The sequence below is a fragment of the Martes martes genome, assembly GCF_963455335.1.
Source record: "Martes martes genome assembly, chromosome: 18".
In the NCBI taxonomy this organism is placed as follows: domain Eukaryota; kingdom Metazoa; phylum Chordata; class Mammalia; order Carnivora; family Mustelidae; genus Martes; species Martes martes.
The window spans coordinates 33,835,983-34,326,149 of NC_137906.1; the positions used below are offsets into that span (position 1 = coordinate 33,835,983).

Here is a 490,167-nt window from a genome sequence, read left to right on the forward strand (position 1 = left end):
CCAGCCCCCAGCAGCGTGGAGCACGGAGGCTCTGGCTTCCTGTCCACCTCCGAGCCGTCGGGGTGTCTGCGCCGTTTGGTTTTGGTCCATCCACTCATTCCCTCCGATGTCTTTGTTACAAAGGTCGCGTACGGAAAGGTCATGGCCATGGCTGACGCGTTGGGGAGGGCTCCTTCCCCTCACACTCCGCTGGGTACCTTCGAAATCCCAAGGAGGCTGAGCTTGCACACTGGAAAGGGGGGGCCTCCCATTTGGAACAGGGCACATTCCGTGGGCTCTTCGCAGCAGTGCCGTCCGGGTTTGCGCTTCTGAGCGGTCTGTCCTCTTGTGCTTCTGCACTCGCTAAGTCAGCGTTCGGGGACAGCCGGCGTCCCTTTTCCTCTTTCTTGGCATGCTCCGTGTTCACCAGGCCGGTCTGCGCTGCCTGTGGGAGAGAAGCGTGAGCCTCAAGCTTTGTAGTCCTCGATTCACCTGGGCGTTCGTGAGTGATGATTGTCAGGAGCATTTTATTTTAAGAATCTAGGAATGTAGGGGTGCCTGGGTGGCTCAGTGGGTTAAGCCTCTGCCTTTGGCTCAGGTCATGATCTCAGGGTCCTGGGATTGAGCCCCATATCGTATCGGGCTCTCTGCTCAGCAGGGAGCCTGCTTCCTCCTCTCTCTCTGCCTGCCTCTCTGCTTGCTTGTGATCTCTGTCTGTCAAGAAAATAAATACAGTCTTTAAAAAAAAAAAAGAATCTAGGAATGTTTAAAAAGAAGGTGAGATCCTTAAGAGCAAACAGGTATGATTGGGGGGAAGGGGGTCCTTTGGATATTTGTTTTTTCCACTCCTTCCTGTTAATAGCCATGGTTTATCAGGATGGTTGGGTTGGAGGATGCTGGGAGGGATTTACAAAAGATGTCACAGATGTCACACACACACACACACACACACACACCCTGGTGCTACTGGGAGGACATGGAGAATACAGCAAGTTTCCAAAGAATCTGTAAACCAGATGGGATCCCAACTTTGTTTCATCACTAAGGAGCCCAAGGAGACCTCTGCTGACGGGGGGTGGGACAGGGGATCCCAGTGGGGGCCGCCTGCATTGCCGTGCGCATTTCCACAGCGGAACAAGCCTGATGTTGACTGCCCAGGAACCTGCCTCGGCAGGAAACCAGCAGCAAAGTGAGACAGGCGTCCGGAATTAGAGGGGAAGCAGGAGACGCAGCAGGACACGGGAACTTCCTCTTCTGATCGGGACTGGGGAAGCAGGCGGGGTCTTCGGTACGGGACCAGACCTCCCCGAGGCAAGAAGGCTCAGGCTGGGGTAGAATTAAAAAAACATCCCGCTTTGCCCAAGCAGAGGGATTTCCTAGAATTCAGGACTTTCCGCTGAAGAACCAGGAAGGCCGCGCACAAAACTGGAATGAGTTGATCACCTTCGGTAGGGGACACGGTTTCTCATAGCTCCTCCAGCGTGGATGTTAAAGTCGGGCAGACTGGGGTTTGAATCCCAGCTGGGCTAGCTCGGTGACCTCTGGGCAGGTGACTCACCTCCCCTTGCCTCTGCCAGGGGAACGGTGAAGGCGCCTCCTTCACAGACCTAGAAGATAAAGATCAGTAATGCAAAGCGTGTAGCCCGGGGCCCGGAGTGAGTGGGCACCAAGTATGTTTTTATGCTCATCATTCCGAAACAAGTGAGCTACCAGGGCACATCTCAGTGCCTACCAAGCCGGAAAGCAAGAAGCCAGCCAAATGCAGGGGTGCGGCGGGACCGCGGGAAACAGAAATCAAAAGGCCACGATTGTCTGAAGCCGACAGGAAAGGTCAGAGAACCCCGTGCAGGGCAGGGGCTGGGAGGGGATGAGGCGGGGCAGTGTTGGGGAGAGATTCAGGGGTAATCTTTCACGCTCCGTGCCATGCCTTAATGTCTCGGGGGTTCAACAGCTCTGGGGTTCCCACTAGATGGGGAAGGAAGACCCCTTCTGGAAGGAGGAAATGGACCTCCTTGAGCAGCCTACAACCTTGAGGCGCCACCTCCCACCCTCCTCTTTGAGCATTCTGGGAAAGGTGTGCTTCCCCGCCCCCGCCCCCCATGCCTGGTGCACCTGACCTTAGCTCCCAGGAAACTGACCTGTCAAGAGACTCTTCTGTAGGCAAAGACAATCAAGCCGAAAGGTGAGAGGGAGTTGGACAAAGAGCTCAGAGCAGGGAGTATGAGGATATTTGCCATAGAACAATACTTGGGTGGCAGAAATAAAAAATGGAATGAAATTATTCGAAGTATTTGCAACCTCCTTTTCTCTTCCCTGCTCCCCCCCTGTGGACCTTTTACGGAGAGTGAGTTCTTTCCTCCAGGGTCGGCTCCTGGATGCCGCTTTATGTGTCCAAAGGACAGAGTAGAAGGAAAGCTTAAAAAGTCAGAAAGGCAGAGTTGATCTGCAGGGGAAAGGACAAAGACAGAGACAAGACTGGGGAGGACCACGCTGTCTGGGGCTGTGTGTCAGGGTTTGGGAAATTAAGAGCCGGGTAGGAGAGAGGATGTGGTGGTTCCCAGATGCCAGTACAGAGTTTTAGACAGAGATCAGAGTAATGTGCTCATGAAGATTTCTTTTATTTTTTAATGTTCAGTTAGCCACTGGGTAGTACATTATTAGTTTTTGATGCAGCGTTCAATGATTCATTAGTTACGTATAACACCCAGTGCTCATCCCAACACGTGCCCTCCTTCATGCCCATCACCCGGTTACCCCCTCCCCTCTGCAACCCTCCGTTTGCTTCCTGGGGTCCACAGTCTCTCAGGGTTCCTCTCCCTCTCCGATTTCTCCCCATTCAGATTTCCCTCCCTTCCCCTGTGGTCCTCTGTGCTATTCCTTCTGTTCCACGTATGAGTGAAACCACATGATAATTGACTCTCTCTGCTTGACTGACTTCACTCAGCATAATCCCCTCCAGTTCCATCCATGTTGATACAGAAGTTGGGTAATCATCCTTTCTGATGGCTGAGTAGTATTCCATTGTATATATGGACCACATCTTCTTCATCCATTCATCTGTTGAAGGGCATCTTGGCTCCTTCCACAGTTTGGCTGTCGTGGACATGGCTGCTATGAGCATTGGGGTACATGTGCCCCTTCTTTTCACGACATCTGTATCTTTGGGATCGATACCCAGTAGTGCAATTGCTGGGTCATAGAGAAACTCTATTTTTAACATCTCGAGGAACCTCCATACTGTTTTCCAGAGTGGCTGCACCAGTGTGCATTCCCACCAACAGTGTAAGAGGGTTCCCGTTTCTCCACATCCTCGCCAACATGTGTTGTTTCCTGTTTTGTTAATTTTTGCCATTCTAACAGGTGTAAGGTGGTATCTCGTTGTGGTTTTGATTGTATTTCCCTGATGGCTAGTCATGTTGAGCATTTTTTTCACGTGTCTGTTAGCCATGTGTACGTCTTGTATGGAGAAGTGTCTGTTCATGTCTCCTGCCCATTTTTTTTAAAGATTTATTTATTGGACAGAGAGAGATCACAAGTAGGGAGAAAGGCAGGCAGAGACAGGGGGGAAGCAGGCTCCCCGCCGAGCAGAGAGCCTGATGCGGGGCTCGATCCCAGGACTCTGTGGCTCTGACCTGAGCTGACGGCAGAGGCTTAACCCACTGAGCCACCCAGGCACCGCTCCTGCCCATTTTTGGACTGGGTTATTTGTTTTTTGAGTGTTGAGTTTGAGGAGTTCTTTATAGATCTTGGATACCAGCCCTGTATCTGTAATGTCATTTGCGAATATCTTCTTCCATTCCATGAGCTGCCTCTTAGTTTTGTTGGCTGTTTCCTTTGCTGTACAGAAGCTTTTTGTCTTGATGAAATCCCTAAAGGTTATTTTGCTTTTGTTTCCCTTGTCTTTGGAAACAGTTCTTGAAAGAAAGTTGCTGTGGCTGAGGTCGAAGAGGTTACTGCCTATGTTCTCCTCTAGGATTTTGATGGATTCCTGCCTCACGTTGAGATCTTTCATCCATTTTGAGTTTATCTTTGTGTATGGTGTAAGGGAATGGTCCAGTTTCATTCTTGTATATGTAGCTTTTTAAAGATTTGTTTATTTATTTCAGAGAGAGCAGGGGGAGGGGCAAAGGGAGAGGGAGAGAGAGAATCTCAAGCAGGCTCCCCGCTGAGCTCAGAGCCCAACTTGGGGCTCGATCCCAGGACCCTGAGATCATGACCTGAGCTGAAATCAGGAGTCTGCTGCATGGGGCGCCTGGGTGGCTCAGTGGGTTAAAGCCTCTGCCTTCAGCTCAGGTCATGATCTCAGAGTCCTGGGATCGATCGAGCCCTGCATCGGGCTCTCTGCTCAGCGGGTAGCCTGCTTCCTCCTCTCTCTCTCTCTGCCTGCCTCTCTGCCTACTTGTGATCCCTCTCTCTGTCAAATAAAAAAAAATTTTAAATCTTAAAAAAAAAAAAAAAGAAAGAATTAAGAGTCCACTGCTTAACCGACTGAGCCCCACCCAGGCACCCCCGAAGCTTTTTAAAGACCAAGGAAATAGTTTTCTTTCCCTTGATGAGATTTTCTTCCAGAAATTCCCTTAACGCAGTTGGTCCGAATGCAAATCTGTGCTGAGACTAGACCACGTGCACGTTCGAATTTACACAGGTTACCCTAAGTGCCATTAATTCACGTTCATGAAATGCCTCCTCGCTTCCGGGCGGTTCCACACTGAGCGCCCGTGGCTGTGGACGGATCGCATTGATTGCCGAAATTCACGGCATCCCTCCTTCCAGACCTTTCCAGTGTGATTTTGCGGCTTCTCCTGTCAAGGGGTAGAGTTTCTTTCCCCTTAGTTCCCTGGCCATATGCCTGATCTGCCAGTAGAGTCCAGCAGATCTGAGCTGAAGCCCAGAGGATTTGCAGGTTTCGACTGCCTGTCTTGGGCCCTTGCCTCACACGCCCGCGAGCCCTCTGGAGGCTGAGACCTTGCCGAAGGGAATCCAGAGACCACGTCAGCCACCAGCAGGCCAGCCCAGACCCCAGAAAAAGCCAGCAAGCACATGCTCAGCGGATCACAGACATGGGAGGGAGCCCCACTGGGAGGAGGGGGACTGCCTGGCACACACCCCCCAACTAGCAGCAGCTTTCCAGCGCACAGAATCCGGAGCAAACACAAATGTTTGTGGTTTGGGAAGCCACTAAGTTTTGAGAAGGTTTGTCGCCTAGCCATACCTGTCCAGTACCCTTACTATTAACGGTGTTTTGAATATATTATTTGGAGCCCCGCAACTAAGAATTTATAATTCTCTTTCTTATAAGAAGTTTCACTGCAGGAAGGAAAGAAAAAGAACTTGTTTGAAGTCACTCATGGTAAATTCCAGAGCCGGAATTGGAAATAGCTTCGTTTAATGCAAAAACCCGTCTTTGTGCCTCGTGTCATGCTGCCTACGATGATGCCGAATGAGCCAAAGCCCAAGGTCACTTCTGTATTTCCGGAGAGGGAATCGGACAGGTCCGGACAGCAGCTAGGGAAGCCAGGCTCCTCCCTGTCCAGGCCAACAAAACAAGACCACAGCCCGGAAGGCAGCGAGCACCCCAGGAAGGTTAGGGCAGAACATTAACCCTCATAAAAGACACTCCAGTGTTGAGAACCACGAGAGATAAGGGAGTCAGCGGGGCTGGAGTTGCCAAAGCGAGATTTATGGAAGATAAACAAAACCCATTTGATCAAATGGAAAATGAAATTGCAGAGCAAGAGGAAAGCAATTCCAGGAAGAAGTGAACGGACGCTCTCCGGCACCTGTTAAACAGGTTGGCAGGAAGTCAGAGGTATCTGCGTGCACCTTTCCTCATTGTAAGTCTTTCTACACGTGCACACACACACACACACACAGAGGGGCATAAATGATCCTGAAATGTACACCACCAAGACACACATGGAAGTATACATATGGAGACACATAGATATTCCCAGAGAGACACGCACACCCTCTTGTGCAGGCGCACATGGGCTTATGCACACATGCAAACACACTTGCTTGCGCGCATGCACACGCTCACTCGCCATCATCAATGCCAGGCAGGCAGGGAGAAATCCTCCCCCTACCGGGAGGGGATTTTCTCCTGCAGGATTTATCCTCAGAGCTAAGCCATTTCAGCTGAAAATCCCACCAAGAATTTTCCAGTGGCTCCCTCGACCTAAACAGGAAAGCTCACCCCTCCCAGGACGCGAGGCCAGTCCTGACCCTGGATTGGAGGAGCCCAGGTCCAACATCTGGGGCTCTTTGAGGAGTCAGCATGCTGGGCCCCCCTTTGGGGAAGTGATGCCTGTGCTCCATCCCTAGCCTGGTGGCTTTGACATCATGAAGACCTGGGTTTGAATCCTGCCTCTGCTGCTTCCTAGCTCCGTGACCTTGGGGCCGACTACCTACCTGTGCTGAATTTTGAGTGTCCTCACTTGTAAAATGGGATTTGTCAGGATTAAAGGCGATCATGTGTGTAAGTGCTTGACTTAGTATCTGCTGCGTGGTAGACATCAGTGGCTGTTGGGAGAGAGAAAGGATTTTTTTTTTTAAGATTTTATTTATTTATTTGACAGACAGAGATCACAAGTAGGCAGAGAGGCAGGAAGAGAGAGAGGGGGAAGCAGGCTCCCTGCTGAGCAGAGAGCCCGATGTGGGACTCAATCCCAGGACCCTGAGATCATGACCTGAGCCGAAGGCAGAGGCTCAACCCATTGAACCACCAGGAGCCCCTAGAGAGGATATCTTCATGGCAAGGGCTCTATCCACTTACAGACTTGATCTTGGGTTTTCCTTTTTCTTTTTCTTTTCCCTCCAAGCATAACATAAACGCAGGCTTCTTTGCACTTACAGTCTATCACTTTTTTTGCATCATTATTACATATTGTATCCAAAATGATCCTTTTTCCTTTAAATCTCCTTTAAATTTCTCTTAAGTCTCTGATAGGAATGAGGCCTAATTTCTTCTTCTGTCCTCAGGCATTATCTTTTGCAGGGGACGATACATCTGGTTATAATCGTTATAACCATGCGGCAAATCGATTTTGTTAAACCCAAATTCTCCTTATAGATGTTTCAAGACCCGAAGCCTCCTTAAAAAAGCAAATTTAAAAGCTGCTGTCTCAAACCCAAAACCAGACTTGGCTCTTCAGAGAAGCCCATATGTAAAGGCGGACCTTGAACACAGCCAGGTTTTGAGGTTTCATTTTACCGCTCTTTCTTTCGATGCCACAAGCAATTCTGAGCCCAATGCGGGACTCGATCCCAGGACCCTGAGATCATGACCTGAGCCGAAGGCAGAGGCTTCAACCCACTGAGCCACCCAGGTGCCCCAATAAATAAAATCTTTTTTAAAAATGTCTGGAGGACGGGTTAGCCTACCTCAGCCAGCTTCCCCACATCACTTACCGGAAAATTCCATTTCCTTTGGGGAATTCTCCCTCCACAAATCTACACAGCTTTCTGAGACTGTCCATCCAGGGTCAATCCTAGGGGTGGATCCTTGACTCTGGCCTATCAATCTCTCAAGCGGGGAATATTGAACAAAGTGATCAGGCAAAGTGGTCCAAAGGCAGGAAACAGGTGGCCGTTGGAAGAGACTCATCTTGACTCTGCAGGGCAGGCCAGGAGGCTGGAAACTCAGGAGTTCCATGTCATGGTCTTAAGGCAGAATCTTCTCTTTTCCAAAAAATCTCCTTTCGCTCTCAAGGCGTCCAGCCGATTGGATGAGGCCCCCCGCATTATCCGGGATCCCCACCTGCCCATGACTAGGGAAGGAGGAGACCGAGGGAGACAGCACCTTGCTCTGCTTCTCGTCCCCGACCATCGGGGACCGTTCTGCTCCCACTGCGCATGTGACTCACGGACGTCAGTCTCTAGCTAGTGGAAAAGCCCCTCTTTCTCTCCTAGGGGAGAGTGCATTAGGGGTGACGGGCGAGGAGAGAAGCCCGCTCCAGGAGCTCCCCGAAAGGGCGAGCTGTTGCAGGATTCTTATTGAAGCACTTTGTCTCAGCCCGAGCTGCTCTAACTAAACACCACGGAGCACGTAGCTTAAATAGAGATGTTTATGCCTCCCGGTTCCGGAGACTGGGAAGGGTGAGGTCAAGGTAGAGACAAACTCAGGTCCCGGTGCGAGATCTCTTCCCGCCTGGCAGGGCTTTGCTGGGTTCCAGCCACGGGACCGGGCAGGAGGACCTCCGTGGTGCGTCACGTGTCCTTCCCACCTTCACGAGGGTGACCGACGGAGGGAACATGCCTGACCGCTCGGTTAGCTCCCCACTTCCACGGGAAGAGCCCTCAGAAGCCGCTCAGTCCACTGGGGAGGAAAGAAACAAGTCTGGCTCCTAATCAGTGGCTCTTCCAATCCTTTTTTTTTTAAATTTTATTTATTTATTTGACAGACAGAGATTACAAGTAGGCGAAGAGGCAAGCAGAGAGAGGGGGGGAAGCAGGCTCCCTGCCAAGCAGAGAGCCCGATGCGGGGCTCGATCCCAGGACCCTGAGATCATGACCTGAGCCGAAGGCAGAGGCTTAACCCACTGAGCCACGCAGGCGCCCCCCAGTCTTTTCATCAAAGACCTGACCTGTCATTTTCTGTTGTCTGGAGTTAAGGAGTCAGGTTGAAGTGTGCTTTCCGTGGGTTCCCCTGGAGGGAGAGATTCTGCTTCACTCTGGGGACTGCTCTGTCCTTGATGACGTCATTATGTTTCTCGGTGCGCTCGCGACGATGACCGTCATCACTTAGTAGCTGCTGTGCCAGGCCGCACATCGTCGAGGACACTGTTCATGTTAGCTCCTCTGATCTTCAGGGCAACCCTAGCAGAGAGGTTCTAGTGGCCTCCAGCCCTGCTGCTCACCAGAGGGAAGGCTCGGGTCTCTGTACCTCTGTCTTCTCATCTGTAAAAGGGCAATAATAATAGTACCGAACTCACGGAGTCGTTGTGAAGATGCAGTAACTCTTTTTTTTTTTTTTCTTTTTTAGGATTTTATTTGTTTATTCAAGAGAGAGAAAGAAACAAGAGAGTATGAGCCAGGCCAGAGGGAGAGGGGAAGCAGACTCCCTGCCAAGCGAGGAGCCCGACGTGGCACTCGATCCCAGGACCCAGAGATCGTGACCTGAGCCGAAGGCAGAGGCTTAACCGACTGAGCCACCCAGGCGTCCCTCGGTGAGTAACTCTTGTAAAATGCTTAGAGCAGTGCGACTGCCTGTAAAGTTTGCTGCTTTTGCTGTGGCCCCCACCTTATAAGCAAGGCGACTAAAGTTTCCAGGGACCAGGGAGCCAGGCTGAGGCTTCTCCTGGACCTTTCAACCTCAGTGGCTCATTCCTCAGGCACCCTGCACCCTCCAGAATCACGCACGCACACTCATGCACATACACACGCGTGCACACACTTACACGCACACTCTGAACCGGCATTTGTATCCATCGTCACTAGTCTGTGAGCCACTCATCTGTTTGCACATACTCTCTGGGCCATCTGAAATTCCTTCCACTTCCCTCCCCTGACCTCCCCGCCATGGTCTGAAACTCAGCTCAGATGCCCCTTCCTCCAGGAAGCCTTCTGTAACCACCACTACACCCGGCTGGCATTGAAGCCCCTTTGTGACTTTCCACGGTGCAGCCCTCCCTTTCCAGATTGAAATTGCCCCATCGTTACCGTTCCAGTTTGCCACTGTCTGTCTTCTCCAGAGAAGGGCCCTGGAGCTTCTCCGAAACTGAGCCCAGAGGCCAGCCCAGAGCAGGTGCTCAGGAAAGGTTTGTGAGTGAGTGAGTGAGTGAAGGTGCCTTTCAGGGAAGGGTAGCCTGTGTAGGTGTCCTCCCGTGTGGAAAGAGATCTCACTGATTCCGTGGCTCCCTAAGGAGCATAAAACTCGCGAGCTGGTAAATGTCCCAGAGACCTATGCCAGCACGAAGTGGGTACACTCCGCAGAGCAGGTAAGGGGCTCCCCGAGACTGCGGGAGTCCAAGCAGTGGAGTCCAAGCGGGAGTCCAGGTGAGGGGACACATGTCAGCGACATCATCATTAGTGTCTGAATTACCGAAGTGATGGCTGATGTGCTAATGCTTTCACGCTGTACTCCGCTCACCCTGGATCTTTTCAGAAGAGCAGGAAGAGGATGAAGGTGGGGATGAGCACCTCATAGGGTCGGGGGAGGCACCCCTCCATACCGTGCACTGTTGGGGGGCCTTGACCTGCAGAGCAGTCTTCAGCGCTCTTACATAGGCCATGCCCAGCTGCAAACGTGTACAGAAACCGAACAGTCAGTTCCTGTCGGGGGAGGGAAAGAAAGCTCAGCTCTGCACACACGCTTCAATCCTACCTCATTTTTTGTGGTGCCACCTTTGGCCGTAGAGTTCTGGCATTTCCATCCTTGTTCTTCTGTTTTATCCTTGTCTTTCCCAGCTGAGTGACAGACAGCTGAGCCCAAAGATCTTCCAGCTAAAGGTGAAGATCTGCTGGGTTGGGGGTTTCTGTGATTTTTCTCTCTCTCTCTCTCTTTTTTTTTTTTCTTTTTTTGGCTCCGTTGCATTTAGTTTATGAGATTTGGGCCCCTTCACCAGTAGGATAAGCACTTCTTTCTGCTTGGTTTTGTACAGTAATTGCAAAAATGCAATAAAATATTAAAGGCCTTGGCACAAGCAGTGCCTGTAGACAAAAGTGGAGACCCTCCCGGAGAGGAGAGGTTTGCCAAGCACCATCCTCGCACAGATGTTAGGATGGCCTTGCTTCAGCTGATGTTAAAAACAAACAAACAAACAAACAAACCCAAACCCACACAGAAAAAGCAGTGGTGTGGGCTTCATGTAAATGCCCCCGTTTGTCCCAAGGAGATGCAAAAAACGCAAAGCCACGTATCGTCGTTCTGTTCACTTGTCTGATAGGGTGTTGTAGCTCAGAGCAGTCAAGTCACTCTCCCAGGGTCACACAGGCAAGGAGAAAGAGAAGCAGAGCTGAGATGTGAATCGAGGTGAGGTCCGGCGTCTGTGGTTCCGTAACAACGGATGGGGCGTACTGAGCCTTTACGATGGGCTGGACGCTGCCGGGAGCACGGCTTGCCTTGGCCTCCTTTGGTCCTCACCCAGGAAGGGTGCCCCCCATTGGGCAGATGCAGAGACTGGGTCACCCAGCGACGAGGAGTGGGACTGGACTTTGAACCTGAAGAGCCTGGCCCCCAAACCTTTCTCTCAAGGGGCATCAGGAAGCCAACATCTCAGAACAGACCCTAAGCATACGATGATCCCCCATCTCAGAGTGCGGACCGGGGATGTGGCCAAGAGGACCCCAGGGCCCTGGGGCCAGGTTAATAGCAGGAGCTGCTGTTCTGCAGGAAAGCAGCTCCACCACCGGAGCTCGTGTTGGAAGAGGCCGACCTTGCTGCACAAGGACATCCAAGCCAGGGCCAGAGTTGCTTCTCAAAGGAGCATTGCTCTGAGAGGCCCCGTTCTGGAAACGTTTGTCCTGCATGCCCCGTTCTCACGAGGGGCTGTCAGGCCTTGAAGAGCTGAATCAGAAACTTCACTTAACGCCACAGAAAGCAGAGCCATGTGGGTCTGTCCGGGTTCAATTTCCACAGCATTTGTGCTCTGGCCGCGAAATCCCAAGGCGGAAACCACTGGCCTCTCCGTGCAGGAAGAGGGTGTACGAGGGCTGGGAAGTCAGGAGAGCTTGGACCGCAGCAGAAGTAAATGGTGGTGACCAAGGCCACGTGGCCTGCAAGACCTAAAGTATGTAATACGTGGCCCGTTGCAGAAAAAGGTTGCTGACCCTTGCACTAGACCGCGGGCTCCCTAAGGGCAAACTCTTCTTCTTGTCCATCGATGTATGGCCGTCAGCATCCAGTGCCAAGCCTGGAAGACAGAAGAGACTTAATGAACATTGATGAGTGGGCGGACAGGTGAGTGTTGAGCGTGCTGAAGAGTCACATTTGGTGACAATGTGACATGATAGCATAAAAGGGACGCCTTCAACGGGATAGTACCAGACCCTAAGAAACAGTCCGATGGAAGCAGAAACAGCTCAGAAACACACATGCACGCACACACAGACACATGTGCAGACAGGTCTGGCCTCTCAGCACGATGAACGTCTGGTGGCCGTTACGTTGGCTTCTCACTTGCTGGGGCTGCCGCACAGAGAGAGAGGTTTACTTAGGTGACTTCCTGCTATGGGATACTATGATTTCTCATTGAATAGTTTTTTGTTTTTTGTTTTTTGTTTTTTTACCCCCTCCAATGTTTTGAACAAGAACAATCAGCTGTTGGATTAAACCTGAGTTTCAACAGCCTAGAAATTGGAGTTGAACGACCGAGACTTTTTTTGAAGCTTGGAAGGAGGGGAAAAGGGAACCAGCGTTGATACTATCCGCAAAGAGTGAGCGGGACCTCCCCTCCTCAGACTGGCCACGCCCCCCCCACGTAACCCTCTTCCTTGGCTGTGCGGCCAGTAAACGGAAGCCCCTCCTTCAGGAACCAGGTTAGAGGTTGTGGCCTCCTTGAAGCCCTCCCTGATTCACTTCCCTGAACAGTTCCTCCCTCTTCCAAACTTAATGGCGCTTTGCCCCTCCCTATATTACAGACACTTCCCAGACTTGCTTGCCTGTCTGTTTATAACACTGAATTATGTGCTGCCCAAAGAGCTCATTCTCCTCTACCTTCCCAGGTGTGATAGTAGGTGCATCAGCAGGTATTTTTACAATGGTTGAAATAATAAATGAATAAGGCGGGGAGGGAAACCAAATGAGCAAATGCACGGATGGACGGACCAGTGGATAAGTGAATACGTGAGTGGAGAAATGAAAGATGGGTGGATGGAAGGAAGGGTGGATGGGTGGATGGGTGGATGGATGGATAGATAAGTAGGTGGATGGATGGACAGATTGGGTTGGGCTGGTTGGGTTAGTGTGGGTTGGGTTAGGTTGGTTGGGTTGGGTTGACATGACCAGATCACACTTATGAAGGAAGTGAATGATACCCACAGAACCCTCCAGAGCTGGTGTCCTACAGGGGACTGTCCCATATATCTACCCCACCCCCATTTCCCAGGCTTCTCTCCTCCAGGCTTAATGTTTCCAAGGTCTAGGGCACTTCTTCTAAGCCCTCTCACTATATCTCTCCATTATTTCCTCGTTCCTCTTCTCCAGGAGCTGCCCCAGCTCCCCCTGACTCACCAGGTCAGCTTTGCCCACAGTTCCAGGAGAGCAAAGGAGACTTTGCTCATGGGAAGTGAGCAGATGGCTAGCTCCCAACCCCCTAGGAAGACTGGAGGGAGGCCACCTGCTCACCCATGAAGGGTCTAATCAGAGCAGATGCTTTTCTCTGTGACTTACAGAGCTTTGTTCTCCTCTCCCACCTCTAACTCTGGAGCAAAACACTGGAGCTGTGACAGCAAATGAGCTCTCTCGGGGACAAGGTTGTAGGTGTCTACTTCTGAAGCTCCTTCCTTGTCCTCTAGTGACCTTGAGTTCCAGACTCAGCTGATCCAAAGAGGCCGCCCCCTTCTCAGGAGCAACCCCTGAAACCTCAGGGCTCTGGGGAACACGGACTAGAAACTTCTGTTCTGGCTTGGGAACAGCACTTGGAAGATGGGAAAACTGAGGACCAGAGAGGGGAAGTGTCTAACCAGGGTCACCCTGTAAATCAGTGGGGACTGGGGTCTGAAGTCCAATATACTTGGACGCTACCCCGCCTTACGGTGTCAAATTTTGCATGATTCTCTTGGAGACCCCTGGATGAAATTCAACACCGTGTCCAAGGGAGGTGTCCCATTTCAAGCTCATTTGGCATTCAGCATCAGTTAAGACTGATTAGAGCTCTGATTAGGATGCAGAATCATTTTTATTTCCAAGCTTAAGTAATTTCGTATCAGGTGGTATTAGTTAATAGGGACTTAAAAGAAATCATAAGCAAATCATAATGGAAAGAGAAGTTCTCTCCCACATACACATGCACACACACACACATCTTTCTTTCATTAGCTTTAATTAGGTTGACCCAGATTGATCTGGAAGCATTTCCAGGCCCAGAATGAATTTCTTTTATGATTGTGAAAATCATGAGATTTTTCAGAGAATGAAACACCCAGAGATCAATCCAGCGAGGTGGTAGCTTTGGGGCTCCTCCAGCAAGAGCAGGCAGACAAGGAGGCTTGATCAAAATCCAAGACAACAGCCAAAGCCAGGATTGTCAGGACAAACAAAGGTGCACTTTGGATCCCATTTTTGCCCTCTCCCGCTGTGTTACCTTGGACCACTTACTCACCTACTCACCTTCCCTGAGCCTCCACTTCCGGTCTCACACACAGGTCCCATCTCAAGCTTCATTCTTTGCCACGGAGCCAGGAGATTTTTCCAAAATACAAATCTATCCAGGCACCTGACTGATTCAACGTCGTGCCATTTAATGGATAAAGAACAAAACGCACACTCCATAATGCATCCAACAAGGACCTCCAGGACCTGACTTTTGCGTGATATGGTTGCGAGTTAGGTATTGTGTTTGGTTCCATGTAACAGAAATTTAAGTATATTTGCATGTATTACCCAATATAGGGAGATATTTTTCTCTCATGACAAGAAGTCCAAGAGTGGTCCCAGAAAAGCTCCAAAATGCCCTTGGAGATCCAGGCATTTTCTATCTTCCTGCTCTGCCATCCTCAGAAAATACGAAGCCTCCTGGTCATAAGTGGGCTGCTCAACCTCTACGTTTTGTGTCTACATTCCAGGCAGGAAGAAAGGAAAGAAGCAAAGCAAAAACAAACAAACAAACAGAAACAAAACAAAAAAACATGCCAATTGGGTCTTTTTTTAAATCAGGAAATGGATAACCTCACATTGGTACAGGTCGTTGGCCAGAACTCTCTCACATCACCAGTGGCAGCCCCAAAGGAGCCTGGGAAGATGGGCACTTTGCCTCCCTGAAAAAAGTCAGGCTTTACTGACACGGAAGAAAGGGGATTTAGACACTGGGCAGACCCCCAGGAGCCCCTGCCGCATGGCCACCATTCTGCTTCACAGTGTGCCCATGGGAGCAGAATTGGAAGACGGGACCTGTGACCTCTGCCCCCTGATGCTCACATCCTGTCTAGTCTCCTCCCTTGGAGGATGGGGAGGGCTTGCCTTAGCCAGTAGAACAGGGTCACAATGAAGGGATTTTTCAGGTGTAATTAAGGTCCCAAACCAGTTGATTCTGAGTTCATCAAAAGCCAGATCTTCTTGGGTGGGCCTAGCTTAATGAGGTGAAGGGCCTTAAAAGAAGGGCTGAGGTCTTCATGAGCAGAGACCCTCCTTGGCAGCTCGATGGGGTGGACAGTTGTATTGAGGAAGCCCATACGGCAAGCGGCTGCACAGGGGCTCTAGAACTTCAGACTCTAAAACCCGAGAGCTGCCCCCAGCCAGCAGCCAGCAAAAAGCCAGAGCCTTCGGTCATGCATCCGTAAGGAAACCGACTCTGCCAACAACCTAAATGAGGTTGGAAGAGGATCCTTCCCAGTTAAGCCTTGCGATGAAAATGCCATCTGGCTGACGCCCCAGCAGCAGCCTGGTGGGACCCTGAGCAGAGGACCCAGCTGAGCCCTGATCAAATTTCTGACCCGCTGGCCCTCAATGAGGTAATAAGTATGTGTGGCTTAGAGCTGCCAAGTTTGCGGTACTGTGTTAGGAAGCAACAGATAAGGAATACGGTGCCAAACACACAGCTCTTTTTTCTTTTCTTGTTTTGGTGGGTGGGGGGGATTCCTTTTTTTAATTTAAATTTAATTAATTAACATACAATGTATTAGAGTTTCCGAGGTAGAGTTCAGTGATTCATCGGTTGCATATCACACCCAGTGCTCATACCATCAAGTGCCCCCTTTCATGCCCATCCCCCAGTTACCCCATCCCCACACCCATCACCCCTCCAGCAACACTCGGTTTGTTTCCTATAGTTAGGAGTCTCATGGTTTGTCTACCTCTCTGTCTTCATCTTATTTTATTTTTCCCAGGTTTGTTTCTTTTACTAACCAGAATCCTGCTGTATGGGTTGTCCTTTGATGTGTGCGTTGGAGATGTTCTCAGCCTAGCACGCTCCTTTTAAACATTATATATTCCACAAAATTAGTGTCACGGTTTGGGTTGCTGTTATAATTATGCCCACTTTTTTGCACAAACTTGAGCAAAGGAGCTGGAATTTGGGGCAAAGACTGTCTGTTTGAGCCCTTGGCAGTCTGTGGTGAAGGCGCATTGACTTGGCATTGAGCAGGCAGCACACCGTGCACAGTGACTCAAGCCGAGTGTGGCTGGACTATGAATTTGGGACCCGCAGGTCAAGGGCATCGTGTATGACAGGGACATGGCTGGTTTTGCTTTTAACTTTTGGGTTTTTGTGGAAACTCTATCTCTCCTTCTATTCTAAATGAAAACCTTGCTGGATAGAGTATTCATGAATGTAGATTTTTTTCCTTCTAGCTCTTGGAATTTATCAAGAAAGGATGCTGTACTTTGTCAAATGCTTTTTATGCCTCTATTGAGAGTATCATATGGATCTTGTTCTTTCTTTTATTAATGTATTGTATCACATTGATTTGTGGATGTTGAACCAACCTGGCAGCCCTGGAATAAATCCCACTTGGTCGTGGTGAATAATCCTTTTGAAATGTACTATTGGATCCTATTGGCTAGTATTTTGGTAAGAATTTTTGCATCCATGTTCATCAGGGATATTGATCTGTAAATCTCCTTTTTGATGGGGTCTTTGTCTGGTTTTGGGTTCAAGGTAATGCTGGCCTCATAAAATGAGTTTGGAAGTTTGCCTTCCATTTCTATTTTTGGAACAGTTTCAGAAGAATAGGTATTAATTCTTCCCTAAATATTTGGTAGAATTCCCCTGGGAAGCCGTATGGCCCTGGGCTCTTGTTTGTTGGGACATTTTTTTATGACTGCTTCAATCTCCTTACTGGCTATGGGTCTTTTCAGGTTTTCTATTTCTTCCTGACTCAGTTTTGGTAGTTTATATGTCTCTAGGAATGCATCCATTTCTTCCAGATTGTCAAATTTGCTGGCGTATAGTTGCTCATAATATGTTCTTATAATTGTTTATATTTCTTTGGCGTTGGTTGTAATCTCTCCACTTTCATTCATGATTTTATTAATTTGGGTCCTTTCTCTTTTCTTTTTGATAAGTCTGGCCGGGGGGAGGGGGGGGTTATCGATCTTATTAATTCTTTCAAAGAACCAGCTCCTAGTTTCGTTGATCTGTTCTACTGTTCTTTTGGTTTCTATTTCATTGATTTTTGCTCTGATCTTTATTATTTCTCTTCTTCTGCTGGGTTTAGGCTTTATTTGCTGTTCTTTCTACAGCTCCTTTAGCTGTAGAGTTAGGTTGTATATTTGAGACCTTTCTTGTTTCTTGAGAAAGGCTTGTATGTATTGCTATATACTTTCCTTTTAGGACCGCCTTTGCTGCGTCCCAAAGATTTTAAACAGTTCTGTTTTCATTTTTTATTTGTTTCCATGAATTTTTTAAATTCTCCTTTAATTTCCTGGTTGACCCATTAATTTTTTACTAGGATGCTCTTTAGTCTCCATGCATTTGGATTCTTTCCAACTTTCCTCTTGTGGTTGAGTTCTAGCTTCAGAGCGTTGTGGTCTGAAAATATGCAGGGAATGATCCCAGTCTTTTAGTACCAGTTGAGACCTGATTTGTGACCCAGGATGTCATCTCTTCTGGAGAATGTTCCATGTGCACTAGAGAAGAATGTGTATTCTGTTACTTTGGGATGGAATGTTCTGAAGATACCTGTGAAGTCCATCTGGTCCAGTGTGTCATTTAAAACATTTATTTCCTTGTTGATCTTTTGCTTAGAGGACCTGTCCATTTCAGTGAGGGGGGTGTTAAAGTCCCCTACTATTATTGTATTATTGTCAATATTTCTTTCATTTTGTTATTAATTGGCTTATATAATTGGCTGCTCCCATGTTAGGGGCATAGATATTTAAAATTGTTAGATCTTCTTGTTGGACAGACCCTTTAAGTATGATACAGTGTCCTTCCTCATCTCTTATTATAGTCTTTGGCTTAAAATCTAATTTCTCTGATATAAGGATTGCCACCCCAGCTTTCTTTTTGATGTCCATTAGCATGGTACATTGTTTTCCACCCCCTCACTTTAAATCTGGAGGTGTCTTTGGGTCTAAAATGAGTCTGTTGCAGACAGCATATCAATGGGTTTTGTTTTTTTATCCATTCTGTTACCCTGTGTCTTTTGATTGGGGCACTTAACCCATTTACATCCAGGGTAACTATTGAGAGATAGGAATTTAGTGCCATTGAATTGCCTGTAAGGTGACTGTTACTGTGTATTTTCTCTCTTTGTTTCTGGTCTGTTACTTACAGGCTCTCTCTTTGCTTAGAGAACCCCTTTCAATATTTCCTGTAGGGCTGGTTTGGTATTTGCAAATTCTTTTAGTTTTTGTTTGTCCTGGAAGCTTTTTATCTCTCCTATTTCCAGTGACAGCCTAGCTGTATATATTCTTGGCTGCACATTTTTCTCATTAGTGCTCTGAATAGATCATGCCAGTTCTTTCTGGCCTGCCAGGTCTCTGTGGATAGGTCTCCTGTCAATCTAATGTTTCTACTGTTGTATGTTACAGTCCTCTTGTCCCGAGCTGCTTTCAAGATTTTTTCTTTGTCTTTGAGACTTGTAAGTTTTACTATTAGATGACAGGGTGTGGACCTATTTTTATTGATTCTGAGGGGGGTTCTCTGTGCCTCCTGGATTTTGATGCTTGTTTCCTTCCCCAGGTTAGGAAATTTCTCACTATAATTTGCTCCAGTATACCTTCTGCCCCTCTCTTTCTTCTTCTGGAATCCCAAGTATTCTAACATTGTTTCATCTTGTGGTATCACTTATCTCTCGAATTCTCCCCTCATGGTCCAGTAGTTGTTTGTGTCTCTTTTGCTCAGCTTCTTTATTCTCTGTCATTTGGTCTTCTATGTCACTAATTCTCTCTTCTGCCTCATTTATCCTAGAAGTAAGAGCCTCCGTTTTTTACTGCACCTCATGAATAGCCTTTTAGATTTCAACTTGGTTATATTTTAGTTCTTTAATTTCTCCAGAAGGGAATTCTCTAGTATATTCTATGCTTTCTTCAAGCCCAAACTAGTATCTTTGTAATCGTCATTCTGACTCCAGTTCCAACAGCTTACTAACATCTGTACTGATTATGTCCCCGGCAGTCAGTCCTGCCTCATATTCTTTTTTTTTTTTTTAAGATTTTATTCATTTATTTGACAGAGATCACAAGTAGACAGAGAGGCAGGTGGGGAGCAGGCTCCCTGCCGAGCAGAGAGCCCGATTCGGGGCTCGATCCCAGAACCCTGGGATCATAACCCGAGCCGAAGGCAGAGGCTTTAACCCACTGAGCAACACAGGCACCCCTTGTTCTTTTCTATTTTTTTTTTGAGGTGAGTTTTTCTGTTTTGTCATTTTGTCCAGAGAAGAATAGATGAATGAGAGAACAAAATGCTAAAAGGGTAACAAAGACCCCAGAGAAATATACACTAAACAAATCAGAAGAGATCCGAGGGAAAGAAAGGAAAGAAAAAAAAAAAGAATATGATTGGGCTGGTGAATAGAACAGAGCCACACACTAGATTTTAGGTGTATTTTGGTCTGTTAGAAGGAACTGTATACCAAAAATTTAAAGAAAGAAAAACACATATATACAAAAAATAAGGTTAAATACAATGAAGGGATAGAATATGACTTCTAGAAAGTGATCGCTTTTCTGTTCATAGAGTTGCCGCTCTTCTCCTATCTCCTGTTGAGTCTGTAGGTGCGTGGAATGTTTTCATAACTCTCTAGCTGAGTTCCTGGGACCCGACGAAATTTAGGCGGCCTACTCCTCCCCCATCTTGCTCCTCCCAAAAATGCACTCATTAGTTCTTTTTTACATTGCCCGTCTCTTGGTGGAGGGTCTCATGGAGGCCCTGCACTCTTTTCTCAATTTTAGCGAGTATCTTTATGAGCGTTACTTTGAATTCGGTTTCAGACATACTACATACCTCCATTTTGCTCAGGTCTCTTGCTCTGATTTTGTTCCGCTCTTTCATTTGGGACATATTCCTCTGTCTCCCCATTTTGTCTATTGTGGCGTCGTTTCTGTGTCCGGAAGGTCAGCTGCGTCTCCCGTACTTGAAAGCAGCGGCTTTATGAAGAAGAGATCCTGCAGCTCAGTGTTCCCACTTCACCGGAAAATGGGGCTTCAGGGGTGTCTCCTGCATGTCACATGGGTGTCCTACCACTGGGGCAGAGCTGTGTGTGCCTTCAGTCCAGGCCGCGATGGCTCCCTGCCTGTTGCAGGCAGAGTCTGGTGCCTGTGGTGTTAGTGGGCCAGTCCGGAGCTGCCCCGGGTTTGAGTTGAGTCAGAGTGGGTGTTGAAGGAGCAGCAAACCGCAGGCACCGTCCCCCGAGAAGCTTCTGTCCATGGGCGGGGCCTGCAGTCTGACCAGCTGCCTGCCCCCAACCCGCTGCTGGGGTCACAGTCAGACCGGTGTGTGTGGTTATCGTCCCCTCTCCCCGGAGCATGACTCACTTTGGAGTGATGCCGACCCTTGTCCGGGCTGCTGGCACATGGCCAGTCTTGGGGCACTGCTTTGATGGGATCTTGCCGAGAGCGACTGGAGGGGGTGGATCTGCTTCGCAGTCTGTTCTGCCAGTTATTAGGTTGCTTTCTGGGTTATTTATGCCAGTGTGGGTGCTCTCGAGGCGGCCACGCAGTGAGAGGTGAGCCCAGGGTCCTCCTACTCCGCCACCTTCCCAGCAGCCTCTGACACGGGTCTTCTTTCTGTCACTTGGTCGTAAGTACAGAGGAACCCCCCCATCCACAGGGGGACGTTCTGAGACCCCCAGTGGGTGCCTGAAACCACGCCTAGCACCAAACCCTGTACATACCAGGTTTTTTCCTAGACATACCTTTGTGTAATAAAGTTTAATTTATAAATAAGCCCAGTAAGAGATTAACAACAATAACAATAAAATGGGATCGTTATAACACGGTAGTACACTATCGTGAATGTGGTGTCTCTCTCTCTCTCTCTCTCAAAATATCTGACTGTCCCTACTCGCCCTGCTTCTTGTGAGCACCTGACATGCCACGATGCCCACAGGACGGGAGGAAGCGAGGGGGTGACGTAGGCCTCTGACGCAGCATCAGGCTCCCACGGGCCTTCTGATGGGGATCGTGACCAGAATCCTCTGCTTCCAGACCGCGGTCGACTGCAGGCCACTGAGACCACAGAAAGAGAAATCACAGAGAAAGGGGGACCACCGGAGGCCTTTCCGTCTCGGGGTCCCCACTTTTATCCCCTTCCCCTGCCTTCACCGCTGTCTTCTCCCCCCTCCCTCCTCAACCTCCAGCTCACAGCGCCACGAGAAACGCCCTTCCCTCCCACCCCACACGACCACCACCTAAAATCACCCCGTGGCTTATTTCCTTCCTTGACAGAGTGCATCTCCTCCGCGAGAACGTCCATGCCAAGAGAGGAAGGACTTTGTTCTGTTCATCCTTCCTGCACCGCACATAGAACCAAGCCAGGTACGCGGTAAGCACAGAAAAAAACAAACAAAAAAACCACGATAAACTCTCTGTGTCCCCGGACGCCTCATGGAGCTCCGAGGCTGCTTAGAAACAGGAGTCCCCAACCCACTTCGGCATCACCCACTTGAGAATGTTCCGTGAGAGGAGCAAAGGGTGCCCCTGGCTCCCCAGCGCCCCCTCCCCGCCCCCCGCACGTCTCGCTGTAGGGTCCAGAGCCTCAGCCGTATCGTATTTTCCTCCCTGGCACGTTGTTGTAGTCGGTGTTTAACTCCAAATCGTTGTCTCTCAAGAACTAGCAGGGAGTTTTTCGGCTAATCTCTAGTGTAAATAGAAGAATATCCTAGAAATATATATACAGCTCTCTTGTTCGTGGACGGCCACGTTCTCCTTGTGTCGTCACATGGCAGAGTGGGTAGGGAGCCCCGAGGGGCAGAGGGGCTCGGATTCATTCATCCATTCATGGGGTCTATACCCTCGCAGCCTAATCACCTCCCAAACACCAGTGCATTAGGGATTAGGCTTGGAAATAACTTTTCCAGGGACACGGATTTTTAATGTATGGTGGCACATTTAACAGAATTCTATCTCGAGAACAAAGGTTAAATAAGGGCATTTTCAGAAGAACAAAAACTGAAAGCTTTAGGGGTGCCTGGATGGCTCAGTGGGTTAAAGCCTCTGCCTTCGGCTCAGGTCATGATCTCAGGGTCCTGGGATCGAGCCCTGCATCTGGCTCTCTGCTTGGCAGGGAGCCTGCCTCCTCCTCTCTCTCTGCCTGCCACTCTGCCTACTTGTGATCTCTGTCTGTCAAATAAATAAATAAAATCTTAAAAAAAAAACCTGAAACCTTTAGCTACCAGTAGCCCAAATGAAAGACCTTCTAAAGGAAGCAGTTCAGGAGGAATGAGAGTGACCCCGCATAGGAAAGTCCGAGATGCAGGAAGGCCTGCAGGCTGGGGCAGAAAAGTAAGTGTCGGTGAATCTGGATGGTCACTGTGCACTAAGAGTATCTGCCTCATAAGCAGACTCAATGGGAACAGAACTAACATCCACACCCTAAGAGCATGTGAATTAGCAGGAAGGTGACTCAGGTTAAAATAGTCCATGGTGTCTGCGTATTCGGGCAGGTCAGGGAGGTGGTAACGGTCAAGATAGTCACGCAAGAGCATCGAGTTGCAGGTGCAGAGTAAAATTCCCAAGGTAATCCTTTAAAGAGTAAACATAGGGGCTATGAGAGAGAGAGAGAGAAGTAATAAGAAAACATTTTTCAAATTTTTACAGACCAGGAAAAAAAATTATACATAGATTAACCAATTGATAGATATGTAGATATGGATGGATGGATGGATGGATGGATATAGAGAGAATAGATCAGATCGGTAGGTGGGTAGGTAGATAGATGGGATGGATAGAAAGAAAAAGAAGGGGAGAAGAGAAGGAAGGAAGGAAGGTGATAGGTCAGATAGGTAGGTAGATAGGTAGATGGATGGATGGATGGATGATAGATAAGATAGGTAGGTAGATAGAATAGATAGATGATAGATGGATAGAGTAGATAGATAGGATGGATAGATGATAGATAGATAGATGAAAGAAAGAGAAAGTTCACAAGGAATGTAAATGGGATAACCATCCCAATTAAAGAGATGATCAGACTGCAGAAGGAGAAACCCAGCTACATGCTATTTACAAATAACAAAACAAAACAAACCCCCCACAAAAGCTAAAACATTAAAACGTGGGAAGATGAAAGGTAAAGGGATGAAGAAAGTCACATCAGGCAAACCCCAGCAGAATAAAGGTAGAGTAGCCATATTAGTACTGGATAAAACGGTCTCAAAGTCAAAAAAGAAATGACTCGGGATAGAGAGGGTCACTTCCCCGGGAAGAGGCGGTTTGAAGAGAACGGGCAGGCCCTCCTCAGCTCTCCGGGCACGTAAGGAACCAGGAGCTGGAGTCAGAGCTGCTTCCCACGCTCGGGGGAGAGGCCAGGCGTGTTGGGATGAGTCCTCCCTTTACGGGCTGGGACGGGAACACGGAGAAGAAAGCAGGAGCGGGTCGAGTTCAGAAGCCAGAGGTCCTGACGTTACTAAATCCAACATTTCTCGCATTTTGTTCTTAGCACCTCAAGATCTGGAGGATTTGGGCAAACGGTGACCTGATGCGGTCCTCCGGTTTCAAAGATGAAGCAAGCACACAGGGAGGCGATTGCAGGGGTGCGGTAAGTCACACACACGGATGAGGTATCTGTGTACCTGTATGATCGGTCCTATCCACACAGTGACCCAGGAGAGATTTTGAAAAGAAATGAATCTAAATGGTAAAATGGCAAATAGCCCCTGAATAAAGAAGGGGGGAAAAAAACACCTCTGTCAAACAGCCCCGCTGAATTAAAAAATGCACTCCAGTAGGTCTGCTTTCGCTGCGCAAAGGGCCAGCAAACAAGCAGGTTTCACACGGTGTGCTCCGCATTGAAATGTCGGCTTGCTGCTGACTCGGGTAATTCATCACTGAATTGAAAGCATTACATATGGGAAGAGCAAAAATCTAATTCCAGCTCATTTCAATAAGAATTGATCTAAGAGTTCATTACATAAAGTAATTTTTACCAACACAACCTCCAAGGCGTGCTTCGGCGAGGATTAGACTCTCTCCTGATAGTTGAAGCTGCAAAGGGGAAATTTGCATGCAGATAGCCCGACGCTAAGTTGCAGATCTCTTGGGTTCAAATTAAGTTTTGTTGTGTTGGTTTTTTTTTTTCTAATGTTTGCTCCATGTTGGAGATGAAGGTTAGAGAGGTATAGAGAAGTAGAGTTGGGCGTTATTTTTAAAAGGGATCCAAAGTCCAGGTTCGTTGGTCTCTAAGAGCTGTGTGACCTTAGTCGTGTAACCTTACTTCTCTGAGCTCCTATTCAGTGAGAATATGTCTATCTCCTGGGGTAACTTAATAAGGAATTGGATGTAGAGCACTTAGCACAGCTTGGAGTTGCTGATGAAAGGGAGCTTTCAGAAAGCTCTCCAGACCCTGGTTCACCAGCCTGAGATACCAAGTCTCTACCTGGCCAAGTGTCCTTAAAGATGAAGAGGAAATATGTGTGGGATGCAGTTACTGCTAGATCCAGCCACCGCCCCTGGGGGTGGCCTTGCACGAACGCCTCCAAGATCAGGAGCCCCAGCTTTGTGTTGAATTAGCGCCTGCACTGGGGTTCAGGCAGCTGGACCCGGGCCCCTAATTTCTCAGGCATAGCAAATCATTCTTCCATCGCATATCAAATGGGCTTTCTGGACTCAAAGAACAGGTCACTAGCCAAATTCAGATCTCAACCGTGGCTGTTCATTGGGATCATCAGGAGTAGGGGGTGAGGTTCTTTAAAAAAAAAAAAAAAAGAATGCCTGGGCTGCCCCCAAAACCAATTAAAACAGACTCTCTGGGCATGGGCCCCAGATGTCAACATTTTTTATAAGCTCCCTGGGGATTCCAATGGACAGACAAGGTTTCCAACATCTAGAGCTAACGGGTGGTAGAGAAACAAAGCTGGAGGGGGCGGAATTGGGTGGATGGCTTTTCCCTACATGTGTGCCCCAAAACGTCTGCTACCAGCTTGAAGGGCAATGTGAACAAGAAGTAAAGGAACCAGAGATTTCCCCCCAAAACACTTGCCGGAAGCAAAGGCAATAGGTGCTCTGCCCAAGTGGGCTTTCTAGTTAGCACAGGGAAGATCAGGGAACCAGCTCTTTTCAGATCGCCAAAAAGGCCTGATTTCAGTCTCTGCCTTGGTCAGCAGAACCGAGCCCCCGGCCCATAAGAACTCCCTTCGTTGACTTTTGTCCTTCGAGACCAGGCCCTTTTTTTTAAAGATTTTATTTATTCATTTGACAGGGAGGGAGAGAGACAGCACAAGGAGCGGGAGCAGCAGAGGGAGGGAAGCTAAGCTCTCTGCCGAGCAGGAAGCCTGATGCGGGGCTCGATCCCAGAACCCCGAGATCATGACCTGAGCTGAAGGCAGTTGCTTAACCAAATGGGCCACCCGGGTGCCCCTGAGACCAGGCACTTTTAACACCAACATGAAAGAGGAAGAGTGTTCTGACTCTGGGGACTACGCATGGTTCCATGTCCCTGGGCTGGGCTGGGCTTGTGGGGGGGATGAAGGGGGAGGAACAGGGCCCAGGATGCTGTAGGAGGAGAGCTGGGAAGGTTCAGACCTCAAAGAGCCTCTCTTCTTCCACAGGTTTGAGGGCAACAGGGAGCTTAGGAAGGTTTTAAGCAGAAGAGGCCTCTAGACAAATCGTCATTTCCGGATCGGTACTATCCAGGCCAAACGAGCTGGATGGGCGTGGCCAGAGGCAGGAAGACCAGGTAGGAGCTGATGGGTGGAGCCAAGGTCAGGCATGCCTAGGACCGTGGTTCTCGTGGTTCTTGTGGTCTCTTGTGGTTTTCGTGGCTCTCGTGGCTTTGGTGGTTCTTGTGGCTCTTGTGCCTCACTCCTAGCGTTTCTGCTTCAGTGGATCTGGAGTAGAACCTGACCACCTGCCTTTCTACACGCTCCTGGGCTGGTGGCCGTAGCTGCCCACCGAAATCACCCGGAGACACGGCGTGATTCAGTTGGTCTGGGGTAGGACCCAGACGCGGGCATGCAAAAGGCCCCACGGGATTCTCAGGTGAGAACCAATCTCTGTGGCTCCGAGTGTGGGCCTGCGGCTCGGCAGCCTCCGGAGCACGTTAGAAATGCAGAGTCTTGGTTGGGCTCCATCCCAGACCCGGAGAATCGGCGTCTGCATCCTGACAAGCTCTTGGGTGATTCTCGTGGTGCCTGTGAAAGTTTGAGGCGCACTGTCAAGCAGCATCTGGCCAGCAGATACCAGAAGCATGGGGGGAGATGGGAGTCCGGACCCCAGGAGGAGAACTCAGAAACAGACCCGGGGGAGGAGGGAGATTCCTTTGTTCATCCAAGTGGACTATAAGGACCCACAGTGTGTGACCCTCCATGTGGGACGGACACCTGCTGGGCGCAGTGCTAGGGAATCGGGGCAGGCAGCTGGCCTCAGCCCATCCAAACGCTACAATAATAAAACAAGAGGCTGTCACCTTAAAAGCTCTCGAGGTGCTTCGGATCCCGGCAGGCTGGGTTAGTCGCTCGTGAGCGCCCCAGGAACGAGGACACCATCCCGGCACCCGGCAGGTTCTCGGCCAGTGCTGTCCGAGGATTGCCCAGTGCAGCTGCTTTGGAGCCGGACCTTCCAAGGTGGACAGGGTCACTGCGGGCAGAAATGGGAGAGGACTCCGGGGAGGTCAGGGGCTGGAGCGTGCCGAGGGCCAGAGAGTAAATATTTGAGGCTTTGCAGACCGTGTGGTCTCTCAGCTCCCTCCCACCATGTGGTTGTTGATCTGTAAACAGGCCTGCCGTGTGCCAGACCAGTTGATCTCCAGCAACAGGCGGTGGGCTGCGTGGGGCCGTGGCGAGCCGGCCGCTGGTCTGGAGCAAGAGGGGCAGGCAGGCGGAGGTGGGGCACACAGGGTAAATCGGGGGTCGCTAGCAGGCCATGGGAGGCCTTCAGCACCGAGCGGCGGGGAGCAGATCTTGAAACAGGAGTGGCAAGCGGGTGCAGGACTTTGGAGCGTGCAGTGAGCGGCTCGGAGGCCAGCTTGCGGGGAGCAAAGTGGGAAGAAGCCTGTCGGGGGAGATCGGGAGCTGGGAGGGGAGACAGGCAGGGGGCCAGGCAGACGTGGGGACGGTTCCCCAGAGAGCTGTGGAGGACAGGGAGCCCGAGTGAGGAAACGCGCTGGCCAAGGCATCTGCAGGGCTGGGGGTCAGGAAGGGGTGGTGGGGAGCCGGGGGACTCGCGGACGAAGTCAGTTCCTGGTCCCAGAGTCACTGGGAGGATGGAGACTGCTGTGGCCAGGCCGGAGGGAGGCAGCAGGATCTGCGGGCAGGTGGTGAGCCAGATCTGGGAGCTTGGGGGAGTGCATGGAGCACAGCCAGGCCCACCGCAGCCTGTCACCTCCCGTCACACCAGAGCACCCAGGCAGCTGCAGAAGGCATTCCAGAAAAGCAAGTGAAAATGTTCAAACGCAGGGCTCGCCTGAAGGTCGCTGTTCTGATGGATGTGAATCTGGGGGACAGCACTCACCCGGGACTTGGGGGTGGAATGCCAGCCCTGTGGGGCTGGAAGGTGCCTTGGAGCCGTGCGCCTCCAACCTCAGGGTGCCACGAAGCCCCTGCGGGTGCTGTGAAGGAAGGGTCTGGCTCCGTGGGCTTGATGGGGCCAAGACCCCATTTCTAAGGAGGGTACCTGTGTCGCCTGCTGCCGGCCTAGAACTAGGCTTGGAGAAGCAAGGCCTTGGAGATGGCCCCCAGCTCCCCCTCTTGCCTCTGAAACAAGGGCGGTGAGACCCACTGAGTTACTCTTTGTGGGGCAGCCATTACACCAGCCCCTGGGGACGCTGAGGAAACATGACAAGTGGTTGGTACTGGGAGCCCTTGTGATGCGGCAGGCACCGTCCTGTTCACATGGTGGCTCATTTACTCCTCACTGTGGCCTCAGAGGCGGGTGCCCCTGGGGCCTTGATCCCCCACGATTTGGTGACCTAAGAGCAAGACGGCCACACTCCTGAGCCAAAACTCCATTCCATTCCCACAGAGGGAAGCCAGGGGCCCTGCAGGGCAGGACCACAGGCCCCAAATGGGGCGTTCCCCTTCCCCGGGGCTAGGCCACGTCTCCTGGAAAATTCCAAACTTCTGCTATGACGTGGGACCCGAGGCACGATGAACCTGCTAAGCCCGGTGGGCTGGTGGGGGGATCGGCCTGCGTCAGGGACACCCGGGGCGCGGGGAGCAGTCTCGAGCTGTGCTTGGGTGGCACTGGGTCGGCCCGTCGAAGAGACCCTTCCGCGGAGCTCCTGCAAAGCACACAAATGCCCCCAAATGAAAGGGAAATAATTTAGTGGAGAATTTTGTGGCTGGTGCGTATTTTATGGGCAGCATTTTCAGGAGCGGCTCTCGGCCGCTGGCCCGGGTCGCGGTCCCCGCCGCGCGCTGCGATGCTGCCACCTAGTGGCGACGGGCAGCGGCGGCTGCGGAAGTGAGGCGTCCAAACCCCGCAAGAGGCTGGCTGGGGAGGCGGCATCCTGCGAACAACCAGTCTGGGCGGTGGCTGTTTTTAGCTGGGTCTCTCCTTCTGTGCCACTTTCATCATGGAAACCGGCTCTCTAGACCCAAAAAAAGCGGCGACGTGCTCTGCAAAAGCTGTTCGAGGGCCAATTTTAGCTGCATTTCTTGGAATTTGGGCTCCCGGGAGGGAGGAGGGATGCGTGGTTCCCAGGAAGTTGGGCAGCTTCTGAGAACCTAGAACCTGGAGGTTGGTTCTGGCCATGAGGGTGTGAGATGGTGGATCCCTTGGGTTCCAGGCCCCGTACCTGGCCCTGCAAAGGTAAATGTACTTGTGCGGCATTTAGAGGTGGCAGCTACGGTGTCCTTGGGAGCTTTCTCCTGTACTATTAAGATCTCTCTTTACATGGACCATTTCACTGAGGCCTCAAACCCTAAGAAGAAGTGTACAAGTTACACCCATTTTACAGCTGAGAAAATCAAGGCTTGGGAAAGTCCAATGACTTAGCCAAGGTCACAGAGCTGGTTACCAGCAGAGCGCCATGATTTGAACTCTAGAGCCTTTGTGTTAACGCAGAACTCAAACAAAGCAATGGATTAAGAGTGGAAAATCGTGAGTTCATCCACACAGTGCTGCCAACTCACTGTGTGATCCTGAGCAAATCGATTACTCCCTCTGGGTCTGTTTCCTCTATGGTAAAACAGGTATGGTATTCATGGCTTCTGCTTCTCAAGGCTGAGTGGGGATCCAAAGGAAAAATCTGACATCCTTTGAGCTAGTGGTTCATTCCCTGGCTTGGGGGCCACCTAGACCCTCAGATTCTTCTAAAGATTCCAGGAGCTCAATGGAGATAAACTCAGGACCCTCGCATGGGAAAGAACCCCTTAAATGGTCACTGCCTTTGTTTAGTCCCTGGGTCCAGCTCCCAGTTTCTAGGGTTCCAGCTCCCACCCTGGCCCTACTCACCTTTGGGGCCTGGTTCTCACCTGTTAAACAGGCTTTTAACTCTGACACTGCCTTGGCGTGTTGTTCCAGGATGTAAACTGTGTGCTAGAGTCAATCTTCCGGGCAGGTGCACGCACTAGAATATCCACCTCATCCTGATTTGTCCAGCACTTTGCCTGTTTCAACATTGACGTTCCCTGTCCCAAGAAACCCCTCAGTTCTGGGTGAACCGGGATGACTGGTCCCTCTATGGGGATGGGAACCTCAACCCTGACCAGCAGACTAGATGTCCCCATTCTGTGATGCACCAACACCCCTCGCGGCCCTTTCCGGGGCTGGAAATGATCTGTCTCCCCCCGTAGGTGTAGTCTTGTCTGATGGCCGCTGTGCCTGGCCGGGGGGCTTAGGCCCTGGTGGGCCATCAGCCAACTGCTGGAAGTAAAGAGGCCTCTGTGTCACGTCCTCTTGCTAGGTACTGGGCGCACAAAAGTGGACCAGATAGCGGAGGCCATGGCTCTTTGGTCAGGCAGAACCTGCTATGTTAGGGACTGTGATGGGGTAAGCATGGGATGGGGGAAAACCAGAGAAGGACCCTAAGTCAGCTGGAGAGGACGGGTGTCAGAGAGCCCTTCGGGAGGATCTGACCCAAGTTGGGCCCACAGAGCTGAATTATTCAGGTAAGGAAGGGAAAAAGGGAAGACACAGGTTTTGTTGGCCACACACGCCTGTGCCCTAGGTGTCAGCCTGACCCCAGACCAGACTGCACAGTCTCCCAAATCCCAGAAATATCCCAAGTCTCCTCCTCCCCCTCCCAACACGACCCAGTCCCTACTTACCTGGTAACACAAAGAGGACATTACCTTAGTCGAGAGCTCCTAGGCTTTGTCCTTGTCCCCACAGATCCAAGTTCGTGCCTAAGATTTTGGATAGGGCGTGGGATGCATCTCAGCAACCCCCATGCCAAGCCTCGAAAATTCCAGATTATTGGTTTATTCTACAGGTGGAAGGACAGGCCCACCTTTCCCAGCTTTTACCTTATTGACAGGTGGCTTTCGCCCAGCCGAGATCTGGGAGCACAGCTGATCATTAGAGTCACGACCCAGTGGTTCTCAACTGGCCTCATAGCATCTTCTGGAGAATATCCGGCAATGCCTGAAGACCTTTCTGGTTACCATGACTGGCATGGGGGCTGCTCCTGTCATCTGATGGGCAGAGGCTCAGGGGGCTGCTAAGCACCTGCGGAGCACAGAACAGCCCCACACCAGAGAGTCATTCAGTCCAAAACAGCAGTACAGTCGATGCTGAAACACCTGCCCTCTGCAACCAGCCACTGAGGGCCCTACAGGCAGCCACCAGGCAGGTGTTGAGCTGTTCCCTGACCTCCTGGACCAATATTTTTCCTGGTCCCCGACCCTCAGTGCTGACCCCAGGCCTGCAAGAGAAAGATCCAGTGGCGTCTCATTCCCCGCTCCTCATTCATTCTGCACACACTGGCTGAGAGCCTTTGCCCTCAGGAGCACCCAGGCTCCCAGCTCAGGCAAACTTTGGTCCCCCCAGGTCTGGAGATACAGGCAGACAGTGTCACCAGTGGCACCTCCCACCTTGTACAAAGCAGGTAAAGGTGACCCCCCACACACACACTGAGACTGACCACGTGTCAGTGGCCGCATGCAATGTCAGAACACAGCAGACAATCAGTGCCACTCTCACACACAGAGCTCATCTGGGGCTGACTCTGGGCTGAGAACCTTACCTGGGTCATCTTGTTTTGCCCTCGTCACCCCTGTGAAGTAGATGTTAGGACGAGCCTCTGTGAATTCCAGATGAGGAAGGTGAGGCTCTGTCGTTGAATGATGGGCTTGGAGCTGCCTGACTCAGAGATGGCAGAGCAGGAATTAAACCCATGGAGGCTGATTCCAGAAAGCAGATGCTTAACAAGTCCCCTGTCAGCTGAGAAGAAAACTTCAAAAGCTCAGGGAGGAAAGGGCATTTTTAGAGCTCAGGGAATTGCTTGAGGCAGAAAGTTTCTGGCAGGGAATAAAGACAGGCTCTGAAAGCATGAGATGTCAGTCTGAGCACCTTGACCTTGACACTGGAGACCTGGAAAAGCACCTCGGTTTCCTCTAGTGGTCAAGCCCAGTTCGTGGCTAGCATAGGGAGACGCGCTGCAGAGGAGTGTGGGGCTCGATGAAACTGATCGGTGACGTCTGCTTTGATTCTGGGAGCAAGGAATAACCTTGTGCACACACGCAGCTGAACACAGACACATACACATGCATACACATGGAGACACACACATGAACACGTGCAGAGATAGGCATATGCACACACCTGTCCAAATACACAACCCCATACACTCAGAGACACAGGGACGTACATATACACGCACAGATACATACAAGGAAACAGGCACACAGACACACACATGAGGCTTGCTACCTGAGCTGCTGAGGACAGGAGAACCCCAAACTCACATTACCTGGAATGATGACCCTACACATTTTTTGGACTATTCTCCCTACAAAGAAGTCTCCCAAGTTTAAAAAAAAAAAAAAAAACCACAAGTGTTTAATACCCGCCTCCTAGCACCTTCAGTGCTGGCGTGGGCTTCCCACATCACCATGGAAACTGTGCCACCCGGCACTTGCCATTCAAAAACTTTTGTGGCATTCAGAAACATTCACGTATGTCACAATGACATTGATCCGTTCCAGATAGGTGACCCTAATTTTGAACACGGTTCCAAGGACTCCTGGAAGGCAGAATGCAGAATGATTTTCCCGACGCGGGGTGAGTCACCAAGAAAAGAAGGCAACGCGGTCAGTCCACGGGGCTGGAGGTTTCCTGTCTTGAATGCTGCAGGCAGCCCTGCCCATCTAAGAAGAAAAGATGCCCCAAAGGAAAAGATCACCTTGTAGCTGTATAATAAGGGCCTTGTAGTCCTGTTCTCACCAAATGTCTGTAAAAACATGTAATGGAGTTGTTTTATGTTAGGTTCCTGATAGCATTTCATGTTACCCAATGGGCCTTCAGAATAAATTCTTGATTTGTAACATGAGGCTTTTAGGAATGCTGGGCGCTCAGACGCGCAGAGAAGTGAAGTAAGCAGCCTAAGATCACACAGGGGAGTCGGGATTTGAATCCAAGTCTGATCCCCAAGCCTGGACTTTCTCCTGCAAGTTGCTCCCATTCTGTAACTCCCCTTCCTCTGATTGGGGAGCTGATGTTCTAGATCCCATGCCAGACCCGTCTCCTCCTTTATGTCCTTGACACACCGCCCACCCAACCCCCAACTCTGCCCTTCACTCTTCCCAACTACTTGTATTTCTCCGTGTGTTCATCTCCTAGGACTGCCACAAACCGGGTGATCTCAACAACAGAACTGTATTGTCTTGCAGACCTGGAGACCAGAGTCTAAGATCAAGCTGCAGGGAGAGTCAGCTCCTTCTGAGGGCTGGGAGGATGAACCCGTTCCAGATTTCTCTCCTGGATTCTGGTGTTCCTTGGCTGGTCGGGGCTTAACACTGATCTCTGCCTCTGTCTTCACACAGCTAGGACCAGGGTCCCAGGGTACTCCCTCAGCCGCTGGCAAGGGACTTCTTGGGGCCCCCATCCAGGAGAGTTCTTGGGGAAGACCTCACAGAAAGGGTCCCAGCCGGCTGCAAAGGGAAGGCCCCCTGAGGACACCTAAAGTGGGTTCTTAAGAGATTCCACTTCTGACATTACGGAGCATCTCGGTCCTGTTTAATAAGGCAGTTTGAAATAGCCAGTATCGAAGAAGCAACCTTGTGGTTCTGGAGGAGAGGAGTCATGCCAGTCTGCCCTCCCTCTCACCCATTCGCACGTGCACGCATGCACACACGCACACACACACACACCACACACACCACACACACACACACACACAGTGCCCACACTCTGCCAGCAATTCTCAACCAAGGTGTGGTGTTGCGAGCAGTTGTGAGGTGTGCCACCAAGTGATCTGTTGCTAAGAATAAAGTCCCAAATGTTGCAATTACATGTGCAGGTAGATTCAAGGTTCTTCCTGTGCAACATCAGCCTCACCCACTGCGCTCTGATTTCGGATCTCCAGCAGGAGAGGGAAGATGAGAACGTACGGCCAGAGCAAGGCACTGGAATGAGAAGCCTGGACACAGCCTCTCTGTGCCCCCACGCCCTGGGAGATATGGACAGAAATGTCAAGCTTTCTTCTCTGTAACAGACACGTATGCATGTACTGGGGATAGACCTTCCCCAGGAGGAAAGGAGGTACACGTGACCGATGGCGGTCAGGAAGGATTCCCAGTTATCGTTCATCCAGCTGATAAAACGTGTTGCATCTGAACTTAACAGGTATTGGCAAGCGTGGGAGGGTGGAGAGAGGACTTCCCTCCAACATGACAGAATGGAGCATTGTAGATCTGGATGCTATTATCTTCCTGACCTCAGTTCCTATGGCTTTCCCACTTGTTCACTCGGCCCTAAAATCTCCTCATAATCACCAGGAATGTCCCTGCCTCAGGGCCTTTGCACTCGCTAGCGCCTCTGCCTGGAATGCTCTTTTCCTAGTTCCCCGCGTGACTCATTCCCTTTAAGTGTTTAGTCCCAGGTCCCACATATCCCGAGCCATATTTTCATACACACACACACACACACACACACACTTTCCTCCTCTGAGAGCCCTCTTCTCTGCCCTTCTTCCATAGCGTTCCCAGATCACCAGATGCACATGTGTTTTACCTATCCCTTCGTTTCTCACCTGCCTCCCCCAACACACACCTCCACAGAATGTCAGCACCAAGAGGGCAGGGACTTTGTGGTTTCCTTGTTCCCTGCTGTGCCCCCAAAGTTTGGAACAGTTCTGCCCCGGATGGGCAATACCTCTCTGTTGAAAGAATCAAGATTTCAAATGCAGATAACCTTTGATTTCACTTTTTAAGAAATGCTCTGTACTCGTTTTCTATGGTTGCCTAACAAATGAACAACTTAAAACACCACCCACCTATTAGGTCCCGGCTCCCTGGATCGGAGCTTCAGCCTGGTGTGGCCGGAGTCCCCGCTCAGACTGAAGGCGAGGGGTCTCGGGGCCGCTGTGCTCTTTTCCGGAGCTCAGGATCCTCTTCCAGGCGCATTCCTGTTACTGGCAGAAAGCCGTCCCTGATGTCCTCGCTGGCTGTCCGCTGCAGGGCGCGCTCAGCCTCTAGAGGCCGCTCGTCTTCCTCTCCACGTGGACCCCCCCATCTTCACGCCAGTGGGGCATTCCCCACCTCTCCAGGCTTCCCGATTCACACCTTCCCGCTTCCTCTTCTGCACCCAGCCGGGGAACAGGCTCGGCTCCTGAAGGGCGCGTGCACTCGGGCCGCCTGGATCACCTTCACGTCTGAGGTTAGCGGACTTGGGACTCCCGCGCACCTGTAATACCCCATCCCAGCAATCCCTGTGTCCGAAGAGCCAGACAAAGGGAATCCAGGAACATCTTTATGACTCCGCCCCCTACACCGTCCTAGGCAAACACCCCACAATGCGCACAGGGAGAGAGAGACACGTGTGCTCATTGCAGAACTAGTTAGAAAAATATAGGACCCCCCCCCCCAACGCCTGTCCGTCAGCAGGAAACGGGACATTCCACAAGCGTGGGAAGAAAACAAGGAGGGACGCCTGGGTGGCTCAGTCATTAGGCGTCTGCCTTGAGCTCAGGTCATGATCCCGGGGTCCTGGGATGGAGCCCCCCATTGGGCTCCCTGCTCAGCGAGAAGCCTGCTTCTCCCTCTCTGACTCCCCATGCTTGTGTTCCCTCTCTCCCTGTGTCTCTGTCAAATAAATAAAATATTTTTGCAAAAAGAAAAAAAGGAAGCAGAGCCCAAAAGCCCATTTTTACCTGCCAAATCTACGTAGCGGGCCACGCCCTTCTCCCGGGGCTCGGAGCACCAGCCCCGGAGCGAGGCTCCCTGAATCCGAGTCTCTGCTTCTTGGCTTCCCGGTTGTGTGAGCGTGGTGACCGTCAGAAAATTCCTGCGCCTCAGTTTCCTCATCTGTAAAACAGACACAGTCGTCCTCGTGGCCCCCCACAGGGACTGTGTGGATGAATTAAGAGAACACTTATAAACTGCTCGACTCTCGGTTGGGACAGAGCTACCTAAAGGACAGCTCTCAGCAGCTTTGTCATTAGCAACATCGCTCTCACTTCCGACCTGCCCATGAGGTCTCTCTCTCCTACACGGTACATGCCAGCAGGCCCCAGCTCTGTGCTTCCGCACATGCAGATACGGCACTTTTTCCCCTTCTGTAGGTAGAGATATAGGATGTTTTCACTCTCTTATTTATACCAATAAGGCAAGTGTCACCGCAATCGGGCGCTGTGCTCGGTTATTTTTAGGCAAGGGTTTCTGGATGTTCTGCATGTGGCTGGGAGATACGTATGTTTACGCCTCGCGAGCCGTGCAGACCTGGCGTGTCTGGGTTGGCTGCATATGCTTGGCTCGCGGTTGCGGCACTGCAGCGACGCCATCTCCGTAGAGTCTGCAGCAGACTTGAGATGGGAGGAAGAGGATGAGGAATCTCCCGGACATGCACCTTTGAGGTTTAAAACACAGGGAGCCTCAGGCAAACCAGGGAAGCCAGTCACCCCAGAGACAGCCCCGGTGAGCGTTCCCCAGACATCACTCATTCATACCCCACACGCATAACCACTCAGGAGCATAACTCTGGAGTCGGGATGTGGATTCAAATCCCGTCTCTATCCCTTGCTCATCACGCAGCCTTGGCAAGATGGTTAAGTCGCAGCACCTCCAGAATGCTCCGCAGCGGAGTGGGACTGATGATCAAACCAAGCTCGATGGTCCTGAAGACTAAGTGAGCCAGTAAGTAGAAAGCACTGAGAATCGTGCCTGGCCCAGAGCAAGCACTCAGGAAACCTTTGCATATTGTTGCTAGCGTATCTGCCACCATGCCCGCTAGCTGTTTAAATATTTTTATATCCACACATTCTTAAAAATCATAAACGCATTTACTGCAAAATGAAATTGCATATCACTACCCTAATTGGAGAGCCAGAGCTTACAGCCACAAACAGAAGGGATCTATAAGCATAAATGCATACCTGTTTTCCAAGTTGGAGGAAGCTGAGGCCCCACTTACGGGACGCAGACGCCCTTGGGAAATCCGGCCATTCTGGACAGGTGGAAAGGGTCTAGGAGACAGCAAAGGACAAGGTGAGGTAGAATCAGGGCTCAGAACTGATTTATGGCTGGCCTGTGAACTCCAGGCCAGATCTGAGCACACCACGCCGCCCCCCCCCGCCCAAAGAGCCACTGAGGAAGAGCGAATAGGACAGATGCCTGCATGGCTCCGGAGGTTGAGAATCTGACTCTTGATTTCCGCTCAGGTCGTGACCCAGGGTCATGAGATCGAGCCCCGTGTCAGTCCCTGCGCTCAGCCAGGAGTCTGCTTGAGAGTCTCCTTGCCTCTCCCTCTGCACAGCCCCCCGACTCTCCCCAGCCTGAGATGAAATCCCTCCGTTCTCCCCTCATTTGGGCCTCCCGCAGGCAGCCTAGGAGAATGGTTGGGACAACTCCCCGCACCACGCCTACCCCTTAGGCAAGTCATGTCCCCTTTCTGAACCTCGGTGAACACCCTTGGGAAAATGGGCACATGAGCATCTACCTCTCGGGATTTTCATTACCCGGCAAGGACCAAATGGGATAGAGGTAAACACGCCTGTGGCTTTCAAACCATTCAGGAAGCATTCATGCTTGCCACCTGGCCTTTACAGGTCTCAAGAATTATTCTGTGGCAGCTTCTGATCACGTGGCCATTCCCGAACTATCCCATACCCCCTAGCCTCGTGGCCTGGATGAACCATGAAGGTATAGAAGGTACAGAGGCAGAAAGCTCTTCTGTAGGCCAGGAATGAAGGGAGGCTAATTTTACCACTTTTAGGTAATTGTTCTTCTTTTTTTTCCCTCCCCTGTACTTGAAAATCTGGTCTCCCACTTAAAAATACTTCAAACATTGAGCCTGAATCACGGTACGAACTTCAAGTGACAGGATCATAATACAATTCGTGCACCTGCTCATGGTCTCCCATGATTAAATGATACGTTCATTAATAGCTCTCTGCTCCTTTACCATAATATTCCCTGCTAAAAATAAACACAAACACCAAGACCCAGGGTGGCTGAGAGCCGAGGCTGACCCCCAGCTGGCCAGCAGCGGCACTGGGTGGAACACGAGAGTCGGCGGACAGTGGGCATGACCAGATCCAACCCAGCCCTAACCCTCTGGTTCGCTGATTATCTATGAGGCCGTGCAAAGACAGCAGGAACTAAAAACCCTGCATGTGTTTTATCTGGCATCATCCTCACCACAATTCTGCAAACTAGGTGTTTTTACCATGACTTCCCATTCACAGATAAAGAGACTGAGGGTCAGAGAGTTCCCCTGACTTGCCTGCCCAAGACAGAAGAGTGAGGCGATGTCAGAAGCCAGTGCAAACCCTGCTGTCTCCACTTTACAAGTGTGTGTGACTGCGTCTGTGTGTGTCCTTTACCACAAAATAGGTAATCATCTGTGTTTCCCTCCTTGTCCTCCTCCTCCTCCTGCTCTCCCTCCAGCGTGGGCATCCAGGCAAGAAAGGAGGCCTCTCATAGGATTATGACAGATCAGCTGTGCATGTCTACATGCTCAGAGCTGCCGCTATGAAGAGGGCTGTGCTTTCTCCCTTCTGGAGCTGAAACTGTCTTCGTGGAAGATCTGGAAAGTCATATAAATAGCTCCAGTACACGCCAACAGCCCCCTTCAAGCTCTGAAGTTACACTGTCCTCCCCTGAAATAACTCAGGGATTTGGGGAACAAAAGGGCCTGCACTTTTGGTCTGTCCCACCCCGTAAGAGTGAGGACACTGTCCAGAAATCACCTTCATCCTGCTCCCAGGCTCTCCCTCACTCATCCCTCCAGGCTCTCCCAGTCCGCCAGTCGCACATTGCAGGGAACAAGCTTGAAGATCAAGGAGGGTCTGTTCTCCAGTTAACAGATGGGGAAACTGAGGTCCACAGGAAGTGTACTGGCAAATGTGATGGTTAATTTTGTGTGTCGACTTGACTAAGCTGCGCTGCCTGTTTCTTTTGGTCAAACACTAGTCTAGATGTTGCTGGGAAGATATCATGTAGCTGTGATTAATGTTGACATTAGGTAAAGGTTACCGTCCATCCTGTGGGTGGGCCTCATCTAATGAGTCGAAGGTCCTCCAAGCAAAACCTTGGAAGAAATTCTGAAGAAGAAATTCTGCCTCGAGTCTGCAACATAAAAATCCAGCCTGAGCGTCCAGCCTGCTGGCCTGTCCTTCAGATCTGGGATTTGTCAGCCTCCACCATCGTATGAACCAAGTCCTTAAAATTAAAAAAAAAAAGATTTTAAATATACTGGATTTCATTTATATTTATGTATGATATATATATATATATATATATCATATATATATATGTAAAAGATTTTACATATATTTCTCTGAAAGATCAATGGAGCAAGTCAAGACAGAGGGTGGAGAGGACAGGAGGACTCACGTGAATGAACCACCATCAGGTGGTTCACAGCTCCTGCCTGTGTTACCTTGGTAAAGCCTCACCCACAACCCACAGAGCCAGGTTTTCGCTTTACTCGGGGTTCAGAGAGCTTGAGTGACCTGCCCAGGGTCACACAGCTGGGAATCAAACCCATGCCACCTGCCGCCACCATCCATACCCTCCAAACACCATGCAGCCGGCAGGAAGATGGCACCCGGATGTCAAGAGGCATCATTCCCTTCCAGGGTTCCACAGGGAACACCCCCTCAAATCCTTCTATGGAAGGTCACTGAGGTCAGAGACCAAGAGGCACTGTTTTTAGTGGCACAAAATGGAAAACCCACCTCAAAACTCCCTTCAGCAATAAAGGGAACGTCTCGGTCCACACGTGTGGGAAGCCCAGTGGTAGATCTTCACGCGTGGGCTGAGACTGGGCGGCAGCAGCGTCTCCCCCAGAGGGCGCCCACGTTCCTCCCAACCCGGCATGACCCCCTCAGGCTCTCCACCGCGGCCGGGACACATCCAGCCTCCACGTGCAACCAGCAGTTCCTGAGAAAGGAGAAATCCTCTGCTGTAGTCTGAAGGCTTGGGAGGGAGACCCCGGCTCTCTTCTCTCTCCCCTGAACTGAGAGTGGCGGTCAAGAGCCCCACTGCCTGGGTTCAAATCCCTGCTCTGTCACTGACCCGCTGTGTCCCTTGGACAATAGTCTTAACCTCTGTTCCTCCATTTTTCCACCTCTAAAATGGGAATAATAATAGTACTTCCTTCAAAGACTTGCGGTGATTAATAATTATCGGGTTGCTTTGCATCTGTCATATGCTTAGAACCGTTACCAACACACAGTCCACAGGCTATGCAAGCGAGTGTTAATTAAAATACCGGAGCTAGGGGTCGAAATATGCCACTTCGACAGGCCCAGGCTGCACCTCTTTACCTGGAACCCGGGTCTGCCCCACCTGAGCCACAAGGATTAAGGGGCACGGGACGATTCTCCACAAGGAAACGGACTTGCTCTTAACGAAAGGAAGGAGGCCGGCAGGCAGAAGGGCTAGACTAGCAGCTGCCTACCAGAGTGGCCTCAGTGAAACACCACAATGCCTGATTATATTCCTCCCCGTTGGGTACAAGCCTGAGGTCGAAAGCAGCCTTAAATTGGAAAGATAAAAAAATACCCTAATTACGTGCAAGGATGAAGTAAAGCGGGTCATCCTGTCCTGCTGCCACAGCTTTCTTTGTGCTTCTACCCACCGAAAATGAAACCTGTAAAACTCAGGCATTTAAAAATCTACCCGAGGCTCATTTACTCATTCGACAGGCATTGAATGAGCCCCAGAGGTGGGTTTCCCTGCAAGTAACCTGCCTGAAGCTTCAGGGGCTGTCTCCCCGATGGGTCTCTCCCAAAGCCTTCGGCCTCATTTGTTATTTGTAATTCTGTACTCTTTTGCTCAGAGATGTTGTCCCTCCAACAGCAGAAGCTTGAGGCTGCACAAATTTTGGATTTGCCCTCCGTGAGCTCCTGTTAAGTGCCAGGAGGAAAGGGAGGGCGGCTGCGGAGACGAATCCAAACGGGGAGCCTGTCTTCGAGGAGCGCCCTCTCCTGGGGGACAATGGGAATGAACATGAGAAGCAGATCCCAGGCAAGACAGGTGGGGAATTCATTCATCCACTGAACTGACAGGCATCGAGTACCTATCACGAACGAGGCACCATGGGCCCCGGGGATGCAAAGTTAGAGGAAGGCTCTTCTCTCAAGGAACTTATAATCAATCAATCAATCAATCAGCCAATCAATACCAAAAAATAAGTACCAAAAAAAGAAAAAAAAAGGGTGAGGAGGGGACATATGGTTAGAGGAATACCTTCAGTGGTCGGCCAGGCCAGGCCTCTTTGAGGAGCGGTGCTGGTTTATGAACACGGAGAGGCTGCAGCTGTGTCAAGGGGGGAGGGGGGTCCCAAGGAGAGCAAAGCGCATGCCAAGGCCCCAAGAAAGGCCTGACCTCAGTGCTGCAGAGGGAAGAGCAGAGAGAAGGCGGGGATGGCCAGGACGAGCAGAGCCAGGGGCCGAGAGTGACAAGGTGAGGTCACAGGTGGAGAAAGCCGCTAGATCCCGGAGGACTCTACTGCCAGGGTGAGAGGGCTGCAGGCTGAAACTGGAAGCCATCGGGGTTTGAGGCAAGGGAGTGACGTGGTATCAGGAACATTATAAAGAGAGCTCCCCGGCTGCTGTGAACAGAGCGCATGGTCGGGTGGAGGCAAGGCCCGCCCAGCGGCTTCTGCTCCTAGCCGCGGTTGGCAAACATTTCCCGGAAGTTTTACAACCTCCTGTTGTAGGTGGTAGGGAAACAGGCCTCTCGGATGTTACTGGTGAGTATGTAAAAGGGCCCAGCTCCTATGGAGGGGAATTTGGCAACATTGAGCACAATTCCATAGGCATTTGTCCACTGACTCAAAATCCCAGTCCTAACCATCTATCCCCAACATACACTGGCAGACCGACAAAGAAGGGTGCAGGAAGCTACTCACTGGGGCATCACTTATGACGACACAAGATTGGGGATCCCCGGTCCTGGGGCCTTAGAAGGGGGCTGGTTACATTAACACGGTACGTTGAGCCGGTCCTGTCCACAACACAGCTCTCCAAGCAAAGTGCAGAGCCTTACACTCTGCTACGCAGTGATCGCCACGATGTCCTATTAAAGAGAAAAGCAAGGTAGAGAAAATTGTGTCTGTTTTGCTGCCATTTACCTAAGAAAAGAGCTGGAATATGAACAGATGTTTTTTAATGGGAAGATAAAGCAAAAATAAGAATGACGAGGGAGGAGACAGTTGAAGGGGAAGAGAGAAAAACTAGATGTCGCTGAACAAATTGTTTTGATTTGACTTTAAAATATTGTGCTATTTTAAATAACACATTTTTTACTTAAAAGTTAAATGTTTTTTTTTTAAGATTTTATTTTATTTTATTTTAGAGAGAGAGGGAGAGAGAGCACTCAAGCAGGGGGAGAGGCAGAGGGAGAGGATGACAAGCAAACCCCCTGCTGAGCACGGAGCCCCACACAGGGCTCAGTCCCAGGATTCTGAGATCATGACCTGAGCCAAGATCAAGAGTCAGACACTTGACCAACTGAGCCACCCAGGCGCCCCTAAAAATTTAAATTTCAAAATTGTTTTAATTCCTCAAAATTAAAAACAAAATGAAACCAATGAGCCTAACTGTATATCGACTTGGTGACATCCCCATATGGAAAAAAGGCCAGTCGGGTGACTTTAAAACATAGTGATTTCGGGGGTGCCTGGGTGGCTCAGTCATTAAGCATCTGCCTTCCACTCAGGTCATGATCTCAGGGTCCTAGGATCAAGCCCTACATCAGGTTCCCTGCTCGGTGGGAGCCTGCTTCTCCCTCTCCCCCCCAACTCGTGCTCTCTACCGCTACTCCTGTATCTCTCTCTCTCACTTAAATAAAGTCTTTGGAGAAATAAAACTGATTTTTAAGCATCCCTAGTAAGAAATACATGAAGAACAAAAAGGACGGCAAACAAAAGTCTGTTTTCATTAATCAAATCATCGTGGGGAATGTTATTATTTTCCTGAGACCATTCTGTGCATGATAAAATAAAGGAAACGCGTAATTAATTATGTAGGCTTCCGGGGTAATCTGGAACTTGGGTGTGGAAGAAAGAAGGCATGGATGTAACATTGGGGAGGTTAAGAGAAAATCTGCTCATCCTGAGTTGACACCAAAAGTCTCGGTATTAGGGGCGCCTGGGTGGCTCAGTGGATTGAAGCCTCTGCCTTCGGCTCAGGTCATGGTCTCGGGGTCCTGGGATCGAGCCCTGCATCGGGCTCTCTGCTCAGCTCTCTGTCTACTTGTAATCTCTATCAAATAAATAAATAAAATCTTTAAAAAAAAAAAAAAATTCTCGGTATTAGGGCACCTGGGTGGCTCAGTCCGTTAAGCATCGGCCTCTTGGTTTTGACTCAGCTCATGATCTCATGGTTGTGGGCTTGAGCCCCACGCTGGGCTCTGCACTCAGTGGGGAGTCTGCCGGAGATTCTCTCCCTCCCTCCCCTTTCCCCTCCGCCCATTTGTGCTAAATAAATAAAAAAAAATTTTTAAAAGAAATGTTAAAAAGTCTCATATACACTCAAGATGTATTTTTATCTCCAAAAAAGGCACCCCCTAGCACCCAGACTATGGGCTCTAAGTACCACTCTCTTCCAGGAGAAACCAGGGGTCGATGCAGAAATGTCTGAATCTGTGTCTGGGGCAGAGGAGGAAAAGCAGGAAAAGGGAATTATAAAGCAGCTGTCAGTGAACAGGATTAAAAAAAACCAAGAGGGTGAATGGACACCGAAACCAAGAGAAGCAAGTGTTCTAAGAAGCTGGGAGTTGAAAATTATCAAGAGCAGCAGCAAAATTTAAAAAAAAAAAAAAATTGTTCTGGAAACTACCAAAGGAAGAAAAAATAACACAGCCAGAGGAAACAGATCCAAATCCTGCCATCTGTATACTCACCTCTAATAGGAACCTGGCATTTGGAAAAAGCAGGTGAAAAAACACATTCTTTTCCTTGTGCTTCTCATCTGCACGTGGTGACATTTAAGCAGGAGCGCACCATTTCAGCTCCCCAGACCCAGGTGAGGCAGTGAGCACCCCGTCTCTGGAGGTGATCAAGTTAAGGAAGGAAGATCATCCTTCAGGGATTCTAGAGATATGATCTGGCCTTAGATAGCGTAAGAAGGCTCCCCAGAGCAAGAAAGCAATAAGGCCTAGCACACAGCAGGGACTGTGTGTTCCAGAATGTTCCAGGCTGATCTTTGGAGCTTCCACAGTCTGCCCCCCATGTCCTCCAGCTCCAAGATACTGTAATTCCATGGTGTTTGCTTTGGAAAAGAAGACCCTGAGTCCCTTCCATGCAGCAGTCCTCTGGGTATTTCTCTGCACTGACATGTCTTCCTCTCCATCTGCCAGGGTGTCTCTGGCACATTCTGCTCCCAGGATTAGCCACAGAAAAACAAGCAAAAAGGAGGCTTTTATGAACACCACCAGCTGCACAGTCCAGCCCCAGGCCCTTCTGCAGACTCCAGCCATGTAAGGATGGACAAGCAGGCCCGGAGCACATCTGTGGGATGGAAATGATCAGTCCTCCAGTGTGACCCCTGGATGAGCCAGGGCTCCCCAGAAGAACAGCACCAATGGGAAATACGCAAGTATATAGAAAGAGGTTTGTTCAACGGGACTGGCTCACATGATTTTAGAGCTGAGACGTCCCATGACCTTCTGCCTGCCAGCTGGAGGCCCAGGAAAGCTGGTGGCATGGTTCCAGTCCAAATCCAAAGGCCTGAGAACCAGGGGAGCCACTGGTGTGAGTCCCGGGTCTGAGTCTGAGGGCTTCAATAAATGGGCATGAGGACTGTCATTAGGGCTGGGCAGTAGCTTCCTAACTTGGTAAATTCACTAAAAAAAATCACTGAGTTATACACTTGAAACAGATGAATTATACAGTATGGAAAATATGCTTCAATTAACTTATTTTTTTTAAGTGTTGGCACTTTTTAAGGGCCCCAGGGATCAGCTAGGAGAAATTCCAACATCAGAAAAGTAAGGAGGCACCTGGGTGGTTCAGTCAGGCGGCTGCCTGTGGCCCAGGTCATGATCCCAGAGTCCTGGGATTGAGACCTGCATCAGGCTCCCTGCTCTGCGGAGAGCCTGCTTCTTTCTCTCCCTCTGCTGCTCTGCCTACTTGTGATCTCTATCCCTCTGTCAGATAAATTTTTCTAAAAAAGAAAAATAGGGGGAAAAAAAGAAAAAAAAATAAGTAAAAGGTGCCCTAGCAGAGGAAACGCAGCATGTATTAGTTCAACGGCAGTCCCCAGATGTTTAAAAGTGATTTTAGGAAAGATAACATCCTGTTTCATTATGTTGGTAGGAGAAGGTTATGAAGAGGGATGAGTGACCACAAGATAGCATTTATAATAGGTTTGGAGTAACTCAAATTTATAGTCGTTTTGTTTGAAAATTTGAAGGGGGGGGGCTGCTGTCCAGAATGTCAAGTGACTATTTCTGCATGATTGATTAGTGGTGACTGACTGGAGCATTGTGTTGGGATTGATTAGTGATGTCTTCCAGGGATCCAGGAGGAGGAGCATAAGCAGATGTGCCATTTATTTGCCAACCCAGCTTAGACCCTCAGAATCACTGCCCCGATACAAGAGGGAGATGCCATCAGCCTGAGATACATGGGAGGCAGGGGGAGCAGAATCATCTTGTCCTGCATCCAGCAGAGAAGAAAGTCCCAAAGCAGAGACAACTTCTGTGGTCTGTTAGTGCCTCTAGAGCCCAGAAGAGAATCCTTTCCCCTAAGGAGCCTTGTTTGCACAGACGGTGCAGTAAAAAAGAAACCATTCGGGGCGCCTGGGTGGCTCAGTGGGTTAAGCCTCTACCTTCGGCTCAGGTCATGATCTCAGGGTCCTGGGATCAAGCCCCACATCGGGCTCTCTGCTCAGCGGGGAGCCTGCTTCCCTCTCTCTGCCTGCCTCTCTGCCTACTTGTGATCTGTCTGTGTCAAATAAAGAAAGAAAATCTTTAAAAAAGAAAAGAAACCATTCACTGAAACCAGAACCTCTAAGGGGTCCACTGACACACTTAACCTACCAAATGCACATTTCCATAGAAGGAAAACCACGAAGCAATGGGTCTGACCCCATCTCCCTGCAGCCCATTCGTGCAGTTGGGACATTTTTCCCACCTCTGTTTTATGAGAATCTATCATCCCATAGAAAAGTTCAAATAATAATAGGACCAGAAACACCAAGACTCATCTAGGTTTATCAGTCATTAACACTGCCACATTTGATTATCTCTGTCCATTTTTTTTCGCTGAGTTATTTGCAAATAACCGGGAGCATAGTGACATTTCATCCCTAGTACCTCAGCGTGTATTTCTCAAGAATGCATCCAGCAGCGTCACCACTGTGCGACAGTGCCGTTAGCACGCCCACGAGATTTCATCAGACAATCCTAGTACCTTACAGGCAGTCCATGAGAAAATCTCCCCAACACCCCCAGGAATGTTCTTTTCGTTCAATTAATTAATTAACCCAGAATCCAATCAAGGCTCATGTACTTCACTTAGTCATTACGTCTCCTTAGTCTGCATAACCAAGAGAGGTCCGGCAGCCTTGAGTTTATTTCCAGGCGTTGATGCTCCTTCTAGGCTAGCTGTTGCGGGTCTTGCAGAAGGCCCCCCCCCCTTTCTGAAAGGGGCACAGCTCTTCAAGAAGGCTTGAACACATCGATTTCCCTACATCTTTCCCACCCTCCTGCCTGCAGTCATGAGATTGCAGTAAACATCCTATGCACAGCCGATTCCATTCTGATTCTCCAGTGAAGAACGGATTCAAGGCACCTATCTCTTCTCCACACACTGCCCTCGTTAGAGGCGGCCGCCAACTACGAGGCGGGTCTCTCTGGCTCGGCTTAAAGTCAAGGGAAGGCCATCTGGCTGGCCTCTGCCTACCCAAAGAGGAGGGAAAATTCGCTCAGGTTTGGGGCTGTTGGTATAGTTTTGATGTCTTTCTAAAATAACCTTCGTGCTGCTTTATTCATTCCAGTGGGTGTTTCATAACAGGTGACAGCTTTGCCCTTTAATTGCTGAGGGATTTTAATTTTGCGCTGCTGTTTGCTGTTCGAAATGATTTACCTCGGTTCATAAACACCTGCATCCCAGGGACTTAGGGCTCGAAAAGCAAACTTGCAGGCTGTGTGACTCCAAGGTGCGCGTGCACACACGCACGCACGCACACTTTCAACTGGGACCGTCTATCTGATGTCGTGAAGCTCATATCACCTTCAGCATTTGCCTGTAATTGCTTACCTAATACCGTCCTCCAAACCAAATTGCTTTTCTTACTGAAATAAATAACTTTTCCAGTAAGATCTCTTATCACTATTAATGGAAAACGGGCATGATTTCCTATAATCGGTGGGAAGCAGCAGCTGAGCCTGAGGCTTGTTCCATCTTATTTAAATGGGAGATCGGCCCGAGTTCCAGACAGAGGACGGTGAGCCAGGACTGTCGGCTCCGAGCCATCGGGGAAGGGGAAGGAGCTGAAAAAGGATCTTCGGCCACAAGATTTGCAGTTCTTTAATGTCTGGTCCGACAACCATCTGGAATGATCCTTCGTGCCCCCAGGATGGCACACACTACCCCCTTTGAGAAACACCAGTCTTCCTCTTTGGGATGGCTTCTTTCATTCTGTTTTTCTTAATACTCTCTTTGAAAATCAAGCCTTATGTTCCATGACCTCTTCTAGCATCAGGTTGGAAAAGCTGGTCATCACATCGCTGAAAAACCAAAATGAATAAATAGTAATAACAGAAAAGATTGATCTCACCTGGTTTTTTTTTTCTTTCACTTTTTTTTAATGTGGCCACCAGAAAATTTTAAATTGTGTGTGCAGGGCGCACCTGGGTGGCTCAGTGAGTTAAGCATCTGACTTCGGCTCAGGTCATGATCCCAGGGTCCTGGGATCGAGCCCCACGTCGGGCTCCACACTCAGCAGGGAGCCTGCTTGTCCCTCTGCCCCTCCCCCCAGCTCATTTTTTCTCTCTCCCTCTCCCTCTCAAATAAATATATAAAATCTTTAAAACTATATAAATAAAGACACTGTACAGGCAGGTTGCACCCTTGGCTGGTGCTGTAATTTCGTTGGACAGTGCGGCTGCTTCTCTCTGAAGCTGTAGCACAATCCCCAAGTTGGGAGTCCACAGGGATGGAAACGGGAAGGGAGATTTAAAAATTAAGTCTTCAAATGTCCCCTTCCGAGTCCCCACTCCACCCTTCAATCAAAAAATCTCATGTGCACGACACCTTGAAGATTACCAAGTTCACAAGTCAGCTAACCAGCAGCCCAGAGCCCTGTAAAGGCAGGGCACTTAGTGGACATGCCCCTTGGGTTTTTTAACAAAGTGACTCCCTGTGTGACCATGAGTGACACTGGGAGCTAAACACCCCAGATCGAGCAGGAAACAGGTTTATTTGAAAGGAAAAGTGCACCATCCAAACTGGGTACCGCACTGGCTTCCTGTGGCCACAGCAACAAATGACCAGCAACTGGGCAGCTTAAAACAACAGAGGAAGCTTATTCTCTCACGGTTCTGGAGCTGAGACATCCAAACCCAGGTGTTGGCAGGCCTGGTTCCCTCCGAGGCTTCTCTCCCAGCGCCTGGTGGCCGCCGTGATCTTTGGCCCTTCCCAGTCCTATCTCTTTCTCCGTCATCGCACAGTGCTCTCTTCTGTGTCCCCTCCTCTATGTCTGTGTGTTCTCCCCTCTCAAATCCACCATTCATTGAATTTGGGGGCAAGACCAACCAGATAATCCAGAATGATCTCATCGCGAGATACTTAATGACACCTGCAAAGATCCTTTCTCCAAGCAAGGTCCCATTCACTTGTTCTGGGGAGGGATAGGCCTTTTTGGGGGGCTGCCTGTCAAGGCATCGTGGGTACCCAACACAGTCATCCCAGGCAGGAACCGCTTTCAGTCCAGAAGAGGAATAGTGGCCAGGGGTTATGAAGCATTTACTGCGTGCCCGGCACGGTGCAAAGTCATGTCCACTTCTTAGCTCATTTATCCCATTCAGTTTGCTCCCGCTCAGCACGTGAAAGTGTGGCTGACACTTCCCCGGGGCCGTGCACAACAGTGACATGTGAATTAATAAGTGGCACCATCTGGAAGGGGATGGGAGCATGCGCCCTCTGTCCTCCGCCATCCGTTCTCCTGTGACAATCCATAATCTGATCACTCTAAAGGTTGTAAGGGGATATCCCTGTTCAGAAGAGGCATCCCTTTTATCTTCTCCAAGGCTCTCCTTCAGGTGCGAACAAAGTTTCAGAAATGAACTGTGGTTTGTTTCTTTAAAGTTCCTGTAATGATGGAAAGTGGTGTGTGCTCACGGGGCGGGGAGGGGGGGTTGTCAGGGAGGGGGTTGGAAGTAAACCTTTTCCAAAGTTGCAGATTTTCAACAACACTTGCACCAAGTAGAAGCAATAGTAGCAAAATAATAACAACAGCGACAAGAAGGGCAGGTGGGCCCCCCCCATGCCACATCCTTCTGGGGCTGGCCTTCTGCAGCCTGGGGCTAAGGGAGACAGAGCCCCCAGGGGAAGGCGGGGGAGCGGAACGGGGACCAGGAGTGTGCACGAGCAGCCTGACAGCGATCTGAGGCCGCACAACCAAGGAGAGCAAGCTTGCAGGTGAGAGACTCAGGGAGAGCCACCTGTACTGATGTGATACAGCCCCCGACTAAGAATATTCCTTGGGAACGGCTCTAGGACACCGAAGCGCAAATGCACATGTGGACCCTCCGAGTTGTCAGACGCAGTCTGAGCTCTTCGCATGCGTCACCTTGGTTAAAACCCCTGCTGCCACCCCAGACGCCCGAAGCGATCATCCACCGCCTCTTCCAGCCCGCTCACAGCCTCCCATGGACAGACCATTTGGGGCAGGCTGCCAAAGCTCCCCCGCCCCCGACGTGTGGTCACCACAAAGGAAAATATTGAAAGTCCCGGTCCTTGAGATTTTCCTTCCCGATGCACATTTCTGGTGCTGCAGAAAATATTTTGACATCTGCTCATAGCCGGCTCTAACAAGTACCTTTTCTCTTCCTCATGCTATACGAAATGTGAAAATTAAACGGAAGGAGCAGCCCTCGCGGGGAGGACTGGAAAGACAGGCCAGTCACCGTGCAACTCAGGGACCAGACCACCGTCACTCTGCTGGGTGACCCCGGATGAGCAACAGTGCCTCTGCCTCAGTTTCTCCATCTGGTGTAAGGGGGGAGGGCAATAATCGGACCGTCGTGGGAATGAAATAACTGAACGTAACAAAGCAGGATTCAGTGAACGTCTGTGCAGAACCAGCTCTGCTGCTAGAGGAAAAGCAGCCACAGAAAATGGGCAAATGAATGGGCATGTCTATGTTCCGATAAAACTTTGTTTATAAAAGCAAACCATGGGCCAGGATTATGGGACTGCAGTGTGCTGACAGCAGGCCTGGCTTCAAATCCCATTTGTGCCTCTTAGAAGCTCTGTGAATTGATGCAAGTCACTTCACCTGTCTGATCTCCAGCCTTCTCATCTGTAAACGGGTGTGAATAACAGAACCTACCTCTGGGGGCTAAAGGAAAGACCTGTGAGATACTGCTTGCAATCCCCTTAGCACAGGGACCGGCACATGGGAAAGATGCAGCAAACATCAGCCCCTCCTATTGCTAATACAAACCACTGCCTCTCCTGAAGTCTTTTGGGCATGGTCAGCCCTGACTCCCGCAGCCCACCCTCCATCACTCGTGGGACTGCATGGGAAGCCTGCTTGTTTCTTCACCACGCTCTACCCATGAGCAACTTGAACCTACAATGGCACAGCCTGGCATATAGTAGATGCTCAATAAACACCACTAGAATAAATGCCCACACGGACCTTGTTCCTAAGTCCGAAGTTGAACCAAGCCCAAATGTGAATTTCACCTCCCAAACAAACCTGGCAGAGGTGAATAAATACTCTTTGGCTGGTCTGCCTTGGCCTCATAAAAAACCAGAGTCAGATGTGGAAAGTGGGGGCAAGGGAGACACAAAGGTATGCTTAGAGCCACTCAGCAGGTTCAAGGCAAAGGAAGGAGTGGAATTCAGAGTTTGTTCCCAGGCTCCTGGCTTAGTCACTGTATCCCTCTCCTTTCTCCTTCACTCGGCCACCCCACGGACAAATGTCCCCCCCGCCCCAGGTCGGGTTTCACTCATGCTGGTGGGCTAGACAGGCGAGCCCAGATTTAATGTCTTCTGCTTGATCATCCCATCCAATGCTGAATTCCTCCAGTTTAGTCCACCGCCGTGCCCAGCCATGGCTTGAAAATACATTCACTCACAAAGGTGGGCTCCACGGAACCAGGGCCGGGACGCTCGTGGAACTGGAGCGCAGGAGCGGGGCGGGGAGGTGAGAGGCTCTGACTTAGTACAGATGCCCCTTCTCAACTTATCCTCAGGATCCAGAACTTCCTGTCTACCACTCTAATAATAAAGACAAATAACAACTAAATCATTGAGGCTATATGTATCATGTGACAGCTCCTGGCTGACAAGCTCTGGTTTAAGCTTCACAACAAGGAGGTAACAGAGTCCCGCTCCAAACTGTAGCAAGACACATAGCTTTGGCGCTCAGGTAAGAGATGAGATTTCCCAGCCTCCCTTGTAACCAGGTATGACCATGTGACCAGCTCCCAGCAATGGGAACTAAACAGAGCTGATGAGTTTCCATGTCCCCTCCTTCAAAGGAGTTGCCAGTCCCCATTCCACTGGTGTACTGCTGGTGAGCCCACTTGGCCGTGCTGATATCAGCAGAGTAACAAAGCAGAAGGGATCTGGGTCTCTGAATGACTTCATGGAGGTGCCACCCTTGAAACACTCACCTTGACTCTTGTGTGAGAGACAAAATAGACTTCTGTATACTTAAAACGGCTGTGTTCAGGGGCCTCTTTGTTACAGCCTTGTACCCTAACTAATGAGCATGTCTGTTTGGCAGATGAGGGACTGAGTCTCAAAGTGGTTAAGTTACTTGACCAAGTGCATGCAGATAAGATACAGCCAGTCGGGGACGGAACAAGGCTGTGTTTGACCCCAAGGTCTGTGTCCTTCTCCTAAGTCCCAAAGCCTCTCAACTACAAGGCTCATGCTGCATGCACCTGAACGTGTGAAGTCCTTCCACGTACAAGGACACTGTTTCAGAGCTTTGCTCTAGCCTGGTGAAGGAGGTTACTCCTTTTGTTTTACAGATGAGGAAACTGAGATCCCCCCAGGATTAAGACAGCGCCCAAGCTTACACAGGTGGTGAGAGGCAATTCTGGGACCTGAACAGAGTAATCTAGCTTTAAAGGCAGCTCTCTAATGCTCTACGGCTGTCCAGCTGTTTCAGTATCGACAGGAACCCCTAGAGAGAGGTTCCTCGTACCTGCTCCTGAGGTCAACCTGCTTCCACAAAATCACCGATGGCCAGCCATCTCTGCTGGGCTCCCCAGGAACAGACCCCGAGACAAGGTGTTCAAGGCAGGGTTCTCCAGAGAACAGGACCAATACGATACAGTATTTATGATAACGGACTGTCCCGCACAGTTCCGGAGACTGAGAAGTCCCCCTGTGCGCCATCTCCAAGCTAGAGAGCCAGGAGAGTCAGCAGCATACTCTGATGCTCTGAGGGTCAGAGAGCTGATGGTGGAGACTCTGCTCCAGGTCCAAGAGCACTGAGGCCAGGAGAGCAATGCTGCAGCTCCGCGGTAAGGCAGTTCATTTCTCCACCATTCGGGTTCTGTGCAGGCCCTCGATGGACTGCATGATGCCCAGTCAACATGGAGGAGGGCCACTAGCTTTTCTCAGTCTGCCAATTCAAATGCTAATCTCATCTGGGCACCCCCTCCCAGACACACCCAGAAATCCTGTTTTTTTCCAGCCATCTGGTGGCCCAATCAAGCAGACACATAAAATGAACTTTTGCACAGGTTTTCTAGTGAATGTAGTTTATCTGGGAGGGGATTGCAGGTGTACGGGGAGGAAAGTGAGACAGGGAGGGAGAGAGACAGACAACCAAGCATGCATTATCCAGAAAGAGCCCCTGAATACAAAATGACGCTCAGTACCACTGGGTAGCTCTCGGCAGACAGTGCTGAACGCCCCTCTGGCTCCCATCGAAGGGGCAAGGAATCTGCAGTACTTCCCACCCACTGCCAGCCCTTGGTCGGGGGGCTGTTTCCACTGGTGGCAACTCCCTACACTTCCAGCCTTCCCACACACAGGCAGATCATGCCACTGGCCCCAGGGGCCCTCAGAGTACAAACACAGGAAGACAGGCGTGTAGAGACGGACGCCAAAACGCAGGTAGAACACCAACACCTTCTGCCCTCTAGTGCTTGGAGGACACTGAGCAGGCAACTGGTCTACCTCTTCATAGCACAGAAGAGGAAAGGGAGTCTCATTCTGGATTGATCACTGATTTGGGCAGCTTAGATTTCAGACCTATATCTTGCTTGATTTTAAGATTCTATTGCCTGTAAGCTATACAGTGAGGATTAGAAACAGTTTTTCCAGCCTTAAAAAAAAATCTACATTAAATACACACAAAAGACATTTTAATTTCAGATCTCTTAAAAGGTTTAAAAGAAAGCCTCTCAAACTCTAGACAATAGGGCTTTATTGTCCTGCTGTCCCCATAAGAACACTTGCACCCTTCCCGACCCTCTGTCCCACTCTGGGCTCAGAAAATAGAGGTATTTTGTTTGAAAGTCTGTTCTGCCCCTGAAGTTCTGTGATTTTCTATTTCCTTGCCACATCTTTGTCATGGCAACACAATGCACATTTGCATTTCAAAAACCACCCCTACCTACTCCACACCTTAAAACCAGAATCACAATCCCACCCTCCCTTCCCCCCCAACATTTATAAACAGGCAGCTTCACCCCCTTTGTTTCCAGGTACCTCTTTTCAGAGGCAAAAAACAGACACAGACAGTGCCTTGTTCACGGTGTCACTCTCTCTCAAATGCACTTTTATTAATTAGATGCAGTAGGGGCTGGCTAATTTTGTTACAAGGAGGAGAGTTAACATTTATTAGTTGACTGTGGCTCCTAGACAGTATCTAATGGCTTCAGATGTGTCATTTCATCCAAGTTCCACAGCCCTTCCACCCACAAAAGAAACTACATCTCAGCTCCCTTAATATCACCTGCCCAAGGTCGGGATAGCTGGCAAGTGGCAAATCGAAGACAGTGTTGGTAAAATTGCCTCCCTCCACAACTAGCATCTTGTCAGGGCTTTCTGCAACAGACAAAAACAGAAACAGAGGAGAGAGCAGGAGGAGAAGGAAAAGGGAAAGAGGAAAAAAAAGGAAGAATTCCATCCCCAAAAGATCTACCCTCCACCTGATGTCAGACCGGTTGATGTCACTAAGAAAGGAAGGTATGTGGTCTCTGCTTCCCAGTTTCTAGAGGCAGAGATGGCATCACCCCAGCAAAAAAGGGAGAAACTTCCCCTTTCCTGTTCTCTACCCATTTTTCCCACTTAAATATCCCCCAGCCTACATCGGCCAGCCAAAGTCCCCGGTTTCCGAGATTTGTTTTGTTATCTGTTCTCTGGTTCATTTAACTGAGCCTGTTGTTTTTTATTAGCATTGTCCTCTGTCTTTCACTCTGGGAAAGTTTTAGAGAATAGTAAATCTGGTCTCCTTAGAATCCCACATGAATTTTTCAGACTCCGTTTTTCCCACTTTGGGATAATAAAACTGGTCGCTATACATTAAGCTACTGAGCACAGCTCTCAGGCAAGCGTGGCCCGTGTAGGGCCAACCGAGCAGGCTCCCGGCTGCCCCACGCCCTGCCGTCCATGTGCTCCCACCACTAAAGAATAATGCCATCACTAAACATTCATTCTCTTGGCTATTCAAGGTTATCTGTAAAAAATCTAATGATCCCGGGAGAAGTGACAGATACCTAAGATCTGGTGGTTCTTAACATCTTTATGGTTTGAGAATGGGGGCCTTCTGCCTACAGCAATGCAGGCAGATGCGAAATCCTGCACGATGCGTGGACCCCGGGGCGGGGGGGAGCCCCTGCTTGAATCTGCTATCAGCGGATTCCTAAGAAAGTGGGTTGCAAGGAAGGGTTATCTCGTGGTGCCAAGAGCCAAGGCCCTGCGGAGGAGGAGGACTGTAAGCCCCAGGAGAGAGGAGGGTTGGGGGAGGGAACCAGGGCTTAGGGGGTAAGGAGGGCAAAACGATGCGAGAGACAAACTTGGTTTGTTGAACAATAATCCTGGGGCGAGGAGGAGGAAGAAAGAAGTTACCAGAATCTGGAGATAAGGATAGGTGTGAGCCGAGCGCTGTCTGGACAGGAAGCTGTGACCTTTGGTCAAGAGATGCAGTGGAGCCTGATTGACCTTTCAATGAAGCAACAGAATTTCTTGAACTCACTGCCCCATCCTCCTACTGCTAATGATTCTGTTTTACAGATGAGCAAGATGGGGCTCAGAGAGACGAAGGCACCTGACCAAGGCTGCTGGAAAATGGAAGAGCCAACACTAGAACCCAGTTCTCCTCTCCCAAAGCCCACAACCTCGATCCTTGACTATCTCCCAGGAGAATCCAAAGGAGGCTGGGATGAATGTGTCCCCAGGAACCCGGGTAACTGGTTTGTTGTGACTTGGGTAAGGCCTGTGTACAAAATTTAGCTACCAAACTGCCATGCTACCGAAGGGACGGCACGAGAACCGGATCTTGCAAGTGAAATCTACCAACGGGTGATATGCATTTGGCTCCACCGGTGTCATTATCATCAGTCGTTAAGCAGAGACAGTCCCTGGCAAGTCTGTCCCAGGAGCACCATAGAAGTTACTGAGCCTTCACCAATCCTGTCAATCTCCCAGGACTGCAGGGAGGGAATGAAGCCCACCCAGGAGACTCTCACCCTTCGAGAGTGGTCGTGGCAAGGAATGAAGAACCGACTTCCTCCCTCCTCACTCTCCTCTCCCTGGGGACTCCAATGCCCTGCCTTCAGTCTCCCGACTGGGCCCAAGGCGGTGCCGGCCCCAGCTGGGGGAGCAGGGCTGCCTCCACGTTCTCCACAGTCAGCTGCAACAAGTCATCAACTTGGACCCATTTGGGCTGCCTTCCTCCTCCGGGGGGGGGGGGGGGGGGAGGCGCTGCTGTGCACACCCAGCCGATGGCCTCTGAGTGCAAACCAACCTCAGCACAGCAGGCATCGCTGCCATCGTGGCACTAGAGCATCGCCCAGTGAGGGGAGTGCAGCCCAGGAGAGGGCAGAGGTGAAGGAGCAGCCCTCACCAGGAGGGCGTCCAGGAGGAGGCGCTGCTGGAGCGGAGATCTGAAGGACGAGGTGGAGAGACCGGGTGGAAGTGGGTCGTGGCTTGCAGGGGGCCAGCAGCTACCCAGGCACAGAGAGCCTCCATCCACGGTCACCGACGCGACACTGGGCACCAGGCTCAGGCATTAACCCACCCGTCTCATTTAACCTTTCTGGTAACTAGGAGGTAGGCAATGCTGCTGCACCATGTTGCAAGTGACCAAACTCGGGCTCGGGGAGGCCAGTCACTTGCCCAGAGTCCCACAGCTACTGAGCGGCAGCCCCAGGACCCCACACAGCCAAGCTCCAGGGTGTGTGTCCTCCTCTGCTAGCAAACAGCAGGTGCCCAATGCGAGATGGGTTTTCTCACTACCCAGGAACAGGCTGGGAAGGAAGGCAGAAGAGTGGGAAGAAGGATCGTCGTGGGATGCGGGCTCAAGAGGGTTCTCTTTTTCAAAATGTAGTGTCGCTCTGAGAGCATGTCACTGTAAACACGGATGGGATCAGCGGAGGGAGGAAAGGAGGAGAGCAACCCTCCTCCCTCCCCCCCAACACCATGTCTTCAGCAGGGGAGGCAGCCTGGTGCCTGCTGTCTTCTTGGGGAAGAGCAGAGCCGGTGGGGTGCCAAGAATGAGGGGGACAGAGCATGATGTCTCTCCCAAGAGCCCCAAAGTCACTCCAGTCCCAAGGGCTGAGGACATGGCGGTTAAGGCATCAAGGCCCTTTGTTTTTGGGGGGGGGTTGTTGTTGTTGTTGTTGTTTTAAAGATTTTATTTATTTGACAGACAGAGATCACAAGGAGGCAGAGAGAGAGAGGGAAGCAGGCTCCCCGCTGAGCAGAGAGCCCAATGTAGGGCTCGATCCCAGGACCCTGGAATCACAACCTGAGCCGAAGGCAGATGCTTTACCCCACTGAGCCACCCAGGTGCCCGTAGGCCCTTTGCTTTTATTAGAAATTCCGAGCAGTCTGCCCATGAGCCAGGGCACCCTCTGATCAGAACAGGGGCTGCCCCCCAAGTCCAGCGGGTCTCTTTGTACCTTCCAGACAGAGGCCAGCAGGGAAGGGGCCCTCTCCAGTCCCCGGGGGCTGGGGGGGGGGGGGGATGGCAGCCAGAAGGATAGCCCATTATCTTTCTGCAAAACACGCCATCTCATTCAGGAGGCCAAGAGCACTGGGAAGAATCTGAGATTCCACCCAAATGTCCACATGGGCGTGGGGACAGCGAGAGGGTACATCCCGGGGCCTCATGCCTCACGCTCCCTAAATATTGTCATTACCGCTCCTGTGAGTACCAACCACTGCTGTGGCCATATTACTGTCATTACTATGGAGATCACTGCACAACACAGAGACCAGACAAGATGATCCTTCTGAAGCACTTAGCACATAATGAAGCTCAGTCAATAATATCTATGTTTATAATTACGATTACTCCATGCAGACATTAACAAGACACCCGACATTTTGGCAAAGGTGTCCAAGGAACCAAAATACATCGAGTTACAGAGCCAAAGTTTTCACTGACTACAGGCCCAACCTAGCTTGTGCTAGCAAAGCAAAACAAAACAAAACAAAACCCAAATCAGACAAGGCAGTCTCTGCCAATGAGATTTGCTAACCAAAGCAGAGACACCTATAGCCAACATATCCCTCAAATTAGCTCTACCATTTACCAAGGAGCCTCATTCTCTGCAGGGAACGGGATCCCAACACTCATTCGCTCACACGTTTATTCATTCAGGAAGGACTTACTTGATGTGGCTTGAGATGTGACCCAGCACCTTCACTGACAAGCGATGGCCCCCTGGTGAAGTCTTGGATTCATGGTCCTCCCATGGGTAAGTTGAAGGGGATCCTTCCTCCCTTGTGGATTAGTCTATTTGCTTGTTTTCTGTCCTCTTCATGCCCTGGCCTCTGGGATCTTAGGGACCTGGTCAGCCAGGGAAGGCCAACTTTGCAGGGAGAGCTAATTCCTCACCATAGCAAATGACATGCCCTAGAGAACGTCTTTCATATGCAAACCCCCGCCGCCCCCTACACCCCTGGCCCTACCGGTCTCCACCTAGAGGCCTGGAACCACAGACCCTCCTGCCATGCTGTATTGGCTGGTCTCCCACAGCTGCTTTAACACATTACCTCAGTGTGGTAGTTCTGGGCACCTGGGGGGCGCAGCCATTAAACATCTGCCCTTGGCTCAGGTCATGATCCTGGGGTCCTGGGATGGAGCCCCACATCGGGCTCCCTGCTCGGTGGGAAGCCTGCTTCTCCCTCTCCCACTCCCCTTGCTTGTGTTCCCTCTCTTGCTCTGTCTCTGTGTCTAATAAATAAATAAAAATCTTTTTTAAAAAATTGTGCAGGTGCCTGGGTGGCTCAGTGAGTTAAGCCTCTGCCTTTGGCTCAGGTCATGATCTCAGGGTCCTGGGATCGAGCCCCGCATCGCATGGGGCTCTCTGCTCAGCAGGGAGCCTGCTTCCCCCTCTCTCTCTGCCTGCCTCTCTGTCCCCTTGTGATCTCTCTCTGTCAAATAAATAAATAAAATCTTAAAAAAAAAAAGATTGTATTTATTTGACATAGAGAGATCACAAAATAAATAAATAAAATCTTTTTTAAAAAAAGATTTTATTTGACAGAGAGAGATCACAAAATAAATAAAATCTTAAAAAAAAGATTTGACAGAGAGATCACAAAATAAATAAATAAAATCTTTTTAAAAAAAGGTTTTTATTTATTTGACAGAGAGAGATCACAAGGGGGCAGAGACACAGGCAGAGAGAGAGGGGGAAGCAGGCTCCCCGCTGAGCAGAGAGCCCGATGCTGGGCTCGATCCCAGGACCCCGAGATCATGACCTGAGCCGAAGGCAGAGAGGCTTAACCCACTGAGCCACCCAGGCGCCCCATAAATAAAATCTCTTAAAAAAAAATTTGTGGTAGCTTAAAACAACAGAAACTCGGTCTCCCACACTGCTGGAGGCTGGAAGTCCAAAATCAAGACGCCTACGAACGCTAATAAAGGCCACTCCAGCTAACGGTCCCACATTTGGCTCTCGCGGGCCCCGTGCTCAAACCCTTGCACGCATTTGTATCTGTCTGATGGTGTCGTGTGCGGGTGCTGAGCCTGCCTGTTCCAAGTCCCACCTGTCATTTAGAGACTGTTGGACTGTCACCTCTCTGGGTCTCAGTTTCCCCACTTATAAACGGAGATAGGAAGGATCGAGGGTGGTGTTGCCAGTTTTGTATTCTAGAGAGGGCCCCAACAATATATCCCCCACACGTGCATGCTCTCCTGAGGTGAGACTCTCCACCAAGACACAGGGTCTGCCTCTCTGCCCTCCTCAATTTGGCTGGGGCCTATGATGCTCCGCCCCATAGAACACGGCAGAAGTAACCCTGGGCTGGCGACAAAGCCTTTCACTGGCCTGGCCGTGTGCACATCCGCTACCAGGAAGAAATGCAGCTACGTGGAGACCTCCGGGGGGGGGGGGGGGGGGTAGAGAATGGCCTCCAAAGTTGTCCAGAGATTAATCCCCAGACCCTGTGAGTACGTTACCTTAAGTAACAAAAGGGCTATCCGGATGTGATAAAGTTATGGATGTCCAGCTCCGGAGAGTATCCTGACCATCCAGGCGGGCCCAGTCTATCACACGAGCCCTTAAAGCGGAGAACTTTCTCTAGCTCAAAGGACAGACATGCAGCAGAAAGAGAAGCCAGGGAGGTTTGGCGCGTGAAAGGGACTCGGACCGCCGTTGCTGGAGGGGCCGCGTGGAGAGGAATGGGGGCAGCCTCTGGGAGCCCAGGCCGGCCCCCAGCTGGAAACAGGGACCCCACCTACGTTATTATGTATTCAGCCAACGCGACCTGTACGGACTTGAAGTGGTGGATTCACTCTCAGAGGCTCCGAAAGGAACAGCCCATCCACACCTTGATTTTGGGCCTTGTGAGACTAAACAGAGGCCTCTCTGAGCCAGCCGTACCCGAACTTCTGGCCTCTAGAACTGCGACTTGATGAATGGGTATTATGGAAGCCGCTATGCTGGTGGTAATTTGTCACAGGAAGACGCCTCCATGCTGTGACAGAGTCACAGGGAGACGTCCAGGAGGCAGACAGCCCATGCAGAGAGCGGCCAGGAGCACCACCCGGGAGGCAGAGAGCCCATGCAGAAAGCTGCCAGGAGCACCACGGCGCCTGGGAGCAGAGACTCAGCTGGCCCATCCAGCCCAGCCTGCCCCGCGGGGGCACCTGACCCCACCCCTGCACGGCAGACCCCAAGCCAGGAGCACCAGGTAAGCCCAGCCAGCCCACAGAAGGGGAACAGACAAGGATCACGCCACAAGGTTCTGCAGAAATAGAAACCCAGACAGTCTTGTTAGCAGGATAAATAAGAGTTAATGCCCTAAAGCATCTGGAATAATAAGTATTCCACAAATGTCAGCAAATGCATTTTTACTATGATTATCTCCGCCGCCGCCCCCCCCCCCCCGCCCATGACGAACGAGGGAACGGGGACTCAGGGCAGTGCGGCGACATGCGGAGCTGGAAGGCGATTCAGCTGGGATGTGGATTCCAGCTCTGCCTGACCACATCCTGCTCTCCCCACGGCACCACCGGCTGCCTCCCGACCCTCCACGCCTGCTGGAGAGGAAGGGAGCTGCGCTGGTCCTGCAGCGGCTGAGCCCGTGCTGCCAGGCCAGTTAACGGCTATGCCCCGGGCCAGAAGAGACTGGGGGAAGTTCACCCCGCACCAAGACTGACATCAGCAGACTCTCACTGCCCCTCTCCTGTGGCTGCGGGAAAGGTCGGGCCGGGCTGGGACGGAGCAGCTCATGGGTATGGTGCCCACTGCTCAACCCTGCCGCCCCTCTCCCTCACTCCGCACCCCAAGAACCTGCTGTTCCTGGGTCGGTGTCATGGCCAGGGTGCTGGTGGCTCTGGACCGGTACACCAGAAACTTCTTTCCCTGAGGGTCAGCAGCAGCCTGCTCCCTGAGCAGAACAGCAATGGCCCGCGGTGCTTTCTCCAGCTGAAGCTGCAAGCCCAGAAGCACAACCCAGGGGCAGCCCAGAGTCGGCCGCCCCCACCCCGCGGCGGGGTGCTGGGCGGTCCCCCTCCCCTCTGCAAGATGCAGGGCAAGAACACAGCCGAGGCATGATCTTTTTCATTTCCCTCTCCCTTCCCCTCTCCTTCCTTCTGTGCTGCTTTCCCTCTGAACTCTGGGTACTCCCTCTCTCTGTGAGCCATTCTCTGCTCCCTTTACGTGCGGGCGCACACGCACACGCAAACACCCCATCTCCCAGACCCGGGGAGGGCACCAGCCCCCCGCCAGGCAAGCTGCGGACAGAGTTGAGACCTGGAACCGACAGGCTCCTCGGGGCTCAAGCCCAGGGAGGCTCCCAGAGGCCTCAGCCTCTCCTGGCACCCAGCCTCCTCCCTCCCTGAGGGCACCCCTGTCAAGCCCCAGAACAAAGGCTTCTCCTCCCCTCCCCAGGCCGCACTGGCCATTCCTACCCACCTCTGCCTTCCGGCTACTCCGGAGACCTGGCTGCCGGGGAAGTCTTGCAGGCCGTGTGAGGCTCTCCGGGCCGCCGGCTGTCGGCGTCCTGCCGCACAGACCGTGGGTGTGGTGTTAGAGGGGAGCGGCCCCAGAGCCAGGACATCAAAACTCCCCCCGGCCCCTCGTGGGGTCCCTTGAGACCTCCTTCCTGTCCTGCCTCTCCTTCAAGATCTGGAGCATGAGGCCTGGAACCCTCCCACCACCACAGGACTGCAGGTGAAGAAGTGATGTGCGGAGAAACCGAGCCACAACGCAGAGGGTGCGAATGGTCTGACCTCCCTCACCCGCCGCACCCGCCGCACCCACCATCCACCCTCCTCCCCCCCCCCCCCGACTCGGCTTCAGCAAGCCTTCCCTCCCTTCTGTTTTGTTGGGACATCAAAGGTGAGGAATGAGCTGTCGAAGCCATCCCTGAGACGCGTCCTTCAAAGCCTGGCTTCTCTTCTGGGACGATCGCTCTGGTGTAAAGAAAAGACGCCACTGGGGAGACACCGTGGTCTTGGGAAAGTGATAAAACCTGCAGGCCTGAGTCAAGTCCAGAAATCACCCCCCACATCTATGCATCCCAACACCTTGAGGAAAGGGGATCTAGGAGCACAGCCCTGGTTACTAGGACCTAGGAGAATAGCATTTGGTCTCCTGGGAATTCTGACAGCAGGCTCCACGGGGTACGTGGGAATGTCCAGGACGGTGGACCACGCTTCTCCCAGGCGTGTGGCATGACGGGACGCAGGCTGTGACAGGTGGGAGAAGGGGCCACACGGAGAGACTCCATCTTCAAAGCACCTGGCTGGCTCAGTTGGTAGGAGCACACAATGGTCGATCTGAGGGCTGTCGGTTCCGGCCCCACGTGAGGTGTAGAGAGGACTCAAAAAATAAAATCTCAAAAAAAGGAAAAGAGAGAGACCCCCACCTTCACCCTCTGAGATCTTAGAACAGCACGAGAACACACGCTCACGCCACCATGTAAGGATCATTAGTCCCACTTTACAGTTGAGAAAAGTGACACTGGAACAGTGAGGCGGCTTGCCCCGGGTCACACGGCTTGTTGCCGGATTCAATCTCAGGTCTACACAACTCTTAACCACAGCACTGGCCTCCAGCAGGGAGGGATGCTTGCCCACTCCCCTCCAATGCCTGCGTCCAGCACTAGTGCTGGGGGCCCAAGATTTATCCCCGGAGCTGGGAGAGAGGTGTGCTGCTAATTTCCATCAGAACTAATAGAAGAAAGAGCCTTTTTTTTTTTTTTTTTTGTAATTAGAAGAGAATTCAACCTTCACAGCCAAAGAGTCTAATATCTCAGATTATGTAACAAAAGACAGAGAAAAGCAAATAGATGTAATTAGGGAAGAGAAGAAACAATTTGGATTCCTGGCCGCAGAAGGCAGGAGGGGCGGGTCTAACGCGATTCCAGATGGAAATAGTTCTCAAGTTGCCATCCTGGTCAAAGCCATCACTTGTAGGGAACTCGTGTGTTCCAGCTCTGCACATTGTGTATTGCATCTCCTAAGAATGCCCGGCAACAGGCTACTCGTGGGCCCATTTCATAGATGGAAGACTGAGGTTCAGAGAAGCGATGGGTCTCGCCAATCTCTGCAAAATGCATTCCAGCCCTCAGCACCCACCCATCCAGCAGAAGCCTGCCGTACGCCACACACACGCCAGCAATACCAGAGGTATTAGAAGAGCAGAGATGATCTGGGATCCCAAACTGCACCTGTCTCACACCAAATCCACTCCCTTCAGAGTAGAAACTCAATCGCTGTTTGTTGAATGAATGAATTCCTTCCAAGTTTTCCTATCATGGCTATTTCTTGATTGCTGGCAAGAGTTCCTGCCCGAGGTCAGCCAGGATGACACATTCCACATCCCACACAGCCATCAGCTCCTTTTGCCCCCGAGGCGGCACCCCCCGCCTTCACTGCCCCTGCCCCCAGTGGCCTGCGTTAGCCCACGAAAGGTGTCAGCTAATGGGGTATTGATTTTTTTTTTTTTCCAAGAAGCAAAATTGCAGGTGTTACAGCAATCGATAGCCGGGGAGAGGGAGTGAAGAGAGAGGCCCTTGAGCTCCTCCAGCACGTTCCCCCAGCTCCTCCAACCCCCTGCACCCCCGTCTCCAGCTGAGGTCCTGGGAACACCACGGAGAAAGAGGCAGGAAGGGTAGTCTGTGCAGATGGTGTGCGAGTGAAGTCACCCTCTGTCCTACAGATGAGGAAACCCACATGGGAAGGGGCTGGACACTTGTCCTATGTTACATGGCCACTGAGTGACACTGTGGGGACCTACGATTATAACTACATGACCTGGACTGTTTAAGTGGGCCCCATGGCAAGCCCCCGTGCACAGATTCTCAGGAGAGCTTAACAAGCATATCTTGTCCATGAGGCTGTTTGTTTCTTTCTTTATTTCTCTTTTTTTTTTAAGATTTTATTTATTTATGTGGCAGAGAGAGACACAGCAAGAGAGGCAACACAAGCAGGGGGAGTGGGAGAGGGAGAAGCAGACTCCCCACTGAGCAGGGAGCCCCATGCAGGGCTCGATCCCAGGACCCTGGGATCATAACCTGAGCCAAAGGCAGACGCTTAACGACTGAGCCACCCAGGAGCCCCTATGAGGCTGTTTCTAACGAAGACCAGAAGCATGGCCAGTTTGGAGCCCCGCAGGCCAACAGGCAAGAGCAGAAACCTGGAGGAGCGAGTGAGCACACACTCACCGAACAGGTTATTTATTGACTGCCTACTGTATGCGAGGCACAGGACGTCCACATGCCAGGCACAGGAGGTGTACTGGGGAGACAGGAATAAGCAGAAGAAACACACTCCTTGCTTTCGCAGAGCTCATGGCTCTGTGGGGGACACCAGTGAAGCAAAGGATCACAAGAGTGAATCTAAAATCCCAACCATCATTCGGCTCAGAAAGGAGAAGTACAGAACTATCAGAGCAGGATACAAGGCAAACAGACCTGGTCTGGGTTAGGATTAGGAAACGACTGATAAGGTTGAAGAAATGATGCTTGAAATGAGACCTTAAGGATACAGTGGAATGAACTGGGCCAAAGAGCATTTGGTACAAAGGCAAGAGCTTATGCAAAGGTCCTGAGGAAGGCAAGGGCAAGGATTTGCAAAAAGGCCAGGATAGTTGGAATTCAGGGTGCAAAGAGGAAGCCAGGCATAGCCTGAGGCTGGAGAGGCAGGCAGAGGGCAGGCCTTGCAGGCTCTTTGAAGAAATTTTGCCTTTATCCCAAGAGAAAGGAGAGTCCATTGAACTGTTGCAAACCAGGGGGTGGGGTGGGAACTTCCATGATCCCGGAATCAGGCCGCTGGGTTGAGAATGGAGCCAGTGGCGCGGAGCGGAGCGGAGAAGAGAGGGCACCAGTAGAGATGCTGACGCTGGGGCTCGCGGAGCCTTGCGCCACCGTCTCTGGGCCCACCCGGTCCGGCCAAGCTGCAGGGGGCGCCAGCCACAGCCTACCTCAAGGGTGCATGGAGATGACGTGTGCTCTGTTCCCTGCCCAAGGAGAGCCACGCATCCCGGACATGAGGTAGGGAGACCACACCTGGGGCAACCCTCCATGGATGGGAGATGGGAACGGACGGAGTAGGGTAGGCACCTTGCCTGCCCCCCCTGTCCTCTGGTGAGTCAGTTCTAACATGTGTTCTGCAATTCTTCCAGAATCCCAGCTAGGTAAGCCCCGTGCCTGCAGCCTGTCACCAGCTCCAAGACCCTGTCCCCGTCACTTTCCCAACAACCTACCTGTGCCCACGCCCCACTTTTGGCAATATTCAAACCCAGTCAGACCGTGGTGGGAGAACAGGTGAAAATCTACAGGGCTTGAAGCAAAATAGCAGCAAAGCAGGGGTTCACTGGTGATGCTGACTCACTCATTCGCCCATTCATGACCTCGCCTTCTGGCTCATTCTTCCCTCCCATCCTCACCTACTCACCCTTCCCGCCATTCCTGGGGTAAAGGCAGAACCCCTGGAAGGTGAGAGAAACTTTGCTGGCCTGGTTTCTGTTCTTGGGACTAAGGAGCATTCCCCTTCTGCACAGGGTGTGAAAGTGAACTCACACCTCCATTTTTAGGCAGAAAGAATCCCATTCCACTTCCAAGACAATAGAAGTCCATTAAGGAGCCTTTGAGAGAGGGGCCTAAAAGCCCAGGAGAGACCCAGGGATCTGGAGACAAGTCTCAGCCCTGCATAGACTATCGAACCTCAATTAAATAATCAAGCACAGCCTCATTCCACAGGACAGACCTTTCCTTGTGAGCATGAGACTGCATTTCCTACTTCAAGTCCATTGTTCACCTCATCTCAACTCTGAAATGTCTTGACAAATCTGAAAAGACACCTTGGAGAGATCAGAACATCATTTTGTTTCTCAGGTCACAGGTTTTTATCTATGAGCCTGTAAGCTTTAGGGTACAGGTAAGACTATATTCACCGTGTCCACCCTACCTAACGTCTTCTACCTCCTCCACCCCCAAAGTTCAAAGAGTTGCATTTATTGAGCACCTACTATGTGCTAAATGTTTGATGTCAATGAATCAATGGTATCTGCAAAAACAGTCTCATGAGGTCCACGCTATCACCACCCCTACTCTGAAATGAGAAAACTGAGACCCAAGCCAGTTGTGCGTCATCCGGCCGACACAGGTGGAAGTTGGCAGTTGAACTTGGAGCCCAAGGTCATAGTTGTGGCACTGGAAGGATCTCCCTCCTTTTCTCACTCCAAGCCTTCGGGGCCTTAAAGGGAATTGCCAGCAAGGGCCGTTTGTACTGGAACCAAAAACAGTGGGTAAGGTTCTGTCCTGGGGGGGCATCAGGGACCCAGAACTGGGAACCAGACCAAGGGAGTTTACCATATGACTGGGGGCAAGTCACCGGATCCTCTAATCGTCTGTAGAACCAGCAGGTTCTCCAGAGTACAGCCCTCCAGACCCATGCATCCTCCTCCCCTTCTTCTCTGTTCCTTCCCCTCATGCTGCAGAAACCCCTGACTGCCTCGAGCTCCCTGTGCTTTGAAACTTGGTGCTTCTGTCCCTGCGGTGCCTGTCTCCCTCAAGGTCACTCCCCATTCTTTAGCTGAGCTCGTTTTTCAAACCTCTGCTTAGGTGTCACTGTCAAGAACTATCATTGAGCATCATAAGGAGGTCTGATTTTAAAAGAGAATTTGGGGGGCGCCAGGGTGGCTCAGTGGGTTAAAGCCTCTGCCTTCGACTTGGGTCGTGATCCCGGAGTCCTGGGATCGAGCCCCGCATCGGGCTCTCTGCTCAGCGGGGAGCCTGGTTCCCCTCTCTCTCTGCCTGCCTCTCTGCCTACTTGTGATCTCTCTTTCTGTCAAATAAATAAATAAAATATTTAAAAAAAAAAAAGAAGAAGAAGAAGAGAATTCGGGGGTACCTGGGTGGCTCTGTCAGTTAAGCATCTGCCTGTGGCTCAGCTCACGATCCTGGGGTCCTGGGATGGAACACCACATGGGGCTCCGTGCTGAGCGGGGAGCCTGCTTCTCCCTCTCCCTCTGCCCTCCTCCCTGCTCACGCTGTCTCTTTCAAATAAATAAATCTTTAAAAAATAAAAATAAAACAGATTTGGAAGTGCACATGGACAAACAGAAAACTAGCATGTCTTAGACCTTACAAATTTGGCCAACAACCCTTGTGAGGCACACCCTGGTTTGCATTATCTATCACCAAGAAGCAAACCACTCCAAAACTTAATGGCGTCAAACAACAGTATTTCTTTCTTTTACTCACAAATACAGAATCTGCGTAGGGTTCAGGGGAAACAGGCAGCCCAATTAAGGGCAGGACAGGCCCCCTTGAATGGCAAGTGTGGGCTGTCTCTCTGCTGGGACCTGGGCCAGGACAGGGGTGGGGAGCTCGGGACATCCATTCCTCCTCACCTGGGCCTCTCCATTTGATGCCTGGGCTTCCTCCCAGCCTAGTGGCTGGTTTCCAAGAATGAGTACATATATTCCAAGAATATATGCATAGCATTTTTATGACCCAAAGTCATAGGCCATCACTTCTACCATACTCTGTTGGTCAAGACAGCCTCGAGGCCATTCCAAGTTCACAAGGAGGGACGGAGAGTCTTGATGGGGCTGGCAAGGTTCTAACACGTGCGTGAGCCAGGGGACACTGCTGCAGCCATCTCTGGAAAATACAGCCTGCCACAATTTGCATAATGGCTTTCCTGTGATTTCCAGTTAATTGCTTTACAATGTCTAGTTATTTCTCCACACCTCTCGGATAGGAATCAGTACCACAAAAGGAATAAATCCCAGGTAACCCAGGGCATCCAACACACAATGCTGAACTTCCTGATGGTGCTGGGTCCCAAGGAATATCAAAGGATGTGACACAGCCCCAGGCAAGATAAGATCAAACACTGGTACTCCTGCCTTTTTTGTTTTGTGGGTTGCCATGGTGATGGGAAGGGCAGAAATGAGAAGACGAAACATTATCATAATATTGGAGCTTAGAAAATCTATGTCAATTTACACACACACCTGCCCAAGGCAGGTAGAACTGGGTAATTGCCAGAAGTGGGTAATTGCCAGCACTGGGTATTTGAGATAAAAAAAAGAAAGAAAGAAAGAAAGAAAGAAAAAAGAAATCAATTAAATTTTTTAAGATTCTGCTGGCTGAAAGGCCTACCTTGGGACCCCAAAGAGACAAAGTTGCTGGGACGGTAGGTCACCTCCTCCAGGAAGTCTTCCCTTGTCCTCCAGAGGCTATGTTCTGCCTTCTCTTGGTTTCAGACAGAAAACTAGCATGTCTTGGACCTCACTGACAAATGTATCCAGCTAGAATCCAAAACCTTGTTTTTCCTTCCATTGTATTTATTTTTGTAGTCGTATCACACATAAGCTTTTAGGTTTCTGACAAATGTATCCAGCTAGAATCCAAGACCTTGCTTCTCTTTCCATTGTACTTATTTCTGTTGTTGTATCACACGTAAGCTTTTAGGTTTCAACTGTCACTTCATTTTTTCATATTTATCTAACAGAAGGCTTGCAAATACATATGTAACTACATTTGAATTGCCCACTTTTTACATGTATTTTAACATACACACACACAGCCCAAGGGGTAAAAAAATAAACTAATGTTTTTAAAACACTATCTATTTTTACACTGATCATTTATCATTTGTGATGTTGGCTTTCCATTTATAATAATGCTGTCAAGTTCTCCGCTTAAAATGCAATGAATATATGAATTTAATTCATATATATTATCTATGTTATAAAATTCACATATTATCTATGTTATAAAAATAAAGTACTTTGTATAAGTCACATTCATGTATTCGTTGCATTTTTAAACGGGTTAATTCAGGAAATAACAAAACACGGCCATCGTCAGGACTGCACAGGTGGTACCTGAAGGACTCAAGCCTGGGGAACACAAGGAAGCTCGGTTCTCAAACTTGGCTTCCTGAATTCTAATTTTTGGCCACAGGAGCCACATCCTATCTCGGACAGGATGATTCAAAGGCAGCTGGCACTGGCTTGGGGCGGGAAGAGGTAGGGAGCAGGGCGGAGGGAGGCTGCACCCCCACCAGATTCCAGGCAAGTTCTAGTGCCTTGGAGCCAGCAGCCCGCCTGTCAGGGTCCTTGCTCTCAGTTACTAAGCTGGAAGCAGACGGGGAGCGATCATATGGATCAAGATGGGATATTACAGAGAAGGCAGTTTAATGAGCAGTGGTTTGAATTAAGACCAGTTCTAACGTCTTCTTTTGTTTTCCACCAACTGTCATAGAAATTGCCACGAATGATGTGTTAATTCTGTTCCCTAGCGGTCTCTGATAGGGTGAAGGATGAATTTTAAATTGTTTGATCAGAATTAGCAACATTAGTCACTGCAAATAGCCTTTTAATTTCCACAGAGTTGCCAAGGGGAGCAGAAATAGAAACGGCGAGGAAGGTTTCAGCAGGCAGATGTGCTGGTGGTAGATGAGGCCGTGTGACGTGTGACTTTGCCGCTGGGAGGTTCCGGGGGCGGGGGGGGGGGCTGTCTCCAGGGGCCCCCACTGGATCTGAGCCCCCACTTTTGACTCTCCAAATGTGGGAAGGGTTGCTCTCCTACCAGCTCTACGGTCTGAGGGTGATGCCCTTGGGCCCCTCGGAAGCCGCGGTGGGGCCACCCCTCCTGATGGGAGACCAAAGGCCTCCTCCCTGGCTCAGACCCCACATCCCCAGGTTGTCACAGGCATCTGCACCAGAACCTCCTGGAGAACAGTCCCTTCTCCCACAGCACCACCAAGAGAGACCTTTCCACTCCCAAATCTGGCAACAACATTCTTCTGCTTCAAACTCTCCAACACGTAGACTAAAAACCAACTTCCTGGTCTTGGCCCACAGGTCCCCACCCACCTCCATGCCCCAACTCCAGCCACCCCCGCTCGTTCTAGAACAGCCCAGGGCATTTTTGCTGGAGAGCTTTTTCACTGTAGAATAACCCTTCCCTGGCTTCCCCCTGGGCAGCTCCTTCTCCTATTAGGCTCAGCTTGAAAGCCACCGCTTCCTAGAGCCCCCCGGCCAGCCCACCCGGAGGACAGGCCCCTTCATTCCCATCCACCTCCAGGTCTCCTCATTTACTTCCCAGAACTTGCCAGCATTCCTCGGCATTTCTGGGGGTGGCTGGTTTGCGCAAGGGTTCAGTCACTGTTTTGCTATATTTGTTTTGTTCGTCTGTCTCGTCCCACTAAACAGCGTCATGCCTGGTGCCTTAGGACAGCATCAGGTGCATAGAAATCCTCAGGCAAGAGCCGTGAAATGAACGAGGGAATGAACGAATGAGCAGCCCCATTCTCCCAGGCAAACGGCTTCTATGGCAGGGGGGCAGGGGCTCCTTCCTCCACACCTGGGCCTCCCCCTCCAGCGTCCCTTGCCCACTATGGAGCCAGCCTCCACACCAGCCAGGGCCACTGCTAAACCCCCAAGAGTGCCCAGGACAGCCCCCATACCAGAGAATGACCCAAACCCAGATGACCACAGTGCCAAGACAGAGACACCGTGATTTGCATCATAAAGGAAGTGCTGCTGAGACATGATTTTTTTTGGTGGGGACGTGTACATTTTGAAGACTGCAGATTATGAAAACAAGACCAGCCTGTTATTGAAAAGAATCAGTACACAAGTAGATATAGAGAGCTACTGATTCTATCTAAAACACACCTGCATCTTGAACTTAAACACTGCTGTCCATCTCCACCACCTCCAGCCCAGCCCCAGCCACCAACACCCCATACCTGGTCTGTAGGACGCATGCCCAGCTGCCCTCCTCCAACCCATGTGATACCTGGCAGCCAGAGTAGTCTTTTAAAAGCATAGTTCTTGGCTCCGTAGCTCAGGGGTTAGAGCACTGGTCTCGTAAAAGCATAGTTCTGGTCAAGACACTCCACCTGCTTAAAACCCTTCAATGTACAATGCCATCCTACTTAGAAGAAAATCTAAAATCCCACAAGGCACTGTTTAAGTCTTCCCTGCCTCCCTTTCCTGCTTCATTCTATGTCCTGTTTCCCCCACTCACTGCTTTTTACCCACTACTAGAACCAATTCATGTCTTCCCAGCCCCAGGGCCTTTGCATGTGCTGCCTCCCCTTCCCCAGTATTCCCATGACTGACTACATCTCACCCTCCAGGTATCACCTTCAATCTCCCTTCATAAAAGAGCCTCTCCTGACCGGCCCCTTGCAAGAGCAGCTTCCCACCCACCCCCGACTCTAACACAGTGCACATTATCCTAAAGGGCACTGAATAATCATTGGTTTTCTGTGTTTATTCGCTTGTTTTTGTCTGTCTCTGGCATTAGACTCTGTCTCCCCCTGTATTCCCCTAGCCCAACACTGGCCATTTCACACACACGGTGTCCAAGAGCCCTCCCCATGCCATGTGAGGTGGCAGTCTCCTCCCTACACCGTCGATGAGAACACCGAGCCCTGGAGAGGCAAGAAAGTTAGTTGTTCAGTGCCCATAGGAGAGCCAGGATTCATCCCCTTTGACCCCAAAAGCCCAAACCTTTTCTAAAAGGTCCTGTTAGCAAAGGAAGACAATCCTAATCGAGGTCAGACCCAGTGCACCTTCACTTTGAACCTCTCTCTTATCATCTGCAGAGTCAAAAGTAATTCAGTCCCAGCTCTTTGGGGCAGCGTCTGGGTATGGAACGCTGGCCTCGGTGAGGAGGGGGAGGCGGCTATCAGAAATGTCATCATTTTTCTCCTTTTCCCAGAAAGAGTAGCCTCAGCAAAGCCATTCTACACAGCAGTAGCAGCTGCTGACAGTTACAAACCACGGCAGTTTCCAGCTCTTTCCAAAACAAACGGCGGCATCGGTCTTGGGCCGTGTCAGACGTACCTGCCGCTTCCGAAGCCACCTCGCTCACAAGAGCCAACACACCGCAGTGGCCCCCAGGTCCCTCCCAGGCAGCGGGGCGGGGTGGGAGGGGGCCTTCAGAAAGCAAAGCCCACCCGGCCCCTCACAGAGCCCACTGGTCGGAAGGGCTTGACCCATAACCCAGGTGCTCACCCCAAACCTATCACCTCTGCCTTACCAGATGATTTGCTTATTTATTTGGCTCTCGGTCTAGTGTCCCCGTCTCCAGAATGTAAACTCCAGAGCAACAGGGATCTGTGTCTACGGTACAGCAGGAGCCCCAGCAAATATTTTCGGAATGAACCAGATGAAGAGTCCCGGGGTGTCACCATTACATATCCAAGAACAAGAGCGTCCATTCAAAATTATCCACCTGCTCCCACCCAACTGGAGAGTCAAGTAGAGAGATCGTTCTGTGAACACAGCTTTCCCAGGAGCAGTGGAGACATGCCAGGTAGGGGACACTATTGGTGGATATGAGATCACCTACATCAGGACCCCGGCTCCTGCTATCCCCGCCTGTGGGCTGTGCAGCTTGAGCAAGGCCCCTACCCTCTCTGGGCCTGTAAAATGGATATGGTAGACGGAATCACAGCCGCCACGGTGTCCGCATCCTCATCCCCACAACCTGTGAATACATGACCCCAGGTGGCCTAAGAGACTGTGTGGATAAGATTAAGTTAAGGGTCTTGAGATGGGGAGAGTGTCCTGGATTACCTGCTGGCCCGCGGAAATCACCGCATCCTTAGGAGGAGGCAAGAGGGTCAGAGCCAGAGAAGCAAGAAGCTGAGGTCAGAGACAAAAGAGCTTTGAGGCTTGAACACTGCTGGCTTTGAAGATGGAGGAAGGGGCCACAGGCCAAGGAGTGCAGGTGGCCTCTAGAAGCAGGGAAAGGAAAAGAGACAGATTCTCCCCCTGGAACTTCCAGAAGAAACGCAGCCCAGGTGACACCTTGATCCCAGTCTAGGGAGACATTTGAGACTTCTCACTTCCAGAGCTGTAAGATAATAAATTTGTGGTGTTCAGGCCACCACGTATGTGACTTTCATCACCAAAGCTATAGAAAGCTAAGATGATGGGCATAAATAATGGTACCCGCCTCATGGTGGTGTTGGAGAATTAAGTGGTATTAATGAGCACAGAGAGCTTAGCACAGTACCTGGCACACAGTAGGTGCTCAGTCAGGGTTAGTCAGCAGTATCCGCAGTATCCCACTGAGGCCCTGCTTCCCCACCCTTCTGCTGCCACCCATCAGGGATGATGCCATTCTCCAAGGATGTTGATACTTACTTTCCCTCCAACTATGTCCTGCAGTTAATTCACTTAATTAAACGCCAGGGCTTTGAAGTCAAGCAAGCTGGGGTTAAGGTCTGGCTCTGCTACTTCCTCCTAGCACAAGCGTGGGTCACTTTCTTGACCTTTCTCAGACTCAACACACCTCCCACAAGGCATTGTTGTGAGGCCAAGAGGAATCACGCCACAAAGTGCTCAGCATTCCGCAAACAGTACTGTTACTATTACCATCAATAACAACGGCAAAGCTCACGGCTGTGCTTCAAAAGAAAGAGCTGTACTAGAAGGTAGTGAGTCCCTGTCACCAGAAGGAGCCAATCTCCATCCTGATAATGACTCATCCCTGAAGACCACACAGTAGATGGTGCAGGGACAGACTGATATAAAAGTCAGAGTAGAACAGACAGGGGAGGGGAGTATCTTCTGAACCAGCCCCCCGCTCCGTCTTATACAGGGTTGACCTGAGGCCCACAGTGGAGAAGTGGAGCCCCAGCCAAGTTCTTTGTGTCCTCCTAACTTCCTGAACTGTGAGCGGCCTTTGTTCCCTGCACACTCCCCCACAACTGCATCCAGAGCCAACTGTCTCCTATTAATATTAATGCGGTGGAAAATTAAACCAGGCTCACGCACGTCACTTTCCAGGCCATAACCACTGGGCTGTGCCAAGTATTTTTTTATCATCAGCTGCCATTGGCTTAAGACAGATTACAAAGTCCTGAATTAAGGGAAAAGGTGACGTCTCACTGGTCTGAGGTGAGAGAAGGACGCAGATCACATACAGAGAAAGCTCCAGAGCCACAGCCAAGAGGGCTATGCTTTCCCCTGACAGAGCTGTCTGCATTCTATATCCTCACCCCAGATGCTCCCCTCTCGATTTCCAGGGAGACTCATTATAGCATCATCATCATCATCCTCACCATCATCCTCACCACCACCATCCTCACCACCACCATTGTAACCATCATCACCACCACCATCACCATAATTATCACCATCACCACCACTACCATTACCATGATTACCACATTCTCTACCATCTCCATCATCACCATCACCGTCATCACCACCAGTATCACCAATAACCATCACCATCATCTTCACCATCAACATCACCATTACCATGATTACCACCTTCTCCACCATTTCTGTCATCTCCATCATCACCACCAGCATCAACACCATAATCGTCGTCATCATCATCACCAACATCACCATCAACCTCACCATCACATTATCACCAGCATTACCATCAACACCATCATCACCACCATCACCATCAGCAGCAGGAGCATTACTATCATCATCACCATCATCACCACCGTCACCACCGTCATCACCACCATCAGCAGCAGCAGCATCGCCATCATCATCACCATCATCACCCAGCCTCTCCCTCAAAGGGAGAGGTTGTGACAAGGTTATAAGCACTGTGAGACCCCCAGCAAGGAATTGGAAGTACAGGGGGTAAAGGAGAGGCCCCGTGGAGAGATGCAGGCTCACCCCTGAGTGGAGAACAAATAACCAGTACTGGCATGAGCAGAGGGTAACAACTGACCACCTTCTCTTGGAGTAATTTGATGAGCACTATGCTGGGGGTATGGATTCCAGAATTCAGGTCCTGGCTTGGCTCTAAACTTGTGACCTTAAGGTAGAGGTTCTCCACCCTGGCACTATTGAGATTTTGGCTGGATCATTCTTTGTAGTGGGGACCGTCCTGTTTACTTTAGGATGCTTAGCAGCACCCCTTGGCCTCCACCCAATAGCATCCCTCATCCTCCACCCAGGGTGACAACCACAATTGCTCCTGACACTGCCAGATGTCCCGGGGGAGTAGGTGCAAAATCACCCCTGAGGGATTCTAAGAGTTAAGAACCTTCAGGAAATAAGTCACTTACTGTGATCACTTCTACAGCACATATAATAAGTCACTTACTTAACCTTTCAGTCCTGGCTCTTCATCTGTTAAATGGCATTCAGAGCTTGGGTCCCCCCAGCAGCCTGCCTGCATTTTAATCAGGCCTCCGCCAATTAATTGCTACTTACATGTCCTTTGTCCCTCTACACCTTGGTCTCCTCCTCTATACAACGGAGGCAATAATCACACCTACTGCCCAGAGTCACTGTGAGAATTCAGTAAATGATGCATGGAGAGTGCTTAGCACATGATAAGAGCTCCATAAAAGCTATCGTGCTCGTTATGACTACGCGACTCGCAGACAGAGCAAGGATTGATGGGAATGTGCTGATGCTCCCAACACGGGCTCTCACTTCAGATCGAGGTCTCTCTGCCCTTCCTCTGGTGCTCAGCCAAACCTTCCATGGGAAAGTGCCCAGGGAGCCATGGCAGGGCAGACAGAACCTCTGGAGTTCACCTCCACGCGCTGGGCAGACAAAGCCTCGGATTCCCGGAGTCCCGCTGCCAGCAGCATTCCCAGCCTCAGCTCCAGGCCTAGGAGAAAGGCGCAGCAGGCAGTTCAAGGGTTTGAATACCCTTCTGCCTGTTCGTTACTACTGTCATGGTGCCTTTGGCCAGGGTGCCAGGCTTTTTAACCAGAGACCTGACAGCTACCCAGTCTGGGCCCAGGAAAGAGAGGTGCCATGTTGGACATCACACAGACAATTATTTCAAGAAGGGAAAGATACAGAGAGAGAGAGAGAGAGCGCGCGTGCACGGGCACTCTGGGACATGGCAATAATTATTCATAGGTCAAAAAAAAAAAAAAAAAGATGCTGCTTTCTTCTTGGTCTCAAGGAAGTATCTCCAGCCTCTGACAAGGATGGATGGATGCAAGAGAAAGGATGTGGTTTTGTGCTCAAAAGAAGGGCTCGGTATTAATCATGCCTTTTTTTTTTTCTTCTGTATTTTTGATGCTTTGACATCTTAGAGCCTTGCTGATTTAGAAGGCACCGATCCTCCCAGGGTTAGCTGGTTCCCAAAGGTAGCAAACAAGTCGCCCTCAAGCACACATTCCACAGGCAAACCAGCCAGTCCAAAGCCCATCCCCAACTACCTCCTTTATTCAGACTCATACTCTCCCTCCCGGGCACCATCTCTGGCCCGAATCACTCCAGGACCGGGTACTACACACCTAGGGGCAGTCCCTATGTCCCAGAGCCCACTGAAACTAGTCCAGCTCGCCAGCCCTAAGGTTGCTTCCCCTGCCTCACCGAAACAGGTTTTAGTCCAGTTACGTGGCTTTGGACAAGCATCTGTTACACTGTCCCAATCTCTCGGTCTACAAAATAGAACAGTCCCCCTCATTGGTGAGGCAGTAGGTTTAAAATGGATGTAACGTGCTCTGCACTGTGCCTGGCACATGGAGGGGTTGGGGTGGGCGATCCTCCAGGTCCCCAACTAAGGAAAAGGGGGCGTGGGGGACGTGAGGAGGCAGGGAGGGAAGTGAAGTCCTCCGAAGCAGGGCCTGCTGACCGGCAAGAAAGAGACATCTGAGAGGGGCCCCGGGATGCCCCGAACCTGTGACAAAGAGGGGTCCCCCTTGTGAGCCCCCATTCTGAGACCATGGCCAACACCTCCTCCCCAAATGGAAGAAAGAGCCCCGGGCCCAACATTAGGATGTGGAAAGGGGGGGTAAGTTACAAACCCACCACCCCCCCACACACATAATCACCTAGAAAAGTCCTAACGTCCCACAATATCACCTCTCTGGTCTCCATTTTCTCATCCCTGGAATGAACCATAAAATATGCAACTGCTTACATCACTGAGATGCTGTGGGTCCCAGAGACAACAGGTGCAAAATCAATGTCTTAGTCAACTGCCAAGTGCTGTACAGAGGAGGGGGTATGGGGGCGCCTTGTTATGGAGCATTCTGCCTTCCCCAGACGATTCTCAGGTTTTGACAGTTCCAGACGCTCGCATCAACTCCCCAAAATTCAACTGTCTTTTATGTGCACTGTCTCAGACCCATAAAAACTGCAGAAACCATCTGCCCACGCTTGGCATTCATCTGCTTTCAGACCATACCGCAAGCCCATTTTTATGAATTAGGTCCTTCTGACACCTGGAATGTTCATCAACCAGCCACCTAAAAATGGCACAAAGGCATCAGCCACAGCTTAATCATGTGGCACCTAGCAGATGTCCGGAAATATTGGATTGACCAGCCCGAGTCCCAGACATGTCTCATAATCCACAGATTCCTTGGCTTGGCAAAATCCAAAGAGGAAATCTCTGTTTAAAAAAAAAAAAATCAGGGCGCCTGGGTGGCTCAGTGGGTTAAAGCCTCTGCCTTCGGCTCAGGTCATGATCTCAGGGTCCTGGGATCAAGCCCTGCATCAGGTTCCCTGCTCGGCAAGGAGCCTGCTTCCCTTCCTCTCTCTCTCTGCCTGCCCCTCTGCCTGCTTGTGATCTCTGTCAAGTAAATAAATAAATAAATAATCAGGGGCATCTGGGTGGCTCAGTCAGTGACGCGTCTGCCTTCAGCTTGGGTCATGATCCCAGGGTCTGGGATTGAGCCCCACACTGGGCTCCCTGCTAACCCTAATCTCCTCCCTTTGCTGCTCCCCCTGCTTGTGTTCTCTCGCTCTGTCAAGTAAATAAATAAAATCTTTTTTAAAAACTTTTAAATAAAATTTTTTTTTTAAAAATCAGTGCAAAACCAACCCAAGAATTCCTGCTTTTGAAACAGGAGGGCCACAAATGTCTCCCTGTGCTTACAAACTAGAATGGCAACATGGAGATCAGAGCAGAAAGAAAACCTATAAAATAAATGTCTTTCCTTCCATGCATCCGCGCAGGTGCACATAGGCACAGACAAATGCAAACGCGCCCCCAAAGTACGGAGAGGGGCACCCTGGGGGAAAACAAAACTCCTTGAGCTCCCAGAGTTATTGTAGATGTAATTTAGCTGAATGAAGATGAGGTCATACTTTGGAGTGCCTGGAGTGGCTCACTTGGTTGATTTAAGACTTCCGGCCTCCAAAACTGTGCAACAACACATTTCAGGGTTTTTTAAACTATTCGATGTGTGCTACTTTGTTAGGGAAGCCACAAGAAACAGATCTATTTCACAGCGCAAGAAGTCAGGACTTCTGGTCTTCCCGACTTGGCTCATGCTGTTCCCTTCACCCAGAGAGCCCTTTTCTCCCTTAATCCACCCAGTAAAATTCTACTTAACTTTTCAAGGTACAACTTAGATGTCCCTTTGGCCAGGAAACCTTCTGTGACTGCCCCCAGCACCACGGCTCTTGGGCAATTCCATGGCAGCATCACCGGTCCCAAGGTGGGACAACTGTCTGTTCTCAATTTATCGTCACTGTTCCCTGCTCGGAGCTCACGGAGGCTGGGGAGCTCACCTATTCGTATTGGCATCCCAGGGACCCGCGACGGACGGCTCCTCACCAGAATTCAGTTACATCCTTGATTAAAGAGCTTGTCTTAGCTGTAACTAGAATATTTTTTTTCCCCTCTTGTAAAGGAGGGATCTGAAGCAAATATGACAAAATGTTGACATCTGTTAACTCCAGAGGGTGGGTACATGGGTGTCATATTATTTCCTGTGCTTTTCTGAAGATTTGAAATATTGCATAACGAAAACGTTCTCAACCTTAAAAACACAAGGTAGCGGGCCATCTTGGGACACGACCAGTCTGCCAGAGCCTGGTTTCTCTTGGAAAGGGCATTTCTAGTTCAAAACACGGCCTTGCACACCATTTTAGAACTCGGCCCACTCGTGTCAATGAGGAGGAGTATTATTGCTTGAGTATCTTCTATGTGTTCCTTAATGGTGGTAGGTCTTGTTTTCATTGTTAGTGCAAACCTATGAGATTATATGATTGCTTCCTCTGGACTGGGACTTGCCCAAGGTCATACGGCTCATACATGTTGGATCTGGGATTGAAACGGAGTCTGCGTTGTTCCAAATCTAAGTAACAGGAGCAGGAATTACAGTTTTCGCGATGTCCCAGGCGTACATCAGCGTACTTCAGCCACACAACAACCCCGTGAGATAGATCTTACTATTATCGTCATCCCATTTAGGTGGATGAAGGACATAAGGACACAGAGAGGATGAGAAGCTTCCCGGTGGCACAGCTAGCCTGCGGTGGGGCTGGGATTCGAACTTGTGCAGACGTGTTCCCAAGCCTGTGCTCCGCTGCCCTCTGGGGTTCTCCCACCATGGAGAACAGGCTGCTGCTCCTCCAGTAAGGGCCCCCAAAAGCAGAGATGATGCCCCCCAGCTCCTAGGGGATCTCTGGAGGTCACCACATCCTAGGTTCTGCCTCCAAACCCAAGAGGAACAGCCAAGCATGCAGCTACCCTGGGGAGAAGGACACAGACAGGACCCTACGCATGTGGGTACTGGCACAGGGAAACCACCCAGCAACGAGCTCTCAGTCCTTCTCATATGCTTACAGTCGCCCATGTGAGCACATTTCCAGAATGCAGAGGGAAGAGAGAGACAGGACTACCCCGGATCCTTCCCACCTTCCTGCCCGCTTCCTGCCTGCCTTTCCACGTCTTCTCACCATGCATCTCACGGAGGGCGCTGTGCTAGGTTTCACTTCTCCCAACCTCACATCTAAGCGCTGCAACCTGTATTTAAAATTATAGAAGCCTAATATTCTAAAATGTTCTAAATTAACCCAGAAGGTCAGCAGCAATCATTCATAATTCTCAAACACACTCCATTCCCTGCTAGGGGTTTAGACCAACTAAGATCGCATGCCCAGACACGGGGCATACAGACCTCCCTCTGGTGCCTTCCATTGGTCTAATGAGTAACTTTAGGACATGCCTGCTAACTATTCTGCTCTTCTTGAAATACAGCCTTTAGTCACAAAGATAAAGACCTAAAATCCCCTCTGGCATGTAAAGATTTTGATCACAAAAAAGAGACGCATCAGGAGTCGATGCTAACCACAGTGTCTTAAAGAATCTGACTCCAGAGAATGTGGTCTTCATAGTCTTTGAATTTGAGAGGAGGCTCTGTGATTTATACAGACCTAAGTCAAAAGGCGTCCCTTTAGGCAAACTTGAAGCTCACTTGGCTCTCACCCAGCAAAGTGACTTGACTTCAGAGAGAGAACATTTCCAGAATTACTTCCAACCAGCTCGGTCTTTGTCTTATCTGGCTTATTCCTGGGTCACACGAGAGGTGGCACCTGCCAGGGGAAGGGTCTGGGACCTCAGAAGAAACCCCTGTGCATCAGAGAAACTACGCCCCCTGACAATGACTTCTAGCTGACCATGAAAAAAAGTGTCTGAGGTTTTTTGGACGTATTGAACCAGCCCTTTAAAAAGTCTCAGAAACTTTCACCAATACCTTCTTCCACAGAACCACTCTTCTGACTTCTATCACCTTCAATTACATGCTTGAAGGAACTTTCTGGGGAAAGCAGAAATATTTCATAGGCCATCCTGAACTGGGTTGTAGATGCACAGGTGTATACCTATGTAAGCATACATCCAGCCATATACTAAGGGGTGAACATTTTATGCACAGCATCCCTCAATTTTAAGTTTTGTGGTGTGTGTGTGTGTGTGTGTGTGTGTGTGTGTGTGTGTGTTTTTAAGGCAGGAGATGGGTAATCATTCTCAGGCCAAAGATCATACAAAGTCAAGAACATGAGAAATTTCTAGAAATATTTCCATATTGCTGAAAGGTGGCCGACAGTGAAGTGTGCCAACATGCGGCCACGTTCAAAGAAAGCCCGACTGTCACAGATCGAAATTCTGGATTTCTGTGCCACTTTTCACGAAGTCTAAAAGGCAAGCTTCTGACCTCTGAGAGCTGCCAACCAGAAAGGACCCATCAAGTCAATCTCTGGGAGACATCCATCCATCAAAGTGCACAAGGAAATAAGACAAGGGGTGGGGGCAGGGAGAGAAATGCTGGCACCAATGATGTGGGGTGGGGGGGAGACGGGGACCAGGTGACCCTCTCCCTGCACATTTCTCCAACAGGGGTGCCCGTAGTGACTGTGACAGAGGGGAGAAGTCCCCGGTGTGGTGAGGCAGAGGGAGCTCAGGGAGAAAGTTAATGGATGTGTGTTCCCATCCCATTGTACCAGAGCCTTTTGCACAGCACATGACAACCCAGTGTCTCCTCGTTAGGAACCCTTGCTGCTCAGCCTGGCTCGTCTCTTCCTAACTGTGAAGTGGCAGAGCAGCCTTTTTAATTAACAAGTCGTGTCTCTATCCCACTGTACATTTATTTCACCGCTCAACGCACCAACCAGGTGCCTTCAGGGAAAGAGGAGAATTTTAAGAAGCTGGGAAGGGGAGGGGTGAGTGGGGAGCTGTTAAAGGGTGTCAAATGAACAGGTGCAGGCTTGTTAGTCATGGAGACTGCATAAATCTTTGAAATTAATTTCACTGATGGTTCATTTTTCATTAATGTTTTCCCGGCCATAAAAAAGTAACTCTATTCTCCTGCACCCCAGGAGACACAAACACATTCTTGGAGAGAGGGCCAGGCTCGAAGACTACACATATGTTTTCCGAGAAGGACCCCCGGGGTCATTTCAGTGAAGGGCAGGACCCCCTGGGAAGGGAGACAGCTTGGAGGGGAGGACCCTGGAGCAGGAGGGACAGACGCAGGTGTAAGGCGCGGTCAGGCCACCTGCCAGGCAGGGAGATGAGAACAAGTCACGGCCTGTCCGCTCCTCGGGGCCTCCCAGGGAAAGGGAAGGAACACTACCACACGACATCGTAAAAGGGAAATAAAGCAAAGTAGACATTGGAGGGCTTAATAAACTAAGCGCTGAGCACGTATGTATTACTTAAGGTTTGGCTTCTGTGCATGTTTGATTTTGGTGGATAATAAAAACAGACTCTGGCCAAAATTACAGTGATTTTTCAAAAAGGAAAAAAAAATGTAATTGGGAGGATCCAAGGACAACCAAAGGAATGAGGCAACCTAAGATCATTTATCCTGACTCTCATTCATTCATCTCTCCATCTAGTAAGTAGAGGGGTCCCCCCTTATCCTTGGGGTACATTCCAAGACCCCCCAGTGGATGCCCAAAAGTGCAAATAGCACTGAATTGTCCATATTTTATGTTTTTCCCTAAATACACATACCTACAACAAAGTTTAATTTATGAATTGGACACAGTCAGAGTTAAAGCCCAATACCTAATAATAAAAAGTTACAACAATGTACTATACTAACAGCTACATGAATGTGCTCTATCTCCAAGTATCTGATTGTCCCATAGTCGCCCTTCTTCCCATGATGATACGAGAGGATACGATGCCTCCACAAGGAGATGCAGTGAGGGCAATAGCATAGGCGTTATGACCTGGCATTAGGCTATCCTGACCTTCCAGTGATGTGTCAGAAGGAGGAGCAACTACTCCCAGACCACAGTCCACCATGGATAACCATAACTTCGGGGAGCAAAACCACAAATAAGGGGGGGGAGGGGGACGACAGTGCTTTATGTGCTCCTGTCATGTGCCAGGTAGAATTTTAGGTGAACAAGATACACATGATTTCTGCCTACTCTGAACAGCCTGGCAAAGATTTTAGAGAAGTAAACAGGTCATTATAATGATTCTTAGGAAGACTGACTGTGGGGTAAACAGAGATGGTCTATGGGAGCGCAGGGAAAAAGTTCTGTATCGGTCAGCTACTGCCGCCTAACAAACATTGCACTGATTGTCTTCATGCTCAGCTGGGGCAGCTCTGCTTTGACCCACGGGGCTTCAAGGGCCTACAGCGACCTGCTCCACATGCTCCCACTCCTTAGGACCCGCAGTTACGCAGAACATGCTTTTCCTGGCCATGATGGAACATCTTGCATCTATCAGAGGAATTTTAAATTATAAAACATATGAAGGAAACACAGTTTATTTTCTCTTTCAAGTGTGCACAATGGAAAAAAACAACAAAGCACTGCCGAGCGGGAAATGGTTCAGCCTTGCTTGATCCATAATAACCCATTTACATGTCACTGATCTACCCCACTTCACCAGCTTAAAGCATAAAACGAGGTCACCGGCCTTTTTAATATTCAAATGAAATTACTCCAGGAGCAGAAATTGGTTCAACCTCTTTGCAGAGCCACCGGATAACACCTCCCCAAGTTTTAAGAGAGCTTACCTTTGAACTTGGAGATTCGACTTCCAGGAATCTGTTCTACAGAAATCCTTGCACAAATACAGAAAGATCTACCTGTTCGTTAAAATACGTGTGTTGCAGCATTGTAGGGAAAAGCTATGTTAGAAATGGGAACAATGCGATTGTCAATTAACAGGGGACCGGATGAAAAGAGTGAGGTGGATATAGACATTCTTATTTTGGGAAACCTTCAAGACAGCTGTCCAGTGTAATGGATAGTCGCTGGACCACACAGACGGCGCAATGACATGTATATTTAAAAATACACCCCTTTATACCTACAGTATGTCCATGTCTTTATCCAAACGTGTCTCCACTGACATATGCATGTATCTATGTCCATGGCTTATCCACAGTTACATTTGTATCTGTGTATGTCTGCGACTGTATCTATATGCAGATTCGTGTAATAGTCAAGAAAGGAAATATCATTGGGCACCTGGGTGTCTCCGTTGAGCCTCTGCTGTCCGCTCAGGTCATGATCTCAGGGTCCTGGGATCCAGCCCCGCGTTGGGCTCCCTGCTCAGCGGGGAGCCTGCTTCTCCTCCTCCCTCTGCTTCTCCCCCTGCTCGTGCTTTCTTGGTCTCTCAAATAAAGTCTTAAAAACAGAAAAAGAAAGGAAATATTACCAAGAGACAAGGTAAAGGGGGCACATTCCACTTTTGACTCCAAATGTTGCCATGTTACTGTTTTCCATATATTGGAAGAGTAGTGACATCGTTTTCAAAATGCAGATGACCTTGAGCCCCATCAAGCCTCCAGGGGAGCAGGTCCTTCTCCTCCCCTGCCTCAGGGTCTCTCAGCCACGATCACACCCAGGAACGTCTGTCCTGGCTGGTGTCACGGGAGACACCAAACTGGGAACAGCGGTGTGTGGCCAGTGGAGGAATCCTGAGGCTTGGCCAACCCCCAGCTCTGTGCCAGCTGTCTCCGCAGGCGTCCCAGGCATGGAGCGCTCGGAACACAGAATTACTTCTCCTGCGCGTGGGAGGCTGCGACCTGGGGTCTTTCCACTACACGGTGCGCGCACATGTGACGTGTGACGCACGCACGCGAGACGCACACAAGCACCCACGCAAGCAGACACACGTGACCCGCGCACACGTGACCCACGCAAGCACGCACGCGCAATCATCCTAGTACCAGGGCCTGTCTCGGAAGCAGCCTCCGCTAGGGAAATGCAAGTGCAAGCCGCTCAGCTGGGACAAGATCCCGGGAAACACAGGTCGGGGGCGGGGGGAGACGGAAGGGCAGTCCGCGCAGGCTGTCCAGCTCATGCCGCAGGCAGAGGCGACTGCACTGCTCCGGGCCCTCGGGGAGACGGCGCACCCTCTGGGGCATTTATCTGCCAACCCCCATCCGCCGTTGCTGGAAGGATGATCCGAGCCCGCAGGAGCATGTGGTCACTCCCCTTCGAGTCTCCTATGGCCTCTCCAACGAACCGGGGGCTTCGACAGCAGACATTTAGGGCCTCCCAGCCTGGAGGCCGGAAGCCCCAGATCCAAGTAGGGGCAGGGCTGGGGCCTTCTGAAGCTGGGGCAGGTAGGGGGCTGAACCTGCGCCGCGCCTCTCTCCTGGGGTCTGGGGCTGTGCTCCCATCGCTGTGTCCAGATCTCACGCTTTTGTGAGGACACGTTCATCCCGGTTGAGGGCCCACGGCAGTGTCCTCATCTGAACTCCCTATCTGCAAAGTGCCAACTTCGGCCGGGAGGTTGGGGCTCCCACATCTTTCGTGGGGGACACCGTTCAACTCACCACATACCCCCCGCCCAGCACGTCCAGCCATGCCCAGGCCAGTGAGGAAAACCCTGCACCGAGTTTCTGTCGTCACAGGTGCTCCCAGATGGCAGCCCCTGGGGCCGGGGGAGCCCCCAAGCAGGACAACAGCCGCTCCGCCCAAGGCTCTGAGCTCGGGAGACCTCGTCTCCTGGCTGCGCTTCCCACGCAGAGCAAATTGGGTAAACGCCGAAAAGGCCAGCAAGCCGCCAAGCATGACTACAAGATTAAGTGTCGTGCCTTAAAACCCTTACCCAAGCGCACGTGGGGGCGCGGGGGCGGCAGGCTCAGCTGCCAGGTGGTGATCTGCGCCGATGAGCCGCCTAATACCCGGAAGTGCCTCCTAATGGCCCTCCAGATCATTTCATTAAAAGTTGCAATGAGGTCTGCAGCTGAACCCGAGTCGTGCTGAGAAGGCCATTAGGTTCATCAAAATACGAGGACAGCTGGCCATCTACTCTTAATTAACAAATTAGGTCCTGCTGCCGACTCAGCAAAACTGAGAGCCGGCCAATGACCGTTGGGGCGTTGAGACGGCTCAGAGCACCCCTCCATCCCTGACAGTCGATCCGAACTTAAAGGAGGGATATTCTCGCTGTAAGCAAATCAGAAGCTCCAGAAAAGCCGGGTTCCCACCAGGCCACCTGCCAGAATCCAACAGGTGTTCACCTGTTTTTCCCGGGCTAGAACACAAGCTCCATGGGGGAGCACCCCCCCCCATCCTAGTTTGCCCAGGACCAAGGAGCGTCCTGGGACACTGGACATTTGGTCACTCCAGCTGCATAAAAGCAGGGACTCGGTCTGTTTCGTTCAGGGCGGTATGTCCAGAGCTCCAGGGCCTGACACAGAGCAGACCTTAAATAAACGTTAATTGAGCAAAAACAGGAACAAACAAATGCATGAACGGGTTTGTCCCCTGTCTGCAATCCTACAAGGTAACCGACAGCCTGCAGTATATTCTTCCATGCTTTGCTTTTCTTTATGCCTCCCCACACCACGCCGCACACACACATGAGCAAACACATAATATAGAGGTTCTTTTTCCTCAAAAGAAAAAGGAATCACATCACAGGCATGAATCAGCAATTTGCTTTATCACTTAACAATATATAGTACAACTCTTGGATCACTACACAGAGATCTGCCTAATTCTTCTTACTGGCTCAGGATGTCCACAATACTGAATGGGCCATAATTTATCCTATTCACCTATGGGTAATGTTATGTTTCCAATGATCACCAGGGGACACAACACACAAATAAAATACCTTCGCGCACAGATCTTAAGATTCTGGCCATTTCGTTTCTATTAGATAGGTTCCTAAAGGTCAAGGGGGCTGAGGGTTTGTAATTTAAACAGACATCAGGGCTGACCTTGTTAGGACGACACAGAGAAAGGTCACAGAGCCCATCACAGCCAGGCTGTGAGGGAAGAAGTCCAGGAGCTGAGTGTGTCACACACCCATTTCCCCAGCTCTCTCCCAGCAGTGTGCAATACACAAGGGATTAACTATTCCCTGGGGATGCAAAGAAAACTGTGCTGTGGTCTCTTCTCTGGAAAAAAAATCCCACAGTGCAACAGAGAGGAGCAGAGAAGGGAAGCCATCATGGGCTGAACTCCCTCAGGGCACCCGGTATTGTTCTAGGTGCTTCCAAGCACCAGCTGCTTTGTTCAATCTTTAAACAATTCTGCAGGGCAGGAAAAATGATCTCAATCCTCCAGAATATAAACTACCTGTGAGCCAGGAAAGGGGCGTACCTTGCCCAGAGTCAAACAGCCAGCAAGTGAAAAGGCTGGGATTTGAACCTGAGTCTGGCTGACTCCAAAATCACTTTCCACCGCATCACTGGGTTTTATGTCCGCTATCTTGGAATCAGCCACAGGTGCTGATCCCAACCCCAGGTGTTGGTCCCAATCCCAGAGAGCCTGATGCAATTGGTCTGAGGTATGCACCCCTCCACCCCAATCAAGTCTTGAAAACAAAGGTGTTCCAGTGTGAGACCAAGGCTGAAAACAGCTACAGGTCGCCCCCTGGTTCAGACTCACCTGGAGGGCTTGAAGGGGTCAGCTGCTGGCCCCCAACTGTAGTGTCTGATGCAGGGGTCCCAGGGGTGGGGGTCAGAATGTGCACTTCTGAGCAGCTTCTAGTGATGTTTATGCTGCTGGTCAGGATCTGTCCTCTGGAAACACTGCCCTACACCATGGACCAACCTGAGAGCTCTCCTCGCTAGTTTGCAAACAGGGACGGGAAGAATCACAGCACAGACCATATTCAACACCAGCCCAGACAGTGCAGGCTTTAGGGGATTTTCAGACAGTTTTGCCTCTCAGCTTTCTTTGAGGTTTGCAAGGCTAAGAGAGGGTTATCAGTGTGGGTCCTCAGTCCCCACACTGGCTCATCTGACCATTTTCTTTTCTGCCTGCTGTTTGCCGTGTACTTCCTGGGCCGGCCTGTAATTAAAGAAAGCCCTGGGTTCTCCCCACCCCCAACTAACCCCTGCATGAACACATCCATACACACCAGAAAGAGTGGTCGCTAGAATTCTGAAACACTGAAACCCCAGGATGACCGCCTCCAGCCCCATGGACTGTGTCATTTTATGGCATTTCCAGGGCCAGGGGGCTTCTCCTGCGGCTAGGTCCAGGCAGCTCATCCCTGTGCCTCACTCTGCCAAAAAAGCTGAGATTCAATGGGCAGGAAAGACACTCGAGGTCATCTGGGCCACCCCCAGCATGTCCCACCTCCCCGGCAGGACGCCGCAGACCACGCTTCCCAGCTGCCCAGACACGCGGAGGAAAGTGGTCCCCCAGCGCCCCCTGCTGGCTGAGTTGGGAATGGCTGAGAAGCCAGTGCAGCCCAAATTGCAGAAACCAGATGATCTCCCGGACTCCCTCCAGTAAGAGGCAAATTCCCCGGAAAGGGGCTTCTGTCTTTCGAGGACTATCTTCAGTACCTGAAACATCCCCGCTGTACGCCTACATATTCCCAACCAATAGCCATCATCCTGTCTCTAAGAAGTAGAAAGACGGTCTCAGTCACTCACCAGATGTTGGCTGGGGCTACAAGGAGTCTGCCCTCGTATGAGGCATTGAGTACATAAAGAACATTGCATGAGCTTTGGAGAGATTCACAGTCTAACCTGTAGGTCAGCAAACCACAGCCCACCAGGCAAATCTAGCCCACTGTGTTTCTGGGCAACCCACAAGTAAGTATGACTTTTCCGTTTTTTAATTATTTTACAAATCAAAAGCATTTACTTACCATGATGAGAGCACTGAGTAATATATAGAATTGTTGAATCACTATACTGTACACCTGAAACTAATAGAACACTGTATGTTCACGACACTGGAATTAAAATTTAAACTTAATTTAAAAAACCAAAAGACTATTTGTGGCCTGTGAAACCAGCTCAGAGAGGTTACTCAGCTTACTCAAGGCCACACAGCTAAGAGATGGCAGAGCTGGGTTCGAACGCAGATTGGTCTGACTTCAAAACTCACATTGAGGGACACCTAGATGGCTCAGCGGGTTAGGCCTCTGCCTTCAGTTCAGGTCATGATCTCAGGGTCCTGGGATCGAGCCCCGCATCAGGCTCTCTGCTCAGCGGGAAGCCTGCTTTCCCTCTCCCCCCCCCACCCCCTGCCTCTGCCTGCCTCTCTGCCTACTTGTGCTCTGTCTGTCAAATAAATAAATAAAATCCTTGAAAAAAAAAACCTCACACTGGATTTTTTTTTAAGACTTTATTTATTGGGGCACCTGGGTGGCTCAGTGGGTTAAAGCCTCTGCCTTCAGCTCAGGTCATGGTCCCAGGGTCTTGGGATCAAGCCCCACATCGAGTTCTCTGCTCAGCAGGGAGCCTGCTTCCCTTCCTCTCTCTCTGCCTGCCTCTCCGCCTACTTGTGATCTCTGTCTGTCAAATAAATAAATAAAATCTTTCTTTTAAAAAAAGACTTTATTTATTTATTTGACAGAGATCTCAAGTAGGTGGAGAGGCAGGCAGAGAGAGAGAGGAGGAAGCAGGCTCCCCACTAAGCAGGGAGCCCGACACAGAGCTCGATCCCAGGACCCTAAGATCATGACCTGAGCCAAAGGCAGAGGCTTCAACCCACTGAGCCACCCAGGTGCCCCACTCAGGTTGATTCTACTCTCCCAGGTCACCTCTAGGTTCATAGTCTCATCATCTCCTCCCATTTGACAGAGGAAAAAATGTGGCCCATCGAGCTCAGGTGACTTATTCCCACCGCACTCAGCCAGTGAGCCACTGGTGAGGAGGGACTTGAGCCCTGGCATCTGAGTGCAAACGCAATGCTCCTTTCTAGCCTGCAACTCCTGACTCCGGACGGGGCTGATTCTCTGTAGTGATGACGCCCAGTAGTAGCACAGAAAGGGAAGGAAGGAACGGATTTCACCTTCTTCTGCAGGGGTCGCTCCTACCACTCCCCGACTGACGGTTCTTCTGCAAAATGGGTATAACGCTCCCATTCCTCGGTGTTTAAGGTGTCCCCCGAGAAAAGTGTCTGGGGCCACCGGAAGCCAGGTGAGAATAAGGACACCAGACAGAGGAACCAGGCAGCCCCTCCCACAGCATCGATCCCCAAAAACAACCCTGCTCTCCTGGTACACATACGGAAGAGCCACGTGAGGTTTCCCCAGGAGAATTCAGCTGTTTGGTTAAGGAAATAAAGCTTGCAGATGACCACTCAGATAAGGGCTACGTCATTCTGATCTGGCCCCAAGTCCCAGAGCCGAGTGAATGGGCTCCGACCACCACGGACCCGGCAGCTTGAACAGCAGAGATTTATCCCTTGGAGGCTACAAGTCCAAGGGCAAGATCTCCGCAGACTGGTTTCTTCTGTGGCCTCTCTCTTGGAGTGTAGACAGCCATCCGCGTGTTTCCGTGGCGTTCTCCTTCTAGGCACGTCTGTGTCCAAATTTCCTCTTCTAATAAGGACACCAGTCATGCTGGATGAAGGCCCACCCCAGTGACCTCCTGTTACTTAATTACCTCTCTAAAAACCCCATCTCCAAATACAGCCACGTTTGGAGGTGCTGGGAGCTAGGACTTCTGCATACAAATGGGGCAGGGGGTGTGTGCAGGGGGGGGACACAGTGTAACCCAGAAAAGAGCATTAGGGCACCTGGCAAGTCTGTCTGTCTGTCCTGCAGAGCCCTACAGCAGGGACAGCAAGGAGGTGAGAAGGCCCAGAGTCCGCTCCAAGGGGAGGGAGGGAGAGCTGACAAAGGCTGGCGCAGCCTGCCAGGCGCCTAGACTTGGGTGGCCAGGATTTAGCACTGCAGTCAGTCACCACGATAACTGGAGAGAAGCAGACTGTCAGGGGCAGGACCCAAGGGTAATATTTCAGCAGAGAACCCCCCTGCCCAAGCCCCACCAAGCTCTAGGAGTTGTCACCCCCGGGACCCCCAGCCCCCACTCTGGGCCCTGCAGAGGTGAGTACTTGTCCATCTGAGAGACTTTTCAAGGTCGCCTGTCTAAGCCGGCTGCTCTGGGCTCTCAGGAAGCGGGTCGGGGTGGGGAGAGGGGGGGTGAACCTCTGCAACCCTGGCAGGCAGTTGGCACTGCAGCTCGACACAACGCAGCCCCCTGGATGGCCCACCCCAGGCAGTTCTGGTGGCCTGGATCTGGGTGTGGGGCCAGGCTGCACCTCCCTGTAACCCAGCCCCAGATCCGAGCAGAGAACTCCCCCCTCTCAGAGAACATTTTAGCTTCAGATCCTGCCTAGCTGTCTCTAAGTGTTCTGTGTGTGTGTCTCTCTCTCATCACAAGCAGGAGCCCCATGAAAAAGTGTCTCCAACTCCCTTGCTGGCTTCCCATCCTTGATCTGGACCCCGACGCCACAAGGCCTGTCCTTTTTTATCCCCTCCCCCTACCAAGCCATCACCTCTCAGTCCTCTGGCTTCCAAGCAGGGGTCCTTGTACCACTGGCTTCAAACGGCCCCTCTGGGAAGATACCTCAGCACAGCGCTTCGCCCCGATGGGTCACGTAGCAGATGTGGGATGGGGGGTCAGGCAGAGATGGGGCTGGCTTGGGTTGAAGAGTGTGTGTCATCCCCCAACCCCACAAATCCTCCTCCACCCGGAACCTCAGAATGTAACCTTATCTGGAAATAGTGTCTTTCCAGGTGCAGTACTTCAGATGAGACCAACAGGGGAGAAAGCCCTAAATCCAATGACTGGTGTCTTTCTAAGAGAGAAGCTTGGTCACAGACGCTTGAGGGGAGCAGTGGGGCAGCCGCAAAGCCAAGACCCCCAGGGCTGCCGGCGCCCACGAGCCAGTGGGGAGGCATGGAACAGGTTCCCCTTCAGAGTCCCGGGCAGGGACCAGCCCTGTGCACACACTCTGACCCCTAGACCCATAAGGAGTAAATTCCCATTTTTTAAGCCACCCAATGAGTAAAGTCCCATTTTTAAGAGCGGGGGCTACTCCCATGCTGTTGGCACATAAGAACTTGGGGTCTTTCGTTAAGGTAGCCCCAAAAAAGGGATACATGGGGACAACGAGGACACCCCAACAGACCTCCAACAAAGCCAACATCAGACTTCTGACAGGCAAGGGGTGGGGAACAGGCCTGTCCCGGGGAAACAGGCCTGGAGAAACCAAAAGCTATCAGGAACACCCCCCTCCCAAAATACACACACAGAAACACACAATTCAGGGGATGCAAAAGTGTCCAAACGTGGGGTACCCCAGGACTTGGGATGGGAGATTTGCACTGGACATACAGACATCTGCTGGCTCACTTAACCTCAGTGTCTTCATCCCTTTAGTGGGGTGTAAGCATCGGCCACACCAGGTGTGGCCTGGAGGGGAGGCCTCTGGGACACGGGAGGGGCGGGGGGCTGGGGTGGCCCAGGAGAACTGTGTCAGGATCTCATTTGGTGTTACTCTAGGACAGAGCTCCCACGTCACCCGCCCAGCCCACCCTGAAATGCCTGGCTGTTTCGTTACCCTCTGTGGTATGCCCACGCTTCATCACTGGAATTTACTTTGAGGATTTTAATAAAAAGGGCATCTTCCGTGAGCTCCCACCGATATCCCCAAAGTAGAAAGGCTCAGAGCAACGTGGGCTACTCTTTCTTCCCCAGCAAATTACACAGAAAAACAGCATGAAGTCCCATTCCTGAACATGCCATAGCCCTGTCCCCTTGGAGAAGGGTTTCAGATGTGACACAATGATCCATGCTTGAACAGGGGCCCCACCCAAGAGAAATGCAGAGACTCCAAACGGACGGTAGAAACCCTGCCTATGGAAAGGCCATCGGCCAGTAGCGACCACGGACACATCAGCTGTGAATCACATTCACACTACACACGGTGGGCGTGCTGGGTGCGTTCCGCACGTGAAAGCGGGGCCATCAAACCACAGCCGGCGGGGGACAGAGCCCTGCAGTCCTCTTTCCCCCAAATACCTCTCGTGGGTCTAACTTCTTTTTTTTCCCCCCTAAAGATTTTATTTACTCATTTGACAGAGATCACAAGTAGGCAGAGAGGCAGTTAGAGAGAGAGAGAGGAAAGCAGGCTCCCACTAAGCAGAGAGCCCGACACGGGGCTCGATCCCAGGACCCTGAGATCATGACCTGAGCTGAAAGCAGAGGCTTAACCCACTGAGCCACCCAGGCGCCCCTGGTGGGTCTAACTTCTGAACAGCTGTTACAGTTAGCATTGGGTTTTGTTGGGCTTGGGGGTGGTGGTTAAGCGTATTCCTGAGGTATAACTGATACCCAATGTAGTATTAGTTCAGGTGTATAATGTAGCAATTCCACGGTTCTCTCTGTATTTTTTTAAGATTTTATTTATTTATTTGACAGACAGAGATCACAAGTAGGCAGAGAGGCAGGCAGAGAGAGAGGGGGGAAGCAGGCTCCCCTCCGAGCAGAGAGCCCGATGCGGGGCTCGATCCCAGAACCCTTAGACCATGACCTGAGCTGAAGGCAGAGGCTTAACCCACTGAGCCACCCAGGCACCCGGTTCTCTATATTATTCAGTGCTCTGTCAAGTTTTAAAAATATACATAGAAACTTCAAATCAGCATATTTTTATTACTTACCCTTCCATAAACACCGCATTCTCCAGAAGTAAATTCTGAGAACGCTCAGCTGCACAACCCAACAGACCCGGCTCCTGCGTTTGTTTGGAGAGGAAATTCCTGGTGGCTGGGGATCCTCAGCGCTCTGTCTGGGTGCAGTGCGCATCTCCAACAACCGCGTGGGGCTTAGGGTCCCTGCGCACAAACGGCAGAGTTAACACACTCGCGGGGGAGAGGGGGCTACCGTGATGGGGACACAGAGCGGGGGCTACTCCCATGCTGTTGGCACATAAGAACTTGGGGATTTTTATTTGTGTTTACAGCTTAGGACCCCATGAGAAAGGGTGGGCTCTGTGGGGTGAGCTTTTTCTGTTCGGTAAATGCAAATTCCAATTCCCACAGGCAACAGTTGAGTAGCATCTTGAGGGTTGAAATGGATGCTTCTCTTTGAGCTGTTAATCCTTTGTCTTTAAAAGGAAGGGAGGGAGGAGGGGGACTAGCAGGGCTGGGCAAAATAGGTGAAGGGGATAGAGGGACAAGTTTCCTCTTAAAAAATAAATGAGTCACAGGGACGAAAAGTACAGCAGAGAGAATGTAGTCAATAATATTGTAATAACACTGCACGGTGACAGATGGCAAATGTGCTTGTCATGCTGAGCATTTCCTAATGTACATAAATGTCAAATCTCTATGTTTTGCATCTGAAAGTAACATAATATTATATGTCAACGGTACCTCAATTAAAAATTTAAATTTTAAACAGATTTTTAATGATAAAAAGGAAGGACAAATCTGGTGTTTGTGATTGCTACAGACTCTTGCAGACCATTCTGTCCCTAATGTAATTAATGCCCCTGATTTGTACGCTTAAAGAAGGTCAGAATGGTGCAATTTATGTGATACATATTTTATGACAGATATTTAAATGAATAATGTAATATGCCCAAAACCATCAAATAATACCTTCAGTGGGTGAAGTATATGGTATGTGAATTGTACCTGAATAAAGTCACCAAAAAAAAAAAGAAAAGAAAATAGGTAAAGGGTATTAAAAATGATCCACTCTGGGTGGTGATACACACCACATATGCCACTGGGCGGTCTTATCCCTATTTTATAGAAGAGGAAACAGAGTCTCAGAGAGGTGACGTGATCTGCTTAAGGTCACACCTTGAGACCAGTGGTTCTCAAAGCAACTGCGTTCCCCCAGGGACAGCCGGCAGTGTCTAGAGGCATGTCGTATTGTCACAGCTGGGGAGGAGATGCTACTGGCATCTAGTGGGCAGGGGGCCAGGGTCCCCACAGACACAGAAGCATCCAGCCCTAATGTCAGTATTACTGGAATCAGGACAGATAAGGAGACAGCGTAGAAAAGGGGAGGGACCCAGGGATGGACACACACACACACACACACACACACACACACACACACACACACACAGGGACTGTCATTATCTAGAGCAAATGAAACCAGCAAGGAACTGGGGGCCGTGAGGGTTCATGGGAAACAGCTCAGTCCAGTGGCCCCACCCGAGCCAAGTTCCAAAGCCAACAGCCTAACATTTTGAAGATTTGAGTAAAAATAAATAAATAAGCAAATAAATAATAAAGATTTGAGTAAAAGTAAAAATGTGCTTCAAAAGAATATATTATCTGTGCCCATCCCAAAGGCTGGCAGCCTTTGCCCAGAGTGCGGTGAAGGAGTGAGTGACCCAAGCTCAGCCACCAGTGGGGGCAGGAGAAAAAGTAACCCAGGAGAGCAGGCTTCTGCCACCCCAGGAAAAAAATGTTAAGTCATTTCTAATAAATAAGCCACTGGATTTTGAAAGGGTGTATTTATGCTGTTTCCAAAGGCTTGCAGAGCACCAGTTCCCAGTCACCAACTAAGCAGACCCAGATGCAGCCCCAGAAACCCTCTTTGCAAAGCCCCAATGGCCCCAAGTGCAGGGCTGAGCTCTTCAAGGCCCAGACACCCAGCATAGTTTCCAGGGCAAAGCAGTGCCCCAAAAATGTGTGCAATGGTTCCAATGGCTCAACTTGACTTCTTTGTAGGGCCAAGGTCTTCCAGCAGGCTCTGTCCCTCTCTGCCTTCACCTCATCCTTTCCACTTCCCTACTCTGTTCCAGCCATACTGGGCTTCTGTGCTGTCCCTCAAATCCACCAGGCACACTCCTGCCCCAGGGCCTTTGCACTTCCTCTGCCCTCACAACTCACTCCCTCTTCCCCTTCAGGTCTTTGTTGGAAGGTCCATGTACAAAACTGCCACGTTCTCTCTTCTTCATTCTCTGCTTTGTTTTTGGCAATATCACACTTACACCCTCCCCACTTGCTAAATAATTCCCTCCTGAACTTGTTCAATGTTTACCGTGAGGCAGACTCCAGGTATCTAGTAATGGACCCCCATAAACATGTGTTGAAGGAAGGAATGGTCTTTAAGCCTCACAATGACTCTCTGTGATAGTACTATCATCAACCCCATTTAAAGACAGGGAAACTGAGATGCACAGAGGTCATGTGACTTGTCCAACATCACTTTGCTACAAATTCCAGAGCTGGATTCCAGGCAAGACAGGTGTCCCCGAGGTCTTCCTTCTCTACCACATGGCTGTGCAGCCTCCCAGGGAAAGCCTTTTCTGCTCTGAATCCTGAATCCTGCTCTGTCCCTGGGTCCAGGGGACCCTGGGCAGGTTCCCTGACCTGGACCTGCTCACCCAGAATGCAGGCCATCTGGACCCGTTCAAAAATCCTTCAGGGATTCCTGCACTAAACGTCACGTGCGATTGCTCCCCTCCTGCATGGATAAATACTGAGCTCAAACTTTTAGAGAGATGCCATGTGGAATATGGAAAGCTGGGGGTAGCCCTAGCTGCCACCCAACTGTGGGGTTTCCCTTTGAAGAAGGTGGATGTGATGGGCTCAACTGGTTGAAACCAAGAAAGTTATCGAGACCCTCTTAGGACTTTGCAATGTGACCAACAGAGGGAGCTATCTGACCGAGAGAGGGAACCAGGTTACAATAAGGCCAGGAGAGTGGGCCCTAATCCTGTTAAGACTAGAGTCTTTATAAAAAGGAGATACCTGGACATAAAGCCGCGCACAGAGAGAACACGATGTGAAGGCCCAGAGAGAGGATAGGACCTACTACAAGCCAAGGATGCCTGAGACTGCAGAAGCAAGGAGAAAGGCCTGGGACAGTCTCCCCCTGAGGCAAGTGAGCAAGTGAGCCCTGCCAGCACCTTCACTTTGACCCTCCAGCCTCCGGAACGGTGAGAGTAAATGTCTGTTGTTCAGCCAAGCAGTTCATGGTGCTTTCCGTAGCGGCCTTAGCAAACCACAGCTGTGCATAACCAAATAAAGGTGGGGTTCTCTGGAAAGTGTAGGAGAGAGATGGTCACCAAAAGCAGTCACTGCATACACACTAAAATCCTTTCAAGGCCAACTGCCAACTCAACGCTTGACCCTTGAGCTGAGGTCCTGTTTCTAGGTGAACTTCAATTCTAGTCTTCAATCCCGATGGGATGTGTCCTGTACTCTGTCTCAGAAATTCTCCTGGCACTCATTCCTTGATTCACAGGGTCTGCCCCAGTTCTCACGGCCTCGCCTCGAGACACATGGCAAAGTGTCTGATCACACGCACCTTGGGGATTGTGACAGATTTTATTTTTGCCCAAATACTGAGCATGCTTTGGTAACCAAAAAAACTTCATGAATGGGCGCCTGGGTGGCTCAGTGGTTTGAGCCTCTGCCTTCGGCTCAGGTCGTGATCTCAGGGTCCTGGGATCAAGTCCTGTGTCAGACTCTCTGCTTGGCGGGGAACCTGCTTCCTCCTCTCTCTCTCTCTCTCTCTGCCTACTTGTGATCTCTCTCTGTCAAATAAAATCTTAAAAAAAAAAAAAAAAAAAAAACCTTCACAAATAAGGATGGGTGCCTTATTGAGCAGATTGAAAGGATTCCGTACCTGTCTTTCAGGAAAAGGCAGCTGAGGGGCGCCTGGGTGATTCAGTGGTTAAGCATCTGTCTTCAGCTCAGGTACTGATCCCAGGACCCTGGGATGGAGCCCCATGTCCGGCTCCCTGCTCAGCAGGAAACCTGCATTTCGCTCTCCCACTCCCCCTGCTTATGTTCCCTTTCTTACTCTCGTTCACTCTCTGTCAAATAAGTAAATAAATAAAATCTTAAAAAAAAAAAAAAAGGAAAAAGCAATTGAAACCCTGATATGGATTAGCCTAAAGAAAAATAAACAGGTATAAACCAAGACGAAGAGGAAAATCTCGCCATTTGGGAGAAGAGGGACAGACCTAGAGGATGTTATGCGAAGTGAAACAAAGTCAGACAGAGAAAGACGATTTCACTTGTGTGCAGAATCTAAGACACAAAACGAACAAACAAGGCAAAACAGAAACTGACCCATAGCTATATGAAACTACTCGTAACCGTATGCAGGAGGAGGCTAGGAGGGGGGCAAAATGTGTGAAGGGATTGAGGTACAATCGTCCAGTTACAAAGTAAGTCTTGGGGGTGTATAGGATAGTACAGGGAACAGCCAATAATATTGTAGCAATTTCATGCGGTGACAGATGGTAGCTACACTTCTGGTGGGGATCATTTCCTGACATGTACAAATCAAGTCACTGTAATGGACGCTGGAAATGACTGGGATATGGGAAGACAATTATACTTCCACTAGGAAAAAAAAAGAACAAGAAGAGGGAAGTAATTTAGGGGCACCTGGCTGACTCAGTCGGTGGAAGGTGTGACTCTTGATCTCGGGGTTGTGAGTTCAAGCCCCACAATGGCCACAGAGATCACGTAAATAAATAAGAACGCTTTTAAAAAAGAGAGAATAACCATTTTTTTTAAAGATTTTATTTATTTGACAGAAAGTGAGAGACAACACAAGCAGGCAGAGCAGGAGGCAGAAGGAGAGGGAGAAGCAGGCTCCCCACTGAGCAGGGATCCCAATGTGGGGCTCAATGTCAGGACCCCGGGATCATGACCTGAGCCGAAGGCAGATGCCTTAGATGACTAAGACATTCATCTTGATCTTTCTCTCCTCTTTCCTTTCATCCATTGATAATAAACCTTGTGACAAATTTACTTCTTCAGTTTGACTATCCTTGTTTTACCCCTGGAATCCCTTAGGAATCGAGGTTTGGGTCCAGAAGACTGGCAGCATTTTGCCAAAGCAGAGAAGCTGAGAGTTAAAAAGCACCTTAGAACAACATTAATTAGACCACAGACATTAATTAGACACCGTAGAATTAAATAGTTGATAAATGAACCACCCACAGGTGACAGGGCACCAAGTGGAAAGGGGCCACTGACTCCTAGAAAACATTCCCACTTGTTATTTTAAAACAGAGAAAGCCAAGAAGAATGGAACTAAATTGTTTTGAAAGGCTGGGTTTCAAATATGGAACAATTGAGCTATGTGTTTGTAAACACAGCTATTTAAAAGAATGTGTGACTTATCTCCCAATTAAAACACGATGCAAATTTGTAAGGCAGGGTTTTGTCAGCTACAACTAGTAAACACGACAGCTCGAGTGAAATCATTTCTAGTGCAATTAGCTGTTTATGAAGATGCTGTTTTCTTTTTTTGCAATTGTTTGGAACCAAAATGAAGTTAATGGCACAATCTCGATCGTTTTTTTTCTTTGCAGAAGCACTCCTCTCTGGAGCTCTCATTGGAGAGGCAGGATAGTTATTCTACCTAAACATTACAGAAGGTACTAATAAGGAGTTTACACTTCCTGAGTGTTTACACTTTGCCAGGTATTGTGATTGGCGAGTTGTATACAATATCTCATTGAATCTCCCCCAAGAAATCTATGAGGTCATGCATTTATTAAGACTAAGTTCAGTTTACAAGTGAAAGAGGCCTAAAAGGACAGTGACCTAGGCAAGATACGTTTACTTCTGTGACATAAAAATCTGAGATGAAACGGTCCAGGGCTAGTGTGGCAGCTCCATGGTGTCAGGGAAATGACTTTCTTCTGTCTTGGGGGTCTTCTATGCATGCCTTCCATTCTCCATTCCTAAAAGAACCTCATGTTCCAGAGGGCTGCTCCAGCTCCACTCATTACGCCTATAATCCAACTCAGGGAAAGGAGGAAAGAGGAGAAAGGCAACACCCCCCCCTCCCCCGCAAAAGTTTTTCATTCCATTTTAACCAATGCCCCATTGGCCAGAATTTGGTCACATGGTTACACAGCTCTGTGACTGTAGCTGCAAAGCAGGCTGGGAAGTGTAGTCATTATTTGGTACAGCCATATGCCCCCAGCTAAAAATTGAAGGAGAAAGGATCTTGGGACATAACGAGCAGTTTTTGCCATAGGTAAGATACTGTTGTTCATTCTCTTGTACAGATGAGAAAACTTAGAAGTTAGTAACCTGACCAAAGTCATAGTCAATTCTCTTGACTGTGATACTCTCTTGATTGTCTTGTTTTGAGATTCTTTTTCTCATGCACCTGGTATTGATCAGATATTGGTAATCAACTTCTCTATGTTGCTTGGAAGAGAGAAATTATACAAGAACAGTGCACTTAGAATTCTACTCTTCTACACTCACATCACTGCTTCTTTTGTCAAATAGAAATTTTAAAGCGCAGTATCTCTGTGGCAGAGAAGAGTGTGCAGACTAGCAAAAAATAGGGTTTCCTCCTTCTCCAGGAGCTGTGGGTGAATGAACCAGCCCCACTCACATCCCAGGTTGCTGCTTGCAGACCTGGATCCCACCATCCAGGGCTCACTGTGACCATGGCTGCAGCACTAGACACCCAATTTTTTTGTAATCACAGACTTTTATGTAAAACTACAGAACTCCCAGAACATAACATAGTGGAACCCAGATAGAAGACTGGGTATGGTGATGACTTTTATTTAATTTTTTAATATTTTACTTATTTGAGAGAGAGAGAATGTACAAGCTGGGGGAGCAGCAGGCAGAGGGAGAAGCAGACTTCCCAATGAGCAGGGAGCCCAATGCGGGACTTGACCAAAGAGGCAGACGCTTAACCAACTGAGCCACCCAGGCGTCATTTTATTTATTATTTTATTATATATTTTACTTTATTTATTTTATTTATAGTAATGATTTTCAGATACAACACCAAAGGCACAATCCATGGAAGAAATGATTGATAAATTGGTCATTAAAATTAAAAACACCTGGCCTCCATGGACACCTGGGTGGCTCAGTTGGTTGAGCATCCAACTCGATTTCCGCTCACGTCACGATCTCAAGGTTGTGGGATCGAGCCCCGCATGGGGCTCCACACTCAATGCAGAGTCTTCCTTGTCTCTCTCCCTCTGCTCCCCCCTCTGCTCTCTCTCGAATAAACAAACAAAAACTTCTGCCCTAGAAAAGACAAACAACATCAAGAGAATTAGAAGACAAGCCACAGACCAACAGAAAAATACTTGCAAAGGACACATCTGATAAAGGACTGCTATCCAAAATACACACAGAGCTCTTAAAATTCACCTGGCTGGCTCAGTTGGCAGAGCCGGTGACTCTGATCTCAGGGCTGGGAGTTCCAGTCCTACATTGGGTATGAAGATTACTTAAAAATGAAATCTTTAAAAAAAAAATCAACAATAAGAAAACAAATAACCTGATTTTTAAAAAGGGGCCAAAGAGCTTAACAGACACCTCCCCAAAGAAGATACACAGATGACAAATGAGCATGTGAAAAGATGCTCATCATGTATCTTATAAGGATAGGGACATGCCATCACATTCCTGTTCGAATGGCCAAAATGTGAACCCTGAAAACATCAAATACGGGCGAGGATGCGGAGCAACGAGTACTCTTAGTCATTTGTGGGAACAAAAAATGGAACAGACACTTTGGAGGAGAATCTAGTGGTTTCTTACAACACCCAACAGACGCCCCCCCCCCCCACGGTATTTACCCAAAGGAGTTGAACCCTCATGTCCACACAAAATCCTGTATGTGGATGTTTACAGCAGTTTTGTTCATAAACTGTGGTACATCGAGACAATGGAACACTATTCATCACAAAGAAGAAATTAGCTTTCCGGCCACGAAAAGACATGGAGGAAAGTTCAATGCACAATTACTAAGTGAAAGAAGCCAGTGTGAAAAGGCTATATACTGTATGTCTCCAAACTATACGACCTTCTGGAAAAGACAAAGTATGGAGACAGTGGGGCGCCTGGGTGGCTCAGTCGGTTAAGCGTTTGCTTTCAGGTCATGATTCCAGGGACTGGGATCGAGCCCCGCATCGGGATCCCTGCTCAGCGGGGACTCTGCTTCTCCCTCTCCCCCTCTGCTGCTCCCCCCTGCTTGTGCGCTTGCTCTCTCTCTCTCACACAGTCGAATAAATAAATGAAATCCTTAAAAAAAAAAGCATAGAGCAGTAGAAAGAGGAGTGTGGTTGCCGGAGGTTGATGAGCAGATGAAGCACAGGGGATTTTTAGGGCAGTGGAACCAGTCTCTGTGATGCCCTAATGATGGATACACGCCATTGTACGTGTCCTAACCCACGGAATGCACACCACCAAGATGAACTCATACGGAAACAACAAACGATGCAGTCCATGTGGGTTCATCGATTGTAACACATGTCCCACTCTGGGGGGGGAGGGGTGTTGACAGTGGGAGGGGCTGTGCATGGGGGGTGAGGTAGGGGGTGTGCGAGAAATCTCTGTACCTCCTCTCAATTTGGCTGTGAACCTAAAACCACCCTAAAAAAAAAAAATTCTCAGGGGAGGCACCTGTAACCCTTGTTCTTAAGGTCATGAGTTCAAGCCCTACATTGCGGGGGTAGAGATTACTAAGACAATAAACCAAAAAAGTTTTTTGTAATTAAAAAAGAAATCTTAAAATACAGTCAAGGAGAGGGTCTTGGGACACCCGGGCCCAGTGTCCAGGGTGAGGGGCTGTAAGGGACAGCTGTGGGCCAGGAGCCTCTAGGTGGCAGTGCCCAGCCAGAAACAGAGCCAGGGAGCCTCAGGACGGGAAGAGGGAAGCCAGGGACACTGCCCCCACAGCCCTCCCCACCTGGCTCACATACCAGATGCACGTCAACGGAGCACAGAACACATCAGCAAATGAGTGAATGGTCCTTTGACAGGCTGCAATCCTCAGTAATGACAGTAGCTAACATTTACTGAAAACTTGCCATTCTGGGCAAATTAAGATCTTGCCGTGCGTGTTCGTCATGTGAACGGCATTCCCCCGTTTCTTAAGATACCGTCAACAGTGTGCTTTACCAAGGCTTAACCACCTAGTGAAACCGGCATGTTTGATCAGTCCCCTAGTATCCGGTTTATGCTGTCTTGTTACTCCAAGTACTACACTTTGTATTGTTGCTGAAGGACCGCCTTCCACAACTCTGATTATCACCTCACTGGGATTCATGCGTAGAAACAGAATTAGAGGGTAGGAAACGATGACTGTCTTTAGAGATCTTCCTGTATGTGGCCAACTGAATTTTCAACGTGTGGCGGGCAGGCTGTCCTGTTAGGAGCAGCGTGTGCTGGGGGTACATCATCTCAGACTTCCTGGTGCTGGGTAGTAGCAACGGAGTTTCTCAGAAACTTATTCCAAACATAGTCCGGGGGCACCTGGGTGGCTCAGTGGGTTAAGCCTCTGCCTTCGGCTCAGGTCATGATCCCAGGGTCCTGGGATGGAGTCCTGCATCAGGCTCCCTGCTCAGAGGGGAGCCTGCTTCTCCTTCTGCCTCCCGCTCTGCCTACTTGTGCTCTCTCTGCCAAATAGATAGATAATATCTTTAAAAAAAAAAACCCAAAAAATAAAAAAAAACACACAATCTCCTTTTCAAATCTGAATTTCACGAAGTAAGGCTGAACTTGTGGTTCATATGTTGATTGCTCATTTGTATTTCTGCTTCTGCAAACTCCGTTTGTATTTTTGGTTCATTTTTCCTCTTGCGTGTATTACTTTCTTATTCAGGTATGTGCGTGTGCACACGTGTATGTCAACAGAGATATACACATACATTAGATTTGTCATACCTGCCATGGTCCCTTTTTCAAGTTTGTCTATATTGGTCGTGTACAAATTTACACTTATAGTCAAGCTTTTATTTTTAACTGTTTTCTTTAAAGATTTTATTTACTTGAGAGAGAGCATGAGCAGGGAGAGGGTGGGCAGAGGGACAAACAGACTTTCTGCTGGGCAGGAAACCTGATGTGGGGCTGGGTCCCAGGACCCTGAGATTATGACCTGAGTTGAAGTCGGATGCTTAACCAAACTACCCAGGCACCCTCAAGCTTTTCGTTTAAAAATATTGTCACACGGGCGCCTAGGTGGCTCAGTGGGTTAAAGCCTCTGCCTTCAGCTCAGGACATGATCCCAGGGTCCTGGGATCGAGCCCCGCATCGGGCTCTCTGCTCCGTGGAGAGCCTGCTTTCTCCTCTCTCTCTGCCTGCCTCTCTGCCTACTTGTGATCTCTGTCTGTCAAATAAATAAATAAAATCTTAAAAAAAAAATATATATATATATATAGTCACACACATGCACACAAATGTCCCAATACCTTTACACTTACAAAGAATAATATTCACATATATGTTCCCTCAGCTTTTAATTGCTTAAATATTCATTTGACAGAGAGAGACAGGGAAAGAGGGAACACACGCAGGGGAAGTGGGAGTGGGAGAAGCAGTCTCCTTGCTGAGCATGTCTTAACATTTAACTCCCTATAATCTGTCAATATATGTGGGAGCATGAAGTGGTACTCTAACAAAAATTCCCCCCCCAGTCAATTTTCCTGATGTCATCTGTTGACCGATCCATCCCCTCCCTGTCATTTTGTGCTATTTCCTGCTGGACTATCAAGTTCTTCTATAAACCAGGGTATTTTCTGGAGTGTTCTATCCTGTCTTACTACTGGTGCTAATATCTTCTACTTATTACTATTTTTTTTGCTTTAATTTATTTCAAAATTTCTTTAGCTATTCTCAACTGTAAATTCTTTTGACTGAACTTAAATACTTCCGACCCATTTCCAAAAACCCTTTGGGGCTTTTATTAGAGCTATAAACCACAACTGTAAGTTAATTTGAAAAGAATTAGCCCTCCGGGGTGGAGAGGGGGGAAATGGGTACTTGTAGACAGAGCCGGAGGTAGTAAAAACTGGCCTTCTGGGAAGATAACCGTATAGTCTCCATCATAAACTTTCATTTTTTTTAACTTTTTATTTATTTAAATAATCTCTACACCCCACATGGGGTTCAAACTCACAACCCAAGATGAAGAGTCTCATGTTCCTCCGACGGAGACAGCCAGGCACCCCATGATTATAAACTTTTAGATGTATCTATGCTTTTGACCCAGAATGTCCACTTCTTGATATCTAGAAATCTCCCACATGAGCACAAAAGATGTGCACTGCAGGGGCGCCTGGGTGGCTCAGTGGGTTAAAGCCTCTGCCTTCGGCTCAGGTCATGATCTCAGGGTCCTGGGATCGAGCCCCACAGTGGGGGGCCTGCTTCCCCCCAACCCCGCCTGCCTCTCTGCCTCTTTGTGATCGCTGTCAAATAAATAAATAAAATCTTTAAAAAATAAAAATAAAAAATAAAAGTGCACTGCGGCGCTTTTTGCAACAGACTCCAAACAAAATAAACTAAGTGACATTGCAGAGACCGACAGGAAGGTATGGCAGAGCCACGTGCACCAAGGAGGGAAGGGGTCCTCGATTTAATGTGACGAGGAGCAGACGGCTAGACAAATGCCTACACCACGAGCCCGTCTACTGTTTTACATCACAGGACACGCTCTGGGAGAGGAGGGCAGCCAAGCGCTTCCTGTAAAGGACTGGACAGTCCGTATTTTTGGCTCTGTGACCTGTAAGGTGTCTGTCGCAACTCTTCAGCTCTGCCGTTGAGGCGCCAAAGCAGCCCGGGACAATAATGTGAACAGACAAGTCTAAATGGAGCTTAGGGAGAAAACCAGTCAGTGGGATGGATTTGGCCCTCGGCCTGTAGTTTTTTGGACTCCGGGCCCAGAAAGAAGACTGACTACCAGTGTCAAGGTCTGTAGGAACTATATGGCAAGCACCAGCCTAAGAAGTTTACAAATACTCACTCGTTAAACTCATGTAAGCCTCCTAAGAACGTGGAACAGACTATCCTTCTGCACATCTTACAGAGGAGGAGACTGAGAGGCTCTGCTCAAGGTCACACAGCTCATCAGCGGAGCCAGGATTCAAACCCAGGCGGTCTCCACGCAGAGACTGTACATCAGTGTTACTTGGTTTAGTTCTCCGGTGGTGTCCCGTTTCTCTGAATAGTGTGCTTCTAGTATCCTGACAAGCCACCTCGATAAAGAATTTCATTCTTGGGGCGCCTGGGTGGCTCAGTGGGTTAAAGCCTCTGCCTTCGGCTCAGGTCATGATCCCAGGGTCCTGGGATCGAGCCCCGCATCGGGCTCTCTGCTCAGCGGGGAGCCTGCTTCCTCCCCTCTCTCTCTGCCTGCCTCTCTGCCTACTTGTGATCTATGTCTGTCAAATAAAGAAATAAAATCTTTAAAAAAAAAAATAAATAAAAAATAAAGAATTTCATTCTTGTAATACAGGAAAAGCATGACTGCATGGGAAAAGATGCGGTTTTTCTCTCTTGATGTTGAGACCACAAAGCACCACCATTTGACTGGAGTCAACAAAAAAAGCAGAGTTAAACACACAAAATGATGTCAACGTCACGCTGCCCGCTGGATCCCCAAGTTCCAGGGAAAATAAGGATTGTGCCTGTTTCAGGTACGGAAAATCACACAGGAGAAGAGTCCAGACTTTTTACAGAAACGCAACCCTGTGTTTGAGTCACAGCTGGGCATCTCCCAGACAAGTCACTCAACCTCTCTGAGCCATAGCTTCTCCACTGGCAAAAGAGGCTGGGACACACATGCCTCAGGGGTTGCCATCACCTTACAAGAGACCGTTGAGAAATGGGGCTATGAGGATGCCTGGACCCTTTCCTGTTGCCCATTACAGAAATTCCTGCAGGATTGGCGGGGTCCATTCCTGTCTGTCTGGTCCCCAGCCAGCTGCACACAGAGAAGCCGGAACCTGCTTTGTGCACAGCTGCGGACACCTTCTACCAAAGGCTAGCAGAAGAACTACAGCCACAAGAAGAACCAAGAACGGCCAGGCCAAGGGCACTGCCAGCACCCCATGTGGTATAGCCTAGGAGTGGGAGGTAGGTGGAGGTTGGGGGAGCAGGGTCTAAGCCCTGAGGACAAGAATCTGCAAGTTACAGCCCACTGATTGCCGAGTGTCCCAGATCCCAAAGCCAGAACTGGGGAGAGGGTCCATTTTACAAGTGGTCAAGGTGAGACCCAGAGAACCAGACAGGGGCTTCTGAAGGAGCCTAGGAAAGCATCCACCCAGGCATTCTCCTGAGGTCCTGACCCAAGGAAGGCCAAGGTCAGCACCACCCACAGGCGCTCTGTTGGACCAAACACATGAATTTGAGCACATGCACTGAAGGGGACATACGCTCTGCAATTCACTGTTGTCTCTGGGCTGCCAGCCCCACTCACTTATCTGTCCCCATCAGTGTCTGTGTGTGCCATCCCCGGCAAACAGGATCTCTTGGGATTTTCACCATCAGTCTGGGATACGGTTACCCAGCTTGATAGGACATGCAACAAAGGACAAGACAGGAGCTTGACAAGATCAGACAGTAAGGTGTTGGCAGTGCAGGTCCTTCCAAACTGGCGCAACAATTGGATTGGGCATGGCAGAAGTTGGGTGGGGAGGTTCCTTAGGGGAAAAGGCTGCTGTGGGAGCTGGCAGCAGACTCCCTGGGTTCACATCCTAACTTCGTCAACACGCCACCCCCCACTACCGGGGGACCACCCCTACCCCCACAAGCCCTGGCCTGGGACAACTGTCCCTTTAAGGCTCTGGTGGGCGGGCCCAGCTGTTTCCATGGAGCTCTCTGAGCTATTTCTCGGCTTCCAAATTCCTGGCCCAAACAGGAAGTGAGTCACAGTGGGAGAATGCAGGGCTCCCAGCCTTAGGGAGACGTTCAAGGGCAACCACAGGTCCCCAGTGGGGGTCGGGCCTTTGTGGGGTGCTTGGCTCCCAGAGAAGTGGGACAAGATATCGCCGGCATCTGCTTGCATCGCTGGCTGGCGCACAAGTGACAAAAGGTCTCCGAGTTGACTGGGGTCAGGCAGGTCCCATAGCCGTCTCTTTCGGTCACTAGCCAGAACCCCAACACCAGGGTTTGTGGAACCCATACCAAGAGCACACGAAAGGATTTATAGATGCTCACAACACTGCAAGGTGGTCACCTTTGTCATCCCTACTTTCCAGGAGAGCAAACTGAGGCTCAGGTTAAGGGAACCTGCCCTGAGTCCTACCACCCCCCACTCCCCAGTCCTTGTGAATTTGAACCCAGTGCCTTCTACAGGATGGGGAGGGGGAAAGGGGGTACAGATCTGGATTAGGATCCTGGCTTGGCCATTCCCTGACCCTTTCGGTGGAGAGGCCCTTGTCCTTCCAACCACTACTTACTGTCTGCTCCTGTGAGGGGCAGGGGGACAGGCTCAAGTGAACCCACGTAGCCTCCAGGGAAGGCAGGTAGACGCCAAACAAAAGCAGACGTGATGAGAAACAACAAGCAGGCGTGGAGCGTCAGAAGGGCTCTCCCGGGAGGGGACATGGAAGATGAACAGAAAAGAAGGGGACAGACAGCCTTTTCAAAAAGTGGGCAGAAGGGCAGCTCGGGGGCTAGCATAAGTCAGAGAACTGCATCTGATAGAGCCCCTGAATCGAGTAAATTTTAAAAGGAAGGAGAGGCCTCTACGGGAGGAGGTCCCAGTGGGGTGGACACTGGGCCCTGCCAGGTCACGCCCAGAACGGGAAATCCTCGCTGCTGGTACCCACTGAGAACACCAGCAGGAATGCTGGGGCCTGTGGCCCAAGCTTGCTCCCTCCTCCCTGGCCTCAGAAATGGCCAGTCAGCACCCTGGAAACAACTGACCGCCTCCCCGCCCCCGCCCGTCTCTTTGGGGCCTCCCAGCCTCCTGGGCTGGGAGCCGTGCAGGACTGCAGTCACTGGTCTGGTGAGCTCGCAGGCCAGTTACCGGTGCCAGGAACACCTGTCGGCGCTCTGGCTTCCACCGCTGGAGTGAAGCCCACGTGGTGGACAGAGGCAGCCCGCCCTGCCTGGGAGTGAACTTAACATGGGATTTCTTTGGGCTATCAGGTCCCAGGCAGCTCCTCAGGAGCCTACCTGCTCCTGTGTCGAGGTCGAGGTCAAGGCCATGCGGCACTGGGAACAGATAGTTCCTGCCCTTGGGAGGTGGGTCCGGACGGAACCCGGGAGTGTCACCTAAACCGTTCCTTATCACACTTGCTGCACCTAACCTGTCCGCTGACCTCAGCGCACCCCACCCCTCCCCCAGAGTGCTCTCCCCTCGCTGGGAACCCAGCCCACCACTTAACCAGCCTTGAGAGATCACTTTACCTCCCCCATGGAGGAAAGGGGAGAGCACACGATCTCATGGCCATAGTGCCGGGGACCCTCCCATTTTAGGCATTACCTCAGTTCATCCTCACAACCCTCTTTACAGATGGGGAAACTGAGGCAGGGGGCTCACGAACAAGCCAAGACGGGTGACACAGTAAACACGAGGCTCCAGGCCCCACACGGGTCAGCGACCACAAAGCCAGTCACTGAAGCCTCAGCTCTTCATCTGGGAAATGGGGAGAAGAGTGATGTTCCCCGAGCAACAGTCAGGGCACAACGTGCACACCTGCACGGGCTGGAAAGAGGTACCGAGTGCAGTCTGGGGCGTCTCAGACCCCTTCCGTATACTGTTTTTCAGGTACACATATACACAGGCACACACAGAGCCATGTTTTAGAAAAGACACCCAGTACCTCTAGACAAGGCAGGGAGATTTGGGGTGTGGTGGGTGCACCCCACCCGGCGATCCTGGGGCAGGGACTGGTCCCTGGGTTCCAGGTTGAGATGGCGCAACAGCCCAGCTCCCCGCTCTGCTGCAGGCCACACGACTCCAGGGGCACACGTGGGCACCCAGGCAGCCACTCAGTAGAGGAAGACTCCTCACCTGCGACCTTCCTGTGTGATCTCCCCCCACATGCACTGCTATCAATGTCATCTTTAAAATGTAAACAGACGTAACCAGGTGGCAGGACTTAGGATCCATTTTTGTGTTCTTCTACAGATACCCTGTCCCCACTCCCAACCTTTGCATTCACATATGTGGGTGGAGAGCCCAGGAATCTATATTAAACCCCTCCTGAGATGACCTATTCCCAAGCAGGCGCAGGAGAGGCGTCCTGGGGGCACACCTACTGGGCCACTCCTGGTGAGCCATGATTCACCACACCCTGAAGGCTTGTGGGTACGAACTTCCTCCTGCCAAGCCCAGGAAAGCACCAGCCCCGGAGGAACCCGCTCAAGTCCAGACTTCCTCCAAGCCTGCGGGACTGAAGGTGGATGGGCAGGCAGTGCCCGAGGGGAGGGCCAGAGTGCTCTGACGGCGCCAGCTGCCCTCAGCCTCAGGGATGGCAGAGTCCAACGCCACTGGCCACCTGCCCAGGAAACAGTCTGGAAAGGGCCAAAGCAACATTCCCTTCTACATTTTCTGCAGGATGTGCCTAGGCCCTTACACAGGGGTCCTCAGCTGGAGGAGCTTAGAAAATGCAGGCGCCTGGGGCCCAAACCACCTAGCTTGCCTGCACATGGCTGACTCTGACGTGCAGGCAGCCCGAGAACCGTGCAGTCTGAGGGAAGAGGGGAAACGGGGGGACACAGAGGCTGCAGGCTCACGGAGACCCCAGGGGCAATCCCTCCTAGACTCTGACGAGGGAACAGAGGATGGTGACACTTAGCGGCTAACAGGTGTGTGCTCACCAGCTGCCACGGGAGGCACCGTCCCTCGCCCCCCACCCCGTCCCCCCGCAGACCAGGGCGGGGCCGCCTCCACCTCACAGACCCCCAGGGTCCAGCTCTTCACCACCACACCCTGCTTCTGGACACACCGTGAAAGCCCAAGAGGAGAAATGAGGGACTTTTCATGAAAACCTAGGAAATTTCAAGCCACCTTTTACCGACTCGTTCCTTCAAGAACTGTCCGGGTACCCACTCTGTGCCAGCCACAGATGCCCAGAGAGCCTGGGTTTCCGATCTGGTGGTGAAATCGATGTCGTAGGCCCACAAACAGCAATCTGTCTAGTGAGCAGCGAGAGACTGGAGTGGCGTGCAGACACAGAGAGGAACTGCTCAACTCTTAGTACAGTGAGTACGCGTTTATCTCTGCGCTCCGTCTCGGTGGCCACAGGTCATCCTTACTGTGGCTTGCAGTCCAGCACATCTGACAAACACTGAGATATTAAGGCAAGAGATGAGCCTTAATATGCCAGATCCAAGTGTACACAAACACGATGCCCTGTATTCAGGTTCCCCGAGCCTCAAACAGTACATCACAACTTCCTGGTAGTTACCAATTTCTAGATACACCTTGAAACCATCCCTGCCATGGTGGTTACAAGACTGACTTTTGGGGAAGAGCTGGGGGAAGCCATCAACCTCCTCCCCCAGCACCCAGGGACCATTGGTAGGGGCTCCCCTGTCCCCCGAAGGCATCTCAGCCCTGGCACCAATACCCTTAAGGAGTTATCAACGGTCTAAGACCCTCCCCTCAAATCTCAAAGCTAGCGTGGCACATACCTTGGTGGGTTTCTGGAGGACATCAGGGTGAGGAGTCCACTGGCCCAGGTGGCTGAGAGCGCCCAGAGAACGGTGGCGGCAGGCTGCCCCGAGTACCGGGGCCTTCTTTCTCCGTCAGCTGCAGGACTGCTCTCGGCCTGCTGAGCCTGCCCCCTGCGGAAGCTGGATCCAACCTAAGACTCTTATTTAAGCTCTCAGAGGCAGGTCTGTACGTGATCGGGAGCCCTAAACACTGCTGGCAGCTCACAGTGGCACAACCCCAACCTAAAACGAAGGAAAGCCACAGCCCTCACCCAACAGGTACACTTGTGGTATGCCAGAGGTCTGCACCAAAAGCCTTTGCAAAGCAAACACCCCCTCAACCTGGGTTCAAAGGGTGTGCTACGGGCCCCCCTCTCCCCACCCAAGGATTCAGACCCAGTGAGGCGAGGCCTCCTGTACTTGCTGGCCTGTGGCATCTCCTAGGGTAGGTACTCAGTCTGTCTGAAAACAGGGTCACGCTCACATGTGGACAACTTCTGCCTTGAAAACTAACCACCTCACAGCACAAAAGCTTCACTGTGTGTTTAATACCGATCCCTCTGGCTTTAAACTGTGCCGGGACACGGTGCAATCAGTCCATTTCCAACACTGGAGACTCTAAGTTCATCTCCCACAATGACTTATGCCCCCCCACCAAGCGTATTACCCCACACTATTTATAAATAACCATCAATCAACCTGCATATTTTGTAATGGCTGCATACACGAAAGAAAATTATTAGGAGGGTTGCTCTTCGAAACTATTCAGTTTTGGGGTACCTGGGTGGCTCAGTGGGTTAAGCCTCTGCCTTCAGCTCAGGTCATGATCTCAGGGTCCTGGGATCGAGCCCCGCAGCGAGCTCTCTGGTCAGTGGGGAGCCTTCTTCCCCCGCCAACCCCTGCCTGCCTCTCTGCCTACTTGTGATCTCTCCCTCTCTATCAAATAAATAAAATCTTAGAAACAAAAAAACAAATAAACAAAACCATTAGGTTTTTACCTTTGGGGAGGACAAATTACACAGGCCTTCATTTTTTTTTAAAAGATTTTATTTATTTGACAGGCAGAGATCACAAGTAGGCAGAGAGGCAGGAAGAGAGAGAGAGGAAGAAGCAGGCTCCCTGCTGAGCAGAGAGCCCGCCGCGGGGCTCGATCCCAGGACCCTGAGATCATGACCTGAGCCGAAGGCAGAGGCTTAACCCACTGAGCCACCCAGGCGCCCCTAATGTCTAACATTTAAATTACAAAAATGCATGTATGTTAGTTTTTCTTAATGTGCCGTTGCAAAAATTATCAGCCACATCCCAGAGCGCTTCAAGGGCTCCCCTGACAGGGAGGCAGACTACAGGTGTAGATGTAAATGCCCCCAAGGAATTCAGGTCATTGAGATTCACATCCTTTTTTGAATTTCCAATATACCTACTTCACAGACGATGAAACCGGCCCAAGGAGGCAAACTTACCCAGGTCCTCACACCCAGTTAAGTGGTGGAGTCAGCATTCAAATCCACAGGATTTCAAGCAAAGATTCTTCCTTCAGACAAGGGGGCAAAAAGCAAATGAAAATGGTAAGATCACCCTGCCTACAATGGTAAAGATTCCCGACACTGGCTCAGAAGTAGGGAGAACCCTGGGGATGCTTTCATTAACCGGTACTTTGCAGAAGGTCCTTTGGTAGGGCCCATTAATAATTTACTTTAATATTTTAAATATGAATTCCTTTGAACAGACCACTTTTACCTGCAGAAATGGAGCCCACAGAAACTTAAAGAAACTGTATACAATGTTCACTGCACCACTGCTAATTATGAGAAGCTAAAGGCCCATCCATACAAGGGAGGACCATCCAGTCCTAAAGTAATCAGCATATATATATATATATATATATATATATATATATATATATATATAATCAGCAGAAAAGATACAGCCGTGTGGCCAGACTTTGGGGAGTTTTCAGTGTTTCTTCAAGGCATTAATGTCATACAAACGCAACAGAGAGGTCCTCGGGAACGCAGAAGAGCATCAGTGAGACTTCCAAGTTTTCCCCCAGGACCACCCGATCCGTGCTGCACCCTCCAAATCCGTCGGGTGTCCTACCTAGGCTGCCGTCTGCTGAACTTCACAGAGAAAGAGCCGGTGTGTAGCAGGAAGTTAAACCCTGGATCTCAGCACGTCACATGCATCAGTGCAAACACAGAGTGAGAGGACGGCCAGCCTCGGGGTGCGAGCCTGCTGCTGGCCCAGATGTCGAACGGCGCACCAGTAGGAACACTGCGGTGAGGAGTCTGCACGCTGGCGGTGGTGGGGTCAGGTCACCTACCACCACAGTGGTAACAGCTTTCAGGGAGGGGGAGCAGGTACTGCGGACATTTGACCACAACAACCGCCTTTAACTAAATTAAACGGATGAACCTTCGGTTTCTTGTGGCTTTAGAAATAAACAATGGCTTCTCTGGCAGAACCTTTCAAGTCACCTTCCCAACCCCAGAGAGTCCAGGATGTATCTCTGAAGACCCCCCCACACCCTGTAAGTAGACACACGTAGGTAGTGTATCTCATGAAGCAGCAGGCTCTAACAAGCACTATGGAATCAAAGGCAATGGGTGAGGTCAATATACTTACTCACCGTGCCCCTCAAAAAGTCATGCCGGGGGCGCCTGGGTGGCTCAGCCGTTAGGCATCTGCCTTCGGCTCAGGTCATGATCCCAGGGCCCTGCGGTCAAGCCCCACATCGGGCCCTCTGCTCGGCAGGAAGCCTGCTTCTCCCTCTCCCACTCCCCCTGCTTGTGTTCCCTCTCTGGCTATCTCTGTCAAATAAATAAATAAAATCTTACAAAAAAAAAAAAGCCAAAAAATTAGTGATTCACTCATAATACTCTTCCTAAAAGTAACTCTGCAGCCCAACTAGGTCCCCAGCTCCCTCTACTTCCAACCCTCCCGTGGTGTCCTGCACCTTCCCTGCGCTGGGGTTGTCTCCCCCTCTCTCAGGCCTTGGCCACCCCCTCGGACTCACACAAGCAGCAGCCAGCCCCACTTTCACGACTGGAGGGAACCCCTGTGGCCCAAAGACAGAGTTTGGCAAGTTTAATGTGTTCCAATAGCGTGGGGCGGAGGGGGTGACAGGGGGCGGAAAAAATTCAGAGGGCTGGTTCTTTTCTAAAAGTCTGGACTTGATTACATCAAAAAAGTTAATTCAGATGTGATGACCAAAACAAAACTGCAGACAAGCCCCATAGTTTCTCGGTTTTTTAAAATTATTTATTCATTGAATGATTTAAGGTGTGTACCACTACTCCAGTTGGGTAAAACCACATTGAAGAATTTGACTGTGGGTCTTTAGATTCAGCCAAATGCTTTCCATTAATTTTGCTCTATAAAATACTAAACATTATAATTAAGTTTTTAATGCTTCAGCCATGCTCAGAACACTGCAGTATAAGGATGAGCTCAACCCACTCATGCCAAGTCAGGGTGACGGGGACAGATCTAATGAGCCATGATGTCTAAAAGAATCCGAGAATCTAGCTTAAAAGATAAAGGGAGGTTCTGTTCCCCCCAAAGTAAACTGTTAAGTTTTAAGATTCAGCCTATACTGCTCTCAAGAGACTTGGGGGCGGGGGGGGGGGGGGCGGAAATCAATGTTATTAAAAAAAAGTACCACACAATATGCGATCTTCCATGATTTGTTTGCATCTAAAATGGCACAATCAAAGCCTTCAAAAATCTAGCAGTCAGAACTAAGTCTTCCTATGAGAAGGAATCACCTTCCTTTCTACTCCTAGATCTTAGGGTTATTTTGTGCTCAGGGGGGCGCGGGAGAGATCAATGAGACAGAGCAGGCAGACAGGTTACGGTGAGGTTGACAAACAGCATTTGAGATTAAATGCAGTGGAAAAAAGTAACGAGTGCTAAAGTTTTTAAAAAGTTTAATGGAGCCAATAAGGCATATAAATCGTGTTCTGGCAGACATAAGACCTGCTTTCTCTTACCAAAGAAAATGGCACATGTTTTATCAAAATTTGACAATCAAGAGTAAAGGGTACTGAGATTAAGCGTCAGAGCACCAACTAAAACAAAAACAACCAAAAATTTTTTAAAAAATTGTTTTTCAACTCGGAAGGAGGAACTAGAACCAAGGCATAAGGGGGAGGTTTTACAGCTGTTCCTCAATCTCAAAATCCTTTAGGAAGAGGAGTTCTGGCCACTTGTGGGCAACGCTTCACACCACCAAACGCCAATTCCAGAATCTAAATTGACAACGATAGAAAAAGAAAGGTAACTCCAAATGCGTTTCTGGGCATATTCCAAAGGGAAGCTTAAAAGTATTAATAATACACAGGCTTGTCTGTTTCACGTAAAATGACAGATTGCTGTAATTCTTCCTGCTATTATATTCAAACAAAAACTGATCCACTTTTGCAAAAATTTGGAAACACCGCACTTTCGTTCCTAGTTTTAGTACGGAATTGACTTTTTTTTTTTTTTTAAATAAGGGCTAAATCTATAATGAGTACAGAACTTCAGCTCACACATTCCATTCACCTCCCACCCAGTCAATGAATATTATGGTTAACTCAGCAAAGTTTCTTCACAGAAAGATTATTATTAAATGGCTGAAGGAATTGCAAACTTTAACAAAGTGCTGTGAGTAATTACTGGAAAAAACCCTTACACTGATCTGCAATGGTCTTTTCAGGATAAAAACAGGAAGTTAACTGATACTGGACTACAAGTTTGCAAGGAAACATTTTCACTGTCCTACTTGATATATAATATAATAATATGATAGAATAAATTACAGTACCTGGCAGGCTGACATCAGTTCTTCATCTAAAAAAGACTATCATTCAGTTCAAGATATTAAAAATGAAGAGGAAACAATCAAACATGCTCTAAAACATTGTGGCTACAAGAGGTCTTATAGGGACAGAGGATCTACTCGGAACCTTTACTTAGGTCTACCTAACATCTAGAGAGCCTCCATGCGATGCCATCTCTTCCAGAATGAGATTCCAAACTGCACTTGTTAGGGGAGAGGGACTGGAGACGGCTACTTAAGTTCTGACCACGTTATTAGCAGATAAAAGACCTTTATCTTCCACCATTCCAATGGAAACTGCACACAAAGTAGGGCATTCATGAAAAATGTACTACAGGACATAAGAGACTGGAATACCTACCCTCCCCCACCATCCGTCTCCCTCTCGCTAACACTGACCCCAAAAGGAAGCCCATCCTCCAACTTTGTGACCTCTCTACTTCAGGTCCCCCTTGAATGCAGTCTATGTGTTTACATTTACCATAAGGAACAGTACCCTGCATGGGAAGTAGTACTCGTCTTAAAACGGGAGTATTTTAAGCCTACGGGGTCAGTCTGGGGGCAATTTAATAGTATTGCTACTTTTAGAGCGCTAACACACACAAAGTGAATCCGTTAAAGTTCTGTGTATTGATTCAATATTAAGTATTAATTGCATGACCATCATAGCACCTCTTTACATCACACAATCACCAGAATTAGAAACTGCTTGGAAAACGAAAAACAGGGCATAGTCCAATCATTAGAAGTCGCACGCTGTGACTCGAGAGCCCAGGTGCATGATAGAGTGCTGCACAAAAAAAATAAAATAAAATAAAATAAAAAATAATTAAAAAAAAAAAAGGAAGCCTGCAGATTTGACGAGGAAGCCAAATCATGGGTTTGAGATAATTTTAGGAACCTGGCAATACTGTTGAAGCAAAATACTCAACACAGCAGGAAATGGACCAAGGGGGGGGGAGGGGGGGGGCAGGAGCATTCTATAACCAAATAAACATCTGATATTTCCTTTCCCTTTGAGAATAAATACAGTTAAGGTCACTTTTAGCCTTGGAACGGATATATGTTTGCCTATGATGATCTTGCTAATGACTACACAATATCTGATGTCCTCTGCTAGGATTATAGTTTTAAGAAAGCCATAGTTACAAGAGGCATCTACTGTAAATACCTAGAACTTCCTTTTATGGCAACCACTATAGAATTCACTTGTCTTAAACAGTGAACAAGGGAAGATGGCCTCATGTTTCCTTTGCAATAATAGTATATGTTGAGGATCAAGTGGCTTTCAAGCAGCATGGTGGGTGTGAAAATGTTTGCAGTTTAGATCATTCTGTTGCGTTTATGGGTTGGTGAGTCTGTAATGACATCGCCACACTGGGCTGAGGTACGCTTTCTAGTTCCACCATTGTCCAAGTGGAGTGCCATTTCTTCTGATATGAAAGTGTTCAAATCGACATCATGGAGTCCATTTCTCCTTCGACTAGCATTCGATCCACTGCTTACATGTGTAGGAGAGCCTGGGGTACTCGAACGCACGCTTATACTAGCCATTGCACCACTAAGACCTAGGAAGAAGAAAAAAGGTTTTAGAGTTGCTCAATTATGGAACCCTCTCGAAAGCAACCCACTTTACGTTCAATGTCTCATAGGGTCAAAGAAGGTCTCCCTGTTTTCTTAAGGGTGTCATCAGGGAGCAGTTACGTTTTCTTCTGGAAAAAACAAATCGCTGGGCTTTTGCCGTAGGAGAGGTTTCATTGGTAACACTACCAATATTTACAATATTGATAATTACCAATTACTAAAAGCGTATCAGGTTGCAAGCACCATGCCAGGTGCACACATTTATCACAAAACCCTCCCATCTACTCTACCAGTATGTATGTTACTTTTAGCTTATGGCTGAGGTCAGCAGGTGCTTGCTTTTAAACAGGACCGTTTAGTTATGCAGTCACCATCCCCAACAGATCCTTCCAGTGTGTGTATGTGCACACAGGGGAGCAAGCAATCATCTCCAGGCCTGAGTGGGCTTCTTCCAACTACCCCTCCAGATGAGTTGACTTTATAATTTATCATCCAAAACAGCGCACTCTCGAGCCCAAAAAAAGGGGTCACTATTAAAAACTATGCTGGGACATCAAGTACAAAGTCAGTCTGCCCTTGGACAAATCAAGCTATATCATCACCCAAGGTCTGGACTGTATTTGGTAGACACTCCTTTGGACAGCCTAACTTATTACCATATATAATCCCTCAGAGAAGGGAACACAAGGATGGTATAAAAAAATCCTGCTGCTTTCAAGGTTGAATTAAATCCAGAATAGACCCAGCACTCATCGTTGGACACTCATTCCATAGACTCTTGAATAGCTAAGGAGACAAACATAGGTTTCACTCTGAAATATACAGGATAAACCTGTGACAGGCCCAAGGGAGGCAGGAAACATTAACCACAGCGTTGAATTTGAAAACTTCACATCACCAACAGTGGCTGTGCCTTATGAACTTCCCTTTGTTATTCCAGCCTCATACGGGGATTTCGTTATTGCTGGACTAAATTTATAGAATAGGACCTAGCATAATCCATGTTCCAAAAGAACAGAACTTAGATTTTAGAATAAGCTTACAGGTTGGCTTGGTAGGGGCCCATTCTTTCTAATTTTATATGCCCTGTAAATGTGATTGAAATTTGAACATTAAGTCAAGAAAAAATTCTCTACTTTCTACCACATCAAATCTATTACTAAACTCCCTTCCACACTGTTCTTACGCTGCAGATACTCTGAACATGCTCAGGCCCATGGCCTCAACAGTCTTCCTTAATTAGGTTGATCCTATTTTGCAACCCAATTCCCTGCCCGGTACCCAGAAGCCCCCATCACTGTTCTCTCTGTGGAAGATGCGTCCTCCCGCCCCAGTGGTGACCAGGGGAAGGGTGATCACAAGCCCCTCTGCAGCTCCACTCCGTTCCAAGGCTGGTGTCTATTTAAAAAACCTTTATATAACAAAGGCGCTAATCTTGGAGCGCTTCCTGTGTTAGGCACTAGGTACTTTGAAATCGCACCCTCCAAATAATCCTACATCTGTATTACCAGTTGTGCAGATGAGAAACCAAGGTTAAAAGGTTAAGCAAGCGACCCAAGGTCACACAGCCAGTGAGCAAGAGCAGAGACTCAAACTCAAGCCCCAGCGAAGATTTCCCCTTCACTGTGACACTGCCCCTTCTTAAAGTCAACATTTCAGTAGGAAGTGGCGACAGCGTCTAAGGTCTGGCTTGCCTTAGGCTTCACTGAACAGTTAGTTCCTCCCTTCCTGCCCGGAGAGAAGGGATGTGCGCGGCCAGAGCAAAGGACCTGCGGTTCCTTCAGAGGGTTGGGCCTGCGCCTCCCTTCCAACATTTGCTCCTGCCGACTGAGGCCCCCAGTTCCTCCGGCAGCAGCTCCTCCCAGCGGAGGCTTCTTTCCTGGTTCTCCTACCTCTCTCTTGCTGGCTCGTCTTCCCTCCTGTTTGAAACTCTCCGCTCCTTCCTGTTCTCCAGCCTGCCAACTCCTTCCTCAGTGGCCTCTGCAGGCTTCTTCTGCCCCTGACAGGCTGAGGTCACCCAGGGTGGTGCCCTTGACCCCTCAGCTTACCTACAGGCATCGTTTTCCACAGAAGCAGGCATTTCTCCTAAGCTCAAGGACCCATCCATATTTCTAACTGCCTGCTAGACATCTCCAGTGTTAACACCAAAAGGGTACTACACTTCTTCCTCAGCCCAGACCGGTTTATTAAACATACAGGAAAAGAAGGGAAAGAAACACCCCCGGCTCATCTTAATACAGCGCACTAGAATCCTTTGTCTCTTCCCATCGACAGGGTCATTTCCCATCTAACTAATGCACGTGGTGCCTGGCACAAAGCATTCACTGAATTCTGAGAACAGCAGAGTGCTTCCAAGTCCTGCCCATTCTGAAATCCACTGAAATCCAAAGCCGCTGAGGTTCATTCACCTCTCCAACGCCTGGAAACAAACCCAGGTGGCTCTCTTCTCTTAAATCTTTGCCATCAAGTTTTAAAAAACCCAAATACTCCCAATTTTTTTCCAGCTCTCCACCAGTTTGAGGGGAGAGCTGTGCTTTCTTTTTTCTAACCTAGCAGCCCGTAACAAACTACTAAAAGGTGTCCATGAACTTAGACAATAATCTTTTCATAGCTGTTTCATAATGCAAGAAGTCCTGAGGAAATTACCCTGTAAAATGTGGGTCTTCAGCACAAAACTGGGCTACTTCAATAATTAAACTGAGGATCCCTTTATCATTTGAAACCACCAAAAGAAGTCCAACAATCCCCGCCCTTCCCGCCCCTGAAGCCCTCTTGTTAACATGGCAACATGTTTAACACCTAAGGACAAATACCCAAGGCTCACAGAATACTCCACCAGAAGAGAACAGGCACATCAAGCAAATACTTCTATTTTGTTTCCACTGCTATTCTCCATGAAAAAGAAGAGATATTAAGTTATCAATTTGGTCAATTTGAAAATTCCCCAGTAACTGCTAGGAAATAGCAATCTTTTCTCTGTTGGGTGTACGACTCAGGGCTTAGTTTGGAAACTAAAGTCAAGTCACAATGTGCCACATTACCTGCTTCCTATCTACTCTCAGCAGTGCAAATTCTTTTCCAATTTTAGCGATCTAAAATCTTTCCCAAAAAGACTTTTCGTGTCAAAAAAAAAAAAAAATTAAGATGAACAACCAAAAAATATATTATTTTAAACAGCCCAAATTTTATTTTATAAACCAATGACAGCTACTGGAAGATGCTTCAGGAAACCTTAGCTAAGCCACATGAACAATCAGGCCTATACAAGTACAGAGTCTGAACATGCTTCAGAACTAAAAACTAAGTTGTACGGCCCAAGGGCATACAACTTAATTTCTACCAAAACACACTTTTTCAAAAGGGCTATGGGAATATCAATTGACAAAAGCAGCAGAACAAGTAGTATGATTAGACAGAAAAGTCTCAATTGCTTAATACAAGATTAAACTCAATCAGTTTTAAAGTTTCTGCATTCATTTTAAATGATTAGTGTAGGAGTAGGGGTGGGGGGAAAAAAAAAGATTAGGATGATTTCATCATACTTTGAAAAGAAAGCTCCCACTGGAGCTAAAACAAAGGCACAGTCCAGGTTATAGGAATCTAGGTTACATGGTCAATGGTTAAAAGTAGCACATAACTATTATTTTCATACCAAGTTCATGCTTGAGATAGTTAAGAAAATCCTGTTTTCAGAATTAATTACATGTCATTCCAGTTTCCCAGCATGGAGTCAGGTCACAGGCACAGAAAGAGCAAGTGCAGAACCGGTTCACCTCCCTTCCTCCGTCGGCAGCCCGAGGCCTGGGGGCTGTATCTACACTGTCTACTCACTCCCCAACCTCCTTCGGCCTGTGAGGGCAGAGGGCCAGCCCAGGAGGAGAAAATGCGGCTGTCATTACGGTTGATCCACTTAGCACAGGCTCAGGACCCTGGGCAGATCTGCTCCACCAGTTCTCCCATCTCCAGTATGAAAGTGGGGCGGGGGGCGGGGGGGATCTGAAATCCCCACCATTTGAACAGAGTGATAACTTCCTGACTGGAACACCAGGACACTGGCGTTCTTGCATTTCAAATGAATTGCACTATTCAGTGGGTAGCGCTCCCTCTGCAGAGTGGTGTTCTGAGGTTTTAAGCGAGCAAGCACTGTGTGTAAAATGTTGTGTTTTAAATGCACCAGGGAAGAAGTTCAAATCATTAAAAAAGGAATTCTACTAAGACTTTAGTAATTTGAAGTAGATACCACTCCCCACCCCAATATGTAAATTGTAATACTGAATTTTTATTGAAGTAAAGCACACTAAATCAAACCAGTTACAAAGATACATGTGTCACACCAAGAAAACATTTTCAGTTATGCTGACAGCCCAAACGCTTTCAAATTTTTCAAAGACAGTTTTAATGCCATGGGAAAAATGCTCACGACGTTAAAATGAAAAAAGCAAGATACAGTACCATATATGCAGTATGATCTCAACTATGAAATAGTTTTAATATTTATACATTGAAAAAAAGACTGAAAGAAAATGCACCAAACATTTAACTGTAGTTATCTCTATATAGTGGGATAACAAGATATTGAGTTTTTTACTTTTCGGAAATTTTCAAACTTTCCAAGAAACTGGTATTTATAAATCAGGAAACTAGTGGAAAAATTAAACTCAAATGTTAAAGTGCTTCGTAACTACCAGTACTAGGTGAATAAACGGAATGAGGCATGGCTACATGGACTCCTTTTCACGTCAATGAAAAAATGTCCAACAAAATTGTACTGCAAGTTCAAAATCGATTTCATATTACTGACGTTGGTAGCTTTACTTAAGTCCTACCCCAGAAACTTCAGCAGCTAATATCTAATCTTAATATACAGAAAATGCCACTTTTCATCAAAAATGTTAATGCTATGTTAATTGCCTTCATTGTTCTTGTTCTCAAAAGCTGGCTTGAACTAAGGCCATCATTTAGAAATTCCAGCCTGCAGAGGAATTTTAATTAAAGAAGAATCTTTGAACTAATCAATTTTAAGCAATTAAGTGATGAGATTGCTTTGGTGCATTAATCTCTTACATCTTAATTTCCACGTAAGTTTTTAAAATATTTTACTGTTAAGTAACTATCAATGGTGCTGGTATTTCAGGAAGACGCAGACTGCAACAGTCAACAGGCATCTATGAAGTCCCTACTACTGTGTTCCACACGCTGTACCAGAAGTACAAACACGCAAGAGAAGGAAGGACTTCGAAGACGGATGGATCAAAATACCCTACAGGTCAGTTCCAGTTAGTCCTCTGCAACAGAAAGTTACAAGGAGTTTCGTGTATAGCATGCCAACAGTTTAAAAATACTTAACCTAAACATCTGTGTTAGCTATCAAACATTTGTTTCTAAGTATTTAGCTCTATGGATGGAAGGGGACAAGAGTGATAGGGAAAGGGAAAGAAACAGAACCAAGCAAAAATAAATTCCTCTTAAATGTATTGGATCTCAGGTGTCTAGCAAATTCTATCAAGAGGCCTTGTTCTCACCAAAATTTCCTCTTCGGTATCGCTCTAGTGCACATAGGTCCAAGAATGTTTTCCGACAAATTAACAAAAGCTACAAACACCTGTGTGCTCAGAGAACAAAAACCCTATTGGTTCAGGCTGTCTGGAATCCACAGGTTTCCATAAGCACTAGAAGAAGGTGTCAGTTTTATACACTGAATATGACAAACTAGGAATTTGCTTTACATTTTTTCTAGGTAAAAGTTCCTATCTGACCTTTTATGATTTTCTGAAAAAGCCCTATACCCAGTTCCTCCAGATCCAAGAATCTTTCAAGCTATTTAATGATTTAAGAGACTAAGGATCACCATGTATGTAGCCCAGAGACTTTGTTAGGCAAAAAAGGAGCCAGAAATGGAGTTTATTAAACTCCTAGGGCAATGGTACTGTGCCTCAATGTGACTGCCTGTGTTAATATACTTCAAATGCTCTAACAGAATTCTAACAGGCCAGAAAGCCCTCAAGGATATTATGTAACTCATGTTTGTATCACAGGCCCCTACCACTAGCCTCTAATCAACTGTGCTTAGTACTTAGTGTTCAGTAAACGCTGGGCAATGGAGAGGCTACAGAACGACAATACATACTTTATTTTTAAAAGACTACCACTTCCACAGAAGGATCTGAAATGCAGAAATCAGAACTCTTAACACCACATTCACCAAAAAGGGAGGGTTTCAAACCAGAAAAGGGTTCAGATGTCAGACTTCAATACTAAGGAGCTGCTGTCTTAACTAAGTGCTTTCTTTGAAACAACAAACTTTGTTTCTTTCCTTTGTATGAAATTCTCCAGGGCTACATTAAAGGCTAGCCTGCCTAATAAGCCCCTTTCAGTACTTACACCAGGGAATGGGGCAGCCCATTGCCTTTTTAAAACTCGCTAATTAAAACATGAAAGGAACTTAATACTTGGCAAAGTGAGATCCTAAAGCCGAATGCCAATGGCAGCAATTCCCAACAGCACCTATGATGACACAGACTGTACATGCTAGGGGCCTCTGACATGAATGGATGGAATTTTACAGAAGAGACAACCCAGGTCTAGTAAGGTTGGTTCCTAAAACCTTGGTCAAGAATGTCATCAAAATGACATTTGGAAATAAAACCAAGTGTTTCTGATCTGTACAGAAGAGTCTGAACCACAGCCAGGAGCCTACAAAGACCATCTATGAGATGATGTCAATGAGGCAGCTTTGAGTAAGAATGAAGTCTGCCTTGGCATCCAACTGCTTCTCCCAGCCTGGTCTCTTTCTTCCCTTCCATGAACGTATGCCCCATTCCCCTCTGGACCCTTTTCACCTAACCCCCTCCCCAATAATGAATAAAACTCAGAACAAGGAGACCATATTTCAATCTAAGGCTTTCCAGACACAACACTAGCTTGGGTAAGTCAACTGAGAATCTGTCCAACCAGTAGAAAGAGAAAAAGCACCAACTTCACTGGTTTGTATCAACATGAAAAATTTAAAAAAGCTCCAGATCCTAGCAAGTAACATAATAATTAACAGTAAATTTTACATTATCCTTCCCCTCTGGAGTGATATGTGTAATTTAGAAAGCCACCCTTACTGAAAGGGGGGCGGGGGGGAGTATCCTCAGAGGCTATCCAAACTCTAGGTCTACTTTTGCACTGAAATACACCAAGAGGCAAACAGGGTGCTCACAGATCTAAGCAGAAGTCCCCCTTCTCTCAGGGTAAGAAACAGTACAGTGAAAGGGTAGGTAGGTACTTTGCTTAGTTTCTCATTCCATCTAACACCTTACGAAGTTTATCGCCTTTCACAGAGGAGGAGACTGCCTTGCAAAGGTTAACCATCAGGGTGCCTGGGTGGCTCAGTCCTTAAGCGTCTGCCTTCAGCTCAGGTCATGGTTGCAGGGTCCTGGGATGGAGGCCCACATCGGGCTCCCTGCTCAGCAGGAAGCCTGCTTCTCCCTCTCCCACTCCCCCTGCTTGTGTTCCCTCTCTCGCTGTGTCTCTATCAAATAAAGAAATAAAATCTTAAAAAAAAAAAAAAGTTAACCATCTTGCCCAAGGTCATAGTAGGAATGTAGCCTACCTACAAGAAAGCGTAACTACTCTTCCTACTAAAGTGAACCAGAAATACAGCAGGTCATGAACAATTCATCCTCAATCCTACTTAACAAGATTTACGTATGGTGAAAATGCCAAAGACAGAAAATTCATGTATGGACTGATGTCTTCAGAGAAGAAAATTCTTCATTCCCACCCCACCCCACCCCACCCCAGGCCCATGAGGGAGGGACCACAATGTAAAAATGTGTAGGAAGCACAATGGTTAAGAGCATGCACTTTGGAGACAGGCAGATCTGGAATATCTATTCTACCACTTATGAAGCCAAATAAGCCCACTCTCTTCAACAAAATTGCAGTAACTCAAGGCAGTGAGAATTAAATGACAACCTCCTTAGCAGAATGCGGGCATAAAGTAAACACTAACATAGCTGTAATGGTGCATCATCTTCAAGCCCAGTTCAAAACATCAGTTGTTCTAATTTAAGTAAGGAGCTTCCTCTGTAGCTCTCCTAACCTACACACCATTCCTTTTACCCTTGCTGCAATCATCCTGGGATCTGCTGATCCTCAATTCTTCCTAAAGGTTCTCTACCCCCAGTGTGTTGTATCCATCCATGTAACAGACCCCTGAACTCTGTCAACTCAGAACGCACCTATGCCAGTTTCTTCGCCAGATTCTGTTAAAGCCAGGAGCTTTAAGACAAGGCCCTGCCCTCAGGTAGTCCCAGTCTATTGGGAGGGACAGCCAGAGAAGCAAATCCAAACCGGAGACTAAAAGCTCAAGGAAGGCTTCAGAAAGAAGTGCAAGAAAGCTTAATTTTAGAAGAGGTGCTTGATCTCTTTAAGTATAAGCAGGAAGAGGGAAAGATCTGGAAAAGGCCATGGAGATATTCCATAGATGAGACAATATGGCTAAGATATCTGACCCAAGGTCAAGACCCACCCAAGGTCAAGACCCAATCAGAAGGGCCTTATAATGCCATGCTGAGTTCTGACTTCAACCTATTAGCCATAAACAAAAGCTATTTTTCACTGAAGTGACAAGATCAAAAACACTACTCCAGTGGCCCCAGGAAACATGGACAGGCGACTGGGTCATCTCAGGGCCAGGAAGCAAGAGCAGGAAGGAGATTATTCCAGAGCCCAGGGCTCTGGAATAATCTCCTCCAAAAGACTCTTCTCTTAATGCACAGCCAGGCCACACAGTAAAATGTCCCTGTCTGCCTCTGGAATATCTTTACACATACCACATTCATGGCATTAAATTACCCAAGTATGTGTTGGCCTCAACAGAAAAGTACTCGTTCTTCATTTATACATTCCCAGAGACAGCAGAGAATCTGCCATGTGTGCATTTGAATGGCTCAATGAGGACAAGATAGGTATTTGCTAACGGGCTGAAAGAGGCCACAGACATCTATGTGAAAGAGGTCTGCAGGGATGCTGTGATGTGAACATCCACCAGAGGACAATGGTGCACACACACCAGACAGTCAGGAACAGGCTAAACTACAAGTACGGGGCCTTGTGGGAGGTGGTTAGGGCTTAAGATCTGGGGAGTGTAGGGGACACCTGGGTGGCTCAGTCAGTTGAGCAGCTGCCTTCCAGTCAGGTCACGATCCCACGCTCCTGGGATCGAGTTCCACAATAGGCTCCTTGCTCAGGGGGGAGCCTGCTTCTCCCTCTGCCTGCTCTACCTGCTGCTCCTCCTCCTTATGCTGACAAATAAATAAAATCTTTAAAAAAAAAAAAGTCGTGGGGAATGTAAGCTCAATCAGTGGAAGAGCCTGAAGGGAAAAAAATCGAGGCTGAAAGAACATACTAAGGAAAAAAAAAAACAAAAGGAAAGTTCCACATGAGAAAGAAAGGATGCCTAAGAGGTAGAATCAGAAAGGGAGATGGAGAACCACAGAACAGTCCAGAGGATTTTAGGTCCATGTGAAATCGTCTATTACATTAAAAAAAAGGTAGCAGGTAGTATTCAGCACTTGGAAACTTTTTGATGTTCTTATTTTAAGACAAGGATTAAAAAGGCAAGGACAAAAATCAGTTTATAGCACACGCTTATGTATTTCTCGGACTTCCTGCTTAATTTACTATCCAGATGACTAGATCTCATGGTACACAGGAAAAAAAGCAACCCATATTGGAGACGAGTGCCAAAATAAAGAGCTGGATTATAGTCTTTAAACCTCAGTAACCAGAAGATTTGACTGTAACTGATAACCACTGATATATGTATGACTGAAACTGCGTTAACTCCTAGGCTGATGAGGTACTAATCAGAAGATCTTACTCATTACCACACCCTCAGTGTCTACAGGAAATAAATGCTAAGTATCTTATACCTTTGTCATTTTTCTTCAAATAAAATGTGTAATTTAGGTGTATGTAGGTGTGTTTGATACAGGAGAGTACTTAGAGGAGCCGATTAAGAAAAACTATGGGGGTGGGTGCCTGAGTGGCTCAGTCAGTCGGGCGGCTGCCTTCAGCTCAGGTCATAATCTCAGGGTCCTGGGATTGAGCCCCAAATCAGGCTCCCTGCTCAGTGGGGAGCCTGCTTCTCCCTCTGCCTCTGCCTACTTGTGCTCTGTCAAAATAAATAAATAAAACCTTTAAAAAGAAAAGAAAAACTATGGGGGAAAACTGCCCTCTCATAAAAAGGGGTAGGATGATATGACCTCCTATACTCGTGTTTGCTGTTTAAAAACTTAGTAAGTATACTTCAATATGTAACTCTTTTCCTATGTCCCCCTTCCTTGTAGGCCAAAATCTCATGAATTTAGACTCTCCTTCCAATGCAGATCCCTAAGAACTTCAATATGACTTCAACTACATTTCACAGATCTGGCTAAGCAATTATATGCAAAACTAAACTGGCAAGAATGTACTCCACTGAAGATGTCTCCAAATACATTTTAGGAGATCTGGACAGCTTTCACTTCAATTTAGACTATCCAATAATTGAGATCACAAGGACACCTGGTTACAAAGTTGGTCATTAATCTGCCTTACAATTTAGTCAACAATGGCCTATCATGAGAAATCATTCAAATCACTTTAAACACCCAAACCAGACTAGCATTCTCCTCAATAGACTGATGTTCTCTAAAACAACTAAGCGCAAAACTTGGTGTAATTTATGTTTCTGTATACTCTTCCAAGGGGCCATATAACCTGACCACTACAGGAATTCAGCGTAGGAACCTTACGACTAAGAGTACACAGAGTCTCCAGTATATGGTACTCGAAGTCTATTAAAGGGAAAGGTTATTTGCCTACACAGCTACATCATTAAACTTTCTTGACCCTCACAATTTAAATGCAAGTCAAGATCATGAAGTCTCTTCTTAAAACCATTGTTTTAGTAAATCCAAAAATTCACAAAATGACAAATTACAAGCTGAACAGTCAAAAGAAAAGGTGGGGGGGCCAAGGGAGACCTGGCACTTTTTACAAGGTATACAACTGCACTAAGATTTCGTAACAGGAGTGGCATCTGGGTATCTTAAAACTATCTTCTCAAGTATAGTATGATACAGAAAAAAGAAACTTAAATGAGAGAGGTATGGAATGAATCATAAAAACACCTGATGATAAAGAAAATCAGAATGCTTAGAGACAACCACATCCAGCCCTACTGTGCGCAGACAGGCCAGTCACCTGACACTATATACACTTCCAGTCATTTGTTCCAAACTTAATGGTAAAAGAGGTGAACTCTGGAACTGATTAAGAACAGATCGAACTTGTTTTTGCCTGAGTTTGAGAAGTTCTAATGGCATGACTATTCCCCTATATTAGAAACAGCCATCAATCCTAAGTACTGTATCCACACATCAGGGACTTTCCTGCAATAAATGTTTTGTGTTTTTAACTTAAAACTATCAGGAGGATAAAACATTTTTTTCCAACCCCACGATCTGAATAGGGTTTTAGGTAAGAATCAGGGTCCGCCAAAGAGAACAAGAAATCTGTACAAGCCTTAAAGCTTCAAGGATATAAAAACCCTCTGCATTTATATCCCACCCTTTTTAATACCAGGTTACTTAGTTTTAGATCACCTATACTATGGCCCAGAAATGTTCACTTTTAACAGGCCTCCTGACCTAACTCACTAATTACTTCTCTCCTTTTAGTTATGTGCATCATGCACGTTTCCTGTTCAGTTCCAACTAAGTCTCAATACTTCATTGTTCTTTTATTAAACGTATAAATGCATTAAATGTCAAGTAAGTACCTCTTCCAGGTCTACCTATAAATCTGTATTAGAGAGGATCAAACAGCAGCAGCTTGTTGACTACACACCCCAGGCTTCTCCCGTAATACTTAAAGCCTTTAGCCAAGAAGGCCTTCTTATGGCCTGGGGAGATGGTGATTAAGACTGTCCTGACAGTCCTGACTATCAAGCAAGGACCTAAGGGACAACAGATGTCAAGGAAAGTCACTTATTCTTACATCTGTCCATTCCCACTTGGGTCATCAACTCTCACCCTTTTAGGCACACTCAGTAACTCAGAGGGTCAAAGGGAGTTCCCGTAAGAACAGCCCAACAATTACCTGCCTCATCTGCCTGCCACTGACCAGACTCTCATGGCAGTCAGAAATGTACTAGAATTCTTAAGACACAAGAACTTCCTCTTTGACTCAGAATAGCAAGAAAACATGTACAACAATAAGTATAAAGCAGTAAGGTCTAATCAACGTTGCAAAAGATTCTGTTGTTGTGACACTGATAAGCTCAAACTAGCTTTCTAAAAACATTTTTTAGGATGGGCTAACTAACATTCAAAAATTGCCCACGTTACGTTCTTAGCTTACATTCTACTTAAACATTTCTAGAGCACGTAGTTACTATAATAGACAAAACACAGACAATAAATCTGGACCTAAACCTAAATGTGAAAATGGGTCCACAGGCACACTCTTAACCATTTTTCCAAAGAAATATGTTTAAACGGCTTTACCATGCAGAGCTATGGCTTCCCGGAAGGGTTGCAAATCAGTCTCTACAGATGAGCTAGTTTCCGTTGAAGTAGCTCGGTTAGGGGACACTACAGTCAGTCTTGGGGGAGCTCTAGAGTTTCGTGGTGGAGGAACTTTTCCACACAGGAAGCTGATCAAATCTTCTCTACGAATAGTTCTTCTGCGCTTTTTAACCCAAGCCAACACATCCTTATTGCGTCGCTGATAGCCAATCTGAATTCCAATATCAAAACTTCGCTGATGAGTATCCACGCTTTCTGTTAGAGAAAAAAGAACAAGAAAAAAAGAGACATAACGATCAGTAGAGCCAGGATCCATTCTTCTCTAAAACAAAACCACGTGACAAGTTAAACAAAATGAGTATCATGAAGTATATGGGGTTCTCAAATCTTAACGGTAATCCATTAAACTAAACTGTATTTCTTCCCTGTTTGAAGTGTTACACATGGTATTTAATCTTAATGGTCCAAATTCAGAGTTAAAACATCACGAAGTCCTAGAGCTTCTGCCTTGTTCTTTAAAAAAACAAATAAAAATTAACTTTTTAAGGTTTATTTATTTAAGTGATCTCTACACCCAATATGGGATTTCAACTTACAACCCTGAGATCAAGAGTTGCATGCTCTTCTGACTGACCCAGCCAGGTGCCCCCCAAAAACACTGATTTTGAACAGAAAAGGGGGACTATTTCTTGTTAGCCAAGTTACCATTTTTAAAATGCTATTCCCTTAAAAATCTTGCTAAGCTTAATCTAACTAAGCTAGCTTGTTTAATAATACTGACGGGTAAATTATTAAATGTCTATCAGTACTATACGCTGCTTCACCTGAGAAAAAAGGTAGTTAAGAAGACACGGAGGGGAACACCTAGATGGCTCAGCAGTAGAGCATGTGGCTGTTGACTTTGGGGTCATGAGTTCGAGATTGACACTGGGTGTAAAGATTGCTCAAATTTAAAAAACAAAACAAAACAACAACAACAAAAAAAACCCCTTGAAAGTGGTACAAGGGTTCCCCCATTGCAAAAAGGGAACAGCTACTGAGCAACTCTAGCAAGGTCAAAGAATATACACAAGACCTAAAATTGTGCTCCAAAGTCTGTGGTTATTAACCACTAAGCTCTACTCGCCTGCAGAAACCAGAATTCTCACAATTAATCCTAAGCAGGAGCATCATATCATTCAACAGATGACTACATACTACACATCACTCAGGCCACCTGCATTTACCGTATCATTTTGGGGATGGTGCACTCCTACTGACAGGTTCAGCACCAAGAACTGGGAACACACTGAAGGCAGCAGCCAACATTTTAGAAACGAAGAGGAAAAATTAATTCTAACTCAACACCAAAAGCAAACAGCACAGTGCAAAGAGTCATTCATTTCCCTTCATATACTTTCTTTGTGCTTCCAGTTGCCAACAGTTTCCCATAACTCAGTCACTCCTGAAAGACCTGCCTTAAAAATTTCTCAGACTGGCCTCCCAGTCTCCCTGTAAATAAATACTACCCCTGTATATATGGAACCCACATTTTCAGTAAATGATTCCTGACCTACTGGGAAATTTAAGTCACTGCCATTTATTTTTAGTTGAACTGCTAAGCTCACAGAAACTCAAAAGTATACCTTTAATGACATTAAAGACAACGTTCTATCTATCCCTGGCCTTTTTTAAGAGCAAGAATTTTTCTGTAGCATAAAGAATCATTCCTCTGTTACTTTTCTGGGCCATGATTTTTTTTTTAATTCCTTATCTGAAACACATAACTCAGAAAGGGAAAGGAATAACCAACAGAGTTGTGTTCCAGAAGCACAATAATCCAGTACAGAGGATCCCAAGCTGCATGAATTTGCATTATTAAGCAAGAGTGCAGGAGAGCAGCACAAGCAGAACTTTATCAGAAGGCCTATTCCTTAGATGATCAGTCCTTATTGCCGAAAACTTTTCCAAACAAAAAAATGGAAAACGTTGTCTATGGGAGCACTCTTAAGATTTTTTTTTTTTTTAATTTGAGAGAGAGAGATCACAAGTAGGCAGAGAGGCAGGCAGGCAGAGAGTGGGGCGGGGTGGTGGTGGGGGGAAGCAGGCTCCCCACTGAGCAGAGAGCCTGATGCAGGGCCCGATCTCAGGGTCCTGGGAGCGGAAGGCAGAGGTTTAACCCACTGAGCCACCCAGGCACCCCTGGGAGCACTCTTAAAAACAGTCAACTTGGTAACAACTTTGAGAACTGGATTATTCTTATTCTAAAGACATAAAAAGCAAATGTGGGAATGAAGTAATTTCTCCACTTTCTCATTACTAGAATAATGGTCAAATTACAAAGTGAACCAATGACTTCTGATTTATCTGATTTATCAGTTCATCACAAACAAAGCAAGCATAAACTCCATTTTAAAACAGTGGCAGCCTGAGTGGCTCAGTCATTAGGCTTAGATCATGATCCCAGGGTCCTGGGATGGAGCCCCTCATCGGCCTCCCTGCTTAGCAGGAAGCCTGCTTCTCTCTCTCCCACTCCCCCTGCTTGTGTACCCTCTCTCAATGTGTCTCTCCCTGTCAAATAAATAAAATCTTTAAAAAAAGGGGGGGTAAGTAACATTGGGGCACCTGGGTGACTCAGTGAGGCCACCTTCTGCCTTCAGCTCAGGTCATGATGTCAGGGTCCCTGCTCAGTGGGGAGTCTACTTCTCCCTTGCCCTCTACCCCTGCCCCCCCAACTTGTGCTCTCTGTCTCTAATAAATAAATTTTTTTTAAAAGGTAAATGATGGGGCACCTGGGTGGCTCAGTGGGTTAAAGCCTCTGCCTTCGGCTCAGGTCATGATCCCGGGGTCCTGGGATCGAGCCCCGCATCGGGCTCTCTGCTCAGCAGGGAGCCTGCTTCCTCCTCTCTCTCTGCTTGCCTCTCTGCCTACCTGTCATCTCTGTCTGTCAAATAAATAAATAAAATCTTTTAAAAAATAAAAAAATAGGGACGCCTGGGTGGCTCAGATGGTTGGGCGGCTGCCTTCGGCTCAGGTCATGATCCCAGCGTCCTGGGATCGAGTCCCGCATCGGGCTCCTTGCTTGGCGGGGAGCCTGCTTCTCTGTCTGCTTCTGTCTGCCTGTGCTCGCTCGCTCTCTCTCTCTAACAAATAAATAAATTTAAAAAAAAATTTTTTTAAATAAAAAAATAAAAAATTAAAAAAGGTAAATGACATTTAAGAGTATAATATAGCACTTTCCAATCTCTTAAAGACTTCGATAAAGGCAACCTTAGGAGTAGATAAGCTCAACATGACCTTGGTAAAGCTGTATCTAGAAGAGTGATTTTGAAAGAGCTCGAAGCATTTGAAGAGAAATCAAAGCTGTGAGCAAAACCCACAGCACCAGAGAAAGGAGAAATGTGAAGTGTGAACGTTGAAGCAACCAGGCTTCAACAAAACTGCCCCACCTGAAAGAACTGTTACACTCAAACTTGTAAGTGGAGAAGCAGGTTCCAAACAGAATGACCAAGGAAATTTTGTTTTTCAAGAACCAGATGGAAGGAGGCCCAGAACTCTAAGTAGAGAGGGAAAACACTGGAGGGACAGAAGGACTACAAGAAACAGGTCTGAAGCAGGTCTGTGCAGCGTAAAGCCAAGATGAAGCGGGCATGTAAATACATGGCTGCCAAACCAGACGACAAAACCTCCTCCCTCGACTGAATGCAGAACTCAAGAGCCGAAGGGAGAGGGCCACCTGAGGCAGTTTTTTAAAGAACTGACAATCCAGGGAAGAAAGTTGCTGCATTTTGCTTTGAGGACAAAAGGAGTTCCAAAAATCAGATCTGCAAGGGCCTGAGGCTTTTTTTTTTTTTTTAAAGCAGGCTCCACACCCTAAAGTGGGGGTTGAACTCATGACCTGAAATCAAGAGTCACATGGTCTACAGACTGAGCCAGCCAGGCACCCCTGAGGGAGAGCCTGATGCTTCAATCACAGATTTGAACAAAGCAGGAAAATGCAATATTCAGTGGTTTACATGAAAGACCGTTATCTAAGTAAGCTGTGATGCTCTTTTATTAAAATTTACACAACTTGGGCGCCCGGGTGGCTCAGCTGGTTAAGTGACTGCCTTCAGCTCAGGTCATGATCCCGGAGTCCCGGATCAGATCGAGTCCCCAGATGGGATGGAGTCCCGCATGGGGCTCCCAGCAACATGGGGAGTCTGCTTCTCCCTCTGACCCTCTCCCCTCTCATGCTCTCTCTCAAATAAACATATAAACTCTTTAAAAAATAAAATTTATGCAACTAAAAAAAATTTTTTTATGTGACTGACCAATCATTTCCTCTCAGAAATTCTGAGCAAATCTGAACATGAGAACCAACCAAGAACAAACCAAGTATCAGGTATTCCACAAACAGACTTTTACAGATTAGAAAGTACAGAAGAGAAAAGCAGACAGGACATTTAAGGTCTTCAGGTACCTACTTCGGCACTGCCTGGGCAAGATTTGGTTTTATACCATTTACAGCATATCCTGAAAGCCAAATCAATAACCTTACCACCCCCCATTAATCCAATTTCAGTTATTTCCCTATAGAGAAAATCTCATGTTGACACAAAAGCATTTCAAACACATTCCTTGCATTTAGGAGTTTAAACAGTTAAGTGGTTGAAAATAAAATCCTCCTATCAAACAGGAGAGATGTGAATACGTACTGGAGAATCTTAGGCATGACTATGCTAGATTTTAATGTAATCACAGGCTGATTAAGTGTACAGCAGCACAATAAACACAAACAAGGATGGCTTTTTCAAGGCTCTCTGCCAAAAACTACCCGGAATACAACTGAACCTTGACAAATAGACATCCAAATTCTAGAAATGCAGAGCACAGAAACTGTGGGGACAGTCTTATGTCCAAAATTATTTTACTGAAGCCAAAGCCACTGTAAACAGGGCCATAAGTTTGAAGGTTAGGCAAACCCCAAGGGCATCAAAATGTCAATCTAACCTTTAAGCACAACAGTCACTTCCCTATTCAGGAAACAAACTGACGCAAACAAGTCACAGTAGATGTCCCATGTTTCTTATGTTTTTAAAAAAAAACTTTTTGCGGGGCACTTGGGTGGCTCAGTCGTTAAGCGTCTGCCTTTGGCTCAGGTCTTGATCCCAGGGTCCTGGGATCGAGCCCCACACTGGGCTCCCTGCTAGGCAAGAAGTCTGTCTCTCCCTCTCCCACTCCCTCTGCCTGCTTGTGTTCCCCTCTCTCACTGTGTCTCTGTCAAATAAATAAAAATCTTAAACAAACAAACAAACAAAAACTGTTTTTGTATAAGCAGCTGAAATGGAATTCCAGATTTTTAGAAGTCTAATCCTCTAACCACTGGCAGGGGACAACAGGCACAGAATCACCTAATTTCTGAGACGGAGACCAAATGTACAGCTTTCTTACATGATACACAAACAAGATTAATCCAATTTCACTATGTATAGCTTCTGATACAATCCTTTTGAGCTGGCCAGAGCAGACATCCCAATTTCTTAAACAAGGAACTGGAACTGAGAGGCTCAAATGGCCTTGCCCCAAGTTAGGTAAGTGACAGAGTTTCTTCTATAAGGTAGTTCTTCCCCAAAACAAGAGAAACTATACCCCATCCTCCTTAGAAGACCTATAAACTGTAAGAGCACACTGCAGATCAAAGCAACATTTCAAAAAAAATACTAATGACTACAAAATATTTGAACTCAGAAATTCAATTTGCATTAACTAGTCATCCAGTCTGCCACAGGGGAAAAAAGTATTAAAAGTGTTTCATTAGAAACAAAGATTTGAATTACAGGCAAAATAAAACCATTTTCCAACTGTTTTGAGAAACAACTCATGCATTCCCCAGCAATGAAGTATTGGAAAGCAGGCACCAACTTCCACTATTTAGATAATTACTTAATTTTCACCTAGCACACACAGAAGGACAGGAGCCAGAAAAGAAATGTATGTAGTAACCCCATGTGCCCGGCATCCAATCCTCATCCCCCCTTCTCCTAAAGGTACTTCCAAATTTGTTTGGATAGCTCTGGGGTGAGCTTCCTCCACATTCAAAGGGTGGAACAAATGGTTTAGTCCGAATCTAATCTGCATTGCCCCAGACAGTAGCTAGGATACTGGTTCTGAGTAAGCATGTGACCCAATTCTGGCCAAGAGACTACAGAGCAGGACAGTTTGACGCACTGACTGAAGCCAATCCTACCCTTGGCCTTCGAGTCGAAGAGAAGCCAATCCATGTTCACACCAGTGAAGCCTGCCTGACTTGTACTTTCTGCTTACCTGCAATCAAAACATCCTTTTACAGAAAAGTTATGCAGAAGACAATGTCTTCTACAAAAACTTACACAATCTACAAATGATGTTCTGAATGAATGAGGCCACTGTTCCTTATATAGCGAAAGTTAAAGAATAATACTTAAGGGATGCCTGGGTGGCGCAGTGGGTTAAGTTCCTGCGGTCAGCTCAGATCATGATCCAGGGGTTTTGGGATGGACTTCCACATTGGGCTCCCTGCTCAGTGAGGAGCCTGCTTCTCGTCTCCCTCTGCTGCTCCCCCTGCTTGTGCTCTTTCTCCCTCTATCAAATAAATAAATAAAATCTTAAAAAAAAAAAAAACTTGAGATTTAGAGTTTCTAATTATAATCCATACTAAGGTGTTCCGAACAAAGTCTCAAAGTTCAGTATTTTTTTTTTTTTTTTTTTTTGCAAAAAGGAGGGTCACAAACCAGATCCACAAAGTCAAATTTTAAAAGAGATGAAATTCCGGGGGACCTGGGTGGCTCAGTGGGTTAAGCCTCTGCCTTTGGCTCAGGTCATGACCTCAGGGTCCTGGGATCAAGTCCCACCATCGGGACCTCTCCTCAGCAGGGAGCCTGCTTCCCCCTCCCTCTCTGCCTACTTGTGATCTCTGTCAAATAAATAAATAAAATCTTTAAAAAAAAAAAAAGATTAAATTCCACTATCTCCAGGTGGAACATGCTTTCTCTGACCATTTGTTTATATAGGCCAATCATTCACCACCAAGCCCACAAATTTTCAGCACGTCCTGCTCAGTTTCACTTTACCTACAGTCTAAGATGGCCATGCTGAAGTAAGACAGCATGTTATAAAGGGATGTGGCATCAAGAGGCCTCAAAAACAAGGACTTAAATAAAAGGCATCATACCATTTTTCTCACCTGGCAATTCTATTTAACCTTTAGGGAAAGATGAAGAAAGAAAGCACCGCACCACAAAACTTATTTCAACACAAGAAGAAACACAAAGACAAAAAATGACCTAGAATTTCTTCCTTTCATCTTAAGGACTGCCCATAGCCAGAAATACCTGGAAAGCAGAATTTAAACACCAACAAGATCAAGCACTTGGAATACTCACCACACACAATCACTAAACTCAGATCTTGTCCTCTAAGCCTGAGAGAACGAAGGAGCACCATAGTGCGGTATCTTGCTCCACCATCTGCCTCCAGGACCACACAGCTAAGTAATAACAGGCCAGAACCAGAATTCAAACAATCTAGCAGCAGATGCCATTCTAACAATGCTGGCCTCCTTCAAGCACTGCTAGAGTACAGATCTTCCCTGGGCACATGCTGGTCAGGGAGAGAACCAGGAACATCTTTCACACACACAGTATCAACAGAAAGCTCTCAACAGGAGCGCCTGGGTGGCTCAGTGGGTTAAAGCCTCTGCCTTCGGCTCAGGTCACAGTCCCAGGGTCCTGATCGAGCCCCGAGTTGGGCTCTCTGCTCAGCAGGGAGCCTGCTTCCCTTTCTCTCTCTCCGCCTGCCTCTCTGCCTACTTGTGATCTGTCTGTCAAATGAATAAATAAAATCTTAAAAAAAAAAAAAAAAAGCTCTCAACATATGTAATAGTACTGCTCAACATGCAATGAAGGTCTCAAATGCAGTTATTAAAAGTGGAGACAAGGGCGTCTGGCTGGTTCAGTCGGTAAAGCATTTTGACTCTCAATCTCAGGGCCGTGAGTTCAAGCACCACGATGGATATAGAGCTTACTTTAAGAAAAAATAAAATTAAATTAAAATTATTTTTTAGTAAGTAGTTAATTAAAGTGGAGGCAAAGAAATGGAGCTAACCATAAAACAAAAGTCAAAGAAGAAAAAAACATCAAAAACCTGAGAGAACAGGGGCACCTGGGTGGCTCAGTCCGTTGAGTGTCTGCCTTCAGCTCAGGTCATGATCCTGGGGTCCTGGGATCGAGTCCCACATCAGACTCCCTGCTGGCTTCTCCCTCTCCTTCTGCCCCTTTCCCTGCTCGTTCTCCCTCTCTCTCTCAAATAAATAAATAAATTATTTAAAAAAAAAAAAAAAACCTGAGAGAACAAACCATTAGGGATGTGCTGAGAAGTGACCCTGGGGGATGTGATCAAACACTGGGTCAAGGACGCTGGTAAAGAGGTAAGGCACCAGCACCCACCTCAGGCAGACCACTGGGGCTCCCAAGATAGCCTTGTCCCAGAGGACAACCACCAGTCCAACCTCTCTTCTGAGCAAGGAACCCCAAACAGAAGGAAGTTAGCATTACACAAGGAGAACAATTCCTTAATGAGGAGTCTGGAGACAAAGATTACAAGTGGCGCCCAGGAAAATGAAAGGAGGGGGCTTTAAAAGGCAAACCAGTAGGTGTGGTCAAGTATTTCCCAGGTAAGCATGAATCTGGGCTAAATTAAAACCAACTCAGTAACTTTTCACTCCCCTCTTCAGTTGCAGATATCAAAAAATGTACTAGGCCAGGAATAGAACGTAACTGAAAACTAAACAAACATCACCCTTTTTAGATCTACCAAATCAAGGTAGAAACAAGAACCAGCAACAAGACTTTTTCCTCCCCTTTCCAAAAGAGGATACCAAAGTCTTGTCCTACAACACAGAGTAGCAAGAACCCACACTCCATATTTTGCTGAATTCTGTCCACACTGAGAGACAACTCACTCTCCTCCACACCCTCCGAGCCAAACCAAAATGACTGAGCCTTAGACTTTTCAAAAGCACAAGAGCAATCAAAAGGGGCCCTCAGCTAGGCTTTTACCTCCAATCTGAACTTCCTATGTGTTCCCTTTAGGAGCTATCAAAAACCTGGTAGAAGTGCCAACCTCTCCCCAGTCTGCAGAACAAGCCAGTTTTAGCTTGCCAGTTAAGTGTATAATCAGACAAAAATACAGAAGCACTGCCCTTTAAAGAGATCCCATCCCCTCCAAATCTCCCCCCTTGTAAATTATACCTAAATATTTAATCAGAGCTATGAACAATAATTTAGATTTACCACTACACTTAATGCTGCATGCACTGGTGACACTACCTTGCTAACTATACTGGTTCTATTTAAGGTATCTAATTAATCCTACAGCTGTAGTCCTGTTCTCCAAAGGCTTCACCCTGAAAAAGAGGAAGGTGAGTATCTCTGCAGAGCATTACCTCTTTCCTTTCAATCAGGTAGGAGTATGTTGCTACACTACCAAATTCCACAAACCACAACTTACTTTTCCTACCAGATAAAAAAGGATGCATTTACTTTTAACAAAAACAGGATATAAAATAACACCAGTTCTAACAATCTAACACATCTGCAGTAACAAGAACATTTATTTCCATTTTTAAAAAAATGAATGTCTCAGGGCGCCTGGGTGGCTCAGTTGTTGGGTGTCTGCCTTCGGCTCGGGTCATGGGCCCAGGGTCCTGGGATCGGGCCCCGCATCGGGCTCCCTGCTCAGTGGGAAGCCTGCTTCTCCCTCTCCCACTTCCCCTGCTTGTGTTCCCTCTCTTGCTGCGTCTCTGTCAAATGAATGGATAGAATCTTTAAATTTAAAAAAACTGAATGTCTCTCTCATTAAATCTTCTGAACAAAAAAAAACGAATAAATTATAAAAAGCAATTTCAAATCAAGCAATCCGTTTTTGGGATTATTTCAGAGTTCAGCTTCTAAACCCATCTCTTATATGAAGCACTAAACTGTCAGCTTTAGTCCTAAAAAGATAACATTATAACAGCACAAAACAGCACCAAAAATTAAACAGAAAATCTAAAGGATGTTCATGTTTTTGTATGGCCTAGGCAAAGAGAGGCATACAAAAGCCACCAAAAATGGTGCCATCCCCACCTTCAAAAAAAATAAATTGCAACAAACAAATGGATAAACTGTAGCACCACACACAGAACAGAATGCTACTCAGACCAAACAAACAACACTGGGGTCGGGGAGAGGGCCAAAATGGACACTGAGTTATTAACACCTGCAGCATGAACTCCATGGATCCATCTCAGAAACACGGGAAGTTCATGAAGCCGGGCACAAAAGACTATGCCATAAGGCTCTATTCATGACTTTATGGAAACAGGAAACCATACATACAACAATCACATCAGTGGTGCCAGGGGCTTGGGTTGGAGATAGATGCTCTATGCCGTCACAGTATATGTCTCTCAAATTCAAGCTATGATTCTTAAAATGGTGATTATACGGTATCCAAATTATACTCCAAGAAATGAGTCTCTAAAACAAGTTTTAACTATTATTCCAAATTCTCTGGATGAAACCAAGAGACAATTCAGACAATGCTGAAGACCCTCAAGAACTGATAGATGTTAATTTACTCAAGAGCCAAAATTTAAGGAACTCAGCTACATAAAATCAAAGTTGACCACTGGGGCACCATCTGTGTTTCCCGTTTCTCACAGCGCTAGACTATGAGTTCCTCCTTCCCTAAAAATCAACATTCTATTCACCAGTTTCACTTTATGTTTTCAAATTACTAACCCAAAAAACTGCAAATTCCAACCACGATGTCTCACAATAATGTATTCTTCCTATAGAATGCTGCCATTATTTGCACATTCTTAGGCAAAAATAAGAATACCAGAAGGTGCTCCACAGCTTGTTTTATCTTGTTTTGATCATTTTGAAATGCACTAAGTCCATTACTGTTAAACGCAGCTTCTCCCAAGTTTGAAAGCATTTGATTTAATTACATTTTTACTAAGACTAACAGTCAAATTCAAATCCTTTCTCCACAGACACCCTGTCCCTAAGAAGCATCAAATCCAAATTTCCAAATCTTCAAAATCCAAAGCCGTGGTTACTGAGAGCACAAAAAACAAGAACACTTACTTACATATCTTCACGTCATGGGGAGGGGTGAGGATTAGCTCCAGAAAAACACTACCATAAAACACAAATCTATCAAGGCAAACTCTGATCACACATTTCCTGCCAACAATATACAATCAGATATGCAGTAGTTTTGAAAGCAAACACTTGAAGTTGCTAGGAAGAGCAGTATGTTAATATGCACAGATTATTCCAATCAGCTCGTTTTCAGCGCACTTAAATGCTACGAAAATACCTTGGTCTAAGCTGCCTAACTCAAGACTCTTTTCCGGGAAGTGCTCACCTCCCTGTGGCACCATAAACTCTCTTCCCTGGGTGCCCTCGTCGTGAGAAGCAGCAGGCCTCGCCGGTCTCCCAGCTCAGGGCTTCTCAACCCCCGCACTACCGACACTTGGGGCGACACTTGGGGCGGGGGAGCCTGTCTTGTGCCAGGCAGGATATTCAGCAGCCCCCTCTTAGGGATGACATTCAAAACTGCCCCCAGTGTCAAACGCGCCCGGGGGTGGGGGGCGGAGAGGGTCAAACGCCGCGGCTGAGATGCAGGGATATAAGAGACCATCCCGGGAGTTCTCAACCTACAAAGTACTTGGGGCACTTGGTGGCTGGACTCCGCAGCAGCAAGGACTCCGGCAGTCTGGATCCGGGGAAGGGTGTCCAATACCCTCGCAGCGCAGGGCTCAAACCCTGACGCAAGCTGCCCTTCCCCTTAGCCGGCAATGCAGCAAGGTTATCTTTACCTTTATAGAGGTTGGTGACGGCGGTGGCTGCGTTTTGGAAGGGGACCCAGAGAGAAAGTCCTGGCTGCTGACACACTCGGTCTGAAAAAGCGGAGGAAGGAGAAAAAAACACAAAAGACACAGAAAGAGAGACAGAGAGACACACAGAGAAAGAAGATGTTATTTGGGCGTCAATCACTTCGGAACGGCCATATTAGGTTTCGCCATTTTGTTCCAGGGCTTCAGGATCCCACACTCAACTGCGAGAACGGCAGGAAAAGGGTCGCGGCGGGAGCAAGGGGGAGCCGCGGGGCCCAGAGGCGCAACCCCGGGTCCGACCGCGGCCGAGGAAGGCGCCCCCTCCCAGTCCCCGCCCCGAGGCCGGCTTCGGGCACAATGGGCCGGCCCCGCCGCCTCCCTTCGCCATTTTGTGACCTGGGGCCCCTCCCCTCCCCTCCCGGCCCGGGGGGCGCCAGCAGCCGGGCCTCAACCGCGGGCAGGCCCCCGAGAGCGGCCCCAAACGGGAGCGCCCCCCAAGCCGGCCCCCCGCTCGGCCGCGGCCGCCCGCCGGGCCCGCCCCCCGCGCCGCCATCTTGTGGGGAGGGGGCGACGGGGCGGCGGGGGCGAGAAGGCCCGGCCCGGCCGGCGGGTGGGCGGCCGCCCTCGGGGTTCTCCGCCGACCCGCCGACCCCGAGGCGCGGCGGCGGCGGCGGCGGCGGGGCGGCGGCAGCGGCAAGATGGCGGCGGCGGGCCTCACCTTTGTAGAGCTGGGCCACGGCGGTGGCCGAGTTCTGGAAGAGGTGCCACAGCTTCTGCTGCTTGTGCTCGGGCTGCGCGGCGGCCGCCGCCTCCTCTTGCAGCTCGGGGGACAGCTGCTCGTCCTGCTCGGCCTCAGCCAGGCACTGCCGCTCCCACTTAGAGAACCAGTGCTCCGGCCCGTGCTCCTGGATCTCGGCCTCGCCCTCCTCCTTCCGCTCCTCCATCCTCCGCGGCCTCCCGCGGCCTCGCCGCCGCCGCCGCCGCGTCCTCCTCAGGCGGGGCCCCCGCGGGAGCGTCGTCGTCGAGCGGCCCGGCGGCGGGGCCCAGCGGCCGGCGGCGGCTCCTCGAGGCGGCCCAGGCCTCCTGCACCCCGACGGCCTGCGAGACCCGCCCCGCGGCCCCGCGCTGTCCGGGACGACCCCCGCCCCGGGCCTCCCCACCCCCGGGCCCCGCCGAAGGTCGCCGCGGCCTGGACGACCGCCGCCGCCCCTCGCCTTGCCGGCCTGAGCCTGTCTACCGCCCACCCATGGCGCCGCGGCCCCACTAGGGCCGCCGCCGCTGACCGCCGAGCCCTCCGCAAAGCCCGGCCTGCGCCGCCGAGCCCACCCCGAAGACTGAGGAACGTCGTCGTCGCCGCCGCCGTCGACGCCTCTGCGGCTGCTGGTCCCCGCCCTCCCCCGCCCACATGCTGACTGGGGAAGCACCGCCCACTCGGCCTCGGCTCCCCTGCCCGGTTGGGGCGCGCCCGCTCCGAGCGCCCTCATTGGTCCAATCCGACCGGTTCCGCGTGCCGGCCTCTGAACACAGCACCGTGATTGGCTTACCGTCCTGTCTGCCTGACGTAACCAATGGGCGGGGGGAAGGGAGCGTGTGTCAGGAAGGATGGAAAAGGAGGGGGAGGAGTTGACAGTGGTTGCGTCCAAGCCAACCAAAGGAAAAAAAAAAAAACAGAAAAAGATAAAAGGCACGCATGCGCAGTGGTTGCTTCCCCCCCCCCCGCAGGGCGTCGAGTGACGGTCACGTGACCCGGCCCAGCGACCGCGCCCCGCGGGGTCTTTTCAGGCGCTTCCTGGCAACAGGGGCCCCAGAATTAAGTCGGGCCACCGCGCCCTGGGGGTGTCTGGGGTGGCAGTCCGCTCGCCCCAGTTCCTTGGGCTCCAAAACGGGTAGGGGCGTAGAGAAAGAATAAAACGGCCAAGTCGGCAGAGTGCGTCCTCCATCTGTTTATTTCAGAGCCCCATTTCTCGGATGGGCAAGTTGGGCTTCCGAGCCCCAAGAAAAACTTTCAAGTGGCGAGGCTAGCGGCCCTTCCTGCGGCCCGCTGCCCTTCGGGGAGTGCGTCCCGCGACGCGGCCATCCGCCCGATCCGGAGGCCGCCAGCCAAGCGGAGCGCAGGAGCGGACGCCCCGGCTAGGGTGGCGACCCCCAACCTGTCCGGAGGAGCACACTCCGGGGCCACGTGTGCCCGTCTGCATCACGCGCCAGCCCCCGCCTCCCCAGTCGGAACCCGCGTGGCCATGCGGGGTGGACCGCCCGGCCTCCCGTTAACCCGTGCCGCGCGGTGGCCCCGTCACCCCTGCGGCTCGGGGCCGCCGGAAGAAGCCGCCACGCCAACGAGTGATGACCGCACAGAGGCAAAACCGGCCCTCCAGATGCTGGCGGGAGCAGGAGCCACCCAGGGCCTGCAGAAGCTGGCCGGGGTACCACCTCCCAGGAGCTACCACAGCGAGCTCCTGCAAAGTACGGTGGCTTTAAAGCTGTCACTTCTGGACTCAAATGTGACCTCCTCGTTAGGGCCTACGACTCCCTGTGGGACCTGGGCCCGCCCCCTCCGTGTTCATCTCACGCCATCCTCTGCTTGGCTCGTGCTGCCCAGTCACACTGGCCTTCTTTCTGTCTCCCCAGGACACCAAGCTCTTCTCTGCCTCAAGGCCTTTGCTCTCACGGTACACACTCTCCCTCTAGAATCTTCCCTCTCAATTCTCAAGGCTCTGTGCAAATGGCCTATAAGCCCTTGTCATACCAGCCTTATTAAAGTAGAGCGTTCCATACTCCTATTGCCTGGTTTTATTTTTTCATACCCTGAATCACTACCTGAAATGACCCTACTATTGATGTGTTTACTTATAACTCTTTTGTCACTAAAAAATAACTTATCGGACAGCAGAATCTTGGCAGTCTTGTTCCTGGCTGAATCTTAAAAAGATTGGTAAATAGGGTATAGGAAGAAATGGGGTTAGAGGCCACCCCAGAAAGGATATGCCAGGCAATAGTAGGAGTTATGGGGGAACCCCCAGTTCCTCAGACAACCAGAGTGGGAGCTGTGGGCTGTGCACTTTGTCCATCCAGTATCAGAGGCACACAGCCTAGGGTTTACCTATTTTGTAAATGCACTACAAAAACACAATCTGTTGACTCTATAATATGAAAAGAAATATTTTTTTCTGGAGTGTCTGGATGGCTTAGTCCATTAAGTGTCTGCATGTTGCTCAGCCCATGATCTCCAGGGCCTGGGATCAGCCCTGCATTGGGCTCCCTGCTCAGCGGGGAACCTGCTTCTCTCTCTCTCTCTCTCTCTCTGCTCCTCTGCCCTGCTTGTGTGCTCTCTCTCTCAAATAAATAAATCTGTAAAATCTAAATTAAGTTTTAAAAATCTTTTTCAAAAAAAGTTTTTTCAATAATGATTACAATAGAAAAACATCTGAAAATCTGTCACTTTTATGGAAAAAAAAAGTTTAATCTGAGTGCATTTTCACAGAGATTTTTCTGAGACCTGCCATGGTCTTAAATGAGTCTCTCTCCTTCTTCCTCCCTCTCTCTTTCTCTCCCTCTCTCCCCAACCCTGCGAGAAACACACATACACACAGAGATGACTCTGGACACCAGTCTACCTGTCAGTTTCATTCTAAACTGCCCTTTATAAAACCTAAGCAACACTATTAGACATCAATACCTGGTGGGTGCTCATGGTCAGGCTGCAACAGCTGAAGAACGAGGCTTATCAGTGGCCACTGTGAAAAGCAGCACGTGCCGAATGCCATGAGGACAGAAAGTAAGGTGTGTAAGGGGTATAAAAGGGTACTTCCCACTGGTGGGAATCACAGAGGACTTCCTGGGGTAGGAAGCATTTTTGCTAGGCCACGAAGCATAGACAAGTTTCCTGAAAGGGAGAGGCCCCTCAGAGCAGAGGGATGCATGGATTCAAAGGCACAGAGGTGGAAAAGGCTTAAAGAACCAGGAATAGAGGGGCACCTGGGTGGCTCAGTGGGTTAAAGCCTCTGCCTTTGGCTCGGGTCATGATCCCAGGCTGCTGGGATCAAGCCCCACATCGGGCTCTCTGCTTGGCGGGGAGCCTGCTTCCCTTCTCTCTCTGCCTGCCTCTCTGCCTACTTGTGATTTCTGTCAGTCAAATAAATAAATAAAATCTTAAAAAAAAAAAAAAAAAAGCAGGAATAGGGAGCACCTGGGTGGCTCAGTGGGTTAAGCTTCTGCCTTTGGCTCAGGTCATGATCTAAGGATCCTGGGATCGAGCCCCGCATCAGGCGCTCTGCTCATCGGGGAGCCTGCTTCCCACTCTTTCTCTGCCTGCTTGTGATTTCTCCCTCTGTCAAATAAATAAATACAATCTTTTAAAAAAAAAAAGAAAAAAAGAACCAGGAATAGGCTGCTCTTTCTGCTCATGGGTCCTGTCCCCGTGCTATAATAAAACCAACATTTTTGCATAAAAAAAAAAAAAAAAAAAGAACCAGGAATAATCTGATTTGCATTTTCTTTCTTTCTCTCGATGAGAGAATACTGCCTTGTTTGGCTTTCTAAATTTAATAAGTACTTCCTATCTAAGTGACCTTGGGCAAATTACTAAGACTCTGAGCATCATAAATGGAATTGGTAATAGAAACTCCTCAGGTTTGCTTTCAGGATTAAATGAGAATAAATGAGAAAAGGACTGAGTGCCATACCAGTCCACAAAATTATTCAATAAAAACTAGCACTCTAGGGGCCTGAGAAAGTGCTCCTACATTAGCCTCCAACCTTGGAATTGGGAGGTCTGGACGAGCCACAATGCATATGACATCTCTCAGCTAAACTCTGAAAATTTCACATCCATTTGAAGTAATTAGCTTTTGATGACTCGAGAAAATGTGGGTTGGTGTATACTTTCTTTTTTCTTTTTTTTTTTTTAAATAGGCTCCACACCCAACGTGGGTCTGGAACTCACAACCCCAAGATCGAGAGGTGCATGCTCAGCTGACTGAGGCAGGCCAGGCACCCCTGTACTTTCATTTTTAACATCCTTCCAGACTTTTAAGTATTTATGTAAATACTTATTTGCTGTTGTTAAAGATTTGAGAGAGAGAGAGAGAGATGGTGTACGCCAGCAGGGGGAGGAGCAGAGGGAGAGGGAGAGAGAGAATCCTCAAGCACACTCTCCACTGAGTGCAGAGCCCAATGCAGGCGAATCCCAGAACCCCGAGATCATAACCCCAGCTGAAATCAACAGCTGGACACCCAACCAACCGAGCCACCCAGGCGCCCCACGTAAACACTTTTAAACATAAAAGATGTATTACACAGCGTGTTAGGAAACTGAGCTTTTATTTTCAATTTTATACTAGATCTTGGACATCTTTTCTATTTCAACAAGACACAGGTGACCCTTGAATGATACAGGGATTACGCGTATGACCCTATGCATAGTTGAAAATCCATAAGTGACTTTTTTTTTTTTAAGATTTTTATTTATTTATTTGACAGGGAGCGAGAGAGGGAACACAAGCAGGGGGAGTGGAAGAGGGAGAATCAGGCTTCCCACTGAGCAGGGAGCCAGCCCCATGCAGGGCTCAATCCCAGGACCCTAGGATCATGACCTGAACCGAAGGCAGATGCTTAATGACTGAGCCACCCTGGCACCCCCCATGCGTGACTTTTGACACCCCCAAAACTTAGTCTCCTGATGGCTGGAAGCCTTATCCATAATATACAGTCGATTAACACAGATCATGTATGTTGTATGTACTATCTACTATACTCTTACAATAAAGAAAGCTAGAGGAAAGAAAATGTGATTAAGAAAATCATAACGAGGGACGCCTGGGTGGCTCAGTTGGTTAAGCGGCTGCCTTCGGCTCGGGTAATGATCCCAGCGTCCTGGGATCGAGTCCCACATGGGGCTCCATGGGGCTCCCTGCTCAGCAGGGAGCCGGCTTCTCCCTCTGCCTCTGCCAGCCACTCTGTCTGCCTGTGCTCACTCTCTCTGACAAATAAATAAAATCTTTACAAAAATAATAATAATTAAAAAAGAAAATCATAACGAAGAATACATACTTTTATAGTACTGTAGCTATTGAAAAAATCCACATATAAGTGGACCCACACAGTTCAAACCCATGTTGCTCAAAGGTCAAGTATAGTTGGCTCTTTCCTCATTAGCAGTCACATTGTACCCTATGGTGTCGGCCCATGATAATGTATTTATCAGTTCACCATGAAAGAGCATTTGGCTGTGTTCAGGAACTCAGGACTACAGCAATACGTACTCAGCGTTCCCATACATTCATCTTTGCCTTCCTTCAGTAACTTCTTTCGTATGCATTCCACGACGTAGAATCACTTGGTAAAGGCACTGTACTGTCTTCACTGGTCCTGTTATTATTAGTACCACGGAAGTACTCCATGTTTCAACTGAACAATTCCAATTACACAGAACAGAAAGTAAAACGGGAAGTCATTCCACCTCCTCAATTCCAAACTCCAGAAATAACCTGTAACCTTTGGAAATGATGTCCACGTTTATGTGTAACTATATACATGTGTGTCTGTCTTTAAGGGAAAAAAAGGTGATCGTTTTAAGAGTACTATCAAAACATTTTTCTCTTGGGGCGCCTGGGTGGCTCAGTGGGTTAAAGCCTCTGCCTTCGGCTCAGGTCATGATCCCAGAATCCTGGGATTGAGTCCTGGGATTGAGTCCTGGGATTGAGTCCTGAGATCGAGTCCTGGGATCAAGCCCCATATTGGGCTCTCTGCTCAGCAGGGAGCCTGCTTCCTCCTCTCTCTCTGCCTGCTTCTCTGCCTACTTGTGATCTCCGTCTGTCAAATAAATAAATAAAATCTTTTAAAAAATTTTATCTTAACATAATTTGAACATTGTTCCATGTCAGTACATAAATTCTTTTAAAATACTGTGAAATATTTCATTGCCTTGATTAAGTATTTAAGATTCCCTGTGGATGGAAATGTAGGGTATAACCAGTCTTTGGCGATTATAAATAATGCTGTAATAACCATCCTTGTATAAATGTGCTGTACTGAATATCCTTGCAAATGTGTACCCCCAGAAATAGTATTTTGCAGTAAAAGGTAAAAGAATTAAATATTTTATGAGAGACTTCGAAAATGACCTTCAGAAAGGCAGAGTAATTGTCACTGCCTCCAAGAAATACATGAATGCATTGTTTTTCCCATCTTGTTAATAGTATTTAAAAAACAAAACAAAACAAAACAAAAAAACCCTCTGCACTTTGCTGATCAAATAAGCAAAAAATGGGTATCTCCTTGTGGTTGTACTTTGATCTGTCCAGTTTCCCAGGCTGTCACTGGTTTTTTATTTTGTTTATCCTTTTCCATTTTTCTTGCCCTGGAAATTTTTTAAATTGTTAAATCTTTGACTTTCTAGCTTCTGAGTTTTGCATCAGGCTTAGGAAGGCTTTCCACACTCCGAGATTATCTGTTAACATGACTGAATCAAAACTGAAATGGCAGCCATCTTTTGCCTCCCCTACCGGACTACTGCGCATAAACGTCAAGACAATGCATGATACCACCAGCTTCTCATGTTATATAATGCATGCATTCATCACAGTAAGCAGTATTAAGTGGCCTCGTAGATTAATTGCTGCCAGCAAAGGTCAAAGTTAGGCTCAAGGACATGAGTCACAAGACGTGAGAAAAGTGAAATAACACTGTGAGCACAAAGGGTCAATCAAAATAACACGATAAAATCAAACGCCTTTTATTTAACACTTAACAGCATATACCTTTATACAAGAGCAGTGTTTTTCTGTGTTTTAATATATACCCTGTTCCTGTTTGGGACAATGTTGACATACTAAATACACCCCCCATGCTGCATTCAGCTCCCTACGGAGGATGAAATTCTTCGTCCGAGTAGATCTAGACTCTAAAGGTGGCCTGGCTTGTGCCGTTGAGGGTGGACCCACCACAGCATCTCACAGTCCGCATGCGCACAAACAACCTTCCGCCTCTTCAGGGAGGTGGAGGAAGGAGAGTGGGACAGGTGTATCTGATCCTTTTTTCATAGCTTTCCTGGGGCACAAAAGGCTAGCTCATGATCAAATCTGCTCACAGCTTACCTCATTCGGTAAATTGAAGGGAGGTGTTTCTCCCTAAACTCTTGTTTTCAATACAAACCCAGAAAACAAAGTTGAGTTTTGAAAAAGATTTTTAACAAAAATTGGAAGCCTTATATGTTCTCCTCGCCTTGTTATAAAATGCAGTTTATCTCAGACAAGCAAATGCTATGCCTCTTAAAAAAGCAATAGAAAATACTGCTGGTCTGTTGTCTGTGACACGGAAAAAGTGTCCAAGAATTTCAGACCTCGTGCAGGAAATAGTGGATTCTCCAAAGGGTCTCTCCAAACTGAGCATAGAATGGGATAGTATAAACATAACACGGCCGGCTAGCTCCCTTCCTAATAACCATTCCACAGGTATTTTTTGCTAACAGAGCCTAAATTGTATTCCAGTGGGCAGTGCGCCCAGCTCAAGGACTACATTTCCCAGCCTCCTTTGCGACGAAGGGAGGCTGATGAAATAATTAGAGGGAGTCATAGGGTGGGGCTTCCAGGAAAGCTATTTAAAAGGAAGTGACTTAGCTTGGTCTCTTCCTCTCGTTACTTCCTCCTTCCTGGGGCTTGGAATTCAAACGAGATTGCCAGGGCTGCGGCAGCCATCTTTGACCAAGGGGGTAACCTTAAGGAAGGAAGCCATATGCAGAGAATGGTGGAGCGGAAAGGAGGAAGTCTGATGAACTTGTGGATGTCCTCAGACTACCTCTAAACTTTATTTTTTTATTTATTTATTTTTTTTGGTAAGCTAATTCATAGAAGCATCTGTGGTCAGGTTTCCGCACCAAAAGTGAAACTCAATTCATTACTCATTATAGTACATAAAACTCATGTAATCTGGACGGTGCCAAATAAAGATAATATTCTGTAGTTTGGGGAGTTTTGAGGTTGCTGTTTGTGCTTTACCGTTGCTCTTACCCACTTTTTATGTAACATTTCCCTATTACAACAGTGTGTTCCTTGCATGGCTGGTGCTCAGTCTGAAACCGAAGTTATAGATTGCTTCCAGTTATAAAATAGTAGGTTAAGAATGATCTCTCCTAACTGCTATCTGAAGGGTGAACCGTAGACAGTTAAATATATTTTCAGAAAGACTGCCCATGGCCTTCCCAACTTGTCATAGCTTGGCAGGTAGTGCCCAGGGCTGGGGCCGGAGGCACGCTCCAGCACCGCGGTGATGTCACCATGAAAAGAGCCTCATGACAGAGTTTCCCAGGCCTCCAGTTTCTGGCTGTTAAGTGATTCCTTGATTTTCCCAAAATCTGTTTTAAGATAGCACAGCTCTGAAGACAAAAACAAAATCTCAGGTCCATTTGCCAAGATGGATGTCAAGAGAGAACCAGCTTCTCACTGGGCAAGATGTCCACACGATGGAGTCCCAGTGTCTGGCCATAGCCAGCATCCTGAAACAGTAATGCAGGCTCTGGAATTCAGTCCACAGCTCTGTGCACCTCACACAAATCCTGTTTGATCTTGCCCAAATGCAGAAGTCTGTTTCTGTGCGGCTGGGGTGGGCCCTGAGTGGGTGCATTTCTAACAAGCTCCCAATGATGCTGGTGCTCCTGGGGCACGGACTGCATCTTGAGCGGGAAGGCACTTGCTGGCTCTTCTCACAATACAGTCCCAGTCTCTGTTTTGTTGTGTTTTGTTTTGTTTTGTTTTGTTTTGTCATTCAGGTCTCTGTTCACATGCTACTTCCTCTGAGCAGCTCTCCTTGACCAGCCAGCCCATAGCAGTCTCCTGGCCCCCATGCTTTTCTACTTCACCCAAATTTCACCTGCGTCACATGGGGCCTCCCTACCCTCAATGTCCACCACAATTTTCATAAGATCAGGTCAACTGAGTGTCTAAATCACAAATTTAGAGTTTGGGTTGAGACCAGAAATTGGGAGTGGAGTCATATTAATGCCTTGGTTGTTCTATTCCTCCTTGAAGGACATAACCCCAGCCCAGGAATCATGCCCTCAAATTCATTTCCAAGCAGGTTGGAGCTTCTTGGTTTCTAATATATGCATGATCCCAGGGCATTAGCCTTTTAGCATTTTTCCTTCCAGTGTTTCGTATTAATATAATTATTTCCAGTGGTGCGCTGGAGCTGGCTCCTGCAAGCTTAGCAGGCCAGCTGCTTCCATCTATCCAACTCCTCCTCTGATGACATCATGAGGTACCTTGAAATCAGCCACAGTGGGCACATTTATACCATGGAAATGCTACAAATGAGAGATTTTTCAGAGTCAGTTTTTTTTTTTTTTTAAGATTTAATTTGAGAGAGAGGGAGAGAGGAAGAGAGACCACGGAGCGGGAAGAACAAGCAGACTCTCCGCTGAGCAGGGAGCCTGATGCGGGGGTCAATCCCAGGACCCCAAGATCATGACCCGAGCCGAAGGCAGACACTTAACCGACTGAGCCACCCAGGCGCACCTCCAGAGAGTCTATTGTTAGCAATCTACCAGGACATCACTGATTTAACTTACGTGACATCAGTTTTCCCCAGTCACGTATCCCAACTAGTTAACACCCCTCCTAAAGTGCACCAGGAGCTTGTCCCAGTGAATGGGGACAGATGATACATTAAGTAAACACACAAACAAGCAAATTCTAGGAAGCAGTACAGTAGGAAGAAAATGAACGAAACCACTGATATGTTCAATGAAGTTCTTTTATCCACCCCCTCACATATCATAAACAGTTGCCCAAGTTTTAAAAAGGTTTAAGGAGCATTCTTCCTATGCATAATATTTACTCCTCATGATAATAATCTTCTAATTTATTTATGCAATCCTCAACAGTTGAGGGCTTTTCAGCCTTGGCACTGAGATGTTCTGGATCAAATAATTCTTGGGTGGGGGTGCTATCTCATGCATTGTAAGATGTTGAGCAGCATCTCTGGCTTTTTCCCACCAGATGCCAGTAGCAGCAGTGCCCACTATCCCAGTTAGGGCAACAAAAAATGTCTCTGGATTTTGTCCCCTGGTGAGCAAAATCACCCCAGTTGAAGATCACGGCCTTAGCTGGATTTTACATCGACAAATAAAGGCTTCTAAGAAGGAAGGGGGGTCTCAGAGAGTGTCTCCAGTAGCAGCCGTGCCAACTGGGAACTTGTTAGAAATGAAGATTCTCAGGCATCAGAATTTCCTGGGTGGGACCAGGCAGTCTGTGCTCTAACAAGCCCTCCTGGGGATTCTGATGCACAGTCCGGTTTGATTGGGGGCCAGGGATGAAGGTTTTTAGAAACCACAATAATGTTTGGTAGCTTTGTATTGCAATGCGTGGTTGTGGTTGCATCATAATGATGTGTGTGAGTTAGTGTGTGTGTGTGTGTGTGTGTGTGTCTCCCACCTACTCATCTTTGGCTAGTATAGGTGATTAGAGCAAATTAGCTGAGTTCAGGTGTACTTTGGACTTAAGTACCACCTTTTAGCTCAGGATTACCAAACACCACTTACTTTTACCCCAGGGAGGCACTGGGAGGCTCTGGGACATGCAGTGGGATGAAGGATATGAGGGGCGGTGCCGTGCATCGTCCAAACACATTGTCTGGGTTATTGTCTGGAAGCACTCAGATGTGTTACAATAGTCAGGATGGGGCGCCTGGGTGGCTCAGTTCGTTAAGCATCCACCTTTGGCTCATGTCATGATCCTGGGGTCCTGGGATCAAGCCCTGCGTCGGGCTCTCTGTTTGGTGAGAAGCCTGCTTCTCCCTCTCCCACTCTCCCTGCTTGTGTTCCCTCTCTCACTGTGTCTCTCTCTGTCAAATAAATAAATAAAATCTTTAAAAATAATACTACTAATAATAGTCAGGATAGGTTATGCCATTGTCAATGACCAAACAACAACAAAAAGATCTACAGTGAAGACTAGAAAGCAAATGGGTCCTGACTCTACCTTCCAGCGGCCACGTGGCGATTCTCCACGAGCAGTTTGGTCTTTTCAGAAGCCAAAGAACCACAAAACGCAAAGTCAAGGCAAGATGTACCACCAGCAGCTACCTCCTGCTCTTGCCACCATCTTGTACCTCAGGCGGCCATGAACTCTGTTCAGAAATACGGGTTCACAAGGCTTCTTTCATCGTTTGTCAATGGGGGTTCCTACCGTGGGAACAAAAATGCTTCTGGTCCTGCCGTTCTCAAATGTGGCGGTATTGTCCCATTCCAAAGAGCATTTTTGGAGATGGGGGTGGTGGGAGTTAGGGTGTTACAGTGACTGGGTCTCCTGGTATTTACTGGGTTAGTGCCAGGGTCATTAAAACATCCCACAGAGTGCTCGTGGGATTGTAAAATGGTACCATCCCTTTGAAAAATAAGTCAAGAGTTCCTTTGAAAATTCACCATACAGGGGTCCCTGGCTGGCTCCCTTGGCAGAGCACCTATCTGACTCTTGATCTGAGAGTCATGAATTCGAGATTTAAGTCATCTCTACCCATGTAGGTCACTTTAAAAATAAATAAATAAACTCACAAAATAAAATAAAATAAAATTCAACAGACACTTCCAATAAGACCCCCACCATTCACCTAGGTATTTACCAAAGAGAAAAGAAAGCCTATGCCACACCGTACATACAAGTTCATATCCGCCCTGTCTGCAAGAAGCAAAAACTGAAAGCCACGGGAGGGTCCCTCAACAGGTGGAAGGAGAAACAGACCGCGGGGCATCCATGCAGCCGACGGCTGTGTAACAATAAGAAGGGACGAACTCTTGGTACACGATACAGTATAGATGGATCTCAAAATAATTATGCTGAGGGGAAGAATCTAGATCAAAAGAAAGAAAAAGAAAGTTCATGCTTTATGATTCATTCCCTTTATGGAAAATGCAAACAAATCCATAGGCACAGAAAACAGACCAAAGGTTGCCTGGAGATGAAGGGGAGGATAGGGAAGGACCAGAAGGAGGGATTACAAGGGGAGTCTATTGTAATCCCCTTTGGGAAAGGAAACCGTTTGGATGATAGTTATGTTAATTAAGTCTCCGTGGGGCAGCTCGAGACCTGGCAGCTGGTTTCTTTGGGCAGAGGAAGAGAGAGACCAAGAAGGTGCCCTAAGCAGAAGTGACAGTTTTTAGTAACCTACTCCTGGATGTGACATCCATCACTTCAGCGGTATTCCGTGCATCAGAGGTCCGTCAGTGAATCCAACCCACACCGCAGGAAAGGGAATTACACAAGGGCATGGATGCGGAGAGAGTGTGGATCTTTGGGGACCCCCTCAGAGGTGGTCCACCCCAAGGAACAGGTGCAAAGGAACCTACAGATTCTCCAGCTCCCAAATGAGGAGATTCCCCAAATGAGGGGCTGTTAATGATGGCCTGGCAGGTCAGAATCACCTCACAAGGACATTTTCTTTCCTTCTTAAAAAAAAGGTGGTGGGGGGGAACCTGGGTGGCTCAGTGGGTTAAGCCTCTGCCTTCAGCTCAGGTCATGATTTCAGGGTCCCGGGATCAAGCCCCACATCAGGCTCTCTGCTCAGTGGGCAAAATGCTTCCCCCCCCCACCTCCTTGTGATCTCTCTCTGTCAAATAAATAAAAATCTTAAAAACAACAACAAAGCACTTGGGGAGACTGGCTGGCTCACTCACGTAAATCTTGCAACTCTTGGTCTCAGGTTTGTGCGTTAGAACCCCACTTTGGGTGTAGAGATTACCTAAAAATCTTTTTTTTTTTTTTTAAGATGTTATTTACTTATTTGACAGAGAGAGAGAGAGACAACAAGAGAGGGAAAACAAGCAGGGAGAGTGGGAGAGGGAGAAGCAGGCTTCCTGGGGAACAGGGAGCCCGATGTGGGGCTCCATGCAGGGCTCAAACCCAAGACCCTGGGATCATGACCTGAGCCCAAGGCAGATGCTCAAGCACTGAGCCCCCCCAGGTGCTGCTTAAAAATAAAATCTTGGGGCGCCTGGGTGGCTCAGTGGGTTAAAGCCTCTGCCTTCGGCTTGGGTCATGATCCCAGGTCCTGGGATCGAGCCCCACATTGGGCTCTCTGCTCAGCAGGGAGCCTGCTTCCTCCTCTCTCTGCCTGCCTCTCTGCCTAATTGTGATCTCTGTCAAATAAATAAAATCTTTTTAAAAAATAATAAAATAAAAATAAAATCTTAAAAACAAACAAAAAAACTCCACAGCACTTATACAGTATGGGGACTATAGTTAATACTGTATCGTACACTTGAAAGTGGCTAAAAGAGTAAATCTTAAAAAGTTCTATCTACAAGGAAAAAATTTGTAATGACATGTGATGATGGGTGTAAATTTACTGTGGGGATCACTTAACAATATATACACTTACTGAATTACTATGTCATGCTCCTGAAACTAATACAACATTAGATGCCAAACGCCAGTTTTATCTCAATTAAAAAAATTTAGCCCCATGTCATCCGCCTGGGGGTCTTAAGAGCCAAAGGCTCCAGTACGGTTGGCAGCAGCGTGTGTTTCTGGGTGTGGTGGGAGGAAGGACGTGAGGGGCGGTGCCCGGCATCGTCTAAACATATTGTCTGGGATACTGTCTGGAAGCATTCAGATGTGTTCTAAGAGTCAGGATAGGTTATGCTGTTATCAGTGCCCAACAGCCACAAAAAGATCTCAGCTAACCCCACAAACATCTCCAGGCAACAATCCGGGGCTGCTGCCCTCCACGGGTGATGCGCCGTGACTCAGGGATGCAGGCGGCTTCCGTCTCGGGACCCCAACCTCCACAAAAGGGAAGATGAAGCCTGGAGAGTCTTGCAGAGACTTTCTGCTGCCTCAAATAGGAAGTGACACATCACTTCTGATCATAATCTGTTGGCCAGAGCTGGTCCTATGGCCCTGCCTAACACAAGAGGAGGACAGTGACGGGTATCTCCTTACACCCAAGAGCAAGTTAACGTTAACACTAACCTTTTTCATAGATGGCCCCCCTGCCACACATAGGATTCCACATGTTTCAATATTCATGGTAAGGTCTTTGTATTAACTTACTTGTTCCCAATAATTCCCCAAGGAGGTTAGTATTTATTTAAAGATTTGCTGGGGCGCCTGGGTAGTTCAGTCAGTGAAGCATCTGCCTTTGGCTCAGGTCATGATCCTGGGGTCCTGGGATTGAGCCCTGCATCAGGCTCCCTGCTCCACGGGAAGCCTGCTTCTCCCTCTCCCACTCCCCCTGCTTGTGTTCCTCCTCTCTCTGTCTCTCTCCCTCTGTCAAACAAATCAATGAAATCTGTTTTTTAAAGATTTTATTTATTTGACATAGAGAGAGAGAGATCACAAGTAGGCAGAGAGGCAGGCAGAGGGGAAGGGGGAAGCAGGCTCTCTCCTAAGCAGGGAGCCAGATGCAGGGCTTGATCCCAGGACCCTGAGATCATGACCTGAGCTGAAGACAGAGGCTTAACCCACTGAGCCACCCAGGCATCCCAATAAATGAAATCTTTGGGAAAAATAGATTTATTTGTTATTTATTTGAGAGCGAGAGAGTGCAATCTCAAGCAGGCTTCCCGCTGAGCACTGAGCCCATGCAGGGCTCCATTCCAGGACCCTGGGATCATGACCTGAGCTGAAGGTAGAGACTTAACTGACTGAGCCACCCAGATGCCCTGAGGTTTGTATTTTTATTCCCATTTTATTTTATTTTATTTTTTTTAAGATTTTGTTTATTTATTTGACAGACAGAGATCACAAGTAGGCAGAGAGGCAGGCAGAGAGAGAGGAGGAGGCAGGCTCCCCGCTGAGCAGAGAGCCCGATGCGGGGCTCGATCCCAGGACCCTGGGATCATGACCCGAGCCGAAGGCAGAGGCTTTAACCCACTGAGCCACCCAGGCGCCCCTTTATTCCCATTTTAAAGATGAGGAATTGAGGGGCACCTGAGTAGCTCAGTTGGTCAAGCCTCTGCCTTCAACTCAGGTCATGATCCCAGGGTCCTGGGATCGAGCCCCATATCAGGCTCCCTGAGGGGGTCTGCTTCTCCCTCTCCCTCTGCCCCTCTTCTCCATTTGTGTTCTTTCTCTTTCAAATAAATAAATAATCTTCAAAAAAATAAAGATGAGGAATTGAGGTGCAAAGAGGTTCCTAAGATCTGTTTCTATCCACAGAACACTTCTTTTTGTTTATATTTTTTTAACTGAAGTATAGTTGATGTTACCCGCAGAATGCTTCTGACACTAGATGCCATTGGACGGTAGGGTTGTGTCTTCAATTCTAAAACTAATTTCCTATTTGGGGCACTTAGCTTATTTTCAGTTTTTTGTTCCTACAAATAATACTGTAATGAGCTAGGCTGGGTTTTCTGTTGCCCCAATCTTTGCATACATATTTGTTTTCTTCATATAAATTTCTAAACATAGAGTGGAAGGGTGAGGGTGGCCTATTTCAAGCCTACAGAGGTGAATTGCTGAATGTCCTCCCCATCTGCACCCCCACCCCGACGGTGCCCGTTTCTCTATACACCCGCCCACACTGGATATTAAATATTTGTTTAAAAATCTGTGCAGATTGCTTCCGTGTGATATTTTTAATGCAATTCAATGTCTTCTATCTGAAAAAATAAAAGGTCTTTATTTAAAGTGCGAATCCAGGGGCACCTGGGTGGCTCAGTGGGTTGGGCCTCTGCCTTCAGCTCAGGTCATGGTGTCAGGGTCCTGGAATTGAGCCCCGCATTGGGCTCTCTGCTCGGCGGGTAGCCTGCTTACCCCTTTCTCTCTGTCTGACTACTTGTGAGCTCTCTCTCTCTGTGTCAAATAAATAAAATCTTTTAAAAAAAAAAATGTGCGAATCCAGGGGGGCCTCGCTGGCCAGTCCATGGAGCATGCAACTCTTGATCTCAGGGTTGTGAGTTCCAGCCCCGTGCTGGGTATAGAGATTACTAAAAATAAATGAGTAAATAAAAGTTAAAAAATCGAGAATGGCATGTTCTTCTGACTGAGCCAGCCAGGTGCCCTGGCCCCAAAATTTTGGAAGTGTGAATCCAAATGAAGTATTTTAAAACTAGCCTTCCTTTGAATAGATCTATGCTATAAAAACTAATATTAGATCTGTAACCATGAGGCTAAAGTAAAGAGGAAATCAATGCAACTGTCTATTAAAATCAGGCATTCAGGGCGCCTGAATGGCTCAGTCATTGGGCCTCTGCCTTTGGCTCAGGTCATGATCCTGGGGTCCTGGGATCCAGCCCTGCATCGGCCTCCCTGCTTGGTGGAAAGCCTGCTTCTCCCTCCCCTACTCCCCCTGCTTGTGTTCTCTCTCTCTCTCTCTCTCTTGCTGTGTCTCTCTCTGTCAAACAAATAAATAAAATCTTTTAAAAAAATCAGGCACTCTACAGTGGAGAAATCTGGCAGACACTGTGTCCACCAGGTGACCAAAGTTCACATCAAGAGTGAGAAATCAGGACACCTGGGTGGCTCAGTTGGTTAAGTGTTTGCCTTCAGCTCAGGTGATGATCTCAGGGTCCTGGGATCAAGTCCCACATCTGGCTCCTTCATCAGTGGGGAGCCTGCTTCTTCCTCTGCCTCCTAATCACCCTGCTTGTGCCCTCTCTCTCTCTCTCATAAATGAATAAAATGTTAAAAACAAAAGGGGGGGTCATGAGAAATCCTAATGGTAGTACATACCCTTAAAATAAGTGGTGAGGAAGGCACTTTATCTCAGTGGTTTTCCTCCCCAAAATCCATAACCCCAGCATAATCATGAGAAACACATCAGACAAATCCCAATTGAAGGGCATTCTACATTTATTTATTTTTAAGTCATCTCTGTACCCAACGTGGGGCTCGAACTCACAACCCTGAGATGAAGGGTCACATGCTCTACCGACTAAGCCAGCCAGGCGTCCCTGTATCTATCCATGTATATGAAATACGCTTAATAAGCAAATCCATAGACAAAAAAAAAAAAAAAAATAGATCAGCTGTTGCCAGGGGCTGGGGTCTGCAGGAATGGGGAGTGACTGCTACATAGGTATATGGTTTCTTATAGAGGTAAAGAAAATGTTCTAGAATCAGCACAATTTTTGAATATACTAAAACCCAGTGAATTGGGCACTTTAAAAAAAATAAGATTTTATTTCTTTATTTGACAGAGGGAGACACAGCGAGAGAGGGAACAGAGCAGGAGGAGTGTGAGAGGGAGAAGCAGGCTTCCCATTGAGCAGGGAGCCCAAAGTGGGCTCGATCCCAGGCCCCCAGGACCCTGGGATTATGACCTGCGCCGAAGGCAGACACTTAATGACTGAGCCGCCCAGGCACCCCTGAACTGGGCACTTTAAAATGGAGTGTGTTATAGTATATGAATTAAATCCTAATTAAAAAAACAAAGTCTGAGAAACCTTCACGACCTAAAAGAGTCTAAGGAGATAGGACACCAAATGTAATGTGGAATTCTGGATGGGATTCTGGAACAGAAAAAGTGCATTCAGTGAAACTTAAGGAAATCTGAACAAAGTACAGACTTTAGTTAATAATCGTGTATCAGCATTTGTTGTTTAATTGTGACAAATATACGGTAATCATGTAAGATATTCATACAGGAAAATCAGGGGAAAATGAGTGTGCGGCATATGGGAAATCTCTGTACTATCTTTGCAGCTCTTCTGTAAATCTAAAACTGTTGTAAAAGTTTATTTTTAGAGGCTCCCGGGTGGCTTAGTCAGTTGAGCCTCCAACTCTTGGTTTCGGCTCAGGTCATGATCTCACAGCTGTGGGATTGATCCCTGCATCAGGCTCTGTGCTCAGCACGGAGTCTGCTTCAGATTCTCTCTCCTTCTCCTTCTTACTCTCTCCCTCTCTCTAATAAATAAAATAAATCTTTTTTCTTAAGCTTATTAAAAGAAAAAAACACACCCAATTGCAATCATTTGGGCTACTTTAAAAAAATATATAGCCTCAAAAAATATATATATATAGCCTCTAGCTATAAGGACACAAGGCTATTCCGATTTTGTCATCAGGAAAACTGCCCCTTTGGAAACAGAGCCCTGTTGTGGGCATGTGGGATCACCACGGAAGCTGTTGGCTGAGCTGAGGATAAACACCAGCAATCCTATTCTCAGGAAGTGGTGCTCACTGCTAACAATACTTCCTTACCCTTCAGTGTGTATCATCTCTGGGCCTGAATTATCCCATCTGGCTAAGTCCTGATTCTGGGAGACTTTTGGTGTTGGAAAACATTGGGAAATTTCAGTGGATTTGCCTGGAAAGAGAAAAATCTTACCTTTTTTTTTTTTTTTTTAAACAGGTGACTAACTTCAACATAAATTCCAACGCTTGTGACGGGAAATCAGATGATGCAAGTGAAGCAGGAGTGTCAGACTTTGAAATGACATGGAGCTTTAGGTGATAGCCAGGCCCGCTGGTTTGCAAGCACACACTGGTCCAGCCCTGAGAAGCCGCTCTTGCAGAAACACCTAGGATGCTGACCTATTCCATAGAAAATAACTGCCCCAGAGGTGGGAGTTAGGTTCTTGTGAAAGTTTAAATTAGGAGAAATTGTAGTTGAAGAACTTAAAACCAGAGGGAGAAACAGGGGAATGGACATCACATCTTTAAGCATTCTGAGAAATCATTTAGCTTCACTAAAATTATTCTAACAGCAACAGAAATAGCAATGAGTAGCATTTTCTGCACACGCAGCAATGCTATGTTCGTTCCCTTTTTAAAAGGAATTCTATGACCCCTCCCCCCACAAAACCCGGTATTGAGGTCAAGGCCTGAATCACTCTGGATACATACCCCTTGGAGAGGCTTGACCCAAACCAATTCAAAAAAAAAGAAAGTGCAGAAGAGCCAAATTCTTGGCTTTTACCAGTTTCTAAACAGGCTTTTGAAATTCATGGCAGAGATAATAATCTTGATAGCCAAGGCTTTTGATTTGCAAGATTCGCAAAAGAGGCTCTTTTTTTAAACGTCTCTGAACTGGTTTTGAGTAGCAAGACTTCGGATTCAAAGCAAATCCCTGAAGGAATCTTGGAATCAAGTTTCTGCCACAACAAACAATACATCTGGGGGGGGTGGTTGGGGGGGATATGAAAAGTCAGATTATCCTGTGCCTGAGGGTGAAAATGTCCAAAATAAAACAAAAAAACAAAACAAAACAACAACAAAAAAACCTTGGGGAAGAGGAATTACAAATTCCAGGGGCCTAAAGAGGGGGTAAATTGGCCACGAGCTGAGGAGCTAATCGTTATTGAAATTGCCTTCATTATTCTATTCCCTCTATTTCTGTTATTTTTTTTTTCTTTTCTTTTCTTTTAAGTAAGCCTTACACCGAACCTGGGGCTTGAACTCACGACCCTGAGATCAGGAGTTGCATGCTCCACCGACTGAGCCAGCCAGGTGCCCTTATTCTACCTTTTTTGAAAAATTTCATATTAAAAATTCGGCTATTGTTAGTTTTAACAGGGAAGCTGGGAGACCAGCAAGAAGGTTATCATGAGTGTGCAGGCAAGAAGTGGTGGTTGTGTGGGCCAGGGTAGCTGAGCTGGGGAGGATGTGGGAAGCTGGAGTGAGGCAGATGGGTATCTGGGAGGCACTGGGTTAAATCCCCAAGCACTTCCCCTCCTTCTTCACCTAGGGAGTTTAGTGGACCGGCCACGCAGGTGGCACTCCGGGAAGTGGGGGGTGAGGAAGGATAGGTTGGGAGAAGAGTGATCCTAGATTAGCCGCCCCAGTGGTTCTGGAGAAGGGTCCCTGCCCCGTGGCGCCACCTACAGCCCGGGGATATTAGGTATATCCTAACATCAGATGCTTCCGGGTTTCAGTCTAAGGAGCCTTGGAACCTCAAAGGATTTTCCGTAGGCAGTGGCCTGAACTGGATTTTCAAAGTCCCCTCTACCCCAGCTACTGCACGGAACAGTTCGGAATGTGGCAAGGATGCGCTCTGGTTCCTCTCCATATCCCTGCTCTTTGCCTCACTGGGGCTTTACTGACAACCAGAGTGCCCAGCAGACGTTTGTTGTGTGGATAGAGAAGTGGGTGTGCCATGTCAGAGAATTTGGGGGCCCTTCTGGACAATCCAAAATGTTGGTACAGTGAGTCCAGTCAATGGGTAAGGACGTCCATTCTGAGAGCTGGGTTCATATTCTGCCACCATCACTTACCTACCAGCTGTGCGACTCCGGGCAAGTCACTCAAGCCTCAGTTTTTCCATCTGTAAAATGGGGGTGGTAATACTAGCACTAATAACAGTACCTTCCTCATAGCTCTGTTTTGAGCGAACTCACCCAATGACATGCTTTATATAAAGAAAGGTCACCGGAAAGGCTGCCTGTGATGAGAGGTGAAGAGTAAAATAAAGAAACCACTAAAATGTTGCAAACCCTCTTCGCGCTGCCAGGAATGCCCAGAAAGTTTCCCTCCTCCCTCACGGGGCGGGGTAGGGGTGCAGTTGTTTTATTCCCCGTTGGCTCTAGCATGATGCATAGAGTTCTGCTCCCGGTAGGGGGCGCAGTAAATATTGACTCAAAAAGCCTACAAGCCAGGAGAGGAGTTTCTCAGGGACGAGAATCCACCTCTTAATTTAAGAATCCCACAAAAGCAAAAACTGTATCAGAGGGAAATTATTTGAGGAACGACTCCCGAATGTGACAGTGGGTGAGGAAAAGCATCTCTTATTGAAAAAATTGTGTGTGTGTGTGTGTGTGTGTGTGTGTTTAAAGATTTTTTTTCAAAAGGAATCTCTACACCCAACTTGGGGCTCAAACTCACAACCCCGCAACCAAGAGACACATGCTCCCCTGACTAAACCAGCCAGATGCCTGTGCTTTGAGACAAATGTTTGCTTGCTCAGAAGCAGCAGAAAAGGTTTGGGGGTGGCAAGCCACAACAAATACTGTCATTAAAGCAAAATTAGTACAGGTCTTAAATTCCCGAGGTTACAAAACAGCCTGGCTGAGGTCATTTGTGCCTAATTATTGTGCCTAATAATTACCTTGACTAATTAGAGCAAAGGTTTTGGAGTGTGTTTCTATTCCCAGACACTGAGTCATCAGTGACCCAGAATAAATCATTTCACTCTATTTGTGTCTTGGATCTTCGGCATGGAAGCACCCTTGGCCAACCCCTCTGGGAAATTCCAAAGGCTTCATTAATTAATATTTGGAAAACAATGTAATTTGTATATGTCGGGCCTATAGAAACATGACATCAGTATGTTTTGTATGTTGGGTTCATTTATTTAATTATTCACCTACTCCCCAGGTGCACTTAATATTTATTAATATTTATTAAGTACCTCTTCCTAGCCAGGCCCTGAGATAAGAAGTGGGAGTACAACATGAACAAGACAGATGGGCCCCTGTCCTTATGAAGCTTATAGTCTAGGGGTGGAGGCAGATGGTAAGTAAGTAAAGCAACAGACAAAATAATTACAAACTGTGAAGTGCTACAAGGAAAATTACTCTGCCACAGGTACTAGCAGAAGAGGTGATCACGGAGGGCTTCTTAGAGGGGGTGGCCCCCAAGCTGAGTCCTGAAGGAAATAGCCGGTAGAATTGGCATTCTGTATGAATGGAAGGCATGACAGGAAGCAAGACACGACACGCAGGCAAGAGTGACAAGTGGTCATGACAAGCACAGACTTTCTGGGTTTAAAGCCTGCTCTGCCCCTGCCACTGACTAGTGGTCGTGGGGGACAGGGGAGAGCTGGGAACAGGAAATGACTGCTTGGTGGGCACGGGATTTCCTTTTGGGGTGATGAAAATATCTTGGAAGAGGACGGAGGTGACGGTTGCACAACAGTGCGAACATACTAAACATCACTGAATTGTTCACTTCAAAGTGATTAAGGTGTGGGGCGCCTGGATGGCTCAGTGGGTTAGAGCTTCTGCCTTCGGCTCAGGTCATGATCCCAGGGTCCTGGGATAGAGCCCTTCAGTGGGGAGCCTGTTTCCCCCTCTCTCTCTGCCTGCCTGCCTCTCTGCCTACTTGTGATCTTTGTCTGTCAAATAAATAAACAAAATCTTAAAAAAAAGAGAGAGATTAAGGTGAATTTTATGCTATGTGTATTTCATCTCAATTAAAAAATATCGTAAACACACATATGCACACACACACGTGCATGCGCACCGAGCAAGCTTTCCTCCCTCGCAGCTGGGAATCCTCAGCCCAGCCCAGGAACTCCATCTGGGAATGAACTTCCAACCCCTCCAGGGAGTGGAGGCTTGTTCAGTCCTGCAGACCGAACAGGTCTTACTCCCTAAACTACAAGAAGGGGAATTCAGATCTCGTTGTGGAGGCCTTACTATGTGCCAGGCCCTGTGCCAGACAGTTTATAGGAACTGTCTCTGTCAATCCTCCTGACCCTCTGTCCTACCGCACTGTTTGATTCTTCACGGAGCTTATCACCAGCTGACATTTCAATGTATATACATTATTTGATCATTGTTGTTTTTTTCTCCCCGGAATGTAAGCTTTGTAGGGGCAGGAATTTTGTCTGTTTCATTCACTACCACATTCCTCATGCCTGGCACATAGTAGGTGCTCAATAAATTAATTAGGTGGAGTAACCTAGCAAGAGAGGACTTAGCATCTGCCGTTTACAGGTGGGGAAAGGTGGGCTCAATGATTTGCTAAATTCCCATGATTGGTAAGGAACAGAGACAGAATTTGAACTCGGGCCATCCGGGGGCAGAGCCTACGGTGCAGAGAGCTTTCCTTCATCAGCTTCCTAGTCCCTGCTGGGACTGCGAATTAGAAGTCTGAAAATTAAAGACATATAGGCCATGACTCATCTCTTAGGCAAAGAGGAGGGAAATCATGACCCAGAGCTGAGTCATCGTTTCTGCTTCCCTCTGTGCTGACTTGTTCATTCTCCAGTTCTTGGCCTCCCCAAGCTCTGTGCTGGGGTGAGGCCAGGGGCTCAACATAGTCCAAGGCTCCTTTCTCATCTTGACTCTGCCCTCTTGGCTGGGACATTCTGACCCAGACGAAACCACAGATGTCGGTCCAGGCCAGCCATGCCCGGAGGGCCATGCAGATCTGGACACAGGAATCTGATGCCATGGAGGTGTCTGAATGCTGGCAGTGTGAGGCCTCAGAATGCCTCCCACTTTTAGGTTTTCTTGGATGGAGGGTGCCAGGAGTTAACTTATTTAAAACACGAATTAAATCTAACTTCTAAAAAAAGACACAAGCCTTAACACCAGAAAGAGATGGGTTGGAAACGCAGCTCGGCTGCTTATGAGCTGTGTGCCCTTGGGCATGCTACTTGACTGTTCTGTTCTTCGGGTTCCTCCTCCAGAAAACGAGGACATATTATCTGCTTCTGAGAGTTGGCAAGAGGACAGAAGAGGACATTTTGAGTGGGGGCCATTTGCACAGCCTGAAGTAGGAGGAAAACATGCCCTAAGACAGTGGAATGCTGAAGACTGAACTCTGGGGCAGAGATGGCACTGGGGTGGGGTTGGAGGTAACAAGATTCTGGGTGTGGGCCCCAGGCTGGCCGGTGAATCAAAGCATGAAGCTGGACTTGTAGCTTAACCTCTGGCAGCTTCCCTTTCTCCTACTGCGTAAGAGTGGAGGTTGGACCTTGCCAGACCCTGCCCTGTCCCTCACAGAATGAGAATATTCCACAAAAGGAAGCTGCTAATGGACATGAGGGTGAGAGATTGGAAGGTGGGGGTTTTAAAACAACTCCCCTAGTGATACATGAATATATTTTTGTGAGAAATTCTAAAAACTCAAATCTACATAGAGCAAAATAAGAAGTTCCTCTTCACCAGCTTCTACCATCAACAGTTTGGAGCACATCCTTACAGCCTCTTCGCTTTGTGTTTATGCTGATATGTGCACAGGGCTCCTAGCTAACTGGGCACTTACTACCTGTCAGGCAGTGCTCCAAGGAATTTACATAGGTTAATTTGTTTGATCTCTGCAACAATGGCATGAGGCAAATCCTATTATCTCATTTATGTATTTACTTATTTATTTTAAAGGATTTTATTGGGGCGCCTGGGTGGCTCAGTGGGTTAAAGCCTCTGCCTTTGGCTCAGGTCATGATCCCAGGGTCCTGGGATCGAGCTCCACATTGGGCTCTCTGCTCAGCAGGGAACCTGCTTCCTCCCCTCTCTCTCTCTTCCTGCCTCTCTGCCTACTTGTGATCTCTGTCTGTCAAATGAATAAATAAAATCTTTTAAAAAAAAAAAGATTTTATTTATATGAGAGAGAACATGAGCAGGAGGAGGGGCAGAAGGAGAGACAGGGAGAAGCAGACTCCCTGCTGAGAGAAGCCCCGACGTGGGGCTCCATCCCAGGACCCTGAGATCATGACCTGAGCTGAAGACAGATGCTCAGCCTACTGAGCCACCCAGGTGCCGCTCTATTATCTCTTTTACAGAGAAGAAAATGCAGGTCCAGAGAGGGGAAGTAACTTCCCCAAAGCCACACAGCTTGAGAGAGGAGAAGCTGGGATTCAAACCCAGATATCCTGGCCCCAGATTCTATATACATAGTCACTGCATTCTACTCTTTTAAGTAGTTTTTCTCTTCCATACAGGGCATCGTAGCTGGTGTATCCCTGGCATGTTGCTGTCTGCATTCGATAGCCTTTTGAGAACATCCCGTGTCAGTTCATAAGGGTCTTCTTCCCTCCCTTCGAGGACAGCACAGCACTGTATGGTGTCCCAGCACAAAGATGCTGTAATGTATCTGTCCATTTCTTGCAGACAGACCATCAGGGAGTTTCTACCCTTTCAATTTGACAAGCAATCCTTTGGCCCTCATCACTTGTCCATATGTCTCTGGGCACTCACAGAGATTTCCAGTTTGCACCCCACCATCAGCATATAAGCACCCAGTCCCCACACTCTTGCCTGCACCATCTGGGTACAGCTTCTGCTTATGGCCCCTGGATGAGGGAGGTGGGAAAGTTATATCCCGTTTGATGTTTTGCTTCGCATTTCCCCAGATTACCGGTGAGCTCAGGCATCTTTTCAAGTGTTTATAGGGATCATTTCTGGATTATCTTCTGTGAGTGGATATCTTCTTTTTTTTTTTTTTTAAGATTTTATTTACCTTTTGACAGAGAGAGAGTGAGAGAGCACAAACAGGGAGAGCGGCAGAGGGAGAGGGAGAAGCAGGCTCCCCACTGTGCAGCCACAATGTGGGGCTCGATCCCAGGACCCAGGATCATGACCTGAGCCGAAGGCAGATGCTTAACCAAATGAGCCACTCAGATGCCCCTGGATATCTTCTGTTAGAGGCTCTGAATATTTGATATTTCTTTCTCAGCACATCCCAATTCCATTCAATTGTGGCCACTTACGTTCTGCTGTCCAAAGCCTCTCCCCTTTCCTGGGATCACAGGCCCTCTGTCCCCGACCCTTTTTGCCAGTCTCCCATGAGGTCAAACTCAGTCTTTGACCCAAAGGGAGCCAACAGGTGCACTTCAGTCCCTGGTCCATGTTGATTGGTTTAGGGCAGTGCTCAGGACCCAAGAAGGGCCAGCCGGAGAAAACAAGTCTTTGATCCTTGATGTCTTTTTAAGCCATTGGACAGAGGAACACTGCCTTCCTCTGCTTTAGGTTCAGTGATATAGAAAACCTGAAGTGGCCATGGATTCCCCCAAGAGGAGCCAGGAAATGAAGACATCACAGAGACGGCAAAGCCGAGGAATGCAGAGATTCTGAGTCTAGATGGTGTTATCCGAGCTGCTGGGTCCCGCCTCGTCCAAAGTCAAACTATGCTCGAACTTCCTGGTGGTATATCAAGGAATGCATCTCTTTGTTTTAATTATCACTATTTTTAAAGAGCTTGAGTTGAGTTGGTTGGGTTTTCGTTTTTTTGTTTGTTTGTTTTTCCGTTTCCCACCTTGCAATGCAGCCTAATCCACCCTTGTGCCCAGAGGAAGAAAACAGATTTGCCCACATTCAACCAAACTTGGCCCTCCAGCCTGAAGTTGCACAGATGTGCTTCTAGGTATGCCCAGGAAGTCAAGTGTGCAACTTTTTTTTTTTTTTAATGCTAAACCACATAGAAGGAATGAGCCCCACTGTTTGGGGGGAGAGGTAAGGTAGGCATAGAAAAGAGAATCCTTGCCTTGGCAGATGCTCCAAGACTTCATTTAAAAAAACAAACAAACAAACAAACAAACAAAAAAAACAAGAAAGAGGAGCCTTTGTGATATAAGCAAACAGCAGGGGGGCAGGAATGAACAGCCATTCTCATCACTATTTGTTTGACTCAGGTTTTCTGGCGTGGGGGTGGGCGATCTGTGGGCTGGAGGCTCTCCTTTGTGGAAAGAACCACAGTTCTCACCAAGAGAGCCTCTTACATATTCTGTGAACAATCATCTTTGAATTCTGGCTTTTCTTTTCCAGATATAAATGACTGCTCTTGAGATCAGTCCGAGGTCCCTGGGCTGGGAGAGAGGAGGCTGCTGGCTGCTGATAACATGGCCGGTTCACCAGGTAGCATGGGCAGGGAAAAGACGGAAGGACAGTGGAAAGAGTTGGGGACTCCCAATTTCAAACCCTAACTCCCCCACTTGCTAGCTGGTCCAGGCATTATGACCACAACACAAGGTACTCCCAAACTTAGTGCCACAGAGCAACCAGTAATCGTGCTTACAGATGCTGTGGTCAGGAATTCAGACGGAGCCACAGATAGGGGCTTGTCTCTGATGTTCCTTGCCTGCAGGGCTGCAGCTGGAAGACAGTGGGAGCCTCCCTTACTTGCACAGGTGACCGCTAAGGCTGCTTGTAGGCTAGGCCTCAGACTCTCTCCACATGGCTCTCTCTGCAAGGTTGGTTTGGGCCTTCATATAGCATGGTGCCTGGGTTCCAGGGCTGAACATCTTGAGAGAGAGAGAGAGGAAGCTAGAAGTTGTATCACCTTTCATGACCTCGTGTTGCAAGTTACGTACCATCACTTCCCCCATATTTTATTGCATTGTATTGCATTGTATTTTTGAAGCATTTATTTATTTATTTGAGAGAAGGAGAGAGAGAGAGAGCATAAGCTGAAGGAGCAGAGGGAGAGAAAGAGAGTATCTTAAGCAGATTCTGTGCTGAGCATGAAGCCCGATGTGAGGCTCGATCCCAGGACCCTGAGTTCATGACCTGAGGCAAAACCAAGAGTCAGATGCCCAACCAACTGCCTCACCCAGCACCCGCCCACACCGCATTTTATTAACTGAGGCAGTTCCAAGGTCCTACCCAAGGTCAAATGGAGAGGAAGTAGATTCTGTTTCTTGACTGGAGTCACAAGGTTCTGGAAAGGCACGTGGGACGGGAAATATTGCTGTGAACATTTTTGGAAATGATAATCTGCCACACTAACTGTTTGAGATACCAGGCATGTTCCTTCACCTCTCTGGTCTCAGTCTTCTCATCAGTAAAATGGGGATAATAATAGTGTCTACTGTGTGAAGAATCACGTAAAATAACGTATTTCAAGTACTTAGCACTATCCCTATGATGTACCAAGTGGTCAGTGGAAATTAGAATTTATTGTTTATAATAGCTATTGTTGAACAATAAGGCATCTTGGTATGGCTGAAACAGGGCGTTGTGAGTTGAACTGTACCTCCTAAAAAGATAGGTTCCAGGGGCACTTGGGTGGCTCAGTGGGTTGGGCCTCTGCCTTCAGCTCGAGTCGTGGTCCCAGGGTCCTGGGATGGAGCCCCGCATCAGGCTCTCTGCTCAGCGGGGAGCCTGCTTCCTCCTCTCTCTGCCTGCCTCTCTGCCTACTTGTGAACTCTCTCTCTGTCAAATGAATAAATAAAATCTTAAAAAAAAAAAAATCTTTAAGAAAGATAGGTTCCAGTGTTGACCCCTGGCCCGGTGAATGTGACCTTGTTTGAAAACTGGGTCTTTTGCAGATGTAAATTAAGATGTGGTCAAATGCCACGTGACAATGGAAGAAACCAATGGGATCCAAAGAACTCCATGGATCACTAGTAGCCCCTAGAAGGAGCAGAGGCAGAGGGAGAGGGAATCTTGAACAGAGCATGGAGCCAACTTGGGGCTTGATCCCATGACCCTGAGATCAACACCTGAACCCAAATCAAGAGTCAGATGCTTAACTGACGGAGCCACCCAGGCACTCCACCAATCCCACTTCAATGTGACAACCACCATTAACAGTTTGGAATATATCATACATATTTCTTTTTCTTTTCTTTTTTTTTTTAAGATTTGATTTTTAAGTAAGCTCTACACCCAACATGGGGCTCAGAATCACTACCCCGAGATTAAGAGTTGCATGCTCTTCCGAATGAGTCAGGCAGACGCCCCTCCTTTTACATATTTCTGTACACGTGTTCAATTTGTTCCCAATGTGCATACGGTGTGTTTTTCAACAGTGAGATCAATCAGTATTTGTTCTTTTCCTACATGTTAACATATGTGGGAGATCAGGCCCAGGGCCACTGAGTTGCCCCACTCCAGAGGGCATCTTGGCAAAGAACACAATGTGAATGGGTTGGAGAGGAAGCATCACAGGAAATGACCCACGCCATGAAGATTCAGCACTGTGGACAGGGGCAGCCGCACTCTTCCACTCCCACTCCTGGTAGTAGGTTTATTATGGCAGACACGGGTGACTAAGAAGTCCCATGGCCCTTGGGGAGCTCACAGTCCTATGGGAGAAACAGCTATGTGGTTGAACAATGACTTAATAATAACGTATGTGGATTGCATTCTTATTCAAGAAAAAAACCAATACCAGTAATGATAATTATTATCATTTCTTGAGTGCCCTGGACTAAGCACTTTGGTGCATCAGCTCAGCAAATCCTCATAACCACACTATGGTGGAAATCGTGATCTTATTTTGCAGATAAAGAAACTAAAGCTCTGAAAGGTGAACTAACAGGAGGGAATGGTCTTGATCTTACAAGTACACATCATACTGCCTTCCAGGAACAGCCCTAGACACGGTATTTGGGACGCAAATGTGGTGGCCGGGTAGGACGTTCAGTCAACTGGCCTTGGGGCATTAAGCACATTCCCACAGAAGATTTGCCTGTAGTCTGGCTATTTATTTATTCATGCTGCAGTAAGAACTCTGCTGAAACCCACTCATCTTTTACTTATTTTGGCACCGGGACAACGGACACGAGTCTCCTGTAACACCCTTGAGGACTGTGGCCACGTCTTGTATGGGCTTTTGACTGTGGAGGTATCCAGAGCAGGACGCCCTTATTCGGGGTGTCCCCAGGCCTGCAGGTGGATGTCCCAGGATGACCTCTGCTGGCCTCCTCTCGCCCCCTGCTGTCTGCTTTCCATACTGCAGCCGGCATCATCTTTCTACCTAACAGCTTATCTGACCCTCCTCACGCCCCCCACCAGACTTGGGGTGCAGTCAGAGCTCCCCGCCCTGCCCCCAACCTGGCTGCCATTGTGCACTGACCCTGCCCACCACTCCTGTTCTGCTCTCACAACGTGCCCCTGAGAGTGTGGCGATGCCAAGCTGCCGAGGGCACCCACACCCAGCCACTGGTCAGCCTCATTCAGCCTCATCCAGCTACCCTGTCTCTTGGGGGGAGACCTCCTCCACAGGAAAGAGTCTGCTCTCTATGGCTCCTGGCAGGCATCCTGGCTATTCACCAAGTGAGCACATTTTGTCATCATCCCCATGCCCATCAATGGCAGGAGGACATTACTCTGTGGATGCCTTCCCAGAGCTGCACATCATTCCCCAGGAGGTGCTGAAATAGCCTCGCTTCCTTCACTGGGTCAGTTCCCTGGGCGAGCTGGGAGGGCCTCAGGGCTCTGGTGGCCACAGCCCCTCCCCCACCCCCGACCCCCTGCATGATTCTTCCTTTCTTCTCCACCTTGTTAAAGGGTCTCCCAGCCTGCCTCTACAGATAAACCAAATCCTCAGAGAATTCAGGTCCCAAGGGGCACAGCAGCAAAGACAAGCCTCTCCTTATCTAATTGAGAAATCAAGTGGAACAGAATCAGAACCGTAAGTACTGTCTCAGTCCGACAGGCTAAGTCTACGTCCAAGCCTACTGTGTATAAGCCTGTATAGTCCAGGCTATAACAACAATACCACAGATGGAGGCTGAAACAACACACATTTATTTCTCACAGTTCTGGAGCCTGGGGAGTTCAAGACCAAGGTGTCGAGGCAGATCCTGAATCTGATGGGGGGGAGCTCTTCCTGGCTCCTGCTGTGTCCTCATGTGGTGGGAAGAGAGCTCTCGTGGTCTCCTTTATAAGGACACTAATGCGGGTCACCGGGTCTCCACCCTCATGACCACTCACCTCCCAAAGACCCCACCTCCTAAAACCATCACATTATGGGGCAAGATTTCAACATAGGAATTTGAGGAGGACACAAACTTTATCTTTTTTCTCATTCTGAGTTTTGAAATCCTGTGTGGTCAGCATCATTGCAAAGGCTCAGGGTGGCTGGTGACTCCCATATGGGAAAGCATAGCTCTAGAACACTGGTTCTCAACCAGAAAGGACCACCCCTCCCGGGGAACGTTTGGGGGAACTTGGGGGGCTCTTTTTCTGTTTGCACAGTTATTGGGGAGCTACTAGCATTGAGTGGGCCACAGCTGGGGATGCTCAGTGTCCTATAACACATCAGTACTACAAAATCAAGAACTGTCCTGCATCCCCTATGTGACTTCAGAGTATCCCACGGAACATTCATTAAAAAAATAAACAAACAGAAAACCCTATAAGCTTTGAACATACCTCTGTTTTATGTATAATCACAAAGTACCTTTGGTACTGTTTCATTTTACGTGGAATATTCCAGGAAGTTAACTATCAATAAATTCTGGAAAGATCATGCTTTGTTTTTGGGTGCCTGGGTGGCTCAGTGGGTTAAGCCTCTGCCTTCGGCCTGGGTCATGATCTCAGGGTCCTGGGATTGAGTCCCGCATTGGGCTCTCTGCTCAGCAGGGAGCCTGCTTCCTCCTCTCTCTCTGCCTGCCTCTCTGCCTGCTTGTGATCTCTTTCAAATAAATGAATAAAATCTTCAAAAAAATTTAAAAAAAAAAGATCATGCTTTGTTTTTGTTTTGTTTTTTTTTGAACTTTACTAAGAGTCCTCCACCATTTATCGACCATTTGGAAACTCACATCCCCAAACATTACGTATATATGTACATATGTGTGTGTATAAATATATACATGTATTTTTTTTTCCAAATGTGCTCTATGAGTGGCTACAAGACATACCCATATCACTTGAAGAGTCTGACTGCTTTTTTAAGTCTTACAGAGTAGTTGTGACTAAGCATTAACTTGTAGGGCACCTGGCCAGGTCAGTCAGTGAAGCGTCTGACTTCGGTTCAGGTCACGTTCCCAACATCCTGGGATTGAGCCCCACAATGGGCTCCTTGCTCAGTGGGGAGCCTGCTTCTCCCTCTGCCTACCACTCCCCCACTCATGCTCTCTCTCGTTCACTCTCAAAGAAATAAAAATCTTTTTTTTTTTAAATTTTTAATTTTTTTTTTAAATTTATTTGTTAGAGAGAGGAAGCGAGCGAGCACAGGCAGACAGAGTGGTAGGCAGAGGCAGAGGGAGAAGCAGGCTCCCCGCCGAGCAAGGAGCCCGATGTGGGACTCGATCCCAGGACGCTGAGATCATGACCTGAGCCGAAGGCAGCTGCTTAACCAACTGAGCCACCCAGGCGTCCCAGAAATAAAAATCTTTAAAAAATTAAATAAACTTGGAAACATTTACTTACAAAAATGCATGCTCTTTTTATTAGAGATGGCTTTCTTTTATTTTTTATTTATCAAATGGCTTTCTTCTGATTTTTCCTTTTTAGAATATAGTTGGGTCATCATCATGGGTTTTCCAGATTATGTGCAGAGAGAGGCTACCTTACTCATGAATTTCCTTTCAGCATAGTTAAGTGAGGTTATAAAATATTTGTGATAAAAGGGAGCTGTGGATCTGATGAGCTGTCCGCATGACCCAGGTTCTGACCCCGCCCAGCTCTTTCGTTGACCTTGAGGAGCAAAATTGTTAATTGTCTTTCACATCTGGGTTTCTAGGCTGTCTGCTGATGACACACTTTGATTGTGTGTTCCAAACCCTAAATGATCTGGGAACAGTAGTCAGACCAGGAAGGACCTCGAATGCCATCCCGAGGGCTTTGAACTTAATCCTGAAGGCAGTAAGAAGCCACTGAAAGTTCGCTATTTTTTCTCTGTTTTGTTTGAGTCTATCAAAAATGTCATACCCAAAGTAGCTCTTCAGTTTTTCCCATTTTTTTAAATAAAGATTTTATTTATTTACTTGACAGAGAGAGAGAGCACAAACAGAGGGAGCAGCAGGCAGAAGAAGAGGGAGAAGCAGGCTTCCCACTGAGCAGGGAGCCCACATGGGCTCTATCCCAGGAACCTGGGATCATGACCTGAGTCAAAGGCAGAGGCTTAACCCACTGAGCCACCCAGGCACCCCATGTTTTCACATTTTAAAAAAAGATTTTATTTATTTGACACAGAAAGAGAGAGCGATCACAAGTAGGCAGGAAGGCAGGCGGTTGCGGGGGGGGGGGGGGAGAAGTCTCCCTGCCAAGCAGAGAGCCCAATGCGGGGCTCAATCCCAGGACCCCGAGATCACGACCTAAGCCGAAGGCAGAGGCCTAACCCACTGAGCCACCCATAAGCCCGTTTTCACATTTTTAAAAAAGGATTTTATTTATTTATTTTGAGAGAGAGAGAAAGCACAAGCAGGGGGAGAGGCAGAGGGAGAGGAAGAAGCAGGTTCCCTGCTGAGCAGAGAGCCCAACACAGAGCTTGATCCCAGGACCCTGAGATCGTGACCTGAGCCAAAGGCAGACGCTAACCAACTGAGCCACCCAGATACCCCTATTTTCACATTTTATTAAACTAAAGTCCCATTCACTGCTCAGTAATAATAACCTTGTTCCATCAAAGTTCCTTATCTTTATCAAAGGACTTCAAACTGGGAACCAAATTATGTGGGATGTCATGACACATCCCCTTGCTGTATCATTTTTAAAAGGCATCATAAGAATAACTAATGAAATAATTTTGATAATGATTCAGTAAAGTGAGACTCAGTCTTGACTGTACATTAGAAACATGACACTGAAAAGATTTTTTAAAGATTTTTTTAAAGATTTATTTATTTATTTGAGGGGGGAGCAGAAGGAGAGAGTCCTCAAGCAGAATCCTTCCAAGCTTGGAGTCCGATGTAGGGCCCAAAACTATAACCCCAAGATCACGAGTCACACACTCTACTGACTGAGTCGGCCAGGTGCCCCCCCAAAGACATTTATCTAACAGATTCACAGAGACACTTAAACACAGATAAACTGTCAATTACAGAGGTAGGCCAGCCACGAGTTTGGGACGACTGGATAACCACAGGCAAAAGTATGAAGCTGCATCCCTACTTCACACCAGACACCCAAGTTCCATTCAAAGGCTCAGTGACCGGGATCACTGCTCTTCCTTCCACACAGCGGTATCTCTCAGCACCCACTTCTCTATCAAAAACAGGAAAGTTAGATGACAAGGCTCCTTGGCATTTGAAAAATAACCCTAAGAACTGTATTATGCAAAGTGAGATTACTCAAGGCTCCTTGGCATTTAGTTCCATGAACTTGCCTTTTTGAACTTCAGATTCTCACTAACACCTGTCAGAAGCTGACAAGATGAGGAGGGAGGGGCTGGGTGTTGGGGGGAGAATGGAGAGTGTGGAGGAGTTCGCAGGACTCAAATTTGTACTGTGGTGACAGAATCTAATGTTGGGGCATGAAATCCAGATCTAGGAGGCTCTGAGGAACAGGAGACGGACAGACTGCTGTCTTCCTCGGCACCCAAACAGGGCCAGCACTTTTGGCAAGCACTGAATTCCATGAGATCAGAGAAGGCATTTCTCAGCTACGTGTGTTACATTGTTACTTCTGGATTCTCTGCATTTTTTCCCTCCTTGGTAAGAAGGAGTTGTGTTAATGCTCCTAAGAATCATTGAACTGAAAGGTATTGTTTTAAAGATGTGAGGAAAGAGCAAATACGAAGGACGAGATTAATCATTCATCTGATCACCTAGTTTGTGTGCTATGCACTTTATATACTCTGAGTTTTCTCCCTGGATATCCCCCTTCCACATCTCTGAATTCACACTGAGGTCAGCCTGGGGCTGACCGCATCAGGGAGAGAAATGTAGCAGGGGGCAACACAGAAGGAATCTTTGGGGCTTTCATTTTCCAAAGTCGAAAGCGTGTACGTGGCATGATACCCAAGATATACTGTGTTGCGAAGAAGATGCAGAACGGCTTGGTTAGTTTGCTAGAGTTCACGTATATGGAAAGAAGAGAGCTGCGTAACCCTAGCGGGCAGATGGCTCCTTAGAGAAATGGCTGTTTTTAGCCCTGGAGCAGGAAGTGTACAGGTTGAGCATGGCGCTATCAAAGACTACTGGGGTCCTATCAAATCATCTCAGGTGCCAAGTTCAAGAGTCTCCCACAGGCCAAAGAGGGGATGATTAGAGTACTAATAAGGATAACTCAAACAGGCTGAAACGTAGCAAATATATTTAAGTCAATAAACTCGGGGTGACTGGGAGGCTCGATGGGTGACGTATCTCTTTTTTTTTTTTAAGATTTTATTTGTTTATTTGACAGACAGATCACAGGTAGGCAGAGAGTCAGGCAGAGAGAGAGGAGGAAGCAGGCTCCCTGCTGAGCAGAGAGCCTGATGCGGGGCTCCATCCCAGGACCCTGGGATCATGACCTGAGCTGAAGGTGGAGGCTTTAACCCACTGAGCCACCCAGGCGCCCCAAAGCATCTGACTCTTGATTTCCTTTCTGGTCAAGATCTCAGGGTCCTGGGATTGAGCCCTTTGATCAGTGGGGAGTCTGCTTCTCCCTCTCCTTCTGCCCCTCCCCCTCCTTGTACATTTATGCTCTCTCTCTCAAATAAATAATCTTTTAAAAAATGAATAAATCTATAAAATCATAATCATACTTTTAAAAAAAAGCCTCGCCTTGGCAGGTGCTAGTAAACAAACTCATTATCTTGAAAACAGGTAAATAAAAGGAAAGAAACGAGCATTTGTTCTGCCTTCTGAGAATGGTACCTCAATAACCAAACAGTTAACGAAAGAGTTGATTAAGGGAAGATTCTACCTAATACAGGAAGAGGAATAGATGCAGTCAGCATGTTACTGTTTTGCAACTTCTAATGAATTAGTAACAGATGGAGGCAGAGAGCACACAGGACAGCCAGTGTAACAGACAAGCTCTATACCCCACCCTGAGGAAGCGTCTTGCCCCAAACCGGAATCTGATTCTGATGAAGCCATTAGACCTCTAGAGCGTGAGGGAGAGCCTGGCATGGATTACAACGCCCGGAGCCTTGTAACGCAGGTCAGATCTTAAGTGCCAGCTTAACGGCAGCACAGGGAACAGAGGAGTATGAGAAGCGACATAACCCGGCGAGCGATCGGCAAATTGTTACGACGGAAAAAGGCAGAGATGGAGGGAACCAATATTAAAAGGGACTTAGCCCCATGGAGCAACTGGGACGTAGGCGCTTTATTTGTATCTCGATCTAAAGAAAGACATTTGAACACTGATGTTTTATTGCGTTGAGGAATTACTGTTAAGATCAGACATATAATGATGTTATCCTGAGTGGGATCTCTAAAAGGAGTCCTTGTATAGTTGAGGTCCATTCCAAAATATTTACGGGTGAAATACTAATGTGTCTAGGATTTGCTTCAAATTAATCTAGTGGGTGGAGGTGCAGACGACACAAAGCTGGCCGTGGGTGGACAGTGGCTGAAACTGGGCAATGGGCACAGGGTAGGGTCATTATGCTATCCTCTAGACTTTGACATATGTTTAGAATTTCCCTCAAAAAATTCAAATAATGATGTGTACACAAGAGAGAGGGAGGATGTATAGAACTAGTTGCTAGAATCTGCATGGATTGTCTCTGGAAGGACAAAAGGAGTTGGTAGCAAGGTTGGTATCTGGGGTCAGGAGTTGGAGGGAAATGCACAGGGGAAGGAGGAAGACTTTCCATTGTATCCTTTTATGTCTGTTAAGCTATAAAAGGCTTACCTAAAAAAAGTAGAATGGATTTACTGGTCAAGTCAGACAGCCGAAGTCAGAAACAGAAAGAAGGGTGATGCTTCAGGGGCACCAGGGTGGCTCAGTCAGTTAAACATTTGCCTTCAGCTCAGGTCATGATCCCCGGGTCCTGCGATGAGATCTGCATTGGGCTCCCTGCTTAGCGGGAAGCCTGCTTCTCCCTCTCCCACTCCCCTTGCTTGTGTTCCCTCTTTAAATAAATAAAATCTTAAAAAAAGAAAAAAGGGTGGTGCTTCAATCCAGACCTCCTTTGGCTGAGGGCGGACGGAAGAGAAGTGGTGGGAACAGAGGTCTGTGGGTCTCAGAATCGAGGGCTCTGCCTTGGGCAGAGTTAGTGAATGGGATGCAAAGTGTTGGAGGGGGGATGGGTTGCGTGGTGTACCCCAGCAAAAGGGACTAGAAAATCCCCCATCCCCATCTCACAGGTGAGGAAGCCAGAGCCTGGAGAGGTGAAAGGACTTGCAAGTGGCAGAGGAACAGCTGAATCCAGACTTCCTGGAGGCCCTGAACAGGATGAAGAAGCCGCAGGGAAGGCTGGAGCCTGAGACGCCACATACACCAAGATGGCAGGTGTCTCCATGGCCATCTGTGTGGCTCGATGATAGAGGGCCACTTTGGCACTGGGCAAGACCCCAGGACCACAGCACAACCACAGAGAGATGGGGGTGGGGGTCCCAGAAAGGACTGGGGTTTGAGTGAACCTGAATTCTAGAACACTAAGGAAGGGATTGTTTTTGCACACCTGCATTTGTGGCCTGTATACTGTAGTAATGGGCTGTGGAATCGGACTAGCCTAGCAGACCATCTCTGTGTGGCTTTACTTCCTCGTCTGCAAAATGGGATTAATGAGGCTCTGCCTCTTAAGATGTGAAAAACTTGAAAGATACAGTGTATATAAAATACTTAGCCCACTAAGTGAAGGCATAGGTATGAAGGGGGACCTATTTTAAATATGAAGATGTTAGAGAAGACTTCTTTGAGGAAGTGATTTTTTTTAATCTTTTTTTTTTTAAAGATTTTATTTAGGAGAGAGAGAGAGAGCATAAACATAAGAGCAGCAGGAGAGGGAGAAGCAGGTGCCTGGGTGGCTCAGTGGGTTAATCCTCTGCCTTCAGCTCAGGTCATGATCTCAGGGTCCTGGGATCGAGCCCTGCATCAGGCTCTCTGCTTGGCGGGGAGCCTGCTTCCTCCTCTCTCTCTGCCTGCCTCTCTGCCTACTTGTGATCTCTGTCAAATAAATAAATAAAATCTTTAAAAAAAAAAAAAGGAGAGGGAGAAGCAGGCTCCCCCCTGAGCAAGGAGCCCGATGCAGGATTTGATCCCAGGACCCCGAGATCATGACCTGAGCCAAAGGCAGATGCTTAACCAACTGAGGTTAAGGAAGTGATTTTTTATTGAGGTTTGACGAGTACGTAGATATTAGCCAGGGAATGAGTGGTGTGTTAAGATATTGGTTTGGACGTTGTAACAAAGGTCAAATTAATGGCGGAGAGAACAAGATAGAAATTTCTCTCTCTCTCATCCTCTCTCTCTCTCTCTCTTATTTAACTTTTCTCAGTCCAGGACTCACAGGGCTGTTCCTCCGTGTCAGGGATTCAAGCTGTTACCTCGTAAACCAAAATGGTTGATGTAGCACCTGCCATAACACTAACATTCCAGCTAGCAAGAAGGAAAATGGAGAGCAAGCATCTTTCCTTTACGGCCATGACCTAGAAGTTGGACATCACATGGCTCATACTGCTTAAGCCACAATTCAATCAAGTGAGAAATACAGTCTTCCTCTGTCTGTGTACTCAGTTATCACTTGGGCATCTAGTACTAAGGGAATAAGAGGAGAATGAATATGAGGGGGTAGTTAGTGGTCTCGGCCTCAAGCAAGAGGAAGAACATCCCAGGCAGAGGGAACTACACGTGCTCACAAGGGGTTTCAGAGCAAGTGATACTTGAACTGGATATTGAAGACGGATTAAGGGTGAGCCACTCAGGGAAGATAGTCCAGGTGGAATCTTGAAGACCTGAGAAGTGCCAGTCTCTGGGGACATGAAGTCCAACGTGGCTGGAGAAGTCAGAGCAAGAGAATTCTCTGCAGTTGACGCTGCTGCCCCCGCCCCCCTCCACGTTACAGGTATTGACAGATCAGGGAGGTCATGAAATCTGGCCAGTGTCACAGTCTGGTCCCTGTGACATCGAGGTGGAGTCAGGACCCAAACCCAATTTCATAGGATGCTTGTGGTTTCAACGTCTCCATTTGTTTGTGTTTTCTTCTGTGTGTTAAATCACACCCCCGCCCCCAGACTCCCAGGACATGGAATCCAGGCATCGGGATTTTTTTTTAAGCTCCCCAGGGCATTCCAAGGTGCAGTCAGGATTGAGAACAACTGGGTGGATGATATTCCTATATCCCAGAGCATGTTCTGTGATGCCCAATTCCTTATTTCTACTGTCCAGATGCTGGCAACTGTGGTATGCCAAAGCAGAGCAGCTCACGCTCGTTCCTCAACATAAGAGGTCTGGCTGAGTTATTCCCACGCCTCTGCATCCCTTATGCAAGAAAAGGAGCTGAGAGTATCTTCCCTCCTCTGCGTGTGTGTGTGTGTCTTTTTTCCAGCAGGACTCCCACCTGGTGGGAAACCAGGAGTCGAGCTTGGCTGGGTGGGCAGGCAGGCGGGCGGGCAGGCAGCTAGCTGCTGGGGCCGCCTCTTCCCTGGACCCAGCTCCAAATCCTGACTCCCAAAATGGTCCAGCCCCCACTGCCACACCTCCCCCCAGGCAGAGACTACACAGACTGATGGCCACCTAGGTCACCTCTTCCGCCTGCTGCCACCCCAGTGGCCCCCAGCCCACCCAGTGCAGGCAGGGAGGGGAGGGGGACAGAAGGGAAGGCTGGAAGGGAGAACGTGGGAACCAGCCCTCTGGCTCCTGTGCTCTCCTGCATGAGTTCCACATCCTAGGGAGCACAAGCAGGTAGCCCCAAGGACTCTCCTGTTTGGAACCACCCCTTCCCTTGACATCTGGAAGAAGACATCCCCGTCTCAGGCAATATGGAACTCCCACCTCCAATGTAAGGTGTAAAGCCTGCATGCAGCCTGCTTCTTCGGGAACTTCTTCAGGGGCTCCTACACCTGCTGCCCCTTCTTGCTTACCCAGGGTCCCTGTGTCTCTGCTTCATTCCCACATCACACCATAAACCCAAGATGATTGTCTGGACCAGAATGCTCCCCCAGCTTTGAGAGTGACCCAAGGCAAGGGCAGCCCAAGGCAGGAAACTATATATTCAGCCTTAGCACCCTGAAATGTGGGTGGTCACTCACTTCTGGGTTAACTAGGAGTCTTTTGGCTATAAGCAACTTACAAGTGAAACACATCTGAAACAGGCTTAAGCTAAAACGGAAAGCGACTGATTCACATAACTGGAAAGTCCAAAGGGAGATTTCAGGTCTGGCTAGATCCAGCACCCATGCGAGGCTTGGCACTTCTTTCCCCGTCTCCTCTTTTCCTTTTCTCCTTTTGTGTCTCTTATGTCCTCTAGTCTCTCCTCTCTCCCACCCCCTTCTCTTCCCCTTATCTCTCTCCCTTTCCCCCTCAGCCCCCTCCTCTACTCACTAGATGTGAACAGCATATATATAGCCTAGTTGTGGCAACCAAAACCACACATGAAGCATTGCCAGAATGGATTTCTGTGTGAATCACCCCTCCTCCCTTCCTCACCCCTGTTTGAGAATCAGTAGCCTAAAGGTAGAAACTGTACCTGTGAGGTGACTATGGGCTGGAATGGTGGGAAGAGAAGTGCTGGGATCCTGAATCTGGATTTCTCTGGAGATAAGATTCCTGGTGCTGATTTGGGGAGAGCCTGGGTGCAAGAAATCATTTCTTATCAGTCCCTGAAGCTTTCTGGGTCTTTGCTCTTGTTTGTTTGTTTATATTTTAATGCTCTAGGAATAAAAGAGATGTTGATTTGAAAATTTAAAGCAAGGCGCAAAACTGACAAGCCCTTTTTTTAAGGTCAAGTAAACCAGTCCTGGGAGCAGGGTTTGAGTGTCATCTCTGCATCAAATTAGTGGCTTTTAAAGACACATTAAAGTGTGCCTTTGATCTGATAATTGCCTTTTGCAGTGGTGATGCCTCCCTGCTGGAACCAAAAGCCACTGTTATTTCCTCCAGCTTAAAGAAACATGAGATTTCCGAGGAGCTCAAATTTAGGAAATGACAACTCACCCAGACCGGGGTTTAATGTGACCATTTTCATCCTGAATTTGGGTTGAGGACAACATCTGGATCCTCCTCTGAACTTAATTGCTTTTCTCTAATAGGAAAAAAAAAAAAAAAAGCCTATGCTCTCTGAATTTCCCTCCTCACCCTGGATTCCTGGAAACAACTAGACTATATGTACAGAAGCTATCAAGTTCATTGATTGTCTCATCCTGGGCTCCCAGTACAATTATCCTGCCTTCCTTTTAAGTGGTTAGAGGTGACTCTTTTTTCTTTATTTTGACATCGTTGCCCACTCTGGGTCATAATATTTCAGGAAGGACAATCTGTAGATCCCTTTGGGGAAATGAGTAAGGAAATACGTGAATTATGGCATTCTTAAGCTGAATCCTATGAAATTGACTTTTCCTGGGTCAAAAATAACTCAATATAGGCAATTTCATATGCAACACCTTAGTGTTGATGGGGCCCTGGAAAGGTCACAGGAAAGAAAAAAAACAACGCGCCCAACTTCTGGACACAGGTGGGTGGCAGTGTTGCTAAGTTAGAAATGGTCCCCAGACCCCAGCCACCCCTAAATGTGGTAGACATTTATAGGTTTTGCAGGAGGTTTGAGGTATGTAGTCTTGGGTGGTGAATGAGTCACTTTCTTTTTCTTTTTCTTTTTCTTTTTTAAGATTTTATTTATTTATTTGACAGAGAGAGAGACACAGCAAGAGAGGGAACACAAGCGGGGGTGGGGGGCGGTGTTGTGGGAGAGGGAGAAGCAGGCCTCCGCGGAGCAAGGAGCCCGATGCAAGCCTCAATCCCAAGACCCTGGGATCACAACCTGAGCCGAAGGCAGGTGCTTAACGACTGAGCCGCCCAGAGTGAGCCACTTTCATCTAAGGCAAGCGCTGTTCTTAATCAGAGGTTCTCAAACTTCTGCATCACCCAGAGAGTTTAGTAAAAATGCAGATGCCTGGGGGGTTCCTGGGGGGCTCAGTCGGTTAAGTGTCTGCCTTTGGCTCACATCATGATCCCAGGATCCTGGGATGGAGCCCCACATTGGGCTCCTTGCTCAGCAGGGAGCCTACCGCTCCCCTTGCTTGTGCTCTCTCTCCCTTCTCTCTCTCTGACAAACAAATAAATAAAATCTTAAAAAAAAAAAAAAATCCTCCGCACATCCCCGTGAGGTAGACAACTATTGCTATTCTGTACTCTCTAGGTGGGAAACTCCCAGGGAGGCTAAGTGACCCGCCTGAGAAACACTCAAAGTCCCAATGCAAGCGATCTGGATGCCAAGCCAGCTCTCTTAACCACATTCTCACAGACGGCCCTCGCCCGCCTCTGCGCGTTCATTCCAGAATTCCTGAATGGGCCTGCTCTCTGTCCCTGGCCTTGCGGAACGAACGGCCCAAGGTCCCTGCCCTGGAGATGTGGCAGTTTCAAGCTACAAACAGGTGAGTAGATGGACAGTGGATTTGGTCTCCAACCTGAATTCAACCCTTCAAATACCATGCAAGTCATCGAAAATCGTGTTTTCCTCAAATACTTAATGACATGGGGGCAGTGTTTATAACAGGAAAATTTTCATTACAAAAATAGCACTTGTTCAACGAAACATATTCAAACAACGAAGAAATAAAACGTTTTCCTCCCATTTTCCTATTCCATCTAGCCAGATGTACGGACACTAGTGACATTTTGGTGTATATCCTTCTGGGCACTTATCAATGCAGATACGAATATAAAGTAGGTTATGGGGCGCCTGGGTGGCTCAGTCTCTAGGCCTCTGCCTTCGGCTCAGGTCATGATTCCAGGATCCTGGGGTCGAGTCCTGCACGGGGCTCCTTGCTCAGCAGGGAGCCTGCTTTAACCTCTGCCTGCCACTAATGCCCACCACTATCAAGGGAAAAAGTCCTTTCTCTCTCCAAAGACAAGGCGGATGAGTTTTTAGTGTGAAACAGATCACGTCAGGACACCTTTGAGGACAACCTTCTCAGGTCCCCTCCCTCTTTGGGAGCTTTATACTATCACTCAGTAAACTTTGCTCTGCTGCCCACCGAGAAACGAAGGAGAAGGAGGAGGAGAAGACAAAGAGGGGTCAGAAGAAGGAGACATGTTTGACTTTTCCCCTCTAGACTTCTAAGCCGGTTGGCGGTTCCTTGACACGTGTATTACAGATGGTTTGGTTAAGCAGAGATGCTCTCCTGGAGGCCCCTGTCCTTGGTGCCCTCTCTTTCTCTCTCCAACACATACTGTAAGGCAGGCTAATGTCTGCAGAACCTCAGGGAAGCTTGACAATGTACATTTCCACAGCCCTAATACCGGTGTGAGCTGCCACGCCACTGGGGAGACTCGAAGCTCCCAGTGCAAACACTTCATTTGTGTTTTCCTTTCTCCCCTACTGGAGACAGGTGCCAGTGGTTGCCTGGAGACAGGTGGTGGGGGCGCACGGTGGTGGGGGGGAGAGCGGGAGGGAGGGTCACAAAGGACACAAGAAAATGAGGGGGCGACGGAGGTGCTCACCCTCTTGATGGAGGCACTGGTGTTGCAGGTGTATATGTCGAGCTCACCAACAGATACTCTTAAAATATATGTCCTTTATTACATGCCAATTCACCTTCAAACGAAGTAACTACCACATTTTGAAGGCACATCGACCACCATGCTCACTTCCACACATCATCTCGATGAAATCCTACTCAGCTCCACATCACAGACAAAGAAACTGAGGCTCAGGGAGCAAAGGCCACAGCTCACAGCAGCTCACAGCAGGTCCGTCTGATTTCCAAGCCCCTTCTCTTCCTATGCTCTGTGGACAACAGCGTCCCCTACCACAGACAGCTGGCTCTTGAATGACATGGTTTAAAACTAGGAGGGTCCACCTATGCGTGAATTTTTTTTTTCCAACAAATATAGTTCAGTCCTATAAATGTGTTTTCCTTATGATTTTCTTCATAACACTCTCTTTTCCCTAGCTAACTTCATTGCAAAAATACACCATACAGTACAAATAGCAAACAAAATACGTGTTCATTGACTGTGGTATGGGAAGGCTTTCCAGTCAACAGGAGGTTACTACTAGTAGTTAAATTTTGGGGGAGTCAAAAGTTGGATGCTGGAGCGCCTGGGTGGCTCAGTGGGTTAAAGCCTCTGCCTTCAGCTCAGGTCATGATCCCAGAGTCCTGGGATGGAGCCCCACATCGGGCTCTCTGCTCCGCAGGGAGCCTGCTTCCCCCCTCTCTCTGCCTGCCTCTCTACCTACTTGTGATCTCTGTCAAATAAATAAATAAAATCTTTTTTTAAAAAAGTTAGATGCTGATTTTTTACTATTGGGGGGGTCAGCGCCCCAACCCCTGCATTTTTGAAGGGTTAAACGGAAATAGGGCTCAACTTCACGAGCTAAGTACTTCACCATGAGCTAAGTACTTCACCACGAGCTAAGTACTTCACCACGAGCTAAGTACTTCACACACATCAGCTCATTTCACCCTCATTGGACTTTGACTAGGAGAGTTTGTGTCTGACCCAAGGTAGATCTGGGATTTGAACCCAAGGAATCTGAGGCCAGAACCACAAGCCCTAAGCATGGGATGGCCTTACTGGTTTCTCCCGAGAGCCCTTCTTGAATTAAATGCTTGTCCACAAATCGTTGTCAAAGGGTCTGCTTCTGAGGAAAGTAGCCTAGACAGCATGAGGCCAAGAGGCTTTTCCCCAACCAGCAGGAGGAGCGGGGGATCCCTTCTGGGGGCAGAGTCACTGCTGTAATTACAGAAATCAGAAACACAGTATCTCGAGACCAGAGGATGCTCTGTCAGAAGCAGAGTTCTGGGATGGGGATGGGGATGGTGAATGCGGAGTTGGGGGCGGGCAGCTTGCTGCAAAGCCCACCTCGGATCCTGAGCAGAGGGCCTTTTGTTAGTTCCTCCAGCATCATAGACTACCTTAAGGGGCCAGCTCTGCCACGGACCAATTTGGCAATTTTAAATTGTCCCCCAGCCTCACTGTGGCTCAGCCGGGGGGGCTGGGAGGGGGAAGCTCAACTGCAAAGGAAGAGACTCATCTGTCATTCCCTCCACAGCATTCCCTGGGCTCCTGCGCTGGGCCAGGTATTGTGCTGGGCGCCAGAGGAGTCCAGCAATGAACAGAGGCAGCCGCGTGGTCTCAGGGAGCCTGGGACACAACCCCGGGAATGAACCATGTCAACCACACAGTGATTTGTTGGAGGAAAGCATGGGGTGCTATCAACACAAGAGGCAAATGACTCTTTGCTTCCCCACGTTCAGTCCATGGACCAGCAGCACCAGGCATCGCCTGGGCACCTGTTAGCAATGCAGAATCCCAGGCCCCGCCCCAGACTCCCTGACTCAGAATCTGCATTTCCTCAAAGGTCCCACAGTGACTGGGCTGCACGTTAAAGTTTGAGGAGTGTTAATCCAATGGAATCAGACCCAAGGCAGGCTGAGGCATGGGGTGTGTGTGTGTGTGTGTGTGTGTGGCGGCGGGGGGGGAGTGTGTGTGGAGGGTGAGACAGTGTCAGAGAATGTTGCCTAGAGAAGACATGTGAGCTGAGTGAATGAGTAGGAGTCAGCCACGGTGGCAGGGAGTGCCAGGCTGTTCTGCAAACCCACTTCTTCCTGTGGGGCTGGACCATGTTCCCAGCTTTCCCTGAGTGTGGCCACGGGGCTGGGTTCGGGTAGAATGTAAAGGGAAGCCTCGGGCACCGTTTGCAAGCCTGGCCCGAGAAAACCTCCAATGTCTGATCCTGTCCTTGCCCTTTCCCTGTTGGCCGGCCAAATGGAGAGGACACCAAGGTCAGAGTCACAAGACAGACAGAGGCACGGAGCCTAGGTCCCTGATGGATGGTGTAGCCCGACAGCCAGGGGGTTCCCTGCTGGACAAGAGTCCGGAAATACAGTTCTACTGTGTTAAGCCCCTGAGATGTGGGGATTGATTTACATGGTTGTCCTCTCCCCACTCGTAGAACAGGCAAGAAAGGAGGGTGACTTTTTGTTTGCTTATCTGTTCTTGGTTTTGGAAGGTGATCAGAGGTAGGAACAGGCTGGATCATGAAGGACGCAGAGGGCATGCTAAGAAACCAGGATTTTCAGTGATTTTCTTAAACTTTTGAGGGGGCTGGAGTCAGAGCCCCCCTACTAGCCGCTGGTGAAGACACTCTTCCTCCTCCAATCCCTCAAACTATTGAACAGACGACTCAGGATTTCCTGTCGGAAGCCCATTTGGGGATACTCTGGTGCTCTGTGGGCTCCAGATCAGGAAATCCTTTGGGTGATGGGGAACCCCTTGCAAAAGGTAAAGTCATGTCAGATGCGTCTAGAGAACACTTTCCTAGTAGTCAACTGAGGGTGGCTTTGGTTTTGTCCTGTTTTAACTCATAAGAATGCATCTTCGATTCTCTGGTGAAGAACAACGAGAAAAGCAACAGAGACAATCACCACACCCGGCAGCATGACCAGACTCTGGAACACGGACAACGGCCAAATGCTGGCGAGGACATGGGGCAACGGGAACTCACCTGCTTCTCTGGTGGGAATGCACATGGTAGTACGGGCACTTTGGAAGGCAGTTTGGAGATTTCTTACAAAAGGAAACATCTCCCTGCTCTATGATCCAGCAGACTCACTCCTTGGTATTTCCTCAAATGTGCTGAAGACTGATGTCCACTCGAAAACCTGCACACAGATGTTTAGAGCAGCTGTACTCATCATTGCCAAAACTTGGAAGCAACCAAGATATCCTTCATTAGGTGGTGAATTGATAAACTGTCCATCCCGATGACAGAATATTATTTAATGCTAAAATGAAAGTATCGAGCCGTGAAAAGACACGGAGGAACCTTAAATTCACATCACGAAGTGAAAGAGGCCAAATTGAAAAGGCTCCATACTGTCTGATTCTAACTATGTGACCTTCCAGAAAAGGCAAGACTAGGGAGATGGTAAAAAAGATCGGTGGTTGCCAGGGGTTCAGGGAGGGAGGGATGAATAGGGGATTTTGAGGGCAGTGAAACTTGTCCACGTGATACTGTAAGGATGGGCCCGGGTCATTATGTGTGTGTCCAAACCCATGGAAACCACACCAGCTAGAGTGAACCCTGATGAAAACAATGGCCTCTGGAGGACAATGATGTGTCCATGTGACCCTCCATGGAGGGTCACCCATTGTAACAAATGCCCTGCTTCACGGGGAAGTGTTGAGAGTGGCTGTGCAGGTATATAGGCAGGAGGTGAATGAGAAATCTCTGTAGTTTCCTTTCAATTTTTTTTAAAGATTTTATTAATTCACTTGACAGAGAGATCACAAGTAGGCAGAGAGGCAGGCAGAGAGAGAGGTGGGGGGAAGCAGGCTCTCTGCAGAGCAGAGAGGGCGATGTGGGGCTCGTTTCCAGGATCCTGGGATCATGACCTGAGCCAAAGGCAGAGGCTTAACCCACTGAGCCACCCAGGTGCTCTGCTTCCTTTCAATTTTGCAGCGAACCTTAAACTGCTCTACAAATAAATAATAATAATAATAATAATGTCTTAAAAAAACCATTGAGAGAGAGCAAGATTCCCTTCCCAGCTAATGTGGCTGGAGCAAGTTATTCAATAAGGCCGTGGACACCAGCATTTATTCAGCGCCAGAAAAGAGATGTCTGAGTGGGGCCCTCGGTTCTTCTGAATTGTCTCTTCTGTTTACCTGGTGGCACAGGGCCAGGAGAGCCGGACTCTTCAGGGTCCGCGGGGACAGCCTCCCAGCTCCCCCATCTCCGCGGACCTGTCACCAAGCGTCTCTTTTCTCCCCATGGCCACTAGAGGGTGCAAGGACCACGGGCAGCTGCCGGACCTTGGCGCGGCCCGGGCCGCCGGAGTCCAGGCCCGAGGGGAGTGACAAGCTCCGGAAGGCCCTCCCTGCCCGCCAGGGGAAGCCACAGAAGGCTCTGGAAAGCCCCAGGACGGCAGGTAACCACTCCCGCCGCGGAGCGTCTGCTGCTCTAGCCAGGATGACTGGCGGTACGGGGTGGCAGTTCCCGGAGACCCCGAGGGAGCAACACCCTCTGTGGTCCCCTCACTTCTGCGTTCCTGAGCCCGTGACCCCAGGAGTAGCCACAGGGCAGCCCGAAACCCTCCCGGCCCTATTCCAGACAGTCTGGCTGGGTCTGAGAGCGCGCAGGGCCATTACGGGCTAGAATAACCCAGTAATGGATAAGGCTGCACTTCCTCTCGCAGTCTTGGTTTTCACTTACTCTAAGGAATCCTGCTTCTCCTCCCGGGAGTCTCCGCAGGAAGAGCAGGAAAGGGCAGGAGCGTGGCTCTGAGTCCGCCTGAACCAACATGGCGGCCCCCATGGGCGGCCGAGGCCGCGCCGGCACCGGAAGTGCCGAGCCCTAGGGCTCTGGAGGTGGACGGGCTTGGGTTCGAACCCAGCTCTCCCATCTGTCTGCAGCTCTTACTGCTTTCCCTCCGCGGGCCTCAGTTTCTTCATCCTGGAAGTGGGGGTGACATTCAGGCCAGTGACAGGAAGCCATGGCTCCCCAGCACTCCCCACAGCAGGGCCTCAGCTCATGGTGGCTAAAATTAGACGGTGGCTTAAAACAACCGTGTTATTATCCCTCCAGTTCTGTGGGTGGACCCGGCGGACTGGGCTGCTCCGCAGCTGATCTCGCCTGGGGTCTGCCACGCTGCTGCCGTCTGCCGGTCCGGGGTCACCTGGAGGCTACAGGGGGGCCCTGAGAAGGCTGGGCCCCTCTCCACTCCAAACTGCCTGCCTCAGGGTCTCTCCTCCCCACCAGCTTCCCCCCCCCCGCCGTAGGACCGCAGAGCTCTATCTACGGCATCTGGGGACTCCCCAGAGGTGCAGGGTGGCCCTCCCAGCCCTCCTGAGGCTTGGGTCTGGAGCTGATGAGGACCTCATCTGTCACTGCCCACCGGTAAGCCCCAGCAGCGCAGACTCAATGTGGGGTGGGGGGAGCTACCCCAGAGAGACAGCTCCCATGGAACCACTGTTAGGGTCTGGGCACCAGAAAGAGTGTCCCAGTGTCCTGTGGTAGCTGGAACAAATCACTACAAACTTTTTTTTTTTTTTAATCACCACAAACTTAATGGCTTAAAATAACACCTGTTTATTGTCTGACAGTCTTGGAGGTTAGAAGTCCAAAACAGGTGTCACCGGTACAAACTCAGAGTGCACCCTCGATGCCTTCCTTTCCGGAGGCTCTAGGAGAGAATCCTTTCTCTTGACTTTCCCAGCTTCTAGAGACCAGTGACATTCCTTTGTGGCCCCTTCCCCATCCTCAAAGCACATCTCCAACGTTGGCGTCCACCAACACATCCCTTTTTAATTCTCTGATTCTCCTGCCTCCCCTTAGAAGGCCCCTTATGATTACACTAGAGCGACCTGAATAATCCAGATATATCCTCCCCATCTCAAGGTGACCTGATGAGTGATCCGAATTCCATCCTGACCCTTAATGTCCCCCCTCGCCAAGGAACATAACGTCATCATAGATTCCAGGCATTAGGACGTGGACATCTTTGGGGGATGGTCCTGCCATAGGTAGGAAGAGAGATACTTGATTGAGTTGACTACATTTCTTCCCAAACCGTTTCTGGAGAGTTGACTGATCCTGAATCGTGTTTCAGGGGAAATGTCCTGCACGCCCCTCCATAAACACTCCCTTTTGGCTGTTTTCATTCAACTGAACATTGCCTGAGCTAGAAGCCCCTGTGTTAGAGACTGTACAGAACTAGATGAAGGAAACACTATTCTTGTCTTCGAGACGGTTACTGTCATGGCCCCCGTCCTCCCCCAGCAAACCATTTCTCTTTTTTCTGGCTTACAGCCTCCTGATGTTGAGCCGACTGAAATGGGCCCAGCTCCAGTGAATCCCCATTGGTTTGGGCTAGGGTTAGAAAACCACGGCTCATAAGTCAGGTTCAGCCTGCCACCTGTCTTCCTAAACAAAGTTTGTTTGTTTGTTTTAAGATTTTATTTATTTATTTGGCAGACAGAGATCACAAATAGGCAGAGAGGCAGACAGAGAGAGAGAGGAGGAAGCAGGCTCCCTGCTGAGCAGAGAGCCCAACTCGGGACTCGATCCCAGAACCCCGAGATCATGACCTGAGCTGAAGGCAGAGGCTTTAACCCACTGAGCCACCCAGGTGCCCCCAGATTACATGTTGTTGTTGTTGTTGTTGTTGTTGTTGTTTTAATTTGACAGACAGATCACAAGTAGGCAGAGAGGCAGGCAGAGAGAGAGGAGGAAGCAGGCTCCCCACTGATCAGAGAGCCCGACGTGAGGCTCAATCCCAGGACCCCGAGACCTCGACCTGAGCCGAAGGCAGAGGCCCTAACCCACTGAGCCACCCAGGCGCCCCCCAAACAAAATTTTGTTGGAAGAGAGCCACACCAATTCACCCAGTACTGTCTGTGGCTACTTTTGGGCCTGCAGAATGGAATAGTTGCAAGAAAGCCTGGCTCCCAAAGCCAAAGAAATTGACTGTGTGGCCCAATGTAGAAAACTTTGCTGACCCCTGGTTTATTTTATTTGTTTATCTCTAAAAGATTTTATTTATTTATTTGGCAGAGAGAGAGCTTGCAAGTAAGGGAAGCAGGAGAGGGAGGAGCGGGGCTCGATCCCAGGACCCTGGGATCATGACCTGAGCTAAAGGCAGACACTTAACTGACTGAGCCACCCACGTACCCCCAAAATAAAATCTTTAAAAATAAATAAATAAAATGTATTTAGAGATGCAGAAAAGTAAATAACACTTACTTAGAGATGCAGAAAAATTGCAAAGATAGCCTGAAAATTTCCCATCTGCCTGCATTCAGTTTCTCCTATTAATGTCTTACATTAGTATGATGCATTTGTTACAAATGATGAACTAATATCAATCCATTATTATTAACCAAAATCCAAACTTTATTCAGATAGTCTTAATTTTTACCTAATGTCCTTTTTCTGTTCCAGGGTCCCATCCGGAATACTACTTTACATTTATTTGTCATTTTTCCTTAGGTTCCTCTCCGACTTTCCTTGTCTTTGATGACCTTGACAGCTTTAACAAGTACAGCCCAGGTGTTTGCCTGTGCCCCTCAGCTGGGATTTGTGTGATGTTTTCCCCATGAAGACCCTAGGATGATGGAGCTGGGGAGGAAGACCACACAGAAAAAGTGCCATTCTGACTGCATCAAATCAAGGGTGCAGATCACCAGCCTAACTTCTCACTGTTGGTGTTGACCTTGACGATGACCTGGATAAGGTAGTGTCTCTCAGGTTTCTCTACTGTCCGTGATTTTGTTCTTGTCTGTGATATGTATATATACATATATACATATACATATATATGTGTGTGTATATACACACACACATATATATATTGTCCATCTTTATTGAGATATAATTGACAGTGATATCTTGATGAATGAACGATGTTTGTCTCAGGGCGCCTGGCTGGCTCATTCGGTAAAGCACACAATTCTTGATCTTGGGATTGTGAGTTTGAGCCACACATTGGGTGCAGAGATTCCTTAAAAATAAAATCTTAGGGGTGCCTGGGTGGTGTAGTTGGTTGAACAACCGTTTGAGCATCGTTTCAGAACAGATCGTGATCTCAGGGTTGTGGGATCAGACCCTGAGTTGGGCTCCCCATGGAGTCTGCTGGAGATTTTCTCCCCTTCCCTCTGCTCCTTCTCCTTTGTTCCTCCCCCTGCTCATGCTGTCTCTCTCTCTCCAAAATAAATAAATAAAATCTTTAAAAAAAGAAAATCTTAAAAAAAAAAAGAAAAATTTTAGTCTCAGGAAAGGATGTAAAGTACAGATAGTTAAATATATATGTGTGTGTGTGTGTATGTGTACCATATATGTTATTTTTATCTGCCCTCATTGATTCTTCCTCTGGTAACACCTTCCCCAATTTTCCTTCGGGAAAGACCAGTCCTTCATTCTCAGCTCATGAGGTGTTTGTGGGGCTGATCCCATTCCTAGATTCCTGTGGTGGGCACATGACCCAACTTAACCGATCCGGGCACCCCGTCCTCATAATGGTTCAATGGTGGACATATGACCCAAGTGTGTCCAGTGAGCATCACCCTGGAAAGAGATATTATCCATCCATTGGCATGGCTAAGCTGGTAGGGTATGAGCTTGGAGATCCAATGGGAGCAAAGCAGAGATGAGAGACAGAGAAAGACAGACTCCTGACACGTTATTTGACACGTGTATCCAACTATGTGCGAAGCTGGTATATTACTTTTTAGTTGTGTGGGTCAATTCTTCTGCTCCTGTTTTAAAAATTATTTTTTCCTACATTTCTTTAGTTCTCTGTTGTGTTTATCTATTACTGTCATCATTGGCTGCCTCGTTAGCACAGTAGGTGTCATCTATTACTATCATCAACTTAAAAAAAAAAAAGAACAAAATTTAACATTAACGCCTTACTGTCTTCTGATAGATAGTCCACATGTAATTTGTCCCAGTTGTTCCCATAACGTCCTTCTTGTCTCCAATTCAGAATCACGCACTGCACTCTGCTGTCAGCTCCCCAGTCGCATCTAACCCACAAGAGTTCTCCAACCATTTTTGCTTTTCATGGCCCTGAGGCTTCTGTCCAGGGAGTTGTTTTGTAGAGCATCTCAATTTGGATTTGTAAAATTGTTTTCTACTGCTGAGATGCTCTTTTAAAAAGTTTATTTACTTATTTGGTAGTCTCTGTGCCAGTGTGGGGCTCAAACTCATGACCCTGAGATCCAGAGACCCCCTGCTCTTTTTTTTTTTTTTTAAGATTTTGTTTATTTATTTGACAGACAGAGATCACAAGTAGGCAGAGAGGCAGGCAGAGAGAGAGGAGGAAGCAGACTCCCTGCGGAGCGGAGAGCCTGATGCGGGACTGGATCCCGGGATTCCGGGATCGTGACCTGAGCTGAAGGCAGAGGCTTTAACCCACTGAGCCACCCAGGCGCCCCTCCATTGTTAAGATGCTGATGGAGTGTTTGTAGGGAGAGTGCTTCCTAAGGGATGTTGTGTCCCTCAGTTCCTCACCAACAGAGGGCACGTGATGTTGATTTTTCTCACCATCGGTGATGCGAAGTTTGGCCATTTATTGGAGGCAACAACTTCGAGATTTATCCCCCATAAAGGCACCTTCTCTTATTTGTGCTTCATAGGTAACCTGTGGGGTGTTACTTTGAGACTCTGTACACCTCTACCCCTACACACACACACAGCTTTTTAATTAATTAGTTAGTTAACTAATTAATTTATTGTAGGCTCTATGCCTAGCGTGGAGCCCAAGGTGGGGCTCAAACTCATGACCCTGAGATCAAAACCTGAGCTGTGATCAAGAGCTGGGCGCCTTGGGGCACCTGGGTGGCTCAGTAGGTTAAAGCCTCTGCCTTCAGCTCAGGTCATGATCCCGGAATCCCGGGATCCAGTCCTGCATCAGGCTCTCTGCTCCTCAGGGAGTCTGCTTCCTCCTCTCTCTCTGCCTGCCTCTCTGCCTACTTGTGATCTCTGTCTGTTAAATAAATAAATAAAATCTTAAAAAAAAAAAGAGAGCGAGAGAGAGAGAGAGCTGGACACCTCACCAAGCGAGCCACCCAGATGCCCCAACACATAAGGCAATTTTATTTATTTATTTTTAAAGATTTTATTTATTTATTTATTTGACAGACAGAGATTACAAGTAGGCAGAGAGGCAGGCAGAGAGAGAGAGAGGAGGAAGCAGGCTTCCCACTGAGCAGAAAGCCTGAAGCAGGACTCTATCTCAGGACCCTGAGATCATGACCTGAGCCGAAGGCAGAGGTTTTATCCCACTGAGCCACCCAGGCGCCCTTGTTTATTTATCTGAGAGAGAGGAGGAGAGTGAGAACACACAAGCAGAGGGAGAAGCAGGCTCCCCTGGCCAAGCAGAGAGCCCGATACGGAACTCCATCCCAGGATCCCTGGGATCATGACCTGAGCCAAAGGCAGACGCTTCACTGACTGAGCCACCCAGTTGCCCCCCCACTTACAGCTTTTTAAAAAGCGGGTTTGATTCGGCTGTCTGTCCCTTGTCACCAGAAAAATCCTAATCATTGTAGTGTATGCCAGTTACCAAAATTCACCCTTCTTAACTGCCTTGTGAAAATGGGTCTGGGCCCTTTGAAATTTTGTTTCCTGAGCCAGCTGATATGGGAGCTATGTCGGGAGGGGGCACCGCAGAGACTTTCCTGGTGGAAACTGTTTTACTTCCTGGGACTGTGTGCTTACTTGGCAGGCCGTTGGGATGGGCCTGGATACTTCTCCAGGACCCCATTCCTCCAGCATCCGGGGACTAGCCGCACGCACCAGCCAGCAGCTTTGCCCAGAACCCTCCTTGGGGGGCTTGTAGTAAAGTTCCTTGAGCTCCTGCAGCCCTTACGGCCTCTCAGATGTTAAACGTGTCAGGAATCCTAATATTTCCAAAATGACCAGGAATGGGAGGCTCAGGACATTGAATACGGCTTGATGATGCCTCCTACATCATGTCTTTGGGAAATAGAAATATTTGCCAATATGGGTTGGATTTGGTGGTAAATTATAAAAGTTTAAAACCAGGCCAGATCTTTAGGAAGGAATCTCAGACATGCAGTATGCTCCGTCCTGTCCCTCCTCCAGACAGCCTTCGTGACAAATAAGTGAGACTGTGTTTAGGACAGTGTCCAAGGCTGATTCTCCAGTAGGCTTTGGGCCTAGGCACCCTTTTACCTCTAGGGGCCCATGGAACTACTTTAATTCATCTTAATATCAAGAAAAAATGAATATAATTGCACCAGCCTTGGTTTTGTCTTTGTACCAACACAGTCACAAATGTATTTTGTATGTAATAGGTGTTTTATAAAAGAAGGGCCTATGAAAGCCTTTTTTTTTTTTTTTTTAAGAAATCTCTACCCTCAACATGGGGCTTGAACCCACGACCCCAAGATTCAGAGTAGCGTGCTCTGCTGACCAGGCCAGCCCGGCGCCCCAAACCCATGAAAGTGTTATGGCGGCTTTGGCAGTGCCTGACACAGAATTGAGTTGTTTTATCATCCTCCTCATTATTGGGATTATTGGCAACAATGGGCCACTCCTCCTTAAGGTGTGGTCCTGAGAGAAATTCCCAAAGGACAGTTGTGGGGGTAGGGATTTGATCACACACGTCATGACACTGGGGGCTGGGGAAAGGAGCTAAGTGGGATTGAGGGAGATGAATTTCACAGCGGAGATTGGAGTCTTGGTGGGTTGCCATAATCATTCCAGGGAACATTGTAAGAGGTGTCCAAGATTGGTGAAAGGCCTTAACCACGCAAAGGTAGGCTCATTCTCTCTGGGAAAAGTCCGCTGGGGCACTGCTCTAATTTAGTAATAAAGGGAAGTTAGAGGCACTGCCAGCCCTACCCCTGCCCAGCAATCATGTGGAGAGCTCTCTCTTTTAGTACCCTGACTTTGTGATAAGCAAAATGCTATAGACCTCACTCATTACCTGCCTGATGGCTCTCCTAGAAATGACTGGGCTTTTATCAACATTGACCTATTTTTATTTTTATTTTTATTTTATTTACTTATTTTGAGAGAGAGAGAGAGAAAGATTGCACATAAGCAGGGGGAGCGAACAGGTCTTGAACTCATGACCTTGAAATCAAGACCTGAGTTGAAATTAAGAGTCAGATGCTTAACCGACTGAGCCACCCAGCTGCCCCAACAAACACTGATCTATTAAATAAACAGCCACTGTGTTACTTCATTTGTGCTGGGTAACCCATCACCAGTAGTGGGACGTAATTTAAAAGACTGTCAAGTCTCTGCCCTCTTAGAACTTACATTTGAGGGGTGCCTGGGTGGCTCAGTGGGTTGGGGCATCTGCCTTCGGCTCGGGTCATGATCCCAGGTCCTGGGATTGAGCCCCGCATCAGGCTTTCTGCTCTGTGGGGAGCCTGCTTCCTCCTCTCTCTCTCTGCCTGCCTCTCTGCCTATTTGTGATCTCCATCTGTCAAATAAATAAATAAAATCTTTAAAAAAAAAAAAAAAGAACTTACATTTGAAGGAGGGAGTGTGTCCCAGAGGAAACAGATAAGCCATCAAAATAATAACAGATTGTAACCTGTGCTAGGAAATCAAGAGGAGGCTGCCTTTTTTTTTTTATGATTTTATTTATATATTTGAGAGGTAGTGATTACAAGTAGGCAGAGAGGCAGGCAGAGAGAGGTGGAAGCAGGCTCCCTGCTGAGCAGACAGCCCGATGTGGGGCTCGATCCCGGGACTCTGGTATCATGACCTGAGCCGAAGGCAGAGGCTTTAACCCACTGAGCCACCCAGGCGCCTTGAGAGGAGGCTGCTTATAGGAGATGGAACACGGATGACTGGTTGTCTCTCCCATATCTCTTCTTCCTTTTAAAGTCATAGAGTCCCCCAGTTTGTAGCTGGGAACATGGTCATGCAACATATCCCAGGCTCCCTTGCAGCAGGCATGGCCATGTGACTGAGTCCTAGCCAATGAGATGAAAGCTGATGGGGAAGTGTCCTGAAAGAGCAAGAAGGTCCTTCTGCTGGAAAGGCGAATGCTGGAGCACCCACCTTAACCATGTAAGGAAGGCCGTGCACAGCCGAGCAACAAGTTAGAAGGAGCCTGGAATTCAGACACCAGGAAACCCCCTTCCAGCTTTGCACTGTCCACGTTCAGACTGACAGGTGACAGAGAACTAAATACCTGTGGTTAGAACCCATCTAAGGGGAAGAGGCTTACTCTAGGTGAGGTGGTTCAGGAAGGCTTCCTGGAGGAAGAGACATTGGAAGGGAGATATCCAATAGAAACATAATATATGTATGTAATTTAAATTTTTCTAAAATTAAAATGATAATAAAATAAAATTTTTTAGTAGCCACATTTACAAAGTAAGAAAATGAAAGAAAAGAAAAAGAAAAAAATTTAAAAATTAGCATCAAAGTCAGAAGAAGAAAGTGAAAATAATTTTAATACTATATCTTGCTTAACCCAGTACCTGCAAAATATCATCATTTCAACTTGTAATCAATACAAAAATTATTGAAATTTTATTTTTTCCGAATGTTAAGTTTTTTGTTTTTTTAATTTTTATTTTTTTGGAGGGAACCAGCTACTAGATGATTTGATTAGTCTTTTGCCCTAATGCTAAGTTTTTGAAATCCAGTGTGCATTGAATGCTTACAGCACTTTTCATTTGGACTAGCCTCACTTCAAGTTCTCGGGAGTCACAAGTGGCTGACAGCTTCCATGTTGGATAGCCCACCTTTGGAGGGATGAAAGAGCCAATGAGAAAGGCTGCAAAGAGCTGCTTTTTTTAATTTTTAATTTTTAATTTATTTATTTTAAAAATATTTTTATTTATTTATTTGACAGAGATCCCAAGTAGAGGCAGAGAGAGAGAGAGGAGGAAGCAGGCTCCCTGCTGAGCAGAGAGACCGATGCAGGACTCGATCCCAGGACCCTGGGATCATGACCTGAGCCGAAGGCAGAGGCTTTAACCCACTGAGCCACCCAGGCGCCCCAAGAGCTGCTTTTTTTTTAAATGTAAACTCCACACTGGGCATGGAGCTCAACATGGCTTTTTTTTTTTTTTTTAAGATTTTATTTATTGGGGTACCTGGGTGGCTCAGTGGGTTAAAGCCTCTGCCTTCGGCTCAGGTCATGATCCCGGGGTCCTGGGATTGAGTCCTGCATCGGTCTCTCTGCTCGGTGGGGAGCCTGCTTTCTTCTCTCTCTCTGCCTGCCTCTCTGCCTACTTGGGATCTCTCTCTGTCAAATAAATAAAAATCTTTAAAAAAAAAATAAAGAGTCAGTAAATTATTTCTTATTTCTGCCCTACAGGTGATTCCCCCCCGCTTCTTTTTTAAGATTTTGTTTTTATTTATTTGACAGACAGAGATCACAAGTAGGGAGAGAGGCAGGCAGAGAGAGCGGGTAGGGGAAGCAGGCTCCCCGCTGAGCAGAGATCCCGATGCGGGACTCAATCCCAGGACCCTGGGATCATGACCTGAGCCAAAGGCAGAGGCTTTAACCCACTGAGCCACCCAGGCACCCCTCAACATGGGTTTTGAACTCAAGATCCTGAGATCAAGACCTGAGCTGAAATCAAGAGTCAGATGCTTAACCAACTGAACCACCCAGGCACTCCTACAAAGAGCATTTTAAACTGAGGAAGTCAGGCAGAGCACAAAGGGCCAGGCTGAGAAAGATGAGGTCTCAGTTAATATACTTCTTCTCTCAATGGGATCTTTAGCAAACACAGGATTGGTGCAGAGGTGGGGGATGGTGGCATCCTTTACTCTTTCAAAAACTCCCTGATACCATACAGATTGCTCCCTCTTTCCCCTTGTAAGTGCAGTGCCAGGGTCCACCATAATGAGTGGTGAATCAGACTTTCTACATTCAAGTTTTTGCTCTGTTGTGTATTGCTGTGTGACCTTGGCAAATCACTGAATCTTTCTGTGTCTCAGTTTTTTTAATCCCTAAAGGGTGGATGAAAAGAATAGAACTTGTTTCAGAGGTTGTTTCAAGGAGCATGTGTTGAGCACTCAGAACTGCACTGGGCCTGTGGGAAGCATCCTTGGACGGTGGCAATGGACTTGGAATTGCTTTCAGGTCTGAAGTTAATGATGTACAAGAAGAAACAAGGAGGAGATGAACCTATTGCCAGCTGGGTTTACTGAGCTTCAGACAGAGAGGGAAGAAGGGAGGTGAATGTTCCAAGAATGTAATTCATTTAAAGGCATAACATACGGAAGTGGGTGTCAGTGCAGATATGAAGGCAAACTGGAAAAAGCTAGCCAACAAGCAAAATGAACCAGGAAATAAATGGATATAGAAAATAACGTCCGTTATTTTTTGCCTCCCTGCTATGCATCAAGGTTCAGAAATTCTATGCCTGGGGTGTCTGTGTGGCTCAGTGGGTTAAAGCCTGTGCCTTCAGCTCGGGTCATGATCTCCGGGTCCTGGGATCAAGCCCCGTGTCAGGCATTCTGCTCAGCGGGGAGCCTGCTTCCCACCCCGCCCCCTGCCTGCTTGTGATCTCTCTCTCTGTCAAATAAATAAAATCTTAAAAAAAATAAAAATTCTATGCCTTCAGGAGCTAGCTGGTTTTGCCAGTAAGTGAAGCAGCCCGAGTGTAAGGATAGGGTGTGGTTGAGATCTGTGGCCCCAAGTTTCTCTGCTCAGCCAAGTGAAATCAGTACTAAAATGCGTTTGTTACTCTATTTGGCATCGTGGGTAAGAGCATTTGCAGTTGGAATCCCATGTGACCTTGGACAGGTTGCTTAAACCCTCCCTTCTTCAGTTTCCTCATCCGTTGAATGGGGATAATAGTAACAATTTACAGGGGCACCTGGTTAAGCGACTGACTCTTGATTTAGGCTTAAGTCATGATCTCAGGGTCTTGAAATGAAGCCCCGCTTTGGGCTCCTCACTGAGTGTGGAACCTGCTTGAGATTCTCTCTCTCTCTCTGCCCCTCTGCTCGAGTGTGCTGTCTCTCTCAAAAAATAAATAAATAAATAAATAAAATAAAAGTAACAATTTACAAAGGGGAATCACTTAGAACGGTACCTGGCACGTAGGCGTTCAACAAGTATTAGCTATCATTATTATTGTTGTTGATGTTGTCATTAGTTGCCTTACAGAAATGGGGGTAGTGGGACCTGGATGCCCAAGCTAGTCCTTATGTTGGCTAATGGAAGGCATTAGCATGGAAGTCAGACAGCCCCAGATCCGCCACTCATTACCCGAGTGACTCATTTGCGTTACATAACAGCTTCGAGTTCAGCTTTCTTGAATGTAAAATGAAGGTAAGTATCTTCATGCCTCAGTCAGATGTTTTTGTCTGGGAGGAAGAGAAATTTTTATTAACCGTAAGAAAATATATCATTTCGTATAACAGAGAGCCCAGAGATGGGGTGCCCTTCAGGTATGGCTAATCCGGAAACTGTATCTGGTCCTCAGGAGCCCAGAAACTTTCCTTCTCTATCCAGGCTTCACCTTCAGGCTACGGTTGAACTTCTTTTGTGGGCGCTGGGTGGCTTCTTATGGTAATTGAGGCTCTATGCCTTGTTCATACCCCATGAGCGATGGAGAGCGCCCCCCCCCCCCCCCCCGAGTCTTTGCAGTGTAATTGGTCTCATACCTACCCATGGATTGGGAAGTGCCCAAAGCTGATTGGCTTAGGCCTGGATTCCTGAACCAATCACAGGGAGGGAAATAGGATCTCAAAGTGTGTGTGTGTGTGTGTGTGTGTGTGTGTGTGTGTGTGTGTATGGTTTTTTTTTTTTTTTTTTTAAGATTTTATTTATTTACTTGTCAGAAAGAGAGGAAGAGAGAACACAAACAGGGGGAGCAGCAGGCAGAGGAAGAAGCAGGCTCCCTGCTGAGCAGGGAGCTGGATGCCGGACTTGATCCCAAGACTTTGGGATCATGACCCAAGCTGAAGGCAGACACTTAACCAACTGAACTATGCAGGTGCCCTACTGGGGGGATTTTACAGGGGAAGGGAGAAAGTGCTATGTTTACCCTAATGTTTGATGTGGACTCATCATCCTGGGGTTTGTGACCCAGAAAAAAATGAGAAAGGCCTGGTGTCAGACTGTCTAGCAGGACTCTTCAGGGGTTCATCAAAGGCATTTTGTACCCATGGAGGCTTCTCGTTGTGGAAGCTACTCTCCCTGCTGCCAGAGCTGCTTTCCTAGAATAGCTACAGTGCAGGGGTGGAGGTAGCTCCGTTCTCATCCATCATCCGCAGAGAACCCGACGTCATTTTTCATCACGACCTCCCGGGACACCAACTCCACCACACCACTCCCCTTTGTACTCTGGGTATAGTCTGACTCTCACCTCCCAGGGGTGTTCAGCAAAAGAGTCTCCCTGTCAACCCAGGAGAATGATCGCTGGGACCAAATGCTTCCTTTTTTGTTAGGAGTCAGCTGGGGCTGGAATGCAGCTAGCTTAAGCAAAAGGGAGGGCTTACGATAAGGATATGGAGCGTCTTGCAGAACCTAAAGGCCTCCGGAGGGTCCAGAAATGGAAAGCCATCAGAATTGCAAACCAGATTTGCATTTCGGGAGCCTCTTGGCTCTGTTTTTCTCTGCAAGTTGGATTTCTTCTTCTTTCTCCCTCCAGCCTGATTTCCCAAGGACTGTGGCAGCTCCAGAGCTCAGTCATGGCCACATAGTGTCTTTCTCTCATTCTCTTTCTCTGGGGCCTGGCAAAGGATATAGGTTGGCTACGGGCTGTTAAGCAGGTTCCACACTGTCCAAGGACCCCTGAGCTAGGATTCCCTCCTGTGTTTGTCAAGCCATGTGCACAGGCTCAGGGGCACTTCCACCCACAGGGAAGGTCTTCCCCTAACTCAAAAAAGCTGTTGGATGGCTTAGTGGCACCCAAAGTGAACTCTGGACCATCGTCCAACCACAGCCCTTGAATCCTTTCAAAGAACTGTTCTCTCCCAGCCACTTGCAGCTTGGTTGGGATTCTCAGTCAAGGTAGCACAGGGTAAACATGTGCTGAAGCTAGATCTGTCTTGGAGTCTAAATCTTGGAGCCTACTTGCTCCAAGCAGCAGTGCCTGGAGAGACTGATCCTGCCTCCTGGATCCCCAAGGCTGCTCTTGTCCTTGTTCATCTTTTCCTTTGATTGATCTCTCCGCTCTCCTTCCAACAAATGCCTGTTTTTTGCTTAAGATAGTCAGAGTAAAGTTGGATGCTGCTCATAATCAAGAAACCCAACTTAGACAACAGCAGTCACAACAACAGACGTATCCGAGCACTTTCTATGGGCTGGTCCCTGTTCAAAGCACTTTTTGTGTAGATTCGTTAACTCCTTATGACAGTCCTATGAGGTAGGTACTATTGTAATTACCCCCATTTCACAGATGTGAAAGCTGAGGCTGAGCAGGCAAAGTAACTTGCTCAGGTATTAAACTTGGATTTGGATTCAGGCAACCTGGCTCCAGAGTCCAATTCTTCTTCACTCCCAGTTCCAAATTCTCAGAGAAAGGATTTTTCTTTGCCCCAAATGAGTCAGATGTACAACCCTAGTCCAGTAAGTGGTACGGGGGGGGGGGGGGGGCGTGGCATCCAAACATGGCTGCCAGTGACTCTCTGCTAAGGGCGGGGAGGGTCATGTGTTAAGTCATGTTCCCAGTTCCCCCTTTCTGGGGACACAGTGAGATGGCACTTCCTGCCCCCTGCTGTATGTGTGAGACTCTGTGATTCCTCGGCTGGTGAGTTTGTGTCAAAGGGACCGTGTAAGACATTTAGCGGCTCCTGTTCTCTTTGGCACTGTATCCAGCCGTGTTAGCCTGGTCCCTGAGTCACCATGAGGAGCAGAGTGTCTGACACCTGGCAGTGGATTTGTAGTGTGAGCAAGAAGTAAACCTTTATCGTTTTTGGCTGCTGGAGTCACTGGTCTCTTGGGTCATTTGTTACTCGATAGAACCCTATCCTGACTGATACAGTTAAATGCATCACCTTAAAAAGCTCTTTTTCTCTCTCTCTCTCAAATAAATATTTTTTAAAAGATGTTTATTTATGTATTTGTCAGAGAGAGTGAGCACAAGCAGGGGGAGTGGCAGGCAGAAGGAGAAGCAGACTCCTCGCTGAACAGGGAGCCTGAAGCAGGACTTGATTCTAGGACTGTGGGATTGAGACCTGAGCCGAAGGCAGACGCTTCACTGACTGAACCACCCAGGCGCCCTGATTAATACATAAAATCTTCTTAAAAATCTGCCCTATTGTGAGGGGCACCGTACTGAAAACAAACCTCGTGCTTTTTGGGTCCAAACTGTGGCCCTGGCCAGCCCAGCCCCCCCCCCGCACAGATAGCCAATTTCCCTTCCTAGTGTGAACGGAAGGTTGACTGGACATCTGAGCGATGTCTCTGTGGCCACTGGAAGAAAAGACAAATGAGGTCTGGATGCCAGCCCTGTACTCGGGGAGACCCCTCCCTGGGGATGCTCACACTTTCTGTTTGTGGTGCCCATCAGAGCCTGCCTCCTGTTCAGAGTGCCCCAGGTAGGAAGGCAGCATGGCGTGGTGGCTGAGCACTCAGACAGCCCAGAGTTCAAATCCTCACTCTGCCTCTTACTCGCTGGGTGACTTTGGTTAGGTTATTTTATTTCCTTCTCTCAAGAAATGGACATGATAATTTTAGTACCATCTCCTGGGAGTGTTGCAAGGGTAAAAATGCAAATGTCATGCAAATTTGCCTAGTCAGTCCTAAATAAATGTTTGCTCTTGCCTTTAGTATTATTAACTCAATAAGAGTGATAGGAAACTAAGAGCGGGTACATTTTCTAGACCCAGGTGATCCCACTGGCTGGTGTTAACCTGAATAAAGAGAGAGGAAATTTTATGGCTAGTTAGTTACTCCTATTTAAAATTAAAATACCAGGGGTGCCTGGGTGGCTCAAATGGTCAAGCGTCCTGCCTTTGGCTCAGATCATGATCTCCTGGTCCTGGGATGGAGTGCCACGGCAGTCTTCTGGCTCAGTGGGGAGTTTGTTTCTGCCTCTCCCTCTGCCTCTCCCCGCTGCTTGTGTTCTCCCTATCTCTCTTGCGCTAGTGCTCTCAAATGTATACAATCTTCAAAAAAATTTAAATTAAAATTAAACTAAAATAAAACTACTAATCACAATAATAAAAAAAATGAAAATCCACACTATATTCCTATGTTTCCCTAAGCATGGTCCAAAACCACATCTATGAGGGTCACTGTGTGTGTGTGTGTGTGTGTGTGTTTCTGGTATGAGCTGGGCGCTCGTGGAAAATGCAGATGCCCAGACCTCAGGTGGAACTTAGGAATCTGCGTTTAAAAAAAAAAAAAAAAACGCCCCAGAGATTCTTCGGTTTACTACATTGAGAATCTGCTTTCTCCTCGTAAGAACCTCAGTGGGGAGAAGAAGGTAGCAGCCCATTGTCTGGGATGTCACCAGCCGCTGGGCATAAGGTGGGCCAGGGAAACCGGCCATGCCTGCTCATTTTCCTTTCTTGGGACGCTGCTGCCTGGCGTCCCTCTGATGGCAGATGTGCGGAGGGGACGCTGAGCGCTGGATCTGAATCACCTCCCTGCCGGCGCACATCAGGAGCAAATGCATGCTTCCTGCCTTCCAGTCTGGCCGCAGCTCAGCCCGTCAGAGTCACAGCTGGCCCCTCAGGGCCCAGGTGCAAAGGCAACTGGAGGCTCTCTGACCTGTTAGCAGCCTATCAAGGTGACAGCTGTGGTATACAAGGCCAGACATCAAAGACAAGGCGGGCAGAAGGAGGGAGGAGGATGCTTTCTATGCAGCCGCCCTGCTTTCCTGCAAGCCTCAGGTGTGTCACCTCCAGGGGGCACCTGGAGTGAGCCGATAACTCTGTGCCCTGTTTTCACTTGGGAAACTTGAACACTTTGCTCTTCCCTGCTTCTGGGAAAACACACAGGGCTCTGGCTTCACCTGAGCTCGGCATTGCATGGAGGTCAAGAGTGTGGGTTCTGGAGCCGGGTCCAACCCCTGGCTCTGCTGTGTGATGTTAGGCCAGTTAACAGACTGCTCTGTTTCCTCGGTTTCTTTACCTGTAAAATGGGGATCAGGGGGCCTGCACCGCATTGGGTTGGTGTGAGGATTGAATGAGTTAATGAGTATGAATGTATGTCAGGGGCCCAGAGCACTGGCTGCCTGTGACTGAGCAAGTGGTAGTAAGTGTTCTCGGTACCATTGTCGGTACTGCTAGCAATAACTAAACATACTAGTTGAACTCCTGGGCCTGTACTGAAAGCTTTAGGAACGTGATATAATCTTCCTAAAAATCCAGTAGGTTCTGGGGGGCACCTGGCTGGCTCAGTTGGCAGAACATGGGACCCTTGATCTCAGGGTTGTAGTTCAAGCCCCACATTGGGTGTAGAGATTACTTAAAACAATAAGTTCAGGAAATACCAGATAGTCATGATGGTTGCACAACCTTGGGAATGTACTCACTGCCTCCAAATTGCGAATCGTGCGCTTTCAATGGTTGAAATGGTAAATGCGATGTTATGTCTGGTTTCCCACCTATCCACACACACCTGGCATGAGGCAGGCCAGAGAAACCAGCACATGTCTGCTCCTTTTCCTAGGAGCTGTTGTGATCACACCTGTATGACAAATGAGAGAAAGCGAGGCTCAGAGACAGGCTCATGGCTCAGGGAGCAGCTCAGCCTGCCTTGTGTCCCAGTGCTCAGCACTGCTGGGGACACCAAGACCCGTAAGGCTGTACTGTGGCTTCTCCCTCATCCATTCATCCTTTTTTCATGAGCTGCACACCTGCTCTGTGCCAGGTCCTGTGCCAGATGCTGGGGTTTAGCAGACAGAGAGAGAGACCGTTTGCCCACTGGCCCAGATGGATGTGTATTTACAATGGGGACACATGCTGATAAGGAAAGTACCTGGAAGAGGATATGAGAACTGACTCCAGCTAGTCAGGGAGTTTGGGGACAGCATCCTGGAGGAAGTGACATTCAGGAACTGAGACATGAGTAGGAGTCCCCGAGCAGAGGTGGGAAGGGAGGAACATTCTAGGCAGAGGGAGCAGCCACTTGTGCAAAGGCCCTGTGGCCTCTGTGGCAAGGACAGGGTGGGGAGATAGAAGAAGCCAGGAGTGGGAGGACCGCAGAGGCCAGATCGCACACACAGGCTGCTCCCCTTGGAAAGCTTTGTCTGTGTCCTCAGAGTAACAGAGGCCTTGGAGGGAGCCAGGGAATGCTGGGACCTAATTCATGCCAGGAAAGACCACCTCTCCCCAACCTGGACATCCCACTGGCAGCAATGCTGTCTGTTGGAGCTTGGACAAGACTCCCCACACCCTCATCCCCCCCACCACACACACACAGTGCACCTGACCTGCACACAGCCCTCTACCCCTGGCTCCCCCAAACTGTATTCCTCTCCAGAGCGCCATGGGACCCTATGCATTTCTCCTCTTGGTTTCTCTCTATCTACCTCAAAGCCAAGGACATTTCTCTCCACAGTGTCCCCGGCACTCAAAACAGGGCCTGGCATCTGATAGGTGTTCAATAAACAGACACTCAACTATTGGATGAAATCCTAACATCACCCTGCCGATGGGAGGGAGCAAGAGTACCCGTGGGGGCCGGGTAGGAATCTACCACAGGAGTCTGGGAGGGGTGATGGTGCTTGGACATCAGGCTGCAGAGATAAAGCAACATTCCAGATACGATAGGAAGCAGCCGGAGGAAGTCTTCTGAGGATCGCCTTGGTAAGGAAGAGAAGGACACACTTCCTTCTCAGAGGAAAGATGGCCCAAGGTCAAGCCCAAGGTCAGGCTCCAGGTGTGGGGAGCAGAACTGAGATTACAAACCTAATCTAGTCTTCATTCTGCCCCCCAGTCTGATCACACCAACTCACTGAGAACCATCCTACTCTATGTTCAGATGGTTACTTCTTATCTCCTCCTTGACGGTCTGCTCCGGGAGGCAGGAAGAGCTGCTTCTGCCTCCTCACCATCTCCACTGAGCAGTCAGTTAAGCGTCTGCCTTTGGCTAGGGTCAGGATCCCAGGGTCCTGGGACTGAGTCCCACATCAGACTCCCTGCTCGGCAGGAAGCTTGTTTCTTCCTCTCCCTCTGCCCGCCACTCCCCCTACTTGTGCTTTCTCTCTCTGTCAAATAAATAAATAAAATCTTTAAAAAACCAAACCAAAACCCAATCTGGAGAATGAATGAATGAATGGATCTAAGACAGGAGGTGAGAAAACACCCACGTGTTGTGTTTTTTTCTTTGGAGGCAAATGGGGAAGGGGACAGGACCAGGGAGGGCCTCCAGCAGGGAAGGCACTGTGTGTGCTCCACCCCCATCCTCCATCTCTGCACCCCCGTATACAGCAGGAGCTCAATTAATGTGTGCAGGACAAGTGAGTGGATGTCCTGCTTGGTCCAGTCTGTCCTTGGAGGGCAGGAGCCTATCCCATTTCTGAATTAAGGTAAAAGCACACTCACATGCCCTATGCACGAGCGTTGGCTCCCATCTTCAGATCCAGATTGGTTTTGAGCCCCAGTTATGGGCAGGCCCCATGGAGATGGTGAGGAGAAAGTTGCCCTTTCTGCCTCCTGGAGCTGACAGTCAAGGGGCAGATGGCCATTAACTAGGTGGCTGAACAAATTATTATTATTTAGGACATTCTCTCTAGAAGTGAGCTGACTTCACTCCTTGGGTGGGTACATTGTGGCCACAATGTCAGAATCTCAAGGAAATATCCTGGAAACACAAGGCTCCCTGCCCTGCTTGTGTGCTCATGACAGTGACGGTCAGAGCTCCAGTGGTCTGTGCATTGCTTTGTTCATCTGCTGAGTAACCCCAGGGGCTAGCTAGCATCGGTATGTCCATATTTCAGAATCCGTGCTGAGGCCCTGGGGCAGGGGGGGCGCTCTCCTGACTAGTAGCAAGGATGGTGGGCCGTGAAACTAGGGCTGTCTGAACGTCGCTCTCTCCGGGCCCTCCACAGAAGGCACTCCGGACCGCTGTCCCCAAGAGGACCCGTTCACCACTCTGGTTCCCTGAGCCTTCCTTGCTTTTTCCTCGTGGCACTTACAGATGGAGTTCCTATCGGCTCCGCCAGCACCTGAGGCCAAAGGAAGGCTTGTCGGTGAGTCACCTCCTGCTGGTGCGTGCACAAGACCTCAAATAATTGGATTTAGAAAGAAATGAGTTCAACTGACTTTGATTAGCCGTCTAAGATCCTATCGGGGTTCTGAGAGCTCTCCTGTTAACGGAAGTGGTTGCTAGACGGGTGTGGTTTACACACCCGTTCCCAGGGCCTTGCACAACACCAGGCATGGGGTAAGTGCTCAGGAAACACTCGTTGAGGGAATTCAGGAAGCTGTTCCAGTTTCTCCTTTCACTGCTAAATCACACCCGCGCGGTCCTCATTCTCTTCCTCCCCTTCCCGCCTTCTTTCCTTCCACAACTCTTGAGTCCCGGCTAGATGTTGTGCACTTCCCTAGAGCCCTGGATCACAAGCGAAAAGCGACACGAGGCTCACAATAGTAGGTTCCACGGATATATTTTTTTATTATTTATTTATTTATTTTTAAAGATTTTATTTATTTATTTGACAGAGGTCACAAGGAGGCAGAGAGGCAGGCAGATGGGGGCGGGGGGGAGGGGAGCAGGCTCTCCGCTGAGCAGAGAGCTCGACGCGGGGCTCGATTCCAGGACCCTGAGACCATGACCTGAGCCGAAGGCAGAGGCTTTAACCCACTGAGCCACCCAGGCGCCCCTATTTTTTTAAAAATTCCTTTGGGGGCTGCTGGATGGTGCCGTTGTTTAAGCTTCTGACTCCTGGTTTCGGCTCGGAGCTTGCTCTCCCGGGTCATGATCTCAGGATTATGAGACTGAGCCCCAAGTCGAGCCCCACATTGGGCTCTACGCTCAGTGTGGAGTCTTCTTAAGACTCTCTTCCTCTCTCCTTTTGCCCCTCCCCACTGTGTTTTCTCTCTCTCTCTCTCTTTAAATAAGTCTTTTTAAAAAATTCCCTTTAATATGAGGTGCAAAGCACTATTATTTTATTTTCCTATCATTTAATTGCTTTTTTTTTTACTTGCTTTTTTAAATCAACTTTTGGATACTGAATCTACACAAATGGCGCATATGTAATGCATACATCTTGGTGACTCAGCCCATAGGCACCTACCCACAATATCGTTAACCGCTATCAGCGTAGGAAACATATACATCACACCCCAAAGATTTCTTGTGTCCCTTTCCTTTTTTTTTTTTTTCCTCTTTTTTCTCTTTTCTTTTTTGGTGGCAAAAATACTTAACCTGAGACCTACTCTCTTCCCAAGATTTTCAGAGCACAACACTGTGCTGTTCACTACAACAGAGCTCTAGAACTCACTGATCTTGTAGTTAGAATCAAGTTAAAGGTGGGACTAATCGGTTCTTTGGTGGGGGTAGGGCGGGGTGTCGTCACTGGGAAAGACCTCAGGAGAACAGTGGTTGGAGCAAGAACCTGAAAACTGACCAGGATTTTTCCAAGTTAATGCTGGTGGAAACTGCTAGAACAGACGTTGAGCTGTGTAGCTGACCACAGAGGGCCTGCAGGGGCCTGGGGCAGCAGGGTGGGAGGGTTTCACGGGGAATAGCAGTTGTCAGGCCAACAAGTCCTTTTGGAAGTAGTTATTAGTCAAGTGGCTGCAGACTGAACTGATGGCCATGTCTGCGGCAGATTTTGCACATCAATATTAGAAGGGTTTTATTTTTTAACTTTATGGAGATACAATTTACATATCATAAAACGCGCCCATTTAACGTGTGCAGTTCAGTGATTTTTAGTGTGCTTACGGAGTTGTGCAACCATCACTGTAATCGAATGTTAGAACCTCTCCATCACACTGAAATGATCCCTTAGGTCCTTTCACAGTTAATCCTGTTCCAGGATAAATTTTCCACCAGCCCCGGCTGCCTTGAATCCACTCTCCGTCTCCATGCCTTTGCTGATTCTGGACATCTGGTATACACAGAACCCACAATCTGTGCATGGTGTCTCGTGTCTGGCTCCTTTCACGTAGCATCATGCTTTTAAGCTTCATCCGTGTTGTACCATGTCTCGGTACTCTGTTCCTGTCTAGGGCTGCTTAATATTCCATTGTGTGGTTGGATCATGTCTTATTTATCTCTTTACCATTGGACGAACATTTAATGGCTTCCGGTTTTGGGTATTGTGAATAATGCCATGAGAAATGTTCTCCTGCAAGTCCATGTGGCAGTATATTGTCATTTCTTTTGGGTGGATACCCAAGGAGTAGAACGGTTGTATGGTAAATTAATGCTTGTTAGCAAATTGCCCATACCGTTTAAGAAGTTGTTGTTGTTGTTTTAAGTAAGCTCTATGCCCCACATGGATCTTGACCTCACAACGCTGAGATCAAGAGTCACATGCTCGGGGTGCCTGGGTGGCTCAATGGGTTAAAGCCTCCACCTTCAGCTCAGGTCAGGATCCCAGAGTTCTGGGATCAAGCCCCACATCAGGCTCTCTGCTCAGCAGGGAGCCTGCTTCCCCCGCTCTCTCTCTGCCTGCCTCTCTGCCTGCTTGTGATCTCTCTGTCAAATAAATAAATAAAGTCTTAGAAAAAAAAAAAAAGAATTGGGACTCCAATAGAAACCATCGGCCTGTAGGGGTCACGCCCTTAACCACTCTCATTCTTAGAAGCTGTTTGTGTATTTGGAAACTTGAAATCGACCCTCCTTTGCATCCTTCTGGAAAAATCCCAGGCAGGGAAGCCTGTTCCCATAAGGTAGAGTCTGTCTCTTTTAAAAAAAGTAGCCTCAGGAGCTGTTGAGGAAAGTGATCAAAGTTTGCAAAAACCTCCTTTGTAGCATTATGTTGTGCTTAAATTAGGGTATCTAGAGTTGGGAGAAAGAGACCACCACGTGCACACTTTGATCAGCCTCTACACTGGCTGTTTCACATTTTTGAGCATCCCCCCCCCCAGATTTTATTTATTTATTTGACAGAGAGAGATCACAAGTAGGCAGAGAGAGAGGAGGAGGAGGAAGCAGGCTCCCTGCCAAGCAGAGAGCCCGATGCGGAACTCGGATCCCAGGACCCTGACATCAGGACCTGAGCTGAAGGCAGAGGCTTAACCCACTGAGCCACCCAGGCACCCCACTGAGCATGTTTTTAAAAAGATTTTATTTATCTATTTGAGAGAGTGAGAGAGAGAGAGAGAGCATGAGCCGTGGGGGAGGGGCAGAAGGAGAGGGAGAAGCAGGCTCCCCACTGACCAGGACCCTGGGATCATAACCTGAGCCCAAGACAGACGCTTCACTGGCTGAGCCATCCAGGTGTCCCCCATTTTTGAGCATTTTTATTGTTCTGTGTGGATTAAATAATTTGGTCAGTAGGGATTTTTTTCCCTCGAGATTGGCGGTTTGGACTGAAACAGTATAATCATGATAAATGATCTCCCGCCCACCTCTCCCTGTCTGTTAACAGAAGGATCGATAACAAATAGTCTCTGGTGTCACCTACACACATACAATTACCCTGGAAGCTAACGAAGCAGGGTGGCCAGGGAGAAGGTCTCAAGTTTGTACCCATAGGTCTCACTGCCCGGCCTGTGCATGTTCTGCGCAATGACACCATGAATGCGGATACTGTGGGATTTAGCCCTTCCTGGTGCTGATCTTCTACATTTGCGGAGGCCACCCTATGTATCGGACGTTGTGCTGGCTAGAAACACACACACGGGCACTGTCCTAGCTCTCATGGGGCCCTCAGGCCAATGAGGAGCAGGCAAGGGCTTCCGTTCAATGAAAATTAAGAATTTTAAGATGGCGGGGGCACCCAGGTGGCTCAGTCGGTTCAGCATCCACCTTCAGCTCAGGTCATGATCCCAGGGTGCTGGGATCGGCCCCGCATCAGGCTCCCTGCTCCGCAGGAAGCCTGCTTCTCCCTCTCCCTCTGCTGCTCCCCCTGCTTGTGTTCCCTCTCTCACTGTGTCTCTCTGTCAAATAAAAAAAAATTAATAAAATCTTTAAAAAAAAAATTCAGGATGGCGATGGTAGAGCATTAAACCAGAGAGAAGCCCAGGAGCACTGGCGCACACGCACCCGTGTAGGTTGCAAGGCTGGGAAGGCAGCCTTGAGTGTAGGTCTGATATGCATGCAAACGCTCTGAAAGGATACACCAACTATTGTTAATACTGTGGGGGGGGGTCAGATAATAGTACTCCTATGCGCAAAAATTCTTGGTGGTTGCCCCAGGTCATTCAGAGCAATCCCAGTGTCCTGACCATAGTCTACAAGCCCACCCCCTCCACTCCCTAGTTCTTGACTCTCACCTACTATTCTCCTTCTCCTCCTTACTCTACTCATCTGCTGTGCCTCCTTGGGCTTTTTCTCCCATAAACCTTCCACAGTACTGCCACAGGACATTTGCACTTGCTATTCTCCTCCTGGCTAATTCTCTTTGTGCAAAGGTCACCTGCACAAAAGCATTGCTTACCTGGTCTGGTGAAAGCTGTCGTTTCTTTCAAAACTTTACGTGCACCCCAAACTCCCTAGTCCCCTAATTTCCTTTCCTTTTCTCCATAGACCTGTTACCCTCTAGTAGCCTTAATAATTAGCTTGTTCTGTTGCCCCCACCCCCAACCCGCCACTTGAGGTGAGCTCCATGGGTGCAGGGGTTTGTATGTGGACGTGTTTTTTTAAATCTCTGCTCTAGCCCCTGTGCGTACAACAGCATCTGGCCTGTAATAGGTGCTCAGTAACTGTTTAGTGTGGGAAGGAGAACAGACTTGCCACATACAGGCAGGTGGGGTAAGCCTTTGAGTTAAATACTATGATTGGTCCCCGTCTTATATGTGAAGGAACTGAGGCTTAACAGGGAGTTCTGCTGTTGGGTCAGCTCAGTTCACCGCCGCTGTATGTGTTACACACAACCTCGGGACTGTGGGGGAAGCCTTTGTTTTCCTTCGTACGCCTTTCTATACTATTAGAATTCTGATCTTTCACCGTGTGTCCATATTCTTTCTCTTTAAGAAAAAAAAAAACAGTGTTGTGATTAGGTAGAGGAGATGTCCACAGGACTGTGTTTTGGATTTCTGAGAATTCTGTCATCGATTTCGTAGGGCAGTGTGTTGGCATACAGAAGGCGCTCGATATATTTTTTATGGTGTGAATGGAGAGACACAGTACAATCAGCAGAGGGAGAAAATGAGGAAAGAGATATTTAAGAACAGTGTTCGCGACCAATGAAATCTGTTCCTGAAAATGTATAGGATAGCAAATGTTTTGATGGTGAGAGCCTACACTCTACCTTTGTTTTTTTTTTTTTTTTTTTAAGATTTATTTATTTATTTGACATGGAGAGAGAGAGAGAGAGAGAGAGGAGCATAGACAGAGAAAGGAGAAGCAGAGTCCCTGTTGAGAGGGAGCCTGATGCGGGTCTCAACCCCAGGACCCTGGGATCATGACCTGAGCCGAAGGCAGAGGCTTAACCCACTGAGCCACCCAGGTGCCCTATTTTTTTCTTTTTTCTTTTATTTTCTTTTTAGGGAAATCGAGAGAGAGTTTGAGTGGTGGGGGAGAGGGAGAGAGAGAGAATCCCAAGCATTCTTGGGAATGTCAGCAGGAGCCTGATGCCAGCTCCATTTCACAACCCCGAGATCATGACCTGAGCTGAAATCCAGACCTGGGTGCTTCACCCACTAAGCCACGCAGGCTCCCCTACACTCTACTTTCTTAAAATTTTCCCCACGGAATTATAAAATAGTCTGTCTTCGTTATAGGTGGATTTCGTATTTGCGAATTCACTCGCTAAAACTTATTTGTAAGCCCCACATCAACCCTCGGGGTGCTTTTCAGAGGTCATCCCTGGAGGTGTGCAGAAGCAGCAAAGCAACCGAGTCTCCCGACAGACCCGTTTCCGGCCGAAGTCCAACTGCTTCCCGTTTCAGCTCTCATCCTGCGAACACGTGTCCTCTGTGTGGTCTCATTAGTGCCGCGTATTTTGCATTTTGGCGTGTTTTGTTGATTTTGCTGTCCAAGGGGCCCCCAAGGATAATGGGGTGGCTCGCGTTCTTAAGGGCAAGAAGGCCATGGTGTGCCTCACAGAGAAAATACGGGTGTTAGATAAGCGTCCCTCGGGCATGGGGTACAGTGCTGAGGTCTGGGAATTTCACGTCTAGGACTCCACAGGGTCTATTAAGTAAGGTGTCCTTAATCAGAAACACACGTAAAACAGGATTATGTATTGACTGAGCATTGTGACCCAGGTCTTGCAGGAACCTAACTCCTATATTTCCCCTAGGAGCCATGGTTCAGTGTCCGCTAACGCAGGGAGTGGGCTCACCTTCTAAAACACAGCGACTGGGAACAAAGAGAATCATTTTACAGTTTATTGCCTGATGAATTTTACATATGGACACATCCCATGACCTCGTGCTGACCAACACCAACTAACAGAACATTTCCAGGGGCGCCTGGGTGGCTCAGTCGGTTAAGCGTCTGCCTTCAGCTTGGGTCCTGGTCCCAGGGTTCTGGGATCGAGCCCCACGTAGGGCTCTCTGCTCAGCGGGGAGCCTGCTTCCCCCTCTCCCTGCTGCTCCCCCTGCTTGTGCTCCCTTTCTATCAAATAAATACATAAATTCTTTAAAAAACAGAAAAACAACAACAACCAAAAAACCCAGAACCTTTCCAGGACCCCACAGCTTCCCTCAAGGCCTAGCCAGAGCTACACACGTCATGAGTCATTCATGTTGTATGTCTCAATGGTTTGTTCTTTTTTATTGCTGTAGAGTGGTCCGTTGTAAGACTATACTACAGACAATTTAGCCATTCCCCTGTTGATGGCCACTCGGGTTGTTTCTAGTTTTGTTGTTGTTACTAGGATATTCCTTTTTTTTTTTTTTTAAGATTTTATTTATTTATTTCACAGACAGAGATCACAAGTAGGCTGAGAGGCAGGCAGAGAGAGAGGAAGGGAAGCAGGCTCCCCGCCGAGCAGAGAGCCTGATGAGGGGCTCAATCCCAGGACCCCGGGATCATGACCCAAGCCGAAGGCAGAAGCCTTAACCCACTGAGCCATCCAGGCGCCCCAGGATATTCCTTATTTTTAAAAAAGAATTGTGCATTCCCAGCTAATAATATGTTCCCAAAACAGTTTGCAAACTATTCCTAAACACCTGAGTAACAACCTACTAAGGATTTCTGCAAAATATAAAGCATTTAAAATCACCATATTACTTAAAAAAAAAAAATGGGGCGCCTGACTGGCTCAGTCAGTAGAGCATGTGACTCTTAATCTGGGGATCCTAAGTTCAAGCCCCATGCTGGGCATGGAATAAAAATAAATAAGATAGGGGCGCCTGGGTGGCTCAGTGGGTTAAGGCCGCTGCCTTCAGCTCGGGTCATGATCCCAGCATCCTGGGATCGAGCCCCACATCGGGCTCTCTGCTCGGCAGGAGCCTGCTTCCTCCCTTCTCTCTCTGCCTGCCTCTGTGCCTACTTGTGATCTGTCTGTCAAATAAATAAATAAAATCTTAAAAAAAAATAAGATAAACAAAACAAAACAAAATAAAATAAAAATAAATAAAATTGCCCAATCGTTTCACATTAATGAACTCATTAGTGGAGTGGTGTGATACACGAACCAGTATTAGGCACCATGTATGACCCGCAGTCATGTTATGTTAAATTATGTTTCCTTTAACCATGCAAAGAACCTGTACTGTGATGTAATTAAACAATGAGAAAGTATGTTTAAGATTTTAAAGATACTATCTAAAGAGGGCCTGATTTGTTAGCCCCAAGGTACATGGCAAGAGCCAACACTGGGACCCATTTAAGGCTAAGTCTGCAGGGAAAGGATGGATAAGATAGAACATACAGTATTGCCATAGCAGAGATTTATTTGTACCGCAGCTCAATTTATTCTATCTATCATCCTACGTATCTATGTGTCTATCTACCTACGTATCTATGTGTCTATCAAAGCGTCCTGGTGAATATGGTAGCTCCCTCTTATCTGTGGTTTCAGTTTTCAGGATTCACATACCTGTGGTCAGCCTAGTCCAGAAACAGATGATCCCCCCCTCTGATGGACGGTCAGGAGGTCGACAGTAGCTAACACGACATCACAGCACCTACCCCGTTCCCCTCAGCGGATCTTGGAGGCATTTTATCATCTCACAGCATCACCAGAAGAAGGGAGAGTCCAGTAAGATAGGGAAAGACCACATTTACATAATTTTTGTTACAGTATAGTTATAATTGTTCTATTTTATTAGTCATTATTATTGTTACTCTCTGACTGTGCCTGATTAGTAAATTGAACTTTATCATAGGTGTGTGGCAGGGCTCCTGGATTGCTCATTGGTAGAGCTGTGCAACTCTGGATCTTGGGGTTGTGAGTTCAAGTCCCACTGTTGCATAGAGATTACTTAAAAATAAAATGTTAAGGGGCTCCTGGGTGGTTCAGTGGGCTAATAAGCCTCTGCCTTTGGCTCAGGTCATGATCTCAGGTCCTGGGATCAAGCCCCTCATTGGGCTCTCTGCTCATCAGGGGGCCTCCCCCCCCCCGCCGCCTGCCTCTCTGCCTACTTGTGATCTCTCTCTCTGTGTCTAATAAATAAATAAAGTCTTTAAAAAAATGTTAACCAAAAAAAAAAAAAGTTAAGCATATCACAGGTATGTGTATATAGGAAAAAACAGTCTATGTAGCATTTGGTGTGATCCATGGTTTCAGGCGTCCACTGGGGATCTTGGACTGTGACCCCCGATAAAGGGAAGGAGGCACTACTGTATTTGGAACAAAAGTCCTCACCTGAGGGGTTTTTCCACTACCCTTCTAGAGAAGTAGAGTGGCTGCTGGCTTAGGCAGAAGAGCCTGGGACTCTGGATATTGGGGCTGTGAGTTCAAGCCCCAGGTTGGGTACAGAGATTACTTAAGTAAATAAGTAACTTAAAAAAAAAAAAAAGAAGAAGAAGAGAGGTGGGGTCTTCAAAATTACTTTAGAGTAGCTCGCTCTTTGGTTCTGGAACCACGCCTTAAGTAAACCTTTAGGTTATGCAAATGAAGGAATGATTCCAGCCCCTGCCTTTGGACCTGTGCCGGCGGGGTGGGCCGCTGGGAGGGCGCCTATAAAAAGGCTGGAGGTTGGGAGGGAGAGGACCAGAGCCCTTTTCCCTTCTTGGCCAGGTCCTTCCTAGTGGGCACAGAACGGCCTGTGAGGCCCCAGAGACCTTGCTCTCTCTCATGGCATTTTCCAAGCCGTCAAGGCCGCCTGGGAGGCAGATGCCCAGGCAGGGCTGTAAGCCTAGCCAGAGGCGCCGAGCCTGGTCTCTGCCTCGGTGGTCCCTCCCCAGGTGCCTGCGGGAGCTTCCCCCTCACGTCCCCAGCACCAGTTTCCAATCCAGGCTGCTCCTGACTAGCTTTAGCTGGAGGGACAACAGCAAAAAACGAGGTATGTTTTTTAAAGAATCGTGTTTTCCGATGCTGGGAAAGCTGGGAATTTCAGGGCCGCAAGGTAGCGGGTGCCCGTGGTGGCCGCCTTGTGGAAATCTGGCTTTGCCTTCCTTGGCAGGTTCGAGTCCTGTCTGGAGGACTTTAGGTATGCAAGCATGTGATTTGCAAATGCGCGTTTGACCCCTTGCTTTGCCTCGGAGCCTGCCCTGTCCGAGTTCCCTTCTCTGGCCCTTGGCGGCGTTGCTTAGGAAGTCGAGTGGACTGACCAAAATGTGGATTGCGTCCTGGGTAACCAGTGGAAGGATGGATTTGGGGCAGAGGCTAGAGGCCAGGTGCAGAGCTGTTACAGGTCTAAGCAAAATAAGGGGGAAGGGGCTCCTACACAGAACCCAGGCTTGGAGGTGGAGATCCGCACAGATGCAGAAGTGTGGTCATAATTGCCCTTGAAAATCCCTTACATGACCTTTATCATCTTTTTAAATCCAGTTCTCTTCCAGAGTAGGAACAGATCATCTTACCAAGTACTGCTGAATTGACTATTGTATTTAGAAATGTCATTACATCTCCCCCTTCCCAAAACAAACAAAACAAAACAAAAAAACGTCAAATCTGGGAATCACATCAGTCCACAGTTGAAATCTTGTAAGTTAGCACTGAAATACTGGACATTGGTTCTAGCTGCATAAACTTGCAAGGTGGTTTTCCTCCCATGATTTGATCCGAAGCCCTAGGGGCGGGGGGGGGGCGCGTGGTGGAGGGTGGGGGGTGGGGGGGTGCTTAATCTGGTTCCTTTGTGGTTGACAGCGCCCTGCTGCCTGTGTTCTTGGATTTTCCTGTGCAAAGGGTGCCTTTCCTTGCCCTGACTTTGTGGAAATTCCACCCTGGGGCACCGCACAGGTGGGAAGAAGGTTGTGCACATTCTGAGGTTTTGCGGGGGTGGGGGGTGCTGCTTGGAGCAGGGGAAGGGGCTCCCCCCCCCCACCGCAGCAGATAGGCTGCTGACCCCAGCTGTCTCAGACATTCTGGCTCCCAGAAACCTGCAAACAAAATGAATGAAATGAATCGGTTTCTTCCTCCAGGCGATATTTGAGTCTTTCCTGCCCAAGCTACCTTGAACAGATAAGGGCTGCTCTACCTTTCGGGGCTACATTTCAATAGAGGAGACAGGCTTTTTTTTTTTTTTTTTTTTTAATCTATATTAAGAAAAAAATTTCAACTCACCTAATTTATTGAGCACCTATGTGCACCAGACCCTGGGGGTAGGGGACAGATGAAGCCGATGGGGCCCTGCTCATTCAAGAGATTCACATCTAGCAGAAGAAAAGCCTTATAAGCACGTAATAACACATTAACTCATCAAGGCTTTTAATCGGAACAGTAACACACAGATGGCTAGCAACAGCAACTACTGGGAAGGAGCACTTTGAGGTACAGTGTTGGGGGGCAGGAGGGTACCCTAAGAACGTGACTGGACTCACCTGGGGCAAAGGCTGTGGGAGGCAGAAGGATGGCATTTTGGGGAAAGGACTGGAGGCCAGAGGGACTTCCAGATCCAAGGTGAGGTGGAAAGGCAGGCTGGGAGAGGCCAGATCAAATAAGGCCAGATCTGAAGTTCTTAAGAAAGGGAGTTACTCCAGCCAGTGACTTTTTTTTTTTTTTTAAAGATTTTATTTATTTATTTGACAGACAGAGATCACAAGTAGGCAGAGAGGCAGGCAAAGAGGGAGAGAGGAGGAAGCAGGCTCCCTGCCAAGCAGGGAGCCCAATGTGGGGCTCGATCCCAGGACCCTGAGATCATGACCTGAGCCGAAGGCAGAAGCTTTAAACCACTGAGCCACCCAGGTGCCCCCAGCCAGTGACATTTTGAAAGGATGGCTCTGGCTGCCACCTGGAGGGTGCCAACACCTGGACAGGCCTGGGGATGCCCTCAGGAATCTTACGGTTTCCCATCAAGGGTTGGAGGGAGACCTGTTCATTTAGGAGTTATAAAGAGGCAAAAGAGAGTTTCAAGTGGGAAGAGAGAGGGAGAACCATAAAGAGAGGCTTGGGCCTTGCCCAGCCTGGAGGAGTGGTCTTCCTGGAGGAGGCATGCGGATCACTCCTGTCCGTCAATTCAGCTAATCCTCGCAGTAATCGGCTAAGAGAGGGATGCTGAGGAACTTTCTATGATATTGGAAATAGCCTTTTATTGTTATTATTTTTAGTTATTTATTTATTTTTTAAGGATTTTATTTATTTATTTGACAGAGAGAGATCACAAGTAGTCAGAGAGGCAGGCAGAGGGCGGGGGTGGGGGGGTGGGCGGGGAAGCAGACTCCCTGCGGAGCAGAGAGCCTGATTCGGGCACGATCCCAGGACCCTGAGACTATGACCTGAGGCGAAGGCAGAAGCTTAACCCACTAAACCACCCAGGTGCCCCTGTGTTTTACTTTTTAAAATATGACTTCTGAAATGTCTGCTTTAGGCTCAGGTCATGATCCCAGGGTCAAGTCCTGCATGGGCTCCTTGCTCAGCAGGGAGTCTGCTTCTCCCTCTGCCTGCTGCTCCCTCATTTGTGTGCTCTCGCTCTCTCTCTCTCTTTGAAAAATAAATGAATAGTCTTTTTTTTTTAATTAAAGAATAAAATGTGACCCCCTAGGGGTGTCTGGGTGGCCCAGTCAGTTAAGCGTCTGCCTTTGGCTTGGGTCATGATCCCAGGATCCTGGAATCGAGCCTTGCATCGGGCTCCCTGCTCACGGGGAGCCTGCTTCTCCCTCTGCCTCTCCCCCTGCTTGTGCTCTCTCTCTCAAATAAATAAATAAAAACTTTAAAATGTGACTCCTAGAGAGGTGCCTGGCTGGCTCAGGCGGTAGAGTGTTGGACTCTTGTTGTCGGGGTCATGAGTTCAAGCCCCACACTGAGCGGAGATGTTAACTTAAAAATAAATACATGAATAAAATGTGACTCCTAGAAGGTTAAGAATCACAAATGTGGCTCATATGATACTTGGTTCGTACAGCTGGCCTGGAGTGTCTACTTTGGGCCCAAGCATTGCTGTGAAAGGTTGAAAAGAACGTGCTGAAGACCCTCATAGGTGAGGCGTAGGTAGTCCTGGCAGAGCGGTGGTTAGTACTCTTGAGTAACTTTTCTATTTTATTTTATGTACCTTCTTCATCTCTCGGTGGTAATTGACAAAGCCTGCTAACTGGTCTCTCTGCCCCAGGGCTAAATCTCCACCCAGCAGCCAAAGAGATATTTTTAAAAGTGTAAATCTGGTCATGCCATCCCCTGCTTGAAACTCTGCAGTGGCTTTCCATTACAATTTTATCAAATGTAAATTCTTTCTCGTGGGCTGGCGCTCATTTGATGCTCCTAAAATATTTGTCAAATAAAGAATGGAAAATGTTTTATGTCTTTTTGTTCCAAACCTATGTATTTTTTATTTTTTTATTTTTTGTTTTTTTAATTTTTATTTATTTGACAGAGAGAAATCAGAGCTAGGCAGAGAGGCAGACAGAGAGGGGGAAGCAGGCTCCCGCTGAGCAGAGAGCCCGATGCGGGGCTCGATCCCAGGACCCTGAGATCATGACCTGAGCCGAAGGCAGAGGCTTAAACCACGGAGCCACCCAGGCGCCCCCAAACCTATGTATTTTTTAAAGGCATTTTAAATATAAAAAGGTTAACACATTCAAAATTATTTCATATTCAGGGAACCATCCCATGTGCCATGAATGTCCATTTTTCCTGCATCTTCTCTATCCCTGGGTATTCCATCTTTTAAATTTTAACCGTGGCTAATATACAGGATGAAAAAGTACCTTGTGTTTAATTTGGATTTCTTACTAAGTTGAACATCTTTCACTATTTGTTATTTGGTTTTATGACCAAATGAATGAATATAGGCTTAGTTTGTCTGTATCTAAAATCCACATCAAGGATTTCTGCCCTTTGTCTATATCACGAGTATTTTTTCCCCTATTTGTCATTTGTCAGGGTAATATCTAGAAAAATATAAAAGATACTGCATGCTCACAAATTAATCTCATAGTTCACAAATTTAGGAGGTTAAAAGAACTTGGATGTGCATATTGGGAACATTGTTAATAAGGAAGAATAAACAGTAACTGATTTTTATATATTATGTGTGCTATTTTACCAAGATCATCCTTTATCTTGGGGGGCAGTAGTCTCTCTCTCTTTTTTTTAAGATTTTATTTATTTATTTGACAGACAGAGATCACAAGTAGGCAGAGAGGCAGGCAGAGAGAGAGAGGGAAGCAGGCTCCCCGCTGAGCAGAGAGCCCGATGCGGGGCTCAATCCCAGGACCCCAAGATCATGACCTGAGCCGAAAGCAGAGGCTTTAACCCACTGAGCCACCCAGGTGCCACCCCCCGCCTTTTTTTTTAAAGATTTATTTATTTGAGAGAGCGAGAGAATGAAGGAAAGAGCGAGAGTGAGCGAGAGCAGGGGGAAGGGCACAGGGAGAGACAAGCAGACTCCCCATGGAGTACGGATCCCAGTACCACTAGGTCTCCACTGGAGCTAAAATCAAGAGTCAGATGCTCAACCGACTGAGCCACCCAGGTGCCCTGGCAGTCTTTTTTTTTTTTTTTTTTTTTTAAGATTTTATTTATTTATTTGACAGAGAGAGAGATCACAGGTAGGCAGAGAGGCAGGCAGAGAGAGAGAGGGGGAAGCAGGCTCCCCGCCGAGTAGAGAGCCCAATGTGGGGCTCGATCCCAGGACCCTGAGATCATGACTGAGCCGAAGTCAGAGGCCTTAACCCACTGAGCCAGCCAGGCGCCCCCCTGGCAGTCTTTTTATAAAGGTGCACTAGGAATTAGTCGTCACTCAGTCTGTCCCAACTATTTCACTCGGCCAGTCTAACAGTCATAGACAATAAGTACATGAATGGGTGTGGCAGTATTCAAACAAAACCTTGTTCATGGACACTGAAATGTGAAATGAACATAATATTCCTTTGCCATGACATATCATTCTTTGATTTTGTTTTTCAACCATTGGAAAACGTAAAAAGCATTTTTATCTCCTGGGCTCTACAAAAACAGGAAAGAAACCAGGCAAATGTGGCCAACGAGTTGTAGTTTGCCAGCTTCTGCTTTATCCCATCTGAACTTGACTGTCTCTTGGTGAGGAGGACAGGGAGGCGTGAATCTCTATTTCCAGTACGTGCAGAAGCAAGTTCTGACAGATGAGGGCTTTGAGCTCACGTGGTCTGACTGCGTTCTGCTCCATCACGTGCCTGCTCTGCAGAAAAACAAATGAGAGCAAATGGGTCAGTGAAGTCAAAAGCTTCTGTTTAAATCCAAAGTATTTAAAAATTTTTTTTATTTTGAAGGTTTTTTTTTTTTTGAGATTTTATTTGACGGAGAGAGACACAGCAAGAGAGGGGAACACAAGCAGTGGGAGTGGGAGAGGGAGAAGCAGGCCTCCCGCCGAGCAGGGAGCTGGACGCGGGGCTCGATCCCAGGACCCTGAGATCATGACCTGGGTAGATGCTTAACAACTGGGCCACCCAGGTGCCCCAGAAACTTGGGTCTTTTGTTTTTTGTTTTTTTTTTTTTGAAACTAAGGTTTTAATCTAAGGTTTGTTGTTGTTAAAGATTTTATTTATTTGAGAGAGAGAGAAAGCAAGCACAGAGGGAGAGAGAGAGGGAGATGCAGACTCCCCGCTGAGCAGAGAGCCTGATGTGGGACTCGATCCCAGGATCCTGAGATCATGACCTGAGCCCAAGGCAGAGGCTTAACTAACTGAGACACCCAGGCTTCCCAAAGGTTTTAATGATTTCACCCCTATGTGTTCGTAGACCTGGTACTTTTTTTAGGTAGGCTCCGTGCCCAGTGTGGAGCCCGACATAAGCCTTGAACTCACTACTTGGAGATCAAGACCTGAGCTGAGATCAAGAATCAGATGCTTAATTGACTGAGCCACCCAGGTGCCCCAGACCAGATACTTTTTTTTTTTCTTTTAAAAGATTTTATTTATTTATTTGACGGAGAGAGAGATCACAAGTAGGCAGAGAGGCAGGCAGAGAGAGAGGGAAGCAGGCTCCCTGGTGAGCAGAGAGCCCAATACGGGACTCAATCCCGGGACCCGAGATCATGACCTGAGCCGAAGGCAGAGGCTTTAACTCACTGAGCCACCCAGGCACCCCCAGACCAGATACTTTTAAAAAGGCATACTCTCCTGTCCCTCTGGGAGTAACTGTCTCAACGCTTTCCTTTCCCGACTGGATCCCATCGATGCTGCCCACCTCAAACTCTGTGAAGATGAGCCTTTCAAAGGAGACCAGGATGTCTGGAGGGAGGTGGAGCCTTAGGAGGCTGGGACGCTGGAGCCCCAGACTCACTGGGTTAGACGGGCTTACTCAGAATCCTGGTTCTGTCACTCATTTGCTGTGTGACTTTGGAGAAGTTGCCCACCTCTCGGGAAAAGAAAGATAGTCACATAGGGTTGTCGTTTTCAATGTGAATTTGAATTGGTGCGATACAAATCGGGGTAAGGCGCACTTTCTTTTGGTCTTGAAGTGACATCATGCCAGTTCCTTATGTCCCACATAAATTTAAGACTCCAGGAACCTCAGGGTGGGGCGGACCCAGAGGTCTGCAGCCGCCTCTGTCTATGCCACCCCTCCCTGAGCTGAGAAACAGAAATACTGCCCCCTATGGTCAAAGGTAGTGTTCAGGGGCACCTGGGTGGCTCAGTGTGTTGAGCCTCTGCCTTCGGCTTGGGTCATGATCTCAGGGTCCTAGGATCGAGCCCCGCATCGGGCTCTCTTCTCAGCAGGGAGCCTGCTTCCCCCTCTCTCTCTGCCTGCCTCTCTGCCTACTTGTGATCTCTCTCTGTCAAAAAAATAAAAAAAAAAGCAGTGTTCAATGATTAGCTTTAAATGTTGCCATATTGTCCCAGAACATATGGAAGCCTGGAACCAACCTGCCGGGCTGCTGTGAACGTTGGAGTTAGTATAGGAAAAGTGGCTGGCACAGAGTGGACCAGGCAAAACAATGGCTACTTGTGTGCCTTCAGGGATTCACGGGCAGAGCTTTAATTTAGGAATTCCTTGGATGTGGGTTTTGAAATATTACCCAGGCCTGCCTGGGTGAGGGCAACGTGGCACGTCTGTGAAGAGCTCCCACGGTGTAGCGTGCGCGCTGTCAGAGCTGAACTTTTTTTTTTTTAATAACAGCTTTATTGGGATGTAATTTACATGCTACGTAATTCTCCTGTTTTAAGTGCATAGTTAATTCAGTGGTTTGTGGGGTATGCAGGGAGTCGTGCAACCATTAGCAGAGTCAATTTATAATGTCTTCGTTTCTCCCCCCACCCCCGTGCCTCCCATGCCGGACCTACTAGCAGTCACTCCCCCTTCCCTGCTCCCCCACCCCCAGCCCCTGGCAACTTCTAATTTACTTTCTGTCTCTATGGATTTGCCTGTTCTGGACGTGTCATATAAATGGAATCCTACAGTACGTGGTCTTTTGTGTCTAGCAGCTTTCACTTTAGTGTACTGATTTCACGACTCATCCACGTCGAAGCAGGTGTCGTGTGCTCTTCCTTTTCATGGCTGAATAATATTCCGTTGTTTGGTGAGACCAGTATTTTATTTATCCATCTGTCAAGGGGCCTTCCGAATTGTTTCCAGACGTGAAATCTTGGTGCTTTATTGGATCTGTTCTTGGGCTGGTTAACCTCCTGTTGCCTTGGCTTCCTCATCTGTAAAATGGGGACAGTAGGCAGGGGCAATACCACCATCTTTAGACCGTCCGTGCAAATTCAAAAGAGGTGCCCCTCTTGGCAGATACCTGTCTCATCCCATGGGCGGGCAAGCAGATGGAGGCTTTGTTGTCAGAAGCAAGGTTAGCTGGGGTTTTCTGGGCTGGATGTCAGCCCTTCCCCCTTAAGTGTATGGTTCTTTGATTTCAGCTTTACAGTATCCATTAAAAATGCCATTTTCCAAAGTCACGTAAGTCAGCTCCTTCTTTCCTTCACCTCCTTTAACGAGGTGAGAGCTCCTTTGTCATACCCTCATTTGTCACTGTCTGTATTCCATTTTTGGATCCCCAATATCCCCATGGATTTTTTTTTCTTTTTTCTTTCTTAAAGATTTTATTTTTTATTTATTTGACAGAGAGATCACAAGTAGGCAGAGAGGTAGGCAGAGAGAGAGAGAGAGAGAGAAAGAGAGGAGGAAGCAGGCACCCCGCTGAGCAGAGAGCCCGATGCGGGGCCCGATCCCAGGATCCTGCGATCATGACCTGAGCCGAAGGCAAAGGCCAAACCCACTGAGCCACCCAGGTGCCTGGACTTTTTTTTCTTTAAAGATTTATTTAGGGGCACCTGAGTGGCTCAGATGGTTAAGCGTCTGCCTTCAGCTCAGGTTATGGGCTGTGGGTCCTGGGATCGAGCTCCGCCTTGGGCTCCCAGCTCAGCAGAGTCTGCTCCTCCCTTTCCCTCTACCTCTCCCCTCTGCTCATGCTCTCTTTCTCTGTCTCAAGTGAATAAATAAAATCTTAAAAAAATAAAAATAAAAATTTATTTTATTTTGAGGAGGGGAGGGGCAGAGAGGCTCAAGCAGACTCTGTACAACCCTGAGATCATGGCCTGAGCCGAAACTAAGAGTCAGATGCTCGGGCGCCTGGGTGGCTCGGTTGGTTGAGCGACTGCCTTTGGCTTGGGTCATAATCCCAGAGTACCCGGGTTGAGTTCCACCATTTGGCTCCCAGCTCCAAGGGGTGGGGGGAACGGTGGGTGCTGCTTCTCCCTCTGATCTCCTCTCATGCTCTCTCTGTCTCTCTCTCTCAAATAAATAAATAAAATCTTAAAAAAAAAAAAAAAGTCAGATGCTCAACTGACTGCACCACCTAGGCACCCCAACTTTTTTTAAGGTTTTATGTACTTATTTATTTTTTATTTTTTAAAAAGACTTATTTATTTATTGGACAGAGAGAGAGAGCGAGCTAGCACAAGCAGGGGGAATGGCAGGCAGGGGAGAAGCAGGCTCCTGCTCAGCAAGTGGCCTGATGTGGGGCTCGATTCCCAGACCCTGGAATCATGAGCTGAGCTGAAGGCAGCAGCCCAACGAACTCAGCCACCCAGGCGCCCCTTACTTATTTTTTTTTATAAAGTAATCTCTATGCCCAATGTGGGGCTTAAACTTACAACCCTGAGATAAAGAGTGGCGTACCCTACCATCTGAGCCAGCCAGGCACCTCTCTCTCCTGGACTTTTTTTTTTAAATATCAATTTTGGTTTTTTTTTTTTTTTTTAAAGATTTTATTTTTATTTATTTGACAGAGAGAGAGATTACAAGTAGGCAGAGAGGCAGGCAGAGAAAGAGAGAGGGGGAAGCAGGCTCCCTGCTGAGCAGAGAGCCCGATGCGGGGCTCGATCCCAGGACCCTGGGATCATGACCTGAACCAAAGGCAGAGGCTTTAACCCACTGAGCCATCCAGGCGCCCCTCAATTTTGTTTTTTTTAAGATTTTATTTATTTATTTGACAGACAGAGATCACAAGTAGGCAGAGAGGCAGGCTGGCAGGGAGAGAGGGGGAAGCAGGCTCCCCGCTGAGCAGAGAGCCGGACGTGGGGCTCAATCCCAGGACCCTGAGATCATGACCTGAGCCAAACGCAGAGGCTTAACCCACTGAGCCACCCAGGTGCCTCCCTCCTTGACTTTTAAAAAAAGTTTATCTACATTAGAGTTCATTCTTTGTGCCGTAAGATTCTATGGGTTTTGCAAATGCATAGTCTCCTTGGGTGGGATACTTAATGGAGCCTTTCCTGGGCTGGCGGCACAAAGGATCGTGGGACTACACGCACCCTGAGAAGTGGCTTTTGCTTGTTTAATGAGGATCAGAAAGCGCTGGAGAAATCCTGGTATCTCTAGGGCCAAAGGGGACAAAGGATGTCTCTGCTGCCTTCTCTGGCAGAACTTGGGAGCCCACTGTACCCAGAGAGGCAACCAAGAAAAATGGTGTTAGAGTGGAGGTCTCAGTGAACAGTCACCTGGATTCCCTCCACCCACTCCAAAGCCCTGGGTAACGCCTGTGTCCTGGGCTCTCAGCCTTCTCCATCTTTGAGGTTCCCTGTAGCTCTGCTCCAATGCCATAGTGTTGGCGTATGTTTCCAACAGATGTTATTATTGAAGTATTATACGCATGTGATAAAAGAAGAAAATTCAAACAGTACAGCCAGGGTCAACAAACTTTCCGTAAAGGGCCAGATAGTAAATATTTTGACTTTGTAGGCCACGCGATCTCTGGTTCAGCAACTCAACTCAGCCTTTGCAGGGTGAAAGCAGCTGCAGACAATACCTAAATGAATGAATGGGCTTTTCCAATAAAACTTTATTCAAAAAAGTGGGCACATGCAGAGTTGGCCCACGGGCCATCCTTGGCTGATCCCTATAGAAGAGGAAAAGCATAGGGGTGCCTGGGTGGCTCAATGGGTTAAGCCTCTGCCTTTGGCTCAGGTCATGATCCCAGGGTCCTGGGATCGAGCCCCACATCGGGCTCTCTGCTTAGCGGGGAGTCTGCTTCCCCCTCTCTCTCTCTGCCTACTGCTCTGCCTACTTGAGATTTCTCTCTCTCTGTCAAATAAATAAATAAAATCTTTTAAAAAAAAGAAGAGAAAAGCATAAAGTGAAAGGTAGACATGGTACCCCCCCCCCCAATTCCTGTTACCATTCCTCATAAGAAACCTCTGTTAATAGTTTCTTGTACATAGTATTGTAGCTCAAAGTGGGGCTTGGAAGCCAGATGCCTTAGATCCTGTCTGGGCTCCCGTGTACCCAGGGATATATAAAATGGGGATACTATTATTATTGTATAAAGTGAAATAAAACAAGCCAGGTATGGGGCGTCTGGGTGGCTCAGTGGGTTAAAGCCTCTGCCTTCAGCTCAGGTCATGATCTCAGGGTCCTGGGATTGAGCCCCGCATCGGGTTCTCTGCTTGGCGGGGAGTCTGCTTCCCTTCCTCTCTCTCTGCCTGCCTCTCTGCCTCCTTGTGATCTGTGTCTGTAAAGTAAGTAAATAAAATCTTAAAGAAAAAAAAAAAAAACAAGCCAGGTAACATCATAATTTATGGTTAAACAGAAAAAGCCCAGGGACGTCTGACTGCCTCAGTCAGTAGGACATGTATGCAACTCTTGACCTCAAGGGTTCTAAGTTTGAGCCCCATGTAGGGGGTAGAGTTTACTTTAAAAAAAAAAAAAAGTTAGTGCTCGCTTCGGCAGCACATATACTAAAAAAAAAAAAAAAAAAAGTCAAAAGAAAAAGCTCAATCCACTTCCCACCGTCACTGCCTTGCATATAATAGACATACAGAAATGTATTGTTGAATTGATAAAGAAAATCAAAGAGTTGAGAAGTAACGAAGATGTTCTATATTTGGGTTATATTTGGGTTGATGAGCGACTCAATAGATGTTCCAAAAATGTTTGTTGCATTATTTGATTTAAAATACTCCAAAAAAAAAAAAATCCAGAATTAACGATCATTCCCCTCAGCCAGGAATCAGGGCCATTCAGTTTAAATTTGGCCCCGCCAATTAGGGGCTCCTGGCTGGCTTGGTCCTTAGTGTGGGTGACTCTTGATCTGAGGGTTGTGAGTTCAAGCCCCATATTGCGTCAGGAGCCCACTTAAAAAAATAATGATAGTAAAATAAAATCCTTAAAAATAGGTAAGTAAATAACACCCAAACCTGAAACACATTGTTCTTTGCCATTTCAAAATATTATTACTGTTTTTAAAACAAATTCCAAAGGCTCTCATAAAAGATAATTGAATTACAAACAAGGGTTTCCTTTATGCTTTACTTTAGTAGATGTGGTCAAGGAGCAGCAGAAAGTCTTTATGGACAAAAATTATTCTCTAAAGAAATGTGGCAGTTATTAACGCGGGACATTATCTTTCTGTATTAAGTCTTGGGGGTTCTGGATTATTAAAGAAGCCAGGGGAAACACTCACCAGGTTGCCTGGTACACAGTAAGTGCTTAATAAATGTTCTCCATTGCTTGCGTGTCATTTTCTTTAATATAGAAGGGATCTCGATGTTCTCAAGCTTGCTTGTTGCCCTGAGAACCTGAGACTGAAACTCTTCCCCTATCAACCCAGATATCAAATGCCATTATTTTAATTAATTTAAATTCCACGAGTTGCCATCTGGCAGATAAAATCCAGGTGCTGTTTGCAGCAGTCACTGGACTCTTCCTGTGATGTAAGAAATCTGCCTGTGAGTGGTGTCAGCATGTGTATTCATTGATTCGATAAAAAGTATTTCCTGAGCAAGAGCTATGAAAGGGACTGAGAGCCCAGCCACCTGTGTCCTATGTTTAAGTGTCCAGAGACCGGGGAGGAGGGGTTTCAAGAATGGGTGTTTCCAGCTCAAGGATGAGCCGTGGTCTCATGAGACAGGGACCCACCTTGCTCTCGTGAAGCAGCATTTCTTTTTTTTCTGCTCCCGATGGAGCAGCCTCCAATCTGGACCTCGAACACGGTGCCGGGAGAGGCACCCTTTCCCCTGTTTGTTGAATGAATGAACGCGTGTGAGGTTCAGAAGTGTTGAGTGAATTTTGCTTTTAACACATAAATACTCTCCACCCTCCTTGCCAGATGTCTTTGGGAATAATGTAATTATCCAGGTCAGCAGTTTATTTTTGGAGTTATTAATAGGAAAGTAAATTGAGTCACTGAATAACCAGTGGCAATTCTGGAGGCGTTTTTGGTTGCCGCAGCTGGGGTTGGGGTGATCCTGGCATCTGGTGGGTGGACCAGGGACGCTGCTAAACATCCTACAGGGCATAGAACAGCCCCCCCCCGACCACGCCCCCCCACAGAGGATTAGGGGGTCCAAGTGGCAGTCACGCTGAACCTGTCCCAAGTAAGGAGCTTGGGGACATTGGCTAGAAGCATGTGGTGTCTTTGCAGCTGGCAGAGTTCTTTGAAACCCATTTCTGCCACGGCCTACCTATGCCTCAGTTTCCTCTTCTGTATAATGAAAATAGTAATGCTTTCTATCAGAATGCAAAGCATGACATAGTGGTTAGAGACATGCTATGCAATGAGAGAATGCCCTACTTCAAATCTTTTTTTTTTTTTTTTAGCGTAGTAAAATACAGATAGCAAAATTTGCCATTAGTAACATTATGTACATTCGTGTTATGTAGTTATGACTGCTCAATTTCCAGAACATTTTTATGACCCCCACAACAGGAAACCCCCATAGCCATTGAAGCTGCCACTCCCCCCACCCCCATAACCCATCCCCTGGCACCCACTAACCTGTTTTCTGTCTCTGTGGATTTGTCCACCCTGGTTATTTCATACAAGTAGACTCAGAGAATATGTGGCCTTTTGTGTCTGGCTTCTTTCATTTCCTAGCAATTTTTTTTTTTAAGATTTTATTTTTTAGTAATCTCTGCACCCAGAATGGGGCTCGAAGTTAAAACGGTGAGATCAGGAGTCACGCACGCTCCACTGGCAGAGTCAGCCAGGCGTCCCCTCATTTACTAGCTTGTCTTCAAGGTTCGTCTGTCTCATAGTGTGGACCGGTCCTTCATTTCTCCTAGCGGCTGAATGACGTGTGGATAGACCCCATTTTGTTACCCATTCATCTCTCCACGGACATTTGGGCTGTTTCCACCATTTTAGCTATTGCAAATAGGGCTGCTATGGACAGTGAGTGTGCGAAGTTTTGTTGGAGACCCTGTTTCCAGTTCTGCTGGGTAGAGACCCGAGTGTGGAGGAGCTGGGTTACTCTTGCTAGTTCTGCGTCTATGAATTAACCCTTCTGAGACACCGATCTCCTTCCTTCTCTTCTGTCTTGGTTTTGTCATCTCTTAAAAAGGGCTGCTTGACAGTTTTATTTCTCAGGGTTGTTGACAGATAATTTTTTTTTTTAAAGATTTTATTTATTTATTTGTCAGAGAGAGTGAGCACAGGCAGACAGAGAGGCAGGCAGAGGCAGAGGGAGAAGCAGGCTCCCTGCTGAGCAAGGAGCCCGATGTGGGACTCGATCCCAGGACGCCGGGATCATGACCTGAGCCGAAGGCAGCCGCTTAACCAACTGAGCCACCCAGGCGTCCCAACAGATAATTTTTTTTTTAAGATTTTATTTTTATTTATTTGAGAGAGAGAGCGAGAATGGGAGACAGAGCATGAGAGGGGAGCGGTCAGAGGGAGAAGCAGGCTGTCAGCTGCACAGGGAGCCCGACGCAGGACTCGATTCCAGAACTCCAGAATCATGACCTGAGCCGAAGGCAGACCCTTAACCAATTGAGCCACACAGGCGCCCTGTTGATTGATTAAATGAAGGAGTTAACATCAAGTGCTTCGGACAGTGCCCGGCGGGATGAAAGCAGTCAATGAACATTAGCGATGATTACTGCTCAAACCTGGTTGTGAGGGTTAAGTAGGATAGTCACTTAAACATGTTACCTGGCGAAGCGACCGGTGACTTAACTCGGTTTACAGTTGGAGCTGAGACAGTTCTGCCAAGAATGTACCTTGGGGCACCTGGGTGGCTCAGTGGGTTAAGCCTCTGCCTTTGGCTCAGGTTCTGATCTCAGCGTCCTGGGATCGAGCCCCGCATCGGGTTCTCTGCTCAGTGGGGAGCCTGCTTCCCTCTCTCTCTGCCTGCCTCTCTGCCTACTTGTGATCTCTCTGTCAAATAAATAAATAAAATCTTAAAAAAAAAAAAAAAAGAATGTACCTAAGGTGACAAACTTCTAGGTGAATATTGTCCAAATAAAAACACAGAACAGTTGCCTTTGAAACAAAGGATGCTTACTGAATTTTGCACGATTGAAGAACAGTTTGTTTTTTTTTTTTAAAGATTTTATTTATTTATTTGACAGAGAGAGACCCAGCGAGAGAGGGGACACAAGCAGGGGGAGTGGGAGAGGGAGAAGCAGGCTTCCCGCTGAGCAGGGAGCCCAATGTGGGCAGATGCGTAGTGACTGAGCCACCCAGACACCCCTCAAAAATGGTTCTGGGGGGGCGCCTGGGTGGCTCAGTGGGTTGAACCTCTGCCTTCGGCTCAGGTCATGGTCTCGGGGTTCTGGGATTGAGTCCCGTGTTGGGCTCTCTGCTCAGCAGGGAGCCTGCTTCCTCCTCTCTCTCTCTGCCTGCCTCTCTGCCTACTTGTGATCTCTGTCTGTCATATAAATAAAATCTTAAAAAAAAAAAAAAAAAGGAATGGTTCTGGGGAAATTTGGCCCGTGTCTGTGTTCTGGCTAACGTGGATGAGAAAACAGTGTAAACGCGTTGGGAAGTCGTGGGACTCCTGATCACATTTGGTGTGTAAGTCTCTTATTAATATTTTTCTGTTGGGTTCTATGGAGCCAGATGGCCTGGGCTCAGATGTGGGCTTGTCTTTGGCTAGCTGTGTGACCTTGAACTAGTTACTTCATCTGGAGACTGCACCTCAGGGACCTCAACTGTAAAACAGCACCTGCCTTGTAGGGTTGACGTGAGAAGTAAAGAAATAACATACGGAATGCTCTATGTAGTCCCCTGGGCTCACAGAAAGGGCTCTTCAACCCCGTGCTTCACTCCCCCCCCCCGCCCCCCGCCAAATCACATAATTGAAAATAGCCCGTTGTTCCCTCTTCTTACCCTTTCAAGAGGGTCTGACCAAGAGGGATGGATAATGGTTTGACTCATTTTCCTAAGAACAGATAAACCAACAAACGCAGGGTAAAAAAGGAAGGGAGGAAAAAGCACCGATGTCTACCCACGTTTTCTGGGCCTCTTATCACTGGATCTTTGTTCCGAGTCAGCCCGGTCACACGACCAAAGCATCTTCGTGAGCCGTTTTTAAAAAATAAAAATGAGACGCTACAGTCTGCATGCACGAGTGACCAACAGTCACAGCAGTCACTGTAGTAAAGAACTTGCATTAACATCTTGCCTCTCCTTTCCCCAAAACACATCCCAGGAAGATGTTGGTCATGGGACTTTGTTTTCATGAGACACCCAGGTCCCCTGTGATCATTTCTGCCCCTCGTTTTCCCTGAAAGTAGCCTGGTCTCTGGCGCGTGGTAGGTCCTCAACCTATGAAAGGATGGTGTGTCAGGATCTGGGGGCTGGGCGTCTCAGGTCATCCTTGCCATAACTATCTCACACCTTCTGAATCATTAAGTGTTTAAAGTTTTATCATTTCATTTGACTCCCAACGGCCCCTTTATTTTTATTTTCTTAAAAATTTTAAAGATTTTGTTTTATTTGTTTGACACAGATAGATCACAAGTAGGCAGAGAGGCAGGCGGAGGGGGAGGGGGAAGCAGGCTCCCCACTGAGCAGAGAGCCCTAAGCAGGGCTTGATCCCAGGACCCCGAGACCACCACCGAGCCAAAGGCAGAGGCCCAACCCACTGAGCCACCCAGGCGCCCCCCCCCCCAACAGCCCCTTTAGACAGAAACTACCTTCCTCATTTTCCTGGGCAAGAATCTTGAGTTGAGAGAGGTTGTTGGCTTCCCAAGTTCAACTTTGCACAACTTCCTGTGAAAACCTAGGTCTTTTGGTTCCGAATCTTAAAGCCCCTTACCCTGCCAAACTGCTTCTAGCTTCACGACCTTGACCTTGGCCAAATGCCTTACCTCCTTTAAGCTCATATCCTCCTAACTAACCCAGTGGTTGTGGGGTTAGGTCATCTTTCCAGGCACGGATTATCTAAGAGTTTAGTTATCCTGAGAAATAAAAAGTGCCTATTAATTCCATTTTTCCCTCTGACACTTCCGTTAAATTATTTTAGACCCTGGCCAACACTGCTGCCAGGTAGATAAATATTTTGGTTCTCAAGAAGAAAAACCAACCGGCTGTTTATGCCAAGTCATGGCACGGGCCCTGGGAGCAGCAAAAATATGTTTTGCTCAGAGAGTAATGATAGGGTGCCCCTCCCTGCACCTACTGATCTACCTAATGACAAGTCAGCGGCTCCAGCCGTTCCTGTCTCCCCGGTTTCCCGTCCCTTCCTTAGGTCCCCAGTTTCTGAACCAGGGTGAGGGTTGTGCAATTAAAAAAAAAAACATTGGCAATGATTAGAAATGGTGCCCCAAGTTGCCTTGCCCTTTGCAGTTCCCGGTCCTTTGGAGACATCTCGGTATTCAGCCTCGCAGGAAGCCAGCATTACTCAGCTGATTTGCGCCTTCTCTAGCGTTCCTCCCCACACACCCATTCTGGGAGCAAATGGGCTTTCCAGCTAATGCCAGGGGAAGATGCAGACAGGCTAGCCGGAGCCTCAGGAGTCAACTAAGTCTGGGTCTTCTTCACAGGCCTCCAAGAGCACTGGCATTGTTTTTTTCCAGTAGCTGAGGTGGCCTAGAAGTGAACTCTTCACTCAACCAGCTACTCCTAGAGCCAGGCAGGAAAGAGCAAAGAAGTGGTGTCATTGCATCCTCATGAAAGGCCTTTAAAGTGAGCAGTCTTTTGTCTCCCAAGCAAACCCCTAGCTCCTAGCAGTTAGTAAACATTAGCTGAGGTTTTTTTTTTTTTTTTTTGAAATTGGGGTTGAGTGCTCTGAGTTGTTTTTTTTCTTAAGATTTTATTTATTTATTCAACAGAGAAAGAGAGGGATCACAAGTAGGCAGAGAGGCAGGCAGAGAGAGAGGGGGGAAGCAGGCTCCCCGCTGAGCAGAGAGCCCAATGTGGGGCTCGATCCCAGGACCCTGGGATCATGACCTGAGCCGAAGGCAGAGGCTTAACCCACTGAGCCACCCGGCGCCCCTAGCTGAGGTTTTGAATCCATTCACTCCCTCTTTATTGAGCATCTACTATGTATGTACCAGGCACTGTGCTAGGTGCTGAGGATACAGGTGTGATGTTTCCCTCCTTGAGATGCTTCTAGGATGGGAGACAGGTATTATTTGTCTTTACGTTTTATTATTGTGTAATAAATCACCACAAGCTCAGAGGCTTAAAACAAGCTCTCTTCCCCTCCCACCCAACTCCAGCCTATCCGCAGGTCCAGCCGGTTCAACCTGTCAACACACCTAGACCTGAACTCTTTTCTCCATGTCCACCACATCTGTCCAGTTCATCTCTGTCTCTCTCATAGACTGTGATCAGCTCCCATCTTGGCCTTCCTCACTCATTCTTGTCCTTTGCAAGATAGCGCTTTTTAAAAAATCAGTTTTACTGCAATATGATTCATGTATCCTACAATTCACCCACTTGAAGCGTTTTTTTAGCATATTTGCAGAGTGGTGCAACCATTAGCAGAATCAAGTTTTAGGATATTTTCAGAACTCCCCAAAAGAAGTCCTGTGCCTAGGAGCTGGCACTGCTTAAACCCTGAACCCCTCAGTCCATAATCTACTTTCTGTTTCTATAGATTGCTTTGCCTGCTCTGGATGTTTCACGTAATGGGAATCATTCACTATGTGGTCTTTGTGTCTGGCTTCTTTCACTGGGCACCATATTTCCAAGGCTCCTATACGTGGTAGCATGTCTCAGTACTTCATTCTTTTTAATTGCCAAATAGTATTTCATGGGATGGGTATGCCTGGTCCAAGGTACCCACCATACAGGGCATCGTTTTTACTCATCTGTTTCCCTGGTTGGTTTTGAACCCATCCATGAAGATAAGGTTCGGTGGTGTAAAACCTGAGTAAGCATTGTGTATCGCTCCCTGCCCCCCCTTTCTCCACCCCAGAGGTCCTTCTGCCCTCCCCCAAGCCTCTAGAGAGCTGGAGGAGAGGATTCCTTTGCATCTGAGAACATCTCATTAGCATTTGTGAGAATTTGTGTGAATAACAACACCTCTTTGGGATCTGGGGGTGACCCAGGGACTGGGATTGATTCCTGGTGAAGTCACTCCTTCCCTCTTGTTTGCTGCCTTCCTTGGTCTAGCAAGAAATCCCACTGGTGGGAATCCTTCCCATATCTGAAATGCTTGGGGGGCGGGGCTGCCCAGTCACATTTGAAGCATACATTCATTGAACAAATATTTATTGGGTCCTTGCTGTGTTCCACGTATTTGGGACACCACAGCACACAAGACATTCTTTTCGGTGTGGGGAGATGGGACAGTAACCGCGCTGGAGAAAACTGGAGGGAAAAGGAGATAGGGAGATAGAAAGTGGGACGGGAATCACAATTTTCTGGCCATTTTAGGGCAAAAATCATACTCTCCCTGGAGATGGTCACTTAGATGGACAGATGTTTGGAGTTGTATATCCTTTTTGCCCATTTTCTTATTCACCTGTGCAGCCTCGGTTCCCATAGAAAAGCTGAGACGCTAATCACGAGTCTGGGCTGCTGTGAGGGGAACCGATGAATGCCAGATGAAGAGGTATTTGGGCCGGTTCCGAGGGACTAAACTTTTCGGGTTTGGACTACAGCGAGAACATAAAATCTCTACACGTTAGGTTCCGGGTGTATACATGGCAGCTCGGTGAAGGGGTGTGGGGTTAAATACTACTACTAGTTACTAGTACTAAGGACCGCGGCAGTCACTGGTGGTACGTGTCTTCCCACTTCTGTCCCGGACCCTGTTCTAAGCAGCCTGGTCGGCTACACGCCCAAGGTCACACGGCTGCCTCTCCGAGGGCCCCACGTCTGCGGGGGCGAACCCAGGTCCCCGCGCTGGGCCGGGCTCCGGGCGCTCCTCCCCCACGGACTGGACACTCGCACCGGCGCGCCCGGGGACTCAGGGGCCGGGAGGCGCGAGGGGCGCGAGGGGCGCGAGGGGCGCGAGGGGCGCGAGGGGCGCGGCCCCGCGGGAGCGGGAGCCTGAGCAAGCGGGCGGGCCGAGGCGGCGGTGGCTGCTGCGGGCGGCGGGCGGCGGGCGGGCCGCTCCCTGCTCCGCCTCCCCTGCTCCGCCCTCCGCTCCCGCTCCGCCCTCCGGCTCGGCGCCCGCCCGCCCGCTCTCCGCTCGCTCGCTCGCTCGCTCTCGGGCCCCCCATGCGGATGTGACATTTCACGCCGCCGCCATTTTGAGAGCGAGCCGAGCCGAGCCGCCGGGCGCCGCGTCCGCTGCCGGAGCCCCGACGACGACGCCGAGGAGGCGGAGGCCGCAGCGCCCCGAGCGCGGCCGGCCCGTCACCCGCCCGCGCCGCCGCCGCTCCCGCCGGCCCCAGGCCCCGCAGGCCCGCCGCGGCCGGCCAGGCCTCCCTCCCGCCGCGCCCGGCCCGAGGCGGGGCTGACTCCGCGGCCCCCGCCCGGCCGCCCTCCGCCCCCGGCCGGTCCGCGGCCTCGCAGCCCCGGCCCCGGCCCCGGCGGCGGGAGGCGGGCCCCGCGGCGGCGGCGGCGGCGGCGGCGGCCGCAGCGAGCGACGAGGCCGCCCGGCCCGGCCCGCCGGCCGCCCGCCCGCCTCGGCGCCGAGATTGGGCGAATCGCGAGCAAGTACGTGCGCGTCTCCCTGCCGCCGCCGCCGCCGCCGCCGCCCGCCGCGGGCCGCCCCGGGGCCGCCGCCGCCGCCGACGACGCGCGGGAGGAGGAGGAGGAGGCCGCCCCGCCGCCGCCGCCGCCGCCGCCGCCCCGGCTCGCCGCCGCCGCCGCCGCCCGCCCGCCGGGCCCGCAGCCCGGGCTCCCGGCCGCAGGCGAGGCCCAGGCCGCGGCCGACATGAACCACCAGCAGCAGCAGCAGCAGCAGCAGCAGAAAGCGGGCGAGCAGCAGCTGAGCGAGCCCGAGGACATGGAGATGGAAGGTGAGGCCCGCGGGCCGGTCGCGGCGGGGCCGGGGGGCGCCTTCCATTGTGGCCGGGGGGAGCCGCGGGAGCCACGCGAGGGGCTCGCCATCTTTAAGCAGGCCCCGGCGGCCGCGGGCCTGGGCCGGGCCGGGCGAGGCTGCACCGTCATGCCGGGCCCGCGCGCGGGGGGCGGTCGGCGGCCCCCTGCCCGGCTCATTGTCCGGGGCGCCTCCCGGCACAAAGCGCCCGCAGCCCGGGCTTGTGAATTAGGGCGCCCTGGCCGCCGAGGGACGAGGCGTGCTCTGGCTGCTGGCGGCCGCCGGGTCGGGAGCCGGGCTCCGGGGGGCCGTGCCCCTTCGCGGGCGTCCCCGGGGCCTGCCTAGTCTGGTCTGGTTCCGGCCGGCGAGCTCAGAGAGCGCTCTGGCCCTCCGCGGACGCGGGGCTCGCCCGCACCTGCTCTCGTGCGCTCCCCCGGAGAGCCCGCCCGGGCTGTGAGGCGTTCCCCCGGATCGCTTTTAAAACGCCACTTCCTAGCGTCGGGCTTCATTTTGAAACACCTGCAAGGAAGGCACATGTTCTCAGCCTTTGGACTGGCCCCGAGTTCTGAGCCGCGCGCGCGCTCTTCGTTTCTGAGTTACCTCTTTTGGGGGGCCGTTTGGTGTCACACTCTGTGTGGCGGTGCAGTCAGCATCCGGCCAGGTGTGTGTTTGAAACTACGCGAAAGCCCTCGCTGCACATGACTACCTACACCCGAATCAAAGCTGACTCCAAAGGTAACTAAATTTCCTGCCCATGTGCCTGCAGTTTTCCCAAGTACTTTGGTTGTAAAGGTTTGATGTAAAGAGTCTTGGGTTTACATGGCTTGGGCGGAGGTGGTCATTGGAAGGCATCTTTTATTTCTCGTGGCCCCAACTACTTTAAGGGCAAAGGCAAAGAAGTCTTAAAAGATAGCTTTCTTACCTACATTGAGGGGTGAGACTGGCAGGAGTCAAAAGTGGGTATCTGAGTGAGCGGGGCAGTGAATGAATGTTCTTGTTTTGAACGGGGATCTCAGGTTGTGTAAATGAATGGAACCTTGCTCAGGGAGCTGAAGCGAAGCACCATTTGTCCTGTGGAGTGGGTACACGTGTGGGGGGCATTGCACCCTGGTTGGTGGGAACGCTTACCCATGACTGGTATTCCCCTGTGAATAACTTACTGCCAGTAACTGGATGGTCACTGAAAAAAATGGCTTGCCGGATTGCAGAACGCAAAGCGATGGAAATGCCTGCGGAAAGCGCTTCCCAGTGGCACTTAACAATGGCAGTAATGGGGGACAGGAGAGCAGAGTCCACACCAAGGCCCTGGGCTGTGTATCTTGGTTGGCCTCAGCAAGGCAGTAGCTTCCCCAGAGCTTTTGGCACATGTGATTAAACCAGCCAGTCACAGGAATATGTTGTTGAGACAATTTTGTGTATTCCTTTTATGCAGTGTAACAAAAAGGGTTGCTGTTCAGTTTCATTCTTGAATATCAGTCCGTCAAGACTGAAGTCCATTATGATGTCCTGTGTCCACTGTCTCATCACTTTTCAAGTGTTTTTGAACACGGGTGAGAAGTAATAAACGTGCGCATTGCTGAAGAGCCTATTTCTGGGACAGAGCTGTGTGTTTGGGGAACGAGTCCTGCGCACCAGTTCCAAGGACTTTTCTGTAAGGTTAGGGAGTGTAGAAGGGTGGTGGAAGAGGTTTCAGAAGTCCATGCATGCTTCCAAGACTACTTTCTTTCCTCCTGGGCTTTTATTTTTATATCATCAAAGTTCGCATTGGAAAGGTCACTCCTAAAATCATTAATGTGGGGATGCACTAAAATCTCAAAATTCGTTGGTGAAGGTTGCAGTTAGTAATGCTGGTTCCTTAAACTTAAGAAACTGGGTTCTTTTGAGTGGACTTCTGTCCCGCATTCATTAGCCAGAAGGTAGCTTGTCTCTGTAGGACTTCTGATTGTCAGGATTGTCAGCACCCTGTGAGCACCCACAGGTGTGTGGTTTAGAAAGCTGCCTGTGCCTTAGGCCGTCTATGCCAGCCTTTTTTAGCCTTCTCACTGCAAAAACGTGGTGCTAGGTTTAGATACTGTAGTTGAGGTTCGGAAAGCATGAAAGAAACCTTGGTATTAAAAAGCCAGAGGGGTGGAATTTAGCGAATATCAACTCTGGTCGGCTTCATATGTTGGGCTGTGGTAGTACCTTGAACCTATTGGGTGTCTTTGCCCTGAGTCCAGTCGAATCAGCAGCTGCAAACTGTCAGGGTTCGGATGAGCTTGAGGAAAGGCAGGCTTTGTCAATGAGGAGCATCCTACCCACCCCTCCTGGGCAGGGCAGGTTTCGGAGGAGCTTGGGAGACTGGTTTGGTTGGTTGGTTTTTTCCTATCAATAGGTCAATGTTAGTTTGCTCTCCTCCTGCTCTACTTTATTGGGATAGCATCTGCTTTCGACTGAACTCTGTGCAGTGCACAGTCCTAGCCTATCCGTGGGAGAATAATAACAATGCTCGGGGATTAGTTATTTTAAAAATGGCTCGTTCTGAGCAGTTGGGAGAGTTATGAAGGGTGAGGGGCAAAGAGGGAGGAGATGGGGGAAGGTGCTGACAGTTCATCGGGGTCGGACCACATGCTTCCTGTGAGGCCTGGAGCAGTTGATCCCCACGTTTCAGGTCGGGAGGCAAACAGCTGTGGAGCGGTGGCATTAGTGGGTCTGGCCCCTCAGGAAGGAATTTGCTTAGCAGTTTATTCATTGTCTAACTCAGAGGCGGTGTAGTCCGAGGGGCTGAAGGAGTGACTCGCGCAGCCCTCTGCCCCCTGAGTACTTGGAGAGGTGATAATCTGGTCTGTGTTATGCGGGGTTCAGTCAACAGGAAGTTTTCCCAAGGCTTGCTCCTGCTGCGTGCAAACGTACGTGCCCTGATGTTCGCTCCCTGGCTCTCCTGCCCTGCCCGTGGGAGCAGTCTGTGTTTCACGGTGTAATCTCTGAGACTGATGGGGACAGACAGTTTTGTTTGACTTTTTTTGGTACAACATTCAGACCACCGCTCTCAGGACCCCAAACTGGGAGCAAATCAGTGAGTCATCTGCAGTTTTTGCAAAGAATTCATCATTGACGTCTGTGTTTTCTGTCTGGGGGGCAGCGGCCCGGGTGGGTTTGTGTTTCTTTTAAACTCCTGAGGGTAGGTGGCGTTTCAAGTTACTGTACTGCTGAGACAGGTTTGAGAGTGGAAAGTGAGTTGCCTTGCACACATGCACCCGGATAAACCAAACCTGTGCATTTTATTCTAAAATGCAGGTTTCCTCTTCAGATAGCACTGTAATGAGACAAAAATCACAGAATATGAGAGTCTTGGTTTTTCTCTCAGTGTTTGTTTTGGTTGGTAAAAGAACTCTTCGAGGCTACCAAATGAAAATCAACTCTGAAAACCCAGAAGAAATAAAGAAGAAATTAGGCCAGACCTAGAAACATCTGACTCTGAGCTTGTCAGATTTTGATAGGATTGGAAGTTACTCCCCACAGGCATCACCCCTCCTGAGTTTCTCAGGCTGCTGAGTTTGATTATCGGTGAACAAATAAAGGTGATAACCGCAAATACGGGAAGAAAGCAAATAATTTCCTCCTTCATTTTTATTTTCTTGGGATTAGTTTTGTGGAAAGGGAGAAAGGGGCTGTTGAGTAAACAGCTCCTCGTGGCAGGGCGGTGTGGTGTCTGAGCACAGGCTTCGGGCCAGGCCTGGGTCTGAGTGTGGACTTTGCCTTTTCATTGTGTGACCTCATGGCACGGTGCTTAAGCTCTGGGTGCCTCAGTTTTTCTGCATCGTCCAAAAGGAGGTCAGTCCTATCTTGTGAGGGAGGAGGGACAAAGCCCTCGTAAAGTGCCTCACACCCGAGGAAGGGATCTACTTAGGAACGGAGCATGTTGTGATTTTGGGTGGTGTGAAGACAGTGCCCTACAGGAATTTTATCTTCATGTGGATTAGGAAGAAAACATAACGAGCCTCAGTTTAAGCACCATTATGAAATCCTGGACTTGAGATGCCTCAATAGCTACTTAAGGTTAATGGCCTAATATTTTAAGAAACATGAAGTGGGTAATGGAGGAGCCCAGGGGGTCTGGGGCATGGTGACACGGGTACTGAAGTGTGCTGAGCTCAGTAACCCTCCGATGAGCGTATTCTTGTTCTTGGGAAACTTTTCAAGCATCTAGTGATGACTTCGGACTGGAGAATCAGGGCACCGCGTCTCCAGACTTTGGGAGTCAGCCTTGCATCCTTCCCTGGATCCCCACCTCCTGTTACGAAGCCCTTTTGGTTTTCCAGCCGCCACCCTAAAGGAGGCCCCTGTTGCCTCATGCTGGGACTTTGCAACAACCTTCTTACTGGTTTCTGCTTCCATCATTCCGAAAGCTCACACGCCTATGAAAACGGACTGCCCACAGGCCTGCTGTGCCCTGTCACCTCCCCCTGCTTAGGAGGGCGCAGGTGGGCTGTCTTCCCTGGATGTGGGAACTCGTACAGTCCAGCCTGGGCCATCAGGATCTCAGGATTGGCCTGGGCTTGCTTTGTGCTTTGAGCTCCGGGCACACGCAGGTTTGTGCTTCATGGGGGCAGCCCTGGCTTTGGTGGCCTCTCCTTCTGGAGTGCAAACAGAACAGATACCCCAGGACAGTGGTTCAGAACCTGTTCCAGTGCCACCTTCTGCACCAGAAACGTCGTCTCAGCTGCTTGGCTTGCATTAGAGTCCTGTAGGTGATGCGGTCACCACATGTGTCCCCGCCTCTTCCTTGGCGGGTCTGTGTGGAAGGCATCCTTTTTTTTGTCCACTGTACTTGTGGGAGATCCTCATTCAGGAAACAGCAATTCTAAGTGGCAGAACAGGCGCTGGCTGGCTGGCTGGCTGGCAAGGTGGCGTGTGAAAGAGAAAGCCGCAGTAAAGTAAACCCATGTTGCTTCCATAAGCTGCTAATTCAGTGTCATTGTTTTGAAGTTAAGTTGCTTCAAGTGGCATTTTTGATCCTTTTGGAAGGAAAAGCTTGTTTTCCAGACAGGGCATTGATGGACTTTCTTAAATGACTGAAGGTTTCTTCCGAGTGCTTCGAAAGGTGTTTTTGTCATTCTTTCTGCTTTTGTGGATGAGTAGTATGTATGCAGCCTGGGTATTTCTGTTTGATTTCCAAGTTGAAAGGCTCTTACTCTGGAGACCAAGCATTGTAACCAGGTATTTCTTAGCATATACTGTGGCAGTTAAATGTTCGATGTCACCTGCTCGTGAACTTGTTCTGAACTAATTTGGACTTAAGAAAGTTGGAGGAAGCAGGATTTTGAGTGTCATGCGTAGGCAAGAGTCAGTTATGCCATCTTTCTAGTAAGTTAACACATGCCTTGGCGATGAGTTGAGAAGTCAGACGTGTTGAAATTCTCTTCAAGAGAAGCAGGCCTACTTACGAGGGCTGGTGAATTCAGTGTGGGAGTAGGGGATGGGGGTAACGAGAAAGTTTCTTATGTCATGAAATACACTGACCTGGGCAAGAGCTGAATGCTTCCAGAACATGGTAACGACACGGCTAAGCGAGAGACTAGCAGGAGACTGGGGAGAGAGAGCGGCGTCTGGGAGGACACACCCTGAGAAGAGGTGTCACTGCATGTTGTCGGGTTGAGGAGAGCTGGGGATAGGAACCTCCAGGGGGTTGCAGTGAGTGCAGAGCTCGTGCTGGGTGTGGGCTGGGCCCTCACTGGGCTTTGTGTATGCTGCCTTGTAGACAGTTCAGTTCTGAGGGCAACCTTGAGGGGTGCAGCTCCCTGTTCTGAGGTCACAGCTGCTCATAGGGTCGGAGATGCCCAGGTGTTCTTTATAAGCGCCCAGGACACCTGGCCCGAGGGGGCTTTCGCTTACCTGGTGTTTGAAGCATGAGTGTTGAGAGACTTGAGTCCAAGTCTCAAGGTGGTGGTCCTCGGTTCTTTTCGGGGGGGGGGTGTCATTGAAAATCTAAAAGCTATAGAGGAAGAGGTTCCCTTGTGTGACCGTAACTATTTTTTGTGATTTTCCTGCCTGGCATAGAGTATCAAAACCCAGGGTGGTCTCTGGTTTGAATTCCATGCTGGTGACTAAATCGGTTTTCCTGCCGTCCTGAGACCGGTAGGGCAGTGTCTTGCGTTAGGTGCCAGCCCTCCGAGTATCCACCTGGGCAAGGTCTGGCTCTCACCGCAGGTTGCTAAACTGCCTCTGGTGTGGAAATCGGTTGTATGAGTGTATTAAGGTGACCTCTGTTGGAGAGCGCGATACGCCCCAGGGTGCCTGGGTGGCTTTCTAACTTCTCTCTGCTCCCCCTTCTGCCACCCGATTCCTAGTACTTTGAGGAGTTGATGGGGGCTTTTTCAGGGGAAGCCATGAGCTGTTGCTCCGATGTGTCTGCTGAGCAGACCGGGTTGCCGGAGGGCCCCTTACAAGCAGTCGTAAGGGCTGTGCGGCTGGGGTTGCAGGTGTATTTCATCAATGCACTTTTGGGAATACCTTCTGTCTCAGGGCGCTTAATTGACCCCGTGCGGTGGCTGTCGTCAAACAAGTACCTGTAAGCCTTCTCCACTGTTCCCTGTGGCTGCAGCGCCCAGCTCTTCCTCGTGCTTCCTGCCCCCGTTCGGTACGTCTTACGTTCTTACCCCGGGGGAGACGTTACTCAGAGAAACTATGTGCAGTGGTTAAAAACATTCCTCAGTCCACACTGCTGCCGTGTAAGCATCAGACACTTGTAAGGATCGCCCCCAACGATTCTCAGCCACGCTCTCATGTATTTTGAGGAGTGTGTTAAGGATTGAGAGGGTGTACGGAGAGGGCGGACTAGCAGAATGCCCTCAGGAGCATCTGGCGGGGGAGGTGGGCAGGGTGCTGTGGTCCCTTCTCGAGCCCCAGCCTTTGGGCTGACCTTCCCTCTCAAGACTAGGAGCTGCGGTGGCTAAGGAGCTGCTTCTCCTGGGAGGCAGCGGTGTGCTGCCCTCGCCGGAGGGATTCCTCATTCTCTGAAGTTCTTGAGGTCTCCTGGTTCTGATGAGAACAAATCGAGGTCATGTTCCTACTTAAGACCCATCTCTCTCCAGAAATCCACTTGTTTTCATGTGGGGGGCGGGGGGAGTTGGCATGTTAGGGTGAGGACCTGTGCAGCGCGATGTGGTAGCCACTAGCTGCGGGGCAACGATTTTGGGATCGGAATAAAATTGGGGCACCCAGCTGGCTCAGTCCAGTCGGTGGAGTGTGTGACTTCTGATCTAGGGTCGTGAGTTTAAGCCCCACAGTGGGTGTAGGGCTTCCATTAAAACAAACAAACAAAAAGCATTCCTCAACTGACTGGCCACCTTTCAAGTGTTGAATAGCCACATGTCGTTGGTGGCCACCACCTTGGGCAGTGCAGGTCCAGGGCATGTCCATCAATGGCGGAATGTGTCAGTGGCCCGCGCTGGCCTACACGGTCTCTCTTCAGATCCTTGGCTGGAGGGATCTCAGGTACCATTGGTATCTCATTGAAACTACAATATGTCTTGGGAAAATTCAGGTAAAATGAATAAAATAGTTCTTGGGGCAAGCCCTATACAGCAAGGTTTCTCTGGTTATTTGTGGTAAAGAACCAGGTTTCTTCCCCTAAATTGTTAGTCCATTATGGACAATTTCTAAACCGTATTTTGTAGAAATACAGTGTAAAAAATTACTTAAGTGAAATAAAATAGAACCACAAAACACAAGCCCCCATTGATTATTAAAGTCAACAAATGTAGAGTTAACTGTTGAGATCAGTTATTAGAACAAACATACGGAAAAAGAGAATTGCAGAAACTGTTTAAGTTCATTGAAAGTGTGTGTATAGGCTGTTAATATAAAGAAACTCGATTACACTTGTAACTGTGTCGTTCGACCATGGTAACCAAACACGGTTTTGTGTGAAATAGCCGTTTCCCCCTATTGAAAACCTCCATGCACACTTTGAAGGACTGCAGCGTACATGAGTAGTTTTTAAAGTAACAAATAATCTTGCTTCCTGCTCGGATGGATGGCATGTCTTACTACTCATAGGGGATGATGTTTTACCCAGACCATTTCTGTTTTGCTGAAACTCCTGTGAGCCCACCGCTGTGGAGGTATACTCATGAGAATTGGGGGGAGGGTGGTTTACAGTGATTCTCCAGAATTTTTCTATGGACAGCTTCAACTGTATCCTATTAAACAAATGTATAGCTAAGTTACCTTTCATTCAGAGAAATGGTTGTGGGTGACACCTACTTTCGGATTACAGTTAACAAATGAACACTAGACTCTCACAAGGTGTGACATGGTCCCATGTGATGTGCCACACTGCTTTGATCATACCTTTACTGGCCCATGCTTTGGTGTTGGGGGAAAGTCAGATTGGGGAAAGTTTCTACGCTGGTTCTTCATTGTGCTTTTGGTCCACAGAGGGACACCAGTTTGCGGACTCTGTGCAGGGCATGTCCGTTTTAGCCCTGTCCTTTCTGCTTGCTTGTTTGGTTCTGGGATGGAGCCTTGCTTCTGACTCTGTCACACCCTAGTGGCAGCAGGCTTTGCTTGCTGTGGTGCTCAAAGAGCCCAGTTTGCAGGACAGACATTTTGGATCCCCTTCTCAACTGGCAGGTGTAGTGCTGGCCACCCCGGGGTGTGACTGCCTGAGTGTGGGTTCCTGGAACCCATGTGCAGGGGAGGCCCTCAGGGGAGGGCTCTGAGGAGTGGTGGACAGGAGGGGTCTGTGCCACAAAGCGGGGACAGGACTGGCTCCCCTGGGGAGGGGTGTGGGTCAGCTGCGGCTTTGTCGAGGAGAGGACACAGCTTGGTTTGGGTAGGGACCGCTGGGGTGGTCAGAGGCTGATGTAGAATGGCATGATACGGTTGGTTGGATCGGGACCTGTGCGTCTGTTGCAGAGGGTTAGGATCTGTGGTAGGTGGCATAATGGCCCCCAAAGATGTCCATGTCACAATCCCGAGAGCCTGTGAATGTACTCCCGTACATGGCAAAGGTGATTAAAGATCCCTAATGGGGAGATTATCTAGTGCTGCCCAGGTGGGCCTAGTGTAATCACGAGGGTCCTTATATGTGAAAGGAGGAGGTCCAGGTCCAGGTTGGGTGGTGTGGGGTGGGTTGGGGTGGGAAGGCGGTTGCTGGCTCTGAGGATGAAAAGGGGGAACCAAGGAATGGGGGAGGTCTCTAGAAGCTGGAAAAGGCAAGAAAAGAGATTGTCCCTTGGAGCTTCCAGAAGGGAGTCCTGCTGATGCCTTGATGATAGCCGAGTGAGCCCCGTTTTCAGACTCCTAATCTCCAGAACTGTAAAAGAATAAATGTGCGTTGTTCAAGCCACTGTTTATGTAATCCTTTGGAGCAGCGATCAGAAACTAATGCAGGATCTGGGGAAGTGGGTGAGAAGCAGCAGGTGTGTGCCCGATATATGTAGCTGGCCCCAAACCTGTAGGAGGCCTTGGAGCCGCTCCATGAGTGTGTGGCAGCTCACTCTCACTGAGGGCCCCTCACTGTGTGCCAGACTGTCCGTGTGTTAACTCACACGCTTCTTACTACAGCTCTCAGATAGACGCGTCGACATCTCTGGTTCACAGCAGAGCGAGACCAGGCACTGTGTCATCCTCGGGGTCCATGGTAGGATTTGAACCCGTGCAGTCTGGCTTCACGGCCATTTACAAGTCGTCATACCCAGTAGGCCCCATTGGTCATAGAAGTTGTGGTTACTGGTTTTTAGTGACACCCCTGTGCTGCCTTCTCCCACGTCTCTTACCTCACCACCCCAAAGTGCTATGCTGCAGTTGGGCTTCCGAGTGGATCGTTTTTGTGTGGTTCACCACATGCTTTGAATATAGAAAGTAGCTCACTGCCAGAGTAGGCTGGGGCCGCATGTACGCTTCAGCAAGAGGAATATGGTGGCATAAGAAGATCAGAGCAAAATGGTGTGTCTTTAAAGGTAGACAGATGCCTCCCCCCTTAGAGAATGGAAGTAACTGTATCAGGTGTTCAGTAACAGGTTATAATAAGATCCTGAGCTGAAACGAAATCATCCCCAAAGCAAACCATTCAGAACTCTGGGTATGTGGAGTGATGAAAAATTGAGAAGGCTTAGCGGCGGCTCGGGGCGCAAACGTCCTGCATTTCAGAGTCCCTGATTCTGCGGACCTGGGTACCAGAGCCCCGGATTCCTTAAGGAAGCAGGGGCTGGAAGAAGCGGGGTGACCTGGGTGGCCACTCTCCTTGCCTCACTAGCTGCCAGCTAGCTTTGTGGCATTGCTTTTATGGCACATTTTGAATATTTTCCTTTCGGGCCTCTTTCCGTGACAGGGAATTAAAAAATGTTTAAGTGTGTGTATATGTATATAGGGGTGTGTGTGTGTGTGTTTGTTTGTGTAGGCTACTTTGGGAAGCATGTTTGCTTTGAAAAGTGATTGTAGCAGTCAAAAACTGTAGCAGAGCAGTTTTATTTATTTATTTATTTTTTAAGATTTTATTTATTTATGATAGAGACCACAAGTAGGCAGAGAGAAGGGGGGGAGGCAGGCTCCCTGCCGAGCAGAGAGCCCGATGCGGGGCTCGATCCCAGGACCCTGGGATCATGACCTGAGCCGAAGGCAGAGGCTTTAACCCACTGAGCCACCCAGGCGCCCCAACAGAGCAGTTTTAAATAAAGGAACCCTTACGTGGTTGAGTGCTAGCTAGTCTTTGCCTGTTGAGTAACCGATTGAAGAAAGCTCAAGTCAGTTTGGCCTTTTGGTCTTAGTTTTCCTGAACGTCCCCTCTGCCCACACAGCACAACACAAGACCTTGCGCTGTGTGAGAACAGGATCTTTCATTTCTGTAATTCCCTCTAAAAGTGTGCCTTTTTGGACGTCATGATGGATGACTTCCCTCATGCTACAGGTAATAGAATCAGGATATTTACTGGTCATGGTTTGTGCTTGAGTTTCTCAGGGAAAAAAGAGGAAGATAGGGGACACAAGTTTTGGCCTCGGGGGATGTGGCCAGGAGTGAAGATGTCCGGAACGATGGGTAACATGCAGTAATGCCCAGGCAGCTGCTACCACATTGAGCAGCACACTGGCAATATTGAGGCCTTCAAGCTGGTTGACTTGGGAGTGTCTAGAGAAGGTGCAGATAAGGGAGGTGGCTCATGGGTGTCCTAGTTGGGGATGTGTGTACGCACATGATCTCTGAGATGAGCGTCATGTTACCCGATGCCAGTCCCACAAGTCTGTGTGCTCACCCACTGTGGGTGGGTGCTGGTGGTCATCTTGATGGGGAACTCAGTCCCAGTATCACGGGGTTATGTGGAAAGCATGGTCGCTGCCACACTCCTAAGTCTTGAGGACGATTTAGAGTTGGTTATGAATTACTTTGGAGGTACATGGGGAGAGGGAGAACTACTATTGTAAATCCCAATGTTTTAGGACCAGTATTTCCTTGGAAATCAGAGGCTGTTATTTACAATCTAATTTCTATTTTGATGAATGAAGTCCTTTCATTTTTTTAAGGCCTTTATATTTTTCTTAAAATTCAGTGTTTATTTTGGGTATTTTATCAGAAGGCGCTTGGTCATGGAATTTTGCTTTTGAGCAGAAAGTGTCAAGCCTCCTGCTCAGCAGATGAAGAGACCAAGGCTCTGAGAGATGGGGCAGTTTCTAGACTTAGACCGTCCAGTGTTGCAGCTACTCATGGCTGAGTAGGTTTAAGCTAATTCAGATTAAGTACAATTATATATTCAGTTTCTGAGTCTAGCTGTCTTTCAGAGGCTCCTTGGCTGCCACGCGGGGGTCATGGCTTTGGTATTGGATGGCACAGCCGTGGAAGATCTCTAAGAGCACAGAACATTCGCAGGGGCAGGGATGCTCCCTGTGAGCTGGATTTTAGCTCTGCCTGTAGCGCGCGCTGCCTTGAATAGAACGGGCTAGCATGGTGGAAAACCAGCTGTTGTCTTCTGTAATCACTGAGGAAGAAGTTGCCCCAAACCAGCTCAGCAAAGCGCAGATTTGCTGGTAATCTCACTGTCACCTCCTCAGACACTGAGCGGGGCTGGGGTTGGTGGGGGGGGTTTCTGCAGAGACGCAGGAGTAATAAGATGTCTTCACTTCAGGAGGGTCCGTGGACCACAGACAGGTCCTGTGAGCATGTAATTACTGCAGGGTAGAAAGAGAGTGCCCCGGAGGTGAGGAGGCGGCGTTCTGGGAGTGGAGAGGAAGACTGCATCGGCTCTGGGGAAGCCACCAGGCCTGGGGTGGTGCTGGGGAGTGGGCTATGAGGGACAGATGCCTGGATGCCGAGCGTGTGAATTCCAGGGAACTGGAGGTGAGAGCCAGAGGCAAGGCTTCTGGTAGATGAAGAGAAGCACCTTTGTATTTCCTGGACATGTTCTTGGTCGTGTGTGTGTGTTTAAACATTGTGTGTGCTGTTTCTTTGCTTTACTCCCCATCAGACTTTGAGGTCAGAGGACCAGCGGAGAGCCTGGGTCATTTTCTGTGCCAGTCCGGGTGCACTGCGTTTTTGTATTTTAGTTTCAATCAGATGGGAACATGCCACAATGTTTAATGCTAACTCTTCATTTTACCTGCTTTGGTAACAGTTATAAATTGTTAGATTTGCACCTGCCCTTCTGTAATAAGTCCTTTTAATAAAATGTGTTAGTCACCATGATTTTTAAAATAGCAACTTCTGTTGAGACATAATCCACATACATTACCGTCTCCCCATCAAAAGCATGCTGCTCAGTGGGTTCGAATATGTTTGTAGTTGTGCAGCCCTCAGCAGTCAGATTTTGAACATTTCCATCGCTCCCAGATGAAATCCTGTCTCTATTGTTTTGGGACACTCCCCTTCTCCCTGCAGCCTCGGCAACAACCAGTCTCTTCTGTCTTCAGATTTGCCACTTCTGGACATTTCATATAAATGGAATCCTACAGTATGTGGTCTCTTGTGTCCAGCTTCTTGCACTGAGAGTCCCACCCCAGGTTTCTCCACGTTGTAGTTGGATCCGTGCTCCGTCGCGTAGAACCTCGGCTGTGGTTCATGCTGGGTCAGGAAGATGCTTGGGCGCTCGTGGTTCTGCCGTTTGCAATAGGTTTTATTCAGAATGTTTTAAATGGACTTGGGGAACGCCTGGGTGGCTCAGTCAGTTAAGCATCTGCCTTCGGCTCAGGTCATGATCCCCCGACCTGGGACTGAGCCCTGCATCAGGGCTCCTTGCTCAGCAGGGAGCCTGCTTCTCCCTTTGCCTGCTGCTCCCCCTGATTGTGCTCTCTCTCTGGCAGATAAATAAATAAAGTCTTAAAAAAATAAAGGGACTTGAAACTTTTTGTGGTTATGCATGCGCTTCACTACTAAATTGAATTAACTGGGTGGTGCACGATGGGGATATCCGTGTCATTTGAGGGTTCGAGCAGAGCTGCAGAGTGGCAGTAGATTTTTTTTTTAAGGTTTTATTTATTTATTTGACAGACAGAGATCACAAGTAGGCAGAGAGGCATATGGGGGGGGTGGTGGAAGCAGGCTCCCTGCCGAGCAGAAAGCCCAATGTGGGGGCTCGATCCCAGGACCCTGGGATCATGACCTAAGCCGAAGGCAGAGGCTTAACCCACCGAGCCACCCTTGCGCCCCAGATTTTTTTTAAAAAGATTGAATTTTTTTGTTTTAGATCAAGAGTGAGAGAGCACAAGCAGTGGGGGAGCAGTATAGAGGGAGGGAGAAGCAGACTCCTCAGTGTGCGGGGAGCACGATGCAGGGCTCCATCCTGAGATCATGACCTGAGCCGAAGGCAGGTGCTTAACTGACTGAGCCACCCAGGCGCCCTGGATTTACTGGATTTTACCATGCGTAGCTGTGGGAGCTGCTGCCAGTCTGTTGCTAATGGATCTGGTGCTGGAGTCCATCAGGCGTGTAGTCCGCAAGGGAAGATGAGTGGGAAGCAGGGTAGGGGAGGCTGAGCTGGAACCATATCCTTGTGAGCCTCTCATGACTTCCAGGTGCCCTAATGGCCCAGAAGGCAGAGAAACCCCCCGGCATAAAGGAACATGGGCTTCTTGCTCCGGCCTGTCAAGTTGGGGCATAGTGGGTCCCAGGTGGGAACTCTGCAAAGTAGGGCTTGTAATTCCGGTTTAGCTAACCTGGCACACCATAGATCTGCCATTTGGTGTGGTCTTTGGCCTATCAAACTTTTTGCTGTCAGGATCCTGTTACAGTTTTAAAATTGATGAGAATGCCAAAGAGCTATTAGGAGGCTGGATTAAATTTGTCATTAATTGCCACCTTAAAAGCTAAAACTAGGATGAGTCTTACTTATTTAGGAATGATAAACACAAATAACATATGTCTTATAGGAAATAAGTATTTTCCAAAACAAAAAAATTTAATGGGGAATGGCGTTATTTTTACATTTTTTACAAATTTCTTTATTGTCTGGCCTAACAGAAGACAGCTGGATTCTGCTTTCTCTCTGTCTCTGCTTTCTGTCAGTTACAGTGTATTTTAGTAGAAATAGAAAACCCAGTCTCACAGAGGCATCTAGTTCATAAAGGGAACAGTAGTATAATAGCCTTTTCAGATAATTGTGACAGTTTTTTGATACTATACCTACTTCGGTAGCTCCTTAAGGTTAATTGCAATGTGCCAGTTTGAAACCCTTTGAATTAACTTTTCTATTACATTGAAATTCATTGGTCTTTTTAAAAAAAGATATTTATTTGAGAGAGAGAAAGCACGAGCTGGGGAAGAGCAGAGAGAGAGGGAGAAGCAGCCCTGTGCTGGGCATGGAACCGGGGACCTTCAGCTGAGGACGGCCTCAGGTGGAATCAAGAGTCAGACCCTTCGTGGACTGAGCCACCCAGGTGCCCGTCTTGTACTTTGAATCGACCTTTTCTGTACCAGTCATTGGTGATTTGGAAAAGTGCGAGTCACTGAGTTATCCAGATCTTCTGAATGTGGACATATTGCATAGTATAGTTACATTGTAAAAAACCAGTGTAAGTCCCTAAGTCACGTTTATGTGCAGTGGCAGCCTTGTGCTGTTACTTAATTGGGAACAAGGTTGTGGTTAACAGTTCTAGAAAGCTCATTTGGGACAGAGAGACCTCTGACTTGGGTTCTGTGTGAAAAGTCTTGATACTAACTGACAGCACGGGGGAAGGTGTGGTTGGGTGGTAATCAGGGCAGCATAGTAGCTGTCCCCTGTCCCAGCTGCTCTGGGTGCTGCCGCGGGGAGGGAGCAGGCGCTGTTGGCTGGCCCCCTGTGGTGGGGAGGTGCCAGGGACTGGGGTGTGGACACCCCCATGTCAGGGTGTATAGAAGATGATTCTTTTAAGATGAGTAACAGACTGCACAAGAATCCACGGAGACAGCACTTGAGCCAAAAATAACTGGTGATTCTGATTATTTTCCTTCCTTAACCCTTCATAACAGCTACCATTCCTCTTGGTAATATTTATTTTATTTGTATCTACCCTCCCCCCGTTTTCTCTGTTTTCCAGTAGTTTGTGTGAGTGGAACAGTTGGAAATCATTGGGAAATTTTTCTGGATTTAAACATGATTTGTTAACCAGCACACCTAGTTTACGTACTTCAGTGTATTGGCACGTGGTACGCATGTGTTCTTAGACGAGGGTTTCAGTACGTACGTGCTTTCAGTTCTGTTCCTGTCTCCCTTCCCTAGCTCCTTGACATTTGCGGCTCCCTCTCCCCTAAAAAAGCAAATTTTGATGCAGACATTTGTGTACTGCTTTGTACAAGACCATATGAAGATCTTGGGGGCAAGGAAGAGTCAGACCGTACATTTTTTTGTATAGAATCCTTTAGTTCTCTTTTCCCAAGTAGTTAAGATCTGAAACTTTTGTATCAAGGGGATGTGTGTTTAGAGAGTCAGTAGGGGAGCCTGGGTGGCTCAGTGGGTTAAGCCTCTGCCTTCTGCTCAGGTCATGATCTCAGGGATCGAGCCCTGCGTTAGGCTCTCTGCTCACCGGGGAGCCTGCTTCCCTCTCTTTCTCTGCCTTCTGCTCTGCCTGCTTGTTATGTCTCTCTGTCAAATAAATAAAAATCTTAAAAAAAAATAGTAAATTATTCTTTCTGCCCCACAGGTGACCCCCCCCACCTTTTTTTGAGATTTTGTTTTTATTTATTTGGCAGAGATCACAAGTAGGCAGAGAAGCAGGCAGGGGGTGAGGTGGGGGAAGCAGGCTCCGCGCTGAGCAGAGAGTCCGATGTGGATCTCTATCCCAAGACCCTGGGATCATGACCTGAGCCAAAGGCAGAGGCTTTAACCCCTGAGCCACCCAGGCACCCCCCTTTTGTTTTTTTAAATTACTATAAAGTAAAACTGACTTTGGCAGGGGTGGGGGGGTTCTGTGAATTTAACACCCGTACAGCTTCGTGCGACCACTGCCACAGTCAGGATACAGAGTAGTTCCCTCGGCCCGAAACCTCCTTGGGCTTTTTCTGTGTAGTCACGCCTTCCCCTACTGCAGACCCCTGGCAATCACGAATGTGTCCTCAGTCCCGCACTGTTTTTGCAGATGTCATGTAAATGGAATCGTAAAGCGTGTAACCTTTCATATTGGCTGCTATCTTCAGAGTAGTGTCCGAGGTAGGTGTTTGAATGGTCCATTCCCGTCTGTGGCTGAGCCATTCTCCCGGGTACGTGCGTTCCCTGCTGCCGCTGAAGGACATCTGGCTGGCCTGCAGAGCTGGGCCACTAGGAGTGAAGCCACTCGAAATCTTTGTGGCAGCTTTTTTTTTTTTTTTTTAAAGATTTTATTTATTTATTTGGCAGAGAGAGATCACAAGTAGGCAGAGAGGCAAAGAGAGAGGAGAAAGCAGGCTCTCCACGGAGCAGAGAGCCCGATGATGTGGGGCTCGATCCCAGGATCCTGGGATCATGACCTGAGCTGAAGGCACAGGCTTTAGCCCACCGAGCCACCCAGGCGCCCCTTTGTGGCAGCTTTTATGCGGACGCGAGTTTTCCTTTCTCTGGAGTAAGGTGCAGAAGTGGTAGATCATGTGGCACAGTACGGTTGACCTTATAAGAAACCGCCAGACGCCTCCCCGGGCGGCTGTGCCATCGTGCGTCCCTTATCCGTGCCTGGGAGAGCCAGTTGATCCGCACCCTTGTCAGTGCTTGGTCTTGTCAGTACTCTGAGGTTTAGGCACCCTTTCAGGTGGGCAGTCGTATCTTACTGTGGTTCTGATCTGCTCACACCTCACAGATGCCGGGCAGGCAACTCTGCTGGTGTTCATTTGCTGTCCCTGTGTTGTGCTTGAAGTGTCTGTCCGAGTGTTGGGTTGTTTTATTGCTGTCAAGCGCAGAGCTCTTTACCTGTTGTGGATGCACGTCCTTTGTCAGGGAGGTGACGCGCATGCATTTTCTCCTAATCTGTAGCTTGTACTTTCTCATAACGGTGTCCTTCTGGAGCAGAAGTGTTCAGTTTGAAAAGCGAAGTCTAGTTTGTCAAAGTGTTCTTGTGTGGATTCTTCGCCCCACCACACGTGTTTTCTTCTTAAACTCTTACAGTGTTAAATCTTATATTCGTATCTGAGATCCATTATGAGTTAATTTTTGTGTAAGTTATGGGGTTGAGGTTTTGTGTGGCTTGTGGATGTCCAGTTGTTCCTTGACCGTAGGTGGCAACGACCATCCCTTTTCCGTGGAATGGCTTCCTCCTTTGTCAAGAGCAGTAACATTTGCGTAGGTCTGTTACTGGGCTCTCCTGTGCCCTTCGCGTGCTCATCCCTTTGCTGAGACAACACGCCCTGTCATTACTCTGGTTGCCATCTTGATTACTGAAGCTTTAGAGTGAGTTTAATCAGGTGGTGTAATTCCTCAGACCGTGTTCTCTCCAAAATGGCTTTATTTGCTATATTCTGTTCATTTTTCCATAAAAACTTAGAATCAGCTGTAAGTATAAAAAAAATCTTCGAGGCGCATGGGTGACTCAGTGGGTTGGGCCTCTGGCTTTGGCTCGGGTCGTGATCTCAGGGTCCTGGGATCGAGCCCCGCATCGGGCTCTCTGCTTGGCGGGGAGCCTGCTTCTCTCTCTCTCTGCCTGCCTCTCTGCCTACTTGTGATCTCTCTGTCAAACAAATGAAATCTTTAAAAAAAAACAAACTTCAGGAGTCTGATTGGAATTGTGTTCAAACATAAAGGTGAATTTGTAGAGCTGGTATCTTGACTAGGAAGGAGTCTTTCAGTCCACGAACATGGTGTCTTCTGTTCTGCTGACCCTTCCATCTTGAATGTCCAGTTCTCACAGGAGACGTTGCTTGCGCACAGCAGATGGTCGAGGTCTCCGCTGGTTTGTCGGTGGAAGTGTCTCCTCCCCATCATTTTTTGTTTTTGTATTTTAAACAAAACCAGATTTTCTTTGCTGTTCTCTGGGAAGCTAGTCTTTCTCCTAGGAACTTTTAAATAATTTCTGTGGCCACTAGTGGTTTAAAAGGTATTGATTGTGACTGTTTCTTCATAGCCCTGTGGGTCCCCTAAAAAGGAGGTTGAGGAGGTGGTGTGGTAACTGGTAGTCACCCTGCACCAGTGCGTGAAGAAACCAGAAACAACTTAGTGTTCTGTCCTAGGTTGCTGCTTATTTTTTTGTTCATTTTTAAAAGTTTGTTCTGTGCCCAACGTGGGGCTCTAACTCTTGACCCTGACCAAGATCAAGAGCCCCTTGCCCTGCTGACTGAGCCAGCCAGGTGCCCTTCCAGGTTGCTGTTTGTGGTTTTATTCAAATAGAGGAACCTATTTGAAATGGCTCTTTTTGGCTACTTTTTTAAAAAGTTTTTAATTAGGACAATCAAGAGTTTGCTTAAAATCTCTCCTCTGCGTTTGACCTCATCCCCAGTCCCTAGATTCCTTTTTTAAAAAAACTAGTTCTTAAGAAAAATCTGGACATTTAAGAAGATGCTGCCGTTTTCCAAGGTGTAAACAGACTTTCCAGGCCACACGTAGTTGAGGCAGTCTCGGTGCTCCGGGACTGTTCTAGGACTCCCACTCTCTTCCAGTTCCAGGTGTGCTGCTGGTGCGTCTCCTCCGCACTCTCGGTCTGGTGTCATGCCTTAGGCAGGACTTGGTTTGTACCTTTTATACCCCAGGTTGCTTTGCTCTGTGTGTGTGTTAACTCTGTTATAAGGTTGTACATATTCTCTGAACCGTTCAGACAAACAATATGGAAGCAAGAAGGCAGGGAAGAAAGACTCCGTTCCTCAGAAGGAAGAGCGTTGTGCACCTAACGTATGGTGGTCTTCGTCGCTGACCCCTCTCTGGGTGGGCATTCTCCCTTCCCATGGTTCGCTTTCTGTGAGACTGCCTGAGTGCGAGTGGATTTCCACACGTAAGTAAATTCTGTTAGATAATTGAAGTTTCAGAATACCAAAATGTTTAATACTCTTTTTAGAGAAAAACTGCAGAAAGTGGAGCAAGTGTGTTCCAGCTGCGCTGACTCTGTTGTCCGGTGTGCACGTCACTCAGTACGCCGGAGCCCTCGGGAGTAGTTGGGACTGTGGAGCTCTGTCCCCGTGCAGAGTGGCCCGTTTCTGTTCCGTTCTGTCTCTCCAGTATTTTTGCGTGTCTAAGTGTTTATTTATTAGAGAGTGGGCATGAGCCGGGGTGGGAGGCAGAGGGAGAAACAGACTCCCCGCTGAGCAGGGCTCAGGGATCATGCCCTGAGCTGAAGGCAGGTGCCCAGCGGACAGCCACCCGCTGCCCCGTCTCCATCTTGTTAAATATAGCTTCGTTAACGTCTAATTCACCTTGTACTTCACTCATTTCAGGTACAGTGCAGTGACTTTTTGGATATTTACTAGTTGTGCAGCTGTCACCACAGTTTTGCAAGATTCTTAGGCCAAAGAGAAACACTTGCAGTCCCTAGTCAGGACCCCTCCTGCCTTCCGCACCCCCCCGCTAGGCGACCGCTAATCAGCGTCCTATAGATTTGCCTGTTCTGGACACTTTGTACTGTGTGTAATCCTTAATATGCCTATAAATGGGCATTTATGTTTTTAACTTTTCTCTAAAAAATGATGCTTCAGGGGTGCCTGAGTGGTTCAGTCTATTAAGCGTCTGCCTTTGGCTGTCATGATCCCCGGGTCCTGGGATCAAGCCCCCCACATTGGGCTCCCTGCTCTGCGAGGAGTCAGCTTCTCCCTCTCCCTCTGCTTGTGCTCTCTCTCTCTGTGTCAAATGAATGAATAAAATCTTAACAAAGAAAATGGAAATGGTATGCTTAGTGTAGGTCTTTGGGGATGAATGCTGGTTTTCTTTAGAATAGATTCCTAGGAATGACATTCGAGTAAAAGGGTATTTGGCTTTGGGTTGAATAGTTGACAGCCATTTGACACCACTGATTTTGTGAGACCCTCCGCATCAGTGGGCATTTCCAGTATTTTTCTCTGTTAATTTGTAGATAAAAAGTGGTATCACCTTGGTTAGGGAAGTTGAGCATACGTATTAGGTGTTTGTATTTTTTATGAATTTCTCGTTTGTCGTAGTTGGGCTGTTTGTTGAGTTTTAGGAACTGTGTGTATTCTGGATATTAATCCTTTGGCCATGGTGTGATGCAAGTACTTCCTACCTTAGTCTTGTGGCTTCCCTGAAGCTCGGTCTCTGCTGGGGATGCTGGGACTTCCTTTTCTTTCCCACAAGTGGTTTCTTCTATACAAGCTAGCAGATCATGCCGTTTCTCTTTTTCTGTGGAACAAGATGGTATGTGTGCACCAGCGACGCGGACATAATTACGGGCTCTTCAGTCGTGCAGATGGTAGCCCCTCTTGGTGCCCGCCGGCATTCACACCAGTCACCAGAGTGTGTGATGTGACTGGCAGGGCGATCCTCTTGGGAACCGATGATTTTTGCATAATCAAGCCAAACTGGAGGCCCCAAACAAATGTTTTCATTTAAGGAGCACAAATTCATATGTGACTGTCTTTGGGGATTTTATTTTTATATACCTAATTTAAATCTGGATTATTTCAGAGTGTAGAGCTAACTGTCAGGTCTCAACACAGTGGGTCTGCTTTGAACTGTCAGGCCCCATGACTTAGAGAAGCTGTGTGGGCACTGCCTTTGGGCCCTGCAGTGGCCCATCAGAGGCGGAGGACCAAGGAGGTCCCTGGTTAGTAGGACAGGACTGCCTCCTGGAAGTGGGCTCCCAGCCACCCTCATGGGGGTTGCATTTGGCCAAATTGTATATAAAATCATACAAGTCATAAAACCAGAGCACTTGAGAGTAGCGGTGTTAAGCCGTGGTTTCGTTGTTTACAATACTGCCAATCTGGCCGCCCAGTCTTGAGGAGCCAGATAGTAGTAAACAATAATAAAACCAAGCCACCTCATCCACATTCTCTGGAATGGCCAGAGGAGTTCCTGCCTGTGTTGGTCAGGACAGGCTCGACCAGGTGGGTGCTTGGGGGTGGCAGCCCAGGTTTGAGCACTGGGACCATCTCAGGTTGTGCAGCAGAAGGTTGCGTCTTTTGTCGCAGTGCCCTGAAGGTCATGGGCGGCTTGCTGAGAGAGCGGGAACATTTAAAAAATTCAGAGTCCTTATCGTAGTCTTCAGGGCCCTCCATGGCCTTGGCCCTGCCTACCTTCTGTCTGGACCTCGTCTCCCACCTTTTCCTTCGCCCAGTGCCCTTGTCCCCGTTGGCTCTATCCAGAGTGTGCTTCTCCAGGGTCTCTGCCAGCCTGGCTTCTTTTCATTCGGTGGTCTCCACCCAGATGTCCTCTCTTGCTTCAAGGCTAGTGCTCCTGTGGCTCCGTGACCGTGACCGTACTGTGTTTTCCCCTCTGTTGCAATTATCCCCTCTTGTCTCCTCCCCCAAGAAAGCGAGCACCAGGACACCAGGGGGCTTATCTCTCTGTTCCTCCTGAACCCCAGAGCCCAGCCCAGCTCTGGGCACATAGGAGACGTTTGATAAGTAGGTTGACTAAAATACGGAGAAGGGAGCTGGCTCTGCCCAGCCCCACTCGAAATGCAAGCCTTTGCCTCAAATTATTTCTGCCTGGAAAAGGCAGTGCGTGCAGCAAGGAAATAATTAGAATATTGTCTTAGTTGGTAGTTACTGTAATTGCTGGCACACAGGGCATGCCCGTGTTTTAGGGAGGTAGGTTGAATCCTTGGTCATGTAATGGGAATGGATTAGAAAGGATCTTTTTGAAGCCCGAAGGACTGTATTTGGAAACTGCTTCTGAGAGGCTCCACTTTCCTTGCAAGGCATAGAGAGCAGTCAGGGAAACATGTTTCCTCATGGCGCCCAGGCATGTGTGGTCTTTGTGACTGGGGAGGCAGGTGTGGCAAATAGGCTGTGTTCCTGGTCAGCACCCGCTTCTTGCAACCCAGTGGCTGGGACGGGTGGTTACCTTCAGGAGCCATGGAGTCCTGGAAGAGAAGGCCAGTTGCGGCGGGGCTGTGAGCAGAGTTATTGGGACCCACCATCCTTACTTTATTGTCTCCTTGGGAGACCGTCACCTCTTTGTGACTCCCAGGTACTGTCCAAGGTCTGGAGGTGGTCCGTGGTTTTGCCTGAGGCCATGTGTTACCTTGGAAGAATCCCCTAGGGGGCCTGGGGTCGACTCCCCCCCGGCCCCCCGGCGCCCACTTATTCTCGTTCGCCAGGAGCGCTTCTTGTATCTCAGAGGTTCCGCTTTCTTAGGGAGTGTGCCATCTTACCACCGGCGAGACCCTGGTTTGGGGGATGCCCTCTCCCTCCCCTGCCGGGGCCTCATCAGGGCTGCCTCCCTGCTGCCGCTTGCTGGGTCCCACGCATAAGTCGCCTGCTCTGTCTCTTGGACTGCCTCCCTTTATAGCTAGGCCCAACGGCTGCACTCTGCCTCTCACTGTCGGCTTCTCAGCTGTCACTTTGCTCCTCTCAGTGAGCTTAGAGCTAGGGCTTGCGTGTTAGCATTTATTCTGTGGACCAGAACATCAGCACATGACTTGTATTTGAATTCTGCAAAGGAAGAGGGAAGGAGCTGTGTCTGGGTGTTGAAAGAGCTCTCCTGAACGGTGCTGGATGGTGTACAGGACTTAGGTCATCTGATGGATCGCTTGGTGTCATTTGGCAGACTCGTGGTCTTAGATGCTCTGCTCTAAGGGGGCAGAGCATGGGGAAGAGTTTGGCTAACTGCTTGAGGGGAGGGGTCCAGTGCGTTTGGGAAGGATGACCGGATGATAAAACGCAGGAGGACAAAAATCATAATACCGACGGTCACATCATTCAAGTGGCAGGAAACAAAAATAGGTAATTGTAGGCAGTCGTGGTTGGGGAATGGTTGAGTAAATCATGGCCTGTTACGGCGCTATTCAGAAGTAAATTTTTATGCATATTATTGTATACCGACTTGGGGTAGCTCTAGTTTATTCGTGTAGTGTGAATACCATTTTTTGTTCAGGAGAAGACGCGTGTACATTGTTGCATATGCTGTGTATATAGGAGCAGTGAGGATGCCCGGAAGGGTGCGCATGAGACAGTGGGTTCCTTCGTGTTAGGATTGGGAACGGAGGAATCATCACCCCTTATTCATCTCTCTACTGCTCGCCTTGCTCCTGTGAGGTTTCATTCTTTCAAATCCATAGTAGAGATAAATACAGAACCAAGACTTGCACAAAAATGTTTATAGCCCCTTTACTTTGTAATAGCCTCAAATTGGAAACAACTCAGATGTTTGCAGGTCAGATGGCGTGTCCTGTCCCTGCCGTGGAATCCTACTCTGCAATACAAAGAAATCTGTTGTTGACCTGGGTCTCAGGGGAGTTACTGTGCTCAGTGACAGAAGGCATTCCAAATGGTTATATACCTTGTTCATTTATATAACATTCTTGAAATGAAAAATTATGGGAATGGAGAAGGTGTGTCGTTTCCAGGAGTTAGGGAAGGGGTGTAGGGGTGACTATGAAAGGGCAGCCCAAGGGTCCTCGTGTTGGAACTGTTTAGTGTCTTTCCTGGGTGGACACACCCACCCACGTGTGTCTTAAGAGTGCAAGTGAACATGAATAGGATTAGTGTGTTGTGTCACTGTTGGTGTCCTGGTTATGCATTATACTATGATTTTGCAAAGTAGTGCTGGAGGATCTGGGTGAAGGGAAGTGGAGCTCTATTACTTCTATAATAATTGTGAAGCTACGCTTATCTTAACAGTATGTTTAATTAAAAAAAACCAGTATGTTTAATAAAGAATGAAATCAGGGTGATCTAATAGAAATTTTCAGGAGTATAGGTTTTGTTGGGAGTAGGCACTTAATAAAGCATATAAAGAAATTCAGCCTTCAAAGCAGCATCATGCTGCAGCACCTGCGTGGCTCAGTCAGTTTGGCGTCCAGCTCTTGGTTTAGGCTCAGGTCATGACCAGGGTGGTGAGGTGGAGCCTGCACTGGGCTCTGCACTCAGCAGGGAGTCTGCTTGATGTTCGCAGTCTCTCTGGTCCTCTCCTGTGCCCGCTCGCGTGCGAGCTCTCTCTCTCAAATAAATAAATCTGTATCATCATCAACAACAGAAAATGGCACTGTGTCTCTTTACTCAGGACTTTTTCCTTCTTTATTTCTTCCTGACTGGTGCCTCTGGGTTCATTTGGGGCCTCCATCTAACTTGTACTTTATCTGAGGAGTGAACACTCCTTCTGGAGGACAGACCACGTGGGCAGAGCTGGGCTTTTAGAGGAAAAACGAAGAATGGTCCCCCCTGGGGGCAGTGCCCCTCACATCCAGCTGTAGCCGTAAGCCGCTGGATCCATTGGTAAAGGGAGCTTGTGGTCATCACCTGAATGTCTGCACTGGGCCCAGCACTGAGTAGGGGCTCAGTAAATGGAGTTAAACTCATGAAACACTTGAAGCGAACTTCACATCCCGTTTGCTCTTCGGCTCCTGCTTCAGCACAGACCCAAGCTCGCTCTTAGGCTGCCCTTTTCTGCCTTGAATCGTGTTGAGAATTGCAGGCGTGCTCTGGTGCCTGCTTCATGCTGAAGTTTTCCCTATGGAAGTTTAACATCAGTTACATTCCTTGCTTCTTAGGCTTAAGGGTGTTCTGTTTTCTCTTTTTTCAACTAAACTTTTAATTTGAGATGATTTTTAGATTTGCAGGAGAGATGTAGTTCGTGTGCTGTGTGCCTGTGATCCCCTCAACTAGTCTCCACTGTTAGCAACTTAGATCAGCAGCTAAGGAACTGGTAACCCAACTCCTGACTTCTTTTTCTCCCATTAACATGCTCTTTCTGGACCACTTTGCCTTTTGGAAGTGATTATCTAAATTGATGAGGTTGCCTGAATATGTTCCTTGTCCCAAACCCAAGAATTCTGTATGTGTGTGTTGGGGGGGCTTTAAAAAAAAAAAAAAAGAGAATGCTGAGGTAGAGCTCCTGGAGATTCTATGCAGTCACTGATGTGGACAAGAGAACCCCCCCGCCCCAGCCCCGGCAGATAGCACTGCAGAGCCATGCGGACATGGCGGGCAACCACAAGCTTGGACGAGAAGGTGACCTGGGGCGTGGAGGGGTTCAGGTGGGGGGTCCATAGGCACTAATGGATTTCCACAACCAGTACTAACATTTCTGAACTATCCTACTGAAGTATATTTGGGGTTCTTAATTAAGAAATCAGTATGTAGAGATACTGGTGTTCTCATTTACCGTGTGAACTTCTACTTGATGTAACGTTCCTTAAAATGGGTGCCAGGAGAGGAGACAAGGGGAGGAGGACTGAGCAGCGGCCAGAGGGCTTTTGCCTTGGAATTCCAGATGAACTGGTCGAGTTGGGAGTTCAGGCCGCGTGTGCTGTGTTGGCACTCCGTGTGCTCTGGCCTTATACTGAGCTGTGGTTTTGCTCATTGGGTTGGATCCCTAGTTGGAGGGTTTGAGGAGGAACCGGGGCCTGAGCGGAGGCTGGATCTGAGGTGTGTGCTGGGGTCTCTGTGGCTTAGGCAGCACCTGGTGGCAGTAGACAGCCATCGTAGTTAGAAGCCTGTGCGTTGGTTTGTCCCCTCAACTCCAGCCTTGTTGGGGAAAGGTGTGAGTAATCTTTGTAAAGCGGCAGAAGATGTCAAAGCCAGCAAATTGAAAAATCTGCTTTGTTATTTCATCCAGGAGTGGGATTCAGCACTGTTAGCGCCACGTCATTTCCATAGCAATCGGCCAGTGTTCTTTGTTGAGTAGTCCTGTGTTATGACATCACAGATGGAAGTCCGTGGGAAGGGAAGCTGAATATAAGAATGGCCTCCTCAGGAAAGAGGAGGGAAAGCTGTAGGCTCCGTAACCAGCCACGTTAGCCTCTTCTGTGTGTTTCTAGTCTTGAGAAAAGGCATTTTGTGTCCTTTTTGTATATGTATATAAAATTGGACCTCTGATACATATCACAGGGTTTGGCATCAAGAGCTTTACTAGTCACAAGTAACGGAAATGATCTTTGATTGTATTTGATTGTCATAAATACATTTTGGAATAACTCCCCTCCCTTCCCCCAATATATGGCATATTTCGGACATTTTGTTTTTTTTTTTTGTTTGAGGCATGCCCTATTGTCCTTGGTGCTTGCCAAGAATGTCCCCAATCTTATTTGAGACCATTGTGCGTCAGAAAATGAGCGCTCTGGTTCACAAATGGCCAAATGAGAGTTCACACATCTGGGGAAGGTCCAATCAGATGGGACATAAAATTCAGGAACAGGATCACTTTATATATAGTGATATTCATATACACACACCAATCTCGCACTTCTTTGATGATAATGAAGGCAGTCTTAACCATTGAAGATGTTTCTGGAAGTTGAATACGGAGGTTTTGTGGGCTTCGGGTACTTTCATCATTGAATTCAGGTCCAGGGATTTACTGTGTCTTAATTAAATTTTTAATCCTCTTGCTGAACTAACTCATTTATGAGGAGCTTTTTTTAACTGGATATTCAGTCCCTTAGGAGCTAGACTTGAGTTGCCAGCTTTTATTTCCAAGGCCCCATGGCAGTTGGTTGGGAGCTTCATGGGGCCTGTCTGTGGCCAGATTTCTCATGTACGTGGTGGACCTAGGAGGGATGTTTTGTCATTTCATAGCCACTGGTCTGACCACCATCTCCATGCTTAAGGAGGATGGAAAAGAGCAAATCGATCAACACAGCACGAATGTGTAAAAAGTTTGGGGTATTGCTCGGGAGAACCCAGTTCATATGTAGAACTCTATTTATTTTGCCTTTAGGGACCAACTGCAGAGAAATCCTGTCTTAATTAACACTAGAGTAGGATCCCTCATTTATAAAATATGAGACTTTTGTCAGTCATTATATTTAGTTAATCCTACTTCTGAAAAACTGTGGCCCATTCCACCCCCCCACCCTACACTGTAAAGTGCTGTGGATGTTGATCTGTAGATCTTTTGAATTGATCTTAATTTTTTTTAAAATTTATTTTAGAGACTCAAAATCTTTTTAAAAAATAAAAAAAAAAAAAAAGAGCAGACTCCCTGCTGAGTGTGGAACCCAGGCTTGATCCCATGACCCTGAGATCAGGACCTGAGCCAAAATCAAGAGTTGGGCGCTTAACTGACTGAGCCACTCAGGCGCCCCACCTTGATCTTGACTTTTATTATTACCATAACTTCCGGTGAAAAAGTACTCCAAGACTCTTAAAGATAGCCTTGTTTCAGCTATAAACTGAATTCACTTGGATCTCAGAATCTTCAGGATTACGAATCAGTTGGGGAATTCTATGACCCACTGTAGTTCAGACGGCTTACGTCTACAAAGCATCCTAGTTTTAGGTGTGATGCTGTTTTGTATACAGAGTGTTTTATTTTTGAATCATGCATGAAAAACCATATTTTAAGGCAATTGTAGTGGGACAGATTTGAACTGAGGAACTAAGTTAAAATACCAAGCCTACATCAAGCAAATTATTTTAAGGTTTATGGTGCATTCGTGTGGTGTGAGAGTGTGTATAGTGCTGACTCAAGCTACTACTGCTTCTGGAGAGCCTCTGAATAGTTGATGTGTCCTTCCGGTGTTTGTTTATCATGTAAAGGGAAATGAGAAATTTATTTGTTCTTATGCCAGCACACTCTGTCTTTTTTATAACAGAGGTTACATGTGATGATATTTATTACTTGGTATCTTTTTTTTTTTTTTAAACTTATAACTTAGAGAACTTTCCATATAGGTACATTGAAACACTGCTTTATAAAACACTGCTGCATAATATTCTGTTGGTGGAATGTGCCATAATTTATTTCATAGTCCTTCATAGGGGTTTTTCCTCATAAAATATATTTTTTTAAAGATTTTATTTATTTATTTCACAGACAGAGATCACAAGTAGATAGAGAGGCAGGCGGGGGTGGGGGGGGAAGCAGGCTCCCTGCTGAGTAGAGAGCCTGATTCAGGGTTAGATCCCAGCACTCTGGGATCATGACCTGAGCCGAAGGCCGAGGCTTTAACCCACTGAGCCACCCAGGTGCCCCCTCATTAAATATTATTAATGGTGGTTTGGTGTTTATTTAGGAGGATATATGTGGATGAAGTACATTTCAAAATGCTTTTTTAAAAATGGTGCTTTTTAAGCACATGTTTTAGAGTTTGAGCTAATTAAACAACAGCAAAAATAATTTCTTCTCCCTACTCCACTTTGTGTGTGTGTGTGTGTGTGTGTGTGTGTGTGTGTGTGATGGTTGAGGGACCAGTTCAAAAATGTATATATGTTTGTTTTTTAAAATAACTTTAACACAGTTATTAAAATACATATATTGATAGTTAATAAGACAAGAGTATCAGAATTGGAAGTGATATAAGTTTGGCAATACCTGTTTATTGGCCTCCGGGGATTTCTAAGGTGTATTTTGAGATGCTTAAGGGAAAAAACATGTTTTATATTCAGGAATTACTTAAGATGTAATCTGGTAATTGGGGGTTTGTCTAGAGGGGACCACGGAGGGTGCTGTCCGTGGTGCTGAATCAGACCGCCTGCCGATCTGAATGGGGGGGAAAGGCTCTGAAATGTCACAGGCCTAGAACACACTTAGGTAGCTGTTTTTAAAACCACATCTCCTGTTCATAGCTAAGACTGTTGATTTCAGTCAGCATGTGTACAGGCAACATAAAGGGGCCACATTAGTTGCAGTGAGCTGTTCTTACATCTGGAAGCAGGGGAGGGTTTACATATGAAGCATGGACCCTTTTGGCTAGTGAAGGCTATTTAAATCCCAAGTCCTGACATAACCTTTTTTTCCTTATAAGTCAAGGACTTGCATCAGTGCGAGATGATAGTTTTTTTTTTTTTTAAGACTTTATTTATTTATTTGACAGAAATCACAATTAGGCAGAGGCGCAGGCAGAGAGAGAGGAAGGGAAGCAGACCCGCCCCGCTGAGCAGAGAGCCCCACGCAGGACTCTATCCCAGGGCCCTGGGATCACGACCCAAGCCGAAGGCCGAAGGCTTCAACCCACTGAGTCACCTAGGCAGTTTACCTTGTATTTGCCATTCATTGCTTCACAGTTTTGAATCCATGCCTTTGATTATATGTAAATGTTTGTCAAGCCGCATTTCAGCAAGCATTTAGAAATCTATAGCACAGGGGCGCCTGGGTGGCTCCAGTTGGTTAAGCGTCTACCTTTGGCTTAGGTCATGATCCCACGGTCCTGGGACTGAGCCCAGGGAGTCTGTTTCTCCTCTTCTCCCCTTCCCACCCCACTCGTGTACTCTCTCTCTCTCAAATAAATAAATAACATCTTTTTTTTTTTTTTTTAAACAAAAAAGAAGTCTTGGCACATCTTTTTATGTGCTTCTCAATCCTTTCCAACTCTTTATAAATGCCAGTCCTAGGGACCCCGTTTCACACTCCCTCTGCCCCCTCCCCTCAACCTCCAGTTTGTTTTTTGCATGGATTTATACTTCAGTTATCACAGTAATTGACCGGTGACACTCTGAGTCTCACAATGTGATGTTTTAAAGCGCTGACTTGTGATTGAAAGTTCTAATACACACTGCTACGTATATATTTAGTTAACGATATTTCCTCTCAGGTTGAGTTTTATTTTCGTTTTTTTAAAGATTTATTTGAGAGTGAGCAAGCGCGGGGTGAGGAGCAGAGGGAGAGGGAGAAGCTGGCTCCCCATTGAGCAGGGAGCCCGCTGTGGGGTTTGAGGCTTGAATCCGGGGTCTCTGGATTCATGACCTGAGCTGAAGGCAGACGCTTAACCGACTGAGCCACCCTGGCACCTCGTGGGGTTGAGTTTTAATGAGTAGGAAGGCCATTTCAAAATATTACTGCAAATAGAGCAAATGTGGTATAGTGATTGTTTGCATCCCATTTAGCATTTTGAAAGCAAGGGAAGTTCATATTTAGTGAACATATTAGTAAATACCTTTTGAGTTAGAGTGTGTTCGTTATGGCACATTTGGATGATATTAGTGACTGGAAATCATCAAAAGTACAAATATGCTTTTATTTATTTAATCCAAGACCTGAAGGTAAAAACCATGGAATTTCTCTGTTTTCTTTAAAGCTGGAGATACAGATGACCCACCAAGAATTACTCAAAACCCTGTTATCAACGGGAATGTAGCCATGAGTGATGGGCACAACAACACAGAGGAAGATATGGAGGACGGTGAGTACATGCGGTTTACTTGCACTGGGCAGAAAACTATCAGAAACACAACTAGACGTGCTGTAGATTTCTTCCCTGAGTACTTCTGAGTTCCCTAGGAGTAGCTAGTTTTCAGGAGGTTTGTATCTGAGGAAAATGTAGGAGACTGTTTTGGTTTTGAATTTCAAGATTAGCTGCAAATTTCAGGGTAAGGTGGTTCTCCCCAGCCTAGGTGAGAAGGTTTAAGTACAGAAGTTTGTAATTGACGGGGGTTTACTCAGGTTTGCAATTTCCCAGCCACTGTTAGTGTTCAGAACAAGTGTATCTTACTCTCCTTTCCTTTTCGTTTGCAGCAAGACACTTGTAGACATTGGAACTTGGCTTTCCATTGCATTCTTTTTGTAGTGTGTATCAGTTGTCTGTAGCTGATAATCCCTCCCTGCTCCCATTAGGTGTGAAGTCTGAATCGAGCTTTGGGCTTCATTCTCCCACACTAACTTTTGGTCTGTATCTTTTATGCAAAAAGTGTATGCATAGGTATATGCATGGACATTTTGTGCCCAGCAAATCACTTTCTTTCAAGGCTGTTTCTTCTTTATAATTTACCAGATAGGTGACCTGTACACTTAATTGCAAGGTCAAAGTCACAAAACGGTAGCAGCCAGTAATCGCTTTATGCAGCCCCTGGAATCTTGCAGTGTAATATGAAACCATGTTCTGTCAAAAGCATGTCCATCCATCCTCATGAGGGTTGTGTCCTTCCCAGGGGAGTAACGGGGCAGTTGAAAGGAACCGTCAGTCACGGGCTGCACCACCAGAAGGACTGCTGTTCAGACCTCCTGCCAAAAGTTCAGCCTCCGTGAGAAACTGCAGAAGTAGTTGAGCGTTCTCTCACAGTGCCGTTTACCCCCTGGCAGCTGGCTGAGGCAATATCTGAGGAAGGTAAAGAGGCGTGGTCTACACCCCGCTGCTTTGTTACCTGTGGAGTGCGCTTTCCACTGTAGATCAAGGGCGATGGTGTGGGTGTGGTCTCTGGTCGCCGGGCTCTTGGTTTTATTGCGGACACCGGAGGTGCCGAAAGTGATTCAGAGAGTGCGGTTGGGAAGGTGTGGCCAGGCCCAGTGTGCAGGTGTGAGGCCGAGACGGTTCCAGTCCCTTGAGGAGCAGTAACTGGCCCACCTCAGGCAGACAGCTCCCCGTCTAGTCCCACAGAGCAATTCCAAAGGAGTATTAACTCGTGTGTGTTTTTGGGGGGGGGGGGCTTGGGAGGAGGTGCAGACGTAGATAAAGGGCAGAGTTTCTCGACATTGGCACTTTTGCCTTTTGGGTGCATCATTCTTTGTTGTAGGGGCTGTCCTCTTCGTGATCGGATGCCAATGTCATCCCACCCTTACGCCCTCTCCTTGCAGTCCTGACAACCAGAAATAGACACTGCCAGATGTCTCTGGGGGTTCAGAGTGCCTCATTTGAGAACCACTGTTAGGAGATCCGTAATGTACATGAAAACCCCTTTCCTTTTCAGGCAAATTTTACTACATTAGTAGTAGTAAACAATGTGCCAAACCATAGAACCTAATAGTGGAAATATTCCTGTAGTGAGTTACCAAATGGGGAAAGGGTATTAAAGGACAAAGCAGAGTGGTCTTCAGTAGCACCATGTTCCTGGTTTGGGATTTTAGGTGTCTTTTGAAAGGCCCAGTATAAGAGAGTGAAAAGATTTTTATCTCTTTGATGGTAAAGGGCCGGGAGGGAGGTTGTTCTGGTTCTAGGAGTAGAAGCCTTAGTTGAAGGCAGCATTTTCCCAGTCGTGATAAGTATTTTGAAACTCTTTTGTGTGGGATGTTAGCATGTGGTGAGAAGTCTTGAGTGGTCTAGGAAGTTTGAGGGGTGCTGGGCCAACCAGAAGTCCATATCGCGGGCTTCTCTGGGCTGTCTGCACCTTAATGTCTTTCTCTAGAAGACTTGTTTTGTTAATGATTCCCCAAGACTCTGAACTTTAGAAACCCTTTTCTTGAATCTCCTTCTGACATGGGAAAGTAGGGCACACGATCCAGGAAATGCTGGATTAGGCTTATCTACTGGGCAGAAGGGCCTTCTTTGGGAGGGGAATTTCTCTGCAAAAGCTGAATGGCTGACAGCACAGACAGGTGTTGGGTTGAGATAGCGCATCTAAAAGTCCTGGTAATGTGGGATTACGGGCAAGAGTCAGAATCATTTTCTGGTTGCACCTACCTATGCTTCTTTGGTTTTAGTTTCTTACTGTTTTTCTGTAGTTGAAGTGGAGAAGTTTTAGAGTCAATGCAGCCCCAGTAGAAGTTGGTACCCATGAAACAAAAGTAATGTCTGGGGATTAAGTGGGACTTGAAAAGAATGAAAAACAGGTCTGATAAAATGACTGCAAGAGCGCTGTCTGGGGACTCTTCAGGCTAAGCTTCTGGCTTAAGACAAAACAAAAGACTGTATCTCCCTCTACCTTTTTTTCAAGCAACTGGACCCCGGGCTGGTTCATTGGCCTTTGCCCAGCGAAGATGAGGCGGGAGCATGAACGGGCGCGGGGGTGCTGCTGTGTGAGGGCAGGGTGGAGGTGGGGGGTGACCGAGTGTTGAGGCTGAGGATGTGTGGTGACAGCAGGGAGCAGACACTCATCGTCCTGTCCTGGACAATACAAAGAGCGGCGCAGTAACGCACCAAGTGCGGCGTTCGGGCAGGTTTTAGAGTCTCTGTTCAGATGAAGCACTGATTCTGCAGGGTGTGGGGGCATTCCTCAGAATCCCACGTGAACTGCTTTCTGGTTTTTTTTTTTTTTTTTTTTTTTTTTTTAATTTTGAAGTAATTATAGACACAGGGAAGTCGCAAAAATAGAATCCTGGAGTAACTTTCACCTGTTTTCTTGGGCGAAGACATTTATGTTTCCTGTAATTGCTTATGGAAGTGCGATCAGGCCAGGCCTTTCTGCCAAAGATGGGTTTCTAGCCGGCTCTGCTCTTTCGCAGACCCTCTTGCCTTGACCTTTCGGTATATAATGTTACTTTTCATTTATGTAATTAGTTACCAAGAGTTGAGAGCCATAAGGCGACATTTTATTCACATGAAAGCTCATGTTAAATGTCCTAGTTAGCATATTTCCCGAAGTAAGTCTGTCCTGAGGATGTGCCTGGACTGGGAGGTGGAATGTCAGTCCGTGTGTGTGAGCGGAGCGTGTGAGGCAGGGGCGGCGGGACGTCTCTGCCTCTGAAGGGAGGGTTTACTCTCGGCAGCTCAGTGCCCTCTGCGTTTTGTTGGGTCCTATTTAATATTTAGGATGAATTCTGGAATTCAATTATAAAGTGTGGGGGAGAACAAAAAAGCATTTAGGATACGTTTCAGTTTCTTCCTGTGTAAAAACCAAATCCGACAAAGAATGGAATCGTATCGGAAATCTAACTCAGTAGCTGAGTTAGAAGCGAGGCAGAGCTTCGGGACAGTGAGCTCTTCAGGGTCTCATGAGTGTGTGCCCTGAGGTGATTTCTCATTTGGTTGATGGCATTTCTTTGGTCCCCATAAAGCAGGCACGTTTGATTGGGCTCTGCATTTGGGAGTTGCTAAACTCTAGAATACGGCATTTTGTAAACCAGAGGCAAGATCACCATTTAGGGGCCACAGATCTTGAGTACTGAAACCCACTGTGCTCGTTCTGTGAATCACCTCGGATAAGATAAACCACAGCCTCCGCGAGCCTCCGTTCCCTCGTCTGCAAAGTGGGAGTAACATCTGTCTTGGGCCCCCTTGCAGGATTGAGATGCAGCTCACGTGTGAGTCTGAAATAGTGGCCTGCTTTGTTCCTAAGCCGTTCTGACACATGACCTTGAACCCATCTCTTGGCCTTTTTGGGGGACTTTTGCCCCTCCGAGGGGTTTAAGTCCTCACTGCCTCTTGAAGAAGCTTGGGTACATACTGCAGCTCTGAGATGGGACGCCCCCTCTGGAGCAGCCCTTCCTTCCGAAGGGCCTGTGCCGTACGTGGAGCCGGGTTACACGGAGCCGGAACACTGGGGGAGGAAGGGTGTTGACACGAGGGGTCAGGGCCAGCTGTCACGCTTACTTTTGATTCTCATTTCTTTGGTAAAGAATACTGCCCTCTCATGAGGATTGATGGACATGTTTTCTTCAGAGCAATTCAGGTAGTCGCACACATGCATGCTTCGGAGCCCGAGGAGTCCGTATCCCGGGCACTTGGTTGTCTTAGCGAAGTCTGGCGACGGAAGGGTGAAGGCAGCGCGTCCTTGCCATGCTCTTCCCCCAAGCTCAAGAGCCTCCTTTGGTGCTTCAGGGGCTTGGGGGTCAGGGATGCCAGAACGGCCCCTGGTGCCAAACCAGGCAAAGCCTTCCGTGTTCCTTAGAGGGGCACACCTCTGATGGTTCTCGTCCCCAGCCGCCTGGTGAACCGCAGCCTGTCTGCAGCCACGAGGTACCGAAGTGGAGAGAAAGCACATAGAGATTAGTACAGCACCTTGACCTTGGGTAGCCGCTTCCTGACGTTCTGTAAAAGTGCCAGCCAGTAAGATGGTGCGGCGGCCTGGGGAGGGCTGCCCTTCACGGGAGCTGAGATGCGCCCACGCAGATGCTGCTGGGCTTGTCAGGGCTCATCAGCAGGCAGTGTCACCTGTAAATGAAGAGTCACCATCTCAGCCAAAGGTGCAGTTCTAAAGTGTGACTTTTTTCCCCTCCCCAAGATTTTATTTACTTATTTGAGAGAGAAACAGGCTCCCCGTGGAGCAGGAAGGCAGAAGGCAGATGCTTAACCCACTGAGCCACCCAGGCGCCCCTAAAGTGGGACTTGTAACTGAAAGTCTGCTAAGAGAGAGGCACTCTATCCATAGTCCACTTTCTGTTGGAGGAAACCTCAATTCCCTAAATTGGCCTTCATGTCTTGTTGAGTAAATATAACGATTTTTACGATTCATGTGGAGAAGAATACCAGTTTCTTTCTCTTTAAGTTAATCCCCCTTCAGGAGTCCAGGCTGGTATTTTCACAGAAATGGAGAACTGGTGAAGTTAACATTTATTTTGGGGCTCACTTCTTAGCAGTCTTGTCTCTCAAACAGCGCTGGGCTGCGGCGGGCATGGCCGTGGCACTCTCTCCGGGTGCCCCATGGACCCTGTGCGCCCACAAGCACCTCGCCCCCCTCCCTGCTCTTCTGCAGACCGGCCCACGTCAGCTCTTCCCTCTTCCTCCCGGCGCCCCTGCCTCTAGCAGGTGTCCCACGAGCCGCTTTGTGCTGCCTTTGCGGGGCCTGTCCACTCACTGAGGGTGACTTGGGAATTGCCAGAGTAGAGTAGACCTTTCTTACAGGCCGAACTCTGGAATCGAGGAGGGCAGGCAGGTGCGTGTCGTTAGCCCTCTGGGTTTGGATTTCACTCCTACATGAGCTTGTGTCACTGCACTGTTGTGGGTTATCAGTGCTTGGGAAGGACGCTCTCGCTTCCCTCAGTCAGGGTTAGCGGTTAGCTTGCGGGGTCCCGCAGGTGTCGGTCGTCCCACGCGGGGTCCCACGGCCGCCGGCCGTCGGTGCTGTTTGACAATGCCCGAGCCCTGTGATTGACACGGCCTTTTCTTGCAGACACGAGTTGGCGCTCCGAGGCGACGTTTCAGTTCACTGTCGAGCGCTTCAGCAGACTGAGTGAGTCGGTCCTTAGCCCTCCGTGTTTTGTGCGAAATCTGCCATGGAAGATTATGGTGATGCCACGCTTTTATCCAGACAGACCACACCAAAAAAGCGTAGGATTCTTTCTCCAGTGCAATGCTGAATCTGATTCCACGTAAGACAGTTTAAATGATGCGATTACAAACCCACAAATAGTTACGCTATGCGATTGAAGGCCCGATCTGATTGGCCTCTTTGAACTTAACGGTATTGAGTTTCCTTGCTGCCTCTACATAGCCCTTTGATTTTACATTCGATGAAATACATTCCCCTCCTTAAAACTCACTGGTAGGTATTCTGTCCAAAAGGCGTCTGTTTTTCTTGCAAATGAGAAAGTGAGGTTCACGTGTTAGGATCTCCCAGCCCACGGAACCTGGAATCGGGCCCCAGCGCACGGGCTCACTACTGAATTCCGGGCTTTGGTAGGTTATCAGTCACTGCCCAAAGGGAAAACTGTAGTCCAGGAAAATCCTCCGGTCCCGTGGCCTCCCCATTGTTGTGTTAACCAGTTCCTGTGTGTTGATTCAGAAAGATCGAATTAAAACACTCTTGGAGGGTATTACAACATGGGCCTCTTCAGCGTATTTTAGGAATATTGTTTTGTTCCTGTCATTTTAAAAAAGAAGTGTGTAATAAAATGTCTTCAAATTGAGAAAAGTCTTCATGGTCCCATTATTCAGATGGAACTAAAGATTAAGGCTTCACATTTTCTCCCCACTGATTCCTTCTCAAAAGGAGAAGGAATTAAAAACTGTCACTGTTCAGCATTTCTCAGAAGCTTAGTTGACATTGTTTGAAGGGGTCCCCGGATCACTAGGTCACCATGTCCTTCTCGTTCCCTATCGAGGAGCCCATGAGAAGGCTGCTTCCTTGGACCATGATTGTGTGGTCACCCCCAGACGGTGGCTCTTTGGAGCTCTCATTGAAGGCTGTTACCCAGAGGGCACTGGCCCTCCCTGTTCTGTCCAGGCCCCAGGGAATGCAGTCCGTTATCTTGGGCTCTTGGCTGGAGTGGGTAAGAAGTGCAAAGCCAGGTGTGTGCTGCAGCCAGGACCTGTGTGTAGGTTAAATTTTTTCTTCCTGTGTTCCCATTATGATCTGGTTTCTGGTGAGTATTTGGGCTACACATTAGTCTAACAGACAACTTCATGCTGACAGTCATTGGGGAAACAGCGAGCGGGCCGTGTTCAGCGTGGCCGGCCTGAGCCAGCATAGTGCCGGTACTGACACTGTGCTCAGCTCTCTAGCTCCAAGCCCTTAGTGGACCTTTCAAGGGCTGTAGCCTTTCGGTTTTTAGACATTGATCCAGAGGCCCTTTTGTGATCTCTGCCCACCTTGACGGCAGCAGGGGCTCTTGTGCTGTGCCGGGATTCGGTGGCTCTGCTTGGAGTCCCCCGGGAGGGGCCGGCGCAGCTCTGCCGGGGAGCTGCTGTGAGGGGGGGGGCTCCTGGAGGGCACAACTCTCATCTTCTCTCGTTCTGTTGTGTCACTAATACCCGGAGTAGATACTAAAACTACCATGTGACCAGAAAAGCAGCCTCTCATAGAATCTGAAGACCAGTATCTAAAATTCAGAAACTTTTCTGTTTTACTGGTAGCAATTAAAAAAAAAAAAAAAACTGACCTAAAACTTCATGAAGAAATTAAAATGAATAAAACCACGGGTCAGATCACTACAGGCGGCCTAGGAGCACCCCCGAACTCTTTTAGCTGCGTTCACCATTAGAGGTGAATGTGGAGCTCTCCCAGCTCCTCCCACCCCTCCCAAAAAATAAAAGAGGAAAAAAGAAAACTAATATGGGAAGTTCTGTGTGCTGTTACTGAAGTGAGCAGTCGTCAGTTAAGTCGGTCAACTGAGGCTTAGATTTTCCTTGAACAGGTCGTGGTCCTGCCACGCGCAAGCCGTGCTGAAGATCATAAATTATAGAGACGACGAGAAGTCGTTCAGCCGCCGCATTAGCCACCTGTTCTTCCACAAGGAGAACGATTGGGGGTTTTCCAACTTCATGGCCTGGAGCGTAAGTAACCGACTGTTTACACGGAGTGATCTGAGCCTTACTCCTTCCCGAGTTCCTTCACTCCTCAGAGCCTTGTGTCTTTTAGCATCAAAACGTGTGCTTCCTAAGTGGGGCAGGTGTCCGGAACTATGTGTCCTCCAGTTTGCTGGCTGAGGTTTTTAAGCAGCCGACAGGGCAGTATTGGGGGGGGGGCACCCAAGTCGGGCATGGTTTCAGGGAACCTCCTCAGTTCTCAGGCCCAGGTGTTTCGGCTGCTCTTGGGAGAGGTGGAAACCAGGAGCACGTTGTCAGGAGTGTCCAGGAGTGTCCTGCTCGGCCCTCCAGCACTGGATCCCCGGGATCCAGTCTCCGAGCCCTTGCTCTGGGGACCGAGCGCTGGTGCCTCAGGCCATGCCCTGGATCAGCCCCCAGTGCGTCCCAGATGCTTCCTGGAGGAATCTAGCCCTTGCTGGTCTTGTTGAGAGGACATTAGTTAAAGCAGATCAAAACACTGCAAAATCAGAAGCACCATGTGGGGGTTGGAAAAAGTAGTATTTTCCTCTAATTACGTAGAGGGCACTGGGGTAATTGTTTAGAACGAAGCAAGCATTTGTGTGTTCTTATGCAAGTTGGATATTCTTATTTTTTATAGGAAGTGACTGATCCTGAGAAAGGATTTATAGATGATGACAAAGTTACTTTTGAAGTCTTTGTACAGGCGGATGCTCCCCATGGAGTTGCGTAAGTTTTTCTTTAATTGGGTGCTCTTAAGAAACACCTTTTGTGCTGTGATGAGAGAAGCACTAGCATGTGAGCAGAGACACACATACTTAACAGATACGCACCCTCTCTGTGCTTGCCCACAGTCGAGGGGTGTGCGGCTCTGCACTCCAGCCTCACGTTCACTCCTTTGCTTGGCCTGTTTTCTGGAGCGGTTTCTGTAGGCCGGACACTGCTGTGCACTAGGAAGGTGATGGTGGTCGGCAAGATAGCTGTGCATTTCTGTCCTCAAATATCCAGACTGGTGGGGCAGTTCATAAATGCTGCAGAGGAAATGCCCAGATTTTACTCTGAAGAGGGCAGGGATGGGAAGGTCTGGGAGCGGCGGGTCTGAGTCAGGAAGCAGGGGCGGAATGGGTGGGTTGAAGATGGTGAGGAAGGTGGACCCCAGCTCGGAGGACCGACAAGAGAAGCGATGATTGCTCAGTGCTGGGAGGTCTGTGTGCACGAGGCAGTGTTCGGCCTTACAGGAGGCATGGAGGGGTGCGGGGCTACTTGGCAAGGAGGGGAAGAGGTTGGGGCAGGGAGAGCAGCAGTAGCCAGGAGACCAGCAGGGAAGGCTGGGGTTGGGTGGTGCATCCCGGAGGTGTGGAGGTTGAACCCGAAGCTGGACTCCGGCTGTGGGGCCCTGCTGCCTTGTCCAGGCCCCAGGGTGAGGCAGCGAGTGCAGGCTGGGAAGTCGCTGAGCGGCAGGCACCCGGTTCTTGCTCCCGTTATTTTATCTCCACGTGGCCCTGCTCTGGCAAGAGCACCGGTGTGGGTTGACCCGGATGGCCCGGGGCCGGGAACTGTGGGGCAGCCGAGGAGGAGCTGTTCCTTAGTCCGGGTCCCGGCATCTGCGGCCTGGGGCATGCGCAGGAAGAATCCAGCTTTTCCTGAGCCTTTTCAGAGCTCAGGTTGGATCCAGATATCAGGACTGGAAGCACAAACAAGAAGATTAAATTTCTGTGGGTTTTTATCCCATCCCCCCATTTTGAAAATCTTCCCCTATGTTTATGATGATACTTTTCTTGACTAAAAAAGGGGATTGGGGTTTTCCAGTCTTACCAATCACAGCAGATTTCTTGCTTTAGTCTTATCAAACCTGTTCAGCCATTATTGCTTAATTTTTGATTGTAGTTTTTAAAATAACCATCTATAATTTAGGATTCTTGCATTTTCTTGCCAGTTTTAAAAATTCTCCGTGGATGCATTCACACACACAGACACTCAAACCCACTCACACACACACTTGAGCCAGGGCCCTTTGGGACACCTGAGTGTGGCAGCAAGGTCATAGGCTAACCCCTGGAATCGCAGAGTACTATGGACCCCGGCCTCGGCCAACAGTAAACATCTCCTCTAGGGTTGGTCAACACTTGGTGGCAGTCATGTTTGTTCATGGCTTTGCGTTATATACAGAGGGTGATGGGGAAGGGGGTGGCTTCAACTGGCATTCTCTCTAGCTTCCTGTGACGATGGGGGCAGTGTGCAGCGCGGGCTGCTAACTCTGAGGTAATACACCTTTTCTCCTCAGCAACCACCACTGTAGACTAGGGAGAAAAACTGGGAGTTGAGAACCTCGAACTAACGAACGAACCCCCAGTGTACGTGCTTGTCTTTGCTTCTCTGTATAACTGCAAAGAGAGGGGTTCCGACTGTGCATTTCTTGCTGACTCCACATGTGACCTAGTGTGTATGCCGTGGACCCACACGGGCCAGTCGCATAGGATTCATGATTGTGTGTGAGTGGTGTGTTGGACAAAGAAGTCAGGGCTGCCGTCAGCGGCCTTAAGCTGCTTCTCCAGTGCTGGGTTCGTGCACTTGGGCGAACAGAGCCCGTGACCGTGCTAAGAACTCCTGGCCCTGGTGCCCTCAGTGCCTGGGGGCCTGGCGGTGAGTTTCTCCCTCAGAGGGGTGCGTTGGCCATTGTTCCCGTGTCAGGATGGTGGGCAGGAGGTGACGGTGCACGGCAGCGCGGGGGCTCGCCGGCGTCTCGCCGAGTTGCTCCACACACACTGCAGAAGCGAGGAGGTGTCCTGTGCGGTTTTTCCCTCAACCTCCAACTGATCTTGTAGGTGGGATTCAAAGAAGCACACGGGCTATGTCGGTTTAAAGAATCAGGGAGCGACTTGTTACATGAACAGCCTGCTGCAGACTTTATTTTTCACAAATCAACTACGAAAGGTAAATGGATGGTATTTCTCCCCTTCAACCTTCCACCCACCCTGTTGCTCAAGTCCTAAGGGACAAGCAAAGTCCTGTCACCCGACTTTGCCGTGTCCCTCGCAGTACCACAGTGCTGTCTCCAGAGAGGGCCCTCTTTTATGCGAATGCGTATCTTTATTCCTCAGCGTGTGGACACTTGTGAAGCTCACTTGGGTGATGAAAAGTTGGCTGGCTAGCAGACCTAACTTCATGGGGGCTCTGTAGCCCCGTGATAACAGTTTGTTTGTTTTTAATATGAAAACCATTAGCAGCAACATTTGAAAGTTTTATATCAAAACTGAATGGACGAAGCCACTGGCCGTGAAGTCTAATTTTCACTAACAGGTAAAACTTAGGCTCCTGAGAATACTAATAAAAACCACAGACATGCCTTGGCTCTAATGGAGGATAGCTAGTCGGCTGTCCCTTTGGAACGCCGTGTGAACAGCACAGAGCGGTGCAGGCAACGTGGGCACCTGGTTTTGGGGGGGGCCGCCGGCTCGTCTGCTGCCTGTTCCTGTTCCGGCGGCACTGTCGGTCGCTGCCCCGGCGGGACGGTGTCGCGGGGACAGGCGGATGTGGGTCATTGCAGTGGCACGCAGGTCTTACCACAGCTTCTGTTCACAAGTACCGTTCAGCTAAAAAGTGTGGCTTTAAGAGGTAGGAAATAAAAGTGGTTCTCTTTGGATGGTGAGCCGCGGGTAATTTTTTAAGTTCGTTTTTACTTTCTTGTGTTTTTTATACTGCCATCTAAAGACTTTCATGATTATTGTTTTTAAAAAACTTCCTGACCTGTTTTGGGGGATAGTTAGAAGCCCTATCCACTGCCTTAAGCCGTTGTGATATTAGAAATGATGCTTTCACATACAATTCCATTTTTATTTCTTAATCAATTATTTTAGGCTGTGTACATGATGCCAACAGAGGGTGATGATTCCTCCAAAAGCGTCCCCTTAGCGTTACAAAGAGTGTTCTACGAATTACAGCACAGCGATAAGCCTGTAGGAACAAAAAAGCTAACAAAGTCCTTCGGGTATGTATCAGAAATCTGCCTTTCCTCCTTCCTTCTCCAAGGAAGAGTCATGAGCGCGTAGTAGGAGGATGGAGAGCAGAGTGTAGGCATTTAAGTACGCCCAGTTATTTTTATCACTGTATTGGTTTATCCTTTTTGGACATAAAGGCTCTGTTTTAGAATTTAGCTTGAGACCTAATTTACCACATAACGATGTCCCTTCACACACAGCAAGATGTTCAGAGGAGGACAAAGCTGTGGTGTCCTGCTAGAATCCAGGGTGTCTTTAAATCAGGGCCCCCCAAAATAACCTCCAAACATGAATTTCAGAATGATGGCTGATTATGCAGTTTACTTTATTAAGTCTGAGTTGCTTAATATGCTCTTATTTGAAATGTGGAGGATTAAGTATAAATGTTCCTTCTCTCTTTCCAAGGTGGGAAACCTTAGATAGCTTCATGCAGCACGACGTTCAAGAGCTGTGTCGAGTGGTAAGTTCTGCGCCGAAATTGTACACTCCTTAACACTGACCGTGGCGGAGCACCGTCAGACACGGTGGCCCAGCTCAGACCTGCTTCATGCCACACGCGCCCGTCCTCGAGCGGGGCAGAACCAGGCTAGGAAAGAGAGGCAGCGTCTGTCTCATTTACGAGCCAGAAAGAAGGAGCGGAATTGCTGTTGGAGAGGGCAGTGTGAGGGGAAACTTGATTTACAGAGCAGGAGGTAGTATGGTTTGATTTTGTTAAACTGGTATGTCTGCCCCAGCTACTAATCCGAGAAACCGCAGACTGGCCTGAGGGGCTGTCCTGATCCCCCTGCTTCGCTGTTAGAACTGGGACTTCCGTCGACTCTCCGTCGACTCTCCGGAGTGTCCAGACTCCCCCTTGGCACAGAGGTTCTAATGGGGCAGCCCTCTGTGTGGGTGATTCTCCCCCAAACCGTCTTTAGTCAATAGCAAATTCCCGTCCTTCCAGTTGTGGTCAGAGACGCACGTGGAGACACACATACATAGAGACACACACACACACACACACACACACACACACACACACACACACACAAAACATGAAATGGTTATTCAAGGTGATTGGCTGGGCAAGGTGTGTTTTCTTTTTTGCAGCACTAGCTGGATTGAATCCAGTTCATTAAATATCCATGGACAAACCAGTCAATCCTGTTGACAGGCTCAACCTCATTAATCTCTTGGTGTGGACCAATACGAGTTAAGTTTAGTGCTCAATTTACATGCTTTTCCACAGAGGTAAAATGAATATAAAAAATGCTTCTAAAGGCACTACAGATTACTAATTCATTCCAAAGGCTGTACTGAGGTTAATCTCAACTGTTGCATGTAGATATTTTTATAAATACCCAATCAAGGAAGAAGACTTTGTATGTTTTCATAATTGCATGCTAAAGGTCATAATATTTATAGTCTAGAACTCCTTTGACCATTGAAATTTCCTAGTCAAGTTTCAAATTACTGTAAATTGAGCATAACATTTTCTTACAGTCACAACTTTCTCTTCCAGTTGCTTGATAACGTGGAGAATAAGATGAAAGGCACGTGTGTGGAGGGCACCATACCCAAGTTATTCAGAGGCAAAATGGTGGTATGTGGCTACCAGCTTTCAATAATGATCTTAAGCAATTTAAGAATGCAAGTATTTTGACAATTAATACTTAAGCCCTCTTATTTTCCTTATTTGTAGTCCTACATCCAGTGTAAAGAAGTAGACTATCGATCTGATAGAAGAGAAGATTATTATGATATCCAGCTAAGTATAAAAGGAAAGAAAAATAGTAAGTCCTGTGTACATTTTGGCACGACCTTTTGCTCATTTCTGTTTTGCTTTAATGCTTCATTTACCTGAGTGGTTTTTCGTTGAAATACTGCTCAGAGAAGGTAGCCCGAGTGATGAGTGTGCAGCTCGCTGAGCGCACACGGGCTCAGTCCCCCACCTGGCTCAGGCCACATGGTGTGGCTGCCTAGATGCCGGTGCTTCCCCACCCCGACCTCCCCTTCTCAAAGGAAACTGCTGTTGGGGCTTTTAACTTCCCCTCCTAGGTTGCATTTGCATACTTGAAATATTTCCAGAGAGGGGATCGTGTGGGTTACAGCCTCTGTTCTGCACTTCTCTGCATCATATCCACAAGGAGCGATGGTGGGTTCGTTTTCACCGCTTGATGATGGTCCATGTGGGGGGTGCATCACAGGCATGTTGAAACCATCCTCCTCTTGATGTGGGGGTCTTCAGCGTGGGGCTCTTGGGCCTAAGTCTCCTTGGCTGTTCTGTGCCAGTTCCAGTGCATGTGTTTGCGTTCACGGTGAGTGGAATTGTTGGCTCCGTAGCGGAAGCCAGTTTTTCAGTTTCTCAGTTCTAGTCCCTCCAGCACTGTGTGAGAGCAGCCGCTGCCGCCCAGCCACAGCGGAACTGTCGGCTCTCAGACCAGACATTCTGATGGGAGTAGGGTGCCCTGTCAGTTTTAGTACCCTGTCAGTTTAGTACCCTGAAGGTCATCGACATTGTCGCCTTTCCAAATGCTTACTGGCCATTTGGGTATCTTCTTGAACATCAGGAACGTATTCACTAGTGACTTAATGTCATCACTGAGCAGTTCTGTCACCTGGGATTTATGGGTCTGTGTGGATTTACTTGTCATCCTGGGCTCTGTTTCCCAGCACGTTTGCATGTCTGGGCATCCGATGCCTGCCGTGGTGGTTTGTGTCGCTGGGTGTTGGGGATCCTTAACCTTTTGTTCCGGTGCGTGTTGAAGCGACTTGCACATAGTGTGGTTCTTCGGAGGCTCATTCTGCGCTCCGTCAGGCAGGAGCCCAGCAGTGTTCAGTGAGGGCTGCTTGGGCCCACGGCTGAGGCAGCACCATTCTGAGTCTTCTGCCTGGAGCTCCACATGTGAGGGGCTCGTCGCTGTGGCTGGGGGAGCAGAGACCGTTCTCAGGCCGGCGTGAGCTCTGGGGCCTGTCTCCCCCCCCCCCCATCTTTTGGGCAGTTCTTCCCCCGGCCCCAGATGGAATCTGCCCTCTCAGGGAGGTGCTGGGCTCTGTGTGGGTTTCTCTTCTGCACGTGAGCTGGGACGGGGGACAGGCTCTTTCCAGATCCCAGTCCTGGACTGCTCATCGTCCAGGGTGTGAGTTCATGCGGCACAGGAGAGCGAGGCCCGTGCGTGTCAGTCCGGCCGGAGCAGCGCAGAAAGGCTTCTGCATGCGCTCGGGTCGCTGGCGGCGTCGCTGAGTTGCTCCCCCGCGTGGCACTCTCCTCTGTTGCTAAACGGCATTTCAGAATTTTGAGTGAAATCAGCTTATTCTCTGCTTTTTGTGTTAGGAACACCTGCCCTGACATCCAACTGTTCTCTTATCTGTTACTGTTTTATCTTTTCTCTTTATCCCTAATCCCCCCAGAATGGTTTTCTGCCCGTGGTAGGATGTCAGGCCTGCCCCTCTGCGTGCGGGTCTCTGGTAAACCTGTCACGTTCTCCCCATGCTCTGCACCTCTGTCAGCAGTCGGACATTCTGTCCGTGCGGATTTGCTTTTAGAGGCTGTCTTCTGGTCCACTGGTTGTCCTTGGCGAATTCTTCATCTTCCCCACGCCCCCTAGCTTTGTTGTGGTTTAATTGACAGGATTGTAAGCTGTTCGGAGGGAGCCTTGTGATTTTTCTGGACACCCTGTGAGAGGAGCACTTCTTCCTGGTGAACACACCTGTCCCTGCACAGGGTCCTCTCTATGTGTGAGGCAGGGCATTTGAGTTCTGCTCTCATAGCAGTGGGAGGTTCTCGGCTCAGTCCCTGTGTTTGATGCTAGGTCCTTGCCCTGGTTCATCTTACTCGTGTCCCAGCCTGTCCCTCCCGCCCCCACGGTCCCGCCTGCTCTCTTCCTGCCCCGCTTCAGCTGTAGCTTTATGATAAGTGTTTGGGTCAGAACCACGTCTGTGTTCTTAGAGGTTCCGGACTTCTGCGGAGTCGTGGGAGGATCATCGGCTGACTTTCTTTCTTCTCTTTCTGTCTTTCAAGTATTTGAATCATTTGTGGATTACGTGGCTGTGGAACAACTAGACGGTGACAATAAATACGACGCCGGGGAGCACGGCTTGCAGGTAATGTGGGAACCGTGGGCCGCCTTCCCCGTCACTGTGTTTTCACGTCCTTTGCTTCAGTTGTGGATGAAACAGGCATTTGTACCTTTTCATCCACTGCTCAGGGTTAGAGCTCGGGGTTAGAGCTCGGGGTTTTACTCCTTCGTGCAGACACTGTATTCTGGGGCCTCCGATTGTGCCGCTGGTGGGGCTGAGCTGCGGGCGGGAGGCTGACGTGCAGCTTCTCGGGTCGAGCCGTCCCCCAGCACGCGGGAGACCCCGTGCCGCCGTTGGGAGGCGTCTTCTCCGTGGCGTCTGTGACTCTGCTCCTCTCCTCACTGGTTTCCGCCGGGAGCTTTTCCTCCTCTTCTAGTTGAAGCAGACGTTCTGACTCTCTTGCACTTCTGGTTCGCGGCGGTTCGCGCTTGGGCGTGTGTGTGTGTGATGGAGTTCGTTTTCTCAAGGATCATGACCTGTAGAACGAGGAGTGCATTTTCTTTCGCTTGTTCTGTGAATATGTGGTGTCCCTGCTTGGTTCCCACAGAGGCCCACGGGCACTGTCAGCTGCTGGCAGAGCAGCGAGCTTTGTGCACGAGGGACTGGTCCGTCCGTGCTCGGGTGGAGAGACACGGACTGTGGCCTGTCCCGGCTGCCATCAGGTGGTGTGAGTGGGTCAGCAGCGTCCTCACGGATGCGGCCGACACACGGGCTCAGCAGTTCGTGATTCCCCACGCCGTCCCGCGCGTCCCGAGCTGGCCGACGTGGAGCGGTGTCCCCGCTTTGCAGGGCGTCCCAGGCCGGGGTGCTGTGTTGCGTGGGGCTCAGAAAGTCGCTTGGCAAACACGTGGCTGCGATGGGTTCAGAAACACTTCAGGCAACTCACAAGAGTTGTCCTGTCACATCGGGGTGTTTGGGGCCTGGGTGAGCCGGACCTGAGAATCGTGAATCGGTGGACTGGGGCGGAGCAACGGTTCTTCTCTTGTTCTTCGAAGCTGTATGGAAACCGCGCGCGCCTTTGTGCGGCAGGTTCCTCGGGTTTCTGTTTATCTTTCAGCGGTACTTTGTCCTCTTGAGCACGTTCAGGAGTTGTCAGGGTGCCTTGCCTGTGGCTTGTCACAGGCCCAGCTCCGGCTGGACGTACCCGGGCCTGGAAGGAAGGTGTGACTGGGAAGCTGGGCTGGGATGAGAGCCCGGGGCTCTGGTAGTAGTAGGGTTGGGCAGAGGCTTATTTTCGTGAGGAAACGCGTGTCGGCTGAGGGGGGGCCCGGGGTGTGGGAGCTGTGCGGTCGGCCTTGTTGAGAAGCGGGGCGCGTCCGCTGCGCACAGGCCGCGTTGCTGGTGTGAGGGTCTCTCTGCTGCCGAGTGAGGACCGTCTTCAGCAGCGGGTCGGGCTGTAAGCGCCGAGCGTGTGCGCTGCGTCCTGTGCTCGGAAGTGACCGTGCGCAGAGTCGAGGGGCAGGAAGCCGCTGACCAGTGTCGTCCCGCCCGGGGCCGTGAGCGCGCCTGCCCTCGCGTCGCCGCAGCCCCAGCTTCTGCTTTCCCAGCGCACGATTTTCCGTGTGTTCCCTGCTTCCTGCGGGATTTAATGACCGTGTAACACAGCAGCAAGTGATGAAGCCCTAATTTACTTAGCTGCTGCCCTGTTGTTGGGCATCAGAATATAATCCGGAGTATTACACACGCAGGCTACTTCAGCAAAGCTGAGAAAGATCTAAGCGCGACAGTTGACTTTTTAGTTTTTGGTTGAAGCATCGTTGACGTGCAGCATCGGTTCGCTTCGGGAGGGCCGCGCCGGGATGTGGCGTTCACGTGCTCTGACCCTGGCGCGCGCTTCGTATCTGGGACCTGTGCTCTAACCAGAAGTTTGGATCTCTTGACCCCCCTCACTCTAGTGCCCCTTCCCACTTCCTGTCCCCTGTCCTCTGACAACCACCAGTTCTCTGTTTGAGCTTGGTTCTTGTGTGTGTGTGTAAGATTTTATTTATCTGAGGGAGAGAGGGGTGTGGAGAACTGGGGAAGAGGGAGAAAGTCTCAAGCAGACTCCGCTGAGCGCGGAGCCCAACACGGGGCTCGATCTCACGACCGTGGGATCATGACCCGAGTGAAACCAAGGGTTGACACTTAACCAGCTGAGCCACCCGTGAGCCTGTTTCTTAAACGGCATTTTAAACACACCGTAGCTGGACACCTGAAGCCCTTCCTCTCCCACTGAATCTCGCTGACCGCTGTTGCTGTCCTTGCTTCAAGGACTAAGTAGGGCTGAACTAAACTTGCATTTCTTTTTCAATGTTCAGGAAGCAGAGAAAGGTGTGAAATTCCTAACTTTGCCACCAGTGTTACATCTACAGCTGATGAGATTTATGTATGACCCTCAGACGGACCAAAATATCAAGATCAATGATAGGTAATCTATAGTGGGGTGTGAAAGTTAAGATTGAATCATCGCCTGACTTCGGGGGTCAGTCTCAGTGTTTCGTTTGGTCTTTTTATATTTTCAGTCCATCTCTGATGTACTTAGGTCTCTCTCCTGCCTCAGTATCCCAAGAACAATGGTTTTAAAGGGAATATTTCCCTTAAGGGATTTCAGGGGCTGCTGCTCCCATCGCTCACTCTTAGGGATCCCCAGCTCCCTCTGCACTGTGGCAGATGAGGTCCCTGAGGGGAGGGGACTTTCTGCTCTGCCTGTTCTGCATTTAGCAGAATGTCACTATTACCTTGGGAGTGGAATTTGATGTTGTTGTATTTGTTTAAATAGGATTCTCCCAACATTTCGTAACTGCTCAGTTGGTATTCTAGAATGTGCTGGAATTTTCAGGAAGATGACGTAGATGTATGTGTGTGCCTTATTGCAGGTGTTTTCACCATTCTTATAATGCTAGTTAAAAGAATGATACTAAATACTTTATCTGGTTTACAATATGGAAGTTTTGTCCCGGTTTGTTTGGGCACAGGGTAGAGGTTGGTTAGTCACTCATCAAACTGGAGAGAGAACGAACCCAGTCAAGTTATTTGCCACCAGCTGGCTCTTTGCTCTTTCATTTTTGCCCATCACTGTGGAGTCTCTAAGAAGCCGTATCCACCAGACCTCACAGACTGGCAGCCTGCAGACTAGAGCCAGCCTGCTGGTGTGTTTCTTTGGGCCCTCACCTTGCTTTTGTTTGTTTTTATTGGCATCAGTTGCCAGCATGAAAAAAAGAAATCATGAGATTTCGCATAAAAGCCCAGATTTCTGGCGTCCTTTAGGAATTCTGAACATTTGGCAGAGCAGCCAGGATTGCTGAGGGCGGCACTGGGATGGGGTGGCTGCCCCTTCAGGCTCCGTGTGCTTGATCTCCTCCGAGTCCTTGCCAACCCGCCTCTCAGGGCACTCCTCCTGATTAACTTTGACCGTGTTGTTAAAATGTTTATGGACCCCAGTCATTTAAAAACAAGTCAAGTTCAGTATGTGAACTAGAAATCACGGGGCACAGGGGATCCTTTCTTCCATGTCTTACCTGTTCAGATCTGATGTCCCATGTTTCTCAGACTCACAGTATATGCTCTGTGGTCTACGAGCTGGGCAGTCAGATTACTCATTAGTAACATTGGAATTATCCGCATCCTAGTAAAGTCATGGTGTATGTTTTCACAAGACTGGCCGTCGTGTCATATCTACAATTTAAAATTCTGTCCGGCATCTCAGTGCATTTAGAGGCATTTTCCTCCTACCTAGCTTCAAGTTTGTTCTGACGTCTGAGTAATTAACGTGTTCTGATGAATGGGAGCTGCCTCAGAAGTAGTTCATGGGACCTCCTGAGTCCCACTGATACTTCCCATTCCAGATAAAGATTAGCCAGTAAATTAGACCGTCTAGCAATAAATAAAAGCCTAAAGGTAAACTATTTCACGTGTGAATGAAACCTGGATTTCTTTAAAAATGTTTTTTGATAGGTTTGAATTCCCAGAACAGTTACCACTCGATGAATTTTTGCAAAAAACAGATCCTAAGGACCCTGCAAATTATATTCTTCATGCAGTCCTGGTTCACAGTGGAGATAATCATGGTGGACATTATGTGGTTTATCTGAACCCCAAAGGGGACGGCAAAGTAAGTGCTGGGCAGGGGGTGGAGTCGGATGTGATGGTGTATAGGGCATTCACCCTGACCTTGAGCTGTGCCTCTGTCCGTGCCTGTTGGGTGGCCTGGACAGCGAAGGATTCCACCCTGGGCTCTGGGGTATCTGTGTGCCCTCGTGCATTAATCTCTGCTACTTCAGAGATGAATAGTAAATCAGTAATTATACGTTGTGTGCCTCTCGTTATTAGTGTCGAGCGTGGCCCTTTATCCCTTCGTATGTCCAGTGAGGCATGTATTTGGCACTTACGGATGCCAGCAGAGTCCTCCCCACGGCCCGGGCCTGGGTGGGGGCCCCTATCGATTGCAGTCCCTCTGGGTGCCTGGTGGTCCGCTTTTTGTGACGCACAAAGTGCTGGTTTGCGTGGATCTGCTCTCGTAGTCTTCCCAGGGGACCAGGGTGTCCTCGGGGTCCGTGTTCAGGACCCTAGGGCCAGTGTGGAACCGAGCAGAGGCCAAGCCCGCCTCGCTTGACCTGGGAGTTGGTGGAGGGACCGACACGGCACCAGACCACAGTGAGCCTTTCACTGTGAGATTTAGTACTGTTGAAAGTGACTCGGTCCACAATGAGATGGGAAGATCAGTATAACGTACAACTCTGCTGACTTTTATTTAAGTCAGGCCCTTACTTGCTGAGATAATATGTCATGATAGGATCAAATGTCCCCTTGTAATTTCGTAACTACACCATAAAATTCGCTTTACCAGCAGACGGAAGTGAGCCCTGTATGATTATCTCAGATCTGTAAAGAGTTGTGTATGGTCGATTGATTACCATTTGAAGTGGGCTGTTGGTGTGTAAGACAGAGCATCCAACAGATGCGCCTTCCCGGTCCACCCGAGTGCTGGCTGGGGTGCCGGGCAGCTCGGTGGAGGCCCCCTGGTTCGGCACATCCTCGGGTCCCTTGTTTTAGGAAAACCCCGCCTCTTTCCCTGTGTGCTTTATCTCTACACGTCTCCTTGCTCTCCCTGCCAGTGGTGTAAATTCGACGATGACGTGGTGTCCAGGTGTACGAAGGAGGAGGCCATCGAGCACAACTACGGGGGCCACGACGACGACCTGTCCGTGCGGCACTGCACAAACGCCTACATGCTGGTGTACATCAGGGAGTCCAAGCTCAGTGAGTAGCGCCCCTCACTCGGCTCGGCTCTGCGGGCCTGAGTCCCCGCTCCCGGAGTGCTGTCCTCTGCCGGGCTCGCGTGGCCTCTAGGCCAGCTGGGTGGGGCGTGTGGGTTTTCATGTGGACTCTCGGTCCCGAGGACTTGGATTTGAAGAAGATGACTGTGTGGACGAGGACATGGCATTGGGGTCTTCTGAGTAGGTGAGAGACCGTACTTTGTCGTGCAGGTGAGGTTTTACAGGCGGTCACCGACCACGACATCCCTCAGCAGCTGGTAGAGCGACTCCAGGAGGAGAAAAGGATCGAGGCGCAGAAGCGGAAGGAGCGGCAGGAAGCCCACCTCTACATGCAAGTGCAGGTCGGCCCGGGACCGGGCTGCGCGCTGTCCGCGCGAGGGTGTCGTGTGCGGGGGGGCGGGGTGTCAGGGTGAGGGCCCCGAGGGCAGCACAGGAGGGCCGGCTAATGGTGGGAGGTGGTGCTCCGGGCCGTGGAGAAACGTAACCGGTGACAGGGAAGGAAGGAGACCTGGACAGGGAGGTGAACTTCCAGAAGGTTTGGGTTCACGTTTCGGTCGCTGGTTTCCGCAGGTTGGTTGCCTGGGAAGAGATGCGCTGAGCCTCCTGGCCGGGCCTGGGCAGTAACCCGAGGCCGCCGGGCAGTGGGCTTCCAGCTCGCCCCGCAGGGAGCGGGCGTGAGTGTGTGGGGGCACAGGTGTTCGTACTTTCTGACTCAGCTCCCGATTTCATCTTTCGCCATCTTGATTCTTGTTTCCTTGGGTCTCCTGAAGAACGGTGCTCGAAACAGGAGATTAGCTCTTTTTAGCATGTTACTGTTGAAACATTGTTTTGCTCGGGGTGGTCTCACGGCTGGAAACTCTGTTGTGTGTTTCCTGTGCATTTTCAGATAGTTGCAGAGGACCAGTTTTGTGGCCACCAAGGAAATGATATGTACGATGAAGAAAAAGTGAAATACACTGTGTTCAAAGTATTGAAAAACTCCTCCCTGACTGAATTTGTTCAGAACCTCTCTCAGACCATGGTGAGTGCTGGCCGTTCTGGGGGTGGTTGTTTTGACCTCCAGGTTCTGCCTCCTTTCCTCGCCCACTGGACCAGCAGGGACCAGGCATTCAAGCCCTGGCGTACTGGGGACCCTGATGGGGGCAGTGGGGTGGTGGGTGGTCTCTGTTGTCCACGTCAGCAGGGAGAGCTCTGTCGTTTTATTTCTTCTAATCCTGGAATCCTGGCATGCATAAGGAATTAAAGTACGAGCTGATTTTGTTTTAATTAATTTAGCTTTAATTTTTTTCAGGGATTTCCACAAGATCAAATTCGATTATGGCCCATGCAGGCAAGGAGCAATGGAACCAAACGGCCCGCAATGTTGGATAACGAGGCAGACGGCAACAAGACGGTGAGGGCCATGTGCGGGAGGCCCTGGGCGCCGCCGTGGCTTCTCTGCCTCTGGCCCGCTGACTCGTGGGTGGCCATGGTCTTCACTCTCATCGGCCCCTGAAGTAGTCTAACACCAGCATCTCTTTTGGAAATAGATGATTGAACTGAGCGATAATGAAAATCCATGGACGATATTCCTGGAGACCGTTGATCCGGAGCTGGCTGCCAGCGGGGCCACGTTACCCAAGTTTGACAAAGATCGTAAGTGTCCCTGGAGCAACAGCACTGGGTGCCTTGCCAGTGTCTAGACACACATGGGGTTCGGTGTTCTTCCTTTGCCGTGAAGTCCAGTTCCAGGTACACCCCGGACTCCTTCCTGTGCTCGGCTCCTTGGTGAAGCCGAGTGGGCCTGACCGGCTGCTGGTGGCAAGCAGCCTGTGGCCGTGCTGAGTCCTCATGTCCTGTTGTGGCCTCGGCCCCGTGGTTTGCTGCGTGCCTCGCGAGCTGCCGCAGAGCAGGGCTGCAGGCGCGCCCTGCCGAGGGCTGGATAGTCAGCCTTTCACACTCGTGGGCCATTGTGGCCTCTGCCCTCTGTCCGTGGCCGCAGAGAAGGCATTGGCGAGCAGGTTGGCTGTCTTCTGGCACGGCTTTGTTTGACATAACACGTGGGTCAGAGCCTGCTGATGCTTGCTCTGAAACCGTCACTTGTTCTGCTGCAAGGACACACAATATTAGCGTTTTCTCATGGCAACACTCAGCTAGCTGGTTAGTACCTGGCCTTGAAAATAAGATGCTTGCTAAGGTTACGGCCCTCAGTCCCATCCTCAGTGCCTCGCATTAGTGTTTCCCGGGGCCCGATGTGTGGAATGACACTGGACTCTAGGATCATTCAGTCTTTGATGAACCTCGGTGGACACGGTGGCTTTCGGGTGCCAAAAGGCTGTCATTTTGGTTGCCTCCTGTTCATGTTTTTGGAGCATTGTAACAAAACCTGTTTATTAATCTTGTAGATGATGTCATGCTATTTTTGAAAATGTATGACCCCAAAACACGGAGCTTGAACTACTGCGGGCACATCTACACACCAATATCCTGTAAAATACGTAAGTCCTCCTGCCCTCACCCTCGCGGTTGGTTTTGCTCAAGTCTTGGTTCGTTACAGCTTTGAATTCTTGTTTTCCTCGAATGCAGGTGACTTGCTCCCGGTTATGTGTGACAGAGCGGGATTTATCCAAGATACTAGCCTTATCCTCTATGAGGTTTGGACGGCTTGTTGTTCCATAAACACTGTATCGTTTGTGGTTTGGGGAGGGCTCTTCTCGTTTGTTTTGCTGCCCTGGCTTCATCGTTTTGTGAAGTCGGCAGCTAAGCGGTGGGGGCCCCGGCTAGTGTTGCATTGAGGGTCACAGTTGTAGAAGTCTGATTTTTCTTTCCTCATTCGGGCTCAGTGATCGTTATGTCTCTGCGGATGGTAACGTTCCCGTTAGCATTTTCACTTACTAGAAATGTCGGGCAGAGAGAACAGAAGTCTCCGGGAGAGCACCTGTAGCGTCGGGCCGTGTGGAACACGGACAGGTGCTCATCGGGAACCTTTCCTCTCTTTCACTGTAGGAAGTTAAACCGAATTTAACAGAGAGAATTCAGGACTACGACGTGTCTCTTGATAAAGCCCTTGATGAACTAATGGATGGTGACATTATAGTCTTCCAGAAGTAAGTACTTTTTGAAGGACTGAATCACTTTGTACTAATAGTTTTCCCATAAGCCCCAGAAATAGGAAACAAAACTGTGTCAAGACCCTGAGTTCGTCAGATTTTGTTTGAAGTAGCTGAGAATGTGGACAGAAGTCGGCCTCTCTCTCGGTTTGGGGATCGTGGGCAGTGAACCTTTTCCTCATAGAACGAACGGTTTCCTAAGAATCAGTAACGAGCACGGCAGCTCCGAGGCGGGCAGCAGCCTGGCCAGCAGCAGGGTGGTTTTCCTGCCCCTCAGCACGAGGGTCCCTGGCACGTACCTGCATAGGGGACTCGTTGAAGTCCCTGTGCTCGTCACACAAGCAGGTCTGTGGTCTTAGATGCTTTGTCTGCAGGGCCTCGCCGGGGCTCCTGGAGAAGCCATCTGGCCGTGGCAGTGTCGAACACAGGTCATGGGGATCCCACGAGCACGGGGCTTGGCGGATGTAGGTTTGGAGGGCCAGGTAGTAAATATTTTAGGCTTCGTGACTACTCGGCCCTGCTGCCTTAGCAGGAAAGTGGTTGCCGGCCAGCTCCGGGTCAGAGTAGCCTCTGCCGTGAGGCACGTCCTGCCGAGTCCCTCCCTGTGTATAAAACGGGAGGACACGGTTCCGTGTTCGTATCGAGATCAGGAGCAGCAGGTGGGTTTGCACGGGCCCGTGGGAGGCTCAAAGCACACCCTCTGAGTCTGGTGGCCGTTCCTTACTGTCCTGGCTGACAGAGCAGCTGCGACAGACTCTTAGCAGCCACAGGGTTAGTCGGAACTTCTGTCCACACCTGTCTGTATCACTGTGGTTTGAGAGGTGGTGCCTTTTTATTTCTTTTTAAAAAAACCATTATGCCTGGCCTGGATTTTGATTCAGTCTGCATTCTGTTCTTTCTCCCCCCAGGGATGATCCTGAAAATGATAACAGTGAATTACCCACTGCAAAAGAATATTTCCGAGACCTCTACCACCGTGTCGATGTCATTTTCTGTGATAAAACAATCCCTAATGATCCTGGATTTGTGGTTACATTATCAAACCGAATGAATTATTTTCAGGTATTTGATAAAGGCTCTTTCCCCTGCAGATTCCACATCAGAGAGACCGAGTCCTTTTTGAAAAGGAAGGGTTGCTGAGGGAGCTGGCGGGCTCGGTTCCGGAGGATGGGCGATGGCCCCGTGGTCTGAGTGGTTCTTACGGGATTGGTGCTAGCACTGCCCCCCGACTCCCATCCCATCCACCCTGGCATGATACGGTTTCGGAGATGGCGGTTTCTAGAGCAGCTTTGTCTCTGTTACGGCTTGCCATCGGCAACTAAACCTATAGACTTCACCATTAAAAGTGAGAGACCGTTGGGTGTCCGGGTGGCTCAGTCGGTTTGGTGTCTGTTTCTTGATCTCAGCTCAGGTCTTAATCTCAGGGTTGTCGTTTCAGGCTAAAGGGATTTTTTTTCCTTTAAAAAATATTTTTTTAACAGCTAATTTCACTGATGTGCTGCTGGGGATACACCGGGGAGTGGTTTATTCTCAGCAGGTGGTGGGTTTTTAGGCCCTGAAAATTCAAGCTGTAAATATCACAATTTTTTATTAAGAACATTAGGTAAATAGTTAATGGTAAAGTTGATAAGCAGATTTCAGTTCACTCCCCGACACGAGCCTTCTTTTCTGACTTTGGGTCCCTTCCCTCCTCCCAGGTTGCAAAGACAGTGGCCCAGAGGCTCAACACTGACCCCATGTTGCTCCAGTTTTTCAAGTCTCAAGGGTAAGGCGGGCCCCGTTGCCTCGCATCAGGGTCTGCACTGCCTGCTCTCCAGAGTTGATCCGGACATCGTGGAACTAATCCCACGAGGGGGGGCCGTGGCACCTGACATGTCCCTACTTAGTTTCCGATCGAGAGTGGTCACCTCCCGCATCCTGACCACACTGCTTCCTGACGTCCGAGGCATGGGTGGCCTCACCCGGAGCCCAACTGACTTTAGATACGTGACCCCCTGCGTCTCCCGCGCATCCAGCCAGGTCCAGCCCAGCCAGGCTTGTGTGCACCGTGTCCCCATTGCTGAGAGCGCAGGTGGGGCCGCCGGGGGCCTAAGGGCTCTGGAAACAGGAGTGTGGAGGGAAGCCTTGTGCCAGGCCCACATTTTGGCTCTGGGCGTGAGGGCAGTGGTTTGCTTTTATGCTCACGGATATTTTAGGTAAACAAACAAGTCATTTGTTTTTATGCTTTTTATTTGTGCAGTTATAGGGACGGCCCGGGGAACCCTCTTAGACATAATTATGAAGGGACTTTAAGAGATCTCCTACAGTTCTTCAAGCCTAGACAACCTAAGAAGCTTTACTATCAGCAGGTATGAGTCCGAAATCATGTAACCGTGGGTCGTCAGGACAAGGCTTGGGTTTTGTGGAGACATATCTAACAGTCTCTCTTTTCTCAACAGCTTAAGATGAAAATCACAGACTTTGAAAACAGACGAAGTTTTAAGTGTATTTGGTTAAACAGCCAGTTTAGGGAAGAGGTACGTGCTTTTTAATGATACGAATTTTTATTTTCATTGGTGTGTGTTTAATGTTTGTCTGTCTAGCCCTTGAGAACTAAAACAACAAAAGAAAGGTGTTAGTGGCCCTCTGTCCCCCTCCTGCCGCTACCAACTGCTTCTCGAACCGTTTCTGCCTCTGCCTGAGAGCAGCGGGCCTGAGAGAGGGGTGGATGCTGATACCCGCTGTTAACCGAGGGTGTGCCCTGCCCACATGAGGTGGTGGTTCTAGGAGGTCCCTCCCTGCTTGGACCCAAGCATTTCACCTTTGTAGCTTGGCCAGTTTTGAATGAAAATGCACGCCATGTGCCATAAACATGCTCATCTGGGTGGAACCGATAGGCTGACATCCTCCAGTCCACCTCTGGTCATTGTCGAGGCTGACACTCTGTCCCGATGTCACTTTGCTCAGAGAGCAGATTAGGAGATGGCCTTCTGTGCGGGGAGTTTCCTGAGAAGCTGTCCTGTGAATGGCAACCTTTTGGCATCAAAGTGGCATTTCTTAAACTCCCCTGGGGTGGGGTCGGGGGTCAGAGTGCACGCATCGGGGCGTTCAGGGTGGGGGTGTCCTGATGTGGTGGGGGGCTTGGGACAACTGAACATCTTGGTGCAGTGTTTTCTCCTCTTCCAGCAACGTGGGTGTGTTGTGAGCAGAGACCCCCTTATGTTTTCTTTCATCTTGTCCTTTCCTAGGAAATAACACTATATCCCGATAAGCATGGGTGTGTCCGGGACCTGCTGGAAGAATGTAAAAAGGCTGTTGAGCTCGGGGAGAAGGCATCAGGGAAACTTAGGCAAGTATTTCCTGAAGTCGGAGGCGTCCCAGGGGAGGTGCTGGCCCCGGGCCCCGAGGCCGTGTTACTGGACCCATGCGCAGGGGCAAACCAGCTCTCGGCCTGGCTTCTGTGGCAGTGTATAAATATTTCATAGTTGAGCCATATTTTCTTCCTTCCTTCCCTGTCTCCTGATCATTACTACGATGTAGTAAAGATGAGATTCGGGTAGAAAAGTCAACGTGTGGGGTGTTGGGGTGGCCCAGTCGGTTAAGCGTCTGCCTTCAGCTCGAGTCCTGGGAGCGAGCCCCGTGTCGGGCTCCCTGCTTCTCCCTCCGCCTCCGCCCTGCCTTCTTGTGCTCGCTCGCTCTCTGTCAGATAAATAAATAAGATCTTTAAAAAAAAAAAAAAGTGAACACAGTGGAGCGAGGATTGAAGTGAGTATCAGCCGAAACTGGGCACAGCTGCTTCTGACCCGTGACGCTCATTCTCCGCCTGGAGACAGAAGCCCAGACTCGGCGGGCAGCGTGCGTGTCAGAGTCGGGCCCGCTCGTCCGGGTGCCCTGCCGTCTGCTCCCAGGACAAAATAGGCTTTGGGGCCGTTCGGTTCCTGGAACGTTTGCTCCGTGCTATTAATAAAAGAATGAGATCTTTATTCCCTAACGAGTGCGGGAGCAAAACACCACAAGTCCTGCCGGCTGGGAACCATCGTGGGCACAGGGCGCGCAGTTCCTGGACGCTCGGTTTCAGCTCCGTCCCTCTGCCCACGCGGGGCCGCGTTGCCTCGGACGCAGGGTGTGCTTCCCGGCGATGCCCGCTTTGCACCTTTCAGCTCTCCGAAGAGGAGGAAGATGAGCAGCTGTCGACAGCTATTTGATAAAGAATTTCTTCTTAGGAAGCTACTCTTCCGTCCTTTTTCTCACACAGATTGATGTCGTTCACTTCCCCTTGTTCTGTGCAGGCTGCTAGAGATTGTAAGCTACAAGATTATTGGTGTGCACCAAGAAGACGAGCTGTTAGAATGCTTATCCCCGGCGACGAGTAGAACGTTTCGAATCGAGGTAACCGGCCCTCCCCGTGGGCACCCTGGCCGGAGCGACGGCCACCCGCCTCCCTCCTCCGACGGCACAGACTTGCGGGCGCCGCCCCAGTGCCGTGCGTGGTACCAGTAGAGGCCGTTCCGTGAAGCTGCTCTGCCCTTACACATTTGGAGAAGTTAATGTTTCATTGTGACAGAATTTACATAATGTAGAATTCTCCTCTGTGAGCGCCTCAGGCGCGTGCAGCTGAGCGGCCCACCCCACTGTGTGTCGCAGCACGTGTCGCTCCGCTCTGCTGCAGTGCCGTCCCCTTCCCACACAGGGCCCCGCCTGCCCTCCCCTGCCCCTGGCACCACGTCGTTGACTGCCAGCGGCCCCGTATATGTAGGGTCACAGACGGCTTGTGCTCGGGAGTGAATTCTGAATATGGGCCACAAGCACATCTGGCCAGAAGCTGGGGCTCCGTGTTGACGGAGGAGTGGCTGGGATTTCCAGTGACGTCATTCGGTCTCCCCAAACCCAGTTTCCTGAAAAATGCAGATGCCGGGCAACTGGGTGGCTCAGTGGGTTAAGCCTCTGCCTTCGGCTCAGGTCATGATCCTAGGGTCCTGGGATCGAGCCCCGCATCGGGCTCTCTGCTCGGCAGGGAGCCTGCTTCCTCCTCTGTCTCTGCCTGCCTCTCTGCCTACTTGTGATCTCTCTGTCAAATAAATAAATAAAATCTTAAAAAAAAAATGCAGATGCTTTCCACCTCTGAGGTCTCCTACTAACAAGACCCTGGGCCAAGATAGGCCTCAGCTGCATTGTCAGAGCAGCGAGTCAGAAGCGAACGCGGCCTTGGTGTGCATGGACCGCGTCACTTAGCTGCGTGTCTCCTTTGGGTCCGCAGGAAATCCCTCTGGACCAGGTGGACATAGACACGGAGAACGAGATGCTCGTCACCGTGGCACACTTCCACAAGGAGGTGTTCGGGACGTTTGGGGTTCCATTTCTGCTGAGGATACACCAGGTGAGGGCCGGGCTGCGAGGTCGAGGACCCACCGCCCGCGGTGCTGTGGGCTTCGCGCTGCCGAGCCGGGGCCCCTGCCTGCTGGGCTGATGCCGAGCTCTGCTGGTGTCCACGCGGGCCGCACGCAGGTGAGTGTGTACACACGTGTCCTTTACCGTTCGTAGGGCGAGCACTTCAGAGAAGTCATGAAGCGGATCCAGAGTCTGCTGGACATCCAGGAAAAGGAGTTTGAGAAGGTACGCGCCTTGGGCACTTGGGAGGGATGTATGGGCCGCGCCCCGAAATCTTGGCTCAGGAGGCAGCTGAGACTTGGGCCAGAGGTGAGCGTTGGCTTGTGCCCGGAGTTCACGGAGGAGGGCCCTTCTGTCTTTCAGTTTAAATTTGCCATTGTGATGATGGGCCGACACCAGTACATCAACGAGGATGAGTATGAAGTGAACTTGAAAGACTTTGAGCCCCAGCCTGGTAAGCGCCCTTCCACGGGCCGAGCAGCGGGCGGCCCACCCCGGTTCTGGTGGTGTCTGTGCATGTGAAGCAGGGAGGAGCAATGCGTGGCCATGGTCACGTTGTTGGTGGCTCACTGGCAGGGCGCGCTGGGAAGCCACTGGCACGGTCCGTGAGGGTGGGTGGGGCTTGGCTCCGAGTCCCAGCTTCCCCGGGAGCCGCCCCGCGGGCCGGCCCCTGGCCCTCCCGCTCCTGGGCTTGCTGTCCGTCAGGTCTCAGCCGTGTCTCTCTCTCCACCAGGTAACATGTCTCACCCTCGGCCTTGGCTAGGGCTCGACCACTTCAACAAAGCCCCAAAGAGGAGTCGCTACACTTACCTGGAAAAGGCCATTAAAATCCATAACTGACTTCCTTACCCAGTGTGTGCAAGGCGAGGGGCCGTGCGTGGGTGTGTGCCCCTTTTTAACAGCCTAGAACTTTGGTCCACGTGCACTCTGTCCGAAGTCTTCAGCAAGAGGGTTTGCTGCTGATGTTAATTTTATTTTGTTGAGGCTGTTCAGTTTGGCTTCTCTGTATCTATTGACTGCCCTTTTTGAGCAAAATGAAGGTGTTTTTATAAAGCTTGGATGCCAATGAGAGTTATTTTACGGTAACCACAGTGCAAGGCGACCGCCAGCATAACGGGGGTGGGGGGAAGGGGTGAGGGCCGCGAGGCTCTGGCGAGAGGCCTCTGGTGTGTTCCCAGCGGGCGGAGGCCGCCCGGCTGCCTTCCTGGGGTCACGGTCACCGGCCCCGCCGCTGGGCTCGCGTGGAGGCTCGTCTGCCGTATTTCCTTCCGTTCTACTTGCCATGACCTTCTGTGCATCTGTAAAGGCAAAACAGAGAAACTCACAACCTAATAAATAGTGCTCTTCCTTCACTGCGTGTCCTGTCCCCCTTCCTCGGTCCTCCTCCCGCTGCCCGGGTCTCAGTAAACGTGTCTCAGCCGCCAGCCACCACCATTCCGCAGCCGCGCACACCGTGGAGGCGCTGGATACGGATGCGGGCCTGGCGGGCGGTGCCGGGTCATTCTGTTCACTTGGAGACGCCCGTCAGAGGGAGGTGTGCTCTGCTGCCCCTCGGCAGGCCTAGCGAGCTCACCGTCCCTGCAAGCAGTGAGGCGGGTGTCCGCAGAAGTTCCTCGAAATGGAACAGACGGAGCGAGACAAGGAGGGCCTTTTAGCAAAGAGGGCATGCTCACTAGTGGTCAGCAAGCTGTCGACTTTGTAAAAAAGTTAAAAGAAAAAAAAAAGAGAAATGAAATTGTATATTTAATGAATGAACATGTACAATTCGCCACTGGGAGGAGGTGACTTTGTTGGGTGCATTTAAGTGACTTTCACTGATGTTGATACTCATTGTGTGTAGTTTTATTTCAGTCCCAGGCTTGTTTCCTTTTATTTTGGAGCTAATGCCGGCTGCGTGTCTAGTTTTGAGTGCAGTAAAATAGAATCAGCAGATCACACTTATTTTTCATCCTTTTCCAGGATTTTTGTTTGTTTCTGTAGCAGCAATGTACACCAACTCTTCCTGTATATTGCCTTTTTGCTGGAAAATGTTGTATGTTGAATAAAATTTTCTATAAAACCTACAATCCGCTGAGTGGCGTGGAGGTGAGGGAGGTCTCTGTTCCCCCTGCTGGTCGTGTTGCTCACGGATGGTCCTGGTTTCCTGGGGGTTTTGGATTTTGCCTTCCATGTAAGGCGAAAACGGACCGTTTAAGCTCAAGCAAGAGGAGGTTTTCCGGGAGGAACCCGGGCACACAGGAGGCGGCTGGAAATATTACTGGAACGGTGGGAAGTGATGCCCAGACCCGTCCGCACGGGTTCCTGGGCTCTGCGCTGGTCTTGGATTCAAAATGACTTTGTTTCCAGGTTTCCACGGCCTCGTGTGTGCCTTCCCTCCCCAGGAGCTGTCTCCCGAGGGGCACGGGTGGCACGTCGCAGGGGCGTCCCGGGCGCGCCCGGAGCCCTCCTGCCGTAGGAGGAGGCGTGGCCAGGCCAGTGAGGCCTTTTTCTGTGGATGACTTTGGGCATTATTACGTGGTCGATCTTCTGTTTTCGCTTTGGCCGTGGCTTGGTTCTGGTCGGGGAGCTGGCACCGTGTTGTCCCCAAAGCTGTTCAGTGACTGTTCTTCCGAAGGGCTGGCAGTGTGGACGTGTTCTGCGTTTACTTGTCCGTTCCCTCCCAGCCGGGGGCTTGAGCGTCCGAGTTGATGAAACATTCTTTGGGGCACGGGGTGGTACTGCCTTTAGCTCATTCTAAACCCTGGGGACGTTCCTGAGTCTGTTGATGGCCCTCAGACTCCCCAGACGGACGCGTCCCTTGGGAACGTGGCGGAACGTGTGACCTGCACGGGGGCGCCGGGGGCGGAGAGAAGCGGCCTCGCGTTACCAGTGAGGAGCGCGCCAGTCCTGCGTTTGCCTTCCCTCAGGGTTCCCCGCGGGGCCCGCTGGGGCGTCTTTGGAACGCGTTGCTGGCCTTGCTCGGAGCGCCAAGGCCGCGGTCTCGGGGACCGCCGCTTCCAGCGGGGCGGGGGCGGGTGTCGCCGCGGTGGCGGCCCGCGGGGTCTGCGTGCGGTCCGCTGGCAGGTGCGGCTCTGGTGCAGAGCGAGGCCGCGGGGTGAGGTGCCCCGACCGCGTTCTGTGCCGGACTCGGGACAGCGGACTCTCAGGACTGTGTCTTCCCAGGCGGGCCTCGGCCGAGGCTTTCCCGCTGCGTGTCCCTGTTGGCTTTGAGGGGCGGCGGAGGTGCGTGCGTGGTGTTGGGGACGGACACCCGTGCGGAAAGCGCCGTGCGGGGCAGACGCTGGTGCTGGGGGCCTGAGCTCGGCCCCCTGGCGGCTCGGCTTGGCTCAGCGCTGCTGCCCGAGTCTGGGAGTGGCCACCCCGTCCTACGAAGCCTGGGTTCCAGCAGACCTTGATAAAACTGGGTGAAGGTGCTCAGAGCCCCCCGACCCTGCCGTGGAGGGGCCGGGAGCCGGGGCGGTGTCTGTGGGATGGAGCGGTCGGTCAGCGGTTGGCCTGTGCGGGAGCGGCTGTCCGAGATCGCCCTTGGCGCCAGGCCTTGCCCTTGACGGACACCACAGACGGCCGTGTCCGACTGTCGTGTGAGAACCTTGTGCCCCCGCGGAGTCCAGTCGGGGGGCCGCAGTCTCTCCCTGCATCTTGCTGTGTCTCCGTGGCCCGGGGCCCCAGCTGCAGCCCGTGGGTCTGCCGGGCCCTGGACGTGCCGCCCAAGGGCTTGAAGGTGGGTTTTAAATTTAACTTAAATTGCTGCAAGTCATTAATGAGCTCTACTGTGTTGGAAAAGGACATTCACTTTTCTTTTTTAAGATTTTATTTATTTGACAGAGCACAAGCAGGGGGAGCAGAAGGAGAAGCAGTTATCCCGATGGGCTCTATCCCAGGAGCCTGGGATCATGACCTGAGCCGAAAGCAGATGCTTAACTGAGCCCCCCAGGCGCCCCTGGAAAAGGCCGTTCTAACCCAATTTTCCCCATGTTATGGGTTGTTCCAGCAGTTAGCTCACTTGGAGCCTCTACTTAAAACCTAAAACAGGGGCGCCTGTGTGGCTCAGTGGGTTAAAGCCTCTGCCTTCGGCTCAGGTCATGATCTCAGGGTCCTGGGATCGAGCCCCGCATCGGGCTCTCTGCTCAGGGGGGAGCCTGCTTCCTCCTTACTCTCTGCCTGCCTCTCTGCCTACTTGTGATCTCTGTCAAATAAATAAAATCTTAAAAAAACCTAAAACCTAAAAACTAGTGGGTTTGCCTGACCTTTTCATGAGTGCAGAGCCTTCTGGGGCTCTCATTGGACGGGAGCAGAGTTAAGACGGGGCCTCCCGAGCCCTTTGCCTTGCGGGCGGGGGACAGGGGCCTGCGCGGACTCGCTCTTTCCCCCCTTCCCCTTTGCGGAAGGCTTTGAAGCCAGGCCCACGGGGGTTCTCAGAGGGGTCAGAGCAGAACTGTAGGGCGGGTCCCTGCAGGTCTACCCGCTGATGCAGGGATCCAGGAGTGGGCCTGTGTGTCCACACCACCATCTGCCCGGAGCTGGTAAAGGCTCGAAGGTGTGATAAAATGGGGCGCCTGGGGGGTTCAGTCGGGTAAGCTTCTTATGCCTTTGGTTCAGGTCATGATCGCAGCGTCCTGGGATCGAGTCCTGCGTTGGGCTCCCTGTTCTGCAGTCTGCTTCCTGCTCCCTGTGCTTGTGCGATCACTTGTGCGTTCTCTCTCATAAATCAGTCTCTAAAAGGAAGATGTGTTACGATGTTGGGAGGGAAAAGTACACTCGGAACCCCCCTGGCGTTTACCTTTTCCCTTCCTCGTGGGTGAAGAGCCGGCCCCTTCAGGCTCCTTTTTGCGAAGTCAGCCTCGTAGTGGGCGGGCGGCAGAGGTGGGTCCAGGGCCGTGTCTGGCTGCTGCCCGGGGCGCTTGCTTTCAACCCCGGCCTGGGCCCTCACCTGCTTGCCTCTGCCCACACAGCCTGGCTCGGCCTGGGTGCCCGCAGCTACCTGAGGTGGCCCAGCTTCCGCGAGCGCTCCTGGGAGTGGGGGGCCCCCCCTCCTGACAGAGGCTCACTAGCTCCTTAGCCTGCCTGCCCCCGGCCAGCACCCGCCCTCCAGCCTGCGCCTGCGATATGGGGGTGGGGCCCTGTCCAATCTCTGGGTGTTGGCCATGCTCGGGGGAGAGAGTGGCTAAGAGAACCGTCAGCTGTCCTTGCAACAGTCGTCACTATGAAGTGCGCCATGCTGCCTCTGGGCAGCCCAGAGTGACCAGGCTGTGCCGCCTGACGGGGCTCTTGGCCTGCCAGGTGCAGGGCTGACGACGTCAGCCTCCCGCTTCCCGGTGCTCCCAGCCGGCCATCTGGAGCGGAAGGAGCAGGGCCGTGCCCACTTAGCGGCGAGGAGGGCTTGCAGGATCCCAAGGCCGGGTGGGTCTCTCAGCCCCGGGCCCTTGCGGCCACACTGCCCCGGTGGCCCTCAGGAAAAGTCATGCCCTGGGAGGAGGTCGCAATCCCCCGGCTTGATCCTGTAGTGAGATTTCGGGACGGGACCACTGAGGCCCTTTGGGGTGGGATCCCTCGTCTAGGCGGTGAGCAGGCCCTGGGATCATGGGACAGTAGGGAGTGCTGGGGCTTAGCCCCACTGTTGCTGGGGGAGGGGTCTGTGCAGCTGGACCTACGCTGGGATTTAAAAGAAGTCAAAGTCTGGATTTTCGTTGTGAATCTCTTCATTTTTAAGTCTACAAATGACATTTTCTTACACCGGGTAGTCGGAGTCAGAAAGGCCCGGGGAGCGATTGTTGGGCTCACGGCTGGGTGCCGGCCAGAGCTGCACAGGACCTCAGGGGCGCACAGCCTCGGAAGAAGGGTTTGGTGACGGCTGAGCCAGGCCGGTGATGGAGGACCCCGAACCTTGGCGCTTGAGGCATCATGAGCGGCACTGCACGCACGGTGACCCTGTCCTAGGACGGACCGCTCCTGGCTACAGAGCCACCTGGGAATCCCAGTCCAAGCCAGCAAGCTACTCGTTGAGCATGGGACCCGAACACCGCCCTCGGGGTGAGGTCTGCAGGCGCATCCGGCCTTGGCCGCGACCGCAGAGCCGGGCACGCCTCTGACTGTCCCCACAGGGGCCGGGCGACTCCACCCAGGTGTGGAGTTCCTACAGACCCAAGACGGCCTGGTCCCGGTGAAGACGGCTCCCGCGTGCTGCTGGCTGGCAGCCTGGCCTGTCTCGCTGGCTGCTTCTCGCCGTCATTGTGTTCCACCGTCGCCTTCAGATGCGGAGCCCAGGTGGGTGGCTCCCGTGTTGTCTCCCTGGGTTCTCCCGGCGCCCCCACCCTGTCCTGATGAGAGACGGGTCCCTAGGTACTGTGTGCCCACTGTGTCACACGCTCTAGGGCTCTTCAGCTCCTGATTACTGGAGTGGAGGCCCCCCTGCCTGGGTGTCCGCGCTAAAGGCTGGGCGGTGCGGGGGAGGGAGCATTATAACAAACTGTTGGTTTTTTTTTTAAATTTAACTCCTAAAAGGGACACTCAGTTCATTCTCTCTTCTGCCCTCTAATTCACTCACTTCCCTTCCCCTTCTATAGGAAATCCATTTCCCTTGAAAAGCTGGGTGAGTAACAGTCATCTTATTTTGCAAAATAAAATTCCCTCGCGGGGGCACCTGGCTGGCTTAGTCCAACGAGCAGGCTCTTGGGGTTGTGAGCTTGAGCTCCACATCAGCTACAGCGATCAACTAAAAATAAAACCTTTAAAAGCAAAAGCCCCCCCTTTGTCGTGCCCCAGATTTCCCTCTAGGCTCTCCCCAGGCCCTGCAGACCCCGTGTCACCAGAGGGGATCCTGCACCTGTCCCAAGCACACACGCACAGGCGCACACACACCAACCCACCCACCCCCGGCTGGAGGTGCAGAGACGTTCTCGGAGATGCCGAAGCTTGAGCTGACGGGAAGGGGCTGGGGAAGGCGTTGTTACGTGCACTGCAGTTTCTAAGGGGTCCGATCGGTACTGGGGAGCCTGGGGGGGGTACGTACCTCACTCCCTGTGGCTACCTGAGCACCAGCTGAGCTCTCTGTGCGAGCCCCCCGGGGCAGGAGGGACCCCAGCAGGACACACACACACGAAAGGCACTCAGTGGACATTTATTTTGTGCATGTTCACAGGCGATGGTAGCGGAAGAGCTCCTGTCGGCACACGGGGCACGTGTGCTTCACGTCCATCAAGCTGTCCACACAGAAGGGGAGGAAGCAGCAGCCCAGGAAGCACCTGCAGCGTCAGCAGCAGTGGGGTGTGGGCGCGGCCCCCCTCGGGGAGGGGGCAGCCCTGCGGTCCTCCCCAGGGGTCCCCTCTGGCCTTGCTCCTGCCCCGCCACCCTCAGGGGTGCTGGGGACCCTGCCCGTTCATGCCCCGTGGCTGCCCTCCCGAACCCTACAGGCCAGATGCCTGGGATGCTCAGCGCCCCTGCGGAGGCGGGGGGGGGGGCACTCACCCAAACACGAAGAGGCCTGTACACAGCATCCAGGTGAGGACCCCTGGGACCGGGGTGGTCACTGTGATGATGTAGTTCCCGCAGTACTGACATACGGACCGTATGGGAGTGGCAGTCCCCATCCTAGGCAAGCTGGTGAATACTGCTGGGGACGGGGGGAGGGCAGCTCAGACCCTGGCTGCCGCCTCGCCCTCCCTGGTGTCCACTGCTGGCCGGGCTCCCCTGAGCGCCCAAGGCCCCCCATGTGAGCTCTGGCTTTGTCTCATAGACCCGTGTCCCACCACCCACTGTCACCAGCCTTCGGGACCCAGGGGCCTGCCTCCGTCAAGACACCCCATGTCAGGACACCCAGGGAATTTGGGAGCATCTCTGGGTTTAAAGTCAGCAAGCGCCCCCGGACAGCATGCTGCACCGTCCCCTTTCCGGGGTGTCCGTGACAGCTAGAGTGGCTCTGGAATCCCTGCCCTAGGTAGAAAGCTCCAACCCCTTGGTGAAGTGTGGCAGGAAGACAAAACCGAGAACCTGTTGGCATTCTCGTGTCCTCCCGCATTTGCCATTGGGGCAAAAAAACGTGTCTAGCTCTTTCAACACCACGGCCATTTCTACAGTCTTGGGTGTGTGGAGAAAGGGCTTTGGTGGTGGCTGAGTTTGTTAAGGCAATAGTCCCGGTGAGCTTTAGTGTTCCGGCCAAGGACTCAGGGTCTGGGCCGGACAGCTCTCTGGAGTTTGTGGCCTCTGGGGCCGGAGGGGAGGGGGAGCGGGGACCTGCTAGACGGGGCTGCAGCCTCCCTGGTGGGGCAGGGAGCTACGAGAAGAACCCTGTGGCTGGTATGCGCGTCCCTAATGGTCTCTGGCTCTGAGGGGGTCTTCTCCATCCCGTCCCCTGGGAAAGTATAGCCCAGTCCCGCAGCGCTCTACCCTTGGAGACCTCTGAAGTGTTCTCAAGTCCCTGGCTCACTCGTGAACCTGGGCGGGGGGGGGGGGGGTCCGGCTCTCCCCAGGATTTCACTCCAGAGCCCTTCCTGAGTGCCCACCGTGGACCAGCCCCCTCCACCCCCGATTTCCCATCGGAGAGGAGGTGCTGGGGGGCCAGAGTCTCAGCAAGTGGTCAGGGCGGTCTGAGTCTGAGCCCAGGAACATGAGGGGGGACGGGGTAAAGGCACTCACCTGGCTGAATCCCCTGGGGGCCTTGCACGTACAACGGGGGAAGAATGTGAGTTCCTGGAGGCGGAGGAGGAGGAGGAGGGGGCGGCGGCGGGGGCGGTGGCGGCGGCTCTTTGGGAGAGAGGAAGGAAACACACTCTCAGATCCCAGGGCCTGCTGCGTGCCAGGCGCCAAGCTGACAACGTGGCCAGCCCGAGGATGCCACCCACTTTACAGGAGGGCAAGCTGAGGCCTGGAGGGACGAACACCGGTGGCCGAATGGCACGGATGGAGCGGCCGGGGTTTGGACCCAGACGTTCCTGGCCCCAAGTGTGTCCTCAGGTCCTAGGATGCAGGAGCTTCCGGGAGGCACTGCCAAGAAGCTGAGGATAGAGAGCGGCAGCGGCAGCGGCAGCAGCGGGCCGGGACCTCTCAGCCGACTGAACGCCCCCCCCCCTTTTTTTTTTTTAAAGCATCTGCCTACGGGTCAGGTCAGGATCCCAGGGTCCACGGAGCCCCAAGTCGGGCTCCCTGCTCAGCGGAGAGCCTGCTTCCTCTCCCTGCTGCTCTGCCTACTGGTGCTGTGTCAAGTAAATTAATAAAATAGAATCTTAAAAAAAAAAATCTTGAGCATTTGTTCTGTGCCCAACTCAGCTGACCCTTTTCACGTCCCTCACTCCACGGACTTGCCGGCACGCCAGTGAGGGGGCCCTGTGGTATCACTGCAGTTTTGCAGGTGGGGAGACCAGGCTCAGAGAGGTTAAGTAACTTTCCTGAGGTTCCCCCGGTGGGTATGAAAGTCGTGCATACCCACCTTCAGAGCACATGCCACTGCGTGTTAAGCCCCTTGCCTCTGGACAGGACAGCTCCAAGGGGGGCCGTGTTTCACCTGCTGCATCTAGGATCCTACGCCTGCCCACACTGCTCCCAGCCTCGTTCCCTCCTGCCCCACAAGGGGCCTTCCACTCCACGTGGCTGCCAACCTGGCCCCCAGCTCCCAGCCTGTGGCCGGTCCCCGAGGCAGGGGCAAGGCTGTCTGGACACGGCATTCTGGGATCCGGAAACACAGAGTGTGGTCAGGGAGGGGGAAGACGGGAACCGCATCATCATCATGACCGTGTGGTCAACAGGTGGGGGGGTCCACGTGTGTCTATGGGGAAGCACACGGACCCTTCACATGGGGAACTGCCTCTCCCAGGTAGGGGCCTCGCGGCTTGAAGGGGGCAGCCAGAGCACAAGCAGCCCCTCCTCACTTCCGCCACACAGACCCGACTCCTGGGGACAGGTACCCCCAGCAGCCCCACCTGCTGGGTTTTATACCCATTTTATAGGTGAGGAAAGCAAAGGCCAGGGAGGAAGTAACCAGTCACCGGGCCTCACGGGAGTGAGCAGCTGCCAGCCCTGCACCAACGAGCTCTTAATCCTGTCGCCCATTTTCCAGATAGAAAATGGATCCAAAGAGATTGAGTGACTTGGCCAAGATCTCATTAGCAGGGCCAGGACCCCTGAACTGGCCACCCCTGCCAATCTGGGCTGTCTGGCAAAGGGCGTGGGCAGGGGACAGCAGGGGCAGGTCGTACCTGATATGTGGGAGCTATTTTTCTTCTTTGATGACTTTTTAACACTTTTAAGAGAGGACATGGGATGATGGAGACCCCACTTTGTCCCACGTTGGGTCACATGGTCCCCAGGTTGGTGAGGGACAGCAGGAGGCCAGGATTCAGCCCCCAGCTGAGCAAGAGGACCCAGAGCCTCCTCTCCTGCTTCCTATGGGCCCCAAAGCCAGCCTGTCACCCGGAGCTGGGGGCGGGGGGACTCTCACCTGGGGGAGCGTTCCATCTTGGTGCTCCGGGCGTCCTGTGTTCCAGCAACGGTATCCGGGCAGTGTCGGGTTCCGGGTTCTGAGCGGCCGAGCGCTTGTCTCCAGTCCCCATGATGCCTGGTTGTCCTCGGACCAAGAGTGTGGGCCCCCCGGGCACCCCCTGCCAGGCCTGGCTTGGGCGTAACAGCCATTGTGACGTGCGCCCTCACAGTGGCCGAGGGCCGGGCTCTGGCTCCGCTCTGCGGAGGGCGGGGCAGCTCCCAGGGCCGGGGTGAGCAGCCTTCCGAGGCGGCCCTCTTCCCCGGGCCCACGGCCCTTCTCGGAGGCCCAGCCGAAACCAGCCCCAAGTTCCCAGAGTGCAGGGGTCAGGGTCGGGGGCAGGGGACACCAATCCAGAGACTTAAACATAGGAATCCAACGAGCGCTAGTGATTCTGCTCTGAGGAGGTCATCGTGCCGGGTGCCAAGAGCCAGCAGTGTGGACGTTCGCGTCCTGTTACCGAGAAACGCAGGGAGGCCTATGGACACACTACGTACACATGTGTACACACAGATGTGGTGTCTCCACACAAGCCCCACCGCCTCCCTCGCCTGCTGAGCTGTGTGAGTTCGGGCAGATGCTAACTCACCCCCGACCCCCCCATCCCCCGGCTTCCTCAGCTGTAAAATGGGGACGCTAGATGCTGCTGTACAGGACGGTTGGGAGAGCAGATGAGACGCAAGCCGGGCACTGGGCATGAAGCCAGGCTGGTGTTACTACTGCAAAATGACCACTGGCCGGAAGAGCCCAGAAGACACACTCCCAATTGCTGAAGGCGGCCTGTGGGTCCAGAGCTGGTTCGGGGCTTTAACCAGGGGTCACGCCCGGTGGGGACAAGGCCAGGATTTGTGCCAACAAAGGCACGAAGGGAGGGCTGTGTGCTCGGGCACTAAACTGTGTCACAAAATGACGGGGACCAAATGTTATGGTGAGTCTCGGGGCGGGGATGGGTCTTCCATTAGGGCCAGTAACACTCTTCCTATACGTCCACCCCAAAGACCGGCAGGAGTATCAGGACTAGTGGGACAGCAGAAAAGACTCCAAATAACCCAAATGTCCATGCACAGCTACTCTGAAACTACCCAAAATAAAGGAAGGAAGGAGGGAGGGAGGGGAGGAGAGGAGAGAGAAAAGAGAATGCATTTCATAAATGACTACGGGCTAGTCTCTCCAGGACACATCGCTAGAAAACCAGGAAGTTATATATAACTCTAACTACGTGAGAATAATTACATATATACCGTGCGTGTGCATGTCAAGAAATGGGGAGGGATATACATATTGCCATATGATCCTCACTACCTGTTACACAGGAACTCAATAAATATCTATTACACAGGAACTCAATAAATATCTATTGATTAAGTAAATACACACAAACAAAAATGCCCAAGACGAAACAAACGAATGAGTTTTAAAAACTGAAGGTTGATGTTGAGGGAGTTGGGCGGGGGGGCGGGGTGGGGGGGGAACAGGTTCTCTCCACACCTTGCTTTGCAGGTTTGACTTTGGAACCCTATCGTTCCTTTTACTAATTTGAAAGGAAGCACAGACAGAAGAAAAAAGCAACAGCGAACAACGGACGGCAACGGAAAACAAACAAATGCGGCTGTATATCAAGATTTCTTCCACGGGACACAAAGCACAAGCCATAAAAAGAAAAACTTGAAAGACGACTTCATCAAAGCACCTGCTCTTCAAAAGACACCGTGGGGGAAGGAAAAAAAGCGAAGCCGCAGGCAGGAAGTAGTAGCAGTATAGGTACCCAGTAAATAAAAGAACTCCAACTGACCAATTTCAAAAATTCAATGTCAAAGTGTACAGAAGACCCAAACGGGCACCCAGGTGGCTCAGTCAACTGGTAAGCGTCTGCCTTCAGCTCAGGTTGTGATCCCAGAGTCCTGGGACCGAGCCCAGCATCGGGCTCCCTGGTTGGTGGGGAGTCTGCTTCTCCCTCTGACCCTCTCCCTGCTCCTGCTCTCTCACTCTCAAATAAAGAAATAAAATGTTAAAAATTTAAAAAGAAGACCGAAGCAGACACTTCACCCAACGGGGAACCTCATACGCTGCTGGTGCGAGTGTGAAATGACGCGTCACTTTGGAAGGCTGCGGTTTCTTACAAAGGTAAACACAAGCCTGCCTGGACCAGCAATTCCGCTCCCAAGATTTCTGCCCGGGAGCGAGAAAGACCCATAGGAGAAGATTCACAGTCTTCCTGTCCTCCTCATCGCCAGAATTTAGAAGCCCAGACAAGTGGGAACAGATGAGCAGACAGGCATTTATACCAGGGAACGCTGCTCAACACAAAAAGGAATTACAATCTTCTCGGCAAGATGCGTATGTGTCAAAAATGATTTTGAGCGGGGCGCCTGGGTGGCTCCGTGGGTTAGGCCACTGCTTTCAGCTCAGGTCGTGTTCCCGGAGCCCCACATTGGGCTCCCGGCTCTGCGGGGAGTCTGCTTCTCCCTCTGACCTTCTCCCCTCTCACTTTCTCTCTCTCAAATGAATAAATAAAATCTTAAAAAAAAAAAAAAAAAGATTTTGAGCAGAGCAAAACAAAACAAAGAAACCAAAACAACAACAACAACAATAAAACCTGACCTCAAATAGTACATTAACTGGTGATTCTATTTGTTTGGGGTTCGAACGCAGACCAAGCTAAGCTCCAGGGAGGGAACTCAAAACAGAGGTTGCTTCTGGACTGGAGAGTGGAAGGTTGACTGCAAAGGGCACAACAGAACTTGATAAAATGACGGAAAGATGACTGTCGTGACTACATAACTGTACTCATTTATCCAAACTCCTGCAGCTTGCACCCCTGGATTGTTAAAAAGGTAAAAAGGCACCCCAAATTCTCATCATCTGTCATCAGTGGGAGCATACATAGTCTGGAAGTTTCTTGCAAACCTAACCCTAAACCTATCCTATGACCCGGATATATCATGCCTGGGCGTTTCCTCAGGAGAAGGGAGACATGTCCATAAAAAGAGAGTCCTAGCAGATTTATTTAAAATAGCCCCAAACTGGGCGCCTGGCTGGCTCGGTCAGTTCAGTGTCCAACTCAGCTCAAGTCATGATCCCACGGTCATGAGATCAAGCCGCGTGTCGGGGCTTAAGATTCTCTCTCTCCTCCTCCCTTTGCCTCTTTCACCTCCCCCTCTCTAAAAAAAACCTGGAAACCACTCTGGTGCTCATAAACAAGAGAACGGATAAACTGTGGGATATTCCCAGGCTAGACGACTACTCACCAGGGGGAAGGCATCCTTCACGCAACCACATAAACGAACTGCAAACGCGTCGTGTGAAAGCAGCCTTCCGCAGGCGTGCGCGCTGTATGGTCCCATTTCAATGGACTTCCTGGTAAGACATGCGTCACAGAAGCAATGAGAACAGTGCTTGCCAACAGGGGAGTGGACTCAGTAACAGAAAGGGCTTGAGGGAACTCTGGGCTGGTAGAGACGTCCCATGTCTTGGCAGGGGTTGGCACTACACAGGTGCACGCACTTGTCAAAGCTCGAGGAGTGGTACGCTGAGATTTGTATCCTTCCTGACAAACGTTTTCAAAAGCTGCAGACAGACACTGAATTCTAGTCAATGACCTGTGGGAGCTGAAGTGTTTAGGAGCAAAGTGTACGGCCACCTGCAGCTCACTTTTAAAGTCATGGGAAGGTAAAAGGGGTTGATGGATTCTCAGATACCTCTGAAAAAACGAACCTTGCAAAACAGTGACAGCTGCAGAATCGAGGTGGTGGGTCTGGGGGTGTTCATCATTTCCACTTTTCTGCATGCTTGCACAGTTTTTTTAACAGTAAAATTGGGAGAGGGCAAAAAGTAATTAAAGGAAAAAAAATTCTCTAAAAGAGGTAAGCAAAAACATATATCTTGTATGTCAATTTGATGGCAAAACTATAAAGAACAGACGGACTTAAATGAGGCAGCACAGTGCTGTAGCATTTATGGGCAAAATTACACTTGATCCACAGAATCACTCTCCGAGATCTCTGCCCACCCCACGAAGGGGCAGCAGCGATCTGCTCCTCTATGGCCAAGGCTGATGGAATCTGGTGGAAGCTTGACCCGGGTTAGGTCAACCCAATCTCCCTGTGCAGGACTCTGGAATTGGGGCGGAAGTAGACCACTGGGTTTCTGCTGTTTGCATGAACTACGGGCATTCAAACCCAGTGGCTGTGGGGAGCTTTCATTCCCAGAAAAGTAGAAGGGCGCATGTCTCCCTTTTGTGACGGGAATGCAGCTACACGACAACTGGCATTGGGAGGGAGAATGGGGACCGTCGCTACAATCTACTGTATGCAGAAACAGAGAATAGTAAGTGCTCAGTGAGCATCTGCTTTGTGTGTGTATCACACGTGCAAGCAGCAATACAGCTGTTCCCAGGAGGCCACAGCGCCAGCTGCTGGCCATGGTTATTCCAAACTGGGTCCCACAGCGCCACCCGCCGGCCACGGTTATTTCAGCGGCTAGGTCCCACAGCGCCACCTGCTGGCCACGGTTATTCCAGAGGCTGGGTTGCTCCGGCAGGGAACTGGGAGGGAGAGACTGGGTACTGCGCTCTCGGGCCGCACATCTTCCTCCTTAACGAGATCAGCTTCCTCCGAAGTATCAGCTGCTCGCAGGGTGCCAGCTGTGACGTGTGGTAAGCACAAAGGTGCCATCTTCAAACGGTGGGGGCAGTCCGGGTACACAGGCAGGGGTGCATGGCCTAACAGGTGCCCCATACATGATGAGCACAAGAGATTTGTGTGCTATTACAACCCTTTCTCAGCTGATGGGAAAAAAGCATCCTGAGGAAGCGCTTCCTTAATTCCCACAAAGATGTCATCACGAGCACCACCTCGCCGGTGGGGGCCTGACTCCAGCCCCACCTCCTCAGCCGTCCCTCTGATCGCTCTCTCACCAGTAACTGTGACGCCCTCATCCACAAGTCTTGCAACCTCTGGTCCGGCATTTCTGCCCACGTGCCCAGTGCCCTTCGCTCCCATGATGACAGCTCGTCATCACCTCTTCTGTTCCGTGGCAGGGTGGGGGGCATGTCCTCCGGAGCCCGTGCACACCCCTGTACACACTGGTGTCTTGCTACATCCCCCAGCACCCAGCATGCAGAAGGTGCTCGATTAATGTAGTTTGACTGTATGAATGCCTGAGTGAAGGAAGGAAGGCACAAAGGAGCCGCACGCTGCTTTGACCCAGCCCACCTCATTCGGCTTAAAATCCGCTGGATATCCTACCCCAGGAAACAGGGTCTTTGTACAGGGTTGAGGCCATACAAGATGGGGGACAGTCTCCTTCCTGAGGGATTTTGGGGACGGCGGAACCCCTCGCACAGGGTTGAGATCCAGGCTGTGCCTCTGCACTGGGGCCCTCTGAGAGTGAGTGAATGAGGGAGCAGAACGGCCGGGCTCTCAGCATCCTCCCCGTGGCGCGGCGACTGCCACCAGGGGGCAGCATCAGGCTGCACGAGTCAGCCTTGCCGGCTCCCTCTGGCTCTGTGGGCAGGGACGTCCCCATCCTGTCCCTTCCCCCTGCTCCCTCACCCTCCCTTCAGGGCTTGTCCAGTGCTCCCCAGGGTTGCCCTGGGGCTGAGGACTCCTGTCGTACCCTGAATCCCTCAGGCCAGGTTGGAAGGAGAGAGGGCGTGAGGCCAGCCCGAGGCCACATAGCCAGGCTGTGGTGGAGCTCGTTTAGACCCCAGTCCCTGGCACCCAGACACAGGGCCTCGTCACAAGGGAGCCAGGATGCCTGGCTGGGCTCCTTGGGGCCTCTCTGTAAGCATCGACTCTCTACCAGACTCAGGGCTCCTGGAGGACTGGTTTTTGCTGGTTCATTTTTTACCTCAGCACCCCCCCCAAAAAAGGCCTAGCATAGAGTAGGAAGCATTCAAAGTGTGGGCTCTGTCACTCACAGCTGTGTGTGACCCCGGGGAAGGCATCGTCACCTCTCTGCACAATGGGTCTGATAATCCTTGCTGCCAAGAGTGTTAGGAAGATTTCACGAGACAGTTTTACCTTGTGGTCTGATCCCTTCTGCAAGCTTCTGTTCTGTTCTATTCCATCCTGCCCCTGGGCATTTGCACTTGCTGTTCCTGCTCCAAACGCTCTTCCCGTGAGCTCTATCTGCAACAAACAGGTTTGTGGATTTGGTTACTTGATCGGTATCTGCTGCTCCTACAATGTCAGCTCTGTGAGAGCAGGGACGTCCTTGATTTTGTTCACATCTGTCTCTTCAGTACCTATCCCAGTGTCCCGGACACAGCAGATGCTCAGTCAAGCTTTGCTGCATGAATAATGAATGAAAGATATCCCCGTGAACAACCGAGCTCTGTGCCTGGCACGTAGAAAGCCTGCAACGCGTTAGCAATTAGTAACGTTAATAAGCAAGATGATAACAAGCAGAGCCGCAGAAGCCAGGGCGGGAGGCAGGCTATCCCAGGAATGGCAGTGAGCCTAGAGTGTTGGCAGCTGAGGGTCCTGGGAAGCCCCCTGGTCCTCTCCTGCTGTGTGACCCTGGGCACCTCACTCACCCTCTCTGGGCTATGCTACCTTCTTGAGCAATAAGGCTCTGCAGCTGGGAGCCTGCTTAAAAGGAAAAAAGGCAGTGCAACTCCCCCGCCCTGCTTCCTGCTCATCCTCTGCTCCCAGAAGGGCCCAGCTTGGGCAAGGAGGTGACGGGAGGAGAAAGGAATCCAGAGGAATGAGCTGTAACGATCATTCTTGGGCAGGTGTGGGGCGGGGCTTTCCCCGGCGCCCTCCCTTCCATCTGCTCTGACTGCGGGGGTGCCGGGAGCCCTGGGCGGGAGCTTGCTGGGTCAAACTGGGGCATCCCCTAACCTCTCTGAGCTGAATTTCCAGCTCTGCCAACCACCCCGTCTGCTTTCTCTTCCGCCCAGCTTGGGGCGCGCTGGGGGATGGAGGAACGTGAGGAGGTGTGCACTGCTGTAGTCGCCTTGCACCAAGCCCCCTGCCCACTGGGCCCACGAAAGGAAAGCAGGGTTTCTCCTGCCCTGGGTGCCCATGGGGGCCCTCTCATTAAACAACAGGTACCTCGATGTGAGGGTGACAGGCTTACTGTTTTCCCTGGGTGGCTGTCGTCCATCCCCTGCCCTAAGAACTCTGGGACAGAGCCCCCAGGCCTGCCTGGAGGAGGAGAGGGGGATCTTCTAGACAGAGAAGGCTCTTGGGGTCTAGGGAAAGGCCCCAGGAGCTGCAGGGTGGGGGCGTGTGGTTATGCATGCTTCCATCTGCGTGTGAGTGTGGGGAGATGCTGGTAGTCCTTGAGACACGGGTCTTGGGGGGGCGGGGCTCATCTGCATGGTGTTTGTGTGCAGAGGTTTGCACGTGGAGGTGTGTGTGTGTGTGTTCCTGCATCTGGGGTGGGCTGTGTTAACACAGGTGGGCTCCCGCTTTTCCTCCTCCAGCCAGCAGGCATGGTCAGCTGACTTGGACCTCGTCCTGAGCAGGTTCCAGCCTCGAGGGCTGCCTGGAGGGGGGTCAGCCCTGGTGCAATAAGGCTGAGGGCAGGACCCCTCCACTGGCCTCCCCACCCAACTCTTTCTCAACTGTACACTCTCCTGCTGCCATTTTATGGAAAGGAAAATCGAGTCATCTGCAAGCCCCTCATCCTGACAGACTTCACTGCATCCAGTGACCCTGCTGTGGACCCTATTTCTTCAGTGGGTACTTATTGGGTACCTACTATGTGTCAGGCACACGAAACTAGGGGAGGCAGATAAGGCGCCCGCCCTGGGGAGCTCACACTTTAGGGGGTACCACATTTGGTTCCGGGTGGGGCAGAGAGTCCCCTCTTTTGAGGTGTAATGCCCAGAAAGAGGCAGCCTTGGAAGATATTGGGGAAGAGTTTCCAGCTGAGGGAAGAGCACGTGCAAAGGCCCTGAGGTACCCGGTGGGGTTGCAGTGGTGTGAGCAGAGGGACGTGAGGTTGGGCAGGGAATGCTGAGACCTGATAAGATGGCTTGGGGCTGCTGCACAGAGGGGCAGGGGTTGGAGGCAGACCAGGAACAGGGAAGTGACAGTCCAGAAAGTAGTGGCCCAAAAGAGACAAGGAGCACTAGGCAGGGAGAAGCAAGTGTTCCCAGAACCCAAGCTCCCATCCCTGCTCCAGCCCAGGGGGACCCCCTCTGAGACGTCGGGTGGGGTGACATATCCCGGGTGGGGGGAGAGAATTTCATCTTAAACAGCCTGCGGAATGAGAACCTTGGGGTGTCACATGGCGACATTCAGATCTCAGCCTGTCCCAGTTAGTGCTGTTTGACCTTGGATAAGCTGCACTGCTGATCTGAGCCTCATTTCCCCATTCGTAGAATGGGATGACAATACTTCTGGGTTGCGGTAAGGCTTTAAGAAGTTCAAGTGTGCCGGTCACCAGCTGTGACACACATTACGGCGTGTGGTGTGGCCAACACATTGTGGGGAGCAGAACCGGGTGGCTACTGTCATTACTAGGGCGACACTTAGATTTCAACAAGAAGTGTTTAAAAAAGCAAATAAAAAACAAATAATGCTTACAGTGTATCTAGCTGTGTCCTAAGCATCCATGGGTTCTCTCCCTTCTGCAACAGGACTTTCATCGAGAGGTGCAGTTGTCCCCATCTTATAGATGAGAAATGGAGGTGCCGAGAGAGGGGACCTGCTGAAGAGACACCCAGTCCTTGAGGACGGCAGGCCTGCAGTTATCAACCCCAGGCACGTCCCGCCCGGTCTCCTTCCACCTCACAGATCTACCCCTCCAGTTTGCTCCTGCTCCTTACTGGAATTTTCTTATGTCAAGTCCATCTGAAATGTTGCAGCAGATGAGGCTGGCTTTCATTTAAAGAGAAACAGGGATTTATGGAAGGGTTTTGAGAAACGGAGGGACATGGTGACAAAAATTCTCTCCCTGGCCAGACTTTACTTAGGTCCCTCTGAGCCCTCGGCTATACTACGCCTGAACTTGAGCTTCTGACCCTGTCCTTGCAGAGTCCAGTTTTGGCAAGAATCCTGTCAAGCTGGTTTAGCCAGAATTCCCTACCCTCAGGATCTGTCCAAATTCCTCATCCCGGGCCACCTCCCAGGGGATGCTGATTGCCCTGGCCTGTCTTCTGCAAGAATCCTGCTAGGTCAGCTCAGCCAGAATGCCCCCTACCCTCCGATACTTCCTTCTAGCAATTCCTCGCTCACTGACCCTGCTCTTTGGCCGTAAATCCCTTTTCCTTGCCGTATTTGGAGCTGAGCTCCCTCTTCCTCCCACAGTGCAAAGCCCCGTAGCAGTGGTCCCTGCACCTTCAAGACAGTCCTGAATAAAGTCTTACTGTCTTAACAAGTGTCATAAGTATTTTTTCTTTAGCAATGGTTGGATTTACGCTTTTGAAAGCTCACTCTGGCTCCTGCACAGAAAACAAGTAGGGACACTGATCCTGGCTGGGGGGGGCACAAGTCATGGGAGGAGGCTGTTCCTCCTGGTGAGACAGAAGAGGCCCCCAGTCATGGCGGGAAGGGACCAGGGGTGGGGGGGTAAGGGGTAGGTAGGTAGAGGACTCTCCAATTCATCCCTGCTCTTAGACCTTCCCTTCCCTGGCTGTCACCACTCTTAAGGCCCACTCTGGCTCTGGCCACTGTACCTAAGTACCTCACACTCCCTCTCCTGCCTCAGGACCTTTGCATTTACTCTAACCTCTCTCAAGAATGTCCCTTCCTTTGTCTGCTTAATTACTGATCTTCCACAAGATCTCAGGTCAACTAGCACTTTCCAGAGAAGCCTTTCCTGGCTTCTCCATCCTGGGTGACTCTCCCTGCTGTGGGCACAGCGGGATCTTATACCACTGTGATTACTGATTTAACATCTGCCTCCCCTCTATAACGTCTGGGGCGGGGACAGAACCCACATGAGTTTTGTTTAGTCCCAGGCTTGGAATAGAGCCCAGGTGCAGTAAATATTTCTCAGGTGGCTTAAAAGATAATTGGTCCTTATTGGGCAGAAAAGTTAGGCCAGATCTCGTCTGTGGCTGGCTCAAGTTGGGCCATTAGGCTAGTGCCATGGAACGGGGCCACACTGGTGAGCTGATGTCTCAGGTCACAGGAGACTCAAGCCATGACAATTTGGGAGAGAGAACTCCTCCTGGGACCTGTCTTGTCTGACAGTGCCTAGGGCAGGGCCCTCACTGAACCACGGAGGCTTATCCAGGGCACCATCTGGCACCCTCCTTATCCACCGGCCTGCTGTCTCAACAGGAGGTGACTCCTCCTGGGCGGGTACTGGGTGGGCACTTTTTAACTTCTGGACGCTCAGCACCCCAAACAGAGCCTGGCATGGGCGGCACACCCCGCGAATGACTGCAGCCCAGAAACACACCAAACTTGGGTGTGAAATTCTCAGCGACCGTGGTTAGTTGAGCAGGAACAGGAAGGTTGTTCCTGCTGCTGTAACAAAACACCACAGACCGGGTGGCCCAAGCAACAAACATGGACATCTCACCGTTCTGGAGCCTGGGAAGTCCGAGATCAGGGTGCCAGCAAGTTGCTTGCCGGTGGAGGACCGTCCTCCTGGCTTGAGGACAGCTGTCTTCTTGCTGTGTCCTCAGGGGTCTCGTTGTAGGCAATCAGAGGAGGAAAGGACCGCAGGACAGGGGGAGACGGAGAAGCAGGCAGAGTCGGGGGCTCCAGCAGGGCCCAGAGTCCCAGGATAGCTCCGGGATTCCGCCCCCCCTTCCACCAACCTGAGCCTCGGTCCAGCACTGGGCTTGCTTTTAGGGGCTCCTCTTGCTGCGACTTGCTGTGACCAGGTGGGGGCAGGGAGGTATCGCTTCTCTGTGCCTCAGTTTCCTCTCCTGTAACACGAGAGTCTTGTCACTTACCTGCACAGACACGGGACTCAAGGACCCTACAAGAGGGTGCAAATTAAGAAAAAAACAGAACAAACCAACAACTTTCCCGCTTTTCGTTTTTTTTCTTTCTTTGCTTTTTTTTTTTTTTTTTTTTGCTTTCTTTTCCTCCCCTCTTTAATTCCCTTCAGTTCTTGGCTTGTTCCTTCCCTTCTACCTCTCTTTTCTTTCCTTCTCGCCGTTCCTGGAGCTCTTTCTCTCCGCCATGATGGAGGCGCCCGGGGCCTTCGGGATTCGGGAGCGAAGGTCAGCTTCGGGCCGGACCCGCAGCGGGTGGTTAGGGGAGGGACCCGCTCAGGCCCTCCACTCTTCAGGGGACTTCTCCGACCTGACGTGCTGCACGGGCGGGCATCCCCCCGGCCGCCTCGCGAGGCGACGGGGCCGCGCTCCCCGGCCCGCCCGGCGCCGCGCGCCCTCCCTAGTCCCGCGCGCAGACCCAAAACTCCCGCCGGCGCAGCCGCGTGCGCCGCGCTTCCCGGCCGTCGGGCGCTCCGGCCCGCCGCCCCATTGGCTGGGGGCTCCTGGGGGCGGGGGCTCGGCCAGCCCCGCCCCGCGGACCACGCCCCCTCCCCGGCCCCTCAGCTCTCGCCGTCAGAGCCGAGCAGCTGGCGAAGCGGAGCGGGTCGCAGGTAGGGGAGCTTCTCCGGGTCCCCCAGAGGGGTGTGGCGGGCTGTCCTCTCCGGGGCGACGGGAGCGCGGACCGGACCTCGGCCGCCTTGTGGCCTTGTGGCCGCCGCCCGCATCCAGCCTCTCTTGCGTGGGGCTCCGCCGGCGTGGGGGTCCGGGCTGGGTCTCTAGGCCCCGAGGAGATGCCCGGGCCGCCGCGGCCTGTCTGGAGAGAGCAGGTTACTCATCCCCGGGAAGGGGGCGGGTGTGGCCGCAGCCGGAGGGATTCGGGGCGGACGTCCGGCAGCGCCTGCGGCGGGCAGGGACAGCCTCCCCTCGGTTTGCCCGTGGGCTGGGCCGCGAGTGGGGGCCTCGCGGGGCGGAGCGGGGGGGGGGCGCCGCGCGGGGAGGTGCGCGGACCCCAGCCGGGGCGGCCGGCGCGGGCGGTGGGACCCGGGTTGCGGGGGATGTTGGGGCGGAGGGAGTCGTCCTGGCGCCGCACTATTGGCCGCATCTGGGGGAGGAGGAGCCGCGGGGCGCTGTCCCAGTGTTTGCGCCCGGATAGGGGGCCTCAGGGCGGAGCAGAAAAACTTCACCCGCGCCCACAGGCTCCCTCCCCGCGGGCCCCGCCGGCAGCCCGTTTGCAGGCCGGAAATGCAGCGCTGTTTTTTGATTTTTTTAAAAGAAAGTCCCCGGCCCCCGCATCTTCTCTGGGGTTGGAGTGGATGCGTGTATGGGGTGGGGTGGGTGGGGGGGGGGGACGGGGAAATCAACCGGTTCCAGGCAGCGCCTGCGTTCCCCTTGGCGGAGGTGTCTCACGGGAAAAGAGGAGGCCTCCCGCCTCAGTTTCTCCATTTGCAGACTAGTGGTATAACTTCTTTGATAATGGGGTGTGAGAGAATAAAAGGAGGAGGCTAACCCAGTCCCGGGAGAAGCGTTAGCGACTGCCATATCCATATATTTTACTTGCCTTTTTTTTTTTTTTTTTGTCTGTCTCCGCCTCCAGTCTGGCCCCGCCAATCCTCTCGTCTCTCTGAAACCAGAGGGAACTTGTAAAAACAATCGGTTCAAATCAACCCCCTGCCTTAAAATCGTCCGCCGACGTCCCTATTGTCTAAGTCCCAAACTTGTCCACAGGGCATTCTGTGACCTTCCATGGCGACCCTCTCCAGCTTCCACCACCTCCTCCCTTCCCCTGGGCCTTTGCTCCTGCAGGTCCCTCTGCCAGGAATGACCCCCCCCCCCCCAGAAGTGACCCGTGTAAGACTCAAGGCAGCCTCCCCTCTTCCGCCAGGCCCTCTTCACCTACTTCTGCGCTCCGGCTGGGGGCGGGGGGCTTGGTGACCGCGGGTTCTCAGTGCTTGGCTGCCCATCCTCCCGCCCCCACCCCCCCAGGTGGCGCCGGAGCCCCTCCAGCGCAAGAACAGGGTCCTGTAGCGTCGCGGAGCTGAGCCAGACCCAGCGGGGCCCTGGGGCGCTTGGTCGCCATTAAGGGTGGGCTCCCTGGGAGGGGAACGTCTTTCTTTGTCCCGCGGAGAGGCCGAGCAGGGTTTTTGGTTTCTGTCTCATCAGCAGGGACAGCAATGGGAGGGATTATTCTAGCTGGCCCCGTGCCTGACAGTTCCCCCATTAGCGGCTCAGGTATTGTTGGCTGAGGCCATTGTAGCGGCACCGTCTGCACCGCGTCCGGGGGCCTGGGATGCTGCATTAGTGTCCCTTTTGACAAATGAGGAAACAGGCGTCGAGTGGGGAGGTCACTTGCCAGGGGTCACAGGGGGAGCGGAGAGCACAGTCGGGCCTGAAACTCCGGTCAGCACCCCCCCCCCCCACCTCGCGAAGTCTGGGGGTGAGGGGAGAGCTGGAGGCAAGGATGCAATACGGGAATGCGTGACCCGGGGGTGATGGGGTGCAAGTCGGCTTCTGGTTACGAGCTGAGGGGGGCGCAGGGCCCTTGGAAGTGGGAGGCGCGGCGCTGGGGGACCTTCACCGCCGGGCGGGGCTGGTCCCGCGAGGCCGTCGGGGTGCTCCGGGGCGGGGGTCAGGCGGCCACGCTGGAGGGGCCGCGTCGGGTTCCCCAGCCGGGGTCCTCGGGTCCTCGGGTTTCCGGCCTCTTCTCAGCACTCTGGGGCCCCAGGGAGGTGGGGGGAGGGCGGGAGGCACTTTCCGGCCCGGGGTCTGTCCGCGTCCGTCCGCGGGCGGCACCCTCCCGCCTTGTTTGTGTTTCTGCGGCGGGCCCTGCTGGCTCCCGGCCGAGGCTGGTCCGCGGTAGCCCGCCGCCCCCGGCTCCACTCCGCGCTCCTCCCCTAGCCTCCTCCGCCCCTCCCCTGCCTCCCCTCCATCCACTCCCTCCCAGCCCGCGGCGGCTCTCTCGAACAATAGAGTGGGAGGTGGCAGAGGCCCGCCTCGGGTCCCCTCCTGGGGCCTCTCGCTTCCTGGGACCCCTCTGTCCCGCCTCCACAGTCAGCCCTCCGTTCTGCCAGGTGGGGGCCCAGCTGGCCTGGAGGTGGGGAGGGAGTCACCGAGTCTCAGCCTCAGTTTACAAAGGAGGAACCTGGGGTGCCCTAGAGTAACTTTGTGAGTCATCCAGAACCTCACCCCTGTCCACCCCCCAGTTTCCCTGCCGCCCTCTCACCGGGAGTTGACACCTGCCAGCCCACCAGCTGTGAAGGGCAGGTCGTGAAGCCTCCCACGCTGATGCTGCTCTGTTCCCTGCACCAGCAGCACCTGCTGCACTGGGAGCGCCTTAGGACCACCCCATTCCCGCCCTTCAGAACCAGAGTCCGCATTTTACCACCGTGCCCACACACTCGTGGGAACCCTAAAGTGTGAGAATCTCTCTGTGCCTTAGTTTCCCTACCTGTAACTCCCCAGCCGTGCTGCCGTGGGCATGAATCTAGTTCAAGTACGTGAGCGCCCAGCGGTGAGCCCAACAGCGAAGTCGGTGGGTTGTGGGCAGTGGCCATCGGGTGAATCAAAGCACAGCCTCACTCTTGTCCCCTTTCCCCAGCCATGGCTGGTTCTCCAGTGCCCTGCCCCCCTCCTCTGTGTCGGCTGGTTCAGAGCCACCCCCACGTGCCAGCAGCAGCCTGGCCCTACAGCCGGGAAGCGTCCACACATGATGCCAGCCCTGGCTTCCCCCAGCCAGAAACCCATGTGAGGCTCAAGACACCCCCAGTTTTCAGTCTACGCTTGGAGTGGCCTGGCTTTGCCAAGAACCACACGGAGAAAGAAGCACCCAACGTGATTGAACCCAGTTCTTGCTCCCCTAGGGCCCCCCCCCCCCGCCCCTGTCTTCCTGCCCTCCTGGAGAAGTGTGAAAGCTACCAAGAATGGGGTCTTGGGAAGTAAACTGCAAACTCCCTCTCACTAAAGTGTAAATGACTGAGAAACACTGTCAAAGCTCCCCTTCCTGGAGAAAGCACCTGGCTCTTTGGCTCCAGACGGATTCATCCTTGTTATGGTTGCTGGGTCCTCAGGGTGGGGGCTCACAGGGGTCTGCAGGGTTGTCTGGAGTCCCCGGAGAGGTGGGTGGGCTGAGGGGAGGTGTTGGAAAGGCCAGAGCCTGGTGCCTGGGTGGACTCTGAGAACCTAATATGAGGACACGCAGGGCCTGTGGAAAATTCCCAGGCTATTTTGGGTTGAGGCCCCCTTCTCCACCCTTTCCAGGGAGAAAGGTCCTGTTGACACACCCCTCCACAAGGGCAGCCAGCGTGGGAGTGACTTCCTGGCTCCCTCACTTCTAGGACCTTGGGTCCCCCTCCCCTGGCTCTGGGCACTGTTTAGAACCTGGGGTGGGGCTGACTGAGGGAAGGGGAGCATGCCCTCTCCTCTGCCTTCACCCCCTCAGACCACCCATGCTCCGCTCCCCCGCTTGCTTTTTCTCCAGAACATTTCCCCAGTTTAGTTCTTGGCTGGGGGGCCCAAGGCAAGCTACTGGACACTTTGTGCCTCAGTTTTCCCATCAGCAAAGTGGGGATGAACGAGTAGGGCTGGGCGAGGTGCCTAACTCCAGGACACTGCTCTTGTCCCTGTGGTTGTGGGTCTCCAGTCCCGGAGTGTAAGCTCCTGAGGGCCGGGATTTGCGGCCCTGGTGTCCTTTTCCTGCGCATCGTGAGTGGTCCCGCAACTGCTGGAAGGGACGTAGCCTTAGTCAGGGTCCTCAGGGGCCCGTGCAGGCCCCCAGTGTGCTTGGGGGACAGATGCAGCCCCACCTGGTCCCCTGGTGTGCACACACAGGCGGTGACAAGCCCGTGCATGTGAGGACACACATATACGTGTGCACAGACACGTACACAAGCACAGGAGCTGGGACGCGCCCTGGCCAGGGACGTTTAGGCCACTGTGCGCCTGTCAGAGGCCCCTCCCATGTCTGGGCTTCGGGCACCTTCTTGCAAACTGCTCCCGGCTGTGGGGAGCTGTGGGGAGCGAAGGAGTACGTGGGCTGGTGGTGGAGGGGGCTGGTCAGAGTGTGGGCCCCGCCTCCGCGGGAGCCCTGGACCCTGGTGGGAGGTGTGTCTGGCCCTCTGTACACCCTGTCCCCATCTGTGTGTGGAATGGGGTGGGGGGGGTGGGCAACAGCTGCAGGGTTGGCTCCTGGGTGACTGGCTACCCCCTCCCCCAGCTGTTTTCCTGACAGCTGGACTCTGACCCGGGCCTTCCCCACACAGAGGCCATTCACTCCTCTTTCTCTCTGCGGGCCCTGGGGGTGGGCTGGCCTCTCGCCAGGCCTGCTCCAGCTGCCCCAGCTGCTCTCCAGCTCAGATGGGCTGAGAGAGGCGGGCAGGGCAGGGGTGAAGGACCCGGGGTCTCCCTGCACCCCCCGCCCCAGCCAGTGGTGCCCTCCAGCCCCGGTTTCTAACACTGCTGGGCGTGAGCATGGCCGTCACCACCCCTTGCTGGACTGTGCTAACGAGAGAGCACATCAAGTTTACGGTGGGCGCCAGGCGATCCTCCTGGTTCTAGTGCTGGTTAGGAAGGGAAGGGAACGCCGCTCTCCACCAGTCCCAGTGCTGGGCCCTAGGGACGTGGAGGGACCCTGTGCTGCCCTCAGCTTGCTCACCCCCACAGCCACGGGCTCCCACTGGCATCTCTGAGGTGTATTTGGGGAATCAGGGATGTTCTGGTGGAGAGAAAGGGGGCCCCTAATTTGGGCTTGTTTCATTAATTCAGGGGGAGGTGGGCATGGTAAGGGGCATGCAACGGACAAACAGATGGATGTGAAGAAAGGAGGAGACACGTGACGTTGATGATGCCCTCTAATTTGTAAGCTGGCTCTCGTCTCCTGGCTGTCCTCTCCCCATCCCTGGTGCCCACCACACTGCCTCCTTGCTGGCCTTCAGCCACACCTGGGCCCTTGCCAACCTCAGGGCCTTTGCATAGGCTGTTTCCCCTACCTGGAGGAGCCTCCCGGTTTTTCAGATGGTTGACTCTTACTGTTAGGGACCCGCATGTACCCTCATTAGAAAAGCATCTCCACGCACTTACTTTTTCTGTGTATTTCTTACACAGATCTGTGATGCTCTTATTTATATTCTTATCTACCTGTTTATTCTCTGCCTCCACATTCAGGCCCTGTGTCTCTAGTGCCATGACCAGAGGGCCTGGCACCAGTCACCCGTGTGTGGAATGACCTTATGATGACGGTTACAGCAGTAATTGCTGGCAGTTACTGCTCACTTGTGCTGGGTCGATGCTGAGCGCTTAGCATGTAGTCTGTGATTTCAGCTTCATGGCAAAATTGTGAGGGCAGATGTGCCTGACTCCAGAGGAAGGCAAGGAGACTGTGGATGGTGGGGGTGGGGGGGGTTCCCCTGCCTCCGGCTGCTATTCCCCCTGCTGTCCCGGGAAGCCTGGGCAGGACGCTCCTTTCTCTGGGCCAGCCCCCTTCCCAGAACCCCAAGCACTGGAACATTCCGGGACTCTATGACCTGTGCTGCTGGATCATGCTGGAGCCCTGAGCCCCAGCCCAGCAGCCAGGACCTTTATGAGGTGGGGGCTCCCCGGTCCTCCCTGGCCACGGCTGCAGCTGAGAGAAGGGTCAGGAGGTACTATGTCACTTCCTCCAGCAGGCCAGCCAGCCCTCTTCCTAGCAAGACAGAACTAAGGCCAGACAGGGGAGTGTGGGGGGCTGTGGGTAGAATGTGGGGGAAGGGGACAGGGGAGAGGTTTGGCCCTTTCAGGGGAGGAACCAGGCCTGGGTCTCGGGTGGCTTGGGATGTGGGCAGAGGGTACACTCCTGGGTGATGTAGGCTGAAAGCCCCGGGCCCCGGGCCACAGAGTCACCATCAGTGAGGGAAGCAGGGTGGCAAATGGGGGTTCAGGGTGATCAGATCTTCGAGTTTTTCCCAGAGTAGTTGGAAGCCCCCGTTTGAGAGAGCTGTGTTTAGGACAGCCCCTATTTTCAATGTGAAAACCCTGCGAGAGCCCCACAAACGCTCGGGGCTGCTGCCGCCCCAGCTCGCGGTGCGTGCCTGGGCCGGGTGTGAGTTCAGGGCGCCGCTGCCGTTGACCCGGCCGTGGGGCCTGGCTCTGCTTCATCTTCCCTGCCATCACCAGCCCCAAGCAGGTGCCCAGGGATGCCCACTCAGCTGCCCCGTGTTACAGATGGGGAGATTGGTCCCAGAGAGGGGGAAGGGATTGCCCAAAGCCCGCCGGCTCCCGAGCTTTGCCCTTTCCTGTTGGGCTTGATCCAAGGCCAAGTCAGAGCGGGTGCCTTAGTGGTCACGTGTTCAGGGCAGTGGCCACGTCCTGCTCTTGGCACAAGTGCCAGAGCTGGGCAGCAACTAGGGAGTCCGCCGCCCCCCCGGAGCCCGCGGCCGGGTCTGAGCCCGCCTCTGATGCATGCTGGGGGTGACCAGGGGAATTGGCGTTCCTCGTGGCCAGTGGCCCAGGCAGGGTGCATGCTCAGCGCCTGGACACATAAGGGCCTCTGCAGTGGCCTGCCACATTGGGTCCCTTGGGCCTGCTGTCCCGGATGCAGGCTAGTGACAGCCCCCGGGGGATCCAAAGCTGGGGTCTGCGCCTCTCCAGTTTGTGTCCAGTTTCTTGGAGGAGCACTGTGCGCTCTTCTCTCCCTTGCTTCTCCGCCTTCCCCAGGGGGCCTGGCTCTTAGCGGGTCAAGTCTGCTGGGTAGCTGGAGTGTGATCTGGTAGCTGGCATTAAAGCCCGCCTGCCCTCCTTCCCTCCCTGCTCCTTCCCTCCCTCCCTCCCTCCCTCCCTCTCACGAGTATTGACTCAGTGCCCCGAGTGTGCCAAGATCTGTGCTGCGTGGAGGGGATGTAGAGGGGACTGATGGCATCCCTGTCGCGGGGCAAGCGGGCATTTCCTGGCAGAACGATGCCAGAAGGAGGCCTGTGGCTGCAGCAGGAGCTGAGGCACCTGACCCAGCTGGGGCGACCCGGGCATGTTTCCAGAGAAGGTGACCTCTATGCTGAGTGAGCCTTGTACCCCAGCCAAGAGCCGTGGGTCTCAACTGGCAGATTGTCAGACACAGGGCTGGGGGCGCATCTGGGGGGGCCCCTCCTTGCAAGGCATTAGCCCCTGAGAACCCTCTGTCTCTCCCTAGGTTAGCCATGTCATCTGAGCCTCCGCCGCCACCACAGCCCCCAACCCACCAGACTTCGGTGGGGCTGCTGGACACCCAGCGGGCCCGAGATCGGTCACCGTCCCCTCTTCGGGGCAACGTGGTCCCCAGCCCACTGCCCACCCGCCGGACAAGGACCTTCTCAGCGTGAGTCTTGGGCTAGCCTGGTGAAGCTTCCTCAGATAGGTCTCCTGCCCAGAGCCAGAATCATTGTGTCTGGTCATCTCTGTGCCTCAGTGTCCTTGTCTGTTAAATGGGGAGATGGGTTAGGGTAAGGACCGATGATGCGAGACTGGGAAGGTACCCTGCAAACTCTGGGGGGCACTGCCCCAGGCCCCTTGAGCCTGCCCCAAGCTGGGGGTCATAACAAATGGGAAATCAGTGGGGTCTTAAATGATTGAGTGTTAACCGCAAACAAGCCTCTTCCTTTGTGAGACCTCGACTTCCTCAGCTGCAAAATGGGGACAGTAGCAGGCTGGCTACAGAGCTGCAAAGGACCTGCACGGTGCCTGGCAGATCCAGATCTCGGGCCCAAGGAGTAGAGGCTGCTGTGATTAATAATTAGTCCTCGGAGGGATGCTCAGAGAGCTTTTAGTCTAACCCCCTTTCCAGATGGAGAAACTGAGGCCCGAGAAAATTTGCCAGGGTCATCAGAGAGTGTCTCTTACTGGAGTCTGTGTGAATGGCTCCCACAGTTGTGCAGTGCACAACTGCACAGCTGGACATTATGCCCCTGGCTACTGCCTGGGGCACAGCTTTTGAGGGGGAGGTTCTGGGATGAGCTGGGTGTGCCCCAGGAGAGTGGGAGGCTGTTTTGGAGGGCTGGTGGGGCCTCCTCACACTTTCCTCATCTCTGTCAGGACGGTGCGGGCTTCTCAAGGTCCTGTATACAAAGGAGTCTGCAAATGTTTCTGTCGATCCAAGGGCCACGGCTTCATCACCCCAGCCGATGGTGGCCCCGACATCTTCTTGCACATTTCTGAGTGAGTCAGGGCTGGTTTGTGTGGTTTGGGGCTGCGGCAGGGGCTGCCTAGGCCCCAAGGTGGCAGGGGGAGGGTGTGACTTTGGTGGGCGCTGTGTGTGAGGGTGTGAGACTGCCTGTGACCTGTGTGTGACTGTGCCTGGGGGTGGGGTGGTGAGACTGTACTTGGCAGTGGTGTGTGTGGGAGGCTGCAGGCGACAGTCTGTGTGTGTGTGCACGAGAGATAGAGAGCGCATGTGTACACACGTAAGTATGTTGAGAACTCTTGAGGGGGTCTGAGTGCCCGTGTGTATCTGGTGGATGGGGACAGGGGCACCCCTGGGAGCTGCAGGAGTTGCGTTGGACCCAGGGTCTGGCTTCCTGCTTACCTCGGGGGAAGCCACTTGGTGAGGCTAGGGGCTGCATGACCCCTGTGCTCCAGGAAGGAAGACTGGAGCTGGACCCTCGCCCCTGCCCTGCCACTTGCTCACTGACGTCCTTCCTTCCTGTGTGGAAACCCTCGGGAGGCCCAGGGCGCGGCCCACACGTTCGAGGTCTCAGGGCTGGAAGGCAGCCAGCAGCCTGTGCTTTTCTCCCGCCTTCAGAGATGCGGGGCCCTCCTCACGCACGCCTCACCCCTGCCCCATTCTTTGGCCTCTGCCTCCCCCGATCCTTCAGTTCAGGTTGTGGCAGGCTGCGTCCTACCCCACACAGCAGACCGGGCAATAGAGGAAAACCCCGTTTCTGCAGGCAGGCAGGGCCCTGCCCCAAGTGTCTGTTGGCATGGGCGAGCGGTCCTTTCCCGATGCTTCTCCCCAACGTTCTTGCACGTCGGGACTTCACGGCCCCTCTGCCCTGCACACACGAGAAAGGTGCGGAGTCAGTGCGTCTGACATGTGTCTGCACACGTAGACTGGTGTGTACGTGTATTTTCATCTTGCCCCTGTCCAGAAGGGATCTGTAATGGTTTACAAGGATGGCCGCAGGGCACCATGAAAAATAAGTTAGTAAGGAGAACGCGGGGCTGGGGAGCGAATCAGAGAGGTGGAGACACGGGATGTCTGCTTCCACGGCCGGAAGTGGGCTGCAGGTGTAGCCCTGGGCTTCCGGGTGGCCGGATCCGAGAGGGAGGCACCATTTACTAGTGGGTTCTTCCATCAAGACAAACCAGTTCCAAGAGATGAGGGGGATGTTCCTCTTGGAGGGGTCCTCAACAGGGCGTCAAGATGGGTACCTCACTGGGAGGGGCGAGATGGTGGCTTGTGCCCCCTCAAATGTGAGAGAATCTTCCTGGGGCGGTCACAGGGAGAGGACGCTTTCTGGAACTAGCTTTAAGCACAGAAGGACTTTCCTGAAGCTTGCTCAGTGCCTGGGGAGTCGGAGGGCAGAGGTGCACGCAGCTGGGTTTGGGGGGGCTCCTGGGACCAGGGTGGGTGTGCTGCAGGAGCTCAGGAAAGTCGTCACACCAGTGCTCGACGGTGACTTGTCTTCCTCTCTTGGGCTCGGACCAGCTTTCCCTGCCCTTCTGTCCCCAGGCCCGTGGTGCCTACGTTTAACTGAGTGTGTGGGTCCCTGGACGGGCTGAGCCTGGTCTCGGCCTCCACGTCAGGGGAGACGAAGGGGGCCGCTGGAATGGGGTGGCCCCCTCGGGTGGCAGGGCAGGGGGTACAATTCCTCTGAAAGGGGTGGCCCTCTGACCAGCAGGGGCTGTGGTCCTTTCTGAGTGCGGGGCACTGAGTGCTGTCTCCTCACCCCTGCAGTGTGGAAGGGGAGTACGTCCCCGTGGAAGGCGACGAGGTCACCTATAAGATGTGCTCCATTCCCCCCAAGAACGAGAAGCTGCAGGCCGTGGAGGTGGTCATCACCCATCTGGCCCCAGGCACCAAGCACGAGACCTGGTCCGGCCACGTCGTCAGCTCCTAGGAGAGGCCGGAAGCACCCCTTTCTCCTGGGCTTGCGGGAGACTCTCGGGGGAGGAGGAGGCAGGACCAAACTGGAGATGCTGGTCTGCCGCGTAAGGTGGGGCTTCAAACGGAGGAGCCCGTCGGTCCCTTTCAAGTATCTCCTGGAGGAGGGGGCGTGGGGGGCAGGCATGGGGGTGCTCTCGGCCACCAGCACAGCCTCTGACCATTGCAACAGTCTCTCACCATCTGGAAAGCATTAAAAGCATGGAAAAAGGGGTGCCCGCTGGTGGCTGAGTGGAGGGTCCAACCCCAGCCCGGGGGTGGGTCAGGCTTCCCCAGCCCACAGAGTCCTTTGTGCCCCTGGACTGGAGACTCAGTCCCCGGGTCCAGTCCGCACCAGGGCTGACCGGGGCCCTGCACGTTTCCCGAGATGCACTCTTACCCACGTGGCCACCTTCCTCGTGTCCATGGCCCCGGGCCCAGGCCCTTCTGTTGCTCTTTGTGGCTGGTTCTGGACGGGGGAGAACCTGGCTCCATGGTGCGCGCAGGGAAGGGCTCTGGTGCCTTGCAAGTGGGAAGTGTCACTACTGGGCATCTGGGGAAAAGTGTTTCTCCCGGAAGCCCTGAGCCTTCCCCCTTGGCTCTGCCGAGCTCCGCTGCATCCTCTTCTAGGAGCCCGGTCCCTTCCGCCCTCAAGGTGAATGATCATCGTTTTGAAGGCATTTCACACCCCTGGTCGGTCCTTTAGGTGGTGGGTGGTCGTGGGAGCAGGGAGGGTCTTTGTTTAAAATCAGACCTTTGTCCAGATCCATCCAGAAGAGAGTCAGTAGCTTGCTTCTGGGCAGGCCTGGTCAAGTCAAAAGTTAGAGGAGAAATGCACCTTTGGTGTGGGGTTTTCTTGTAAACTGCTGTTAAGACATGCTTAGGATTTTCTTCTTTCCTTTTTAATACCGAAGGCTCTCAGCCAGAGCCAGCCCCGTGCGCACTTCGCTGCCGACATTTCAAACCTTTGTAGATATTTGCCGTAAACATATCCTTAGGAGTTTCTTTGCAGTGGTTTGGTTTGGCTTGGCTCTCGTTGATTTAAAAATAGAAATAGCTGGGTAATAATGTTTTGAAATATGGGGCTTATGTGTAGTCAGGAAACCATGTGTCAGTGCAGGGAAGTGAACCCTTGAAAGCTTGGGGTCAGACAGGGGTGTTGCGCATGAGGGAGGCTGGCCGGGGGGATGTGGGGCCGGGGGGATGCCGGGAGCAGGAAGGTCCTTGTCGGGTGTCTGTCTGTGGTCCTGTTTGTCTTTCCGTCTGGGAAGAGCTTCCTTTGAAAGGGGTTGGAAGGTAGAAATATTTTGCTGACAACTGGTGAGTTTTTGAAATACACAAATAAGTGTGTTGACTGTGTGCGTGTGTGTGTGCGTGCGCATGCTGGCAGACAGTGCAGTGAAACCGTGCAGTGAAGCGAGCAGTTGGTCTGCTTTTTCCTGGCCCGTGCCCCCTGCCTCCTGCTGGGTCCGCGGAGGCCTTTGCTGGCTGCGGGCCGTGCTTCCGGAGCTCCTTTTGGGAGGACGTCTGATGTTGGTGACAGAGCTGGGAATAGCATCCGGGATTCCATCCACATCTTTCCTCCCACCAGCCGCTTCTCTCTCAATAAAGTGTGTTTTGTGCAAGGCTCTGTGTTGTTTGTGGAGGTGGAGGCCCGGCTGCCTCTCCTGTGAGCCGGCAGGTAATGGGCCTGTCCCCCGAGTGGGGCAGACACAGTCATGCTGTTTCATTCATTGTGCTTCACAGGCTGGTTTTTGGGGGTGGTGAGTAAGAGAATGGGACCATCCCTTTCCCCTTAATCATCCTTCTCCAGTGCCGGACAGCTTAGCAGGCTTCGTGACAACAAAATGCCACTTGGCTCCGCGGAAGCACTTGAACTTTTACTGTGTTGAGTCTGCGCAACGAGAGCAGGGGCAGGCCGGCCCGAGGGGACGCTGGTGGTGGGAGGTGTGAAGGCCGAGGGCCTGGGTGTCCAGGCGCGCGGTGGGGAGGCGCAGGGTGTACGGGGACGGGGCTGCAGGCGGGGCTGCTCTGGGTTGGACTCAGGGGTCAGCCTGGGAAGGCCTTGCCCAGCCAGTGTCTCCTGAGGGAGGGGAGGTCGTTTTTGATGGTGCAGCGTATTTTTACTGTAGTACTGGTTTTCAAAGTGTATTTGGAACAGTTACAACTAGGCCAAGGGACCTGTTGAGGAGAAGCCAAAGCAGGTGTTTATTCCAAACAAGGAGCTCTGTCGGAGGGCCGCACGGGGCGAGTGTCATCTGGGGGAGAACCTGCAGGCAGGGCAGGAATCCAGCTCTGAGACAAGGGTGGGTGGCTGTGGGACGGAGCCCAAGTGGCCTGATGAGGCCAAGGTCAAGGAGCGGTGGGGAAAGAGGAAACAGCCCTTGGAGAGGAAGTGATTCAAGGCCACCTCCACCTTGACAAATCTGCCAAGTCTTCCTGATGGGGCGCTCCCTGCCCACCGGCTGAGAGACCATGCCAAGTGTCCCGCCAAGTGTCCCACAGATCCTGAGCTCCCCCCCCGCCCCCCCCCCAGGATGGAGTGCGGGCGCCTCAGTGAAATACAGGAGGGCCTTCCTCGGGGCTGCTCCCTCAGAAGTGCCTGGCTGTGCCCTCCCTGGGCCCGCTCACTCCAGAGCCAACCTCTGCTGCCCTCCTGCTCTGCACTTAGCTACCGTGTTGGAGATTCTTGTGGTGTCTAAGCTGCCAGCTCTGGAAAGCTGAGGGGGTGACTTACCCGCACCTGCACAGCAGAGCTGGCACTGCCTGCCTTACAGGCTTCCCGGGGGTTCGTGGAGGTAGTAACAGCCTGGCTGGAGGTAGCTGGTGTGTGCTATAGGGGCCATACCCCCCCCCCCGACAGAGGAGCAGACAGGCCGAGATGAGGCCGTCCTGAGTCATGCCGCCGGTCAGCGGCAGAGCCAGCGCAGGGGAGGCAGGCGGAGGAGATGGCTGGCGGCACAGAGGCAGGCCGCAGGGCCGGGGAAAGGGGCCCAGGGGGTCTGCCCCAGAGTGTCCGCAGGCAGCCACAGTGGGACCCCCGGGAGGGGCGGGCCCAGCCTGACACCTTGGGGCACCTGCTCGGGGCAGCCCAGGCAGGGCTGTCTTCAGATAAAGGTTAGGGCGAATTTGAGTAAGACTCCGTTGTCTTGCTCTGCTGTTAACAACGTAAGGAAACTTGCGGATCCTTACCCCGTGGGCAGGAAGGCGAACCCGGAAGCACCACACTCTGGCGCTGCAGAAACCCCGGGAGCACCAGTGTCGGAAGCAGTGGCCTTCAGATCTGCAAGGGCTGGGCTTTCCTTCCAGAATCTGAGAAGACAGCACAGCTGATCGTCCACTTCACCCGTTCATGTAACGGTCAAAGGAGGAAAAAGGCCTCCGAATGAGAAACAGGAAACAATAAAATCAACTTTAATTTGCCGCTTTGCGTTGTGAAAGGTCGTTACAGTATCGTTTGCAAAACCCAGCAAGGAAAGGTACGCCTGCGTGACTGAGTCCTGGGAACCACTGAGCAACGTCATTGGCCCTGCCCCCCCCGGACCTCCAGCCAGGACAAGCCTGGGGGGGCAGGGGAGGCTTGTGGAGATGAAAGCACCTGGTGGGGTGGGGGTGGGGCAGCGGGGGTGCAGAGCCCCGTTCAGACTGGCCAGGCCTGAGCAGAGGCCGTGCTGTGGACTGGAGTGGACTGTGGGTCTGTGGGTCCTGACAAGTCCAGATTCTGAAAAGTGACCTGTGAACCGTTTCCTTGGAAAGTGCTCTTCCATGGGCTGCCTTCCAGCAGCACGAGGACCTCGCTGAACTCAAAGCACGGAGTGAGGGTCACAGGCCCAGCCGTCGGACGGCTCCCACCCCTTAGGTCCAGGTCTGGGTGAGGCCGGGGCAGGCAGGCTGGTCCACATAAAGATCTGCAGGGCACCCGTGCAGCTCCTCTTCTGTTAACGATCCAGCCTCTCACGTGATCCCTGAGAAAGTGGAGGGGAGGGAGGCTCCAGCATCTGGGGGCAGGGCTGCTGCGGCCCACTTGCTCCCATCCCAAGGGGCGGAGCCCTAGCAGTCTGTCCTAGGTGTAGTGAATTCGGAGCTCGCCCCCAGAACTGCAGGCCAGCTGAGGGGCAAACTTGTTGGGGTCAGTGGTCACGGGGTGGCCACCTGTCTGCGGGTCATGCTGCGGTCTGTGTCCATGTGTTGCTGAACTCAGTCCTGCCTGGTGGCCACAGGGCCTTTGCTTTCAGAGTCCTCCCAGGCCGACAGCGGGCAAGAGTTTCCCCTCAGGAGGTGCTTCCAGACTTCTGTCCTGGGGAGGGATGGCTGTAAACATCTTGTCCTTTCTCATCACCAGATGCCCCCGTGGGTGCTGACACAGGGGGTCCAAACATTGCCAGTTACATTGTTCACAAGACCCATGAGGAGGGAGGGTCTGGGCACATTCGTTCTGTATCATTCTAGAATGATGGGGAAGGTTCCCCCAAAACCGTGTGTACCATGATTGCACATGTGGAGGGTCTGAGACTCGGTAGTAGGGAATAAAATTGGGTTGAGGCATTCCTTTGGGCCCTTCTTGACAAGTCTGGCTGCTCCTGGTCCTGGGGTTGGAGGCCAAGTCGTCAAGGCCCCAGGACATGTGAGGAGCCTGGCACAGGCTGGGGTTTGCGGGCATGTGAGGGAGGGAGGGATCCTGAGTGTGGCCATGGTGACCCTTCCAGCCTGTCAGCGGGACGCCCTGCCCTCCCTCAGGGAAGGGGCTGTTAGGGGAACAGCTCTTCACAGATCCTGCGGGTGTCCTCGGGGGCCGTCACCGTGTGGCCCACGGTCCTTGGGTCGGTGAAGATCTCGTGGTCATTCCCGCCCTGTGAAGACACGGGGGAGATGTGGGTGCCTCGCTTCTCCTGGGCGCGGGTGGCAGGAAACTGAGGAACTCGCCCTTTTACCAGCAGGCAGGCCGGGTCGGTTACCTGGGCCTCCGGGAGAAGAGCAACCCGAGCCAGGCAGTACCGAGAAGGGCTTTCTCACTTTCCCTTGAACTGCAATTTAGCTTGGAACGTGTAATTACGCCTCTGAAAGCAATCACGATGCTCTTGTGAAGATCCGAGGCTGCTTTTTCTATACAGCAAGTGCGGCAGGTGACAGCAGTCCCTGCCACTGTGTCTGAACCTTGCCCAGGCTGTTGTCACAGGCAGCAGCAGAGCCAGCGCAGGGGAGGCAGGCGGAGGAGATGGCTGGCGGCACAGAGGCAGGCCCCAGGGACGGGGAAAGGGGCCCAGGGGGTCTGCCCCAGAGCGTCTGCCTGACAGCCTACTGTGGCGCCTGGCTGTGACACGGACACGCGGGCCTCTGAGCCAACAGCAGCCACTGGTGACTATTGAGTACTTGGTGGCACGTGGCCAGGCAACAGAGGAACGGAGTTTATTTGATTCTAATTTGTTTACATTTAAATAGTTCCTGTGTTTGCCTTGTGAGTGAGCCAGGCGGCCCGGGTGTAGACCCTGCCTGGACCGCGGCCGATGGGTGAGCCAGCTGCTGGAAGGGGGGGTAATGCCGCCCCCCCAGCCGCAGGTCAGCACCTGCCCCTCAGCTTGTGCGGCTCCAGGCGTGTGCACACATCCCTTCCCCTGGGCCACTTCCAAGAGTGGAGCGCAAGTCTGCTTCTGCCAGACCTTGTATCCGGGGGGCCCTGGCACGCCACGGGGGGCCCGTTGGGGGTGGGCCCTCCAGTGTGTGCGGCATCCCCACCCCGCCCCCGGTCTGGGGTGAATGAAGCAGGCCTGCCGCCGTTCCCACACCCTGAGCTCCAGGAAAGCCCCTGCTTTGCTTCTCATGCAATTTCCTAGATTCTCCTCATAAGCCTGGACGGTCTAACTCAAAACCTTGGAAAAATCAATTAGTTTATAATACGATGAAAGTAACTGCAGAGTAAAAATGGATTTTTCTCCTAAAGATTCTATAGGAAAAAACTGATGTCCCTTTAAAGGACTTGTGGACGCAGTAACTCCAACTGCTCTCATTTTTCTGAGTATAACCTCTCCCCCAAGTTTAGGAGGGGCTGCTGCCAGGGCCCAAAATGCACCAGGGGGAGGAGTCAGGTCAGGGGCCATGAACTTGGAGCCACAGTCAGGGAAAGTCCCTTCCCAGCGCTGACTGGGGGAGCTGCGGGGGTCCTGCCCTTGCCTCACAGATTTCTGTGCCATCAAGTGGCTCTGGGTCAGCTCTAGGCGTCACGCCCACCAGGGACTACCTCAGCAAGTCAATGTGAAACCAGTTCATGGAATGCTTAGAATTAAAGTCGGATTCCTCCTACGAATAGCACGGGAGGTAAAAACTGCCACAGAGAACTTAACGTCGTAGAAACAGATTCGTGCACTATCCAGAAAACCCAACCATCTATCGGGGACACATTCAGTCTCTGTCACTCATTCACTCAGGAGGGAGGAGTCTGGATTGACACATGAGCCCAACCAGCCCAGGGAGCACCTACTACCTGCCTTCAGAGCGGAGGCAGGAAGAGGACAGGGGATGGAGGGGAACAACTCCATAGGGCAGAGAACAGAGGGGAAGAGAACCTAGACTGACAAGGGAGGCGCCAGCGAGCAGAGGAAGTGAGGGGACAAGCCACGTCCCGGAAGTCAGCTCAGCGGCCCACCAGGCCAGGGAGGTAAGGACTTGGGATTTTATGTCAAGCCACCCGGAAAGGGCAACCAGGGGACACGATCAGCTTCACCTTCTAGAGGACGGACAGGTGGGGGACGAGGACGAGGAGCAGAAGCACAGCAACGAGGAGGCTGCACAGCCAGCAGGGTTGGGGGGCGGGGTGCAGACGCCCAGCCCCTGGAACGACTCCGAAGCGGCTGCCCCGCCTGTCCCTCCCGGGAGACCTGGTCCACACGGGATGGTTCTCCGGGCTCGGTCTCGGCACCACCAGCACCACGCACGGCAGACTTTAACTTCCTCTCCTGCCAGGGCACCTGGGCTCTTCTGGGGCTCCCTGGGGCTCCCAGAGCTCGCACACCGGAGTCAGAGGGAGGTCGGGAGAAGCAGAAGCCAAGGCGAGCTAGTGTGAGTGCCCGCCTCTAGAATCAGGCTTCCGAGAACCGCAAATTCCAAACACCAGATTTGCACAGGTCACTAGGGTCCGGGTGGGGAAGACCCTTTTCTGAGAGATGACAAAGGGAACCAAGCCGGAAGGGATCCAACGGGGGCTGGGGACGGATGCCAGAGGGAGGAGAGGCCTCCAGCTCAGTGCAAACAGCCCATTAATATTTAAATATTTGAAGCAAAGGTCTGAGGGTGCCACAGAAAAGCAGAGGCAGGGCTGAGTGGGGTCCGGTCTCCCCGCTACCCGGCCATGTTTCTGCACACGCTGTTGCTGAGCTGATTGGGGGGGGTGTCAGGTGAACCCCGAGGATCCTGATGGAGAGCTGAGGAAGGGAACACAAATCACATGTCCCTGGCCCGTGGGCCTTGCTGGGCAGGAAGCAGAGCCGGGCCGCTGGATTTCGAGGCGGTCTCTGTTGCGAACACCCATCTGGGGCTCAGGCAGACCCCCTCCCTCTGGAAGTCCACCCCTGACGCACGTGGCCCCCTGCCACACGTGGCTGTTCATCTCCGGGCAGTGTAACAGGACTGATCAAATTTCTAGGTGTCAGGGTACAAAGGCCAAAGGGACAGGGCTCCGTTTCAAAGCCCCAGGGAGGGGGGGCGGTGCTCCCTGGGCTGTGGTGACAGTCACGGCGGGAGCGGTACCAACACTTCTAGGGCCGGTACCCCTGGCCTGTAGGCCGCCGCGTGGGAAGCGAGACGGATCTGAGTACGTGCTGCGGGGCTGGTATGCAGCTGCTTTCTCAACATGTGATCGTTACTGGTGAGGAAAATATTTGATAAAAATGTATGCCCTTAGATAACTATACTGATTTTTCCTAGAAAGAAATCAACTGTTACGCTTAAAAAAAAATAAAAAAACCAGTCTGGCCCCGGGGTCATGATGTTTTGAAAACAATCAGGTGATTCCGTGTACTTCCAGGACGGGACCCAGTGGCTTACAGTCTGGGGACTAACCGTGTGGTGGAAAGCAAGCTGGCTTGCTGTCCTGCTGACGCTCCCGGGGTGACCCTCCGGGTCTGCTCAAGAGTCTGGCGTACCCCCTCGTCCCCAAAACAGGGCTGAGCACTGGGTGATGGGGCCGGGCATGGATGTGCATCCAGGAGATGCTGATTCGTAGCCATCAGTGACCGTACCAGGGCACTCCCCGCGGGCTGGCCACACTCTAGGGGTCTGGAGCCAGGGTCCCCGTGAAGAGAAGAGCTACAGCATTGGCTGCTTCTGGTGTCCAGAAGGAAGGCGGGTCAGCAGGGACCCCAACAAACACCCGCACTCATGGTGTCCCCCCCGGTCCAGTGTCCTGCTTTCCATCCTCCCACAGGGGAACTGGTAGCACCCCCTCAGCTGGGTGGGGAATGTCTAACCCGGTCCAACTTCCTCCAGTCAAATCTCAGGGAGCAGCAATTTTCCTGAGGCCCCTCTGGGAGCAAGGAATACCCCTCTCTCCATGCTAACCTAAGCCTGCCACTAGCCCCCAAGACTTGGGTCTCAGATTTCACACTGACACGCACGAACAGTAGGACAGGTCTGCACAGAGGACACATTCAGTGCTCCCATCAGCCCTCAGGCATCCTGAGAGTGAGCGCGGGAGAGGCCAGGCAATGGCCAGGTCGCCCAGGGCAGGGCCAAGGGCGAACTCCGTCCGCAGCCTGGGCAGGAACTCAAGGCTCGCCGTTAACACGCACCGCCCACCCTACAGGCCCCCAGTCTCAGAGGAATCTCATACTGGATGAGCTTTTCTTAACTTCATTAAAAGCTGCAGACTTCATAGCTGGCTGGTTCCCCTGCTGGGAGAAGCAAGTCCTGCTGCCTTTCCTGAGCCGGCCGTGGGCTGGCCACCCTCCCTCTACGACCTCCCTTTCCTCCCACCGCTTCAGAAGAACTGCGTCCCCATGGGGCTGACAGGTACCACGGCTCACGACACAGACAGAGATGTGTGGTCACCCTGCGGGCAGCGGCGGCCAGACTGTAGGTCTTCTGGGTTTCAAAGCTGCCTCTTCCCACCAGGCCGATAAGGACTTCCTTGAAGCTTATTTTAAAGACAGATTTTGCTTTCTAACGTTTGCAGAAAACCAACTGTTGCATGATCTGACAGCATTTTGGAGGCGATGTGGGAGTGACGAGAGGCTTCTGGATGCCGGCCGGTCACTGACCTGCACCGCGCCCGGCCCTGCGTGGAGCCCCTTGCCGCCCATCCCGCACACCCCGCCAGGCTGCCCAAGGACCAGAGGACAGAACGTCCAAGGGTCCAGCTCAGGGTCTGACACTGAACTGCTTTAGAAACCAAAAATTTTAGTTTTCTTCCTTTTCTCAGTTTGATAATTTAAAGCTTTATTTTTCAACAGAGAGCACATTCGTGGAGTTCAAAATTTAAAGAAAGGACAGAGTGCCAAGTGTCTCTCCCATCCTTGTCCCCAGCCCTCAGGAGGTCTGTCATCAGCCTTCTTGGGTGTCCCTTCACATTCCCTTTATGCACTTACAAGCACCATGAAGAGAGATTACGTCCCCCTCTTTAGACAAAAGTGGTGCGTGTCACTTGTACTGTTCTGCACCTTACGTGGCTCGCCTGATAGAACATTCCAGAGATCAGTCTGCATCAGCGGCTTGTACAGCCACGGGGCATGCTGCCGTGTGCACGGACTGCCTTGTGTGCGGTCAGTCGCCTCCTGCAGCGGTGCCCCCCAGTCCTGCCACTCTGTGTGTGCCCTTCCTGCGCACAGGAGCGGACAGAGAACTCAATCACCCAAAAGGATCTGCTGAGTCAAAGTCAATCAGCTGTCAATGTTCCTGACTGTTAGAATGTTTTCATGTTCGGACCGCCTGAAAGCCAGGAAGCGTGAAGCCAGCAGAAGCTGTCTAGCCTGGGAATATGGAAAGGGTGGGGGCGGGGCGGAGTCAGGTGCGGCAGTCTCCCCGCCATCCCCCTCCCTGCCCCGAGGCCATGCAAAGCAGTGTGGGGTGCCTCTCTGTGCCCTGGCCATCCCTTTCCCTGCACCAAACCAAGGCACTCCAGGTTGGGCTTGGAGCCTTGAGGCTATACGCAGAGCTGGGTTTTAACAGACCCTGGTTGTTGAGGCTGATGGGCAGGATGGGGAGGGGGGAAGGGACTGACAGTCCATCCAGGACTGCCAAGCATTTAGAAAAGCAACGGCCAATGTCTACTTTCTTCACCCTGCTCTCTGGGGGTGTTCCAAGCAGGGAATGGGGGAAGGGCTCCATGTAACATCAGATCCCGCCAGATGGAGGCGGCTGCTAGGGCTGGAGAGGCTGCCAGAAAGGCCTCTAAGCCTGTGGTGCTTGGCAGGGAAATAGTTGTTTTTTTTTTTTTTTTTTTTTAAATTAAGTAGGCTCCACGTCCACTACGCAGCCCAACATGGGGCTCGAACTCATGACCCTGAGATCAAGACCCAAGTTAAGATCAAGAGTCAGATACTTAACCGAATAAGCCACCCAGGCACCCCTGGGAAATGGCTTTTTACTGACAGTTCTCAGCTCAAGTGCTGTTCCCCTGGAAACCAGCAAAAACATTTGCCTTGATGCGGAGGAAGAAAACAGCTTTCAAAATCTATCACAGAATACGAGAAGTTTAAAGCTAGTGTTTGTATGGCTCTGTGCCTGTTAAAGGTTTAGATGGCTGGACCGTTACTTCCCATTTCCAGGAAACCACCGACCGAAAGCAGCGTCAGAGAGGGCAGAGATCGGTCACCATGGTGTCAACAACCATAGTCCCAGGGCCTCTGCTGGGAAAACGGGTCATACAGCCCCTGAAAACCTCGTTTTCAAAGAGTATTCACTAACATGGGTAAATAAAATAGGTATGAGAACAAAGCAGAAAATCCAACAATGAGTATGCAGGGTCCACTTTGGGGGTAGTGGATGCCCACACAGAAAAGACGGGGAGGAGCATCAGCTGTGACCACACGTGACACTTTCTCCCTTGAACTTTCTCCAGTGCTCTACAGTGAATGTATGTTAAGAATCAGAAAAAAACCTTCCGTAAGAAGTATCCGCCTTTAAAAAGTAGGTAAAACTAAAAACCAAACAAACAGAATCCAGGTGCAGTCCTGTAGCTAAACAGCACAGAAAATGCTCAAATTTCCAGATGGAGAATTCCCAAAAGCTGGCATTCTCTGCTAATCTCAAGAACCACATTTCATTCTGCAAAGTCCCCAGTGAGGCTTCTGGTGGCTCTTTGCACACAGCAAGAGCGTCATCACGGAGAAAAACCTGGCTTTGCCTGTCTCAGCAGCTCTCTTCCCGGCCTGGCAGAGCGGGCACGGGGCCGGAAGGGCTGCGGAGGCGCCCGGCCAGCTCGCTTTCTCCAAAGACATCAAAGTCCGATGCAAAAGCATTTCTGCAGCCAAAGAATTTCACCAAATGGACGCGGTTGCAAACCACTTCTCTGTCATTAAGAACGAGGCTAAAGGACACGCCTCCAGGAAAGCAGCACCATGCTGTCTGGGAACTAGAAGAGAACGTTCCCCATCGCGACGGAGGGATGGCCTGCTGGACTGGAAAGCCTGCGTGCTTAGAGACAAGGTAGTCTGTTCTGGTGCCACCAGTTCTGTCCCGGGCTGTGACCCTGGGCAAGTCACTTACCCTTTCCGTTGTTTTTTATTTTTTTTTTTTTAAAGATTTATTAATATACGAGAAAGAAAGAGAGAAAGAAAGAACATGAACACGTGGAAGTGCAGAGGGAGGGAGACAAGTAGACTGCCTACTGAGTGGGGAGCCCGCCGCAGGGCTTGATCCCAGGACCCCAAGATCACACCAAGCTGAAATCAGGAGTCAGATATTTAACAACTGAGCCACCCAGGCACCCCGAGTCCTGGTTTTATCCTTTAGAAAGATGGACACGAGCCTATATTGATCAGAAGTCTCTCTAATGCTAGAAGACCTTACGTGGGGACCTTGCTGATAGGCAGGTAGGTCCACCCCAGAAAAACCTTAACAGAACGGCAAGTACTCTGCAGTGGATCACAGACCGGACAGTAAGCAAACTCTGAATGTCCAGGGCATACCTGCTGGGTGCAGGATGGCCACAAAGCCCGAACCAGGACCTCTGATACCAAGATAATTCCCATCACCGGGCGGCATGTGAAGGGAAGCGGGCGGAGGGGCCCAGACGAGGACAGGAATTTAAAGGAAGGGGCCTGGGCAGTGAGTGGCTGGTGCCGAGCCTCTTCTCAGGGCCCCACCTGTGCCAAGAAGAGCCCCGTCCTGCTGCCACCGTGGCTCTGGGGAAATCCCTCCTCTGCAGTCCTCCTCCTGGTGCTGGCCTTCGACACGGCTCTGCTCTCAGCCCCGATTTAGGCTCAGTCCAGCACCTGTCCATCAGGGACAGCTCCCCAGACCGTGTGTGTGCGATGCCCACCGCTAACACAGTCCCTGATGCGGTCTCTCGAATTTGAGACCCGTGAGATTCCCTGTCTTCCTACCATTTAGGATGCCTTGTGCCCAACTCATAATGAAGGTCTCTGGGGGAAAGCACAGTGGAAACATGACCTAAAAATGGCCAAGGGCTTGGAAGGGGACAAAGGACTGGGCAGCGGCACTGGGCAGGTGTTCTGGAAGGCCACAAAGTGAGCCTCGAAAGGGCCCCATGACCGTCCTCACTGAGATGTCTGGTGTCCGAGCGCAAAGGGAGGGAGGCTGATTCGCCCCTCTCAGGGGAAAGCAGCCCCTGCTCAGTGTGAGCTGGTCCAGTGCGTACCGCGTGGTGGAGGGGAAAAGGACCACGTGTCCGTGTCCCCTTTCCCAGCCTGAACCAAACAGTCCAATTCCAAAATACGCTCCCGTACTTACAGGCATGGTTTTGTCCCCGAAGAAATAGATGGTCTTATAGCCGTCATTTTCTACATGTCTCAGGCAGTACCGCTTGTCCCAGCCATCAGGAAAGACGTCAATGCTGATCTGGCCTCCTGCCGAGAGGGGGGAAGACACAGAAGCGAAAGGCAGGAAAGAGGTGAGGGGCGTGGGGCCGAACCGAACATGCGGCCTACTCGTCAGCAACGGGAGGGCTGAGGTCGATTTCTAATACTCTTGTTTGCTATTTATGCTATTTATGCTATTATGCTATTTTAGGGACCGGTGCTAGAAATTAATGTGATGTTAAAAGATGTGATGTGAAAAGCAAGACAGATCGGCAGCTCAGAACGAGGAATGCACTTGTGTTCAAGCGCTGCGCCAAAGGCACAGGTCTAAAGGAAGCACACTGGTGGAAAATCCGGTAACAGCTTCAATCGGCTGGGCCGCCCCGAGCTTTGACACATTCTGGCTCTTGGGGGCGAGGCCCAGAAGCTGGCTGCATGTGGTGCATCTTGCAGGAAAAAGGAAAAGCAGGTGGAAAGTGATTTGCGGGAAGCTTTCAGGGGTGATGAAACCCTCTGAAAGCTTTGTCGGGGAGACGTTCACCTCGAGGTTCAAGAACACTTGAACATCTACCTGCCCTAGCAGACATAATCCCTTTGCAATTCGAGTCTTCCTACACCTGTACGCTTAGGGGAGGTGGTAAAACAAGGGGGCTCTACATAATGACCCATCAGCGCTGACAGAAGTCCGCTTGCTTTGAGCATCTCACAAGTGTATTCTACTGAAAACCAAGGCCGGCCAAGACACCAGCGCTGCGGGAAGAACTCTGTCGGACACAGGAAACGTTCGCGGGCCGGTTGGCCACTGCAGACACAACCTCTGTAGGCTCAGACAAGTCCCCTTTTCCTCCAGGGCCTCAGTTTCTTGATTTGTAGCACCAACCCAGCTGGCAGCTACGGATCCCTGCTGCTCACGCATGATGAGATTTCAGAATCTGTTCGGCTGAGCGCTACTCTGGGCCAGGAAGAAGGTGCCGGGGCAGGGGTGGGGGTGGGGAATCCTGCCAGGTGAGACTTTAGAACCAAATCCCACGGCCAGGGAGAGTCTCCATGAGGGCTGACCACACAGGAGCGCTCACCCCTGCACTCCTCTCGCTCACCTTCACACCAGGCACAGCCCCATTCCAAGAGCTCACTGGCCCCCCCGGCCCCCTGGCAGGTGGTTACTGAAGCCGGAAGCCGGCCCGAGTGCACCGTACCTATGGAGAACGTGACGCCTTTGCCTGCAAACTCTTTCTGCAGGTCTGCTACGAACTTCTGTCTGATGTTTTCTTTCTGAGAAAAACAAGGAGATACCGATTGTCTAGCGCATGTCAGTCCAGAAGGCACCCTTCAGCCGCCGGCCACCAGGCTGCACATCTTATCTCCACTCCATAGACCCAGGCTGTGTTGGAGGGACTCACTTTATCGAGTTCATGAAACTCAATGCGTTCTTCTTGACTGCAGCTTCTCCCAATTGGGGACACGTTCAACATCCCGTTTCGGAACTCAATGAAAGTACCCCTGGAGAGGAAAGGGGACGAGCCCCGGAGAGACATTATTTATGTGGGCGACTTTACAGATGGGTAAACAGGCTCAAATTTCCAGAAGGCAGGGGCTGGTATGATCAACACTTCACCGGGCTGGGCTCAGCCACAGCGCAGCCTCGGGCCACAGGTGGCTAATCTGAACTGAGATTAGATTTCAAAGATAGAGCATGAAAGGGGAATGTCACCCTCATTCTGAAATGCTCTATGTTGACTATGTGTTAAAATGACTATATTTTGACTACAATGAATTAAATAAAACATGATTAAAATTAATTTGGGGTATTTTTTTAATGCAGCTACAGAAAACTTAAAATTGCCCATGTAGCCCACATTATTTCTGTTGGACAGTGAATTTTATCATTAATAAAGAGCTATGAGGGGGCACCTGGGTGGCTCAGTTGGTTGGGCGTCTGCCTTTGGCTTAAGTCATGATCCCAGGGTCCTGGGATAGAGCCCTACGTTGGGCTCCCTGCACTGGGGAGTCTGCTTCTCCTCCCTTTGCCTGCCTGCCTACTTGTGCTCTTTCTCTGTCAAATTAAAATAATAATAATAATAATAATAATAATAAAAAGAACTATGAAAATGATTACCATCTCTCAAGTTCCCTGAAGAATCTGAAAATTCAGGCGCCTGACATTTTTGTTAGTGACCTCTTGAACCCACCGATCTGACCACACAAAGCTATGGGAAAAGGCTCTGAGGGCTGCTTGGCGAGCCTCCGTCATACCGACGAAACACAGCCGCTGTGGCTAGCTGCTACTAAATGGTTGCTCCGATCACAGAACCTGAGAACAGCTTAACACTTTTTTTAGTTACTCTGAATAAAGATTAAAACAAAACAAAATAAAACAAAACCATTTCCCCACACTGTGTTTCCAGTTTGAATCTCAAAACAGTTTCTTAAAAGCTAAAATAACTGTGAGCTATTCATCCTTACAGTGCAATTTAAGGGTTCTGTGACTATGTGCTCAGAAGTATCTTCTAGTTCTAAATGCCGATGCCTGTGAGGATCTAGAACCTCTTCCTTGGGTCCTTTCTGTCTTCCACACACAGCCCTGATCTTGAGCCACAAGCCACCTGTAAATACCGGGGACAGAGGCCCAGTGTTGAGCGGAGGGCCTGCTTCAAGGCCAACGCAGCCTCCTGCTGCCTGAATTCACGGTGGGGATCTCATGCTAATTTGAAATTACAGATCTTCAGAGAACACCGAAGCCAGAGGCAATGGGATTTTACTACATGAAGTCAAACTTCCAAATGACAGCAATTAATGCAGATTTTATGTCATACCGAGGGCTGAGCGAGCAGGGCTGTGTGTGGGGTCTGGCCTGGGCTTCCGGGGTGGCTCCCAGGTGGCTCATGCTGCTTTTCACACTGCTCTTACAGGCCTTCTCCTGGACCCACAGTCTTGGCAAGCATCTTAGTTTCCGCTTCCCATCATGTGGAAATGCTGTTTATGGATTCATTCTTCCACTAGAAGGTTTCCAATAATGTCTTACTAACTAAGCACAGGGCCCGGGACTAAAGTCAGCACCAACCCAGACAATGCGACTCCTCCCCATGCCAACACAGCCTCTGCTAAAAGCAAACCCACCTTTTTTTTTTTTTTAAGATTTATTTATTTATTTATTTGATAGCGATCACAAGTAGGCAGAGAGGCAGGCGGGGGTGGGGGGGGGAACAGGCTCTCCGCTGAGCAGAGAGCCCGATGCGGGGCTCGATCCCAGGACCCTGAGATCATGACCTGAGCCGAAGGCAGAGGCTTAACCCACTGAGCCACCCAGGCGCCCCCCAAACCCACCTTTTCTTCGGGAGTTTAATTCTTGCGATGTAGCTCAGACAGTAGTTGATTAGATCTTGGATTAGGGCCTCGCCCAGGTGACCTTGAATACTCTAGATAAAACAAACACTGGGGTTACTTGAATCAGGGGGAGGCATTTTTGAAATAACTTCACAGCCAACCCGGGGCTTCAGCCACTACTGGCGAGGGTGACTAGGCTGACGTGGCCAGCGTGACACGCCCCCGCTACCTTTTTTCTTCTCTCCCTGCGTGAAAACATAAGGCAAACCACAAAGGGCTTTAGTTAAAGCATTTCCTGCTTCATGACTCAAGATTTTTGTACAAATTATCTTTTGAATGCTTCCTGGAAGACCCAGAGAGTTTATTAGCTGCTGCTTTTATTCAATTAAAATATCTACAAACGCTTACAGAAAGTATCTTTGTTCCACTCAGGCTTTCTCATATGTCTGAGTGGAAAGATCTTGTTACTAGCAACAGCTACACGGCAACTCTTAAAAATGCTTGGAGTGAGGCAGCCTGCCCTCGTTTCTGCTAGCACGACAGAAATATCAGATTAAGTATCCTTAAAAAAACAATGCTGAAATTTAGTTAACAATTTGGAATATGTGACAGTCACATGGCTCGACACTCAAGACGTGGGAAAGCATCCAGGGTAGAGGTTCACTCCTTCCCCGGCTCCTCACCTCCTGGACACACCTCCTCAGAAGCATCCAGTGTCAAATAGCTTTTTGGAAAGCATTTTAATAATAGTATATAGTCGTCTGGATACTCTAGAACCTACCTGTTTACACAAGAGTTTCCCATCTTTGTATGCAACCAGGCCGTTTTCGGGAAACACATAATCGTATTTTTCGACCACTGTAACCAAAACAAGAGAAAAGTCAGCGTGCAAGGAACTGAAGCTGGTTTCTCTTTCTTGATTAACATGTCTCACCGATAAAACAGGGAAACTCCAGTAAAGACTGTAAAAGGGTATCTTGCCTTAACAGGGTCGGGAGGTGGGGAAAAAACGCCTTAAAAAAAAGACTCTAATTACAAATGTGCAAGATGGTGGCCAGGCTGGTGTTCGGAGACCTGGTGGTGGGCCCTCTCACGTCTCTGCCTTCAGCCCCCTCTACCTGGAGAGGAAGATGGGAGCCAAGGAAGGCCCCCAAGCCTCCCTGTGGACCCGCATCACCAGGGCCGTGATGAAAATGTGCAGATTCCCAGGCTCTGCTCTCAGGCCTTCTGAATCAGAACATGCAGGACCAGGCTAAAGATCAGAATTTAAAAATAAATAAATAAATAAAATATATATTTTTAACAGGTCTTTAGGTGATTCTTATATTATAGCAGCCAGATTTGGAGACCACTCATATAATACTAAATGGGTTTCTGAACTTTAGTTGCTCGTTAAAATGCAGACTCCCAGGTGCCCTGTGTTGGGTGGGGCCCTCACATCTGTATTTCCACAGGTTCCCCAGGTGATTCTGATACAGCTGGTCTTCAACTTTCTTCTAGCTTGTGAAGGTTCTGAGTCTGTTGTTTTGACTCACTCTTTGAAATCTACAGACAATGCCCTACCCTGACATAAAGCCTCTCTGAGCCTGTGGTTAAAAATATGGCCAGAGGCAGAAAGGGCCATCAGGGCCGGGTAACAGGATTTCCGGGGCTTAATGTGCCCCATTATGTTGTGTCTAGTGTTTCTAAGTAGAGCATCTATGAGAAAAATGGAAGGGTAAGCAGAACAGAGAGCTTTAGAGAGAATGCATAGATTATGCTCATCCAATACACTAATCCAATAAAGACAGCCTACACCGATTTGGACTGTAAGATACTACAGCCAAAACACTGGTTCTCCATTGGGGGTGACACTGCCCCCCACAGGGTATTTGGCAATGTCTGGAGACATTTTTGGTTGCCACACTGGGCACGGAGGTGCTCCTGGCATCCCGTGGGTGGAGGCCACAGGGGTGCAGTTCAACATCCTACAGTGTGCACAGGACAGCCACCCACAATGGAGAATGATCCGGCCCAAAATGTCAACAGTGTCCCAAAGAACGATCATCTCAACCATCTCTCCACCATCTAGTTCTTAGAGGTCAGGCACCCTAGGGGCCCTGGGGCTACAAGATGAGTAATGTAGAGTCAGAGTCTTCCAGAAAAACAGATGGACAACCAGATAGTTTGCAACATGCAGAGTGTGTCCTGCTGGCAAGGCTATGCATGACAATCTCCTGAGGCGGGGCGGGGGTGGGGGTGGGCCCTGCTAAAATACGATTCCCAGGCCCCAGAGACCTCAGGATCTCCAGTGAAGGGGCCAGTAAGAACCCCTGGCTTCCCGGGGCCTGTGCTGGAGGTTCTGGTTCACCAGGTAGGGTTAAGAGCCTGGGCGTCCCATGATTAGGGAACTCTGGGAAACACTGTGTTAGAAAAACGGAGAGGAGGCCCCCAGACCTGGAAGGCATCTGAACACCTGGGTAAGAAGGACAGTCAGGAGATGGGGACTGAGCTGAGCTCAGAGGGTGGACAGGGACAAGGCAAAGCATTCCAGGCAGTGACACACACACTCAAACTTCTGGTTGACCCCACCCATGTATCTGGGAACCGAGTGGTCCACCACCAATTCCAGAAATTTATTTATAACATTAAGAACACAGGAAAGCGAAAGCAGAGAGAATGTCTGTCCAAACAAGGCAGCAGGAAGCCTGCCACACGGGGAGGAAGGCTCGAGGCTGCCTAAAACACTTAATGGCCACAGGTTCGAATGTCCTCATAGGAAGCTGCCATCAACCGAACGTAACTTACCATCCTTTCCCAGCTGCTCCTGTACTTTCTCGAAGTCTGACCCGCCTACCACACCAATTTTGATCTTCTGCCTCAAGTTTTGTAGAAAGCCATCCATTTCTTTGGTAATTTTCTACGTTTCAAAAAGGAAGATAAAAAGTCATGAGCCATAAAGTAACCAGGAGACTGAAACTCAAAGAGTGATACAATCCTGACTTCCATATATGCCAGTTCAGGCTCTAGGTCTGTAGTGAGTCCAAATATTTTAGTTGCGATTTGGGGAAATCAACTTTTTACCAGAAAAAATGTGTTAAATTTTACTTATTTTTACCCAGCTTAAAACACACAAGCAATATATTAACAGCTGCTGTGTGCTGTTCTGGCTCTTCCGCTCTGCGTTCACATACTTGCCTACATGTGCAAAAATAAATAGATCTTATTTTCTGACACACAAGTGGACTCATTCTAGGTCTTGTGCAGTGACTTGTGTTTTCAGCAGTGAGTTGCAATGGCCGTTCCATACCGATACACAAAGATGGAGAACATTCCTTTCAAATGCTACATTGTATTCCACTTACGGGTTTAAGTTGCTATTTTAGAACAAAACATGGTAAGATTACAGAGGACATTCAGAATTGATTTGTTATAATTATACAAAACCAAAAATAAATAAATAAGTACAACAGCAAGAGCACAAGATTTTTTCAGTCTCTCCTAAAAGAAAAGCTCTTAGGTATCAACAGAGGTCTCAGTGGTGTAATTTTTTGCTAGTTGAAGTCCAAACTGTGGACTAATTCAATAGAAATTATGAACATGAAAAAAATATTCCTGTACTAAGACAAATCACAATTCATTTTTTAAAAGTTATTTTGTTACTTTTAGTAATCTGAATTATATATTCACATGGGGTATCTATTTTTTTATTTTTATTTTTGAGAGAGAGAATCTTAAGCAGGCTCCATGCCGGCTTTTTTTTTTTTTTTTTTTTGAGTTTAAATGCATTTTATTTTTAGACAACCTACATGACATGTTTTTCTCTTAAAAACAATGCCTCTGCTCCAAATAAATCAGGGTCAAAATAAATGAAGAGCTCAAGATGACATCAGTCCCATTTGTCTAAGTCCTGGTGTTGTGTGGATGAAGACCAGCAGCCAGTTACGACAACAGGTGATACATCCAAAGTAATGGCCAGATGCATTAACATTCATGCATTAACCCTGAAATCATGGCCTGAGCTCAAATCAAGAGTAGGACACTTAACCAACTGGGCCGCCCAGGGACCCCTAACTTATTGCTATTCTTTAACTAAACTCTACCCTCAATGTGGGGTTTGAACTCATGACCCCGGGATTAAGAGCAGCACGTTCCACTGACTGAGCCAGCCTGGAGGTCCTCACACTGGGTATCTTTAGAAATGAAGTGAGCAGAAATTAAAAACAAAAACAAAAAAACCAACTTCAACGCATAAATATCTAGAGTTTAATCTTCTCTTTTTCTTTTCTTTTAAAGATTTTATTTATTTGACAGAGAGAGATCACAAGCTGGCAGACAGAGGGGGAAGCAGGCTCCCTGCTGAGCAGAGAGCCCGACACAGGGCTCTATCCCAGGACCCCGAGACCATAACTTGAGCCGAAGGCAGAGGCTTAACCCACTGAGCCAGCCAGGCACGCAAATCTTCTCTTTTTTCTTAAAAAAAAAAAAAAAAATTACAGTAATATACACACAGGATTAATAAAATCGTACAGAAGGGCTTATAACAGAACACAAACTTTTCTACACTTTCTGTGGAATCTCAACTTAGCAGACAAAATTTAGAAGTGCAGTGGCAGCCTCTACAAATCAATGACTATGAAAATGGGTCCTGGAGCCCTCCAAGTGGCTTACTTCCACGTGACGTCAGGATGGCAGGAAGTGGGGAAGAGTCCCTGGATTGCAAAATATTAAAAATGCAATACTTCTGTCTTCAAGCAGAACCCAAAGCTGTAATTTCTTTTATCTTAACCCCAGTGCACACTGATGAGCTCTGTGGTACTGTGGCCATCAGGCGTGTCTGCAATGTGTGTGTGTGTGTGTGTGTTAGAAGGCACCTTCTCACTTCTGAGGGGCAGCAAATATTTTTTTGACAGGAAGTAAGATCCAGCTGCTTGTGAGCATAACAGAGCATCTAAACTACCCACGGTTGGAGAGGTTGTTGGAGCAAAATAATCACAGACCAAAGTTGTTGTGATGTTCCCAAATAACTCTGTGTTGCTAATCACAAGGAATTCTTTGTAAGTTATCCTGGGTAAAAATAAAACAGAGAAAGATCCAAAAGCTTGAAATTGAGGTCAAAGCAGGATAAAAATTCACCTTCTGAAAAAACCAACTACAAAAGACTTCTTTTGGGACAATAGAGGAAAACTGACGGAGCAAGTAAGAGTCAGCAGAATAGGGTGCATGGGCCAGCATTAACTTGCCATCGGGTTCCGTGAGGTACGATTGCAACGCAGCCATATCCATTCACTTGCGTGCTGTCCGTGGCCGCAATGACACAGCCGAGTAGTTGTGACAGAGACCACATGGCTGGCGGAGTCTCAACTCTTTACTATCTGGCCTTTTACAGAAAAATGTCTGCTGACTGCTGAACCAGGGCATTAAATAATAGGAGGGAACTGGTGACACGTTTTGTAGGTGATGATGATGATGGCACTATGGTCACCACAGATGTCCTCAAGAGATCCAGGCTCAAATATTTAGGGGTGAATTACCATGATGACTGTGGCTTCGGAAGTGGCACATCAAAGAATAAAAGTGTAGAAAAGTTAATGTCAATCATCGCTGATTTTAAGTGGTGGGGATACGGCGATTCAGTATACCAGTTTTGCAGTAATTCTGTACGTTTGAATTTCTTTTGAATTTCGATTTTATTTATTTATTAAATATTTTATTTATCTACTTGACAGACAGAGATCACAGGTAGGCAGAGAGACAGGCAGAGAGAGCGGAAGGGAAGCAGGTTCCCGGCCGAGCAGAGAGCCCGACGCGGAGACCATGACCTGAGCCGAAGGCAGAGGCTTTAACCCACTGAGTCACCCAGGTGCCCCTCGATTTTATTCTTTTAAGGTTTAAAAGTAATGTGCACCTAACGTGCAGCTAGAATTTATGCTCTGAGATCAAGAGTCATATGCTCTAGTGACAGAGTCAGCATAAAGCCGGAAAACAATTCAGTCAGGTTTAGGGCCCCCTTCTTTTGTTCGAAGTCTCAACTGTTTTTAGATGGAATAACCTTTTTTAGGAAAGTACTCAGCACAAGAAAATTCTACTAAAATAGTGATATGTGCGGAGTTCTGGACTCCATTCTAATTAGATTTTATCTGCTTATATCATATCGTGTGTCAGCAGCTGCAAGATAACCCATTCTTCTGCTTCTGGACTGTAATATGCTTATCACTGTTTGGGAATGCATGTTTTGAGGGAGGGAAGGTATTATATTATTCTATAATGAATAGATCTCTTGCTAAAATATTTTTATTTTTTACCCGGAACACCTGGCACCCAGAAACAATTTTGTTAGACCTTTTTTTTTTTTTAGTGTTAAAATTATTAGTTTGCTGCAAAGAATATCATATTTCAAATGTGTTACAGGAATACATTGTGGGTTTCTTTGCTATTTCATACTTCATGGTCATCTATCCTGATTCCTTCTGGAAGGCAGAAGCACCTTCCGGAATGGCATAACCAGCAGCCAGAACAGCTTCCATCTTGGAGCGGTGGCAGAAAATGGCAAACTTAGCAAATGACAACACCTGCAGCCCAGACACTTGTACCAGATTTGCTGTGAGAAACAGAGGTCATGGTTTCACTGAGTCTCGGTTTCCTTATGTTTAAAAGGGTAAAAGAGGGGCCCCTGGGTGGCTCAATGGGTTAAGCCTCTGCCTTCGGTTCAGGTCAGGGTCTCGGGGTCCTGGGATAGAGCCCTGCATCTGGCTCTCTGCTCAGCAGGGAGCCTGCTTCACTCTCTCTGCCTGCTTGTGATCTCTGTCTGTCAAATAAATAAATACAACCTTAAAAAAAAAAAGGGTAAAAGAAATTATCCTACGTGGTAGGAAAGAGGGGAAAAGGTTGAGAAGGTCCAGTGATATCATGCAAAAAGGTATGGAATGTGAACCCTAGACCATCACAGCCCATGGGCCAAACTGAGCAGCTGGTTGTTTTGTAACAAATAAATAAAATAAAGCTTTATTAGAACACAGCCATGCTGTGTCTACATAAGGTCTATGGCTGCTTCTGCATTACAGCTGAGTAGTTACTACAGACCATGTGGTTGGCAGAGACAAAAATTTTTGCTATCTGGGCCTTTACAAACAGAGTTGCTGACTTTGGCTCCAGACAGCCATGAGCTTCTCTAACAGTCCAGAAGTGTGTTTTGGTCACCGCACCTGGGTCACAAAGGGCCTCTGAAGAACTTGCCATTGAGTTTCATCACTAGATGCACCGAATCTGTGGCTCAGAAAGGCAAAATGATGTCACACGCGTGTAATGTGTCCGTCTGGAGCACACCACTGCCACCCTCCGGCCAAAATTAAGAAGGCAGGGGGGGATAAAAAGTGAAGTTAGTAAGGTTAGTTGGGTCCCGTTTCAAGTTTGAATGGCTGTTGTTCAGTGACCAGTCCCGGCAAAGGGGAGGTCCGCGTCAGCTTCATCACAAATCCTGATCTTAACCGAAAGCTACATTCAAGCCTGCAGCAGCAACATCTATAAGTGGGAAGCAAGCTTCCAAGAGTTCAAGGGGGCTCGCAGCAGGCAGTCTGAAAAAATCTAGGTCTCCTTGCTCACTCCCGTGTGGAGAAAAGGGGGTGGTTGGCAGCGGCTAATATTTATTGACTACTGCCGAACACGGCCCACCGTACCCAGAATATTTTTAGAATTTATTCGATTTCGTTCGACCTTCACAAACACCATATGGAAAGGGGAAGGTCCCCACTGACAGCCGTGGAGGCTGAGACTGAGGTTAAGTGACTTGCTCAAGGTCAGACAGCTGTCGAGAGGGTACACCGGAGACTCTATTAGGTCTGTTTGACCTGCACACTTATGTTTTTCATATTAGGGCACAAGGTACAGCTCGCAGGTGACAGGACGGAGGCGCGCTCATAGCTGGCAAGGGGGCTGAGCTGGGCTTCAAATCCAGCGCAGGCGGTGAAAGTCCCGAACCGCGTTTTCCAACCCCAGAAAAGTTTTTCGCTTTTCGGTGTTTTTCGGCCCCGTCCCATCTCTCCGAGCACCCTGAGGGTCTGCACCCGCCGCTGCCACCCCGCCGGGCGCCGCCTACCTGTCGCGGGGCCGTCAGGGTCCCGTCCACGTCGAAGAGGCACAGCGCTGGGCCGGACGCCGCCATGTCGCCGGTTTCCAACCACTCGGGATGGGACTCGTTGGCAACCAGGAACTCGACCCAGAACTTCCGGGTTCGCCCCCCCCCCCCCCACCGCCCCAGCCCCCGTACCGCAGGGCACGCTGGGGGAAGGAGCATTCCCTCCCAAGGTGCCTGGGACTTCCGTCGGATAGTCTTTCGGAACCACAAATCCCAGGATGCAATGCGTCTACACGGCGTCCTATGACGGTCGAGCACGCGCCGTCAGAGGTTCCGGGGGCAGAGGGGATTCACTTCCGGCGGCAGGAAGCGAAGCCATGGTGAGAAGGTGGTTGGCGGGAACCGCGGGAGGTGGTTCCCTTTGGGGGCCGTGGTGAGGGTTGGGCAGGCAGGCAGATTCCTGGGGTTCTGATTCGGAGAATCCGCGGTGGCGGTGGGGGGCGGTGAACCTCCGGCTTCGGTTAAGGCTTGCTGTGCCGCACTTCCTGCGCTCGGATCGTGTGGGCGACAGTAGCGCTCTCTGAAATTCACTGAGCTCTGTCCCCGTGCGTCAGATCCTCGGGTCCGCCAAGTGCGTTCGAGGTCTTTGAAACCATTGTCTCATTTGGTTTGTCGTGAGTCCCTTTTGTGAAACGCGAAGAAACCGAGGCCCAGAGAAGTGGAGGAACTTGCCCGAGGAGCCACACAGCTTGTGTGTGTAGGAGCCAGGGTCGGAACCCAGATCAGGCCCCCAGGCCAGGAGCATCTTTCACTGCTCTCCTCGAGGTGTACAGCCGTGCACCTGATAAAACCCTTGTGCTGCGGGTTGGCGCCTCCCTCCGCGCCCGAACTGGGCTCAGAAAACAGCGCTCCCCCTTCAGGACCGAAGATGATGCTTTAACCTGACAGAGAATCGGGAGGTTATTAGAAGTATGGCAGGGATTTGTTATCCTTTAGGACATTGGTTCCTGCTGGGGAAAGTGCTCCCACGGCCTTATGCATTCAGTGCCCAGCCCAGAGTTGCCGTCGCTGGGTATTTGTTGAATGAATGAAGGCTCTGCCACCTTTCTCGTACCTCTTTGGACTGCCCGAAGGAAAGAGGGCCAGTTTGAGAGTCAGACCGTGCCCCGCTCACTGGCTGTGTGTCTTTGGGCAAATTTCTGACCTTCTCTGTGTTTAGTTTCCTCAGTGGTAAAGTACAGGGGACCCTTGAACAATTCGGGTTTGAACTGTGTCCGTCCGCTTTTGTGTTGATTATTGAAAATAAATACATTGGAAAAATTTTTGGAGATTTGCCGTAATTTGAAAAACCCGGCAGATGAACCGGGTAGCCTAGAAATAAACAGAAAAAATACAAACGGTATGTAATGAATGCCTAAAATACAGGTAGATACTAGTTTATTTACTACCATAGTATACGCAAGTTTGTTCTAGAAAGTTTGTCAGAATGCACACAGAGACTTGGAGAACTGTACATGGCATCATTCATAGTCGAGAGAACCAGAAACATGAAGTTACAGTGTTAAATCCTAACTGCATAAAATTAACTGCAGTACATGCTGTACTACTGTAATAATTCCATAGCCATCCCCTGCTGCTGTTTCGGTGAGCACAGGTTTAGTATGTGCTTCACGCGGTGTGTGCTGCTGATCATCTCCGTGTTAGCACTTCGTCACTAGTAAATTGCGAATGGCAGTAAAAAGTGATCCCTTGGTTCTCGCGTATTTTTCACCGTGTTTAGTGCCATATCGTAAACCTTGAATAACACCATGGGACCCACACGAAATGCCGCTAGTGGTTCTGTAAGTGCTCCCAAGAAGCAGAGGAAAGTCATGACATTACAAGAAAAAGTTGAATTGCTCGATATGTACTGTAGATTAAAGTCGGCAGCTGCGGTTGCCTGCCATTTCAAGATGAATGAGTCCAGCGTGAGGATCATTGTAAAAAAAGAAAAGAAAATCCACGAAGCCGTTGCAGCAGCTACACCAGCAGGAGTGAAGACCTTGCACTTTTTGTGAGATACTTTTTTATCTCGTTTTGAAAATGCAACTTTTATGTGGGTGCAGGATTGCTATGAGAAAGGCATCCCTATAGATTGTAATAAGATCTGAGAAAAAGTCGTTATATGACAACCTGAAGCAAAAGGAAGGCGAAGGAATTAAAGCGGGAGAATTTATTGCCAGTAAAGGATGGTTTGATAATTTTAGAAAGAGGTTTGGCTTAGAAAATGTCGAGATGGCAGGAGAAGGAGCTTCTGCCGACCCAGAGGCCATTGATAAGTTCCCATGTCAAGAGCTCCTAGACTGCATGCCAGAGGAGTTAACCAAAGGCGCCTCGGTGGACACGAGAGCTTCTGGACCAGTGCCACATGCGGAAGACGTAGAAGAAGCAGGGCCAGAAAACAAGTTGACGTTAGACAACCTGGCAGAAGGTTTTCGATTATTCAAGACGGCCTTTGACTTCTTTTACAACATGGACCCTTCGTGATCCGGGCACTGAGACTCAAGCTGGTGATGAAAGAGGGCTTGGTGCCATCCAGAAATATCTTTAGAGAAATGAAAGAGCAGAAAAGTCAGACAGAAATTACGATGTATTTCCGTACAGTTAGGCTGAGTGTGCCTGCCTCGCCCGCCTGCCCTTCCGCCTCCTCCACCTGTCCCACCCCAGCACCCCTGAGACCACAAGACCAGCCCCTCTGCCTCCTCATCCTCAGCCTACTCAGCAGGAAGGTGACAAGGATGAAGACCTTCCCGCTGACTCGCTTCCCTGTAATAAATAGTGAAGAGTCATTGTGGTGTACTGTTAAACTTCCCTGTTGTGTGTGTGAGCGAGTGTCTTCATGTGGAAATCTACTAACTGTACGCCAAGAACTGTAGGGGACGGTTTGTGCCATCATCCTCTGCCTGGGCATTCACCCTGTAGAACATGCGCAAGAGGCCTTTGGAAGTGGGTAGCCTGTCCTTAGAGGCTGTCAGATGAGTACTATGTAATATCAAAATAACTGTGTTCTTACTGTTTGGTAACACTTTATGCCATCAAAGATTTAATTACCTTGCAGTATGCCCCTTACCTCCCTCTCCCCCCGCCCCCGTAATTGGAGAAAATGCATATCAGTCTATCATCAGGGCTAAGTGGTTTTTTAAAAAAAGGAACAGTGTTTCCTATACTGTATTCTGAACCTGACAGTAATACTGTATGCTATAAGAATTTTATAAGGGTTCATTCATTAGTGTACAGAGCAGGCTCCTGGGAAACAGTAGTATCGATTACTCTAGGCTGCCTGTAAAGCAACCCCATTACTGCCACTTTGTTTCCAGTCCATGAATCATTGTTCTTATAAATAAATAGGAATCTCCCTCGTGTCAGTAACACAGATACTATGTACCGTGTTTTGTGTCCTCTAAGACAGTGTTGATGTGGGTACTGACAGTTCATTTAGAAACAAGGTAAACTTAATGGTACCGATAATACAATACTGTAAATGTATTTTCTCTTGTGGGTTTCTTTTTTGTTTCTTCTCTTGTGGTTTTCTTATTCACATTCTTTTCTCTAGCTGGTTTTATTCTAAAAACGCACGTGTAACAACACATGGTTTAATCGACTTATCAGTAAGGCTCCTGGTCAACACTATGCTATCAGTCGTTGAGTTTTTGGGGAGTCAGAAGTTACAGGTGGATTTTTGACTGCATGGGGGGTTGGTGTCCTGAACCCCTGCAGTGTTCAAGGGTCAACGGTCATGGCACCGGTCTTGCACTGCCTGTGTGAAGCTCACGTAAACTTAAGGCATCCTTCCCTGTGTCTCTGCTATAATCGCAACCTCACAGGACTGGTGGGAGCCTCTGGGTAAGGGGCTCTGCCCATGTTTATTTTGTGATCAGCGTGGTTGAGTTCTCAAGAGCAACGGTGTCCTGTCTCCCTTCCAGGCTGCCCTCCTGCGAGCTGTGCCACGGTTGGGAGGCCCAGCTGCCTGGAGAAGGCCTGTGTGCGGGCTGTGGTGCCGCACCGGGCAGGATCCTGGGAGGTGGATGGGGAACAGGACCCCCACCCCGAAGGAGAAGCCTGCAGGCACGGATGCGGAGCAGTTCCGGATGGTCTATCGGTTCGATGCTATCCGAGTCTTCAAGTACCTGTCCCGGCTGAAGGTGACGCAGACGGCGCTGACGCTGCTGGCCCTGCCGCCTGGCTTCTATGGGTACTCGCACGGCCTCGTGACTCTCGGCAACTTGGGCCTGGCGGGTGGGGTAGCCGGCTTCGCCCTGGCCATGCTTTTCTGGATGAGCCACTTCTTCCGGAGGCTGGTGGGCATCCTGTATGTGAACGAGGCGGGCACTGTGCTGCGGGTAGCTCACCTGACCTTCTGGGGCCGGCGGCAGGACACGGACTGGCCCGTGGCCGATGTGATCCCCCTGACGGAGAGCAAGGACCGGCCCCAGGAGCTGTTCGTGCGCATCCAGCAGTACGGCGGGAAGCAGACCTTCTACCTCAGCCTGCGCTACGGACGCGTCCTGGACAGAGAGCGTTTCACACAGGTGTTTGGGATACTGGATGCCCTCAAGTGAGCTGGGAGCCGGGCCTCCGGGTGGCCCATCTCCAGCAGGAAGGCCAAGGGTGTGGGTGAGGCCACAGAGTGGGATCAGGCCGCTGGAGATCTTGCCAGGGCCTCGAAGCCCTTGTCTTTTGGGATGAGGAAATTATGGGGCAGGAGCTAGTGACTGGGTTTAGGAGAGAGGTCCTTAGTACAAATTCTTACTGTATTTGTGTGCGACATTCAGCCAGATAATGGCCGGAAGTTTCTGTTAACCGCCAGTTCTTGGATGAAGCTACGTCGGGTTCACTCAAGCGGTGCTGTGCTGTCACTCAAGCGGTGCTGTGCTGAGAAATCGGGAGGCGGGGAGGTGTGCGGTGGGGAGCCCAGGATTCGGAGTGAGAACGCTTGGGCGCTGTCAGTTCTCAACTCCCGGTCTTGCAGCAGGTTATAAAGTCTCGCTGAACCTTGGTTGTCACGTGGTGACATCCGTGAAAGGGAAAATCCTGCTTCTCACATGGGACGGGTGTGAGAATAAACAGTAAATGTCAAGGTCAGTGCAGAGGTCAGGGTGTGCTGCAAGGCTTCCGGGCAGTCGGGAGGGTTGTCCCGAGCCCTGTGCCTGGCCCCCTCAGGGGCTCACCCCGAGAAAGGACTGGGAAGAAGCCTAGATAGAGGTGGGTCGTTTGACCCCGCCGGGATGGTGACTGCACAGCGACCGGGACAGGCGTCGGCCCGGTGAGCACAGCACTCCTGCCAAGATTGTGTTCGCCACCCAGACGTCTGAGGGCCCTCCTGTCGGAACGCTCTGCGATGTGATAAAGTGAGATGACCTGTATTCTGGTACCTTGTTTTATAAACCGAAGCGGATTATATGCACTGCCCTTCCCTGCAGTTAGTGCTGCATGTGTGTTGCACAGTCTGTAACAGTACCGAGGAGGGAAGGCGTGATCTCTCTTATTCTGCCTCTCAGAAGTCAGTAACTACATGTTTTGTTGTGCGGACTTCTAGCCTTTTTTATTGTAAAATATACAGAATGTAAATTTATCCTTTTCCCATTTTCTAGTGAACAGTTTAGTGATACCGAGTATGCCTACAGCATTGTGCAACCATCACCTCTGTCCATTTCCAGAACTTTTTTGTCATCCCAGGGAGGAACTCTATTCCCATTAAACATGACTCCCCATTCCCTCCTCCCCCGGTCCTTGTAACCACTCATCTGCTTTCTGTCTGTGTGGATCGGCTTATCCTGGACATTTGGTGTAAACGGAATCATACGCCCCGTGGTGTGTGCTGTCTGGCTTCTTTCGCTTGCCATCCTGTTTCTGAGGCGCATCTGGACTATAGCATGTGTGAGCTTCATTCCTTTTTGTGGCTGAAGAACGTGTGTAGACCGTATTTCGTTTATCCACCGCTGATGGACATTTGGATTGTTTCCAGCGCTTGGCTCTTGTGACTAATGCTGCTGTCGTCATGGGTGGACAGAAATCTGAGGCCGTGCTTTCGGGCCTTTCGGGTGTGTGCTGAGAAGTGGGATTACTGGATCCTGTGGTAGCTGCGTTTACCCTTGTGAGGAACCGCCAGGCTCTCCCACAGTGGCTGTGTGGTCTTACATCCCCCCGCCTCGCGTGAGGGTTCCAGTTTCTCCGTGTCCTTCTTTTGGATGATCGGCGTCCTAGCGGGCATGAAGTGCTGTCTTCCTGTGCTTTCGGGCTTTTCTAAAAATGTGGGTGTTATCCTGCACCTGGAATTGTTCGGTTTTTTTGCTTCCCAATAAACATGACTATCTTAGTGGGAAACCATCGCAAATATTCTGTCACAAGAAAATAAAAGCCTTGTAACAATGTGAGATGTCTGATGTTAACTAACCATATTGTAGTAGTTTTGCAATGGATACATACGGAAATCATTACGTTGTACCCTAAGTTGATACAGTGTTACATGTCAGTTATAGCTCAGTAAAATGGGGGGAAACAGTAGGCAGCACACCTTGCCTAAAACACAAGGTGCAGATAATTTGATTTTTTCCTTTAAATACTCTGTGTGAAAACAAATTCAGAAATTGCAAAACACCCCACTGAGTGCTTGTAGCTGGTTCTTTAGTCTTTAGTACTTAAGTCATTTTCATTTTTACAAAAGAATGTGGCGTATGAGGGGCGCCTGGGTGGCTCAGGCTGATAAGCACCTGACTTGATTTGGGCTCAGGTCATAATCTCAGGGTCATGAGGTCGGGCCCCACGTCCCTCTCTTTCTCCCACCACCACCCCCTGCTCTCCCTCCCTCCCTAAAAAATTACATGGCATATCAAATGAATGGAGAGCGAGCCTTCTCTGGTAGACTGAAAACGGCATTTTTGAGAAAAGTCGCTAACATGAAAGAAGTTCAGTTTTCTTAGTTAATTTATTCCATTTCACAGACGCAGATAACACCTGTAACCCAAGACTATTCCTTCAGGCTTCCGGATCAGCCCTTCATTCTGTCCAGATCTCTTGTGCCAGGCCCTGCTCAGCACTGACCATAAAAAGGGGGATTTGGGTCCATCTCCGGGGGAGTCTGGGAGAGGAAGGACAGCCAGGAAACCAGGGCACATGTGTATTTAGGTAACTGGGAGCAGTGAGGGGGAGCGGGTCGCCATGAAGAGGAGGCAGGGCCCAGAGCAAGAGCGGCGTGCACGTGCTGGGGCCGACCCTGATTTGATCCGAAGTGCTAGGGAAAGCCTGGAGGGTCAGAGCGAGAATGGGGGAAGGAAGCGTGGGAGCTTTTATATTTATATATTTTTAAAGACTTGATTTATGTGATAGAAAGAAGGCACAGCCTGGGGGGAGGAACAGAAAGGGAGAGGGAAAAGCAGGCTCCCCACTGAGCAAGGAGCCTGTTGGGGGCTCTGTCACAGGACCCTGGGCTCCTGATCCGAGTCAGACACTTGACCGACTGAGCCACCCAGGTGCCCCAAAGTGTGGGATCTTTTAGAAACAAGAAGAAACGACACTTTGTAATTCGTGTTCAGTTGTAGTTAAAGATGCAAACATAATGGTCGTAGGCTTGTGGATTTGATTCCTGCGGTTGGCGACCCTGGTCTGGGGAGTGTGGTAGTGTCCCTCAGGTGTCCGGGGACACTGGGCACCCACCGGGCGGGCAGAGCTGTGGTCTTCCCAGACATAAGGGCTCTGCATGCAGGAGCCCGAGCCCTGACCCAGAGCCTGGGTGTGCATCTGGGTGTCCCGGGGGCCACCAACCAATTCACAAGCACTGGCTCTGTCTTCAGGGGAAATGCCATGTTCCACTGACTTCTTGTTTTAGGGGGACTCAAAAATCCGACCACAAGCGGACCACTTCTCCCCCTGTGCACCCGCCGTTCTGATCCACGCCATCCTCATGTCTCCCCGGGGCTGTTGCAACCTGCTGCTGCCATGATCCTTCCCCTGCTAGAGTCTGTTCTCACAGCAGCCAAAGCGATCCTTTGTTTTTGTTTTAGTTTTTAAAGATTTATTTATTTAGAGATAGAGCACGGGTAGGAGGAGGGGCGGGGGAGAGGGAGAGAGATTCCTCAAGCAGACTCCCCACTGAGCATGGTACCCCAATGTAGGCTCCATCCCAGGACCCTGAGATCACCAAAGTGATCCTTTATTTTATTTTTATTTTTGAAGATTTTTTTCTCTATTCATTGAGAGCCGGGGGAGCAGGAGAGGGAGAGGGAGAAGCAGACCTCCCACTGAGCAGGGAGCCACTTAACCGACTGAGCCACTCAGGCACCCCTATAAAATGTCTTAAGAGGTATTAATGATTTGACTTTGACCTCATTAAAGACAAGAATTAACTCAACCCCTGATCGGTCTAGTTGTAAGCTATTACCTGAGTGAACCTCACTCCTGGAGATTCTGGTTGTGTTCGGGATGGGTCCCCAGAATCTTTTTGACAAGCTTGACGCTGATTCTGAAGTGCAGCCAGGCTGGGAATTTCAGAAATAGACTATTGGGATAGAAAACGCTAGAGTAACTCATTCCTGCAGACTTCGTGTTCCTGGGATTCTCAGCTCTGGCCCCATGTGCAGAATCACCTGGAGAGCTTGGTAAAAATATGGTTGCCCGGGGGCGCCTGGGCAGCTCCGTCAGTTAAGAGTTTGCCTTTGGCTCAGGTCACGATCCCAGGGTCCTAGATGGATCCCTGCATTGCACTCCTTGCTTAGCAGGGAGCCTCCTTCTCCCCCTGCTTGCACTTGCTCTCTGTCAGATAAATAAAATCTTTAAAAAAATATACCATTGCCTACACCTGTGACCAGGCATTGCTATTCAGGGTTTCTCAGGTGATTCTCACGTGTAGCCTCGGTTGACGGTCGCTGCCCTGAAGCATCACACACTGGAGGTGAGAGCCGTGTTCTCACCAGCTGTGGCAGGAAAGAACCTCCATTTCCGTGGATTGTCTGCTCACAGGGCACCAGCAGAGGGCACACAGCACATGCGTTGTTCCATCTTCCCGAGCCGGAACCGCAGATCTGCACTTGACCACCCAAGGGCTCCTGCGGCACACCAGGAGGGCGGTATCTGGGAGGTGTCCAAACTCACCTGTGTGCAACGCCTGCGGATTCTGGTAGATGCTGGTATTTGAGAGAGAGAGAGAGCACCGAGAGAGAGGGAGAAGCAGACTCTCCGCTGAGCAGAGGGTCTGACATGGGGCTCGATCCCAGGACCCTGAGATCATGACCGGAGCTGAAGACAGAGGCTGAACCAACTGAACCACCCAGGCGCCTTTGGGGTATCTGTATTTTTATGCTTCCTAGGTAATTCCAAGGCACCCCAACTTTTGAGACTCACTGGGATTTACCCTTCCTGAAGGCCATGCAGATAATAAAGCATCTGCTCTCAGGAGATACAAGTGATCCTTAGATACATGGGCGATTTGCCTCACTTTGGTGACAATGCCCACGTGATAATCTGATAGAAATACCCAAGCAGACTTAGGAGGGTGTTCACCGAATGTTCCTAATAGTAAAACGCATGAACAGCGGTGACAAAACTGGAAGTAAACTGAGTGTTTGTTAATAGGTAACATGGTGAATAAATGTTGGTAGAACCATACTACGGACTATTATATGGCCCTTCGAAAGAATGTTGGGGGGCACCTGCGTGGCTCAGTCCGTCGAGCATCCAACTCCTGGTTTCGTCCCAGGTCATGATCTCCCAGTCATGGAACTGAGCCCCGGGTCGGGCTCTATGCTCAGCGAGGAGTCTGTTTGAGTTACTCTCTCCCTCTGCCCCTGCCCACCATGCTCTCTCTTTAAATTAAATAAATACATCTTAAAAAAAAAAAAAAAGAATGAGGTTGAACTATATCTGCTGATGTGCAAAGGTAACCATAGGATAATGATAAGTGGAAAAAGCAAGCCACAGAACAGTACAGTTTCGTGTGGTCTTGTTTTTGCGTTTGTATAAACGGTCTAGGTTCTAATTTGTTCACAGTGGTTACGGTCGGAGGTGGGGCGGGTGGACAGGACGGAGGGCAGATGTCCACATTAAACTTTGTAACCTTCTAATACCGTTTTTAAGTTTTTATGACAGAGCATGTTGTCTGGCTTAACAGATGAAGAAAAATGCTGTAAAAAAATGTCTCTTTCAAGTTAACTCTTTAGGTGAAGGGAAGTTTCTCCACTTTGAATTCCCATTCTGGACTTGGAAGCTGAGCTGATGTCGGGAAATCGTGGAGATCGTGGGTGACATGGTCACATTTGTCCCTTCTAGAGTGGTTTTCCTGCCTGTCTGCTGAGACCCGTCTGAACTCTGGGCGCCTCCGTGCCCTGGGCTGGGTATAATTTAGCTGCAGGGGATGGGGTGGTCTGTACCACAGCCGTTTCCATACATTACTTGCTAGGGACTGAAGGTGTATCCCCCCGCCCCTGCCGTAAAATTCAGCTGTTGAAACCATAACCCTCGTGTAGTGGTGTTTGGAGGTGTGGGGCCTTTGGGAGATGATTAGGGTCCCCGTGATGGGATTAGGACCCTTACAAATAAAGAGGCTTTGTATGTGTATGCCCCCAGGAAGACCATGTGAGGACACGGGGGGAAGAGGTCCTGACTAAGAACCTGACCGTGGACTTCCAGCCTCCAGAACTGTGAGAAATACATGTCTACCATTTAAGCCTTCCAGTGTATGATTACTGGGGAGGTCCCCAAGGGGGTATGTCTGCCAGTTGATGCTCGAACTGGCTCCGGGCTGTCGAAGGTTCTTCAGCCCCTCCCCTGTCCTTGGGATGTGGATTCCACCTGACTTCTCTGTTTCCAGAAGTTGCCCAAGGACACAGCCTTAACACAGGGATGTGGTGTTGAGCCCATCCGCGCAGTAGACGCCAGTGAACCCAGTGAAGGCCTCTTAAGGTTTTGGCAAGCGGGTCTGGAGAGCGTCTCATCTTGCAGCCGCCGGGGACAGGGCTTGTAAGTTAAATTCCCTTATTACCCCGGCCACCTGCCCATCCGGGGTGGCTTGCCTCTCTCTCCGGTCTCGCCCTGCCCCACCGTGTATGGGGCCAGTTCCAGGATGCACCTGGGGAGCTCACAGGGGGTTGTAAGCCAGCAGTGGTATTCCTTCGTAGCCACCTGCGCACACAGACGTGGTCCCCTCGAGCACAGTGAGGTCGGCGCTAGTCAGGGGCATTCACGGTGCACGCAGCTGGGAGCGAGGGTCCCACCTGCGCTGCTTATCAAAGGTAAGACTTCGACCATGTCCACGTTCAGTGCACTCCCCAGCACCGATGCGGTGGGCTCTGCTGCTTGCAGGGGTGGGGGCGATCTGGGGTAAACTGCCCGGATGGCCAGGGGTGGGAGCTTTCCTTTCACTGCTGCTTTGTGACTTCAGGACTTGGGAGTCCCCACATGGAAAGCAATAAGGTCCCTTTGAACCCCAGGCAGAGTCCAGCTTTTATGGCTTTGTTTTGATCCTGTGGCATTCAACTATAAAATCCTGCCCAATTAATCAGGCAGGGCCCATACCATCTGGCCGTGTTTGTACCAGCTCTGGTGACAAAACATCCATTTCACTGATTAACCGTTGAGATACACTCCGGGACTCGGCCGTATCCGCTTCAGGAAGTAGACTTAATATCTATGGGTGGGAACTTAACATTGACAGAAACAGACCGTTCAGAAATAGAACCATAAGTGAGACGCTGTATGTCCTGCCACGTTGTAGCTGTGACCAGCTAGAGAAGGTCTCTCTGTGCCTTGGGTTCTTCCTGTGGGAAGCAGCAATGACCGTAGCACCCACCTAGGCTGGCTGGGGGGACTGACTTACTACCCGGAATACTCTTGAAATAGTGCTTGGTCCAGGGCAGCATTTGATAAATGCTAGCGAGCATTACTATTAGCACCCCCCTTTTGCCGGGGAGGATCAGAGAGGGAAGGGACTTGCTCAAGGTCACCCAGCTAGAAAGTAGCAGAGTTGGGTCATTCCCCTGCAGTGTCCTGCCTCCCCAGCACCAAAGGAGAACAGAAAGTAGAAAGCAGTGTCTGTTTTTAACGAAGAGTATTTGGGAGCACCTGGGTGGCTCAGTGGGTTAAGCCTCTGCCTTCGGCTCAGGTCATGATCTCAGGGTCCTGGGATCGAGCCCCGCATTGGGCTCTCTGCTCGGCAGGGAGCCTGCTTCCCCCTCTCTCTGCCTGCCTCTCTGGCTACTTGTGATCTCTCTCTCTCTCTCTGTCAAATAAATAAATAAAATCTTTAAAAAAACAAAAACAAAGAGTGTTTGACTGTGAGGTTTTGGTACCCTCTACCACCCACTTTAGGAAGTTACGTCAAGAGCACATATGAATGCCGACCAGTTCAGGTTGACTCTACAAGGCGGGTGGGCAGGCTGGCAGCTAGGCTGGCCACAGGAAAGGTCCTGGAGTGGAAGACAGTCCCTGCCTGTACCTGATCCTAACCCGACTGCATGTGTGTAGGCACACATCTGTTTATACACTAAGAGACCATCTTTCATACACCCGTGTGTTTCAAATCCTGGCTTTCAAGCAGTTCCCCCAACCTCTTTGAGATCTTTGAGGTTTGTCAGGAAAATTATAGGTTTGTCAGAAAATTCACATAGTAGATGCTCAACAAATGATTAACTGTCATTACTAGATGTGATTATTTTAAAAACACATTGAATGGTAAATCTTGCCGTCCAAGAAAATTCTTTTATAGACATGTTGGGTGTTCAAGGTAGAGGAAACCTGGAAAACCACAGATCCATACCTTGGTGTTACAGGTGAGAAAAGTCAGAGCCACACAGTGTCACTGACACAGCTGGGAAAATTAGTGAAGCGGGGGCCCACGATCCCCGTTCCAGGTCGGGCCACCAAGTCATCTTGACTGTCCTAGATTCCTGACTGGTCTCTCGGCCTCCCCGTCCTTTACAGGAGCACTCAGCATGGTGGGTGACCTCCCCACCCCGCACCATAGCGTGGAAATGCGGTGCCTCTGAGCAGGGCGGGGAAGGCCCTCTATAGCTGAGCCTGCCTGTTTCTTTGGTCCACTCTCTGGCTCGTGCGGTCTCTCTGTGATCACATCACAGGATGCCTGTCCTTACCCTGTCTTTGTGCCTCTGGTTAGCTTTGTTCTCGGTCTGGACTGCCTTCCATCCTTCCTCAGAGTCACTGGAGCAGTCCCGCTCAACCTTGAAGATGGAACTCAGGGACCTAACTTCCAGCCCAACGTGGGACCAGCACTTCGTGCCTCTGTAGCATCTGGGGTCTGCCCGTATTCTGGTCCCCATGCTGGCTTGCTGTGACTTCTACCCCACCAGATGAGCTGAGTGTGAGGACAATGCCCTGTCTACCCCTGTGCCCCCATCACATGCTAAGTCCTCAAGCTCTGGTGACGTTAATGGGCTCACCGTGCTTCCTGAGCCCAAGGCAGACTTACATAGGCAGAGTAATCCCTCAAGACCTCCCTCAGTGGTATATAATAGGTGTTTAATAGGTACTTGTCAGACGATGACTTAACTAAACCGTTCCCAACCCCAAAAAGGCCACGTTCGTGCTCATGTTTCCATTATAAATTTTTTTAATTAAGAATACTGATTAACGCAGGAAACAGATTTAATTCACGGAATTGTGTATATGGTCATCAGTTACATTGTGACATGTTGATTTCTTTATCATTTATTGGCACTGTCAACAGAATACTGTAAACAAGATCACTTTGAATGTTTAAGTCGGTGGTGCTCCCACCTGGGGTTCTCTACCATGAGCTGATCTATGTATGTGTATATATATATATGTGTATGTAGAGAGACAGGCATAGATACACAGGTATATTAATGTGCACAACTTCGCATGGTTACTGAGTGTCAGTAAAAATTATTAAAAAACACCCATTTATTATAATAAAAGTGAGGATGTGCTAAGACTTGCTATTACAGGACCTTGTTTTCTGTAAAAGTAACAAGACTTGCTAGAGATAGTTAACTAAGGTCTATGGCACTGATGGGAGATGGATTCATTCCCAGACCGTTGGCCACAGAAGCACTCCGCGGGCCCCGCCCTAGTCAGCCACCTGTCGGCTGGGCTCCCCGTTTTTACCCACCTCTCCCCTTACAATCTTGAGCCCTGCCGAGAGTCTTTTCCTTGAACTTCTTCCAGCTATACCCCCACCCCCAAAAGAGGATGCCTCAGGAACTCGTGTGATGCCCTGAGCCAACAAGATCGTGTTGAAAAATGGCTTAAAAAGTTTCACGCGAAGGAACTTCCCTTGGTAAGGAGTGAGTAAGTCTGGAAGTGCCTTTCCAGGTAGAACGATTTCATTTCTCCATGATTGCCCCATGAGAGAGAACAAAATGCCTATAGCCACTCTCTCTACCGAAAGAGTCGAGTTTCGGGTTGCGCCTTGGCTTGAAAACCTTTTGGACTCCGGGGACCTTACTGCCGTTTGCACCCAATGCTAAGGTTCTCCAGAGAAAGCCTACTTATGCCAATAAATGAATTAGGGTTTGGTTTGCATCTGGTTTGTTAAATAAGGCCTTGACTCTTGGAATATTGCCTGTGGAATCTGGGAAGGTATGAGACCATGAACTGGTGTGTCTTTGAACGTGCTGTCCCCTCTTCTGCAACACTTCTCCTTCCCTTGTCTGCTTGGAGAACTCTGGCTCATTCTACCAACCCGTGCTCAATGTTACTTTCTCTCCGAAACCTCCTGAGCCTGCCTGCCACTCCCTCTGACTTCCCGACGTTCTCATACATCTGTCACAGCACTTGCCACTTGGCTTGGTTTTCCGGTTGAAGAATTTTGTCCCCAGTGAGATGGGAGTCCCTTGACAGCAGGGACCGTGTTGTATTCCTAGTGCTTAGCACTGGGCCTGGGACAGGGGAGGGACTTAGTGAAAGTTCCGTGAAGGAATGACAGAATAAACAGACGGACATATGAACGAGTGGTACCCTTCACAGAGAGGGGGGCAGACACCTCCGTTCAACCGGCAGAGCAGACAGCCTTACACTGACACAAGTCCTCCTGGAAGGCCACGGTTAGCACAGACCACAAGATGAGGCGTGCACCAGAAGCCACAGATCTGACCGCGTCTGTTTCATACGCACTGTCTTTTCTTCTCGACAAACATAGGTCGAGGACCACTGGGGAGAGTGGAAGCAGAAAAGAAAAAGAAACCACCACCACCCGTTTGAGGTCTTGGGACGATTAGTTATTAGAAGAGCAAAGAGCCGAACTGAAAATCTTGCTGTGTCCAGCTCCCAAGACAGCCGAGCAGGCAGCGGGAGGTGGAGCGCTTCCCTCGCGGCCTCTGAGTCTGCCCACTCCGCACCAGTCCGCCGCTGCGGGACAACCAGAGGCTCTCCGTAGGAGCATCGGAAGTCTGATCGGTTCCAAGACTGTCTCGCTTCCAGAAGAGGCCCCTTGGCCTCCACTACCGTCCAACTCAGCATTTAACTCTCATCTGCCTGGTAAGCTACGTCCTCCTCTCTGTCAGGAAAGTCTCTAATCTGGAGTGGCCAGTACAGGGAAACCACCTGGAACCAACAGGCCATCTTTTCTGCATGGTGCTCTGGTGCCTGGAGTTTCACGGTGCTACCCTCAGGAAGAAATCTAGCTTAGCAACCAGTTCTCCGTGCTGGAGGGCTTCGCACAGCTCTGCCGTCTAGTGAGGGCTGCTCCAAAGGGGAGTAGAGAAAGAGCCCCTGGGGCGAGGGGTCCACGGGTCAGACTCCAGATGCCCAGGGGGACAGGGGGAGGTGGCTCTGCTGCCCAAGGCCCTGGGCTTCCGCTCCCGGGCCACTGGCCTGTGCTTCTGACCTTTTGGCTCCTGTGTGTCCCCGTGGATGCTCAGGGGACACACTGGGATCCCAGGTCTGGGATCACATTTAACAGAGGGGACAGAGTCGGGGGAATGGAAGGTGGTGAGTAAGAAGTGCCGGTGATGCCACCCAGGGAGTCTCCAAGGCCAAGCCCCGTCAAGGACGGAATTCACAGTTTAGAGGATGCCCAGATACACTGAGTGGAGCGACCCCTTCCTGCACTGCAAGCTCCAGCCTAACGTTCCTACTGTCCTGCCTTTGTGTCATCTGTCCTGTCCTTCGCTGAACTGTGCATGGGACCTGCTCAGAGCCCCAGGCTGGGCGGGAGGGGGAGAGCATGCCTGTCTGCATCAGGCGAGGGGGGCCTGCATCCTTGATCACGCAATATGGCACTCAAGAGGGACCAGAACCCAGAAGCCCCCGCCACAGTCCGGGGAGCAGCCGTCATTCCTTTGCCTGGCTTCCAAAGAAACTCTTGGGGTCAAGGTGGGCACATATATGGCCAGGACCCTCATGGCCCTGCCGAAGACCATGTCCAGGGCTCACGCAGACTTTCTGGGCTCAGACCCATGTGCATCATTGGCTCTGCAGGGAGGAAAATCAAAACCAGCCCCTCCCGCCCGTCCCCTCCCCCTGAAGCCACCACAAACATCCCCTCCCCACAAAGAACCCTTCAGTTTACGCATTCGCCTCTGATACTTTAAGTGAAAACATGAATTAGGCAAACTAATCAATTTGACAACAGTTGAGATCGGGGCTTTCTCAGAGCACAGTGGAAATGGCTTCTTTACTTGAAGTCTGCTAAGATGTCGCTGAAAATATTGAGGAACAGGTGCGCGTGGTGATCCCTGAAGACCAGAGTGGGGCGGAACCGAACGGACTTGTCCCCGCAGCCTCCCAACACCACGCCTGAAAGCAGAGGCAGGAGGAGAGTCAGCGGCCTGGGCACAGAGCTGTGCCGTGGCCGCCGGGACGGGGCTACCTGCAGTGCATCTTCCTTCCGTCCGGCTTCCGTCTGTCCTTCCTCCCAGCCTGCCGGCCATTCTCTCTCTCCCTCCCACCTTCCCTTCCACCTCGAATGCCTGCTCTGCTGCCCCGGAACCAGGCCAGCTGAGGCCTGCCTTCCAGAAACTCGTGGTAGGGTCAGGAAGGAAAGCAGCAAACAGGGAAAGGACGGAGTACAGGCAGGCTGGCGGCAGGTGCGAGGGGCAGAGCTGTCACCACGGAGGGTTGGGCCTGCTGGTTTTAAAGGGTGTCTTCAGCACTGACTAGCCGGGTGTTCTGGTCAAGGTCTCGTCGTGCCCCCGAAACTCAGCTTTCTCTTCTTAAAGAGGAGGCGAGTTACCCCTGCTCCTCGGGAATTCTGAGAGGGAGCAGTGAAGGGGCCGTGTCTACGCTTGACCCATCTTAGGGCGTCCGATCACACACTCTGACCCCACTGTGCCTCTGCCATGGCTTCCCACGGCTCCGGAAGAAGCTGGGACTCTTCAATGGGCTCTGCAGGCCCACGTGACGTGGGCCCCGTGGCCCCTCCTCACACCCCGTTCCAGGGGCTTCTCTGCCTCTGTGGGCTCCATCCTGCCCCAGGTAACTGCACACGTCCCTCCCTGTGCCCGAATGCCCTTCCCCACCTTCACCTGGCCAGCCCCAACTCACCGGCTATACTTTAGGTAAAAGGCCTCTTCCTCGAGGAAGCCTGCCCTGATTTCCTGGTCTGACGCTTCCCCCCACCCCTGTTCCATCCTTAGCCCCTTTTCCTTCTTCCTAGGATGCAGAACTGCAACCGATGGTTTACAAAAAGCCATCTCACGTGTTCCCTGCATGCTAGACCTCGAGCTCCTTGAAGGAAGGGCCCCGATGGTCTAGCTCCTTCATCATCTCAATTGTCTCCTTTGTTGTGTAACTCACCTTCTCAGTGAATGTCTATCGAGTGAATGAATAAGGAAATCCCACTGGCCACCGTCCCTTCTTTTCCGAAAGAGCACTCGGACCGTTTTCAGCCCCTCGAACCCTCTGCCACCCTGTGCCCCACAGTGCACCCTCCCCAGGCAACCTGGATCCCTGATGCAGCTCAGCTTCCAGTCCTGCCCACTTACCTTTGTTTCTGGCCATTAAAATGAGTTTATTCCGTATGGTTTCATCGGGAGTGTCAAAGGAGCAAAAGGTGCCTCGTCCTCTCACTCTGCTGATGAACTGGGGGTACCGGGCCTGCAATGATGGGGGGAGGCCACGTCAAAGCCCATCACCCGGGCAGCAGCCGGGCTGTCACTGCGGCTCCTCACATTCCCCCAAGGTTTGGCCTTCGGGTCTCTACAGCTCCAGCGGGATGGCTGCGGGGTTATGGGCTCTGGCTCTGTACACATCCAGTCCCGAGTCCGAAACCTGCTCTGCCTCTCTCTCCTGAAGCACCCTGTAAGTGGCCCGTGCCTCAGTTTCCTCTTCTATAAGCTGAAGGATGTAAATGCTCTTGTCCCCCACAAGCCGTGGTGGGAATTTAGTGACCCAAGATTGGCACTTGGCAGGTGCTCAGAGGACGTCAGCCATCCTTATCAGAACTTCCAGAAAGGTGTGATTCTGGTAGGCGAGGAAGCTCATCACATTCCAGGCTCTGAGACTGGGTGCAGGGTTGAACGGTGCTCCCCTCCCCAATGTCACATCCACCTGGAACCTGTGAATGGGACCTTACTTTGAAGTAGAGTCTTTGCCAATGCAGTTAGCTAAGGGAAATCACACTGGATTAGGGGGGCCCTAACTCTAGGGATCAGCCTCCTTACAGGAGGGAGATCTGGACAGAGACGTGGGCAACAGCAGAGACGGGAAGAACGGAGGCAGAGGCTGGAATGCACACCCACAAGCCAGAGGACACCCGGGATTGCCGGGAGAGGTGTGGGGTGGATTCCCCCTCTGCGCCTCTGGAAAGGATCACTACATGTGCTGCTGTGTTACAGGTTTCAAGCTTCTGGTCTCCAGAACGGCTAAGAGAACCAGTTCTTGTTTTAAACCACCCAGCTTGTGGCCATTTGTTCCAGCAGCCCGAGGAAGCTACTGTAGTCACTGGGCACGGAAGACCTTGGTTCTTCCCCACTGCATTGTGGGGAAGGACAATCAACAGGGCATGTGCGACCGCAAATTATCTCAGGGCAGGGGCACCTGGTGGCTCTGTCAGTTAAGCATCCGACTCTTGGTTTGAGCTCAGGTCATGATGCTATAGTCGTGGGACTGATTCTCCCTAACCCTCTGCCCCGCCCCCCTGCATGTATGCATTCATGCTCTCTTTCTCCCTGTCAAATAAATAAATAAATAAATGTTATAAAAAACATAATCTCAGGGCAGCGGTGCAGAGCCGAGGGGCGAGTGTCATCTCCTTGGTGGAAAGTGGAGATAAAGCCATGTTCTGGTGTTAATAAGGGCCCGTATGGGCACCAGGCACTTACATGCATGGTCCACCAGCGGAGGAGGGCCCAGTGGGTCTCCACAGGTGGGGAAACTGAGGCTCGGAAGTCCCTGCAGCACTTCCTCTGCTTGTTCAGGCACCTGCTGACTGGCCGGAGGGTCTCAGCTGCTCTAACAGCCACACTTTACCCCTTGAGCGTCTGGGCCACCTGGGCGCCCCTAGAACATGGACTTCGAAGTCCACCAGAATCAGGTTCCAGCCCCACGGGCGTCATATGGAAGCTGTCTCACTTTGGACAAGCCAACAGCCCCTCCATGCCTCAGTTCCCTCACCTGTAAAACTGGGGTAGTAATGGTGGCTACACTCACCGCTGCTGGACTTTACCCCGCGGGTGTCCCCGAGCCCCTGTTCCAGGCCGGGCACGCAGCAGGTGCTCAATCACGCAGGCTGTTACCGCTACTGACCGACCCCCCCCCCTCCGCTGCCATCTCCCCTTGGTGGTTCTGCTCGGGTCACAGGCAACTGGACACTCCAGCTCCCAGCGGAAGGGCTCTTTGTGACTGTCAACCGGGGAGGGTCAGCGGACCTCCAGCTCCTGAGCGGGCTGTGCTCCCACTGTCCCCGCCCCATCTGGGAGAGTCCCGTGCACGCGCGCGCACTAAGTGAGGGGAGGGTGTCAGGCAGGAAGCATGACAGAAAAAGGCAAGCAATGATAACCGAGAGCCGTGTCGGCCCACGTGGCAGCCACGCGTGGCCTGAGATGTGGCAAGTGCAGGCGGAGCCACGCTGTCCGCGGAAGGTCTGGGCCGGGTTTCCAAGCCTTAGCGAATACAACATCCCACAGTGACTGTCTTCTGTATTGACAGTAGGCTGAAACCATCGTACGGACGTGATGGATTAAGTAAGACACATTATTGCTAACTTTGCCTCCTTCCTTTTTACTGTCAGTCTGCTTACGAGAACGTTTAAAATCACTTCTGTGGCTCGTCCCGTTAGACAGTGCTACTGTGGAGTGGTACGTGTGAGAGGACAGCAGCAACAAGGGACGAGGTGACGTGTCGGCAGGGAGTGTGAGTGGGGTGTGTTTGCAAGGCTTCCCAGAGGACGGATGCCTGAACTTAAGAGAGCCAGGGACGGGGAGTGGGGGAGGGACGGGCCCAACAGAAACAGAGAGCTTGGATGGTGCCCCGGAGGGTGGGGAGCCACGGATGGGGGAGCGCGAGGGGTACCTGGAGGTCCAGCAGCCCCGTCAGCAGGGCCTTCCCAGCATGCGCTGCATTGTTCAGCAGGTCCTCCCGCTTGATGATGTTGATGACCTCGGCCAGCAGCAGGTTCTTGGACGGGTCCCCCAGCCAGGTATTGAAGATCCGGTATGGCTGGAACGAGGCCCAGGGCGTTGGAAGGGTTCATACACAGACACACCCTGGAGGGGCCCCACTTCCCTCAGACACGTGTCCATCTTGGGAGGAGAAAAACTAGACCAACGAGCATCTACCAAAGCCCGGGAGGGTAACGCATGTCATCTCACTGAAACAGCTGCTACTGTTAGGGAGACCAAGTCGGTCCATGCCCTAGACAATCCCTCAGTCCTGGGGCAACCACGACAGTTGGCCCTTAACTACTTACAATCCTCATTTTCTAGACAAGGAGCCAAGGTTCTGAAAGGTTAAGTGATTTGTCCTGGAAAATACCGGTGGGGAGTCAGGAGTAGATTGGTGGCAGTCTGACTTACAATGACCGCTGATTTATTCCTCCATGAATTATTCAGGCGTTAGTGCAACTAACTAAAACACACTTCCTAGCCTCCCTTAGAGACAGGAGTGGACATGTGACCAGATCTTAGTCAAAGTGTTAGAAACAGAAATGTTGTGGGATTTCTGGGAAGGCTGCTTTATTAAGAAGGGGGCCGCTATGTCCTTTCCTCCTTTTTCCTTCCTACTGCCTAGAACTGATACGTGATGGCTGGAGCTCCAGCAGTGATTTTGGATCATAAGGCAATCTTGAGGGTGGAGAGCCCATGCAGGAATAGTGGAAAAAAAGATCCCGGGCCCCTGATGACTGTGTGTGTGTGTGTGTGTGTGTGTGTGTGTGTGTGTGTGTGTATGAGAACCCCTATGTATATCTGGCAGTACAGTGTACTGGTTTAGAGCACGGGCTCCTTGTTTGAATCCTGGCTTTGTCACTTAACAGGCTGTGTGACCTTGGACAGCTTAATTAACCTCTCCATGCCTGAGTTTTCATTGGCAAAATATGAGAGAAAAATGATACCTACTTGGTTAGATTGTTTTAAGGATTAAAAGGACATGAGAAGTACTTAAAATGGGGCCAGGCACAGAGCACATGCTCAGTTCAAAGCAGCAGCTATTAACAACATTATCCTATGGGCACACGGATATCAGGAGACTGACAGTGGGAATTGAGGAAGTTGCCCTGCACAGAGCTGGGTGATCATAACCGCTGGTTAATTACACTGGTAAGAAGTGGGTGTCAGGGGCCCTGTGTGACCTGGTAGGTGTCCACTCAGCTCCTGGTTTGGAGAAAGGAGTGGTGGGGAGCCAGGGTGGGTGGCTACTCACAGCATTGGGCCTGAACTCCTCCTTGTGGAAGAAGCCCCCAGTCATCATCTTCTTGCTGAAGGTCATCACGTCTGCAGGGTCGGCCAAGCCCCAGTGCTCGTGGGCCCAGAACTTGCCTGTGCAGCCCCCTCCCGTCTGGACCTCGTCCACCAAGAAGGCACAGCCGTGCTGGCGGAGATGGGAGAGGAGGAGCAAATCAACACCCACCACGTCGACCGGCATCCAGCCAGAGATGCACCGCTTTCTGGTCTGTGAACCAGGCCCCTGCTCCTGGGCCAAGCAGGTGCATCGGAGCTGGACCTGAACCTGTCCTCAGACTGCTGAGCTAGAATAGGACCGTAACATCGAGTACGCCCTAAACCCACGCCCAGCGACACTGGGTTCAGCTTCAGGCCCCAAGTGAGTCAGTGGACTTCCTCCACGGGCTGGCGGTCCCGGCAGAGAGGCCCAGGCCTGCCTCCCAGGCTCCAGCTGTCCCGTTTGCTAGTTCCACTCACCAGCCCGACCGCCGGTTACTGCGTACGTGTTTAGAGCAGCTCCTGTCTTACTGGCTGGAGGTGCCAGTTGCACGTGCACAAGGTATTAAAGTAAACACAGGATATTAGTCTAGAGTCTGCTCGCTTTGCGTCTGTGGAGTGTGGATCACACTGGGCTGAGAGATGAGGTGGGGTCTGTAGAGAGAACAGGAGGCTGAGGCCTTCCCAGGCATCCCTGGATTGGGCAAGTCCCTGACTAACGTGGCACGGTGAAGCCTGGTTCTGCAGTGAGATTTTAGCCCCTGCCTCCAATGCCCCTACCTGCGAGGCCGCCAGGCAGCCTCTGACCATCTGGACATGCACGACGCCTCCAGAGCTAACCCTCTGCTCTGGAAAACCAGCTAGAGAGGGCCCATGGCCCCGACCAGCCCCCACCCCATGCACCGACCTTCCTGGAGATGTCTCTCAGCTTCCGGAAGAAGTCGTCAGACGCGTGGTTGTCTCCGCCCTCTGACTGGATGGGCTCCACGATGATCCCGGCCACCGTCTTCTTCTTTTTCCGGTACTTCACAATCAGATCTTCTACCTGCATTCCCGGGGGCAAGCAACAATGGTTGCCTAGTAGGGCAACCTACTAGGATGGGCAGGTGGTCTCCCCCTCCCCCCGGAAGTGATGCCAGACACGCGTTCATGTGCACTTCTGATGAAGATGGCGGCAGCCATTCAGAGCCGCTCGTGTGGGCGGGGATGCGCCCTACTTGGGCCTGGTGCTAGCACCTGCGGGGGAGAAACTAAGGACTCGGGCCACAGACGGACTGAATGAGACCACCCAGCACAGGCCCCGGCATATGGGAAGGAGTTGCTGTCCCCGCCACAAGTACGAATCTATGGCCACTGTATCGTTAGCGTGATACTGGTAGGAGAGTCCTTTCTGTGCAGAATCTCAGATACAAAACGGTGATTTCTAGAAAAACTCCCATTACCTATGTAGCTAAATATTTCTGTTGCATGGGGCTGTACGAGACTCCATTCCCGTCTCTTTTCTTTACCACGAAGTACTCAGTACCTAGCACCTTGCTTCACACGCAGTCCGTGTTAATAATTAACTGATCGAAAAGGATGACATGTCTAAGGGGCAAAGCAGCCTCAAACCAGTCTCATTTGAGCTCAGATTCCAAGCATGGAGACTTTCCAGTGTCTTTTCCCCAGCAAAGACTCCTTCCAGGGTCTAACACGGAACCTAATACGCAGAACAGATCGAAGGAGGGCTGCTGGTTACGGCAGAGGTGCGGCATCAGGGCTGTCCGTCCTCAGTCCCTCCCCTGCCCCTTGCTGCAACCCCAGAGCAGCGCTAGGACTTGGGAGCGAGCTGAAAAGCGGTAGACGACAGGGTCCTAGGCGTCCACTTTTTCCGTGGGCTGCCCCGTATTCTCAGAAAGCCTCTCTTGTTTCGGAGTCAGCGAAGCTTACCCCCAAAGAAACTTAAACGATACCAGAATCAGTACCAGAAACAGGGTGATGGATGCCAGGAGGCAAAATCAAGGTGTCCCGTTCTTTTTCCTGGTGCGGAACACGCGGGTCACAAGGCCTCTTTGTCCCCACGTCCCTCCCAGGGACCGCCACGCAGGTCCCAGACAACCTCTGTGTGCCCCTCCCCAAGGGGAAGGAGACGGGGCAGCGTTACCTCTTCGAGACAGCGCGCTTCTTCCTGCTGGTTCTCTTTCACAAAATCTTCCAAAGGGTATTTCAGCCGTGGGAACGGTGCAATGGGCCAGTCGAAGGAAGGGATGTCGATCTTGTGAATAGCTTTGGAGTGCGTGGTGGCTAAGCATCCTAGGCCAGCAAAACACAAGGCAGTTGGGCTTGGGGAAGTAGGAGGAACAGTCTTTGAAAAGCAGATCATGGGCAATTCAGGCCATGTCTTCCAACCCCCAGGGAAACCTGCTGCCTGGAGTTCCTGTGATACCCTGATGCTGAAGCAGAACCTGTGTGTGTGCACGCGCGGGCCTGTGTGTACGCACGCTTTCCTTCCTGATTCACTGCAGACTCAGCACAGGCTTTGAAGGCACGGAGTCAGGGTGTGAATCCTGGCTGTGCCACTGGCTGGTCCTGGCATGTTCCTTCCTTGCCAAGCCCTGATCTCCACATCTGCAAAGTGGGACTAACAGCCCCCGCTCTGCAGCGAACAGTGTGGAGTTAGTGAGATACTACGTGAAAACGGCCAAGGTGGGATCTAAGGCGACTGTCACTGTGGTTGCTGCTGTTAATCGTAGTCTAACTGCCACCAGGGGCTCACACCAGGCCCTCCTTACCCATGGTCCTCCCGTGGAATGCGCCCATGAAGGAGAGGATGCTGTACTCGGGGCAGCCGGGGGCCTAGGACCAGAAAACAGTGGCGGTCAGTCACAGTCTTAGGGCTGGGGGATCGTACTGTTGACCCCACACACCCAGAAGAACACACATGTCTATCAGAAGAACCCGAGTCCGCTCTCAGGACCAAGCGAAGACTGAGTCCTAAGGTCTACACCCGGCCCACAGATGTTCAAGTAAAAATGTTTTCCATCAAGAGATTTCACGTAACTATCTAAACTTCTGGCTTCTTACAAGCTCTGCATCATCTGGGCCCATTTTCCTCCCGTGGCCACAGCAGGTGACTAAGGCCTAAAGGCTGGGCGGACAGGTTGCCCCAGGGCCCAACACCTGCCTTAGGCTGCTGGGCTTTTGAGTTTTGAGCTCGAACTGTGACCTGACTGCTCTGGCTTCCGCTGCTCTGGTGGGCCAGGTATCTCCCGGGACACAAGGCTGGGCGGGGCATCTCACTGCAAGTCTCTGGGCCTTGGGAAGGGGTCTGCGGGCTGGGGCCAGAGTGGCAGCCTCTTCCTAGGAGGAGGCTGCCCCGCGCTCAGGAGGGTTGCAGGAAGTCCCCCACGGATGGCACAGCGGCCTCGTTTCCAAGCAGGCCAGACGCATTTCCAGCTACTTCAGGCAGACTGCTAGGGACCCAGAGTTGCTGGGAGGCTCACATCCCATTTTCTCGGGCTAGCTGATCTCCTCGGGGTCCCTGACAGCCCCGGCGAAGAGCACCAACCCTCCTTCCCCATCCCCCAAATTCTGGACTACCCTTCCTGTCACTTTCCTTGATTGTCCCCGATGCCGCCACTAAACATGAGCAACGGGACCTACAAATGTGACAGAGCAGGATGTCCATGGGGGTCAGGTGAGAAGGGGGGGAGGTACGACCCACTGTTTTTAAAGACGCCAGAAGGAAAAAGAAAGTGCTTAAGTTTATGGAGGTTTGTGTGAACACAGAGACAGAGATGGGTTAGGGGAGAAACATTTAAGGAAGCATGAAAAGAAATTAAAAGCAATCTTTCCACCCAGAGGTAACCCACTGTAAACATATTAGCGGGATTTCTTCCAGTAATCTCCTGTGTATTTACTTACATGGTTGACAGCACAGGGTCTGTGCAATTTGCCTTCCACTGTTCTCACTAAATTACAGCATGTGTGTCTCCAGGCCGAGAGAAACCCTTTGTGACTGTTTCTGCAGAATCTTGTGGATGTATGCAGGGGGTCATTGAATTCAGTGGCTCTTGTTTTTTTGTTTTTTTGTAAGAGCAGCAGACACTTCTGTCTAAGTCACTGAATGGGGGAGGGCAGGCCTGCTCTGGTTGAAGCTGGCTGGGAACTTGCGATCTACCCCCCTGTTTCTCCCTGTGCCTCACGCCTCACCTCTGACACTGGCCTCCTTGGCACCTCTGTGGACCACTGGGGTTCCATTTCCCTTTCCCCATATATATAGCTGGTTCTCAATCTCTCCTGGCTATCAAGACTATAACCTCCAATGGGGTGAACACCCTTGTATGTACCTCTGTGCTGACATTTTGGATGATTCTGGAGAGTATATTAAAGGCTCCTCAGACAGTCAAATTCTGTCCTGGGAAACTGATGCGTGCCGATCAGGAAGGGTGCCACTCAGTCTTGACACCAGAGGAATGGACCAGGGAGTGGGAATGCTTGGGAACCCCTTGGTAGGGATGTGATGTCTGTGTCCCTCCCAAATATCCATGTAGAAACCCTCACTCCCCCGCCCCCGAAATGTGATGGTGTTTGGAGGAAGGACCTTTGGGAGGTGATCAGGGTCGGATGAGATCAAAGGGCTGGGCCCTGGTGATGGGGTCGGTGCCCTTAGAGGAAGAGATCCCAGAGTGCCTGCTCTCTCCTGGACATGTGAGGACACAGTGAGAAGGCACCGTCCACAGGCCATGCAGAGGGCCTAGCCCAGGGAATGGAACCGACCTTGACCTTGGACGCCAGCCTCCTGAACTGTGGGAACATACTCTGTTGTATAAACTGCCTAGTCTGTGTGTGGGATTTTGTTACGGGTGCCGAGCTGCGTGGGATGCCTCCTCCCTGAGAGGGCCAGGATCTGTGAGCCGCACGAGCTGGAGGGGCCAGGGCAGAAGGGCGCGCTGGGCTCACCTGGTTAATCATGCACGTCTCCAGCTCCTCTTTGGAGAAACCCGTCTGACCCCTCTCCTTGTTCTGACAACACACAACAGACAATCTCAGAGACTCTCCGGGGAAGGAGGGCCTTCCCCACTGTACGCAGACCCATGTGCGGTTCGGGTCCCGAGCAAGGGCTTTCTCCCGGCTGATCACACACGCTGACTGGTCCCCCTCTGCACTAACGCTTGAGACTGCATTGAGTTTGCAGCAGCGTGAGGGGCGGAACACACAGGAGTGTCACTGTGCTGTCAGCAACGACGGAGAGCTGCTGAGATGGGGTATGTGATGCCAAGGAAAACCGGCGTAGTGACATCGGGTAAGCTGGGTCTTCCCACCCCACCCTCCGACCCCCCGTGGGATGCTTGGGAAGCCCTGTCCAGGCAGAGGCCCTCTCCGGATTTTAACCGTGGGCACTGGCGGTCAGTACTCCGGCCAGGTGGGAAGCACAGATGGACAAGGGGTGAGTGTGTGGCTGGAGACTGGGGAGCCTGTGTGTGCACGCGTGTGTGTGCATGCATGCGCGTGCAAATGCTCATGCCCCAAACCTCACCCGGTACCACATGAAGATTGTCTTAAAGGCATTTTCGTTGGAGCAGGAGCCGCAGGACATGGTGATAAGCTGGGACATGCCTTTGGGAGCCACCTGCAGGGAAAGAAACAGTTGTGGCCTTGGCTCCATGATTCCCACTGGCCCTAGCTGGTGCTGAGCCTCCATAGGGGCCCACGCTGGGCACTGGGGGCTCTGGGGTGCTGGGAGGGATCCAGGAACGTCCCAAGCTTAGCAGGACTGGGAGAAAGGGAACAGGAAAGCCTGGAAGCTGGAGGGCAGGAAGGAAAAAGCCACAAAGAAAAGCCCAGACCATCCTGCCCAGTGCACCCGCCATCCCCTTAGATGCCCACATATTATAAGTGGGAAGCTGAGGTTCAGAATGACTTTAATTGGGGCGCCTGGGTAGCTCAGTAGGTTAAGCCTCTGCCTTCGGCTCAGGTCATGATCTTAGGGTCCTGGGATCAAGCCCCGCATCGGGCTCTCTGCTCAGTGGGGAGCCTGCTTCCCCCTCTCTCTCTGCCTGCTTGTGATCTCTCTCTCTCTCTGTGTCAAATAAATAAATAAAATCTTAAAAAAAAAAAAAGAATGACTTTAATTGTAACTACTAAAACTGAAATGTCGGGGGGGGGTGAATAACACGCAAAACTCTGAACAATTATTAATTTTCCCTGCTTCCTTTTTCAGGCATACAAGGGATCCCTTCTTTCGTTTAAAAGGAAAGTCAGAAATGCTGCTCATGAAAAAAACCAGCAGAAGAGCAGGACTGAAGTAGGCACACCCCATCCTCAAAGGGGTGGCTCTCGATTCTTTCCTCCCGCAGCTGGTACCCCCTGAAAGAGATGGAACTGCCCCCCAGGGGGCCTGGAAGGCAGAGGCAGGTCCCAGCAGGGGTGGGCAGTTCCCGAGAACTCACCGAGAGCAAGGACTCCCGCAGCTTCTCCACAAAGTTCTCCGGAGGAAGGATTCCAAGGGCAGGTCTGTTGATGAATGTGCTCTGCAAAAAGGCGGGAGACAGCCAGTGACTTCTCAGCCCTGACCCCGCTCCCCGCCGACCAAAGACCAACTGAGAGCTTCTCACAGTGGGTGTGTTTGGATCGGTGTTCGCTAGGTGCCGGGAACGGCCCACTTCTGGAGAAATCCACTAGGATTGCTCTAGGTGTAAAAAGATACCGTCATATTTCCTGGTTGTAATATTGCACTGTAGTTCTAGAAGATGCTACCATTGGGGGAAGCCGGGAGGAGGTACACTGCGTACTGTTTTTTGCTAACTTCCTGTGAATTATAATTAAGTCACAATTTTATAATTTTATAATTAACTATCATTATGATTTTTAAAACCCACCCATCATCATGGCTAAAAAACAGTGGACGCTAGCGAGTACTGGGCAAGGGTGCAGAGCCACTAGGACCCTCATTCACAGCTGGTGGGAAGGTACCCGGATGCAGCCACCTTCGGAGGCAGCATGGCCCTTTCCTACAATGCTGAAAACACACACGCGCCATCAGCCAGCAGCTCCTCTCCTAGGTAGTTACCTAAGTGAAACGAAAGCGCACATCCACACGAGGACATGAGCGTACGTGAATGTGTTCGGTGGCTCTTATGTTTATTTGCTAAAACCTGGAAAGGACCCACACGTCCCTTGGCTGCGGTAGGGAAAGTCAAGTGATACCTGCACGCCATGGGAATCCGCTCAGCCCTAGAAGGAACCATCTACCGACACGCGCCCTAACACGGAGGGACATAGAAGAGTCTCAAAGTGACCGTGTTGAGCAAGAGATCCCAGAATCAGGGAGGTACGCACCACATGGTCCCCTCCATAGGACATTCTGGAAAAGGCAAAATCAGGGGGATACACAGTGGCACGCGGTTACCAGGGGCTGGGGTGGGACAGGCTGCACATGGGCTGGGGAAGTATCTGGGCACCAAAGTGTCCTGTGTCTGCACTTTTAAATTCTCTTAAAACAGCTTCTGGCCTAAGGGACAGTCCCACACTCAGGGGGCTGCCTTCTTTAAGAGAACCAGCCCCTCCCCGCCTGATGGCTCCGAAACACAGGTGTGCCCACTAGCTGCCACGCAACGGGGTTGGAGGCACGTGCCAGGGCAAGGGTCCCAAATCTCCCCACAGGCTGGTCTGCAGAGACTTGCTTTAAAGTGAGGATAAAGGAGAGCATTTAATTCTGGAAAGACGCCGACCATGGGAGAAGTTTCGACCATGCGGGATGAGGCTGTGTGCTTGGATGGAGGAAGCCTAGAGCCCTCTCCCCCCGGAAGTCCAGAGTGCCCTGGGCAGGGGTCGGGAAGGGTCCAGGGAGGGCCTGCACAATGGGGAAACCTCGAGGTTGCCAGGAGGTGCCAGGAGGATTTAAAAAGGTGGTTTTAAAAAGGGATTGGGCTAAGTGCAATGTGGCGTCCTGGATGGGATCCTGGAAGCAAAATAGGGACATTATTGGGGAAAGCGGAGGACTCTGAACGGGGTCTGCACTACGTAACGTGCCCGTGTTAATTTCTTCGTTTGATGTGGTGCTGCGGGGAGGGAGGGAGGTGTTGGCACTGGGAGAACGCGGTGAAAGGCAGGTGAGAGCTGTCTCCACCTCGTCTGCACATCTGAAGCTAGTCTGCTGTCACATCGCCTAGTTAAAAGCAGGGGGAATGACGGGGCCTGGGGACTGCTCAGGTTCCTCTCTCTCAGACATCATCAGTGCCATAATCTCAGCGCAAATCCACATGGCGCCATCGCTGGAGAGGGAGGCCTCCTGGTGGCCTCGGGATTCAGCTTGGACTGCCAGAAATAGGGGCAGATTCTGTTATTATTTTTTTTCCTGTTATTTCTTCTGCTTTGTGACCACATGGGTGAGTCTAGGGCAAGTAGCGGGGGATGCTAACCCTCCTCACTGTAGTGTTGGGGAAACTGAGGACCAGAGGGGTCAAGCAACCTGATGCAAATCACACAGACAGGAAGGGGCAGAAGCACGACTCAGATCAGGCGTCCATCCTTTGCCCGACACTGCAGGCAGACTCCACCCAAAAATGTTAATACAGGATACAAGTTTGCATGGCGCAACCCAGAGACGTGGGCTGGCCTGTAATGCCCCTGGAGGGGCATCTTCTTTTAGCTCTGAGCTGTTCATGGGGCTCCTAAGAAATCAAGCACATCGTGAGATCAGGGTTGAGGCGAGCTGCCATGGCTCTTAGTCGGAGGAGCGGCTCACGGAGGGGACAGCCGCGCTGGCTGGCAGCTTGACTGCCTATCTGGGACCAGGGAGGATGTGGGGGTGGTGTTCTTGTTCAACAAAGCGTGACATTAAGAACAGAAGATTATCTGGGACACGGGGTAGCAGAATCAAATGAGGATAGGTTTCTAGAACCTTACTGCCAGACTCAGCCGCCGTAAAGTGCGGTGTGAACAGAATGGGCTTTGGTTTAAGTGGCTGTGCGACCTGAGGCACAGGCTAAACCTCTCTGGTCTTCAGAGTCCTTCTCCGCCCGAACAGGGACTCCTCCCTTGGTGCCTGCAAGGGGCCAGTGAGACCGCTGAGCGTGCAATGCGGCAGCAGCTCAGTCGAGATGACCGGTCAGGCAGACAGGCCCGGGGGTCACGGCGGAGGGATGTGTCTGCGCTGAGCAACTCAGTGCTCCCAAGTGTGGCGGACGTGAGGCCGCTCCCGCTACTCAGGGCAATGACTGTGCACTGACCATGGCCCTGGTGCCATAGAAGTTGGAACCGGAACCCAGAAAGCGGATCCAGGGGCCACGGCTTTGTTTTCTGCTGCCACATGAAGTCATGATACTGGAATTTGAGGGTGATGTGGTTAGGGTACAAAAGGGTGGATTGGCTCCTTCGTAGGACTTCAACGACCTGCCAAGAACCTGCCCTTGAACGGCAAAGGAGCATAATCACCAGCTGAGTGCATCTGCAGCCAAGAACTTGAAGACCCAGCATGCCAGCCAGTGGCCCCCTACCCTGGTGCCCCAGGTGTTCCCCCTGCTCCCCCACCCTGACTGAGCCGATGGCAGTTGCCACTTCTCTAAGACTGTGCCGGGGGCTCCTTTCCCTTGGCTGAACCCAGACTTCTGCAGGACAGTGTCAGCACAGACTGACGTCCAGACGGACGCAGACCGGGACCTCACCCGCACCCAGAACAGCGCCCAGCATGCAGGAGGGATTCAATCAGTAACTGATGATTGAACGAAAGTCAAGAAATAAGGCTAAAGAAGCAGGAGTCAGACCACCAAGGGCTTTGCATCTGAAGGAGGGGAACTGGGGTGCAGCCCAGAGGCAGGGGGTACGGGAAAGAGTTCAGTGCAGGGCACAGCGTGGAGGAGGTGAGTGTGGGCCTGCTGGGGTGGGGGGGCCGGTGGAGAGGGGCTGCCCGGGACATGCACGGCCGGGGCTGGTCCTGACAGGGGGAGGGGTGAGAGGCAAGAAGCGCGCAGCAGGAAGGGAGGATGAGGCCAAGTCTCCCGGGTTCCCGGCAGAGATGGGTGGGGGCAGGGCACGTGAAATCACGTGTTTTCAGGGATGATTCTGCCTCCGGAGGCAGCTGACACCGCAAATGTGTGTGACATGTTTGTTGACACATTTTTTTCAGCACCAACTGCCGAGGCATCTGGGATCTGCACAACGTTTCGAAACAAAGCCAGGCTTTGAATGTAAACATCCCCATGGAGCCTCCCAAACGGGCCTGCCAGGCACCTTCAGGGGCCGCCCATTTCCGCTCCAGGGGCCCCGGAGCTTGGCGACAAGCAGGGGTGGACGTGTCCTGGAGCCCCTGCCTGCGGCGCAGAGCCATGTCTAAGGGGGGACATGCCCTTCCTTCCTGTTACCTTCAACGCTGGGTTAAAAGAGACAAGACTTCAAGCCCTGGGGGTCGGTTCCCAACGTGCCTGTCTGCCCCTCCTCCTCTGCCTGGCTTACATCTCTCTTTGGAAGTCACACTCCCCGTGTCACTGAGCAGAACGAAAGCCCCGCAGGGACACCGGGTGTGGGTGAGGACGTGGAGCGACCGGAACTCGCACGCCACTGTTGGGAGGGACGGGCCGGCAGCACGGCCAGCCAGCGGTGGCCGGCCGCAAGGCACGCGTGCTCCAGTGTTCCCCGGCTTCTTCAGAGGGAACGATCCAATGGCCCAGCAGCCGTAGGACGGGCCTGTTCATTGCAGTGGACGCACACGGGGGAAGGCGATAAAGTCCTGGACACGGCCGACCTGTGGCTACACACAAGGACGAACCCGCAGCCGGACTTGGAGGGAAACAAGTCAGGCACGATAAAGACACACACTGCAAGACCCCACGTACGTGGCCGTACAGGGTGGGAGAAGCCCACCTGTGCCGTTAGACGGGAGGGGACAGCGCCCGGCCGGGGGCATGCTGCGGGGGCCAGGTGCAAGTCACGTGTACTCAGCAGGGGTGGGAAACCTCCTCCCCCGGGCACGAGGAAAGCACAGACGTTTGCACAGTACAGGGGAGCATAGGGCAGGGGTATCGTAGGTGCTACCTTAGCCTCCAAGACGATACCACACCCTCCTCCCATCCCGCAGCGGGAAGGCATCATGCACAAAAGGGATTTTGCAGGTACGATTAAGGTTCTGAATCTGCTTAGATAGGGAGATCATTCTGGATTTTCTGGGCAGGCTGACTGCAACCACGTGAGCCCTTTGTTAAGAGCAGAAACAGAAGGCAAGCAGAGAGAACTGGCCCGGCCATGGCTGGGTTGAGGACGGAAGGACCGCACGGAAACCACAAGAATGAGGTACCAACAACCTGAAGGAGCGTAAAAGCAGATCCTGCCCCCCAACCTCCAGCTAAGAGCTGATGTCTGCTTTTCGAGGCCCTGCACAGAGGGCTCAGCTGAGCCCACCAGATCCCAGGCCCACGAAGTCTGTGCCACTATACACAGGTGTTGTTGTCAGCCTTGAAGCTGGTGGTAATTGGCCGCAGCAGCAATAGGCAACGTGGTGGCATTCTCATCGCACCACGGCAGGAACAATTAGGAAAGTAATCTGGGGCGCCTCTACCCACCGGAGCCCAGGCGGCAGTGTCTGTGGGCACGTTTGGTTCTCACAACTGAAGACAGGGATGCTCCTGGCATGGAGTGGGGAGGCCAGCAGTGTCTCTGAATGTCCTACGGTGCCCAGGACAGCCTCCCGGCAGAGAAGCACCTCTCCAGCCGGCACCGGTGCTGAGACTGACATCCGGCCTGCGTGGTTCCTAAGTCTGCATGCTGTCAGGTCCCTGCGGCTGGGCTCTGGCCGCCTGTCCTCTTTCACTCCTTGTCCTTATAGCTGCTCTCCCTCCCACCCCCTTCCCCCTCGGGGGCCCTGGAGGCACTGCTTCTCCTTCAGTCACTTCCCTGGAAGACTTCCCTGACCCACGGCCCCTCAATCCCTGAAAAGCCCAGGGCCTGTGGATTTTTTTTCCCAGCACCTCCTCCAGCTATGCAACCTTGGACAAATACTTAACCTCTCTGTGCCTCAGTGTCCTCATCTGTAGGATGGGGATGACAGCGGGCTCTACCTCATAGACTCGTCCACACTGCAGCTGTGAAGTGCTGAACGCAGTGTTTGGCCCACATTTCACACTTGAGAAATGTCAACCACTATTGCCAGCATCATTGTTTCGTGCCGACACAGTACTGTTTGCCTCGTTCTGTGGCACTTAATAGGGACGCAGTCCAACGCTTATGTGGGAGCGGGGCTCTGTGGTTTCGCTCACCAAGGCATTCCAGGTGCCTAGCGTACAGTATGTGCTCAACAAATATTTGTGGAATGAATGAATGAATGAATGGGCTGTTTCCAAAGGAAGGCTGCCCAATGACACTCAAGATCACCATGACACTGCATAACCGGGGACTCACCGCGTTTTGAGGTTGTTGGATCAGCTTCAGGAGAGCAGGGTGGCTGTAGCCTGGGGAGAGAGGGCACAGTTAGAGTCCTGGTTAGAGGCCTGCATGGTGGCCAGAGTCCCCCCTGCCCACAGCCGCCCCCACTTCCTTTCCAACCTGCCACTCCCTTCACAAAGGGCCTTGTTGTCCCTGGCAGACAAGATCCATTCCTGGGGCCCACCCAGATCTCTGGGCTCAGGATCACTTGGGCTGCTGCCAGAGATCTTTCCAAATTCTCTAGCTGATCCTGAGGCTCGGGTCTGAGCCCTACGGGGCTAGTCACACAGATGGGACAATGAATGCAAGGTTAAGGCCCAATTCAGGACCAGGGCTGGGAGTGGTCCCCCAGGCCAGTGTGACAAACTGCAGATGCGGTGCTCACCTTCCTCCCCAGGGCCACTGGGGTCCAGTCACAACACACATTTGCGCAGGGACTGAGCAAGCGAATGGTGAGGCCTGTACCTCATGACCCACGCCCCCTACTCCTTCATGCAGGCTGCGTCCCAGAGTTTCACTGCATCGACCATCCAAGCTGAGCCTGAGGTTGCAGGATAGGGCCTAGGATACCCCTAGACTCAGCAACTGGTCTTCTATGAATTTGCCCTACACACGCGTACAATGAGCAACGCACGCGCATCTTAACTGTGACGCTCCGGTGTCTCCCGACATCCATCAGGGGCCATAACGAACAGAAAGCCCGCCGTGCACAGCGGATGCTCAGGCAGGGGGGTCTTTTATCATAGAGCCCGAGTGTCCCGGGTTCAAGGCCTGTACTTCCGGTTTCTGTTCATCGTTCCCAATCCTGGCAATGACTCCCACAGGAAGGCCAAGTCTGTGGGAGCCTCAGAGGTCAGAAGACCAGATAGGAAGCCCCTCCGAGGCAGTCGCCAAGTGCTGCCCTCAGTAGAGAGTAGTTGAACGAATGAATGACATGGAGATCCAGCGACATAGGCGGGAGCCCAGCACTGTCTCAGGAGAGAGAGACCAGGCAGTGGATCTTGGCACAGGAAACAGACCCTGGAAGGAAATTCCTGGTCTCCAACTATCGGAATTTTTACCATGCATACCTTGTACCTATTTTTGTTAAGACAATTCATTTTTAGTTTAAATGCACTTTTTTTTTTAATTTTTTAAGATTTTATTTTTTTTTTAAGTAATCTCTACACCCAACGTGGGGCTTGAACCTTCAACCCTGAGATCGAGGGTCCCATGCTCCACAGGCTGAGCCAGCCAGGAGCCCTTAAATGCACTCACTTGGAAGGGAGACTAGCACCACTGTGGGGAGAGGTCTGCCCAAGGCTCAGGGCCTGGGGCCCGCTGGGCTCCGCGGGAGGCTAGCAAGTTCAGAGGGGTGGTGAGCCCCTGGTGCCACCCTGGGGAGACGTTCTCCTCTGCAGCATCAGAGTGAACGGACCTGAAGAGCCTTGTGGTTTCACCACCCGCTTGGAGGAGGGTGGGCTGGTGTGTGTGTGTTGGGGGTGGTGATCTGGGGGCCCAAGGGGACAGAGCTGTGAGCAGCCTCCCTGCCCTCTCACCCAACTTGCAGGCGTGTTGGGCCCAAGGCTGCAGGGTGCTCGTTACTCAAGGAAAGAACACTCTGTGGGGTTTTTCCAACTGCATTTTAGCCAGAGGTCTTTTGGCTCTGGTCCTTTATCACGCTGCCTGGGTGTTTATGACTTTGCTGCCTCAGTAGATAAGCCAGTTCAGGAAAATCTTATTAAACCACAGATGCGGCTTGTCTCATCGACTTCAGAGGGAGAGACGGACGAGAGCAAAGCTGGTTCCTCTGATCGGAGAAATCCACACCTGGGGTTTTAACGCTGTGGGACTCTGCCCTGCAGGCCAGGGCAGGACCGGGCAGCCGTCTGTGAGGCTGCCATCCCACCAGTAAGCTTAGGAGGCAGAGGGCCTTTGCTTCAAACCCTTGGACTCCCTGGACATGCGGGACAAATTCTGTGACGTCTTGAAACCCGGCCCCCATGGGTAAGCTGGAGGTGACGTCGTAAGACCGGCAGTCACAGGACTGTGGTGGAGGTCTAATGGGATAGTGTGTAAGGTGTGTAATATGCCAGGCCTATGGCAAACTCTCAGCAGTTACCAGTTAGAAAAAGTCATCTCAAAGACTACAGAGAGGGGGGGAAAGGTGCCCAGAGAAGACCTGTCAGGACTCCCTGTGCTTTCTCAACTTCTGCTGGCCTGATGCCCCACACCCCTACATATTTGTTGGCTGCCTGGGGATGAGAACTGAGGGAGGCCTGGGGACTCTGGGGGCGGGAGGACAGGGAGTTAGCTGGGAAGAGAAGGGCCTGCGGCCTCTGGTAGTTACACGGTAGAGGTAGGATCTGACCCTAAGAACTCCAGACCTGGCCCTTTCACTCCAACCCGGAATGTGGACGGCGTTGTGTAAATCAAAGAACCCGAAATGTCTTCAGAGGCCAGTGTGTCTGAATGACGGGCTTCCCAAAAGGAATGAGTCACCTTACTGTCTAATTGCATCTTAATGGGAAATAAATAGGGACTGGCATCGTGCACGAAGGGACAGGCTTCACTAGATGAGATGCTCAGCCCACAGACCACTGAATGCAGCAGTGACCGCATGTCTGAGTCAGCCCTACCCATCCCACTGTCCTCCACAACCTCCTCCAGCAGTGAGCCACGCTCTGCATGTCCCGGAGGTAAGCGTGGTGAGGCACATGCTACTGGTGACCCCACTGCTCACCTTGACTGGGCAGGCCACCCCTCTCCCAGCTGCCTGTGGGGGGCCGGTCACAGCTCCAGTCATCTCTTTCTCTAGAAAACTGCCCTTGGTCCTTTGCCCAAGAGATGAGCCATGTCCTTCCTGATGGCAACTGAGAGGCAATGACTAACTGGCACTGGGGTCCAAAAAGGCCAGCCTCCTTGATGCTGTCTGAGACCCACTCTGGGGTGCAAGCCATACCCCAGAGCCCCCTGTGGGATCAGGCTATGGCTAGTCTCTGGCTGAGACCTCATCCTTCTTAGCCTTTCCTTGTCTCCCCTGTCTCCCAAGAGTGTGCCCGTGAAAAGCAACTTGCACAGAACCCCTGCCTCAGACTCTTCTACGAGACCTACCCTAAGGCAGCTGACATTAAAGGCTAGGGTCCCACAGACCTGGGTCCACGTTTTGGCCATGCTTCCTCTGCAAGCCACGTCACCTCTCTGAGCTTTGCTTATCTATCTACAAAATGGGGGTGTTCATACCTACTCACCCTGTGGGGTTTCAAGGAAGAGTCGATGAGAGAAGAAAAGATACATAAAGTTCCTATAACAGAACCCCTACTAATGACTTGCTGCTTTTCTCTGCCCTTAAGGGAAGTGTCTGGCAGCACACAGGGATGTGGGTACTGGAAGGAGCATTAAAGTCTGGACCACCATGACTAACGAGAGAGAAGGTACCCCCATATGAGGGCAGATTTCCCAGCTCTTACCTATGGGGACAGAGGAAATCTGGGAGTACAGGTCCAGCATCCGGTTGCCATCCACATCGACCAGGTAATTGCCTCGGCTCTCCTCATAATTGCAGAAAAAGTGCACAGCCTCTGCATTCTTGGGGAAAGCAGAGACTGATTCAGGGTCACTGCATTCTCCTAGATTCTCCATCTTTCGGGGTGAACTTGAACTGGTGAAGTAAACCATGTCCTGCCCATTCTATGGTCACACAGAGGGTATCTGTGGGTGCTTACATGTATGGCTTGCTTTATAGCAGTTTACTAAGCTGAAATTTGTATTTTATGAATTTTTCTGTATGTATTTTATATATCACAACAACAAAAGGTTCAGAAATAAATCGGAAGAAGATTCTGATGTTAGGATGATGGTAAGCCTTAGAGCAACCATGAGGAAAACTAAAAAATGTGTAGTAATTATGAAAGAAATGAAAGTGGCCCACTAAAAGATACTCGCTTAAAGCAAAAAAAAAAATGTATATATATATACATATATATGTGTGTGTGTGTATGTGTATGTGCGTGTGTATATATATATATGTGTGTGCGCATATATATATATATATATATGAGAGACATATAGAGAACAAGGAGTAAAATGGAAGATATAAGAATATCAATAATAAGATTAACTGTGCATTAAACAACCCAAACAAAAAATCAGAAACTATCAGACTGGATAAAAAGATGCTGTCTCCATGAGACATACTTTCAGTTCAAGAATACAAATAGGTTGTAGGTAAAAGGATGGAAAAAGATACATGATTCTTAGCAGCAATCCTAAGAACACAGAAATGCTTTATATTAATCGGGCAAAGTCAACTGTAAAACAAACAAAAATGTTTCTAGGGGTGAAGTCCACTAAAAAGATACAATTATAAACATGTAAGTACCTGATAACAGAGCCCCAAAGTACACAAAGCAAAAATGGGCATAACTGAAGAAAAATATAAGAGCAGAGCTGCCGCTCTAATAGTTGGCTTTCAATAGTGGACAGAACCACCGGGTAGAAGATTAACAAGGAAGTAAGACCTGAACAATGCTCCGAAGCAACAGATCCCACAAACACTTACGAAACGTTCCACCCCACAGTGGTAGAGCACAAACTCTCCTTAAGTGCACGCGGAACATTTCCCAGGACAGACCACACAAAAGCCTCAGTAGAATTTAAAAGGACTGAAATCACACAAAGCGTGTTTCCCATTCACAAAAGAATGAAATTGGACATCAGTAACAGAAAGAAATTTGGGGAGTTCCCCAAAATGTGGAAACTAAATAACACATAAATAATAAATGAGTCAAAAAAAGAAATCATAAGGGAAATTTCGGTGCGGGGGGGGTGGGCAGGTTTAGAACAAAGACATTTGCTTTTTTTTTTTTTTTTAAAGAGCTGGCACAGCCTAAGGTTTGTGTCCCTCAGTGAAGTCATAACAGAGGAGGAGTGGAGGGAATGTCAGCTCATGCTCACTTACCTGAATTATATTCAGCTGTTTCATTAACTCCTGCAGGCAAGAAGAGCAAAGCGTTAGGGCAAGGACACACTCTTGCTAAAGAAGTTTCAAGTCTTTCATGTCTTCCCAAGTCTTGGGGCTTTCCCCTCACCCTTACGCCAATAACTTCATAGTTAATTAGTTAGCAATATTATAATTATTTAAAAATTGCTTCATATAAATAGTTGGCAGAAACCATTCCTGCCAGTTACATTACCAGTGCAACAGAGATTTAGAAACTTGGAAGGGTAAAAGTACAATAAAATATTTCACAAAAATGTTTAAGCTAAAGGTGTTTATGTAATAGTGCTTGTAAAAGCATAGATTCCTTTTCTTTAAAGTAGGGTCCACAGCCAGTGACCTTGAGATCAAGTCCTGAGCCGAGCTCAAGAGTCGAATGCTCAAGGGACTGAGGCACACAGGCACCCTGGTTCCCTTTCCACTAGGGAAAAAGAGGCTTTAACACCCTGTTCGAAAAAATAAAACCAACTGAAAACATAAACTTGCAGATCAAAGAACCATGTGTCATTATAATGGGAACACTCCAAAAACCACTTGTCCAAGTCTATATAGAAACTGGGAATTATAAATTGTGAATTGGGAACTAATTGCTTTACTACTACACAGATTTAATGTCTAAAAATAATCCAACGTAGAATCAACCAAGCAAGTAGTGTCATGAAATTATTTACTTCCACATAACAATAGAAACTAATATTAATCACAAGCATATAAAAAAATCATCCCAGGTATTTCGCCACTGTGAAATGAAACTCCACCCCACCCCCTGGAATGTGTACTATGCAGGTTGTGTAGCATCTTTGAGGAGAGGCGCAACCCTCCCTCATCAGACTCATCTTGTGCCTCTTCCGTCTCACACAGTAACATCTACCCCAGGGATTTGGAGCAACGCAGTGTGTCTCACAGGCCACGTCCTGTCTCCCTGCACACCTCTCCACGCTCCATTCCCCTTGTCTACAACAGAATAACACACTCCTCTGGTGAACTCTTCCTTTTTATCCTTCAAGGTCAAGATCAAGGGCCTTTGCTGTCCCTGCCCTGTGCCATCGAGCATTGCCATGTTCTTCCACCTCGGCTGGATGCTCTGCCCCAGACCTTCACTCTGGACTCAAAGCAAGCCATCTGACCTCCTTTGGCCAAGAGAATCAGGTAGTAGACCACCGTGGAGCCTAGATCTTAAAGAGACCCATTACGCGCTCTCCTCTGCCATTGCCATGAGGACGAGCCCAGCCCCGCTTGCTGGAGGATGAGAGAGACACATGGAGCAGAGCCGAGTCACTGCGGTGACTAAGACAAGCTCAGCCTAGATCAACCAGTGGCCAGTCATCCCTCAGGCATGTAGATGGGCTCCACAGAGCTGCCTAGCTAACTCCCTGTTAACCCCAGATGCATAAGCCATCTGTCTGCTACGGGGGTCCTGTGATTGTTACACAGCATTACTGTGACAACAGACAACGGACACATCTCCTCTGAGAAGGCCTCCTCCACTTGTAACGGCAGGATGGGCTAGTTTAGTGTCCCGGATCTAGCGGTAAGCTCTCTGAAAGCAGCTAAGAACACAGGTCTCCAAGCGTCACTGTGTTCTTGCCTCGTGGACGCCTTTCATTCCGTTCCTAAGAACAGCACTCAAGTGTGCTCAGCTCACCCGAGAGCGAGGCCCTGGGACTTCGGTCTTCATCAGGGGCCCATCATAATCAAATTCGACGTCAACTTTGGCCGCGGCCTGACTGATGTGTCTGGAGCCTGCAGTAAACAAAGATGATGAGAATCCCTGGTAACAATGCGTATAATGAGAATTCTGCCCTAACAGGTGCCCAGTGTCCCCAACAGATACAGGGCCAGGACCTCCACCCCATCCTAGCCAGGCCACCCCTGAATACGGAGTTTGGCCAGACCCGGGTGCCACAAAAACACGGCAGACTCCACCAGATGGGAAAGCGCAGTGCTAGTGGGGCTGCAGGCAAACAGGTGTGCTCCTGTTCTGCTGGTGTGAGTAGCAGCTAATGATGCTTTCCTGTTCCTTTCTACTAAGCAATCTCATTTCAGGATTCATCCTAAGAAAATAATGGGACAGTATACAAAAAATGCAGGTTACAAATATTTGTACTAATACTATCTTTCTACAAGAAAACAACCTAACTTTCCAACAATGGAGAGCAGCTAAACACAATATGACACAGTCCATTTCATGGAAATTTTTATTTTTTTATTTTTTGAGAGAGAGAGGGCACAAGTGGAGAGGGGCAGAGGGAGAGGGAGAGAATCTTATGCAGGCTCTATGCCCAGTGCAGAACCTGATGTGGGGCTCGATCTTACAACCCTGAGATTATGACCTGAGTTGAAATCAAGAGTTGGGCACTTAACCGACTGAGCCACCCAGTCACCCCTGGAAATTTTGAATTTTTATGGACATGGAAAGATGGACATGGTATTACTATGTGAAAGGTCAGGTTATAAAAATTATCCAGTTTTGCCAAAATTTAATTTATACCCAAACTTATATCCAAATGTCTATATAGACCAGAGTTGCTCAGCCCTTAGCACTATTGGCATTTTGGGCCAGATAATTCTGTCGTGGGGCCATCCTGAGCACTGGAGGGGGGTTAGCAGCGTCCCTGGCCCCACCCACCAGATGCCAGGAGCACCGCCCCTGGGGTTGTGCCCTTGCTTGGGACACTCAGAAATCAGAGAGGAGGGAACAATCAAACGTCTAAATTCAGGTGGTCCCCGGGGTGCCTGGGTGGCTCAGTCGGTTAAGCATCTGCCTTCAGCTCGAGTCATGATCCTGGGGTCCTGGGATCGAATCTCATGCCAGGCTCCCTGCTCAGCGGGGAGTCTGCTTCTCCCCCTGCCCCTTCCTCCCCCGCTCTCCCTCTCTCTCTCTCTCAAATAAATAAAATCTTAAAAAAAAAAAAAAAACTCTTTTAATTTTCAGGTGGTCCCCACCTACACATGTTTTTTGCTTAAAAATCAAACAAAGAAACGTTGGGGCACAAGTCATTTCCTTGAGATCCATTTCACATTTTTGCATGATAATCAATGTATAGAGGGGAGTTCCCAGGCTAGACCCACAAGGCTCGGCATGTGGCTGAGATAAAGGCAGCCTCAACCCCAGATCTTGGTCCCTGACTGAAAGAGAGCTGTGGTGAATGCAAGGTAAGTGTGGCCCAGAAATCCCTTTAAAGCCCCTGCTCATCTTTGATCTTCCTGGCACATACGTGGTGTCTGGGAAATGTTAGTTAGTTCCTCTTCCTTGAGTTGTATCAGACTAGGGAATTATGGGACACTTTGTGTAAATCATATACATGATTTCACATCAATGATTTCTCCTTGTGCAAGCTTGAGGGGTACAGCATTGTTTTTATTTTATAGGAGAGAAAACCAAAACTCAGAAGCAAAGAACGTGCTGGGCTCTGTCCTTCCCTCCCTCTCTCTGTCTCACACACATGCGCCTGCATACACACACACACACACACACACACACACACACACAGACTGCAAAGCCATACAAGAAAACACTTAAATTCATTCTTAATTTTCCATAATTGCTCTGGATATCAAAGAGGTTTTTGAATTAATTATGTAACAAAATGTAGCCCTTTGAACATGAAGTCCAGTTAAAATTCAGTGTTATTCTTATTTCAAGGCACGAAGAAGCTGGCTTTTATTGTCTTCTGTTTGATCTGAAAATGAAAAGGGAATCCCTACAGAGTTTGTTCCATTAGCTTGAGTTAAAGGTCATGGAACATATTGATGACTTCTTTTTTACATTAAACTGTTTATTTCCTCCTTGGCCAGAACTCAGGGTTACTGGTCCAGACCGATTCCAGCTAGACCTGCATAAAACAAGGACACACATTTGGATAAAAAACAATTATTAACTGCTGAGGATCCTGCTCTGTTTCCAGTAAAGAGGGGAAGTGAAAAATTCAAAATCGCAAGCTGTCCTCCAATGAGGACCCACGGGCCCGCTCTTCCTTTTTCCAGAAAGTGTGTTGACACTGTACCACAGAAGCCAGATCTCCTGGGATCTGGAAAGTGGAAATGCTGGTGCTGGAAGCAGCCCCAGTGGGAGGGCAGCTTAAAGGGTCCCGAGAGGAATGACAGGAGTGAGTGAGGACGTGTGGAGCTATGGGTATGAGGACACCAAGGCTGTGAGCAGACCCAGGGAGGGGAGTGGAGAGAGGGTGAGAACCCATCCCCCAGGGATCAGGGGCACGAGACAAGGAAGCTGAGAGCCAGGTGGCGGGCAGACGAGTCTGTATCGAGATCCACATCTGTTCCTACCATGTGCCAAGTCTTTGTGGGTGTGGACAGAGGAGGGCCAGGGCCTCTGGGCTACCACAGCCTGGTAAGTTTGCTGGCAACAGCTATCAAACACAGGAACGCGGGGCAGCTAGCACGATTCAGCCCCCACCATGTGCTAAGCAGGCCCTAGCCCCTACCCCCGGGAACTCCCATCTACGGTTTTGATTTATCCACAACCCTCGAGAGATGGTTCTCAGGTTACAGAGGAGGAGCAGAGAGGTGAGGCAACTTTCCCAAGGCCACACAGCTAGTCAGCTGCAGAGTCAGGATTTGAACCCAGGTCTAACACTCTTGCTTTTCCTACTAGATCTCATTTTTTACTTTTTGTAGAGGAAAATAACCAAATACCAATATAACAAATATTCTATTAAGTACTTCTTTTTAAAGTAGGCTCCATGCCTACCATGGGGCTTGAACTCATGACCCTGAGATTAAGAGTACACACCCTACAGACTGAGCCACCCAGGCACCCCTAATATTCTCTTAATGATGATATATAATCATGATATACAGACCACAGGAGAACACAACCAGATTTCCTTCCCTGGGATCTCTTACAACAAGTCACACGAGCAGAGATGTCCATTCATTGGGGATTTATAGGGAGCATACCCAGCAGCATCCCGAGCACTTTCCATGGATTGTCTCACTTCAGCCTCACAACCCCCTGGGAAGTAGATGTTATGACTATGCCGGTGTTACAGAAGAAGACACTGAAGCTCAGAAACTAGGCAACTAGGTTGCCCAAGGTCACACAGCTGGCAAGCGGCTAAGCTGAAAATGTGTCCCTCAGACCTCGCTTTTCCCAGAGACTATCTTTCATCTCATCTAGTGCCGGGCCCCGAAATGAAACATTTGCAGCAAAACAACTCACTTCCTTCAAAGACCAATTCCTAGAGGCACAAAGAAGCAAACCAAGTGTGAATCAATATCGACCCATCCAGCATTTTCATTCATGAATGAAGCGTCATAGCTAGGAGGCAGGCATGTGCCCCAAGATCTGAGACCCTGCATGGTAGCAGGGAGGGGTCCAGCCCAGCCCTCTGGGTCTGAGGACGATGCCTGCTACCCTCGGGTCCTTGCCAACCCAGAGTCAATGTTTAACTCCAAACTATAAAAATAGCCATCAAATGTTTTTACTGTTCTCTTGATCTTTATAGTGAGAGTAATAAACGAATGCCAGTTTCCTAAACAGCAAGGCTCTGTATGTGAGCCTGGCCAAGGTCAAGGTCAAGTTCAGTTGGAGTTGTTTGCTCTGCTTTTCTTTTAAAAAATCTTACCTTCCCTCCCCACAACTGTCCACCCTACTTATTATTATTTTTAACCAATTAAGATCTATATTCTTAACAAATATCAGGAGAATTCTCATAGTATAAATTACTATATGCTGTCCCAGAGAAGTATCATTCCCTAAAATCTATTTAAATCTGACCAACCTCCAGTAAGAACTTCAAGTGTAACCTATCATCCCATAGAGGTCCCCAGACTTGCACTTGGGGTGCACCTGGCTGGACACCCACTTCCTCCCTGGCTCTCTGGGGAAGGGAAGACTGAGGCCTCTGTGCGGGGCTGATGTGAAATTAGTTCAACTAGTGACCTTCCAAGACGGGAGGCAAAAATCTTTAGGAATCAGTTTTGCTGTTATCCTTAGCCCGTCGTCCTGTGTGTCCTGTTTGAATCCTTTCTGAGCCGTGAAAAGAGCATCACACTTCTTCCAGTGACACTTCGGGGTTTGAAAGTTTGGGTCCGTGTGGTCAGAGAGCATTGTTGTTTCGAACGATCTACAAATGCCACATACCAGGAAGCGAGTATGCCACCGACAAGGGTAATCTGCGTCACATTTAGCCTCGTGGCCTGAATATTGGCATCACATCGTCCGGTATAAACCATATTGTATGGGTGGTCATACACATAATCATGTCTTTGTGTCCTCCGTAAACCTGCGATCAGTTGTGGGACTGTAACCCACAGACACAGACCAATTTCTCCAGGTCCGCGGCCACCATCATTTTCCCCAGGATATTCCCAGTCACTGTGTGATTGTGAGTTGCAGAGATCCACACGCGGTCACCAGCATGAATGCTGTGGTATGGCAAGAGCCACTGCACACGAGGTCTCACGCACCACCTTCGTGCAAAGAACGGTTTGCTGGGGCCCTCCAGAGGCCTCCGAGCCGGAGCTGATTTTGTGCATCTCATGGTCCAGGCACGAGGCCCAACAAGGAGCTGGTCTGGGGACATCTTCCTCAGCTGTGGCAAGACAGCTGCCAGCCCGAGGGCCATGGCGTTCGAAGACCTCGAGCTGTTCGTTGTTCTTGATGTCAAAGGTGACCACAGTGCCGTTTGCCGGCCCCGAGTAGAAGACTCACCACCTGCTACGGCTCTTCCGGCTGCGGCTGCTCCCCAAGCCCTCGCGTCTTAAAGCCATTGGTGTAGCCGCCAACGGTGTGGTCACTGGAACCAGTGTAAAGGGCAACGTTCTTCCCAGAGGTTTCAGTATCGGGGGGCAGGAGGTACGGCCCCCACAGACCCCACGCACCTCTGCCTCACCCGACAGTAGCTCAGACGGTGTTCTCTGCTGCACGGGTGAGTTCCCAAGTGTCTGAACGGCACTCTTCACGGCGGCCAGGAGCCCCTCAGAGAACCTTCTGTGACTCACGCTCATCTCCGGGCCCTGAGGAAATTTGTAAGGACTTCTTCGATCCTTTCCCTGAAGAGCTCACTGTCGGAGCGCGCCGCAATCACAGGGACACCGTCCTGACAACGGGCGCCAATCCCATTTGCAGAGCTGACTTCATCACAACCACAACAACGCGTCTCTCGGGAGCTTGCTCCGCGGAGACTCAAATACCCTCTCCAGAACGACCATCTGGTTTCTCTTGCCCATTAGGAGAGTCGGTGGCCACTGCCTGGGACCAAGGAAGAGGAGTCTCTAGGACTTCTCATCTCCGACACTCTTGCCCTGGGCCAGTTCTGCTGCCGTTCCGCCTGGAGGCTGAGACTCTCCCCACTCTGGGTGACTTTCCTGCTTTTACTTCCCTTGCAGGGTGAGCAGTAAACACATCCTGTCCAGCATCCCCGTTCTCAGGAACACGGGCGACCCACGGAGCCTTCTTCCTCCTTTCTCTCCCCTCGTTCCGGCTGATGGGGGAGCGGACGCTGCCTGTGTGCTCCTGCTCCAACGCGGGTTTCTTTTTTCTTTTTTCTTTTTTTTTAAAGATATTATTTATCAGACAGAGATCACAAGTAGGCAGACAGGCAGGCAGAGAGAGAGAGGAAGGGAAGCAGGCTCGCTGCTGAGCAGAGAGCCCGATGCGCGGCTCGATCTCAGGACCATGAGATCATGACCTGAGCCGAAGGCAGAGGCTTTAACCCACTGAGCCACCCAGGCGCCCCCCAACGGGGGTTTCTGATGCAAGCGACAATCTTGGAAAACCTGCCGTTGCCTTTAGGTGGTTCTTGACTCTTTTCATCCATGTTTGGGGGCGGGGGGCAGTGGATTGTGAAGAGGGGGCATCTCTCCTCTGTTCCTGGTGTTTTCTTGCTCTGTGGAAAGCTTCGGTCCGGCCAGGCTCCCGGGAAGCTTCGGTCAGCCCTGAGGAGGAAGATGTGGGGTGACGGCCGGCTAAGCCTGACCACTGGCACTGTTCTGTCAGCCTACGGACATTCCTCGGACGCACTGCAGGCCGCAGCCTCACGACACAGGACTCACATTCTCGCATTATCGTCTTGTTCACGAGACCTGGGTTCTCCTTTAACCTGAACGGGGCATCAGGAGCAGGAACACTGCTGCGGATTCGGAGAGCAGGGGATGTGGCTGCTCAAACGGGGACTCCTGTGGATGAGGGGGACCCGGGGCCAATCCATCCCCAGGGTCTCTCTGTGTCTAAAGCCCTGGCTGTCATTTGGCTCCACACCAGAGGCATAGCTGCCGTCTGTGTTTGCATCTGCCGAACTGGACACTGCAGGGGCTGATGATGAACTTTCTCCATCACTCTCCTGGGTGTTCTGGTTCTCTAAGGGGGCAGGGGACTCTCGAGGCTGTTCAGGTCTTTTGCCAAATGCATCACAGGCATGGTACGGTCAGAGGGTTGTTGTGTAGTATGTCACCTCTGAGTAGCAAAGTTCCAGCCCTTTGTCTTGTTCTCAGGAAGGCAGCATGCCATTTATTTATTTGCTTATTTTTTTGATAACACACTCCTGGAGGAAGATTTCAAGAACTTCACCACCCAGACGTAACAGCCTTGCTGTCTAGTCTCCCAGTCTCTGCACGCCATTTGCCAGGATAAGATTATCAGTGATGTGGGGGGTGGGCATGAAGCAATGACATTGGGAGCACTGTCACAGCCATGAGCCACCGTGTGGAGTGGCTTCATAGTGATCGGATGGGTGGAGACACCATAGCGACACTTCAGCACAGCGGGCACGGTGATGGGCTGAAGCACCCTCCTGCTCTCCCTCACTCCGGGGAAGCAGGTACCATGTTGTGAGCTGCTCTGTGGAGATGTCTGTGTGGCCCCAAATCCAGCCAGAACCACGGGAGTGAGCTTGGAAGTAGATTCCCCCCACCCCGGCTTCCACAGTGAGACCGCAGCCCTGGCTCACAGCTCAGCTATACCCTCGTATAAGACCTCGAGCCGGAGCATCCAGCTAGGCTGCCCGCCTCCCCTACAGATTCCTAATCCATGCAAATCGTGAGATACTAAATGTACATTACTTGAACCTGCTAAGTTTGGGGCTACTTGTCACAAGGCAATAACTAATAGAGTGGTTAAGGTTGCAAGTCTGGGGGCCAGCCCGGCTCTCAGTTCAAAGCCTGGTTCAGCCACTTGCTCACGCTGAGACTCTGGGAAAGTGAACCATTTTTCTGAGTCCCTCTTTCCTCTCGCAGGGGACTAAATGGATTAAAGGTTAGCTACCATTTTACAATTATTTCCTTATTGCTACTTGCCCATCAGCGGTGTAGGAGTACACATATTCCTGTATTTTTGCCAACACCGTGGTTTAGTATTTAAAAACTCCTGTCTATCTATCTACCCATCTATCAATCATCTATCCCTCTTCTGTCGTACTAGATATGTCAAAGCGATACGCCCAAAGAAAAGAAAAAAAATCTCACGGTATGGTTCTCTCCATCGCGCACAAGTTTTGCCAAAAAAAGATTCGGCTCTGGCCAAAAACATGCAGAGCTGGTCACCCTGATTGAGTCATATCCGTTCCTGGTTTTTCATCGTGCCTCCATATCTGTGCTTGTAAAATGGGAGTTAGGTCACTCCCCACCCAGTGGAAGCACAGACGAAACGAAGCGCTTTCACATGCACCCTTCCTTCTGAGCAAGAAATATGCAAAGCGGGAGGACACCAGTACCCCCCCACCCCGCCCCGCCCTTTCCCAACGCGAGATGGAGCCTCACAGTCCTGCCCACTGGTCAGGCTCGCTTGGTGAAATGGGGCCCCGTTGTAGGAGTCCTGACCTACTGCTCCTTCCTGGTTGTGAACTTGGGAAGGCTCTTCTGTCCTTGAAAACGACCTGTGAAAGCGGAGTCACGTGTGCCACCAGGCTGGGGCCCCATGGGGCCACACTCTTTTGTCCCAGAGGCGGGCACCACCCTCAGCACCAGCAGGTGCTCCACAGTACTAGCTAGGGAGGACTCCCCTCCTGCTTGGAGCACGCCATACCTGCACCATCAGTCAGGTTTGGGTTCATTTTTAATATAATAATGGGTCGGCATTAATATGCTTCTCTTATAATTGCCTAAAACAAAACCAAACCTCAAAACCTAAGTCCTCGAGGTTACGGAGATGAAGAACAAGGGGAGGCAGAAACTGTCAAAAGACCAGTGGAAACTGCATGACGTCTAAGTGGGCTGGGGGAAGTCAGGCTGGGTCCTGGATCCAGAAAGAGGTGTCAAGGGAAAAGCTGGTAAAATCCAAAGAGAAGTCTGGAGTTCAGGTAATAATAATGTACAAGGTCAGCTTCTTAGTTTTTGACAAGAGCATCCTGGTGATGCAAGATTTTAGCCGTGGGGGACACTGGGGCACAGGGGACCTCTTTGGATGATCTTACTAATTTCTCTGTACTTGTAAATCAGCCCAAATTAAATGGTTGGTTGTTTTTTGTTTGTTTGTTTGTTTTAAACAAAACCTGCTAATACTCTTGTGGGAGAGAGAACACGTCTGCTCTTTACCCCACCCAGGGTATAAACACCAGCATTCGACATGCTAACCGAGGCCACAGTCAGCACTTTGTCTTCAGAAGGCAGATGAGACCAACAAGAGAGAGAGACCGTGATGACAACTACAGGGCTCCAAGAGAACTGGGACAGGCTGGGGGTGAGAGTGTAGGGTTTCGCTAAGGGGGTTACCGCTAGCCCCTCTCTTCCCCAGAGGCCTAGGGAGGCACATGCGGGAAGGATGATAACCCAGTGTTTGCAGCTAGACTGACTCCGCTTCTCTGAGGCTCAGCTCTCTCACCTGTAAATGGCATTCATGCGAGCCTTCCCGGTGGGGCTACTGGGAGGGAGGTCTCAAGGGATCCTGATGAGGCTGGCCTGGCCTGAGCCGCCTGCCCTCAGTGAGGCGGAGAGAAACAGAAGCCTTGTAGAGACATGGCCACAGGGCGGGCGGTGCTGTGGGCCAGCTGGGTGCGGGTGGGTGCAGGTGAGGGAGAGCCCAGTGGGGGCAGCTGCCTCCTATCCAGTGCCCTTGAAGCTCACTTGGCCTTTAGGTCAATCACGAGGATGTTTGTAGCCCTCCTGTTTCTTGGCAGCAAGCTCAGCTACATGTTTTCCCCAACAGCCTCTATGAGGACAGGCTGGATCCTTCAGGCTGCTGGGGATGTCACTCCAGGCAAGCAACGTGGCTCCAAGCCAGATCAGCTTCCTGCCCACCATACAGCTGTTCACACAGGGACAGGAGCGCGTGGCAGATATGGGAGACCTGGGTGCGTGGGGGGGGGCGGTGATGGGGACAGTTTTCATGTGTGTGAGGGGAAGACAGCCCCAGAAGCACTGGCTGGCCAGCCCCTTAACCCCAAGGGCTCTCCCAGCCCAAGAATCCCCAGTCATCAGGACCAGTTCTTGCCAAGACCCCTCATGGCTTACTGGGTGGGAGCAGGTGGTAGCTGTGCTGGAAGGTGCAGGCCAGCCGCCGGCTGAGCAACATGAACGCCATGATCCTATCCTCCGGGAACAGAGGCCCCTTCACACGCTTTCACCCTGCAAGAAACCAGAGACGCACAATCAGGCCGGCCATTTCCCATGTTGTGCAGAAGGTTCTTCTGGCATCACACCCTTTGCTTTCATACTGAATGTCCACTTTTACAAACAAGGGCTGGGGTGCCTGGCTGGCTCAGTCGAAGGACCAGGTGGCCCTTGCTCTCTGGGTTGTGGGCTCGAGACCCATGTTAGTCGTGGAGAGTTCTTCAACAAAAGTGTTTTCTTTTTTCTTTTCTTTTCTATTTTTTTTTAATTTATTTGACAGAGATCACAAGTAGGCAGAGAGGCAGGCAGAGAGAGAGGCGGGGGGAAGCAGGCTCCCCGCCGAGCAGAGACCCCGATGCGGGGCTCGATCCCAGGACCCTGGGATCACGACCTGAGCCGAAGGCAGAGGCTTAACCCTCTGAGCCACCCAGGCACCCCAGTAAAAGTGTTTTCATTTGACCTGGACCACACCCCAGGCAGGATCACTGTGCACATTTTCTAGATGAAAAATCAGAGTAAGGGGACAGAGCTGGCTTGAGATCCCTCTGTAGGTGAGCTGACAAGCTCAGTGTGTCACCCACCTGGGACAAGCCAGCCCGATTAGGGAGACGGGAGGGCTCAGGTGGAGGAGGGTTCAGAGCAGATGCAGTGGCTGCACGACACAGGAGGCTGGGACACCCCTGCCCCGTCCCCGCATAGGACACTGGTCCCCAGCACTGTCTGGGAATCCCAGGACCCCGTGCCGTTTCTGGAGGCCTGTTTTGGGAAGTGCATGCTTCCAGGGATGTGACCAACCTTCTTGAGTTTGCTGGAGATGGAGGGGGTTCCCTGGACGTGGAACTTTGCTCTGAAACCCAGGAGTGAGGGTTCTCAGCTCCCGTGCCACCCGTATGCTGACTCCCTCTGACCCCTCCCAAGTCCTGCCCTCCCTGGCTAGATCTGCCAGCTGCCCATTGCTTTGTGGGCCTGGAGCAACATCCCCACCCTGTCTGTTTTCTTCTATCACCTCCCCTCAGTCCCTCCCCAGGCCACCACTGAAGTGTGTTCCCACTGCATCTTTTGGTTTGTGGGTCTTCTTGCTACATCCCCGCTTTGTTATCTGGAGTGTGTATTTTCAATTGTATTGTGTTGTATCTCAGAACAATGATGGAGCCATTCACGTTTCACAACTTGTGGACCCTGTTTCCTGCGTCCTTTCTGCACGCTGCACGCTGTGCTAAGCTCTTTGCATAGGGCACTATTAATATTCATTATTGCTATGAATGCCCACAACAATGCTTTGTGCTCCCCTCTTTACAGATGAGGACACAGAGGCACAGAGAGGTTAATGGTGGATCTGAAAACAGATCTGTCTGACCCCAGAGTCGCTGAGTCCTAACACCTCATAGATGTCCCTCTCTTCACTCTGCAACAAAGCATGGAGGAAGAACCGGCTAGAGGTGGTGGGCAGGCTTAGCAACCTGGGTGAGGACACGGGCGGGTGTCTGGCACCAAGCTCAGGACGATGAGTTGGCAGTGCTCCCACCCCGATGCACCCAGAGCTAACGGGACGTAGGGCTGTATTATTATTATTATAAGCAGAGACTGAGCAAAGGAGGGTAATGTTGGCACTGCTTTAAAGACTCACTCATTCCATGAATTTTCATGGTGTACGTACTATGTACATCCAGAGCAGTGAGCTCATGAGCACAGGACGCAGGGCACAGGGGCCATCAGGTGCAGTGCTTGCCCTCCAGGCATGACCATGACCTGAGCACCTAGAGGTGCTGCAGACACCTGCCTCTTTCACCCCAAAACCCCAGGAGATGAATGGCTACATCACTGTCCACTCTTCAGAGATGAGGCCACTGAGGTGCTCCCCGGGAAGCGGGTGCAGGAGGGAGCTTTGGGGTATCCATTCAGCACACCATGTACTCCTGCTCTCAGAAACTCCCCCCTCTGTCTACAGGAGTGCAGACCTGGCAGCCCTGTCCATGCTGTGTCACCCCCCGACCACAGCTGACTGGACGGGGATAGGCCAGAGTCCCGGGAGCTGTGGGGTCCACCACCTCCTACCCTGGGAGAGGAGCCGGCATGCAGACAGGGTGTTTCAGGGCAGAACAGTGTGTAACAGAGAAGCGGCTGCAAGAGAGGACAGAGGCCCCGGACACGGATGCTTCCTGGCTCCACCTCAAGCCTGCAGCCCAGCCTGGCCACGAGTGCCCCCCTCACTGCTGACACTGTTGGGGCCAAGAGTCCCTGGAGTCCCTGTATCCCTGGGGGTGAGCCGGTGCCATGGGGGAGGGCCAGGAGTGTCAGGTTCCGGAGTCCGGCTAATAGTGCGGTTAGAGACTCAGACTGAGCTCCGCATCTTGGGAGTGTGCACTGGGAGTGCCTGCCTAGGGCTCTCCTCCTCAGCACTGCAGGCCCCACATGGCTAAGGACACAGTCTCTCTGGGTGGGTGCTCTGGGAGGCAGCGCCTGCAGTCTGAGGGAGCGGGGTAGGGGTTCAGAAGGCGCTTTATCCCCCTCAATGGGCCCAGCCATCCAGCTGGGAGGGTGTCTCCTGTGTTGGAGGTGAGGACATGGAGTTTCTCGGAGGGGTGATTTATTCGACCTTGGTTACAGGAATGCCTGGGACCGTCCCTGCTTTTCCCCGTGACAATATCGATTAACTCAGCGAATAACATAACACCTCCTCATCATCTTATTAGATGCCAAGGCTTGATGGATACAAATGATCCAGTTCAGAGAGGAAATTTTGTTGCTTTTTACCAGAGGAAATGTTATTGAGGAGATCATGGGTCTGGAACGTGTGACCATAAATTAACTGAGAAACTGTACTCTTTCCTCGATAACTCAGTGAGTTGTTTTTGTTTTTTTTTTTTAATCTATTCCAGCAGCATATCCAACGCAAAGCAAGCCTGTTCATTTAGCAGCACGGTGACTATGCAGAACCAGCGGCTGCCGTCTCTCATTTAAAACCATTTGTGTCAAACGGGAGCACTTAAGACTCCACACAATTTAATTTCCATTAAGCACGTGTTTGAAAATGCAAGAATCTCCGAGAACGCGTACATTAACATTTGAATGCTCCGCGAAAGTGAGTCACACCTGCACGCTTTCAATTACAAAATGTCACAATGGGAAATATATGGCAGTGACATTTCGGTGGCCTGCAGTTGAAATTGACCTTATAACAAAACCTGATCTTTATCAGACGTGAATTCTTAGCACAATATGTCTCCAACAATCAGAAGAGTTGATGTCATGCGCTCACTGTATCTAGCCCACTAATTCAATCAACAAAAATTAATTAGGTGCCTGTTACCGGCAAGGCACTGCTTTATGTGGGTATCGAGATGGGTAAAACGTTCCTCTCCTTCTGAAGCTCATAATTTAGTGGCAGACGAACGAGGGGAGAGAATGGGAGAGTTTAATGCACTAGGGCTGCTTTCCTCTTCATGTCAATAAAATCCTCAAAATAACCTGGCAAGATATGTATATAAAAATTTTCCATTTCACCGTCAACAAGTAATTCTGCATAAGACGGGATGAAATCGTGACTTTTGCTGGTACAAATACGTAAGGTGCTGTGGGAAGGCAGAGAGAGGTTCATTCTGGCGGGGGTTACGATGTCAGTGACGTGTCACCTGAGCTGCATTTTCAAAGGGGAGCAGCTTTTCAGAAGCCACAGAGGAAAGGGGAGGTGCGGGCTTCAGCAAATGCTCAGGGGTGATGAGCTACGGAATGGGCAAGAGTCGGGTGCATAGCGAGGGTCACCAGGACGTGAAATCCCAGAGGGAAGGGAAGGTGGAAGGGAAGATGAGGCACAGGGTTGGCTGGAGATGCCCTCAACGTGGGGGGAGGGAGCCCAGCTCTTCCGTCTTATTCCAAAGGGTCCTGCTCAGCCAGGTGCACGGAACAAGCCGCATGTCGTGAGATGCTGGGGTCACTGTGAACTGAGGAGGGGGTTCCTGAGGCATGTCGGAGGCACCCACTGGGGTGAAGTTTCAAAGGGAGGAAGGAGCCAGGGACCAGCTTCTAAATCCCTAGCTTTTAAGACTTACGGGTTCTTTGAAAAGTTGAACACAGGATACCACGATGCCCAGCAATCCCACTCCTTCTCTTGTCGTTGCTGAAGTAGGCTCCGTGCTCAACCGACGGAGCCCCCAGGTGCCCTGGCAATTCCACTCCTAAGTGTACACCCCAGAGAATGCAAAATAGGAGCTTTTCACACAGATACATGTACACACATGTTCATACCAGCACCATTCACAGTACCAAAGATGGGAGCCACCCAAGTGCACGTCAATGGCCAAACAGGTAAACCACACAGGGTCTGTCCACACCACGGAGTCCTCCACCACAATAAGGAATGATGTGCTGACAGATGCTACAAAGTGGAGAAACCACAAAAACATGACTCTCAGGGCAAGAATCCAGACACGAGGGGTGCCTGGGTGGCTCAGTGGGTTAAGCCTCTGCCTTCGCCTCGAGTCATGGCCTCGGGGTCCTGGGATTGACCACACTGGGCTCTCTGCTCAGCGGAGAGCCTGCTTCCCCTTCTCCCTCTGCCTCTCTGCCTACTTGTGATCTCTCTCTCTCTAACAAGTAAATAAATAAAATCTTAAAAAAAAAAAAATCCAGACACGAGCAGCCACGCCTGGCTTCCATTTGTACGGCACATCTAGAACAGGTACATCCAAAGAGATAGAAAGTAGGTGAGTTGTTGCCAGAAATGGGGAGAGGAGCCAGTGGGGGTGACTGTCTAGTGGGTACGGGGTTTCTGTTGGGGATGATGAGAAAGTTCTGGAGCTGGTGGCGACGTCTGCCTCTTTGTGAATGTGCCAAAGGCACCGGGTGGTTCACTTACAGTGGTTAATGGTTAATCTTGTTTTATGTGAATTTGACTGCAATAAAAACATGAAAGTAAACAAGAGAATTATGGAGCTAGCCCTCCCCTTTTACAGATAGGAGACAAGACAAGGGTGTGAGGTCACGCAGGCCTGCGTCTGAGTGCCTGCTTGCTACAGCCTGTCATGTACCCTGCTTGCTTCAGTCATCCCCTTAGCAGATACCGCTGCGACCTGCCATGTGCCAGGCACTGTGTGTAGGTGCTGGTGATGAACCCGTGACCAAGATCAAGATTAAGCAGAGCTGTGATAGATTAGTGATGTCTGTCATGGGTGCTGTAATAGACACTACAGCTATGTGTGCTGAGCCTGGGCTTTAGCTCTAACAGAGTGAAACTTACAAAAATGCTCTGAGCCTCAGTGTCCTTATTTACGGGGTGGGGAGAGCGAGGTCCCTCTCAAATTTGTGCTGGAAATCAGGCACAACTGATGTGAACAGCCTGGCAGATCACAGGCTCTTCAGACATTTGAGTTTCCTCTATCTCTGACTTGTCCCTCCCTTTTGTGTTCTCTGCGGATGACGCGGTGCTTGGTTTTAGAGCTCTGTGTTTGAGGTCCATGGAGGTGTCTGGGGTCACGGAGGAAAGGGGCCCAACAGAAGGCAGTCTCTCCCTGGGGATATGCTCTGGAGCCTCTCAGATGCAAGGCAGTCACACAGGAAGGCTCCCTTTCTCCCCTGACAGTGACAGCAGGGAGAAGGGTGCCCAGGGGTCCCGCTTGTGGGCAAGTCCCTAAATAGCACTGGCACGAGCTGCATCATCTTGCCGGGACCAGTGCACCCATACCCTCGGTGCGCTCTTGGCTTCCTCTCTTACTTTCCTTCCATCATTTTCTACTGGGTCCCCAACCTTTTTAAGGATAATTCATCTCACATCACTTTTCCTGTCTGAACCACTCCAATCACACTGCAAAACCCAGGAGAGAGGGGATCAGGCTTTTCTTGTTCTCCGTGGTACCCAGAGCTCAGCGCAGTTCCTGGGTCAGTGTTTGCAGTGAGTGAACTGAACACGTCTGAGCTGTGAAACGGGGACAGTAACACCTGCCTTTGGAAAGGTCTGTTGGAGGACTCGTGAAAATTAGTGCGCGGGTCTGAAATTTGTGCTAAAACAACAATTTAACAATAATATTCTCCTCTGCCCAAGTCTGGAATCACTGTGTACATGACTGTCCATCACAGCCCTTGCTTGGCTTAGGAACCAAAGACATCTGCCTCTCCTGGCCTCAGTTTCCCCACGTGTTGGATCACGTAGTTTCCATGGCCCCTTCCGACCCCGAGAACCAACTGGCCAGTATGCGGAGAACCCCACTGCATTGCTCCTTACCCCCTTCTCCCGCCCTACAGGCTGTGTGAGCATCGATATCTCTGCTCTGTCCCCCACACTGTGTAATCTGCGCATCTAGAGGCTTATCAGTCCGGGGTCAAAGGTAGCCTAGCATCACACAGGGATATCCTTCCTTGATGTGATCAGAACAGAAAGGGAAATTTAAATCAACCCGTAAACTAAACAGAACAGGAATTATCCAAGTGCATGGCGGGCAAGGGTAATTTTTGTTTGAGGTATGCAGGTTACTTGCCAGAAACGCGGCTTCTTACTGTGTGTCTCAGTCAAAACAAGTTGCAAACCCTGGTCCGACCCGACCCTGAGCCCTCCAGGCCCACCCACCACTCCCCTGGCCCCTTTCCTTTAATTAAAATGCTAATTACTTCTCTTTGCTCCCTCTTATCTGCCTGGTGCATTCCTAGGGCGGGATGGGATGGGGAGAGGCCAGTGCAGTGTTTAAATCAATGGGGGGGGGGGAGGCAAAAAAAAAAAAAAAAAGCTCTGTTGGAAGAAGAAAAGTCATCAAAGTATTGGCTTCTGTTCATTGCTCACTTACTACCGCGATGCACCTGCATATGTAATTGCAGCCATCTGCAGGATGGCAGCCTCCGAAGTTTGGGGGGCTGCTCCAGGGTCTCCCAGCTCAGAGTCAGCGGTTTTTAGCCATGGCCACCTGTGACAATCTGCAGGAGCAGAAGACCTAGGAAGGGCTCTACCAGTACAACTTAACCAGTCTCACGGGTGTGACATGAAGCCCCAGGGGAGGCTGAGAACTACCGTCTTCAGAGGTCGATGCTGGACCCTGCACTTGACCCAGGTGTGCAAGATCCCCATCTCTCTGGAAATGGAGGGTTTCTGACTTTGAGAGTTAAACATCCCAAAAATACAGGAAGAAAGAAGCCCATGGGGCCATTTGGAAAGGTAGCGTGCGGGGTGCTGAATGCGACACCAGACTCCTCTCCTTGCTGTGTGACCTTGGGTATGTTAAGCAGCCTCTCTGCGCCCCATTTTCCTCATCTGTGAAATAGGGATAATACCTTCTGAACCTAATTCATAGGCTAGAGAGTGTGAACCGAGACGTGAGACTTGGGTCCCTGCTGTGTCCCCAGCCCCAGAGCAGTGCCTGGCGGCAAACAATCATCGAATAAATCCGACACGCTCCACAAATATCCTGAAGGCGGCTCACCTTTCCACTATGTGGCCTCGCAGGCCCCGTGAACACAAAATCTCTGCAGGAGTCACTGACTAGAAATGGACCCCCAGGCCTCTCTGGGGCCCCAAAAGTTGCTCTGTCTCTCATTCTCCTATCTGCTCCCGGGGCCGAGACAAAAGTACTGGCAGAGGCACGGGACATTCCTTTCCTGGGCCACAGCCCTCGCTGTCTGTGGGCTTTTCTGCAGACTGGATGGGACACAATGACAAACACAGCCAAGTGCGCCTCCTTCGTTGTCAGGGCCAAGGGTCGTCATGGCAACCAACAAAGCCAGAGCCCTGGGCCTGTGCAGATGGCTAACAGGGCCCCATTCACTGGGCTGTGATGGATGGCGCAGGGAAAAAACGCTTTATCTCGGACCTGGCTTCCCTCCTCCAGCGCCGGCTCCTGCAGCCTCCCCTGACTGTCTCTGCAGCACAGGCCCCAGCTCTCCCTCCCTGCATGCCTGACGTCCTATGCCCTGCCTCTTGCAGCATCATGCAATCATCGGTGACTTGTACAAGGGGAGGGTGATACTCTTCTTGGGAACGGGCAAGTGTGGACTCCTACGAAAGGCAGAGATGCAGCTAAGAAAGTCATATGAGTCAGAAATGGGGTCCAGAGGTGCCATATACTGGCTTGATGACTCTGGACCCGTTGCACAACTCACCGGGGGCCTCACATTCCCCATCTGTGAAATGGGAAGAACAAAGCGACCCATGAGGCATGAGCGCTTTGGTGCTAGAAGGCAGGTGGCCCCCAGCCTGTGAACAGGGTAAAGGGGAGAGAGAACAGACAAGGGAAAGACAGCCTTTGTCCTGCGGGTAGCACGTATATGGAAAGAAGCGTCTGCGATGGTTGAGTTAGTTTTGTATTTCTGATCCTATAAGGGGGAAGGATTAAAGGAATAGAATCTGGTCGGGAAGGATGCTTGTGCCAATGCAGGTTAAAGCTGCAGAAGGAAAGGTCCGGCCTTTAAAATCTGCTTGGGGGGCACCTGGGTGGCTCAGTGGGTTAAAGCCTCTGCTTTCGGCTCAGGTCATGATCCAGGATCCTGGGATAGAGCTCCGTATCGGGCTCTCTGTTTGGCTGGGAGCCTGCTTCTGTTCCTCTCTCTCCCTGTCTCTCTGCCTACTTGTGATCTCTGTCTGTCAAATAAATAAATAAAATAAAAAAAAAAAAAATCTGCTTGGTTCCGCAGGCGTGTAGGGAGCACCAGGGCTAAGTCCCCAAGATGCCATCTCGAATGAGGACATGTCCCACCTTGTTCTCAGGGAACTTACATTCCTGTGGGAGAGCCAACAGCAAATAGGTGATTGGAGGAGATACATTTCCCTTTCAGAGAAAACAAATCATTTTAAGGACTGCAAATACCACAGCAGATAACAAAGGACCCAATTTCTTCCCAATTTCTGCAGGGCGGGTGACTTGGAAACACTGTTGCTCATTTGAGTTACCAGATGTCCCTGATCGTGTTCCTATCGTCCGTGAGCGATACCTTCACTTTTCAATAATTCGAAGGATTGTTCATTTCTATGAGCGTGGAGGGATCTGCTACAACTCAATAAACCAATCCCTACCACGTCAACCCTCAACACACAGTGTTGCCTGTTCCTGGAAGACAAATGGTACTCTTCCCATTTTTCGGGAGGGGGAGAGGCTCAGAGAGGTTTTGTCGCTTGTGCAAGGTCACACAGCTGAAGACACTGGAGCTGGGTGAGAATCAGGGCTGTGTCAGCTTGAAGTCTGAGACGAGGCCCCATTACCAGGATGATGGCTTCAGTCCTTACCCAGAAATCTCATCAGACAACTCAGGCCGATACATACGATTTTTATAGGAACAAAGAACTTCAAACCAACAGTTGTCACTGTCTGCAGCCTTCCCAAAGACATTCATCTTTTGGCCATAGTTTCATCGGAAGGGGCCTACAACGGCCCTAACTAACAATTCCAACCTCAGGCCACACTTGGACTTTCCCCTGGCCCCAACACTTGTCCCTGCTGTCCCTTCCAGGGCGCAGAGGCCTCCATTCTACAAGGAGCCTCTTGGATTGGAAGGTCCTTCCAGAAAAAGAACTGGTGTCTTTAGAGCTCCTTAGTATTTAGGACAGCTCCAGGTAATGGATAAATCTTGCTGAGTATTTTAAACATTAAGCTGTGAAAAAGAGTTTATCCACCGTTTCTTGTTTCCTAGTTTTTCTGGCTAATTCGTTAAACATTTTGGTGCAGGTGAGCTCGTGGAGGGTGGGTTCAAAGATGTAGTCATGAAAAACCACCCCAATTCACTACTTTCGTAAAGACTATTCCGATCACACACCGACAGCCTCACCCCTTGCTTTGGATGTGACCACAGCGGCTGTTGGTCCCACGACCATGGCCAAACAGGCAGGCCTTCCAAATGGGAGACTTCAAAAGTCCTCATGCCCAGTCCTACCTCCCCACCCGGTAGCTTGTTCTTCTAAAAAAAAAAAAACAACAAACCACATAATCTGTTCCCTTAGGGAGTGCTAGGAGTCATCCTCTGGGACGCCCAAGGGCAGATGGCAGAAGCCCTTAGCCGTGCAGCTGACAGTGCTTTGTTTAGCTTATTTTGCAAAAGGAGTGGGGTCTCAGGAGGACCAAAACGTGGCACCAAAGAGAGAGCTCAGATTTAAGCCTGGGGAAGAAGGCTTATCGGCTTTCGAGGCCAGAAATGTGTCACTTTTGTCCAAAAACAAGCAAACAAAAACAACTGCTTTCTCTGTTTTGTCTACAGGGAGCCAAACATCCGGGGCGGATAAAATTGTGATGGAACGTATCCTGGGCTGGCACCCTCCATCGCAGGGAAAGCCACCCAGGTGTCCCAGCGTCCCCCATGCTCTGACTTCCATCAGGAGGCCTCTCTGCCTCCCATTCCTTTAAGAAAACTGCCTCTGTTTTATGACTTTTTTTTTTTTTTTGGATTCATTTATTTGAGCAAGAGAGAGAGAGCACTTGAGCTGGTGGGGGTCCTGAGGGGAGAGGAAGAATCCCAAGCAGACTCCCCACTGAGCACAGAGTCCGACAAGGGGCTCGACCCCATGACCTTGAGATCATGACCTGAGATGAAATCAAGAGTCGGATGCTCAACTGACTGAGCCACCCAGGTGCCCATTTTATGACTTTCTGATACCTTTAGGGGAAAACAAACTTGCTAAGTAAAAAAGCGAATTTCTAAAATGATACTCCTTGAGATGTACAGGAACTCTGGTCATCCTCCAGGGGAAAAGAGAAGGATTGGGGGATCGGGTTGAAGCAGAACAGCTACATAACGCAGCTACCCAGTCCGTCTCCTACTTGAATACTCTCTGGATCCTGGTGGCCCCAGAATTAAGCCTAGTTGCTTCGCTGGGTACACGGTTGCCCCGCCCTGCCCTGTTGACAGTGACTACCTCACACTCTGCTCCTTCCTGTCGCCAAGTCATCCACTACCCACGTGCTAATGTCTGTTGCAATGTCTTTCCTGCCCCTGCCAACTGTTTATATCCCCTTAATTCCTGGGTGCTTTCTCATAGTGCCCCTCTTCCTCTACCAGGAAGCCTTCCTGATTCACCATTTCGGGGTGAGATGCCATTCATCCGTATTTCTCCAGCAGCCTAACTTCATTAAAAAAAATATATATTTTATTTATTTATTTGACAGAGAGAGAGAGAGACAGAGATCACAAGTAGGCAGAGAGGCAGGCAGAGAGAGAGGGGGGGAAGCAGGCTCCCTGCTGAGCAGAGAGCCCGACTTGGGGCTCGATCCCAGAATCCTGGGATCACGACCTGAGCCAAAGACAGAGGCTTGAACCCACTGAGCCACCCCGGCGCCCCTAACTTCATTTTTAAATGAAAATGTTCACATACTCAGGGTGAACCTGGCTGTACCCACCGTCTTGTTCTAACAACTGCTGGCATCTACCATGTGTATGTTATGCATATTCTTTTCCAGTTCACCTATAATGTGATCATCTCCATCTCTTCCTTTAGTCAGGGAAATTCATTCATTCATTCACTCGTGGGTTCATTGTCAGGCATTTCCTGACCACCCACAGCCTGGAGACACAATACTAAACCCTAAGGACCGGCTTCAGGTGGGAACAAGAATCAGGCAGCAGAGTCTCTGCCTTCTGTTCCAGTGGAAGGAACAGACAATAATTATCTTCACACTGTGATGAGGACCATCAGTGTCACTTGGTACCAGGGGAATGATTTGGCTCAGCAGCCCCATGTCGCCCAGGAAAGGCTCCACAAACGTGCGGCACTCCACAGAGCTCAGTGCTCCGACCGCAGGGTCCCAGGAAGACAGCCTGTGTTCTTGGTCACTATGGCAAGGGGGCCGAGGGGGGGCAAGATGACTGGGGATCCATCCACCTGCTCAGGACTGAGACTGCCCCCCACAGCTGGCTCTCAGGATAGCTTTTCAAGCATGTGAACACCCAGCTCACAGCACCAAAGACACTCCTTGTCTACATCCTTTCCTGACCACTCTGAGGGCCTACATCAAGGTGGGGAAAGAAACACAAAACAGAGAAAATGCAGAAAGGCTGCTTTCGGCCCTCTGGTGTGGATGCCGGAGGCTCAGTGAATCCGTGTGTCTAAGGTCAGGGGCCTGCCCTGTGTCACACAGCTCGGAAGCCACAGGACCAGGCTTCAAACCCAGGTCTGTGAGACTGTGTGGCTGGTGCCACTCTGCCTCCTGCACAGAGAAGTTAAGCAAAGGGCCCAGGTTCACCCAACAAAGAAGGGTCAGTGATCTGGGTTTTTAATCCCTGAGTTAGTTCTTCTAAGTTCAGTGTTCTTCCTGCCCACTGTGCTGCCTTGCAAATACATTCAGGCCACGCAACAAACTCGTTGGGTATAAAAATCAGTGTCTTGGGTCATTTTAAGAAGGAAGGGAAGAGGAAAAAAGAGTGGCAGCAGCAATGACCCCACCAGAGACTTGTGCCTGATGGATTTTGGGGGGAGACATGGGTCTAAGCTAGAGCATCAGGGCTGGAGTCTGGTTTTAAAAAAAACCCTGGAAATTGATCCACTGGGGTGTCGTCTGGTGGCTGGTTTGGTTTACAGTCATGAAAGAGTAGCAGGTAATCTGGTAGAAGGCAGTGCTGCCCAAGAGAAATATATCGCAAGCCTCAAATGCGACCCACGTGAGTCATTTTCTACTTTCTAGTGGCCGCGCTAAAAAAGTAAAATCAGGGGCACCTGGCTGGCTCAGTTGGTGGAGAATGCAACTCTTGACCTCAGGGTTGTGGGTTCGAGTCCCATGTTGGGTACAGAGATTACTTAAACATAGAATCTTAAAAAAAAAAAGGGTCAAAACTGGTGAAATCTAACAATCTTATTTAACCCTACATGCCTAAAAATAAAATCATCTCAGGACGCCTGGGTGGCTCAGTTAGTTAAGCAGCTGCCTTCGGCTCAGGTCATGATCCCAGCGTCCTGGGATCGAGTCCCACATCGGGCTCCTTGCTTGGCGGGGAGCCTGCTTCTCCCTCTGCCTCTGCCTGTGCTCGCGCTCTCTCTCCCTCTCCCTCTCTCTCTGATAAATAAATAAAATCTTTAAAAAAAATAAATAAAATCATCTCAACATGTAATCGATATGATTATTATTAGGTATTTTACACCCCCCCTTCTTTTTGTGTGTGTGTGACATCTTCAAAGCCCAGGATAAATTCTGAACCCACGCACATCTCTGTCTGGATGAGCCTCATCTTGGGTGCCTGACTCACACGCGGGGAGTGGCCACCGTGCTGGACGTGGCAGGCCGACACATGGTGTCGGGGCAGGGGTGGGCCTGAAGTCATGGACGTGCCTGGCTGGGCCAGTCTGAGCTATGCTGCGGTGACAGGGAGTTTCGTCTAAGAGCTGCTTCCGGTGGCTGTGCAGACAGGACTGGAGAGGCGATTTACCGGACCCGGTGCAAAAACGAATATTCGAAGTTCTGTGTAGAGAAATGATTAAGAATTTCAAGATGGTGACAGTACAGCATTAAACCAAGCATGGGGAGGGGCCATGGTGAGCGCGGGTCATAAGCCCAGGGGGCCGGTCCTCGGTGCAGAAGAGAAAGACCCCTTCCACGCATCAGCACCCATCCCGGGTGTCCGGACAGCACTAGCAAGCGAAACCAGCAACAGCAACTACAAACAACCGATCTGCCTACTCTGGGCCAAGCCCTGCGCTAAGCTCTTTACATAAGATACAGCAGCTTCAATCTTCCTAACAATCCTCTAAGTAGTTACTACTCCTCTCTGTCAGCAAAACAAACCAAACAACAGAACACGAGCATTCCGTACACCCTGAGCACAAATGATCCGAGACACAATGACATCACGCTCAGGTAATTTCTCACTGACAAAATGCTATTGCCCGAAAGCCCACGTTCAAGTTCAGCCACTTGTCCGTGAAATGTCTTTCGTAGCTGTTCTTTGTGTTCCCGGCAGCACGGCAGGAACACACATGGTCGGCTCACTTGGCTCCTTGGTCTCTCTTAACCTGGAATCTCGTCTCACCCATTTGGTTTTTATGACACGGGCACTGTGAGACTCCAGGTCAGCGACTCTGTGTATATTTCGTCTTAATATTTTTCTTCAGGTCCTTGTAAAACGGACTGTAGATCATGGGCACATGGCGAAAGGTCTACAGGGTACATAATGCCAGGGGTACAAGGTATTGGGGGGAGGTGGGGGAGGGTGTATATAGCTCTACTCCTGTGGAAGTTAAAGATTCCCTGGAGGTAGGGACAGAGGTTTAAAGGCGATGAGGGCTTTGGGAAGTGTTGGACTAAGGAGGTGAGGCCACTGCAGACGGAGGGAACGGCGTAGGGGACAAGAACGCCATCCTGGAGGACATTTGAGGGGCAGCAGTCCTCTGAAGGTGAGGGAACCGTGTCAGGGGACTGGGCTCTGTCCCCCCTGTGCCTTCAGCCTTCCCGAGGCCCCGCCCCCTTCCCCAGGGTGCCCGGGGCATGGCCAGCTTGCAGCCAGCATTCGCCCAGAGCGGCCGGCCGCCAAGTCTCCCCAGTGCTCAGGGTCCCTTCCAGGGGTGGCTGGCTGCCGGATCTCACACACTAACTACAAAACAGCAAGTCACCCTGATTCCCACATCTCCCACATCTCGCCCTGCAAATTTTGCTTTCTAAACCTGCTTCCTTCTCGCTGCCTCTCAGGGCACGGGCTGCCACCATGAAAAAAATAAAGAACAAAACTCAAAATGAACTTCTAATTGACCACAGGAGTGTGAGATGTGAGGGGAGTCGCCATTCAAAGGTCCCTCCTACCTGCTCTTGGCATGGGCCCTCCTGGCTGTCAAGCACGAATTCTCACTGCAAACTCCAGTCTCCTGGAGGATGAAGCAAAGTGCTCCTGATGGCGAACCCCCCACCCCCCAACCAGAGCCTTCCATTCCCGAGTTCCAAAAAGACAGGCGTAAGTGCGTGTGTGCTGTTGTAGCCCTCGGAATGGAAAGGAAGGATTCATTTTAGCTCTTGAGCAAAAATACCTTTTCAAGGTGACCCTCACTTCGTTTCCAGGGGACAGAAGGCAGATGCGTGCAGAAATGCTTCTGCAAGCCCACAGGCCAAAGCGAATCCCTTATCTGTCATTTTAATAGCATTTTTGTTTATTTTGTTTCCACTTGATTTAAAAAAAATTTTTTCTTCACCCTCCCTCTCTGTTCCTACTTTAAAGGGGTTCATCCGACTGTGCTCCCTCCACTGAGAGTCCTTGAAAAATCTGTCCAGTACAGTTGTATGTCCTTCAGACCAAAAGCTATATGCAGGCACACTTGTACACACGCGCACGGGTACACACATGGGCACACGCACTTGCACACCCAGCACCCCAGATAACAGCCACTGACACATGTTGAGACACACCTCCATACACCAGTAGATATATGCAAATACATATCGCGCGTGCACACGCACAAGCACACACACATACACGTCTGCACTCACAGTGGCTGGTAGTCAGGGTCCTGAAGCAAGGCCAGCTCCCGCCTGCTTAAAACGCTTCCTCTATGCCATTCTGCAGAGTCCCAGGGACGAGAAAGGCTGGGTTCATCCTAAGAGGTGCCTCCGGGTACCAGCTCCCCCTCAGGAGGATGGTCCGGACTTCTAGGCAGTCCCCGAACCATGGGCTCAGGTACGGGAGGGAGGAAAAGGGCCTCAGAAGCAAAGCAGGTTTGGGCCAAGGATGCTCTCAGCCGGTTCCCAGCAAGTGCTAGAGGCAGGGGGACGGAGAGGGCGTGAAGGAGGAGGGACGGAAGAGAGTGAGAGGCTGAGAAGTGGCTTCACAAAGAGGTTCAGGCAGAAGCAGAAAGGAAAAGATCCACACAGAAACAAAGACAGACAGAGACTGGAAAAAAAAAAGAGAGAGAGAGAGAGAGAGAGATAAACACAGAGAGGAAAATAGAACATGGGCTGTTTAAAAAGATGTTTCGAGCCCAGCTCAGCTGAGGCCGGAAGGATGAGCCACGGGACCCGGGACCTTCTGAAATAGGCTCTCTGCAACCCACCCCCTTTCTCCTTCCAAGGCCCTCTTCCTAGATTTTTCTCTCACGGGCTCAGGACCCCTGGAGTACAAAGCAGTGATCCAAGGCTTCGGATTTCTAAATGTGGGGGCGGCCCAGCAGATCCCGCCTATGGCATGGCCCCAGACAAGAAGGGGCTCTGAGGAACGCCGAGTCATCTCTAAGACCCCGGGGGCCGGAGGGGAGGCTCCGGCTCTGACAATCCACATGACCTCTCTGGGTGTGTGTGTGGGGGTTTGGGGCATGGATTATTCTAGTCCCCCCCAGCACAGCCCAAGCTGGGGTCAATGGCTGTCCAGCAGGGCCCAGGAGAGGAAGTGGGGACGGCTGACTGCAAAATGGGGAGGGGAGAAGGAGGGAGGAGGGGGGACACAGGGCTTTCGGTCATATGCTGCTCATCAGTTGCCATGACGACAGCAAGGGGGTGGGGGCACCCGGATGGGAGGCTGCAAGAGACATGTTGGTTCTAAATCACAGTGACAGTACTTCAGCGGAGCTATTACGCCGTTGCTGTGGCAACCAATGGGATCAAATCGCAGAGGAAATCTATAATTATTACAAGCCAGATACCAACCAACTTGGCGCAGTAATCAGCTCATTAGGGCAATTCAACGTTAACTCCGGGAGGGAGGCGCGCCGACCCCCAGCCCCCAACTCTGGGAAGGAGAAGGCCAAAGAGACCCTGTAAGGCAGATCTGTTGGTGCCACAGATGGGAACCCAGAAGGCTCTCTTGGCCAAATGAGGAATATATATTAAGTGAAACGACATGAAATCGCCAACATTTTTCCATGGATTTGCTGTGTTAGTTTCCAACGTGCAGAGGCGCTGAATTTGACTGCGATTACCTGCATTCTGCCTCCACCCCCGGCTCCTCACTATCCCACTGTACCAGGCTTTATCACCTGTCCACCCCGCTAGCCACCCGCGAATCCTCTCTGTTTCTGATGCATTTCCAAGTCAATTGCAGACATCGTGTTGTGCCTTTCCCCCCCTCAAATACTTAGCCTGCGTAAAATGAAATATCTTGTCATTTTTGAACAACAAAGATAGCAATTTTATATGGTTCAATCTAAACAGGATAAAGTCTGGATTTCTGTCTGTCATCCATCCGCCCATCTATCCGTCCATCCATCTCTCCACCCACCCATTCCTCTTCTCTTCCATTCACCCATCCACCTGTCTGTCTGTCCATCCATCCATCCATCCACCCCACCCACCCACTCACTCACCCACCCACCCACCCATCCGCCCATGCGCCCCAGGGACAGCTCATGCACACTCACAGTGTCCACCAGAGATCCACCATCCCCAAATCTTCCTCCCTGGGCCAGTAGATACCACCAACAGGATGTCCTACATATTGAGCTCAGTAGGATCTCAACTAAAATCATTGTTTTTCTCCTCACACACGTGTTCCCTTCCCTCTGTGCAGCATCTCAGTAAACAGACACCATCTGTCCAAGTCAGAAACTCAAGACCCATAGTTGGTTCCTCCATCCCGTTACCTTTGCTCAGCACCACACTCTGGATTTGGCCTCTACTCCGGCTCTAGCCTCCACCCTCTCCTCTCTAGCTCTTGTCCTGGTTCAGGTACCCAGTTTCCTAACAGGACAGCTGCCCAGCCTCCCAGCGGCCACCTCACCCTCCCTCTGCTCTGTCCATGCTGACCTCCCATCTGCGAACTATATGGCCATGTTGACAGTATGGGGGGGAATGAGCACCTCATACATGGCCAGTGGGGCTACACATCTACACACATACCTTGGAGAGCCTTTTCATCAAAATCTGTAAATTTTTAAATGCACCAACTGCTTTTTCTCTCAGCATCATTCTACTTGAAAGAATTTGCCTCACTGATAGGAATGGAAAGCAACCCAAATGTCCATCACTGGGAACTGGCTAAATAAATTTTGGCGCATCTGTAATACAGAATACTATTTAGCTGATAAAAAGAATGAGGTAGCACTTTACGTACAGATGAGAGAAAGTGTTCAACCCATGAAGTTAAAGCATGTTGCAAAAAGGCATGTATAGGGCGAGGTCTCCTGTGTCCCCGGAAGCTTCTACGTTTGGGCACCAGGTTGGCTTGAGACATAAGTGGGTGCCAGTGTGCCCAGGGAGCATGGCTTCATGAGCTGCCTCTCACAAATGACAGCATTGCTCTCCACCAGGCTGGAGACCAAGAGGCGCGGGGGTGGGGGGTGCCTTTCCTGCCCTTCCTGTCTGCCTGGGTAGCACATAGCACCCCTCTGCTTTACCAGGCAAGGTCGCCCTGCAGGCTGCTGGGCTCTATTAGGTGTTGGCCTTCTCTCTGGTTCAGGGGATGCCTGGGGACACCATCTGATTGGAGGGGAAGTGAGACTGAAACCCCCCTCTGGAAAACTTGGCAAGTTTTGGAAAGCACAAGGTTCACAGGCGAACACCTGGTTTCCGGTTCCTGCTCAGACCCTAAAGGTCTCTTGTGCCTCTGTCTCTCCAGCTCTACGATGAGCTGACTACACCTCCTGGGGTCATTCTGAAGGTCAAATGTGGCAACAGGAGTGAAGACAGCGTGCCAAGGTCAGCTTGCTGAACCACTGAGAGGTAGTTATGAATTCGTCGTCAGGACCCATTCAGCCACCTTGGAATGCTAAGCCCAGCACGTGCTTCTGTCTGGGCACCTGTCTTGTGCTGAGGACGCAGCTTAGCTGTTCACATACACGGTTTCACGTAAGCTTCAAAGCTCTTTGGTGGTAGGAATTTTCACTCCCACTTCGCAGATGAGAAAGCCAACGTGCACGGAGGTTAAGGGACTTCCCTAGGAGTACAGAGAGCGTGGTGCTAACCAGATAAGCCCCTAAATCTTTCTTCCTTCTCTTTTTTTAAAATACAATTTTATTCATTTGAGAGAGAGAGCATGTGTGCATGACCCAGGGGGGTGGGTGGGCAGAGGGAGAGGAATAAGCAGATTCCCCAGGGAGCGGGAAGCCCTTACGTGGGGCTTGATCCCAGGACCCTGAGATCATGACCTGAGTCAAAGTCAAACACCTAACCGACTGAGCCACCCAGGCACTCCAGGCCCCTAAATCCTTCAGGCTGTAAAGTCCATGCTTCTCCCATTTCTTAATCATTCCCGCTTCTTAAATCATGCCTTTAGATTGGTGCTGTCGACAAGAAACACAAATGCGAGTCACAGAAGGAATTTAGTATTTTCTAGTGGCCATATTACCAAAAAAAAAGGGAATACATGACATGAATGTTAGCTATATGTTGTATTCAACTTGATATATCTCCAAATCATCATTACAGCCAATACTCAATATGAAAGGTAATCAGTGAGGTCTGGATATCTTTGGTCCTACTGCATCTTGGAAATCCCACATGTATTTTATGCTTTCAGCACCTGTTGGTGCAGACGAGCTACATTTCAGGTGCTCGGGGGCCACATGGGGCTTCCTGGAGAACGCAGCTTAGTTTATTCACTCCTGGAATGAGTCCAGACCTTACTGACATTGCCCATCCTTTACTGAGCACCTGCTGTATGCCTGGCCTGGCTCTGGCTAATTATTTCCTATACATAAGTCCACTCGTTCTCACAACTCAGGGAAGCAGGTGCTCTTATGAGAAACAGAGGAGAAACATGTAGCTCAGGTAGTTTAGGGAATGTGTCCAAGATTACAGAGCTAATTACCTACCCAAGGAGCTGGAGTTTGAACCGAAGTCCATCCAGAAACCTGTCCCCTCACATAGCCACCAACGGATGCCAAACATCCCATCACAACACATCAATCACACGGGTTTATAAAAATTAAACTTCTGAGAGGAGGATTTGACTTGTGGCACTTATTTCAAACAATCTGATTAATCAATACTTAAGATCACTTAAGCATTAGCTAAAAAGTCCGCAACTTGCCCTGAACTTTGTACCCGCATGGGACGTTAAGAATTGATAATAAACCAGACAATGAACGCCCCCACCCGTGTGCCTCCTCTTGCCTGGATGGGATGTGAATTAGAGAGGCAAGTCAAGTCCAGCCTCTACCCCTTCAGAGCAGCTCCCTATCGGACACAGCGGTGGCTTCATTCCTTCGTGGGATCGCATGTGGGATGGCGGGCCCCAGTAGGGCCAATTCTGCCCTGTGACATGCGAGAACTGGCTGTGTCTCACTGGGGATGGGGATGGTGGTGCTGCCCCTGCAGCCGGCTGTGGGATGATCCTGGCCAGAGCCTGAGAAATCCGTGCTCTGGAGCTGCCGACATCCCTGATTTTGGGCGAGGATGCCCGGGGGCTGAGTGTAGCCAGCTCTTTGGTTCCACAGTGTGGCTGCCGCCTCAGAAAGGCAGGATTCACCCTTGCCTCTTGCATAGTGGCTTAGGAGCCAACCACACTTCAGTGCTGACTCACTGAACACAAACAGGATTACCTGGTCATCAGCGGGAGGATGAAACCAGAGAAAGCAGCAAGAAAGGGAACTCTGATCTGCATCTGAAATAGGACTCCGATTCATCTGTTTTTCTCCCTCATTTCCACTGCCTCCTTCAGACCACCATGGCCATCTACGGGCACCTTCCTGCTTGTCCCTCAGCTTGTCACTTCTTGCCTCAGTGTTGCTTCCCAGGCTTTCACGAGGCCTCTGAGATGCTGCCCAAGCAACCCCTGCCTCTGATTCCTGGAAAGCACAGAGCTCTGTGGCCTCAGGGCCTTTGCATGGGCTATTCTTGCTGCCTGGATGGCTTCCCTCACTTCTGCTCAGTCAACTTCCATGCATGCCTCAGATTTCAAACCTCCTATGTTACCTCCTCAGAGAAGCTTTTTTCTTAACTGCATGGAAATAAGAGCATCCAATGTAATTTCTTAGAGTGGTATTGTTTCTTACCACTTACCACTGTTTGCACATGTATATTCATTTGTGTATCACCTGAATGTGCACCTTCCATGCCACTCCCTATATCCCAGAGGGTCCCCAGCAGTTGGCCCAGTGCCTGGCACACATGATGGGCTCGTTCAATGTCTGCTGAATGAATTCTTACTGTTCCCATCTTACAGATAAAAGACCTGAGGGCTTGGGAGAAAGGAAACTTGCCCGAATGACACTTGCATCTTTTTTTTAAAAAAGTTCTCGATATCCTACTGTGTGCAAAGTCCTAACCCAAAGGGTCTAGAGGCTCTACTGAGAAACATAGGCAAATGGCTAGTATGCAGAAATAGCATCACTGGCCACAGAAACTGTGAAGTCTGCCTCCTCTCTTTAATCACTTTGTGAAATCGAGAGAGTGTGTTAGGTGTGGAGTCAGTTTCAAGTGCTACCCATAAGGAAAAATCAACCGACCAACCAGGAGTTAAGCTAATGCCTTTCTGATCTCAGGTCTGAATGTCAGAACATCTCCCCGGGCTCTCCAAACAGACCCTGCTGGAGAGTATCTGGGTGCAGCCTTTTTGGAAAACAATGTAGCCACACTAGGGATCAAGAGATACTATTTTAAACCCAAAGAATTCCACCTTCAGAAATTTAGCTAATGCAAGTAATCTTATACAGGGGAGCAGTCCCGAGCTCAGAGATGGTCATGGCAGGGTAGTTTACAAGAGTGGACAGCTGATAAAAAATGTAAACAGCCAGCAGTAGGGGACCCCTCAAATTAGCTGTGATACAGTAGCTTAATCATTTACCGAAAACTACGTAGAAAGGCAGGGAAATGATTTTCGAAGCAATGCAATAAGAAAGGAAGAACTGGGAAGTTTTAGATGCAGTCTGGCTAGAATTTTGTCGAGGCACAAAAACAAAACCATAAATCAGAACACGGGAAAGCAAAGCTTGAAAGAAAGAAACATATTTTCTGTTCAACACTTTTATCTTTCATCTATGGGGTGGCAGTCTACTTTTTTGTATTTTCTGAGTCATCGTAATGACGTGTATTACTAGTTTATCCCAATGTTTGGAGGAAAGACACCTCTCTGGCTTTCTCAAATGATTTACAGAAAGAAGGCACAAGAAGGGTGAGTGCAGCCTCAGTGAATGGCAGGCGAGTGCATCTAGACATTTAATTATAGGAAAGCAACTACTGAATAATTTGACATGGCATTAACACAGAGCCCAGAGGCACTTGAAAATTGATCCGTGTTCGGTGTGGTTTCCGAAGGTGTGAAAAGAGGAGATGAGCTTCCAAATGGGCTATAAAAAGTACATTTGTTTTCTGGCATTGAACCAGGTCAAGCCGGATTCCAATCCCCAGGTGGAAATCTTACAAGGTGAAAGTGGGTCAGCGTCGGCAGGAGTTCGGTTGACACAAAACGGGACTTCTCGGCTCCCCCCAAGACGGCTGTGGGGGAGGTGGTGGGGGGCGGAAGCCTGAGCTTCGGCTCGGAGTCTGGGGGTCTGGGGTTCACAGAAGGTCCTGGAAGAGGACGTTCTGCTGCTTTGCTACTCTGGGATTCAGACTGTAGGCTAGGGGGTCTACAAATGTTGGCCAGCTGCCTGACTTTACAAATAAACATTTCTGGAACATGCGATCATTTGCGGCTGCTGCAGCTGCCTGGAAGGGCTAAACCAGCAGAGCAGAGGAGCTGTGACTGCAGGGCCCGAGGCCGAGGGCATTTACCATCTGGCCCTTTGCAGACAGTTCACCGACCTTCCATCCGGGGACTGGCTGCGTTGAAGCCACAGATCTGTTCCATCTTCCCAATAACAACCGGGAAGTCTGCACTGGTCCATTCCACAAGGAGTTTGGCTTTTCGAGAGGGCGTGCGCACCCTGCCGCTTTCCACAGCAGACGGTGTCTGGTTTTTCTGCCAACATGTTGATGGCGCTGGAGGGGCGTGCTTCTCCAGACTTGGCACCTGTGGTCTGCCTCGTTTTGCTGTATTGGCTAGTATTTATAAAAACCCTTTCCCTTGAAATGATCTGGCATTTTAACAATAAATTTAAGTGATTTTACATCACTATTCTGTCTGGAAAGCGGTATCACTTAATACAGATAGTAGGTTCCCGTTGAAATGACAGCAGAGCTATGTGATTACTTGTGCCTGGGTTCAGGTGGCCGCATGAGGCTCCAGGCCACCCAACCCTTCCAGGTGCCCCCTCTCTGGCAAGTTGTCTAACCCATCGGTAATCCCAAGGGCTTCACCTTGGAAACAGATCCAGAATCTTCCTGGTTCTCCCACCTCCACCACTGCCACATGTGCCCAAACCCCCAGGGTGCCCCCAATGGCCTCCCACCCAGAAGCCAGGCACAAAAGGATGAGGTCTGATCTACTTCAATGACACATCGGCAGCAGGCAAATTCACAGGGGCAGAAAGCAGATTTAAGGTTAATGGTTGCTGGATCTATTGCTTACTGGTTGCAGAATTTCTATTTGGGGAGAGCAAAAGGTTTTGGAACCAGATGGCAGTGAGGGTTGTACATCCCTGTGTGTGTAATTCATGCCACTGAATCCACTGAATTGTATGCTTTGAAAGGGTAAATTGCATTGTATGTGGGTTATATCATGATAGAGCAATTAAACACAAAACAATGGGGGCAGAAGGGATGTGGTGCCAGTCTACGCCAGGTCTCTGCCTGTCTCTATGGAAGAGGGACTACCTGGAAGACGTCTGAGCCACAAGCAGCCCAGGTCACCACGAGAGGTCCTGGAGGCAGAGACCCACATGGAGAGAGAGGTCCAGAGCACTGCAGTGCCAGGCCCAGGGCGAAGAAGCCACTTGGACATCCGGCCCAGTCGAGCCTTCAGATGATCCCAGCCCCAGCCACATCTGGCCCAGCATGGCGCAAAAGACCCTAAGCCAGGAGCACCCGACTGAAGCCAGCCAACCCACAAGAGTGGGGAGATAATGCTCAATCGTTGTCTGAGACACTGAGCTTTAGAGGCTCACAGCGTGGGAGCCATCTGGTAGAGGGAGAGTCCTCAGGGGGTGGGGGGCGCCTGCCGTAGGAAGGAAAATGCACAAGGTCTGCATCAAATGCTGGCTCTCCTGATCGCTGCCATCAGCTCTGGCAGGCCACTGAAAGTCAGCTTCCTTATAACAAGGGGCAGACCTGGTTGATCCGCTGGTTCTAAGGAGAGACGGTACAGCCAGGGACACGCCCCACTTTGTCCACGTCTCTGGCCAACACTGCCGGCCTGCCTGAACCCCCAGCTCCCCTTTCTCAGCAAGTGTTGTTGCAGCCGGGCTTTAGGGGTCATGGGCCAAGGGGGGCAAAGCTACTGCTGGAGGAGAGCTGTGAGTTCAGCTGTGCCAGCCTCCCTTCAGAGCAGGAGCACTCGGGCACAAGAAGCTGGGGGTCCTAGTGCCTTTGGAGGGGGCACAGCCCTGCTGACACCTTGACTTTGGAGTTCTGGCCTCCAGCAGCAGGGGAGAGTTGACTTCTGCTATTTAAAGCCCCCTTGTCTGTGGTACTTCATTGTCTCAACCCTGGAAAACGCGTGCATTATCTCCATGAATGTTTCTATCAGTCACCTGAGAGAGGCCCCATTCTCATCACCTCCAATCTACAAACTGTGGTGTCCCCCACTTTCACATGTACACGTGAGGGGAGGAGAGCCCAAGATCGTACATGTACCACTCGGGGCCGGGTCTGAACCCAGGCATTGACTCCACGCTTCTCGGCCTGATGTCACTCCAGACAATTCCAGGACATCCTCTCTTTCTCTCTCCACCTGAATCCGAGCTACCCCTGCCACAAGCAGCCTTCTAAATGGTCTCCCTGCTTCCACTGTGGCCCTCGTGTCATCCACTTTCCAGGGGGAGCTGGAAGGACTAAGCTCCAAATCTCCCAAAACTGCCCCACGCACCTGCTGGGCCCCCGAACCTGCCTAGAATGCATGCCCCCCACCTCTGAATGGCCAGCACTTTCTTCAGCTATCACCTCCCTCAGAGAGCCTTCCTTGATTCCCACAACTGCACATCACCAAATGTGATTTTCATCAAGGCCTGTCACTGTTTTCTCATCTCTCCATTGACGCGGCTGTCTTCTTGCACTAGAATGCAAGCCCCCCACCTCCCCGGCTCACCTCTACTTCCTAGTGAGAGCACAATATAAATTATGTGTTGAATGTTGCTAAGTCCTTGGGACGTGGACATGTCTGCGGATGGGAGCGGCAGGATGACTCGGTACTAGGGAACTTAAAATCAACAAATGATCATTCAATCCAGGCAGCTGGCCTCTGGGGAAGTAGGCGGTCCTGGGTTCACTCGGACAGGCCTAGCCGACATGGGTGCCCTTCCACCTGCCTCCTAGGGCACCTGGCTGCTGGGAACACTCCCCCATCTCTCCTGCAATGGTCGCATCAGCTGGTCTGCATCTGCAGACAAGAAGGGCTGGCCCAGACTCCGGGAACACAGATTGCCAATTGGCAAATTATGGAGAGCTCACAGGCAGACAGCAACCTTTTCCCTGGGACTCCCCCTGCAAGGTCACCCTGGCCCTCTGTGTGTCCAGAGCTGTGCTGAGTCCCGGGCAGAGTGGAATGAGCACTAGGACCCTGAACAACAGAGGCAGTGGGCTCTGGGGGTTATGGGTGTGGGCTGGGCCCTGAGAGGCAGGTTCGAATCTAGTGGTGCCTCTGCTGTGGCTACTGTCCTGGATAAGGTACAAAACAAAAGGGAAATAGCCAGAATGGGCAGATTTCAGGTTAATAACTAAGAAAGCTTCTTGCGTGGAAACGGGTTCCACTCCAGAGTCTGGACATCCCCTCTGGGAGGCAGGAGAGGGGCTTCAAGCATCCAGGAAGGGGCTCAGTTAGACTGGCTCAGCTCAGCGGCCCCTCCCGGCCCCAGGTTCTGAGACTCTGTGCCTGTGCGACTGCCCACTCTCCTGGGGCCACTGCTGGGGTCCGAGGAATGGCAGGTAACTGATGTCCCAGGCAAACCACTCCACTCGGTGATCACCAGTCGCTGCTTGTGCCCATGCTCACTGCGAGTGCTATTCGTTCGAGACTTAACTGCACTCTGTCATGGGCAAGACCCGTTCCCATTTCGCAGACGGGAAAACTGAGGCTCAGAGCAATTTAGGCAAAGCTCACCCCCTCCCTTGTAGCAAATAAGTGGCAGCTAGGATTTGAACTTATGTCTGTCTGGCCGCCTCGCGTTTCTGTGGAGTCAGGAGCATGGTGCTACGGGGTGATTCTGTAGAGAGGGTGAAATGCAATCTTTACTGTCCTTGGGCTCCTGCAGGAAATGAGAACTCCAGCAAGGCGCCAGCCTCTTATCGCAGCCAGTATGAACCAATCATCTGCTTCCCATTCATTCGGTCTTTTAGCAGAACTCTCTGAGGAGTCCCTCCCTCTCTCCCACAATGCCAGCTCAAGTGGGGAGATGTCTTGTACACTCAGCAACTTTCCCCTAACCACGTGGCACCGACACGCCACTCTTGTTTCCAAAGGACGTCCCTCGGCAAAGCTCGAGGAGCCTGGGAACAAAGAGCTCTGGTCACAAGGATGGATGCTGGTGGCCCCAGTACCAGTGGCTCAGGCTCAAGGCCTGGAATCCCTGGCTGAGCCGGGTGGGCAGAACCCGGCCTGCAGGGCCCTGTGTCCCTGTGAAATACATCAGGGATGGGGAGGTGGTCAGGGAAGCACAGCATGTGGGTGAAGAAGGGAGTGCAGGGCTGTGTCCCCAAATGGGAACGCAGGTGTTAGGATGTGGTGACCTGCCACATTTTCCTTCTCTGCCGGGGAGCTCCTGCCTAGGTGGGGTACATGGCCAGATTCCTAAGTTACTCCAGGGGTGGCTCAGCCTTCGGACAGCACCTGCCATGGCCAATCCCAAGGGGCCATTCCACCCAAAACACGAGCTCCTCTTTTAGCAAAGTGGTGGTGGTGACTGGGAATCTCAAATTTAAAACCCTAAAAGCTGGATAATCAGATCTTGCCCAACCCTCCCCCTTTTTTTTTAAAAAAAAAAGATTTTATTTATTTGGCAGACAGAGATCACAAGTAGGCAGAGAGACAGACAGAGAGAGGAGAAAGCAGGCTCTCCACGGAGCAGAGAGCCCGATGCAGGGCTTGATCCCAGGACCCTGGGATCATGACCTGAGCCGAAGGCAGAGGCTTTAACCCACTGAGCCACCCAGGCACCCCCCCAACCCTCCCTTTTAATGGAGTGAAAAAACAAGGCTCAGAGAAGACAAGTAATTTGTCTGATGCCTCACGGGAGGTTCTAGATGGCAAAGAACAGGGCTCCATTTCAGGAGGGTCTACTGTGTGCCTTAACAACCAAAAATCTCACAACAAATTCTGTGAGGTGGGGTCTATCGTCATGCCCATTCTCCAGAAGAAGAAACTGAGGCTCAGAGTCACGTCACTTCCCAACAGCCACTGAGTCACCCCTGGTCCTCAGGTCTAAGCCCAGTGAATAAAGCACATCGATTCAATGTAAAGAAATGATGGCCAGGATAATGTCAGTTTCCAATGAGCAGTTACTCTGTATCTAAGTGGGTGTCTCTAAGTATTATCTCATTTAATCCCCACCACGACCCCTCCAGTGGATATGATGGCTACGCCCATCTTACAGTTGAGGCTCAGAGAGGTTAACTGACAAGCTCGAGGTTTTACTGCTGAGCTGGGGATTCGAACCTGTGGACAAGGATTTAGGTGGTGTGTGGGGAGAACAAGAGTTACCTGTAGGGATTTACTAGACATCGTCTAAAATGCTCTCACAGCCCAGCGGTCAAATCGCCTTCGTCTCTCCCCCTGGGCTGGGTTTTAGGGATCAGCCACACCATACCTGCACAGCGCAGTCTCCTCACCCTTTCTCTTTGAGCTCCAGAGGAGCTCAGGGAATCGGCCACCCAGGTGTCTGGACCTTAGGTAATCAGGCACCTGCAGGGTGACCCAGCCTCACCATCCACAGCCTCCATCTCTGAAGACCCCAGGCCCAACCCCAGAGTCACCCGGAGATGGTCTTAACTTTTGGTTTAAGCTGGCACCCGCATGAGGACAGAAATCATTGTTGTTTAGAAACGTACAAGGTGGGGCACCTGGGTGGCTCAGTGGGATAAGCATCTGCCTTCAGCTCAGGTTATGATCCCAGGGTGCTGGGAACAAGCCCTGTACTGGGCTCCCTGCTGAGCAGGGAGTCTGTGTCTCCTTCTGCCCCTCCCCCTGCTTGTGTGTACTCTCTCTCTCAAATAAATAAAATCTTGAAAAAAAAAAAAAAGAAACGTACAAGGTGAATTCACATAAAACTGAAGAGATCTCAATGTGATGGGTGGCTGAAATCCACGCCGAGTTTCTGGTTGTGGCTACAGATTAGCAAGATGTTACCGTTGGGGGAAACTGAGTGCAGAGCACACGGCATCTCCCAGTATTATTTCTTACAACTACATGTGAATCTACAAAGATCTCAAAATAATAAGCTTACGGGCAGAAGGCGAGCAAGACAAAAACAAAAGAAATCCCTCCAAGCAAATTTGGGACCTGAATGTATATGGAACCCTGTCAAGAACTCTGAAAGAGTTCATCCAAATATCCAAGTAACGTACTCATGTATGCATTCAACAAACACTGGCCACGTGCTCATTTTATGCCAGCTCCTGGGACAATGCTAGGGACACAGAAAGGACATATAAAACCTGTGTCCTCATGGGATGCACAGTTCAGTGCTGGAGAAAGACGACAGAGTGGTATGAGAAGGAGGGCCCCAACAATGACTTCCCCCAAAAAGAAGTGGGCACCCTGGTCTGGGTGGCCAGAGGACCTTCCTCCACGAATGATGTGGGACCTGCCCTAAGCAACAAGAGGTTGCCTCTCTGGGCCAGACTGCCCTTGAACTCTTAATCACCGAAGGTGGAAATGGGAAAATTTCAACCTCATATAATCTTGGGCAAGTTACTTAGACCTTCTGTGCCTGTTTCCTCCTTTTTAAGATGTTGATGAGAACAGGACCTACCTTGGGGGTTAAATAATAATACTCCTGTAAAGCGCTCGGAAAAGAGGCTAGTCAGAGGGTTTCACGTGCCCTTTTGTTCCCTGTGAAAAGCGGAGCTGTGCGCTACCCGTGCACCGCCCCCAAAGCAAGCCCTGACAGTGGGGGACCAGCGACTTCGTGTGGGGACATCCCTGAGCCCTGCCGCTGGCTCTGCTCATTGACGCCAGCAGGGGCGGGGGGAGGATGCAGAGAGGGCCCCTGCAGACCCCAGCTGAGCCTTGGCAGGGCTTTCCCGGTAACCCCCGTGCCTGAAAGGGGAACATGCCTCATTTCATAACCTTCTCCAGGTTAAAGATTACCAGTCCCGGGAAAATTCTGTTTCCATCTCCTACCTCCTACGACACACCTTTGGCTCCTTCAAAGGTCTGAACCACGTGAATCTCTCCCTAACTCTACTGGGGAAAGTGTTTATCAGTTGCGCAAGACAGTGGAACCCTCACAGGAAGGGCAAGGAGAGGCCTGCACGCGTGCTCCTTCCCTCGAGATGAACATGCAGAAAGTGAGCGACCTTTGGGACACCGTGCTGACCGGCATGGCCGGAGTTTATGAGCATTTATCATTCCCAGAAGAAGGCCCAGAATATGGTATGGCAGGTACTCAGGGCTTCAGACCCCTGTGGGGGATTTTTCTCCACTTCCCCCATCAACCCCGGGGGGTTGCACTATCAGAAGCGGCCTGGAATGCAGGAGCCGGAATGGTGAGTTTTAAAATCTATGCCGATAGGCACCTGGGTGGCTCAGTGGGTTAAAGCCTCTGCCTTCGGTTCAAGTCATGATCCCAGGGTCCCGGGATCCAGCCCCACATTGGCTCTCTGCTCAGCGGGGAGCCTGCTTCCTCCTTTCTCTCTGCCTGCCTCTCTGCCTACTTGTGATCTCTGTCAAATAAATAAATAAAAATCTTTAAAAATAAAATAAAATAAAATAAAATCTATGCTGAGCCCAGCATCACCGGTTCAGCTCCTTACTGATGTTATCTAAAGCATTCTACTGACTCCCAACACAAAGATCCCATCCTAGTGGGAGAACCCCCAGAAACCCCTCGAGAACCAATCACCATGGACAAGGCGTCATGGAGAGATGTACTCCCCAAAGCGAACGGCCTCTGAAAACTCTAGAAAGGGTATGGAAAAGGCGTGCTTTTAAGCAGGGTCTCTCTACCTCAGCACTATGGATTTTGTGGGCCAGATCTTTCTGTGTTGTGTGCATTGGGGCTGCCTTGTACCCCCCAGGATGGTTAGCGAACAGCCCTGGCTTCCGCTCACTGGGTGCCGATGTTGCCACCCCAACCCCTGGCTCCCCCCTCCCCGGCTCCTCCACCCCCACCCCGGGGCAGCTGTGACATCCCAAGGTGTCTAGGTGTCTCCAGACCTTGACAAATGTCCTCTAGCATGGGAGGAGGAGCAGGGCACCGCCACCCTGGGGGAAATCTCCTTCTCTTACGGAACAATGGCAGGTCATCCCCTCCAAGGGGACCCACAGAACAGTTCCGGCAAAGCAGTTCAAACTCCAGCTCCTGCCCTTGGTTTCTGGGGAACAGGGGCAAGTTTGGTAAATGGGTCTGAAATCACGTCATGGGGTTGTGAGGGGGTTCCTGAGGGTCCTCGCAGCAAGCACACGGACCACTAAGCACAGCCTAGATGCCCAGGACACAGAGCGTGCGCCAACACGAAGCATGGGCCGGCGGAGGTAGGGACGCACAGAAATCTGCATTTAACTTGATTTTTACCCCCTGACCTATCCCAGCGTTGAGGGATAAACCAATCCTTACTCCAGGCTCTGAAACCTCCCTGGAGCTCCCCACTGCTTCGTACTCTTGCCAACAAATTACTGCCTTGAAAACTCCCGAGGAACACAACAGACGCCTGGATTCATGAAAATAACGTCAGTCTTGTCGGCCGCGTCTGGATCTCCCCTCCCGAAACAGGGATGGACCCGTTTTAATGAGATTTTGAGGGCTGGTGTGTATACAGATCTCCTCCCCACTTCCCAATTCTGTAAAAACCCAGCGGACATATATCTTGATTAAAACCTTAATTACCCCCCTTAGAAAGAACCCAAACCCCACGCTGGCTACCAAATTAAAATGACAGCGTTAAGAGCAGGATCGGGGTCTTAGGCCTAGATACCCCTCTGTGCAGCTCAGGGCATGCATCTGGCGGCGTTTTAGAATCCTGACTCAGAACAGTGCTGTAATGCTACAGGTGAAATTCTTCATCAGCCTGACCTACTCCTTATTTTGAAAAGAAAAAAAAAAAAGTACGACTCAAGTTTAGAAATTAAATTTGTCGAGAGCCAGAGACTATTATATTTGTCCCTGGGAAGCTGTGTGGTCTTAGGCAAGTGACTTAGGCTCTTTGAGCTTCTGTTTTCTCATCCGTGGAGTGAGGACACCAGCGCCTCCCCAGGGTGATGAGCAGGGATGATTATGAAGAGTGAGAGGAACAGCTCCAGCCCACGGCACGGCGTCTGGCTCCAGGCCCATCCCAGGAGGGCCCAGCAGGCAAGACACGGTTGTCAGGCTGGGGCAGAAGGCTGTGCCGGGCAGACCTGCGTGGAGGAGCCGTCCCTTCCGCGGCTGCCACAAGCCAAGTGCTCGGTGCCAGATGCTGAAGCTGGATGAACAGGGCTGTCACTCCAGAGGGTGCTGCACATTTTCTCCTGCAAAGAAGCAACCCTAGGTATGCTGAAAGGACTCCCGGGACTGCTCTTCATGTGGGAGATTCAAGGGAACCCCTGTTATGTGCTCAGGATAATTGTTCATGATGGCAAAAAATCAGCCCTTGAACACGGTCTGGAGGTCTGGCCCCACTCACTGTTCTAATTTCCACATACAAGACCTTCCCCTCCCTCCGCGTTCTCCCATTTGGATCTGGGGTCTGTCTCATGTAGGCTTCTGCCTCAGAGCTGTTGACATGCTGCTCCCACTACCCTAAATGATCTTCCCTCGCTTCTGATTCCTTAATTCCTATACAACTCATGACACACCTCTTCCAGGAAGCCTTCCCTGACCCGTCCCCTCTTCACACACTCTTAGACCCGCAGGCCTCTCCCTCTTATGGCATCACCCCATTGCCATGGCATCTGTTTCTATAGTTATTTGGTTCATGTCTGGCTGCTTACAGGACCACAGAACTCTTTATGTTGTGTTTATACTTAAAATCATATCCCCAACATTACACTATCTGGGAGCACATTAGGCCCTCAGAACATTTTTGTTAAAATGTTAGTATCAGTCTCTTTATTTTTTCTTAAAGATTTTATTTATTTTTTTGAAAGAGTGAGAGAGATCACAAGTAGGCAGAGAGGCAGACAGAGAGAGAGGGGAAAGCAGGCTCCCCGTTGAGCAGAGAGCCCGATGCTGGGCTCGATCCCAGGACCCTGAGATCATGACCTGAGCCGAAGGCAGAGGCTTAACCCACCGAGCCACCCAGGCACCCCAGTAGCATTCTCTTTAGAGGGCAATCTGGCACGTTCCATCATATTCCAGTGCTACTGTGGTTGAGACGACATGGCAAGGAGGGCAGAGACAAACACCAATGCAACAGAACAGAGAACAGAAGAACAGACCTACGGCAAAGCGGCGGTGATATTGGGTCAATTAGATTGTCTCTAGGGAAAGAAAAATTCGTCATGATCCTCCCTAATGCAGTACATAAATATCAACCCCCGGTGGTAACAGATGTAGATCTGAAAGGTAAAACGTGAAGGCTTTTAGGAGGGGGGCACTGTGGATGACCTTGGGTTACTGAAATAGGACACAAAAACCATTAACCATAAAAGAAAAGATTAATAATGTGAGCCATAAAAAATTAAAAATTCCAATCACCAAAAGTCACCAGGAAAATGGGAATCACACCACAGGACAGAAGCTATTTGGAAAACATACAACTGCCAAAGGGATCATTATCAAGCGTGACAAAGACTCCTACAAAGCAGTTAGAAAAAAGCCCAGACAATTTAAAAGAAACATGGACAAAAGATCTGAATGGGCACTTCATAAAAGAACAAATCCAAATGACCAAGAAACACATAGAAGGGACGATCAAATTCAGTGAGTAAGTAGGGAAGTTTTAAAAACCACTACACACCCATCAGAATGGCTCAAATGACAACATACAATAGCAAGTCCAGGTACCGGAGCTGGATGGGATATGCAGCAACTGGAAGTCTCATACAATGGCTGGTGGAGTCCGAATCGGGCAGCCACTTTGTGCTCACGGCAGCACTATGTGTAACCAGCCTCGCTATGGATCGCATCGTGTTTCCTCCTTCATACAGCAAAGCCCCAACCCTCAGTGTGATGGTGTTTGGAGATGGGGCGTTTGGGAGATGGGTGGGTTGGGAAGAGGTGGCGAGAGTGGAGCTGTCATGGTGGGATAAGTGTCACTGTAAGAAGGAGAGACACCAGGGTGCTGTCTCTGCCATGTGGGGAGACAGTGAGAAGACGGCCATGTGCAAGCCAGGACGAGAGCCCTAGCCAGAACCGGACGGTGCTGGCACCCTAATCTCGGACCTCCAGGTTCCAGAACTATGTATTTTGTTATGGCGCCGGGGCAGATGAAGACAGACCTCAAACTGCAAACAACGCAAATGTTCCCCAGCAGTGGGGTAGATAAGGGAAACGACGGCCTGTGCACACCCTAGACAACCGACCAACAATGAAAACGAATGGACGAAACTCTGAGGCACAGCCTGGATAAATCCCAGATGTCCTGGTGTGCAGGAGAAGCTAGACGCAGTGGAAAAAAACAGACAAAACTCATCTGTCATGAAGGATGCCTCCCCAAGTAGTACCTGTACAAGAGCACTAGGCAAGAGCAAAGACGGACTCTGGGAGGGACTGGAAGGGCTTCCCTGTGGCTGGAATCATGGTTACAAAGGGCATAAGGAGCCTGCTGTTTCCGGCTCCCACAGGGCAGTCTGCTCGCAGACTTGGCTGCATTTATAGGACCACTAGCTCCGCGAGAAAAGACTGGGTTGTTCTTTTTCGTTTTGAGTATGTTTCCATATGCATGTTACATTTAATAAGAAAAAGGTTTCCAGAAAGGATTTGGGGGAAAAAAATAAAACCTACACACATAGCTTTGATGCAGCAATTCCACTTCTAGGAATTTATGCTCCGGAAATATTTGCATGTGTGTGAAGTAACTATGGGCGTTGCTGTCTGTTGCTGCTTCCTCTAGGATGGCAAGACACTGGGAACAATCCAGAGCCCGTCGACATGGGCTGGTGGGATAAGTAAGTACCCGACAGCACAGAATTTTCTGCAGCCATGGAAAGGGGTAACGAGAGCCCCGTGCAATATATTAAGGATAAAAAACTAAGTGTGAGGGGCACCTGGGTGGCTCACTCTTGATTTCAGCTCAGGTTGTGATCTCAGGGTCTTGGGATTGAGCTCTGAGTTGGGCTCCGCGCTCAGAGGGGAGTCTGGTTAAGATTCTCTGTCTCCCTCTGCCCCTCCTCCCCTAACAAAACAAAACAGAAACAAAAAAACCCAAAGTGCAAAACAGTGATCCCTTTTAAAATAGTGGAGCTGCCTCTAGGGAAAGGAAGAGGCCCAGGAGATGTGCAGAAAGGAGGGAAATTTACTTTACTTTTCTTTGTAAACTGAGTTCTACTGTTTGAGTATTTTACTGCGTGCCACTTGGCCTATTCAGAAAATAAATTATCACTTAAAAACAGAGTAAGTACATATAGAGTGGACAGATAAAGGCCTGGGAAGGGGAGGAGCCAGATTCTGACCCTCTAGCCCTTGGAGGTCACACATTTGAAGATGGGTTTTGGAGCCAGGCAGGTCTCAGGTCAAGTCCAGTTTCTGGGTCTTCCTACCTCTGACCTTTGCCAAGGAATTTAAAACCCTCTGATTCTGCCTTCATCCACACGAGGACCTTCCCATCTGGGTACCGAAAGCGTCAAATGAGATCATCCAAACAGAGTCTGGTGTCTGGCAGGTAGAAAGCATTCAACCACATTCACCCTGACCTTCCTACCCGGTAACCGCCAATACATTGTTCCAAGACTGGTATCATTGTGGCCATTTTACAGATGAGGAAACTGAGGTCCAGAAGTCACCATCTCCAGGGCCTTCAGGAAGCCCACAACAGACGTGACCTTTCCCTTGACCCCACAGGAACAACGAAGAAACAGACCCCAACCCACACTCCCGGCAGGCCCTCAAGGCGGGTCACTCGGCTGAAAGGGATCAATGACTACCAATAATCCAAACTCTTTGTGGGCAGTGGCTGCTAAAGGAAGAACTTTGGACTTTCCTCTGCTTACTGCTGGTCTTATTCAGCATTTCTGACTTTTTAATTCTGCTTTCTCATTTGCCACAGCAGCTGGTCAAGGGATAGGATGTTATTATTCCCGATGACTGATAAGTAAACGGAGGTCAGATGGAGGTTTGGGGGATGGGGATGCCACAGATGGACATAGTGGCACCCGTGTGGCTCAGGGTCAGGCCCGGGGCCTTGGAGTCCATACGCCTGGGTCGCTCTGTGGACATGATGTTGTTACTCTGAGAGCCAGGGCAAGTCTGCCACCCTCTCTGGGCCTGCATTCCCACCTCTGCCGTTTGACCAGTCTTTTCTTTAGGGCCATGACCAAATATACCCCTTAGAACAGCGCTAGCAATAGCCCTAGCACTGACTGAATCCTGGGCAAGCACGAACGGCCACTATTTGTAAGTCCCTGCATCAGGGCAGGCAGAGTCCAGGGTCTTCTGAAGGTTTCCCCTTGTCCCTCTAGCTTATGGTTACTCCGAGAGCCCAGCTCTGAATCCTTCCCAGACCCTGTCCCCAGAGCAGAATATCTACGTCCTTGTGTGTGCCACTCTCATGTGAGCCCTGCTTTTGGCCCCTGGGAGGACTGTGCACTTAGGGCTGGGGCAGGATGCCAGGCTCGCAAACCCCACGTGCAGGCAGTAATTTGCACAAGCGCTCCTTGCCTTGGTGTGCTCATTTCCAGCCCGTCCCCAGAAGGGCGCTCAGCCTGCAAAGCCAACAGAGAGCTATTTACAGCTCTGGGCAAGGAGAGGGGAGGCAGGCTCTGTTCCCACACAGGAACAGCCCTCCCGAGGTGGCTTGCTCTTTTGGCTGCTTGGAAGAGGCTGTTTGGCCAATCCTGTCTCCAGAGGAGTTTTGAGGTCCTAAAAGCTTTTGCTGAAAGGCCAGGGATCTGCCCCAAGGGTTGCCTGGTTCCCTCAGGGAACTCGTGCTCAGAGGCTAAAGGGAGAAGGTATCCCTAGGCTCCCTCCAGTAGAGCTACTAATGGGTTCTAGAGATCTAGGCAGAGGACGGATCAGTAGGCCTGTCAAAACCATGGACAGCTCTAGCTACTCTACCACCACTCTAGGTCAGAAATGGACAAACTGTGGTGGAGGGCTGGGGTGGGGGAAGACATCCGGTCCACTGGCCCATCTATGTAAATAAAGTTTTATTAGAACATAGACTTGCCCATTCATTACACTCTGGCTGCTCGTGGTACAGGTAAGTAGTTGTGATTGTAAACTGTATGGCCCGCAAAGGCTCAAGTCCTTACTCTCTGGCCCTTTATAGAAGACATTTGCCAAGCCTCACTCTAGGGGATGTCCCTGTCATCTCATCTTTGATCAGGCTTCTCTGATTCACCTATAGTTGGAGTCTGCTCTCCACCCAGCTTCCAGAAGGATCTTTCTTTGGTGCTAATCAAATCAGAGATTTGATTAAAACCCTTGCACGGTTCCCTACTGGTCTCTGCGTCAAGTCCACACACTATCATCGGTCACCTGGGTGTCCACGACCTGGCCGTCCTGCAGCTTCCCCTCCTTCCCCTTCCTCATGCACCCACACTGTGCTCACTGAAGGCCTCCACCATCCTCTAAACACTGGTTTTATGGGGGAGGGGGGAAACTGTGTCTTAATGGAATATTATGCATTATCTGCATACAATACAAACTTTCTGGTTATCTGGTTCTAGCCTTGTTCATTATCTTTGAGCTATTTTTTCCAATCCTTTGTAAGTTGTAGCAAACTGATAGACAAGCAAATTCCGTCTTGTCCAATCATTTTCCCCTTCCATTTGCAATTCATTTCAACACACTTTTCCTCCCTACATAATTGTGCTTTGGTTGACTTTGCCTTTGAACTGGTTCTAACATCTGCCCAGGCCTGTCACTGAGCGAGCTTAACACAATCCTAATCCAGTGCTTTTGTGTCTGCATGGGAGTCATGAATTTACCCTTTTTTAATCCGAAGACTTCTTCCTTTTTTAAAAGATTTTATTTATTTGACAGAGAGAGCACATGTGCATGCACATAAGCAGGGAGAGTGGCCAGCAAAGGGAGAGGGAGAAGCAGGCTCCCTGCTGAGTGGAGAGCCAGACATGGGACTCAATCTTAGGACCCTGGGATCATGACCCGAGCCCAAGGCACACAAGATGCTTAACCGACTGAGCCACCTGGTGCCCCTGAAGATTTGTCTTTTTAACAGTTTTCAGTGATGTCTCTGAGGCTCCACTCAAATTCTGTCTCTCAGTCTCTCTGAGACTATCTTTCTTGCCATTTCCACCTGCAATTTCTTCCCTAGCATCCCCAGGGTTTCTCTGAGTTCCAGCCTCTAAGTTCTCCCAGCCTCCCCAGGATGCATCTCGCTGAATGGCAGATGTTCTGGTCTGTGCCCCCACAGTCAGCCTAGAAGATCCTCTGGGGTAGCAGCTGGGTCTCTATCTCTCTCTCGTCACACAAACACACACCCCAGTACTCTACAGGACACATGGAAGTTGTGCAACTGAAGGCCACAGTAATGAGTGAACGGACGTTGGGTGATGGGACTGCTCACCAAGATAGAAGCCACTAAGGGCAACACCTTGCTGTCTTCACTCAATACCGCATACACAGTGCCAGCATCTGGTGTCTGCGGAGTACCCAATAAATACTTGTTGAGTAAATGAAAGCGTACCACTCAATTTGTTTTTTGGCCTGCTTTTTTTGTATTTTTAAAGATTTTATTTGAAAGAGCAAGTGAGCGCACAAGTAGGGAGGGGGCAGAGGGAGAGAGAGAAGCCGGCTCCCCGCAGAGCAGAGAGCCCAGTGTGGGGGCTGGATCCCGGAACCCTGAGATCATGACCTGAGCTGAAAGCAGATGCTTAACCGATTGAGCCACCCAGGCTCTTGGCCTACTTTTAAGTCATCTCCCGTTTTTTTCCCACTTTGGAAGAGCAAGCCCAGCAGCTTCCAAATGCCACCCTCCCGAGCCATGCTGTGTCACCGTGGTGGCCCTTCAACCCCTCTGGGTCCCGTTCCCCTGGAGGGAATGGATGGCAATCTCCGTTCTGCTTCATGGTCATCTCGCGACCTTGAGCAAGGCTCCTCTGGACCTCTGTTTTCCACAGGTCAAGCCCTCGGTTCAGACATTCCAAGAGATAAAGTGCATGAGGCAAAGACAGGAATGACCAGTAATGCCCGTGACATTCCAGCCGGACATCATTTATACTGTAACAAGCGCTGTCAGTGTAACTCACTGGCAAAGCTAAGCATGGCCTCACTCTGAGTTGTGGGGGTGACAGAGATATCCTAGGACAAGATTTCCAAACTTGAATGTGACCACGAATCCCAGCTCCCACCCTTTACCGCCAAACCGGGATACTGTTAAAATACAGATTTGCATTCTGTAGGCCTCTGTAGGGTCCAATAGTCTGCATTTCTTTTCTTTTCTTTTCTTTTCTTTTTAAGACTTATTTATTTTAGAGAGAGAGAGAAAGCGAGCAGGGGGAGGGGCAGAGGGAGAGAGAGAGAATTTCAAGCAGACTCCCCACCGAGTACAGAGCCCGACTCAGGGCTTAATTCCATGACCCCGAGGTCATGACCTGAGCTGAAACCAAGAGTTGGTCACCTAATTGACTGAGCCACCCAGGCACACCCAACCGTCTGAATTTCTAATGAGTATCCAGATGCCGTGATGCTACGGGGCACTGTACCACATTTCCAGAAGTGAGGAGCTAGGACACAATGGGTCCCAGCTTTGGAGAAATTCTCAGTGTGGCCACGGAACAGATTTCCAGCATGCTGCCAATAGTCCAAGGTAATAAACACGAGCCCCTAAGTGGGAGGTGTTGGCAGTTAAGTCTACAGACCCCTGAGAAAGGACAGGATGGCGAGGTGGGGGATTCTGGTGCAGGGTTTTCAAAAAACATGGAACCCAGGTTGGGAGCATTCTGCCAGGCCAGTGACTCTAATGAATCCTCAAGGCTGGTGGTGAGGCCCACCAATCTGTGTGTTAACAAGCCCCTCAGGGCTTCTTATGCTCAAGCGTGAGAACCTCTGTGCTAGGAGGAGAGAAAGGGTAGCATATTGCAGTTTGAAGAACATTGTTTTGTTTTCCCATAGTAGAATTTCAGGCACATGTCTGGGCTTTGCAAATTGTATTCATCTCGTCTTCTATCCATTCACACACTCATCCATCCATTTATCTAACCCACAAAGTGGTTGTGTCCATGCATCCATCCATCTATCCATCCACCCATCCAATCACCCACCCAACATCCGAGTATGTCCTGAAGGTCCACCATGAACTCTCTTAGGCACAAGAGACAGGACTAAAATTGTAGATATACACATCTGTCTTAGCCTCTAAACCAGTGGTTCTCTACCAGAGACAAGTCTGCCCCCATAAGACATTTGGTGATGTCTGGAGATGGTTTTGGTTATCCCAATATGGGGGTGGGGGGAGTGTGCTACTGGCTTTTAGTGGGACGGGGGTCAGGGATGATGCTAAACATCCTATCATGCACAGGATAGTCCCCAGAGTTAGTAGGGTTGAGGTTAAGAAACTTTGCTCTAGACTGGGAGCCCCTCGTGGGCAGTAACGATTATAGTCACCTTGATATCCCAAGGTCACAAGACAGTCTGACCCACAGGAGCTGAGCAAATGCTTCCATGCAAGAGGAAATGGCAACACAACATACAATTATGTATATAAAAAGCTCTTAAAATTCAACCACAAGGGGAGCCTAGGTGGCTCAGTCAGTTGAGTGTCTAACTCTCGACTTCGACTCAGGTCATGGTCTCGGGGTTGTGGGATCAAGCCCCACATAGTGGAGTCTGCTGGGATTCTCTCCTCCTCCCTCTGCCCTCACTTACACCAGCTCTCTAAATAAATAAATAAATAAATAGAATATTAAAACAACGACAACGACAACAACGACAAAACCCCAACCACAAAGGACAACCTAACTCAAAAAAATGAGCAAGGGACTTAAATAGATGTTTCTCCGAAGAAAATACACAAATGGCCAACAAGCACACGAGGAGAGGCTCCATGTCACTAGGGGACTGCAAATCAAAACCACAACGAGATACCACTTCATACCTGCTGGAGCGGCGGTAACAGTAATAATGATGATAACTGGAAAAGAGCAAGCGTTGGTAAGGATGCGGAAAAATTGGAACCTTCGCACACTGCTGGTGGGAACGTAAAACGGCGCCGTTTGGCGGTTCCTCAACAGGTTGAACAAAGAGTTGCCATGTGACTGGTCATGTGACCTGACTGGTTCATGCCTGGGCATACAGCCGAAAGAAAGGAGACCCAAACTGCCTCTAAACCAAAACTTGTGGGGCGCCTGGGTGGCTCAGTGGGTTAAAGCCTCTGCCTCCGGCTCAGGTCATGATCCCAGGGTCCTGGGATCGAGCCCCTCATCGGGCTCTCTGCTCAGCGGGGAGCCTGCTTCCCTTCCTCTTTCTCTGCCTGCCTCTCTGCCTACTTGTGATCTCTGTCAAATAAATAAATAAAATATTTAAAAAGAAAAAAAACAACCCAAAACTTGTAGGTACAGGTTCGTAGCAGCAGAGAAGACCAGGTGTTGGAACACGGTTTTGGTGAAGTCCCTCGGGAAGCTACTCACGCCGGCTGGGTGATGAGCAGGCCCCATTACTGCCCCCTTCCCACTACTTTCCTTTCTGCTTTTCCACTATTAACCCCTTTCCAAAGTTGGGGAAATGAGATGCTGAGAGGTGTGGTGGTCACATGACACCATCATGTGGGCAGAAGCCCCGTTCAGTTGTGGGCGCTCTGACCCCAGAGCCCACTGGAATGCTTATGAGTTCCCTAGAGCCAGGGCAGAAGTTCAGCCTGGGACAGGGAAGCCTCGGATTCCTCTCTCGTGGCTTCCGAACTCTCGGGAAGTACAGAGGCCCGAGTTTCAGCCACTGAGACTGCTGGCATGGCACTTCCCCAGAGAGACGGACGGGTCCAGGCAGGAATGTGCCGTCCTCAGACCTCACCTGCACCCAGTATGCTGACCCTGGGGACAGCGGTGGGGCTCCTCCCGTGGGGTGGGGTCCCATGGCCGTACCTCTTGGCAGAGTGACTCAGAGCAAATCTGTCAACCTCTGGGTGCTGTGCTTTGCTCATCTGTGATGCACGGGAAGCTGGCTGGAGGGTTCCTCCCCTTCGTCTTCCCCCGTGTATATATTCTTATATATACATGTCTCTTTTGTGCCCCTTTCTTGCCTGACTAATTCTCCTATGAATTCACATGTATCTTTTTTTTATACTGTATATATTAATTCTGCAACTTCATTGTTTTCACTAAATGTCTCTGGGAACTTTCCAGGTCAGGAATGTACATCTCCCTCATTTTTCTAAAAAGACTGCTCATTTCCCCGTGTGAACGCACTGTGCTGTAGCCCCTCCCCGTGCTGGTGCTGCAAAGTTCTGCAGTAAACGTTCCTGTGTTCGCCGAGCTACATGCACGAGTGAGCACTGCTACAGGAGAGTCCTAGAGGTGGGAGGGCAGTGCGAGTTCTGGAAGAGAAGGCCAGATGACCTTCTGAAGAAGGCTCCAGAACCAGGTTATTTCTGAAACTGCTGCTGGCATGAACATTTCTTTGACCTCTAGCAGGGAAGGGGGTAATGCCCTTAGGCAAGCCATTTCACCTCTTTGAGCCTTAGTTTGCTCATCTGTAAAATGGGAGGCCGGGTCAATGCACCGTAAAGTTGTGTTTTATGTGAAGGACTGAGATCACTGTTAATGTGGAGAGGCTCAGCGGCTGGACACCACCCCCTCCATCATGCAGGAAGCAGAACAAGGAGGCTGAAGAAGGAGAAGCAGCATCAAGGATATGCAGAACATGTGCGCTAGGCCAGCAGTTCTCAGTGGGAGAGGTGGGTGTCATTCTGTCCCCCAGAGGACGTCTGCCAATGCCTGGAGACAGTTTAGTTGGCATACCCAGACAGGCTCGTACTGGCATCTAGTAGCGAGAGGGGCCAGGAGGGAGCTAAACGCCCTCAGTGCACAGGATGGCCCCCGAGACAGAGAATTATTCCGCCCCCAATGTCAATACTGCGAAGGATAAGAAGGCCTGCTCTGCGGCGCTCTCTTATCTGATGCCTACTCCCCAACAAACCTCGCTCAAAGATGAGGGAAGTGAGCCTCGGAGAGGGAATGACCTGCCTAAGGCTCCCCAGCCAGTCAACTCTTGGCTCATCGGACGACGGTCTGCGGTCCTAAAAGCACAAAGGTTTTATGACTTTGCACTTGAAATCACAATCATTGCTTCCGCCCATTTGTTGCAGAGGCTACACACTTTACGAGGATTAACTCGTTTTATGTGGATAAGGTTAAAAAATCTCTTCAAGATCACACACTAAGTAGCAGATCTGGGCTCTAGACCCAGATAAGAGGAGTCCAGGGACCGATCTCTTGACCCCTATGCACTCCAGCCCCCCTCATGCTCTGAACTTTGACCTTGGCAGCTTGCACTTGGCTCCCTCCTCTAAACTGGAGCATGACTGCCAGCCCTTTAGCTGGAGGCAGGGGGAAGCCCCAGCCTCAAGACCCTCCCATCTGCAGGGACCTGGTCACTGTTGCCCAGCTGGGTGGTTCTGGAGCCCTGCGGCTAGTTTCAGCTCTGGCCCCATTCAGTGCCTCAGGAACAAAAGCCGTGCTCTGAGCAGGGGTACGAGATAGCTGCAGGGACAGGAGGGAAGGGGCCTGTGCAAAGTTCCCGGAGCAAACCCAGCTACACAACTGAGGCCCTGGCGGCCGTCTCGGGCACCAGCACATTGCAACCCATCTCGTCCACCATCCTCGGTCGATTTGGCTTTTAGCAAGTGTCAGTGTGGTGGAGGGCTCAGCATAAAGCTCCCATGGGGTGAGCAGTTAAGTGCAGACCCCCAGGAATGGATTCTACAAGGTGGTCTGCTGGCGGGGGGCAGTGCTGCATTTCAGCTCTGCCCCTTCCGAGCTGCGCAACATTCTCGGAGCCTCTGCACCTCCTCTGACAAGTGGAGAGGTCAGTCCCAGCAGTCCCAGCTGTAAATGTGAGGACCGGAGCTCCTGTCCTGGATGCCAGCACCCCACAATCCTGGGAGAGACTGTGACTAGCTTTGCAACCCACTGGCCGGATGACCTTGAGCAAGTATCTTCCCCTCTTTCCGCCTCTGTTTGCTCAACCGCCAAAATAAGGGGCAGGATCTTCAGTCTAGAAGCCCTCTAGAAGTCCTTTAATCCAGAAGCTTAGAACTCCAGTCTTACCTCTCCCCGGGGCTGACCCCTTTGAGCATCCAGGACACGCATTTCTCCATACCTCATGTCCCAGGTGCAGCTCTAAAGAGCAAGGCAAAGCTCCTTGCCTTTCTCGTTCCTGTCCTCCACCCTTGCCTGCTGGAGAAGAGCTGTTCCGGCCCCTCTCAAGTCACCAACACCCTGACCCTTAGTCCAGCAAAGCCAACACTGTCTCCAGCCAATGGATGGTTCCTGCAGCATCTACCTTCTCTGGCCAAGTGCCAAGGGAATTCCACTGAGCAGTGCCCACTGGAGCTGGGGGCGAGGGGGCAGGCCCAGGGAGCAACCTGGGGTCCTCCTCTCTGCATCTGACACTCCCTTCTCCAGGGGAGAGGCCGGACTGCCTCAGGGGAGACTATCCTGAACACCAGCCCTTTGTGTGGGGGGAGTGGGGGGTCCCTGGTGGTCCTGCTGCCTCAGAGGCCATCTCTGCTGTCAGAGTTCAGAGGGCAATAGAAGGGTCCCCCCTAGGCTCAGGATCTTGGCTTTAAGGGTTTCATTCTTATCAAACCTCCTCTGGACTTATCTCTGGCCACGGTGGGAGAAGAAAGGTGGGATGGAATTAGGTGGAGCAGTGAGGTGTGGGAGTATAGTCGGAAAGGATAGGATTTGGGAAAGGCGGGGAGAGTGGGTGTAGAGTGTTAGTAAGAGGCTGTCTCTTGAAAGGGTTAGAGAGAGGTGGAATGAGGTGGGTGACTTGGTCCTGATGGGTGGCCAGACCCCTGTCCTATTGCTGAGTATGAAAGCCCCTGGCCTTACATCTGTAGGAGGAAGAGGGTACCTTCCCCAATATGCTTTAATGTGGTGGTGTCTGCGGCAAGCATTTCTCTGTAAGGGGTGGGAGGGGGTCTTGGGTGGGGTGGGGGAGGGGAACGGAATCATCCGTATTTGAAGACAAATCCCAGAGTCCAGATGCTGAGGTGCGGTATGCAGGGAGATCCCTATTGGGTTTGAGGGTGACATGCTGAGTCTCTGCCCTGAGATTTCCCTGTCTTAAGGAAGGGCTTATTTTCCCGGACATCTGGGGGCTTTCATTTTCCCTGGAGGGAGGATACTGTTATCTGTGACCTGTCTATCTCAGACCCTCACCATTCCGAAGCAAGGGTGGGAGAAGAGATCCAAACTTAGTTTCTGATGGAGGCGGAAGGTGCATCCGTCTCCGAAGAGATCGGGGGGGGGGGGCGCCTAGATATGTGCGGAGGTTGGACCCCACTTTGGAAGGGGACATTCCATTCCAAGGGGTAAATTAGGGAGGGGAATCCTATCTCTAGAACCTGGGGCTAGGACTGAAAGAGCCCATTTCTGATGGGAAAAGGAGGCTGTTCTGCTCTCTGGATGGTGAAAGACCCTCTCTTTTGGGGGGAGGGGACCCGCGTCTCCAGCGGATGAGGGCCCCGATTCTGGAGGAAGACGCCCCGTTTTTGCTCCCTGGCTGCATGGCCAAAGGACTCCGTCTAGCGTGGACGGGCCCGCCCCCACGCTACCCGGCGCGGTGCCCTTACCTCCAGGCCCCGGCTCGGGTCTGCCGACTCCGATCTGCCGGGCTCCGACTTGAGGCTACTGCGCTCTGAGTTCCGGGTGCGTCCAGTCTCTGCCCCACTTCCCCCAGCGACTCGCGGGGTTTCCTGGCTCCGCCGAGCCGCGCCGGCCAATCAGCGCTGCCGGCCCCGGCCCTCGTTCGCGCCGCAGCCAATGAACGTGCCCGCCACGGGCCACCGCCCCCGGGGGGGAGGGGGAAGGCAGGGCGGGGGCAGAGTCCGGCCTCCGGGGGCGAAGGAGCCGGGGGCCTGGAGGAGGGACCGCGAGGGCCGGGAGCGAGGGTTGGGGCTGGGGAGGAGGAGGCTGAGGACCCCTGTCAGGCCGGCGGGGAGCCTATCTGATGCAGGGTGGAGAGCGCGTCTCTAAAAGGGGGCGGCTCTATAGGTTGATTTTACCTAGACCTTAATTACCTCCTGTCCTCTATCCTGGGTGCTGGGGGCTGCGGGTGAGTGTAGTTGCCCCACCTGCACCCTGCGCCCTGGCTCTGGAACCCGAGATCCGGAGTCAGTGTCCGTATGATGCCCTGCCCCTCTCTGCACCGCCCCCCCCCCCACCTCTGAGGCGGGCGTTCAGGGCCCTCTCGCTCAGCCCTCCCAGTTGCCATTCACTTAATACCTCCTGCCCCACCGGCTCCACAACAGAAATAGCTTGTGCACTCTGGAGGCAATGCAAAAAGCACTGGACTAAGAGTCCATGGTTCCGTCCGCATGATCTCGGGCAGATCACCCCACCTACCCCATCCTCAGTTTCCCTAACAGCAAAGGAAGACGATAGTGACAGTACCTCCTTCATGGGTGTAAATGAAATTGTAGATGTGATGAAGTTGATTTTATATAAATTAAAATGCAGTATGAAAGCTAGTTAATATTAAAGGGTGAACGGCTGATAGCCCAGTAGCTTTCTAAAGGGATTTGGAAAGAGGATGCATTCATTCAGTGGTAGAGTCAAAGACACACAAACTGCCCATCAGAACAACATGTGATCACCAAGAGCTCATAATGAATGGAAATTTCAGACCCTAAAAGGCCACAGAAGAACATAGCTTGGTTTTCCCTGTTCATCCTGATCAGTCATTGTTTCTTTAGTCTGCTGGTATCTTGCAGAAACCTGAGATCCCTCCTTCCTGCTTTCCAGGAATCCAGGCTGCCCTATCTCTGGTTAGGCAAGGACTGTTGTTCTAGGAATTAAGACAAATAAAGAACAAACAAATAAGCAAATAAAAAAAACCAGCCAAACAGCAAAAAACAAAAACAAAACAAAACAAAACAAAAACCAAAACCCAAAAAACAACAACAACAAAACACTACCTGCTCTCTAGTGTGGTCTATGAGGATAGGGACCAAAAAGAAACAATAAATAAGAATCATCCAAGGGAACAGACAGAAAATATAATTGATCCAAGGTTCTGCTGAAATAGAGAGAGATTTGCCAATATTTTTTGGTATGTTAATCCTGCCACCTTGCTTGCAGAAATTTATGTGGCCTGGGTTATAAATCTAGCAATTTTTCCTTAAAATCTAAGCCACGTAGATAATCCTCTTTATTGTCCAAAACCCGCCCAAAGAAACAAAATGGTCAATAAACGTAGGAGGAAATTAAGTTTGTCAAAGAAAGGCAGGTATAAGAGATGGAAAAACGTCATCTACCAGAATGGCCTAACTTTTATTATTATTACTACTATTATTTATGGGGGTTTCAAGGAAGTGGACAATTTCATGAATTGCTGATGGGAGTCCAAATGATCGGAGCCTTCCTGGAGAGAAACTGAGTATTCCTATTAAAAACAATTTCCTGAATGGTGCAAAGGTTTAGGGATAAAATGGTTTACTGGCATTTTGTTTATTGTAGCAAAAAACTGGAAACAACTGTACAACCACAGAGACTCTAAACGGACATCTGTTGCATGAACAGAACTCCACCAATAAGACATAAGTATTGAATATCAAGTGGTATGACAATGTCATCCCAAAATATTAAGTGAACAAAGGTATCCACCAAAAAAGTTTATTTGGTATTATCCTGTATTTGTTAAATTGATGTAAATAGACCTGGATAGATTGGTGCTGTCTGAAAGAACTTTGTGGTGTCACAAATGTTCTATATTGGTCCTGTCCAAGATGGTAGCCACTGGCCATACATGGGTATTGAAGACTTTACAAATGTACTAGTTGACTGAGAGTCCAAAATTTAGATTTTATTTAATTTTTGTTTCAGGCCAAACCATCATTATGTAGCTAGTGGCTATTGCATTGGACAGCACCAATATAGATCGAGAGAGAGAGAAAAAATAAATTCTCTTTAGTATAAATAGTTATAGCTGTATGTTAAAATTATAGATGATTCTAATTTTACTTTATTTGCATATCACTAACTTCTAATTATTCTATAACAAATATATATTGCTCCTATAACCAAGAAAAAACATTTAAAATGGAAAACAAGGGGCGCATGCATGTGTGGCTCAGTCAGTTAAGCGGTTGCCTTCAGCTCGGGTCATGGTCCCGGAGTCCCGGGATTGAGCCCCTCATCGGGCTGCTCAGTGGAGAGCCTGCTTCTCCCTCTCCCTCTGCCTGCCGCTCTGCTTACTTGTGCTCTCTCTCTACGTATCTCTCTGTCAAATAACTAAATAAATAACTAAATAAATAAAATGGAAAAAAGAAAGCAAAAGTTTAAGCCCAATGCAGCCCACCATCTGTTTTATATGACCTGCAAGCTATGATATGAAGTGGGTTTTATATTTTAAGTGGTAGGAAAAAGTAAAAATAAATAATATTTCCTTTCACATGAAAATGACACTGAAATTCAAATTTCACTGTACGTAAGTAAAGTTTTATTAGCACACAGCGATACCCTTTCACCTATGCATCGTCTATGGCTGTCTTTGTGCTACAATGACCAAGCTGAGTAGTTGTGGCAGAGACCATATAGCTTGCAAAGCCAAAAAATATTTACCATTGGGCCCTTTTCAGAAAAAGTTTGTCAAGCCCTGGTTCAAGACGATCAGGGGAAATAAACATTTGCAGCACCCACTGGGGGCGAGGCCCTGGTACTGGGCATTCAGGAGGAATTTCTTCTGATTAAGGAGTGGTGTGAGAGGGATATTAACAGCCAGGTGCTTTGCAAGCCGATTCTCAAGTAGCTTCATTGTGACACTTGTGAAGAAAACCGTCAGCAAGCTGGTAAGGCCTTTCTCACATTAGCTCCCCTTGCATTTTTCACAGTCCCACAGCTCTCCTATGGGGCTGCTTGGGGCCGCAGGTGTCTTGCAAGGGATCCCGAGAATGTTTCCAGGGGCTGGCTGTGACCCAGAATAGAGCCCCTTCCAGAAAAGCATCTCTGGGAAGGGAGATGAGGACCATGGAGCATGAAGCTCTCTGGCGCAAGCAGTTTGAGGAGGAAAGGCCCTCAGAGATCAGCCACCCTTCGTACAGAGAAAACTGAGGCCCAGAGATGGGGATGAACTTGCCTGGAGCCAGACTAGAATGTGTGTGCCTTATTTTTTAGGTCTGTGCTTTCCACACTCCCTGCTCACAAAATAGTACAGGGATATCAGAGAGGGCATTTGGGTGTGAAAGGGGACCAGCCGGGAACTTGGTAGTGAATTCCAGTTCTACCTCCCAATGGTCGTGTGACATTGGACAAGTCATTTACCGCCTCTCAGTCTCTGTGTTCTCATTTGTGAACTGAACAATTAAAGTGCCTACCACAACATCCACATGTAAAAGAATGAATTTGGGCCCTTACCTCACACTATACACAAAAATTAACTCATAATGGATCAAAGACCTAAATATAAGACCTAAAACCATAAAGCTCTTAGAAAGAAACAGAGAAGTAAATCCTTATGACTTAGGATTTGGCAATGGCTTCTTAAATACAACACCAAAGCAGATACATTGGAACTCATCAAAATCAAAACTCATTTGTGCATCAAAGGACATCATCAAGAGAGTGAGACGACAATCCACAGAACGGGAGAAAATATTTGCAGGTGATATATCAAAAAAGAGTCTAGGATCCAGAATATATAAATAATTCTTACAACTTAACAACCAAAAGACAAACAACCCTATTCAAAAATGGGCAAAGGACTTGAATGGACCTTTCTGCAAGGAAGACATACAGAATGCCAAAAGCATATAAAAAGATGCTCATCATCATTGGTCATTAGGGAAATGTCCATCAAAATCCCCCTGAGACACTACCTCACGCTCCCTGGGATGCCCATAATAACAAAATGGAAAACAGTTAGTGTTGGCAAGGATGTGGAGAAATTGGACCCTCACACCCCACTGGTGGGAACATAAAAACTGGCCATGTTGGGAAACGGTTGGGTGGTTCCTCAAGAAGTTAAACACAAATCACCATAGGACCCAGCATTTCTACTCCTAGGTAGAGATCCAAAAAATTGAAAGCAGCTGTTCAAACAAAAACTTGTATATGAATGTTCTTAGCAGCACTACTTACAGTGGCCCCAAAGTGGAGACAAGCCAAATGTCCGTCAGCAAATGAATGGATGGACATGTTGCAGTACGTCCATTCAGTGGAGTATTAGTCATATACGGGAACGGAGCACTGGCATATGGCACAATGTGCATGAACCCTGAAAACAAAAGACCATATTCTCTGTGGGTCCAGAACAAAATATCCAGAATAGTAAATCCACAGAGACAGAAAGTAGACTAGTGGTTGCTGGGGTTGGGGGTGGAAGAAATGGGGGAGGAGTAGTAGAAATGGGGTTTCCATTTGGGTTGATGACAACGTTCTGGAACTAGACAGGGGTGATGGTTGCACAGCACAGTGAATGACTTAATGTCACTGAACTGTGCACTTTAAAATGGTAAATGTGGGGCACCTGGGTGGCTCAGTGGGTTAAAGCCTCTGGCTTTGGCTCAGGTCATGATCCAGGGTCCTGGGATCCAGCCCCGCATTGGGTTCTCAGCGGGGAGCCTGCTTCCTCCTCTCTCTCTACCTGCCTCTCTGCCTACTTGTGATCTCTGTCAAATAAATAAATAAAATCTTAAAAAATAAACAAATAAAATGGTAAATGTTAGGACACCTAGGTGGCTCAGTTGGTTGAGTGTCTGACTCTTGATTTCAGCTTGGGTCATGATCTCCAGGTTGTGGGATCGAACACCATATTGGCCTCTGCGCTCAGGAGGGAGTCTGTTTCTTTCTCTCTCTCTCTTCTTCTCCCTCATCCCCTCCCTCTGCTCACACTTTCTCTCTCCAATAAATGAATAGATCTTAAAAAATTAAAATGGTAAATGCTGTATTATGTGTATATATATTTTAAAGATTTTACTTATTTATTTGACATACAGAGATCACAAGTAGGCAGAGAGGCAGGCAGAGAGAGAGCGGGGGAAGCAGGCTCCCTGCTGAGCAGAGAGCCTGATGCAAGGCTCGATCCCAGGACCCTGGAACCATGACCTGAGCTGAAGGCAGAGGCTTAACCCACTGAGTCACCCAGGCGTCCCTATTATGTGTATTTTATCAGACCAAGAAAACCATGTCTAGCACAGTAGTCGCTGTTTGGGGTGAATGACGGGAGGTCATCCCTGGCCCCTGGTGGATGTCCACGCATGGGTAGCTCTCGTTATTACCAGCTTCCCCAAGTGACCTGCTCGGTTGTGTGAGGTTGCCCAGAGCTCAGTCATTCACTTGTTTAGTAATTCATCTGTTCATTCCATCAGCCAGGCAATAAATAAGCAGTTAGCATCTACTCCATCCCTGGTGCTGAGCTGTTCTAGGCTTTGGGGATTTGAGGTCCCACCTCCATGGAGTTTCCATCCTGGTGCTGGGAGACAGAGTATAAGAAAGGCAAACTCGAACTAAGGAAGCTAATTTCTTTCTTTTCTTTTTTTTTTTTTAAGATTTTGTTTACTTATTTGACAGAGAGAGATCACAAGTAGGCAGAGAGGCAGGCAGAGAGAGGAGGAAGCAGGCTCCCTGCTGAGCAGAGAGCCCAATGCGGGGCTCAATCCCAGCTCCCTGGGATCATGACCTGAGCTGAAGGCAGAGGCTTAACCCACTGAGCCACCCAGGCGTTCCAGGAAGCTAATTTCTGATAATAAGTGCTTTGGGGGAAATGAAAAGCAGGATACTGTGCCTAGAGTCGGAGCAAATACACTAGCCATGATGACCAGGGGTCACGGGAAGGATGTGACATCTGCCCAGAGGCTAGAATGCCTAGAGGGATCTGGCCTAGAGGGGTGGGATTTTCCATGCTTTTGTCTCTTGTGCTGGGTTCCTCGAAGACCCAGGAGCTGCCTCTGGCTCTCCTGACCTGCACAAGCCCTGTCAGGTGGGTGTACCATGCCCAGCTGTGGCCTCTGACACACATCACGGATGTGTCACTTCTCTGTTCTACTGTCATTCCAATGATTGGGTTCTCCTGAACTGCCAGCCCCCAAGAAACACAATGGTGTAGTTCTCCTTCTAGCTTGGGACACACTGAAAGAACAGGGGAACTGTGTTGTCCCCAGTGCCACTCCCAAGCCCTGGAGGGCTTCCCAGACGCAGTAAATGCATAGGCAACCCCTAACAACAAACACTTATCCTGCTCAAAATGTCGCTAGAGCTGAGGTGGAGAAATTCTATGTTAATAACATGTATGTAGTTTCAGTAATATGGAAAGCGCTTAATACATTCTAGGTCCCTTTCTCCTGTAGCTGGGGATGCCCTCTACTCACCCCAATTCTTCTTGCCAGAACATGTGAGGGCATTTCAGGGGGTCAGACGGAGGGGTGTGGCTCCCCCACTCATCTCCATTGTTGGAGAACACAGCCAAGCATTTATGTCTTATCTGAGATCCCTGAGGACTTTGTTGGCATGTCTGAGATTTATGGTATTTCTGAGATCTCTAAGGACAGTAGTTGGCATGCAAGAGTGGTCTGTTAATACTGATCCATTTCACTGTGTGCAAAGGACAGCACCAAGCAGGATGCTGAGGGAGAGCACGGACTCCTCTCATAGCTCCCTGAGGGAGCTCCCGGCCCCAAGGAGCTGTCCATCAACTCTGTGCTGAAACTTCACCAAACAGAACAAACTCTTTCCCCCTCGGCCAGCAAATCCCGTCTTTACTCCGACCCTGTCCCCCATCCTTCCCACTCCTCCTTACAGACAACAGAAGACAAAAACCAGGGCACAGAGTGGTAGAGCGCTTATATCCTCGAACTCTGGAGATCCGGCTGTGACAGTGAGGAATGCTGGAAGGTGAGGATGATGATAGTAATGCCTGCGTGACTGGGCTCACATGCGTGTGAAATGGGAGAGGTGGGCTTGCAGGAGTCCTCCACCGACACTGGCGATCACCATGACCTTTCTTAAAATCATCACGCTCATTGTTTGGGCTCCTCCAGAAGCAGACCCTGAGACAAGGACCTGAGGGCTTTACCTGGGAAGGGACCCAAGAGACACCGATAGGGGTAGGGCACTGTAATAATGTGATCACAGTGGGAAGCCGGGCTGGCATCCCGCTGGGGAGCACTGGGAGCTCACTTCAAAGTTACTCCATGGAGGGATATACAGACACCAGAGAGTACCAGTCATTGGTGGAGGACGGCCGGCCCAGGGTGTCAACTCCCCAGTGCTTCCAGCTTGTCATTTTTGCATAGGGCAGGCTGTGATGGCCATGGAGGGCCCTCAGGCTGAGTCTCAGACAGTGACAGTTTGAAGGCAGGTGTGTACTGGGCAGGGCATCGGCATTGGCTATCCCCCCAACCCGCCGCCCGTCATCCATGGCTAAGGTCTTTCTTTTACTTTTCTTCTTTTTTTCTTTAAAATGACTTTAGAGCTGTTTTAGGTTCATGGCAGCATTGAGGAAAATGTAGAGAGATCTCCCATGTACCCCCTGTCCCCACACATACATAGCCTGCCCCCACCAGATGGGACATTTGTTACACCGATGAACCTGCACGGACGCATCAATGCCCAAAGTCTCTAATATCCATCAGGGTTCACTCCTATCCAGTCGCAGGGAGGGACGGATGTATCATGCCATTGTCCATCATTTACAGCATCATACAGACTAGTTTCACGGCCCTGAAAATCTCTGTGCGCTGCCTGCTCGCCCTCCCCTCCCTTCGCCACTGGAAACTACTGTCTTTTTTCTGTCTCCCTAGTTCTGCCTTTTCCATGAGTGTCACAGAATTGGAATCATATGGTATATAGCTTTTTTAGATTGGCTCTTTCATCCAGTGATATGCGTTTAAGTCTCCTCCGTGGCTTGTCATAGCTTGGTAGCTCATTTTTTTAAAAGCACTGAATAATATCCCATTGTGTGGATGGATCACAGTTTATTTATCCTTTCATCGAAAAAGGGACACTTTGGTTGCTTCCAAGTTGTGGCAATTTAGAATAGAGCTGCTACAGGGCACCTGGCCGGCTCAGTCAGGAGAGCGTGTGACTCTTGATCTCAGGGCTGTGAGTTTGAGCCCCACATTGGGTGCAGAGATTACTAAAAAAATAAAATCTTAAAAAAATAGAGCTGCTATAAATAGCTTTGTGCAGGTTTCTGCATGGGCAGCCATTTTCAGCTCCTTTGGGTAAATGCTAAGGAGTGCCATTGCTGGCCCATATGGCAGGAGTAGGTTTAGTCCTGGAAGAAACTGCCAGACCACGCCAATGTGGTTTTACCATTTTGTGTTCCCACCAGCCATGAATGAGAGTTCTTGTTCCACACCCAGAGTTTCCTGAATTTCTTCCTCCTCCTCTCCTCTTTGGTCTCTGCTAAGGTTTTAAAATGCCATTCTCCTGGGCTCTTGTAGTCTGCGCTCACCTTTTCCATAGCGCTCACAAGTTCATTAATTCAGTCGTTCCCTTGCGAAGTCACTAGGTGATTCCAGCCCTCATTTGCTCGTGTGTCTACTGCCCATTTATTCTCCCACACTCACCAAAACTGCTGACAGGCGACATCCTGTGTGTCAGGCAGGCTGTTAAAGGATCTCTCCCAGGCCTGTGAGCTCCTCAGGGACAGGCCCTTAGCCTGACTCAGGACCCCACGCCAGGTGCCTGGCACAGCGCCCAGCACAGAGCAGGGCTCAGTATGTGTTTAACTGACCTGACACACATTAGAGGAAACAGTGCCTTGTTGTTTTCCTTTCTTTCCAAACTGAACACCCCAGAAAGATCCAGGCTCGGTGGGGACTAGACAGTTGCTTGACTGGTATTTCAAAGACCTTTCCCATGAAAAAAGGTCTTCCTAAAAACGAATCCTGGGCTCCCTGGGAGCTGGCGGGCATGAAGTGTGTGCAAATGCTCGTTCCCCTGCTGAATCCAGGAGCAGCAGATGGAGGAGCTTTGCCAGAAGGTACCAACCTCGCATCAGCTCTAGGGAGCAGCTCCCGAGTTGGGTTCACCAGGGCCCCAGTCCCAGGCTGACTGCTGCTCCGCAACCCCGTGACTTTGGGCCTGCCACCGACTGTCTCTGAACTCAGCTTTCTAAAGGCAGATCGTAGCTTCTCCTTGCTGGTTGCTGGAGTACTGAAGGTGACAGCTTGTGCACATAGCTTGGGAAATCAGTGTTGGCTCTACAGAAGGCTCCCGCCCTCCTTATGAGGACGATGGCATCAAAGCTGCCTGCGTTGAGACACATGGCACTTGCCTCTGTGACCCCGGGGAGATGACAGCCCACCTCCCAGGCCACTTGCCTGTGTGTCACTGAGGGCTGACACCTGCTGCGCTGGCCCTGAGTGGGGATGCCCATACTCTAGGCTGCCTTGGCCCGTTCTCAAATCTGTGATACAGCATGGAAAGCTGAGCTCACAGCTCAGCTTTGCTCTCCTGCGGGAGCAAACAGAGGCCCCTGGGTTCTGCAGGGCTTAGAGGCTGCACTGGAAATGGCCTGGCCACCTCCACCCAGCATGCTGCTCGCAGGCTGTGGGACCCCCTGGGGACCCCTCCTCCTCCCTGACTCTTGCTTTCCTTGTTCATAGGCCAGGGTCCTCCCAATGAGGAGCTCTGACAACTGGGTTTCAGCCTGACTCCCTGAGCACCTCCTCTGACTAGTTGTCACACCTGGGAGGAGGGAGACGCTCCCGGCTTCGAGTGGGCGGAGGCCAGGGCTGCTGCTGAACACCACGGTGCACAAGACAGCCCCACAACAAAGGCCATTGGGCCCAAAATGTCAACAGCGCTGAGGTTGAGAAACCCCCTCCAGGGTTTCTGACAAGCGAAACCCAGAAAGCCCACATCACCCAGTGGGTGTTAACCCATGTCAGCTTCCCTGAGCCTCTGCGTCTTCATCTGTGAAGTGGGGGTAAGAGTCATCGGGGGGCTGTGGAGAGGTTTAAGAGAGAGACCCTGCAAAGAGTTCTGCCCCGGGCTGCACAAACAGCCCGAAGATTGGGAATGGGAGGACCCCGTCCCCACCTCTGGAGTTCAGTTCTGACTCTTCCCCAAGGGGCCACCCACTGCCTAGAACATCCAGGTGTGCGTTGTCGTGGAAACCTTTCAGGGATGGCATACTCAAGAGCTTGACTGGTTTTTTTCTTCCTCCTCAAAATAACCCATGCTGTCAGTCAAGTAACACAGGCACAGTGGTTAGGCAAGTGAGATTGTTTTGCTGTCATTAACCGCTAAGCAAGGCGCCTGCTTGGGGAGCTTCCCTCCCCGCTCCCCCCCCCCGCCCGTGCGACAGGCAGTTAATAGCAATGCAACGGTGAATAATTAATAATAGCGAAGATGACGGTGATGGCCTCAGTGTCCTGCATTGCACCCCCCCCAGCTTCTGTGCCAGATGCCTCACGTGCACACAAGTACGACCTTGAGTGTGAGTGTGCTGTTGTGCCCATTTTACAGATATGGATGCTGAGGCTCCCAGGAGTGAATGTTGGGGCCGGTCTGAGCCCAGATCAGACGCCAGGTGCTGTGCTCTAACCACTGAGCTTCACTGCCTCTTGGGAGCCCCCAGTGGAAGGGAGGTGGGGACAAGGCTCGGTTCATTTTATCTGTGGCCTCACCATCCACATTGTCAGCTCCAGACTCTCTTCTCAGTGAGCTCTGAAGCTAGAAACACTACTACCTGCCCCTGGAGCCCATCTCTGAGCGTGGCCCTTCCTGATCCCACACACCCCTACTGCAAAGAAGGGCTCCTGCCTGGCTCCAGCATCCATGGCTTCGTAAAGCCTGGGGCAGAATCAAGTTCTTAGCCCTGGGATGCCTAACCTTTCGCTCCATCCCAGGACAAAGGTACAGCACAGCCTCCAATCCACACTCCTCCTGCTTGCCTTCAGACAAACAATCCCTACTCTGGGCAGGAGACAACAGAAAGACCACTGGCTACAGAGTCAGAGGGACCTGGGCGCAGACCCCAACCTCGTTCCTTCCTAGTCCTGTGGCCCTGGACAGGTTACAGTTGCTTTTAAAGCCTCAGCTTACTGGGCAGCTCTCAGAGCCAAAGTTCCACTGTATAATATGTAGCAGGTTAGTTAGGGTCCCCTGAGAGTCACCGAGGATCCACGCTTTGGAGCAGCTGCCGGTAGCTAAGGGGACTGATGACTGCCTTGGGTTCCTTGGGGGGGGGTGCTAGGGAGGGGGCGTTGGGGGACATGCAGGTCCCTCGGTCAATTCATGAGGCTAGGGCGCCACCTCGTGGCGAGGTCCTCCATTGAGCCAGCCCCGAGGTGAAGTACCCAATGAGGCTGACCCCTTAAGCCTTGCAACCTGGGGGAGGAGAAAACGACCTCCAGGCTGCTTGGGCTACGTGAAGCCAAGAACAAGCTCCACACCTGTCTTCACCAGTGGCTGGCCCCCCGTAAGGAGCCTTGAAAGCTCTGAGCTGTTCAGTTCATTCATCTACTCATCTGTTCCTTCTGACTCCCCTCTTGGCCCCCTCCCTTGCCCATCATGGATGCTCATCTAGCCCCCAGATCCCTATGCTTTTCTTCATAGCCCTCATCAGCCCCGTTGAGGTTATAAGGCTTAAACCACTAAAATGTAATTCTTTTAAAATTGGTAGTGTGCATCGGTCTTCTGTAATTCACAAATAAGGGACAAAGCAGGATGACAAAGCTGGTTCAAAAGAGAACACGAGAAACAAGGATGTTTACAGCACGTAGGTGAAATGACAAGATGAAATCGCCAGGTTAGATACAAATTTGGTTAAGATCCCACGGGGCAAAACTGCTGCTCCCCTTGGGGCAATTTTCCTACTGGATAGAAAAGAAAGTCATTACGTGGTTTCAGTTTCACAAAACTGCAAAATGTTTGCACCCCGAGCAGTCAGGTACATAAACACCTTCCAGCAAATGCTGCACTACGCAGTCACCTTTCAGCCTTACTTTTGGTTTCTGGGTCATTGTTCTTTACGCAACCTGACGCACTCTATGTATTTATGTTTTTTGCCTGTTGGATGCCACAAAGGCACTGGTGTGGGATGTCTTGCTCTCTGCTTCTTCCCAGACACCCAGTCAACATCCAGCACACGGAGAATTTGTGGACAAATATTTGTGGAATGACGGGATGCGTCAGGCTTGAGTTTGAACGACGCCAGTCCTGTCCCCATGGAGCTCACCATCCACAACGGAGGCACATGGGGAAACACAACCATCACACTAAGTTTTAAAAGGGTCATATCATAGAAGGCTCAGGGGCTGTGGACATCTGGGGAAGGCTTTCTGGATGAAGAAAATAACAAGAGGGTCTGGGTGAGCGGGGTCTCAGAGAGTGGTGGGGTGCTAAGAACATGGTACATTCTGGGAGGAAGGAATTCAGTATGGCGGACAGGATGGGGCTGGAAAGGTAGGCAGAGGCCAGACCTTGAGCACCTAGTGGGCTCTGCAAAGGGGTTTGGGTTTTAAGCAAAGACCTCTCATGGCAGCTGTCTGCAGTAGATCCTTGACATTCATGACCGATGTCCCGCCTGAGAAGCAAGTCTCCGAATTCACTCGGACGTGGCTGTTCACAGCAGGAAGATTTTCCATTCTATGTACATGCTGAAGGATAAATATTTTCAAAGGTCTCACACATCTGCTCGAAGTATCCTTCTACTCAATCTTCCCTTGGTGGAGGGGGTGGCGGTGGGCCTTCACAGACTTCACAGACAGAGTCGCCCGAGTCAGAGAGCTGGGTGTCACCCAGAGCCCCTCTTCTTCCTGTACCCACCCCCGCACTTCCAACCTTTCTATTTGTCCCACCGAAAATCACATGACTGGGTGCCAGACTGGGCTGACAAGAATGTGGGCCTGTGTGGGGACAGAGATCGGGGACATCCCCAAGGGCCCAGGGCACTTTTCACTACTCAAGTCCACTAACTTTTACAGTAGCACAGCCCGTGGTGGTTTCAGCAGAGGGCTGAAATGCACAAAACTATCATATTGATATCAATATCAGTATGTTGGTAGACAGGCTGTAACATCCCTTAGTAGTTCACGGACTAAAAAGCCACCAGTTGGCCGTCCAGTATTGCTGGGCCGAATCACGAACCCATGTCGGGTAAGCAGATCCTTGCTGACATCTGCGTTGGGACGCTGCACGGAGCTGCCATGAGAGAGACAGCGCCATCTGGAAGGTCTCGCTGGTTTGAGCTGCGATCCGGGGTTGACTCTCCCGCTCCTTCCAGTGTCTGTGGTGCTGCTCTTTGCTGGGTAGGTGCACTGGCCGAGGGGCGGGGGTGGGTTCCAATTGGCTGTCCCCCACAAGACGCAGGAGACTGCAACCTAACCAAGTGAAAAGTCCATTCCCTTAGCGTTCTAGGAGCACGCAGGACAGGAAACACAGCACGCACAGAGCTGTCACCCACTGGGAGGACCATGCACACAGCTTTTTTGCCCCGGTATCCATGGGGGGCATGGGTGGCTGCTGTGGCTGAGGTCACCTTGACACAGAGGAGGCGAGCTGGGTCTCCTACAGACGTTCCACATCAGAGTCATGTAAGGCCAAGGTCTGCCTGTCAACTTATGGCTCCCCGAGTCCAGGCCATCCCGCATGTAAGTGTCTCACTGCAAATGGGCAGGCACCATGGTCTTCACTCTGTGACAAACTCGGTCTCTGAGGTCACTTCCCTAGGAATCACGTCTCCCACTGCCGGCAGCCCACAGGATGTCTTGCTGGACTTGGGATCGGCAGTGTGGAGGATGGCTTGCCTATTCCTCGGAGGGCCTTTCTGGTCCCCAAGGTGACTCTCGTGTGTAATGGGGAGCCTGGATGTAAGGCAGGTCTCTTCCATATGACTTTTCTCATTTGCTCTTTTCACTCCGAGAAGTGAAAATCTGATGATGCTTTGAATTATAGTAGATCCAGATTAATTCTAGGCACCACTTAGAGGAAGCTTTCAGGCCAAGTGCTTTAGACATGAAAGCACCCCCCCTAATGTGCCAGGTGAAAGGCGTGACGACTCTATTGCTTGGTGCCAATTACATTTATGGGCTTGTCCCCAGGAGTGCCAGGAAAATGTCAGTTAGTGCTGACACATCGCCAGCTGGGGGCTGTGTCTCGTGGGGCTCTGTTTCGAGGACTTGTTATTAATATGTCCCATTGTGATCTGCAACTCTTTTCAAGGATGACAAGCCTATCGGGGATGGTTTTGTGTAGGAACCTCGGGAAATGGGCAGAGCTCAGAGGCTGCGCTTCTCGAACCCCTCGCTGGGCACAAATCACCAGGGTCTTGTCCAAGAGCAGATTTTGAGTCAGGTCTGGGCCAGGGCTGCTGCTGCTGGTGGGCCAGGAAACTCGTGGGAAAGGGGTGGGGGAGCATGGGCTCCGAGCCCGACTGCCACGTGGTGTCTGTGTGAGGGCGGTGGGCGCTGCAACTGCTCTCAACTTCATGTTTCTCCTACGTATAACGGCGATCTCTCCTCTCTAGGGTCTTGGGAGGATTCAGAGATGGTGTGTGCGGATCTTGTTTCCACTCTCAGAGGGGAGGGTGAGACTCCTCTTGGGTCACCTTCTCTGCACGTTCAGCTGATACCCGTTTTTCTTTCCTAACGAAGCTACTGTTCCTTCCTGATCCGGATTTCTCAACGCCGGCCCTCCTGCCACTGGGGGCTGTCCTGGGCGTTACAGGATGTTTAAGCAGCACCCCTCGCCTGCAGCACCCTCTCCCCAAGTTGTGGCAACCCAAACCTTTCCAAACATTGCAAACGCCCCCGGAGTTCAACAATAAATGTTGACTACCTACTTTGGGACAGACCTCATGCCAGAAATGCACTGATGTTTAAGAGAGACAAAGCCCTGACCCATGGAGACTTTTTTTCCTTTTAGAGCCATAGTCTTCACAACTGTTAATGCGTGTAACCAAGCTGAAGCCCCAGGCATTGGGAAGATGAAGTGAGTTAATCTGGTGTCCAGATGGAGCCGAGAGGAAGGGACGCCAGGAGGGTATACGGACTGTGGCGGGGGCGGATCTGCAGGAGGGCCAAGGAAGCAGGAGGGTGGGAGCTGAGCTGGGAAGGAAGAGGAGGGAGAAACGGTGGGAAAAGGGCGTAAAGCAACAGGGAGGGGTTGAGATGGGGGGCACAGGGAAAAAGGTAAATGATCAGACAGAAATATGGACATGTGAAGCAAACAGAAAAAGGAGCCCAAGGGGAGGAGGGGAAAAAGCTTGCGCTCTGGGACCCGGGTCAGACACACGGCACCAGGAAGAGCGTGCCCATGCCTGTTCTAAGCTCAGCTGATTTTGGTTATAAAGAATTAAAACTGAAAATGAAGGCCTCTTTGCCATCTCCTGCCACTTCCTCTGAATGGGCCCTCGCCAGAGGGACGGGGACGGGGCACGGGCAGCCTTGGAAAGCAATGAGGCTTCCGTGCCTCATTTTGGTAGTGTTATGATCGCGGTTGTGGTGACCACATTATACACATCTGTAAGTAGGTAACACCGCGGAGCACTAAATGTTAGTGGCCCGGCCCCGGGTCCCCGGGAACCTGAAGCGCCTGACTCAAGTGCAGTCAAGCTGAGAACACCTGCCCCACTTGGCCACAGCTCTCGAGACATCCTGGTGCACATGCGACAAGCCGGCAGCACGGAAAACAGGGAGAGCAAGAACATTCTCTGGCTGCTGCCGGGACACAGCAACGACTCCAGCAAACAGTCCAGGGTATAAAGTACATCTCTCACGTTTTTAAAATGATACGATCTCAAACACATTACTTGGTGAGCTTTCGATTTTATTAGAAACGTGTCCTGAGAACAGTCGAGAAGCCGCGCTCGTGGATGCGACAGGTCACGTTACCGGTTCCACAAAGATCTTCCAGAGCTCCTGCAGCCAACAGAGAAAGCAGATTCCCGAGGTTCGCAAAGGAGACCTCACAGTGTCAGAGAGGGAGTAATCAGCGAAGGACAAGAGTCCCACGACACGGGAACCACGGGCAGCACCACGCCAGCGCAGGAGCGAGGAGCTGCTTCTGATTGTCAGCGGCTCTGGGCTGCTCTTTCTGCCCCGCTATGGGAGAGGCGCTGGATGGCTAAGTCCTGGCATTCATCCAAGACGCATGAGGATGTCACATGATCAAAATGGACCAGAAGAATGGCAGCAAGTCGCCATTTCTCCATTCGGGGAGATCTTAAGTGCCGCGTCCCGGGACTGCTGAATTTCTTTCTTTCTTTCTTTTTTTTTTTAGTACCTTGTTTTTTAAATTAAAAAAAAATTTTTTTTTTATTTTAATAAACATATAATGTGTTTTTATCCCCAGGGGTACAGGTCTGTGAATCGCTAGGTTTACACATTTCACAGCACTCATTATAGCCCATACCCTCCCCAATGTCCATTTCCCCCCACCACCCTCTCCCGTCCCCCCTCCCCCCCGCAACCCTCAGTCTGTTTCTTGAGATTGCGTCTTTTATGGTTTGTCTCCCTCCCAATCCCATCTTTTCATTTTTTCTTTTCCTACCTCCCCCCAAACCCCCCCACCTTGCATCTCCACTTCCTCATATCAAAGAGATCATATGATAGTTGTCTTTCTCCGATTGACTTATTTCGCTAAGCATGATACCCTCTAGTTCCATCCACGTCGTCGCAAATGGCAAGATTTCATGTCTTTTGATGGCTGCATAGTATTCCATTGTGTATATATACCACATCTTCTTTATCCATTCATCTGTTGATGGACATCTAGGCTCTTTCCACAGTTTGGCTATTGTGGACACTGCTGCTATAAACATTCGGGTGCACGTGCCCCTTCGGAGCACGTTTGTATCTTTAGGATATATACCCAGTAGTGCAATTGCTGGGTCGTAGGGTAGCTCTATTTTCAGTTTTTTGGGGCTGCTGAATTTCTTAAGGAGCTGATTTTCCTGGCTGTGTGGTGCTCCTCCTGACATGGGCGGGTGGAGAAAGTCCAATTTCTTAGTGGAAACTCTGAGTCCTCCTCGGCGGAAGCAGACTGGGTGCCCTCTACAGGGAGACGGGCAGGGAGGCAGCGCAGCCACGAACAGGGGGCTGCTCCTCACGCACGGCAACCACACAATCCAGAGCTGGGCTTGCTTGGGAAGCGGGATGGGGAGCCTGCGAGGGAGAGCCCTCTCCCCTCTCCTCCTCACAACTAGGACTGGTCTCCACAGACCCAGAAAACGGACACAGCCACGAGGCAAAGAGAACAAGTCATTCATTTCAGACCTTTGGATTTGTAGCTCTTGGGATTTTCAAGGGTAATTTTGTTTCTTAGATTTCCCCCATGACCTGGGTTTATAAACAATAACAGCAAGTGATGTGGCTGTAGGATTAAGCCCCAGCTCTGCCGCTGTCTGGTGGCGTGACCTGCCCTGTCCTGGCATCCTCCGAGGCAGGGGAGGAAGGAGCTCGGCATGGTACCTGGCCTGTGTACCGTGACTAGGACGATGACTCTGAGGCCTAGTTTGATGGATCCACTGTGCTCAGCTGGAAGGGCCATGGGCCATCAGCTAAACTTGCCTAGTCTGAGAGGCCAGCATATTTCCAGGGCCTCCTGGGGTTCCTGCATCGAGCACCCCCCCAAGTGCCCTCGCGCTGCCTTCCTGTGTCACCAACCACCTCCTGTGCTCGGCCCTGCTTCCTCTGGAGTCTGAACTGCTCACGGGGAAAGAACACGCTCTCAAGTCCAAGGCGACGCTTGGCCTGCAGACCCACCAGCAGATGCAGTGACCCCCTAAGAATGGGGAGTCCCCATCACAGCCTTCACCTACTAGTGCTCCTCCGCCCTGACAGCACCAGGGTGCAGGGCCCGTGTCTGAAGGACCCCAGGGTCAGCAGTGTCGCGCACAGCAACAATGGCCCACACACGGTGGGGGCCGCACCTACCAGTTGCTGGATGCGCTCATAGACGAGGAGCTGTGGGAAGGAGGCCTCCACCGGCTCCACTGCGAAGCGCAGTCGGCCATCTGCGAGCCTCTCCAGCCGCTGCAGCCAGGAGCGGAAGTGATCGTAGGCCTCGCACGTGACATCCAGGTGTCTGAGCGTGAAGTTCAGCCTGCAAACAAGCAGCCGACACACATGCCTCACCTTCCTGCTGCTCCCTGACCTCACTTCCCACCAGCGGATTTTCACTGAGCCCTGAGTGCGCTTCCTTCCTGAATCTGCAGGAGAGCCCGAGAGGTAGACACAGTCACTGCTTCCGTTTTAAAGATGTGGCAACTGAGGCTCAGAGAGGCAAAGTCAGGTGCTATGATACCACCATGCGGAAAGACAGGCCCTGCCCTGAGCTACAAAGCAGAGCAGGAGGCAGACGCAGATCACTGCTGGCTGGCCTCCCCTGCCTTCTCCAAACCGCACACTAGGTGCCCGAGACCATTTCTGCAGTGACTGTATGAAGGGCAGGGCCTGAGAGCAGTGGGCAGAGAAGGCTGCTGGGAGCCATCAGAAAGGCGACTTCAGAGCATGTCCTCCCGGCCCTCCCAGTGGGGCCACTTGGCCACCTCTACACCCTAACCTGCAACACGATTAAACCTGACACTCAAATTCTTTGCTTTTTCCCTTTTCTTTCCAAGATTTTTTACTATGAGAAATTTCTGACAGTGTGATCAACCATCCCAGCTTCAACCTCATGGCTGCTGTGGTCTTTGCCTCCCCGCACACCCATACGGATTATTAAAAGCTAACGCCAGCCACCACAGCGTCTCCTCGGTAAACAGCCATGTGCATCTTGATAAGATAAAGGATCCTGTTTCTTTGTTTCACCTGAAACAAATGTGAGGACAATTCTTTACTATTTCAGTATCTAGACAGGGCAGGGCTCTTGAGGTTTCCCTTTGTCTATAAAATAAGGATCCAGGCAAGGTCCACGTGCTGTCACTGTTCCCGTGTGCCCTGAAGAAGCTCCTTGATATTATCCGTGTGAACAGCGCTGTGACGGATACGCCCAGGGGGATGGCGGCGACACAGCTGTGATCACTTCCCCAGGGCAGATTTCTAGATGCTGCACTTCTGGGTTGTTAAGTAGGGTCGGCTTCATGGCTTTTTTTCCTTTAAGATTTTATTTTTAAGTAATCTCTACACCCAATGTGGGGCCGAACTTACGACCCCAAGATCAGGAATCACATTCTCTACTGACTGAGGCGGCCAGGGGCCCCGGTTTTATTCCAATTGCTTTTAGAAGAGCTGTGCCCCAGCACAGGAGTAGGAGAAAACAGGGTCAAGTGTCCAGTACTGTGTCCGCCACAAAACAGACACGCCCTCAGCGGGAGCCCTAATGCCTTAGGATGTTCAAGTGCAAACGTCCTGGAGGGGCTCCGTCTGGATTGGGAGAAGACAGGCATTCGTGGGGCCCTGAGGAGACAGATGGTGTCCCAAAGGGGACATTCACAAAGAGAGGCTCTTGACAGAGCGGTGGCCGCGTGGAGCACGGGTGTGTTTATGGGCTCGTCCGCTCACAGGTCAGCCAAGACGGGTTCCCTGCTGCCCTCCCCAGCCTTCCTCTCCTCTCCGGTGAGGTGGGGGCAGGCGGATAACAGGAGGCCACATGGGTAAGGGGTGGCACGGGCTGGTACCCAACAGGTGCTCAGTGAGCAAGTGTCAGGATGACACTGATAAGTGCGCTCGGAAGGGGGTGTCTGGTTCTCGGGGGCATGGAGCTCACCTCTTCTCCACAGACAGAATGGCTGTGCAGGCGTTTTCCAGTTTCTGAACGAGGCGGGACAGCGTTCTAAACAGAGCGTCTGTTAGGTCATCATCGTAAAACACTGCAGGGAAGGTAACGGGCAACGGGAAAATGCAACCATCAGGGAGATCTGTCCCTCGGAGGACCCCGCACACTGCACCTGGTTGCCATGAACGTGCAGTGGCAGCAGCTCACAGGCTGAAAACCGCAGATGAGTGCGGCAGGATACCTGAGAGGGCTCCCCGAGGGGCGCGATCACCATGATTGGGACATCTTACCTTCGGCAGCGAGCAGGATGGTGGTGTGGCTGTACAGGTCGGAGACGTCCTCCTGCGACCAGCTGAAGGGGACCTCCGGGTCTGTGAAAGAAAAGCCGTGTTGCACACGTTCAGCTCTGAGGCTGAAAGAAGCCGCAGGAGAGGAAACAGAGCTGGGGGTAGCTTGGAACGGAGGGTACCGCCAGGCAGGTCTGAATCCTAGCGCCCCAGCTTCAGGGCCATGGGTGCCCATGTGGCTGCCAGGGGTCTGCCTCCGCCATTGAGGGGCAGGTACTGCTGCCCCCGCAAACTTGCTGAGTGACCCCGAGAAAGGGGTTTCACCTCTGCACCAGAACGGGCATAGTGATGCTGCCCTCAAGGGCTGCTGGGGAGGTCACCTAGGTGCTAAATGTTTGGCAGGTGACAGAAGTTTTCATACAAAGAGCAACCAAGTATGCAGGTCTAAAACTGCCTCTATAATAAATGTAGAAAACTCTCCCACCCAGTTGGCTCTGAAGCCACATGGCCAACTCCCCACCATGGGCAGAGGACAGAGCACTGTGTCGGAAGGCTGCCTCCCAGCCCTGGGCAGGTGTGAACCCGGAGCATCCGTCCTCACCTGGAACTCGGGGGTTTCTGTGCCTACTGTACAGGGACACTGCCAGTCTGAGTGACAGAGCAGGTGGGAGCTGCCTGCAACTGTCATTCATCGGCTGATGGAGCAGAGTGGCTATGAGCCAAGGGACTGTGGGGACAACCGGGATCATCTGCTCAGCCCAGGCCACGGGGCTGACATCCCAGAGGTGGGACAAAGGGCCATGAGTCTGGCAGGACGCAGGACAGGGAGATGCGCACCTGTGCATAGATCGTCTTTGAGCCAGTCCAGTTCTTTGACCTTAACTACACCGCCTGCAAAAGCAAAACCAAGCAGAATGTCCAACTCAAAACAGAGAAAAGGCTAACCCTTCCCGTTCTATGCCCAAGTCCCTCCGTCCCTCCACCAATAGCCTCTCCACGTTCTTCCTTCCCTGCACAATTTTTGAGTGCTAGGTCTCTGGTGTGGCATTGGACACAGGGAATACAAAGGTATAGAAGGCGTGTTCCTGTCCTCGGGGACCAGCAGCCCAGGAGAGGCTGGCCGGCCAGTGCGCACCAACCAGGCCATGTGGTCAGGGCATAGCTCAGAGATGTGCCAGGGGGAAGGGAGGAGGACGGAGCTCTGGTTGCAGCCTGGGGTGTCAGGGGGGACACGTTCTTCAAAGAGAACGTGAGTCATGTCTGCTCCTCCCTTCCAGTTCTTGTTGACTGGGCATTCAGTGGTGTGATGGGGGATCATGTAGACAGGCCCCTGCCCTGTGGAGCGTGTGGCCGAGTGGGGTGGCAGATACCTCTCAACTAGTCACAGGGCAAAGGTTTGAGGTGAAATGAGGCTCTGGTAGGGAACCGTGATCTCGTCTGGAGGTCCAGGGATCTGAGTATGATGAGGAACTGACAGGAGGGGGCGGGACCCTCAGACAGGCCAGGACAGCTGGCATGGAGCGGGTCCTGGGAGGCAGGGCCTACAGACGACAGGGCCAGACCGCCACGGGATCTGGGGCAGACAGAAGGGCTCAGTGTCCACTCAGACAGCAACGGGAGACCTCGGAAGGGTCTCAAGCCCGAGGGCTGGAGTGACCTGATCTGAGTGGGTAAGTGCCCCCCAGGCTGCTCGGAGAAGGTCTGGACAGGAAGTCCGGGGAGGAGAGGCTGCCAGCATCTATCATGTCAGCTCTTTCTGTGGGTGCTGCAGAAATCCAACAATCAGGCAGACGAGGGTGGGAGGACGGTCCACGCAAAGGGGAGAGCATATGAACTGAGTGCTCGGCTTGCTGGACAGGGTGGGACGGGGGCTGGACAGCAAGGCCGTCAGGGGGCGAGGCAGGAAAAGGAGGCAGGGGTCAGACCAGGAGGTTTGGGAGCCAGAGGACAAGCCTGGACGTCACCCCAGTGTGGAGTGAAGCGCCTGGCTTGCGTTTTTGAAACGTCACTCTAGATGCTACATGGAGGATAGCCTGGGTGGGTCGGACAAGAAGCCGGGAGATCAGGTGGGGGCTGATGTGACGTCCAGGAGGGGGAGAGCTAAAGCAGGATGCAGCAGTGGGCGTGGGAGGAGAGGATGATGGAGGGACAGAATTGCCGTGTGCGGAGCTCTGTGAAGCCAAAGGACTGTGCTCACCCGGCTCTGCACACCCAGCTCCAGGGTCACGGCACAGGGTGTTTGTCCCACCCGCCCAACAGAAAACCCTCCCTCCCAGGGGGAAGAGCCTCTGGGCCTCACCTCCAGCAGCAGTCAGGTGGCCGTTGAGGGCAATGTTTCGCTGGCACATGGCCAAGAGATCTGCACCGACATCTGGAACGACAGAAGGGCACGTCATGAAACCCCAGCCACCACGGCACTCTCGTCTCCAGGGTCGACAGCCTGACTGCAGAGAGGTGCAAAATGGAAAGTCAAGTTTCTCCTGTGTGTTTACTGCCAACGTGAACTACGTTCACTTTAAGGCCCTTTTTAACCATGTATCCCTTTGGTAAGAGATGATGGTGCTGGTAGGGATGGACTGTGCAGTCCAGAGGGAAGGGGTGAGCGCTCCTGTCTTGAGTGTGTATGAAAGAAACAGGCGTGGGTTTTTGCATGTGATTCACTGAGACATATGCTGGGGGCGTGCTCTTGGGCATGCTGTCGTGGCCACCCGTATCTCCTGAGCTGCCCGGTGCTCTGATGTGGTGGGGCTTCCCTTTCTTTGCGCAGAACCGATCCTCAGTACCACACATCCTTGAAGGGGCATTGGGTGCAGGGCTGCGGGTACTTTACCAAAACTGGATTTTCACTTAGGAGAGTGTACGCATAGAAGGCACAGAAAGCTGTGTGAGTGACCTTTGCCTGGCCCACTAGAGCTGTGGATGCCCTGACCCCGTCCCATCACCCACTGAGGACTCTCCATTCCAGGGAACATGCAGAGCCTGGGACACACCTATCCCTTTCTTGGGGCCACTGGGTAGAGAGAACATTGATGGTGTGTGCCTCACAGCACACAACCAGTTTAGCAGCTTGTAAGGCTTTATGGGAGCTTTTGTTCAAATAGATCTTCTGTGGGATTCTAACATATAAAACAGGTAAGGGAGAGCAGCTTTGGCTGAGTGGCAGCAGGAGACCAGAGCCCTGGGGCTGCCCCCCAATTATCCCTTTGCCTGCCCCTGAGGGAGGGCACAGAACTCTGCTCCATGAAAACCAGTCTGAACCCTGGGTGCACTCCCCCACCCCCACACCTGCCATGTGACAGTGGCCGTGCGTATGACCTGGGGCGCTTGACCTTACTCTTAGTCTGCCCATTGGATGAAGGATGGTGATAGGGTCCCTGGCTCCTGCCCAGGGTCACTGTGAAGTCACAGGCAGGCGCTGAAGCCCGTGAAAGGCTTTGCCAACTAGAAGGTGCTATGTAGATGCAAGCTCCCTTCTTTGTACCAGGAAACCCCCTCTCAAGGATAAGACAACTTGACTATATGCTGCTGTTGGGCACCAGGCACAGGCAAAGCTCTTGGGTGGTGCATGATGGCGTGACTCCGGGAAGGGCTCGCTGACAATTCACAGGCACCCTGGCATGGAACGGAACCGGGGGCTGCCCCACACACTCCTGGCCAGTGGCCAACGCGGAGTATCTGGAAAGTGTGCCAGCATCAGAGGGATCCCTAATTTCCCCTTCCTGTCTCAGAAGCAATAAAATGGGCACTGTGGGGACAGGAACTGGGGATCAATGAGATGCAAAGCAGAGCAGCAGGGGTCCCCTTTCTGCAGACACTGAGGATTTAAAGTGCAGTGACACTCCCCTGATGAGATCCTACCCCTTATGAACTGGTACAGGCTTTCAGAAAAAGCGTGTGGGCTAGAGTGGGTGTAGTTGAGAGCACCACACCCTTGGAAAATTCCGGGTGTCACCACTGAACTGCGGCTACGTGACATGCCATCACTGCTGCGACGGTGGGGAGAGGGGGATTCTACGGCACTTTCTATAACATTTCAGCAGCTTCTATGTGAGTCTAATGCTACTTCAAATAAAAACTGAGAAAGAAATCACTTGGCAACATGTATCAAAAGCTTAAAAAAGGGTGCCTGGGTGGCTCAGTCGTTGGGCATCTGCCCAAGGTCCTGCGATCGAGCCTCGCGTCGGGCTCCCTGCTCAATGGGAGGCCTGCTTCTCCTTCTCCCACTCTCCCTGCTTGTGTTCCCTCTCTCGTTGTCTCTCTGTCAAATAAATAAATAAAATCTTAAAAAAAAAAAAAAAGGCTAAAAAGGGTCATACCTGCTTCTAGGAACCTAATCAGAGGATCAGCAGACAATGGTGTTGACTGCAGGGCAACTGAGAAAGTTGCAAATAAAAAACAAAAACGCCAAAACACATGGGAACAACCAAAATGTCCAGACACAGGAAAATGGGTTAAAAAAAAAAGATGAAATATTACCTGGTCATTAAAAGTCATATTTATAATTTCTAGTGATTTTGGAAAATACTCTCAAAAAAATGTTTTCCCGCATTTTTGGGCAACATACAGCAACGAATATATAGTCTGATTTCTGCTACTACTTGGGAGTATGTATACTCGGAGAAAAAGGAGAAAGATGATAAAAAAAAAAAATACACAAACAGTTCAAGTAATGGTTCTAAAGCTCCAGGAGGACCGAGACTCTGTCTTATTCACTCCTGGATCTCCTGCATCTTGGACCGTATCCGCATAGAGTGGGCACATGATAAACTGCATACTATTGAACGAATCTGGGGATTGTAAAAGTCTGAGTCAATTTGACTTGCCATCCTAAGAAGTTTCCACTTCCGAGGCAAGTACTATAGTAGACAAGTTCTTCCTAGACAAGTACTATGGTAGGCGAGACTTCTATACCGGGGAAAAAGCATGAAGCCTATTTCCAAGCCTTATAAAAGGTGGGGCCCTCCTGGTTTTCTGAGCCTTCCATGCTTCCGTGGGCTGTGAGAGGAGGTGCGGGCAGGGCAGCGGGGCCTCCCGCACTGTTAGTGCTCCTGCACCTGCGGGCGGTGCTGGGCCATCCCCGTGTTACTGAGAAAACAGCAGAGGGTGCAGAAAACCAGTGGAAAGGGGTGGAAAAGTCAACAGTCATTTCCGGCTGTTCTGCCTCACTTTCTGACAGGCAGGCAGGCCCTGAGAGGAGACCACTTCCCCTTAGCCTGCGACGGGGAGCCTACCTGTACAGTAAACGGTACGCGCCACGGTGGCTGCGATGATGCTGGCCAGCCCCGTGCCCGCCCCGAGCTCCAGTACGGTGCGTCCCTGGAAGAGGTCCCGTTGGAACAGGATGTAGTCAGCCAGGAGCAGGGCACCCCGCCACACCTGGGGGAGAGACGGACAAGGAATGACAACTGATGTGAGGCTCCAGGGAGACCCTATGGGGCCACAGGAAGTGGACAGGACCTACCCACCTGCTTGCCAACATCCTCCAGGGGGGTGGCCATGGTGTGCTCTGGACAGGATGGAAACCAAGAGAAAGGGCCGTGAAAATGGGGACGAACAGAACACAGACAGACGAGGTGCGTGGCATCCTGCAAACACGGCCGGATGGGTGCCAGAGTTGAGCATTCTCCAGAGCGGCAGAGACCCGGGTCGTGAGACAGTCGGGAGGGGCTGTGTGAGCGTCACTCACATAACTGGGTGTCTCCACCTCTCAGCCTAGAGACGAGGGTCACTGCAGGTCCTAGACCAGCCAGGTCACCACCCACCCCCAGCCCCGACTTCACTTTACTATGCTCGGTAACTGCGCGCTAGTCACGGCGTATTTATGTCGTCTGGGCCGGCTCTATGCTGACAACAGTCACGGTGCATTCTGCATGTTTCTTATACTTAGAACCACAACAGACGTCAACAAAGTCAGTTTGAGTTTATATCCTTCTTCAGATGAACTATGAGAAGGTGTATTCTCAAGCACAAAACGTATTAGGATAAAATCTGGTGGTGGTATGGAGTACGGGGGACAGAACAGAAATAGGAGACCAAAGAGAAAAAGGAACATGGCAAGCATCCTTGCTGGTAACGAACTGGCTGGCGCATTCTGAAGCAGGAAGAGAATGGCTGTCAAATCAAAACACGCACAACACATGCGCAGTGCAGGGGGCGGGGACAACTCCACACGCACGTCAGACTTGCCCACATCAGACTACATGCTTACAATGGAACAGGAGAAGGGGACTGAGGGACCGAGGCGGGGCAGAGACCAGCAGGGTCGGAAGCAGCATGGGTGGTGCTGCCCATGCTTCCTCCATGAGGCTCTGCCCTACGAGGTGAGGGGGCAGCCTGCATGCCCCTGGTGTTTGGTCCCCCAACGCCGGGTTTGACCTCATGACCCTGAGATCAAGACCTGAGCTGAGATCAAGAGTCAGGTGCTGACTGACTGAGCCAGCCAGGTGTCCCAGCCCGGTGTCCCTCCCCTCTGGGTACTTTTTAATTGGTTTCTCAGGTGGGTCCATAACCAGAAAACAATGACCTGGTCTGTGGGTCAGAGGAAAACGATGGTCAGGAGACTGACGTATGCTCTGTACGAGGCCCCGTACAGGCACATACTGGGCATTACTTATTAAATGATCACCAAAGGGCAGTATCCTGGACCCCAGTTTATAGGTGCAAACACAGTCTCTGGGTGGGCAAGACACTTGTCAAAGGTCACCTGGCTCGCAAAGGGTTGAGGTGTGTCTAAGCCCAGCTCTGCAGGGCACCAGAGTCCAAGACCTGGTCTCTTCCCAGATGGAAGCATATGGCTGGGGATGGAACACCCAGGGGTTACCCCTGCAGCTCAAGCATTTAATCGCCTTGCCACCGAGCTCCCTCCAGAGTGGGCAGGACCGACAGCATGCAGAAAGGAAGGGCCTTACCATGAGGTCTGCGAGATGGGCAGGCTGGAAGCCTGACCATACACTGGACCTCCACTGTGGGGCTTTGTTCGCAGCCTGCAGGATACATTCCCAGGACGTTAAACACCCACACACCAGAGGCTGAACCCTCCGTACGGAATAACCAAGACTGCCACTCCTCTCGCAGGAAGGCCAATTAAGTGAAGGCTGAGAGTGAAATGAGCCATCACAGGCCCCCCAGCGCCCCCGTCCCCCCGGGACAGAACTTCCCAACATGACATAAAAACACAGGCTGTGGTGGGGCGCCTGGGTGGCTCAGTTGATTAAGCATCTGCCTTTGGCTCAGGTCATGATCCCAGGGTCCTGGAATTGAGTCCTACATTGGGCTCCCTGCTCAGTGGGGGTCTGCTTCTCCCTCTCCCTCTGCCTGGTATTCCACCTGCTTGTGCTCTCTTTCTCTGTCAAATAAATAAATAAAATATTAAAAATAAACAAACAAGAAAAAACCCCCAAAAAGAACACAGGCTCTGACATCAGACAAACCTAGATGCGAACTGTCACTCCGCCACTAACTGGCTGTGTGACCTGGGGCAAGTTCCTCAACCTCTCTGGTCTCCGTTCCCACCTCTGTGAAACGGGAAGGCTCCTCCCTAGAAAGGCTATGAGGAATAGAGGTAATCCATGGAAAACATGGAGCAGGGTTCTGCTGTGAAGTCCACATCACCCTTAATGGAATGGACTAGAACACAGCCTGCTTGGTTCTGAGCAGGCACTCACTAACTACTTGTCTCATGGGCGTGTGGATGGATGAGAGCGCTGGTGTTTTTCAGAGTGCCCTAAGTGACCCCATGCTCCCGACCCATGCCAGTGCCCAGGCTTATGGGGGCCTCAGATGCAATGATCAGACTCAACACAGAGCACTTTCCCCCCAGATGAGCAGCGCTAGGGGAGGCAAGAGTCCTGGCTGCAGAGATGGACTTAGATTCAGAACCTTCCTCACTGCCCCCCAGCTGCGTGGCACCAGGCTCGTGGCTCGCTATCTGTATACATCTCCCGAGCCCCAGAGGAGGGCTGTAAAGGCTTCTTTACACAAAGTGAGGCAGGTCAAACATCTAAACATGACAGGGGCTTAACATCACCGGCCCACTTCCTGCCCCAGCTTCCCACCAACACTGGCATTTCTAATGTGCCCGCTTCCAGGATCTGAAATCCTGGTGTCACCACACCCCTCTGCCCTGCCCCTATGGCTGGTGGTAGACACTTGCTGCTGCTTCTGCATGCCCGCTGGAACTCGTTCCCGCCCGGCTTCTGCCACATCCCCACCTCCCAGCCATCCTCCAGCTCCCGGTCCCTCTGACTGGCCTGCAGGCCTCCTCCAGATCGATTCTGGTCTACCGCCCTCTCTCCCTGCCACGCTCCGGCTCCAGAATCTCCCATGGCACCTGCTGCTGGCTGAGTCTTCTAGCAACTCTACCCTGACCCACAGCTCCAGCACGCTGAGTTGAATCAAAACATTGATGTGGGAGGTGGTGGCAGCGGGGCTCCCCAAGGGAGGCAACAGCTAAGCTGGGATATGTACAACTAGGAATGTGTTAAGAAACATGAGGCTGGGGGCAGGAAGTACCTGACTGGCTCAGTCAGTTAAGCATCCAACTCTTGATCTCAGCTCAGGTCCTGATCAAAGGTCATGGGTTCAAGCCCCACACTGGGCTCCGTGATGGGCATGGAAGGAAGGAAGGAAGGAAGGAGAAGGAAAGAGAAGAAAAGACTGAAGAAAGGAAGGTAGGCAGGTGGGGGGGAGAAGAGGCTGGGGGCAGGCCCTCCAGGAAGGAAGTGGAACACAGCAGAGGCCCACAGGTGAGAAAGCACATGGAGGGGTGTGCCCTGAGCAGAGCCATGTCAGGCAGAGCCCTGTGAGTGAGGCCCAGTTGCCTGGACTGTATCCTGAGAACAATGGGGAGCAGGAGAGGGACCTGTGTGTCCCAGACAGCTCCTCCTGCTGGCAGTGGCACTACCTGAGCTCAGTTTCAGTGTCGCTGGTTCTGGTAACTCATCTGGTTCCACTACACCCTGGCCCGGGCCCGCACACGGAGCCCATGAGCAAACGCCCTGGGCCCTGATCCACACGACAGTGCCGCACTGGTGGCAGGCGAGCCGACCTGTACTCACCTATTCTGATGATATCCTGGGGGCTGCTCTCTCGTGCTTCGTCTGCCAGGGGGTCATCTTCCTCCTGTGTTAGAATCGTGGGATGTACCTTGTCTCTTGGAGGCTCTGCTGGCTCGGAGTCCGAAGCTGCCCGCGGTCTCCGCTCCACGTCCAAATCCCCGTCCTCGTCAAGCCGAGCTCCCACCCCCTCCTGGCTGGTGCTGCCTGGCCCAGAGGGCAGTGTTTGCTCTGCAGGACCCATGCCATGACGGCCACCCTCAGCCCCGGAGTCTGTCTGTGAGTCTCGGTTCCACAGAAGCTTGAACTGGGACAGGAAAACTGGAAGGCAAGACAAACACAAAAGGAGAATTATCTCCAAGCTGTCTCCTCCTTGTAGAAAATCTGATTTCCAGGGGGCGCCTGGGTGGCTCAGTGGGTTAAAGCCTCTGCCTTCGGCTCAGGACATGATCCCAGGGTGCTGGGATGGAGCCCCACATCGGGCTCTCAGCGGGGAGCCTGCTTCCTCCTCTCTCTGCCTGCCTCTGCCTGCTTGTGATCTCTCTCTGTCAAATAAATAAATAAAATCTTAAAAAAAAAAAAAGGAAAGAAAATCTGATTTCCACTTGGACAGTTTCAAAGTCTGGTGGAAACCTCCTGGTGGAGGCCGAGTAATGGCCACAGAAAAGGCCCACTTGACTCAGCCAAGAAGCCGGAGCCACTGACAGCAGCTACAACTGATGAGCATCTATAGTGAAGGTGCTCGGCCCCCATTATCTTAGCGCTCCCTGCTGCTATGAAGATAGTGGTGCCAGCTACACTTTACAAACATGGAAACTGAGGCTTCGGGAAGTTAAGGGAGCTGACAAGGCCACACAGCTTTTGACATAGCTGAGGCAAGACCCAAACCCAGTCCGCCCAACTCCTAAACTCATGCACTTTGCACTACACTGTTCCACCTCCTACGGGCTGGAGAACAGGACAAGGACACCGAGTGGCCTTCCCCATCCGGTGACTAGAACGTCACCGAGACGAGTTTCAGTAAGAGTGTGTGTTCCAGAGAGGTGGGCTGGAGGCAGGGGTTCAAGGGTTCGAGAGGACAGTCCTGGGCTACAGTCCTCCATCTCCCCCAGGATACCTAACCCCAGGCCAGCCACTGATCTGTCCTGGATCTCCGGCTCCTGAATTCAGGGTCTAAACTGGGACACAAGGGAAAGGGGAGTATGAATCACACCCCAACAAGCTAACACAGGGTGATCAAAGCTGGGGAGGGAGGCCAGGGAGGACCTGAGTGAGGTGACGTTTGGAGTCAGGCTGGGAGGGAAGAACCTTCTGGGTTAAACAACAGCAAGGACAAAGGCACGGAGGGAAGAAGTGCGTGCGGTGTACGGATAGAAAGGAGCAGAGAAAGGTTAAATGTGAACACACAGGCAAGGCCTGTGTTGGGCTGGGCCTCACAGGCTGGGGTGAAAAGTCTGATTTTATTCTAAGAGCCAGGGGGAGCCACTGGAGGGCCTAAATCAGGGTGCTGATGTGATCAGGATTTTCAAAAGATCCCCTTGGTTGCTGCGGAGATGAGTAGGCAGAGGGTGTGCAGAGCAAAGCCAGGGAGCCCCAGTGGGAGGAGCTGGAGGCCCCCAGCCTAGTGACAAAGGGGGCCAAACTGGGATGGGACAATGGAAGCCTGAACCCTGTCTCCTGAACGGAACATGGGCTTCCTGAAGGCAGGGCTTGGCTCATTCCCTTCTACATTTCCAGCATCAAGTCCTGCCCACCCACCCCCCAATCTTGCACAAAGTAGGTGCTCAGGAAAACACAGAACTTCACTCAATGCAACAAGGGTACTTAGGAAGTGGTGTGAGGGTAACAGTTGAACAATGCAATCTACCTCGTCTTTTACCCAAAAAGAGGAATACGAGAAAGCAGAAAACAAAATGAGATTCACGGGGTGTTGGGCCCCTCTGCACGTGTCCTGGACCTTACCAGGCTGTCCCATGCCATTCAGCCGCACCATGAGGTGCCTGTGGTTCGGGGTGTAGAGGTGGACATCTGAGAGCACAGTGTCACTTTTGAAGGTGACCTCGTCCATGGCTGGGGAGGGGGCCAGCTACCAGGGCCAGGCTCTACATGAATCATGGGACAGCAGCACCTAGAAGGCAAGATCAAGTCCTCAGGACAGCTGGTCCCATAGGGGACCAAGTGTAAACACTCCCCAGCCCGGTGGTAAACAGTTTTGCTTTACCCCAGGACAAGATGCTCCCCCTTTTCAATTCTCTTTGATTTTTCCTAAAGGAGAAAGTCTCAGGGGCTTTGCAAGGGAAAAGAATCCAGCTAGAATTGTGTTATTTTGTTTGCAGTATGTTCATTTTCACAGGAATCTTTTATTTATGGCAAAGGATCTGAATTTCCATTTATACTGATTGTTTTCCTTCCCTTTCAATTTTTTTCCAACTTTTTTATTGTGAAAATATTCAAACAGACAAGAAAGTTGAGGGCATAATACACATACACATAATACACATAATACACAGCCATATACCTGCTGCTTAGATCCAGTGACGAATGCCTTTCCATATGGGGTCAATTATCTGTCTACCTGGGTTTTTGTACCCCTGAACTGAAAGTAAATTCTATACATCACATTTTATCTCAAATTCCTCTACAATGTCTCTTAAGACACGCTGTCACATAACTACAAGTATATTAGCAGATCTAAGAACATTTATGATTCCCTTGTATCATTTAAAACCTCATCACTATCCATAGCCAATTTTCCCCATTTCTCATGCAAATATCCTTTATTGCTGGTTTTTTCTAAAACAGTATTCAACCATAATTTACATTTTGTATTTAGGGACTTCTCGTTTAGTTTTTTTTTTTTATTCTAGAAGTTGACTCCTATGGTCCAGATTTGCTGCTTGAAAATGTTCTTTTGAAATTAAAAAGGGAGGGGAGTAGTATCAAAGGAAAAGCAACCAAGGCAATCACCATACAGGTGATGTACAGATGCGGAAAATTATGCAGGCAACACAGCAATAACCCAAGTGTGGAAAACCACGCCTGAGGCAAAGGGGTCAAATAGGAAGGCTCCCTCTCCAACCAAATGTTCTGCCTCATCAAAAAGCATCAAAGTAGGTGCTCAGGAAAGCACAGGACTTCACTAATGCAGCCACTTGCAGAGTCATGGGCTGGGATGCTGGGCGGGGCAGATGTAAACCTCAGGCTCCCACTTTGGGGCTATGTGACTTGGGGAAAATCACTTCACCTCTCCGGGTTCTTTCAGCTATATTCTCACCTTAAAGGGGTCCTGGGTTGTAAAGAACTGAGCAGAGTCCGTGGCCTACAGCAGTTGTTAATTCCTTGTGTTGGGGGTGGTTTTAGGCATTTGGCTCAAACCTGCCCATAAACCCTGACCACCTACAGGAGCTGTTCCTACCTGGGTAGGTGGCTGCACTAGCCGTATGTCCTAGGCATGTCATGAAACCTCTCGGGCCTCTATTTCTTCAACTGGAAAATGGGATCATCATAACCCAGGCTGTCCTCAGAGTCTGAGCGCACATAACTGGAGTTTCTACATTTAAAGACTTGCCATGGGGAAGCCAAAGTTGTATCTACACAAAAAAAATTTGTGAAAAGCTGGCCCCTTGTTAAATTAGTTTCCATGCTGGCTTTCCCACCTGACGCTAGAAGCCAGCATAAAGCCAGTGGGTTGTGAAGTGAGGCTGTGGATCTAGTAAAATGATGCAGGATTTCATGGTGCTGGTGAAAGTGACAGAGGAGAAATGCTCCATCCTCAGGCAAAAGCCCTCAACCAGTGAGGACTGGAAAATTAGGCGGCATCCAAAAAGGGGACTAAATGTCTCAAAGTTAGATGTGGCTCTCCCAGGACTGCAAGATGTCTTGGGGGAAAATTGAGAACTTCTTACATATAGTTCCTCTCTGAACACCACTATGAACATCAAACATGAGCCAAAGGATGCTGTTTCTTGCTATAGGGCAATTTTGTTGGAAAAACTACATCCCACAGGTGAGCATAAGTATACTACAATTTAAGTATAGACAAAACAAAACTCAAATTCTTCATTTCTAGTTGAATTTTCAGTTTTAAAATTCAAACTACCCAGACTTCCTGGAAATGTACCCTACAATTGAGTACCAGGAATTGGAATCCTTTTAGAGGGTTTCTCCTAGGATAAGGTTATCTGGGAATAAAGGTGTCTTGTACCTACCTCCCGCCTGTGTGATGATTAAATGAGACAATGATCAATTTTAGGGTTCAGGGCATAGTAAATGGTTTAACAAATAACAACAGTGAATACTGATCATTGTAGCAATAATTATTATTGAAGAGAGTTCTGTAAGATGGAAAAGGGCAAGAGTTTTCTACTCAGGAATAGCTGACTCAGAGTCTCTGTCTGGGAATGCTACAACTGGATGCGCTTCAGTGCCGTCCTGAGGAGAAAAAGAACACCCAGACTGCTGATGGGATGCCCCTTGGACCTCCCTGGGGCTGCAGGTTCATCCTGCAGCAGCTGGGCTCTCTAAAGCCGTGGGGGCCAGAGTCAGACGCTCTGAGCCTTTCTCCCCAAGGGTCCGCCCAAAAGCAGTTTGCTGGGATCTGAGGACTGAAATACGTCCCCGCCTCCCAGGCTTTCCCTCTGCCAGGTGCCACTCAACTCACTCACTCAACCATGGAGATTTGGGTGAAGTTCTATAACAGTTCGTGTCCAGGAGCGGGATAACGCAGGGTAGGGCGTGAGGCCTGGGAAGCTGGAGGGACCGCAGTCCAGGGCGGCTGTAGCGGCGCGCAGAGTTGGGAGTCAGGGGCTCCAGGGACCTCCTCCCCTCCCGGGCCTCCTCTTTTTGTCTTGCCGCCTGCCTGAACGCCTCTCAAAAGGCAGTCACAGTTCGGCCTCGCCCTCCCTTCTTAATCCGGAATTGAGGGGGCTGCTTGGACCCGGGACCCACCCGACAACAGGGCTCCTTCTCCCACCACCGTCGCTCGGCAGGGGACACTGAGGCCCAGTGGGGACTCGGCCTTCAGGTCGGTGGGGGCCCTGTTTCAAGGTTAGGCTCCCTGCCAGGACGCTCCCTGCAATCTCCCCATCCCGCCGCCTCTCCCGAGAGCTTACCTGCCACGGGCTGCAGAAGGAAGTCCGACGGAATCCTACAGCCGCCCGGCTCAGGCGGCCGCCATAGTAGGCGGCCTGCGCAGGCGCGGCCACGCCCCTCCGCGCGCGCCCGCCGCCGCCGCGCCGTGGCCACGCCCACCCGCCGAGGCTGCCCTGGCGGCGGCGTCCGCGGTACACGTCTGTGGCTAGAAGCTGTGGGACTTCGTTCCCCGCACTTTGTGCCTTTCGCCTTTCACGAGCCTGACACAGACCTGCCTTGTCGGGCCACGAGGGTCCTACCGTAAGTTATGGCCCAGCGGCAGTCCTACTTCGTGGTCACCTCTTCCGGGAGACTTCCTGGAGTCCCCCTTCTGCAGCTCATGTTGACCCGTGTCTGGGCTCTTCTCGTTCAGAGCACCTGTGACTCCGGTTGTGAGACCTGTTCACCTGCCTCCATCACTGGGGTCTGAGTGCATGGGGGGCAGAGGAAGCTGCTGGTCCGCATCTGCAACCCACGCTGGACTTACCTCAGTCCAAAACGGGACATAGATTAACGCTCGTAAAGCAATTAGCATCAGCAGCTCAACTTAGAAGTTTTACATATATATATAAAATTTTTTTGAGAAGCTTTTTATTTTTGTAAATTTATTTGTTTTTTTTTTCACCGTTATGAGTGTCCTCTTTAATCCCCAGCCCCGCCCATCCCCCCCCAACAATTTGTTCTATACAGTTAAGAGTCTGTTTCTTGGTTTCCCTCTCTCTCTCTCTCTCTCTGTTTTTCCTTTGCTCATTTGTTTCATTTCTTAAATGCTACGGTATGAGCGAGATCGTATGGTATTTCTCCTTCTCTGATTTATTTCATGCAGCATCATACTCCCTAGCTCGATCCATGTCATTGCAAATGGCAACTTCATTCTTTTTGATGGGTGAATAGTATTCCGTTTTCTATCATCCATTCGTCAGTCCATGGACACTTGGGCTGCTTCAGTATCTTGGCTATTGTAAATAATGTTGCTATAACAAAGGGTGCATGTATCCCTTTGAATGAATGTTCTTGTATTCCGTGGGTAAATACCCAGGAGTGGCAGTGCTGGATCATAGGGTAGTTCTATTTAATTTTTTGAGGAATCTCCGTACCATTGTCCAGAGTGGCTGCCCCAGATTGGATTCCCACCAACAGTGCACGAGGGTTCCCTTTTCTCGGCATTCTCGCCAATACCTGTTGCTTCTTGTGTTGTTGATTGTAGCCGTTCTGACAGGTGTGAGGTGATATCTCCTTGTGGTTTTGATTTGTAGTTCCTCGATTGCCAGACGGCATCGAGCATCTTTTCATGTGTCTGTCGGCCATCTGTATGTCTTCTTTGGAAAAATGTTCATGTCTTCTGCCCATTTTTTACTCAGATTATTTTTGGGGGGGTGTTGAATTGTATAAGTTCTTTAGATATTTTGGATGCTAGCCTCTTATCAGATAATCATTTGCAGATATGTTCTCCCATTCCATAGATTGCCTTTTAGTTCTGTTGATTGCTTCCTTTGCTGTGCAGAAGCTATTTATTTTGATGTAGTTCCAATAGTTTATTTTTGCTTTTGTTTCCCTTACCTCGGGAGACCTATCTAGAAAGAAGTGGCTATGGCTGATGTCAAAGAAGTTGCTGCCTGTGTTTTCCTCTAGGATTTTCGTGATTGCAGATCTCATATGTAGGTCTTTAATCCATTTTGAATTTATTTCCGTGCATGGTGTAAGAAAGTGGTCCAGTTTCATTCTTTTGCATGTGACTGACCAGTTTTCTCAACACCATTTGTTAAAGAGATTGCCTTTTCCCCATTGGATAGTTCCTGCTTTGTCAAAGATTAATGGACTTTATAAGCTATTACTGCTGCTTGCAGTAGTTCATTCACATATTGAATACCACCAGTGTGCTGGGGGGGTGGGGAGAGCACATGCAGACTCTGTGGTCAGCAGCCTGGCAAATCTGTTCTTCATCCTTCTAGCCCTGCAAATGTGAGCCATGAAACTCTTACTAATGTCCTAGGGCTGCTATAATAAGTCACCACAACCGGCTGGCTTAAATCAACAAGAATTTATTCTCCCATAGTCTGGAGGCCAGAAGTGCAAAACCTAGTGTCACTGGCGGTGTACTCTCCAAAGGCTCGAGAGAAGGATCCTCTGTATTAGTCAGTTCAGGCTGCTGTAACACAATGCCATAGACTTTGTAGCTTGAGCAACATTGATCTCAATCTCCTCATGGTTTAGGGGGCTGGGAAGTCCAAGACCAAGGTGCCAGCGTGGCCAGGGTCTGGTGAAATCTTCCCCTGGGGTTGCAGACAGCACCTTCTCTCTGTCATCAGCTGGCTGCTGCTTCATGTGCATCGGGGAGAGAGGGAGCAAGCTCTCTGGTGCCTCTTCTTAGAAGGACACTAATCTTCTTCCATGGTCACTTTCCACCCTATGATCCCACTAAACCTTACTTACTTCCCTAGAGGCTCTATTTTTTAAGTGGACGCTCGCTTGGGACCTCAATATATGAATTTTGGGGGACACAAACATTCAGTCCGTACCACTTTGTTACCTCTCTCCTAGCTTCTGGTGGCTCTTGGCAGTCATTGCCTTATACATGCAATCACTCCAGTTTTGATTTTGGCCTTTTGATAAGAGTACCAGTTATTGGATAGGATTCACCTAATCCATGATCTCATCTTCACCTTATTACATATGCAAAGACCCTATATCCAAATAAGGTTATGTTCAGGTACAGGATTAGGACTCAAATGTGTCTTTTGGGAAGACACAGTTCAATCCACAATAGAAACTATCTTGGAAGGGATGCCCCCCACCCCAGTCCTCCGGGCTAAGGCTCCCAGAACAGAAACAAGCTAGCCCCCCGCTGTGCCCTACCTGAATTCCTGACCCACAGATCCATGAACGTAAGAAAAGTGTTATTGTTTATGCCGCTAAATTTTGGGGTAGTTTGCAACACAACAGGAGCTTGTCAGAAGAAGGGGTGTGGAGCCAGCCCGTCTTTGTGGGGCTCTGCGGGTGTCAGGGAGCGGTCCCTCCCCATTCCGTGGTCAGTTATTTACAAGTCCCTCTGCTGGCCTCTTATTCAGGTCTTCCTTCACCCACAGGACCACCCCTGAGGCTCAGAGAGGTGAAGTGCCTTACCGGGAGTCACCCAGCGGAGCTGGCATGCAGACTCGTCTCCCAGATGTCCGAGCGGGTTTGCTGGATGAACCCTCTGCAAAAGGCCCTTTCCTGCACGCCTCTTGCCATGAGCGGCTCTCCCTGGGCTGGCGACCCAAGGGTTACGGAGCTAGCTCACACATGCCGGTGTGTACATTACCCCCGCCGTCTGGACTAATGACATATCATGTATGCAGCAAAGGAAGGCGGACACCCTGCCAGAGGTGTGATAAGAAAGCAGCTTGCGGGATATTGCTGTCAGGTGATTATTTCTGGCTCGGGTGTTCAGAGCAGCCCCCTTTCCAAAGGTTGTGTGTTTACCAAATGTTTGATATGTTTTCCCAATCAGCTCTAGGGGATTTTGTCCTCCCGAGGGAGAGCTCTTCCCCTCGGTTTGCTGGAGAGGGTGATTATCATTCTGCCCCC

General features: G+C 50.3%; 8 protein-coding genes across 17 annotated transcripts; 3 read left to right on the forward strand and 5 right to left on the reverse strand.

The window, feature by feature from the left end:
* Positions 1–114,844: 114,844 nt before the first annotated feature.
* HAPSTR1 (HUWE1 associated protein modifying stress responses) lies at positions 114,845–142,867 on the reverse strand. 2 transcript variants are annotated; one of them, XM_080830000.1, is made up of 4 exons: positions 142,507–142,867; positions 141,771–141,851; positions 129,881–130,156; positions 114,845–117,322 (listed from the first exon to the last, which is right to left on the reverse strand). In XM_080830000.1, exons 1-4 carry the CDS (start codon positions 142,730–142,732, stop codon positions 117,078–117,080), a joined length of 828 nt encoding a protein of 275 aa, XP_080686126.1. In that variant the 5' UTR covers positions 142,733–142,867; the 3' UTR covers positions 114,845–117,077. The 2 variants fall into 2 exon arrangements, with proteins under 2 accessions (XP_080686126.1, XP_080686127.1); XM_080830001.1 differs by lacking the exon at positions 114,845–117,322 and adding an exon at positions 120,501–122,623.
* A 96,676-nt stretch (positions 142,868–239,543) lies between these two features.
* Positions 239,544–301,774, forward strand: USP7 (ubiquitin specific peptidase 7). 2 transcript variants are annotated; one of them, XM_080829736.1, is made up of 31 exons: positions 239,544–239,676; positions 270,165–270,269; positions 275,848–276,046; positions 277,811–277,949; positions 278,581–278,669; positions 280,766–280,874; positions 281,798–281,928; positions 282,344–282,398; positions 283,440–283,520; positions 283,620–283,710; positions 285,939–286,021; positions 288,295–288,404; positions 289,931–290,087; positions 291,091–291,235; positions 291,463–291,593; positions 292,139–292,273; positions 292,544–292,645; positions 292,782–292,887; positions 293,637–293,729; positions 293,818–293,885; positions 294,238–294,338; positions 295,250–295,403; positions 296,039–296,106; positions 296,581–296,689; positions 296,780–296,857; positions 297,569–297,669; positions 298,610–298,709; positions 299,578–299,697; positions 299,862–299,933; positions 300,072–300,162; positions 300,442–301,774. In XM_080829736.1, the coding sequence occupies exons 1-31, from the start codon at positions 239,592–239,594 to the stop codon at positions 300,546–300,548; spliced, it is 3,315 nt and encodes a 1,104-aa protein (XP_080685862.1). In that variant the 5' UTR covers positions 239,544–239,591; the 3' UTR covers positions 300,549–301,774. The 2 variants fall into 2 exon arrangements, with proteins under 2 accessions (XP_080685862.1, XP_080685863.1); XM_080829737.1 differs by having other exon boundaries at positions 239,573–239,676; positions 275,848–275,907.
* A 3,619-nt stretch (positions 301,775–305,393) lies between these two features.
* Positions 305,394–321,361, reverse strand: LITAFD (LITAF domain containing). The gene is made up of 10 exons (XM_080830065.1): positions 321,225–321,361; positions 320,662–321,013; positions 318,717–318,840; positions 316,200–316,307; positions 313,425–313,533; positions 310,138–310,629; positions 308,340–308,447; positions 307,173–307,317; positions 306,718–306,949; positions 305,394–306,025 (listed from the first exon to the last, which is right to left on the reverse strand). Exons 6-9 carry the CDS (start codon positions 310,247–310,249, stop codon positions 306,841–306,843), a joined length of 474 nt encoding a protein of 157 aa, XP_080686191.1. The 5' UTR covers positions 310,250–310,629; positions 313,425–313,533; positions 316,200–316,307; positions 318,717–318,840; positions 320,662–321,013; positions 321,225–321,361; the 3' UTR covers positions 305,394–306,025; positions 306,718–306,840.
* Positions 321,362–321,500: 139 nt separating this feature from the next.
* CARHSP1 (calcium regulated heat stable protein 1) lies at positions 321,501–333,787 on the forward strand. Its single transcript, XM_080830066.1, has 4 exons — positions 321,501–321,696; positions 329,238–329,402; positions 330,116–330,238; positions 331,977–333,787. Exons 2-4 carry the CDS (start codon positions 329,245–329,247, stop codon positions 332,137–332,139), a joined length of 444 nt encoding a protein of 147 aa, XP_080686192.1. The 5' UTR covers positions 321,501–321,696; positions 329,238–329,244; the 3' UTR covers positions 332,140–333,787.
* A 1,773-nt stretch (positions 333,788–335,560) lies between these two features.
* On the reverse strand, positions 335,561–356,673 carry PMM2 (phosphomannomutase 2). Of its 4 annotated transcripts, none has more exons than XM_080830062.1 (8): positions 356,529–356,673; positions 351,242–351,353; positions 349,236–349,312; positions 348,455–348,546; positions 346,531–346,630; positions 346,327–346,402; positions 345,063–345,178; positions 335,561–337,012 (listed from the first exon to the last, which is right to left on the reverse strand). In XM_080830062.1, exons 1-8 carry the CDS (start codon positions 356,592–356,594, stop codon positions 336,911–336,913), a joined length of 741 nt encoding a protein of 246 aa, XP_080686188.1. In that variant the 5' UTR covers positions 356,595–356,673; the 3' UTR covers positions 335,561–336,910. The 4 variants fall into 4 exon arrangements, with proteins under 4 accessions (XP_080686188.1, XP_080686189.1, XP_080686190.1 ...); XM_080830063.1 differs by lacking the exon at positions 335,561–337,012 and adding an exon at positions 341,567–342,118; XM_080830064.1 differs by lacking the exon at positions 335,561–337,012 and adding an exon at positions 342,594–343,857.
* Positions 356,674–356,865: 192 nt separating this feature from the next.
* On the forward strand, positions 356,866–362,919 carry TMEM186 (transmembrane protein 186). Its single transcript, XM_080830004.1, has 2 exons — positions 356,866–356,887; positions 360,470–362,919. The coding sequence occupies exons 1-2, from the start codon at positions 356,885–356,887 to the stop codon at positions 361,103–361,105; spliced, it is 639 nt and encodes a 212-aa protein (XP_080686130.1). The 5' UTR covers positions 356,866–356,884; the 3' UTR covers positions 361,106–362,919.
* ABAT (4-aminobutyrate aminotransferase) lies at positions 358,098–452,219 on the reverse strand. 2 transcript variants are annotated; one of them, XM_080830003.1, is made up of 16 exons: positions 452,096–452,219; positions 407,112–407,225; positions 397,348–397,445; positions 395,664–395,693; positions 394,174–394,291; positions 390,701–390,750; positions 384,760–384,840; positions 383,847–383,939; positions 383,270–383,332; positions 381,100–381,163; positions 380,472–380,620; positions 379,236–379,373; positions 378,312–378,479; positions 376,965–377,111; positions 374,438–374,549; positions 358,098–359,091 (listed from the first exon to the last, which is right to left on the reverse strand). In XM_080830003.1, the coding sequence occupies exons 2-16, from the start codon at positions 407,179–407,181 to the stop codon at positions 359,012–359,014; spliced, it is 1,461 nt and encodes a 486-aa protein (XP_080686129.1). In that variant the 5' UTR covers positions 407,182–407,225; positions 452,096–452,219; the 3' UTR covers positions 358,098–359,011. The 2 variants fall into 2 exon arrangements, with proteins under 2 accessions (XP_080686129.1, XP_080686128.1); XM_080830002.1 differs by lacking the exon at positions 358,098–359,091 and adding an exon at positions 370,087–373,250.
* Positions 452,220–468,220: 16,001 nt separating this feature from the next.
* Positions 468,221–486,669, reverse strand: METTL22 (methyltransferase 22, Kin17 lysine). 4 transcript variants are annotated; one of them, XM_080830276.1, is made up of 11 exons: positions 486,582–486,669; positions 483,433–483,598; positions 481,474–481,791; positions 477,883–477,923; positions 477,649–477,793; positions 474,717–474,788; positions 473,255–473,308; positions 472,421–472,501; positions 472,122–472,224; positions 470,348–470,516; positions 468,221–468,695 (listed from the first exon to the last, which is right to left on the reverse strand). In XM_080830276.1, the coding sequence occupies exons 2-11, from the start codon at positions 483,536–483,538 to the stop codon at positions 468,636–468,638; spliced, it is 1,149 nt and encodes a 382-aa protein (XP_080686402.1). In that variant the 5' UTR covers positions 483,539–483,598; positions 486,582–486,669; the 3' UTR covers positions 468,221–468,635. The 4 variants fall into 4 exon arrangements, with proteins under 4 accessions (XP_080686402.1, XP_080686404.1, XP_080686403.1 ...); XM_080830277.1 differs by having other exon boundaries at positions 468,222–468,331; XM_080830278.1 differs by lacking the exon at positions 483,433–483,598 and having other exon boundaries at positions 486,582–486,662.
* Positions 486,670–490,167: the final 3,498 nt, after the last annotated feature.

Coding starts and splice junctions, on each gene's coding strand:
- HAPSTR1 (XM_080830000.1), bottom strand. CDS start 142,732: ATGGAGGAGCGGAAGGAGGAGGGCGAGGCCGAGATCCAGGAGCACGGG. Junction 130,157..141,770: donor CGTCACCAACCTCTATAAAG/GTAAAGATAACC, acceptor TTTCTCTAACAG/AAAGCGTGGATACTCATCAG. Junction 117,323..129,880: donor GGAAGCCATAGCTCTGCATG/GTAAAGCCGTTT, acceptor TCTTCTTCCTAG/GTCTTAGTGGTGCAATGGCT.
- USP7 (XM_080829736.1), top strand. CDS start 239,592: ATGAACCACCAGCAGCAGCAGCAGCAGCAGCAGCAGAAAGCGGGCGAG. Junction 276,047..277,810: donor AATGCTGAATCTGATTCCAC/GTAAGACAGTTT, acceptor TTCCTTGAACAG/GTCGTGGTCCTGCCACGCGC. Junction 288,405..289,930: donor AATATCAAGATCAATGATAG/GTAATCTATAGT, acceptor GTTTTTTGATAG/GTTTGAATTCCCAGAACAGT.
- LITAFD (XM_080830065.1), bottom strand. CDS start 310,249: ATGGGGACTGGAGACAAGCGCTCGGCCGCTCAGAACCCGGAACCCGAC. Junction 307,318..308,339: donor CCCCCAGGGGATTCAGCCAG/GTGAGTGCCTTT, acceptor CCCCGTCCCCAG/CAGTATTCACCAGCTTGCCT. Junction 306,950..307,172: donor ACAGGCCTCTTCGTGTTTGG/GTGAGTGCCCCC, acceptor CTGACGCTGCAG/GTGCTTCCTGGGCTGCTGCT.
- CARHSP1 (XM_080830066.1), top strand. CDS start 329,245: ATGTCATCTGAGCCTCCGCCGCCACCACAGCCCCCAACCCACCAGACT. Junction 329,403..330,115: donor CGGACAAGGACCTTCTCAGC/GTGAGTCTTGGG, acceptor CATCTCTGTCAG/GACGGTGCGGGCTTCTCAAG. Junction 330,239..331,976: donor ATCTTCTTGCACATTTCTGA/GTGAGTCAGGGC, acceptor TCACCCCTGCAG/TGTGGAAGGGGAGTACGTCC.
- PMM2 (XM_080830061.1), bottom strand. CDS start 356,594: ATGGCGGCGTCCGGCCCAGCGCTGTGCCTCTTCGACGTGGACGGGACC. Junction 346,631..348,454: donor ATTAAACTCCCGAAGAAAAG/GTGGGTTTGGGG, acceptor TTTCCTCTCCAG/GGGTACTTTCATTGAGTTCC. Junction 345,179..346,326: donor AGGCGTCACGTTCTCCATAG/GTACGGTGCACT, acceptor CCCTCTCGGCAG/GAGGCCAGATCAGCATTGAC.
- ABAT (XM_080830002.1), bottom strand. CDS start 407,181: ATGGCGTTCATGTTGCTCAGCCGGCGGCTGGCCTGCACCTTCCAGCAC. Junction 379,374..380,471: donor AAGCGCGCTGTCTCGAAGAG/GTAACGCTGCCC, acceptor CCGGGAATGCAG/GTAGAAGATCTGATTGTGAA. Junction 377,112..378,311: donor AGGAGTTCAGGCCCAATGCT/GTGAGTAGCCAC, acceptor GCCTCGTTCCAG/CCATACCGGATCTTCAATAC.
- METTL22 (XM_080830276.1), bottom strand. CDS start 483,538: ATGGACGAGGTCACCTTCAAAAGTGACACTGTGCTCTCAGATGTCCAC. Junction 481,792..483,432: donor GAATGGCATGGGACAGCCTG/GTAAGGTCCAGG, acceptor CTTGCCTTCCAG/TTTTCCTGTCCCAGTTCAAG. Junction 477,924..481,473: donor CCAGGATATCATCAGAATAG/GTGAGTACAGGT, acceptor CATCCTGTCCAG/AGCACACCATGGCCACCCCC.